A 543,514-nucleotide genomic window follows, 5' to 3' on the forward strand; every position below is an offset into this window, starting at 1 on the left:
TATGGCCACAAAGATCCACTGCAACTTGTCATGAGTTTCATGTTCATCAAAAGCTTCCAGCCCCAGCCTGATCAGAACAATGGGGCAGAGGCACAAAGCAACTTTACTATTATTCCTCAGGTTTCAGGAATTCCTTTTCATGCTATTTAGTGGGGTTTAAGCCTCTTTTTCACTGCTTCTCCTCCTTCTTCAAAACATAAATCAGAGAATTCCCTTTTTGCTCAGCACTTCAGGCTTATTTTCCCAACCATGAAGTGGCCCTATGGCTCCTGACCGAAAAGGATGTGACAAAAAGAGATGCCTCATGCAAGACAAGGCCAGTTCTAAAGCTAAAAGACCCCTAAAAATCAATCCATTAAATAAAGACTGGTCACAACCAAGATGTTGCTATGAAATTTGTATCATTCCCAATTTATTAGGCATAAGTTGCTCTTTAAAACTGCTCATATCATACACGTTCTGCATCATCACTGCATGAAGGGCACCGATTGTTGCTGCGGAGAAAGATCATTTTGGACTTGGTGAAGCAGCCTCTGGCCAAGAGGAAAGGGGTTCTAGAGCGAGATCTGAACGAACACCTTAAAAATAAAGGAGAAAGACAGAAAACAGCACATTTTGCTTGGACCACACTTCCCAAAAGGGTTTCTCATCTTCAACAATGAGGTGATGGATTTGACAAAGGTTCTGATCTGCTTAAGGCTTCCACGGTCTTCCCAGTCTCTGCTCAGAAACACGCTGTCACGCTGGGTTAAGGGGTGAATGGTTCTCATTAGGTGCAGCTACGCTGCTCTTTGAGATTTTGCCCTTTAGTTTTACTCTTAAAAGGAGCAGAAGAAGTGAAGGGGTCTATGAGAAATGAACAAGATGGTGTGGACTGGGTGCTTGGAAGTAGAAAAGTAAACCCTGCCCTTTCAGAACCGAGGTGAATAAATTAACTCTTGGTTAGAACACAAAAGCATTTCAAAGCTTTGATTCTCCATTGGGATCCTTCCGCTATGTTTCCACTCTAAGCAGGGACAATGGGATGCTTCACATGGTGGGACACGCTCCTGAGCACGTGCTTTGTGTTTGCTCACTGGAGCCACCGCAGCTTTAAGGTTATTTACATCCCCTGGCATTTAAGTTACAAGATGCAAAAGTCTTTTAACCGCCTGCATTTGTCAACACTGTTCTTGGAAATGAGGTTCAGCACTCTGCTTACCAAGAAAGAACCAAACTAAGACACAGCTCTGGAAAAAGAACAAGACACTGCTCCATTAGTACTATCCCCGCATCTACTTCGGTACAGCAAACCAAAAGTCTTTCCTCCATGATATTTTTCCAGCAAAGGGGAGTCCAAAAATAGTATTTCCTCCTCAGTCACTTTCATACATGAGTAAGAGCCAACAAGTCAGACTCAGTAGCAGCTGAATATTGCACTGCCATTAACTCTGTGTACAGCTGAAGTCCAAGAGGTGTACTCGTGGTGTTGGGAGAATAATGACAATGCTGGCTCAGTGATGTGAAGACCCAGGATGCGAAGGAAGGGGAGAACACAACAGTACCAGTCACACACTCAAGCCCAGATACTGGCTTTCAGAGGTTAAAATTCATCACTTTCAACTGCATGGAGCTGTGTGTCATCTGCATCCGTCATGCTGCTCTCTTGGGATTCATCTGTGCCAGCTTGAGAGAGAAAGAAACAGGCAAACATTACGGGGCTGCTGCACTCAGATTCCCTCAGGACCCACTCCAGCAAAGCTTTGGGCTTCCCCTCCAAATACTTTAAAGCCATGTGGCTTTTCCCCTTTTTTTTCTCGTACATTAACCCCCGGGAGCATGACCAAGTCTAAATGCTGTTTGAAAGGAATTAATGCAAAGTCCATATTAACAAAACTCATTGCAAATCTCCAGTATGAAGTTGTTTCATGGAGAAACACAGGTGCCTTTTATGGCTTTCACTCAAATGCTTCACTGGTTTCTGTACCACGGACACAGCCAGCCCCATGCTGGGAAGTGAAGGCACAAACTGACTTACACCAGCCAATGCATCAGAAACAATTCTCCCCACCCCCAGTACTACCTGAATTTACTTTAGGTTGTCTCATGTATCCCAAGAGAGCTATTGAGCTCAGTCTGTGAAACTCACCTGCAACTTACAGAATAGAATCCCAGACTGGTTTGGGTTGGAAGAGGCCCTAAAGCTCATCCAGCTCCACCCCCTGCCTTGGGCAAGGACCCCTTCCACTAGAGCAGTTTGCTCCAAACTCGTGTCCAACCTGGCCTTGAGCACTGCCAGGGATGGGGCAGCCACAGCTTCTTACAAACAGCCTAATCCCGTTTTACTTTGCTTATTGGGCAGATGAAGTTGGGTTCTGCTTGTTTTGGCTTTTGTGTGTTTGGGTTTTTCCAGTCCTGGTTCAGGTGTCCCTTGGCAGCTTGAGTACTCTGTCTCCATCTCCTGGCCAGAAACACGTTCAGCCCCAGCGAGCAGTGTTCTAAGTAGCCCAACTACAGCAGCAGGGAGAGAAAACCCTGCTGGCACTTCAGGAAGTGCAGGGCAAGTTTTCCTGTATTAAATTGCTTCTCAGTATCTATTTTCTATTACTACTCCAGTCCACATCGAAGAGGTCAATAGTTGTTACTATCCCCATTTCACATAGCTACCCTTGCTTCATGGAATCTAAGCTCATAATAAAAAGTTAGAGAGAAACCCAGGCCACTCCTCTTCATGGATTATTCCCAACTAGGACACCGGGAGTGTTTTATTTTCTCTCTTCAAATGAAGCCACTTCCACGACTTTTGTCAAGAGTTTCCTTTCATGTTTAGCAGGCCAAATGTTTTTACCCAACACCCAGTTTAACTTTGGACAAAGCCTTTACAGACAATTTCAGTTGCCGTTCAGTCACCTTGAAATGATTTGAAGCTTCTACAAGGGAAGATGTGCAGCTCTGTGAACATTTTGCTCTCCTAGGATACTGTCAGCCAACCCTGAATTTATTATATTTGTTATCTCTGTCCTACTCCATCTACAGATTCTAAAGATCCTTTATTTCATGCTTACTGTAGGAAGAATGAATGAATTCCAAGTGAAGAGCCTCTGGAGTTCCTGCCAAGCAGCAGGAGCTTATAGGTGTTTCACCTATTAAACCTGGGATTCTATGGAAGCTGAAATACCTCCTTGCATGAGAAAGGGTTGGAAATACAAACCTGATTCATAGGGGTAACATTCACCGATTTGCTCTTCTTGAGTTATTGGTTCCTCATCATCTGGAAGGTAACGCTTGTCAATTGCCTCTTTAATCTGGTTATTGGCTCCTTTGGGATCTAAGTCCATTGCCCATGAGAAATTCATTAGGGCCAAATGTGTCTGACCCAGTTTCTTATAAACCTAAAACAAGAGCATAAAAGGCTGCATTTACATGAAGCTGCTACTTGAGGTTTTGGACAACAAACATAACAGGCCACAAGTAACTGATACTTTAGGAAAACCGTAAGGTTTACGGTTACCTTTAGAGATATCTGTAGAGGTGAAAGATTTATTAAGTCCCAAGGGAAATAGCAAGTATGTGTAGAAAGAGTGAGCGAATGTTTCTATTTAAGACTCAAAATTAAACTGGCAGCTGACATTCAAAACCATAAAGAGGTGGATCTTGAAATAGAAAATGAAGCTGCAGCAAGGTGAGGTTACAGCTGCACATGTCATGTCTTGCCCCTTCACCATGCTCCCTTTCTTGAGTCACGGTAACCCCCAAATCTACCTGTGGCTCAGGAAAAGTCCAAAGTCTGAGGCTTCTAATGCCAGAGGCCCAGAGGACAGTCTGGGAAAGCATCACCATGTGTACACATGAATCCTGCACTCTCCCCTGTAGCTCTCATGGAGCACTGGCAAAGGCAGGACCCATGGTTTGCCTTGGCACAGCCATTCTTACATCCTTGTTTTAGCTGTCATTGGCAGGTGACGAGAACAACAGGACATGAAGTGGCCCCTTGCTTGTCCTGCTAAACTGAAGAGCAGCTCTTCAAGGACAACCCTTCACTGCAGATTGCAGCCCACATTTTGCTGTAACTTGCCCTGAAGCTCTCCTTATCATAAAGGACAGATGAGCAAATACTTTATCTGTGGTAAACATTTTAACAGTGAAAGTCCTTAACTTTGTCAAGACATGGCAACTGTCATGGCAATGTGGAGGTCCAGCTACTCCTGACAGTTACCAGCCAACAAATTTCAGCACAAATCCTTTTACCTCTCCATCCTGCAGATGAAGAGTTCCCCAGTCCTGTGCTAGAGGCGAGTTTGTCCTGTTGCTTCCTAGTGAACACACACCCCACAGAAGAAAGCTGCATACCGTATTTAAAGCATATTAGAAGAGAAGACTATGAGGAAGAAGGATTCCCATTCCTGGATTACTTTTCTCTGGCATTAAACACAAAGGCTGGAATGCAAACACAGCTGACAAGCTGGTAATATCTTTTCATGTGCTAGCCTACCCCATTAGCTTCATCAGAGACTCCTCTGCCTGCCAAACAGATAACCTTCTACAGCAATTTGGGGAGACTACCAGCTGAAAAGGACACTGAGGCTCTTGGTGGAGACTTTGGAGTGTGCCACAATACCTCCTTGCTCAGCATTTCTAACACATTAGAATGTGATTGAACATCCTAATAGCTACACACACACATAAGCGACACTGCTGCCTGATGGATGGACTGTCCCTCAATGTTCTAAGGATTTCCACTGATCACATTGTTGCTGTTGTATTGAATCAAGTCCTAATAAAGTCCCTCTTTCAGAGACAGATTCTGGCTGTGTGCATAACCACTGCATGAAGTCCCTTTATCAGGATCAAGTCTTGCTTTTCAAAATCATTCTCTTTCAAGTTGACAGTGGTGAAATCAAAGCAGGTAAAGAATAACATTGGCTTGAGCTGGTTGTTTTGTTTGTTTAAAATAGAGCTGAAGGCTGCTCCAGTAATAACTGGCTTCTGCATTTAAAAGCTGCTACATAATAAAGCTGTGAGCAGTCAGCCTTATTTAAAGCTTTGGGAATTTTTAGAACACTGCTCCAAATGGAAGTGGCTTAGTGACAGGCATCATGTTTTTTCATCAGGCACACATCTCTGCAACACAGGAAACCACCACGCTCGTGATCACTGTCAAGTTTTCCTTACCTTTCCTATTAAAAAGTAAACAAGAGACTCTTTGGGAACAATCTGTTTCAGTTCTTCAAGTTCTTGCAAAGCAGACTGAAAAGGAAGCAAAAAGAGCTTAGGAAGTACAAGCTACCAGTCTGCAGGTGGTTACAACATCACTAACTTGGGACTTAGCACCAGTGTGGAAAAACCATCTTGGCATTTCCACACAGTATATTCCATCAAGAACAGTACAGCCCCATGAGAAGCATCTAAAGTCCCTTTACATTAGGTTCTTATTTAAAGATTGTAGCATATTATAGCCCTATTATTACAAAAAATAGAGCAAGTTTACTGGGCTTTGGTCTCCTACAACACAATATTTGTCCAAAGTATTTAGTGAAACTTCTATTTTAATTGTTGATACGGGAGCAATTTCTGCTGCTGTGACAGTAATCTGGCATTATCAAGAAATTCAACCTAAGAAATTCAACCTAAGATGTTGAACCTATTCAATCTGCAGTTAGAAATGAACAATGGTTTTTGTCATAAGAAGTTGCATTCAACCCCCTAGAACTTATTCATGTGAAGATAACTTCAAGTTTGGGCTTGCTACAGAAACAGAAGCATAAACCTGCATTTCTTTACCTAACACTGGCCAAATTTATCACACTATCAGAATTCTTACTGCTAATCCCCCAAACGTTTCATTAGGCTGTACGCAGCTTATGTGAATAGTGCAACTTGAGTCTTACAAGTCCCAGCCTGATAAAGAAGAGAGTCCAAATGTTTTACTTCCTAACACACCCCTTCATCACAGTCAGCATGTTACCTTGGTGAAGCAAATGCCTCACATTGGCCTCTGCAAGACATGCTGCTTCCTGCAAGCCCTGATGTCAATGTGTAAGCATTCCACTTCCAGTGCATCCCCATTCCTAGCTACAGTGATTTAAAGGTAACTTAAAGTTGTCAACAGGCAATCTTACCTTGTATTTCTCATTTGCAAATAATACAGAAGCTCTATGGAATTTGCATAGTGGGTTCTTGGGGTCAATGTTAATAGCTCTGTTTAAAGTATCCAAAGCCTTCTCAGATTTTTTCAGTGCATGCTGGACCTGTTACACAAAGGGAGAACAAGTTTCAAAGGGAAAATAACAACTCATCTGCCAGACAAAACCAAATCCATTGGACTACATGTACCTACAATCTGCTGCTTTAATAAAGATTTGTCCAATTCTAGACCAAGTCTTAACAAGTTTTCTTACAGGAAAAACTTCACCTCGCCTCATCTCCACCTCAAAACCTTCTCCCCACCCAATGGGTCACAGAAATCACCGAACCTTTGGCCAGGAGTGGACTCAGTGCCTTTCTGTGTATGTAAGTGAGAAGCAGGCACTGTCCCTGCATTATCTGACAGCTTTGCTGCCACACAGAAGGCAAATGAATGCCAGCAGGGACCCATCCATCACACACAGCCAAATCACCATCACAAGTATCTGAGAACTTCTTCTCCACTTGTGAGGGTGAGGCCACTGTTTCCCCAAGGACTGCAGCAGCAAATGGATAAATGACCAACTTCTCAAGCAGCCCTATAAATGAAACTGCACTGACAGGGGCTGAAGGAGCTTAAACTTCACTTGGCATAAAGTGGCCTAAGGAAGAAGTTGTCACATCTACAAAGTGATGCAAATGAGGACAGTGTGGACACATAACCAGGACAAAAATACTGCACTGTGAAAGGTGAGATGGGTGCTTCAGCATTTTGTAGGACTAGGAATGCTGGTCCAAGTGCAAACCACTTGATTTCTTACATACAGAATATAAAATACCCCCTCTAAATAGTCTGTTCACATTAATATCTGCACACAGCCCTGATTTTTGTATCACTACTACTTTGGCAGACTCACAAACATGACCTGATAGCATAATTTCACGACTGGCTAAAAGGAGTTTGAAAAGAGAAGTGTCTCTCTTCTGACACATTAATCCCGTGGCGATTCATTTATTTAGTGCTTAAGATCCTCCCATAGGTACTCTGAACCTGGTGGGTTTTGCTAAAAACATTCAGAATGACTTTATTCAAACAAAGCACAGAAGCAGATTAAAACAGAAGGAGAGAGTTAAGTGCAATCTACTTACTACTCCAATGTGACACAGTAAGACTGAGCTCTGAGGATTGATATCAAGTGCTTTCTGGAAATGCATTTCCGCTAGACTGAATTTTTCCTGCTTGTAATAAATCATCCCCAACCCATACCTGCAAGCAGAAAAACAACTCAGTCAATATCACCTGGCAGAAATGCTCTATAGATTTGCCAACCCTATCCAGGGTGGGAAATGATTTCTTGTGGGGGGAAAAAGCTACATCTAAAATGATCTTGGGTCTTTTTGTTCAGTTGGGTAGTGTGCATAATTGGTATCCGATGCACAGGAAGAACAGCTCAACAGCTACAAAGTGAAAAGTATGCAAGTTTCTCAAGACTAAGTGACTTACACCAGCAGATCTAACTTTCACTGCTTTATACATACACAGAAAAAGCTGGAAGAAACTAACTGTGTCCCAAGGTGTAACGGGACACATCTCTCATCTCTCCAGCTGGAAGCGAGGAACAGTCAAGTAGAGTGATGAGAAGTGCTGCCCAGAACAGAACAGCTGGGGTAATACAGCCAAGATTTGTGGAAACAAGAAAACATCCTTCAGCATCCAGCAGGTATTTCTCCAAAAGGTACTCTGCATCACATGCAATAGGAGGGCGGTGAAACCAAACTTACCATGCATTATAGTGTCTAGGGTTGACTCTGATTGCATTTCTAAAACAAGCTAATGCTTTGTCTAGTTCTTCTGTTAACACAAATTCATGCCCCAACAGGGTGTAGGCATAAGCATAGTTTGGATCAACTTGGATGGCTCTCTGGAAGAACTTGATTGCAATGTCATGCTCTCGTTGCAAGCTGAAACAGTTTCCTGCAGCACACCATGCCTAGTAAAGACAGCATTGCAAAATTAGCACACTTCTTACAACCCACATGAACGATGTTTGCGCTGAACAGATTTGTTTCCATGCTGCTTTATGTGATTCTACTAACTTCCTCCTAGACTAAAACATAATAGTAAAACAACAGTTAAGTCTCATTCCTAAGAGGCTTATAGGCCTAAATACACTTGAGAGCTAGACAAGCTGAAATAGAGAAAATGAGCATGAGGACACCCAGCATGTTTGTGCCAATTAGATCCTTTGATGACTAATGACTAAAGCTTCTGAAGCTGTTGGAAAGGTTAGAAATAAAACATCTGAGATGTGCAACAATAACGAAGGGGAGATGGTCAATCTGCTTTCACTCCCCCTGACTAATGTGGAAATCTGCAGAGCCACAGATTTAGCAACAACTTCCCCTTTTACGCATTTATAGACACACACATCTATTACTTTACTGTGGCACCTATTAAAAGGTGGCTGGGTTTTGTACATCATGACTTTATATTACTCATGACTTTATGTTACCACACACTCCACAGGTTAATGGACTTCGGCATAAAAAATGTGCAACATCATGTTTTACATACCAGTGAGTTAAATACAGCAACTAAAAGGTGGTACAGGAAAGAGACATTCCTTATCTTTGTATACCGGCAGCAGGAAGAGTGAGTAACCCATGATCTTCCTGGATGAAATTTAAATAATCATTAACAGATAAAAGGTTTCAACCTGTTCCACTTAAGCTGGAATTCAAGGAAGCCATCTCAGGCATCATCAGTTCAACAAACCAGCTTGGCCATGCAGTTTTCACAGGAGAATACACCTGAGCTAGATCACAGCACTGTTCTGAGCCATTAATTTTGCCACATACAGTTACTCTGTTCTCATTCAAGAGCACAACATTTTATACCTCTGGTGAGTTTTTATCCATGTCTGTCAAATCCTTTGAGAGAACTGAAAGGGCAACATCCTTCTGCAGATGCCACAGCGTAGTGGAGTAGATCTCCATGCCTTCCACTCGGTAGTTTTCAATCCTTCTTACTTCTGAAAATATTCTCTCAGCCTAAGAACATAAATTAAACTTAAACCAAAACTCCACCCGCCAAAGAGCACATAGGTCAAGGTTACAAGCTTCACATGTCCAGCCTGAGCATCCTCTTTGCTTTGCAAGTTACTACACAGAGCTACAAGTCCTATGACTTCCCCCCCAAGTGAAGGAAGCGACTATACCCCAACAGAAATGCAGCCACCCTCCCTATGGTGACTCAGCTTCTGTTGCTGTTTTTAATCACAAGCAAGGCAAAAAAGGTACCCACAAAAAGTGTGGCATACTTTCATGGTCCAGTTCTGATCATGAGCTTTTCTGACAGATGACAGGTACTGCATTCATAGAGTGCTCCAGCCCTCCACACATCGTGTATAATAATTACAAGGGAAAAGGCAGCATGTGGTGAACGTGGGTGATGCAGGGATGGGGACACATGACAACATGTATATACATTTGCTTTACTTCCATGTGAGACAGCTACGCTTCTTATCAACAGCTGTCTAAAGAAGTCTTTCTGACATAGGTATCTCTTCCATAACCTACAGATCCAGGTTACAACACTTGAAACACAAGAAAGGAAGAAGCAGCCTAGCTTTAGGAAACCATTATGGCCCATAGCTTTAGTTTGCAAAATAAACACAATATAGAATCAACCTTGTTGGAAAAGACCATTAAGATCACCTTAACTGTAAGCTTCCTATAGCTTTTGCAGGACGGCTGCAGGTGTTGTGGAAAGCTATGCAAAACAAAAGGGAAAAGTTCCTACCTGCATATATTCTGCAAGTTCGAAGTAAGCTCTCCCAATTTGGCACAGCACCCAGCCAGTGTTGTAGTGGTGGGATGGTAAATGGCTTAAGATATTGATTGCTTCTTTGCAGTTGTATGAGCACAAGGCCAAGTAACCTTTCCCCATGTCACGAAGAAGGCTCATCAAACCTTCTAGGAGAAAACCACAATAAATACAAGTGGAAAAGAAAGACAACTGAGACTTATTTACTTGATAATCCCTCCAGCTCCTCACTGTGACAGGCACTGCTCCCAACTTTGCCTATGAAAATCTTCCAGGAGATCCCACACACAGGCTTCTACACTCTCAATTTAGGAATAATATTCTAAACAGCAGCCTTTGTAATGGAAGTCACATAGTAACAACTGCTTCAGCCAGCAACGGAACACTGAGAAATGCTCGAGTTCAGAGCAATTGCAGCTTTGCATTTACAGCAGCTATTCAAACATTTTGTTAGGTCTGAATACAGTTTCCACACGTCTGGTATCCCTGGATACATCTTCTTGCTGCCTGGAAATATTAATGAGCCAAAAGAGAGGAATTCAGCACTTTGTCTAGGACTTTCTGACAATCTGAATAAAGACTTGGTTTTAAACAAATGGGAAATATGAAGGGAGAAGTGATTCTATAAACCTGATTTTGAGGGAAGATGACTGGGTCACTCAGAGCTCCTTTGAGTCAGTTTCCAAGGATCTTGCCTAAAAGCATTTTAATCATTAATGGGTCAGAGCAATCCCAGGCACAGCTACAGACTGGGCAAAGAAGAGATTCAGAGCGGCCCTGCAGAGAAGGACTTGGGGGTGCTGGTCTATGAGAAAATGAACATGAGCTGGCTGCAGTGTGCGCTCGCAGCCCAGAAACCAACCGGATCCTGGGCTGCATCAAAAGGAGCGTGACCAGCAGGGCGAAGGAGGTGATCCTGCCCCTCTACTCTGCTCTCCTGAGACCTCACCTGGAGCATTGTGTGCAGTTCTGGTGTCCTCAACATAAAAAGGACATGGAACTGCTGGAACAAGTCCACAGGAGGCCACGAGGATGATCAGGGACTGGAGCACCTCCCGTATGAAGACAGGCTGAGAAAGTTGGGGCTGTTCAGCCTGGAGAAGAGAAGGCTGCGTGGAGACCTCAGAGCAGCCTTCCAGTATCTGAAGGGGGCCTATAGGGATGCTGGGGAGGGACTCTTCGTCAGGGACTGTAGTGACAGGACAAGGGGTAATGGGTTAAAACTTAAACAGGGGAAGTTTAGATTAGACATAAGAAGGAAATTCTTTCCAGTTAGGGTGGTGAGGCACTGGAATGGGTTGCCCAGAGAGGTTGTGAGTGCTCCATCCCTGGCAGTGTTCAAGGCCAGGTTGGATGAAGCCTTCGGTGGGAGGGTTTAGTGTGAGGTGTCCCTGCCCATGGCAGGGGGGCTGGAACTGGATGATCTTGAGGTCCTTTCCAACCCTAACTATTCTATGATCCTAAGGATCCAAGCTTGCAAGATGCAGCTGCTTACAATTAGCCACTTTTAACTCTTCTTCACTTGTTCTTTGGAACTAGAAGATACTGAATTCAACCAGATTTTATACAAAGGTGATAGCTGTGCAGGCCTACTGAAATAAGGCAGCAAACACTGGTTTTTCTTTCCATTCAACCTTAAAACATAGTTTTACTCTAATACAGTCCAACAGTGTTCAAACAGACCTGCTGCTGCCTTCTGTAGCGTGAAAGCCTGGATCTGTGGTGCAACAGTGGAAATCTTCCCTTCTGAAATGATGGAAGAGTCCAGTTTGGTAATCTCCAAGCTGTCATTTAAGTTTGGTTGAGTTATTCCTCCCTTATTTGTTTTACTTTTTGTTTTTCTGTTTGGAATCTTAGGTGGAAACTTCATTTTTAATTTTTTGCTATTTTCCTGCAAGTAAGAAGAGTCAGAGTTACACAGAGAAGTCTTTCAAGCTGGATTTTCTGCATTTAAAAGTGAATTGTGCAAAGTTACATGTATGTCTCTCTGCAGTTGGAACCACCATGCCCAGCCATTTGACTTTTAAACTTGAGTATACAGGCACATAATAACTACATTGGCTATTCAGTGGTTCCTTTTTTAACAGCAAACATTCACATCACCTAACCGCAGACCATGAGTATTTGTGCTTTGCTGTTCTGCTCTTCAAACAATGGAGCAGAACATATGAAAATAACTTTGGGGAAGAAAAGTATCTGCTCAAAATGAATTCTTCAAGAAATAGCTCTGAACACCACCACCTCTTTTCTAATGGGCTGACAGCTAGCAGCACCACTGCATTTTTAGCGCCGAGCACGTATTACCACAAGCACGTATCTTTGTATTTGATTATGATACTCTTCCTTCTACTGCTTTAGTTGAGCACTTGGTAGATTAAAACCCAACATATTATGGCATCATGACATGCATTGTACAGCCACATGCTTCATACAAGTTCTGCTCATCACCAAATCTGTTTTTCAGCTGCTATACAGATGGGGAAAGCATTAGTCAACACAGTGGCATGGATAAGAAACCTCCAAGTCTGCAACACATGAAGTTGGTTACCTTTGTAGTAGAGCTATCACTAGTAAAGAGGCGAGAGCTTCTTCGAGGCAGTGAGTTTGGTGGAGCAGCAATTGTTGGGCTCAATACCTGAGGTGTTGTACTGAAAACAAGCAGCACATGGGGAAAAAATTAAGTTCTTGGCTCCATTTTTCATAAACCCCACTTTTATCTTTGTTTTAAACAAAGACACTCAAGAACCCTAAGGACAGATACTCCCAAAAGTGAATTCCAAGAGGAATTCTTTCATCTTCCATTACCTTGTCTGTGGGCCAGAGCTCTGGGTTTGTGCAACAAGAACTGGAGTGACTTCCCGGCTATTTCCGCTCTGCGAGAAGACAGACTTCGTTCCAGCCTGGCTTATCCTGCTGACAGCCTGCATAACACAAAGTTTCTACAGGTTTGTTATTATGTCACTAAGGAAGCTCAATTTCTGCTCTACCAAATCTGTTCTGCTTAGCAACCACTGCGTAAAGGAGGGTAAATACTGATTCTTTCAGTAAAGGATGAGGTGTGCCCCTCACCCCCAGGAGCAACCATTAGAAGTATCCCTCATGCTACCTGTTAAAACATCAGGAAGTTTACCAACTTTATGCACATCAGCTGAAAGATCCGAAATCACCATCTAGTGGCAGGAAACTGTATGTTGCTTATACAAGAATAAAAGGGAATGAAAAGATGTCATACTTAAAGTTACAAGAACTCGGAGTGAAGTTCACATGGAGCACCAAGTTACTGCACGTCAGTTGAACAACACTGTGCGCACACACGCACCTTTTGTACCTTTTATTTGCCACAAGTTACAAGCATGTGATATGATTTACCACCAAAACATTGTCTTGTATCTTCACACAGCTTCATGGAGCTAAACTGTGCACTTTGCTGTCTAGCCTGGCACAACTGAGGTGTGGGAACTTAAGAGCTGTGATACCTTGACTATGAATGTGAGACCTAAGGAGGAAGTTCAGACAAAGTCATTGTCTGATGTGCAGACTTCCTACAAAGGCTTCCCAACAGGTCCTGCCCTCCCTGCCTTTTAAAGAAAGCTTAAACCCAAGCTTTCTGCTTCCTCCAGGGACACTTACATTCAACTCTGTGATGGCTGTTTGGAAGAGATGTTCTTTCACACACCAGGAATCAGCGAGATCAGTAGTGGCACAAGCAACACCAGTTTACACATTATCTGACTTCTAACATTCTATCCTTCCCTTCTCAGTTTCTTTGTTACCAGAGGCCAGTTTAGGCAGCCAGTAGCATGCTTGCCCACTTAGATAGGAAGCCTTTGGATCCATCCTAATGTTTCATTCATTTACGTAAGAGTTTCCTAGGAAACTGCCTCCATTAAGTCATGCACATTTAAGCCACAGCTATACTCAACCTTTTCTAACTCAGGCACTTGAAAAGCAGAAGTGAAATTGGCCAAGCAATTATTTGCATTGGGCAAAGCAAGCAGCAGAATTCTAAGCTGTTATTAAAAGACATGTTAAACAGCTGTGTTTCGTGGAGCACAGATGCATCTGGACAGAAAGCAGATGCACGGACTAGTGACATTCACACCTCAGTGCTGTTGCACCACATCTAGCAAAGCAACAAAACAGCAGCAAATACAACTTGCTAGATGAAAAGCTCTGTAGTACATGTAGGACACACTGAGATGAAATACAGGTGAGTGCCACACTGAAGAGCTGCACTTCACTATTTGCTTCTATTATTCAGACTCAGGAAAATTTACCTTCCTACACATGCACAGTCCACCACAAGCCAGTCTTTACAACTGTACTGGAGAAACCTGGCTGGCCCTGAGCAACTACAGGATGAAAACTGGATCAGAGACACAAAACACCCTTCTAGCAGACTGGTTTAGCACAGTCCAGCCCTAAGAGAACAAAGGCAAAAAACCCCAAAAGCACAACTAAGAAGTGATAGAAAGTGCTGCAGTAATGTGAAGTGAAATTCACCTACACAATGACACAGCAACCAACTGATGTGTCCTGAGCATCAAGCATGGAAATTCAAGTTCTGCTTTGTGAGGAATTCTACACAATTCCCTGCCCTGAGTTTTTACATGCGAGTTGGCCACCTATTGCACACTTACATCCCTCACACAACTTCAAGACTTACTAAAAATAGAGGGAAAAATCCTCAGGTTTTTGTTTTTAGAAAAGAACAAATGGTTCTTCAACTGTCACTAGCATTCTACCTCCCATTTATCACTATGGCAACCAAGGCTGCTTCTTAGGGAGTGAAAAAGACAATTTTTCACATCTTCTGCACAAGAGTTACTGAGTGAAGCACTCAGCCCTCCACACACCACAGCACCATTTGGACTGCTCTGGTCTGCAAACCAGACTTCAAGAACTGCATGCAAAAACCCAGTACCTTCAGCTCAGCTGAGGATTTCTGGATGATTTGAAGTCATCCCTGAAAACAAATTCCTTAAACAAACCTGGAGTTTTCAGTCTAATTTTGGACTGTCTTCAGTCTCCAGCTTGCAGCCTGAGAAGTTCTGAAGCCTTCGCTGCTTAGAATCACCAGCACTGGGACATGACAGGAGGTGGACAGCAGGTATAACACAGCACTTTCCTCTGGCTGTCTCTAGCAGCACCGGCTGATCAGCCTGCTTGGGTATTTTGGGTGTGGAAAAAAGGGCTTGTTTTAATTAGAAATGGAAGATTATTGCTTATCATTGTAAAAGCTGAGGAAACAAATGTGGTTTGCCAGCCAAAGGAAGTGTCACAATAAGCTGGAAATGTCTACAGACACCTTTTCTTGCAGTATTGTGGGGGCATAGAATCCCAGAAAGGTCTGCATTGGAAGGGACCTTAAAGCTCACCCAGCTCCAACCCCTGCCACGGGCAGGGACCCCTTCCACTGGAGCAAGCTTGCTCCAAGCCCGTGTCCAACCTGGCCTTGAGCACTGCCAGGGATGGGGCAGCCACAGCTTCTCTGGGCACCCTGTGCCAGCGCCTCAGCACCCTCACAGGGAAGAGCTTCTGCCTAACAGCTCATCTCAGTCTCCCCTCGGGCAGGTTAAAGCCCTTCTCCCTTGTCCTGTCCCTACAGACCCTAATGAAGATGTACTTAAAGCTGGTGAGCTACATTTTATTTTGCTGTATTAAATGATTGTTAGAGCAGAGGATGGGTTTTTCTAAACACACTTTGTAGACACATTAGACATAAATTAGATTCTCACTTAAACCCAAAACATTTCCACAACGTAAGGAGGCTTCAAGCAGTTCTACACTCAAACTGTCTTTCAAAACTCCTTTTGCAGTGGGTAAGTTGGGTTCTCCCCACTGTGGGTACAGTTCAGCCTACGTGCAATGTTTTTCTATCTGCATTATGGATTCTTCTTTAAAGTACATTGCCACATCAAACTTGTAGAACAGCAACCCAGAATGCAAGATACCTTCTTTGAAGGTGCTCCTGTGGATGGCACATCAATTACAGAGGAAGAGTTCGTGTAGTTTTGTAAATAGGACCCATCTCCAGGGCTTGGGGTTTCTAGTGGCAAAATTCCAAAGCTGAGAAGAAAACAAAGAGGAAGGTTCAGTGTCTGGAAGCTAGAGCACAAGAGCTGGCCTGATCCTGTTGTTAAAACAGATCCAGATGTTCTACTTTATTTTAGAGCTACTTAATCGATTGATGTTAACCCTCTAATATCTTGCTTTCCTCATCCGAGATAGATTTTAATAGAAAACACTCCTGAACTCAAAAAGACAGAACTTCCTTTGCCTGTCTGCATAATGACATAATGTAATAGACAGACCATCCAAACATTAATGGCTTCTCACATAACACTGTTTAAATACAGGACTGAGCACATATTTACATGCCCTCAGAAGAGAGCTATTCTTCAAGCTCTTATGAATAGCTTTTCATCATGAAGTTTATCCCAGAGAGGAAACATATTCCTTTAAAGATTTTTCCAGTGTGAACATCACCATAAGCAATACACTGAATCCACAGTTCCTCTCTTCTAATCAAAAACACCGACTGCTTGTTTAGAAAACAGAAGAGACGAACACCAGGCCCAAGAGCAGTTACTGAGGTTGTTTAGCTTTTGCTTCTGCAGCTTTACAATGTGTTATCAACATGGGTGTTCGGGTACATCGTGCACCACCACACACGTTTCAAAATCACAGCTGCAGACAGAAACTATCTCAAGGACTTACCTTGGAGTTAATGGGCTCAAAGCTGCAGGTCCTCCCAGTAAACTTCGCCCAGTTTTTGGTTTATTTTGAGCCTGTTTAGACAATATAGAAGTTCCTGACCCAAGAGGGACAGCATCTGGTGAAATTACAGCTGAGTCAATGTAAGACATAGAAGAATCCATGTTCAAGGAGGAATATTTGGAATTGGAGGATTCGAGGTTGATTCTGTTCAACTCCTGAAAAACAGAAGGCAGCTGTGAGATACTCAGTGTAGTTTCTGCTCTGCATTCTTCAGTTAAGGTGGAAAAAAAAACCCCCACTTTAAATACGACGACTTCAGCAAAACTCACAATTGTGTCTTGAGGCGTTTCCATCAGGACAGTCTCAGGCTGCCTGTGTGATACGCTGTGATTAGATACCAATGTTGTGCAAGTGTTAGGCAGGCAGCTGCTGAAGTTCTGTAGAGATGTTAACTTAAATGTTTGGTCAGGGTCTGGTTTTTCACCTGTAAGATTGGAAAGAGATTTAAACAGGGTTACTCCTGAGTCCACACCCCAAATATTCAATCTGAAACTAGGAGGACAGGGGACAAAGGATTTTTGAAGGGGTGTGTTCTTCATTGTTTAAAACCCCTTACACTAAACCAGGAGTGTTCTTCCACTACAAAACCCTGGACAATCAGTTTGATTAGAAAATAGACTTGCTATTTATTCTCAGAAGCACAGTTTCTAAGGGTCTATTAACTGCAGGTTGGAAATGTGGTATTGTTAAATCCAAAGTAGCAAGAATGGAAGAAACCAAGACAAAAGCTCTAAACACTGGCAAAGTGATTTAAATGCATTGCTGCTCTCAGAACCACTCCCAGAGAATTCTGCTGGCATGTTTCTTGTTAATTCAATGAGTAAACGGAGTATAATAAACTTTGCCAATATAACTAGAAAGCTTGACATAACCAGAAACATAGAGAACATCTTCACCAGGAATGCAGTTCTGCTGACTTACCTATTTCACATAGCGACTCAAAAGGGGACCAGAGGAAAGGATTTAAACTAAGGCTCTTTTGGTAACATTCTGATCCTTTGGCAAGCCGGTCTGTCTTGCTGCAAGAAGAATGTAACAGTTTATAGGGAAACTGAAACAGCACTTTTGTTCAAGATAGCTTTCTAGAAGAGGGGTTGAAAAACAAAAGCATGTTGAGAGTCACAGCAACATTCCTCACTGTTTCAAACCACAGAGCAATACTGGCTTCTTTTCAAGTTATCTGGCATATTCAGACACAGATGAAAGCTACTTAGACAACAGAGTCCTCAAAAGTTACAGAAGCACTAGTAGAGCTTGAGAGTTTTCATTTTAGGAAGATGCTGCTCTTTGCAATGGCTTTTTGTCTTGTTTGCTAACAGCAAGCCCATTGCTCACCTTCCAGCCATTTTAAATATCTATGGATGATGCTTTTACATACAAACCTGGAACTAAACTGCATACCTAAGTATCTGGCTTCCTGTGAACTGGAGAACAGGTATACTAAAAATGTATCTGATTAAAACTGGGCTTGGTCAAATGATCCCCCCTCTCCCCAAACTTTATTAGACACAATAGAAAAGCAACATTACCAATAGACATGTCCCAGTAAGGAGAGCGTAAAGCATGCAGAGTCACCAAACTCCATCACAATGTCATCATGGCTTTTCTGTTTATTCAACACTCCACCAGATAAGATCTGCTCTCCTTCTGCAAGCCTTTGCAAAAAACAAGAGGTTTAGAGGGGTTACAAGGCTCACAGGATTGGAAGTCCAGTGTTTTCAGCCTGCTGCAAATAAAAACAGGAACCCACTGTCAGCGTTCACGAGTTTCACAGCACACTGAAACTAGTTCCTACAAAGTGATTTTAAGAACTGGTGAATTCTTCCAGCAACACAGAGGTGTGCAGTACTCAGAAGCTGAACATCTCTACTGGGACTGAAGGAAACCAAAGCAAACACCAAAACCCCAACCATACTCCAAAACCAGACTCATAATACAACATGACTTCTCCAGAAGTGACTCATCTTAGGTAGAATACTAAACAGAAGGCCAGAAAGTCTTCTGGACACTCCATTTCTGAAGTTACTTTACCTAGTATCAAGCTAAGATGAGGCTTAGTTTGGCTTTGTTTCTCAACTAACAAATACAATCTGTAAGGTTCCAACGACACTGAAAGTCATTGAGGGAAGTGGCCTAGCCATTAAATTCATACGGGAAACACTTACTAAGCAAAGTATTAGAGAAACACAAAACCAAACCAAACACTTCCCAGAATGGTCTCCTTGAGACACCTCAGCAATCAATGCTTTCTCTCCCTACGCAGCTCGACAACTCCTTTGTAAGTTACTCAATACCCTTTAGAGGTTGCTGCAATATGGGCTAATGCTCATTAGGTCCATATCTGAAAGCAAGATGAACTGAACTTACAGCCCTCAGAGCTGGAAGACCAATGTATTACTAGTTTATGCAATATGACAGCTTTCAAAGAGAAACTTGGACAACAAACAAATGCATTTGTAATCCTGGACAGAACATGAAGGATTTACTTACTTGCTGAGGTCAACACAACATTTTGCAAGCAGGTATTTACACTGCGGAGTAGTACAGCTGTGTCCCTTTAGGAGCCTGTATGCTTTATAGGCCTTTCCTGAGCGGTAGTAACACGTTGCCAGTAAAAATAGTGCTTCTTCTGAATGTACTGAAAACGTAATTCAAATTATCAGTTAGTTGTTTCCCCTTTTGATACAAAGAATCTGGGGGCAGGGAGTAAAAGCCAGCTAGGAAGACAAAAGACACAGAGTACTGAGAGCAGTTCATTACTGCACAAAGTGCATTCCTTTATTTGTGGCCAGGTAACAAGCTTCCATATGCCATTTTCTTGTATGGTCAGACCAACTATAAACATACTCTCGTAAGTGAGAGAACTTTGATCCTTCTGGCTACCCAATCCAACTAAGCCATCAGCCAGTTTGCTGTTAAAGTATCAGCAAGTCAGGCAAAGCAGCCATTCCTAGCAGAACAGAGCTACCTTTTGCTGCCTCTATAATTTCATTGGGAACATGGCTTAACGTTACCATTTGATGCTTTATCTATTTTATGTTAGGAAGCAGCAATACAGACAAGCTTTCCTACAAATCCTCTTCCCAACTCGAGTCCAAGTTTCTAAATTCTGAAGGAAACAGTAAAGCTTTAGCAAAAGTCATCTCCATCTAAACAGAAAACAAGAGTCATCAAGACACAAGCATTTCTGCATGGCAGAAACTGGAAGTATTTAGATTTGATGTCTGCTTCAAGACTTCTTCCATTGCAGAGATGAATTATGTACCACACTGAGAACATTCTATTCAAAGAGCCTGTCTTGGCATCCAGATTTAAGACTGAGGTCAGACTCACTGATTTTATTTGCGATTACACAAAGGACAGAGAGGTAACCCCTTTAAAACCTTGCTGGGAAAATCTCAGCTGAAACTTTAAATGCCAAAGGTGTTTTTGTGAGGCAATGGAGAACATTACCATACTCAATGCAAGTCAAACATTAAGCTATGATTATGTGAAATATCTGTTTCACTCCATTTTAACTGTTTTCTGTTTTAAGTACAAGAGATATCCAGGTACACTCATGGATTATGTACAGCCATGGTGTTCTACCCTATTCTTTGTACTCCCCCAAAATGTTCCAGTCAAATCACTTGTGTAATGATGTATTGTAACTCAAAGAAAGGCTTTCTATAAAGGCGAGAAACTTAAACCTCCAAACAACTGAGAAACCAACATTACTTTCTATTTTTCAGAAGAGGCTACCATTAAATGGAATTCAGCATTTAAAGAAACAGTTCTGATGTTTGTTCATCTACCTACATGGAGCTCTTCAGAAAATCAGTATGAACACTGTACAAAAAACCTCTTTGGGCAACCTACCCCAACCTTTCGCTACACTGAAAGAGACTAGTTTGTGTCATCACACAGACAGGAACAGTGGAAACCGAAGACCTAGAGAGAAGACATTTTATTTGCCTTATCCTAAAACCACCAGTAGAGAGTTTTGAAAATTAAAGTTAAATTAATTCCTTTCTCCATTAATTTAACACACTTCCAAGTTCTGGGAAAATACCAAGCCACAGCCATCCCCACAAGGGCAGTAACTGCCTGTGGACTTCAAAGTTAATCTCAGGGTAAAATCTCTACTGTCAATATGGAGTCACTGTATTCAAGTTCAGCAGCTTCTACTCTGTGGTATAACTACTTATTTTAAGCAGAAGCCAGATGTTTTGTTAGCAGTTAATTGCTTGAACCAAGTGCCAGCATGCATGCTGCTCTCTCACAGCACTGCTGGTCACCGAAAAAAGCACTCTGAAGTACTCTTACAGAGCATTATTCTGCAAAGATAACGTCAGGATCGAGTCATTCATTTTTCTCTTGGCTGCTGCAATTACCTTCAATCCAGCATTTCCCTGCATTTCACAGTGTGCTGCATTCAGGAGAGATACATCATCTCTAAAGCACCATTTTCTTTATGCACACCTAGATCATAAGGTACCTTAATATTCTACACAACATTTTGTCATTTAAGCACCAGATGGAAGACCCCAGATTTCATGGGTAGCCCAAAAACCACTTGCGTGCTCAACATAAGGACATGGAGCTGTTGAACCAAGTCCAGATGAGGCCATGAGGATGAACAGGGACTGGAGCACCTCCCTTTGAACACAGCCTGAGAAAACTGGGGCTGTTCGGCCTGAAAAAGCTATTACAACCCTTCTCTCCCATTTGATACCATACAACAGATCACTGTAAACATTGTGCTCAGACACACAACCCCAATTTTTTTTAAGGAGATTCTACTGTAAAATAACATTACTGCTGTTCCATTATCTCATTTTCCAGTCTAACTGCGAGACATTCTTCTGCCTTCCCCAAGCAGCAAGTTAAACTTCATTATCACAACAACAGGAGTAAAACAAAGTAGAATCAGAGGCTCAACAATCCCAAAAATCAACATTGAGAGAAAGCTTTATATTTGCACAGTACATACCTTCTGCATATAATCTTTCTGCCAGGAACACAGCATCTCGGTAAGCGTAGTGGTTAAGTGCTTGCCATATAGCAGCCTGCAAGACAAGAAAAGAATCTACATTTAGAGAGAAGCTTTAAAAATGCAAAAACTCATTAGCCCTTAGGAGTTAAAAAAGGCAAAGTTGAAAACTGAACTTTGAGGCATAGGAATAGAGAAGATAAACCCACAGGCCAAGCTCTAGTTTTTTCAGCTATTGGTAAGGAGACTTAAAAAGACAAAAATCAAAACACCCAATTTAGCACTGAAGTCATGAACTAATCTAAGAGTGTTGCTCACTAGCTACTACACGCAACTGTCCATAAACCTCAGCCAGCATGCACTGAAATAAGAGTGAGGGCTCCCAGTTGCTACAAGTGCATACCAGCATGAATTACTGCAGACTCCCACCAAACAAGGCCACAAAGTAAAGGTAAAAACAAAATCCAGCCCCCCGCTGGGTGCTGGACTATTCCATTCTGCTCTTAGGAAGGGCAGAGGGGTGGGACAGAGCTGGGTGCCCAACCCATTTTACTGGTGTTATGCGTAAATCCATGTAAACCATCTCCTCTTGAGACATGCTAAACCAAAACTCAACAGGACTGAAATCACGTCAGTGTCTGAGGCTGTCGATACAAGCCTGTTGATTAAGTACTTAGGTACGCAGTGCTGTCCTTGGAGGGATATCAGTGTTCCCTTAAGAATCAACATGATCCATTGCTTTTTGTGTGCTCTTTGCTCATCAGCCATCTCCCTCCTGCCACTAATTAGGATCACAGAAGAATGCAATGCAAATGAGATGGACAAACTGATATACACAGACATAGGTCAAGGCAAACCTGCTTCTGCATTTTGCTCCTATATCCATCCTTGGTCAGAACCAGCTACCTGAGTAAGGGTACCACCACCTTTGTTCATGAACACCAAGCTGGAGAGTCTGGACCTATCGCTATTTGTGCGGACTCAAAACATGGCACTACTCCAGTGAAAGGCAAACCAAACGTACACACAGGAGCACAAACTGTGTATCCCACTAAAGCTGCTGTCACAATTGCAGTGCTGTCACCATTCCTGAGCTACAAGCAAGAGCTGTCCAGCAGACAGGCTGGGATATGCAGGGTTCACAACAGATATTCTGCCCATTTTGTTCAGATCAGATTAGAAGCCTTACGTTATCTGGAAAGAACACATTACGCATATACAAGTCTGTAAAGACTATATTACAAGTATATGCCCATTACAAATAGCAGTGTGGATGCTGTATCATATGCAGATGTTTGCGTTCTCAGGTGAGCAGGCTGGTACCAGGACTGTGGTTCCTCCCTACTCATCAGTCTTGCTCAGGTTCCAAAGCTGTTTTTTATAAGGAGCAAACGGCCATGTTGCAGCAGGTTTGTCATTATCAATCGAAGCAAGATCTGAACTCAGGAATTCGAGGCGCTTTGGTTTAGTACTTCAATATTCATCAGAATTGAAGACAAACAGAATTAGCTATTGATACCTATGAGACACTCTGAAACGAAAATAGATCTTCCAGAGCTAAAGAAATAGCATCCTGCAATGCTATTCCCAGTAGGAAAAGCAAATGCCAATTTCATCTGAAAAAAAGTCAAACATCACAGAGTTACATATACCATATGCTGCTACTTCCAACACAAACTTGACAAACACAGGGTGTGAAAAATGTGCAAGTTCTCTTCACGGGAAGCCTACACAGTCTTCATGAACACTACACCCCAGAGGCTCCAATTACTATACAGAATATTATACACAGAATCTCAGAGATACTGTTTTGCTTCTATCAGTAGGTCCCAACAACATCCTTTGAAAGTCAATAGGTACTTTTAAGCTTGTATGAAGACATTTGAAAGTGAATTCTCTTACTTTGATTATTACAATGCAAACTCCTTATTCTTTCTCCCTGGCAGTATTCCACACTCCAGATACCTTCAGCCAGAGTCTGCCTCAAGTGATTACTCCCTTTTACCTTGAAAAGCTCCAAGGCCGTACATTGTTCTGGTCAGTGTGGCACAGAAAGCATGAGACAGAAGGACAGTGTAAAAAATCTTTCACACTGTACCCGAGTTAGAGCAGCCTAAAGTCTTATTTTCCTCTTGCTCTCAAAAGCAGCTCTCCCTTTACCGAGTCATGAGTCACATTTAGCTGAATCTATCTACTTTGTGCCATCTTCAGGTTAAAAGTGCTGTCTTTACAGGGCTGTAACTCTGCAAGCTTACAAAACAAAGGCATGCGGGTGGTGGCAGTGGTGAAATCAGTGTCATTTGACTTCTCAAACAGGAGCAAGTTGCCAGAAACTATCTTGCCAAAGGCTAAGAGAGGACACAAGTGATTTTGCAGCCACATTATAAAGTTACACTACATACTGGCTCAACTAACAATTGTTGCTGAGCAGAGTCCCAGTGGAAGCAAGATGTCAGCTGATAGTAGCCCTGCAGTAACTGTCATTTTGCAACCCAAAAGGTGCAAGTCAGACTCGTGCCTTCAGCGGATGAATGCTGAAGGCAGGATCCTTGCACACACTCTCCTAGAGCAGCAGGAAGAGAAAAAGAAGGTGGCAAGGAATCACATACCTACACAGTAACCTTTTTCTATGAGAACAGATGTCTAAGGTATGACTGTGTCTCAACTACTGAAAAAGAACATTTCTTGTGCATCTTTCAATCAATCTCTTTAGTAATTTAGTTTGTTCTAGCAGGAGTCCAATGCATCTACACAGCATTAGTGGCACATAACTGCAAAACCACACCAGAAGAGTGGTCTGGAGCAAAGAACTTTAGGAGCATTTACACAATAAAAACTACTTAATCTAAAAGATTTCAGAGCAGGACACCACAGTACAAGCACAAACACAATCCAAATGCAGCCTTAGTTTCCTCCCTATGGCAGTTATCAAGTTTTACATGGAACCTGTCAGCAGAAGCCCAAATCAGTTGCCTCCTCAAGAGTGTGCAAAGAACTTGAGATGCTTCAGTCGTGATTTCTGTTCTTGGGGCTACAAATATGGACAGGAAGGAAGCTTGAAGAGTTGCACAGTCTTATTTAAGTGTGCTTGCAGATCAGATGAACCTCCAGGCCCTAGTCTCTCAGATTAAAGATGCATTCAGTTAAAAATGGAAAGTGAGCAGGGAATTCCAAAACTACCATACCAACCACAGCTCTGCAGCAAAGACTCCTCAGAGATGAGAGCAAGAAAAGAAATGCAGATTCAGACAGGTCTACCTTCCACCTAGAAAATCCTGTGCATTGTCCAAGTGTCACTTCATATATAAACCAAAGAGCTCTTGAAAGATAGGTGTTCTCTTCTGACAGTTCTGTAGCTTTGGAAGGAATTTTGAAAGCTTTATAGCCTATTGGTATGCTAAGCAGCTTCTACCACAATTTAAGACTTCTCCAGGGTGGGCAGAGGAAAGAAGACTTTTCTGTGATAAGCTGTGCTGCATTTACCAGGTATGCATCAAACGAGCAGAGAATGGCACTGGGCGTTTGCAGCCACCACAACAGCCTTGGAGCTCAAGCAGCATTCAAGTGGGTCACAGCAGATGATCACCTTGAACAGCTAAACCCCAAGGAAAGTGTTCATTTTGTTTCCAAGCTGTTTTTCAGAAACACTTGGAAAGCATCCAGTCTGCTTCTCAGTACATGGCATACAAGGCTTTACTTTTGAGCTGAAGAGTTTTAAACTGACCACATCAGGATGAAAAGTAGAGGTCTGCTGTCTGCGTGAGCTCTTCTTGTTGGTACTTTTGTTCATCTTAAAGGATTAAAAGAAGTTAGTAAAAATCAAATCAGGGAAGAGGATGCCTTTTGGGACATTAATTTCTTGTAACACAAGGCAACACACACACAGGGATGGGATTATTTACCATCTTTTGCCTATCACAACTGCAAAGATGACAGTTTGTTCCTGGAATGCTAAGCCCTGCAGACATCTGAAAGGCTGAGAGAGAACAGACAAATAGACAGGAAAAAATCTCTGCAATGACAAAAATGAGAAGTAGTGTCAAATTGTCCAATCAGAGCACTTGAAAAAAATCAGGAAAACAGAGCTAAATCCGTGGATTCCAGCTAAAACGGGGATTCAGAAATGCAATCAACTGCACCCAGACGTGCACAGTGAAACGGAGACCACTCACTGGACACGTTACATCAGTGAGGAAACAAGCATGAGTTGGGTGGGAAAGGTGCTGCAGTAAAGCTGTCCAGTATTTACAATGCTGCTTGTAGCTATGGCACTATGGACTACAGAAACCACAGTAGAAACAGGCAGAACTCAAATGCTGACCTTGTACTGGATGGTGCACCGGCGATTTCTTTACTGTTAAAAGCAAGGATATGACCAAGGCCACAAAAAAGAACAAAACCTAAACTTCCCAGTGTTGCTCTAAGCAAGGAATAGCAGCAAAGATAAGGGCAGCAGAACCACCGATAATGGAACTGTTTGGTATTTGAAAGCAAGCAGAATCTAAATAGATATATTCAACACAGCAAAACCTCATGGAAGCAGCCAAGCTGATGAGAGCTTCAGAATGGAGAATGACATTAGCGAGGTCTTCACCTATCAAGAAAATGAGCACAAGACTGCACATTTCTACCAGGGAACTCCCAGAATAGCAAATATTTTCCACTCGGTTTGTCTAATTAGCACAGTGCTGGAAACACTAAATATTGTTTCCGGGCATTCACTCCACAATGCATTCTTGCTTCCTTCTCTATTGTAACCCCATGTTTTCCTAGAATACCCAACTGATACAAACCAGCCATCCCAGCTCCAAGGGTAACAGCAATGGCATAAGTGTGACCAGTGCAAAGAGGAACCAGGTGCCATTTCCAGCTCTGCACTGACCCTTGCTCTCCGAGTGGATGAGCAGAACAGTGGCATCAAGGACACAAACCCCTGGTCTACAAGAGCACCATCACCATCTTGCACGGAAAGGATCAGGTCAGCAGGGTGGTCTTCCACAGGAAAAGTCTTCCTTCCCCTCCTACCTTTTCATTAAAAGAAGAGAGGAGAGCCAAAAGCACGCATTGTCACAATGCTCATTACAGAGCACAGTCGTGTGCTACCAAGACACTTCCAGCAACATGTTCCTACCATAACTAGAAACAAATCCACCCTGTTGAAAGGCTAAAACCGAACCAAACAACAAGAACGCGGACACAAAAAGAAGACTGATTAATGGAGATTACAGAATAGGTAGAATAATGGGTGTACAGGCAAGGTGGAAAGCAGCAGCAACTCTTATTTCAATGAATCATGCCTTTTAAATGGGAAGACTGAGAACAAGAGCAGGAAGCCCATCAGGGTCACTGCAGTGACACTAAAATACAGAGGAAAACCAAAATCTGTGTTATTTTCTCTTCCAGGTCTCCCATCCATGGGAAGGGACCAACTCCTTGGGAAGAAGGAACGCCCTTCATCTGCATCACACGTCCGGAGCGGAGCGCGCTGCGAGCATTTACAAACGAAACAGCAGCAAACGCAGAAAGGTAAGCGAGATGGAGAGAGGTATCAACAGGTCTCCCAGGGGAGCCACCGGGGGAGCCGAAAGGGCCTTTATCTGGAGGCCGCGGGGCACCGGCAGCCCCGGGGTGAGGCCGGCTCCCCCGGTCGGGGGCGAAAGGGCGAGGGCGGCTCGTCCCGGAGGCGCAGGGGATGGGGAGGGGACGCACGGAGGAGCACGGAAGCCCCGCAGCCCTCCCGCAGCCCGGCGGAGGAGCCGGGGCTGGCGGCGGAGAGCGCCCCGCGGGCCTGGCCCGCGCCCCCCGGCGGAGGGGGCGCCCGGGGCCCGTAGGCCCCCAGACCCAGGAGCGGCCCGAGCGGAGCGGGGCCTCCCGCCCCAGGAGAGGGCCCGGCGGCGGGGAGGCCTTCCCCGCGGAGCGCGCGGTGCGGCAAGGCCAGCTCCCCCCGCCAGGCCGGGCCGGGCCCTGGGGCCTGAGCGCGGCGGCGAGCCCGAGCCGCGCAGGGGTCGGTACCTGGACGGGTTCCTGCAGCACCGTCATCCTGCTCTCCCCGGCCTCCTCCGCCGCCTCCTCGCAGAGCCCGGAGCGGGGCAGCCCCGGCCCCGCCTCAGTGCGTGTCCCGGCAGCGGCGCGGCACGGCCCGGCCCCTGCTCATTTAAACTCCCAGCGACCGTTACCGGGGCAGGCGGCGGGGAGGGAAGGAACGAGGCCGGCCAAGCGCCGAGTCCGCCCGAAGCTAGCGGCGGAAATAGCCGAACCGCCTGCCGGAAATAGCCGAAGCTTCAGCCGGAGAGAGCCGAACGCCGACGGAAAACAGCTGGGGAGCTCCCCAGCCGTCCGTCCGCCCGGCGGAAGCGCTTCTGCTGCCGGAGCCGCCCGAGCGCGGACGGAAATAGCCGAGCTGCCCGCCGGGGGTCCAAGGGGCCGCGTGTGGCTCGGAGCTCTGTTCCGTTCCCAGTGCATGGGCTCCAGGCGGCGCAATTAAAGTTCGGTTTAGTACACGCACATTGCCACCCGTGTGCTGGGCTGCACCCTGATGTGCCGCAGAGCACACGTGGGAGCTGGGGCTGCATCAGTCTGTAAGCTGGGGGGGTGCTTATGTTGGGCAGTTGGTGTGGAGCAGGAGGCTTGCCTTGCCTGCTTCCGTGCGCTTTTTGCATGTCCTTCTCCGTGTTTCTGAATAGGGTATGTACTAGTTGGTTGTTGCCCTGGTACGTCTGCAGGTCTGAGCCGGCTGGCGTGGAAGGCCAAAGCCTGAGACACATAATGAACAGGGTCATGGAGCAGTGCTTTCCCCCAGGGGTGGATATCTGGTTTGCCATCAGGTTGACCCAACTCATTCTGCTGAGCACAAACACCACGCTGCAGTGAAATGTCTGCCCTCCCTAAAGGGAAGGCTCGTGGGATGATGGGGATGTGTGTCTGTGTGCGCCTGGGGGTCCCAGGGAGCCTTTGAAGGAGCACAGACCATGCTCATCGTCCTCATTCCGATCTTGGTGCCCTGCTGTGCACTGCTGCTATCTCCTCAGGATGAAAGCTGGCTCCATCTGTCTCTTCCGTTCCGCAGGGCGCTGCGCTAACCCTCCTGACACCCAGACCATCTTTGGTATGAGGCTCTGTCTTATCGCAGCCTGAGGAGATAGAGCCATGGGCTCTCCTTAGGCTGGGAGGGTTCCTTTAACCCCTCCTCGGAGCCTCCTGGACGTCAAGCAAAGCATCCAAACTATAAAAGGACAGAGCACTGGCTCTTATCTTGGGACATAAGACTCCTCCAGTCCTGCAGTGCAGGCCTGCTCATGGAGTCAGTCACTCCCTGGTGTCCACACGTCTGTGGGGCTAAAACCACTTGCTCCTTGGGATCCTTGGCCTCTCCAGAGCAGGAGATAGGGCATGGAGTACAGAAGTATATAGCTGTATAGAGGTATATCCTGTGCCTGTTCAAATGCATCATTCCAAGCTGCTTCAGTACAAAGCAGCTCTGCTTTACCCTAAAGAGACAGAACAGGTCCCCAGAGTCCAGCGTGGCTGGCTGCCACCCCAAGGGTGCTTCGGAGGGTGGATTTCACAGCTGCCACCATTTTCTCTAGTGCTGCCATTTGCCACTGCTCTCTTTTGCTCTGTCTCTTTGGTTTTCGTTTACAGGGTGAAGAACACTCCTGTCTGCACAGGAGCTGGAGCCTCAAAGACAAAGCAATGTCCTTTCTCACCCTTCATGGTGATCCTTTCCCAGGTCGAAGCAGAAATAATACATTAAAGAAGCGGGATACCCAGATTCTCCCTAATGGCAGCTGTGGAAATAACCACAGACAGGAGCTAAAATCTAATCTTGGCATCTCTAAACAGCTTGTGTTGCTTTCGGTGAGCCTTTGAATCACAGTGGGAATAGAAAGCAGCTGTTACTCAATCACTGCACAGAAACACACAAGCGGCAGCTGAAGTCAGCTCCATCAGAGCAAAACACCTTCAGTTTCTGATCAAAGTCCTGGAGCCAGGACACTGGGATAAGAACCAAATCAAAGATGTTTTCTGCTCCCAGGTGTGCATCTCAGTTCCCTGCCGTGAATTATTCACCTCTTGGAAGGATGCTCTGATGGGTTCTTTGCAGGTAGGAACAGAGACAGAGCCCCCGGAGCTCCAGCCAGCTCCTGCCTGTCTGCTTGAAGAGGAACCATCCTGGAGCCCTGTCCTGGCTGGCTCCACCCCAGGCAGGACACTGCCCACACCACAGGGACCTGTTGCTTCCCCATTTTCCTTCCCCCTCGCTGGTTCATCAGGACTCAGCTTCCTGGAAATCAGCTCTCAAAACTGGACCTTGAGGCCTGTTGATGATGTACAGAATTAATGCTTTTCATGTTTTCCCTGGTGGTTTTGGGTGGGTTTGTTTCTAAGGGGCCTCTGGCCTTTTCTGGCTGGGGCAGGCCTTATGCTGGTGAAGGAGAGGTCCCTGTTGGTCTCTCCTGTGATTGGGACAGTGCAGGTCCCCCTTTACCCCACCTTTGCTCCTATGGACCTGGAGGGGATGCTCTTGGGGCGGCATGTTGTAGGGCAGATGGGCTAAAGGGCTGGAAAAGGGCTGGGTTTAGGGCACAGGGGAGGTGAAGAGCACCCCAAGAACAGGGGAGAAGAACAATTGGATGCAGCTTGTCCCTCTTACTCTCTCTGCTCCCATCAGGAAGATGTGGCCAGATCGCAGCCCAGCTCCTGGTCCCACATGGGGATAGGCAAAGACCCTCACTCTTCCCTCACACCTAATGGTCATAAACCTGCCCTTTCCCCCTCTCTGTGGGAGCATCCTGCTGTCTCAGGGAGCTGGTGGAGACCGAGGAGTCTCCTTCCATTTGCCACTTCAAAGAGCAGTAAACCCAAAGCAGAGATACCATGTAAGGGAAGAAGGATGGATTTTAATGAGCCAAATGTCACAGAAAAATAGACTGAACAGAATAACTTAAGGGTTAAACCCAAGCTGCAGAGGTCTCATTGTACACCGAGGCTTAGGCACACGCTCGTGGAGGCCAGCTCTTCGTGGTGGCACACCTGCAGATGCGTGACATCCAGCGTGGAAGGGACACAGATGGAGGAATCTCGCTGCTTGTGGTGCTCGGGTGGGTTCCAACATTGCTGAGAGCTGGGGGACAAGAGCAGGAGAGGGCTTAGCACAGGGAATCTTTGAGAGCGGATGTCCGTAGCTGTAATCCCACACCAGTTACATGCCAATGGGCTTGTGTAGAGTTAATCTTTCCAGCAGCATTTGCCACCCAAGCACCTGTGTTGCTGAGCTGATGAACGGGAACTGGAGAGAAATGGATTCAAACCAAGATGAAAAGGATGCTGAACATTCAAAGGTCAGAGTTCTCTGTCCCTGCTTTAACCTTCTGATGGCTAAAGAGGTTTGCAGAGAGGGAAACAGAGGGGTTTAAATGTTTAAGTTGTATATTTAGCAGTATCTGGAGGGGAGGCTGGGACTGGCTCTTATAACTTGGATTTCCTTTTAAACTGCATAGATTTCAAAGGGATTGTTCACCCTGTTTCTTTGTTTTCCTCAGGCAAGACTTTGAGGATCACAAAAAGCTTAACAAGCATCAGTGGTACATTTCCCATCTTCTTTCTAATGGGAATGGGAATGTTGATACTTCTGAGGTCAGGAATTCCCTTGTTTAAGTGTTTTGTGTTTCCTTAGCATCAAGTCCTTCACTGCCTCAGGGTTTTCAATACTTATTCCCACTGATGCCCACCTCCTGGTGGCTTAGAAAATGTAGCACCATAAACCACAGCAACCTCTTTGTTATCAACACAGTTAACCAGGCCACGACGGACAGTGACAGGGTTGATGCTGTCCTCAATAGACGGCACAAGTTACATATGAGGTTTGTTATCATGAACGCAGCTTCTGGTGCTTTCAGAGCTGGGATTGTTCCAGTTTCAGACACCATGAACTCACCTGAAGTTTCTTCTTTCAGCCAGACATGATGTGCTTGACGAAAGCTGGGGAGAAAAGGAGGAATGAGCATGGGAGGTCAAAGGATGTGAGCTGTGGTGGAGCAGGCAGAGCCTGGGGTACCCCAGGGACAAAGGGGATGAGCGATGCCAGGGCTCATGGGGATGCCTCTTGGGGATGAGTCAGAGCCAATATCCTCAGTTTGCTTAGGCCAAGGGAAATAGGTCCCCCCTTTTCCTCAATTTTAGGGCTTCCCAGTTTTAACCACCACCTGTGCCAGATTTTCACCCTCTTGGAGCCATTCCTAAATGTTCCCAACTCGCCTCTGCTGTGGAAGGTGCTGGCTTTGTTTGTTAGCTCACAACAAACCAGTGGAAAAATGGGGATAAACCCTTGGAAACGTGCCTTCTTCACCTGGAAGTCACTGACACGGCCACCTTGTTCCCAGCCCAGCTGACACGTCTCACAGCTCTCTGTGGAGAAGCTTTGGACGGGTCAGTATCTCCCTCTCAGGGATCACCAATGTCCTCCCAGAGGGCCCATTTTGCACCCTAAGCCAAGACAACCGTGTTTGAGATGGTCTCAATGGGAATGTCTTGCTCCTACCTTCATAGTTGATACAGCCATTGGCATCTTCTTGCCCTGCCATCAGCTGCTCCACCTCGCTTTCTGTCATCTTCTCTCCTGCAGGATGATGGAGAGGTGAGGGCAGGGTTCTCAGCCCCCCAGGACCTTCCTGTCCTTTTCCCAGAGAGCCAAAGTCACCAGAGGAAGGAAAAAGGGATTCAGAAGGAGCTGTGTGACACCACAGGCTGGGGAATGCTGCTGGAGAGAGGACCAAACTGCAGTGGTTGTCTGATAACTGAGGATGTTACGGCCTCTCCATCTCACCTGGATCATGCATGAAGTGGTCAGGTGGAAAAGGCCACATATTCAGGAGCCGTTAATGAAAGCCTATGAGCAGCAGAGTCGAAAGGGTCTCTCTGATGCATGAGGCCACCCAACTAACCCAAGCCATTAGGGGTGGCCTGTGTCCTGCTCCCCAGCCCAGGGCCAGCCCGTACCCAGTGTGACCAGCACATGGCGCAGCTCGGCGCCCATCACCATGCCATTGCCCTCCTTGTCAAAGACACGCAGCCCTTCCACGAAGTCCTCGAAGGTGCCCTGCTCCTTGGTGCGGGTGAAGTGCTGCAGGATGGGCAGGAAGGCCTCAAAGTCCAGCAGCTTCGTGTTCATTTCTGGAAGGGGAGGAGGAGATGGGGTCAGAGATGAAACCTCCTTAGGCTGAAATCAGCCTCCGAGGATGTGACCTTCCTGGTCTCGTGTGAGTACAGGAGAGAAGCACCACAAGGTGGTGGGACTGTTGGTACTTGAGATCGGAAGATCCCTATGAGGAATAAAGTGTTAACACCTGGGGACCGCACCCGGACCACTGACAGCGGCAGGGAGGTCCTTTGCCATCAAGGCCATGCAACTGCACTGGAACCAGTCAGGTTCACACCAGCTCAGGATGTGGTCTGTGAAACACCCATTGCCACCATCCCCGGGTGAGGACCGCTCCCTTATGTCTACTCCCTCAAGACTACCCCTTCTGTTACCCGTAGTATACAGGGAAGGGCAGTGAAGGAATGAGGCCTCTCTGCATCATTGCCTTCATCTCACTGGGTTCTTCCTAAAGGGGACATAGCCCTTCACTGGCTGCCAGGAAGCACAGGGATTACTTGTCCCACCACGTCCCCGCTGCCCCACTTTGCTCTCACCTTCTGCTTTGGGCTTGCCCAGCACCTTCAGGACCTCTGCATTGGTGGGGTTGTGGCCGAGCGCCCGTAGGACATCCCCACACTGGGCATAGGAGATCTGCATGGCCCCGGCGGGCGTCCGGTCAAACAGGCTGAAGGCTTCTTTGAACTCTGTGGATGAGAAGAGCCCAGATGTCCCTTTCCATGCTGGGCCCATTCCCCACCCCACCGGAGCAAGGAAAAGATGGACACGTGCGTGGTGGGTGCCCTCCTGCTGCATCCCCATGGTCCCCACGACACCCCATGGCTCTGCTGGCACCCCCAGCCAGGCAGACACAGCACAGCGTTGGCTGTGTTTGAGGAAGGGCGACCGTGTCCACCCCAGCCTTGCAGACCACAGAAAGGATGCAGGAGATTCATTCCCAAGCTTGTTCCCACAGCACCCAGAGCTGTGGGTTTCTTGTCCATGGCACCAATGAATTCCAGGTTCTGGCCCATCTTCATAGCATCCAGCAACAGTCGCTCAAAGCAGAGTCATCCTCTCTCCCGCTGTTGGGTGGGATGAGGTGATCGCAGTCTCCATGGAGCGATGGAGACATCACAGTCAGGTAGGCATCCCCTTGTGTTTGGTGGGAATCCTGGCCCAGGGATTGCTCCTTGCCTTGGATTTGCTCCTTTTCTACTTGGCATCTTTATATCTTCTGCTGAGCCTCACCATCCCATGGACCATGTCCCCGTAATCCTGTCCCTGGTCCCCGCCAGCACCTCCGGGTGCTGCTGTTATCCTGCTTGTCCTCACGATGGCTCCATCTCTGCAGATGAGATCCCTCCATAGGGCATATTGAAGGCGGGGCATCCCCCACTGTGAGGCCCTGGCCAAGAGGCACCGCTGTGAGGGTGCTCGGTCCCCTCCTGGCCACCCGGAGCCACGGGAGCACACCACATGCTGGGGGACATCGTTGCAGGTTAAATCCAAACATCTCCACATTTTAACTTGCTCACGTTCCCACTGGCCCTGTTCTCCTTTCCAAAGCTGGTCTGGGGCCAAGCCTGCAGGATCCTGTGTCCCCTCCTCCCAGTATCCACACCAGGATCTGCCCTCGCATCTCATCCCTCCCCTACTCTGTACAGAGGCATGAAGAGATGAGGAATCCCAGTCCCAGCTCATCTGCATCACCAGAGGCTGCTCCTCCCACACGAATCCGGCTTTGAACCAGGCTCCATCTCTCACCACGAATGGAAAAATACCTTTTCCCTGCCTGAAGCAGGGATTATCCCCTGCAACTGGGGCACCCCCAGCACAGAGCAAGGAGCCAGGGGCTGTTTATTGCTCCCAACAGTCCTAGCTAAATCCCTGTGCTGGCTCCCAGCATTGCTCCCATCTCCATCTGCTGCCTCCTCCCTGCCCCATCTCCTTTCCATCCTGTAGCTGGGGGGTTGATGTGAGGGGCCTTGGCCTTTATGTCTGCTGTGAAAAGCTACCTGGAAAAAGGACTCCCCATTCCTAATGGCATCCCTGGGAAAAGGTGAAGTCTGCACTTACCTTCAATCTGCTCTGCAGTGAACTCAATCTGTCAGGAGAAGAGAACAGAGCCAGGCATCAGTGTTACGTTATGGACGGGGTAATGAGGGGGCTCTCTCCTGCATTTGAACCTCTCCACAGTCAGGTGGAAAGGATGCTGTTTTCAGGATGCTTGATCCTTAGTTCAAGCGATTAAACACCCTCCACACTGAGCCTGCTCTGAATAATGCCCCTGCCACACCTCTGGCTTAAATACGTGACTAAAACTTGAGGAACAATGGAAAAACCAAGCTCCCATTGTGCTGACTTGGCTCAAAGATGCTCTCAGGTGGAGGAGAGAACACAGGCAGCCAAATACTTCAGGATGGAGGCAGTGGGTGGCTGCTGGGACCGTGACACAGCGGGGAAGACTGAAACATCCCCACAGCCAGGAGAGCATCCCTCCCAGCCCTCTGCATCAACACATCCCTCCCGGCCGCTGCTCCAATGCAATGTGCTCGTCCTCCCCTGCCAGGCCCGGCTCTCAGCCTGGCGCATCGCACTGCCCATGCCTGCAGATGACAGGCACCAAGGGAGACGGGGATGTCTCCGTCCCTCACTCACCTTCACGCTCTTGGGATCAAAGGCAGGTTCTCGGGGGGGCTCCGGGGCTGGAGCTGCTTTGGCCGATTCCTTCTTGGGGTCAGGTTTCTTGATTGGCATCGTGCTGGGGCTGTGTAAAGGGGCAGGGATGGGTCCTGCTGCCCAGCGAAGCCACTGAACCGAGGATGAAAGGCAAAGGCTGCTCCTTCCCTTATATACAAGCCCCGTGCTCACCCCGCAGGGGCAGGCCAGCTGCTGGAGCAACTGCTACTTACTATAAAAGGAAGAAAACTCAAACGAGAGGGGCCCCGACTTGACAATTGCCCATTGTCATCAGCTCCCAGCATGGCCAAGCCATCAGACACCCCCCCAGCCACAACAGGGGGGACATGGCCCCCTCTAGCACCTGCGCCGGGTGGGCTGCACGGGGGCTGCTCGCTAAATGAGCACTGAAAGCCTAAACCTGAGCCGCCCCGGGTGCCTGGCAGGGAAGCAGCAACACGGGGCTGATGGAGCTGCCGTGAAGCCCCTGCGGAAAGCACGTCTGGTGCTGGCGGGCCTCAAGGGCAAGCGCTGCAGAGCCCTTTGTGCCACCGGGGTTTAGGAAGGGCTGCTGCAGAGCTCAGTCCTCTCTGCATGAGCCCCTGGCCTCATGCTCAGGGGCTGGTTTATCCCCATTGCTCCCCAGAGATGAGCTTGTGCCTTAGAATAGGTGCGGGTGAGGAGCTGTGCTCACCTCCAGAGGATAGCTAAGGAGGGTAATGCAAATGAAGGGTAAAGCCAGGCATTTAATTCATCAGCTCAGGACCTTTCACGGCGCTGCGCTGCTCATCATAGAACCATGGAATGGTTTGGGTTGGAAAGGACCTTAGGATCATCCAGGTCTAACCTGCTGCTCACGCTCCTTTTGATGCAGCCCAGCACATGGGTGGTTTCTGGGCTCAGGTGCATACTGACAGCTCACATTCAGCTTCTCATCCACCATCACCCCGAGTTCTTCTCCTCAGGGATGCTCTGGATCACTTCTCTGCCCAACCTGTAGCTGTGTTACCCCGTGCACCCCAAAACCTGCAGGGCAGCATGGGCTGTACCATCTCAACTCCTCTCTAGGCACTGGGCAGGCTCCGGTGGGAGATGCTCCTACTCTCACCCTCCTCTCCCAACTGCTTGAAGACCTGCAGAAGATGCAGAAGAGGTCATCGGGGTTCAGCAGTCCCAAAAATGGGGCTTGAGGGTTACACTGAGCCGTCTAAACCTGCAGCCTCACTGCTCCAGCCAGTGTCGGCTTAAATTGCGCTGCAGGGACCGTCACAAGCCACTGGGTGGACCAGGATTCTGCGAGATGCTGCTGGTCCCGGTGCGAGAGCTGAGAGGTCTTGGTGCTGCCTGGAGCCTGAGCCATTCCGTACGTGTATACACACACACACTTCATAGATGTGTGTGTTTAAATATAGTTTATAGATGGACATAGAAAAATGCATTTAGATTTGTATTTTCAGGTGGTTGAGTCAGGCTGGTCCAGGTCACGTTGTATCGCAGCAGCTCAGCCTTGGCATGACCGGCTGGGTCTAATCCTGCTCTTTCGGAGCTGCTGCAGGGCTGGGAGTGAAGGGAACTGCTCGAGCCCTCACGAGCCGGGTCATGGGGGTCTTTCAGGAGGAGGGAGCAGCAGCAAACTGCTGTCTGCCGTCACCTGAGGGTTGCTAGCGTGGGTTCGGGGCTGGATGGGACTCATTTGCAGTGATTGCTTTCCAGAGTGCTCTATAATAAAGCAAGTCATTTAGCAAGAGAAAACCCAACATGTTTTGCTAACGGCAAACTCGGATCCTGGGTCAGGTTCTGGGAATCAAATTGCCCCGAGTGCTGCTGCCTCCCCCTCAGCCAGCACCCACCCATCCCAGGTAAAGAACGACCTCACTTTACCCTCAGCTCTGCTCCCTGCAGCTTCAGGGTCAGGATTCAGAACCCAGAAGAGCCTTTACATTCATCCTGCAATTCAGATGCTTCTCCCATCTCTTGCCCTTCGTGCCTGTGCAGCATCTCGATGAGCAGAGCGATGCAGGACTGGTGTCAGCATCCACTAATGGTCCATGGTAGTGGCTAAACTGGGAAGAGGAGATAGGCAGCTTCTGAGGATGCCCCTAATCCCTCCTTGATTTACTGCTGTGGCAGGGAAAGCCACCAAGAGGCTTGTTCTTCTGTCTAACTTAACCAGGGGGAGCACAGCACCTCCTGAGTGCTGTCATTGGGATTTGCTTTGCTCTCTCATCCAGCTGATAACACCTTCCATCGCCACAGGAATGCATCACCCCTTGTCCTATCGCTACAGTCCCTGCTGAAGAGTCCCTCTTCAGCATCCTTGTAGCCCCCTTCAGACACTGGAAGCTGCTCTGAGGTCTCCACGCAGCTTCTCTTCTCCAGGCTGAACAGCCCCAGTGTTCTCAGCCTGGCTCCATACGGGAGCTGCTCCAGCCCCTGAGCAACCTCGTGGCCCTAAATGATCCCAAAAGCCACCCAGAAGGGTGGCATCAGAATGATCCTGAAAGGCCTGGGACAGCCCTGGAGTGTTCCCAAGGGGATGCAGGTGCCAAAGGACTGCTCTTATGGGGATGTTGTCAGCTGCAATGAGACCAACTCTGACCTGGTGCCCAAGGACCTGCTGGTTTGGCTCATCCCGTTCATGGGCTGTGTGACACCCATCATGATGGGAACTCTGCCGTCAGGACTGTCCATCTGCCTGCTTCTGCCTGCGGTGCCCATTTAGCCTCATCCATGGAGGTTAAAGCTGTTGTGCAGTGAGATCCTTCTGCAAAGCAAACACACAAAGACAGGAGGGTGCTTGTCCTGCTGGGGAGTGGGTCTGATCCCCAAAGCACACCCCAACCCCTAGAGAAGCCAAAGGGTTAAGCTGGCATCTGCCTGAAAGACGTCCCACCCCAGGAGCATCAGTGCCCAGGTGATGCTGACGTGCTTGCACCCGCTGCCCCCCTGCCTCCAGCCACATCACTGGGGTTTCTCCCCACTGTCCTCCAGCTCCTTGGGACTGTGTGGGGCAGGAGGGGACTGAGCAGCACGGGGGCAACGGGGGGGGATGCTGTGACAGCTGGGAAATGAGCACCAGGCAGCGAGAGGAGTTTCTGAAAGGAGAAGAGGAATCTGCCTTGAATGGAGAGGATTTTAGCACCTAGGGCTGAGCCAATAAACCTCTGCCATCCCCATCCGAGTGGGAACTGTTTGCACACTCTCCAGGAGCTGCTTAAAGCAGGCGGGAGATGGAGAGTGAATAGGAGCAAGGATGATGGGGGAGAACCCCCTTCACCTGGTGAGCCTGTGAGCAGATAGATCCCTATAGCACTGCCAGGACCCCAAGGGGGACAGCAGTGCGGAAGGTGCCCCAGAAGATGCTCTGTCCTGGTGCCCCACAGCCTGGGGCTCGCAGTGCTTCTCCAGCTCAGCATCCCTGAGGTCCATCCCAGTGCCACGGTGGGACCATGGAGACGTCGATTCCCAAGGGCGGTACCACAGCACTTCTCCTCTGCTGCTGCCTGCTCAGCTCTGCATGGGCTCTGGTAAGTCTGCATGGCCCTGTGGGCTCCTCTGGTCCTCTCCTGGCTTGAAACCCTGCTGATTGCTCATCCCGCCCCACAGAGCTGTGGGGCAGGAGGGGAGGGAGAGCATCTCTGCTCCTGCTGAAAGCTTCCACAGCCACGAAGACACCACAACGGGGTGGTTTTCCCATTGCTTGGATGCATCCAGGGCCAGGTTCACTGCCTCAGAGGCAGTGGGGGAACAGAAGGAGGAGGTGATTTATAGTCAGCTCCTGCTGATGGACCCCCAGCACCCCCAGTCCTGCTCCATGCCCCCCACCAGCAACAGACGCTGCCTTGAAGACCATGGATGGGAGCTCAGGGTCTCCTCTCTGGGGCAGGATTTGGCCATGGGCAGTCCAGGAGCCAACGTGAACCCTCTGCATCCCAACTCCTCTGCGCTTCCAAAGCTGCAGCCCTGGCTCTGAAGGGCTCCATGTGGGCAACAGGGACATCTTGCCCACCTCACCGGTGGGGCTGGAAGCCCAACACACCACCATGTCCATGTGTTCGTCAGTGGGCCATGGACGGGGTGCAGGGGGCTCACGGTCAGCCTCAGCCTTGGAAGAGGGAAGAACGAGAGCAGGAGGCTTTTCTCTTCCCCACCATCGTGTTTGAGCCTACTCAAAGCCACACAAACATGGGAGGGTTGGGAGAGCATCCATCAGCTTTGCCTGCCAGCACATTCATCTTCCATGTGTCCTGGCTTCCCTGCCTGCCTTTGCCTCATTTCTTACCCCAAGCATGGGCCTGCTCAATGCTGTGAGTCAGTGGCTGAGAGAAGCAACGGCCAGCAAAGCATCAGCCCCATGTCAGGTTCCTGCAGCATCCCTGCAGCCCCTTGCGAGGCTGCTGGAAGTGTCATCACATCAGCCTTGTCCTGGCAGGTGGACCCCGACGATGTTCTCACAAAGGAAGAGCAGATCTACCTCCTGGTGGAAGCCAGGGAGAGATGCCAGAGGGACATAAAAGCCCAGCTGGAGACGATCCAAGGTAGTGTCCATCCCTGTGCATGGGTCAGCCAGCCCCAGCATGCGCCATGGGGAATGCTGTTCCCTCTGATGGGAGAGGATGGAGCTTGAGGGTTTGTGGAGATCCTGGCACCCTGTGTGTAATTGGGTGCTGCTCATAGAATCCCAGCCTGGTTTGGGTTGGAAGGGACCTTCAAGCTCACCCAGCTCCAACCCCTGCTGTGGGCAGGGACCCCTTCCACTGGAGCAGCTTGCTCCAAGCCCTGCAGGCCGGGGTGATGCTGGCAGCGCGTTTCCCTTGGGGGAGCTGGGGGAAGCTGTGTCCCTGTTTGGAGATGGGAGCTGTCTCCTTGCTCTTTGACCAGACACCAGCTGCCTTCCAGAGTGGGATGGGATCATCTGCTGGCCAAAGGGCTCCCCCAGCCAGGAGGTGTCGGTGCCCTGCCCAGACTACATCTATGACTTCAACCATCAAGGTAAGAGCTTGGACCTGAGCAGGGAGAGACCCTTGGTGACCCCTCACCAGCAGGGATGTGCCTGGGCTTCCCTCGGGTCCTTCTGCTGCCGCAGCGCCCGTCGCCCTCCCCAGGTCATGCCTACCGGTACTGCAGCTCCCTGGGGACCTGGGCCATGGCTCTCAGCATCAACAAGACCTGGGCCAACTACACCGAGTGCGCTCTGCTCTTTTCCTCCAAGAGCCGGAGCCGTGAGAAGGTGACTGCTCCCTGGGAATAGGGCTTGGGAGTGCTCAAGGCCAGGTTGGACACAGGGGCTTGGAGCAACCCGCTCTAGTGTGAGGTGTCCCTGCCCGTGGAACTGGATGAGCTTTAAGGTCCCTTCCACCCCAAACCATTCCATGGTTCTGTGATTCCAGGAGGTGTTTGACCGCCTGCACCTGATGTACACCATCGGCTACTCCATCTCCCTGGTCTCCCTCATTGTTGCTGTCTGCATCCTCTCGTACTTCAAGTAAGGAGAAGCCAAAACCTTATCCCCATGAGAGAGCCCTCCTCTCCCCATAGCCTGCACACATGACCCTCTGATGGGAACAGGAACCGGCCCCAAACCCCAGCCCAGAACACCCCCAGTATGACCAATTCCACCCTGCTATAGAGGTTGTGGATGCCCCACTTGCCTCCAGGTCTGTTTTCTGTGCCCATGGGAGGGCTGACACCTTGGAGCTCACCGTGTCCCACGTGCAATGAGCTTGTTGGGCAGCTGGGGCTGGGCTCGTGTCACTTCCCTTCTCCATAGGCGCCTGCACTGCACACGCAACTACATCCACATCCACCTCTTCACCTCCTTCATCTGCCGGGCGGTGAGCATCTTCGTGAAGGACATGGTGCTCTACTCGGGCACCCTGGCCACGGAGATGGAGAAGATGCAGGAGGAGGACTTCAGGGCAGAAATGGGTCCTTCACCAGGACATCGGAGCCACCTGGCAAGTGTGGAGGCAGGATCGGGGGAAAGGGGATGGAAGAGCCCTGGTGCAAGGGGATGTGGTTGGGATGCTCCCAGCTCAGGGCTGCGCTGCTCAGGGGAGTGATGAAGGGCAACCTGCAGCTCTGCCCACCCTGGTGCCACAGCGGGCAAAGGACATCAGTGTGGCCTGGTATGGGAAGCACCTTTCCTATGGGAGATTGTAGAGCCACGGCTCTGGAATGCTGGAATATCCCAGGGGAGATGGGGCACAGCCTGGGGTTTGCTGGTCAGGTTTTGCTTTCAGGGCACATCCTGATATGGGCACTTCCCTGACTACGTGTCCACAGGTGGGCTGCAAGGTGGTGGTGACTCTCTTCCTCTATTTTCTGGCCACCAACCACTACTGGATCCTGGTGGAAGGGCTCTACCTGCATAGCCTGATCTTCATGGCCTTCCTCTCCAACAAGAGCTACCTGTGGGTCCTCATCATCATCGGCTGGGGTAAGCATGGACCCCAGAGCTGAGAGCAGCTGGGAGCTGTGGCATCAGAGTGGCACAGGACACCCAAGGCAGGGCAGTGGGATGCAGACCAGACCTGCGCTGGTCTACAAAGGTGATGTTTCATCCCTGCTCCTCACCATGCTGCCTGCCCCTCCAGGTCTCCCTGCTGTGTTCGTGTCCATCTGGGCCAGCGTCAGGGCCTCCCTGGCTGATACACAGTACGTGGGTCCACCTCCAACAGTCCTTTGTGGAGGGGAAGGCTGGTGGCAAATGCCGGCAGAATGAACTGAGCATGAAGAGCGAGAGGAGTGAGCACACTGTGAGGCTTGTCCATCAAACTGGCAGGGATCCAGAGTAACAATGGTTGTGAATGGTTGTAGCCTGGCTGCTGTTGGGTCAAGACTTACACAAAGGGAGTGAAGGGAGGATGGGGATGTTGGTTATGGGGTCAAGAGAGCCATCAGCTGGCAACATTCCTGTCCAGGTTCCTTCAGGATGTTTCTTTATGGGTCTCTCCAGGTGCTGGGATCTCAGTGCAGGGAACATGAAGTGGATTTATCAGGTCCCCATCTTGGCTGCCATTGTGGTAAGAATCCCATGGCTGAATCCCCCAATCCCTTTTGGGAAAGGGGCTGGATAGAGGCCCAGAGCTGTTCGCTTGCGGTCCCCAAGGTTGTGCCTGCAGCCCCTCTGGCACGCGGCGATGCAGAGGGATGCAGGGACACTGGTCCCTCCCCACCCTGACCACAGCATCACCTCTGTGTCCCTGCCTGCAGCTCACCCACAGCCGCCTCTCCTCATGCTGGGGGGCTGCTGGGGCAGACCCATGCTGGCTGTGGGCAATAGAACCACAGCGGGGGGTTGTTGGCAGGTGAACTTCTTCCTCTTCCTCAACATCATCCGGGTCCTGGCCTCCAAGCTCTGGGAGACGCACGCGGGGAAGCTGGACCCCCGGCAGCAGTACAGGCAAGCGCTGGAAGCGCAGCCCCTGCCCTGGCCCTCCTGTGGCTCCGCTGCTGCCTCCCGGGCTGATTCTCCGAGCGTTTCTCCTCTCAGGAAGCTGCTCAAGTCCACGCTGGTGCTGATGCCGCTTTTCGGAGTCCATTACGTGGTGTTCATGGCCATGCCCTACACCGAAGTCTCCGGGGTCCTATGGCAGATCCAGATGCATTACGAGATGCTCTTTAACTCCTCGCAGGTATTTCGAGCACCCAGCAATGCTCATCCCAGGAGCGGGGAGGCACGCGTGGGGTGGCCCAGCTCAAACTTCACCTCTGTCTCTCTTGGCAGGGTTTCTTTGTGGCTTTTATCTACTGCTTTTGCAATGGGGAGGTAAGCTGGAAGCATGAGATCCCTGGTGCAGCCTCTCTGGGGCTGGGGAAGTCAACCCGGAACCCCCAGGCTGGGAAAAAGCTTGGATCCATCCCTGGCAGTAGAATTAGATCTTAGGCTCCCTAATGGAGCAAGCTGCTCCAGTGGAAGGTGTCCCTGCCTGTGGCAAGCGGTTGGAGCTGGATGAGCTTTAAGGTCCCTTCCAACCCAAAGCAGGCTGGGATTTTGCAAGGGGGGAAATCCTTGGGGAAGGGACAGGATACCAGCAGCCACCTCTGATCTCTCCCTCAGGTGCAGGCAGAGATCAAGAAAGCCCATTTTCGGAGGAGCCTGGCACTGGACTTCAAGCAGAAGGCTCGTGCCACCAGCGCAGTGGGGAGCTACTGCTATGGGGGGCTGAGCTCCCACCCCACCACCAGCTTCAGCACCAGCCTGGTGGGGCGAGGAGCAGGGAGCACCCAGCAGCGGGGGCTGCTGCTGCCAGCCCGGGCCAGCCTCCCGGGCTGTATCCCCAGCTCCTTTGCCTCTGATAACTTTGTGCCCTGTGTGACCCAGGAGATGAGCCAGAGACTTGGTGGGGAAACCACAGGGGATCGAACAGACCTGGATCGGGGTCACCCCAACCTCAACAAAGAGCTGGAGACGATGCTGTGAAGCGAATGGGGGGTTTCCCATCTGGGCATCCAGCTGTGACTGGGAAGATGCTGATCCTCACACTTTGATGCTTGCATGGAGAGCTGAGACAGGGAATGATCCAGTTCCCTCCCCTCACAGGCAGTGCGCAAAGGGACCATGTGCTCTTTCTACCTACCTGGCCTATAAAGGAGCAGCCAGTTCAAAACCCCATTTCCTTCCACACACCAGTGACTGATGTACGCGATCTCTGTGCATGCAAAGCCTTGAATCATCCCCACAAAATACCTCTGGTCCAGAAGGTGACTTCAGCTCCAGTGTGTATAAAGCTGATTCAACAAGCCCATAGTCTGACTCTCCAGTGTAGCACCTACATCATACAGCCTGGTGCTGTGTAGAGCTGTTCTGCAGCTCATCCTACCCTTAACTGCATCCTTGTGCAGCTTGCAGCCATGGTAAAGCAGGAACAGGGAGCATGAGGATGCTGCAGCGGATCCCAGCATCCACTGGGCTCAGGCACCAGGCCAAGCTGCATGGGCTGGAATGGGCACAGTGCAATGCTGGGTCCCCCCTTGGCTTTCCAGCACCATCATCCATGAACACATAGGCTACTGCATGCAAAAGGCTCAGCCCTCTGGTCTTGAAAGTGAATGAAGACATGGTCTGTATGGCTTGTTCCCATCCATGAACTCCATCAGGGACTCGGTGGTTGCTGGAGGGCAGCAGAGGGTGCCAAGGGCTGGAAGCACATCCATGGTGGCAGCAGCCAGACCCTGGCTTCCTCTCTGCTGCACTGTGCTGCTGGAACAGCTCTTCACCTGGTGGGCAAAGGCATGCGAGTGGGGCTTGCACTGCCCAGCCCAGGTAATTCCACCAGATCACAGGGGAGGGGAGGATTTCCCCATTGTTGGAAATGGACACGTGTGTACCCATTAACATTAAACAGTGTGTTGATGGCAGCACGGGGTTTCCTTTCCTACCTGCTCTAATAAGAGACAGTCCCTCAAGGCAGCAACTTCGTGATAAAGACAGGGAACGTGTGCATCCTTCTGTGCATTCACACATCTTCCAGTGGAAAGCTACGAGGCAAAGGGAGTCACAAGGATTGGCAAACTCTGGAGGGACGCACACAGCCAGGAAGGGAAGGGCTCCAGGGCCCAGTCAGGCACATCCACACCACCTACAATGTGGCAGAGGCAGGGCTGGCTGGTGCCAGCGTTTGCCCTGCTCTAGGGAACAAAAGGAGGGGGCTGATGCACAGCCACAGAAGCAGAAACCCGACCTGAGCTTCCTGCAGTTGTCTGCTCAGCTCTTGTCTCTTTAGAAGCAAGCAACACAACCTGCACTGCAGGAGAGGTTCTCCTTCCAGGCACGCTGCTCACACTGCCACCTTGTTCCATGGAGACAAAATCAGCCCTCTGATGTATCTGGCAGGGACCTGTGAACTGACATTTATAGCTCTTGGTCAGTGATCAGTATTTACTCACACAAGTCTCAGGAGGCCTCTGGTAGCTGAGAAAGGGGTGAGGAATTTCAATAATCCTATTGAAGAGCAGAGGGATGTGTTAAAAAGAACGGGAGAAACCCAAGGATATGCCATGTCCAGGGCCTGTTCCCAGGGGCAGCCCTCCAGGAAAGCAGGAGCAGATGGCAGCTTTAAACCATGGAGCTGTTTTTATCTTGTTTTAAAACTCAGATCTTTAATTGTGCAGAGTGATAAACCTCAAGTGTGAGAAAGGAAGGGGAATGGCCTAGAAACCTGGAGAGGGGCTTTGGACAAGGGCCTGTAGGGACAGGACAAGAGGAATGGCTTTAACCTGCAGAGGGGAGACTGAGATGAGCTCTTAAGGCAGAAGTTCTTTCTTTGGAAGGTCCCTTCCAACCCAAACCAGTCTGGGATTGCATGGATGCAACAGCGTCTAAACCCCTGCCACATCTGCCCTGGGACACACTTGACTTAATACTGAATATGCAGAGCTCAAACCAGTGCAATGAGGTTTCTGCCTAGACTATAATGAGAGAATTCAAGTGGAAGCTGTTTCAAACAGCTGCAATAGATTAGAACCAGTGAAGGGGCCCAAACGAAGCAGTACCCATGCAGGTCACATCACAAAACTGCTGCTAAGTTCTCTAATGGCCCCAAGGAAGGCTGGGATGAGCACCATGTCCTTCCCACTTGTAAAATGAAGGGGAAAAATCTCTTCCCCAGCAGGCTTTGAAGCTAAAATAGGGTTGGCAAAAGTTTGGGGTCAAAGATACTGCAAAAAACCCCACAGGAATTCTTTTATAAACGACAATCCATTAATTCTGGTGAAAGAAAGGGACAGGGTGGATGGAGATGCAGACACCACCCAAACACCATTACAGCAGAGGAGAATAAAAAGCAGGTGCCCAATAGCTTTGAACCAGTAATAAAACATTTACTAGAGCAAGCAGAAAGTAAATGCACAGCTGATAAAGAAAACATCACAATGTCACCAAAACCTGACAGATTCCGACCCTTCTTTCAACAGAAACAAGACAGGGGTGGGTGCTGCCGTGTTTCAACAAAAGATTTCCTGCCTTAACTTTATGGTGCCAACAAAGAGTTAAAAAAAGGGATAATACACACAACGAGTTAAAAACTGTCAAGTAGGATTTTACAGTTTTAACTACATGTGTCCAATATGGGGCGAGAGCCGAGCTGTTCCACTTCATCAATCGCTTTTCAGGTTCTCCCTAAAGGCTTCTGAGAGCAGCAGGTCCCTGAATTATTGAGGGAAGCCTCTTCATTGAGCTATACTGCATGGGGGGCACCAGCCTTGGAGTAGTGCGGCTGTATTGGATTCCCTTTTTTGTCTTTGATTTGAAGAAAGCACTCAACCCTCTCATAACAGAGGGTGCACAGGTGCAGCAGAGAGCCAAGTTTGCTATGCAGGCTTCCATCAATGTAAAGGGTAGCAGAAGAGGTTCTTTAGAAGAATGAGAGACCTGGGCAATGGGGTTGGGATTGATGTACTGACCACAGCCAAGTCAGGGAATACAGCCTGCACTAGAAGTGAATTTGGGGTTTGCTGGGCTGGAGAAGGAGCCTTTGAACAGCTTCTTAAAAAAACAAAAAACAAGGAAAATCAGCTTCATCCCACCTTCAACAATGCAAATTGATGGATCCTTACATGATCCAAGGGCAACCTGGAGGCCAAATTATGTAGGGATAATATGTGAAAACAAGAGTCTGGGGAAGAACTTACCATGCTGAACGCACTGCTGAGAGAGCAGTGTTTACCAGGTGGGTCCTGAGCACCTCTAGCTGTAACTTTTTAAGTGTGAATGCTGGTTAAGAAAAAAAGACTACTTTATACTTGTAGGGACAACAGTTTCTTAATGTTCCAAGGCCGTGAAACAGCTTCTTTCTTGGCAAGATCTGTTTAAATCCAGCAGAGTCACTTGAGCACTGAATCTTTAAAAGCAGAACCCAGGGAGCTTTATCAAAATGATTTCTCTTGGACTAAAGCACTGCGTGTACACATCATTAGAGAGAAGCTGTTTACAGATGTACCGGCCCAGACTTGCACGGGGAGTGCAGTTTGTACGGTTTCCTTCTCCTCCCCCAGCAGCTCAACCACCACTTACCAACTCCCCCCAAAAATCCTCTGGCAAAAGGCAACACCACCTGCAGAGACCCCAGGCTGGGGCAACACCAGCTTTTAACTGTCCCACCGGCTCTTCTTCCGCTTTGGGGGCTCTGGGACAGCAAACCCATCTGTTTTGTTGTCTCGGTTGGCGGCCTCCTTCCTGTTGTCACCATTCCTGTTCTCGTTGTTCCTCCCCTCGCTGCTGTTCCTGCTGTCACCGTTATTGCGGTTCCCACCACCCACATCAGTGAAGTGCCGGCTCTCCCCATGGCGATGGTTGTCGCCGTGGCGGCTCTCTCCATGGCGGTAAACGTCACTGTGGCGACCACCTCCTTCCCCGTGGCGCTGCACATCGTTGTAGCGACCACCCCCCTCTCCACGGCGCGGGGCCTCATTGTGCCGACCGGGCCGGCTGTCGTTGTATCGTTCCCTGACCATGCCGCCGCCGCCTCCACCACCAGTGGTGGCAACACCGGTGCTGCCGCCGCTGCCCTCTCGACTGTTGGTGCTGGCACTTGTGTTGTTGAAGCCCTGTCCTCCGACACTTGGGAAGGTGGGAACGCTACTCAAACTCCCTGTGCTGGTGAAACCTGGCACACCCTTTGCTGCTGCAGTGGCTGCAAGTGGGCTCTCAGGGGTTGCAGTGTTTTGCTGGGCTGAACTCGTCGGTACCGAGTTCAAGCTTCCGGCACTGGTCCAGCCACTTGCCCCAGCAGCAGAGCTACCAGTCTTTTGATTGTTTAAGCTTGCAGCAACAAAGTGGCTCTTGTACTGCGACTGACAGAAAGAAACAGGGAGAAAGAAACAAGTGAGCATGTTTGCCTTGGTACTGCAGCACAAACCACATAGTAGTCATGCACACACAAGCCCATCTTGAATTCTGGGGAGCCCCTAGGAAAGAGTTCCTATAAAAAGTCAGTCTTGGAGTGATTACACTCCTGCTGTGCTTAAAAACACAGAATTAGTAACAGGCATCTGCTACCAAACCACAGAAACAAGCGGACTCCTGTGTTGTGGGGTTCATTTTTACACTGAAGAGAAAGATTTTCTGTTCCCCCTTGATTGCATTTACACTATTGCTGCTAAGCAACCTAAACAGGCTCAAGCCTAGGAGCAGGATTCAGAAGGGAAAGACAGCAAAGAGGCCATTGAAAACAAAGTTTGGCAAATTAACTCTGTGCAGATGTGTTCAGCCCAACCTGCAGACTCATTCTGCCACTTTGGACTGCAATGCTGAGCATGTGCTCCAGGCAGAGGGGACGTTGCCGCAGCTACAACTGCCAAACTCAACTGCCCTGAAACCAACAGGGTTTCTGCATTTACAGGGGAGAAACAATATTGTTGTCTTGAATCATTAGTAAAGTTTTTCCATGTTATGTCCTATCCTCTTCAGTTTGAACTGGGAGTACAAGTGCCGGAACCAACCTGAAAAGCTGCTTTCATTGCTGTAAGCCTGTCTCCCATTGCCCCAGTGGATGGCTTGTACGCCTCATAGTTACTCATCACGCTGTTGTTGTTTCCACGGTCCTATGCAAAAAGACAAAGGGCAACTGGAGAGGTTTATCCAAAACACACACTTCCAGGTCAATCATCCTCTGAACCTACAGTGGCTCTGCACTCAGTAAGTATATCTGCTAAGGATGACAAACTTCTGGGGAACACTGAGCAGCTCAGCTCTTTGTCCCATGACCTGGAGGACAATGACAGGCTGCTCTGAGGTCTCCACACAACAATATAACCTCACTTCCCAGCCCCTTGCAGTACAAGCGAAAGTAAAACACAAACAAATGAAGATTTTCACAGAGCTGGTAACCAAGACAAGGTGGAAAAGAAGTCACAAAAGCTGTGACTTGCAGAGAGATGCAGGACATGTGTTTTCAACATGTCTACAGTTAAACTCGGTCCCCACACACATAGGAAACCAGCTTGTTACCAACCACAGACATACAATAGTACAGGTTACCAATGCTGCAAGATCTTTTGCTGCCAAGAATCTGACTGGAAATGGTTTTTGAAGTAATTTCTTAGCATTTATTTTGCACTGGCAGTCTATTTTGGGAAGGACCTCCAAACCTTCTGGATTGCTCCAGCCCTAAAGAAGGCAGCTCTTGAAAAGAGGGTAACACCACAGGGACAGTTTCACTTGTTTCTGATATGAACTCTGGAAGACTCTGAGCTATGAAAACCTCTGGAAGCAGGGGGTATACTCCAGTACTAAGATTTTTTACATTAAAGACTAGTCAATACTAAGTGTAAAATTTCCAAGAATCTGCAACCAACTTCTTCAGCATCTCTACTTACAGAGTTTTCTGATCCCAGACCAGGACGTTCACGGTATCCTAAGCCACCACCACCAATATTCAGCTTCTTGCCTTTTCCTCCTTTGAAACGTGATTTTCGAAACCATGGATTCTGTACAAGAGAAGGACAAATCTCAACACAAGGAATAAGAAGCTTCATAAACGCCTTTGCTCTCTTGCAGCTCCACAAGGCAGCAAAAGACAAGAACTCTGAGAGCTGACAGTGGCACAAGCATGATTGTTTCAGCTATCTGTCACACCTATATATAGTGAGTCTGCCAGGCAGCCCTTCCAAGCAGGTACAATGATCAACAACCATTTCACAGAGTGAATGTCCCTGTAATTATGTTCTAGTTTAGCTTTCAATTAAGCTGCATTGCCCAGGTGCCTGCCATAAATCCATATTGAAAATCCAGCTGTAAGGAGATACTGGGGCTGGAATTAAGATCACAGCTCTTAATTTCACAGGCAGTGCCAGACCCCAGAATAGATTACATACTGCATTCCAAAACCTTCATGTCTTCTCGGAGTCTTTCAAATGCCATTAAAAACACTAGAAAGCCTACTCAAAAATAGGATAGCAGTGACCTTTTGGTGGTCTAACACATGATGGAGCCAGAAACAAGTCCCTGAGCTCCTGATTTTGTGCTAATCATGAAGGGAACCTTGCTCTACTCAAGAAGCTTTGCTTGTTCATACCTGCATTGCTAAATCCAACAGTTCTTTGGAAACATGCTGATTAGCCCCTTCCAGGTTCCTGACAAGATCACCAGCGAAGTTACTGTCTTTGGGAGTCAGCAGAGTGTAGGCAACTCCCTTCTCGCCTGCTCTGCCAGTACGACCGATCCGATGGGTGTGAGTATCTATGTCTCGAGCCACGTCGTAGTTGATGACAGTCTTAATGGAAGGAATATCTAACCCACGAGCTGTAATAAAAAGCAACATAGCGGGAGGTGAGATGATCCCAAATTAACTGAAAGCAATCCCATTCATACCAGCATATCGCTTCATTCTGCTCCAGCATACAAAAGGAGTTTGCACAGGAACATACCCCACATAAGAACGTTCTTCACAGGCTAAAACTCCCAAGTGTAGCAATATCTCCTCTAACAGTAGTAAAAGTTACACTGATTCCCTGGGTCCACAGGGTTAGGGATAGAAAAGACCTCTTTATATGACTGTTTTGCCACTGAAGAGAAAGGGATTTATTAAAGAACACTGAAATTCACTCTTTGGTCAGCTGAACATCTGGGTGGCAAAAGTTCTTCTAGATAAGGCTTCAAGCGTGTTCATCTCCTCTTCATTCAAGCACGCATGTGTCAGCTGATTAACAAAGAGCAACTACTTCCTTAAGAAACAGCTTTTTTTTAATTTCTGTATAATACAAACTGTCAGATTGTAATAGAAACATCATCAGAAGACTTTAAAAATACATCCCACCCCCCCCGCTAACACTGTGTACACCTGAAAAACATCAGAAACACAGTGCCCAGCATGTGCAGAAGCCAGCCTTGTTGCTTTCCATTAACATGTGTTGGCCTCGCTGCTCATATCCACAACTTGTAGGAGCTACTGTTTCATAGAACATCACCTACCTGCCACATCAGTAGCTACCAGTATCGGGATCCCCTTCTTCTTAAATTCTGAAATTACTTTATTCCTCTCACTCTGGTCCATGTCACCATGAAGCAGCCCCAGATTATGATCCTCCTGCTTGAGGTTATTGGCCAGCTCTTCTGCATTTGCCTTCTTGGTGACAAACAGGAGAACACTGCCAGAAGATGTGAACTCCACGAGGCGTCGAGTCAGCCAATTCCACTTGCTAGGGCCAGAGGGGAAAATCTCCACAATTTGAGTAACATCTTCATTGGCCTAAAGGAGGAAATCAGACAAGATGTAATGCAGGACAGGAAGGACAGTGTGGCAAACAAATGCAGAATGAAATGAGGAATTTCAACTACATGTGAGAATAAACAGCGGAGAAACAGGGGAACAAAATTCTTCAGAAGAGATGTTAGCTCTTGTCTAACTGCTGACTACTTCTTTTTCACAGTTCAGATAAGGCAGAGGTTAAGGCTGAGAGAGGCAAAGTGTGGTCTTTGACATGATGCAGTTTAGCATCCTACTGATCTAAAGGTGGGTACTTGCAATTCAGATGCTCTTGGGACAGATGCTATTAACATCTGAAATAGACTAAGCAAGAGCAGGTCTGAGATGCAAAGGATGCTCATCAGTAAGAGTTACTCATGTGGCCATCAGAGAAAGTACTCCTGCAAGCTGTGACTTGCCCTGGGCTCAGGAAGAGGGGGGTATAACCAGACTCCCTATACACTCTGTACTGCAAGTAACACAAGTGCAGTGGAGATCATAGCACCATCTCCAAGTTTCTCTAAAATACTTCATCTTTACACGTTAAATATGAATTATTTAAAGAATGATGCTCTCAGAGTAATAACTTGGATCAGGAATAGAAACCCTGTGATTGAGCTGGGAAAGCTGCTGCTTTTCTTAAGCAAAATGTAGGAAAAACAGTTTCTCAGAAGGAAGGGCCTTCATATAGCCATTAATTTGTTGGTAATGAAGGGACATCTCAACATTCCTGACTGAGAAAAAGTAAAATGCAGAGAGATGGTTAAAGTGTTCTGAAGGCCACCTTGTGACGTTTCTCAGTAGTTTCCATATATCAGAAGCAAAGTTTCTTCACAGCAAGTATACATCTGTTACTTTATCAACTTACTACCAAGTCCCTCTCCTGCTAATAGATCAGCTGCTACTGTCAAGCAAGCCTAGAATCAACATTCTCACATGAACCAACTGAAAGACATTACAGTCTGAGATCCAAAGCCTTCACTGCAAAAGCTGCAATTGCTTGATTTATACTTTTGAGACAAAAGGATATACCCATTGATCCAGCCTAATAAAATCAATCCCTGCATTAATGTTGTTTCACTCCTTGATGAAACCTCCCATAACTACAAGGGTCAGAAAGGTCAATACCAAGCACCAATCTTCACTATTATTTGTTAAGCACAAAGTAGCTACTCTTAAAGAATGACTACTGCAGTTTAACTTCAATTTCAAACAAGAGGAGCAGAAGGCTTTGTTTCTCTGCTTGATTCAGAAGTATCATAGAATCACCTCTCCAATGTCTCCCTGTACAACTCGGATGGGGTCGATCAGAATATCCCGGGCCAATTTCTCAATCTTCTTACGGAAAGTGGCACTGAACAAGAGGGCTGAAAGAGAAACAGTATTTGAACTCCTTGAAAAAACAACTTCCTTTCAGAACTGTGGGCACAGATCCTGTCAACGAGGACCTGCAGGACTGTACCAGATGTCAGGGATCTGAAGTTACAGTCTGTTTTACCAGTTCTAATGAAAATTATCCACTATTAGAATCCCTCAAAGTGCAAACACATTTCATGGCACCAGAAGTAAGATGTTAGTAATATGTGGCACTGCTGTGAACTTGCTTTCACAGCAGCTTAGAACATGGGCTCTCAAAGCATATGAACATTCATACAGCTGATCATCTTTTCTCTGAGTAAAGTGTGTGGAGGGATTACAGACTGATGAACCGTGTGGTTCAGTGCCCACACTTCACAAGTGATCCCTCCCAACAGCCAACACAGAGAATAACACCAGTGGACTTTTGAGACAGTCTCATTGTGTGGCTGTTTAGCACAGGAAATCCCAGTTCCGTTCCAGTCCTAACTGGCAGCCACCAGCCTCCTTTGACTCTCAGGATTTACTTTGACACATGCTTCTACTTACTCTGTCTGTCAGGACGGACGTGGTTTGCGATGGATCTGACCTGATATTCTGGAAAGGAGAGGAAAAACCCTCAGGTCAACATTTTGTACTCATTAATGAGTAGAATAACTCAAAATGCAACTTCGTTCATGCAACTTGAAGTGCCCAAAAGTTATTCAAGCAACTCTAAGATAAAAATCAAGGGTTTTGAACTTCAGCATCAACAGGACTTTGCTGATCTCTGAATAGCAACAGATATTATACCTTTAAATATGAGCTTTATCTATAAAGCATTTGCTTAACGTATTTACAGATATATGGAGCTACAGGAGTTACAAACAGTCCTAGAAAGCTGGGAACTGGACGCTGCTGCTTTCCAAAACAAGGACCTTTGTTCATTACATACCAAATCCCATATCAAACATTCTGTCAGCTTCATCAAACACAAGGTAAGTGACTCTTTGAAGGTTTGTAGCTTTCTTTTTCACATGATCAATCAAACGACCCTATCAAAAAACAAAACAAACATGTTTTTAAAGCATATTTAACAAACTCTTTCCTTGCCTTCAACCATTAGTTGCTCAGTTTTGTCCGAGTTCACAACTAGTTTCTGCAATAAGCAAAGCCGGATGACAACTGTGCTCATTCAAATCCCTGGTTCAGCATGAACACCTGTTCTGATTCAGCATTTTAGCCCTTCACAGGCTTTAAAATGATTCAGCAAGATGGCACTCAATTTCATTACATTCTGGGTATTTTCTTCACAAATTCAAGGCTCAGCAAGCAGAAGCTGGTATCATGCACAACTGGCACTGATTCAAGCAGATCTTGCTCTCAACATCTATCTGATAGCCTGCGAAGAACCTAAATTTCAGTGATTAGAGGACAAATGCTGCATCACCAATGGCATTAAAAGTCTGTCTCAGCTTCAGTTAAGCAACAAAAATGGTCCTGTGTGTATACAGGTACTTACTGGTGTGCAGACAACTATCTCTGCCCCCTCCTGGAGGGCTTTAGCTTGCTCCCACATGCTTCCTCCTCCGTACACAGCTACAGAGCGCAGATTATACGCCTTACCAAAGCGCTTACATTCCGAGTGGATCTGAGGATTTTAAACAAAGCACATCACAGTTCATGTTAGACAGATCTGAGAAAACCTACACTGGAAATACAGTCCAGCTCCTGAAATCCACTTTGCAGCCTAATAACTGAATATAACTTAATGAAATTATTCAGAAATCCTCAGGGCTGAATAATAATTTCCAATAATTTGAGAAATGAACTTAGACATCCACTGGGAGACTTCAAAACACTCTTCCAGTACCTAAAGGGGGCCTACAGGAAACCTGGAGAGGGGCTTTGGACAAGGGCCTGTAGGGACAGGCCAAGGGGAATGGCTTGAACCTGCCCGAGGGGAGACTGAGATGAGCTCTTAGGCAGAAGCTCTTCCCTGTGAGGGTGCTGAGGCGCTAGCACAGGGTGCCCAGAGAAGCTGTGGCTGCCCCATCCCTAGCAGTGTTCAAGGCCAGGTTGGATGCAGAGGCTTGGAGTAACCCACCCTAGTGTGAGGCACCCCTGCACATGGCAGGGGGTTGGAACTGGATGATCCTAAGGTCGCTTCCAACCCAAACCATTCTGCGATTCTAGATCCAGCTGTAATTTAACTTGCAGGCTCTATCCTTTTACACACACAATTTGTGGCAATAAATCCACAGTATTCATACTTAGGCTGTATGGCACATATATACTTTACTACACACCTACCTGTTGGCAAAGCTCTCTGGTTGGGCAGACAATGACTGCAATGGGACCATCCCCTGGCTCAAGCTCCTTTTGATCCATGATATGAATCAGCATTGGCCAGATGAAGGCTGCTGTTTTTCCACTTCCAGTCTTAGCTATCCCAATCATATCTCTGCCACTTAGTGCAACTGGAACACCCTAAAAATAAGGAGATTCTAAACCCATATTATGCCAACCATAGCATATTCTTGTGCACGTGTCACAAGAAAACTCAAATAACAAGAGGAAAACACATTGCAGAGGAGTCAGAGCAACATCCATCAATGCTTACAGTTTCATTGCCAAGTTTATACCTGAATTAGATTGTTTTAAGGGCTGGAAGCAACTTTTATGTTATCGCTGTTAGGGTCCTGTATGAAATAAGTGTTCGGGCACAGTACAACATCCCAAGGATACATTTACATGTATACAAACACAGCTTGTCCAGCTGTAACACTGCTAAAACCAAACTCTCTGAGCCTATTCTTTCTGTAGTCCTGAAACGTTCAGTTCATCCCTAGTAAAATATAAATCATTCTTTGTGACAGCTTTATATAGGAAACTAGAATTGCATACATCCTCATATGGACCACAGGACCTTTGTGCTGTGTTATTAGTTCTCTTTAGATGTTAGAGAAGCAACAACGCTCACCTGACATTGTATAGGAGTGGGCTGGGTATACTCAGATTTCCTAATTTGATGCATAAGCTGCTCATCAAACCCAAAATGAGCAAAACTACTGCCAGGCCTTGGAGGAGCAGCACCGGAGACCTTAGGAACAGAAACACATTATTGTTCATGAGCAGCAAGAGGAACAAAATATGAGGAACAAAGGTGTCTCTGCCTCTGAAAATGGCTTTTTACTTTTTGAATAGAGGTAGGTTCAAGGAGGTGCAAATTCCACATGTGTGTAAACAGGACTTTCAGTTATAAAAACAGAGATGAACTGTCAATCCACATAAGTCACTAACATCCTCTCTGCCTCCTTGTGTAATTGGTGTTCTTCCCCAGATAATTCCCTTCATAGAAAGTCACCATACCAACGTGCCACAAATGGCACATAATATTCGCAGTTTCCATTCCTAGCTCTGGAGTCCTTTAGTCCAAGTGTAACCATGCAACTGGCAAACCGCAGTACCCACTCTGACAAATCCAGAGAAGACTTTCAAGAACTGCTAAGGAAAATCAAGCTCCATTACATGAAAGCCACTGAAGTTGTCCAAGTGGCTGGAGTTTCCTGGGAAAATCTTCATTAAAACTATTAAGACAGCCCAAAACAAGGAGGTAAAAGGTCCCAGGAGGATAGTTTTGTGACCAGCTTACCCGGAGATTTAGCTTATGACGTAGCTCTATCACTTGCTGAGGCGTGAGACTTGTGATCTCCTCATGCTCATCATAGAAATTCTTTTCAAATGGTGGATATTCAATCTGCAAGAGTAATTAGTCAGTTAGTCCAGGACCCCAAATTCTCCCTCTTTCCACTTAGTTTTGGTGAGGAAGCATCGTTTCTCTCAAAAGTTCTTAACTGTCTGCAAGAACATTGAAGCCATCCCAAGCATCTTTAGTGCGACCTGAGGCATGACACTGAACTATGAGAGCGATGGAAGCATATTTCAATCTGCTTCTGAGCTCCTGCTTTCTAGAATGGGATAAACTTCCTACCTCTGAGTGGTCAATAGGTGGAAGAGGGTCAATGATTTTTTTAGACGGTGCAATTGGATTCCCATCACTATCATACTCCAGGTTATCCTCTTCCTCTTCTTGGACCACACCAGCAGTGGGGTTTTCAGCCATGTAGCGAAAATAAGCTTCCTGCAGCAAAACAGATCAGTAAAATCACATACAATAGGATGCAGAAGCACTACTACATTTGTTTAAGTGATGTATACACTAAGTGGCTGTTTGCTTTCACACCCACCATTGAGGAAACAAACCCACGTTCACTAGAACCGATTCTTCTAATAAATACCAACAATTATGTCCAGAAGGACAATATCACCAATGAAGAAAATAACTACAGTGTCAGACCACAAAATGCTTTGAAAAACCAAACTTCTCTTACGTGCCTGCTTAACAGCTCCTTCTACAAAGACTTGTTACACTTTAACAACAGAAGAATCTATTCTTTTTTCCATATGAACATAGTACAAAAACACAGGTTTTAAAACAGAGAACACGTTACTAAGCATATGACATTCACTTCTTTTCCTATGCCAAATACAGTTTCTCCACTTCCCCTAATCAGACTTTAAGAAATGAAAGTATATCTATTTTTCATTGAGACAGTCAACAGCACATGGGCAAGAGTCCTTCAACACCAGCCCAAGTTAGAAGTCACTGTCACCACTGTCCCACGCCATCCTTACAGCTCACAAACAGTGAATCTCACTGGCACAACAAGACATTCTCAGGGAGAAAACATAACTCACTTGACTGCCAAGCAAATATTAAAGATCAGATCTTTAAAGCAAGGATCAATTACTGGTATATGGATATACTTATCCGGGGTTTTAATTTACATGGTCAATTAGCACTCATAGATACAACACAGCTGCTCAACAGCTGTCTCCAGGTGTAAGTCACTCTTGCTCAAACTTCAGCACTCACCAAATTGGAAGCAAAAGGCCAGAGGCCAGACAACTCTTCCACACTGTGTTACTGTGAGTAACACAATAGCTGTTAATTACAACTTAGTCTTTCCTCTTTGTTTATTACTTCTGTTACAGTGATGCTTATAATCCTCAATCAGAACTGGAAAATAAACTGAATGAAGAGCAAAAAAAACCCCGATCCTTGCCCTTAACAGATACAAAATTTCACTGCAAATAGGCTCCACAGTTCAACAGCCTCTCAACTGGTGCTCCAGGTTAGTGGATTCTAATCTCAGATTTGACAAGATACTGAAAAACCTGTACAGGAAGTTGAAGTTCAAACTGACTGGAAAAAAATCTTAAACAGAGTAAAGAAAAGAATTAAATCAGCTCCTAATATTCTTCTTTTTTTAGTGAAACACCTGGAAGGGTAGAGACAGCAGGGCAAGCACTACAGCTTCCTGCTGAATTGTCCAGATACTGCGCATGACACTGAAGTTGTGTTTGTACCTAGTAGTTCTAGATTTGGGGAGGGAAGGGAAAAAGAAAACAAAACAACAAAGAAGAAGATAGAAAGACTGCATAGGAACTCACTTGGTCATCTTCCTCTTCAATGTCATCTCGAATACCCCTGGAAAAACAAGCGGAGAAAAAAAAACTTCCCTGCAAGTGTTCCACAGACTCAGCTCCATACTTTCATGTGCTAAGTGCTGAGCTCCATCCTTCGTGGAAGACACAACACTAACAACTCAGTAACATTTATAATCCCAACCCATGGAGTTTGCATATTTGGTGCCAACCAGAACAGCGACCCTGCAAAGACTTCTTTTACTTCTATTAATGAGACTGAAAGATTAGGACTCCGTCTTCCCAGTAGAAGCCACATCAAAGATCATCCTGGTCTAAGCTCTTGATGCTACGGAAGTCCCATAACTGCAGAGGAATATCAGCCAGGAAGTGCCAATCCAGTTCAGAACTTCCCCAGGTGGTCATTTGGATCCGGTGTTCTGTTTCAGGACCATGTATAATCTGATCAACCCCATGCAATGCAAGTTCTACCAATGTATCTGACATTTCTATCAAGAATCAACAGCATCATTATTTTCCTTGGTCAAAACAGACAAGCTTCCAAAATGTAAACTGTTTTTAAAGTCCAAATTAAGTTATTCCCAATTGCCACATGCTACCCAGTACCTCTGCTTTACAGGGAATCTCTTCAAACCTAGTTTACAAGAATTTCCAGTACCAAAGGTACAGTAGCACAGTTATTTTGTTCACAGACATGCAAATTTAAACTAAACCATGCTGATCACTGCAAGGATGGGGAAAGAAGAAAAACCTATTTCAGGCTGCTCTGGAAGGCTGTACAACGTGCTGCTCCACTTTGGGTGGCCTAGAAAAGCTTCTCACGTGAGAGAACTCTCAGTGTTTACTGTAGGATGCAGCTATGGGTTCTTTCCTTCTGGTATTCAATTTTTACTGCTCAGAACTTTATCCATGGGGGTTATTATGCGCTGGTTAATGCTGGTTACTTGGTGTACATTATACTGGCTACAGAACAATCACCATCAACAAAAAGCATTGGAATTCTCTTAGCACCACACAAGACACGGGCAGGCATGGGAAGTATAAAAGAGAACTTACTTAGCATTCTTTTTTTCCTTGTCTTTATCTTCGAGTCTCTTCATATCTCGAGCGGCTTGATCCTAACAGGTCATAAAATGACAACATGTTAAAAAGACAAGATGATGAAACTTGCAAGGGAAAAATGTTCCTATATAACTAGACCATCATGCCAGAAACAACACTTTTTGGACTCAACTTTCTCTCGTTCCAATATCCTATCATGCTAAATAAATCTTCCTACTAATACCTTTGAAATCTCTATACTTGTAAAGTCATGGCATTGTTGTTGAAAAAATACATTCTCTGCATTCCTCCTGAAAACGCTGTGCTCGAATCCAGCTAATAACAGAACTGTGGCTTAGAAACAGTTCCTGAGAAATACAGACCCCTTCAATTCAGGCAGTGAAAAATGCACAAACCCTTCATTTCATAGTCAGAGACACACAAAGCTCTTTGTTGTACTGTTTGGACATGCTCTAATTCACATGGCATCAAAAGGTAATTGACATCCTGAACACAGCTGCCAAAGGCAGGAGAGACATTTGCTGCTCCTGACTGGGGAGAAGTAAGGCCATATAAATGAATAAACATTTCAGGAGCCAGGTCTTGCCTCCACTTCAGCCATGAATGCCTCCAGAGGATCATCATCGCTGTCAGAGTCTGCTGATTTGGAATGAAACTGCTGGCGAGTGGGGGAATTCTCTGCAGGAATGTATGGCAAATCCACATTGCTGGAATCTTCCTCTTCATCCTCAAAGTACCTGAAAAGAAACGAACAATGGCCCAGTCAGCACATGGTGGGTTAAAGCAGGTGACCTCTGAAGGTCCGAACCCAAACTAGTCTATGATTCCATGGTCTACAGCACTGTGGTGCCTCTCATGGTTTTCAAGTCAAGTTTCCTACACAGAGATGGATCGCACCAGCCATTAGGTACACAGGAAAAGATGCTGAGATTTACAATCATTCATGTTGGAGGCTAAAAGTGGTGTCAGAGCAATGAGATATGATGAAACCGGTCTTCTGGAGTGGCTCTCCCAAGCTGGTGAACACAGGTTTTTCTGATCTCCCTCCTGTTCAACACATTTATGCAACTAACAGAAGGGTCAGTAAAGACTTGTGGAGCTGAATGTTTCTCTGTACAAAAGACACCCAAATTTATCCGTCTTGGCTCCAATTCTGAACATACCAGAGTGTGAATAAGATTGAGCTGAGGTATGTTCTTAGAGAACATACTCACAGCTCTCTGTGGGCTGCTGCAGTTGTTTAATTCTATTTAGAGGCAAGGATGTGTTATTATTCTCATTTTACAGATGATGTAAAGGGTAAGTCATTGGCCCAGGGTGATGCCAAAAGTCTGCTGCAGAGCAGGGATTGGGTTCCTGCAGGCAACCAGCTCCACTTTTCTTGACGCTGCTGTTGTAAAGCTACGAAGGTTCTGCAACATCATAAACCTCATAAATGTCCCAGAGACATTTCCTGACTTTGGAAACTTTCAAACACCACAATCTCGAGCTGGATAAACACAGCAATAACGGGACTTACGCATTCTCTTCATCAAAGTTTGCTCGCTTTGACCCAATTTTGTAGAAAGAAGGCAGCTGAGGAGGCCCTGATTTTGCAAATGCAGCAGAAGAACCGGCTGTTCCAAAAGCACTGTGAGACTGCTGAGAGAGCTTCGGCTCCTCCTTCTTCCCAGGTGTTATGGCAAAGCCACCAAACCCAAAGCCTCTCTTAGTACCAGGTCCACCTTTGTTCCAATTCATGATGACCCCAGTGTATCTGTTAAAACCAGAAAAGACAAATTAACACGCTGCTTTAGACAGTTCTAGATCTAATTGTCACCGTTTTTCTTGGATTACTTCAGGCATGACAGACACTTCTGGAAGCGTGAATCATGAGTTTGATCTCTTTCCCAAAAAGCATTAGGCTTTGTTCTCTTCTTGTAGGTATAAACGTATCCACAACTGTCTTCCAAAACAGACCGTGTCCCTCAGCGATTACTTCAGCATATTTAAGATGTTGCCTATCTTCTCTGTTTTGCAACCTAAACCAAACAAACCCAAGGCCAGAACTTTGAACATCAGGAGGGACAAGAGATGAAAAGGTAGCTCAGTACATACTCTGCATGTCCTTACAGTCCCGTCCTCAAGTGTTTCATGGCTTCATAAACACCACATGACTGCAACCCAACAGCTCTAGAAAACGAGCCCAAAGCAAGCCTGCTCTGAGACAAGGCATGCTTCTGCCAAAGCCAGCTTCCTCTCCTCAAAAGAGCACCTTCAGCTACAGGTATGTTTTAAGTTGGATGAAGAGAAGCCTGAACTGACAGACTAAGGTGTACCCTTCCCATTGCAAGTAATTTATCTCACTTGCATGGTCAAGTCAGTCATCCCTTCAAGGCAGCCAAAGAGATTATGGCACCCAAAGCTTTCAAGCACATTATAATTAGATGGCCCAAAGGTTATGAGTCTTATTAAACAGATTCTCACATTCAGCCAGAATCCACCGGCAAGAGAAACAACTTCAAAATAACCTGAGAAGAAACACTGCTGCTGCTCCCTGTGCAGAGCATTCACCAGCTTGGGACTTGCTCAGTGAACCTCAAGGCCAGACCAGAGCTCACCAGAAGGCTTTGGGGGGAAGCTGCTGCTCAATTCCTCATGGCAGCAGCTTGTGCTGGTGCCCTGCTCTCCCACTTGCACCCTACAGCTTCCACACCTGCAGACGTGGCAGGTAAGAGATCAGAACGTAAAACAAGCAGATGAGAGGTGCTGGCAGCACATCAGGTAAGCTTTTAAGGTTCAGTATTTGATTTTCAGCACTCTTCCTCACTGTCATCGACTTCTGTCCTGCCCAGACGATTCTTTCACGCTGCCCAACGACGAAGTTTGCTCTGTTGGCCACCGGAGCGGGCTCCTACGGGACAAGGAGGCACCGCCGGCTCTGCCAAGCGCCGCTCCAAGGCGCAAACCCTTCCTCCAGACCCCCGGCTCCGCGGGCACGCAGCAGGGTGCCCCGGCTGCTCCAAGAAGGGACCCCCCCTCCCCCCCACGGAGTCCGCGCGTCCCCGAACACAGCACAAAAGGGGCTGGGGACCAGGAGGGCCGCAGCTCGCCCGCCCCGCGGGGCCCTCCTCACACCGCGGGCCCTCACAGCCCTTCCCGCCCGCGGGGCCCCAGCACGGGGGCGGGCCCTTTGTGCGGGCCAAGCCGAGCCCGCACTAGGCCGCAGTCCCGCCCGCTCCCCCCAGCTGGATGGGAGGGGGGGTGTCCGGCGGGGAAAGAGCGGCCGCACGGCCCGGCCCGGCCCCGCGCCCCTCACTCACCCCTCGGGCACCGCAGCCGCCGCTTCCCCGGTTACCGGGGCGGGGGGGAAGAAGGGGCGGGGGGGGGAGACGCGACGTTACGACGTAGGTACGTGCGTGGCGCGCTGAGGTCAGCGCGCACGCCGGCCGAACATGCGCGGTGGCAGCGGGGGAAGCCGCGGGAGGCGGGCGGAGGAACTGGGAGCGCCCGGAGTCGCGGCACGGAGCAGCCCCGGAGCCGCGCAGGGGGTGCCGCGGGGCCGGTTGTGCCGGGGCTGAGGGCTGAGGGCTGAGGGCTGAGGGCTGAGGGTGTTCCCGGCGCCGTCCACGCGTGTGCACCCGCACACGGCCGTGCACGCAGGGAGCGCAGCGCGCATGCTCCGCGTTACGCAAAGCGCGCAGGCTGCGCCGCTTGCGGGCACCGAGCGTAGGACGAGGGACGGGCCCGAGCGGCGGCGGCGCCGCGTGACTCAGGTAACGCGGGCTCCGGCGGGGATGGGGCGGTCGGGGCCGCCTCCGCCGCTCGCTCCTCGCTACCGGCCGTGCTCGGCCAGGGGGGTACCGGTCGTGCGGCGCCTGTGCGGTGCCTGCCGGGGCGGGAGCGGGGCCTGGGGGCGCCGGGGTGCGGGCTCCGGCCTCGCTTACCTTGGCTTGTGTCCCTGGAGGGAACCGGAGACCTCGGCACGGCGGCGGCGATGGGGATCCCGCTTCGCACCGGCGGGTGCCCGGGGGCTGTCGTGTGGTGCCTGGGGCGCGGAGCGGGTTCGCGGTGTCACGGTGCTGCCTCTCGAGGAAGCTTTATGGAGCTGTGCGGTCTTCCGGAGACGGGCGTGTGCAGATGGGCTCGGAATCCCTCCTGTGAAGCACCTGAGGTGGTGCCCCCGTTGTCCTGGGGGCTTTAACCTCCGAGTGCACGTTCTGAAGTGTGGAAACAGGGGTTTTCCTGCTTAAATGCATGTGAAATTGGGGCATACCCAGCCAACGTGCCAGCCCCTGGTCATGGTGGCTTGTTATGGTGATTTATCGTGGTGTTTTCTAGCTTAGCTGATGAGTTCTGCTGAGGTTTTTGCTAGAAGTCTTTGGCAAAGGCGTTTATTTTAAGTGTCGTTGTCACGTGGAGCGGGGGTTCCCTGCTCCTCCGACTTAGAAACAAATCGTTTCTATTTGAAGGGGTGTTTTTAAGAGAACGAACTCATTAACAGTCATGTTCCCACTCGGATCTGATTGCAGGAGAGAGTGAAATGAGTCTTGCTGCCAGGTCTGGCACAGCCGATCCTCCACAGCCCCTCTGCTCTGGAGCCAGGCTGAGAGAGCTGGGCTGGGGCAGCCTGGACAAGAGAAGGCTCCTGAAGGGGAGACCTGAGAGCAGCTCCAGTGCCTAAAGGGGCTGCAGGAAACCTGGAGAGGGGCCTGGGACAAGGGCCTGTAGGGACAGGCCAAGGGGAATGGCTTGAACCTGCCCAAGGGGAGACTGAGCTGAGCTCTTAGGCAGAAGCTCTTCCCTGTGAGGGTGCTGAGGCGCTGGCACAGGGTGCCCAGAGAAGCTGTGGCTGCCCCATCCCTGGCAGTGCTCAAGGCCAGGTTGGACACAGGGGCTTGGAGCAAGCTGCTCCAGTGGAAGGGGTCCCTGCCTGTGGCAGGGGTTGGAGCTGGATGAGCTTTAAGGTCCCTCCCAACCCAAACTATTCCACGGTTATTTGATTTTAAGGCTCTGGCTTGGACCTTGGTGACGGTCCCCACAGTCTGAGTAGATCAGGACTGGTTTGAGATCAAGCAGAAAAACCAGAAAGCTGAGGGCAAAACCAAGATGAGCTGAGAAATTGTGCAGGTTTCTGGCAGATCTGCTCTGGGGAGCCCCAGTTTCTACTGTTTTTTTGGGGGGTTTTTTGTGGTTTTTTTGGTTTTTTTTTATATAGTGCAATATCCATCCTCTTCCTGCTGTTTTTTGGTATAGCTTAAAACAAAAGGTCTCAATCTCTAAATAGAAGTCGTGCTGTGATGAATGGTCATGGATGGGAAGTTGGCCATTACTGGAGGTGTGATGTAATTAATAAGGATTTATTGCAATGTTTGATTTCTTTTTACTTTTATTTTCCAGTGAAAATGAAGAATTTCTGTATTTTTATTGTTCTCCTGTTCATCCCATGGAATTTTTCTGTGGCAAAATACAATGAGTTTGAGGATGGAGATGACATAATGGAATATGATGATAATGATTTTGCTGAATTTGAAGATGTTAATGAAGATGCAGTCACAGAGTCTCCTCAGAGGATCATCACTACAGAAGATGATGAAGAAGAAGCCACTGTGGAGCTGGAAGGTCAGGATGAGAATCAGGAAGACTTTGATGATGCAGATGCACAGGTAATTCCTCATCTCCTCCTTCTACATGTTTCCTAAAAGTATCTCTACACCTTTCTTTCTCACCTTACCTTTTTGGGTTTCACTCACTGGGCTTTGGATTTTCATGCTGGTTGTGATTTTGTCCGTTAGGAAGGTGATACCGAGAGTGAACCATATGATGATGAGGAGTTTGAAGGCTATGAAGAGAAACCAGATGCATCCCATAGCAAAAATAAAGACCCAATAACAATAGTTAATGTAGGTATAAATGTTGATCCTCTTTCTATTTTTGTTTCATCACTTACTTTGCTGAGGCAGTATGCCAGTAATGTCACTGGTGCACAAATTGGCATGCGAGAGAGCGTGTACAAGGCATCTGCTTATTCACTATTTAAAAGTGAGCTTCATTCATGTACTATAGGTTCCTGCTCACCTTCAAAACAGCTGGGAGAGTTACTACATGGAGATCCTGATGGTAACAGGTCTTCTGGCCTACATCATGAATTACATCATTGGGAAGAACAAAAACAACCGCCTGGCTCATGCATGGTTCAATACTCACAGGGAACTGCTAGAAAGTAACTTTGCTCTTGTTGGTGAGTTCCATAATGACTAGGATTTGGTTTTAGTTTATGTGAGTAAAGCTGGGGTTAGGTGGGCATGTAGGCTGTAGTGAAGAGTATCCTTTCCTGTGCAGATGTGTGCTGGCACTAATGACAGCTCTCTGCCACACTTCCAGTGCTGAAATGAATGCTGGTGGTGTAGTATATTCTGGAACACCATGGTGATAATCCAGCAACAACTGAGCTCTGAGCATGCTGAGGAGCTTTGTTGTTTAAATATATGATTTTTAGTGTACAGTTCTCTTACACTGTGTTTTTTCAGGGGATGATGGCACTAATAAAGAAGCTACAAGCACTGGGAAACTAAATCAGGAAAATGAACACATCTATAACTTGTGGTGCTCTGGAAGGGTGTGCTGTGAAGGAATGCTCATCCAGTTGAAGGTAGGGCTAAGACAGTTCGTGGTACTGTTTATCTGTCACCAGTTTTCAGGCTCTAGAGGCTTTTCTATTCCAATGTGAGCAATGAGCTGTCCCAGCTCGACTCTTTGGCTCACATTCAGATGCAGGGTTCTGAATGAGCACACATGAAGGCGAGACTGGTCAGACTAAAGAGCTGTACAGGCCTGTATTCTGCCCACTAAAGCAGGTAAGAGTGACTACTTATAGGAGTATAGAAACCAGAACTCTAGCATAAACAGAGGGAAGCTGCCATTCAGAGGGACTTGAGTGTGCTGGAGGAATTCTGAGAAGCAGCAATTGCTGAGAACAGCAATTCTGAGGAGGTACAACAAAGACAAAGTCCTGCATCTGGGATGGAACAGCCCGACATTCTGGTTCAGCCCCTAACTTGAGGGAGCAAGGCCCTGAGAAACATATCCAATACATCAGTTGGCCTGCCTTTGAGCAGGAGAGCTGACTTCCAAACGGCCCGTCAAAGCTAAATTATTCTCTGAAAAGCATCTATTTGTAACTGTCCTATTTTTCTGTGACCCCCACTGCTCTCTGCCAAGGAAGTGCTGCAGTCAAGGTATACTCAGCTATCTTCTTCTGTGTTTACAACTTGTGCTTTCAGTTCCTCAAGAGACAAGACCTCCTGAACGTTCTTGCACGCATGATGAGGCCAGCTTCTGACCAAGTGGTACGTGCTCAAACCTTTACCTGTGACACACTGCATTCCTGTGGCTCTGAGCTGCTGCTTTGGATTGTTCTTGGGATATACAAGTGAACTGCTGGGTACCTTTCTGTGGTAATTCCATATCTTCTGGTTCAGTAACTGTTGAAATAATCCAAAAGAATCACTCATCAAATGAGTCTTAACTCTGCTGTTCTAGTCACTCTTATTGCACTGTAGCATTATACCACAACACTAAACTGAGCACTCCGTGTAATTGAAAAGCTACTTTATTGTAAGACACACTGAGAAGCTTTAAATCAGTAACTTTAGCTGTCTATGGCCTCACTTAGTCTTTGCTCTCATGAATCAAAGTGTCAAACACTGAAGTCACAGGAGATGTAGGTCTCCATTTGGGCATTAGTCTGAAGGCAGAGTGCACAATATGAATCTGCTCAGGGCTAATCACATTCTGTCCCACAGCAAATAAAAGTAACCATGAATGATGAAGATATGGACACCTACGTGTTTGCTGTTGGGACAAGAAAAGCACTGGTGCGACTTCAGAAGGAAATGCAGGACCTGGTATGTATGTTCATGTTGGGAATATGCACATGGTAAATAATAGGATATAAGAACCTCTAAGCTGTAAAGTGTTTGTTTTCTTGGAAACAGCTGAAAACTGTTGGATTTAGTGTGTGGGGAACAGATGTTTTCATGTAATGGGTGAAAGTAATGCCACCAGACATCTGTGTTCACCAGCTGCTGGCAGAACTGCAGGAAAACAGGCAATTGAAACCAGCTTACACCTCCCTTCTGGTGCTCATTTAGGAGGAGGCTGAAGTATATTGTCAGGATCCACACAAGTGTCACTTCATGTCATTTAATTTGCACAAATGGCTTTTCAAAGCTTGAAAAGCAAACTTAATTGGTGATATGTGTTGGGTCCGAGTCATCTGCTTTTATGTGATCTGAAATTCAAACTTTCCATATGTCCAAGCTCTGAAGCTTGCAAAGAATCCAGTGATAACAAGCAGTGGTTTGCTAATAATCTCTTCCGTCGTAACTCAGGAGCAGCAGTAAAGTGTGGTTGGTAGGGTACCAGTGGGTTTTGTTTTGTTATCGAAGTAAGCAAAAAGCAAAATGTCACGAGTAAAATGTCTTACTCTGAGTATTAAATTGCTTTATCTTTTTCTTTAAAGTAGTGACTGTTGAAGAGTGTCGTTCAGCTACTGCTGAACCCAGAACAAAGAGAAATACTGTCTTAAAGGCAGATGCTGCATGTTTGAAATATCCCCAGTAGGACTGAGTGACAGTGTATTCTTTGTGCACTAAACTGTCCCACTGTGCTGGAACAGGTCAGTCTGATAAGATACATACAAGCTTGTGTTTATTCTTCCCTCTTGTTCTCTTTGAAATAGAGCGAGTTCTGCAGTGATAAACCGAAGTCTGGCGCAAGATATGGGCTTCCAGATTCACTGGCCATCTTGTCGGAGATGGGGGAGGTCACAGAGGGAATGATGGACGCCAAGGTAAGCCTGAGTGAATTAGAGTCATAGAATTGTTTGGATTGGAAGGGACCCTAAAGATCATCCAGTTCCAGCCCCTTGAATTAGTACAAACCTTCAGAACGTTTTTGCATAGGCTGATCTTTGTAGAATCATAGAATCTCCTGTAAAGATCATAACAGGAGAGCCAAATGACCCCCGTGGGATCTAGAGAAATCCAGACCCTAAGGAATCATAGAATCATAGAATAGTTAGGGTTGGAAAGGACCTCAAGATCATCCAGTTCCAGCCCCCGTGCCATGGACAGGGACACCTCACACTAAACCATCCCACACAAGGCTTCATCCAACCTGGCCTTGAACACCGCCAGGGATGGAGCACTCACAGCCTCCCTGGGCAACCGATCCCAGTGTCTCACCACCCTAACAGGAAAGAATTTCCTCCTTGTATCCAATTTAAACTTCCCCTGTTTAAGTTTTAACCCGTTACCCCTTGTCCTGTCACTACAGTCCCTGATGAAGAGTCCCTCCCCAGCATCCCTATAGGCCCCCTTCAGGTACTGGAAGGCTGCTATTAGGTCTCCACGCAGCCTGGCTGGAAGAGGGATGTAATTCTTATGTCTTTATCTCTTTTACGTAGCAACTGTTAGCCTAATCTGAACTGTAGATTTAAATATGCCTTTCAAAGCCTGGAATTCAGCTCCAACAGCCTGTTCGAAGGAGGGTGTTGATGGTGTGTCTGCAGGTCCTCAAAGCTGACCTGTTACCAAATGAACTGGAAAATCCCAAATGGGAGTTAGATATCCAATATTTGAGTTGCTCACATTAATTCCACGCATTTGGGCCCATTGTAGCAAAAGCTATAAATAAATAGATGACAGTTTACTTTTCAGTGTCATAGTGGCAAGCTGAGCACAGCAGTTTTCTGAGTGATATGTAGACACTTTGGCAAACCCACAGGGAGCGGGGAGGCTGCAGATGGATTGGTGTTGGGAAGAACTAACCCCACTTTCTCTTTCAGATGATACATTTCCTCACACACTATGCTGACAAGATCGAGTCCGTCCAATTCTCGGACCAGTTCTCCGGTCCAAAACTTATGCAAGAGTACGTATCTCTCCTCCCAGTAGCTACTGTAGCACTGAGCAAAATAGAGGCTGACAGACTTGTTTGCACTGTGAAGCCTGCTGGAATGCACACAAAAAGGAATTGGGAGCAGAGGTGAAACAGGTGAATAAACAGCACTCCCAGTGCTTCCAAATGCTGCATTAGTTTAGAAGATAAAGGTGCTGTATTGCCTTAATACTGATTTTTGTGTGCTGGTTCTGCTGTACTTTAGGCAGCTACAAATTCCAGCTAACACTTGGCAGTTCCAGTTTACACATGGAAAATGACTGAGTAACCCCACTACAGATACACAGCCTGTTATAGATTAGGGGCCAAGAAATAACACTGCAGGGGGAGAACTGGAGGTGTTACCTCAGATGCTATTTGAATGCATTGAGAACTAGGTGTAAGCAAAGTCTGCAGTGTAAAAAACCCAACATGGGTTTTTCTTCCTAACTGGTATTTACAGAAGGTCTGTAGGAATATAAATAACAGGGCAGCATATACAAAATTGCATGTCATTAAAAATACACAGACCTTTGCAGGGCTCTGACTGTTGGGGTGGATGGTGCTGTTTGTTAATGCCTTCTCACTGCTTTTGAGTAAAACACTTTTAAGTTTGCAACTTAATTTTGGGTTACAGCAGGCTTTTAATCCTGTTTATTTCATAGAATCATAGAACAATTAAAAAGGACCTTAAGGTCATCCAGTTCCAACCCTCATGCAGTGGGCAGGGAATCCTCACCCTACACCATGTTGCCTAAGGCTCTGTCCAGCCTGGCCTTGAACGCTGCCAGGGATGGAGCATCTACCATTTCTTTTGGCAGCCTGAGCCAGCGCTTCATCACACTCATAGGGAAGAACTTCTGCCTTAGATCTAACCTGAACTTTCCCTGTTTCAGTTTGAACCCATCACCCCTTGTCCTATCACTACAGTCCGTGATGAAGAGTCCCTCTCCAGCATCCTTGTAGCCCCCCTTAAGACACTGGAAGCTGCTCTGAGGTCTCCATGCAGCTTTTCTTCTCCAGGCTGAACAGCCCCGAAGTTCTCCATACGAAAGCTGCTCCAGCCCCTGATCATCCTCATGGCCTCCTCTGGACTTGCTCCAAGTAGTTTGCAAGTTTCCCTTGGTTCCTGACAAGGTTTTCCCTATCAGTGTCAGGTATTTTGTATGCCCCTATTTTTCTTCACTCATTTCTGCCACTTTTTCTTTCCTACCAGGGAGGGGCAGCTTACAAAACTGCCCGAAACCAAGAAGACACTTCTGTTTACATTTAATGGTAAGAGAACTGGTGTACAAGTGGGTATGTGTACCTGGGGGGGGTGCTGTGTTGTAGCTGTGCAAGTTATGCTCGATTCTGGCATCTATGGAAGACAACATGTATGACCTGTGGCTTCAGTGCATATAACGGGATCATTGATTAATTAACCAGTAAACAGAAGGCAGTGATAACACTGGGGAGTGAGCAGCACATTGTCATAGCAGGATACTGAATCTTGCTATTATTGATCTTAGAATCAACAAGGTTGGAAAAGCCCTTTAAGCTCATCAAGTCCAGCCGTTCCCCAGCCCTGCCAAGGCCATCACTAACCCATGGCACTAAAGGCCTCATCTACATGGTTTGGGAACGCTTCCAGGGATGGTGACTCCAGCACTGCCGTGGGCAGCCTGTTCCAAAGCCTGAGCACCCTTTTGGAAAGAAATTGTTCCTAATACCCTGGTGGTTGCATCAGGTCATCATTGCTCTTAAGCCTGGGCCTTGCAGTTTGAACTTGGACAGAGCTACTTGATTGCCCCTAGTCTGAAATTAAACCAGCCTGGTAGGAGTCTGTTCTCAAAGGCAAAGCTCATGTCAGAGCCTGAATTCAATCCTTATTTTATATTCTGTGCTAATAAAACTAAGGAGGATTGTGTGGGGTAAATGTGCCTGTCACTGTGTGAGGAATCTAAGTTTGATCTCTAAAAATAAACTCTTCTAGTTATTTCAGAGAATCATTTAGGTTGGAAGAGACCTTTATGATGGAGTCCAACCATTAACCCAGTCACTATGCCTCAAGTCTGTAGTATTACATGGAGTTGTTGTGACCTAAGTGCAGGACCCAGCACTGAGCCTTGTTACCCTTCCTAAAGAGTAGTATAAGAACATCTTTTGTGAATGGTGTGAGCCATAAGGAAAGAGCATTATAACAAGTAGAAAAATCCTTTCAATCTCTCTGAATTAACAAAAAACGCTTTTATTTCAGTGCCTGGTTCAGGCAACACTTCCCCAAAGGACATGGAGTCTTTGCTGCCTCTGATGAGCATGGTTATCTACTCTATTGACAAAGCGAAGAAGTTCCGTCTGAACAGAGAGGTAAGTGGTATCTATTTTCTTGTCTTCTGAATATTGTATGATACTACCATTGGATCCCTAATCTTAATACAGGGAGCTTCCTATCTCTAATGTGACTACCAGAGATACTGCATCCTGCTCATGGGGAAATCCATATGAACTGCATTTCCTTCTCTCTGTCAAAAGGGTAAACAAAAAGCTGACAAGAACAGGGCTCGTGTGGAAGAGAACTTCCTTAAGCTGACTCACGTGCAAAGGCAGGAAGCTGCTCAGTCCCGTCGAGAGGAGAAGAAACGGGCAGAGAAGGAGAGAATCATGAATGAAGAGGATCCTGAAAAGCAGAGGAGGCTGGAGGTGAGGTGGATTTTCAGGTTGTTACATCAGCCTGTAGCTTGTATCCTGGGCTGCCTGTAGGTACAGCAGCAACACTGACCTCTGAGCCTGTAGGATCTTTGTGGTAAGGGAGAGAACTTCCAGGGTATGTGCTAGTGCTTTCTGAAACATGTGAAGGCTCCCGGTGAGGAGCCAGCTCACGTGGTTATAAAGATGTGAACCCATGTGCTGTTCAGCTCTCCTGATCAGCCTGCTCTTGGATTGCTGCTGTTCAATCACATCTCTGTTCTCACCTGCAGGAAGCAGCTTTGCGGCGTGAGCAGAAGAAGCTTGAGAAGAAGCAGATGAAGATGAAGCAAATCAAAGTGAAAGCAATGTAACTCCATCAGGAGCAATGTCTCAATGCCACCTGCAGAATTGGAATCCACAGGGTACAAAGATCTACTTAACTCCATAATCCTAGACTTTGAACACTAATAGCCATTAAGAGAAATGTTCCTTGCATTGGTGTTACTTATTTAAGTATTCCAGCAACATGCAGGTGTACATAGAGATCTTTGTCTCGGGAGTTTTACTCCAGGTGGTACATTTTGCTACTTGTCTAAGAAAAAAAATTGCAATAGTCTTGAACGCTCTTTGTCATTTGTTCTTTAAAACCAGAAGGCTGTAAAGTCTTCTGGTTTTACCTGTCCACATGTGCTGGTAACATACTCATGCTTTGGTTTTAAACTTTGGGTTTAGTTATTGGGAGGGAAGGGGGGAGCTTTAGGGGAGGAAAACTGCACAAGAAACACTTACTGTGCATTTATTTGCATCAAGCTTGTAAAGGCACAAAACTTAGAGCCTTCCATACACAGTATGGATTCTTCAGGGATTTCAGCCCAGTAGAATAGAAGTGCTTTTTGTTTTCTTTGTTTTTTACAACCAAGGGACTGAAACAGTATTAAGTCACCTGTGGGCATGATGTGTAAAACAGATGGGTTAGAGAGAAGGGAATGGGCTATGTGAACAGTTTCCTACTTGTGGTTTTGAAGGCCACAAGTACAATGTGAAGTGTGTAATGTCAATGCAGTGTTTCTTCAGGAGCATGTGGTGAGTTAGCAGCTTCAACAAGCTTTCCTTGAGCATTTTCAACTGAACAAGTTTGCCTCAAACCTGCCTGATTTCAGCAGCTGCTGCCTAGTTCCCTTCAGCCAGAGCTAGATTCAGTGAATAACTGCAACTGCCAATTGCCCCAAGCAAGTGAAAATGTTTTGGGGTTACGTGAATCCGCTTCAACAATCACTTCAGGTTTTGAAGCTAAATGGGGAGCATGAAGTGAATGCCCCAGTGCAAGCACTTTGCTGAGAGAGCCCTGCATTTTATAAATGCTTCCTGTCTAGAAGGCGTTTTATTGTTGCTTGTAACAGACTTGAAACAGTTTTGTGGGGAAAACAGGATCTTGCCTTTTCTTGTTGAATACTGTGTGCAAAATTGGTTCAGAGGCAATAAGAATGAGCTGCTGTTGAAACAGCAACTGCTTAAACTTCTTCCAGCATGGGCTACTTCACACTGATTTAAATGCAAATGTCTGTAACCTGATACATGCAAATACATTAATTTTATAATGGTTGGTAAAATTATTTAAAACCAAAACTAATGCAGATGATGTGAAATTTTAGCACTATTTAGCTTTAAAGATGACTACAGCATTGTTCCACAAAGGTCTTGGAAAGGTAATGCTGGTTTGTGCTCTTTAAGTGGACAGCTTTCCTGAAGTCCCATATGTCTGTGGGCTGTGGCAGCTAATTTTGTACTATGAACATTCAAACGAACAATCTAATGAAGAGTAAAAAGAGAACTGAAACAATCCCCCTGCCTACTCTGCTCTGCTTGGCTGGACATTGTGTGTTCCTTCTATCCCATAGGATTGCAAAGCCTGGTGGTGCTGTCCATGTGGGAGCTGCTCCCTGTGCGGGTGGTGGGTGCTGGGGAAGGGCATGTAGCCCATGAGGCCAGATCACGAAATCCACCAGGTTGGAAAAGACCTTTAATAGCAATCATGTCCAACCATTCCCCAGTGCTGCCAAGGCCACCACCAACCCATGGCACTGAGGCCTCGTCTCCACGGGGTGTGAACACTTGCAGGGCCGGTGCCTGCAGCCCTGCCCTGGGCAGCCTGTTCCAATGCCTGAGCATGCTCTGGGGCAGGAATTGTTCCTCAGCTCCATCTAAACCTGCCCTGGTGCAGCTTGAGGCCGGTTCCTCTTGTCCCATTCCTTGTTCCTTGGGAGCAGAGCCCAGCCCCTCCTGGCTCCATCCTCCTGTCAGGTACTTGTAGGGAGCCATCAGGTCCCCCCTGAGCCTTCTCTTCTCCATCTGAACCCCCCAGGTCCCTCAGCCGTTCCCCATCACACTTGGGCTCCAGGCCCTGCACCAGCTCCATTCCCTTCTCTGGCCCTGCTCCAGCCCCTCAATGTCTCTCTTGTAGTGAGGGGCCCAGAGCTGAACACAGGACTCGAGGTGTGGCCTCACCAGTGCCCAGTGCAGGAGCACAATCACTGCCCTGGCCCTGCTGCCGCACTGGTGCTGGTACAGGCCAGGATGCTGGGGGCTTCTTGGCTGTACCCCCAGGTCTTTTCCATGAGCAGTTTCCAGCCACTCTCTCCCTAAGCCTGGAACGTTGCAGGGGTTGTTGTGGCCTGAGTGCAGGTCCTTTGCCTTGTTGAGTCTGATACCATTGCTACAGCCCATCGGTCCAGCCTGTCTAGATCCCTCCGCAGATCAACTCTCCCAGCCAAATTTAGTGTGGGTGCCTTCGATCCCCTCATTAACATCACCAGTGACGCTATTAAACACCACAGCCACGGAACATTTACCGCCTGTGCCAAAGCTGCCGGAGTCCCCACCGCCCCCTCAGGCAGCCAACATGGCGCCAGCCTCTTCCCGTCGGCTCGGCGACGTCACGCTCGCGCCGCGTTACGCAGCGGCGTGCTGGCGTCACACGCGCGGCGTCTCCCTGCCGGTGGAGCGGCGGCCGCAGCTTGAGGCGCGGGTGAGGTGGGGGCGTGGGGGGAGGCCGCAGCGGCCCCGGGCCGTGCGTACCGGCCTTGCCCGCGCTCCGGTGGGCCTCGCTCGGCTCTGTGGGGCTGCCGGGCGGCGGGCGGGTGAGCGCCGCGCTCCGGGGTGACCCGCTGTTGTGCCCGCAGGTTTGCCCGTCCTTTCCGAGCTGCGTGTGGTAACGGTAACGCGGATTCCATGTCTTTTCTTGTAAGTAAACCCGAGCGGATTAGGGTGAGTGTTGAACCTCTTCCAGCTTCCCTCTGGCGCCGGCGTGTCGGGAGGGCCTTGCGCTTGTGCGGCGGTGCAGCGGCGGGGCTGCCCTCCTGGAAAGCACGTTAAAACGGGCGGGGGGCTCGTTAAAGCCCCTGTGCTGAAGGGTTTATTGCTTCCGCGCGCGTATGTCCTGTGTATGCAGTGCGAGGGGGTTTAACGGGCGCTGTCATGAAGAGAAAATGCGGTGGTGCTGGTTGCTTCCTGCCTTGCTTTAGGAAGTGACCACCTCGCTGTGGCCCCCACCGACAGCTTGTGGTTTTCATCCTAAACCCGTAGCTACAGACAACAGCTTCGGTCAATTCGAGGAAGTTTCATGTGAGAAAATGCCTTTAAATGGTGGTGTCAGAGACAAGGTTTGAGTCCTTGTCACCTAAAGACTCGGTGGTGCTTTCTAGGACTGGCTTCCCTCGCACTGAACAGCATAAGCTCTGTTTCTTCAGTTGTGTTACCAACTAGGCAGCCTCTAACATGGCAGTGTTTGCAATTGCTTATTTAATGCTACATGATCAGTGCTCTGCAAGACTACAGTTGTATCTTCTTTCGTGTGTTATGTCTGTGTGTGTATCTGTTCCTCTTTGAATCACAGAGGTGAATAGAGATTCCTCTGCATGATCTAATGCTTGCTGCCAAATAAAGCGTGAATTCTGGAGAAAAACAACGCTAACATATTTCTCTTCTAATTTTGCATTCCATCATTAGATATATAGCCAAAAAACCCTTCGGTTCTCTAAGACATCTCCTCCTTGTGAATAGTTGAAGCATTTCTTACATCTGTTTAAACCAACCAGCTTCTATTTGGCTATACAAGCGAGTTGCAGCATGCTGCTTATTTTTGCTGTGTGTGCATGTATAAGGGTTCTGTCTGAGCATTATAAACGATGTTACCTGTTGTTGCAAATGCATGTTGGTCAGGAAGAGCAGTAGTTAGTTGTTGGGTGCATGCCACTGCAGTGGCACGAGAAGAGAATAGCCTCATCTAAAGTAAGGCTGGAACTCTGATGTTGTGGTTTGAGACCACAGTAGAAGTGTTATGATTCTCTTCTCTTTTGTTGGGGAGGTGGAAAAGAAACTTGTTTCTCTATGGATTAACTGATGAGCTGCTTTGGATTTTCTTCTTTCAGCGGTGGGTGTCTGAAAAGTTCATTGTTGAGGGCTTAAGAGAGTTTGAACTGTTTGGAGGTAAGTTTTTCTCTCATTAAACGACATTGTTAGAAGTATTTTGGCTGCAAGGTCTGTTAATTTCATTGTAAATATGTATCTTAACAGTAGAATAATGAATAACTTTCCTTGTAGCACCAGATCTGCTTATTCAAGCAGGGGAAGCATATAAAGTTAATATGGAAGTGTCCAAGATCCAGCTTCGTGTGGGTGGCAGCGCTGTTTTCAGACCCTGCATTCTGTGTTTCTTAGCATAACCAATACAACCTTTCCCTATACAAAAGATAGATTTGGGGGTTGGGAAGGTTAATTATCATTTTCAGAGTAAAAATGGATTTTGAAACTGATGACATGGCAGGGGGTTGGAACTAAATGATCTTAAGGTCCTTTCCAGCCCTAACTATTCTATGATTCTATGACAACTCCCCAGTGTGCCCATAGAAGAGCTGGTAGGCTCCTGTTCTGCTTTGTGCATAAGGAACCAAACTGCCCACTCGGCTGCAGAATGGGTGCCATGGAAGGAGGTCAGAGCATAGGAAAGGTGTCTTGATCTTGAGCTTCCAGGTGGAGTGGAAGAATTTTCACTACTTTAAATAAACTTACTTTAGATAGTTCTTCTGTATTTAAGCAAAGCAGATATATCATTTTCAAATGTGTTTAGAGGTATAATAAAAAGATTGTCACATGTATGTTGGGTGTATGAACAGTAGCACTATGGGAATCCCTATAATTTCCATACTTGTACTATAATTTGATTCTTAAAGGTCTTTTCCAACCTAGTTGTTTCTATGATTTTCAGTGCTGCAGCCTGATGTGTGAATTAAATGTCTCTGTCCAACATCCCCCCCCATATATTTGGTATCAACAAGTAGCATGCAAGGTTATTTACTTACTTTTCCCGCTATATTTTGAATGGGTATCTGTTGAACACATAGTGAACAATTAATTTCTTTACTCCAGAGCAGCCTCCGGGTGACTCTCGGAGAAAAGTAAGTGACGTTTGCAGGCTGTGGTGCTGTGGTTCATTGCATGGAGATTATTCCTTGTGGAAGTTTGAGTTTTGTTCTTTTCTTTTTCTCTTAGTTAAATATCTCATCTCTATATTTAGTTCTACAAGTGTGGAAACAGGTTTCACCCTGGAGTGGAGATTTTTGGTGTGTGGTTTTCCAACTGTATGTGACAGGTCAAAGCTTTTAATCTCTTGGATTTGTATTGGTGTCATTGTTCCCCCTACCCTCACCCTCCTGAGGTTATTTAGATCTGATTCTTCAGAAAAGCGTATCTCTCTGTTTTAGAATAAAAGGAAGAGGTTAATTTATGGGACTTCTATGTTGGAGTAAATCCAGAGGAAGCCACAGAGATGCTGCGAGGGCTGGAGCAGCTCTGCTCTGGAGCCAGGCTGAGAGAGCTGGGCTGGGGCAGCCTGGAGAAGAGAAGGCTCCTGAAGGGGAGACCTTAGAGCAGCTCCAGTGCCTAAAGGGGCTCCAGGAAAGCTGGAGAGGGGCTTTGGACAAGGGCCTGTAGGGACAGGCCAAGGGGAATGGCTTTAACCTGCCCAAGGGGAGACTGAGCTGAGCTCTTAGGCAGAAGCTCTTCCCTGTGAGGGTGCTGAGGCGCTGGCACAGGGTGCCCAGAGAAGCTGTGGCTGCCCCATCCCTGGCAGTGCTCAAGGCCAGGTTGGACACAGGGGCTTGGAGCAAGCTGCTCTAGTGGGAGGTGACCCTTCCAACCCAAACCATTGTATAGTTCCATGATTTTATGATTCTGAAAACTAGGCCCAAGGAAGCTGGTTGGCCATTCAAAGCCTGTGTTCCCTTCTGAACACACTGATCCCGATTTCCTTTCTGTTCCCTGTAGAGCAGCCACAACAGAGGCTCTGACATCAAAACCAAAGGTCATGCAAGTTTGAGGTGACTTTACCTCCTGTTGTCTGCTCGTCTTCAGAGCCAGTTCCATGCACAAGGAGAGAGTTTTGCCTCTTAAAAACTAAAATCACCAGCAGACATGGAACGTTTGGTCAAAAAGGCAGGTGGAAAATTCACCTGGATGCTTTGTGTTCTGCAGGCCCTGACCACACACTAGTTCGTAATGAGCAATGCTCATGGAATAACACACCTTCTGATTGAATGGATTTGTCTAAATGATTTCCCACCTCCCCACCCTGTATCGAAACACTTCTGTGTGCAGGTGTTGCTCTAGTTTAAGCTAATTACAAACACAAATTAAGTAGGATTTGATTCTGTCAGTTCAAGCTGTTTATAATTGATCTTTGTGCTAGTGGCTGTTATTTGCTGGCACAAAGAAAGCGGAAAATGTGAGACGGATATGGAGCATTTTGTATAAAGTCAAGTAAATTCACACCGTGTATCAAATTGCTGAGCATTACACATATGCTGGGCTGGAAGCAAATTTTGATTAGCATCTGTTCTGCTTTAGTTCAAGTATTCACCTGGGCTTTGGACACTTTCGCAGTGGTATTGCTGACTCTGATTTGACTTTTACTCTAAACAAAAACTTGTTTTTTCCAGCAGGCCTAGAGAAAAAGGTAAAGCATTTGGGAAGAGGGGTGGGAGAAAGAGTTTTATGCTAGAAGTGAGGGAATGAGGGAGATGGAGAGGAAAGCAGCAGAACAAAACCAACGTTCCCCGTTCCCAACTCAGATGAAGGGCATTTGGCAAATGCAGATCCTTGCTAGCATCCCCTAATTGATTGTCTTACGGCATTTAGAACAGGAGATGTCTTTCAAAGATTAATTTCCTTCAATCTGTCTCAAATTAAAATCAGATCAACAAGCTGGAAAGCCCTTAATGAAGGTCATGCCATAAAGCTACTCATACATGACTTCATTTTGCAGCTGCTTTTGCTTTTGACCATACACCAAAAGTTGTCCTGTGTGAAACCACTGAAGAGCTTTTTTGCAGTATTCATAAATGACATTTCAGTTTGTTTTGTGTGTTTTTAAACTCTTGAATGATGTTGATAAATTGCTGGTAGAGCTCCTTTTGCATTAACTCTCAGTTCTTGGTCACTGCTAGCATGAAGAGAGGTGAGTGATGACCTCTGATGTACTGGAAGGCACTTTAAAATGGAGTTTATGGTATTTTTCCATTACTGCTGAAATTGCACTATTAATAATATTAAATTTAAGTTATTTTGCATCTGTTTTGTTGCCTTATGCTGTATCTAGAGCGGACCTTACTAAAGGAAGCCACTTACATACCGCTCTGTGTTTTATTAGCTGTCACCGCTCCATAACACTGCTTAGCAGAGCCTCCTGCTTTCACTTCCTTGGTGGTGCCTTTCCGCTTCAGAGGTTTCCATCTGCCTGTGTGTCTCTCCTGGCAATCTTGCTGTTGACAGGAATTGCTGGAAGAAGTAATGAATGCTACAACTGAGATCAGAATTGACAGGCTGCTTTAACACAAGTTTAAAATCCTCAATGGAAAGTTGCTGCTGCCTGTTCTCAGCCAAGGAACAGCATTTGTGTAGCATTAGAGCTAGAATAAAGGATGTGGGACTGCTGAGGTCTCTGGGGTTAGCTACCCTGGAACAGGACTGAGTTGCTGCACTGGAGCTGTGTGAGCTGAAATGACACAATACCACTGTTCACAAATCCCTTAACTGAAAAATACCCATTTTAAAGGTAGGCAGAAAGGGGTAAAATGTTGCTGTTCAAGGTCAGTTGAAGGGGTGGAACTTGGGAGGTGTGACTGTTACTTTACTCCCAAAATATACATGGGGACACAAAAGCAGTGTATGGCAAATTGATGTCTGTGCTCATCACACTCCATTTACCCTCGACCAAGTGTAGAAGAGCAAGTTCCTTGTCTTTCAGCTGTGTTGTTTTCATCTTTCAGTGATGGAAAAAAAGAGCATTTGCTGGCACTGTAGGAAAATGCACAAGCCTTTTCTGCTTCATGTACCATGAGAAAAGGTCTGATAAAGGGCATCTGCAGTTGAAGAAGAATGAGGTGGAAAAAATGAGCTGGAGTTGCAAATGTCAGGAGGAGTTAATTGGAAATTGGACAGAATTAAATCTGATTTTAGGCACTGAATAAATTTGGATCTCCATTAGGATGCTCTTCCTGTGACTTTGGGAATTTGAGGGAGTTACAGGTGATAACGGAATTTGCAAGATCATTGAGGTTTGTCCTCTGCAGAATCCTGCTTGGAAAGATTTGTGTGCATATAAAGGAGGGAGCTTGATGTCAGCTGTAGTGAGGAAAGGTGACAGCTTGGAGGCTGCTTCCCCATGTGGTGTGGGGTCTTTTCCTTTTGTTCTTTTCTCCTGTAAGCACTAATGCTTTGCAGTTAAGTTGTTTTTCTCTTTGATTTGGTTCTTTGCTCATCTGTGATCTTCATCTCTTGAGCTAAGTTGCTTCATCCCTTCTACTGTTCTACTCTTACCACCAGTGAGCAGCTGGACAGCAGAAGCCTGTTCCTGCAGCCAGGAATCATCTGCCACGGTGCAGAGCAGTGGTGTAAACAAGCTTTCCTTTGGCCTTTGCTCAGGCAGCAGGAGGGTGGCACAGAAACTTGTAACTGATGGCAGACAGGTAGCTACTGTAAGCTGTCCTGGGGAATGATAATTGGCTTTATCCAAATGTTCCTGAAGAAATTGTATGGTGACCTATTTTAAAACACAGATGCCTGGATCTTCTGAAATGAGGCATCTCCTGGATTTCAGTTGATAAGTAACTGCTTACAATGATTTGAACAGCTGTTACATTTCCTTCTGTGTTCAGTCCTGTCTTACTCTTTTGAGGTGTGTGGCAGTCTAAGGAGCAGATGACTTTTCCGTTGTGTGATCCTCACTTCTCTTGACCTGACTTTGTTTCTTTCCCCAGACAAATGAGGCGAGCTCCGAGTCGATAGCTCCTTCCCCTAAAAGGGACACCATGAGCAACTTCCAGCCAGACAGCAGCTGTTACGAGTTGCTCACTATCATAGGTAATACTGCTACTACTCATGGGCTGGAGGATCAGAACTCCTGAAACCTGTCCTTGTCCTTGGTGGAGCTGTAGCCTCATCATTTCATTACACCTCAGATCTGAACTTGAAAGACAGGGTAATATTACAGGTTAGGACAATTTCCCTCGCTGGGATACATGCCAAGGAAGGTAGTATCTTTTGGAATGATTAGTCCTTTTCACAAGGCAAAAAATAATTTCAGTAAATGTGTGTAAAGATTATTTAAGGGTCAAGGACTGGAGGAGCTCTCCAGAAGTATTGCTAAAGCTTTAATGCCTTCTCTTTCAGGCAGAGGCTTTGAAGACTTGATGGTTGTGAACCTGGCCAAGTATAAACCCACAGGAGAGTATGTCACAGTCAGAAGAGTGAATTTGGAGGCCTGCACAAATGAAATGGTCACATTCTTGCAGGTAACACGAATCCACATGCAAGTTTGGGAGAGGACAGTCAGCAAGAGCAGTGCTTGTCAATGCTATGCTTATTTCTGCATTTACTAAATGGAGTTAAAATATCTTTATTTTAGGGGGAACTTCATGTTTCCAAGCTCTTCAACCACCCCAACATCGTGCCATACAAAGCAACTTTCATAGCTGACAATGAGCTGTGGGTGGTGACGTCTTTCATGGCCTATGGTAGGTGAAGAGTGCACCTTTGTGCATCATATCCTTGGGGCTTTTTTCTGACCATTTAAGAGGCGTTTTGTTTCTTTCTAGGTTCTGCAAAAGATTTGATCTGTACCCATTTTATGGATGGGATGAGTGAACTGGCTATTGCATATATCCTCCAAGGCGTATTGAAAGCACTTGACTACATCCACCATATGGGCTATGTACATAGGTATTTAAAAATGGGGGGGGGAGGATCCATTGTCCTTCAATTGGAAGTTCTCAGAAGCACTGCTCATTGTTAGAGCAGAGTGAATAGTTAAGAGATGTGGGGTGATGCATTACCAAGCCTGTATTACTTTGCTGTTGAAACAAGTCAGTAATACAGGAAGTTACATCATTGATCTTACTAAACTGCATGAAAGTGTCACTGTAGAGCAAACTTATCCCAATGATAAGGTTGTTATATGATAAACTGAGTATCTAAAACCACCCTGCAGCTCATGTTGACAGGTTGACTTGTTCAGGCTCTGTTTGGGTACTGTTGATAGTCTCCAAATTGAGACTGGCAGTGGTAGGAGGGATTTTCCCTGTTACTGTGGAAGGTCCTGGGTCTGTAACCTTTAGTCCTACATTTCTCCTTGCCACAGAAACATTCACTGGTGTCCTGCAGAGTGAGTGAATAGAGTCATGTTAATGGTTGTAGAAGTGGTTTTGAGCAGCATTCAGGGAGTTCAAGTACCATCCAGTGAAATAAGCTTTTAGCCTTTCCCCAGGTTCTGTTTAGTACTAGAACGATCTCTTTCTAAATCACTATCTTGGCATAGTTCTCCTGTACATCCCTCTTCTGTACATTTTGTATACTGAAAGTTGTAGGTTATTACTGCTTACTACTTCTATTATGTACTGTAAAAGAAATACAGCTTACCTATGCCTGTCTTACATCCTCTGCCGTGCCCTTCTACACTAAGCCTTCCTCGAAAGGAAGGACGATATTCCTGTAAGGAACACCACTTCTGAAGCCAGAGGAGCTGACTGCTTTTACTCTTTTCCAGGAGTGTCAAAGCCAGCCATATCCTGATCTCTGTGGATGGGAAGGTTTACCTCTCCGGCCTGCGCAGTAATCTCAGTATGATCAACCATGGGCAGCGACTCAAAGTTGTTCATGACTTCCCCAAATACAGCATCAAAGTCCTGCCTTGGCTCAGCCCTGAAGTTTTGCAGCAGGTGTGTTTAAAAGAAAATACTATTTTTTTAGTGGTACACAGTCTTCCTGACTGATTTCCTGCGTGCTTATGGCATGTTTGGAGGGGGGGACATGACAAAAGCTCCTTTTTCTTGTGATGAGCTTCACCTTTTTACCTTAAAACCAGAGACCCCCAGCAAGGGGAAACACATATTCCTGTCAAAAGGGGGCAGTTGCTGAGAAATCCATGTTAGGACATTGTCTTTCCTTTCTCTCCAGAGGAAGGTGTGCAAATGCAAGGAAAAAGGAGGGGCTGCAGGAAACAGATTTAGGGTGGGCACAGGACAAGTGGGTAGAATTTTTTGTCTTATCGGTTTGACCAAAGAGTTCTCCTGTAGGTGCCTCTACAGATTATTCCCATTAGCTGTGGGAGTCCCATTACCCGTGGGAATCACAGTGCAATCACGTGTAAGTCCACAAGGCTGAGTTTTCTTTTCCTTTCCATCTAGAATCTCCAGGGGTACGATGCGAAATCTGATATCTACAGCATAGGGATAACAGCCTGTGAGCTGGCAAACGGCCATGTACCATTTAAAGACATGCCTTCTACTCAGGTAAGGTTTAAAAGCTGTTCCTTTCTCATCCTTCTTCCTGGCACATGGAACTGCTTTGCTGCACTGGGATGTGAAGACACAAGGGTGTTGTCTGAATGGGAAATCCTACTGCATGTGATGCTGCTTCTGTCCCATCTATTCCAGATGCTCTTGGAGAAGCTGAATGGAACTGTTCCCTGCTTGCTCGACACCACCACAATTCCTGCTGATGAGCTGACCATGAAGACCTCCCGTTCGAGTGCAAATTATGGGATGGGTGAGAACATGGCTGTCAGCAACGTGAGGGCAGCCAATGGGGAGCCAACCCTGCACCCTTATCTTCGGACCTTCTCCACCTGCTTCCATAACTTTGTGGAGCAGTGCCTCCAGCGGAATCCTGACTTCAGGTAAAGCAGCTTCACAGACCTGCACTGTTCCAGGGCTGCTTAAACCATGAGAGCCAGCAGAGGTGGTTTGAGATGGTTGGAGTGGTGTGAGGGTGTGCTGCATACATTGAGAGGAGCAGTCCCAGCATGTAATACAAGAGCAGTGTTAATACTTAGAGCACTTTAAGTGCTCAACACTCTATAAGAGAACCTGAAGAACTACTTTGCAACCTTTGAGGGGTAGAGCGGTGCTACGTGGCAGGAAAATTAACTGAACAACTTGAATTTCTGGTCCCTGAGAGGCTCTGTTTAGCCAGTTTCCATCACTGCCAATGTCTGCTGTTCAGCCAGCAGAGGTGACAAGGGGAGATGATCAACAACTGTATTTTCCTCTGTAATGAGTGTGAAGTTGTCCTTGTCCATGACAAACCTCCCCAGCACACCTCCCTGCTCAGAAACGTGGCCAAAGGTTGGGGTGTGCACATCAGTGACTTGTGCAGCTGCTGGCATTAAACATGTGAACACAAACAGTGCTCCTGGTTACAAAAGGGAAACCTCCTATAGCTGAGAAACGAGAGAGGCAGGAAGGACCCTGCTCTCTTCTCCCACTCCCTAACTTTAAACACTGACACTTCTTACTTACTTGATCCTCACTGCTTTCCACAGGCCGAGCGCTGGCACTCTGCTGAACCACCCCTTTTTTAAGCAGGTAAGGAACTCCTTTAATGGCAGATAAAGAACAGTGGCTTCTCTGTAGCTGTTTTGCTGTCACTGAACTGGATGGGGGGGAGTCAAGTTGCTGAATTTCCCGTGATCTGAAAGGATTCAGTTAGTTTGGTAATTGTAGTGCAGTTTGATCCTCCAGTTCTCCTGGGAGGTGGGTGGGCTGTTCCCAAAGTCCTTACCTGAACAGAGGATGGAAACCTGCCTGTCCTGTACACCAGAACAGTTTGGCACCCACAGGGCTAGGACAGTCCCAACCTGGGCCTTAATGAGACCAGACTGAGGTGACCTGGGCTTGCTTCTGCCTATACCCACGTTGGTGCTAGGGTATGTGGGGAGGCAGCTCAGCACCTCCGTTCTCTCCTCTGTGCAGATCAAGCGCCGCGCTTCCGAAGCACTCCCTGAACTCCTGCGCCCCGTCACCCCAATCACCAACTTGGAAGGAACGAGGCCGCAGGATCCCAGTGGCATTTTTGGGCTGGTATCCAACTTGGAGCAGCTGGATGTGGATGACTGGGAGTTCTAGAGAAACAGGGACTGCGCCTGGTTCTCCGGAGAGGCTTCCTGGACATTGTAATTTATTGGTTGTGCTCATAAAAGGTGATGAATGTTACACATAAGAGAGTTTACAGGTCCTTGGGAAGGAACTGCAGCTGCCTGTTAACTTACAAATGGACAGACCTGAGCTGGAAAGGATCAGCCCCAAGGAACTGTGGAGTCATCCGGATGGTGCTGTGCCCAGATCTACACCGGTAGATCACTTGAGTGGGTTGAGTGAGTCTGTAGTTATGGTCTTTATTTATGTGTTCCTCAAAATCACTGGCTTCCTTGTATCCCAGTTGAAGGCTCCATGCCCCCCCCTTTGGTTCTTCCTCCTTGAAGGGTTCCTTAGAGTGATGGGGAGGTGGCAGCTCTTGGTTTGAGGCATTCTCTTTTTGCTCCTCAAGAGTTGTCACAGGGTAAGTTTTGACAATGTGGGTTAAAAAGGGAAGATGACCTTAAATCTAGGTCCTGCTTTGAGATGGAAGAGACCCAATTCCATTCCAGGCACAACCACTGCACCGGCTGTTCTCTGCAGCACCAGATTCTTTTCCAGCTCTGGAGTAAGCTTTTGAGGCTCCTCTTACTTGATCCCAAGCCCTCTTGAGTCCAGATGGGGTGTTCCAGCCTCTCCTCCCAGGGCTGCTTGGGTCACCAGCCCAAGTATACCCCTTTCCAATGAACCAGCTTTCTTAACCTGCAGCACATCCACCTGAGCCTCCCCTTAGCTGGGCTGGTTTCACAGCACCAGCCACTCACACCAGCTTGGTCCCAGTGCCTGCCCCTGGCACACAGGAAAACAAAGTTGATTTTCATGCACGACTCCTCTTTGAACATCATGTACAGAGTTCAGCCTCCCATTACCACTGCTGTTCTGCCCTCCCTGACTGACCAACGTGGAAAAGCTTGGCTCCCCTTCATTCATGGCTGTGTGACTCTGCCCTGCTCCTGCAGCAGTGCTCCCCCTTCCTTGGGGTTGGTGTTTGGATGTGAAGACTTTGAGTTTGACCTTTCCAAGGACTGCGGGTGCTGGAGGCGGAGCAGTGGTGCTGGCCACAGGTCCTCATGGTGTGTAGAACCCGTACTTGAACGCAGATGAAGTTTGTTACTCTAGTTTTTTGCCAAAACAAATAAACTATTTCTGAAGTTGTTTTTTAAGTCTGCTGGCTGTGGAAGATGATGGAGGGGATCACAAAGGATGATACAGGCTCTTCTCATGTCCTTCATTTCATACAGCTCAACCCAGTGAGTTTCAACCGCCCTTGTGGTTCAGAATGGCTTGTGACTGTGAGCTGTGTTGCCCACTGGAGTTCAAAGCCTCTCATGCGTTCTCTTAGGAACCAAGAGGTGGGCATAAAAGATAGAAAGGAAAACACTGAGCCACATGAATCATAGAATCCCACCCTGGTCTGGGTTGGAAGGGAGCCTAAAGCTCATCCAGCTCCAACCCCTGCCACAGGCAGGGACCCCTTCCACTGGAGCAGCTTGCTCCAAGCCCCTGTGTCCAACCTGGCCTTGAGCACTGCCAGGGATGGGGCAGCCACAGCTTCTCTGGGCACCCTGTGCCAGCGCCTCAGCACCCTCACAGGGAAGAGCTTCTGCCTAAGAGCTCATCTCAGTCTCCCCTCGGGCAGGTTCAAGCCATTCCCCTTGGCCTGTCCCTACAGGCCTTTCTCCAAAGCCCCTCTCCAGGTTTCCTGCAGCCCCTTTAGGCACTGGAAGCTGCTTTAAGGTCTCCCCAGAGCCTTCTCCAGGCTGAAGCAGCCCAGCTCTCTCAGCCTGTCTTCAATCACAGAAACTGCACCCTGCCACTCTCCCCTGGGTTTGCAATTTTTAGGGTGAAGGATGAACAAGCTGCTATTTCTTATCCCTTTCCATGCTTTCGGCTTGCTCCATGCTCAAAGATTATGGACTTCAGTTAACTGAGAGTTTGATGCTTACACAGCAGCAGGAAGCAAGCAGGATCAAAGCAAAGTTAGGAGTGAAGCAGCAGCACCTGGGTCAAAAAGGGAAGTTAGGAAGTGACTGGAGGCTGCTTCACCACCTCCTGCCCCTGGGCAGACAGGCAGTGGTACTCAAGCCCTGACCTTACCTGGTCCTTCTCATGCCTTCACAGATCAGCACGGTGGGGATGTGAGGACACTCTACATAGCTACCTGCTGCTTGATACACAAGCACTGGCTGCTGCTGGCCCCAAGGCAAGTGCTGTGAGCTGGTTTTTGTGTCCCATGAAAGCTTTATTCAGGCAGATACAAAACAGGGGGGGCTCTGCTACTGAGGATCCTCACCACGCTCTGAATGCTGCTGCTCTTCGTCCTCCTCTTCTTCCTCTGCTTTGTGTTTTTCCAGTTTTGCCATGAGCTCTGGAAAACAGGAATGGGCAGGATGAGACCTGGGAGCAGGGCCTGTCCCAGCTCAGGGCTGGGAGCTCCAGGCCCAACACCAGAATGATCCACCAGGAGCTGGTGCTGCTCTGGCTGCTTCCCTGGAAGCTCCCACTCTCCCCCATGGGTGCCCGGTACCTTTTGCCGGGTTGAAGACGCCATTGGTTTGTTTGTCACACACGTAGCAGCGCTGGGATTTGCGGTAGTGTTGGAGGGCACAGCCCTCACAGAAGTAGTGCCTGCACCTGGGAGGAGACACAGAAGCCACTGCCAGTGAGCAGAGACAATCACTGTGCCCAGGAGTTAGACATTGTTGACTCCACAGCCCCCGGAATGCAAAGGCAGCTTGCGTGCAGAGCTCCCTCTGCAGCACCGTCCCCAGCAGTATGGGAAGAGGGCTGGAAGTGCAGCCTGCTCCTCATCCTCACAAGCTCTCAGTCTCCCCATGCTTGTGTTCCTCTGCTCACACAATGCAGTGTGCCATTGTGTCCATGAGGAACGAAGACAGGAAAACAAAAGCAGAAAGATGGAAGCATCTGGTGCCTGCACAGCAAAGCCTGAGGTCCTCGCCAAGGAGATGCTCCAGTTGCAGACTTCCTCGTTACCAGAGGATTTCCCCACCCACAGAAAGCCCTGGCAGACAAGCAGCAGGTCCCCACCCACCAGCCTGTGGCACTGTTTGTATTTGCCTCCGCAGTGAATGACGAACGGCCTGGCAGACACATTGCTCCTCGTGTCAAACCCACCACTTACTTGGTGACCACGGGGTTCTTGAAGGAACTTCTGCAGATGAAGCATTTGAAAGGCATATCCTCCTCATCGCTGCTCACCTCATAGTTCTCCTCATCTGCAGAGGATAGGGTTAAGCAGACTGGAGCAAGAGCAAAGGCAGCCAGAGCAGCCCCTGCATGGGGGCATGAAATATTAACTCCAGAGAGTGCAGCAGGTGGGATTAAATCAGTGCTGGAAACAACAAAGCTCTGGCATCTGGGTGCTGCTGATGTCAGTAACACACGTGGGACTGAGATATAATTGGGTCTAATGAGCCAGCTTGCTTGTTGCTCATCTCTCAGGAGCCAATTCTTTCTCCCTCACCCACTCACTGCTATAAAAAGCAATATCCTCCAGCCCCCTCCTTCTGAACTTAGGTTTCTTCCAAAGCAGAGAACACCCCTTCACCCTTTCCCCCACCCCTGCACAGCAGGTGATGAGCTGGGCCACAGCTCTGGACACTGAGTGAATCACAGAATCAACCAGGTTGGAAAAGTGCCCTTAAGATCACCAAGTCAACCAGGGACCCCTTCCACTGGAGCAGCTTGCTCCATGCCCCTGTGTCCAACCTGGCCTTGAGCACTGCCAGGGATGGGGCAGCCACAGCTTCTCTGGGCACCCTGTGCCAGCGCCTCAGCACCCTCACAGGGAAGAGCTTCTGCCTAAGATCTTAGTGATGCAGTATCCCCAAGGCACGTGAAAGGCAGGACCTGGGAACCTCTTCCCCCATGAGCTCAGGGTGAGCAGGGAGGTGGTGCCTTACCATTGACTCCATAGCGACCCTCATCCAGCTCCCGCTCGATCTGCCATCCGTGCTTGTAGTCTGAGCGGTCGTGGAGGAACTTGCAGCTGTCTGAGGAGTACAAAGAAAGAGGAATGAGCAGGCAGGAAAGGGGAATGAGCAGGCAGGCTGTGCAGGGCAGTGTTACCAGGACACCTCCTGCAGGGGCAGCCTGAGCTCTGCCCAGCAGAAGGGGAAACCTGGTTGCTTCCTGCTGTCTGTGCCCTTGGAGCAGGTGCAGTATCGCTTTCAGGGTTGTGGAAACGCCACAGGGACACTTCCAGCATTGACACACATGGGAAGTGGTGGAAGGAACAGGAAATCCATTCCCTCATGCGGCCTCAGAGCCCAGAATTCCTGTGGGAATGTGGCACATCCCAGGGGTCCCCCCCAGGACTTGTATAACCCCTGATTAGAGGCCAGCAGCTCTCAGAAGGGCCACAACTGAGCAGAACATCACATAAACTAACTCTGCAACAGCATCACCCACCAGCTCTGCACACAGCTGCCTGTACATCTACAAATACACATCTTAGTGCTACAAACATGGAGCCCACGCTGGAATGCATCCCTTTGCAGGCCTGGAGCAGCTCCTGCTCACCTCCAAAGCCACAGAAGCCAGTCTCTTTGTAGTCCTTGCAGATATCGGGCTGGTAGTCCCATCGCACAGTGGCCCTCAAGTGCTCTGGAGCTCGGATGGGTCCTTTTCTGAAAGGGTGGGAGAAGGCTCAGGCCGGCTCTGCAGCTGCAGTGGGGAAGGCCCCTGGGGGCCTGTTCAGAACCAGACACCAAACTTGTTAGAGAGAAGCTGGCAGCAGCAGTGAAGTTCAGACCCCAGACAGGTGCCTTTGGGGATGGTGCCTGAGCTCTTCTGTGGTCCCAGTCCTCTGAGGCTCATCCCAACCTACCTGACCATTCCTGAAGAGGCATTTCCCATGGATGTGTCCTTGGGCTTCACATACTTCTGGTAGTTGTTAATACCACGGTAAATTTTATCATCTTCCTTTCCTCTCAGCTCCTAAGCAAGCAAAAAGAAAGGTGATTAAAGACCAGGAAAGCTTCATAACATGGATTAGCTTTCGCTGCTCCAACACCAGGTCTCCCTTCCCAGCCCTGCCATCCTTAATGCCAAATTCTTTGCACTCTTGGCTCCTCGGATTTCCAGAGAGGAAATGAGGGATGAGTAAAGCACAGGCACTGCTGCTGCCCAGCACCAGCTTTTCACAGAGGAAGAGCTCACCCACCTCCTGGATCTTCTGGCTGCGCTCGAAGATGGCCTGAGCATCCTTCTCCTTCTCCGTGTCCAGCTCATACACTGCTGTGGCTCCCATGTCTTCTGGGCCAACAGGTTTCTGCAAAGCAAGAAGAACTTGTGACAAGACTGAAGAGAAAACCTGTAGAAGGCAGAGAGCTCTTTGGCTGCCTGCAGGGTTGGTCACAGCGCAAGGACTGCATGTGGCCTGCTTCACCTCCCACCAGGTTCTACAGTCCCTTAGAGAGAGAATCCCCCATGGGTTGAATCCAGCCTTGTGTCTGAGGTGCTAATCCCCTACTGCTCCCAGGTTTTAGCCTGCAGAGGCAGGAAACACTTGTCCTTTATTCCTTCACCCTCAGCCAGAAGCTGAACTCGGGTCTCTGATATCCAACACTTCCATCATGAGACACACCCCCCCCCCACACACAGGATGTTGTGGGACCTTTTAACCCAGCTGTGCGTGGCTTACACTCAGCTTTAATACAGGTTTAGATTCCTCTTTAATGGAGCAAACAGACACCTAGCCCAGGTTTTATCTTCAGGAACAGAAGCACAGTTACAACCAGCCTCAAGTAAAACCAAATCCGACTGAGGTGCCAAAAGCTTCTGAAGTCCAAAAGCTGTTACCTCCTCATTCCCTATGGGAAGGAGGGCTAAGAACACATTGCCCCCCTTGGCAGCAGTCAAAGTACAAGGTTTGGTTCATATTCATCTCCAATGTGACAAAGAGGCCTTGGTCTGACCCTGCAGCTTCGACTGGGGACAGTTAGGCATTATTGACACTTTACAGAAGGAAATAGGTGTGAAGGGGAATGTGTGTTGATACCTGCTTTTGATCCTGCTTACATCCTGTGCAGGCTCATACTAATGGGCAAACCTTCACTGGATCAAGAGGGAAATGAAGAGGAACAGCACCGTGAGCTGTGCCCAAACCTGCACACCTGATTCCACTCCAGATGTTAACAGCCCACCCAGAGCCGTCAATCCCAAGGAAACGACCTCTCTCTGTAGTTCTTACTCCATCACTGCCCGCAAGGATAAAGACGGGTGCACCCTCCAAGTCACCCTGAATCCTTTGTGAAGGAAGATGGCCTAAACCTGAAACCCGAACCCCAGCATTAAGGCAAACCTGATTCACGAGCTCCCCCTCCTGTGCCGTGTCCAGTGACCCCTTGGGGCTTTAATTCCCATCTCTAAGAGCGAAACGCCACCTTCCATGGCCTCCCGAGGGTGGCAGTGGGAGCGGAAACCCAACACCTACTAAGAGGGACGGGCCAGGGAGGCGCATCCCTAGGAGTGGCTGATCCCACACGGGCCCGTTCAAGCGGGGGGTACCCGCTCCTCCCGCTCTCACCGCAGATCTGGTGGATTTGTACGTGACTCCGATCTCCTTGGCGGGATCCTCCTCCTCGCTGCTGCTCAGCGCGTACCCCGGCCTCTCCTTCGCGCACCTCCTGGTCTGCGGGCGAGAAGACAGCGGGGACGAGGGGCAGGAAGCTCCATGGCGGTGCCCAGCGCGGGCCCCGCCGCGCCCGCCTCACCTTCTGGATCATGGGGTTGGGGAGCTCCCGCCGCCGCTCCCTCCGCACCACCGGGCTGCCCTCCTCGCCGCTGCTCTCTGCGGGCACAGCCGGGCTCAGAGCTGCCTCCGGGCCTCACCCCCGCACACCGGCGCTCTGTGGAGGCACCAGGCCCTGCTTCGCCTCCCGGGGTGCCCGCCCCGCTCACCCCGCTCCTGATCGCTGCTGGGCCGCTTGCGCCGGCCCCTGCCCGCCGCCAGGCCCCGCTTCTTGAACACGAAACTGCAAACGCCCCCTTCCTCCGCCATCTTGCGCCGCCGACCGCTTCACGGGAACCCGCCACAGCGCCCCCTGCGGGAGGGGAGGACTGGCTCCCCCATCCCCTTTTTTCCTCGGGGGGGGGGGGGGCGCGCTCCCGCGTCGCCATGGCAACGGGAGCCCCAGCCCCGAACGCGCCCATCCTGCATCCCAAAGCGGGTGCTGGGATGAGCTGGGCCACGCTCCTGCTGGGACCTCAAAGCTCATCCAGCTCCACACCCTGCCATGGGCAGGGACCCCTTCCACTGGAGCAGCTTGCTCCAAGCCCCTGTGTCCAACCTGGCCTTGAGCACTGCCAGGGATGGGGCAGCCACAGTTTCTCTGGGCACCCTGTGCCAGCGCCTCAGCACCCTCACAGGGAAGAGCTTCTGCCTAAGAGCTCATCTCAGTCTCCCCTCGGGCAGGTTCAAGCCATTCCCCTTGGCCTGTCCCTACAGGCCCTTGTCCCAAGCCCCTCTCCAGGTTTCCTGCAGCCTCTTTAGGCACTGGAGCTGCTCTGAGGTCTCCCTGCAGCCCAGCTAACTCCTTGCTGCAGCTTCCCTCTTCCCTGCCCTCATTTCAGGGCACCGTGGTGATGCCTTGGATGCTCTTCCCTGTGCCCAGATGGCCACTGGCTTATGCAGCCCTGCTGGTCCCCTGCTATGTGATACATGTGCCCATCCCCATCGCTAGGCATGGATCTGCTTGGCAACAGCTAATTTTATCAAGTCAAATTCCTCTTGTATTTGCTCTGGGTAGCAGAGAGCCTTTTCATCACAGATGCTATTTGGGCAATGCGGAGTGATAGAGGTGATAAATCCTACCCGTGCCATCTCCTTGTCCGGTAAACCCTGCCATAAATCCCTTACTCATAGTTTTGCACAGGGAATTACAGGCAAATTCCATGCACAAGGAATTTGTCTGTGATTCCTCTGCCACTGGGGCCATCTCCAGTGGCGTGTGGCTGTTTCCAGTGGTGCCATGATGTGCAGAAGAGCCCAGACAAGACCATTTTTTCTTGCATCATCACTACCCAAGCTCTTCCCAGCACATTCTACTTCCATTCCTCTCCCACTGGAGGAGTTTGGGAGGTTAAGATGAAGTCCCCAGAGCCCGTGGCCCTGTCCCCTGCTGCTGCCCATGGCCACGCTGCTCCCTTCGCTGGTACCAAACAGCCTCCGAGTTCCCCTCAGGTTTTAACCTATTCATCCCTCACATTGTGCCCCGTTCCTGGGGTGATCCCAGCCCTGCAAACCTCAGCCACCACGACCCAAATCCCAGGAGTCTCCTTTACCATCCAAGCAGGGATTTTGCTCATCCCGTGGGAACCAGCCCTGGCATATCTATGGACCACTTGATGGAGTGGTCTCCATGGCCTAAATCCAGCTTCCCAAGCCCTCTGGTTTTCCCCCTGGGGGTGAGGAGCTGCGGGAATGGGGATCCCCCTTTCCTGCTGCTGCCTGGTAACAGCCTTCCTCTGCAGTTTCTTGGGGCTGGCTGGGGGGGGGGGTGAGTTTGGAGGATGGATCCTCCGGGATGCTGCTGGAATCCTCACACAAGGGGGTTAGTGCCGCGCAGAGAGAGCACAAGGCCGTGTCCCAGGCGTTGAGCAAAGCCCATCTGCACACACAGAACATGGGGGGAGGCCGGGCAAGAGCTGGGGGGTAACTGCACACACGGTGCCGGTGCGGAGGGCCCCGAGGGAAGGGTTCTTGGGCTCGGTGGTCGGGAAGGTTGCGGGGGTCCGGGGACAGCGACCGGGGCCGAGAGGGGCTGGGGAAGGTTTGGGGTTAGAGGCTGGCTCCACACAAAGGAGCGAGCGGCTGGAAGCCGGTTCGACGCCGAGAGCCAATCACGGCGGCGGCCCCGCGATAAAAGGGGTGGCGAGGAGCCGGGGGAGCCCGCAGGAAACGGCTCCTGCTCCCATAACCCGGCCTCTGCCAGGCGGGGGGAAGGCGGCGGGGACACCCTGCGCCTCCGGGACAGAGCCCGAGCCCCACGGAGCCACCCGGGACCGGGGCGAAACCCGCCCGCAGAGCCGGGAGCAGCGCACGCTTACGGTGAGGCTGCGCCCGCGGAGAACAACGGGGCTGGGAGGCGGCGGGAGACAATGATGGTCCCCGAGGGGTGCGGAGCGAGGGCATCGTCACCCCCGGCTCTGCTCTGGGGGGGGGAACCGAGAGCGAGTGGGGGGAAAGGGACGGAGAGGAGGGAGGAGGAGAGCCCTGGGCAGCGGCACCGGCGGCCCGGAGCCAGCCAGCAGAGGGGGGCTCACCCCCTGCACATCCCATCCTGATCCACCGGGAACTTCTTGGCTTGGGAAAAGGGCCTCGGCAGAGGTGATCGAGGGAAGGGGATCTGGGGTGGCGGACACACACACAACAAAGGGGGCTGTTCTGGGCCCTGGGTGGCCTCGCTGGGGTCAGGCGGGGGCAAGGAGGTGCTGTCTGAGCTCTAGGAGTGATGCTGCTGACAGGGGTGAGCACCCCATGCCCTGTGTGAGCTGGGGGTGAGAGGTTTGTGTCCAGGGTATCAGGGCGGCAAGAGAAAGAACAGGCCTTGAGGTTGCTGGATCTGCTGCTGTGAGCATCAGGGGTGCGGTGTTTTGGGGCTTGTGTCCCCCCTTTGGGCTGTAACCCCCTCTTTCTTGTGTGCTGCAGTACGTGCTGGAGGGGGGCTGGACAGATCCATGTTATTAAGCTGATCAGAAAGAGCAGAGACGGAAGAAAACCTGTTAGATCCTGACTTCCTTAACCCCCTTCGTTCCTGCCTGCTCATTCTCAGTGCTGAGTCTCCCACTGCCTCACCCTGGCTTTAAATCTTGCCACGGACAGGTCCAGGGCTTTCACTGCTTCCCTTGGGATGCTGTTGCATGACTGCGAGGTTTGATAACAACACAAACACCTTGAGCTCTGACAGCCCTTCAGAGCCAGGGCTCACAAAGGAGAGCAGCTCCGTGCTCATCACTGAGGGGAAAGGAGCACCCTCTGCCAGCAGCAGCACAGCTGGGAGTCAAGCCCAGGTCTCCCAGGTCCCATCCTGGCGCTGTCACTCCCCTGTTCTGAGCCAGTCTGATCCCTTTGGATCACTTGAAACCAGCTCAGCCACCTTGCAGGTCCTATCTGTTGGTTTTGTTCACGGGGGGAGCATCAGTTCTGCCAGAACGTGCTAATTCAGCAGCCTGGCTCATCCCTTGGCAACTGGGCTTTGTCCACCAAAGGCATCGGGTGAGGGATGCACAGGGAAGACATCTGGTGCCCCAGATGTGCAGTTAAGGCCAGGAGGAGCACATCTGCAGCAGTATTCACGTAGATGACAACATCATTGCAGTGCAACCCATCAAGCCTAGGCTGAAACAGCTCCGGTCTAAATGGAAGCCCTGCAAGAAGCCAATTCCCAGTTAGGGTCTGTCAGAAGGAGCCTGGCAAAGGGACCGGGTGCATCTTCTTCAAACAGCTCAAACCCAGTCTCCCGACATTTTCTGGTCAACAAAGATCCCACGAGGGTTCTCATTAGGGAAGGGAGTTCCTCTTCTGGCTTCCTTCAGTCCCATGAACCTACCCCTGCTCCCACACAGTGATGGAGTCATTGCTGTTCCTTCTGCCCATCCTCAGCTTCGGGAGGGTTGTTGTCCATTGTCAGGCAGCGATGTTCCCCCAGGGGTGCCTGCCTTTTGCTTTCCATTTGCGTCATTCCTCAATGGGGGAATGCCATCAGAGGGTGTTGCAGAGCTCACCTTGCTGTTGGCAGGAGCTCTGGGGTGGAAAACATGGAATCTGGGTGAAGGGATGATTGCAGTGAAGATGAAGCACACTTTATGCACACCCTTTGCTCCTGGTGTGCCCACAACCCTCTCCAATGGCCAGCTCAAGGTACTGGACACAAGGAGCCTCGGCAGCCTCCAGTGTGCCTCTCCAGGGCTTGTGTTTCCCACTGCTCCACTGAAATCCCATGGCCTTGCAGAGCACCAGGTCCCATTCTGGGCATCATGGGTCCTAAAAGGGAGGATGGAAGTGACAGACAGGCAGAGCAGCTCAAAAAGAGGGATGCTTTGAGAGATTTAACCTAGAACGGGATTTTGGTGGCTACTGGGGACACTTGGACACAGCAGCTTCACAGTGGTACAGAGGCAGGGACCATGGGATGTGGTTGTGCTGTGTTCTGGGGTGCCTGGGACAGGAATCGCTCCTGCTCCTGCTGTGGCTGCTGATGGTGAAGCAGCGGAAGCTCTCAGAGCTAATCCACATGGGAAGCACCAGCCCAAAGCCTGGTGATATTCCATGGGAGGAGATGAGCCAACAGAACGTGGACAGGTTGTGTTTGGGAAAAGAGGGATTTGTAGGCAATTACAGGTCCATTAACTGGAGCGCAATTGAAGGTGAGCTTCTGGAATGGGATTTGAAAGAGTATTCAAAGACGTGGTGCTGGGAAGCAGAATAGAAGTCTTTAACGCGGATCATGCCAAGCTGGCTCAGCATCTTCCTTGCGTGTGACCTGAAACAGGGCCTCAGGAATCTGGATTCAAGACAAGCACTTGATGGAGATGATTGTTTTAGGTGGAGACAGGAAAGAGGCAGCAAAATGGAAGGAGGACACTTGGATCCTTCCCCAAGGGGAGAGCTGAGGCCTGAAGTTGGTACCAATCCCTTTGGAAGGTGGGAGAAAAGGCTGACGAAGAGTTGGGCAGGAACATGGGGAGCTGCTGGAGCCTGGAGGGAGCTCGGCAAGGGGAGGGCACTGAAGAAGAAAGAGGAGTGAGGATCTCTGGCAGAGGTGATAAAGGAGGAGCACATCAGGCCAGATGTGTTCAGATGTGTTGTGTGCTCTTCAGACCACAACACAGAGGTCTGAGATCTCCTTCAGTGTGGTGTGTCCGGGCCAGCTCACCTCCATGCAATGGGCCACCAAGGTGGTGCTGTAGGAACCTTATGAGAACAGATGCAAAGGAATTGGCTTCTCCTGCTGTCTGATACAGAATGATTCCTCTTTAGGAATCCCCCTGAGAGGCAAATATTATGGTGGGAGAAGAACCAGGAACGTAATGCTGGTATCACGGTCAATGGAAATACATTGATGCTGGAAACCAGAAGGTGACGCTTCCAGGTGGAGCACAGTTTATGGAAGAGACTATGGAAAACCTGAAAAGAGAAGGGAAGGAGCATGAACTATTTGCCTATCCTGCTTGTTTGCCTCAGGAGAGACAAGAGAAGGCAGGGATGAAGGTGGGAGAACAGAGGGGGTGAGAAAGGGCTTCCCCCAGGCTCCCTCTGGAAGTGTGGGACTTCCATTGCTGCCCTACCAAAGGCACCCCTATTCTGCCCCACTCCTTCAGGAACAGTTATTCCTGAAGATTTCCTGCCCATTGGCAGCCTTTCAACAGGCAGAGAACATGGATGTAAAGCGGACGAATGGAGCGGGATGGTGGAAGGTGTCTCTGTGCCCTGGGGTGCAGGGACAGGTCCATCTGCTGGGGATGCTGCCAGCAGCCTGATGAACAGGGCAGTGGCGTCCCCTGCTCTTCCCCTGTGTCAAACCAATGGGGACCTGCCCTGGGTCCCCACAGCCATCAGCTTAACCCGCAGCTCGAAGCCTCTCCGTGCTCCGGGATGGAGGAGGAAGGGGCCCAGATCCCTCCCGCACCGTGCTTTGCCTTTGGGAAAGCCTCTTGCAATGGTGCAGGGATCCCAGCAGTAAACACGCACTTCGCAGCGCTGCTAATGGGAACCAGATGGCAGCGAGGGGCCTCTCTGCCTCTGCAGCCGCTGCTTTCCTGTGCCGGAAACCCATCGGCTTTCCGAGGGGCCGTGGGGCTGGAGCTCTGCGACTGAGCAGCTCCTGGGATGAACATCGCCTTCCTCAGCCCAAACCCCCCCCAGTGGGTGCTAATGGGGAGCTGGGGCTGCTCTCACACGGCAGCAGGCACAGCTCCCCTGGGGGTGCCAGACAAGCTCCAAGCCCTAAGTCCTGACTCATAGCATCATCACAGACAGAATGGGTTGGAAGGGACCATCTAAAGATCATCTCGTTCCAACCTCCGTCCACTGCACCCAGCCCAGTTCCCTTTGGAGAAAGGGGTGTTTTGGTCCACACAAGTCATCAGATGCTCCCAGGAGGGGCAGGAAGAACAAAGGGGATCTCACCTCGTCCTGAGCCATATCCCTGGAATTGACCAGGAGAGGACATCGGTCCTGCTCTTCCCAGGCTGTGTAGATGGCCAAGAGCCTTAGGGAATAGAGGTTTGGAGAAGTCAGATGTAGCAGTTACGGTGCCAGCCTCCACTGTGGAGACCTGGACTTGGCTTTCTTGCTTTGCCCAGGATGCTCTCTGCACCCCTGGGGGTTGTCACAGCACTTGTGAAGGCTTCGTACCACCACCGCGGCACCGTGTCCTTGAGCAATGCCTGTGCCACTGGGGTTCCTCTGCTCATGGTGACTGCCTTGGGCTCAAATCCCACCCCGAGCACACAAACGCCTCCTTGGAAGAGCAATGGGAGCCTCCTCGTGTGGTTTCTAACTTGTTGTTTCCCCTTATCGCTTCAGCACAGCCTTCCCCCTTGAGATTTCTGCTCCTTCCTCGTGCCCTTGGGCAGGAAGGACATTTAGCAACTACTCACAAGCAGCTACGCGGAGGGGACCTCTTGCCTGAACCGAAGGCTGGGAGAGCACGGCGGGTACGTGCACGGGGGGGGTTAACAGAAAGGAGACCTGGAGGATGGGGCTGGGTGGAGAACATCAAGCCATGGGGTAGGATGAGTGGGATGGCGTGGAAGGGAACAGGGTTTGGGGCAAGAGAAGCAAAGGGATGAAGGGGTGGAAGGAGCCTGTGTGTGTGCGCGGATGGGTCAGGGCTGATGGAGTGAGCGGGGAAACTGAGGGGCTGGGATAAGGGAGGAAGATGAGGTGCAAGGGAAGAGGGAGGGAAGCTGGGGGTGAAGTGCTTGTGGCAAAGGCAGGGGCTAAAGGGGAGGGTTCTGCATCCACATCAGAGCATGCGGATGGACACCAGGCTCTCCGGGTGCTCCAAGCTCCCCTTGGGGTCTGTGTTGGGCTGTAGGGACCAGGCAGAGCCTGGAGACACGAGGCCCGTGGGATGGGGGTTCTGCTCCCGGGCCAGCTCTGCCCTGGGCCCCAGCACCCGCTGCCTGTGCCTGCCACCCCTGCAGCACAGGAAACAACAACGCGACCGCAGGGTGACGGGAGGTGGTTTTGGTGAGGCCGGAGCTGAGCGCTCGGGGGGCTGGGAGATGGGACAAGGCTTGCGCAGCCCCCAGCACGTCCTCACCATTCCTCACCTTCCCTTCGCTCTGCTCCTCCCTCAGCATCGTTTGCGCAGCCCCACAGCTCCTGCACGAGCAAAGCGGGGCTCCTCAAGCCTCATCTTTTCTGGGTGTTTTGAGGGTGAGGGCAATGGGGGAAAACCCCTGTGGCGCCTTTGCAGGCAGTTGTTACCAGAAGGGGTTACTTGCGATGCTGGCTGGGGCTTTCTTTTCCTTTTCTCTTTCCTGTGCTGTGCTAATGCTGCTCCAGGACCAATCGCCTTCCACATGTGAGCAGAAGCCATCACATCCCCTTCTGCTCGTGTTTCCATCACCCCCCTCCTGCCCAGTATCTTCGCATGGGACTAGAGGAGGGTGATGGTTTAAACTAAAAGAGGGAGGCTCAGGCTGGATGTGAGGAAGAAACGTTTCACAGTGAGGGTGGTAATGCACAGCTTGCCCTGAGAGGTGGTGGAGACGTCCAAGGCTGGGCTGGACATGGCTCTGATCCAGTTTAAGATGTCCCTGCTCATTGCAGGACTGGATGAGCTTTGAAGGTCCCTTCCATCCCAAACCATTCTGCGACCCCAAGACTGTTGGTACTGAGCTTGGTGCTCACGTCACCAGCTTCCTGTGAGCTGTGCTCCAGACCTGCACCTCCTGCCCACATCAAGCCTCGTGTGCTTCCAACTCCTGGCTCCCTCCAGCAGCCCAAGAGGCTGCACGGAGCCCATGGAGGAAGCATCGAGCCCATCACCATTGCGCACCGAGCCCGTCACCATTGCACACCGGCCCTTGGGGTGATGAAACCAGCCCTGCTCCTCTTGCCATTTCCTTTCCAGGTGTTGCAAGAGGCTTCTCTCGGACATCTCCGCAGGGAACGTCGCCCCACGGGCACCGAGCTCAGGATTAAACAGACGGAGGAGGGCAAGGAACCATGTTCCAGGCCACGGGACCCCCCAGCTCCCCCCCAGCTCATGTACGTAGGGGTTTGCATGGGCCTTTCCCCCTGGGTTTGGCCCTCGGGAGGGCTGTGGGTAGAAGCTCTACCCCGGATGTTTTAGGCTGACCAAAGGCACAGTCGCTGCTTCCCCGCCCCGGGCCAGGGGCCAGGGATGCTCCAGCCGAAGGTGCTGTTTGCTGAGTGCACCCCCGCGCTCCGGCTCACCCTGCTCCCATCGCCTCTGTTTGTTTGTGTTTCCATGGCTGTCCGCGAGCACCATCGGGAGCTGCTCGGGCTTGGAGATGGAAAAACAAAAGGGCTCCAGGACGCGTCCTGCTGGGACAGGATACGGCCCTTTCCCCGAGGGAGCACATCAGATATTAAGCAGATAGCGCTGCCTGCCCGGAGCCAGAAGGCTGCCGAGAAGTGATGAGCAGCAGTGCGTTGCTGGAGCCTTGGGAGCGGATGTATCCAGCTCCAAGGAGGCAGCGCTCTCCTTAGCTCTGGAAGCAGCGCATGAAACCCTAACCCCAGGAGAGCACCTGCGGTTGCCTTCCCGTAGCCAAGGGATGCAACCGGTTTTACACGGCCTGAGCCTCCCCGCTGCCCGGGTCCCTCTTGTTGACTTTGGCTCATTCTTCCTTGAGGGAAGGAGAGGGAAATCGGCGTCCCTGACCCCAGCCAACGGGAGCAGCTGGGAAACGTCTGAGGTGGCAGCGCAGTGCAGTGAGAGCTTCCTGCGCCTCCTCCCCAGCTATTCCCCACAATACAGAGGAGAAACGACGGGGAAGGACGAAGCAGGAGGGAAAATCAGCCTGGGGCCGAGCAGAGCGAGAGGAAGGAGCAGGAGGCAGTGGGGTGATGCTCTGGGACCGCCTCGGCAACAAACAGTGCAGAGCCACAGTGTGGTAGAGTGGTTCCTGGCCGGTCCTTGCTAGAAGTGGGTTTGCCTCTTTGCTCCTGTTTGAAAGAAGGGAGCATCCTCACCAGCACAAAGGCAGGCGCAGTGCGTGCAATGGCTGGCAGGGACCCAGTGAGTGTGCAATCAGCTTGGGAGGGTGCAGGAGCGTGGGGAAAGTGAAGGGCAGGGGACGGAGGCGATTTGGGATGAGCTGCTGCAGACGGGAGAACGTGCGCTGAGGCCCTGAGGGCACCCCAGCACTTGGAGCTCTGCTCTAGTGCTCCTCCATCCGTGCCCCACATCCCTCCTGCATCCACCATGGACGCAGATGGATGCAAGGGCCTGCAGGGACTCCAGGGGCTTTTCCATCTGGGCCGTGGTGCAGGATGTCCCGCGGTGATGGGCTGAAAACGGGGCTCAGAAACAACACAGCTGCTGAGGGGAAACCAGCACAAGAGCTCCCTGAGAGCGAGGGGCGTGGGGAGGGCATGGCCTTGGCAACGGCATTCAGAGACAGTGCAGGGGCAGCCAGGCAGAGGTCCTGCCCGTCCCCATCCTCTGCTGCTCCTTCAGCGCAGCTCAGCACCAGGCTTCTCAGTGCCGGCTTTCATCCTGATTTCTCTTCTCCTTCCCTTGGCAGGAGGCAAAGAACAGCTCGGGAGGCAGCACCGTGCAGCGCTCCAAGGTACCTGCGATTACCGCAGCCTCCACAGCAAGGAGGGAAGGACCAAACCCCATCCTATCAGTCAGCAGTGGTGCAGCACAGGGAGGGCGAGGGGAGATGGGGATGCCTCACATCATATCATAGAATAGTTTGGGTTGGAAGGGGCCTTAAAGCTCACCCAGCTCCAACCCCGGCCCCGGGCAGGGGCCCCTTCCACTGGAGCAGCTTGCTCCAAGCCCCTGTGTCCAACCTGGCCTTGAGCACTGCCAGGGATGGGGCAGCCACAGCTTCTCTGGGCACCCTGTGCCAGCGCCTCAGCACCCTCACAGGGAAGAGCTTCTGCCTAAGAGCTCAGCTCAGCCTCCCCTCGGGCAGGTTCAAGCCATTCCCCTTGGCCTGTCCCTACAGGCCCTTGTCCCAAGCCCCTCTCCAGGTTTCCTGCAGCCCCTTTAGGCACTGGAGCTGCTCTAAGGTCTCCCCTTCAGGAGCCTTCTCTTCTCCAGGCTGACCCAGCCCAGTACCTCACCCAATGGCAGGGAACCTCAGGGAAGAGGCTGTGGGGGAAGCCAGGCACAGGATACCCCAAATTCCTTCCTCATCCTCTCTCCCTTCACTCTCCCCCCCGCCCCCGCAGTCCTTCAGCCTGAAGGCACAAGTGAAGGAGATGTGCACTGCCTGCCAGAAAACCGTGTACCCCATGGAGCGGCTCGTGGCCGATAAGTTCGTCTTCCACAACGCCTGCTTCTGCTGCAAGCACTGCCACACCAAGCTCAGGTGAGCCTGAGCAGGATGCAGCCATGGTGCTTGCTGTTGGAGGGGTGGGTGGATGGCAATGTGGTACCCATGGATGGGGAGACCTCTCCAAACAGCCCACCCATCACATGCATGTGACCCCCAGCACATTCATCACAGCAAAAAACCAGGGCTTATGTGCCCAACTGGTCCCAAGTCTCAGCTGGATCAGAGGATGGTTTGTGTTGGAAGGGACCTTCAAGCTCATCCAGTTCCAACCTCCTGCCACGGGCAGGGACACCTTCCACAAGACCAGGTTGCTCCAAGCCCTACATCCTTTGTCCAAAGCCCCTCTCCAGGTTTCTTGCAGCTCCTTCAGGCACTGGAGCTGCTCTGAGGTCTCCCTGGAGCCCTGCTAACCCTGCTCTCCTTCCCCAGCCTGGGCAGCTACGCGGCGCTCCATGGGGAATTCTACTGCAAGCCCCACTTCCAGCAGCTCTTCAAGAGTAAAGGCAACTACGACGAGGGCTTCGGGCGCAAGCAGCACAAGGAGCTGTGGGTGCACAAGGAGGTGGAGAGTGGGACCAAGTCGGCATGAGCGGAGCCAGCTCAGCCCTCCCTGGAGCACCGGAACGGTGCAGAGCCGGGCGCTAACTGAGCTGATGTAAAGCAAAGGGGACCCAAGGACCACGGGTGGTGAGGGTGGGAGGCAGCACAGCCCTCTCTGGAGGATGTATAGAGGGGTCCTGAAGGCCATAAGGGGACAGCCTCCAAGCCCCAACTCTGGAGACCAGACCGGGTGCCTAGCCCTGTACATGCATTTCAGGTTTGCCACCATGGGTAAAGAGATGATCTTGGAGGAGCCTTAACCCATCCTCTAAGTCAGAGCAGAGCTCCCAGCTCCTGCCACACCAGTCCTGCCTTGCTGGGGCTCTGGCTAAGGAGGGTCCTTGGTTTACATCAGCTCAGTTCAGCTGGGAATGTTCAGCCTTAAGGATGTTGCCCTGCGACTGTTTCTCAGTGTCTGTCCTTTTCTATCTGCCTTCGGTAGGTCCTGCGCCAGGCGCTCTCTTATTTTTGTAATACAAGGTTTCTGAGCCTTCCCTGCGCTGTCCTGTGTTCCCGGGGGGTGCGGAGCTGGGAACATGCTGAGGGCTGCCTCTTACTGCCCAGGGGCTGGGGAAAGAGCCCCTGTCCATGCAGGATCAACAGGCATTCCTGCGTGCAGCGTGAGGATGGAGGCAGAGCGGTCCTGTGGGGCACGAAGTCTGGATTTCAACCTGCACAGCAGCTTCCACATGGCGCCCAGACCACTCCCAAAGGGAATTCTCCATCCCATGAATTAGATCCACCCCTTTGCCCTGCACACATTTTGTGGCTCTCTCCCCATATCAATACCAATGGGCCCAGCCTCTGCAAGCAGATGCTGCCTCCGTTCCCTCTGGGCTGACCGGTGCAAGATGAGCTCTGGTCTGGATGCAGCCCATCCCTCTGGACCCTCTCCAACAGGTCTGTATTTACCTCCTTCCTCCACACGATGTGTAAGCCTTGCCTGAGGGAGCAGGCATTCAAGGGTCTTTCATATGCTACAAGAACCCGGCTTTTCAGAGCCCACAGAGCCTTTGGCATCGCGGCAAGAGCCCCTATTCCTTCATGAGCCAAAAACATCAGCTCCTACTGATGGAGAGAATCCAGAACCAGCCACAAAAACAGGAGCAAAGAGGGGACCAGATGGATATGGATGGTCCAGAGGAGCCCAGGAGGAACAGAGGGTACATAGAGACACTTAACCCCGGTCACAAGTCCCCTGGGGCTCTGGGTTGGCACCAACCTCAGAGACGCGCTGGGTGACCCCAGGAGCCCGACGCCCCTCATGGTGGATAAATTACTCCTCCTTTACAAGGCCAGGACCATGAGCTCAGCGCGGACTGCACACAGAGACCCCGGCAAGGCTCCCTGAGCTCTGGCCTCACCCAGAGCTTTGACGGTCCCCGTGGTGCAGGTGCTGCCGCGGGCTCCTCACATGAGCATGCAGCCGACACCGTGACAGAAGCTGCTTCCTGCCCATCACTGCATCACTGCAGTGATGAACCAGGACCTGCTGCTCTGTGGTGCTGGGCACGTTGCAGCCTCTTCCTGCCAAAGGTTGGCTTAGAAAATGAAAGCAAGCTCCTAGGTTTCACTTCCTGTTCCTTGCTGGCCTCACTTCCCCATCCGTCACCTCAGCTGCCTGATGCTCTTGCCTGCAGAGCGGGGCCACCAGGTCCAGAGCGGGTTGAACTACACCAGAGCACTTCGGGGGAGGGAGAAAAACCTTCTTTAAGCAAGAACAATGGCCCAGTTCTCTCCTTTCCTCCCCAGAATTTGGAACTTTGTCTAAAGACAGTAGCACTCTCTAGTACTACTAGTGCTAGCAGTGCACTAGTGCATCGCTGGAGCTACCAGAACTAGTAGTACACTAGTACATCTCTAGAGCTGCTAGAACTAGTAGTACACTAGTGCATCTCTAGAGCTGCCAGAACTAGTAGTGCACTAGTACATCTCTAGAGCTGCCAGAACTAGTAGTGCACTAGTACATCTCTAGAGCTGCCAGAACTAGTAGTGCACTAGTGCATCTCTAGAGCTGCCAGAACTAGTAGTACACTAGTGCATCTCTAGAGCTGCCAGAACTAGTAGTGCACTAGCACATCTCTAGAGCTACTACCAGAACTAGTAGTGCACCATTCTCTACTTACCCTGTTCTCACAGGGGCACAGCCACCTCTCACTGACGTGGCAGCAACAGAAGGATGTGTGTGAGCACATGGTCTGAGATCCTCAGCCTGTTCTATTGCTTACTGATTCTGTGGCGACCTGAGCCAGGCACTACCGTTGAGGGGAGAGAAGGGAATCTGGTGAGCATGAGATTCACACAGGGACAGAGACATTCAGTACAACTACACCTGACAGAGTGGCTGCTGCACACAAAGGAGCCAACCCCTGCTTCCCTGGTTCACATGCCAGGCTCTGCACACAGCTTCAAACGGCTCCGAATGGGAGGTTTCTGTAAGACAGATTAAAATAGAATAAAACAAAGGCCAAACCATTGTCTCTATGTCCCGAACGTGTAGCTAAAACCCAGCTGATTTATGATGAGGGCTGGCTTCACACCCCTGGGACTGGAACCCTCCTTTCTGAATCCCTCCCACCTGCTGCAAACCCCTTGTCTCTGAGCAGACACAGTCACTGCAACACCGACCTAGAGCACTGGAGCTGCTCTCAGGTCTCCTCTTCAGGAGCCTTCTCTTCTCCAAGCTGCCCCAGCCCAGCTCTCTCAGCCTGGCTCCAGAGCAGAGCTGCTCCAGCCCTCGCAGCAGCTCCATGGCCTCTCTCCAACAGCTCCACATCCCTCTTGTGTCTGGGGTGGAACTGGATGGTCTTTAAGGTCCCTTCCAACCCAACCCATTCTATGATTCTGTCTTAAGCTTCCTTTCAAGTCATGACCTGGTCCCTGCTGGGGCTTCTTTGTGCTGCTCCAGCACAGCAAAGCAGTGCAGCACCTCCATAGGGAAATATCCTCAGCAGAGAAGCAGGAGGCAAAGCAGAGGATGCTACAGCTCTCTGGGCTCCAGGGCACTGCAGCAAGAGCTCAAGAGCAGCAGCTTTAATAGCAGCACAGGGTCTGTTCCCTTAATGTGAAGCACAGAAAATGGCTCACAGCTGCCTGCATCTCCAAAGAGCAGACCTGGTTTTACCGCTGAAGAGACAATACAACTGATGAGCAATGAACGACCACCACAACCCTTTGCATTCCCATGCAAGCACGAGGCTTCTGTTACCAACCTGCCTTAGAGCTCACGGAAGGACACTTCCCAGAGCTTGGAAACTTAAGCCAACAGATTTAATGGAATAATTGGAAAACAACAAATCAGTAAGAATCCATCTATATCCATACCGTGCAGATGTCCGGTTCTGGCCAAGATACAGAGCACCAGGCAGAGATCAACAGCAGAACAAGTGACACGACAGCTCACCGTGCCAGCATTTCCTGGATATAATGCAATACACCCACACTCAGGCAATATCAAATCCAGAAGACACTGTTCCTAGTTCAGACTTCACTCTCCTCGAGCCACAGCAGGGTAGTATTAGCCAGCCTCTACAGAGACTTGAAACTCTATTTGCTTCAGAAGTGGATGTAGAGAGGAAACGTACGTACCTCGGGGCACCTTGCCCTGGGCCACACTGGGCACAGAACGCACATCCCCAGGAATCAGGAAAGGCACAAGAGGTTTTTAGCTGCATTTCTTTGTGTGTTGGTCAGTGCTTTGGGGCTGATCAACCTTTACCCCAAGCCTCCAGATGTTTTTCTCTCCCAGCCACCACCTATAGCCAGGTATGGTGCAGATTCAAGTAAGGAATACACACTAGTGGAAAGCAGAGTCACTATAGAGCTATTGACTTTAGAGGGGTGTGAGTAGGAGGGGAGTCCAGGGGCAAACCTGCCATGTTGCAAGCCTAAGGTGTGAATCTCATGCTCATAAAGCAAATGTTAAGCACTGAACATACAGAGTGGAAAGAAGAATGAAGGCATCAGCTTTGGGAAGCACCTCCTCAAGTGAAGGCAACTTCGAAGTTCCTCCTTCAGCAACGGCAGGGTTGTCAGGTTCTGACACACACGGAGGGTGGCAGGAAGCAGCAGGAGGTGGTTATTTCTGGTTCCACAAGCCATTTGTGTTCGGGGACAAGTTCACTTGTCTGGTTCTCATCTGCTCTGGACCAGCCCACAAGCACAACGCATCTGCTCATTTCATGTGCAGGGGGCTCTATTGCATCAGGTTGTTGACCCATTTCTTCTCATTTGAGCACATTTTACACTTACAAACACGTCAGTGTTTAATCGACATAGCAATGAGCTCTACCATGGCCTGGGAAAGGCGAGCAGAGGGAAGACTGTGGTTAGGACCCATGGGACAGCATCTCGAGGGACCACGGTGGTGTTCAAACCACTGCTGAAATGACACCAAGACTAGGACCAGCACAAAAGAAAAATGAGCATTTCAGCAAGTGATGTAGATGAATTTAAAGCAGCACTATTTCTGTCCTTTCCTATGATAGTACTGCTGGGAAAAAGAAATGCAGCCTGAAAATACTTGGAAATGTGGTTACCCATTCTCTTGCCAGTCTGGGACAGCAGAGCTCATCCTCTCCCACATCTTTAGTACACTCAGTGCAAGACCATCCACTTCTGCTGGGGGCTTCATTTCTGGAAGGGAGCTCATGAATATGACAGGACAAGGGGGAATGGCTTTAAGCTGCCAGAGAGGAGACTGAGATGATCAATGATCTTAAATGGACTCAACGATCTTAAAGGTCTTTTCCAACCTAATTGATTCTATGATCTCCACATGAAGAGCCAAGAAAGCAGCCCAGCTCCTCCTGCAAGGCTGAATGTCACCTACCTCAGAGGCAGCCTTGTGGAGGACATGTGCTTACCTGATCCAGGAAGCAACGCCTCACTGACAGGACACTGCTCCAGTTGTCCCAAAGAATAGAACACCTGAAAGGAACACCACCTTCCATCAGTTCAGGTCCTTAGTTAGCAGGAAAACAAGTTGTCATATTCACTTTATCCTGAGGCACCACTTGCACAGGAAATAAGAGACACTGTGTGCAAACCACCACCAAACAAAGGCTTTCATATAAATGATAATTTTATTGTAAATAAAATGATACATTGGCCTGGCTTTGCACTGCAAGCCCCCGGTCGGTACATATAGACTACTGGTTCAAGGTCTTCTGCACAATCCAGGTTAAAGCAGTTCTCCCTGCTCCCCACTATGTCAGACAGGTAATAAAGTCCCTTTCTCCCTTTCTGACCTGCCCCCCAGGCACATTTACCCTTCCTAACTGGGAAATCAGAGCTGCTCAGTGAGATCTGCTCCTGAACAAGGCTGGGGTTTGAAGACCTGAAGCCCAAACACCATTAAACCACAGAGGACACCTATTTTAGGTTGAGAATTAAAGACAGACTGAACGCTCCCAGCTCCAAGGGCAGGTACCACAGGGCTGTATCCAAAGAGAGAAAACCGTCCCACGCAGCAGCTATTAATCTAAGCACCAGTCCCTGGGGTCTTATTCAGCCTCCTGGATCTGGCCTTTGCCTGCCAGGATCAGCACGTACAGCAGGGATGGGTGGGCTTATTGAAGATTCCCATGTTATCCTGGCTCTTTGGGCACTTGGGAATCCCATGTGTCACCTGAGCAGGTACCAATTTCCCTCTTGGTCAATTCGTTTTGGTAATTAATGGCAACGGGAGCTGTTTGTTTGGAGCATCAAGTCCTTTGGAAAACTACTCCAAAAATGGGATAAGAATAATCCAAATTGCTGCCACTAGAATAGACAAAGGCTGCATTTACTGGAGAACAAGCAAATAACCTGGAATGCTCAGAATCGTCACACCGAGACCAAAATGCCAACAATTTGTTTCCTAACAACTCAGGGAGCAGCAAATCCCCCATTCCCCCAGGTTCCTTTTTGATGGGAATCTCAGACATCTTCCTGCTCAGTTCCAACTGTCGCAAGGTAATGGGACTCCTCCAAGATATTCGTCTTCAAGCAGAATATTCCCCATTTCTGCAGCACCTTCCATCCAGGATTCACTGCTCAATATACCCCTCCCTGGAAGGAACAGCAGAAAGCACAGCAGGACATCTGAATAGAATCAGCTTGGCTGGAAAAGACCTTCAAGATCATCAAGCCCAGCCTTTACTCCGGCACTGCCAAGGCCTCCATGGCACTAAATGGACACACCAGCTCAGTGTCAGCTTGGCACTGCCCTAAATGAGGTTATTCCCAGCTTTTCAGCCAATTCTGCCAGGATAAAGAGGCTGGATGCAATTCAATCCAGAGGTGTCATTACATTTATGTCCACTTCAAATGCTTTTGCTGCCTGGGCCATGTGTAAGTGTTGGTCCTCAGCAATGGACTTTGGAATCTAGATGTTTCCCATCCCCAGGAGGGCCATGAGGAAACAACGGTGGCATTTTGGCTTGTCTTTACCTGTTCTAAACCATCAGCAAATTCTCTGCAAAACCAGCTGCTTTTTTTCCTTTGTAAGTTCATAAAGGAGTCAAAATGTATTTCCCCTCCTCCCCCCCCGGCCCCGTAACAGTCGCTATATATAAAAATCACCAAATATGATCTTTTACCATATAAATAAACCAAAAAAGTATGAGGCATCACCGTTTACATGATGTAAAAAGAGCTAAAAAAAGAGCGATAGAAACTACATTCATAAAAGTGCATCTCCAAACATACAAGTAATGCTTTGGCTTGATCCTGTGCCGAAGAGATGGCATTGGGTCAGGTGCTGGGATACAGGAAGTCCAAGCTGGCACCCCATGTTCTCTGTCACTGTACAACTGCTATTTGCTTTCATTACTACACACTGGAATACAAGTGTATACAGAGTAGGCACATTTCAGCATAGGTGGTGGGAAGGACCAGATGCTCTGGTGGGGAGAGGACTGAGCCCATCAGCCCAGGATGCTCTTTGCTCTGCTCTGGAACAGCCTTCCATGACATGTATGAGGTAAAAGCCACAACAGATCCTGAGGATTTAGTTACTTTGAAACATTAAAAGTGACACCATTTCCTCATGCCCCATTCTCTCACAGAACACAATGTGTGGGACAGCAAGGGAAAGACCATGGAAGAAGGTCTCAATTTGGTGAGGCCAAGCCAAGGGGAGAGAGGAACCTGTGCGGGCAGCATCGCTACACTCCTGATCACTGCGGTACGTCCGCAGGGTGAAGTGTGATGAATTCCAATCTTTGGTATATTTAGGTGCCAGTTGCAAGGCTTGAAGAGTGCTGCCTCCCCTATTCCTGTCATCCAGACTACAGGAATAATCTCACATTCCTCTGCAACACAGGCAGCCGTTTATCCCACAGCAAAGTGGTGCAAAAAACTCCCTATCACAGAGTAGCAGTGTCGTGCCCCTGCTTCCCTTGGGTGCAAGTGACAGTGAAGTGCAGGCTATAAGTCAGCCACGTGTCTTGACAATGTGGAGTCAAGCTCCAGCTTTGGAACAGATGAATAGAAGTGCTCTCATTAGAATTAATAAATTATGGAACAAGAGCTTTCCTAAAAGGCATCCCGCTTAAGTGCCTACAATCTACACAGTGCATCCTTGCAGTAGTGCAGGAGAGCCTCAAAGTGAAAGCAACAACTGAGTACACATTGCCCCGAGTTTGGCACAGAAAAAACACTTCAGGTTGTTGAACCCTTTCAGGAGGTTTTGGTTATTTGGCATTTTTAAGGTTCCTTTTTTCCCCTCTTTGTATTCAATCCAGTCGTTCTCATGTGGTCAAGGTTTCATTAAAACTTGCCTTATCCTACCAGTATTCACTTACAACCTGTTCATTTTACTGCATCAGGAAAGCAGTTTTCAAGTTTTTATGGGGGGAGGAGTGGAGGTTATGTGGAGCCTTAATATGGTTTCCAAATCAAGAGCAGAACACCTTCAGTGCTGCCCTATAAAGCAGTATTTTAGCTAATACCACATTTCCTTCGTTTCCTTTCACACAGATAGCTTCTAGTTACTCCATGTATCCCCAGGAGTGCTGGTCTTTTAGGAGTGAAATAGGGATTAGTGCCCAAATCAGCATAGAGTACGGAAGGTCAGTGAGCCATTGGGAATTCCAGAGATTTGGTACCTTTCACTTGGTACCTGTGTGGGTTCTCCAGTTAATTACAGCAATATCGTAGCATTGCCAATGCTCTCTCCTGTTCACTGTTAGATTTAAAACCTTCTTGAAACAGGGCTGTAATGCTTCATGGCAATCTTAAATGAACACTTGCACACCTGTAAAACAAAGCACACACACTGAAGGGTTGAGCTTGATTCTAACTTACTGTGCACAAGTAAACCTAGTGTCCAGCTCCATCTCCTCCCCATAAAAACCTCGAATTTCTATCAGGCCAGGTCCTCAAAGAAACACACAGGCTCTTCCTGAAGTAAATTCCTGGGCACCAGATGAGCTCTCTTTGGTTTAAAGGATGGTAAGAAGTTACCAACTCAAAAGATAGGTGTGACAGAAAGCTGTTCCACAGAACTCCTTTCCAGAAGGGTTTATTTGGACCCAGCAGTTAAAGGGAGATGAAGCAGGAGCACAGATTCATTGGCTCTGAGGACACAAACTGACACTGTCTTAATGCTAGCACAGACTGAGCCTTGGAAATCAAGCTCTGGATTTTCTAACATCAGCGGCAGAGCCCTTATCTCAGGGTCTGGAGTGACTGCATTCTGCTGAAACGTTGCTGATTATCCTGCCATTGAGCTAGAAAGACCTCCCTCACCTGTACCCCCGAACCCATGGTTTCATTATAAAATAACACTATTCACATACTTTTGAATCAGTATTTTCTGAACACCTTCAGATGCTGAATACTTCAGAAGAAAAATAGATCATTATAAAGCGAGCGCACGCTCAATGACACATGGCTTTTTGCTGGAGTCATGTCCTAGAGATGCCTCTAAAGCCCTAGCAAGTCTGGAGAACAGTGACCCACATGTAGAGAGCTGGTCTGGATGGCTGTTGCACATTTCTCTTCTGAAGAGCATAGCTCTTCCAGTTCCCACCTTGGTTCAGCTTTCTTCTCCATTCAACAAGTGAGACACTTCCCATTCCTGGGCCTGCAGAGAACATGCAGCCAGCTGCAATTTCACATCAAGGTAACTAGGGCAGAAATGCAGCTCTCTTTGGATAGCTGGCAGTAGAACAAACATCAGTCCAGCAAACAAAGGTATCAGGCACAAGAGCAGACCCTAGGTTCCTTGGCATAAACTTCCCCAAAGGACTAGGCCAGCTGAGTTGGCATTTGGAAGATGCAGCACCACAACGGGCAGTTGCAACTAGACCAGACGGGGCATGGAGAGCCCAGCAGGAGCTGCTAGCGAGGGAGGTAATTCAGTACTGGAGCTGTGCAAACTGATGTCTGAGCAGCTCTTCAGCAGAGGGTCTGTGCCTGGCTTCCACAAAGATCTGCTTTAGAAAGTCCCGGCAATGTTCTGATATGTGGGAAGGGAGCTGGGGGTTGGTGGGCTGGGTGGCGATTTTGAAGATGGCTGCCATGGCTTCGTACTCTGCCCAGGGTGGTTTCTCTGTCAGCATTTCCACAACAGTACAACCCAGGCTCCTGGAAAAGCAGGAAAGGAAAACAAGAAGCAAGGATTGACACACAATAACACATGGAACGGCTGAGCAGCGAACAGCAAGGGCCAGGTCTGCTCTGAAACCAGCTAGAAAATGGCTTTGTGCTCAGCAAGCCCCATGTGTGCACAGAGCCAGACCTGCCAAGGCTGCTGCTTTTCTTACTGTCAGCTCAGCAGCGAAGTGCTGAGACAGGGAGGCTGGTTCCTCACTGCACCAAGGACCATTCAGTGCCATCTGTCCAGCTACTCTCAGCTCAAGCTCTCCTCTCAGCAAACATCTGCATTAACAACAGAGGACACGAGGTGCACAAGAGATGTCCCTCAAGGTGCTGTTTGACCTCAGTGGTATTTAGGTGTTGCTGCTCCTGGTACTTCTCTAAGGCACTTGGTGTAAGGTAAACCCACACTTTTTAACTGAGCTCCAGTGAATCCCAGCTGGTTGATCCCAAAAAAAGTCAAATCCCTTTTCAGTGCACAGCCTCAGAATGCCCCAATATCTTCACTTCAGAAGAAACCAACCATCATAGGCAGTCAAAAAGTAAAGTCTTAAGAGCTCCAAAGCGAGAAGGCAGCAAGTTAAAACACTGGTGGGGCACATGCATCATTATGTTAAGGCAAAACTCCTACAGTTAATGAAGCTCTGCAGGCTACTTCAAGGCAAGGAGGAGATTATGAGGATGGACATAGCTGAGCCACCACTCTGAAACAAGTGTGATGCCAATATTCCACAGGGAAGGGTTTCAGGATTAATTGCTTCCTCCAGGCCACAGATTAAGCAAAAGCAGTTAGTGAAGATCTAATATCCAGTCCTTTTTGATCACATTGCTCCACAAAAAAGGCAAAACTGCCTCTTGTACCTTTAAACTAAACTCCCTTTTGAAGTGAAAAGCAAAGCAAAGACGTTTTCAGCGGCAGGCTTGCACCAACTGCCAAGACAAGGAAGGAAAGGAATTAAACCCAGTGAATATGCAAGAAATGGTTTCTTGACAAGGTTTAAAATCCAACGTGAACATTTTACACTGGTTTCCAGCCATTTAAGACTTTACTAGAAGAGAGTACAGAAAATGCAAACCATGTGTGCTGAAGTGCTGGGGGCTTGCTCAAAAGCAAGCAGGGATATATTATTGTTTAGACTGATTTATGCCGTTTAAGCAGATCCGGTTTCTTTAGGATACTCAGCAAACGGCAGGAATGTTTTTCATGTCAAGTCACTCCAGCAATAACAAATAGCTCACATATTCTGCTATTTAGGAGAAAGAAAATTGGAGAGGGGCCTGCAGCAGTGGCAGAAAGCCAGAGGCTCAGATCTGTTACGTCTTTGAGCCTCTCAGCCATACACATCCACCCTGGGACTAATGCTGCACTGGAAACTTCTGACCCCCCTAAAGAACCATTGGGATTGTAGGAACTGGAGCCCAGCCAACAGCAGCATCTCTTTGATGGGAATGGACCAATGTCAGCACCAAGAGGAAATCCACAACTGCACCAACCCAAGGGGAAAGGCACGTGCTCCATTCTCTCCCCAAGCATCCCATCTGGGAGAGTCTGCAGAACTTAACTCTTTCCATACAAGACACATTTCAGCTGTTTCCACTCCCTGCTTGTACAGGAAACAGCACTGGCCTCGCTTTACTATGCACAGACAAACACACCTTTTGTTGCTGTCATTTAGTTTAGTTTTATCATCTCACCTTTTTAGGGCCTCCAAAACTAACATTTTGACACAGGACATTTGGCCCTTTTCTTTCAACAGAGGCTGTTTCCTGGCTATGCCAATAATAGCATGGCTACAGTTTCCATTCATGCATAGTTCAGATCACCTCTGATCTTGACCTGTATCCTTTGTGTTATTCCAGGTCTGGGCATCTTTCCCCTAAAGCTCGAATTCTCCATTCTGTTCATTGCCAGTGTGTTATAAGCACAACTCTCATTTTATAATCAAATGAATGGATTCTCCCTAACCAACCCTCAGGCTCTCTTATGAGGGATATAAGGAGGAGGGAAACCTTCCACCAGCCAGAAAACCAGCTATCAGTTTGAGGGAGGAATGAGTGGAAATCGTCCCTGAGGAACTACAGGAGCAGTTGCATGCTGACACTGCAAAGCACAGCCTGCAGCAGGTCATGTCTTGAGTTCAAACCAACTCCTCCACTTTGCCTTAAACTTCTGATCCAGGCAGAATCACAAGCTGGATATATGGAGGACAGAATGCATGTGTCTCATCTTGCTCCAGAAAAGGTGTAACTGATCTATGGACAGAAGGTTCAAGCCTCACCATACGTCAGCTTTTCTTCCATAGCCTTCTCCGCTGATCACCTCCGGGCTCATCCAGTATGGTGTGCCCGTGACAGAGCGGATGCCTGTTCCAGACATACAGATTGTCTGCAGCCGTTTGCTGGCCCCAAAGTCCCCAAGCTTCACATTCCCAGCAGAGTCACGGAGAATATTGGCTCCTGGACAAGAAACAAAGAATGGAAACAGCTGTTGTCATGCAATCCAGCTGCTGGATCCACAGCCGATAGCCAACCCAGAAATGCCATGCTCATGGTATGGCTTTTTCCCTATTAAGCCTCAGGTGAGCTGCGAAGCATCATTGCTGTAATGCAGGATGCAGACAAGCCAACTGCTAATGGCTGTAAATGGGAAAAACTTCTGGGGAAAAACACAAGGAAATGAAGGGGGAAGGGAAATGAGAGCTGAGTCAGCACCATCATTGTTACACTGCCTGTAAACAGCTCAGCCTATGCAGGGCCCCCAGGCCAATGGCTGGATAGCACATAGCTGTGTAGGAAATACTTTCCTTGGGATGCTACTTTGGTGAGTACAATCACTGCTTTCTGGTCAGCTGGGTAACAGATGCAGCTAATGAAAGCACTCTGAACTCCTACAATAAACAAGTCAACCTCCACTCTCCTGGGTCAGAGGTTCTGAACATGAAGCACCAGGATAAAAACAAAACTTAAGAGTGTAGCTTGCTTAGCTGCCCAGAGAAGCTTGACCAGAGAAGCTGTGGCTGCCCCATCTCTGGCAGTGTTCAAGGTCAGGTTGGACACAGGGACTTGCAGCAACTTGCTCTAGTGAAAGGTGTCCCTGCCTGTGGTACAGGGTTGGAGCTGGATAAGCTTTAATGTCCCCTCCAACCGAAACCAGCCTGGGATTCTATATGTGGACACAAACTAAGCCTTAGACACCAAACCTAATTCTTCCTTCAAAGGCACAATAAGATAAAGAACCCTGTGTTGCTATTATGTGGTGTGAGCCTATGTGAAATCCTTCTGCCCTTAAAGAAAATGCACTTCTGCTGGGAGATAGTTTCATCACTTCACTTCCCCACTGGAAGAGCTGAATTCCATGGTGTATAAGGTGCTATTCAAGAATCAGCATCATCTTTTCCCTTTGCCAGCCCAGAAAGCATGTAATGAAGGCAGGAACAACCCTCCTGGTTCCTCTAGAGCACAAAAGAACTTGTGTGGTGTCTGCCACATCTGTTGCCAGTAACTCTTAAGGAGACTGGCTGGCTCCCTGGAGTTATACTGGGAACAGGGAGATTAAGGACTAATCACAGAGGCTTTACATGGAAAACTGGAGGTTTCTTACACAGATGAGGCAGGATACTCACGAGAGCCAGGTCTAAACAGGATTGTCAAGGACAGGCAAAGAGTGCTTATGGCAACTGGTATGCCTACCACCTGAGAAACAGGACTTTGGCTCTCAGGTCCTGTAGAGAACAGCCCAACTTCCCTTACCCAGCTTAGGACATCACCTTCCTTAAGCTGTGCACATGAACACAAAACCACAATGGGACAAACTGAGCAAAGCAATGTTCAGGAGCCCCAACACTTCTGTTTCCAGAGTTCCTTTAGCACGTGGGACAGACATCAATCATGAGCTGCTCTCACCTTTTATGTCCCTGTGCACAATCATGTTGCTGTGAAGGTACGAGACTCCCTCAAGAATCTGGCGAGTGTATTTTCGGGTTACGTTTTCCGTGAGAGCACCATAAGCCTTCAGCTGGTCCTTCACTGACCCCTGCACCAAAAGCAAACAGAAAGGATTGGTAAAGAAATGCCAAACCACACACCTTGCAGTCTGCATTCAATTCCCATAAGTGGTAAGTGGGTTATACACCCAGCTGTCTCCTAAAGCCTTTTTATGAGGCTCTTAGAGCATTTTGCCCTAAGAAGCTCCTTTTAAGAAAAGCACGGACATGCTTTATGGCAAAAACAGCTTAAGGAGGTTCTGCTTCCTCCACTCTTGAGCTGCGCTGGTACAACTGCTTGTGAAGACAAGCAATAAAACAGTTCAGCAGGCTGGTCCAGATCAAAACCCTCCCTTTTGCAGGCTCACTTTTAGCCTCATTTGCTGTACTATATGAGACTGCTCATTCACTGAGGCTCATTTACAAGTTGGCCCAAGTCCTTTGAAGTACTTTGGTAGAACAAATTTAGACTGAAGAAAAGAAATGCCTTTAGTGACTAATGAAGAGAGCTGGTGAGGCGCTGGCACAGAGTGCCCAGAGAAGCTGTGGCCGCCCCATCCCTGGCAGTGTTCAAGGCTAGGTTGGATGGGGCTTGGAGCAAGCTGCTCTAGTGGAAGGTGTCCCTTCCAATCCAAACCATTCTGTGATTCTATGATTATAACCCAGTATGAGAAAGTGGCATAACTAAGAGGGTATTAGGTGGATTACATAGAGTGATCACACCAACTAATAAACCCACTCATCTTGACTGTATGATCTGTGACTGTACTGGTTGTGTCAGTTCTTACCCCTGGCATGTACTCCATGAAGATGGTTAAGGTCTTCTCTGCTCGATCCCGTAAGCAACCGTAATACTGAACAATGCGCTCGTGCTGGAGGTTCTTCAGCAGCTGAATTTCACACTCCAGGGCACTCACTTCCTATGGATGTTGAAGGAGAAAATGAGGTTCTGGCCCCAGAAATATTCCATCCTCATAAATGCGTCCAAGTCACTGATGAGACCACCACTACACTGAGGAAGTCTAATCCATGGCATTGGTTCACCTACTTCTTGGAACAGGCAACCATTACTGATGTTTCACATTAATCCTTACTGTATAATAAGTATGTAAATATTGGAGCAGAAGCTTTGATAGAACATGGGCCCACCATCCAGAAACTGATTTAGCACCAGAAAAAGCTGTTTCCTGTCTTGATTCTGTAGCTGAATGGTTTTAGCCAAGTTGGTTGGAAGCATTCTTCATGAGCACCACAGCTACAACCTTCCTTCTCCCCACCAAGCTGAGGACACTGACTGTTAATTTCCATTATGCAAACGCACTGAATACACAGTTACAGCATTGCCTGGAACCCTTCTGTAGGAACCTCAACCCAAGCAAGGGAGAGAGCAAGACTACAGGTGCTAAGAGCTCCTACACAGTCCTGTTCTGATTCCTGCTGATGGTTTTACTTGAATCAACTCAGAAAGAGCTTCCTCTCTTACTTACTTCACACAATCTGCAGCTATTGCATATGATGCGGAGTCTTTGCTTTATTATTGCCACGGAAAACAGGGTATCATAGCACACAGGCTATCCAACAATTCCAGACTGAAGCAGAGATGTTTGTTGCCCAGGAAAAGTATCACGTTCTTCCCGAATCCAGGGAACGAACAGGATGAATAAAGATATCAGAGCATGAGGATATATGGGAAAAAGAATGATGGTTTCCCCAAAATTAATCCCAGTTCCTTCCCTCCTGCTACTGGAAGGTGCCAGGTTCACTTCTCTCCCTTTGGGAGAGAATGCAGCTCCTCAAGAGCAAGGACCTGGCTGCTGCAGAGATGTGTGGAATCAGAGGAAGTTGCTTAATTGGGCAAACTGATAGTTTAAGGATTGGAGTTGCAGTGAACATTCCAGGCTGTTCTTCTTTGGCTCAGAGTTACTGTCTGGTTTACAACACAGACAGTTGTAGGAACTGACTAAGTTAGGACTTGGCACTGGTATCTCATATAAAATCAGGATAATTCAATCTTCATGGATCAGTTATTCCAGCTCAAAGTGAATTTGTTCAACACTGGGAAATTGGTGCATTGTTAAAATACTAACAAAGAACCTAACAGCCATTCCAGCTGCATCCATTGTGCAGGGAGCTGGGTGCTAACCTGTAATTTCAAGGTGCCCCTTCCCGTCTCCACTGTTTCCAACATGTTGTCATATTCCTGTTCCTGATGTACTCACACCACAGCTCAGTTTGTTTTGAGGACAGGGAGAATTCAGAAGAGGAAGCAGGTAAATAACACACTTGATACAGAGCCTACCATATAAGCTCAGAAAGTGGATTTTCCAAGTGCATGCAGTCCTTTTTTGTTTAGAACCAAATAAAAGTCCCGTTTTTCCTGGGGTTAGTTTCATTCACATCCATGCCTAACCAGGAACACAGGGCAGTCTAGTATTCCTCAAGTAACCTGGCAACAAACCAAAAAGTTGAGAAAGGAGAGCCAAAAATGAAGCCAGAAAATGGATTTTAGTTCCAGGCTGAAGTTAATCTTACAGAATAATGACTCCTATTCCTCTCCACACGACTTGAAACCCCAGGGTAAACTAAGGAAGGTGCCAGCTTTGGAGGACAGACAGATCCAGGCACTTGAGAAGATCTTACAGGGTTTTAGAAGCTGTGATGAGAATTACCTTGCTTGTTTCAGGACTCTCTGGATCAAACTGGACCTGCTTAGCTGCAAGCTCTCTGCCCGTGTCCACATCATAGCACAGATACACACGACCAAAGGCACCTTGGCCCAGCAGTTTCCCTCGTCGCCAGTTTATTGGAGCACTCGGAGCTGAAAGAGAACAGCAATAATTTCTCTTTTCATTTGATTGTTTCAAGATAATGGAGAGCTCTTCAAAGATCAATTTCCATCATGCTGAGATTGGAAAAGGTATTTTGCAGTGGGAAGGGTTTCACTGCAAGGCTATCTCTGCAGCAGAAGAATTAGAAGTCATAATTCCCTACTAGAGAGTGATAAGGTAGGAGCCACAACGTAAGCACAGTGCAGGTATCTTCTTTATCTGCTGAACAATCAGACTCTAATAAATATATATCTGAGGACCAGCTAAAACAGCCATCTCCAATAGCCCAGCAGGACAGTACATCAGAGGGAATGCTGAGTTCTCATTGTTCTACTGCACTGCACAAGCAGTGGTCTCCTGACCCAGAGATTAACACCTCAGCCCAGGTTTTCAGACTGCAGTTAATACCAAAGCATACCCCGCAAAGACCAGTACTTTGACAGGACACCACCAGCCTCGTGCAGTGCAATGCAGCCAATGATGAGGAATCTAACAAGGAACTCTTAAAATTGAAGACAGGAACCAACCATCTGGACAGTGTGAAGATACAGAAGAGCTGAAAGATGAGCTCTGCCATGTCTAATGTAGTCAGATTTCCTGCCAGTCAGCATTTTAGGGTGTTGCTTCCTCTGCTGCATTAACATCTTCATTTTGATCCTTTAGTTTGTGTACAGGATAGCTGAAGTTCATCAGAAATCATTTATTATTTTTTCTTAATAATATAAAGTTTCCCCACAAAACAACCCAGTGAGGACATCAACACGGAAGTAAACCTTCCTACTAAGGAGCACATGAAAGATACAAAGGCCTTAACAGACAGGTCTCAAAACGCAGCCATGGAACTATAGAGACTGGATTGAGAGGACCCCTGAGGAGAAGGACTTGGGGGTGTTCATCAATGAGAAGCTCCCCATGACCCAACTTCAGTGTGCACTTGAGCCTAGAACCTCCCCGTGTGCTGGGCTGCATCCCAAGAGCATGAGCAGCAGCTCAGGGAGGGGATCCTGCCCTTCTGCTGCACTCTGGGGAGACCCCGCCTGCAGCCCTGATCCAGCTTTGGGGCAGCAGCACAAGGGGGATGTGGAGCTGTTGGAGCGAGGCCAGAGGAGGCCATGGAGATGCTGCGAGGGCTGGAGCAGCTCTGCTCTGGAGCCAGGCTGAGAGAGCTGGGCTGGGTCAGCCTGGAGAAGAGAAGGCTCCTGAAGAGGAGACCTGAGAGCAGCTCCAGTGCCTAAAGGGGCTCCAGGAAACCTGGAGAGGGGCTTGGGACAAGGGCCTGTAGGGAGAGGCCAAGGGGAATGGCTTTAACCTGCCCAAGGGGAGACTGAGATGAGCTCTTAGGCAGAAGCTCTTCCCTGTGAGGGTGCTGAGGCGCTGGCACAGGGTGCCCAGAGAAGCTGTCGCTGCCCCATCCCTGGCAGTGCTCAAGGCCAGGTTGGACACAGGGGCTTGGAGCAAGCTGCTCCAGTGGAAGGGGTCCCTGCCTGTGGCAGGGGTTGGAACTGGATGAGCTTTAAGGTCTCTTCCAACCAAAACCAGTCTGGGATTCTATGACTCTATGTGTTTCTGAATGGCTTGTTGAAATCAGCTATGGTTATGTATTGGGTCTGGAGTTCATCTCTACAAGTCCTTCTTGCCTCTAACCCCAGGAGGCCTTTCCCCAGTTACCACCAGGATGACTCCTACTTACATTTGGTGGGAATATTCCTCTCCTGCACACCAAGGGCATTTTCACTGTCGGCGCTCCGCAGGCGGCCCCGGGGGTCCAGGTACTGTAATGCCAGGCCTAAGTTTTCCCCATTGGTGCTTAAGGAACGACTTGAAGGCACCAAGGTGAAGAGATTCCCTTGGTGACGCCGTATCCGGGGAAATGTCCTGCGACCTGAAGACAGAAAGTACCATTTTTAAATAACATGCTTCCAAGTGGAAAGAAGTGCTCTAGAGGCTGAGCACTGAAGAGAAGGGAGAGAAAGAACACATTCTGCTCTGTTCCCATAGAGTAGAATCTACTGCCAAGCAGAGAAGATGCAAAAATATAACCACTCGGGGCTGATGCCACTTGAGTTCAGTACAGCTTTGGATCATTCCCAAAGCAGAAGGGAGAGAAAAGTCCCCTCAGATCTAAAGTTGCCTTCCAAAGTAAGAATCTGGTTTATACAGGCTACCACCCAAGCTCCAAAGCCTGTTAACAGCTACACAGACAGAGTGACTTTCTAGATAACATGCCTGAACTTTCATTACGTAAATCAAATACAGGGAAAAAACTTGCAGCTCTTGGTTGAGAAATTCATATGCATAAAGCCATCTGACAAGCAGTGATGCGATTCTTTAAGTCATTGCTATATTTGAAAGACCCTGAAGCAAGTCTGCACTGCGAATTAGCAAAGCAAAATGAACCCCTGAGGTAGGAACCCACGATATATGACCAAGGCTAATAACCACATCCATTGCTCAACCCTCACTGGTCAGCCTGGATACCCCCAGAAGGACAAACTAAGCACAGAACTACAAACAGGCATTGTGGCTTGCTATGAAGATGTGGCATCATGCATGGCAGCATTAACTCTAGCACTAACTGCAAGGACCAGGGCACTTCCAGACTCTTCACCTCGGAGTTCCACTTGCCCTTAGAGGCTGCCATTGCCTCACCTTCTTGTTCAAGCCTGGAACTGAAGGTCTGGAAACAACTCACCATCGTTGTAGTCTTTGTGCTGCATGGAGACGTTGTAGCGCCGGGGGTAGGTCCCACCTTTCCCTGCTTTGTCATAGATCTGATTCTCACGGTCTGGAGGGAGATGTAAAGAGAGGAGTGAGGCTCCTTCATAAAGTCTATGTTCTAATGACATAATTTTGCTGTAAGAGCAGGATCCTTTTAGGAAGAGGAAATAAACTTCACAACTTTGCAATCAACATATCCCCAGGTCTTCTATTTATATAATCCCAGCAAGCATGGAGGAGAGCCAGCATGTCTGGATCTTTACACTGGACACTGACATACCTGAGAACTCCTGTCTATTATCAGGAAAGCTTTGTGCCCTGGACATCCGTGACTTCCGAAAAGAAGGACTATTGAAGAAAGAAAGCAAGAGTATGTTTTACAATCCACTGGAGTAAAACTTACATGGACTTAAATACAAGCTAATATATCTGCACACCAGCAACAGTGAGCTGCAAATCCATGTCCTTGCAGTGACTGCACACTACACCTGCAGAGCTAAGCCAGACCTAGCCCCAGACAACCAGACTATTTTCCAACATGGACAGCTATTTCTGTTCAGTTTGTGCCATTTATTCAGCTGCTCCCCAGTCTGCGGTATAAGAGCAAGTGCTTCCTTTAGACACATGATGTGGAAGGTTAAAAGCAAGGCTAAGAGGAGGAGCAGAACAGGGTATCATCCTCACATTGCTCACAGGGCAGTAGAGAATGGGGACTACTGTCCCCAGTGATTTACCATGAGGGTGAGTTCCTCTCGTGAAAACCTCAGTGCATTTTCCTCTCTACTCGCAGCTGATGGCAGACACTGCTTATAACCCTCCCATTTCTCTGCAGTAGGCAGGACTCCTCAAGCAAACCTAAGTTTGGTCCCCCTTGTTTGGCAGAAGGTCGTTACCATCTCTTAAGAGATCACACAAACTCCATCATTGCCAAAGCCATGTTATTTCACTTCTATTTTTGTTAACTAGTGGAAACGGAGTAAGTCTGATACAGCTTTCAGACTCCCAAGTGAGACTCCTTTCCTCCTACACAAAGAACAGCAGCTTCCCCAGATGATGCCCACTCCTATAACAACCAACCAGGAAGGCTTTCCCCCCTCCACACTCCTCCACTCAGGGCAGGGAAAGGGGAGAGAAGGACAGGTAACAAATTAGCAATGCCCTCCCCAAATGAATGTGTGCATATTCACAGGTTAACTGTAAAAGTGCTTCCTTGTGACTCCACAAACTGGAGGAAGTGAAGAGCTACAAATCCAAACCTTCAGTGCTTGGCAAAAAAGCCTACACAGGAATCAGCTTGGAGGAACCTTAAAAACATGCTGAAGCCCAATGTTAGAGGTGCTGGGAAGCCATAGCTGCTATTCAAGTTAATAGGACCTACAACCGCCCATAACACCTCAAACAACACCAACAACAGAAAAAGATCTAGAGCATCAGACTACGACAAACTCTTCATCCAAGGAAGAACCCCTTTCTTTACCTTTGGCATTAATATTCTACCTTGCAGGACACAGAGATCTACTGTAACAGTGTATTTCTGTAACTTTAGAGTAGTTGTTTCTTTTCTCTTCTTAAATGAGCAAGCAGAGCCTTGTCTAAAGGAGATTTAAAGATGCTGCAGCCAGATGCAGGCATGCATCAGAACTCTGTATCTGTAACAGAGGTACTGAAGCACCAGTTGTGGTTGGTGTCTGGTTTTGCCAGACAATAAACCAGTCTTATGACACAATTTGTTCTCTTCAAGAAATATATTGGGATATAGGTAGGAAATAAGTTCCTATTCCCTCCAAGCAAATGTATGAGCTGCAAAACACTTTAGCAGAAGTACAACTGGCATTTTGATTTCAGCACGTAAGTTCCTAACAGCTTGTACATTTGTACCTGTCTGCTGACCTGTCCAAGGACTGGCAGCTTCCTGATACTGAGTTTTCAGCACTGCTTAAAGGGTCCAGCATCTGCAACACAGAAGAAATCACATGGTAACATCAGTTCAATCTAATGCCTAAGAGGCTGTGCAGGAGGATCAGAGCCAGCTACTGCTTGCTTAGAGATGTCCAGGTAAAAAGTGGAGTCTAAAGCTATTTAGAATCTACATTTATCCTCCCACAGAAATTAACGACATATGAAATTTGAGACATTGCTTTAGGTGTTGAAGTTTAAGTCTGCCTTGGGCTGTGTTTTTATCCCAACTGACTTCAGGAACAGACTCTCTGCTGCTGCACTGCTGCCTCCACCTGCACATCACCCTTTGGCCTTACTTCCTACTCTTTGAATAGAGAAAGCAGTTTCAAATGCAGGAGGGTCAAACAAACCTGAGTGCACATGTGTGACACCCATCAAACCTGCTCATTCAGAGGTGGACAGACAATGCCTGATTCACAAGGCAGGTCCTGGCACTGCAACAAAGACTTTGAACCTGTACATCTACAAACGAGTCTGAAGCACAGTTTAAATGAACAGAACAGTTACTACTAGGTGCTAATGCAACTACAGCTAGTGAATATTATGAAATGAGAGGGCCCAGAGAGTTCCTTAACTGTTGGACTTTGTTTTTTCCCCCCAAATGCTCATACTTACACACTGTTCACTGGTTTCTGGGATAAATTCTCCTTCACTGTTTATGCTGGTGTAGGAACCCTGCCGAGCAATGCGCTGTTGCCTCTCTGGAACGTACCCAGGAGGTGGTGAACTTCGGCCTGTGTTCTGGGAACCTGAGCCAGAAAGAAGCACAGTTTGGGTATGAATGCTTCTTGAAAGGACACTGCACGTGCATGTGCACAGAATCCAAAGCCTCACCTCTAACATGAGACCTCTGTGATCACAGCAACTCTGGAGTGAACCTTAACACTACAGTCTGCATAGAAATGGAACCAGGAAGTGACACGGCAGAAAGGAGATTGTTCCACGAGCACCTGCACTGTCATTTTAAACACTACATGGTATTACTGAAGCCCCTAACACAGCAGTCACCTATTTCTACTCAATCCTGCTCAACCTTCTGAGGACAGTTTCAGTATCTAAGGGGGGAAGAGGACTCCAGGACTTTTGGGCATGAACCTCATTGCTAATCTTAATTTAACAAAACACTTGTCAGAGCAACCTATCTTCTGCCTTAAGTTTGCTTTAACTGGTACCATTTACTCTGTGTGACAGCACTATTCCTGCTGGTCACAATGAGCTGAGCTAATTATATGCACACTGAGCAATTGCAGGATCCCATGGGAGCACTGTTACCTTTGTAAAGAGTCCCCAGGTGTCTGTTTTATTGTGTAAACCCAAAACTATATAACTACTTTGGTCAATTCTGCAGCGTCTGTCACTTACATGAGGTCGCTACATGGGCAGAGAGGATGTTTAGGGGCCCAAGGAAGAGAAAACCATTGTACTCCTCTGTGCACAGTACTACCTAAAGAGTTTCTGTTGTGCTACCTACTGAGAGAAACGTTACCCCCTGGATTTATGTTTTTCCCTTGCAGATCTCAAAGCTGATGACACTTTCAAAAGAGGAAAATACAAAATCCCTCTTGCAGTGAGCCATCCACCTGCAGCTCCCACCAAGTCACCCTGGGAGCTCCAAGATACACTGTGCTTCAGCCAATCTACTCAAGGTCACCCATGAAGATCTGTTTTAAGATCTATGCTCTTTACCACGCTGTCTTTCATTATCTGTGTGTACTCAGGTGCTATGAAAGATGGGTAAAGATCAGCAAATCCTCTCCCAAGGAAAATATTTTCTACAGCAGTTATTGTAATACAGAGTGAAGGCAAACATCAGCAGAAGCTCACTGCAAAGCAGGGATACATCTTTTGGAGGACTGCGGTAGGAAAAAGGGACTCAACAACTCAATGCTGGCTTAGAGTGCATGGGGGGGGTGAGCTCCAAAATAACCTATTGCTTAAAGCTACCAAGTGGCTCTGCAGGGCTCACGTGGTGTTACAGGCCAACTGGTGTGGAGATAAACAGGAGAGTGTGCTTTGGGGCTGCACTGAGGCTGGGAGCACACTTTCACTCCTTCCGATCCAATGGCATGGCTGGCCAAAGGGAGCCTGAGTCCTGCTGGCACTGGCCCAGCTGCTATTGTGGAAAGGCCACCATCACTGGGCAGGAAAAGGAAGTCGGCACTAAATCAGTGTATATCAAAGGAAGTGAGTGGAAAAAACACAAGTGCTGCCAGAATTCAGAGCAGCTTTTTGCCTTTTTTTTTATGTTTTAAACTAAAAATTATCTTTACTTCCAACCCTCTGCCTTGGCGACTGCGGGCTTGATGCCCGTCCGCTTCAGAAGACAGGAACCACAGATACATCTTCTTGCAGACAACTGCTGTTGACTTCTGTTGTGGTAGCAAATAGGAAAAGTCTCCATGCCTGAAAGACTATAAAACAGGAGCACAATCCTCTTCCCAATCAAAGATAGGAAAAGAGAAGGAAGACTGAGCTACTGCTGAATTACTATCAGACCTCTGACAGAACTGGAGCTCTTAATAATGTAAGAGTCTGGTACTTTGACATGTTCAGCAAAGAACAATGCTTACCCAATTGGTGAATGACAGGGTAATAATCAGAAAGCATCTATAATCTGGGATAAGAGGAAAGAGCCTGTACAACTGGAATGCAGTAGGGGCCCCTTATTACTATACAGTTTACCCATGACAGACACTCGGTACAGTCTGTTAGCTTTGGCATCATTATTTGGATACTTCAGAATGCCAATAAAGGAGATTTTTTTTTTTGTTAATAGAATATTTCTGACACTGAATTTGTCTGTGCAAAAAGAAATGCGGTGTTCAGACACATTTCCAGTGCGTGGATACTCTGCCTTCTTCACAGGAGCAAGGAATGTTGCTCCTTTCACGATTAACTTCCAACTAGAAAGGATGGGGAAACTCTTTTTGTCCCAGTTTCAGTCACGTACTTCACAAGCTTTCAGCACTTTGTCTGTTTGCTACTTCATAAAAGCAAACTACACAGCAGACTCCAGGCAGGATACAAGCAGGTTTGCGGGAACTACTGGTCTAGTTCTCCAGTCCTCCTCTAGTGAACTTACTCTCCCAATTACTTTTGTGTGGATCTGCCTCCAGTTTAGAAGCCCCAGTATGGAGACTGTCCATCCTAGTTGAACTGGATTTATTACTTGTCATTAAGATTGCACTGCATTGTTTCAATGCTGCTTTGAGTAGCCTTCAACCATGGATCTGAATAGGACGGTAGAGTTACCCAGGAAGTTGTAACACAAATTGGGATAACTCGGACAAATCCAGAGAGATGGAAGGCATAAAAATCACAGAAGTCTTACATGGACCTTTCCACTGACCACTAAGCCATCAGACACACAAAGGAAATGAGACAAAGGTACAGATTACTCTCACTTTTCTCATTACTTTTTGTGCACCTATGGTATGAGCCTTGTGCTCTACTCGTCTGGTAATGACGAGAATGAAGGGGTAGGGAATGCAGTATATTGGATATGCAGTGGCAATTCCTGTGCTGCTGCTAAAATGCTTCATTACAGGAGTGAGGAGAGATTCCAAAGCCCAACATAAAAACAAACCCCAAATCAAATCTAGGTTTTATGAACTGGGATTGCCAATCTAAATAAGAAGCTTAATGGACTTGCATAAGCTTTCCAAATGTCTAACCTCAATGAATCTGGCTTTAGGACATTCCCTTTAGCAGCTCCTCAGCTGTTCAACAACTTAGTAAGGAACTTTGAAACATTCTATTGTAAACGTATTAAGAGCTTTTGAAAATGAACTGCTTTGTCCTGGAATAACCTTTCAGTTTTCATGGCTTTCCTAAATGCTATTCCATAAATCCTCATACCCAAAAGGAATGCTTCACGAAAGAAAAGTGGCAGAAATACTCACTGACAGACAGATGCCTACTTCTGGGTTCCGGCTGCTGATAGGGTGTGCTCACATCCCCCACAGACTGGGAAGTTTTAATCCTGACTTGTTTGGGCAGTCCAGAATGGGGCGAAGAACTGGTCTGTTGGGTAAAAGAAAATGAAATGAGCCCCAGGAGCAGTGTGGCCACAGTTTCAAAACTCTCATTCTGTTTAGCAGCAGGAAAGTAGCTGAGAAACAGTTCCAGAGCCTGAAATCCTATTAACTTCCCAGAACACAAATAAAAAAGGCAGCAATAGAGCAAGCTTTACAGTTCTGTAAGACAGAAGCCAAACAACTGGAGCCTCAACTCCAGTGCAGGACTGACAAGCCTCCATGTTTGTCTTCCACCTGTGAAACCAAGAAGGGGTTCCTAACACCCCCAGGGAACGGAACATGGGAGAACCATCAGTTTCTATCAGCCACCTTGGCCAGCAGAGGTAAGTTCTGAACCCTGCACATTTCCAGAAGCAGTCAGACACCAACCTGACTCCCCACAACCTTTACAAAGTGAACTGACAATTCAGAAGCTCTCAGTGAAAAGAAACTCTACAGAGTTTAAGAGCAGAACAAGTTTGGAGATGCCAAGATGAATGCTGCCTGTGCTGGTTTCAGTCAGCCTTCCCTAGACATAACATCATTAAGGATGGTTTTTTCCATGGTGCCTTCAGCTCCTTCAAAGCAGAAAAAGGAATGAAAGGAGACATGTTAAAGGAGCTCTCCTTGATTTGTTTCAGAAGACAGAAGGGGTAACTCCAGCATGCTTGGTAGGGAGAGGAACTGCAGGATAGGTTTGCAATTGATGGCAGTAAGATGCTGCCCAAGAAGTGTTGCCTTCCTTGTGCCACAAGTAACTGCAAAGCAATTACAGACTCCAGAGGATGCTCACTTGGAACTATTGAGGCTGCAGCTTCAGGCAGGCAACACCTCTGTGTGATACAGGGTGATACAGGGAACAGCAGCTCTTAACAGAGGACTGACCAGGACACCAGCTTCTCCTTGCACAGGGTAAGGAGGGAGCCTGATTTAAATGACATAAACTCTACCATGAATAGATTCATGGGAGCTGAATAAGGGTGCAGAGTGGCCACCACTCATGTGGACAGGCTGACTGTAGTACTGTTAACCAGCTCTTCCCATTAGAGAAAAGAAAGAAAGGACCAACAGAAGTGGGTTGCTTGATAAAAGCAAGCCCAAGTGAGCCACAGAAACAGGCACAAGGCAGATGAATATAAACACTATTCACCAACACAGGCTCTCAGTCCCTGGCACACAGCTACTGCTGTAGAGTTCATTCGGTTTAGATACTATTTGTGCCAAAGTCATGGCATTACCTTTCCATCCCCAGCACAAAAAAGAGCACAACCAAAACAAAATCTGCATCCTGTACTGCAGGAAAAATAATGCTTCCCGCTCCCTCAGTGCGATGAGATCATGCAGCCAAGAAACCTCCTTCAGACTTGCGGGCTTTTGCTTTATCACATGTAGGGCTCTCCTGTCAAGGGCTGCAGAGGAAGGTGGAAGAGAAGGGGGAAACAGCGGCACTTACTGAAGACTTTGCTGTTTGTTTCTGCTTTGAGCAAAAGAGGAAAAAACAGCTAATAAAGGGACAGCACCACAGTGCTGGCTCCTTGCTGGTGCAGGGATGAGACTTACTGAGTGGCTTATGTAAAGCTGAGATATTATCGTTTAGCATCTGGTTTGCAGTCTGAAGACACTGACATTAAAAGAGGGCTGTAAAAGAGGGTTGTTTCACTGTGTTATAGCAAAAATTGAGGCCACCTTTTACAGACCGTTTCCTGACAACACAGGACAAAGTCTGACTATGCTAGGTCAGACCAAAGGCCTTCTTGCCAAGTATTGTCTTCAGAACAGCCAGAAACAAATGCTAAGGGAAAGGGCATAGGGCAAGGAACATCATCATCCCTCCTACACCTTTCCAGCTTTTGGCATTGAGTCATTTGGGAAAGGGCTGTTAACACTCCTGAAGGTCTTTATATTTCTATTAACATGGACTATCAAATAGTGAGAAATACATTTCAGTTCTCCTGACAGTTCCAAGGATTACAGGGGCAGAACTTGAACAGAGATGAACACTCAACATGAACAAGCTGCTATCAACAAAGGTTTCAAGTCTCTTCAAGAGAATTTGGCAATTTGCAGCTAAAACATCTAAGCTCTCAAGGTCTTTGGCTCGAAAAGCTCTATGACCTTAATTGAAAACCAGGCACTGGCTGAGTGAACAACGTTCTGCAGGAAGAGATCAGGAATAAAGGAAAGTTCAGACTCTTTTTGCCCTCTTCAGCTTGTGGTTCAGTTCACTGTTTAAAACAGGCACCTTTGGGAGCTTGACTTGAAGTCTTATTTCTCATGTCATGATCTCTCCTGCTGAAAAGAACAAACTCCATTGACACTCACTGCCACAGTCACCTGTGGTATCAGAAAGTGAACCGAGACACAATCAAATTCATCTTAAGTGTGAATACTCCATTATTAGCTAAAAGCAACTTAGTTTCTAGGAGTAAGGCTGGATTCAAGGCTACAGAACTGAAAAAGCACTCGGAGCTGCCCTCAGGCTTCTCACCCTGGAACAAAGTGCTAATAGCTTGTCTGCAAGGACAACCCGTGCTTTCTGAAAGGCAAGATAATTACATACACTTCCAACACTGTGCTATTAATCAAAGGTAAAATAAGTTATCTGCAGAACAAACTGATGAAGTGTTTTCTGAATACAGTTACGGGCTGCTATCATCAAGTTTCAGAGACTTAAAGGTAAGAAAACCCCCTTCATTTTGCCGCAGCCATAGAAGTTGTTACCTACATGGTTTCTGTCCGGAGACAGCAATAATATTCTAAGGCTTTTCACATTAGAGCTTCGGTCTAAGAGATCCACTGCTTTATCCAGGTCATCTTGGTTTTTCAAAGGAATAGAGAGCTGCAAAATAAAGAACAGGGAAAAAGTCATTAGAAAAGACAGGAAAAATAAACCTACAACAGGTATTTAAATAAACATTGGGAAAATGCCAGAGTATAAGATAGCATTCTGATGGCTCAATTATTCCATTACAATGAAAGGTCTTCATGTCCTTTTCAGTAAGGTTTTTACTCCATGCCAGAGGAATGGCTGACCCATTCCTTAGAGGAATTGACCATCCACACCGATATTAACTTCTACCTGAGTTTACTGCCTGCAAAGAACAAACAAGAGAACATTGTCTCCCAATACTTATAAATCCAGACCTACAGATTAAATGAGAATTGGGTTTCAAATAGCGACTGGTGTGAAGAAGAAAAGACTTTTAAAGAAGGATTTAAAACTTATTCAGACCCCATGGAATTATTCTCAGACGCCCTCTATTCTATTCTACAGTGCACTCACATCTTGCAATGTGAATGTTGTTAACACCGAAGAATCCCTTTCCTTTTTGTCCAGCTCCTACTGGTGAATGGGGTTTTGCATCTTTCTCAGTGGGAGGGCACCACCACAACAATAAGAAACAAGGAAAAGCCTGGGTGTCCAGAGTGAAAAAGGCAACAAAACACTTTAGATTATTAACATGGACAACCCAGCTTCTCGAAGAAAGTGACCGTGCCCACCACCCCCTTCACCTCATATCAAGGAGGCCGCCTGCTCTCTAACACCCCTTGTTCCTCTAATAGCTGGGCAATAAGCAGCAAGTGCTGCAGCCAGCAGGAGGCAAGTGTGTTACAAAAGGCTGGTCAGCAGTCAAGCACCACAAAACACTGCCTCTGCTATTGGGCAGCTGAAGAAATGACTCCGGGACTGCCTGCAGGTCTCAGACTGTACCTATATTGGCCTGCAATAGTTGCTTTCAACAGTCAAAATACTTCAAATACCTTGGTTTTACTTCCCACAGAGTCTCCCAAGAAATACAGTAGAAGGAAGCAAAACAATGATGCTTGTACAAGGCACACATCAGCGTGATGTGCTGTCAGCATCAGCAGGTTTCCCTCCAGAGCACTGATTCCATTATGGTTAGTATTAGAGGGAAGAACTGAAAGTTAAATTTAAGGCTAAAGAATTTGGGATGGGAAAAGGAGGTGTCATCCAGAGAGGGTGATACATGCTCTGAGCACTGATAGCAACGCTCTGTACCTCATTGTTCATGTAGTGGAGGTCCAGTGGCTGCCCAAAGGCTGTTTTCACTTTCTGTTGCACGTCTTCGTAGCGCACAGGACGGACAAATGGGATAATTCTGGAATGAGAGAGATATTCCTGACATTGCAATCAAATTAAGATGGCTGAGCCATGAAAGACACATGTAAGTGTTCTCCTTTCATCCTCAAGCAGGTACTGACCCTTTCTAATTTGAGTTACTATGCATCATTTTGACAGGGAATTCTTGAGCTCTGGCCCATTTCCAAGTGGTTTGTCAAAATGCAATATTCATGTGAAGGTATCAAGTAGAGTGAATGCCTTTATCCCTGGATAGAAAAGGATCTACAAACAAATGTCTTTTACACAACAGGATATGGATCTCCGATGCACTTTGGCTTAAAGAATACTGCCTCAGGCGCAAAACGCAAATACATTCACCAAGAGCTGAATGTCTTGAATGAGTTGCAGAAGGCCCAAAACAACAAGTATTTGCTTTAAGTAGTGCAGCACCCAAACTCGAAAGGTGCTCCCTAAAACCCTCCAAGATGGGTCCCAGTTGGAAGGTTTCAACAAAATTAGTCCTGAACTCCCAAGGGAAGCATCAGCAGGAGGATGCAAAGGAATCTGAAACCCCCATTTCCCAAGGTGGTCTGGATTTATTACTGTTTTCGCAGGAGTCAAATATCTTGGGTCAAGACTGGAGGATCCAAACGTGAACTACACTTGACAACCCACTGCTGTAATTAACCAAGGACATCTACTGCTCAGAAACCCAGTTTTCATCTCTCTGCTGCACAAGGCCCAGATGGTTGCTTGTTCCTGCCTTCGGGCTCCTGCAACCAGACTTCTCACCATCTGCTTCCATGGGCCACAAGGCCACACTGTGTCTCCATTACAGGCAGCTTGAACAAACAGCTCCAGGACACAGCTGACAGCCCCCAACCTTCTGCAAGCTATTAGAAAACTTTGATAGCTGCTTACCTCTCTGCTGCAACTCACATCATATTAGAATGGTTTGGGTTGAAGGGAACTTAAAGCTCATCCAGCTCCAACCCCTGCCACAGGCAGGGACACCTTCCACTGGAGCAGCTTGCTCCAAGCCCCTGTGTCCAACCTGGCCTTGAGCACTGCCAGGGATGGGGCAGCGACAGCTTCTCTGGGCACCCTGTGCCAGCGCCTCAGCACCCTCACAGGGAAGAGCTTCTGCCTAAGAGCTCAGCTCAGTCTCCCCTCGGGCAGGTTCAAGCCATTCCCCTTGGCCTCTCCCTACAGGCCCTTGTCCCAAGCCCCTCTCCAGGTTTCCTGCAGCCCCTTTAGGCACTGGAGCTGCTCTCAGGTCTCCCCTTCAGGAGCCTTCTCTTCTCCAGGCTGACCCAGCCCAGCTCTCTCAGCCTGGCTCCAGAGCAGAGCTGCTCCAGCCCTCACAGCATCTCCGTGGCCTCCTCTGCACTCGCTCCAACAGCTCCACGTCCCTCTGGTGCTGCTGCCCCAGAGCTGGATCTAGGCTGCAGGGGGGGGTCTCCCCAGAGCACAGCAGAGGGGCAGGATCCCCTCCCTGAGCTGCTGCTCACGCTCTTGGGGTGCAGCCCAGCACATGGCGGGGGTCCTGGGCTCAAGCGCTCACTGAAGCTGGGTCATGGGGAGCTTCTCATTGACCAACACCCCCAAGACCTTCTTTAACCTGAAAGAACTCTGCTTTGGCACAGCTGAAGTCCCGCCACAAAAAGCTTTATTATTAGCACTGCTCAACAATTTTACCATCAGGCATACACAGGAAGACCTGAATGGACCACAGAAACTCAAGACCCATCTCACTCCCAAGGGCAACTCTTGGAGCTCAGTGAAACCCCAAATCACCTCTGGGGAAGCTCACACAAGTTTACGCTTTGGATAGAAGGCTCAGTTGCCAAGATGTCTATCAGCCTGCTTTGCCAGCACTGGGTATCTTTTCCCAACGTGCAGCTTTTGTTTTAAATAGCTCCAGTGTTCACTGGCTTCCCCAGCCCCTTCCCAGGAAGGGCTCATCGTGCTCCCAGACCTACAACATTTAGCTCTTTAGAAAGAATTGTCCTTGATAAAAAGCAGCCCACAATAACATTTCCAACATATTACCAAGAAACCCATCCATGAAATTACACTGCTCTGGCCCCATACAAATGTAATTTAGCTCTCAGTTGAACTGAAGGCCCTTATAAAGGTTTCCATTCTACACTCAATGCATTCAAAAGCAGTGCTGTTCTCAGGTGCCACAAACTCTATTAGCTTAAAAACCCTCTGTGCACTCTTCTAACGCAAAATCATGGACTGCAGGGTTTAAGGAGCCCATTCCTGCCTGACCACCTTAAATATTTGTGGTTAGATCTGGCAGCTCCTCTGAAACCAAGCACACACACTTACATTCTCAGTGCAAGCTCGCTGTCTGTAACTGCATACCACTTTGGGAATGGGGAATTCAGGCGAGGGTCACTGCATAATTAGACTAGCACACAATCAACCTTTTCATTTTAATGTTACTTCAGAAAAAAGCCCACCCCTTCTTTTCCCTCTGTGCCATCTGAAAAGCACTCAGGCAGCAGACAGGCAAGATGACAGCACTGCAGTGACAAGATTTTGCTTCCGAGTTCCCTTGTTCTAACATGGTAGCACAAGAAGTTGTGACACATCACACAGTGCTCTGCTGTAGTCATGGAATCCTAGAACGGTTTGGGTTGGAAAGGACCTTAAGATCATCTGTTTCCAACCCCACACTAAACCAGGTCACCCAAGACTTCATCCAACCTGGCTCTGAACACTGCCAGGGATGGAGCATTCACAACTCCTTGGGCAACCCATTCCAGTGCCTCACCACCCTCACAGTAAAGAACTTCTTCCTTATATACAACCTGAACTCCCCCTGATTCAGTTTGAACCCATCACCCCTTGTCTTATCACTGCAGTCCCTAATGAAGAGCTCCTCTCCAGCATCCTTGTAGCTGCATTCAGACACTGGAAGCTGCTCTGAGGTCTCCACGCAGCTTCTCTTCTCCAGCCTGAACAGCACCAATGTTCTCAGCCTGTCTTCATATGGGAGGTGCTCCAGCCCCTGATCATCCTTGTGGCCTCCTCTGGACTTGCTCCAACAGCTCCATGTATTTCTTACGCTGAGGACACCAGAACTGCACACAGTGCTGCAAGTGGGGTCTCACCAGGGCAGAGCAGAGTGGCGGAATCCCCTCCCTCGACCTGCTGCTCATGCTCCTTTTAATGCAGCCCTGCACACGGGTGGTTTCTGGGCTCAAGCGCACACTGAAGCTGGCTCGTGTCCAATTTCTCATCAACCAACACCCCAAAATCCTTCTCTGCAGGGCACACAATGCCTTTGATACAAGAGAGTGCTGAACAGATCCGGCTGACAAAGGTGGCAGCACCTTCCAGCTAGGGTTGCTTTGAAAATTTCTCCTTGAGCACCAAAAACCAAAGGTTTTTTTTGGAGGCAGAATTCACCACCTGAGACTTTGGTGGCTGAAACTGTTCAATGATAGAGGAAAACTTCACAACTTATTCTCACTGCCTGCTTTGCCAACAAAAAACTACCTACATTTGACAAAGAAGGATACTTGAGGAAGAGCTTAAGCAGCTCAGGCAGTGACCTTTGATAGCAATGGGCTATGAGAATCACTACGTACAACTTGCACTGTTGTACTATCAACATTAAATTGGCATCTATTGTGGAGCGTGACCTACTTCAATATTGAAAGTAGTATCTAGGATGGGAGAAACCAAAGGATTCCCATAGGATGTCTGTGAAAAGCAGCACATAAGAAGAAATAATCTTCCTTTGGTGTATGTGTTGCTCAGCCACAGCAGAACAGTGATAGTGAGAGGTCATCAGGAAGTGAGAAACTAGAAAAGAATGCCACTAATTTGATCAGTTTCATTTGGCTTTAATTAAATGAAACCGAAAGAGAACATATCTGAAATAAGGCTATCAGCTTTTTAATGTTACTGCAATTCACAAATAGCTCTTGTGGAAATAAATCAAAGCATTGTGTGACACACCAAGTTGTGTATGGCCTGTTTGCTATGGCCCTTAGTGTGAGTTTTCCATGCAGGAATAAGGAAAATGAAGCCAAAACCAGACTGAACCTAAATTATTGATGACTAAATTATGCTACAAGGCAAAGGATGAGTAGTGAAGACAGACTTACCGTCTTTCCCCATTGTGTTCAAACTTGATCCTTACATCATTCTGCAGGAGAAAGAACAAAAGGTTAGTTCACAATGCACACATAATAGCACGCAAATGGATCAGAATACGATCTTAAAGCCAAAACACAAAGCAGGGCAATTTGTGATAGTTGTTGGCATCACCTCCTCAAAAGGCTAACCAAGACACAACAAGTCTGATAACTCTCTCCATAGAAGCAGACTGTGGGCTGGCTGACACCATGAGGAATGGAGAAATTACCAAAGGAGAAAGAGAAAGAAAGGAGTAAAATCAGCCTGGAGAAGAGAAGGCTCCTTAAGGGAAGACCTTAGAGCAGCTCCCATTGCCTAAAAGGGCCGGCATCAGGGACTGCAGTGACAGAACAAGGGTGAATGAGTTTAAACAGGGGAAAATCAGGTTGGATATAAGGAGGAAGTTCTTCCCTGTGAGGGTGCTGAGGCGCTGGCACAGGGTGCCCAGAGAAGCTGTGGCTGCCCCATCCCTGGCAGTGCTCAAGGCCAGGTTGGACACAGGGGCTTGGAGCAAGCTGCTCCAGTGGAAGGGGTCCCTGCCCGTGGCACGGGTTGGAACTGGATGAGCTTTAAGTTCCCTTCCAACTCAAATCATTCCATGATTCTATGCTAAAATTAAGCTGTAATTTGAATTAAACAGATGAACTATAGGGAAACCTAATCTATATTTTATACTGGATGGCAAAAATCAGAACTAGATTCCAACTGTGTATTCATCTGAACTGAAGCCAATTTTCTTTGTGCATTCTCAAAGCAACCATGTTTTCTTCTATGGGAAAAAAGAGAGAGATCCAGGGAACGTGCTGCATTCTTTATTCTTAAAACATAGATTAAATCTCTGCTTTTGCAGAAATGCAGCCCCGGAAACTCCAAACTCTGAAGTTACAAAGAAGTTAACTATTAAAGTTCAAAGGGGTCATCATCCATATCTGGCAGCTGGTTATAAGCACTGACCATGCAACCTGTGCACCTCACTCCAAAGATGCTCTGTGGCATGGAAAAGCCAACGCTCTGAACTGTCAACTCTGGAAATCAAAGTTCAAATCCCAATTTAGGTCACAAAGATAAAAATAAAAGGGTAAAAAAGCTGCTCTGATACGACTCCATCATTCCTGCTGCACAATTTATGTGATTGGAATAGATTAAGCCATCTGTGAAAGCCTCAGACAATAGGCAATCATACATCGAGGAACTTCAAAAAAATGGGGCCAGGAAATGCTCTTTAGCTGGAGGAAGTATCTGGCAGGCCCAGTGGTCAAGAATGCAGTTCAAAGGGACCCATGCAATCACCATGAGTACACGGTATTCCTGCAGCAGCACCCTGGCTACAGAACTGAGCATGAGAAATGAGCTTCCCTATTAGAGCAACACTCATCGGCAGGGGATGTACACAGAGGTTTAGCAAACACTTCTTCTCCAATGTGGGAAGAGAAAGAGAGCTGCTTTTAACTGAATAGTAAAGATAAAAATGCAACAGACAGCATAAGAATAAAGAACTAAAAGATGCCCACCAGTCAGTCAGCCATCGATAGAACAGTTGTTTCTTGCACAAAAAGGATATAGGAATGATCCCTTTATATTCAGATTTGCAGGAAATCAAGGCTCTTTGGAAACCTTTCTTCAACCCAAGGTACCTAAGGAAACTGAAATACCTTTCTCAACTCCACTGCGTGCTTTCAATGCTGTAATCTGTAACAAAGGGAAGGCGGGGGCGTTGGAATATGGCATCTTTCTCCCTGTGTTTCTTCCAAAAGGATCAGACGTTGGCCATTTGTGTCTAAGAAAAGGTGTTCAAAGTGATCTTGGCTTTTACGTTTCAGAAGGAACTTGGAGGAGCTAAACATCAAGTGCTTTTGGTGTCCTTTGAAAGCAGTGAACCTACCACCTGTATAAGCCATTTTTTAAAGCAACTTGCATAAACTATGCTAAGAGATGAATAAAAAAACAAACCCAAGTTTAGTACTTTGGCATTGCAGTTCTGTGGTGCTGTATCATAGCTGATGATTACAGAGTTTGATTCAAGACATCACTGAATTTATGTTTCAAAGTGATTTGGAAAGGATTTTGTACTCCTCCATCTATGGATTTGTCCGGCACATTCAAGGAAATCCCAGCTCCCAGCTGAACAAGGAGATTATGAGCAGACAAAGCATAAGGAAGAGACAGACATGAACTTTAAAGCCTGCTCCAAAAAGCTTAAGTCTGTAATATGAATAAACCTGGAAAGAGTTACTTTACTAATACAGGCAACTTCCCCTGTTAAGTAACATTAGTCTAACTGCCAGGAACTTGATTTAACTCACACAGTAAGGGACAAACAAGTCTTGACTGAAATTGTTGCTTCTGCATTGAAGTGTTTCACTCAGATGACACGCAGCATATACTGATGGAGCAATACTATCCTGTCCTTTCTTGCTACCAGAAAGCCAATGCAATAGTTTTCTCTATAAAAAGAGTCTCTAGCAATGTTGGATGAACTTAAGAGAGACTTTAAAGCACTGACCCTGCACTTACTACCTTGGAAAAAGTGTTTCTTTTGGAAAAATGGACTTCACATCCCCATACCCAAATAAATGAGTTTCATTCCTGTCCTCATGTGACATATGATGGGTAACTCCAGTGAATCTTCCCCATTAAAGGCACTGCCTCTGTTTATCCACCTGCAAATAGCGGTTTCCTTTTTCACTCCAGGTTTAGTACAGTTCCACTAGAGCCAGTCCTTTTGGATAATCCTTTTCACTGCTCTTCTTGGATCAACTTCAGTTGAATGACCTTTTACCAGGATCTTCATTCTGCATTCACATGCAGCCCGAGTCATGTGAAGATGAGACCAGCATTAGTTCATTATCCAACCGACTGCTTTCTGCAGCTTTAACCTGCAGTGACTTCCGTTAGCATCAGAAATGGAAATCCTGAATAGGAAATCCTTGATTCCTTTTCATCATGAAGCTTTTCAATTCCCTGCTTTGAGTTGGAAGTATTACTTTCACTATAATGAAAAGTGCATCATACTGCTACATCATGGCAGAATGAGGAAAGGAAAGCTTTCCTGGCCTTCCACACCTGCTTAAATGAATTCCATACAGGTCGCTGCACACAACTTCCAAACATGCTCCTCAAAATTGCTAATATTGAAGTGGAAACCAGTTTTCTTACCGGGATTTTCTTTTCTTCCACTGCAGAGGCACACTGGGTGGTGATTGCAGGGCTGCCCAGGACGGGTGGACTGCTGGCATTGTGTTTCTTCTTTAATAGATGGCATTAAAAAGAAAATGGCAAATATGATCATGAAACCAGAAAACCACTTGGAAAACCTTTCAGCTAATCTCCACAGACCAAACCCCACCAAAAACATGGGTGGGGGTGAAAGGCAGAATATAAAGTAAAGAGCTACCAAGTTGGCAAAATGGCCAGAGCAAGAACAGGGAGCTAACCCACTGGTGATGCCCTGGCTGGCAAAACCCACAACAGACCACAGGTAACAGACCCACTCTTAAACTACTCTGTCCCTTCCACCTCCACATAACGGTTTTAAGGACTCACCAAGTGGCTTCTTACCTGTTTGTTGGAGTGAGCAGTGTCTTTGTTCTTCATGGTATCATATCCAGTCAGTCTGTGCCGTCGGCTCATCTGGAGTGCTACCAGGTCCTTCATGATGGATTTCAAGGCCTCTTGTTCATCTGTGATGCGCAAGAATTTTATTTGCAAGTAGCAAGTATCAACTATAACACATGTGCACTTGTTTTCTGCTGGCTCATAGAAAGACAATCCTTTTCAGGATACAAATACACTGGAATTTCATTTAGTCGTTCAAAGCCCAAACTTAACCTCACATCATGAAGTAGTAAACAGACAGATGACATTTAAGTCACCTGTCCAATGTCACAAAAGGATGTGGTCATAGTAAGGGTTAGAATAAATCTTCCCAACCCCTAGTTCTGTTCTGACAGCTTCACAACCAGCAGCACAACTTGGACAGATGTGTTAGATCATCAGAGGGCATTTCGGAAGAGCAAACTGATGTGCTTCTGCCAAGGAAAACCTGGGAAGAATCTGTTCTTTCTAATTTTATATCCTGTTAATTCAGAATTCTTGCTCCCTAATGGAACAAACCACAGCCAGGAGAGAAGAAAAGAGAATCTGGACAAAGTCACCTTCGAATATCCCTGAACACAAAACCACTTGCATTGGTTTCCCCAACGCATTCCTCTCTGCCCCCATAACAAGCTGATGGAACAAAGCTCAGACCATTTCATGAGACTTCAAGACCTACTGAACAGACCTGAATTGCAGAGCATTGAGAACACTGCTGCTGGCAGGACAGCAGGTTCAGTTCAAGGCTTCTTGCAAAGGCAGGACAACAAAAACCACACTTAGGCATCCGACCAACTGCAAATGACTTTCCGAAGCTCCGATTCCTGATGTAACCAATTTAAAGTGTTCTTCCAGGTGTCTAAAAGCTACTGAAAAGAATCTGTTGGTTTTGCAAACACAACAATCCTAAATTCCTCCATACTGCAAAAGGTAGAAGAAGTTGACACATGAGGTTTGGATCAGAATACGACTGATACCAGTGAAATACCAGCGTAACACAGCACATCCGCTGTGATTGCTAAGGACCTGCTGCTGGTACACACATAAAATCCCAGACTGGTTTGGGGTGAAGGGAACTTAAAGCTCATCCAGCTCCAACCCCTGCCACGGGCAGGGACCACTTCCACTGGAGCAGCTTGCTCCAAGCCCCTGTGTCCAACCTGGCCTTGAGCACTGCCAGGGATGGGGCAGCCACAGCTTCTCTGGGCACCCTGTGCCAGCGCCTCAGCACCCTCACAGGGAAGAGCTTCTGCCTAAGAGCTCAGCTCAGTCTCCCCTCGGGCAGGTTCAAGCCATTCCCCTTGGCCTGTCCCTACAGGCCCTTGCCCAAAGCCCCTCTCCAGGTTTCCTGCAGCCCCTTTAGGCACTGGAGCTGCTCTAAGGTCTCCCCTTCAGGAGCCTTCTCTTCTTCAGGCTGACCCAGCCCAGCTCTCTCAGCCTGGCTCCAGAGCAGACCATTTCCCTAGTCCTCGCAGCATCTCCATGGCCTCCTCTGGACTTCTTCCTAACAGCTCCATGTCCCTCCTGTGTTGCTGCCCCAGAGCTGGACACAGTGCTCACTGGACTCATAGAAACATAGAACAGTTTGGGTTGGAAAGGGCCTTAAGATCATCCAGTTCCAACCCCCCTGCCATTGGCAGGGACACATCACACTAAACCATCCTACCCAAGGCTTCATCCAACCTGGCCTTGAACACTGCCAGGGACGGAACATTCACAACCTCCCTGGGCAACCCATTCCAGTGCCTCACCACCCTAACAGGAAAGAATTTCCTCCTTATATCCAATTTAAACTTCCCCTGTTTAAGTTTTAACCCGTTACCCCTTGTCCTGTCACTACAGTCCCTGACGAAGAGTCTCTCCCCAGCATCCCTATAGGCCCCCTTCAGGTACTGGAAGGCTGCTCTGAGGTCTCCACGCAGCCTTCTCTTCTCCAGGCTGAACAGCCCCAACTTTCTCAGCCTATCTTCATACAGGAGGTGCTCCAGTCCCCTGATCATCCTTGTGGCCTCCTGTGGACTTGTTGCAACAGTTCCATGTCCTTTTTATGTTGAGGACACCAGAACTGCACACAATGCTCCAGAGCAGAGCAGAGGGGCAGGATCACCTCCTTCGACCTGCTCGTCACGCTCCTTTTGATGCAGCCCAGGATACGGTTGGCTTTGTGGGCTGCAAGCGCACACTGAAGCTGGCTCATGTTCATTTTCACTCCTGGGCTTGTGTCTCACATATCAAGCCTCAACAGGTTTCAGGGATAAAGCATTCTTTCCTTACATCCACTGAAATTATTCCTGATACTGAAGCATAATTTAGGCATGAAATTGGAAGCAGTGATTAGATCAGCTCCGAGTATGCCCAGAAGAATAATCAGGAGTGAAGGCTACCAAAATTTAGGAGCAAAAAGGGGGGAAAATACACCTATTTGTAAGGGGGCATCATCTAAAACTTCAGTTAGAACTGAAGCTCACAACTGATAGCTTCTGCCCAGAGATTCTGCTTTAGCAACCTGAGAGTATCAAACACTAGAGCAGAGCTGCTTCCACTATGGACTTCACCATGTGCTACCAGAAACATCACACCCAGCCCAGATGACAGAGGGGAATGGAAAGAGTCTCCCAATGCCTTTGCAGGTGTTAATTAGAGTAAAACTCTACAAAGAGAAAGCTGAGCAGAGAAAAGAAAGTTACTTCAAAAGATTAAGAAGCAAAATCAAAACCCACCAAAGCTCTGCTGTCCAAGACAAGCCAGAGGAGACAATAAGTACATTGTGGCAGTGGGGAAGGGAGAGAGCTCCTTGGAATTCCAATGGCATGGAGAAGAAGCAACGGGTGTAAGTAACACAACCAAAGCAAGAGGTTGCTGTTTGAAAAGCACGTCAGCCAAAGGAAATAATTGCTGGGATCTATCTCAGCACTAAGTAACCCCTTGTGGGAGGAAAACGGGAAACCAGGGTTGTGAATAAAGTGAAAGTTCCAGGTAACCAACAGCACAACTTTCTTCTTTGTTTCCAACTTTCTATTGGAATGCTTAACATTTTACCTTGCTGGAGTGGTTCCGACTGACTTAGTCTTTAATCTGGTTTGATATTAAGCATAGCTTTGGAGTCACCCAGCAGAGACAAGAAACCATGGCCTGGCATATCCCGGGAGTGCCTACCACCCAAAACATGCTGTGAAGAGCTGGGATACAAGTTTTCCACTACAGTGTAGTTTGGGTTTGGCCAGATACCAGGAGGATGAAGAAGAGCTTGTCTTGGCAGTGTTCCTTTGGGCAAGAAGCAAAACAGCTCTGAAAGCAGTGTATAACTAAGCACTCCTGACAAGAAATCAAGTTAATCACAGAATATGGATAAGAATTCACATCTAAGCAGTACTAGAACATCACACAGGAATAAAGATCAGTGCTTGCAACGCAATGGCTGGCTACAGGTGCTGGATCCCAAAGCCTGGGTGCTCGCAGCCCAGAAAGCCAACCGTGTCCTGGGCTGCATCATCTCCCCTCTGGCAGGTTAAAGTCGTTCCCCTTGCCCAAAGCCCCTCTCCAGGTTTCCTGCAGCCCCTTTAGGCACTGGAGCTGCTCTACGGTCTCCCCTTCAGGAGCCTTCTCTTCTCCAGGCTGCCCCAGACCAGCTCTCTCAGTCTGGCTCCAGAGCAGAGCTGCTCCAGCCCTCTGTGGCCTCCACTTAGCATATTTATTATCATTTCTAACACACTAAGACATGAAACCACTTGGGGAGCATCTAAACCCCAGTCAGGGCACTGCCAGTTCTGCATCTCACCCCTGTGAGCTCAGATTCCTCTGCAGACAAGTGCTGATGCTGAAACCTGACGTGGGTCCATGCAAAGACGTACTTATGGCACTGTCGGAGGCTGGTGGAACAGTTTCAGGTGAATTTGAGTCTTACATGGTTATACGTGTTATAATAGTCTTACACTGAGCTACTGGCTCTCTGGCACCAAAACACACCTTCTGTAATTCAACCCTATGGTGGTGAGATAGCAAATGATGGAGTATTTACCTTTTAAAAACATAAAAGAAAGGTCAAATATTGATCTGAGCTAGTGCAGGGAAAGAAGACACTTCCAGTTAGGACAGTGCTGGGATGGATTGAATGTTGAGAAGCACAAGCACTGTTTTTCCATCAAAACAGAGGATTTCCATAGGCTGACTTTAAAGCAGCACGTGCAGCAGCATCCCATTAATCACACAATGCAAAAGCCCTCCCAGCTGAAACCCCAGCAACTCCTGCAGTGCACTGAGAACCCCTGTTTCCCTTGGTCTCCAGTAAGTCTGGGAAACACAGCTCTGCTTTGTGCGGGAGAGATGTTGTCCAGGAAATGCTTTTCATGTTTGAAAAACTACACTCCAAGATCTTTATAACATCGATAAAAGGGAGCTGCTCCTCACAAAGAAAGCTGCTCCTCTGCATAGAGCTAATGCCTGGCTTACACCAGGTCTGAGCAAGTCGGCGTATCTGCTGGGGCAGAGATGGAAACAGCTCTGAAATCACAGAGTAAAAGCATCTTCACATGGGTGAAAGCAGGAAGTCTGTGCACCCCTCTAATGCAGGATGCTCCTTTAGACAGCAGGAGCATAGCAGACACAGAATCACAATGATTGGGGTTGGAAAGGACATGATGCCACACTGGTTTAAATGAAAGACATGAGCAAGTGCGTGTGTTCTCTCCTGCCCCGACAGTGAAGTTGGTGGTGCAGGTGATCAGCAGAGCCAGGGGCAATGAGGAAATTCCTCAAGAGAGGCACATAAACCGAGTCTACCTTAAAGCTCTGAAATAAAAGCCTTGGAAAAGGTTTCACTTGGAGTGGCCAGTCTCAGTGGTCACACAGCACTGTTCTGCTCCATCATTAGCATATCACAAGTGAGCTGGTTTGTGGGCTTCAAAGAAAAAGCAGAGCTTCTACATCTTCTGTATTTGGGGTTCCTCTCCTCACCCCCGACTAAACAGAAAGGCTGGGATTTAAGCTGCTCCTAACCCGGAGGCTGAGCCCTGCTTCCCGTGTCACTGCTGCTGTGAAGCCAGGAGCTGGGAGCTCAGCTCTGGGTGCATGTGAGAGCCAAGGGAAGGAAGTGACACAGGCAGGAAAAGAGAGCGGATCGAGGGAACGACTCCGGGCCTGCGGCGCAGCGAGCGCCGCACTCCCCTCCGCTGCCCAGAGATGGATTTCTTGGACTCAGAAGCGGCTGTGCTTTAAATGCTGCCAAAGGAGCTCTCTGTAGGGAAATAAACCTCAATCACAACCCCTGCAGCAAGGAGACAGGGAACTGCTCCCAGTGACCTAGAGCTGCACTGAAGGAGTGACGACAAACTGCAAGATCCCGCTGCTCAACATCCTGGGGGCTTTTTGCCCAGCTGATGGAAAACAAGATGGGAGAGAAGCCAAGTGCAATCCAGCTTCTTATGCAGTATTATTCATCTATCTGATCACAATGCTTAATGAATTCAGACCTTTCCTAGCAGGAGTCATGTGCTTGCAGCTGGAAAACACTTCCATGGAAATCCAGCCTCTTCCTTCTCAACTATTCTGAGCTTCTGTACCATCTGGTTGCTTTAGAGGGGACGCAGATCCAGCGCTTTCCAAGGGAGAAGCCTACTGATGGATCTGGGTGTACTTGTTGCACTTGCAAACACAAAGGAGATGAAGTTGGTGGACTTTTGCTTTGAGCAGCCCAATGTTTTATGGATTGACGGCATAAGAACTATAGACACAGACTGAGGAAGGCCAGTCTCTGAAAGCTCGGTTGTAGGGAAGAAACATTGAAGTTGTAACCCATAAAGCCAGGCAGAACCATTAAGGACACCAGCAGCAAGTCCCTTACCAACATGCAAACAGGAGTAAGTCCTGCTTTAGAGCAATTATATTCTTCATTCTAGCACAGCAGAGCCTTCTTTAAACTGAAAAGGGATCCAGATAACTCAAAAAGCCCTCCCCAAGCAGCTCTTTCTGTGGGGTATATCGGGCAACAGAATTAATCACTCCATTCACCCACGGCAACATCTGATAGCAACGTTTTACTCCTGAAACAGGGCTCCTCTGAATCCTCTGCTTGCTTCTACGCATTACCGATTGGGTTAAGCGTGGTCAACGAGAACTCAATGGCAGCCTCATAGAGAAACCCCACTCTGACTCTCTCAGGGTGCAATTAACACCGCAGGAAAACCTCCCCCGATGCTGGAGGCTGCAAACCCCCTTCACCCCGCGCCCTGCCCCACGGCTGCAGCGCCGGTGCGAGGCTCCCGCCCGATACCCACAGCTGGCGGCCTCCGCCACTGCGCTCTGCACCCACCGGGGCCGCGGAGACACGGGCCCGGCCCCGCCGCAGGCCGCATCCCGACGGACGAGCCAAGGCCGCGGGCCGCCCCCTGCCCCCCGGCTCGCTGCCCCCCCCCTTCCCCTCCGCCCCCCCGCGGCTCTCACCCATGGCGGCGGGCGGCGGGCCGGCGGGCGGCGGCGCGCTGAGGTGCGGGGCTGTCACCGCCGCGGCTCCATGGCGGCCGGGCCGAAGGGGAGGGCTCAGAGCGGCCGCCACATTCCCAGGCCCGCGCCGCCGCCTGCTTCCGGCGGCCGCGCTCCGTCCAGGGGCCGCCGCGGCGGCGGAGCGCGCTGTGCGCGGGGGCTCGGCCGCTGCCGGTCGCTCCCCGCCGCCGCCGCCACAGGGAGCCCGGGCCGCGAGCAAAACAAACCGCTCGGCGGCCGCCGCGCACCCGCCACCTCCTGCCAATCACAGGGGCCGACCCGCCGCCGCCCGCCAATCCGCGCCAACGAGACACGCGGCCAGGCCAATGGGCTTGCGAACAGCCGCGACGCCCGCCGAGACGCCCGCCAATGACAGGGGCCCGTTTCGCTCGCGGGTTAGCCCCGCCCTCCCGCCTGCCAATAGGTGGGGGCAGCCCAGAGCCGGCCCTCAGCCTGCTGCCAATCAAAGTGACGCCCGGGTCCTAGAGCCCGCCCGGGTCCTAGAGCCCGCCCGGGTCCTAGAGCCCGCCCGGGTCCTAGAGCCCGCCCGGGTCCTAGAGCCCGCCCGGGTCCTAGAGCCCGCCCGGGTCCTAGAGCCCGCCCGCTCTTGCCCCTCTTGGCAAGAACCAGCAACATCCCCGTCTGTCACCCGCAACCGGGCACGTCCGACCGTCTCGTCCTTCCCTACCTGTTCTCAAACATGAGCGCCCTGTGCAGCCCAGAACCGGGTCTCCCCTAAGCCACTGTTCTGGGTGGACAAAGCGGCCAGGAGGAGGAAATGCACCCTGTGCACACTGACCCCGTTGTTTTGCTCTCCTAAGTAGAGCTTAATTGTTGCTTTAAAACCACTTTGTTTTAAGATGGGGAAAGTACTAACCAAACCCCAACCAAAACCCCAAACCCAAGAGAGTTAAAAAGCCCAAAAGACACTGAAAGCAGGAGTCTTTTGGTTTCAAAAGTAAAGAGTGAGACAATAACCCAGAGCATCACCCAGCGCCCATGGCAAGAGATGTTACCTCTACCAGCTCCTCCAATAAAAGATCCTGTTGCCACCACAGGTCCCCCGCTGTATGAGGTTGTTACAGCATCTTTGCTGCCAAAGGGACAGCAGCAGTCTGGTTTCTCATAGAGAAGCACAGCCCTCCTTCCCTGGCGTTGCAATAGGCACCCTGCGGCTGGGAAACCCACCTCCAGCAGATGTTTTAGCAGCTGCTCTTCAAGCTGGCAACCATCTATAGCAGCAAGTGCATTAGGTTTTAAGTGGGTTTTGCTCATGGGCAGTGCAGCTGCAATGGCAAAGAGGTTACATCGACTGGGTAAGGCACACAAAGAAGAACGCTAGATTGGAAATGGCTCAAAAGGGTGGGCAAGTGCAGGAATCCAAAGCCCACAGAGCAGGAGGAAGTTGGGACTTGGCCAAAGCATGACAACACTATCTGTGATCTCACTGAGTACATGGGATAATAACAAGATCTCACAATGTCATAGTAGGTAGCCACAAAGATGTGTAATGCAATACTTAGATCAAAGGATGTGGTCTCTCTAGAGCAAGCAGCTGTGGACACAGCCAACAACTGAACACTGAAGGTGGCCTGCTTCGAGCAGAGGGCTGGACTAGACAACTTACAGAGATTCCAGCTTGAAATTCCCAAACCAGACTGATGCTGATAGTGTTTTGACTTCAGCTTCTCTTTTTTTAAATGCTGGCTTATTGCTCTGATGCTAGAAAAGTATTTGCAGCTTTCCTGAGTATTCAATCCCATTTTTGTGGCCAGTTTACAGCCATTTGTTTTCATGTCAAGATTATCCTTTTACTTAAATAATCCTTCCTTTTTCTCTGGTACTTACTCTTTAAGTACATCAAGATAATCATGTCATTGTAATACCAAGTAATTCACTCTCTCTTCATAATCAGAGGATCCCAGACTCGTTTGGGTTGAAGGGACCTTAAAGTTCATCCAGTTCCAGCCCCTGCCACAGGCAGGGACACCTTCCACTAGAGCAGGTTTTTCCCTCCTGTTCCAGTCTGAATTCCTCTCTCTTGTATGACAGCACACAGAGCTGCTCTTGGACCAACTGTTCTCCATGCTTTTTCCCAGCTTCACAGTGGCTCATCACTATCCTTTACCAACTACTAAATCCCAGCTTCTTTTCCTCACTCATTTCTAAGACACACGAAAACTCTCAGCATCCTTCACAGTTTTCTCCTTCTGGCTAAAATCACAGCCTTGCACTTTCTGCTGCTGCATCTCTCATCTCATCTCTTATTTCTCACTCTTCAAAGGCATCGATCCTCTAAGATATTCCATTTTTGTTCAGCACCACATTTAATTATCACACTCGCTTTTTGTGCCAAGGTCATTAGAAAAAGGCTTTAAGTGAGATTACTCGTGGGACCAGAACTGGAGGAACTCGGTATTAATTCCCCACCGCACCAGCCCTGATGCAAAACACTCCATTGTCACCTCACCAGCTGGGATTTTTGCCTGTCTTCCAGTTTGCACATACCATTCTCAGCTGAAGTCCTGCTGAATGAGACTGACTGCACTTCCCTTGTGTAGAAGCTTGGTTTACGTGAGTCCAAAGGGTGTCAGACAGCTTGTGACAGTGAGCAGGAGCTCCCAGCAGATGGAAGGATGACAGCCACACTGGTAAAACATGTTCTTTCCATCTCCAACTGCCCAGGGTGTCTGGATTGCACTGAAGCTTTTTGCCTCTCCTTTGTGAAATTGAAAATAGAGTGATTTATTCTTAACAGTTCATTGCTTCACCCACCTATCAAACCTCATCATGGAACTGTTTGGGTTGGAAGGGACCTTAAAGCTCATCCAGCTCCAGCCCCTGCCACGGGGACGGACGCCTTCCCCTAAAGCAGCTTGCTCCAAGCCCCTGTATCCAACCTGGCCTTGAGCACTGCCAGGGATGGGGCAGCCACAGCTTCTCTGGGCACCCTGTGCCAGCGCCTCAGCACCCTCATATTGAAGAACTTCTTCCTTACATCTAACCTGAACTTCCCCTGTTTCAGTCTGAACCCATCTCCCCTTGTCCTATCACTACAGTCCCTGATGAAGAGCCCCTCACCAGCACCCTTGTAGCCCCCTTCAGACACTAGAAGGATGCTCTGAGGTCTCCACGCAGCTCCTCTTCTCCAGGCTGAACAGCCCCAGTGTTCTCAGCCTGTCTCTATATGGGAAGTGCTCCAGCCCCTGCTCATCCTTGTGGCCTCCTCTGGCCTTGCTGCAACAGCTCCATGGCCCTCTTATGCTGATGACACCAGAAGTGCACCCAGTGCTGCAAGTGGGGTCTCACATGGACAGAGCGGAGATGTCTCAATGTCTAACCCAGCTTTTTCTAGATGCCAGTTTGTGGTTCTATTGCTATTCCACACACATTATCACAACGCTATCTCATTAAGCCTTTTGGGGACCAGTGTAGACCCTTCTTGCCTTTTGTTCCCCTGACAAGCGGATACACCTTTTCTGAACTGGAATTAAAGTATCCACCAAAAGAGATGCCCCTATTTGGTGTAAGTTGAGGAAAACAGGAAAGAGCAATTCAAGCAGGCCTTTATTGTCTACTTGATGCTGCTCATTTTGTGCATCAAAGTGATGTGAATCAGGTTTCACCCAGAATGTTCCAGTACAAACTGATAACCCTGTGGGTTTCCACCCCCATTGCCCACATCCTTTCACAGCTGCCGCTTTGCAGAAGAGAAGCTTCGTTCCTGTCAACAGCAACTCTTCAACTCGAAGCTCTGCAGGTTGTTTGGAGTCATTTAACATTAAATCAGCAGCAAAGCCATTCCCCCACCTCTCCAAGAACTCCTGCATTTCTATAGTCAGCCCATTTGGTTTAAGGGAACTTTCATATAGAGGCCCATCACGCAGCATGAAAAGGACATGTAATCCCTATGTCAGGGATTTAAAAGGCATTGCACAGAGAGCCAGTGACTTGTTCAAAGTTACACGGGAAGTCTGGAATAGGATTTAACTCCTGGCATCTTTCCCCAGTCTCTTTATCACCTTATTCTCTCTTTGGGAAGTGTTTCCATGTCTGCAGTGTACCTGTGTGACTCAGTGAGCCTCTCCTTGCTATCAGATGTACTATTTCTTCTTTCCTTCCCGTGGCCCTTTTTGTTTAGGTAGACACATCCTTCCTGGGGAGCAGAGCAGTCTCCATGCTGCGCCTTGTCCCATACCGAGACTTCCTTATTCTACATCTCAGGCTCCACAGCCAGAGCCACTGAACAGAAGCAGTGAAAAGAACTAATAAATTCAAGGAGAGGAGGAGGAGAAACCTGTAAATCTTCAAAGGATGATGAAAGGGTTCTGCACGCTTTGCTGCAGACCTGAGGGAAGAGCAATCTCGGCCAGGGAGTTCTGATGCTGCTGATGCTTTCTTGTTGTGCTCTCAGCTTTGAAAGCAAAGTTAATGGAAATGCATCATCATCCAACTGCAGGGCAGGGTGGCAGGAGATACATTGGCCAAACCTTACCTCACCTCCAGCAGCATCCATCAACCATGGGGAGCTCCTTAGAGCCTGCCTGGAGCACCTTTGCCCAGCCTCTGAAGAGCAGCTGCAGTATCTGTCCTGCTCCTGTCCTGCTCCACTGCTCCTGTCCTGCTGCTGAGAGCACTCCAGCAGAGGGGGCTCAGAAACTGGTTAAGAACCAGGAGCCGTTCTGCTGGTGGAATGGGCAAAGCTAAAGAGAAGGAAGAGGAGGAAGGACGTTAGAGATGTTACACGCTTTTAGATCATTCCTTCCTTCTGAGCTGGCAGCCTGGACTGTTTATAGAGCAGCACTAACTAAAAGGCACACAATTAAATGCTTGTTACAGTCACAGGCCCCCAGACATCTCAGATACCCCTGTTTCTCTGCCCCTATGCAGAGTATATTCTGTTCCCATAGAAGTTTTCTTTCATTTCTACTGTTTTCAAGGCACTTACTGATCAGTGACGATGTGCTTTTCACTTATAGCTGCTGTCAGAGCAAGTCAGCCAGAGATCAGCTGCTCCTCAATACTTTTTCCTCATCTCTTTTTCTACCCATATTCCTCTCCAGGCTTCTATGGCACTTGTTTCCCTCCACTAACAGACAATCTGTTGCTCATCTCATCTACCAGCTCCTTTTTGCAGCTCCAAAGTTGCCTTCTTTCACTGGAGTGGAAGCTGAGAAAGTTTCTTCAGAGAGATCCAAAGCACAGATCCAGGGAAAACAAACTATCCAGGAGGATGCAGTATCTAGGAGGATGTAAATACATCTCTATGGTAAAAGACAAACAATACTTAGAAGGAAAGCATCTTTTCCAAATAAGGACCACGAGAACAAAGTCCATATATAGATTAAAAACCACTGTAGCATCTTCACAGGCAACTGTTTCCACTGTGGTCACGAAGCTTAAGCAGCTTTGATTTCAAAGCCTGTACAGAGAGAGAGAGGAATTCAGTGTTGCCAGACAACAGCTCAGCTGCACTGGAGTTCATCTAAATACTGACTGAAGGCATCAGTCCTGCTCACCAAGGTCTAAGGGAACCCCAAATCTCCAAGTTCTGCTACTCTATTCCCCTTTAGGTCCCAGTTCTGATGACACCAGTGACTGAGCCTGTAAAGAAAACGCCCTTGAAGAGAGCTCACCTGGACACAGGAGAGACTTAGAGGCTAAATCAGCACCTAATTGCTTTGTGTTCAATTTACCTGTACTCAAGAAAGCCTCAGAGACCAATTATTTGGGTTCATCTTAACAGGCAGGGAATTACCATTTGCTGTGCAGGGAACAGGCACGATGCAAATCATAAGCACAAACACCACTCCCGCACAGGGACCCCACATTCGAAGTCCACATGCACTAACCATCCCATCACAGTCCTGTTGTGACCGGGCTCCTAACAAGGCAATGGTTGGGAGTAACCTGCAACTCGGAGGAGCCACAATGATCCAGTTGGGGTGTTTATGATGATCCATACATGTCAGCAGAGACAAGATAAAACAATGGCCCTCCCCTTGACAGCAATAAGCTTCACTCAGAAAGGAAGAAGCTTGTGTCCCTCCCTGCTCATCCCAATGGACCCCAGGATCACCACGCAGTGAACTGCAGTCGATCTACAAATGTTCCATTTTTATTACAAAGTATGAAAGGCAGAAAATACTGTACCTAATACACAGGAGGCTGAAACTTAGAAAGGAGGTTAAAAAACTGGAATAGAACTACGTAGGAAGCAGGAAAGAGCATAAAAGGATGCAACGTCCAAGCCATTTCAGAAAGTTGCGTTTAAATTTACAGTTTCAACAACATGGTTCCATGATTCAGATGTTAAAATCCATTGTAACAAAACTGGGTTTTGTATTTTCTCCATAAAAATAAAGGAATATAGGGACACTGCAGTTATCCATGTCAACAACATAGGTCTGTTGAATAGCAGGATACTAGGATTCCTCTAGGACAGCAGCAGAGTTACAAATCTCAATAGGGAAGGTGGAGAAAAGGAGGACAGAAGTAGAACTACTATTGCTTTAACATAGTTTAGTGAGAACAAGATGTCAGGAATCGCCTATGGATGCTTGTACAATCATGCTACAAAGATTACACCTTCAGGAAATTACCACAACGGGACGGTGAGTGGGAAGAGCAGAAGGGAAAACACACAGAAAAGTGAACATCTACTTGACTACTGGGAACAAAAATGCTTCGGTGCAACAGGTTTCAGTTACGTTGTGCACTGCTACCAACCCAAGGCTAAGAAAAGGTTCCTTTTAGGCAGTAGATTGCAGAATTCGTATCTACCAGGGTGTCAAAGAAAAGCTTCTCAGCTGGACCAGACTCACTCATTCTCTGCCTCTTGCATTTCTGCCCCTGCTCAGGTTCGAAAGACTCATCCTCATCTCTATCCGAGGGGACTGGTGAGTCACATGTCTTGCAAGCAGGAAAGCAAACTCCAAAGGATGAGAGCTGGAACATGGGCTCGCAGCTACTCATGGCCACAGCATTTTCTTCAGGAAACAGCTTATTTCTTCTCTTGGTTACATTTTCTGACCAGAAATCAACTTGATGGAAGCCACGTGGGTAACTTTGTACATTGCTTTTATGATGATGGGGATTCTAGTTTGATGCCAAGTATCAGAGGCTGCACAAAAAGCCACTGGGATACTTGGCAAAGGGATCATCTGGAACAGATCAGCAGCAAGCCAGGCTCACAGGTGCCTTTGCCTCTGGAGTCTGCCATGAATCACTAGTGAGTGACTGCAATTTAGCTGCATTGTATATTATCAGGTGTTAGTGCTGGTGAAAGGTGCTGATCAGTACTGGGGATGTCTTCCCTTTAAAGAGAGGAGCCAGGGGCATGCTGCAGTCCTCTCAGTGTCCTTGAAAACCAGACATTCCTGACTGTTCTCAGGTAACCAGGGGGAATGCACCTGCATCTCCAACTAAGTGTGAGAAAGTGCTCAGTAAGTGCCACATACAACTGATTCCTTGGATTATCTGCAAAGATCAAGAGAAGCGGGGCCATTGCTCATTCCAGAGCTGATTTTGGACACTTCCTTTTCATGTTCACTATACCATAAGTACAGGCCTGCTCTGGAATACTGCTAGAAAGCAGGAAACATGTATCAGAGAGAAAGTGTTAACCGATGGCGTACCACAGCCAGGATTTGGGGTGGCAGGACCAGTTAGCAGTGGGAAGACTAAACCCTTCAGTACCTTGATGGGACTGTGCAATCCACTAAGCCAAGAGCTTACCCATGCTGCTGTTCATCCTTTACATGATGGCCTGAAAGAGTTTAAATACCACTAAGAAAGAAAGGACAAGTTCCAGAGTTTAGGTTAGACTTTACAGACAGCAGCTGCAGTTTGTCTATCACAAAAATAAGTTAAGCAAAGAATCCAGCTACATCTTTACACAACCAACTTCTGCCATCGTATTCGGATGGCAGAAGACTCAAAACACCATCAGGGTCCTCAGCAAAAGGGACTCTGTGGGTGACAAGCAGCATGAGGTTGCTTGGGTTGGTTGTGGCAGTCTCAACACAGAGCTTCAGTTTCACATTAACAGCATTGTCAAGTGCTCAGTTTTGGTGTTCAGTGGAACCAAAAGAGGATCCACAACCACCACAGCCAGTTTAGGGTTTTGGTGACCGTGGTCTTTAACATTTCATACAGCACACAGACAAATGCCTACCATAAAAAGGCTGAGGAAAAGATGACTCCCCTCCTAATCTCACCAAAAATATAGTTGATAAAGTGCCATCTGCAAGAGAACAAACCAGACACACTCAGCTTTCTTCATTTACATTTAAAACAAGCACAACAGCATCTGTGAATTCTAATCTATGGGACTCCTCCCCTCACCTAGTCTCTGGCACGCAGTGATCTGCAGTGGAGACTAATGCAGCTTTCTCATTGCAACACCAGGCAAAAATAGATCTTTTTACTATTATCCAGAACATTCAGGAGAGTACTTGCAGCTAAGTTTTGAAAGGATCATTAAGTTTGACTTATGAGAGGCAATGCCTCCCCCGTTAAGTACATTTCAAGGTTCCATAAGGAACAACCTGTATTATCCAGTCTCCTTTTGTATCATTCCTTGAAACCACTTTGTTTTCTTTCTAAATAGATTGTCAGAGCACTCAGATCCTTGCCTTTTAAATCCCTGCACACAGTACAATTCCCAGAGATGCAACCTCCCATAGCCCATTTCATTTAGAGAATTAACAGAGCTGGCATCCTCTGCACTAATGCGCCAGCCAACTTGTTTTCACCTTACTAATGAGTTTTACATGATCAAGATCTCCTGTTTGAGAGCCAATATATAAGCTGGAATCTATGTTATGTTTAAACCAAGAAAACTCGGTTTAAAACAGAATATAACCACCAAACATTAGCTTAGGATCTGGAATTAATCGACTGGAGAAGTGATACAGACTTACGTAGTTCTGTATCTTTCTGCCCCAGAATCAGTCTTGCCTGTACCAACAGTAACACGTGATGTTCTGCTTTGCTAACCTCACTGATGCTCACTTTTCCCTGCATGTTACTTTGTACTCAAGGGATATGAAGCATGTGAAAGCAGTTGTTCTGCATCCTCTGCTTGTGCAGTAAACTTCTGGACAAAACTAATGTTTATAGGGCCTTTACACTCAACATCATTGTTAAGCAGGTAAAACATGACAAAAACTGTACCTTCTGAATCACAGGCTACAGTGACAAGGCTCAGGGGCTTATTTTATTTTGCAAACAAACTTGAAACAGGAGGCAGACCAGGAGTTTCCTGCCTCTGTGTCAGCAGGTGCTGGCAAAAGGGCACCAAAGCCTCTCACTTCCTTCTCTATCTGGAAGTGCCATTTGCACTACAGAACATCTCACCCATGAGGATTTTCATGTCTTTTCAGTCATTAACCTTTCAAGTGACTCCTTTGAAAAGAAGCTATTTCAAGGAGCATTTCCCTGTTCTAAACCAGCCTCCAGCGATTTCAAATGTAATTTCACATGAAGAATGACAATGGATTATGCCCAAAGCAGTATGTTGTGGATCCAGAAGGTACCCCACCTGGCTAAACAAACAGGATTCAGGCTTTATTTAGAACCCACTGGAGCCTACAAGATACCTTCACTTGTATTTGACAAGTTTGCAACAGGTTTCCAAGTTCCACAGATAACTTTAAGCAGTTTTATGGATGAACTGACACTCATCAAGTTCATAACAGGACTGTTTTCCAACAGAAGCAAAAGTTCAGATTATTAGCTCTTTTATACATGCTCTCTTATCTTAGTATAATAGATTGTATTCCTCTAGGAATAAACTGCCTTTGCCATTTAATATAGCCTATGGAGTCTTTTAGTGACTTTAAACTGTCTTTTGTCTTTTCTAAAGCACAGCTCTGCAGCTGTAAAAGCTGCATTTTTAAGGTGAGCCACAGATGTACCATCTTTTACTCATGCCATCGATTCGAGAATATGACTTTGAAGTATAAAGAGGGCTACAGAAAGTATTAAAACTACAGGTAGTTCCCTCTTAGTAACACAGCATATTATGCCTACCACTCATGATTAAACAGTACATGACAAGTACAGATTTGTAAATGAGTATCTAAAGCTGTGAATGCCATTAAGTGCTTCCACTAAGAAATCTTCACTTCGTTCTGCACAAGTATTTGCCAGCTTAAAATGAAGTGCTATTGTAATAAGTGGTACCCTAATCATTCAGCTAACACTGGTCTGACATCTAGATCATCAGATCTATGGGACTCATAGCACTGCTGCTAATAAGAAAAACCTGACCTTCAAGTCAAATCAAGCTTTCTATCAAGTATCCCACAACCAAACACGGAATGGCATTGACAAAACATGAGCTTGAACTGTGTGAGAGTCTCTTGGTTCCCTGATAGTAAAAGGAGTGATGCAATAAAGCTGTCCCTACTGAAATCCTATCAAATTCAAAGCCAGGCACTGCTTTCCTGAGCTCCACGTTGAGAAGCAGGCTGTAGAAGAGTATTGCTGTATGTCCAGAGTGATGAAACTCCTCTGATTCTGTTCTCTATTTGACAGTGCTTTCAGGATCAGCTTCACTGTTTCACTGCAATCACATTCCCAACTTGCCTTTCCTGCACAAACTGCCAAGATCCACAACTGCCAGTGTCCTGCTGCCTCCAGTTGCAGGTGGATACTCACTAGGTGGAAAGAACTTTGATAGTTTCTGACATTTACATCAAGACTCAGCTGGAATACCCTCCCAGACCAGCTATGCCTGGCATGTCTTCACCAGGACAGTACTGCAGAGCATCCATCTGAGTAGCCACATTACATTAAGACTTCAGTGATGACTTTTATCTTGCCTAACCCACTCAGCTTTGATTGAAAAGTGTTATTGTAGAGTGATTCACTCTTCAAAACTGAAACACAAGCCCTTGGGCACATCCCCCAAAGCTATGAGGGTGACAAGTGCCAAACCTTAGCCTCAGTAGCACTTTCTTTCCTTCGACATCTATCTTTGCACATTGCATTAAGGAATAATTTCTTTCAGAGAAACAGCTTTTATCTCGAGAGCAGACCAGCTCTTCTGACTCATCTCCCTCATTCAACAAGACCTGACAGTACAAAGCAAATACACTTTGGAAAGGAAGATTGCTTTGCAGTCCTTTCAAGAACTCCCAGGAACACAGCCCAAGGTACAGGCTAAGCCCAGAATCTTGCCAGATCATTTGCCAATCAAGCAAGCTACAAAGTGTGAAACCATTTTATTTTGGTTTAGATAGGAAGTCTTCCGAAGGGAAACCATGTGATTGGAAGTCTCAATCCCAAGTCCATTACAAATCACATTTTGCCAGGAGCAGTTTACCTCCTGGGAACTTAAATCATGCACGTATCTTCTTCCTGAAACCTATAACCATTCTGTCAGCTACCACAAGTGCAGGATACACACAAATCCAGTTATAAGTTAAAAATAAGGCCTACCATAGTAACAACTGCCTCTAGCATCAGAGAAGTGTAAAGAAGTTGTGCAACAAGTACTTGTACTTCACAGCACCAGGAAATTCTGCCCAGCTCACCAGGTATAAGAGCCAAGGCAACAGTTAATTCTGGCAGGCCTTTACTGCCAGGGAGCCTGCAGTGTTATATCAAGGAATAGATCCTGCTTTGGGCATATGGAAATGGATCACATATCAAAAGTAAGAATTAGGGAGGAAAAAAAACCACCTTACTCAATAGAAAGTGATAGCCCAATATATAAAAAACATACAAATGTTTCAACAGTTTAGAGGCAGCAACAACAGGAATGCTACAGATTCCCGCTAAGGTGGCTGTTAACATCAGTGTCTTCCCCCCCCCCCCGCCCTTGTTTTGCACCTGTATCTATTAAACTAGTTGATGTGCTACCTCAGCTGGCTGACACACACATGGACATTATGCTGCAACTTAAAAGCCTGCAAGCTTCTTAATACAGTCAAACAAATATACAGAACTTTAACTGAGGGGGAAAAAAGAAGGAAACCAGAACCCAGAAGGTCCAAGAGGCTCAGCACGTCTCTGCATTTTAGAGTCTTGGAGAGACAGGAGAAACCTGCCATTGATTCTTGTAACAGTTCCTTGTAACAGTAGATGCAAAGCAACACAGATACTGGCCACTTGACTTGCGTTGTTCTTACTTTAGAGGGGAGGGGTAGTTACACAGCCCTGCCTCACTGTGGCATGAAGCAGTAATGTTACACCCTCAAGATCTCCAGGCAGTTGTTGTAGCAGATAGCTATCCAGTCTGGCTGAGTTGATGCCCACTGTACATTGTTGATTTCTCCCTCTGCTGTATAGGCCAAGATAGGGTCCTCAATGGCACGAGGCATTTGCTGGATATCCCAGATGAGAGCCTGATGGTCATCCGCTGCAAATGGAAGAGAAAATTGGAAATGCAACCAAAGATCTCCATACATGGCTACTGACAGGCATATAGTCCAGGAAGTTAAGACAGGATAGAGCTTTTGTAGTCTGGAGATACAACTATGCTCCAACAAAATCAACTTGGATCATTACACATTACCCAGGACAGAGTTGAAAACCAAGTGATCAGTGGAACTCCTTTCAACTGAAAACATTAAAGAATTAGACTGCAAAAAGCTAGGGAACATTAAGATACTCCAGCTTAGCTAAAGCAGGTGCCCAGTTTGGGCACTGGGCTTTGCTAGCACACCATGAGCTGCTAAGTGTCCACCTCATAGTGCTGAAAGACACTCAGGGATTCACCAATGCAACTGGATAGGGATGGATCACACTTACCAGCTGTGCAAATGTGGCAGGATGAATGAGGTGCCCAAGCAATTCCATTTACACACGCTCTGTGGTTGTTTAACCTGGCAACAGGAGTGCAGGGAACTCTGACATCCAGAATCACAACCTTCAGAAACAAAAACCAACCAAATTAGGAATCTGCATTGCTTTCTTCAGAAAACCAAATATTTTGAGCTAAGGCTATAAATACAGCCCTTTCCTAAAGGATGTGGTTGGGAAGCAGTGCTCTCAAAGAATAACTTCACCCTGGTCATGTGCCAGATGTCTCAAAAGGAGTCAGACCTCAGGGAGAGCTTGCAGGGTACACAAGGGCAAAGGAATTGTGCCTCCCTGAAGCAGCACAGCTGACAAATGAAGATACCCTGCCCTGTATGTTGAACTGAAACACCTGCAGGTAAGATTTTATGTGGAAGTTATTGCTCAACTGGCTCACAGACCCCTCTTAAACATCAGCTTAAAATATATGGGCCACAGAGATCTTCAAGTTTACAATGCTAAAGTTACTTCTTAAGTTAAAGCTAGTGCATGAAGAATTGGTGCTTAATCATACTCCAGTTCAGGTACTGACACTGCCCTCTAAAGAGGTGACTGCTAAGCAGTACCAAGAAACCACAGCATCCAAAGAGGATGAGCTGTCACCTTACCTCCATACCATCCATGGCCATTGTAGCAAGATAGTTGGGATCCTGCTTATTCCAGCAGAGACGCAGCAGTGGATGGTGCTGTGGGTCCTCATAAATGATGGTGCTGTGCTCCAGATGACGGAGATCAAACATCCTCACTGAGCCATCTGCACCAACTGAAGCAAACATGTCTCTGCCACCACCTGCCCGGCTAAAGGCAATGTCATAGACCTGTTCGGTGACAGGGCAGAAAGAAAACCTCAGCTTTAGTGAGCACACTGCCTTTTCCTTCACACCAAGAAGGATGTTATCTATGGACAGCAGGCCTAGTTGGGACATAATCAGTAAAGTACTTGATGTTCCTAGCAAGTTTTAGTGATTACACCTGCCAAAAGGAGGAGGAAGGCCAGGCTGGATGGGGCTTGGAGGAACCTGCTCTAGTGGAACCCTGACCCACGGCAGGGTGTTGGAACTGGATGAGCTTTAAGGTCCCTTCCAACCCAGTCTGGGATCCTATGACTCAGGAGCATAGCGTAACAAAACAAGCATTTAAGTCCAGATTCTACAATGAGTAACTAGAGTAGTTTTGACAGCCAGTAGTAGAGTTTTAATGAGTTTGGTAGTACTCAAAACTGTGTATCTTAATCCTAGATAAATTACCTTTTTGGATCATTAGATCTTTCAAGAAAAAGGGGGAAAACAGAAAAGTTCTACTTTTCTACCACTTCAGAAGTATGTAATATAAACCATCAGAAAAAGCCCTGTCACCTCTTTGTCATGTGCAATAAGCTGGGTTTTCACATGGCCAGAGACCAGATTTACTCTTCCCAGAACTTGTCCTGTCTCCAGACCCCAAATAGTGCAGGTTGTGTCAATACTAGATGTACCTGAAATAAAAAACACGTCGTTATCAAAATTAATATGATCACAAAGTACTTAATCACTTACTGGATTAATGTAATACCCTCCAACATCTACAGATTGAAATAACTACAAGAACAACACATGACTGAAATCAGCAATGTCAAACAGCCAAGAGCTTACCATGCATTTAAATGACCCAGACCTTTTAGCTGCAGAAATAGTCTTGCACACAGGAATAAAGTGTAAATAGCTCATGTCTACTTCCATCTATTCAGAAACCTGACGGAACTCTGAGATGAGCTTTCCCATCCTCTAAGTCTCATGTGCATGTCAAAAGCAAAATTCAGAGTGTCGCAATACTGTGTGATTATTAATTGGTTGTTCCTGTGGGCTGAAGGTGGGGGGAGCAGTAAAGCTCTTAAGAGATGAGAGATGCAACACACAAAAAATAAATCATGTAGTAAATAATTACTAAGACATATTATCACTGTTAATCTCTGGGCAAATCCCCCTGACATAAATGGCTGTACTCTTCTGGGAAACAAACCTCTGCTGGATCAGGCATCTCGGATTCACAATTTGTCCCATAGGCTATAATTAAACCTTAAGCATTCAGCCCCCTCCTCCAACTGAATTAAGGGCCCTTGGCTCGACTCCTGCTGCTGAAATGGCTTCACAAAAGACAAAGCTTGGTACACAGCTTTCTATCCATTCCAGAACACACTGAAATAAGCCACAGGAGTTGATGTACATCAGTACTTAACACCACAACAGCAGCTTACATACCCTGAAGAGTAAGCCTCCCTATCTGCAAATCAGGAACATGCCTAATCCACGTTAACCAACTTATTCTGTATTAAACAGGGCACCTTTCGGTGCAGAAAGTCTCCATGAGCTGCACAATGATGCGGCTTTATGATACAGAAGTTTGTCCACTGGGTAGTTATCAGATTAACCATGCGACATGCAATGAAACAGCAGTCAGTCACAGCCCAGACTTCACCAGACCGAACTCAGAAGCGTGGCTTTTCCATGCCAAACACGTAGTGTTTTGTCAGCCTCACCTAGAAGATAAGGATCCACTTCATTCCAGTCAAATGATGTGAGTGGAGCACAGAAATCAGAGTTCTTGTTGTTGTTCAGCAAACACTCCAGCCGGGTCTCTGTTTCACCCACCTTGAGAGAAAGTGAAACATCCACATCACACAACTTGTTCCACTTGCACCTCCCAAAACATAAGGCGTTAATCCTAAAGCTCTGGAAGACACAATCTTTATCTTCACTAAAGCAACTACCGTGATAGCTCCACTTCTCCTATAATCTTCATTATTTACCGTATTTATTGCAATTAAGGAAACAAATCATCAAGTGCTTGATTTTATGCTTTAATACTGTAGCAAGGGCAAGACACCCTGAAAGGAAAGTAACTCACTCTAAGAAATCTGCTTGAGTGAAAATGAGATCAAGACCCAACAAATACCAGGGTTCATCTTTTCCTAGGGAGGATTTACTCACTCTCCACACTCGCAGATAGTCACCACTAGTTGCCAGCAGGTCTGGATATACTCCCTTGGTGTCTGGGATCCACATAAGCTTGGTGGTAGGGTAGGGGTGGTCAAAGGTGTTCCTGCAAATGAATTCTGAGCTCTCTTCATCCAAACCCACAAGCTGCACCTGTAAGAAGCCATATTCAAAGAAAGCATTTTATCAAAGTACTCATTTATAACTACAGCATTAAGACTGAGTATGTATTTCAGAAAGACACCTTCTGTAACCTCAAGGACAATATAAAAGTCCCATAATGTCAATGGAATGAGAAATCATTAAAGCTTTTTTTCCAAGCTGGGGCATGTTAAGCCAAGTGAAGTCCACATCATCCGCACAGTGCTTTACTTTGAAGAGATGATCTCATACGAAGCAAAATCCAATCCTAAAGGATTAAAGACCACCCTTCTCTTTTCCACATTGCGAAGCCTAGTTTAAATCACAGGCTTAAACTGCACAAACATTATTGCAACTCATCTTTAACTGAACTGATGCTGGCAATATCATTTTCAGAGAGCAGGAAGAGCTACAGTTTGCAAGACAACCACCCACAATTAAAGCCCATATCATGGAATTTTTGGCCATAACCCTGAAGATTGTGACAGATCCTGTCAGCTAATTAATCAAGCTGTTTTCAGCATCCCATTACCTAAAATGTTCTGTCACGACTGCATGAAATTAATATCCATATTAACTACATCAGTGAATCAGAAAGCAAAACAGAATTCAGACCTGAAAACATAATTGGAAAGCTCAAAGATTTCCATCATTATCCCAATGTTCTGTGTGAAAAGGCCAAGAAAGCAGATCTACGGCAGGATTCTTGGTGACCAAATTCCAAATTAGGTTTCTTGCACAGTAATGTGACAGGGGAAGGGCTAAGTCACACCAGAGTGATGCAAGACAGAATAAACAAGAAACTATCTCCACATAGTTTGGTCATGACAACACCTGAAATAATGCTTGAAGTCCTAGACATGATGTTATTAGAAAAATATTGACATGTCAAAGTGTTCAGAGAACAATATAGTGCTGGGAGGATGTGTTTGACCTAGCAGTGACCACAGGATGAAAGCCCCACTGTGTTCAATGCTGCTCAAACACAAACATCATGGGGACAGCTCACTACAATGTGTTTGTAAGCTGCTAATGGTAGGAACTTCCTAATACTTTCCACACAGCAGCTTCCTCCTGGAAAGAGTGGCTTAATGGATTTTGTCTGGAAAAACCCTGAATATTGTGGGATAAGCAACTTGGTTAATAAACTACACATTTAAACTAGATCAGAAATCTACCCTATTGTTTCCTACATAATAGAAAACCAACAAATGCTACAGTGGATCTTAAACTGTAACATTGGCAGTTAGGAGCCCATTTAGAGATGCTCATAACAAATACAAACCTTGCCCCTGTCACAAGTCCTTTTCACCCCATAACAAACCCTAAAAGACTCTATGGGATGCTTCTAGAAACCGTTGTTTGTCTGCTTCGCACTCTATTACAGCTGCTCCTTATTACACTTAACACGAATCAGTTAAGAATCTCCCAGTCTCCTGCAGTGACTGACACACAGCTTTCAAACCCCTTTAGGGATCACAACCACTAAGCCGATTTTACAAAGGAAGCAAATTGTCCTTGGAGACAGAAAATCTCATGGCAAGGGCAGGATCAGAAGACAAACGACCTCTAAACATTTCTTCTGCTTTGCTTCTGCTGGTTGCAGCTCAGTATAAGCAATCAACATACTCAGAACCAGAAGCCAGTCTCAAAGAGCAAAGGATCCACTTCCATTGCTGTGAATGCTCATCTTCCTGCACTGCACCTCCAGGTTTAACCCCTCAACTGTGTGACAACTCAGTATCTTTGTGATCTGGGATGTCTGTAGATGTAGGCTGGTTTGGAGAACCAAACTTGCACTAACACCATTGGGCAAGAGCTGCAGATCAGGTGTCTGACACTAGCAGCAGCCTGTGACAGCTGGGCTGCCCAGAGACAGGAGCGGGAGCAGACAATAATGCTTGAGAAGCTCTATTCTTTCTTAACTCAGCATATTCAAAGGTATGACTTTTCTCTTTGGACTTGATAACATACAGCAATTACAGAATCCCTCTATTCATCCTCTTGTGCAGGTTGAGCATGAGGAGATGGAATTAGTTTCAGGATGCTTAATTATATTAGAGCCCTGTCACTCCCTCCTGCAAGTGAGGCAAGACGTGCTGCTGCATGAAGTCCAGCCCAGGTAAGAGCGAGGGGATACTAACAGCAAAGTAACCATCAGTCTGGATATGATTTGAACCATTCTGCATCTACCTGCAACCCATTCCAGTGGGAAAACGAGGACCACTGTGTTCCATCTCCATTAGTTTTGTAATTACACTGTGACAGTAGCTAGAAATCCTAAATATTAATCTCCAATACAGTAAGATATGCTAAAAATGGATCTGGATTGTCATAAGGCTTAATTGCAAGTGTTCAACTGAGTAAAGAAATCATTGCATCAGCATTCCTTATCTTCTAAAAGGATGACATCTCTCTTCAACATGATCCAAAAGAACTGGACACAGAATTAAACAATACACAGTGTGATAACAGCTTGCTCCTTTTTCTTGTGTGCTTTGAGGAACACTGAAGTGAGTTCAAATGACTTTATTTAACTATAGCCCTTTAATCTAACTAGAAACTACTAAGAACAACATTCTTTTAGGGTCAGGTACAATCAGAAAGATCTCACCGCACCAATTCATATTCAACATGCAATCAAGCTTTCTTTGCATGACAGAAAACAATGACCCTCTGGTAAACCAACCACCCTGAACCCTCTTGATCTGAGGCACTGCTCAGGAAAAGGTGGGAAGCACACGGTCACAACAGCACTTCGGTACGGGAGAAGCGGTGTACAGCACCATCCTCCACTGCTTTCTAAACTGGACTCCAGTTTTGCCTTGCAGATAGACCCCCAAACCAGGCTTTCCTGATGTTTTCCACACATGGTTCCTGACCCATGAAGTCACAGTCAGGAGTTTGTGGAACAGCATTACCAGGGAGATTTATGAACAGCTCTGCTCCCTCCCATTACAGTGACCCTCGAGCCATTCTGAAGGCTGACAGCAGTTTTCTAATCCCAGAAGTTCAGGAAACATTACCTGAAATAATTTTAGTTCTTCCAAGCAGAGCAAGTCATCTCTCTTGTACCAGTGATTTATCAGCAAAGGTGTACGAGCTGAAACAAAACTCCTTTGGGGTTCAAGCAGTTCCTGGCAACCAGCTTTTGGTATGCTACAGAGCCTGTTAGTGTGGGGGCTGACAGAGCTTAGAAGTGTCTGGGAATTGAGGACAGCAGTAAATTAAGGTTTGGCAGTCAATAAATCAAAGTTCTCCATAAAAGAGAGATGTAAACAGGCATTTCACATATGTAACACAAGTATTTCAAGCTCTGGTAATTTCTACAGAAACAGAAAATGACAGCGACAAACAAGACAAGAATCTCTCCTCTTCCTTTCACTGTAATTCCCTCACAGTGAGTGCTGCTGCTGCAACACTTGGTGCATTAAAGTCTTCTTTTAAGAAGCCCTAAACTAGAAGAGTAATAAGGAAAAAGGTACATTCACCTATTTGGTTAGATTTTAAGCAAGCTAAAATGGCTATTCCAGACTGTTGGGGTTTTTTTAACATGCTAAGGATAAGGGAGAAAGCCTCTGGAACAAACCATTGCAACATCAGGAACAGAGATGTTTGGAGATTGTCAGAAACCTCAAAAGATTATAAGTGCAAAGAGAAAGCTGAACTGAAACTGAACTTTCATTATTCTTTTAATTAGTGCCAACTGCACCGATAAGTGTATTCTGATGTCAGAAGCTGGCAATATAAACCATCTCAACTGGGAAGGGCAAATTATGCAGGAGTACAAAACTTTCACACATACCCTGTAAAAATCTTTGACTTCTACTTACCCCAAAAGTCAGGCTATAAACCCAACTGCTCCAGACCCTTTGCAGCACAAGGTTATGGGCCACTTACACAGGACAACTTCCCCTTCCCTTAGTTACACCACTGACAAAAGCTGGAGCTGAAAGAGTTTAGAACCAGTGTACACCCAACACAACCACAGAGTACCTGTCCAGGAGTTCCCAATCTGGAGCATGGTGCTATTCCCTGAGTGTTTCATTAACCCCTAAAAGCTGTGAGAGTCATAGTAAGACACCATAAAGAAAGTAAAGATTAAACAGCACCCCCAAGCTTGTTCTAGTCCCCAAAGTAAAGGGGACAACATCAATACTTGAAGCATTAACAACACTTGTAATTACCCTTCTGCAGTGGAAGGCTGTACCTGAGAGCACTACAAAAAGCACCAAAGAAAACCACACATACAGACACACAAAAATCCACCCCAAAAGAAGAAAAAACAACTCTGAAATAGCAGAGACACAGCAAACCATCTCAGCAAGGTGAAGGTTTCACCACATTTATTGGTCAAGTTTAGTTTTTAATCACACACCATCTTTATTTCTATAGCAGCAGAATCTAGACTGGCATTCCCTCATTCTCATACAATTACCTTCCAGTTCTTTACACCACATAAAACTCAAGAGCATGTGGTGCTTATGTGGACTGAAGTCACCAGAATAGTTAGTCCTGAAGTTCAGAGGGGAACATTCACAGACAGCAGTGATTTACATTGTCCTATGTGCCTTCCGTCTGCAACAACTGTGAGTGTAAAGGGCAGAAAAGAGAGAGGCTGACTCAACCTCTTTCCATTTGAAGCCTGAACTGGAAAGAAGACCTGACCACACTGTCATTGAGAGCAACCCCAGGGAATGGGCCAAACTTAGGGAGGTAAAGGCAAACATAAATGCATACCCCTTGATGAACCACTTCTACAACCTCTAAACAAGCAACCTGTTGGCAAGTTTGTTGTTTTGGCTTCTCAGAGTACACACTACAAAACCATTTCCAAGTTGGGCTTTAAACAAATTCAGTTCTCAAGCTGCAGGACCTGCCTCTTCCCAGCAGCACTCCCAATGGAAGGGGACAACTCATCCACAGCCAACTCATCCTGCCTGAGTTACGAAATGCTCAGCACAAGGATCATGTCTAGGGCAGCTGCAAGTGCAGTAATGTAAGTACTGTAAGGTGTCACATAGGCAGTACGTTCACTCCCTCTCATTATATCCTGCACAAAGCTCAGTAATCCCCAATACCACAGAATCACAGAATCCCAAGGGTTGGAAGGGACCTCAAAAGATCATCTAGTCCAACCCCCCCACAAGAGCAGGGTAACCTACAGTACATCACACAGGAACTTGTCCAGGCGGGCCTTGAATATCTCCAGTGTATACCAACCTTTTGACGTGATTTTTCACAACCTCCTGACAAAGCTACAACGCATATATGCTACAAACAGACAAAACTGTAGCTGCAAAACCTTTAGTTTAACACAAACTTCAGGATGCTCTTACAGCTATGGCCCTTTCCTCATCCCTCTTATCTAGATGAACTCCTTACACCAGACCAGCACATTAAAATCTGGTCAGAAATGACTTCACAAGTGTTTGGAAAGCTGAACATGTAGTCTCTATTAGTCTCACAGTCTCAACATAAAGTTCTCCACTTATATCTGGCATGGAAACAATGAAGATATAATCTCATGCCTCATTACACCATTGTTCTAAGAGCAAAGCAAAGGTATTGAGTGATCAGTGAACATGGTTTAGATACTTATGTAATTATCATACAGCAAGAAAGTATCACAAGAACAGGAGAGATTTCCAACACAGACACCTGTATATGAGCAAACTTCAGTCCTGGCCACAAACTATCCTTTACACTGACAAAAACCAGGCACCCTCCACCTAAGGGCCCTGCCTCAGCAGCAGCACCCATGGCTCTTCCCACCCCAGTTCCTGTCTCCCATCAGCTGAGGACTCGCAGGAAGGAAACCAGCCTGAATCTAGGCCAGCATCCTGCCCTTCAAGGGAATACAGAATCCACCAGGTTGGAAAAGCCCTCTAAGCGCACCCAGTCCAACCATTCCCCAGCACTGCCAAGGCCACCACCAACCCATGGCACTGAACACTTGCAGGGCCGGTGCCCACAGCCCTGCCCTGGGCAGCCTGTTCCAATGCCTGAGCACCCTCTGGGGCAGGAATTGTTCCTCAGCTCCATCTAAACCTGCCCTGGGGCAGCTTGAGGCCGGTTCCTCTTGTCCCATCCCTTGTTCCTTGGGAGCAGAGCCCAGCCCCTCCTGGCTCCATCCTCCTGTCAGGCACTTGTAGGGAGCCATCAGGTCCCCCTGAGCCTTCTCTTCTCCATCTGAACCCCCCAGGTCCCTCAGCCGTTCCCCATCACACTTGGGCTCCAGGCCCTGCACCAGCTCCGCTGACCCCGCTCCAGCCCCTCAATGTCTCCCTTGCAGTGAGGGGCCCACTGCGATGAAAGCGTCGGCCTTTCCTCCCCTTCCCTCTGCCCCAGCCCCGCTGCCACCAGAGCCGGGCCCGCTGCCCACCTTGTTGTTATACTCCTCCACGAAGCTCCCCAGCGCCAGACGGAACCGCTTGTCCGGCCGGACGCTCCAGTTCATGGCGTACACGGTCCAAGGCGCCTCATACTTGTAGATCTCCTTCCGCTTCCCGTGCAGCGACATGGCTCGGCCGAGGGGGTCCCGGGCAGCGGCGGGGCTGACGGGGGCAGCGGGCTTAGCCGAGGCGGGACCGGGCTCGGCGGGGAGCGACGGGCCCGGCTGACGGGAGAGGGACGCCGGAGCGGAGCGGGACGCGGGGAGGCCGCGCAGGGAGCCGGGGAGGCCGCAGCTCGGCGCCGCGCCCCCAGGCCCCGGACCCCGGTGGCGGCGGGAGCAGCGCGGAGGCCGTGCGGGACTCGGCCCCTCACACAACGGGAACGGAAGCCACGAGGGAAGCCCCGCCCCCTGCGTGAGGATTGGCTGCCGTTTAGAGTGTGGGCGTCTATTGGTTAATTCACCCGTCCGTTTGGCCCTCTTTGGCTTTCTATTGGTGGCTTTGCCCTTCATTCCTCAGCCTCTGACTGAGGGAAACCTATCGTCGTGTTTGACTCCGCCCTAGAGGGAGGCCACGCTAGTTCTCGACATCTTATTGGCTACCAGTGGTCGCAGTGGCGCGGGGCGGGACCTTGCGGCTTTATTGGTCATCGATTGGCTGGAAGCGGTGTCAGTCACCTCAGACGGAGGCAAGCGGGAGGTGAGGCCGCGTGTTCGAGTCCCGCCTCCGCTGAGCTGGGGACGGGAGCGGGTTTGGCTGTAATTAGCAGAAGCTTAATTATGGGGTGTCATTTTGCTGCAGCCCCCCAGGCCTTATCCTTCACTCCTGAGCCCCACACTGCCTGGATGAAGCAACTGGGATTTGCTTGCAGCCTCCCCGAGGCACATCAGCGCCTGCCAGGGATGAGTCCAGGGATGAGTCCAGGGATGCTCCCAACAAACACAGGTGAAATCCACATTTAGGTGCCAAAAACATCTTTATTAGCAAAGTGTACGCTAAAACTCCAGAGGAAGAGATGCTCACAGTTTTACTACTCTCAAAGGGAGCTTGATACATGGGCAGCAGCCTAGGACTGTCACAGCATCTAACCGAAGGGCAAGGTGGCAGTGCTAAAAGTGCGCTTCTCCTACAGGGGATGTGGCGGGACCCTGCCAGGGAAGGGGATGGGGAAGAGGAAGCATCTATCAAACCTTTATCAAAAGGGAGAAGCTGGGATGAGGTGTTTGGGGTTTTCTGGGATTGTGCTTTTGATTTTTGTGCTTTATATGCCCACGCCAGCGACCGGTTGGTTTGATTTGGGTTGGGGTTTGCAAGGTGCCATCAGCCCTGCTGGAGACATCAATGCCCTAGGACCTGTACTGAAGCATGCTGAAGTGGAAGGGGCTGCTGGCCTGTCATTTCTCTTCTGTCCTCTGTCCTTATCCTGGGCTTCCCACCTGCATCTCCCCCAGTACCACGCTATGGAGATCTCCAGTGACCACCCTCTCTAATGGGGTATCTAAACCCAGCGCCAACACAATGGTCCCTGCTCCAAGGAGCTGGCAGCAAAGTGGCCTTTGCTTTCCTCTGGTCGCTTGTGCCGTGCTCGATAGGAAGCCTTGGCAAGGAGGAGGTGGCGGGCACTGTTTGGCTGGTGGCTGCAAGAGAGAACTGCTCGGGGCTCGCTAGGATGTGCGGATGAAATCAATCTACTCTATGGGAACTGCTGGCAAACGCTGACCTTGGAAGCCGGTCGCTCTCCTCCTCCTTGCACGGTGGCAGAAGACAGCTACAAGTGATACCCCTGAGCCAATGGCATTGTCCTTTGTCTCACCCTCACAGTCAAAACCAACATCAACTGACCGAGCCTGCAGCTGAGGTTCCTCTTGGCTTGCTTGGCAGCCCCCGCATCTCTAACTGCCGGGAAGCACCGGGTCGGAGCGGTGTCTCTGAATGTCCTGGTGCTCGGGAGATGCCTCCAAGTGCTCAGGGAGGGAAGGGAAACGAGAGCTCCGGCACAGTCCCTGTGTGTTTGGTGCCCTTTGGTGCGCAGGCTCTGGGTTCAGCAGAGGTGGGGAATGATGCTCCTGCTCGGAGCAGACCACCATGGTTCGGTCGGATGCCAGAGCCAGGTGCATCCCGCTTGATGAGGAGTCCCTGGATTTCAAGTGGAACTTTTCTACCTCCGCGTAGCTCAGGCTCTGGTGGGAAAGGAGGAACCAGGTGGGTTATGGTAAAACCAAACCCAAGGCACGCTCCCTCCTCACCCCATCAGGCTCCAAGCCCCAAATGTTTTATTGGCATGAGCAGAGGAACCCACTCCCCTCCATGCTGATGGGGCAGACGGGTAGTGCTGGGGATGGCAGCCTGGGCCCCCAGCTCACAGAATGGTTTGGGTTGAAGGGACCTTAAAGCTCACCCAGCTCCAACCCCTGCCAGGGGGCTTCCACTGGAGCAGCTTGCTCCAAGCCCCTGTGTCCAACCTGGCCTTGAACACTGCCAGGGATGGGGCAGCCACAGCTTCTCTGGGCACCCTGTGCCAGCGCCTCAGCACCCTCGTATTGAAGAACTTCTTCCTTAGATCCAACCTGACCTTCCTCTGTTTCAGTTTGAACCCATCACCCCTTGTCCTGTCACTGCAGTCCCTGATGAAGAGTCCCTCTCCAGCATCCTTGTAGCCCCCTTCAGACACTGGAAGCTGCTCTGAGGTCTCCACGCAGCTTCTCTTCTCCAGGCTGAACAGCCCCAGTGTTCTCAGCCTGGCTCCATGCGGGAGGTGCTCACTCAAGTGATGCACTGGGCAGAAGCATCTCCAGGTACATCTGCTCCCATTTCAAGACCCTTGGGCTTTGCCTGGACCTGGGGCTGGGGCCCCAGGGGTGGCTTTACCTGCTCCGGGGTGGTCGGCTCCTGGTCCTCCAGGGGTGCGCAGGGGGTGAGCGGCTCCAGGCTCCGCGGGAGGATGCTGTACATGGCCAGGCTGTGGGAGGACGGCGAGATGGGGCTGTATGCGGGCGGCACTTGGGAGAGCTGGCGCTGCAGCAGCTGGAGGATTATACTGATATCTGATGACATCCTGGACTCCAGCCTGGGGACAGAGCAGCCCGGAGTTAGCGCAGTGCATCCCATGGGAGCCATAGTGGGATGTGAGGCACTGGGGAGCAGGCACCAATGCGAGGGTGAAGATGTTTTGCCTGGTGAGGTTTTAACAGAGATTCAAACCAGTGCTGCTACAGAAAGATCCATCATAGATTAGAATCACAGAATGGTTTGGGTTGGGAAGGACCTTCAGATCATCCAGTTCCAGCCCCCTACCACGGGCAGGAACACCTTGCTCCAAACCATGTCACCCAAGGCTCCATCCATCCTGCCACACTACATCATGCCCCGGCCAGTCTTTTGTGGAGCCAAACCAGGATGTGGAGCAGGGACCTGAACAAAGCTAAAACTGCCCTGGAGAGGGGAAAGAGTTGCAATGGTTCGGTTTAACCTGGATCAGTTCTCCAGGCCAGCTGCCTGTGCTGACAGACCGGAGGAAGGCGGCTTGGGGTCAGTGGTCTTTAACTGAGGAACAAGGGATGGGACAAGAGGAAATGGCCTCAAGCTGCACCAGGGGAGGTTTAGGTTGGATATTTCTCATTTAGAGGGCAATGATGCACACGAGGCTCATGTGCTCAAGCAAGAGGATGCTCTTGCAGCAGCAAGAGGGGCCCTGCAAAGGGCTCAGGGGGTGGTTTTATGTCTGGTGTTGCCCTGAGTTTAGAAACAGCAGCAAAGCAGCAGATCCCCAGGGCCAGGACTTGAGGTTTGAGGAGCTGCTGCATTGGCAAGGTGCTCCCATCACCTCCCCAAGGAATGCAGTGTCCCAGAGGAGACCCATAGAGACCCCACAGAGAGCTGCAGTGACCCATAGAGAGCTATGGTGATGGGTCCCTGGTTTATCTCCATCCCTGCATCCCAGGGATGAGCCTACCTGCTGAGCTGAGCCTGCAGGAGCTCCAGCCTGGACTCGATCTGTCCTGGTCTGTAGTCGCTGTGCAGGGGCACATCCTGCGAGCTGTGTACCAAGGAGATGTGTTGCAATGGCTCCGGGTGGTGGTTTGGCCTTCGGTCCTCCCAGAAGGAGAACACGTTGGGGATGTCCATGGGGGTGGCTGGAAGGAGAGGACACATCACTTCTACCAGCACTTCTATCTTGCAGCTTTCAGTCTCATTGGCATGGAGGTGCTCCAGAATCCACCACCCAACATGATGGAGAGCCGTCACCCTGACATATATGGTCCCCAGGGATAGTCTATCACCCTAGCACCTGAGGTGCTTCTAGGGACCCAAGGTGCTCATGGACACTGGCACCCAGCACATCACACTGGCACCCAACACATCTCTGGAAGGCACGTTTGGCCTCTTGGGATGGTTCCAAAGGTGTGCTAAGAGAAACTGCAGGGCAGGGGAGGGACAGAGCAGATAATACTGGGGACAAAAGGCAGCAAAGACTCTTCGCTGCCCTCAAATCCACTCTACCCCAAGACAAGGCCAACAGGGTCATCATGTCCAAGCATCTCCCACCACCCTCCTGCCAGCTTTGGGCCGCATTGTGGTACCTGCATAGGACAGGCTGCTCTCTGCTGCCTGCTTGCCAGCCTCTGTGCTGCCGGCGCCTGTGGTGATGAGGCTGAGTGTGGGCAGAGCCAAATCCTCCTTTATGGGTGTGGGGAAGGGCTCAGCTTTCCTAGGGCTGCTGGTCTTGGCTTCATCATCGCTGGTCTGGGAGCAGGGAGTGGTGCTGCTGCCCCCATCATCCCACTGGTCCTTACTCAGCGGGTCCTGTGGGTTGGTGAGCTCTGAGTAGGTGTGATACTGCTCTGCATCAGAGATGCCCGTGTCTGGGTCTGTGGGCAGCACAACAGGTTAATGTGGGGAGTACCACGCATGGCAAAACCAGCCCCCATCCCCTCGAGGGTACCCATAACCTGGGGCACCCTAAGGAGAAGAAGAGAGGGATGGAGGGCAGCATGGGTGCCCGCAGCGCTGCAGGGATGGAGGCACCAAGAGCTGCCCGTGCTCTGGGGCTGCTCCAGGGCAGCAGGCGCAGGATGATCCGCAGCCCTCAGGCCGAGCTCTGCTGGTGCTGCAGGACTCACCAGGCTTGTTGGGCTGGCACAGGGAGTGCTTGCGCCGGCGCGCCCGCCGGTACGTGCAGTCGTACTCCTCACTGAGCGGAGAGCGGGGAACGCTGTCTGCCTGGGGGGTGAGAGGGGCTGGTCACCAGCAGGCCATGGCCCACCCATGGGTGCCATGGCCTGTCCGTGGGTGCCATGGCCCATCATGTGTGCCATGGCCCATCCGTGCTGCCATGTCCCATCTGTGGGTGACATGTCTCATACGTGGGCACTGTGTCCCATCCATGGGTGACATGTCCCATCCATGGGTGACATTGCCCGTGCATGGGTGACACGGCCCATACATGGGTGCCATGGCCTGTCCGTGGGTGCCATGGCCCATCCATGGGTGCCATGTCCCATCCGTGGGTGACATGTCTCATACGTGGGCACTATGTACCATCCATGGGTGCCATGGCCTGTCCCTGGGTGCCAAGGCCCATCCATGGGTGCCAAGTCCCATCCATGGGTGCCATGGCTCGTCCATGGGTGCCATGGTGCATCCATAAGCACCATGGCCCATCCATAAGCACCATGGCCCATCCATGGGTGCCATGGGGGTTACAGCCCATTCAGCAGTCTCCTTAGGGCTGGTTTCCAGCTCCCTCTGGTTCTCCATCACTGCCCTGTCCTGCCCAGTGTGTCCTGGACTGGTTTCAGAGCTCAGGGGATCCTAGAGGGTGGCCTTGCTGCTGTGAGATTGAGTTGAGGGCCATGGGGAGGGAAGGAGCACCCTGAGGTGGGCCAGGACATAGAGGGGATTTGCCCTTCTTTTCTGTCTCACCAGGCAGGTGTCTCTGAAAACAGCTGTGAGGAAAGGACGAAATCCAGTCATAAAGTCAAAGAGCAACACCAACTTGGGGGGGCCACCCTTGTGAAGAGCTTAGGGATGTGCAGTGTGCTCTGGGGGGAGTCAGAACCCCATGGAGAGTACCTTGGGAAACGTGGCTGTTGGCCAATGCACCACCCAACTGAGTGGGGAGCACTCGTCTGCCTGCTTGCCTCAGCCCTTGCACTTCCCAAAGGCATTGACCCTCTCCGGAGCAGCCCTGCACTCACGTCTCGCAGGTTGAAGGTGATCTCCAGGTTGCTCCAGAAGTTGTCAGAGAAGGCTGGGTACATGTCCAGGACCTCCAGCAGATCCTCCCGCTGGATCTTGTGCAAGTCACAGTAGGTCAGAGCCCTCACGTCAGCGTTGGACTTCCCTGGGCGGGCGTAGAGGCTGATGGGCTCTCCAAAGATGTCGTTCTTCCCTGTGCCAAGAGACAGCTGTTAGGGCCCAGCTCCTTGCCCATCACCCCTTGCCCTTGCACAAGGAAGGACTTTTCCACCTAAGATTGCCACCACGATGTCTTCCCGGAGGATCTCGATGGAGCCCCTGGAGATGAAGTAGAGCGTGGTGAGAACATCTCCGTAGTGCACCAGGGTGTCTCCGGGCGGTGCGTGAGTTGTCTTGAACTTCATGGCCAGGGCGCGCAGGCAGCCTTTGCTGGCTCCTCGGAAGGCTTTGCAGTTCTGGAGCAGCGTGCGGTTGAGGTGCAGGCAGATGTCTGCCTGCAGGCAGTCGGGGAAACCCTTCAGCACCTGCAAGGGCGAGGGAGAGATCACTCCACCATCTGCCCCACACAGCATACAGTCACAGGGTCATGGAATGGTTTGGGTTGGAAGGGACCTCAAAGCTCATCCAGTTCCAACCCCTGCCACGGGCAGGGACCCCTTCCACTGGAGCAGCTTGCTCCAAGCCCCTGTGTCCAACCTGGCCTTGAACACTGCCAGGGATGAAGCATTCAGCACTTCTCTGGGCACCCTGTGCCAGCGCCTCAGCACCCTCATATTGAAGAACTTCCTTAAATCTAACCTGAACTTCCCCGGTTTCAGTTTGAACCCATCACCCCTTGTCCTATTGCTCCAGTCCCTATGAAGAGTCCCTCCCCAGCATCCTTGTAGCCCCCTTCGGACACTTGGAAGCTGCTCTGAGGTCTCCACTCAGCTCCTCTTCTCCAGGCAGTGGCTTCCCCAGCATGGCTGTGCCAAATGGGTACCCCCTGAGCCCAGAAGCTGGGCACATCTCTGATCTTCCTATGTTGGATGCCTGCCTGCATGTCCCTGCAGATGGCCAGGGATGAGAGCAATAAATAACAACCACCAGCTCAACCTATTTATACCCACTGGTGGCATTTCCCCTTTTTCATCTTTACGCCCACTAATCCTGGCTGAATGAGAGCTCAGACTGGTAACGAAGTGCTGTCCTAATTAAACATCACCTGCCTTGAGTGCCAAGCAGCAGCACGGGCCAGTTGTGTGCAGCAAATATACCTGTGGCAAACACCTTGTGTTGAACAAGAGCTAAATCTGAAGGTGAAATCAAGGTCAAACTCCCAATGTGCTGCTGCCACTCATGGTGCTGGGATAAAATGTGCCTGGGTTTGGGCTGGTTTTCGCCCTAAGGCTTTCCTCTCCGCTCACATCCTGTTGGCAGTCAAATCTGGGACATCCAGGCTGCTCCATCAGGATCCCACAGGCTAATGGCAGTGCCTTAGATTCCCTCCTGGGAAATGAGGGATGGATGAATCGATGGGGCTGTGGGATGATTGATCAGTTCGGATTGCATCTCAGCAGCATCCAGCAGTAACTGGTGTGAGCGACAGCACGTCCAAGCTGCAAGCTCAGCTTGTCACAAGGGATTTGTGACCTGGGTTCGCACTAAGTCAGGAGAGCCCGGGCTTGGTAGGGAGCCATGGCTCTGCTTCTAGTGATTGCCACTGAGGTCTCCATGGGAGAGGTTTAACCCAAAGCTCTCCCAATGCTGCCCAGTTCTTTAATGTGGCAGCAGCAACTGAAGACAAGAGAGGTTGGAGTCATGCAAATCCGTGTCCTGATGGTGGTCAGGGATGGAAGAGCACCAAGTCATGGGAAAAAAGGCAGCATGAACTGAGAATGAGTGGGCCGATGACCTGCCCAGGGCCAAGAGATGGGGAGTACAAGGTCCCATCTCTCTCCTTGCCTTGTCCTTCCTTACTCTCTGTCTTTAACATTTTACACCCTGTACCCATGAGCTGAGTCCTGCCCCCTCAGCCCCAGCCCAGGACTCCTTGGCTGAGCCCCTTCCTCATCCTCATGCTGCCCTGGTGCCATTGGTACCAGGTTCCCTGCCAGGCTCGGAGACACGGCGCCATGGCCCCTTATTGATCCCCCTTTGCCAACAAACATCCTCCTCTCCCGGCTCTAATTAAAATGGATTGAGGTTTATTTAAATGCCCTCCTTTCCCTGCCGCTGAGGGCGGGATGCACTTTGCTTAGCAACCGGCGGTGTGGAGAGGAGCTGGATCGATCCGTGCTCCGTGGCTCTGTGACACCAACAGGCACCAGCCGGGAAGCGCTTGGTGCTGGTGAGGACTCTGAGCTCCTCACCAGTGCACCAGCACCGAACCCGCGCTCCAGCCAAGAAGCATCTTCACAGCCTCTGAACAGATGCGTAGGGATGGACAGACGGATGGGGAGAAGGGGATGGGCAGACTTTGCCTCCAGCCTCCCAAGTCTTCTCCTGCCTCCCTCATTGAAAGGATGGGTTTGTTTGAACTAGAACCTGGGTTGCTCACGACGAGGTGCCGTGCGGACACGGGACCTCCGTGCCGTGTACTCACCGCATTCATGTCGATGCCGTTGGTGTAGGACCAGGCATGCTGGAAATACTCCTCCAGGCGCTGGCGCAGGGGGTTGGGGATCTGATGGAAGCGGATGAACTCCTTGACCCGCAGCATCTGTGTGTGGTAACGGGCTGTGCCCGAGTACAAGCGCTGGATGATAGCGGAGACGTTGCCGAAGATGCTGGCATACATCAGAGCTGAAATGAGAGAGCAGGACTCAGCAGGACCGGCCAAAACCCAGATCTGCCATGGACCTGAAACCCCTGGGATTCTGAAACCTGTATTTCTACCTATTTGTCTGTGCAGAAGCAGCATAGGTGCAGTAAGGTCTCTCTTAAAGTCATAGAATCACAGAATGGTTTGAGTTGGAAGGGACCTTAGGATCATCCAGTTTCAACCCCCTGCCATGAGCAGGGATGCCTCACACTAGAGCAGGTTGCTCCAAGCCCCATCTAACCTAGCCTTGAACACTGCCAGGGATGGGGCATTCACCACTTCTTTAGGCAACCCATTCCAGTGTCCCACCACCCTCACATGGAAAAACTTCCTCCTTATACCCAACATGAACTTCCCCTGTTTCAGGTTGAACCCATCACCCCTTGTCCTATCACTGCAGTCCCTGATGAAGGGCCCCTCTCCAGCATCCTTGTAGCCCCCTTCAGACACTGGAAGCTACTCTGAGGTCTCCACGCAGCTCCTCTTCTCCAGGCTGAAAATCCCATGTGCTCTCCCTGTTTCTCCTCCAACCTCCAAAGCAGGGATGGGGACAGCAGGACACATGTGGGGACACTCACAGCCAATGAGCATAACGCAGATGGAGAAGATCTTCTCAGAGTTGGTGTTGGGTGAGACGTTGCCAAACCCCACGCTGGTGAGGCTGCTGAAGGTGAAGTAGAGAGCAGTGACATATTTATCCTTGATGGATGGGCCGGAGGAGAGGTCACTGTCGTTGTAGCGCTTGCCGATCTGGTCTCCCAGGTTGTCCAACCAACCGATCTTGTGCTCCATGTAGGGCCGCTCCACGTTGCCGATGGCGTACCAGATGCAGGCCAGCCAGTGGGCGATGAGGGCGAAGGTGCACATGAGGAGGAAGAGCACGGCTGCTCCATACTCGGAATACCGGTCCAGCTTGCGGGCCACGCGGACCAGGCGCAGCAACCGGGCAGTCTTCAGGAGGCCAATGAGGGTGGTGGTCTGCAGGGGAGAGGTGAGATTCCTTATGGATAAGCGAGGGGTAAATCTGGCCAAAGGCATGTCTCCAGCCTATCTGTTCTCCCTTTGAAGGATGAAGATGCATTTCTAGAGCATGAATCACCTTGTCCTGGAGGTGACATCTGAAATAGGTTTAATGGATCATGCCAAAGAAAGGGCTGTTCCCCTCTGCTGACCATAAACGCAACAAGCTCTGGGATTACAGGAGAGCAAGAGACAGGAGCCAAGGTTTGTGTTTCCTGATGGATCCACCCCTTGCCAACTATTGCTCCCAAACCAGCTGCCTTTCACCCACCCCACAGGCTCTCAGCTGAGGTGGGGGCTCCAGGTAACGCAGTAACTGCAGGGCCTTCCCATTGCAAACATCCTGAGTTTGGCTGGCGATGTGACCCCAAATTCAGTCCCTAAACTGAGCTTCCAGCCTGCCCTGCTGGGTCAGCCCCAGCAAGGGCAGTGGGCCCAGTTAGATGCTGTCTTAGCGCTTGCAGTAGGGTCTGTGTGGTGTCTGACCCTACTCAGTAAAATCTCAGCAGCTTAATAACATCCTTGTCCATCCCTCTGCCTACCCCTCTTCTTGCAGCCATCCACTGCTTACATCAAGCCATCCAAAGCCCTTTCTCCCTCTCCCTTCCATCTCTTACTATCCATCCAGGAGCCCCCCTTATTCCTGATGGACCTGCCTGTACCTCATCAGAGCCGGAGCGGAAGATGAGCAGGTCGAAGGGGATGGCAGCGACCATGTCGATGAGGAACCATCCCTTGAAGTAGTGGATGGCGATCTTGCCGGGGTGGCTCACCACCTCGTCATTGATGTTGACGTAGGTGGTACGGAAGTTGATGACGATGTCCACAATGAACATGATGTCCACGATGAGGTCGATGATGTTGAGCGGGTCACAGGAGTAGCTGCAGTCCCAATGCTTCTCCTCCACTTGCTCCTCATTGAGCAGGAAGGCGGCTGAGTACGGGGTGAAGACGGCTGTGTAGATGACCAGCAGAAGGATGAGCCAGTCCCACACGGCCTTGAAGGGGCTGTAGTGCAGGATGGTCCATCGGTGGATGCGTGGTGCCTGCAGCTTGTACTCGGGGAGGACATCAGCACCCAGGGACAGCACCTGCCAGGAGATGGATGTGAAGAGGACCAGGAGAGAGGCTGGATAAGGCCAGGAACCTGGCAAGGGGCTCACACATGCAGTGAGGAGCATGCAATGAGTTTCCTACATCCTTTTCACCTTTGTTGCCTTCATGTGTGTTTGCCCAGGAGGCAACAGGAGAGCTGACTGCTCTAGAATCATAGAATCAGAACCAACAAGGTTGGAAGAGACCTTCAAGATGAATCCAACCTTTACCAAGGTCTGCTCAGCTCCTTGTCTGTCTCTGATGGCCAGAGCACCCTTGGGGCAGCTGCTTTATGCCCTTCAGACCCTACCAGCAGAGAGAAAAGGGCTTCCTGCTGTGCCTTCTGGTGCCACCAGCCCAGGAGGTAACGGGTGTCCCTTGCAGAGAGCATCCCCAGGGAGGGGGTGACCTGCCACCAGCATGCAAACACCCCCATCTGTCCCCAGGTCTGTTTGTCCTCATGGGGACACGCTCCCAAGGCACCAGGGAGTTCCCACATGTCCCGGCTCTATCCCAGCTCCAATGCCAGGACCAACGCCAGCTCCTGGTGGACTCTGGAGCCATCCTTGGGGACACAAGTCAGGGAGAGCTGAGAGATGGCAACAGAAGGGAGCTGGGGGCAGTCAGATCCTCCTGTTCAGACACCCCCCTTATTCAAGAGCTTCCCAAGGGCTCCTGCTGCTGTGACCCAGAGCAGATCCACCCCTACAGCCCCATCCCACCACCCGTCACCACTCCTCCATCCTGAAGCCCTGTTCTATCAGTGCACCCCTGCTCCTACCTGCCTGCAGCTCGCCCGGCGCCCCAGGTGGCAGCTGAGCCTCGAGGTGCGGGTGTCCAGCATGGGGGTCCCCAGTCCCGCGCGCCCCGGCAGCAACCGGCACAGCGGGCGCAGCACCGGGGCCGTGGCATCGCCCGTGCAGCCGCGCATGGTGGGACGTGAAGGGCATCGGGGAGCCCAGTGGGGATTAATCAAAGGCGATCGATGCCGGAGCCCCCGTGGGGATGGAAGCGCCAATGGAGCAGCGGGAGCTGCCGACGTTGGCTGGCGCATGGAGAGGGGAGGGACTGGAAAAAGTGACCCAAACACAATCGTTGTGCAGGGGAATGGGCACTGCGGAGGGGAACGGGATACGGGACGGCATTGGGACTGGCTCCGTGGGGAAGGGGATAGTGCTTGTTCCCAAAGCTAAGACATGCCCAGATGGGCTCCTACACCTTTAGGAAAACCAGCAACATTCCTATGCTCAGCAGCTGAACTCCCCCAATCCTGCCTGGCTGGAGACAGCTCTGAGAGTCCAGTCCTGAATTTGTGGGAGCTCCTGGCACCCAGCTCTTGAGAGCAGGTCAAACCCCATTGTTTTTGTGGCAGGAATTAATAAAACAACCCAACGCCAAAGATTTGAGGCTGAAAAGGGAAAAGAACCCCCAAAAGAGTGTCCAAACCAATGCAGAGCCACAGCCTTGTCCCTCTTTGCGCCTCACAGTGAGGCTGGACCTCCCCGTGGACCAGCCGATGTCTGCCTTTCCCTGCCCGCCAGCCCATATTTTTAGATGCCATTAGTGGTGTCTCACCGCTGTCTCTGCCTCATCCATGAATTATTCAGCACCCAAGAGCAGGGATCTGTGGCTTGGCGGGATGCCTGGGGGACCTTGGGATGAGGAGAGGCAGGACCCTGGAGGCCATGGGCAGATGCGGTGGGGAGGAGAGGTCGATCCCATCCCCATCCCCACCCCATCCCCATCCCACCCCCATTTCCAACCCGGCTGGAGACTGAAAGCAAAGGGAGGATTGACCTCTGTGGGTGCTGCATGGATGCACTGCAGCCACCACCCATCATCTCCGATTCCATCGCCCTACAATGCTTGATGCCACCACCCCAACATCACCCCAGCAGTCCCCACTGCATGGGTATCCCTTGTGATGGGGCCATGGAAGCTGCTCACTGCCCCACTGGGGTGTTCAGGGGATGATCCCATGTCACTGCGGTCACTCCCGGATCAGGGGGACTGAGTGGATTGTGGGATGAAAGGGACAAACCAGGGCGACAACAAGCCCAAAACCTGCCCCATGCTGCGGGGAGCCTCCACTGTGCATGGAGGTCATGAGGGGAAAGGTTTGCTGGCACTGAGATGGGAGGACAGGCCCTCTCTGATGGATCAAACTGTCAATCCCAAAGGATTTTCTGGGATCACTTCCATCAACTGCTACTAGCACCAGCCGGACCTGCCCCGAGGTGTATTTTGTCCATCATGGCTCTCCCGTGCCTCAGTTTCCCCACTGGGGAGAGCTCCCTATTCAATTGCAGGATGAAGCAGCACCTTTCACACCCACCGACATCCACGTGTCCCCTGTGGGACAGTGCAAGGCCATGCATGTCCCTGTTAGTGACAGGGCACTGCCACAAGTGTCCCCTGCAGGGATAGTGCAGTGCCATGCATGTTGGTGACCGTGCAGTGCCATCTGCTGTCCCCATGGACCTCGGTGTCACCACTGGTGCTCCCAGGCACCCAAACAAAGCCACGTGCACACACGTGTCCTCTTCAAGGCCACCATCCCACCATGAGCTGGTGTTCCCATGGCCACACGTTACCAGAAATACCGATTTCGGGGGGAAAAGGAGCGTTTGAACCATTCAGAAGAGATTGAAGTCAAACACAGGGATACTGGCATTTCTTAGGATAGAAACTCCAGGTATCTCTGCCCTCTCTGCTCCTCAACTCCAAACCCCACAGGAATGGCTGTGACCATACCCCAGTAGCAGCAGTACCACCCCACCAATGCCTTTGGTGGCATCTCAGTACCCACGTACCTGTGTGACCTTCTCGGTGACGTTCTGGGTGCGCTCCATCACCTTGTGGGGAGCAATGATCTCAATCTCTGTGGTGGAGCCCGAGCGATGCTTCTCCAGGTTGAACTCCACGAAGTTGAGCGTGAACTGGGGGATCTGGCTGATGGTCCGGTACTTCATGAGGTCCGAGTCTGAGGTGGAGTTCGGGGGGTTGGGTTTGACATGGGAAGCCTCTGAAAGAGGATGGAGAAGAGCATTGAGAAGTGCAGTGTGAGCAGAAGCCGATCTGCAGAGCCCTGGCCTCTGTGAAGGGCATCCAGGAGGTGGGCACCACCACAAGGTACCAATGCCTCCCTGGCTATAAGGGCTTGGCGCCTTCAGGGTGGCTCAGACATGAAGCCCAACCTGAGATGCCCAAGAGGGGGCTGCTTTTCAGCCACGTCACCCATCTTTTATCCATGAAACCTCCTTCAGGGGGCTCAGACCAGCTCCCAGAATACAGAGGCACCCAAAACCCTTTGCTACCTCTGAAGACTGTGACAGGATGGGGACCAGCCCCAGTGAGACCCACGAGGGAGGGATCCCAAAGCGGATGAAGGAGGAGGTGGGTCTCATCCACCCTTGCATGCTCAAGCCTCATCAACAAAGCTTCTGAGCTGCTGCCCCGGGTTTTGGCCACCAAACGGCAGGAGGTGGATGATTCCCCACTTGGATGCATGCTCCATCCCCAGGCTCCAGGTAGGGAGGTCAGAGCTATCTCCTGAAAAAGAGCTGTAGTGGGGCTGGATTCCAGCAGTTTCCCTTAGGGTATGGGACCTCTCTCTCTGGGTCACCCCAGTACAGGAGCAGGGAGGAAGCCCCAGAGGAGGTCAGTTCGTGGCCAGGCTTAGGCTATGTGTAGTCATGGAAGGGAGCATGTACCCACATTCCCTTCAGGAGCATCCCAAGGCATCATAACCAGTGTCTATCTCCTCCAGGCAGAGCAGGGTTATGTTTCCAGTTCTCTGCCCCTCTATCCCTGCACTCTGACATTGACCCATGGGCAGGAGGTGTCTGAAGACATCCTGAAGGTGCCCAGTGAACTGCTGCCACCCTTCTCCCTGCTCACTCCCCTTCCTTCCCTCTATGTTGTGTCCCCTCCTGAGGGTCCATAACCTAAGGATCGTGATTCCCCGCCCCATTTTCTCCAGGCAGACACCACAGACTGTCCAACCCCAGTTACTGAAGCTCTTCTTGCCTGACCATCATATCCGTCACCATCTCCCTGTGGAGGACAAGAGGTCTGGACATGAACACCATGCTGGAGGTACATTTCCTACAATGGCCTTGCTGGTGTCTCATCCACCTCCAACACATGGACACAGCTCACAATGCACATGCCCGCAGACCCCTTCCTTCCCTCCCTCAAGGAGAGGTGGGATGGCATCGGGATCCAAACGCGACCTCCTGCAGTCTCACGTCTCACACACAACACCACGGATGGCTCTGCCCAAAGAACAGGACCTGCCTCCAAGGGGAATCACATGGAGTAGATCCCAGCTTATCTCCACTTTACAGATGGAAAAGCAGGGCAAGAGACCTCCCCCCCGGGACGTGCTGGACCCACAACAGGACCCACGGCTCCGGGGTTTTATCCCTACCTGAATTTGCCCTCCTTTCCCTGAATTTTCTCTGGAACTCAGACCTCGCAGCCTCAAAGTTGTCCAAGGAGGAGACCCTGCGGAGGCTGTGGAAGCTGCCCCCGGGCCGAGACCGAAAGAAACCCCACGCAGAATATGACCCTCGTGGGCCCACCAAGGGAGGCTCTTGTTTCGGGGACGAGTGTTGCAGAGTGGGGTCAGCCTCCAGGCTCGGCCTCCGCTCCTTTTCCAGGAGGGATTCGGTCTCTGACTGCACACAGTTCTCCTTGGGCGATGTCTTCAAGTCCCTCAAAATCAGGGAGTCACCACCAGGCTTTAAGACAGCCGGGAGAAAGCGGTTCATTAGAAGGGGTCCTCATGTGCTTGGGGGGGAAGGAGAGGGAGCTGGGGGAGGTAAGAGGAGGGGCAGAGGGCTGGGAAGAGCTGCGGTTCCGGAGGTCGCCTCCAACTGGGATCCGGACCTGCAATGGGGCAGCCAAAACCCAGGGGCTTGGCAGCTCCCATCTCCTACCAGAGGCTGGGGGATGCATTGCGAGGTGATGCTGAGCAGCTGGGAAGCAGGCCAGAGCGAGAAGAGGAGACCCTAAGGGATAGGCTTGCCTGGAGCTCCTCCATGGTGTCCCTGCATCCTACCACCGGATATGCCCTTCCCTCACCTGCTGCAAGAGCTCAGGCCACCACCAAGGGTGAGGGTTGGTGCCTTGGGGTCCTGTGCTGGTGTCTGTATTGGGGGCATGCTCTGCACCAGGAAGCACTGGAGGAGCTGCTGGGCTCCATTTGTGGTCCATCTTCTCCTGCAGCAACCCCCAGCCATTGCTAAACCTCCTGTTTCCCTGGAGACCCCAGGAGCTTCCAGTCTTTAATGACTTCTGCAATGGGATGCACAAAGCAGCCAGCTTCTGGGACAGAAACCTAGGGGTCAATGCCCATGCCAGCTATGGCCAAGGGAGGAAGCGTAGCACTTCTCACCATCCCTAAGGACCTTACTGCATGTTTTGGGATTCGGTGGCTGGAGGGGTTGACAGCCCCTGTATCTGCTGGGCTGCCCCAACTTATCCAAGCTCCACCAATGCGGTGGGTCATCAGGTTGTCCTCAGCGCACACCTTCCATTGCAGTGCCCCATGCAGCTTCAGCCTGGGGGTACCCAGAGGCTTGAGCATGGCTGGTGTCTGTAGGAGCATCATACCCAGAGCATGCGGCAATGTTACACGCAGCGTTGACTTGCCATGAGCACAACAGCCTCTGAGGAAACGGGCACCTTTCATCTCATATATCACAAGTTCGGGAAGCAGCCTTGTCCAGGCTGCCTGGATCCATCCAGCCCAGCAGGAACCTGGCGTCTGGGGATGCATTAGCAGAGCAAAAGCCTTTGGCCCACAGCCCTGTGCCTTGAGCTACAGCACTTCAGAAAACAGCACATCTTTGCCCGGAGCCCTTTTGACAAGCCACCAAGAACAGCCATCTCCAAAGAGTTCCAACCAACATCATGCCAGCAATGCCAGCATCGCCCTCCATCACAGACAGCGCAGTCTTTGCCGGAGGAGTAAGAAACCAGAGCTGCTTGCCCCCTGCCAGGAAAACATGGGAATTGTGCCCTGCAAGTCCCTGCTCAGAGCAGACCCGCTCCAGTCACCTGCGGCCACCACCACGTCCCCTCCTCGAGGTGGGAACAACTCCTTGGAGCTCCTCCATCCGGGATAACCTGCCCTGCAGAGCCAGACCTTCCTCCCAGCTCCAGAGCTCAGCACCTCTCCCGCTCCCCCTGCAGAGCAGCACCATCCAGCTCTATCCCACGCCACCAAAGCACCACCGCTCGCTTCCAGTCTGTGCTGGGCCCTATGCTCAGCACTGCCCCAGCACCGGAGCCCCTAACACCGGGTACGGCCCGAGCCACAGCAGCTGAGGGACAGCGGGATGGGGAGAGCGGAGGAAGAGTGCTGGGACCTGGCTTAGATCAGACAAAGCTACGGTTACCTTTCCATAGTCAATGGCTACTCCATCAAACTCACTGGTGGGCAGAGATTTCCGCTGGACTTTGAGTCGCCGCAGGGACGGGAGACTACACTTCAACCTCCTACCTTCACCTTGTTAGAGAGAGAGACAAAACACAAGAGACACAGATGTAACCTAGCTGCATGCGATGGCTGGAGCGGGACGGGGCTCTGGCAGGGGAAGAGGCTACGGAAGCCTTTGGGTGGCCCTGGGGGACGTGGCCCTTCCTTCCCCAACGCACTGGCTATTCCCATGCCATCACATTGCTCAGGCCAGAGCCTGACCCGGCAGAAAGCACTGCTGGGCTGGAGGAGAGTCCCCTAGGACTACGGGCACAAAGTGGGAAAGGTGCAGAGCATCCCTAAGCCAATTACAGAGGTTAAAGCTACTTAAGGGATTTGGACCTGGAGGAAATCGAGCTTCTAAATCTCCTTGGTGAGGGGAAAAAATACAGCACAAAAGAGGTAGTGAGTTAGTGAGGAATTAAGTGCTAGCAAGTCTGGCCCTGGAGTTGTCTGGGATGCTGGACCAAAGAGAGGGGATCCCTTGCTGCCATCATGGAGACCATGCGACAAGGAGCTGGGAAAGAGGTTCAGGAGGAGAAGGGACCATATGTGGAGAGGAACTGGCAGTGCCCCCAGTGGAAACACCCAGTATAAAGTCACTTGACCTCCTCTAAAGCTGGTCTATGAAGACTGCAGCAGAGTGAATGTAAGCATCCTGCTGTTCATGGCCTGGGCCAGCATCAGTTGTACTCACTGACAGCACCAAAAGTGGCCTGAATCCTCGAGCACGTGGGATGCTCCACAAGCTCCCCACAGGGGGAAAAGCATAGGGGACAAAGAGCCCCGATGCTGCTCAGGCATCCCCAAAAGTGCCACTGCCAATGGGGGGATCCACACGAGCTCCCTCCGCTCACCCCATCTCCAATGCCCAGAGCAGCTTTTCAGCTGGAAGAAGCAAAGGAGCCAATGTTCCCCGCACACCAGAGAGCCAGGGAGCAGCAATGCAGCTGCCTATGGCCGCGTAATGGAAGACTGAGCCTGAAAACCCATGCGCGAGAGATGGATCTGGGCTGGCACCAGCAGCTCTGGACTTCCCAACACTCCGCGGGATGCACAGTGCGATTGCAATGCACGGGAAAGCAACAGGTACCCCTTTACCTGGGTGCCTTCTGCACCCCCTCTTAGGGTGGGATGATGGATGCATCACAGTTCAACGCGTACTCAGAGCTGAGGGGGCTGCAGAGTAGCACTGATCATAGAACCATGGAAAGAACAGGGTTGGAAAAGACCTTTGATAACATGCAGTCCAACCCTTACCCCAGCACTGCCAAGGCCACCACCGACCCCTGGCACTGAGGCCTCGTCTCCATGGTGTGCGAGCACTTGCAGGGCCGGTGCCTGCAGCCCTGCCCTGGGCAGCCTGTTCCAATGCCTGAGCACGCTCTGGGGCAGGAATTGTTCCTCAGCTCCATCTAAACCTGCCCTGGGGCAGCTTGAGGCCGGTTCCTCTTGTCCCATCCCTTGTTCCTTGGGAGCAGAGCCCAGCCCCTCCTGGCTCCATCCTCCTGTCAGGCACTTGTAGGGAGCCATCAGGTCCCCCTGAGCCTTCTCTTCTCCAGACTGAACCCCCCAGGTCCCTCAGCCGTTCCCCATCACACTTGGGCTCCAGGCCCTGCACCAGCTCCATTCCCTTCTCTGGCCCTGCTCCAGCCCCTCAACGTCTCTCTTGTAGTAAGGGGCCCAGAGCTGAACACAGGATTCGAGGTGATGCTGGAATTTAAATGGTACTAAAGCAACGCACCCAAAATACAAACCCTATCTCTGCACAGACACAGGAGCACATGCACAGGCTGTATATACATTCACACACATATGGCTGTAATTCCCAGGTGCCTGAGGGTACATAAAACCTGTCACCACACAGAGCATCTCTGCTGATACAAGCACCTCAATGGCTCCAGGGGGTGGATTTGCGTTGTATTAAAGTGTATCAAGTGTATTAAAGTGTATTAAAGCTCACATTACCACACCAGCACCACGGGCAGGGTCCCCATCAGTGATCACAGAACCATTAGGGCAGCCTGTTCCAGGGCTCTGCCACCCTCAGTGGATAGGAGTTCTTCCTCATGTTGTGGTCCATGATACCCTGACTCCGTTGGCTGGCACCAGGGGCCATGTAACAGGAGCTGCAGCTCTTCTTCCCATGATCAGGTCTAACATCTGCATCCCTGGGTATCCACATCTGCTTGAGCGCCTCACCAGAGCTTCCCTTTGATCCAGCCTTCCCCAAAAAGGGAGCTGGAATTTTCCATTCTCTCCAAAAGCCCCACAAAACCCTAGGATGAGTTTTGGAACAGCCCAAAGCGGGGGCAGAGCCATCCCAGCACTATCATCCTTGTGCCATTCTCCTGCAGAGATGTCCCCATAACACAGCCATGACAACAGTGACACCAGATTTCCCCTGGCCCTCCCACTGACCCCACACACGGGTCCTGTCCCATTCCAGCACCTCCTGCCTGCAGCCTGCAGGGGCACAGTGGCTCAGACATCCTTTTGTCACCCAGTTTTGGCTGGATCATTCCCTGTGCAGAAATCAAACCTCTGCTCCAGCGCACGATGCGGGGCTCAGCCCCACGGTGCATCCTTCAGCCCTTATCAACTCCTTTGAAAGCCAAGGGATGGGGATATCCCTGTGGATGCCGTCACCCACCTCTGTGCCAGCTCTGTGACAGGCGCTGGTGCAGGCTCCGGCCGGTGCTCTTGGCGATGAGCTGCGCCAGGTCCTCGAAGTTGAGGATGAACATGATGACGACTCCTTCCTCGTTCTTCACCGGCACCACATCCACCAGGCAGCGGAAACAGGAGGCTGTGGAGTAGAGGCTGGATCAGGGGCTCTGCACAACCACCCCCAGTACACAACAGCTTTAGACCTTCAAAGCACTTGGGGTGCAATCCCTGCTGATGGGGAGCAGAGGGTTTGGAAGCTGAGCCCTGGGCAAGAGCCATATCACTGCAGCATCCCAGCTCACACCCATCACATCTTGCCTTTGATTGCTTCTGGTTCCAGACAGTCATTTATATTAATGTACTTGAGAGCAGCAATTAAAAGCAGGTAATTAAGAACTCACAAAGTCTCAGGTACTGGTTTAACCTCGTTAAGCATCCTGCTTGTAATCACGCTGCAGCTAATTACCCTGCAATTACCAGGTAGGTTTTGGGGACTGGCTTCAGCTGTCCTGGATGTGGGCAATGGGGGTGAGCCTGACCCATGCCCCACCCCAACACTGGGCACCAGGATGTGGTGGGGTCGGTGGGGTGGCCCCCAAAGACATACCCTAAAGGCACTGCCATGGAGTGGTCCATGGGGAAACTGAGGCATGGTGGGCACATGGACTGGCTCAGAGTCATGGGAATGAGGGGGACTGCATGGGCTCCTACTCCAAGCCTCTGGAATCGTAGAATCATAGGATAGTTCGGGTTGGAAAGCACCTTAAGTTCATGCATTCCAGCCCGCCTGCTCTAACTCCAACCAGTTGCAATGGGAGCTAGAAACGATGGAGCAGCCAGGTACCAGTGGCACAAAGCAAAGCACCTCCTCGCACAGCAGCTATTGCCGGGCGCGGATCCCTCATCTCGCTTTCCCCTGATCACCAGGGATTAGCGGCTCCATCCCGCTCCGGTGCTCTCCCGCTCTCCCCATGGCTCCATATCAGCCTTCCTGCGTACAGTTTTAAGGAGCTCAGGGCCTCCTGTAATCAGGAGCAGATGGCCAGCATCGGGCAACTTCCAAAGCTGCCCTGACGTCAGGGATGTGCACATCCACACACACACATGCACAAGAACGGGAAAGAAACGGATACGGGAAAATCTGTTTAAAGGGCCCGGGATTATTTCTTTCTTTATTTATTTCATCGTTGTTCACTGCAGGGAAAGGAAATCCACTTAAATGTGTGAGCTGGGGGGGAGGCAGGGGTGATTCCAGCAGACAAAGCTGGTTTGGAGGGATGTGCGGGCACGGGATGGGAAGAAATGAGCCCTTTTCCCTCCCTTTCATAGAAACATGGAATGGTTTGGATTGGAAAAGGGCACTAAAGCTCATCTGGATCCAACCCCCTGTCACAGACCAGGTTGTTCCAAGCCCCTGTGTCCAACCTGGCTTTGAATACTGCCAGTGATGGGGCAGCCACAGCTTCTCTGGGCACCCTGTGCCAGCGCCTCAGCACCCTCACAGGGAAGAACTTCCTTATATCTAAGCTGAACTTCCCCTGTTTCAGTTTGAACCCATCACCTCTTGTCCTGTTGCTACAGTCCCTGATGAAGAGTCCCCCTCCAGCATCCTTGTAGCCCCCTTCAGATACTAGAAGGCTCCTATGAGGTTTTTAAGCATCTCATAGGTGTGTGGTGTCCTTTAAGTGATGTGGAGTAAGGTGTCCTTAAGGTGGTACATGCCCAGTGCGATGATGCGGTGCTATCCCTGGGGTACCACAGCTCTGTGCATGTCTGTACCTGTGTGTGTGATGCTCGGTGACACTGGATGCTTCCTACTTTGTTGTGTTATAAAATGAGCTATTTCCCCCCCCACAAGTGACTCTGAAGCACCACAAACTCCCAAGGACCCACATCCCAGCATGGTTCATTGCCATGGGCAGCCATCAGCTCCTTGGACTGGGAATCCTGACTTAGATGGCCTCATCCTGCTCACATGCTCTGCCCTGCTGCATCCCTTTCACTGCTTCACTTTTCCTTCTTAAACCCTTCCATGGTGGTGGGAAGGGATGGGATCTCATGGGATTCAGGTCCCGAGGTGGTACACAAAGTGTTAATCCCTTGCCCATGCTGAACAGCTGAAAACTGGGCCCAGTTACAGCCGGGTTGGAGGGATATAAGGAGCAGCTGGGATGTGGTTTGGGCTGGGTTTGAGAGGCAGCTGGTGCCTGGTTTGATCCTGAAGATCTGGGAGGTGCTCAGCCTGAGTTATGGCTGCTGCTGTGTGCGCCTGGGCTGATCCTTTCTTGAATAGAATAGACCTATGGAAGGGACCTATAATGGTGATCTGCCCAGTTCAGGGCTGTTAGTTTGGTGTGGGACTCTCCAAACTCAGGGGAATCGTCCCAAAAGTGGCTCTGCCAGGCACAGCCATGTGTGCAGGAGCTTGGTGCCTTGCTCAGGCACATCCCCCTGCATGGATGGCATCGAGGGGATGATGGAGCATCGGGTTATATAGAATCAGAGAATCCCAGACTGGGTTGGAAGGGACCTTAAAGCTCACCCAGTTCCAACCCCCTGGTCAATGGGAATGGGAATGCCAAGCCTCCCCATTTCCCCCCCCCCCCCCCCCTCAGAACTGGGCACCCTGCTCCCATCCCCATTCCTCAGTCACTGTCCCCATCCATCTGCCTGTCTCTTCCCTTCAGCTGTTCAGCTCCATCCATCTAATTTTATCCAGCTGCCAAATGATCTCCTGGAGGAGCCCCTGGGACATTCACAACCTGCAATGAGCTCTGTGGGGCTGCCGCATACCCATCGGGTGGGAAACCCAGCCTGGGGCTGCGAAAAGGGCTCGGCAGGAGGGATGCAGCAGGGGTGCAGCTCTGGAGGCTCCCCCAGCCAATGCCAGGGTGCTGAGGCACAGGGTGCCCAGAGAAGCTGCCCCATCCCTGGTCAAGGCCAGGATGGATGGGGCTTGGAGCAACCATCTCCAGTGGAAGGTGTTGTAGTGGGTGGAACTGGATGAGCTTCAAGATCCTTTTCCAACCCAAACCATTCCATGGGTCTATGCAATGGGTTTGCATGGGCTCATTCCCTAAACCCCAGGTCTGGGTTTGGTCTTCCCAACCCATAGCCCAGCTCCCCCAGGCTGAGCTCTGTGCTTCCCAACCCATCTTTGTCTTCTGACCTTGATCAAAGTGAGCATTTAATAACATTAAAGATGTCATCATCGGGGGCCCTCCCTCCCCGGCTCTGATCCGCGGTGGTTAATGCCTTTGTTGGGATCATCAGTATGAAACTAATCAAGAGGACACGGGGGTTTCCGAGAGCAGGACATGAACTGCATTGTTATGAATATTAAAATCAAGCTATTAATCTGCCCTCCGAGCTCTTCCTGAGTCCTTCCCTCCCCCCGGATGGGAGATTTAATCTGCAGGGTCTCATGGCACAGTGGCTAAATCTATAGTGGTATTACATAAAGGAGCAGAGGAGAGGGGCTGGGAAGGGCATGGGGACAAGGATGCAGTTGGGGCTGCGTGGCAAAGCCAGGGAGATGCCTGGGAGGGCCCAGCCTTGCTCCCTCTTGTCCAGGGAAAAATCAGTGTCAGGGCTGGGTAAAGACTTCAGTGGGAAGCACTGATTGCTGGGAGAGCCTATAGCGAATCCTGGAGGTGCGATGGAAAACCATGGGAGATGATGGCTGGTGGGAGATGGGGCACCCTTGGGGTCTGGTGTGCGCAATGGGTGCTGGCCTCTCCCCAAACCCAGACAGGGCATCAGGAGACTGAAACCCACCGTGACACCAGACCAACCCTTAATGGTCCTTGCAGCAACCCCCAAAGTGCTAAAATGACCTTAAGAAGTAACGGTGTGAGGATGGAGGTTACCCCTGTGAGGTGATGAGCAGGGATCTCTCGGGTGAGAAGCAGCAACACTGGGGGGAATTCAGAGTTCTGGGTGGCTCAGGGTACCCCCCAGCAGCGCAGCTTCCAGGAGGATGCCTCCAAGCACACTGGGATGTTTTGGATGCAGACGGAAGGATGCTCCGATCCCCAGGAGCCAAAAGGGGTCCCAAATCAGTTGAGGGGGTTGGCAAAATGCAGCCTAATCTCCTTGGCACAGAGTGAGGGACCACATCCAGGCCCGTGGTCCTTCCCTTCCTAAATCCCTGCTGGCTGCAGGAATTAGTCCAGCTTAGCTCAGGGCTGTGCAGCCAAAGCTGCAGTGCTGACAGCGATTCCCAGGGCTGTCCCGCCATCCCAAGGGCCCTGTCCCCATGGCATATGGGGCCATTGGGAATGTAACAGCGGTGAGGATGGGGATGGAGAGATTTGAGTGGGATTTTGGCTCTGCTGGGGCAGGGATTTCAGGGAAAAGCCTCCTTGGAAGCATCCAGGGGGTGCTGGGGATGCTCTGGGCCTGCCCCTCTGTTCTTGGGACATCTGGTCCAAGCACAAAGCATTCGAGGAGCAGCAGAGGATGGAAAACGTGTCCCTTCCAGCTTTGTGCCCCAGTCATGCTGTCCATGGGGCAATGGTGGTGCTGAGGGTGCAGAATCAGCCCCACAGCTCGGGATTTCTGGGGGCAGAGAGTTTGTCATTGCAGGGCGGGATGTTTATAAGTCCCAGTCTGGAGTTGGGCCATTGTGTGTGTCCTTATGGAGGTCACAGCCTGGCTCTGCTGAGCCTGGCCCTTAAAGGAACACAAAGCAAACAGCCCCAGCTTGGCTTAAACCCACATGTTTGAACAAGCCAAGAGCTCCCAGCCATGCCTCCCAGCCGGGGCATCCCCTCCACCCTGGGGATCCCATGTCCATCCATGGGGTGGACAGGGCTGGATGAATCCCTGCCTGCCTCAGCCAGGGCTTAATGGCAGCGGTAGCTGGAGAGGTGGTGGCTGTGCCATGGATGTGCCCTGTGCTGGGGACAAAAGGGATCTCTAGGGTCCCTTCCAATCTAAACCATCCCATGATTCTATGTCACAAGAATCCCACTGTCCCCTTTGGGTGCAGTGGACACCCAAACCTGTGCCTGCCTGCCCCACAACTGCCAGCTCAAGCACCCCATGGGTGCCCCATTCTCTCTGCAACCTCCCCCCCCCCCTCCTCCTGGACCTCTGGGGGAAAGCCCATCTTATGGCACCAGTGTAATGAGTTTGCCAGCCTCATCCCCATCCCTAATTCCTGGCCCCAGGGGACCAGCACAAACTGCTCCATGGGCTCGGGGATGGAGCTGCTCCACCAGCTGCTACGCCTGCCTTGGCCCCATGTCTCCCCTTTCATATTCATAAGCACCACATTCACGCAGATTAAGTGCTGCCAGCTGCTGCTCGGGCCATGCCAGCGCCGTGGTACCCAGCACCTCTCGCCACCAGCCTCCAGTGGCTCCCGATGGTTGCTTTGCTACAAAGCACATCACCCTCAGGGGCTAAAACCCCATCCCTGCTTGTTGCCACCAGCCTCTTGGTGTCATCTCCATGGGATGCTCAGCTCAGCCCTGGCCACAACGGGGAACGTATCCCTGGGGCTGGTGGCTGTGGATGCTCCTGATGATCCCATAATGACCCCCCCAGCTGTGTAGCATCTTGTGAGGAAATTAACTTTTCCCTGATCTCTCAGCTTTGAGCTGGGGATTAGAGCCCACATGCGCCATGGCCGGGCTCTCCCCTCTTTCTGAGGCTGCTGTGCCCTTGCCCCACACCAGTACTTGCTTCTTGGCTCTGTTTTGGCTGCCCAGAGCTGGGTTCATTGTCAGCTCCCCTGTTATAATTAGCTGATGACACACGGGATGAGGACGGAGCAGCAAGGCTGTCCCTAGGGACACCCATCACCCACCATGCAGCATCCTGCTGTACCAGACACCCACGGCTGCCCCTTTCCCTCCCTCCATCCATCTCTCCTTCCACCTCTCCATCCACCCACCCATCCACGCCACCCTGGCCCTGCTGTGGGGGCTCTGACGGGTGGATTTGGGGTATAATATAGCCTCTGGCAACGAGAAGAGCAAGGAAACAACCCTGGGAGCTGCAGAGCCGGGAGTACCGCAGTAATAAACAGCAGGTTGAGGCTGGAGATTGGTGCTGCTGGCATGAAAAGGAGGACAGGCGGGTTCCGAGCCTCCGCTGGTTAATTAAGCAGCAGCTCCCTATAATGCAAAGGCCTTTTCTTTGCCGATAAGACCCATTTATAATGGGCTGAGCGGTCGCAGGCTGAGTGCTGGGGGGGAAACAATTGTACAGCAGATTGCTGGTGGGGCTGGGGTTTAAAAATAGACACGAAGGGCTTGTTTCTGGCTTCAGTTTTCCCCTTTCTTGTTAATAAAGAAGAGAAGAAAGCGGCTCAGAGCTGCACAGAGAGTTTCCTGTGGCCTAGAGGAAGAGCAGGGCTCTGAGGAGAGCACTGAGCATCCCGCCAGCCAGGTGGGAATGCTTCAAAGCAGGCTTTGGATCAGGCTCCCGGCTGAGCAGTCCCCGTGGATGGATGGGGAAACAGTCCTGAGGGAGGGGAACCTGGCTGCACATGTCCTTGCTATGGCCGTGCATCCACATGGGGATGGACCAGGAGAATGGGACATACCCACTTCTCCTCGTACTTCCTTGTGTGCTGGGCTCCAGTGCAAATCACAGCGGCCAAGTGGGGATGTGCAACCAAGCCCTGGCCCCTCTTCACCCGGGAAGAGCCTTAATCAGGGAGGATGGGAGGAAAATCCTATGGGAAAGGCAGCCAGTGAGCGGTGTGACCCAGCCCCACCACGTTAACAGTGCGGGTTAACACACAGGGTGCTGCCGGAGGATAACTCCCGGGGCTGATACACTGGCACCTGGATGCCAGCCCGGGAGATAGGGTCTGGGAGGGAGGCCAGGATACCCGTGTCCCAGCCCGGAGATAGCATGCTGGGCTGGCAGCCAGGCCTCCTGCCTTCTCCTTCCCTTTGCTTCCAGTTGTTTCTCCTCCATCCTGCCCCTGCAGGGTGCAGCCCCTTGCTCAGCCCATCATAGAACCATAGAGCGGGTTGGAAAGGACCTTAAGATCATCCAGTTCCAACCCCCTGCTGTGGGCAGGGACAGCTCACACTAAACCATGGCACCCAAGGCTCTGTCCAACCTGGCCTTGAACAGCGTCAGTGATGGGGCAATCACCTTTAGGCAACCTGAGCCAGGGCCTCCCTGCCTCGCAGGGAAGAACTTCCTTATCTCCAACCTAAATCTCCCCTGTTTCCGTTTAAACCCATCACCCCTCATCCTTCAGTCCCTGATGAAGCCATGGGAAAGCTCCACAGGTTGGAAAAGGGGAATACTTCCTGTCTTAACCTCTGCTGAGCACTGGATCTGCAATCCCCACCCCCAGGAGCCGTGGCCACTGCTGGTTTGCAGCATCAAGCACTACATATGTGTTTAACTTCCTGCAGCATTACCACTAATCACTCGTATGGGCCATCAAAGCTTCATTTTCATCCCAGCGTAATTCCATCTGTGCACGCACAGCCGCCTCCTGCTCACTGCGATGGCAGCTCCGAGGCCATCGCCTGCGCCCGCTTTTGGCAGGGATGAAGGATCTGTCTCATCTTGTCTTGGAGCATAGACCAGGAAAACTATGCCCCAGCCTGGCTCCTCCATGGGCTTCTCACTGGATCCTCATTCGTGATGCAGGGAGTGACGCCATTGCGGCTCCGGGAGCATTGAGGCATCACCAAGGGGTTGTAAATGGCTCCATTCCCAAATAATCAGGCAATGACAGCAGAAGGGGGCTACAAGGATGCATCGTCAGGGACTGCAGTGACAGGGCAATGGGTTCAAACTGAAACAGGGGAGGTTTAGGTTGGGTATAAGGCAGAAGCTCTTCCCTGTGAGGGTGCTGAGGCGCTGGCACAGGGTGCCCAGAGGAGCTGTGGCTGCCCCATCCCTGGCAGTGCTCAAGGCCAGGTTGGACACAGGGGCTTGGAGCAAGCTGCTCCAGTGGAAGGGGTCCCTGCCTGTGGCAGGGGTTGGAGCTGGAGGAGCTTAAAGGTCCCTTCCACCCAAACCAGTCTGGGATTCTATGAACAACTTCCATCGCTTGAGGTCCCCATCATGGCAAAGATGACTCCATCCCAGTGACAGCCCCCATGGACAAAGCAATGCCCTGATAGCATCAAACCCCCTTCACACCCCACCACCAGCTCCTGGCACCCCAAACCCAGGCCAGGTGACACCTCCCAGCACCAGCTCACCCCATCAAGCCCCTCTTACTGTCTTTGCGGTAGTAGAGGATCTCGAGCTTGCACTCCTCGGAGCCGAGCAGGGCCTGGGTGAGCTGCGCGATGGAGCTCTTGGTGGTGTCGGGGCCGGTGAGGAAGTCGCAGGTACAGGGCTGCTGCATCACCTCCACGCGGGAGTAACCAAACATCTCACAGAAGCCGTCGTTGCAGTAGATGATGGCGCAGTTCTCCATCTGTGCATTGGCAATGAGGAACTTGCGGTCTGCAGGGAGCCAGGAGAGCACCAGGCTTAGGGAGACACATAGGGATGAAGGGCCACAGGGTGCTGGGGCTTTTGGATGCTACTGACTCTGAGGCTTATACAGGGACACCAGGTAGTGGACCCCCCCTACCTGCGCTGCTCCTCCAAGAGGAGAAATTCCCCCAATTGCCCTGATTTCATGTGAATCGGTGGCCATGGGGACCCAAAAGGGGATCCCCATTGAAGCCAGTTTCTGCCGGGGCCGGGCTAACCCACACAGCCTCACTGCTTGCATGTGGGGACTTGCTGCTCCCTAATACATGGGCGATCTGTCCCTGGCTGGCACTGCAAGCAGAGGGAAAAGCAGCAGCATTCATCTCTCCCCAGGAGCTCATCAGCAACCTGGGTTATCTCTGAGACTTCCCACCTTGGCTCAGATGACTGAAAGCAAGGGGTGAGAGGAGGAGCGAGCGTGAGGCTCAGCTCCATGGGGAGCCAGGTGAAATCCATCACATTAATGATTCTCCTCAGGTTTTCTAGGATAATCCTGCCTTTGGGCTGCAGCTGAAATCCAGCCCCTGCTGGGCCCTGGCACTCAAAAAGGAAAGCGCTCAGGTGGGGGAGAGGGGAAACTGAGGCAGCGAGTGGTGCCACTCCATCCCCTCCTGCTGCTGCAGCCGCTGGGCTGGACTTGCTGTCATGCCCAGCTCACGTCATCCAGCCCAGACGGAGCCGCTTCCATCCTTATCCTGGGGGAGAGCCAGCCTGGAGCTTTGATTTAGTTCCATTTTCATTGATTCGGTTTCATCTTCATTGATTCCAGGGAATTCAGGGGGTGCGGGGCTGGGGAGGACCCTCCCCGGGTCAGCTTTGCTGGGATGCGATTGTGGATGCTGATGTGATGGATGCTGTGCCCCCCCTCAACAGCATCTCCCCCTCCTGGGCTGGGGCCGGAGGCAGGTCAGGGTCCGTCTGGAGGCTGCCTCCCAGCCCAGACCCCAATTAATCTCCTGGATTACCCAGGAATGGCATCTGCAGCCTGCCTGCTCCAGAGCAGCGCTCCAGCCGCCTGGGGAATTCCACCCGAATGCGGGAGAACCCTCCCCATGCTGTGGCACCGGGATGCGGTGGGATGCGGGGGACCCTTCCGCAGCACATCGGGGCTCTTCCTCATGTCCCTGCATTGTCCCAGCCTCCCGGTTAAACCCGTGATCCCAGGGATGCCGCACCGAGGTCTCCTGCTTCATCCCACCCTATGACATCCCTCTGAGGTGGGGAATTCCCGCCCCAGCACCTTTCCCTCTCCCATACGGAGCTGACACTGGTGCTGCAAACAGCACAAACCACCCTGGCCAAACGTTTTCCAGCTTCCTCTTCCCGATCCTTCTCTATCCAAACTGCTCTGCCAGCTGGAAGGTGGCACAAGGAGGGGACCTTCCCCCAAAGCCCTGCTATTGAGGGATGCTATGAGTGTTTCCCCAGCCAGTGCCAGCTCCACGGGTCTGATCCAGGCCGGATCCAGGCCGGATCCAGGCTGGATGCAGGCTGGGCTGGTGCAGGACAGGATTTATGGGGCTGCAGGAAGCCAGAGCCGTGCTGGGGATGAGACCAGGGCTGGGATGGGAAGGAGCTGCAGAAAGGTCTCCCTGGAGGTATCTTCACCCCTGGTTTGCTTTTCCAGCCCTTGCCCCCATGGCACTGGGGCTCAGCACCGGCACTGGGAGGGAAGCATTGGGCCTCCCCCATGCACTCATGGGAGCTGCGGGGGGGTGAAGGCACCCATGGGAGCACACCCTGCCCACGGCAGTGATGTGACCGGGGGGGTTCGTTGTCTCCCCTCACTTTTCACACCACGAAGTTGCTGAAGGGGAGCAGGGGTGATGTTTGGGCAGAGCCTGAGTGGTGCCTGCTGTGACTGGCAGGGAGCAGGCATAGTGCAGGCAGGGAGCAGGCAAGGCACAGGCAGGATGCAGGCAGGGAGCGGGCAGAGCACAGGCAGGGATGTGGGCAGGGATGTAGGTAGGGATGTGGGCAGGGAGCAGGCAGAGCACAGGCAGGATGCAGGCAGGGAGCAGGCACAGTGCAGGCAGGGAACAGGCAGAGGGCAGGCAGGGAGCAGGCAGCGAGCGGGCAGGAGCAGGCAGGGATGTAGGCAGGATGCGGGCAGAGCACAGGCAGGGAGCAGGCAAGGCTCAGGCAGGGAGCAGGCAGGGATGTGGGCAAGGAATGTGGGTGTAGGGATGTGGGCAGGGAGCAGGCAGAGCGCAGGCAGGGAGCAGGCAGGGATGCAGGGGCCTGGCTGCCGCCCCGCTGGCACGGCCACCCCGTGTTGCCCCCGCTGCTCCTCAGCCGCCGCTTCCCAGCGGGAGCTGATAGGAAGCAGGGACAGTTTTTCTCGCTGCCGTCCCCAGGGTCACGTCACTCACAGCCGGGGTGGGAGCCGCGGGACCCCCCCGGCAAATCGCACACAGGAGGAAACCCACAGCGCACCCCCGAGCCCCCAGCGCTCCCCCTTCCCTCCTCCTCTCTGGCTGCATAGGGGGGACCCAGCCCCATTGAGGTGCGCAGAGAGTGGGAGCGGGACCCCTATTCCCACCCCCCAAAGAGCTCCCCGGTGCTCGCGATCCCTTCACTCTCTTTGACGTGAAAACCAGCCCCCAAAATTCACATAAAGGGATTGCTCCGAGCAACAGCAAATGGCAACACCTCGCTAGGGACGGCTGCCTGCGAGCAGCGCGGAGTTGAAGGCAAACAGGCAGCGAGCCCGGTAGGGCTTTTGGACCCCCTCAAAGCCCTGCCCGGGGACCCCCCAAACCCCGGGGACCCCTTTCCCTTGCCCCACTCTGTGTGCGGGGTGCGGATCTCCGCCCCCCCCTGCGTTGGGACCACTTTTTGCCCCCCCTTTGCCGCCCCGTCTATAACGGCGGGGCTGTCGCCCACCCCTGCGGGGTCACAGCGACGCTGCCCCGGGGGCACCCTGCGGCGGCCCCGCTCTGCCCCTTCCCTGCTCCCCGAAGCCGGGGGGTGCGCTACTCACTTTGCCCTTCAAATTTGCGGATGATGGTGTCCAGGTACGTGTTCTGGGGGGCCACATGGCCCCGCCGGACCGGCATCGCGCCGGGATGCGCCCAACTTCCCTCCGGCGCGGCGGCGGAGCGCGGAGCGGCCCCGGAGCGGCGCGGCTCGGGTCGGCTCGGCTCGGCCCCGCTCCGCCTCACCCCAGCGCTGCCCAAGCTCTGGAGCGGAGCCGGCCCGGGGCTCCCATGCTCCCGGTGGCCGGAAGGGGGAACCCCGCAGCCCGCCCCGCACAGCCCGGCGAGGATGAGGATGGGGCGGGGGGGGGGGGGGGAAGAGGGGGGGGATAAAGGGAGGAGGACCCGGTTGAGAGGGGGAGAAGGTGATGGAGTAAACTAACAAGAGGAGACATCCCCAAAGTGCTTAGTCACCGCTCCCCGGCCCGACGGAGCTCCGGGGAGCCCGCAGCACCAACAGCTGCCCCCCCCCGTACCCCCTTAGGACTCCCCGGTGCCCCTCCCCGTGTCCCGCAGCATCGGCCCTGCAGCCTTGGGGAGTCCCGGGGGCAACAGGCGGGTCCTGGGGGCCGAATGTGGGGCCCTTGAGGGGCTGGGACGGGAAGTGTGGGGGGGAACTTGGGGAGGTGGAACAGGGGGTGCTGGGGGGGAGGGGGATGTGGGGTCCTTGAGGGGGTGGGACAGGGGGTGTAGGGGGAGAATTGGGGGGCTGGGACAGGGGGTGCTGGGGTCTGTGGGATGGGGATGGTGAAGGAAGGTGCGGGTGAGGTGCAGGGGGTGGCAGAGGAGGGGGGGCAGGGGAGTCGGGGTGGGTGCAGAGGCGGAGGAGGAGGTGCAGAGGTGCCGGCGTTGGGGGGGGGGGGGAGGTGCAAGGGTGCAGAAGCAGAGGAGAGGGCGCTGAGGGGTGCGGGGTACGGAGGGGGGGGGGGCAGGAGAGGTGCTGGTAGGCACAGGGGGGCGGGAGAGGGGGTGCAGGCCGGGGTGCCGGGGAGGGGTCGGGTGCTGGAGGTGCTGGGGGGGTGTGGGAGGTACGGGGGGGTTTAGAGGGTGCTGGGGGGTGCTGGGAGTGCTCGGGGGTGCTGGCGGGTGTTGGAGGTGCCGGGAGATGTGTGGGGGTGCTGGAGGGTGTTGCGGGGTTTTGGGGGGTGTTGGGGGGTGTGGGGGATGTGGGGGTGCTAGAGGGTGTTGAAGGGTTTTGGGAGGTGCTGGGGGGTGTTAGGGATTGTTGGGGGGTCTTTGGGGGTGCTGGGGGGTTTGGGGGGTGTTGGGTGGTACCGGGGTATAATAGGGGGTGCTGGGGTGCTGGGGGTGCTGGGATGTGCTGGGGATATTGGGGGTGTTGGGGGTACCGGGGTATCATGAGGGGTGCTGGGGGGGGTGGTGCCGGGGTTCCGGGTGCCGCGGGCCGGGCGGGACCCCGAGCCCGGAGCTGTCCACTCGCCGAGGTGCTGAAGGGGAGGGGGGGCGGCTGCTGGGGGGGGGGGGGGGGCTGTGGCAGGGCTCTGTGGGCCCGGAGTGTGCCGGGGTCCTGGGCCCACAGCAGGGCCCACGGGCTCGGTAGGGCACAGGGGTCCCTGTGGATGCCCAGGTCTCTGTGTTCGGGGGGTCCCTCAGCGATGCTGCCCTGGTAGAGCAGCCCCAACCCCAGGTTCAACTCTTCCTCTGCCCATCTCTCAGTGCCTATTGGGGGTCAAAGCCAAGGGGCAGCTCCCTTTGCTTCCCGAGAAATCCCCTCTTCTCCCAGGCCCATTGCTAAGGACAGTGTCCACCGAGGGGCTCTCTATTATTACTTTGGTATGCACAATTTTTCAGGCATGAAATTGGTCTAAGAGGATTATGGTCCATTATCATCAGCAGGAGTGTTTTGCTGGGAGTTTCAATTAATATTCCAGTGTACCTCAGCAATACACATGGGGACCAGGCCATGCCCGTGGGGCACTCGACCCACAGTGTTTTCCTTGCTGGAGCTGCCTCCTATCAATGCAAGAGGCTGAGCAAAGGCAGGTGCCCTTTCAGCCCCATTTCAGAGCCCTAGTACTGCTTTTATCTCTGTCTCTCATAGAAGTCAGCCTTCCCCAGTGGAGAAAAACTTGTTCTATTGTCGAAGAGGGTTGAAAAACCCATTATCTCCCCCCCTCTCCACCCTGAACAGTGCCTCTGCCATGATTTACTGCAATTCGTGGAGGATGTTTTGCTCTATATTACACAGATGCAGCTTAATAGCATGGGGGAGGGAGAGGGACACTGAGTCCAGGCTCCTGCCTCTCTGTTTTCTTGTTGATATACTGGGTGACTCGAGGGAGACAGCTCTGTGCCGCAATTTCCTCCCTGGAAAACAAGGGACATTGGTCACTTGGCCTTGTGAAGCCACTCGGAGGCTCCTGGATGGCCACTTCTGCAAAGGGAAAGCAAAACTATGATTACTATAGCTAATAGGAGCGTAATTGTGATGATTAATCAGCAGGCAGTCAGGATTTAAGGCTGGCCTCCTGCCCTCCTCTCATCCCATAAATCAGTCCGGGACGCTCATGGACACATCACGTGGACACGGATGTGTCTGATGAGAAGGGCACGTGTGGGCTTCACCCCTCCCCAGCAGAGTGGATCATGGGGGCACCAATGGGGCTTTGGGCATGGGAAGAAACCCCCGGAAGTGTTGTCCTGCTCCGGGCATGGTGGTGGGACCACTTCATCCCCATGTCCCTGGCCAGGGACTCTCATCCCATTTCGTGGCTGCTGGAAGAACCTCTTCCCCATAGAGCTCTCTCATATGGAGTTGTTTCATTCCCTTTCAGGTTATTATTGACTAAGCTCCAGTCCCTCCCATGGCTCTTCCAGCCACAAGGATACCCGTCCATGCCCTGCCCTCCTTGGAGCACTTTATGCCCAGACTTCTTTCAATTCCTTGGGTCTTAAGCATATGCTTGCAGTTAATCCTGTGCTTACATTTATCCCAAGTAGGAAGAATTGGGGTGTCTGGGCAAATTCTCCTGCTGTTCAAGGAAGCTCCCTCTAATTCAGCTGAGCAGTAAATCCTCTCTCCCTACCCTGTTCTCTTCCTCCTCCTCCCCCTCCCCCCTTGCTCAGTTCTTTCTTCTCTTCCTCCTCCTCCTCCTCCTCGAGTGTTTTATTCCATTCCCCTTCTTTCCATCCTTTCCCGACCCTGGGGAATCAGTGGGAAGCCACTCAATTTCCAGGACAAAGGAGACCTTGGTGTTTCCCAAGGGTATCCTCCTCCTCCCTGCTCCTGCAGCACCGGAGAGTGCAGGGAACGATCATCTCCGCAGGGAATTGTCACCCACCTGGTGAGGGGCAGGTTCAGCCATGAGATGGGCTGCGGGTTTGGGGTGGGAGGTGTGGGATGGAGGGGACAAGACCCATTTGAATCCCAGCTGCTGGCTGACACTTGTCGGGAGAGATGTTTGCCAACGGGGAGATGGTGTTTTTCCACATGGCTGGAATTACAGCCACACGGCAAACACAGCCAGCACAGGAGAGATGGGCTCGCACCATCCCCATGATATTCCCAGGCAGACTCCAGTGTCCCCACTCCCTGGCACTGTGCATGCCCCTGCTTTGTCCTTCACCTTTGGAAGATGCTCCGGAGATGTGACAGAGGAGGGAGGAACCAGGGCTGTAGCTGGATTTTGCAGGGGGAAGGATGCTCCTGGTTCCCACCGCTCCAAATCCTGATGTATTTTCCCACTTTTTCGCCTCCACACTCTTTGTTTGCTCACTACAAAGAAACACACCCAAAACAAACACCGTTAATTGCGCAGCCCAGATTAACCCTTGTCAGCCTGGGCTTTCCACCACAGCATCCCTAGGGAGGCCTGATGGGAGGCTGCAAACATGGGAGGGACACGGTGACATTAAACCAAGTCACAGACGTTGTTTCCCATTAAAAGCCACTTCCCACTTGGAAGTGGCAGGAAAAGCTGAGGGACTCAGCTGTGGGATGCGGCACATGGCAGCTACATCAGCATCTTCACTGCTCAGCAGGGGAAACTGAGGCACGGCTCATCCTTGGGACTGGGATGAGCAGGCGGCTGCAATGAGCCATGGCGATGCTGTAGGATATGCCAGGAAGGGCAGGATGCAGAGCAGCCAGGCGCTGAGGGTTTGGCCCATCATTTGGGGCTGCAGCACTGTCAGTTCACTCCCCATGACCTGCAGGTCCTCAAGGGGGACAGACCCCACCAGCATGGGGACACAAGCAGAGCCTGTGCTGGGTCCTGCTGCCGCTGCACCCTAAGGATGCAGGATGGAGGCATGCTGCTCATGGAGGATGGGGTGCCTGTTCACCCTCACAGTAAAGAATTTACTCCTTACATCTAACCTAAACTTCCCCTGTTTAAGTTTAAACCCATCACCCCTTGTCCTATCGCTACAATAGGCTGGATCCCTTGGTAGGGAATTCTGGCTAAGCCATGGGGCTGGGGGGAGTCTGAGCTTGCTTTGGGTGTGTGTGTGTGTGTCTTTGGGGTCCCCCACTTGTCTTTTATACCCTCTTTACCGCCTCTTCCTGCTCCCTGCAGGGAGGGAAGGATGGAGACATCCACAAGCAAGGAGCTGGGATGGGGAGTCCCAGGTTCCAACCACAGCTCCCCAGGGGACAACCCCCCCCCCCCCGCCTCCCCCCTTCTGCCCGGGGCAGCCCCTGCCGATGGCCCCCGGCTGCTGCTAAGCTGTGGCTGCGCATTTCCAGGCGCTCCTTGTCCCCGGGGAACGGGAATGTGAGGAACGCGGCCACCCGCCCGCTAAGAATAGACCCGGCTTGGCCAGCCCCAGCCTGCGCGGGGCCACGGGAGCCCCCAGCCACCTCCCTGCGGGGGATAACGGGCCTAAAGCAAAGGGGAAACCGTTCTCCGCGGTGCCCAAAGGGTGGCAAAGGGAGCCCGGGCTGTTTCTTGCTTTAAATTCCATGATTTTCAGGCAAATCTCTGCTCTGGGAGCCTCTGCGCAGGGTGCAGGGCAGCCCCCGCTGCTTCCTGCTCTCCCCATCAAAGATTGAGGTGAATTAAAGGGGAATCTACCCCTTTTATTTCTGCTTTTATGGTGTTTCGGTTTTTTTTTTCTCTCCTTAGGGAGTAATTTCTCTAAGCCTCCTAATTTCAGCAGAAAGAGAGACGCAGGAGCCAGAAGGCAGCAAAACCTCTCCAGATGTTATCACAGCGGGGAAGGGAAAATCATCCCGGGTTTAAAGGCATCTTGGCAGCCGCACACCTTCATCATCCCGAAAGGCTTCACCAGTCCCCCCATTCCCTGCTCCAGGAGCTCATTTAAACTCAAGGTGGGACCTTGAGCTTTCCCCCGGGCTGGGCTTGTGGACTGGGTGGACTTCGGACCCCTGCTGAAGGCATCCTGCTGTCCAGCCCCATCCCATCTGTCGCATGGACCTTGGACCCATGTTCCAAGGTAACCTGGTGTCTAACCCCCATCTTCTGATGGGCGTGGGTTTTCCATCTGCCTCTGAGGAGGCCATAGCTCAATGTAACCATCACGAATCCTTGTAGCTGTGTCCAGGACAGAGGCCGAGGTGGATTCTCTGATGTCTAATTAGGGCTGAGCTTGTGTCCAGTGTTCAGTGTGGCTCCTTTTTATTTGTTCTTGCCCTCCAGAAAGCAATTTCCATTAAACCCGTAGGATTTTTATGAGCTTGGAGACCTCTTTTCCCCCACTAACAGGGCAGAAAGGAACCAGAGGGGGGCTCAAAACTACCGGTGAGGAGCTGAGCTGGATGGAGTACACCTGCACCAGCTGCTTTCCCAGGCTGAAAATACACTTGGCTTCAAATGCAGCTCTCACCGTGCCAGGTCTGTGCACTGCCGGGAAGGGGGGAGAGGAGGGTGCCTGGTGTGCCGGGATATAAAGCAGACTCATCAGGATGTGGCCATGGGGAAGGACACGGGGTGAGCCGGGGCTTCACCTCCCTGTGGGTGTGTGGTGTGGGTTGGAACCTTCTGCTCCCTCCCGGTGCAATGAACCCCTCCCAAGCCTCAGTTTCCCCGTATTAAGCCATGACTGGGGGGGGGGGGGGGGTCAGAGCCCATCGAATGGGGAGGGTTCGCGTGGATCATCCCAGATCCCTTCATGTTCCCTGCGGCTCCAGGCTGCAGCAGATCACAGCTCTTCAAGGCTGCAATAATCCCCAGGCTGGGATTAGGTTTGCACCTAATCAGTGCAGAACAAATACCAAGTTTTATTTACAGAGGCAGAAGAAAGAAGAGGGAGGGGGGGAAGCCTCGAGCCGCTGATCCCGGGATAATCGGGAGCTGGATGGCAGGAGGTGATCCCTGACCTTGGAGCCCCCCAGCTCTTATGTAAAGCCACGTTTTTCCTGTGCTCTGAGCCCCATCCCTGTCCCAGCTTGGACATGGTGAGCCCCCAGCCCTTTAGGCCTGGACCTTGGGGACTTCTGGCCCTAACTGAGCCCCTTTCTTAGGCACGTGGTCCATGGCGCTTCCATGGTTTAGGGGAGGATGAAGATGCTGGAAGAGGAAGCTGAGCTTTCATGATGGGGATGGGGCAAGCTGGATGCTGCAGTTGTGTTGCCCCCAAAGCCAGGCTGGTCCCCAGAGCTTTGTGCTTGCACTGTGTTGTGCTGCTCTAGAGCCCTGTCCCATTGAGGTCCCACCTGCAAGAAGGAGTCGAGCTGCTGCCCTGAGGGTGACAAGACATGGGTTTATTTTCCATCCGTGCAAGCGAACAGCCTGGCATTGGGCAGAGCGGGGTGGGAATGTGCTCCATCCCTCCCCACATCGCCCTCTGTCACTTGGAGTCTCTGTGGCTTTGCCTGCAGGTCGGAGATGGCTGATGGGAGCCCCGGCTCCGTGCCTGCCGGTGCCTGAATTCCCTCTTTCTCCCAGTGCAGACGTTGACAAATAAATAGCTCTTTTCTGCTTTGGGTCTTGCATAGTGGCTGAAGAGCACCTGACCTGATTGGAGAGAGGAGTCCTGGGCTCTGGAAACCCATGGCTTCAGTGGCAAAGGTGCCCCTGGCATAGCTGCCAGCCTGGCCAAACACCCATGCTTGCACCCTGTCCACGCTGCCTTATTTCAGTTCCATTTCTGAGCTGGATTTGAAGGTCTTCCTCCTGGCTGAGGAGAACTTGACCCCCAGGCAGATGGTGGTGATGAGGAAGATGAGTGCCAGGGCAAGCAGAACCCAGCTGCCTGCTGTGGCTTGGTTGCTGGCCAGGGACATGCCCAGGAAATCAGTTCTGCTGGAGCCAGCTTGGGCTGGAGTGGCTGGAAAACGGAGAAATGAGGGACAGTGTTGGTGCTGGTGGCTATGGTGTGTTGGGTGTCTTGGATGCTCTATGCCCTTTAGACTCGGCTCCATGGGAAATCAAGGAGGAGCATCCAAATACTCTGTATTTTGAGCGGCCAAGGGGCACCAAGACAGCTCCGTCTCTTCCGTGTGCCCCAGCCTGGCCCTGCTGTGCTTGGCTGAGCCCTGCATACCTGTGTATGGAGTCCAGCTGTACTCAGGCCAGCCCAGGACCTCCTCATTCTTCTCATTCTCCTTCACGAGCCACGTCATGAGCGGCTCAAAGTAGCTCATCAAGGCATCAGCTGACATGTTGGGCTGCCCCGTGATGAGCTCCATGGCTTCGGGCCATGGCTTGCTGAATCCCAGCTTCAGAGCTTCCCTGCGGCAGGAGAAATGGGATCCGGGGGGTTTCCCCATCCTGCTCTTGGCTGTCAGCCCTTCCCTTTCCCCAGGGCTTGGGGCTCTGGGTATTGGCAACCCCGTGTACAGTCTGCACCCCCAGCACTGCAGGGGTAGGAAGTTTTGCTGCCATAGGGAAGGAGGTTTTCCTTAGGGGAATGGGGAGATTTGCATGAATTCAAGCCCTTCAGTGAGTCGAACCTGACACAGAGCAGTTCCTGGGTGAAAGGGTTAATTTTGCAGGTGCCTTTTTTGAAGCAAGGAGGGTGTTTTCCCTAAGGAACAGGGTGTGGGAGGAGGAAGAAGAAGAGGAGGAGGAGGAGGAGAAGGAGGAGGAGGAGAAGGAGGAGGAGGAGGAGAAAGGGAAGGAGAAGAAAGAGGAGGAGGAAGAGAAGGAGGAGGCGGAGGGAGCCTTCTACCTGCCAGGGTCCCAGCTACCATCTAGTGGCTGCTTTTGCAATCACAGCCCCAGCACCCAGCACCGGGGTACCCCCTGCGGGCACCCAGGGCCAGGAGCATCTCATGCTGGGGATGGATGACCAGGAGCTGCGTTGCCTCCTGTGTTGCTGGGCTGGCTTTAAGGTATTGGGGGACATAGAATGGTTGGGGTCGGAAAGAACCTTAAGATCATCCAGTTCCAACCCCCTGCAATGGACAGGGACACCTCACACTAAACCATGGCACCCAAGGCTCTGTCCAGCCTGGCCTTGAACACCACCAGGGATGGAGCATTCACGGTTTCCCTGGGCAACCCATTCCAGTGCCTCAGCACTTTCACAGTAAAGAACTTCTTCGTTATCTCCAACCTGAACTTGCCCTGTTTCAGTTTAAACCCATCACCCCTTGTCCTGTCACTCCAGTCCCTGATGAAGAGTCCCTCTCCAGCATCCTTGTAGCCCCCTTCAGACACTGGAAGCTGCTCTGAGGTCTCCATGCAACTTCTCCAGCCTGAAGAGCCCCAGTGTTCTCAGGGTCTGCCCTCCCCACACACCTACCGCAGGATCTTCCCAGCCTCCTTGGACTGGTAGATGTCACACGTGTGCAGGGGACCCGTGTGCTTGGCTGCCGCACACAGCGCCTGGTGGAACTGGAACTGGATCACGAAGCTGACGAAGTACCTGGAGAGGGGTGAGGATATGGGAATGGACACTACTAGTGACTGTGCAAGAGAAGAAGTGCCCCCTCCTCTGGTGGCACACTTCCAGTCTGGAGGAGCATCACTGGCTTTGGAGCTACACCTGCATCAGCTCAGTTTGATCTGGTGATGCTATTTCTCCATTAACATGTGTTTTATGATTGCCTGGGTGGATAAGCCATCTTCCTTGGATAGGGAGAAGTTCCTCCAAATCCGGCCTTCTCCTCCGTCAGGGTTCCTGACACCCTCAGGATGGTACCACCACCTATCCCAGCAGCCATCAAACAAGGTGCCATCACTGGCATCTCAACTGGGGATCCTGCTTTTGTGTCCAAGCAGTGACTCTCCTGCCAAAGCCCTGTTTGCTCACCTGATGTAGGGAACGTTGGCAGGGATGTGGAACTTTGCACCAGGATCAAAGTCATCTTCAGACCTTGGCGCTGGTGGGCACAAACCCTGGTACTTCAACCTGGACCAGAGAGGAAGAGTTAGCCCAGCATGGGGAAGAGGTTGGGTAATCCAGGAGGGGGACACAGTGGGATGTGAGGACAGCATGAGGTGTTATGCATCCCATCATGTCCCATTGTGGCCAACTGGACCATAGGGAGAAAACACCCAGTGGGATGATGGCCAAAGCCCTTGCACCAAAGGGGGGCTCTGAATCCAAGCACACCTGAGGTTCCACCACTCCTGGTTGTACTCATCCTCCTTGATCCGCCCATCAAAGATCTTCCAGCGCCACTGGTCCATGAGGTACCCGAAGGGCAGGAAGGCGATTTTGTCCAGGGCGATGCTCATCAGGTAGTTAATGTCACTCTCTGCGCAGGGCATGAGGGTGTGAGCGTGGTGGTACCATCCCCACCTCTCCACCCTGTATGGGTCATTCTGCCCAAGAGCAGGGCGTCCCCAGCAGGTCCTGTCCCCTTCATGCATGTCCTTGACCCCTTCCACCCTGCCCAGCCCATCCTGCCCCCAGCAGCTCCCCAACTTTGCTGCCACCTCACCTATGCTGTCTGTGACTTGGTCCAGCAGGTTGATGCTGTGCAAGTGTTTTGGGGTGGAGACAGACAAGGCCATGACATCCCCAATGGCCTCATGGAAGCCAGGGTTGGCCCCATCACGGAAGGAGATGGGCTGGTCCATGTACTGCAGGAAGTACTGGACATGGCCCATCTCATGGTGCACCGTGATCAGGTCGTCCATGTTCACCACGGTGCATTGCTTGATCCTGGAGCAGGACATGGGGGCAGAAGGGAGGGCAGTGCTGGGGTGAAAATCGCCAGGAACCATCACACCCATTTCAGCTATTTTTCCCTTTGGCCTCCCTCCCCACATCTGATGCCAGGCTGGGCTGGTCCTGCTTCATGGGCTTGGTACCTCTATTTCTTCCTGCATCTCCTGATGACCCTGCCCATTCCCTATCCCTATTCATTGGCTTTTTCACTGTCCATGGCAGGGCAGGGAAGGCCCTGATTGCCTTCCATCTACCATGGAGGGTCCTGCCAGCAATGCCAGCATCTTGAGTACTGGTGACAATGCCACAAGGCAAGAGATGCTGTGGTGGCATCAGGCCATGTTCCCTTATCCTACACTGTTATCTGCCCCAGCACCACATCAGCTGGGGCCACCGTGTGCTCCTCATGGGCACCTGAAGTCCTTGCGGTTGTAGAAGTCCCAGGCTGAGGCATGACACACCACCTCCCGCCCATCCGCTGGCTTCTCAATCATGGATTTCTCCCAGAACTCCTGTGGCATAGGGATGAGGCCCAGAGAGGTGAAGAAATGGTCCGACTCTTCAAACATCCTCCTGGGAGTCCAGCCCTGGGGAGAGAGCAGGGGACCTGGTGAGGATGCTGATGGTGCCGGGGGCTGTGGGAGGGACGGGAGGTCAGGGACAGCCTGGTTCCTCTGGGCAAGGGAAATATTTGAGGGCAGCTAGAGCTGGATCCAGCCTTTGGCATATCCAGGTGGAGAGAGGATATGGATGAGGCTTTTGGATGCAGAGTTTTGGCAATAGCAAAGGATTCGGCAGCAATTGGAGGCAAAGATCAAAAGCGTGCTGGGTCCCACAGGTTCTCCGCCCGGAAAAGCACTGACCTGCTGTTTCATGGCTGGGGTGGCATCCACCTTGGTGGCATCCGGGAAAGGCATCACCAGGTCGAAAATGTTGGACCATGACTGGGCCCACATGTTCCCTGGGAAGTGCAAGAGGACAAAGGGTGGCAGGAGGGAGGCAGGAACAGGAGAGCAAAGGCAGACAGTTACTCCCTACTCCTGCATGGGATGCATCACCCTGCCTGGTCCCTGCCCTGCATCCACAAGGGTGGTGCAAGGAGGAGCCTGTCCATGCAGGACAGGTCAAGTCACGCTGATTGTGGTGCCCATCTCATAAGGCCTTGGCCCTTTGTCCAGAGCTGAACAGAGACCAGCCTCAGCTCTTGGTATGACTCGGAGTAAACTACACCCTGTTGGAGACACAACTCTGCTCGAGCAGAGCCCTTACCTAGCAGATGAGCAGGGATGGGACCCTTCAGGTTTATGTGCTCTTCACCGTACTTTCTGTACAAGGCTCGGCGTACATAGGCGTGCAGATTGAGGTACAGGGGCTGCAGCTGCAGGTACAACCTCTCCAGGTCTTCCTCAAAGGTGGATGTTTCATACAGGGATCTCCAGAAGGCCCCGTTGTCTGAGTAGCCTGTAGCAGGGCAAGAGAAGCTGTCAGACACTGCCCTCCTTGGGTAAGAGTCTGTCTTGCTGCTCAGACACCCCAAGTCCCCCCATATCTACGAGTGGACCTCATAGGGACTGATGGAGCCTCCACACCCACAAGATTATGACCCTTGGTTGTAGGATCAGCTCCATCTTCTGCTCACATGGGCTTAAGACTGTGGTGGGTCTCCAAGGGAGTGGGGCACTGACCATTGAGCACCGCTGCCTTGTTGCTCAGCTCCACGTATCGCTTGTAGTTGTTCTTGATCTGCTTCCCAGAAGCATCCCGCCAGCCCTTCCAGGCAAAGAGGAGCTCGTCATAGTCCCGTGAGGTAGCCATGATGTCTGTGAGGTCTGAAGAGAGAGCAATGGAGCCAAAGGGATGCCGTTGGATGGGCTGGACCGACGCAATGGTGTTGCTTCTCTGTTACCACCACCACAAAGAAGGTGGTAAGGTCCTTTCATGACCTTTCTTCATGCCCCTATTAAGTAATCCCTCCTTTCTGTTGCAGATGTCTCACCGCACACCCTACCAGATCTTACCAGGATCTAGTGGGTAACAGGTTTCGTTCTCTCTGCAGACCTTGGCCACGCTGTACGTGGTCTCCATGTCTGAGAGGATGGTGTTATACTGCAAAGAAAGTTAAGGCATGTAAGCTGACCATCCTTGGAGAGTGTCACAGCCCCTTATAATGTCCTCAGGGGCTTTCCTCTGGGTTGTGTCACCAAGTGGAGGCAAAGTGGAGTCAATAATGGGGCCAACGAGCAATGTGCCATTGACACCCCCAGAGCCAGGGTAAAGGCAACCTTGGGGTGGGATAACCCTGGAGACAAGGGTCTTAGCTTTGTGGAGAAGGTACCGAACTATCACCTTGTTCAAGGGTAGGTGATAGCTGCCAAGAGGCATTTCCTAAAAGTTCCCGCTTGTCCCATCCCTTGCTCTTCAGGAGAAGAGACCCACCCCACCTCACTACAACATCCGTTTGGGTAGCGGCAAGAACCCCCCTGTCCTGCTCTGTCCCCTTGCAGCTCACCTCCTTCAGCTCATCCTCGGGCAGGGCTGCTCTCTCAATGATGCTCAGCTTCCTGAGGATGCGTGTGACGCTCTCGTCCTGGAAGTCGGAGGGATCGAACTGCCTGGCCCTCATGCCATACTCAAGCGTGTGCCTGGACATGGCCAAGTTCTTGTCCAGCTGCAAGGGCAGGAGAGCATAGAGGAGGAGTTACTTTGAGGAGATGTCTGGGACACAGCCCATCACTAGAAACATTACCTGGCCTGCTATGACTGACACCTTCCCTTGTGGGTACCTCATGGCATGATGAGGGTTTTCATGGCAAAGCCACCTCCTTTGAGAACATTACTCCTTGGCTGGGGACAGATGCTGCCCTGGCTTTCAGAGCTCATTTGAAACATGTCTTGGGTACCAGCTGCCTGCCTTGGCTGATGCCAACCCCTGCACAGCCCTGGGGTCATTCCCATACCATGATCTCCTTGTTGTGGTCGGTGATGTTGGTGTTGTAGGCCCAGGATGCCTCGGTGTAGGCATTCCACACTGCCTCAGCCGTGCTGTTGTACTCGGACAAGAACTCTTTCGCTTGTGCTTCGTCTGATATTTTGTCTAGAGGAGGAGAAAAATTATGGGGAGGGGGGAGAGTCCTTTTTGCAAGAGCACCATCCCATGGAGAATCCACAGTTGAGGTTTTCCCAGAACTACAGTCTATTGAAGGATGCCACAATTTGGAAGCAGGTTGAGCCAAGAAATGGGGGCAGAGGGGAGCTGCTGGGGTGTCCCATTGGATAAAGGATGGGATAACAGGGCAAGCTGCATGACCTAAACCCTCCCATGAGAGCAGAAAAGGTGCCGCTGAGAACTGATGACCTGTCACACCATGACTGATGGCATCACCAGACAATGGTACGTTAAGGGGGTGGCTAATGGCACTGCTTCCTGGGAAGCAACACCCTGTGGGATTCCACATGGAGCTGGTCGTTTCTCTTTCCTGGCATGGGCACCTTCCCTTCCCTCAGCCTGTGCGTTACTCATGTCCCTTAGGAGATGTCTTTCTCCCCCTCCCCAGGTCCAGGATGGAGTTGCAGCCTTACTAATGCCTTCAGGGTAGCCTTCAGGGATAGGAGGACGCCAGTCAAACTCAGGCCAGCCCAGCACCTCATTGGTCTTGTTGTTCTGCTCCTGAAGCCACTCGGTGACGGGGCTGAAGTACTCCAGGAGGGCTTCAGCATCCAACTTTTCCGTGCCAGTGAGGTTGAACAGGATCTCCTGCCACGACTGGGAAGACCCAGCTTTCAACACTTCCCTGCAGAGCAGCGGGACAGCAAGAGCATGAGGCCATGGGATGGGTGGGACATGGGATGGAAGTGATGGTGTCTCAGCATCGCAAGGGTTTAACACATTATTACTGAGTGGGACATGAACCTGGGAACTGCCTCTGCTTGTGGGGACTGAGGGCTCCCCATCACATACTCATGCATTTGTTAACACCCAGGGAGTCGATAGGAACCAGATGTGCTTTAGTAACCTCTTGTCTGGGTGAGAGCTCACGACAGTGACAATAGCAGTACTCTGGTGAGGACCACTCACCCCACCCCAGTGCTTCCATGTATTTCCATCCATCCATCCATCCATCTGCAAAGCTATTTCTCCAGCCATCTCCATAGCCACTTTTCCTTCCTTTCTTCTTTCCTTCCTTTGCACACCATCAGCTTCCACGCACACATCTGCCCTTGGCGATTGTCCCGACCCTCCTCTGTCCCCACCTGAGCTTGTCTCCAGCCTCTTTGGACATGTAGATGTCACATGTGTGCAGGGGACCGCTGTGGTTGGCTGCCTGGCACAGCACCTTGTGAAACTGGAACTGGAGGATGAAGCTCACAAAGTACCTGCCGAGGAAGCCCATGTTGGTGAGCACTGGGGATAAAGGGAAGCAGACAAGACCCAGCGCCTGGGGGAAGGCATCCAGTCACGTATCAGCTCCCCACCGTTTGTGGTCCCAAGCATTGGATGCCTTGAGCAGGAGCAATGCATTCCAATCCCTGCCCGCAGAGCTGAGTCCCATTCCTCTTGCACCCCAAGCATCTGTCCCTGAGGCAGAGCTTTCTCTACCTGATGTACGGGGTGTTCCCAGGGATGTGGTACTTTGCTCCAGGGTCAAAATTGCTTTCGTTCCTTGAAATCGGAGCACAGATGCCCTGGTATTTGGTTCTGAGGAAAAGAGAGAACAAGAGCGTGAGCATGGGGTCAGAAGAATCAAAGTAGGGAACGGGAAGGGAAGGTACAGCGCTGAAGAAATCTGCACAATTAGAGTGTGCTTCCATGTATTCCCATCCATCCCTCCGTCTGTCCGTCCATCCATCCATTTACTCACCTACCCATCTACCCATCATAGAATCATAGAATGGCTTGGGTTGGAAAGGACCCTAAGATCATCCAGTTCCAATCCCCTGCCATGGGCAGGGACATCTCATACTGGACCACTTTACCCAAGACTCCACCCAGCCTGGCCTTGAACACTGCCAGGGATGGGGCATTTACTACTTCTACCGCATCCATCCCATCCATTGCTCTCCAGCCATCTCCATGGCTACTTTTGCCTTTCTTCTTCCCCGCCCTCCTTCCTTGCACACCCCATCCATCCTTGATGACCATCCCCTACCTCAGATACCACCAGTCGTAGTTGTAACGGCTCGGGGGTGTGTGGCCACTGAACACGTTCCAGCGCCACTGGTCGATGAGGTAGCCGAAGGGCAGGAAGGCGATCTTCTCCAAGGCCATCTTCAGCAGGTAGTTGATGTTGCTCTCTGCATGAAACAGAGCCTGAACCAGCTTGGGAAGGAGTCTGACTGCCCAGCACTGTGCCCACGGGACTTCTTGTGGGCAATGGGGTGAGCAGGTCTGGATGGAAATGGGGACAGCATTTCAACATACACTATTGCTCCCTGTGGAGGGCTGTGTAGGACACAAGAGGTTTCTCTAGATGCTGCTCCTTCTTGGGGCAATATGTGCCTTTTTACTGATTGGGACCAATGGGGATGACAAACATGGAGAGGGGACATTGTCGCTCCCATTGTTCCCAATCAGTAAAATGGCACAAAGTGTCCCCTCTCCTTCAGTCCTGCTCTCAGAGGTAAGGTCTTTGTGAATGGAACTCTAATGGTTCCCTCTTCAGATGTTCACTCTGGGGCCTCAGGGCGAAGGGGGCTGTTCTGCCACTGCAAAATCTCTCATGGTTTGGACCCAGAACTGGAGCCAGCTCTAAGACAGTCACCACCGTGTCATGGGGAGCACAGGGCACGGCGATATCTGCTTTCCCCATTGCCTCGAGCAAGCACAGGGAAGGAAGGTTGGAAAAGGACCAGCTGGAGACCCAGCTGCAGCTGCGGGGTCAAAGAGGGGTTGGCAGCACTGCCCTGAGGGGCAGTTGGCTGCCATTACTATGGTGGTATAGCTGCCAAGGGCTGGTGAGCAGGCAGAGATGCCTTTAGGCAGGGACCATCTGCTCTGTGGTGTTGATGCAGCATTCGCCCGACGCTTGCCTGCTGCGATGGCTTCCCTGTCATGAAATGTATTTAATGACACCATCTTTGTGACTCTGCCTGTGAGCACTCAGTGCCACCTCTGCAGAGCTTCTGGGGATGTTTCTTGGTGGAGGAGGGGGAAACACTGGGGAAGTCAAAGACGACCAAGTACAAAGATGCTGTTTGCATATTTGGAGCTCTGATCGATAAGGGAAGAGCACACACAAGCTCTGGAAAGCATGCTCCAGCCCTCAGGGATGGAGAGGTTGGAGCCATGAAGGGTTCTACATGCATCCATGGAGCCAAGCAGGGGCTGTGCACGGACCCATGGAGCCAAGCAGGGGCTGTGCATGGACCCTTGGAGCCAAGCAGGGGCTGTGCATGGACTGTGCACGGACCCATGGAGCCAAGCAGGGGCTGTGCATGGACCCTTGGAGCCAAGCAGGGGCTGTGCATGGACACATGGAGCCAAGCAGGGGCTGTGCATGGACCCTTGGAGCCAAGCAGGGGCTGTTCACGGACCCATGGAGCCAAGCAGGGGCTGTGCATGGAACCTCGGAGCCAAGCAGGGGCTGTGCATGGAACCTCGGAGCCAAGCAGGGGCTGTGCAAGGACCCATGGAACCAGGCAGATGCTATGCATGGACCCTTGGAGCCACACAGGGGTTTTGCATGGACCCATGGAGCCAAGCAGGGGCTGTGCATGGACGCATGGATCCAAGCAGGGGTTTTGCATGGACCCGTGGACCCAAGCAGGGGTTTTGCATGGACCCGTGGATCCAAGCAGGGGCTGTGCATGGACCTCTAAAGACAAGATGCCTCCTACATGGACTCATGGAGACAAGAAGGGGTTGTGCATGGAACCGAGCATGGATGAAAGGAGCACATCAGCCATGGGGTTTTGGGTTGGAAGACTGCAGCCCACCCTGGCACGTCCCAGACCCTCCCTCCATGCCACCCCGCTCGCCATGGTGGCCACCACACCTGTGTCCTCAGTGGCACTGCTGAGGAGACCGATTTTCTTGAGGTGGCTGGGGGTGGACACGGACAGGGACATGACATCGCCGATGGCCTCATGGAAACCAGGGTTGGCCCCACTGCGGAAGGACACGGGCTGGTCCTTGTACTGCAGGTAGTACTGGATGTGGCCCATCTCATGGTGCACCGTGAAGAGCTGCTCCATGGTCACCGCTGTGCACTGCTTGATCCTGGTGGGAGAAAACAGAGCAGAGTGAGGGACCCGAGAGGGTGGCAGCACCCCATAGGGTGAGGAAAAGACCCAACGGAGGGGAAGGCAGGGCAGCATGGTGCCCACATAGACCATACCCCAGAAGGTGACAGACTGAGCTGCACACCAAGGGGGATGGAGGAGCATCTCACCCTATAGCCCTGGGTCCCCCCATGGCCCCACACACCTGAAGTCCTTGCGGTTGTAGAAGTCCCATGCCGAGGCGTGACACACCACCTCCCGCCCGTCCGTTGGCTTCTCCAGCATGGATTTGTTCCAGAATTCAGGGGGCATCTCCAGCAGCCCCAGGGAGGTGAAGAACTCCTCTGAGACCCGGAACATGCGCGTGGCATTCCAGCCCTGCAGGCAGGAGGTTGCGGCTGAGGAAGGGGCTGCCCATGCCATGGGCATGGCCTCTGATGCAGCACCGTAGGGATGAGGTGAGTCCTTCCAAGGGACCAGGGTCATGCCCCTCTTGCTCTGATGGGGAGCCCCAGCCCCAGAACTGGTGTGAGCATCCCTAAGAAGCACCAAGCAATGGTGCTGGTGCCCAGCACGGATGGGAGAAGGGAGCAGGGCTGATGGCCCAGGAGCATTTGGAGCTGTGCGATGGTGTGGATTCAGGCACCAACATGGGGACCAGTCCCACTGCACTGTCCTTCCTCTTTGCCCACCCTCTGCCTCTTTGGTCATTACCAGAGAGGGAGAGGGGTCATTTCCTTTCTCATTCCCTTCCCAGACATGGTTTTTCTGCTGTCCCCTATGCACGTATGAGAAACCACTCTCATGGGGTCGTTATGAGTAAGCCTTAGCCAGCACCCCACATTTTTGTCCCCCCCTGATGCCACCAGTGAATCTCTAAGCCCATCACCTGCTGCACCATGGTGCTGGTGACATCGAGGTTGGGCTTGTCGGGGTAGGGGACCATCAAGTCATAGATGTTGTTCCACTGCTGAGCCCACATGTTGCCTGAGAAGAGAAAACAGCCGGAGCAGAGCTGGTGATAGGTTAGGAGGAAGAGAAACACAGTGATAACAGGGATGTCCCTGTCCCACTATGGACTTGTATGAGCCCCTCTGTAGGAGGAGGGTCCCCTCCTCTTACCCAGAAGGTGAGCAGGGATGGGGCCCTTCAGGTTGATGTATTTGGGTCCGTAGCGGTCGTACAGCTTCCTCCTGACAAAGGCGTGCAGGTTGAGGTAGAGTGGCTCCAACTGGTTGTAAAGATGCTCCAGGTCATCCTCAAAGGAGGCTGAGTCGTACCAGGAGCGCCAGTAGCTGCCTGTGTCCTCAAACCCTACCAGGGAGGCAGGGATGAGGTCCTATCCATGATCCCTGAGCATCCCCTGCACCCCTCATCCTGCTCCTACCATCCATCTGATAGGCTTCATTGCTCAGCTTCACGAACTCCTCGTACTTGGCACGCAATGGGTTGCCCGCCGCGTTGTGCCACCCCTCCCAGGCATAGAGCAGCTTCTTGTAGCTGCGGGAGGTGGCCATGATGTCCGAGATGTCTGGGACAGAGGGGACAAGTAATAGGACATGAGAGAAGGGCAGGAGAAGGGGCTCGCATCCCACAGAGGTGTCACCACCGTTGCACCAGACCCGAATACCCATCCGCATCCTGGGACAATCCTGATGACCTTGGGTGGGACCAACCCGCTGGAGATGCGGGGACTTGGTCCCCTAAAATTAACCAGGTTGGAAAAGACCTTGAAGATCATCAAGTCCAACCATTACCCCCAGACTGCCAATTCCACCACTAACCCATGGCCACGGAGGGGGGCCGTACCTGGCTCCAGCTCCCAGCAGGTGCTGTTGTCCAGACACACCTTGGCTGTGGAGTAGATTTTGTCCATGTTGCTCAGGATGGTGTTGTACTGTGGGGAAGGAAAATACTTTGGGACTGGAAAAGGGGATGGGAATGGCCTTTCAGGAGGGATCTACAGCCTGTGTGTGTAGATCCCAGTGCGGAGGGATGTGGAGGAGGCCCTGCGTGTTTACACAGAGCGCTTTTGGTGAGATAAGTGCGTTATCACGCAGGGGTTTCGCGCCCCTCACATGGGGGGAGCTGGGAGGCTCCTTGGGATGGAACCCGTGGATGTTAACTTGCTGAACCCCCCTCGAAGGCAGCGCGAGCGCTCGCGGTGTCCCAGAGCGGGGCTATTTATAAAGCTCTTTGTCAGCGGGGCCGCGGCACAGCCTGTTTATGTGAGCGGGTAAAAAACAGCGCTAAAGAAAGCAGGAGGAGGAGGGGGATTTATTCCTGTGAACGGCAACAACAGCAAACAATAGCAACAGGGGGTTTCCTGGAACCTGCCTGGGGAGCCCATTCCCAGGGAAGGAAATTCCTCGTGCTCCGTGTCCCTCTCTCCGCTCTGGTTGGGTGGAGGGGATGGAGACTGGGGACGTGGTGGTGGATGTGGGATGGAGCTGCCTAGGGAAGGACAAGCCATGGCTGATGTGCAGGGAGGATGCTGTCTGTTATCTGGGAGAGGGCAGGGATGGGTTTCCTGGAAGGAACTGAGGCTTCCCTGGGAAGGGCTGTATCCCTGCAGTTCGCCAGGGCTTCAGTGTGAGGGCTGTCAGGGAGCCATGGGGCAGGACGGAGGGGGTGACAGGGCCAGCCTCAGGGGCAAGAGGCTGCCAGCCCCAGCCTGGGTGGGGTTTTCATGCATGGAAATCAAAGTCACATCGCGTTTAGGTGAGTGACCGTGATGGGGAGGGCTCAGAACGTCCCTGGTGCAGCGCGTCCCCAGGGCACTCACAGGGAGTGCTCAGGAGCACGGTGCCTGCAGCAATCCTCCTTCCCACTGGGCTGCATCCCTGGGGATAAGGGGTTGAGCCAACTGGCTCCTGGCCATGGGCACAGCCTGGCTGGTGTCCAGGTGATGACCAAGGCTGCTCTGTGTAAGCAGGAAATCTCCGCTTCCCACTGGGATAGTTTTGAGATGAGGTTAGGGCTGGATCATGGGGCCAGCAAGCACTCCACAACCCCTGCAGGTAGCACCCCACCTCTCCCCCCCCATCGCTGTGCAGAGGCCAGGGGGACCCTTCAAAACACAATGGAGGGGGCAATAGGCCAGCAACAGGGTCTGGAGGCTTCGGAACCCCTTTAAGGGGTTCACAAGGGCTTTGCCAGCACCTCTCCTACCTGCTCTCTCTTGTCCAGGGGCAGGTTGGAGGGTCCCAAGGTTTGGATGGAGCCGATGATTTTCCTTAGCTGTGGGTCACTGAAGTTGCTCCAGATGCTGCCATAGAGCTCCTTGGCTTTCTTGCCCCACACCTCCATGAATTCTTGCTCCTCCAGCGATGCCTCGACCTGCTCAGGGACATGGGGACCCGGGGTCAGCCCTGGGATGTGCCATCACCCACTCAGTGGTGGCCGGGGGCCCAGGTTCAGAGCGGGAGCACATGAGGTCAGGCAGGGCTGTCACCACTCTGTGACATTCATACACAGAGACAGCAGCTTCCAGCAGTGTCTGCAGCTCCCACCTGCCTCCAAGCACCCGCAAAGGTGCCCTTTGAGGATGCTTTGGAGGGTGTCGTGGCCTGGATGTGGTGGGGATGCCGGGACATAGGGGTGTCTGGGTGCTGCCGGGCTGGCTCCATCAATCAGCTGCCAGACCCCAGTGTCAGAAGGAGCTCTGAGATCTGCCTTCATTTTATCCCTGTTCCTGCTGGTTCTCACCTTTGCAGAATCCCAAAGGAAACCCACGGAGATGCCACATTCACTTTTCTCCTCCCTAGATCTCTTCCCTTCTCCTCTGCCTATCTGCAGCCTGTGCCCTACAAGCGCCGTATCTGGGTTCCACCTTGCAGAAGGGCATCCCTTTGCACCGAGCCCCCAGCTGTGGGTCTCTCACTGTCACCCATCTCCTGCCAGCCCTGTCCTCCCTTCCCAGGGCCATGGGATGCAGGGAGCTGCCTGCACCATGGGGGGTTATTTAGGCAGCTGGATTTGGGACAGGGTGCATTGCAGGCGGTCGCATCCCAGTGTCAGCTCTATTTTGGGGAAACATGGATCTTTTGGGAGTGTCCTGGCCAGGGCAATGGGCAGGATGCAGGAGACTGCTGTCCATGTGTCATCCCAGTGTGATTTATGGAGCTCATTAGCTGTTATTTGTGGCATTTTTAGCCCGGCTCCAAGAAACCTGGTTTGTTTTACTTTAATCTGCACATTCCCTTGCCTGGCAGTGGGGAGGGAAGGGAGTTTCAGTGCTGCAGGGCTGGAGGCTGCCCGGGGCAGGCTGTGGGACCCGGGGATGGGGATACCAATAGTGCTGGGTGTCCCTGGTTACATCCCAGCACCCCCAGCATCACTCTGAGAACCAGCCAGCATGCCAGGATGTGGATACCCTGCTCTGGAGCAAGATGCTCTTGCATCACCCCATGGAATGGGTGATGCCTTTACCCCTCTGAGTCCCTGCTGCAGAGCCAGGGGAGCTGGAGGAAGCAGAGCCCAGCTGTGATTTGTCTTCTCCTTGCACAAGCGCTGTGTTTGGTCAGATGAATCATACCCTAAACCCTCCTGACAGCTCTGATGGAACCCAGGGTGCTTCCCCAGACCCCCTAACCATGACTGTGCCCCCAGGGTACCCATGGCCCCCAGATCTCCCTACCGGCACCTTCCTGGGTGCACAGTGAGGATTCAGTGGTGCAGAATGTGTCCCTAAAGCTGCTCTGCCCCAGGCACCTGGTGAAGCTCCACATCCATGAGCTGTCCCTGAACCCCAAACACCATTATCTCGCTGAGAGCTTGCAGGAGATGGTGCATCTCCCTTTCTGTCATTCCAGCATCCTTCTGTCCGTGCCTGTATGGCCAGGGGCTGCTGCCCTGCATTTGGCCTCCTGCCCCCCACATCGCTTTGTCCCTGGAGCTGCCCACACCATGGTGGCCTGTCTCAGCCCCTCTTGTGGTACAGACATGTGTGGGGTTTACCTGGCCCAAGGCTTCCCAGATCCCTCACATTCAGCCCTTTGGGTCACACCAGCCCACTGTTAACCCTTTAGTACTCAGGGCCACCGCATCCCAGTGCACATGTTCCTGCTGCCCCGTTGGTGGGCTGATCTCTAGGGCCAGCCTGGGATCAGGGCTGGTTTTGGAACCTTCACATCACAGGGAGCTCCTGAGCAGGATAATTAATACAGGAAGGATCTGGCCTGGAAATGCCTCTTGAGAAAGGTCCACGCAAGTGCTTTCCTGGTCCTAACCTTGGACTTGGCACGGCTGGGATGCTCCTGCTCTGCCCCATGGTCACTGACCCCACCACAACAGACCCTGGGTACCTGCCCTGGTGTTGTGTCACCTCACAGAGGCTAAAGGGGCACTTGGGTGCTCCTGAGCGTCCTGCCAAGTTCGCAGCAGCCAGACCTGATAGTGATCTCTCTGCTTCCTTCCTGACGCAGGGCACACTGTGCCCCACAAGCTCTATGGGGTGGCAGGCTGCACACAGAGCTGTGACTGTGCCCCCTGGCACCAGAGCAGCGCCCTGGGCACAGCAAGAGCTGGAGCAACAGCATCCCCTGCGTGCTCACACTCCCTGCGCCACAAAATCCACATGCAGATGCCTGTGGGATGCACACAGCACTGCTGCCCCTGGGGACTCCGGGCTGATGTCCAACTCCCCACACCCTGCAGTGCTTTCCTGAAGCTGGTTTCATCCCCATGGGCTGGAGATACAGGGATGAGGGGTGGCAGCCTCGGACCCGATGCCACCCAGTTGCTTGTGCACACTTTGGGCTCCTGGTGCCTGCCTAAACCAAAGTTGGGGACACAGCAGGAACAGGGACACAGCAGGAACAGGGACATTCCACAACTGGGAAAGGGGGCAAGGAAAGCGGAAGGTGCTGAGAGGAGAAAACCACCTCTGAAAGTAACCCAGGCTTTGCTCCAGGACCAGGGATGTCAGAGCTCCCCAGGGGTCAACCTGGGGCAAACCCCTGTGCTTCCCAGCCCTGTTTTACCACCCTGGTGTGCCGAAAGAGGAGCCCATGGAAAGGAAGGGGACCGTGCCACGTGTCCCCACCGTGCCCCAGCCTGCCCAAGGACCCATTACTGGGGTGGCACCATCCCCATCGCATCACCCACCTGCAGAGCAGCGTTCTCGGCCGTCAGGTTCGTGTAGTAATCCCAGCTGGCCGCGACGCTCTCGAAGAGGACGAGCTCTGCTGTGCTGTTGTAAGCGCTGGCGAAGAGCTTGGCCCCTTCCTCGGTAGGGTCAGCCTGGGGGGGCTCCAGCCCGGGCTGGAGGGCACCCACCAGGCTCAGCCCCAGCAGCAGCCCCAGCGCCGGGGGCATCGCGCTGCGGGAGCGGTGCAGGGCGCAGGGGGGCTCCGCTCGGTCCGTGCCTCGCAAGCGGCTTTGCCTCCCGCTGCCGGCGGTTTATAAGGCAGCAGCGCTCGCACAAACCCTGCCCACCGAGCCGGCCTCCCCTCGCAGATAAGACCGGAGCGTTTCCCTCTTCCTTTCGGCAGCTCCCGGGCTTGTGGGAAGGAGCAAGGAGAGAGCAAAGGTGCAAAGTCCCTTTGGCACCTGACCGGGGAGGGAAGGAGAAGAGGCTGGGACAGGAGAAGGGGAGGGAAGGGGAATCAAGGAGAAGGTGGAAAACAAGGGAAAGGAGGGGAAAGGCTGGGTGGAGAGGGTGGTGGTGCTGTCCTTGCATCCCCTCGCAGCTCAGCACTGGGGGGTCCAGCTCAACTGGACCATGGTGCTTGGCTGGGCTTCCCCCTTCAGGCTGGCATCGTGCCCCCTGGCACAAGGGTGAGAGCAGAAGGGAAAGCACTCGGGGGGAGCCAGAGGCCATCTCCTGCTGTTCCTTACCAAACCGACCCCGTTCCTGGCAGCACCTCAGATTTGCAGAGAAATGGAGCATTTCTGCTGGCTGGGAAGGAAATCCCATCCCATCCCATCCCATCCCACCGAGTGGTTTGGGCTTGGAGGAATGAAGCTGATAACAAATGAGTAATGCAAAGTTCCCTTGAAATGAAAACCAGACCAGTGCCCGTGCCCTTGTTAGGTCCTGTCCTGCGTTTGTTTGGTGGCTTTCTCTTCTATTTAATGAACTAAATCCTTTTCCCCCAGGGCCTGGCCCCAGCCCTGGGGATTGCGCCCATGCTGAGCTCAGACCCTGCGCTGGCTGAGCCCCTCGCCTGTCATCAGGGCCACCACTCCCTCAGGGACACAGCCACGGAGGGGAGAGGTTTTTGGGGGACAACAGAGGGAACCCCCCTGACTTGTTGGCACTGCAGAGCAGCCGGGCACCACTACGGCCCCTTGGACTGAGCCCAGTGGGTGATTAATGGGGACATCATGGTCCCTTGACACAGGACGAATCTTTCTACCAGAGCTGGGGACCCTATGGAGCGTGCAGAGCCTTTTCCAAAGAAAAAAAAGGGATTTAGGAGCCTGCAACCCTTTGATGCCCACAAATCTCCCTCCAAAAATCACAGCTTCCCACCTGCCCAACCACCTCCCATGTGAGCATCCTTCACCATCCCGAAGCCAAACCCAAACAGGCAGTGTCTGTGAACCTGGATACCACAGATCCAGGGGGAAGCTGGCATCTGCCTGCAGCCCCCTTGCTGATCCCTTTCCCCACAGGTCTCTGGAAAATCCAGTTTGTTGGGAAGCTGGGAAAAATGGTTGGATTGGCTCCAATTTGGCTGGTGCCCAAGCACTGATGAATGAGATTTCCTGCACCCTGCCAGCCTCTGTTCCCAGCGGGGCTGGGGAGGGGTTTTCCTGGCTCTGGGGCTCTGCAATGTCCATGCAGTGCTGGTATCCAGAGATCCCAGCAAGGGAGGCCTTTCCCAAGGCTGGTATTTCCAGTGGGTGTCAAATCTCCATTGTTGTGCATGTGAGCATCTCCCAGCGCTGGTGCAAGAGAGGCTGCTGCTGCTGTGGGACTTTGGGTTGGGCAAGGGTTCCTCTTCATGGCTGCATCTCCAAAGCTCTGTGGCATCCTGTCCTAGAAAGCTCTGGCTGGGATCAAGCAGAAACACATCCTACATGCAGGTGAAGTGGCCCAGGAAGGCAGCTGAAATGCTTGTAACCTTGAAGATATTGGTCCCTCTGTGCTGCCCTGAATCCATGCTGTGCCCAGTGCCCGCCAAGGATGGGCTCAGAGACATCCATGAGACAATCTGCAGAGCAGAGGGACTGGTCCCCACTCTCCCCACCCCTCTCAGGGGTGCTGGGGTGGGTAATGGGCACCCATGTGCTCCCAGAGTGCAGTACCACGAGGGGGACGGGAGGTATCCAAGGATGTGAGAAACGTGTTGCCACGGAGACGGATGCTGAACTGCTGGCAGGGATGCAGGCACAGGGATGCTGGGTGAGACGTGGTGTCCCCGCCGGCTGCCCTGGGCCAGGAGGATGCTTCCCATCATCTTACATCGCCATCACCAGCTGCATGGAGACATCGTCCTCCCCCTCCATGGGCTGCGTGTGCTGCCACATGCGTGCCATGGACGGACTCTCACTGCAGTGTGTCTGCACTTGTGAAGGAGCATCACTTGCTCCCAGCATTTGGGATAAGCTCCTTGGCTTGCCAGGCTTCCAAACCCCCCCTGGCAGAGGCAAAGATGCCTCCAGTGCGGTTCCACACCCCAGAGTCACCCGGAAATAAGGAAAGAAGGAGTCTGACAGCAAGTGTTTCTTAGGGGAGCTGTGAAGCATCAGCTCTGAGAGCAGTGGGAGAGGGTGGTTGTGCAAAGGATGCTCCTTTGGGGGTATTTGAAGCCCTGGTGCTGGCTGGGAAGAGCTGGTGATTTTTCTGGGTATATCCCAGCCCTACAGCTCAAGCCCATTTCCCCCTTCTTTTATCATAAACCACACTTTTGGGTTCCCCATCCCATTTCTCAAAGTGTTGAAGGGTGCTTCAAGACCTTTGCCTGTGCGATCCATCCCTGTGAGCAACCGAGGAGCTTCTGGAGGGAAGAGGAAGGATTCCCTCCTGATTTCGACCCCCAAAAGAGCTTTTTGTATTGGCTGTGCAGCCTTATGTGTTACTTTCCCCAGCGGCTGTGGTTTCCTGGGCATGATAGCTCTGACACCCATTGGTACAAATCACAGCACAGAGCATCCTTCCTCTCCCTCTGGACTCCGAGTTTAAAGGCTCCTGTTTTATTTGCTGATGAATTCAATCAATTATCACAGTGTACCATCCTCTAAGCTCCATTCCCAGATGCAGTGATGCTGCCATGAGGGAGAGGGAAAAAAAATCCCACCTCAGCAATCCAAATATTTCATCTAAAGGAACAGCTTTTATTCTGATCCTTTGGAAAACAGAAACACTCCAAAACCTGGGGTTTATCCAGTCTTTCCCTGGATAAAAGATGCATTTAAAGCCTGGGGAGTCCTCTCTGCAGAGGCATGGGGTGCAATGGGCAATGGGAAGCTCACCCCCAGTCCTGGAGCAATGACTGTGCTTTATCACCAGAAGTGCACACTCAGCTCTTGAGGGAGGCTGAAGGCAGCAGAAATGTTCCTTATCAGCATGATCCTCACCTCAGCACGCACTTGCCCTAGGACAAGGGTTTATGGCATCAGGAAGCTGGTCCTGGTGCAGGTGTCAGGGGCACACGTGAGCCGGGCTTGGCTGCAAGAGGCAGCCCAAGTGGGGCCATGCTCCTGAGTGAGGCCAGAGGTGGAAAGGAAGGGGATGGTTTCCACTATAGGATCCCCTCAGGCTCCATCCCCTGGGCTAGGACCAGCCCAAGGATTTGCACTGACATTGCAAGGCCCTTACAATGCAGCGAGCCATCAGCTCAGGGTCCTTAAATGATGCTCATGTCCGGGGAGGATACTAAATATGTGCAAGATCCCAGTAGTCAGCTCCTGGGGAGTCCTTGGTCACAGAGTAGATGTGCACAGGGCTAGGCATGTGGCTGGTAAAGCATTAAAAACCTGGCCAGAAATTGTCCCTCCTCCTTCATTCTTTACCCTTCATCCTTCATCCTTCATCCTTCATCCTTCATCCTTCATCCTTCAACCCTCCCCTTTTATCCTTCCTCCTTCACGTCTCACTCTCCATTCCCTGTCATTCATCCCTCCACCTCCCTTCCTCACCAACCAGGGTAAGGAAAGAGGCCGATGTGTTCCCTCTGCGCCATCACCCAATATAACTTGGTGAAGTCGATTGTTTCTCCCTTTCCCCCCTTTCTTTAATAACCGAACCCACTCCAGCTCCGTGGTGCGCGAGCGTGACTGCTCAGGGAGCATTCATCATCCTCTGTGAGCCCGCAGAGGTTTATCACGAGCTGCTATTAAAGCCTGGCCATAAACGTGCCTTCAGCCTCTTCCGAAGGAGATGAAGTGGCTGCACCGGCCATGCTGATGCTATAGCCCACCTGGCTCAGTGGAGCTGTGCTCCCGGCCAGGATGAGGACAAGGCAGCTGAATTGCTGCCAGGAGGAGAACCAGGGTCTTTTCCAGCCAGGCTGTTCTTATCCCCAGCCTGGGAAGGAGATGGGTTCCCAAGGGAGCTTTGTTCCAGCTGGGAATCACCCATTTTCCAGCCTTCACAGGATGCCATGGAATTGGGGATCAACCCCCTGACGTGAACCAGTGCTTAATGCTGAGCTATCCGCTTGGAATCAACAGGCCTTTGATTCTTTATCCTTACATTTAGTGATAAGATGCTAACTTTGCGCCCCAGTTTTGGGGTTCTGTGGGGGACCACTGTGGCTGTTTGAGGCAGCAGCTTGGCTCTGCTGAGGAGCTGGGCTCTGGAAACACCATCCTCAGGGGAAGCATCTTGCAAGCAAGCATTTCTTAGCAATAAAAACTTGATTTAGGAAGGTAAAACCAAAGCAAACCGAGCAAAGTCAAAGAGGTTGCATCAGCAGAACGGTAGTTTCATGTGTCTGGCGGAGGGAGGATGGGAGCTGCTGGTTCCACCATCAGTTATCACTTGACTGTGCTCCTATTGATGCCAGCTTTGGCCCTGGAGCTGGCACGGCATCCACTGCAGTCAGGCACTGGAACAGGGCAGGGCTGGAGTCACCGTCCCTGCGAGTGTTTGCACACCGTACAGACGAGGCCTCAGTGCCGTGGGTCAGTGGTGGCCCTGACTGGTGACCTTCAAGCCTTTTCCAACAGAGTTGATTCTATGGAGCTGTGGCAGCCCCAAGCATCCCTGAGCCCCGCGCCAGGACGGGCAGCACCGGCTCTCCTGCCTGACGTCGCCATCCAGCAGCACAGGTTGGGTTTCGTTCTTGCCAGCTCAGGCAGATTTAATGAAGCCATTATGCCCTTGGCAATGTCTTTAATTAAGGAGCTGCTTACAAACGGCTCCCGTTGTAAGAGGAGGGTGCTCTGCATTGCAGGGGCTCGTTCGGCTCTGCCACTGAATCCCTGAGCATGGGGCAGTGGCTTTGTCCCTGCTGTGTGGATGGGACAAGCAACCATGTCCATTTAACTACATTGGGTTGAGAGCTGTGATGTCCTTTTAGCTGCTGGAAGTGACAGAATCATAGATGATAGTGCAGCTGGATGCGGTTGGGAACATAGATAAAGCTATTTCTTAGTGCGTTACTGTTCTCAGCTGAGGGCAAAGCTCGTTGCCTTGGCATATCCTAAAGGATGAACCTGCTCAGAGGCTTTCCCAAGGGTCTCAGCTGGATTGTGGTGCCTGACCAGGCACCTTCCAGCCCTTTCCAGCTGGGACACAGCAGCGCAGCTCAAGGTCTGCACTTTATGGTGCCTTTATGGCTGAGCGGATTCCCTGTGGTAAACAACCACCGGTGATAAAGCCTGGCTGCAGATGGGAGGTGACAGCAGCTCCCAGGGCAGCGCCATTCCCTGTGTCCTGCTGCAGAGGGGCTGTTCCCCAGGGTGAAGGATCAAGGCGGAGGCGATGGAACTCTGCCCTGGGCTGCAGCAGGGCCTGGACTTCGCTCTTAGGGTGACAGGTCCTCAGCACGGAACCATGGACCCATGGAACCGTGGGCTGGGTTGAAGGGACCTTAAAGCTCATCCAGTTCCAACCCTGGGACCTGGATTCTGCCCCCCAGCCCTTCCATTTGGCTTCCCCTTTGCTCAGCCCCTCCTGAGCAGAGGCACCCAAGGACCCCACTGAGCCCCCCAACAGCAGCCCCTCATCTTCTCCTCCCCACTGGGAGCTTGTGTCACGGGGCACAATCCCAACCACCACCAAGGTGTGGTTCAGCAGAGCCAGAACCCGGGTGCAGCCAGGGTGGGGGATGCTCAGGGGCTGGAGCAGCTCCCGTATGGAGCCAGGCTGAGAACACTGGGGCTGTTCAGCCTGGAGAAGAGAAGCTGCGTGGAGACCTCAGAGCAGCTTCCAGTGTCTGAAGGGGGCTACAAGGATGCTGGAGAGGGACTCTTCATCAGGGACTGCAGTGATAGGACAAGGGGTGATGGGTTCAAAGTGAAACCGGGGAGTTCAGGTCGGAGATAAGGCAAAAGCTCTTCCCCGTGAGGGTGGTGATGCTCCGCCTCCCATGGGTGCTCTGCCTCGGGTCCCTGTGAGGATCCAGACTCAGGGATGCTTCCGATCCTGGCTGGTCCCTGCCTGGTCTCTGCATCCCAGGGACGATCCAGGGCCGAGGATGCTCCAGGTCCTGGAGGCACCGCGGGCTCCTGCTGACACCTAGTGGCGTCCTGGGGGACAGAGAGAGACAGAGACAGAGACAGAGACAGGGACAGGGACAGAGACAGGGACAGGGACAGGGACAGGGACAGGGACAGGGACAGGGACAGAGATAGGACGGGGAAGGGAACAGGGAGGGACCCTCCCGAGAGGGCCAGAGCCAAAAGGGGGACCCCCGCATCATCCTCATCATCATCTCCATCCTCCCAGTCACCTCCACCATCTCCCCACCGTCTCCCCATCATCTCCATCATTTTCCCATCATCTCCCTCACCATCTCCCATCCTCAAGCCTTTTCCCCTCAGAAACATCCCATGGTATGTGTGGGGGGCACAGGATGTATTTGGTGCCCCTGGAGGGGCTCCCGGGGGTGTAAATGGAGGTGGGGGTTCCCCAGGGCCAAGTCACCCATCCCCAACCCACCAGCCAAGGGTCCTGCAGCACAATGCTCCCCCTCCCCTCCAGTGCAGCTGATGGGTGCAGGCGATTAACGTGGCCCAATTAACTCCCCCCTGCAGCGTGCCCGGGGTGCTGCCCCCCCACTCCATCCTCCGTTGCCACAGCAACGCAGTGGCCGCATCCCTGCCTCAGACACTGTCACGCTGGGCCCTTTGCAGGCGGCACCTCCCGGCACCCACAGGTAGGTTGGGGGGCACGAAAGGGGGCTGGGGGGGGTGTGTGCTTCAAATCCCCCTCCAATGCATTGCTCAGAACCCCCCAGCTCTGAGCTGGATGAGCCCCGTCCCCTCCATGAGCCTCCATAGAAAGCAGAGCTAGCAGATACTGGAGATGGAGGGGGCAGAGATGTGGGGTGGGAGGGGACTGGCAGGGACCCACCATGGGGTGGCTTTTCCAAAGGGTCCAGATGCCTGCGGCTCTCCCAGTGGGATGGATTTAAGGATAAGGGGTTTCCCAAAGGCACCTCCCCGTGTCCTGCTGCCGGCTGATGTGGTTTGGGGGGGGGGGGGTAGTCCAGATCCCTCATCCTCAGCATGGGAGTGGGACGTCCCCCTGTGCTCAGGGCCAGATGCTTGCGTCGGGCAGGATGGGTACCCAGTGGGATTCACATTGGAACCAGCAGCCCCGTGGCGGTGCTGAGGGTCCGGGGGGGCTGTTGTGGTGCAGGAGGGACATGGTGCCTCTCTCTTCCCATCACCCTGGCCTGGGCCCTGTGTCCATCCCATGGCCCCAGGCAATGAGGCCGCCTTTGCAGTGCAACCTAATGGGATAAACCAATTCCCTTAACTCACTTACCCGGCTGATCCAATAAAGGTGGCTGGGAACGAAGTGTGTGCGTGGTCTAAATGCACCCCCCCTCCCTTCCCCAGCTCCCCCCAGTCCTGGCAGCACCGTGGGTCTGGCTGCCAGGTGCTCCTCCCCAGGGGCAGCCGCAGTGGGGCTGGGGCAGAGGTGGGACATTGGCCCCGGTTGAAGCGGAAGCAGGAGAAGTGGCAGCGCTGATCCCCAGGGATAACCCAGCACGAAGCGGGACGCGGGTGCAGGTGGGTTGTGGGGGCCATGGGGCAGGGCTCTGTGGGGCTGGGTACCACCATGTGTCTGTTCCATGAGGGTTTGCGCAGCCCCATAACCCCAAGGGACACCGGTTTGGTCATGGGTGGGTGGGGGGTCTCAAGGGTGCTCATCCCTGCACTGCCTTCCCCTCGCAGGGTTTGGGGGGGTTGTTGAGGAGTTCTGGGGATGGGTGGGCTGGGGAATGGGCAAGGGTGGGCCATGGGGTGGGCCTGGAGTGGGAGGGATGGGGATGCAGGGATAGAGATGGAGGGATGGAGCCAGGGATGGAGGGATGGGGATGGAGGAATGGGGATAGAGGACAGATGGGGATGGAGGGGTGGGGATGGAGGGAGAGGGATGGGGATAGTGGGATGGGGATGGAGAGATGGGGATGAAGGGATGGGGACAGGGATGGAGAGATGGGGATAGAGGAATAGAGGGATGGGGAAGGAGGGACAGGGATGGGGATGGAGGGATGGGGATGGAGCGATGGAGCCAGGGATGGAGGGACGGGGATGGAGGGACAGGGATGGGGATGGAGGGATGGAGGGATGGGGATGGAGGGACAGGGATAGGGATGGAGGGACAGGGATGGGGATGGAGGGATGGAGGGATGGGATGGAGGGATGAGGATAGAGGACAGATGGGGATGGAGGGGTGGGGATGGAGGGAGAGGGATGGGGACAGTGGGATGGGGATGGACAGAGGTGGGGATGGTGGGATGTGGATGGAGAGATGGGGATGAAGGGATGGGGACAGGGATGGAGGGATGGGGATGGAGGGACAGGGCTGGGGCTGGGGCTGGAGGACAGGACTCGGGGTCGGGGGCTGGTGCAGGCTCTGGGCAGGAGCAGGCAGCAGGGGCAGGAACCCGGAGCCACCTCCGGATGCGGGTGACGCAGCGGCCCCGGCGGCACCAGGAAGCGCCGGGCCCCGGGGCAGGTGAGGGCGGAGCCGGGCGCTGCCCGCCCCGGGACCCGGCCGCCAGCGCTCGCCCCGCTCTGCCCCGCAGCATGGACGGGGCCGCGGCGCCCGCCCGCCCCGCGGGGCTCTCCGCGTACGTGGCGGTGTCGCAGGCGCTGGGGCTGACGCTGCTGCTGGCCACGGGGGCCTGGCTCGGGCGGCACCGCGGCGGCGTGGCCTGGCAGAGCGCCCTGCAGCTGAACGTGCACGCGCTCTGCATGGTGCTGGGCATGGTCTTCCTGCAGGGTGACGGTGAGCGGCCCCGCGGCGCGCAGCGGGGAGGGGACGGGACAAAGCGGTCACGGCCGAGAGCGGGGAGGATGCTCCAGGACCGCCCCCATCTCCGTGCGCGCAGCACCCCGGGGAGGGGGGGGGACCCCCCACGGGCGCTCATGGGCTCTCTCCGGCAGCTCTCCTCGTGTACCGGGTGTTCAGGAACGAACCCAAGCGATCCACCAAGGCGCTGCACGCGCTGCTCCACGGCCTGGCGCTGCTCATCGCCCTCGTTGGTGGGTGCTGTGGTCCGGGTGGGTGCATAGGGATGGATCTGGCCCTGGGGGTTACGGGCTCCTCTCCGCAGGCATCATCGCTGTGTTCGAGTCCCACCGGGCCAAGGGCATCCCCAACATGTACAGCCTGCACAGCTGGTGCGGGATGGCCGCCTTCGTGCTCTACCTCCTGCAGGTGAGCGCCGGGGACACCCTGAGCACCCTCCCGGCACCCCACAGAGCTCCCTGTAACATCCCCGTGCCCCGCAGTGGCTCCTGGGCTGTGGTTTCTTCCTGCTCCCCGGTGCCCCCTTCTCGCTGCGGGGCCGCTACAAGCCCCAGCACATCTTCATCGGCATCGCCCTCTTTGCCCTCTCCATTGCCGCCTGCTTGCTGGGCATCACCGAGATGCTCCTCTTCAACATCAGGTGGGTGAGAGGGCTGGGGGGTTCTAGACCCCAGGCTCCCCTGCAGCCCAATGGGCAGAGCCTGGCCCCTGCTCAGGCTGGGGCTATTATATCCCCCCCCCCCAGCAAGGCCTTTAATTCTGCTGCTGCTGACTCACTGCCCAGAGGATGTTTTAACAAGGGCTGGATCCTGCAGTAGTTCGTGACGCGGTGATGTGCCACTGCCTCTCCGCAGCCATGTGGTGTCAGAACCCCTCAGGCTGCTCTTGTCCCTGAGGCCTCTGCCCTGGTAGCTCCAGATGTGCTCCAGATGCACACTGGGGTCTCCATGGGGACACAGCCATGGGGCACCCCGGGAGGCACCTCCCTCTGTCTGGGGGAGCGCAAGGGGGCAGGGCTGCCCACAGCCCTGGTACAGGACATCGCCACCACCTTCCTCTGCTGTCACCGAAGCAAACACCACCTGGGCACTTCCCTCTTGCTCTGACTCGGGGGAAAGGGACCTTCCCCACAGCGTGTACCCAGAGGATGCTGAGGGGTCCCAGGCAGGGCAGGGCCAGATCCATTCCCATCCCCATCCTCATCCCCCTCGGCTTGAGCATCCCAATGTGTCCCCACAGGGACTCCTACAGCCGCTTTGTGCCCGAGGGCATCCTGGCCAACACCCTGGGGGTGCTGCTGGTGGCCTTCGGGCTCGTGGTGGGCTACGTCTTGACGCGGGATGAGTGGAAGCGCCCGCCCCTGGCCGAGGAATTGGCCCTCTCCATGGACTTCAAGACCCTGACGGAGGGGGAGAGCCCCAGTGGTGGCAGCCAGTGATGCCCCTGGGATGTCCCCCCGGTGTCCTAGGGCTCTGCCCGGCTCAGGGCACGAGGACCACTGGGGAAGGATGCGCTTGTCGGTGTAACGCTGGATTCAGCCCCGCTTGGCCTTCATCTTCCTCAGCTCTGGCCTGCGCAGCCCCTGGTGCCCCTGAGCCTGCCCCCAGCCCCATAGGGCACAGGCAAGGGCTGGCTCTGCCCAGGGGACCGGCAGTGGGAGCTTTGGGTTTGGCCACCTGTGGGGGCTTGCAATGACACCGGGGTCTGTGCAGGCTCAGCATCTTTGTGTCCGAAGTGTTCTCCTCTCGTGCAATGCGTTGTCTGCTCCGCGGGCGTCCTCAGCCCAATAAATGTCCACAGCCAACCCTGCCCTCCTCTTGTCTCGCATCCTTTCATGGTCCAAGGGCCTGGAGAGGGCAAGGGGGTGTTTGGGATGGGACTGCCCTGTGCTGAGCGATGGGCACTGCAGCGCTTGGTGTCCATGGTGACATCTCCAGGGGATGTTCAGAGATACAGCACAGGGGTCTTGGATAGCTCCGGGGTCTTGGATGTACCCGTGGAAGTGGAGGGGACCCATTGCCAAGAGGTTTGGGCTCATCTCCCGTATCCCAGTGCTGCAAAGCAAACACAGCCCCTGGTCCAAGCCACGTCTCTGACTGCACATCCAGCCTGGCTCAGCAGCCCCAGTGACACCATTCCCTGTCCCATGAACACCCCTTCGGTAAAGGCAGGAGTAGCGCTGCCTCCGTCTGCCCCTGCTCCCATCCCCACACAGCAACAGCCAGACCGGCCTCTGGTGCTGCCCTGATGTTCCGAGGTTATTTCCTCACCATCAGAAAGACATGGAGCTGTTGGAGCGAGTCCAGAGGAGGCCACGAGGATGCTCAGGGGCTGGAGCAGCTCCCGTATGGAGCCAGGCTGAGAACACTGGGGCTGCTCAGTCTGGAGAGGAGAAGCTGCGTGGAGACCTCAGAGCAGCTTCCAGGGTCTGAAGGGGGCTGCAAGGATGCTGGGGAGGAAGAGGCCAAGGGGTGATGGGCTGGATGGAGCTGAAGGTCCCAACCCAAACCCTTCTGTGATTCTATGGCACGCGTGGGAAGAACCCCAGGCCGGACGCCATCTCCAAGTGTTAACCATTTATAAATAAGTACATTTGTTCATACATACAGTTTCATTGTACAGATTACAACCTGTATACATTGGGGGCCGGGGGGGGAATGCATTCTTTTGAACTTTTCACATCTATCTCACAGCTCACATGTACAGACAAGAAAACTCTGCTCAAGCAAATACAGCAAAGGAAAAAATATGTCTTCTTCTTTCCTTATACATGAGAGGCAAAAGCCTCCGCTGTTGGCAGGGGCTGCTCTTCCCACTGCAAATATCACAACTGTGTGGTGTTCAATATATCGGTAGAGAGAACAGAACATGCATTGAATAATATACTGTACAGAGAGAGGAAGTCCTTTACATCGGAGTTATAGAAAAGCTAAAGGAAAACTGTGAAGTGTCTTAAAGATCTTCCCAGCAAGTGTCTCGGAGGATGGCAGCCAGGGAGGTGTACAAAGCACAAGGTGTGTGTACTGCACGTGTCTGTACCAAACTCAGCTCCTCGCGGGTGTGAAGACAGGAGGGAGACAGGACGTTGAATGCAACACTATGGGAAAGAAAAGGCTCGGACAGGGCTGGCAGAGTCCACAGGAGTCTCTGGGTTATCGGTGTGGCAACAGAACAGGCTTGACGTGGCGCACGGTGCTGCTGCCAGGGTCTGTCAGAGCGCAGCGAGGCAGCGACCCAGTCCCTGGGCATGAGGCTTCCAACCCACCCAGCATCACCCGGAAGGGACAAAGTCTTTTGGCACAGCAGCCATGGGATGCGATCCCGGCAGATGGGACCTGGCTGCTGCCTCCCCAGTACCATGACAGGTAGGAAATGAGCAGGAGGGAAGGATGCAGTGGGTGGGTTTGGTGTCTGCTGGCTCTCCCGGTGACGGTCGCGCTGTGTTTTCCCTCGGGTGGGGCTGTAAGAGTTGAGGTGGGATCCAGCTGCACAGTCAGGAGTTGGACACGAATGCATCTTGCTAAAGAATTGAGCCCTTAGTGGTTTGTATTAGAAAAAAGAGTTTGATTGAACGCAAAGAAAGGAAAATCCCAGCAATTATTCACACACATCTGAAAAATAAAATCACAGATTCACTCTCAACCATTGTGCTTTGTGTCCAACGTGCACCCACACAGAGCAACCAGCACGGGGTGAAGGCATTTATCTGCAGAGGTCCCGGCGGGTACCACAGCTCTTCCCCTAAGCCCTTGGTTAAACACCATTAACAGAGGAGTTATCCTGAATTCCCAAGACTAAAAGCAAAGTACAACCAGCAAAGAGCTTGCATCAGCTCGCTGCGGACCCCCCTTGGCGAGGAAGAGGAGGCACACTGGCTTGCTTGTTTCTCTAGGTAAGGCGGAGCTGGCACTTGGGTTTGAGCTCGACTTCTGGATCACCCTGAATATACAGTGGCCTTGGCACGAGGGGCCAGGATCTCTGCAGCCAGCCTGGCTCCAGACCTAACCCAAGCGTGGCTGAGGCGCCTGTCACCTGCACATGCGGTGTTCACACTCACCAAGAGGTTTTCCTTTACAGCCAGGTTAAAGGAAAACACCCCCAAAGGTCCAGTGCTCGGATGGACCCACCTGCGGGCGCCAGATGGACGGATGGATGGACAGACAGCACCCTGCCTGGCACAGCCTGCGCCCTTCCCAGCAGCGATGCAGAGCAGGCGGCTCAGGCTGTGTGGTGCCTTCGCCTCCAGAGACCGATCCTGAGGGATGTGTCTCAGTAAAACCCTCCCTTTACAAAGCACTGACAACCACTTCCAGAGCCCTCCAATGCTGTTCCCAGCATCCTCCCAGCCTGGGAGACCAAGAGCCGGTGAATCCCCACTGAGGGGCACCCGGTGGGAAGGTCACCTAAATACATGGGTCGGCTTCAGCATCGCCACCCAACGCGCCCCAGGAACCAAGCCTGGAGGTTTCCACATCATCAAGAACCTGGTTTCCTTGGTGCACCCAAGAATCCTCCTCCATCTCAAGACAGGGGCTTGCCAGCGGTGCCACTGCAGCCAGGGAGGGGACAGAGGCTCTGCTGGCAGCATCATCTCACATCTTAATTACTCCAAGAGCAATTAAACACACAGGGGTGGACAAGGCAGCACCGTGTCTGGAACTCTGCACGTGCTCCCCAGCGCAGCCTGCCTGTCAGACCGACAGCTGAGATGAGAAGGTGAAGGGACATCAGTGAGCTCCACCGAGCCATGTGGACAACAGCGCGCTTCCCAACAGGACCACGCACAACAGCACAGCACAGCACCACCTCTGCTTTTCCTCCCTGCCAAATCCAAAGCCTGACTTTGAGGACACAGGGAATGGCTTTTCCAGGGAGAGGTGTGCTCCTTATTCACCTGGGTACCACAGCAGCCACCCTGTCTCAACCCCCCCTAAGAGAATTGCTGGGGAAGTGCTTTAAAGCCACTGCAAATCATTTTGTAGGTAAAAATTACTCAACCTGTTGATGCTTATATACAAGAGTCAGTTCTTGTGCTATAAATGGTCGGATTCATTGCTTCGTTTCTTTGCTTTTTTTCCTCCTTTGTGAAAAATACATGAAGAGACAAGAGCTGCTTTGCTATTTCTCTAATGAAGACACTACTCACGCTTAAATAGCCAGTATTTCTCATAGTAACAAACAGTAAAGTGCACCCATTTACAGAGGGAACAGATGGAAAACCATTAGTGCAAGACTCCTGTGAGAAATGTGAGCACGTGCTATTGTGAACAAACCTGCACACTGCAGCACTGAAGCCTTCCTGCAGCTTGGCGGTTGTGTTACAAGTGTGAGCTGTTGTCTTTTTCCCTTAAAACATCTTCATCAACCCAAAAGCTACACACAGAAGTGCTGTGAGAGGATGCTCCAGGACAGTACTGGGAGCACAAGGCAGTGAATAGGGAAAGCAAAACATAGGCTCCATCACTGCTCCCACATCATCCCGTTTGCACCCCAGTGGAGAAAACCTCGCCTGGATGTGAACAACAGGGATGGGGCTGAATTTGGTTACCTTTTCCTTTCAAAGAATCAACTAAAGGGAGGAAGCTACTCACTGGCTCAGAAAGCTGGAGGATGGGAGGCATTGAGCAAAGCGACTACTCCAGACCCATGGATAGGCACGTCCTAGCTATAGGTGCACTGTGTGCAGAGAAGAAATGGGTTATTCCTTACAAAGCAGAACACGTTGCTTCAAAACAGAGAGGAAGGGAACAAAAAAGCCCATCACACCCCTTTGCAAGGAGAGGAACAGTGCAAGGAGCTGCGTGTCCCCACAGCCGCGGGGAGCCTGCCCTACCAAGGGGTCTCCCAGTCTTACCCCCCTGCTTTACAGAGCCCTGCAAGGAAGCAGAGTCAGCACTGGGATGCACCTCGAGAAAGAAAACAGTGACCTCAATCCAAATTCATTGGACAAATACCAAACAGCCCCAAAGAGCACCAAAATCGCCAAAACCTATAGAGGAAACACACCCCGCGCATGTCTGTGAGACACAAGCCTCTGTCACCCCAAGGTGTGTACATCCCAGGCACAGGACAGCAGTGAGATGTGCTGATCCACACACAGAAAGAAACCGAAACAGCCCCACTGAAGCCAGCTTAAAGAGTTTCAGACCAAGTCCTGAGCTGATGTAAATGGATGGAGCTGCACGGATGTGGTGCTGGGGATCTGCTCATTTACACCAGGCTGGACCCCACGGTTTGGTTTGAGAAGTCTTGCAATCTATTCGCATAGCCCTTTGGAAACACCCCAACTCCTGCTCAGCACTGACATCACTCTCAAGAGCTGATATGAGGGAGGTTCAGCATCAGGCAACAGGCACTATTTTGCTTTAAAACAAGCTACAGTTATCACTCTCCCCCCTCCTTCATCCCACCCTTCCCTCTCTGCAACTGAAAAGGCAGATTTCAAACCCACCAGCAATCAATGAGTCTGTAAAGAGAGTTCCCCCCCCTCAAAAAAAAAAAAGTCAGAGAAAAATTGACAGATTATGGAAAATCCCATGAAAACGGATTGTGGAACTGCTCCCCCTTTTCCCACCGTCCAATGGGATTTGCATTTGACTCAAAAAAATAGGAAAACCAACCTAAACAAATAGATCACATAAATAAATTATAAATAGCTCTCTTTTAACTCCAGCTCCTTAAAAAGGAGAATGTGGTCTCTACCATGTACAGGTATGGAACATGGCAACTGCTTTCCAAGGTTTTGGGAATGGATCTTGGAGTGCATCCCTCGCTATGGCAGCGGCTCTCAGGAGAAGCTGCCTGGGTGGGTTTGCAGAAGGAGCCTTCCTGTCTCGGGAACCATCGTGCCACGTCATGCAGCCTCATCATCAAAGTAATACACGATAAAGCATTAAAATTTGCAATTTTCCTGCTCAAATCCCATTTTCTAAGTGAGATTTTTTGTTTTTCCTTGCAAAACCCACCAAATGAAAACCCCAACATCAAACTGTCCCAGTGGAAACACAGTGCTGTGTGTGAGGTGCAGTCATCTGCTCACCGAGTTAAGTGTTGCCATCCCAGCTCACATGCAAGAGGTTTCTGGCCAAGTCCCTTGCTAATGACAAGGCATACAAAGGGCTAACTCTAATCAACCAGTGCCTTTAAAATGCCCCAGAGCAAATCAGTGCGGAGGCACCCAGCAGGTAGTTTGCAAAGCAGCAGAGCACAGCGTGATCCCACCCCTTCTGGCTGCTGCTGGATTAAATAGTGCAGGAATCCACCGAATCCAATTCGGATTGAAATGCTCTACACCAGATGAAGCAGGATGGTGATTGTGCATAGCTACTCGGTGTTAAAACACATCGTGCCCTTGCTCGCTGTGGGTAATTTGCTCTTTGAGGGGCAAAGAGTCAAAAGACCTGGCTGACATTCCCAAGGATGCAGCCTTGGGAAAGGCTCCTGTGATCCCTGCTCCGCTCCCGCTAGGACTGCCCACCAGAATCGAGTTAGAGCTCATCAAGACAAAAGAAACCAACTTAAATTGAACGCGATTGTCTCTTGGTTATCTCCCGCTGCGGAGGGGAGAGTCGGGGCCACCCCACACCACGCACTAAGGTATCCCGGCTGGAAACTTAGCTGGAATTGGGCAAACGATACTGGCTCGGCTGCTGTTGGCTTCATGGTCAGCTGGGGAATGAAAGGGCTGGAGCATGTGCATGGCTGTCTGACCACCACACAAAGTACCGGAGAAACTTGGCCATGTAGCTACCAAAGAGAAATCATAATCATAATAATAATATAATAATAATAATAATATGCATGGAAATCAAGCTTGGAAGTGTGTGTGCTGAAAACATGAGGGTCTTACTCCAACAAGCGTCTTTCACACATTAGACTCCACAAATGGTCTCTTTGGTTTGATTGGGGATGTCTGCCCTTGCCTGGAGTCCCTGGAGAGCTGCCTGTACAGGTTGTCCTGGTAGGCCTGTGCCACAGGCAGCGTCCTTGCCACCTTGACGTCGGGATACGAGGAGGCTTGGGTGACTCTCTCCAGGAGGTCTCCCCGGGACCCATTGGCCAGCATCCCATGGGGGCTGTAATAGTCTTCCTCTAGCAAATGGCCATTCTGTGCATTGTTGGTTTTGTTATAAAAGGCAATGTTGCTGATTGAAGAAGGCGGGCTAAATGATTCCGGCTGGGGGAGATTGCCAGGAGACGTAGGACTAATGACAGTGTCCACTGATGACACAGCCCAGGTCCGGCTCTGCTGATGGAGATGGGGGTACTGCTGAGTCCGAGCGGTTTTATCTATGATTCCCATGAACGGCGTGGTCCGGGAACGGGCTGGCTCACTGGGATAACCCCCCTGAGTGGGAGAGACCGGTGAGAGTTCATCACAAGACCTGTCATAAGCTGGCTTGAGAGGAATCTCCATTTGCTGAATCGAAGCGGAAGGGCGGAAGTTGGGAGTCAGGTTGGATGTGGAGGAGATGCTATTGCTGGAGGGAGAGAAGCGGAGGCCAACGCTCTGAGAGTGGAGCAGGGGCCTTGGAGTCGGTGGGTGAGGCTTGATTTCACTGGGGTTAACGGTGATGGGTCTTCTTATGAGATGAGACACATCCGGAGAGCCCAGCTGGCTGGCGGGAATGGAAGAACGTTCCAGGTCCAGCTTTGAGTGACACACTGGATAGTAGGAAGCAGACTGGCTTCGCCCTATCTGGGGCGTCTGGCTGTATCTCATCCCCCCCCTGTATGCTGAGGATGGTCTCTGTGGAAGGTCTTCTTTGGCCAGTCCTCCGTGCTGACAGATGGCTCCTGCGCTGAGGCTTGCCTGAACGTGCTGCACTGGTCTGCTGTCACCAACGATGCCCCCGATGGAGCCCTGGTAGACCAACCTGCTCTGGCTAACCCCCATTTCCCCTGACGATGACTGGTACTTGCTGGCCATCGAGTGGGCAACCTGGCTGTAAGCACCAGTTGGGATTACAGTACTGGAATGGACGGCTGAGCTGGGCTGGTTGCTCCTCACAATCTGTGCCTTGGCTGGCTGCAGCCTCAGCCCCTGCTGTGGCACGGCCACGGGGAGCTGGGGCATCTGGAAGGACCTCTGCGTCATCTTGGATAACGGAGACTTTGGTCTTCCAGGGAGCTGGTTGACCCCGCTGGGTTCTTGCTGATAACGAACAGGGGAACCAGACTGTGACCTGTAAACGCTCATGCTTTCTGCTGGGGGGCTGGCGCGATACTGAGGACCTCTGCGAAGAGGAGAAGGTGGTGGGCTTTGATATTCTTTCCCTTGGCTTCCAACAGGCGGTGGGCTGAAGCGGTAAGAGGAGCCCTGGTGAGCAGGGGACGTGTGTGGAGGACTGGGTCTGTAATGTGAGTTTTGGTGCGTAGGAGACAGAGCAGGAGATGTGGACTGGTACCCTTGCCTGGTTGGTGAACCCACGGAGCTATTGGACCTGAAATCAAAGACCTGATGAGAGCCAAGGGGTGAGCCAGAAATATAGGCTGAATCCCTGTGAGCTGGGGATGGGGGTGGGCTCTGGATGATGGGCAGCCCTTGGTTTGGCCTGGACTCTGTCTGCAAGCCAATGGAAACGTTTTCTACATCCTGCTCCAGGTACTCCTCCTCAAAGATGTCCTGCACAGAATAGAGCTCTTCGTGCTGGGCTTCAGGTTCAGGCTCCACTGGGAGCGGTGGCGGCTGCTGCTGCTGCTGCTGCTGGACCTGCCTGCACTCCTCCTCCACCCGCATCAGCAGCCGCTGGATCTCCCTGTTGTTGGGACACAGCTTGATGGCCTCGTTCAGGTCCTCCAGGGCTGCTGAAAACTGCCTGCTTGACAAAGGGACAGAAAGGAGAACTGAAATTAAGCTGGATTTGAATGGAGCCCTTCTCGGAGGCTCCGGAGGGTTAAGAGGCTCACCCCTGTTACTGTCTGTGATTGCTACCACGTGTTGCGTGTCTCTAGCTCTGCCTTAAGAGCCTCCCTTGGATTTAGTTTAACCAAACTGAAAGGAAACACTGCCAGCCACTCTGGAGAAGAGGAAGGGAACACTGTCCTGAGACGGCAAAACCCAGACTGGCAAAACCTTCTGCATTACAGTGTGTGTTACAGGCTCATTACTTCTCACAGCACCACCACAAGCTTTACAGCAAAGGGGAAACCAACACAGAGAGAACCAAGAGCCAAGCTCACCACTCCTGTAAACAAAAGCAGCTTTGATGGAGCTGCAACTGCTTACGCCAGTGAAAATGGAACTTCTGCCTGGTGCCAAGACCACACAGAGTCAGGGCTGGCTTCGGAGCTCAGGGGCTCCTAGGGTCAGTGCTTTAGGCAAGGCTTGGCTCTCCAATGTTGCAATGGATTTGGCTAACTTCATCTGAGTCAAGGGACGGAATCAAGGAATGGGAGCCTGTGATTACCCAGGGAAGCCTATGCAAGGGAAAGGCCAGTCCGCGAGGAGTAAAAGGGAGGTGGGTTTCAGGAAAGGGGGCTGTCATGTACAGGGACACGTCTGGCTTTTGAGCAAAACCCTCTCTTTGAGCACGACTGTCATCTGGGAGGACGATCCCAGTGGAAAAACTCCCCAGTGCCTCCCAACACCAGCCTAAGGTTCTGCACAAGCTCTTGAAATACAAGTGGAGGGAGGAAAAGCATCCTGCTCCCCGGATTGTGCAGACCTCCACTGGAGAAACGGAGAAGAAAAGCCAAAGTGGTGACAGGTCCTGCTGGAGGGACCTAGGGAGAAAAGGATGCTTGTATGTGGGGAGGCTGATATCATCTGGAAAGGAACCTGATTCTCATGCTTCCTTACGAGTGTTTTGGAAACAATGGAGAGGAAACCCATGAAAGGAAAGGCATTAGGGCAGTGTGCAAGGCTTAAACCCAAGATGTGTGCAGTGACAGTGCCCTCAAGCCCAGAACTCAAGACCCTAAATCAATGCTCATTTAGGAATGGCACTGATGGGGTTTGAAATGAATCTAATCTCACATCTTTTAGCCTTCAGGGAGGGAATCTTCTGGGTTCCATCTGAGATACAGAGATCCCAGTGCTGCAACTCTCTAGAAGCTGGTTGCTGTGGCTGACAGCTCCCTGGCTGGAGCAGCCACAGCAGAGCAGCAACTTCTGCCTTGCAGAAAGTGCTGTAGGACAGAGAGGTTCACAGGTTTTAAGGGCAGAAGAGATCACTGCGATGACATAACACAGGCCGCAGGGTTGCCATGAGTCACGTTTTGCTTCGAGTCCAAGTTGTGCTTGAACTGAAGTGTAGTTTTAACACCCAACTTTGGTGCAAAGGCTTCCAGTGCATTGAGATGTTCAGCGTCCAACTAAGAGACACCTCTCCAAACATCTGCATTCAGCTGCCTCCAGGAACTGCCAAACGAGACCAGCCCCTTGCACTTGTCTCCTCACCTGCTGCTGCGTTTGGCCCTTGCTCTTGCATAGTAAGCTTCGTAAGATTTCGGTTTCAACTCCAGTGCTTTAGTAGCAAATTCCTCCGCCATTCCAAAATCCTGTCATCACAATAGGTGTGCAGGTAAGTAATTGAACAGATATAGAAATAAAGATACATACAGTTTGGGAAGAAAACAAACTTCATACAGACATGTTTTGGTTTTCTTTCGCATGTACCATGGAAGACCTGATGGAAAACTGGAAGGTTTCACATGGATCCCACATCATTTACAGCCAAAGAACCACAATGGCATGTCCAAAGCCCTCTTGTAATGCCGGATGCTGTCAGCACCCACAGAGGCCAGTGTGCCACTGGCTCTGTTCTCACTGATTGTGTCCCCAAGAAGTGCATGCAATCCCTCTCCAACACCCTACAGTCTTGAGGAAACATCTGGTCTCGCAGAGGCTGGAATGTAATCTCATGAAGGACTTTTTTCCATAGTTGAAAGCAATAGGAAACCTTTCCCATGCCCTCTGCTTCCCACTCCGAGCACACTTGACCTACTTCAAAGGGGCTGAATAAAACTGCACATGAAGGAAGGGACTACAGCATCTCACTTGCTGCAAACAGGATTTGCCTGGCAAAGGTCTCCTGCCAGTGCCACCCGTTCCACTGTTCCTTACCTCCCCATGACACTCCACTTTGGAGACTAGCTTGGAGCGGGAAGGCAGAGGGTGATGGCACGGATGGAGACAGCTCTGGGTGCCCCTTGCCCTGCCCCACATGTTTCAGGTACCGCCAAGCTCAGCATTTGTGAAGGAGACCTCTTCCCAGCGAAGGGGCATGCGTTCCACAACCGCTGCTCTGGATTGCTGACTTAGGCTATGACCTGAGCAGTTCTGGGATAAAGGACCAAAGAACACTCCTGATCTGTTCAGAAACTCAGGAACTGAGCTCTTGCTAGCTGGACTCTGCCTGGGGAAGCTCATACTTCTGTTTGCACCTTCAGCAGCAGTTACTGAAGAGATATTGCCTCATAGACTGGGAATGCAGTCAGAGGTGTATACCTTTATGTTCACATCTACAGATGCAAAAACTGCGGGAGCTATCACAACCCTCTGAAGTTTTCCATCACAAAACCTGGGATTCCCAACCAAAAATCCTGTTCTTATAGCACAGTTGGCTTGTTTACAGAGAAGGTTCACACTTGTGCTACAAACTGTGCTGTTTGTTCACCAGCATTAAGATTTCACATCCACTGCTTTTCCTCTTTTCTCCCTCACAGCTTAAAGAAATGAAGGTGTCACAAACCCCTTCCCCTCCAGTGTAATCTCTGCTGGCTCGCAGACCACTTTTTGAGTCTATGGAGACTTTAAGCTTCTATAGAAGTGAAAGCCCCTGCACGCAGAGCAAGGAGGAGGTAGCACTTGTCTGCTGGAGGAACAGCCACACTGCAGGAGCTGATGGCTAGATGATGCTGGATGGGAATGGGGAGAGTGACAGTGATATGGCAGTTCTGGGAGCAGAAGGAGTGTGTGTGGGTGCTTCTGGATGAGTCAGTGCCCTGGGGAAGCACCAGCCCCCTAAGCATATGCTCCTTCATTTGCGATCGGCATTCAGAGGAGCACATTTCCTGGCTCCTCCTGGCCTAGAAAGCTGGAAAATGCCTCCCCTCCAGTGCACATCATCATCAAAGGGGAGCAATAAAAAATTCAAAAAGCTATAAACACAGCAATGAATTTTTAATCACCAGAAATACGTATTAAACCGTCGCTTCTCTTGAATGAGAACATGTCAGTGCTCTGTGGAGGACAACCAGGTTAACACAGAGGGGAGACCTCTGCGGGCAAAGCGTGATTACAGGATGGTCAAGTCTCTGTGTACAGGCAGAATCATAGAACGGTTTGGGTTGGAAAGGACCTTAAGATCATCCAGTTCCAACCCCCTGCCATGGGCAGGGACACCTCACACTAGACCCAAGGTTGCCCAAGACTCTGTCCAACCTGCCAGGGATGGAACATTTACCACTTCTCTGAGCACCCTGTGCCAGTGCCTCAGCACCCTCACAGTAATGAACTTCTTCCTTAGATCCAACCTGAACTTCCCCTGTCCAAGAAAACTGGCATCTTGTGCTTAAGGCCACAAAGAGGGAGGAGACTTACGTTCATTTTCCTTCGACATCGGGACAGGTTGAGCAGGAGCGAGACCTTCAGCTCACGGAAGGTTTTCAGGTCTTCTCCAAACCCTTCCCTTGGGAATTTTTTCAGGGCATACTGGTAGCGCTGGGCAGCCTCTTTCACTTTACCTTTCTAATAGAAGGAGAACATGTCAGAACACATCCTTGGGTTGAGTTGATTTTGCTGCAGAGAACTCAACTCGCCAGGCCCGTGAATGTCACAGTAACGTGACTTCACTATTTAGCTCTTTTCTAGAAAGGAAAGCCAGAACAAGCGAATGTCTGATGTGGAAATGCAGATGCCTTGCGCAAGTTGAGTTCTCCCACTTGGTACAGACTTATGCTACAGTGGAAAACACAGCAGAGATTGTGTTAACTTGATACAACCCCATCTGGTTTCTGGATTGTCTTTTAAGCTGGGGGATCAGTAATCCATTTCTGGAGAACACCCTGCACCCAAAGCTTAATAAGCACCAGGGAGGGTAAAGAATATGAAGTATGGGACTCTGGATGCAGTTCCTGGGGCTCAGCAAAGCCCCTGCAAAAGCAAAGCTAAATGTTATGGCAGTGATGTGGCTCTGAAGTGAACAAACGGGTAGAAATTCATCTCCTTGGCCTTTAGATGTCTAAAAATCAGGTGTCTACACCTAAGCCTGTCAACGGGGTTCCTTTTATAGTTATTGGGCCGCGACAGTCACCTTCAAAGGGTGACTCATCTTTGCTATTTTGGGCACCTATTTTTGGGATACCCTGGGGAGAGGCAGCCTTGGCAGCCAGGGTGAAAGACAGAGGGCAAAATGGGATCTGGGACACGTGCAGCTCACGGTGACCCAGACATACATTGTGCAGCTACGAATAGTAAGCTTTAAAACCCTGTAGACTCAGGTTTCTCAGCTGTATCACGTATCTCTGGCAGATAACTCCAGCTACAATGCCAACTTTGCATATTTTCTGCTTCGCCCTTAGAGCCTAACAGTGACTCATTGTTGTACTTGCACATTTTGTGTGTGTGTGTGCAAATCTCCAGGTTTTAAAGATCAGCTTAAAATAAACAGCAAAAAAGACAACACTCCAAGTGCACTGGAGGAACATCTCCCATGGGCTGAAGGACACGACAAAGCCATCTGCACCCTGACAATCTGTGTGCAAGGCAAAAAGCGGATCCCTGACTTCTTCTGGGATCCACTACAGTGTTGTGTGGTTCCACAGCAGTGAGCTTGCTAGGTAATGACAACACTGCCAGACCTGATGCAATGACATCAACACTGAACAAACACTTGGGTTCTGGTGTTCTAAAAGAGGAAATGAAGCACTGGCTCAAGTCCAGAATGCAGAGAGACTTTGGCTTTGCTTCAGCTTCGTTACAGATTTGAGCAATCAAACCCCCCCAGCCCCCCCAACCTGCTAACCAAAACCAGTTTGCAACACAAGGGATGCTGTGTGCAGTAGCTTTTACTTGCCATGGGTTAAGGCAGCAGCACTGCTCAGTCAAAACCTCCCATTGGCTGCATCTGTTCAGTTCTTTCCCAAAACACTCTTCTCACCTTATAGAACATGTCTCCCTCTTCCATCAGCTTGCTCAAGAGGATGATCATGATGTCAGGTTTGGAGGTTGCCATCGCCCATGTTGCTGGACCTGTAGTGTACAGGATGCATGATGGGTAAAAAACTCATACAATGCAAGGGTGGTAGGAAGCTGGGTGGAAAAAATATCCTGGGGTGGGAATTTCTGCTGGAGAGAACAACTTGGCATGGTCAAAGGGCTGAATGCTCCAAATGATTGAGCTGACAATTCCTCTCACACTTAAATGAACGTCATCCACAATACAATGGTTTTCCTTTGCAGTCATTAAGGCTAATCCCAATCACCACTCCCACAATGGTCTGGGAATGCTGGGAGCCATTTCCACAAGAGGGCAGTGCTGATTGTGGAACCAGCCGGGGTGGAGTTGGGGAAACAAAACATATTCAAAAGGAAAAATCAAGAGTGGTTACATCAAAGCATTTCGAAATGAGAATCATGGAAGTGCAGCAGGGAATCTGCAGCTGGGCTGGTGATAGGTGTTTAAGTGGGCTGTGATTTCCAGCTTCACAAGATGGGAAACACTAGACTAGAAAACCCATTAAGGTGGGAAATACGACAAAGGGAAGGTCATGTCTAAGTGCTGCCGGTGCCGGAGCTGTCACTTGGGCTGGGGCCACGCTGGCTCTGCAGAGCCAGTTGTTATCTCAAGGACTAATACTGGGAGGGAAAGGGTGACAAAAATCTGGGGATAACTCATTAGTGTGGGTGAAGAATAAGTCAATGATATTCTATAAGTAGATTCAGTACATTTTGGGGGAAGGAAGTTAGTTTTTGAGTTCAAGTTATTCTCTGCAACAGTCATTAAAAAATTATTTGAAGGTGAAGTAAATTAAAAGATTAGAGGTGTTGGGGATGCATGCAGGCTAAATCAAACAGGAGAAAGCAAGGCTGACAAAGCTATCAGATCGAAGCTGATGCTGACAGCAATGAGATATACCTCGTGGGCGACTCGGTAACGTCTGACAACCTTCAAAGAAAGGAGAAAACAAAAAGTTGTAGGAGAAAGGGGAGAAAAAAAATGTATGAAGGTGAAAAAAAAGAAAAAGAAAGGAAACAAAAAGCAGCTGTGAGAGGCAGGCAGCAAAGAAGCCAATGCACCAGCAACATCCCCTTTCACAGGAAAACGTAACGTGAGCGGCTGTGTGGCGCAGTGCAGGTACCACTGAATCTGGAAGCATACACAGAGCGAGTGACCGCAGCAGCTCACAGCAATGCATGGACAGAGTACGTTTGCTGACTCAGACTAGTAAAGATAGAAAAAGCATTACCAGAGGAAGGACCTTGCCAAAGAAACAGTGGTTTATTGATTAACTTTGCTAGGTAATATGACACCAAAATATATATATACATATATCCCCCATTTTAACCAAGAGAACAAGGCAGCCACCACTCGCTGGCTGCTTTCCGAGTCCAAAGCAGCAGTTGGGCTGAAGCTGCCTCGGTGTTGTATGTTCTAGGAATCCAGCCCCACTGCTGGGAGCCACCCGATTGTCCCCTTGTCCCTACCTATCTTTGCTCCTTTCTTCAGGAGAGTGACGACGACCGAGGTGTTGCGGCACCCCACTGCCCTGTCGAGGGGGCGCATCCCGCTGTAGTCAACGTGCTCAATCATGGCCCCATGGTCCACTAGAAACTGAACCTGCAACAAGAAGCCCAATGGTCAGTTCACTGCTTGGGCCAAAACCACCCCGGGAGGGTCTGAGGGTACATCAGACTCATGCATTGCCCTCTGTGGAAGGGCCTGCACGTCTGGAAGGACGTAAGAACGTAAGCACCTGCACATAAGAAGGATATGGAACTGTTGGAGCAAGTCCAGAGGAGACCATGAGGATGCTCAGGGGCTGGAGCACCTCCCATGTGAAGACAGGCTGAGAAAGTTGGGGCTGTTCAGCCGGGAGAAGCTGCGTGGAGACCTCAGAGCAGCTTCCATTGTCTGAGGGGGGACTATAAGGATGCTGGGGAGGGACTCTTCATCAGGGACTGTAGCGATAGGACAAGGGGTGATGGGTTCAACCTTAAATAGGGGAAGTTCAAGTTAGATGTAAGGCAGAAGCTCTTCCCTGTGAGGGTGCTGAGGTGCTGGCACAGGGTGCCCAGAGAAGCCGTGGCTGCCCCATCCCTGGCAGTGTTCAAGGCCAGGTTGGACACAGGGGCTTGGAGCAAGCTGCTCCAGTGGAAGGGGTCCTTGCCTGTGGCAGGGGTTGGAGCTGGATGAGCTTTAAGGTCCCTTCCAAACCAAACCATTCGGTGATTGCATGTTTCATGGAGAGCCATGACTCTATACACTTACTGCTACATCAAGCTGAACTGTACCATTTTAGGATTTCTACACCAACTGCCTGTTGTCTTCTGCACATGTTACTTACCACCTCTGCATCGCCGTAGAACGCTGCCAGGTCCAGGGGAGTGCGTCCATTCTTATCCGCATGGTCTGTGGCAGCTCCATTCTCCACCAGGGACCGCACCACAGAGAGATGTCCCTTCAGACAAGCCCAGCTGAGGGCTGTCAAACCCTCCTTGTCCATCAGCGAAATAGAAGCACCTGGAAGAAGAAGAGAAGCTGTGGCTGCCCCATCCCTGGCAGTGCTCAAGGCCAGGTTGGAAGGGGCTTGGAGCAAGCTGCTCCAGTGGAAGGTGTCCCTGCCCATGGCAAGTGGCTGGAGCTGGATGAGCTTTAAAGTCCTTTCCAACCCAAACCAGTGTGGGATTCTATGGAAGAACATGCATTAGTTCACTTGAGCTCTCTGCTGTTGAGCACCACGATACAACGAACCATCCACTTAGTGATGACAGCTTATTCTTAGAGAGCTCTGTACATCATTATTAATCACTTTATTGCAGAACTCCCCTCCACAGCAACTGCAAATGCACTGAGAGCAGCTGTGGAAAATGAGTTTATTCACACCCAACTGCAAACTTTTTCACACCTAGCTCTGTAGGCTTTGCTGGCAAACATCTTCTGAGCAGCAGGGAGGGTTTGACATCCCTCAGCTGAGACATCAATCTTTCTTTTTCACTGGTTATTTCTTATCAAACCCCATTTCAGCTCGTGTGAGTCAGAGATGAAGGCCATTTTGCTGTTTCAGCAGGTCATGGTGTACCAAGGGGAACCAAGTCAATCCAGCTCAGTTCTCCTATAAAAAAGATGTATTTTCCCCACTTCGCTCCCCTCCCCTTTACCCAAATTGACACAGTTTCCAGCAGCATTTCTCCCTGAACTTTACCCAATATAAATATAACGCTGTGGGATAAACTGCTGCCAACTGCAAGCCAAGGAGAGCGGGACTTGACATTTTCTTGGATGAAGAACTGGGTGCTGCCATACCAACGGGTCAGTGTTGCTTCATACAGCATATGGAAACGCATCTGAGATCTGAACAGCAGCATGAAGTGAACACTCCTCTTCGTGGCATGAAGACAACTCCCGTTGCCATGGCACAGGCAGGGCTCCGGCTCTCAAGCATGCAGAAGAGATCCATACAAGCTCTGCTCCTCCGAGGGATTGTGAATACCTGCAGGATGCTCCTGCCAGGGGGCTGGGCTGAACTGCTGCTGCAGTGTTTTAATCCTGTAGATAAAGTCTAAATCACCCAGCATGAGACCTTCCCTGGCTCCAGAAATCTCAGCAAGTGGGGGAGTAATGTGAATTGCCTGAACCTTCCTGTTCATGGGAGCTGCCATAGCCCCCGGTTCGTACCCATCGCCCCGCTGACAGCAAGCTGACAGGTCCTCCCTCCTGCACAGCTCTGTGTTGTGGAGGAGCACGACACAGGAGTGGTTGCTTGGGAGATGTTCTGAAACCTCCACCCAGAGCTCCCAGCACCATTGCAGCATCCTGCTCACTGCATGCCTCCCAATGGAGGTGGGAAACGACACTGGGACAATGCAGTGTGACACAGAGGGGCACTGGCCCCAGGGTACAGGCTATGGGATGACAATATGACACTATGAAAGTGGTGAGGCGCTGGCACAGGGTGCCCAGAGAAGCTGTGGCTGCCCCATCCCTGGCAGTGCTCAAGGCCAGGTTGGACACAGGGGCTTGGAGCAAGCTGCTCCAGTGGAAGGGGTCCCTGCCCGTGGCAGGGGGTTGGAACTGGATGAGCTTTAAGGTCCCTTCCAACCCGAACCATTCCATGATTCTATAACATAAACACCTGGATTCTTGGCAGCCTTCTCCCACATTGCCCACACTGCACCCAGGAACCCTTCTGAAGCTCTGTGAAAGCTCCTCAACCCCCCAAGGCCAACTTCTGCTCATCAAAGCAGGACAAAGTCTCATTTCATTCCTTGTTTGTACCAGCTATTTTCTTGCCATCAAACAGCCAAAGTCTTCTCCTGTGTTTTCCCTCTGACTCTCCTGGAGCAGGTAAGACAGCTCCTGCAATAAGAGTGTAGGCTGGGAAGCCTCATCATCATTCAACCTTCCCACTCTTTTCCCAGTCCAGTGGAAGAGATGCACCATTACACACTGTGACATGCACAGACTTGAGGGTACCACTGCAGCAATACAAGCTGATGGTCTAAGTGAGTGGACAAAGAGAAATGCCAAAACACTCCTCCAAGGCAGCCCAGGCATGAGCTCCAGATGCTGCTGTGGCTCCCAGCACAACCTCTGCTTGACCCTGAGGGCATCTTTTGCTCCTTCAGGGATCTCTGACTTATTTAGCATTAAGGCAGTCAGACAGGAAACAAATGGATGGTTTTGAGGGCAAGAGGCTTAAGGTGATCTCATGGGATTGATCCCTGCTGCAGTGGGAAACATTTGTCTGGGTAAAGGCCTTCTGAGAAGGGCTGAGCTGCTTCCCTAAGAAAATGAACTGGCTAAACTCAAGAGTGTCAGAGGCACAAGGCAGCCAGCAAGGAGCAGCATTCACATGTACCACATATGCCAAGGCAGCAAAACCATCAAAGGAATGATTCTTGCAGGAAAATGAGATTCAGAATCAAGCTCTCTCCAAATGGAACGAGCATCTTTGTGAAAGGGCTGGAGCAGCTCTGCTCTGGAGCCAGGCTGAGAGAGCTGGGCTGGGTCAGCCTGGAGAAGAGAAGGCTCCTGAAGGGGAGACCTTAGAGCAGCTCCAGTGCCTAAAGGGGCTGCAGGGAACCTGGAGAGGGGCTTGGGACAAGGGCCTGTAGGGACAGGCCAAGGGGAATGGCTTGAACCTGCCCGAGGGGAAACTGAGATGAGCTCTTAGGCAGAAGCTCTTCCCTGTGAGGGTGCTGAGGCGCTGGCACAGGGTGCCCAGAGAAGCTGTGGCTGCCCCATCCCTGGCAGTGCTCAAGGCCAGGTTGGACACAGGGGCTTGGAGCAAGCTGCTCCAGTGGAAGGGGTCCCTGCCTGTGGCAGGGGTTGGAACTGGAGGAGCTTTGAGGTCTCTTCCAGCCCAAACCATTCCATGACTGTGTAACACAGATCCATGTAAGTCTGAGGTTTAGCAGAGCTGCTGCCAGGGAAGTTTAACTCCCCTTCACACGTGCGTTACTGTTGGGTGCTCAGTGAGAGCAGCAGGTACCTCTCAAAATCTGGATTTCAAATTGATTGATGATTGCAACTCTGTTAATAAAAAGTGTTTACAAACGCTGCCTGTGTTAATCAAGTACAGCCAAATTAGATTTGCTTTGCAACACACTAATTAATGCTTATGGCTTATGATTCACACGCTTTGATTTTAATGAAACATTGAATGGGATCGTCAAAGGCCTTTTAATTAAAATACATCATCTATCACTGTACTCTGCCCAGGCTTGTGCTAACTTTTCAGGACCATGTGTTACAGCATATTTAGGGGACTTTATAAAGCTATTTTGAAGAATGGACCTTTTAAAGTAAAAAAGATGGTTTTCTTTCGACTTCTTGGGTTCTCAGTGTCTGAAGCACTAGGAAAGCATTATGAACATCAGAAAAGATTTAACTGAATCAGTTCCTAAGAAACTCCTGCCTCAAAGTGATCTTTGTCACATCCCTATGCAGGCTACAGACATCCCTATGCAGGGGACAGCAAGGATCCCACTGGCCTGGGGCTCAGGACAGACAGAGAATGAGAAGCTTGTTCTTGGAAACCTGGCAATTTTACAGTGAATAAAGGCTCTTACAACTACCAGGTAGCCAAAATTAATGGAAAATTACCTGAACAAACAAAAACCTCCCACTGGTTATTTGTCAAAAAAAGGGGAAAAAAGAACCTCTATGGAAGTACAGAAATACAGAATAATCATGTTCACAGGCTGGAGGCAGTGTGCTGCTCTGACTCACCTCAAATATGCACAGCAGAAATGAGTAAAACTCAAACATGTTCCTGTTGGCTGAGTAACTCCTCCTGAAGGAGAGTTATTACATTGAAAGTACTGAACAAAATGACTGTGTGAGTGCAAAGCTGGAGAGCAGACTATCTTCAAATCAATTCTGTCTCATTTTCAGCAAATACATTAAATCTTTGACTGTGTCAGGGTCTTCCCCTCCTGCTGATGTTGGTGTCAAAGACATGGGCAACAATACTAGCACTGAAAACGGCCGTGTTAAAACACATCCCAAGCTCTGGCTCTGTGCTTGAGTCTTGCCTGCCTGTTTCATGGTGATGCTGGCACTTCAGTCATAGAATGGCTTGGGCTGGAAAGGACCTTAAGACCATCCAGGTCCAACCCTCTGCCTTCAGCAGGGACCCCTTCCCCTGGAGCAGCTTGCTCCAAGCCCCTGTGTCCAACCTGGCCTTGAACACTGCCAGGGATGGGGCTGCCACAGCTTCTCTGGGCATCCTGTGCCACTGCCTCAGCACCCTCACAGGGAAGAACCTCCTTATATTTAACCTGAACTCCCCCTGTTTAATCACATTACTTATGGATTGGGGAAAGCTCCAATCATGGTTCAAGGGCATACTCTTAACGCACAAGGCTTCCATGTTATGTTATTCCTAACTCAACTGCATGGTTTTGAGGCTGTGAGCACCAAACACAGACAACAAAATGCACAACATTAGCAGTCAAGACTGTTCTAGTCTTGCTCTCCAGTAAGTTGGATTCAGTGCTGAGAACATCTCCCACTGCCCCATCTACCACCCCGACATTACAAACTCCAGCTGTGCAGAACACAGTGTGGTGGGACTCGCTGGGGCCACTCTCCAAGACCATACCAAGCACTTGCTCTAACCTTGTGCAAGCAGAAACTCCACTGTGCCCAGATGTCCCTCAGACGCAGCCATCATCAGAGGTGTCCGGCCCTGCTTGTCTGCCATGTTCACATCGGCGCCGTGCGTGAGCAAGAGATCTACAATCTGCAACACATGAAGGGAGAACACACAATTTATGTAGAGACCAAGCTGGAGCCAAGGAAGAGCAGAGCTCTTGCCTTGAAAACTCACCCCACCAAGGCATAGTGCCCTCTGGGATTACTGCTGGGATACAGGAGAAGCAACAGAGATGTAAAGACAGGAAAAATGACCTCTTAAGTCAAGAGCACCCTACTTGCTTCCCAAATAGTGAGATAACACAGGACTTAAACGCAAGGTGCTCCGGGTGTCTGAAGCATCAATATCACTTCTTCTCACTCCCATCAGTTCCCAGAAGTTTGGGCTTGTTCTCTCTACCCATATTTCAGCAAGATGGAAGGGATGCCCTAACCCAACGTTTTAGACAGTCCTGATAGTGTAAGGAACCCACTCACCTGCCAGTGGCCCTGTCTGACGGCGCTGAAAAGCGGAACGACCCCGCGGCGGTTGGGCTGTGCCACAGCAGCTCCCTGCTCCAGGAGGAGCCGGCACACATCCAGCTTCCCTCGCCCGGCTGCCGCCGTCAGAGCTGCAGGACAGAGAGAAGCAGTGAAGAGAAAGAGCCATGCTCACCACGGGGGTTTTTCCTACCTGGAGGTATGTGCTTCTGCTGGGTGCCGAAGGGATGGTGTCTGAAATGCCAAACGTATCTCACAGCAGGCAAAATGAACAAAGAAAAGCATGGAATATCAGACTGGTTTGGGTTAGAAGAGACCTTAAAGCTCATCCAGTTCCAACCCCTGCCACGGGCAGGGACACCTTCCACTAGAGCAGCTTGCTCCAAGCCCCTGTGTCTAACCTGGCCTTGAACACTTGAATAGGTTGGATCAGTACATAAAATGGGTTGGATCAGTACAGTTCTAGCTCTTGTCAGTTTAGTATATTTCAAAAGTTAACTCTTCCAAGAAAAGATCTCATCATGTTATGGAAAGAGGCAGATGGGGACAATCAGATTTTACTATGTTCTTTAAGACACAGTGAAACTGCATGGGAACCACAATGTAGAGCTTTGTCTTGTGAAACCTTCACCATCTCCCCCTGTGTCTCCTGCAGGTTTCCCCACGGGAAAAGCCACAGGTTACAAGACTGAGTGTGTTTTAGTAGGGGCACAATGTCCAGAGAAATAAGAGGTCTTTAGGTACGTGCTGCCTCGACAAGATCTTCTGCAACCTGCCTTTGATTCATACCACCATGACTACAAGAGAGCCAGTGAGGGATGAAGCTGGAGGCACTGCCAGATCACTGCCAGCCACTGGATGTCAGGCAGATTTGTGGCTTTTCTCTGTCCAAACAAGGAGAGAGCAGCATAATTCACCTGCAAGGGTCTTTGTGTAAATCCAAATCCATCTCTCATTTCCAGCATTATAGATGCTCACCATATTACAGGTGGGTAGAGCTTTAGAGCTCTTCCCCGGACAAAATGCACCGTTAACTCCAAGTATGGTTGGGTTAGAAAAGACATTCCATCTGAAAATAATTCCAAGGGCAGGACCTGCTTTTGACTCATTTTTGGTATTAATTTTAGACTTTTCAGTTCCTCCCCTCCTCTCCCTAACTTTATGTGCACTTGAGCACAGCTCCTCTGCCTCGATGCTCCGCCGCTTCTCGTAGGAGTTGGAGCAGAAGGTGGGAGTCTATTTCGAACTGATGTAGCTTGTTTTTCCTCTGAAGTACAGTGCTGTGGGATGGCTGATTACGAGGTGTTGATGGGTTTCCAACTGCAACACTGTTCACATTGGGGGATTTAACTAATTCTCTATTCTGTTCCGTATTATGGTCGAGTTTGCTTCTCTTGGGGACTCTCTGTTGAGAGACAGCAAGAGTTAAAAGGAAAAATCATCTCGCTGCCACAAGTAGAACATGCTGCAAAATCTATAATCAGATCCATGTGGGTTTTAAACGTAAGCTACAAATATAGAAGGAGGATGGTGTCTAATGTGCACGGCAAAGCGATTGGTATGCAGGGCTCTGGGGTTCTATTTCTAAACCTGCCTGCACTTGAGATGTTGCAGGTTAATTTGAGGTATCTCACGTCAAAATGACTTAGGTTTGCAACAATGAAATGACTGTAGATCAAAGTGTTCGGTGTTCACCAGGAAATGGAAAAGACTAGTGGAACAGCATGGTTTGATCCATGGGCATATCCTTCTCCACTCTGCCTTACAATCCACTTGACCTGGACTGATATCTTTTTGCTACTGTGCTCCTCAGGGTTAAAGCAACCAGTGAGGGTACATAGCTCCAGCCTTTCCTCTGCAGTGCCAATTCAAGGGAAGCTCAAAAGCTTCTGTGCTACTCAGCCTTCAGCCCTTATGGCTTCAGGAAGGTTCCATGCTCATGACCTGGGTTTGCTGCCTGCTGCTGGGAGGAAGCTCTCCAAGCTCATCTTGTGCCATGCGCAGATATCCTCAGACATGGAGAAACAATGAGGGGTGGAAGGAGGGAGTTCAGTCTAACTGGACCCCGGGAGATCACATCACTGAGGTACATTCAGACTTCATTCACGCCTGTGCTTTGAACAGAAGGTTGGACTAGATAACCCCTGGGGTCCCCCCAACTGTACCTGTACCCTGCACCTCCAGCCTTCTAACCAAAGCAACTTTGACATCCCCAAACTCCCAGCTCCATTGCTTGTCACTTCAATCCCATGCTGGTGTCCAATGGTCAGCACTATGCAGTGGCTGGTACCCAACTGTCCAAGCCCAAAAGCTCAAACAAACTACTTCAGGAAAAGATTCTAGAAGGACCTGCTCATTTAAGCCTTTTAGCACTCCTTATCGACCATGGCCAATTTCAAGTCATCTCTTAGAAGACTTATCAGCCTGTTTCCGACACCACCAATGGCCATCCAACAGCCACTGGTCTCCAAAACCTGTGTGTTGAAGAGATCGGAAAAGTCAAGGAAAGGTAATGGGAGAAATGAGAGAAATAGTTTGGTTTGAAGTTTTACTGTCTGCCAGAGAGCTCCTGTGGCCCAGCATGAACAAGGCGAGTCCACCAAAGTCATCCAAGGAGCAGCAACTGGGATCCTGGGCTGGAAAACAGGAACGTTCATTTTGCAGCTTTCTTTTCTGTAAGGATGTAGTGCCAAGAGAACAACTCACTGTGCAATAACAAAGTCTTGGCATGAACAGCAGAGAACAGTTTCTGTGTATCTCAAAACACAGCCCAAACAGAACTTGAGAGAAGCTTCAGGTGTGGACGTGCCCCTGTCCGTCCATTAGCGAGCAACAAGCCACAGTCTCCAGCACCAGGGATCTGCAACAGCACGTTCTGCCCCTGCTGTTGTGCAGAGCAGGTCTGTTTTCTTCAAGGAAAAACAACTTTATCTGGAGAAGGAATCATTAAATTGCTCCTATACAGCACATGGATCTGTTTCACAGCTTGGCAGCAAGACAAGAGCAGCTTGATGGAGTTGTTCTTTGTACCTCCAGCTCTCATGGAGTTATTACAAGTGACTCAGATACTTTTGTGCTAGGTTTTGGTATTAGCCTTGTCCCAGGGGGAAATACTCCATCTGGAGTTGAATATAGTGTGCTGTCAGCAATTCCTGAACTTATGATGTAACTTGGCACTGCAGTTCGGATGATATCAGGATGACATCACCAAGCCAAGCAGTCAGCTCTGCTCTGCAGAAGATTAGACTCACGAGCAATAAGTATCCAAAAAAGACAAGGCATGATTCAGATTTTTAGAGCAGATTGTTATTTTGAGGTGGAAACCACCATTTCTCTTCAAATTTACCTAAAGTTGATATTTACTTTGGGGAAACTCGTAAGAATAATAAGAAAACAATGTGAAGGGGAGTCTTGTGATTTGTGAGGCCCAAATCCACATTCCCACCTATCCCAGCTACTCAGAAACCCCTCTCAGACAGAGAAACTCTCAGATGCCTCTGTGTGTCCAGCTTCTGGCATTGTTCAGGGAAAGGTATGGGAAGGGGGACACGATGACATGGAAAAAGCTTCTGCTGAAGAGTCCTCAAGGAAATCGGCAGGCTGGGAACGACAGAGCTGACCAGGACATATGGAAAGAGGGGAGAGAAGAGCTGGATGTTGTCAGGAAGAAGAGTTAGACACCAGCTCAGCAAAGACCTATGGCTTTATACCAGGCTTTCCAGGTTCATCCAGAAACCCAGGACTATCTTCACTCAAGTTCATCTGTACTTCGTCTGATGCTGCCCATGAGGTTACTTTGCAGGGAGACAACCTAGTGCATTTGATCAAATTCTGAAGGCATCTGGGTCACCATCCTATTCACAAGATAGTCTCTCTGGACCCAAACACCAGAGAACATTGTGGATGAGCTGCCTGGTCACCACTCCAAACTCTGAGCTCACTGGTAGCAAAGCCACTGTCCCATTACCAATGCTCAGTCATTTCATTTGGTTAATTCCATATCCCATTTCCCTTTTCTCCCATTACACCCTCGGGGCACTTTTAAATTGCTTATTTGTCTGTGTTGCCCTGATTTTCGCTAATAATGGCACAATGTCCTTGTTACTCAGTTCTGTCCTGTGGGAGCAGCACCTGGCTCCTTCATGCCCTGCAAGTGGCCCAGAGCAGCTTGGCCACCTGCCAGACAACCCGCCCCTCTATTTTGGTCCTTTAAAGCTCAGGGGCAATATTATCTGATAGATTCCATTCATTCAGCCTTCCAGTGCCTAAAGGAGTGACAAGGAAGCTGGAGAGGGCCTTGGACAAGGGCCTGTAGGCACAGGCCAAGGGGAATGGCTTTAACCTGCCTGAGGGGAGGCTGAGATGAGCTCTTAGGCAGAAGCTCTTCCCTGTGAGGGTGCTGAGGCGCTGGCACAGGGTGCCCAGAGAAGCTGTGGCTGCCCCATCCCTGGCAGTGCTCAAGGCCAGGTTGGACACAGGGGCTTGGAGCAAGCCGCTCCAGTGGAAGGGGTCCCTGCCCGTGGCAGGGGGTTGGAACTGGATGAGCTTTTCAACCCAAGACATTCTAGGATTCATATGATTAGCAGGCTCCAGTAAGGCTGCATTTTGAAAGGTACAGAGTACAAACCAGCTCAAAAGATAATCACACTTCCCCTTGCCCCTTTCGACCCAGAAACAACCTGACCTAAGACCAAGCCACAAGCTAGCCACAGCCTGTACCCTTGGATCATGTCATTAGTGAGCAAAGCTGTCAGAATCAAAATCAGTGCTCTGTTACCCAGGGAGAAACATTACCTTGGTGTATTAACTTGACAAGAGCACTACCATGTGTAGTGAACAATACAAGCAGATTAGGGAGGTGAATACAAGATTGTGGATAATATTTATGAGGTCACTGGAGTTAAATCTAACAACTCCATATTTGAGTATCTCAAGAAATGCAGGTGATGGTTTGGATCGTCTCTAGGGAGTGGAAGGGGTGGATGACTGCTTTCATTTGAAGTTAGGAAAGCAGGGTGTCTGGTTTATACCCATCCATATAAACATACAGTATTGAACAAAAGAACATTTGTTTCATTACCAGGTGCTAAATAATGCCAAGCTTTAGGAAAATGAATGGTAATTTAAGAGCTGACTGCAAGCTCCACCCTGGCACCTGAAAACAAAGCAGAGGAGCTGATCCTTCTCCCTTCATCCAAACAATGCCAGGGATCAGGATGCATCAGGTTATGGGGAGCCCATAAATACAAACACTGACATGCAAGAAGCAGCTACAGCAGCTACAGAAATCACCTGTCTCCCCCCACAGGCTGTCAAAGCTGTTGATCTGGGCTCGCTCCACCTCCTCTTCATCTTTTTCTGGAAGATCGAGCAGGTAGGAGACAATCTGAAACCAAGCGAGATGTCAGCTCACAAACGTGTTATATATGAACTGCTGACATGTTAACACGAGCTGCTCTGAATACACAGAGGAAAAGGAACAGCCTTTGCCTGGCACCCTGAGCTCAAGTAAATATTCTTCCAGAGATCAGTCACTGAACTTGGTAAAGTAAAACCCCACACCCATCCAAGTGCCTTGATACGACCGCCCATGGTGAGCCTGTGTAGTGTCAGCTCCTTAGAACTGTGTCTGTCCTGCTGCAATGACCTGACACATGCAATGGATGTGCCTCTAGGAGGAGGTGAAGCCAGAGTAAGGTATTTGGATAAAGAGAAACCCCTCCTCAAGCGATGGAGAAGGAGAAGGGGCTGTTGCGGGCTGGGGCTCTGCTGAGGGACCGGTGGCAGTGGCTGACTTGGCAGTTAATGTTTAGACTCTGATCTTAAAGTTCTTTTCCAATCTCAGCAATTCCATACATCATTTCCTACATCACAAATCTGTATCAACGTGACAGGAGGAAGCTCTTTGGCTCTTCTCCCTCCTCCCTGACATACAGTCCAAAGCTATATGGTCTCACACCCCCTAACAGTGCCAGAGGAGCAGCGTTAGCTGCATGCTGTTTATCCAGCTCTGCTTAAAGGTTTATTCTAACAACTTAAAGGCTTGTTATGCTTTCTTGCTTGGACACTTGCCCGGATCAAAGGGATTGCCAAGGATCTGTGAACCCTGCTGCCTGAGAAGGGAAGGGTAGGAAGAGTAGGACAGAGATACTGATCCACCTCCAAGACCCTCTTTGGTCAATGTTCTGGCTGGCAAACACAGCCAAACCTTGGTTTCCCACCCCACAGAGGCAGTGCTGTGCTGGTAGGTCTTACCTCGGTGTAACCCATGCTGGCTGCAGCGATCAGTGCCTGCTGGATGGCGTGGCTCTTCTTAAACACTCCCTGCTGCTGCCCAGCCATGGTCCAGTCACACTGGATCAAGAACTTCACCACCTCCAAGTGTCCTCTGAGAGCAGCGTGAACCAGAGCACACTGACCGTTCTTGTCCAAATGATCCACCTTGAAAAGAGATGACAAAACACAATTAAACCAAATCACAGGCAAAATACTTTAATTTCCTCAGAGTTTCCATCCTGGATTCAAAATACTGCCACATGTGCAATATGTGCATTTTTCTGGTCAATCATCCCTTCCATGACCAGAAAACAACCATCCCCAAAGAACTCTGCCCCAGGCTTAGGCATCCTCTTGGCCACAAATGTTTGCTTTGGGTAAGTTACCATTAAATCCTTAGCTTTCATCAGTTGCCTGCAGACTCAACGGCTGCAAAACCATTTTTCCCCTTCGTGTCCTGAAGTCGTGTTTCCCAGGGACTGAAATCATACACACTGCTCTCATTGCCTTCATCCAAGGAAAACCAGCTTGTTTTCCAGATACCATTGCTTTGCAGAGACACAGAAGTGCCTCAGCCTGCAGTCGAACGCACTGACATGAGCCCAGTGCAGGCAGAAGTCAATTGGAAACAGAGAGGGCGCTTGGCAGCCCTACTGGAACTTCCCTGGTTGGCTTTTCAGGACAGGGCATGGTTTTCACTTGATGCCTGAATACATCAGCTGGGATTTCTAGGTCCTACCCCAATACCGGTACCTTGGAGAAACAGGAAAGGCAGATCAGGGACTGTTCTCCTGCCAGTAAACCCTTGCAGTGCTCTGCACCGTATTATTTCTCATTACTTCTATTATAAATATGAGAAATAATGATTATATCAAGATATTCTACTGATTTTATAGTGATATAATACATATGAGGGATACTTCTTACATTATAATAGATAAGTATAACTAATATATTAACATTTCTCATTTCTCAACCCAAGCAGCAGCCAGTGTTGCAGTTTTCTATGCAAGAATCAAACATCTCAGCCTTCAAACCAAACCCAGTTGGTTTTGGGCTATCTCCTCAATACAATTAGGGATACTCAAGGAAAGTTATGAGCAGCAGGACTTTTGTGTTTCACTGTGTAGCTTAAATATTCCTTTTCTCTGGGATGGAATGCTGCTTCTTGCCAAGGAGTGCCAGGGAGTCACCCATCTGAAAATATCCCAACAAAAACATAATTCCTTTTTTCCTTCATACTATCCTTGCATTATTCCAGACAACATGGCAAGATTTAACTGTGGCCCTTAAGCCACCCCAAGTTTCATAGCAGAACCATACAAACCCATGTTTTGCTTTCTGAACTGTAGCTAAACATATAGAGCAACCACAAATTGCTTCCAGGAGGCTCCACTTCAAAAATCAGTGCCATTGTCTTCTTCAACAACATACTGACACTTGACTCATGCTATACAATTAAAACTCCAAACACTCACCACAAAGCTAAACAAAGGGTGTTTTTCTGGGATCAGTCTAAGAGGAGTGTTTGGAAAATGTGTCTTAGGGAAGCATCTCAAGAATGCCCTGTGCCACAAGAGCAACGTTGGCATTTTAACCTCCTGCGGTTCAAGGACCTCAAGCAGAGCAGAATCCTGGAGGATATTCCTTATAGCAAGCATCACGCATCCTGCCTGCAGCTTGTGCCCTGCCTCGCACCAACATGGACCAGTTGAAATCAGCTTTTAGAGGAACATGGTCACTTCACCTTAGCCCGTTTCTTGCAGAGCAGCACAACAATGCTCAGGAATCCAGCAGCAGCCGCGTAGCCAAGGGGAGTGAGGCCGCTTTCCGAAGCAGCATCTACATTGGCCCCAAACTCCAAGAGCAAAGCCACCATCTCAGTGTAGCCCAGGTGAGATTGGACACAGAGGATAGGGGCGTTGTTGAGAACCTCAGTGCGGTAATTCACGTTTGCACCTCCCAAAATCAGCAACCGACTGACCTGCAGAGGGAAAGAAGAGCTCCTGTTAGGTGGGCTTTGTGGAGAGACACTGATTTATTGTCAGGGCAAAGACAATGTACAGCAGGGCCCAATGCTTATCTCCAAGCAAATAGCAAAGCACTTAAAATGCTGAGTAGAAACACTTGCCAAATAGATGGTCCCATTTTAGGCAGAAGGAAGAGTTTAATCCTTCCCCTGAGGGCTGGTTAAGTGGCTTGAAGGGTGCAGAACAAAGTCACTACAGCCATGCTATAGCTGGGGACACAGCATCTTTCACAGGAGGATGGACCTTAATAACTCAATGGACCATCCTTCCCGCTGGATCCTCTCTCGGGATGGCTTTGCTTGTCCTGCAGGCAGTCCTGCACTGCCAGGCTTGCACAGCCCCCTCTGCACTTGGGTTGCACTAGAACAGGCTCTGTCTGCTGCTGGAGAGAGCGGCAAGGAAGGGACATGGGAACAGACCCCAGGCTCACCTTGCCTGTATGGGAAGGAGCTGGGGTGAACTTCCTTCCAGGAAACCTGTCACTGTCTGAGATCCCTTCTGCTATAGAGAGGAAGTCACTTAAGCAAACACATTCACCCTCACAATGCAAATGGGCATGAAGCGCCTGAGCTAGCACAGGAGCACGTGCTGTTGAGTTTGGTGTCGCCTCCGAGTCAGTGCCTGTGACAGCCCTTTATGGGGCTGTCAAATTCCAAAGCCAGTTCTCACATCCCACAGCTTTGGGGAGGAAAACCTCAAGTGAACCATTCTGCACAGGCACAACTTCCCCATTCACTCACTGCAATTAAAAGGAGACCCCTGGTTAAAGTAGAAGAGTTGAGGGCTCATCCCGGACAGTAGCACGATCCCAACTGAACTGATGGGCTCTCTCCAGCTCATGGGAATGCCCAGCACTGCCTGGATAGGAGCACTGCCATAGGCAGGCAGCTACAGGGAACTGGGAGCTTCTTGTGTGAGTTCTGAACCACCCCAGCTCTCATCCTCCTCCTCCAGTACCTTTATGTTTGGGGTGTAGAGATTCCTCAGAGATGCCAAAGCCATGGAAAGACCTTCCGTACTGTAGGAGATCCAAAGCCCTTGTAGGATGGAGGAAGATACCCCAACTTTTTTACTCAGCCCCTAAAAGAGAAAAGATGACTTAGATCCAAGCTTACAACCACGCTCAGTTACACAGGGTAGATCCTTTTGGGTCTCTGGTCTTCAGAGAGTTTCAAGACACTCACAGCTATAGGAAATAACTTGCAAAGGTACGGTAGCCATTTCCTCCCTCTAGGAAAGACAGGATTAAACTGTGAGCAACCCAAACCCACTCAGTCTCATCCTAAGGAGCAGAGCAGGCTTCTTTTCATTATTTTCATTTAGTAACAAACCCATTATTTTGGCAGAACTGATTCGCAAAGTTATTATCCAAACTGTTACACAAGATGACCATATCTGCTCCCAGTAAGATTAACTAAGGAAGTCTCAAGCTCAGCCTAGAATGGTATTCCCCTATCTCACACCAGACTGTCTCCAACCCTTCTGGCTGATGTCCATGATCATACTGTATGTAATATATAGGTTTCCCTCCCACCTCTTGAAGTAGCAGCAATTGCTTGGGAGCCAACAGATGGGAGCAAACAGCTGGATGGAAGAGTGAGGAACGGGGTTTGCATCTCCAGCAAATGAGCTGGATGATGTGGGTACATGGTGTGATGTGGGTACATCCTCTGTGCTGCTGTTCTGCCATCGATTTACCATTAAAGCCTGCTGTTTCCATGGAAACCCTACCGACATTTTTAATCCTGTTTTGATATGCAAACCCTGATTTCTATCTGCCTTGCAAAGCCGTGTGGTCATTTCTAGCTGTGCAAAGCAGCAGGATCCCATCTCACTTTTGTAAGACAGACTGACACGGATGGTGTGGGGTGTTGGAGGGAAAACTGGCAGCAGAAGGTGGGATTTGTCTCCTCTAAAGGAAGATGTGCAGGAATCATCATGTAAGCCCACTGCTGGACTCAGTTGCAGACCTCTAATACCTATGTGTGAAGATATTCTGAAGCATCGCACCAGCCATCAACAGATTTGTCACTTGAAACGGTTTTACCATGGCAAGAAGCAACAGATCAGAGAAGCTCTTATAAATAACAGCTCCCTGTGCTTGTTCCCTTCAAAATTCAGGCAGCTAAAGAGAGAAAAATATCTGCTTGTGGAGAGAGGCAGAAAAAGAGCTCAGGAATTTTAGCCACCATTAAACGCTGCTTTGGAAATGACACAATGCAGGACATTAGAGGCCACTATTAAATTTCAGTGAACTCAGTACAATTGGGCAAATGGAAACCCAATTCGATAATCAGCGGTTAAAATAACTTAAAAATAGCTATAATAGTACCAAACCCAGAAATAAGCTGTTTGAGTCACCATCAAGAGCAAGGGAAATAGTATGTATTCTCAGAATAGCCATCTGTGAATAATCATATAAGCTATAAAAATCTTAACCACTGGATCAGAATACATACCCATAGATATCAGTTCAAGACATAAAAGGTGACATTTATCCTTTCAAGAATAAATACATCCAGAACCATTCTCATTCAGATACCGAAACAAACCTGTGCTAATTGAGCAGCCTGCTCTGGTGGAGGGTGTCTCTGCCCATGGCATGGTGTTGGAACTGGGTGATCTTAAGGTCCCTTCCAACCCAAACCATTCTATGATTCAATTTCTCATTTTACAGATCATATATTGCTTTCTTAGTTCCCTTTTGAATCCTTCAGGAAAAGCAAATCCCAGCTGGACATAACATCAAACTGAAATACCAGCAGTGGGGGATGAGGGACACCTATTTCTTGATTACTGACATTTTAACTAACTAAGATGAAATTAAAGACTTCCCTTCGGTTGATTGGCAAAACAGACATCAGCCTGGAGTTTGGGTCTTCTTGTATCATTACTGCACATTTCTCATCATGCCCTTTCATTCCATGCCAGGCTTTCCAAGCTGGGTTTCCATATGCTCCTGTTAAGACTGGCAATTGCTTTTAAAGACTAAAACATTTGTACTTTTGGGGGTTTTGGTCCCCAGACTGTTTGAGGATGTTTGTGTCTAAAAGAGAAACCCAGGAGATCTCAGCCATGAAGGGAAGAGGGGAGTGTGAACGCTTCTTACCACCCGTGTGTTGGGTCATCACCTTGTGTCTAAGCATCACTGCTTTTTTACACCTGCGAATTCCAAGTGTCCCATCCTTACCTTGCACAAGGTATCCCTGGATATGAACTAACAGGGACTGGGGAAGGACAAACAAGTTTTCTGCACCAATCACAGTTTGTCTCTAAACCCAGCTCTCAGTACTCCCTCGCTGGCCAAAATCCTTTAGCTCTGTTCAAATCCTCTCCTTCATGATGGGTACATAAAATGGAATTCCAATGGCATCAGGCCTCCATAAATGCCTTCAAAATCAGGATCTTTGTGTCTGCAGAAAACTGCTATTATAACATGAGAACTTCAGGAGAAGCACACTGAATTGATGACCTGACACGCTCCCTACTTGGCAGAAACCCCAGGCCATACTGGTAATGGCTGCAGCAAAAGATCAGGCAGAGTGAAAAGCCTGAATGGAATAAACCATGTTTGTTCAGAAACAAATGCAGTCAGGAACGTCAGGAACAGGGATCTGTGCCCATGCTCTTGGAAATACTTTCCTGAGATCTTAAACGTGGGCTGCAATGATGAGCTTGATGGCACCTTCAGCACCTAATACAGCTTTTGTTTCACTCAGCAAACCTCAGTAAACACTTGTTCAAAACAGGAATAAAAAGAAACCTCTTCAAGGAAAAGCTAAAGACAGAGTTTTACAGTGGTTTTAATCCAGCTAATCCAAACCCTGCAGAAACTTCACAGTACTTCTAAAGAACATGCTTATCTGTCACCGAGACATACGAGTCCTGCCGCACCCAAGGACGGTGCCGAGTGATGATGCGAAACAGAAGGCTCTGCTGATATTTTTCATATGCTAATTGGCATTTTCTCCTATTGCAAATATTGCTCAATTAAATCTGGAATCTATGGGCAACTTGTCTGCTTAATGGAAAGTGGCATTTGTTTAGAGCCTGAAACCCTAGTACGTGTTTCTGCTATGGAAGTGTGAAGATTTGGAACTGGATTTAGAACGTAAATGGCAGCTGAAGAGGAAACTCACTGCTGAATGCGGCCTTGAGAATGGAACCCCAAGTTTCAATATGATACACGGAGGGGTTAACGTGCTGATCCGGGGTTCCTCCCTTTTGGCTCCAACCACTGCCTTCCCAAACTTTGCTACTACATCTGCTGGTGAGTTAGGCATAGGGAGCTCAATAAATAACCCCAACATGACTGACACAAGGCAGAAACTAGCTGCTCTAGGGATATAAGGTTTCTCAGTCTGTAAAATCATGTATGGACCAGATTAAAATACAGCCTCATTTTTGAGCTGTGGCTGCCCCGTCCCTGGCAGTGCTCAAGGCCAGGTTGGACACAGGGGCTCGGAGCAAGCTGCTCTAGTGGAAGGGGTCCCTGCCTGTGGCAGGGGGTGGAGCTGGAGGAGCTTTAAGGTCCATTCCAACCCAAACCAGTCTGGGATTCTGTGACTGTATGATTTCCACCTTCTGGTGTATGGGCCAACTGGCACAAGAATGGTACTTAGTTTATGGGTCACATTGCTGCTCACACTGAAGCTTGCCTTTCAGCTTTCCACGTCCTAAATGTCTGTGTGAAGAGTAAAATGGACCAACAATCACATTTTCTCTTGACAACCTAAATGTTACAGATTACATGGGAAGAAACCTCTTAGGGTACAAGAGCAGTTTGAGGTAAGGAGGCTATCTCCTGAATTCAGTCTGAAGGATGGGTTAATTTCATGGATTTCTTCTATCCCAATTTTCTAAAGCTCCTTTCTACACGTTACAGCAGCCTGAAGCAATCACAGTTCTTAAAGTAACCCAAAAACAGGAAGAGCTTGAACACTGCCAGAGCTGGCAGGTTACATGCAGTGGGGATGAGGTTAGCATAAGTCTTCATGTTCATTTTTCTTACCTTAAAAATATGTGCTTTGAGAATGTGATGTCCCAGTTCAATAGTCTGCTGTCGATTCAGTTTTCCTTCTTGACGGGAAAACCAGAAGGCAAGTAATGTGTGTCCACTCCTGAAACCAGAAGAAAAATGACATTAGGATTTGCTCATTACAGCAACAAAACAACTTGTGATAACATGCTCCTGCTAAGCCTTCAGCTTTAGGAAACAGAGCTAGGCTAATTCGGAACACCAACTAATTGTATCCTGTATTACTGGTGATCAGTGATACCTCAAAACCCCCCAACTACAGCAGCAGGGGTACAATTTCATGTAGTGCTTTGTCATTTTGCAGAGGAGATCTGGAGGATGATACCTGGAACGCACACCACAAATCCTGAGGTCATTAGAAAATGACGTATTTAACACAGCCACACTTTGAACACACACACACACACACACACACACACACACACACACACATTCTTTATGTGACAACTACATTCTCTACCCTCTGACAAGTCCTGCAGAGTGAAGCAACTTTATTTCTCTGTACAACTCCTTCTAAGCACATTCTCCAGCTTTTCTAGTACTAAAGATGCTTCTGGCATGAGCTGCCAGGTTGACAACCAAAGCAAATTAACCGAGCTACACAGAGCCCTGGTTAAGGCAAAGCATAATAAAAGAGACAGTAACTTCCTTTGCTAATGGTGATTTCTACTGACATTTGTTAAACACACAGACTTCCAGCTTGGAATTCCCAAAGTTCAACATGGCTGAGGCTTCCCAAAGGTGCCAGAAGCTGATTCTCTGCACACACTGAAGTAATGCAAACCACCTCTGTTAGAGCTGCTGCCCCATCCCTGGCAGTGCTCAAGACGAGACTTAGAGCAACCTGGACTACCTATAAATGCATAAATGCATACAGGGGAATGGAAATGGATGAGCTTTAAGGTTGCTTCCAACACAAACCAGTCTGGGATTCTATTAATTCTATGGATGTGCCTGTGGATGCAACAGCAGGAGATGCAGCAAGCAGGGGGGGAGGCCACCAAAGCTCCATGCTTAGACCTCCGTGGTCTGGGGTGTTGTAGTTTCCTAGGTTTTGCAAAGAAATCTGTATTCTTCTTTAAGACTCTGGGTATTCCCAAAGGAGTCCTTTTTAATCCACTTCATTTCTGGAACTTAATGTGACTACACGTAAAAGCAATCAAACCCCTTCCAGCCAAAGAAAATAGAACATGATACCAACTGTGGCTTTGAAAGGGCTTCTGAGGACAAGGGAATGTTCTGAGCTCATCAGTAGTTCATAAAGCAAAGAAGTACATAGGATGGCCAAGCATCGAGTCTTACAGAACACAGAAATGTTCACAACGGTGGCGATTATTCCAGCGTATCCACATCCAGGGAGAGTGATTCATGTCTTAGAAGAAAAGAGAAAGACTCGCAATGCCATGGCCAGGTGCTCCCCCCAGCTCTGCCAATGAACCTCCTTTTGGAGCAATAATACATGGATTCATCTGAATCCATGCTCAATGATGCTCTGCCAGACCCTGTGGTACTGTTAGGACATGGACATGTGCCTGCTGGAGGGGTGGGATGAAACCCAAAGTTTGCTTTCAAGGCAGGACTTGATCCCCAGGACAGGTGAAAGAGCACCACATCCCATTACATGCAATAAACTGGTGAGTAATTCTATTGTGCCTCTTTCCAAAATGCCATTAAATGTATAGAGGCACCATCAATGCAAATAATAAACTGTTGCCTGAAATGTTCAGATGCACTGATAGAACTCTTCACTCTTAGATGCCACTGCAGGATCCCATAGCACCAGGCTCCCCATCACTGGAGAAGGAGAAGCTCCTCCAGATGGTGACTCTGCCCATCAAGATGTAGTTTCGATGCCTTTGCACACAGGGCAGTGCCTCTGATTTCCATGCATCTGTGCTGTGAGAACCACGGAGCACCAACAGAAGGGACAAAACATAAAAAGCTCTGAAAACAGAAGGGCCTTGGAAGTGGTTGTAGCACCTTAAGTTATCCACAGCTTGTTGCTTTGCCTTTCTTTCACTCTTTCTCTCTTTGCTCCCCATCGCTGGAGTGGGAGAACTTCAGGTCACAGCCTTTGAAAGGAGAGACACAAATGCACTTGCTCATTACACTGATGAACCTCCAGGAATGCCCACAGAAAGGAGAAATGGGTCGGAAGGAAACAAGCAACTATGAAAAACAACAGCTTGAGCTTGACAGAGCTGCAAGTGAAGGAGTGCAGCAACTGCTTGATGTTATCTGCTCCCTTCAGCCAGATGAGGAAAATCTAAGATTGCTCTAGAACAATCAGTGCCTCTCCACAGCTCATCAGATTCGCAGCGCTGCGCTTGTGGTTTGGAGAAGAGCCAATGCTGAGGAGAACCAGCCATGGGAATGATCTCCCCAGGGAAGTGGTGGACTGCCCAACACTGAACACTGTTAAGATTCACTGGACAGGGTGCTGGAACATCCAGTCTAGGTCATGCCTTGCCTAGAAAGGTTGGACCAGACGATCCTTGAGGTCCCTTCCAACCTGGGATTCTGTGACTCAATGATTCCATGTGCTACCTCCACTAAAAGGTTGGTAGTGCAACCTAATTCAGAGCCATCAGCTCATTGCCCTTCTTGGGGAGATTCACTGGGCTGCTCATTGGGAACCATGGCTTTCTGCTCCAGCTCTGAGGGTGGCTGCACATGGGACCCTGCAGCCACCCCTCCCTACCTCTGTAGAAGGGGAAATAATGCCTGTTGTTTGCTTGTGGATGGAAAACTCTGAAATGATCTGGGCAGGCTCTGAACAGAGCTGTCACTACATGAATCCTAAGCATGAATTGAAGATCCAGAAGCTTCTAATGTGCCTTTTCTTTGCAGCAGGGGATGAAGTGCAGGCCCCATCTGACACAGAAGCCCAGGTTCCAGTTAGCTCCTATACTGCTTCTCAGCTGCAGCTGGCAGGCTATTTACCTACATGTAACTATATGCATGGCTCTGGCTGTTACGAATAAGGCATGTACGAACTATTCCAGACTAAAGTACAGTACTCACATGTAATACATTCCCTTTGCAATGTTTCCCAGACCTTGGCTTTGGGCTTGTTGATAATACCTGCAGTCACTTGTTCTGTCGATGTTAACTGCGTGCTAAACCAGACTACAACAGCCCAGGCTTTTTGTCTGTTGCTTCTTTCTCCTTTCTTTAATAGAGGATGGTAATGACATCTCCATCAGAGAGCGCAGTGAAATGATTTGCTCTGAACTTCAGTGCTGCAGAGTTCAGCAGCAGAGATTGTTCTATTTTTAATGTACGGTTTCTTGTGAAAAATTAACCATGCTGCCAGCTCAGCTCTGACAGCCTTTGGTTGCTCTCACAGGCTGCCTGTAACGGCCACGGGTGCACATACGTGTGTATATGTGCACATACATGTATATATAAACCAAAGATGAGTCTTCCTCCTTCCAAGTCCTGGCACAGCATGAACCCAGTGCACAGGAGAATATAAGTGAAGACTACATATGGACACAGAGGGATGCCAGATTCAACAGTGGTCCCTACACTTCCCTTATTGACCCAAGCTGAGGCACACAGAGCTCTGGGAGCAGAGCAAGGTGATGTGGGGAGTGAGTACCTCAAGCACATCCCTCACTGTGCCCCCATCCCCATTGTGCTACAGATGGAAGGGGACAAGGTGTCACTAATGAAGTGGCCAAAGAGGTGTGGTGGAGCATGTGGAAACACAGAAGAAAATACTGGAAGCTCCCAGACCTGTGCTTCCTCTATACCCTTCTATCCCTCAGGCCAAGTAAAAGAGATTTAAAAGGGTGTAAAATGACTCTGGTGTTCAGGAATCATGCTACCAGAGTAAAAACCAGGCAAAACAGTAAATGAGAATCAGTCCCGTTCACTTCTGAACATACCTAAGTCCAAATCCCCTGATTTACATCCACATCTCCCTTCTTCCAGCTAATCCCACACAACCATTCCAAACTCCAGAGACCTAACACTGTGCCCAGTGGATCTGCTCTTCCAAGGGACGTGTGTTTGTATTTGATTCAGCTCTGCAGAGTGCAATTCCATAACCTGGGCACAGAGAACAACGTCTGCTCTGACAAAGCCAGAGCTGCCTTTGCTTTCAGAAGCTGTCTGTCCAGCCTGCAGAAAGGCCAAGCCCTGCTCAGTGAGCTCCTCCTGACGGATCACTGAATCACCACAATTGATTTATTGCTTTAGTTCCCCTCTGATGTTGTAATTGTGAATTGGGAGGAATTAAGGTTCTACAAGAAAACTCCCACAAAGCAGGGAACGCTCCTCAGCACATGATATTCCTTCCTAGAGAATGAAACCCTGCTTTAATTTGCTGAGCTAACTGGGACAGTCAAGTTGAAAGGCAAGAAAAACCTCTCCATCCCTCAGGTCATATCTCACTGCAGCAAGACAAGCTATGATCAAACCCCATCGCCCTGCCTAGCAGTAACCAAGGACACAGCAGATGTGTGCTACCAATTCTAGCTGCTTTAGGAAACTGCAGACACATTCCTGATGAACAGGATAAGAAACCTTTGGAGCATGGCTGCTGCTTGCTTTTTTCATGAAGCAGTTGTCTTCTTTGCACGGATGCATTTTTACCTTAATCGCAGAGGAACACCCAATGGCCTCAACTGTAAACTACAAACCCACCATTCTGGGCACTAAACATGAGATTTCCAGGCTAAAATGGGCTATACCTGATTATCCAAGCTTACTTTTATATAGTACTGATGATAAGCCTCAATCCATACATCAGCAGATACATGGGTTAGACTTGCAAACCAAGTCCAGTCCAGACAAGGCTCAAGGCATGTGTCAAGAGATGCGTGAACCACAGACCTGCACACCAGGTCCGGCATCTCGGGTTCATGAAGCAAGTGTTTTAGGAAGACATCTGATCATGATTTAGTATTTCAACCATGATGTTATTGCTGCAGCACTGCTGGACTGAGTACTTGTGCCTTACAGGAGACAAAGCACTGCACAAAGAATCCATATCCAGTCATCATGTTCACTCTTAGCTCTTCATTACCATTCCCCATGGCCTTGTGTAGTCTAAAGCAGTAAAAGCAGCAAACCCATGATTTGTGTAAAGCAGAGCTAAAGCATAGCACAAACCACTCTTGAGCATTTGAAAAGCAGTAATGGAAACACTTATCATCTGCTCTATCCTTAAGAGCAATTTAATTTGAGTAACAGCATCTTGGTGATGGAGGACTTGAAAGTTTCTGACATCTCATAAAGTCAGAGGTCACTGGATGTTTCCTCACTGCCAGAGGGTGCCTTAACACCAGCAAAACCAATGGCATCTGCACAGCTACAGTCCTGTTCACATCTACAGGGACAAGCTCTGAATTCAGCCTTGCCCCATGTCCTCAGCCCCAGGCAGGCAGGGGAGGCTGACTAAGCCGCAGGTTATGTTACATACTTGGCTTATCACAGAGGAGGAGTCTGTCTATGGTTTATCTGGGATAACAGAGCTGCACCCACATCAGGAGCTGATCCTGGAGAATCTCTAGACTGCATGAAACAATGGCAGCTGGGTGCCAAGAGAAGCAGCAGAGGAAAACCATACAACCCTGACGGCACCCTTCAGATTTCAGGTAACAAAGGACACTTACAATGATTTAAGAACAAAGAAGGAAGAATAAAGGAGAGAAAAAAAAACATTTCCAAATGCTTACAGTTCCTGACTTAATGAGAGTTTAAAAGCCAGATCCACAGAGTAAAGATGCAATTCCCTTGTCTCTGTTCAGTTCAGGAGGCTGCTGGTTGCCAGGAGCAGGTTACTTTACATTCAGAGAAAAGCAGTGCTGTCCAAGAGCAGTGTGAAAAGACTGCTGGCATATTTAATGTTGGATGGGCAAAACCAGCACCTTTCAGTGAGCTCTCCAGTGACTACACAGTTAACACACACAGAAGATCTCAACAGAGCAACAGTGATACGCTTTCTGTTCTCATTCAACCTGACGTGACTTAAGATATATGGGGTTAGAGAAGAATGGGCAATGGGATTTGGAAGTGCTTTACTGCTGCTCTGACCAGGAGTAAATGACCATGGAAGAAGTAAGATGGAACAAAGTCAGGGCTACTCCTGAGCTGCTGGAGGATGGCCTTGGGCCAGGAGTGGGTCTTACAGATGTGAGCAATGAAACAGCAAGAAGAAATTAAGCAACATTTCTTTCTTTGGTCAGCACTGATACTGCCTCTGATTAACTCCATTTCTCTCAGTGCCACAGAACAGATTATCCTGTGACTATTCCTCTCCATGTAGATGGGGAATGGAACAGCATGCACAAGTTTACAGTCCAGAAGAGAAAGATTTTATGAGGACAGCAACTTGAGACACTAAATATATTCAACCCCCCCTTCTGCATCCAAATGCTTATGCTGCATGTCTAATGAGCCAGTTAAAACAAGCTGCTCTACTGATGTCCTTTATGGTGGTAGCGATCACATCTGCTCTCCATCTCATCTGTTGTGATTTATAGTCTGTCTCTTCTCTGCTTCTCTTCCAAGTAATGCTGCAGCTGCAGCCCTGCCCACATCTCAGAGGAGAAACCTGCAGCTAAGGCAATCCACCTCCTCGCTAGACACTGAGCTACTATGCGAGCGAGTCCAAGCTTCCTTCTCTTCTGCATGCACCCAGTCCTGAATCCAGCATTGGCTTCTGATGCTCAGAGAAGCCCCCTTACAGCCACCCACCTCGCTAACAGTGGCTTTATTAGTTTAGTTTTAGCCCTGTGTTTCTGCATAAGATTAGAGTTAACATCTAAGATGTAGGCAACAGACACTTGTTCAAAGCCAGGTTGGACAGGGCTTGGAGTAACCTGGTCTAGTGGGAGGTGTCCTTGCCTATGGCACGGAGCTTGAACCGGATACGCAGTAAGATCCTTCGAACCCAAGTCAGTCTGTGATTCTACGACAAAGTAAGTTTCCTACTTTCATTTTGCTGAGCTATTGCCCATGTTACATTTCAGAATGTACTCTTAGGGTACAAGTCATGGAATCAGAAACCGTTATTGAGGAAGTCAGACGGGAAGCCTGAAAGTTGTGTTCTCAGAGTCAGCACTCCCTCAGGTACCGCTTGGTGAACAGACTGTGCTTGCCCCTCCAATTAACCGGAGGACATGATGATGGATTCATCTTTGTGATGCACAAATATGGCACCTGCTATGAGCCGCTTGAGGAGTCAATTACAAGAGTGAGAAACACTGAACTGTCATTCTTATGCTATGGGTAGAGATAAAGCCCTGCTGCAAATCACAGCTACGCCACCACTTCTACCTTCTGCCAGCATTAGAGCTGTGGAAATGATCTTCAAACACCAAATTAATTACACCAACTCAACACAGGCCTTGCACACGTTGCAGATGACTGGACAGCAGCTGGGGCAAGGGGAAAACCTGACCTCATGTATTCTGGTGACACGTGGCACCCAGCCCACAGCTGGAGAGGGCAAAAGAACAAATCAGAACATATCCCTCGTGATGCTACTGATGCATCAAGTGCTGGCACAGACCTCGACCTGGGGGCGCTCAGAAAAGCCCAGCGTGAGCTACGACACATGCAAAGCTCAAAAGCTGGCACTCTGGAGCCATGAAAAGGACACGGAAAGAAGGAATTCCAACAGTAAAGCAGTGCTAAATCACACTGAAAGCAGCTGGGCTCTGCTCCCTGCTGCATCTCAAGAGGCACCCATTGACATCCCCATCCCCACAAGGTGCTGGTGGGCACAGCATTACTTTGATTCTCCACCAAAGTATACGAGGGCTTCAAATAAATCCTAAGCCCATTATTTTGCCTCACCTTGAGTTCAAAGAGCACCTTTGCCTTGCTGAGTAAAATCCACCCCACGTGAATGTGGAGAAAGCACTTTGCCCACATGACCATATAATCCTGAGGTCTCTTCCAACCTGGAATACATGATTCTGTGATTCTATTATTCCAGCTAACAGTAAGGCTTTTCAGAATCTTATAATAGAAAAGAGGAAGGAAGTCAACTAATCCATGCACTGTAATGACCAGGTGAGCTATGGGTAGGTAATTTTAAAGCAGCTGATGCATAGCATAAGAACCCACCCCCTGTTTAAAGCTGTTTGTAGTATCCCTGCATTTATATAAGTACCATTTCCACTGACTTCTTTTCCTATGAGCTTTATAAATGACATATCTTTCCATTGGGGATTGTTAGTTGTCCATCAGATTGAGCATTCCATGAAAACTCTCAGTTTTGCTGGGGAATAGACAAACCCATTAATTTTGTGTAGGGAAAGTCTCCACTTGCAGCATGCCTCCTGAGAGAAAAAGAGAACTGCAAAATGCCTACACTGGATTAAAAGCCAGCTCTGCCGGAAACCATGGCAACTTGGCATGTTGGACTGGAGCTGTTCGGATTGCTGCTCCATGCTAATCCATGCAGGGTGCCTTTAGAGGGGGTTCAGGGACAGATTTGGTTTGTGGATGTAGAAGCATGGAATGGTTTGGGTTGAAAAGGACCTTAAGTTCATTCAGTTCCAACCCCCTGCCATGGGCAGGGACCCCTTCCACTGGAGCAGCTTGCTCCAAGCCCCTGTGTCCAACCTGGCCTTGAGCACTGCCAGGGATAGGGCAGAGAAGGGAAGAGATGAGGAGATGCCCTCACCACAATGATGGAACCACCTGTACTTCTCCCTGATGGTTCTTTTTGTCATAGCCCTGGTTATGAGGTACCTTCTAATAAGGTCAATGAGCAGGAGTTGCCTGATGCAATTCTAGTGCACTGAAGAGGATATTTACTGCAGAGTATTGATTCCTCCTGCAGTACTTCCAAGCTGGGGTTTCAGAACCACATCAGCCCAGAGAACATGGCATCAACACCCCAATTTTGAGAGATGTCAAATGCCTGCTGGGCTGTCCCCATACCCAAGCATTTGGCTTTACTGGAAACCTGGCCACAGGTATCTGGGGCTTCAGAATAATACCACATCTGTAGTATCCATAAGAACACTTTGGCATCTCCGCAGTTCATTCTCCCTGGGCTCAGCAGTATATTCCTTCAAAGTTCTCTACCAGGAGACTCTCCTCCAGCATCATGCCAGTGACTCCTGTCTTCACTGCTCTTGGTCTTCTTGTGGAAGGGAAAGTATGAGCTGCTGTCCCCATCCCATGGTAAATCACAGAGTAAATGCAGTTAACCAACCATCTGTGCTACGGCAAGGAGGTCAAAGCAGAATAGAGCCTTTGTTGCGGAACAGTTCGATTTCTGCACATAAAAAGCATTCTTCATCATGCTTACTCTGGCTTTAGCTATTGAGCCAGACACAAGCAGGCAACAGCATGGAGAGCGTGTTGTTCCTTCCTGAGCTTTCCTGTACATGAAGAGAAAATGTGTGAATCTACCTCAAACCCCTGTGCCTTGGTTAGAAGAGCAGCCTGGAGAGATCCATCTCCTCCAGCTTTATTTGTCAATACTGGAGACATCTCCTGGTGAGCCCATCACCCCAAGCTCCCTTCGTAAGTCAACAGGAGGAAATGCTTCCCAGACACTCTTCATCTGACCTATTTTAGCCTTTTAGCTCATGATGAAATGAATCATTCTTATTTCTCTCTCTGACAATAAAGCAAGTCTAGACAAGTAACTCAGCTATTGATACTTAAATCTGGATAGCGTGATTTCACTTCTGGGGTCCCTATCCGACTACAGCTCTCTTACTGCCTTGCCAGGGCAAATCACTTCTGTCTCTCTCACAGTCATCAGCAGCACAGGCACAGAACACTATACTAGCGTTGTAAACCCATGGAAAATAATTGCATGGAAGCTCCTGATGAAGTCCAGGCAGAAACTAGCACAGATTACAGGAGGGTTCAGGTTCAGAAATGCAAGCGTAAGCCTGAACATACAATTATCACTAGTCCAGCATCCTGGCCTGTACCAGCACCAGTGTGGCAGCAGGAGCAGGGCAGTGATTGTGCTCCTGCACTGGGCACTGGTGAGGCCGCACCTCAAATCCTGTGTTCAGCTCTGGGCCCCTCACTACAAGAGAGACACTGATGTGCTGGAGCCGGGCCAGAGAAGGGAATGGAGCTGGTGCAGGGCCTGGAGCCCAAGTGTGATGGGGAACGGCTGAGGGACCTGGGGGGTTCAGATGGAGAAGAGAAGGCTCAGGGGGGACCTGATGGCTCCCTACAAGTGCCTGACAGGAGGATGGAGCCAGGAGGGGCTGGGCTCTGCTCCCAAGGAACAAGGGATGGGACAAGAGGAACCGGCCTCAAGCTGCACCAGGGCAGGTTTAGATGGAGCTGAGGAACAATTCCTGCCCCAGAGGGTGCTCAGGCATTGGAACAGGCTGCCCAGGGCAGGGCTGCAGGCACCGGCCCTGCAAGTGCTCGCACACCGTGAAGACAAGGCCTCAGTGCCATGGGGCAGTGGTGGCCTTGGCAGTGCTGGGAATGGTTGGACTGGGCGAGCTTAAAGGGCTTTTCCAGCCTGGCTGATTCTAGGATTCTACAATAGTGTTCCCTTTCGATGCCACTTGATGTTTGTTTTGCACAGCAAACACACAATGTGCATTCAAAGAAGAGGGTTAGCATCTCAGCAGGCTAACCCGAAACCCTTGAGGATGGAGACCCCCAGGAGGACATGGGAACTCTAATGAAACAAGGAAGATTATCCCAGCTGCAGTGCCATGGACGCAAGGCCCCTTATCCCAATTCCCTTCATAATATCCTCACACCTGGACACTCTGTCAGAGTAAGTCAATTAAAGGCAGCTTCATAAAACCACATTTCACTTCAAAGCTCTTCTCTTGGGGGAAAACCAGCCTCAGCAACCTGACTCTTCCCACAGTGACATGGCAAGGTCAAAAAGCTTCCCATGAACAGTGTGTTTCTGCAAGTTTCCAGGCAGTTGCCCTGTCTTCTCAATTCCCAAGAAGGAATTCCAACTGGCTGGGAACAAACCAGACGCAGGCAGATTTTCATAGGCTACTCCTACGAGCTCTGTCAGTGGCAAGCTGTGCTTCTGTTAGAAGAACCAAAATGAAAGATCATCACTTATCTTAATCATTGCAAAGGGTTTACCATGCTCTGAGCTCAACATCTCATTTAGCTCTTTCCTGAGAGCTGGACAGGAGGAGCTGGAGAAGTGCAATTGCTGAATCTCAGGGGGTCCTCTCTATTAATCATTGAAATGGATCCTGTTTCATTATCTACCATCAGAGTATAATGCAATTAGTGTCCATTATACATTAGAGATATTTATTAGTCCTCCAGTACATATGGACTCGTACTCAAGGCAGTGGCAGCCCGTTACACTCACTGTAACTTCTTTATCACCAGGGGTAAGGAGCTGAGTGGAATTAGCTCTGCAGGGATTCCCTACCTGCAAAGAGCAGGAGTGTTCCTTGTGCACATTAAAGTCATCATTAATTTATCATGGGAAATGGCACATATGGGATGAAAAGTGGTATCTGAAAGGCTCCTGAATAGTCTTGAGGGCAGAGAGACGTGTTCGTGATGTTCATGAAAGGCAGCACCAGACCTGAACAGATACCCTGCTGGTGACTGGTTGAGGGAGTACAGGCTGATTTGTGCCTTCATGCTAAAATCACACGTGTTGCATGCTTGGTTTCTGTGCAAAACCACCTAGAATGCAGCATGTTTGAGTTTCATTCCCAATCTGGCATTCAAAGAACATCCTCCCCCATCACTGTGAGGATGAAGAGGAGGGTTTCTGGACTCACAGAAGAAAGCCCCACGTTACCCAGCTGTATGTATTGTGACCACACAAAGCACCCAACCTATGCTGAGCGCCTTACCCCACCAGTGAGCATCCTGCACCTTTATTCTGTTTTCCTAGTGAAGTTCAGTTTTGTCCCTTCTCTACTAAAAGACACAGACAGGCTGGAGAGGGTCCACAGAAGGGCCACAGAGATGATCCAAGGATTGGGAAGCCATGTGCGGAAAGGTCAGGGAAGCCAAAACCACAGGGGCCAGCCAAAACCAGTAGCACTGGGTAGCAGCAACTGGGAGGGAGCAAGCTGACACCTCCAGGCATTGCAAACAGGGTGGAAAAGCATCAGACAGTGACAATGGCTCTGAGGAAGGACAGTAAAGAACCAACATGAATTGATATAAAGGCACCTGCTGCTGTGAGATGGTTTACAAAGGGTTTGCTCAACAGGACTATTGTGTACAACCTACTAAGACAGAGAAGATGCCCATGGGGAGGAGCTACACAGTATTATTCTCCTGCAGCCTGCTTATCACAAAACCTGAAGCGGTAAATTACCCTGGCATTGCTAACAGCTAATAGCCAGGTTGCTGTTCGGTTCCAGCAGATACCATCAGCCTCCCTTCAGACTGACCATAAGGTCTGGTATAAGCAGTGGCACAGCCTTGAATCTGAGCGTCTCCCTGATGTTTATCAGCACATTTGAAGAAACACGCAGCCAAAATGGAGCAAGGCTTGTGGGGATAAACCACCGGAACAGCAATCAGCGTCTGTTCCCACTCTTCAGTAGAAACAAAGATAACGCTGTTAATAGTGAGCATAGAGAGAGCATAAATCTAACCATGATTAAATTCTGCTCCCTGTGAGCTAAACCAATATTCAGTCGCTATCATGAAGACTACAAATGTATTCACAGCCCAAAACTGCTTCAGCCTGATTCTGTCCCTGATCTTGTTTTCAAAACGACATTTGCAAAAGACGTAGCCACACCACTCATCTTTCACCTTCTTAGCCTCTATTTCACATGGTTTTGGCATCTTTGAAGAAAGGGAGGATGATTCCCCTTCTCCAGGCTCTGCCAAGACACAAGACCATCCCTGGTGATGCCCATATGGCAGATAGTCAACTTGGGGCCTACTGTGTGCCCAGGGAGTGCTTATTTCTTTCTATGTACAGAGACGCAAGGTGACTAGTACAGAGAGATCTACAGACCAAAGTCAGGTAACCCCATCCATGATACAGATAACAGTATGAGATGAACACATTTGTAAGCTCTTGATTTCTCAGAGCATTTGCTTACCTAGGATCGCAAAGAAACTTGGTCTTTTCACCTTCTTCTCTCCAAATAAGCCATTCGCGGAAAGAGGGATGAACAAACATTCGCGTCATATCTCTACGTTTGATAAGAAACATAGAAAGGTTCTCCATCCTCTGCTGAAAGTCATCCCACTCCAAAGTGCCCTCAATGTTACCTGCATTAATGGCCTGAAAAATATGTTCATCTGTTAATGGATGCAGAGATGCCACTGCCACATTCAAGAGAGGCATAACCCGATCAAAGGAAGACTGCGTTGGGAACTTCATATTGCACTGCAATAGGTAAACTTCTGACAGAGACACTGGCACTACTTTGTAGCTGGAGCTTTTTAGTACTAGGTATCCTTTCTCGATGAGATCAAAGGTGAGTTTTAGGTACAGGTAGGATCCTTGGCTCAAGGTCTTGAGGTGAGAACTGAGTTTGCCAAACGTAGTGTTGTCCATTTTGCCGTTGAGCGAGATGTTGTTCTGGATCTCTGAGCTGCTGTGTATCCGATGAAGGATATATGCCTGCAGGTCCTGGTCTATAGCTTCATTCTCTTCCAGTCTATCCAAAAATATTCTGTGGAACGGCAACAGCTTAATTATTTCCTACAAAGAAAGGACAAAAGAAAAGGGTACTCATGCTGGCAGTGTTTATTATTCATTAAGTAAATGTAATTCTTCTTACAATAGCACCTTTGAGACTCCTTTAAGACCTCTTCCATCAGGGCAGGCACACAAGGTGGCAGTTTGTGCCCTCGGGACCTCACAATCTCATCTATACTCAAGTAGGTTGTGTGTGAAACATGACTGGAATAAAACTGTGCAAAACAGTGCAAACACGGCCGGCAAATTCACCCCGAGCAGTGCCCTTGTTATTCCTACCTCATTCCCACCATGTATCAATGTGACATCCCTTTTGCTGTCATGGCAGAGCAAAAGGACAAGGAGATGACCAATGTGAGGTACTCTCCAGTGCCAAATAAATACATCTATCTGCTGCAAGATAGTGTGGCCACGGCTTCTGCTGAACTCAGTGACGATGCTTATGCAACATAAACCAAAGATCATCAAAGGCCTTTCCAAAGGAATTCTTGCATCCTGGGCTTTCAGTCTCTGCCTAGAGAGGAGGAATGGCACAATGGAGCTGGACCAGCCAGATTCAGGAGAAGACATCAACTTCCCAAGAAAATGAAGAGGGTGAGCACAGTGCAAACCTCATGCTCGCAGTTAGCACCACAGGGCTCAAAAAACCCAAATGAAAGGAGGGATTCAAGTCATAGGGATGCAGTTTACCCACGATTAAGAGAAGATTTCTTCCAAATGATGTTTAATCTACCCCATTAATGAGCAAAACCAAAGAACTCCAGCACAAAGCAGCCTGTGCTCTCCTGGTGTCTTGGGGAGCAGATGCTGTTCCTTGTTACCAAGGCAGTGTGCAGCAGCTGCCTGCTTTGATGGAACCAGCACTCAGTGCCCTGCCAGGAGGACCACAGTAAATCAACCTGTGGATCTCAGTAAATATTAGTCAATCTCAGTAAAGGTGCTTAATGGAGCTCGGTAAAAATGAACTCCACAGCTCTGTGCTGCTGAAAAAAAAGGCTAATAATGAAAAAATGAGAACTACGGAGCTGCAGACAATCACTTCTGCCTGGAGCAGCTGGGCCAGCTGAAGAGCAGCTCTGAGCTGGAATTCAAATGTGTGCCCCATCCTTCCGACATCTGTCTCCTCTGGGCTCCTGGCTCTGACACTCAGTGTGAATGTTTCTGCAAGTGATGCTGCAAATCAACCAGCTCTGCTGCGAAAGAGCTGAAAGAGCAGATCTGCCCGAACTCGGTCACTGTGTTTGCGCACAGTGCAGCCAGGCTGAGAGAGCTGGGCTGGATCAGCCTGGACAAGAGAAGGCTCCTGAAGGGGAGACCTGAGAGCAGCTCCAGTGCCTAAAGGGGATGCAGGAAACCTGGAGAGGGGCTTTGGACAAGGGCCTGTAGGGACAGGCCAAGGGGAATGGCTTGAACCTGCCCGAGGGGAGACTGAGATGAGCTCTTAGGCAGAAGCTCTTCCCTGTGAGGGTGCTGAGGCGCTGGCACAGGGTGCCCAGAGAAGCTGTGGCTGCCCCATCCCTGGCAGTGCTCAAGGCCAGGTTGGACACAGGGGCTTGGAGCAAGCCTCTCCAGTGGAAGGGGTCCCTGCCTGTGGCAGAGGCTGGAGCTGGATGAGCTTTAAGCTCCCTTCAACCCAAACCAGTTTGGGATATTATGATTCCCAGCTTGCTCTGGTCATGTGAGCAGTTGTGCTAACAAGCTAAAGTCAGCTCAATCCTTCTGCCCAGAGGATGGCAGTGAGTAGCTAAGGGCAGGCTGAAGGTAAAAACCTGGCCAACTGCAATTTAAAATACTAATACTTCAGGACAACCTAAACCCCCAAGAACACTCAGAGCTTCAGCACCAGCTCAAGGAAGTCTTCTCTGAGCTGAATTATGTCTTGGACTGACACTGACTCCTCCAGACTGAAACAATCAAAGCCTCACACTGTGGGTCACACAGAAGGGGTATGAAGATAGGGATTATTTTGCCCTTCCACATGGAGGAGAGGATGTTCTCAAGCAACACTGACAGACATTAGGCCCTACCCTCCTATTATGCTTGGGAAGTAGCCTGTTGGCACTTGAGCTGTCTCACTCAAATGATCTAAACTCTTTGCTGATGCACATTTACTGACAGGAATAAGCAATGCTGGATTAGATCCATTCAAAGCTGTAGAATGAGTCTGGGGACATGAATGTAAATCCAAGTACAAAAAAGCCCCAAAAGGATAACCTGAAATAAGGGTCTAAGCAAATCCACATATCCACTAAGATCTTTATCAAAGCCCACCACGACAATGGCACAGCTTCTCACAGTTCTTGGTCTCAACATACCTGTAGACTTGTCCTGACTGTCACTACCAGCTTCAGCCAGGAAGGGAATTTCCCAATCATCTTGCTCAGGAATGATACTATGGTGTCTCCATAATCCGGCTTGTGAAATTCAGCCTCATTTAAACCATCAATTAATATAATGAAATCTTCATCAGGGATCTTCCTCTCTGTGAGAAAGAGAAAAAGTCTTTATTTGAAAGGCAAGACATGCAACTACAATGTACTGCAAAGTCACTACAGTGGTTTAAAGCACCATCAGGTACTGCTAAAGAAGAAAGGCACAGTAGCAGCTCCTTTTTATGGTACATGACACAGAGGCAGGCGACACATATTCAATTCAACACACACAACTGATGCCCCTCAGATAGAACAGCTAACCATTTTTAAACATTACCTCCTCCACAAAGTCCAATGTTACTTGATGTGAATCAGTATCTTGTGGAGAAGTTTTACTAAACAAACTATCCGTGGTTCTTTATAGCTTTAATATTAAACTCTCCCCCTGATGTCAGCCTGGCTTCATTTCTGCAGCTGCTGAATGAAGCTGCACCAAGAAGTTCACCTCCCCAGCACCTCCAGATCCTTCCAGTCTTGGCATCTGCACTCTGGGCGCTGACTTCTTGATGGATGAAGGTCTTTGCAAGCATCGTGAAGCAAAAGCAAGGCCGATTCACAGGCCAAGCCATTATGTGAGGAGAGTAAACCATCACTCTGCGTGTGGGCGTCAGGCAGGCAACAGTTTGGAGGTTACATCCTCTGTTCAAAATGACTCTGACTTCCAGGCCTGTTAAAGCACTTTGATCCCAAGCCTGTAACTTTTACAAAGCCTCTTTTATAAATGAGTTGAGGGGAACAAAAATGGTCCCACAAAAAGCATGTTTTTTAACCAGGATTATTTTGCTGCTGGTGAACACTGATGCAGACAATGGAGTCGGTGTTTCTATAGCTCCTGCTCAGCTATAACTAATGGAAAGATTCTTCTGGACTTGCATCTCAAGCTCAAGTGGTATCTTCTCAAAGGTAATCTCCCCTAATAAAAATGGGTGGGAAACAGGACATCTGAGCCCACTGTTGACATATGCTGTTAACTTGGTACTACAGATGCTGAGCTATATAAAGCTTGCTCTTCTTTGGAAGTACCATGACTCAATCTTGCTATCAAAAAGCTCAGTACTCCCAATAGCAGGTGGGCTCTTCAAATTGCACCAGGAAATTCTCTATAAGCACAAGATGTTCACTGATGACAGGAGCATCTCTGTGGTGTTTCAGGAAGAACAGAAACACGTAAACACCTTGTGTTTGGTACAGCTGAGCATCTTGTCCTGGCCTGACATTACCCAGCTGCATTTATTTCCTAAGGCACTGCTCATATCCCTATGAAAAACATGTATTTCGCATGAAAATGACCACAGATTTCCATTAACTTCTCAGGAAGGTTATCTGGTACACTTTATGACCCTTTGAAATCTAGGAGTGAAAATGGTGCTTGAGTTTTATACCCACATCTCATGTTTCTCATAAAGCCTGAGGGAGAGAGGAGAAAGCAGGGAGCAGGGGAAGAATCAGAACTTTGTTCTCCTACATATGTATCTTTGAGAAACACGAATCTAACTTTCTCAGTCACATTCACCATAAACAGCTACACAGTAATTTTGTCCCAGTAGCACTAAAGCTTCAACAGCACCTTGTAAAAGACCTGTTGATATATTTACAGAGTCTTGAATGTGAGATGTTTTAAAGCCAATTTCCAGACACTGTTCACTTTGGTACAGAACACTGGGTGCAGATTAGCTCGCCAGTACTGTCCATCAGCAAGGCTGGAAGGTGGGAGTCCTGATCACTAGCTCCACTGGAGCTGTATTCAGTGCAGAGCACAAGAGGGGAAAAAGAAAAAGGCTTTTCTCTACCCTCCAAAATTTAAGACCAGAATAATATGCATCAGAGAACGGTTCTGGGTTTGAAAGGACCTTAAAGATCATCTAATTCCAACCCCCCTGCCACGAGATGCTCTGATTCAAGAGCTGAAATACCTCCTAAGGATTTACTGTAATAACCAGGAATTCTTTTCCTTTAGAACAGTGATTCCTAAATGTATCTTCTTATTTTTGCCAGGAGTGTTGGTAGGGAAGAGTAGCCACACTACTCCTACAGTGACATTTCTCCATGCCAGGAAAATCAACTGTGCTGGCTCCACGTCTGCTTTGTGCCTGGTGGAATCACGCGTGTTGGACCCAGCTGCTGCTGCTCAGAGTTCGGATGCTGTGTTCTGAAGAGCTGATTTGAGCAACAGGGCTTTGAATCTGGTGGAAGCTGCATTGATTTCACGTTGGCTCCTACACTGTGATATGGAGGGTGGTAACAACAAATTATCTGAACTATTACTGCAGCCAACTTGCAGCATTGTGTTTGGATAACCATGGTTCTGCAGGACAACAGAGTCCTGAACTCTGCAGTGCTCTGACAGTTTTCATGGCAACGAGCAAAGAAATCTAGCAATTGTCACAAGGAATTAGTTGTGTCTTGCAGAGAAAAGAAGGAAAAGGAGACAAAGCCAGTGTTGCATTAGAAAAAAGCTCTGAAGCCTGTAATCAGGATAAGGCTTGTTACAAACCTCCCTAGAAGCTTACCCAGGGGATTTATGGACTTTCATGCTATCAGCTTGTATGGTGAAAGCTTCAAATTCTCAAAAGCCCACTAAATAATGGCAGGGAACCAGAGAATCAACCAGGTTGGAAAAGACCTTTAAGATCATCAAGTCCAACCATTCCCTGCTGCATCGGGAGAAGAAGGGTGGTTAACCCCTTGCTTCCAAAGGCACATGGTTTCCCAGCTCCTGCAGAACCCAGCTCTTCCCTGCAGCTCTCGGCATGTGACTCACAAGCATTAATCCATCACTTCCCCAAAAAGCCAAAAAAATAAGGTGTGCGGGAGCTCAGGGAAAATGCATGGAATGTTACAGGCTGGTTCAGCCTGGAGAAGAGAAAGCTCCTGAAGGGGAGACCTTACAGCAGCTCCAGTGCCTAAAGGGGCTACAGAAACCTGGAGAGGGGCTTGGGACAAGGGCCTGTAGGCACAGGACAAGGGGTGATGGGTTCAAACTGAAACAGGGGAAGTTCAGGTTGGAGATAAGGAAGAAGTTCTTCAAGATGATGGTGCTGAGGTGCTGGCACAGGGTGCCTAAAGAAGTGGTGAATGCCCCGTCCCTGGCAGTTTGGACACATGGACTCGGAGCAACTTGCTCTAGTGGAAGGGGTCCCTGCTCATGGGAGGGGCTGGAACTGGAGGAGCTTTAAGTTCCCTTCAACCCAAACCATTCCTTCATTCTCTCGACGATTACAATACCTTTGTGCAGGTTCTCCAAGGGCTCCAGGACTCCCCTGCGGAAGGAGGCCATGGGGTCTTGCACGCAGGACCTCAGGCTGAGCATGCTCTGCAGGTGGGGCTCTCGCAGGAGCTGCTCCCTGTAGGCGACGAACTGGGGCGAGCGGCAGAGCAGCGCGGCCACGTTGTGCACAAACTCTGGCACCAGGCAGGTGTAGGCATTGTCAGCCTGGCAGTAGTGATAAGCAACGACCTGGCGAAGAGAGAAAGAACAAAACCCACATCTTCATCAGCCACGGGGCGGGCAGGGTGGTCAAAGCAGCGGTCTCGATTTGCTGAGCCTGATGCATTGTGGCAGGTGAGGTCTTTAAGAGAAGTGAGTGCTAACTCCCTGTGACATGAATCCAGGCGAATCAGCTGGTAAAACCAGGCACTGATCTGAGAAATGACTGGACCTGCCGCTGGAGGAATAAATGGAATTAAGCTGTAGCTGCTCCCACAGACAGACAGTGACAGACAGTGACACAGCCGGAGCCCACAGCGAGGAGGGAGCGCTAGGACTGTGCTCCAAGCTCTGGTTAAGTGCTCACTGTCAGTAATAACTTGTGATTGTTTCCTTGATCTTATTTATTATTTGCTGTTTGCAAATGTCAAGCTCTGTAGGAGCAGGCAGAGAGCACCCACTGAGGACCTGACATCAAGGCAGCATCTGCAAAGGACAGATCCCCACGAAGGAGGAGACATCAGAGTTACTGCACATTCGTGAGCCACTGTGAGCCCTCACTCAGAAAACCAATTTAACAGGGAAAAACAAGGGAAAACATTCTCTTTTCCCAAGTCACCTGCCTTTCCAGCTCCTCGAACTCTGCATCCACTAAACTCTGCCCACTTATTAAAGCCCAGTGGTATCTCCTCAGTCCAATCTGCCAACTGTCCTGTTTCTGTTTGCAATATTAATAGATACTCACAGAGATCTCTCTCTGCTTGCAATGCTCTGGTCAGGCTGCTTCAGCTCCTCCTGTCCCTCACACAGCACTACCTGGCCTTTTGCTGTGAGTGTCTGCCAGGTCAAACAGCCTTTTCCTGCTCCCCCCTTCATTGGGTCTTCTTTCCAAATGTCACTGACAGCATCCAAAACTCTCCTGGCAAGCCAGGAGGGAACAGTTTTGTACCAAAACCCTCCAGTCACGGAGATGCTGTGAGGGCTGGAGCAGCTCTGCTCTGGAGCCAGGCTGAGAGAGCTGGGCTGGGGCAGCCTGGAGAAGAGAAGGCTCCTGAAGGGGAGACCTGAGAGCAGCTCCAGTGCCTAAAGGGGCTGCAGGAAACCTGGAGAGGGGCTTGGGACAAGGGCCTGTAGGGACAGGCCAAGGGGAATGGCTTGAACCTGCCCGAGGGGAGACTGAGATGAGCTCTTAGGCAGAAGCTCTTCCCTGTGAGGGTGCTGAGGCGCTGGCACAGGGTGCCCAGAGAAGCTGTGGCTGCCCCATCCCTGGCAGTGCTCAAGGCCAGGTTGGACACAGGGGCTTGGAGCAAGCTGCTCCAGTGGAAGGGGACCCTGCCCGTGGCAGAGGCTGGAGCTGGATGAGCTTTAAGCTCCCTTCCCACCCAAACCACTCTGATTCCATGAAGAGCACCACTGCCCTGGAGCACAGAATGCCATAGAATATTGCATAAACCACATTTCTGAACCCGGGAACACCATACAGCCAAGGACACTGCACACATGAGATTGCTGTGGCTTTTCTGAATGCCATGTGCACTCAGATGGAATGTGTCCCACGCTGCGGGCCGTGATTAGGGCTCTCTCTGGCTTTCCACCTGCAATAAGCAGCCCTCGGTTCACAGCAGACGGGGTGATGCATCCAGCCTCTGAGCTCTGTGACTGCGAAGCATGGTACCAAGAAAGGAAGCCATCAGGCTGTGGGGTCCTCACACATTGCTGGCTCAGTGCTGGCTTTTAACCTTAACTAATAATATATGAAATTACCAGTGTAGTCTAATGCAACAATTTCCATTCACAGTCACAGTGAGGTGTGATGCACAGAGTGCTGATACAGGTAGGGTTTTATTTCAGTTATCAAGCCCTAATACTTATGACTTAAGCTTCAATGGATACCTCCAAATTCCTAACAGATTTTTTCCTACCAGCCAGTTAAAATATAATTTATTCCCTTAGAGAACAGCCCTGGGTAAAGCAATAATGAAGATAGCTATTTCTTTCCAACAATCCTATTTATTTGGGGATTATAAGGTGTGGAGTCTATAGCATAAAGTTCTTAAGTGGCCATCCCTTGATATCAGGTACCCGGTAACAGAAACCACATTGCTGTAAGCAGAGCTCTTGCTCCCTCACAGTGAAGGGAATGGTCACTGCTGGATACTGGGACATACCCCAGCTACAACTCAGTTAATTTAAGCTCCTTCATGTCCAGTCTTGATCCTTGTGCTGGATTTACTGATCTATTGACTAAGCCTTAAACTGCAGGTTAAATGCGAAGCTCAATAGGTGGATCTGAAGCTAAAGCAGTAGCAATGAAGATCTGGGAAAGGCATTTTGAGAACATCAGAAATGTGACTGCACCAAAATTCATCTTGATGTTATTTATTCTCCGCGACATTTTTTCCACCTTCAAATCAAAGAGAAGCTGCCAAAAGCCAGCGCTGTGAGCTCAGCCTGGTGCTAGGAATCGAGCTCCTCACCGACAGAGCCAGAGCTGGGTGGGAAACACTTTTGTCACCAGAGAATCTTCCACCTTCCACTGGAGCAGCTTGCTCAGAGCCCCTGTGTCCAACCTGGCCTTGAGCACTGCCAGGGATGGGGCAGCCACAGCTTCTCTGGGCACCCTGTGCCAGCGCCTCAGCACCCTCACAGGGAAGAGCTTCTGCCTAAGAGCTCATCTCAGTCTCCCCTCGGGCAGGTAAAAGCCGTTCCCCTTGGCCTCGCACTGGTAAAACTCATCCTGTAAAACTTTCCAAGGTTTCAAAGCACTTCCCTGTTCCTCGGGAATGAAGCCATGTTTAATGCACAAAGTGAATGGAAGAGACCTGAGGACAACCCACAGGTTCATGTTGAAGGGGCCCAGTCCCAAACAGGTTCAAACCCTGTTCTTTCTCCCCTGTATTATGTGGACACCTTTAAGATCCAGCCACTAATGTTCTGGAGAAGGCCATTTCCCACTCATTTCACTTTATATATTTATATACTAAATAACTTTACACTGAAAAATTCTGCTCTCCATAAACGCTGATTTTTCCATAAATCCAACTACTCTGCTTTCAAAAACTGCTTGAAAAAATTCCAACCCTCTCTCACCATCAACAAAATCCTTGAATTAAACATTTCATTTTATCTAGGAACTCTGTTACCAGGGAACAGCGCGTTCTTCCAAAGGGATGGACATGGCTGCAGGCTGGGACCAGGAAACATTCGCTGTTGCCCAAAACAATTTAAGGCATTGTTTTTCTCCTTTCAGTTTGAACTGTGAGGGTAGTGAGGCACTGGAATGGGTTGCCCAGGGTGGTTGTGAGTGCTCCATCCCTGGCAGTGTTCAAGGCCAGGTTGGATGAAGCCTTGTGTGGGATGGTTTAGTGTGAGGTGTCCCTGCCCATGGCAGGGGGGTTGGAACTGGATGATCTTAAGGTCCTTTCCAACCCAAACTGTTCTATGATCCTATGATTCTAACTTAGCCATCACATAGCACCAAACACTCTAAACAGTGAATTGGACCTGCAAAACCTTTAGACTCCATTCCAGCAATCAGGTTTGTTCTATCATTCTACATTTAACATTTCATTAAGCTTCAATCACTGGGTTGCAAACACGAAATATACAACACCCGCCAGTATCTCTAACACAGAGGTGACAAGGATGGGAAAAGTAACACCCAGATTGAGGGAAGTGTTCAAGAGATCCGTTTATGTCATCTTTCTAAGGGCTGAGAATGCAGTTTCAACAAGTCGAGTGACTCCGCACCGAGCAAGCAAGGCATTATGTTGTTTATACGAAACATCAAATGCCAAGAAGTTACAAACTTGGATAGTTCCCTTTCCTGCTTGAAAGGGAGCTTCAAAGCAATCCTCTCTCATATGGGGCATGTTTTACTTGCAGTGGTTACCTCCTCCAGCTGGCTACGCACCACATGCCGTTTATCAGGAGCTTTCTGGTAGCCAATTTATTCTAGCTATTAATGATGTGTTCTAGAGCTTGAGAAGCACCAGACGCGGTGAAGGCAGAGCAACGCCTCTAAGAGACCATGGCCACTGTTCAACACAGCCCCATTCTCTCCTGGAGCGCGGTCAAGGAGCACCAAAACTCTCATTTCCTCAGAAATGACACAAACTTCAGCTTCTGAATTGCTAAAGCACAATTACGACAGACATTCACAGTCTCTTTGGGTGTTAAATCCAGCACATCTTCAGGAGCCTCTTCCAACACCAGCCATCCTATTCTACTCAGAGGCCACAACCTCTTCCCATTTCTCCCTTCATCCAGCCTCATGTAACCTTCAACTTCCCACCACGCTTTCTGCTGTCCTTCCATTGGGGTTCACAACTTCCTTGGATGCAGCCCTCATGTCCCATCCTGACATATGGATGTTTCACATTCCTTCCTGCACCTCTTCTTCCCCCACCATGCAAACTGCTCCACATCTCCAAGGCCAAGCTACTGATTTCCCCTGGCTTGGGCTCAGCTGAGCAGATATGGAAGAATTCCATGATGTAAGAAAAAAAAAGGGAGATTCCTTCATACAAGTCAGGACCTAGGAAAACAGCTGCTGGGTGAGAAAGGAAGATGTTATTCCAAGGATAATGTAAAATGCCAGTGGAAGAGAAGGGGAAGACCTATGAACACAGCAGGAGAAAGAGGCTGAAGTAGGCACAGAGAGGAGAAAAAATGAAGTACAAAAGAGACTGTGCATCACCTATAAAGTACAGAGGGAGAGGAGAGACTTAACTGCGACAGGGGGGAAGAAAAGAGAGAGAAGGGGAAGAAAATGACATGTCAGGAGGAGCAGAGACGACAATAGTGTGAGAAAGGCTGGAGAACATTGAAGGAGAAAAAGGGGCTGAAGGTGGCTCAAGGGAAATAAGTTATTTTTACTTATTAGGATAGGCCCATTTTAAGCAGGTCTCTGGCACTATTTGTGAATATCATCCCTTTGACGTCCCACCTCTGGTGTCATTTAAGGGGGCTGGAGCACCTCCCATACAAAGACAGGCTGAGAACACTGGGGCTGTTCAGCCTGGAGAAGAGAAGCTGCGTGGAGACCTCAGAGCAGCTTCCAGTGTCTGAAGGGGGCTACAAGGATGCTGGAGAGGGACTCTTCATCAGGGACTGGAGCGACAGGATAAGGGGTGATGGGTTCAAACTGAAACCGGGGAAGTTCAGGGTGGAGATAAGGAGGAACTCCTTGCATGGGAGCGTGCTGAGGCGCTGGCACAGGGTGCCCAGAGAAGCTGTGGCTGCCCCATCCCTGGCAGTGCTCAAGGCCAGGTTGGACACAGGGGCTTGGAGCAAGCTGCTCCAGTGGGAGGTGTCCCTGCCCGTGGCAAGGGGTTGGGACTGGGTGAGCTTTAAGGTCCCTTCAACCCAAACCATTCTGTGACCCTGTTTGTCTCAGCCTTCTTCACTGTATTGCACAAGGAGGCCATTCTGCAAACCACCTCTCCAAAGGACCAACCTCACAGATCCGAGCTCACAGCAACACCCCAGTTCCTCCGCTGCTTCTGTGTTGTCTTTTAACCCTATTTCTGTACCTAATAAAATCTCTCTTTTCTTTTTGACCCATACAACATAGCTTCAAATGAATTCAGCACAATGATTTCTCTGCCATTTGCCAGGCTGTAATAATGGAAATGAAAATCAGCACTGCTATATTTTATCCATCGCACATGACCGTGCATGGATGTGGTGACCCAGTTTGTTGGGAATGTTCATTACTTTTACATAGGGGAGTGTGCCAGTGAATGCCCTCTGAAACTCATTAGTGTCGCAGGGCATCAAGGCTCAAAGTAATGAATCCCCCACCTCTATAAGGTACTCCCTCTTGTTTTTAACTATGCCTGTAGCAACCATAATGCCTCTTTGGCCTATGGCTTGGAGGATGGGGAGAAGAGCATCCAAAGCCACCAGCCGTGCTCAGCACCAGCTGAGTGCACTAATGCAATGGATGTACAGCTCCTCACCAGCTGCTCTACATAAGGTACAACCCATTAGTGCAGCAGAGCTGGCTTTCAAGCCCATTTGTTTAAGTGCTGCTACCACAAGTAACCACAGAGCATCCAGAAAGCCAAAGAATGTAGCTGTTCAATGGGTTATTTAAAACTGTAGAGCAAATCCATTAAAAATCCTCTGTGAGTAAAAGACAAAACCCTCAGGGAAAATGGAGAAGGTGACCCTAAGCAGAGAGGACACGGTTTAGACTTCTTCCTTAGAGCTGAACTGATCTCACCTTGGGCTATTGTACCTCTGAACGGCGCTGGTGCCCCTTGCTGAAAGGCAAAGGCCACCTCTTTGTGGATCAGTGTTTTTCAATGCAGGGTTGGTGGGAAAGCTTCTCATTTAACTTCTCTGAGGTAAAGGACCAGCTCTGGACAAGAAAGATTGTGTCACCATCCCTGGAAGTATTTAAAAGACATGTAGATGTGGCATTGAGGGACATGATCTAGTGGTGAACTTGGCACCATGGTTAGACACGGTGATCTTAAAGGTCTTTTCCAACCTAAATGATGCTGTGATTCTCGCGTCATGCTCCAGCTGAGTACATCAGTCCAAGTTATATATCGCCCAGCATCACCTGGAGCAAGAAAGGTGGCTCTGCAAGGACAGCCAGGTGGAAATGACGTTGAGAAGTATTTTAATGGATAAAAGCTTAAACAGTGAAAAGGCAGAAGAAGCAAGATGCGACATGGGAGGGGTGTGGAGCTGCCTTTGGAAGGGATCTTAGCTTTAAAATCCTTCAGATTGACATCTTTTTTCCTCCCAGTCCCACCTTACAGTCATTCCATGCTATCAGGCAATATGTTTACAAGCAATAGGCAGAAGTAGATGGGCTCACAGTTACGTGAAGCTCCGTGTTCGGCTCCCTGTGGCTACCCCACCTGGAAAGCTGGGCTGCATCTATGTGAAGGAGCCAAGTCTCGCCTGACTTGGCGTTGCAGAACTGGCAGCCTGCTCACTTGAAATCCATTCAGCAACCCTGCAAACTTATTTCCATAACACATGCATATATATTAAACCAAAAGACTAACCAAGCAGTTCTGCCAGAAATGCTTATGTTTTACTTGCAAGTGTCAAGATGGGTGTTGCAATGTGAGTAGTTTTGTTCATGACTTTTGAGAGCTTGCCAGATCTGGAAAGACAACCGCTCTTGTTCTCCCCTTCCTTTAAGCGTCTCTACTCCACGCTATGGTACAAACCCCTCCTGAGACAAGGGATGGAGGAAAAGCTGCAGAGAAACTTCCCCAGCTCTGGAGTCCACTGCTGAGCACTGGGATCTGCTACATGTGCCCATGCTCCTCACCAGTACTGGTGGGAAGTCCATCAGCAACCGCTGCCTCGGCTCCAGCTCAGAGGCAGGAGAAGCTTATGAGTGAAAGGGAAAAAAGGGGATTGTGCCAGCTCAGTTCCCAGCAAAGGGGTTAATGTTACCTTTAAAATTAGGGAGCTGATCCACAGAAATCTCTCCTAAGAAGCTTTTAACATTCCCATATCCTTAGTATTTTCCTTGCAAGGACATGGAAGGCGAAGCATTTCCATCTTGATGCCTCAAGGCACACCTCTTTATGTCCATCATGCAGCCCTGAATGTGACCCTGGTGTCACAGCAAGACTTTGAACTTTCCCTTTCCCTTGACATGACCAAAATGATCACTAAGAGCTGGAGCAGATGGGACGATGCTCCAGGGAATGATGCAAAGGCAGTATTGTATTTCCAGCATTTTTGCCACTCAAGGCAGAATCACTCTGCTTCCACTTCCAAAATATGAGTAAGATGGGCTCGTGGGAAGAGGAATGACAAAACAAACAGAGCAGGGAAGAGGACTGAAATGAACGGAGCAATCCCAGTATTAAACTCCTCGTTTTCTGTCATCCTTTCAGGATAAACTACTGCAAAACCTGAAGAGGACCCAACCCTTCCTACCACCATCAGTGTGGCAAAAGTCTCCGTTTCTGACCAAAGAGAGGGACTGAAACAAGAGAAAACCGGCACAGGGTGCCCAGAGAAGCTGTGGCTGCCCCATCCCTGGCAGCGTTCAAGGCCAGGTTGGACACAGGGGCTTGGAGCAAGCTGCTCCAGTGGAAGGGGTCCCTGCCTGGAACTGGATGAGCTTTAAGGTCGCTTCCAACACAAACCAGTCTGATTCTATAAATCATGGAGCACTTTGAACTCTTCCCTAAGAATACAACAAAGTAATGTTCTTTTCCAGCATGGGAAGACTCAGTGGGGCTTCTCCTGCGCAGTCTTCAGTTACTTATTTCTAAAATGAATTATTTGCTCATCTCTGACAGAAGCTAAAAGCAACCCTTTGCCCCCAAGAAGTTCCTGCATGAAGAACAGGCAGGAAAATACAACCCTGAGTAATCCAGAGGAGGAAAAGCAACTGTTCACCTTTCATTTCTGTCAGCAGAAAGACACCACTGCTGAGTTTGGGGTAAGTGACATTTGCAGAAGGCACGGAGTGGGTGAGAGGGATGTCGAGCTTCCCACCGGCATTCTGGAGCCTGCACCAACCTTTACTTCAGCCTGTTAAAGAGTGTTCTTAATCTCCTGTTGTAACAGTCTGCATTTCTGTACCACAATGACCACAGCACAACCCGCTCTGCTCAGTGCAAGCAGAGGTGGAACATCTGCACACAGCTTTATCTGGCTCCTCACATGTTTTGTACATCTCCTACAGTATTCCTGACAACTGCAGTTGCCCATCACTGTCAACACTTTCTTCTCTGCTTCAATCCTGACTCCAGTCTTAATGCAACTGTAAAACACACATGGCCAAGAAATACTTTTCCAATGAGACCCAGCTGTGGGTCAGTCTTTCTTTCCTTCACTTCCTTGGGCTCTTTTTAGCTCAGCTGCTTGAACAAAACCTGTTTTAATTAGGCCATCAGCAATTCCTTTTTATTCCACACCTACTGGTATAGGCATATGCTACTCTTTCCCTTCCCCCTGCATCAAAGGACATTCCACTTCAGTTCTTTTCCTTCTTTTCTTTCTTAGATTAGATTTTGGAGAGCTTTTGGCTTATCTATGGGAAAGCTTTTCCTAAACTGTCCCCAAGAATGTGGCCCCAGACATTCAGATTAGGCAGCTCAATTATTTTAACTGGCTATTTTTACTACTGTCTACCAAGACATTCAGTGTATTCGCTCTGTTTAAGAGCTCAGCATATTCAAAGCCTCTTACAAACAGCAAATTCTCATGATCTCTCAAAAGCGAGTTGTGATTTGAGTTCCTGAATGAGGCGATCGCACACAGAACAAAGAGCTCAACACTGTTATTTTAATGGAATTGCAATTCCCTTGCCAGGTCAGTAATCCTTTTTCTCCCAGTGTCACTCAGAGACTTCAAAACCCACAGCTGGGACGGAATAGTCAGTGTTTGTTTTATCTAGCAGGGCATCATACGGCACGGTTCCTCCTAAGCAAATCAATTTATCTGCTGCTGACAGCAAGTATTCATCAACAGTGATGCTGAGCTGTACTGCTCAGGAGGTTACTAAGAGTGCACTAAGCACATGACTTCCAGCTATCAATGTGACAAAACAGCCTCAACCATTTTATTCGCCTTTATTTCCCTTCCTGAGGCTTGATAATCCATCAAACCGACTGATTGTAGCATGTGCGTTACTGTTTGTAGCATGCTGCACAGCAGGTCTGATGCAGTAAAACCAGAATTGTTTATGATAAAGAACCATCAGGACCAACAGAGCTCCAAAAAAAGCCAACATGAAAATCATCAAACCAACAAAAAACCCCTCCTATACTCAGGAATTCACAGAGTTTGGGTGGCTTGGGTTGGAAGGGACCTTAAAGCTCACCCAGTTCCAAACCCAGTCCACCTTCCCCTAGTTCCAGCATCAGCACCTTTATCTGCATTTTCAACAGGCAGAGAAAGGGATGCAGGCAGATGAGATGCTGGTCTCCAAGGAACCCAACAAGGCTAATGGCAAAGCTGGGAATAGACCCAAGGTCTCCAACTGCTGAATCAAGCCCTGCTGCTGCTCTGACTCATCCCAGGAACTGTTTGCTAAACACTATGGAACCTCTCAGAAGTTCTGGATGCTGTGTCAGCTATTTGGGTAGAAGAAGCAATTCCAAGTACTCTAAGGTCAACTCCACAGCCTTGGCATTGATCTTTTCAGGAAGGCCTGATGTCTGGAAGCCAGTGACAGCTATTTCTGGAATGTACCTCCATTTACTGGGAGATTAACAGTCATAGCAAAGGTCTGTAATCCTGCTGCTGGCACAAGACGGAAGACATTTTCCTAACTCATTTGTTAGGTTCTGACAGCAAAACACAGGATTTGCTTTGCAGAAGTATGGCATGAGGATGAGCAGGGCTTTAAAACCCCTTCCTAAAGGGGTCTGCAGCCAAGGGATAACAACCTATTTTGACTTTCTTTTTGGCTCTAAAGATTGGTTTTGCTCTTTTCTCAAGTGATCAGTGGTGCAAAAAAGCTTCAGTGCATGATGTATGCAGTGGACGTGACACTGTTTGGAAGAGCCACATCCCTTACCTTTTTCAGGAGGAAACTGAGGCTAGGACTGTATCCATTTATCAATTCCCCATCAAGCAGGATTACTTAAGCACTCAGGGGAAGAAAGCTGAGACAGATATTTGAAGCAGAGACAGCACACTTTACAGCCTTTCTGGTAGTCTGTACCTTAAGATTTGCACGGAATACGATGACTAATGTGTCCTGACCAAAACCAGACCTGGCCATTGCATTCCTTTCAAGAACTCCATGTAGGAAAGGAGAGTATCAAGCCTTAGTATCTATTTTTGCAGACATCACACGCTCTCTGGCTTGCCATCTGTGTGCAGCAGAAAAGCAGATAAGACAAGACAGTATCTGGCACAAAGAGCCAAGCAAAACATGCCCTGGTAATAATTTAGAACAAAGACTTTGGCTGATACTTTCCTCTCCAAAGGGGGAGCAGGCAACAGGAAAGCATTAACTGCTCACATCATCCCCAAAGGTGGAGGAGGAGCAAGCTCCTCAGATTTCAAAGCAGCAGAATAGCACCTTCCCACCACCACCAAAGCAGGGTTAAATCACAGTAATGCAATAAAATTCAAGCTGTAAATCTCACCTACTGTGACAGTGTTATATACAACCCACTCTTAAGAGAATCACAGAATGGTTTGGGTTGGAAGAGACCTTAAAGCTCATCCAGTTCCAACCCTCTGCCACAGGCAGGGACACTTTCCACACCTCCACTGCTCCAAGCCCCATCCAACCTGGCCACAGCTTCTCTGGGCACCCTGTGCCAGTCCCTCAGCACCCTCACAGGGAAGAGCATCTGCCTTATCTCCAACCTGAACTTCCCCTGTTTCAGTTTGAACCCATCACCCCTTGTCCTATTGCTCCAGTCCCTGATGAAGAGTCCCTCTCCAGCATCCTTGTAGCCCCCTTCAAATACTGGAAGCTGCCCTGATGCCCCCACTCAGCTTCTCTTTTCCAGGCTGAACAGCCCCAACTTTCTCAGCCTGTCTTTATATGGGAGGTGCTCCAGCCCTGATCATCCTCACTGCCTTCTCTGGACAGGATTTGTATGGATAAAGTATGATGGCGGGGAAAGAAAAACTCTCAAGGAAATAGATTTGACGTAGTGGTAATTTCATTTTACAGAAAGGACTTTCCTAAGTGAATAAAACTTGTCCCAGAAGTTTTTCTCTAGACTCCCCAAGCAGGCATTCAAGCACACGCATTCCCCAGCACACAGGGTGATGTAAGGAAGGAGACCTTCCAACAGGTCCCATTAAAATGGCCATGTTCCCAAGCCCCAAACCAATCCCATTCCCATACCTGTGATGCGAGTCTCCTCATGGCTTCTTCCTGGCGCCGGCGCATCTCAGGGGTCCCAGGGCAGCTCCCACTGGTGATGGACGAGTGGGCAGAAGGCGGCTGGGTCAAGGGCAGCTCTCGGTTTGCATCCACATCTGTCCCAAGGAAAGAGGTGATGAATGGCTGCAGGGCAAGCACGACCCACAGCTTTCCTATTCCAGCCCAGGCTGGTTTCCATGCATGGAAGTTATTTAAAGTACTTTCCATAAACAGGATTTCAGGCAGCAAAAGACTGTGACACCGTCCAGAGGCTCCCTAAGAAACTCCCCTTGGAAGCAGCCCCTTCGGGAAGGACCGCTAAGATAAAGTGTTGAGCTCACCTTATTCATCTTCTCCAGTGTAATTTCATTGACTTTAATTACAGTAACTGAGTTGTGTGCTCTCAAAGGTATGCTCCATCTTCTCTAGGTTTGCTATGGGTTAGTGCAGTGCTCTCCCTCTCTGCAGCTCTGCCAATACATTCTCAACAAGTGCTGGTTAATTTGGTTCCAAGTCCGTCTTCAGTGGAGACAGCCATTTTTTCTGAATGATGTGTCTATTTTCTAACCTAAATAACTGGAGAGCCACAGCTCATATATCCATCTGAAGCCCATTAATGTACTCAGAGGGACAGAAGCAGGAGTAGCACCGGGATCGGGAAAAGGCTTGCAAGCCCATGAATTATACTGGCATCACCTCTGCCAAGTTTAACAGCTTTCTATAGCATGTTGCTGTTGCTTTTTTGCCTGGCAAAGCAGTAGTTGGCTTTACCAGCAGATTGCTACAACAGGCCATTCACCTGGCCTTTGTGGGTCACTCAAAACCACTCAAAACAATAGTTTTCAATGACAGCACTTGATGATGTCTAATTACCGAGTCCTCCCAAGTGCAGCCTGCACTGGCAAAGGATTTTCCTGAATGGATCACTGCAATGCATTCCTGAGCTTGACTTGAAATCATAATGCAAACAACGAGCCATTTAATGGCAAACAGAGGAGGATGACTACTGCCTACATAATTAAACCCTGAAGGTGTGAGTAATGAGGCACATTTTTGTTTCTGAGCACGCAACACCACCTTTACCTATATTTCTAAGACAAGAAGTAAGAGGCTATATTTATGCCAGTTTACTAATGCTGACAGCACAAGTGCTGTAATACAGTCTGGTCATTTGATGAAGCATTCACTATTAAACATAGATTTTACTAAGCATAATAGATGAAGAAAAGAATCAAAGGCACTTGCAGTACAATTGTTATCTTCTACAGCTAGACTGAGACTTGTGATGTCTTTAGGAAATAAAGCCAAATTAGATGATTGATTCTGAAGGTCTCCAACCCAGTAACTAACACTGAGGAATCATTCAGCTTTCAACTTCACAGACAAACCAGAGGGTGAACTGAACAACCGTGTGCTAACCACGACCAAGGATCTTTGTCCTTTGTGCATGAAAGATGCACCTTCTCCTTTGAAACAGCCCAGAAACAGTTAAGTACAATTGTCTCTTTAATCTCCACAATCCATCCCTCTGAGCAGACCGAGGAGACGTACAGTTGGTGCACTGCAGAGCTGCAGTTAAAATATAGAAACAAGCCTTGCTTTTCACTGTGCATTGGTCATTTAGCTCTGACAAGTGACATTATTCAGCACACAGACATTTGGTGACATTTCAGATATTTCAATGTGGCTAAGACTGCTGCATTCCAGTAAGCAGATTTCACTACAGCTTCCCTGAGATACAGTGACCTAGATCCTTAAAGACACCTTTAGGTACCTAACCCAGTATCTTCAACCCTGTCTGATTCACTTACTGAGAGCTGAATGATTTCTAAATGTTGTCATCTCCACGTGCAAACAGGTCAGGGCAGAGTGATGTGAACTGATGGGACCACAGGAGGTAAAGCAAGCCTTGGTGAGGAGCCTACATGGGCCTGCAACCCACCCTCAGCATTTATACCATGATAAACCGACCTAAGCACCATGGGTGGAAGAATGAACTGGCATGGATTTGTGACAATGGAATATGGGCAATTAAAACTGAAATCTTCCCAAGAGAAAAACTGTGATGTTCCTGTGTCAGAGAAATAAAGAGACAGACCACTGTGACTTCAAACTGGAACAGAAGCAGAATAAATGCTGCTGATGGATGCTCCCTCTGCTTGGCAACAAGGACCAAGCTGATTTCTTGGGCCTGAAGAAACGGGATCAATTCCACCAACAGCTATTCCAAAACCTATGGAAAAGCTCTCTGATTCTGGAAGGCCTGCGTCCTGCTGCACTTACGTTTAGGGGAGGCATGGGGGCTATCAGAAGCAATCTGCCTCATCCTTGTGCCGTGGCAGCTGAGCGCCACCAGCCTGGAGATGATGGCGGTTTTCCCAAAGCCGATATTCCCAACGATGACGACGCCTCGGTTGACGCTGGTGTTTGAACTCTGGAGCTGGGCATCTATCTCATGGAACACCCAGTCCCGGCCAACAAAGACGGACTCGGTGGTGATGCTGGGCACCTCGAAAAGCAGTGGCTTCAGAGAGATGTCAGGAGGTCTGTAGGGTGCAAAGCGCACTGTAAAGAGAAAGACAGGGAAAGAACATAAATGTCAATGCTGGCACTAAGAATATAGTTCAGGAATTGCTGTTTCATCTTTCTCAGGAATCTATTAATGAAAAGATTGAAGGTGAAAAGAACAGAATCTTGTTTATGCCCACAGCTTTGTTTGTAAAAGCATTTGGTTCATTCATAGCATTTGCCACCAAAGACAAGGGGTTTACAGCAGGAAAAATGACATTTCTGGCTTAAAGTCACCATAATCCAAGGCCCTGCCACAGGCAGGAGGGTTCACTGTCCAAAGCACCCTGTGAGACAGTGTTGTATGCCTGCTTAATAGATGTATAGATGAGAAGGCTCCTTAAGGGGAGACCTCAGAGCAGCTCCAGTGCCTGAAAGGGCTACAGGAAACCTGGAGAGGGGCTTTGGACAAGAGCCCGCAGGGACAGGCCAAGGGGAATGGCTTGAACCTGCCTGAGGGGAGACTGAGATGAGCTCTTAGGCAGAAGCTCTTCCCTGTGAGGGTGCTGAGGCGCTGGCACAGGGTGCCCAGAGAAGCTGTGGCTGCCCCATCCCTGGCAGTGCTCAAGGCCAGGTTGGACACAGGGGCTTGGAGCAAGCTGCTCCAGTGGAAGGGGTCCCTGCCCGTGGCAGGGGTTGGAGCTGGATGAGCTTTAAGGCCCCTTCCACCCCATTTCATGATAATAAAATAGTACAACGAAACCCAAACAAGCCTTGAAATGTTTTTGGGAACATTTGGGGGTGGAGGGAGAGGGTATCTGCCATTCTTTCCATGTGGCACAAGCTATCTTGGGAATGCACACGTAAAACCAGTAACAACTATGCACAGATCGGGTGCAAAGATGCTATTACAAAGATCAACTCATATGGCATGTTTCGATTAAGAGATCCTTAATTGGGAGATGATCTGCATAAATCTATTAAAACCACTTGGTGATGAAAGCACTTCGTGCTGGCAGAGACAGTTGCTGGATCTTCCCACTTCACCACCAAAATGGTTTGTTAATTAAAACCTTGCAGAAGGTGGCCACAACGACAGCAGGTGATTCCCACTCAGGGGGAGGTTTGTCACACTGCAAACTTCCACTTCTAGAATGCAACTCCTTCAAGGCAGGGCTGACGTGGATGGAGGGACACGATTTCAGCCCTGGACCTGCTCTGAAGGCACCTTCCAGGGGCAGTCCAAGTGCCGCACTTGAATATATTCAACACATGGATTTGAGCTGATGTGGTAAGCTGGGGAGCATTTGAGCTGTGGAGCACAGAAGCTGAGTTCAATTGGGGTTGAGATCAAACGGCACGCTGCGAACAAAAACCATCAGACAAAATGTAGATGTCTTCAGAGCACATTTTAAAAGCAATCCTAGGAAGCCCCAGGGGAGCAGTTCCCTGAGCTGCATCCCAAAGTGGGTGCCAGGATGAGCTCCCAGCACGCTCCTCCCGGATCTTCCAGCCATCTAGTTCCAACTCCTACGAGCTCATCTCAATCTCCCCTCTGGCAGGTTAAAGCCATTCCCAACCTGGCCATGAACACTTAAATCTGGCACAGACCTGACCACGGAGCTGACCCATTACAGCAGAGCTGATAGAGGGGCTGGGAGTTAATGTGACATCAGGTACGCTTAGGGAAAATAGCTTGTATTTAAATGTTAGTTATTTTGAATGCCCTTTCTTAATTGATACAGAAACTGCTGCAGACAGGAGATGCATTTGTATTCCCACTTGGAAATGATGAATGTGATTTAAATGTATTGAGGGTGGAGAAGGCTTTTGAATCACAAGCTCCCAGGCAGCTTGATTTCCTTTGCTGGGCTCTGCCACGTGGGATGTGCTGGCATGGGAAGACCCTGGAGAAGCAACATCACTGATGGTGGGAGGGTATGAGGCAGCGGGGCCATGTGTGCCCATGTGCCCATCACAGCTCCTGTCCCCGCACCAGCCTGGCTCTCACCATCAGCAGGACTGATGGGCTTCCCACCAGAGGATGGCACATTGCACAAGCAATAGCACATGGACGTGGCTGAGAGAACCATCTGGAGTGGTCTGACTGATGTAAATTGAATGTTCCAGCAGTGCATTTGGCAAAGGCCGTTTTCTGTTTGCATTATACCACCAATACTATAGATAGAAAATTACATCACCAAAACACCCAAAATTAATCAAAAACTCCATTTGGAAAGCATCAAGCCAATAGTTGTGCTTGATAAGCTACAGCTTTACTGTACTTCTGCGTGTACACACATGCTATGGCGTGTTAGTGAGTGAAAATGTCCAATAACGTCCTTCTGAAAGCCAGAAGTCTAACAGGTACCAAATGGCCTCAGGGCCTAACGCAGAGGCAAGAGTGATTACATCTAAAAGCAATGGGATCTAATAAGCTCCTGCTTAACATGGTGGAGACCTGGGCTAAAGTCTTGGTTTCTTTTCAGAGCTGCAGATGGTTTTGAAGCTGTGTGATCAGAACACACCAAACAGGGGATATCCTAAAGAATGGTCTTGCTCTGAGTGGATGTGAATGTACACATCTTGGTTGCCACCCCGGAACAGCCTATCCTATCCTAAAAAAGGCTTAGTGAAACCCTGAAAAGGGACATACCCACTTACCTATCTATCCCCAACCTTCCTGAGCCTGCAGACCTTCCACTTGACCAAAGCCACTTGACCATAGCCAAGCAAACCTCCCCCAGCACCTATGCTGACATTTGCTTTTTGGAGTTAAAAATCCACGATGGCAACACTCAGGGTGTTCTAACACCAATAACAACTTGGTTGCCGTCTGGCTCCTGTTCCACCATGGTACATCCCAGCCACCGTCCTGCCCTTTGGGGTACAGCAACTCTGAACAGCTTCAAATCCCGCTGGCTGAAAACAGCAAGGGCAGAAACTGCCTTCACCATCCTATTAAAAACCTGCCACTGGGATGAGAACTTGTCATGCTCGGAGATGTTGGGATTGCCCAATTACTCCCCTGGATAAAACAACTGCTGTGACAAGAACTAACAGGGCTGGTCTCCCATTTAGTTCCTCTGCACTGGGATTCCTGAACGCTGGGAACAAAGCACTGGGCTGTGATGCATCCCCCTTGATAGAGAGCCAGGAATTGCTTTGCTATTTCAGTGACAAGAGGGTATTAAAGGTAAATCCAAGTTTAGGATTTCCAGTTGCAACAAAGAGCTGGTGATCAGAACAGCCCAGATCAATGCAATTTCACAGTAATATCTGGACACGCAGTATTTTGGGGGAACACCCCCCCTCTTATCTATTCAATGAAGGGAAAATATTTCCAAGTAGCGGTGGTTTGGTTTCTTCACATCCTCTTCTTCTCCCTCTCCTTTTAAAAATAGCACAGAACCTCAACTGGGATAAGAAGCAAATCCCCTCCAGTTGAAGCACTGCTGCTGTTCTCATGCAACCTTCGCAAAAAGGGGGGAAACCAGACAAAACTGAACAAAAAGAAGAAAGCAAAGATGTGGTGTTCCATGGTTTTACAAAGTGTGTCTGGAAAACAATTCGATTCTGTTCCTACAATAAAGTTTAATGTTTTGGACGCAATCACTGTAAATTACGAAGCCTTGGCAAGCTGCTCCCTTGGAACATATGGAAATCTTGTCTGTCAAACTTTGCTTTCTTCCCTTCCTGCCTGTTAATCCATTTTTATAACTGCCTCACCAGCCAATATGATTTCATTATGGACTGTGATCCAGTCATGCATTTGGGAGAAATCCCACCCTGGCTGGAACAGGTTGTGCGTGCTTGTGGTGCTGAGTGAAAACCCACCTTGTACCCTCCAAGATCCTCCTGGTACCTCCTCTGAGCTGTTGATCTGCACTGATGGGGCCCCCTCTCAGTCTGCTCTTCTCTAACCAGGCCCAGCTCCCACAGTCTCTGCTCCAGACCCCTGAGCATCCTTGTGGCCTCCTCTGGACCCTCTCCAGCAGCTCCTTGTCTTTCTTGTGCTGAGAAGCCCAGCACTGGACACAGGACTCCAGATGTGGCCTCACCAGGGTCAAGTAGACGGGGAGGAATCACCTCCCTCGACCTGCTGCCATGCTCCTGATGCACCCCAGGGTACTCTTGTCCCTCCTGGCCGCATGGGCACACTGCCCATTCATAGTCAACTCATCACCCACCAACACTCCCAGGCCCTTCTCAGCTGAACTGCTCTCTAGTAGGTTACCTGCAACCTGTGCTGGTACTTGAGGTCCTTCCTCCCCAGGGACAGGACCCTACACTTGCCCTTGTTGAACCTCATTAGGTTTCTCTCCACCCAGTTCTCCAGCTTCAGGTGTATCAGTCACTGCCCATCTTCACAAGGACATGGGTGAAGCGCCTGAAATACAAGGTCCTACCCCAAAGACACCCCCCAGGAACATGAGCCCCCCGCATGCTCCTACCTCGCAGGTCCTGCTGCGTGCGGGCACCAGCCATGCTCTGCCGCGGCATCCGCAGGGAGGTCCGCAGGGGAGTGTGTCTCTGCTCATCCAAGTAAGCAAGATCTTCTAAGTGAGCTGAGCTGGTGGCTGCCATGAGAGAGCAAAGAACCACATCACCCCTGGCTTCTGGATCTCATGCTCTGCTATTGCAGTTTTCATTTCTTAAGTACACACAGTTGTAACCACAGTGAGTCAATACAGCAGAAATGAACCAAGCCTAATTCCCCCTAGCAAGGAACAAAAAGGTGTTTTGGTAACTCCTGCTGATGCCCCACTGGTATTTGCTCTGGTCTGGTCTCCTCTTGATGTGAACGAATTAAAGAAACCCATGGAAAATGGAGACACAGAATCTTTTATATCTGCTATAAGGATGTTGGAGAGGGACTCTTCATCAGGGACTGCAGGGTCAGGACAAGGGCTGATGGGTTCAAACAAACAGGGGATATTCAGGTTGGATATAGGGAAGAAGCTCTTCCCTGTGAGGGTGCTGAGGCACTGGCACAGGGTGCCCAGAGAAGCTGTGGCTGCCCCATCCCTGGCAGTGCTCAAGGCCAGGTTGGACACAGGGGCTTGGAGCAAGCTGCTCCAGTGGAAGGGGTCCCTGCCCGTGGCACGGCTTGGAGCTGGATGAGCTTTAAGCTCCCTTCCCACCCAAACAATGCCATGACTCCATGATCTAAGTTTTCCCAATCACAAACTCAATGGCATGGACTCAAAAGCTTGACAGTTCACATTCCTACTACATGCTGCGGGGCAGAGCTCCAAGCAGTGATCCCCATGGAAAATACAGGAAATGAGCCTGAGTCTGAAGGTACTTCTCTCCAAATCCCATTGGCCTCAAGCACCCTTTTCAGCCAAATAATGTACAGAATGTTGGAAATTCAGGAATGAAAGCTCCACTGCTTGAAATGATCTTCCCAATTATCAACAGCAAATGTCAAAATAGTCTTTGCACATCACCAGCTCTGGTCTCACTCTGATAACCAGTTCCAAAACTCACATTAACCATTCACCAATGGAAATCACGCTGCTCAGTGCTCTGCATCCAATCCTGCTTCTTCAGCTTTAGTTTTTGGTCAATCACCATAACAAGATGATTATTTTAAATGGAACTGATTTATTAAGTAACTTCTTCAAAGACTTCCTGTCAAGCTGGCATTGATTCTTCACTGTGAAACGGGTAAGCTGTTTGATACAGCTCTCTAGGGTAGCTCATGGCACTGGACTCTGAATCCTTCCTCCCTGCCACCCAACATGAGATGGAACAACCAACAAAACTGAAAGGCAGAACATGCCAAAACTGAGACTCATTTTGCTCATACAGCACTCGATGACTATGCAAAACCCTCTTCTAGATCGTGATGCAGGCATAGACTAAGCAAGACTCGGACTGTAACAAGGGGTGGTGGGAAAGGACTTAAATTAGGCAGCAATTTTTATGCTGTTCTTCAAATTGCTTGAAATCTCTAAGTGTTAAGAGACACTGAGGAGGCAAAAGGTAAACAACAGGAGTGGGAATAAAAGAGGACATAAGCCCATCAATGTCTGGTTTTAGACGTCCTTCACGCTCTTCTCTTGTAAAATTGATGAGATGCTCCCTGTGAAGGAGCAGATCAGAGCTGAAATGCTGCCATTAGAAATCTGTGGCTTTACCACGGACAGAAGTTATGCTCTGTACTGCTGAAGCCACTGCAGCCTGCTCCCAGCACCTCACAGAATCATGGAATCCCAGGTTCAGAGGGATGTCAGGGATCATCCAATCCAACCCTCCTAGGCAAAGCATGATCTAGACTAGATGTCCCAGCACTCAGTCCAGCCCAATCTTAAAGTCGTCCCATGTCAGGAAATCCACCACTTCCCTGGGGACATTATAACGGTGTCTGTTTCTTCTCCTTGGGAATAATTCTCTTGCGTCCAGCTGGAATCTCCCCAGGAATAACTTGTGCCCATCACTCCTTGTCTTTCCTGTGTGCCTCCTTGTACAAAGGGAATCTCTATCTTTGTACCACCCTTTAAATACTGGATCATGGTGACAAGGTCTCCCCCGAGCCTTCTCTTCTCCAGGCTGAACAGCCCCAGCTCTCCCAGCCTTCCCTCACACAGCTTCCCAGTCCCTGGATCATCTTTGCGGCCCTTCTCTGAACCCTCTCCAGTCCTTAACAGCTAATCCCTTTTTCACAGCACTGCAGAACCATGGAAGGGTTGGAAGGGACCTCAAAGCTCATCCGGTTCCATCCCTAACCTGCCATGGGTAGGGACACCTTCCATTAGACCTGTTTGTCTGGGAAAAAAGGTAAGAGAAACCAAAACTCCCCATGTTGGACTTAGTGCTAAATATACAGTTTATGAGTGTGCGTGTGGGGGTATATCTATAGATACAGATCTATATATACCTATCAGCTGCTAAAGGACATTTCCTCCCCCTAAATTCCATATTCAGTCTTCCTCCTGTCCCATTTTAATTCTATCAGCAGATACAGAGCCATCAAGGATGACCAACAACATTGATCTTGCTGGTAATTTAATTTCTTTAGATAAGATGATTCAAAGGAGCAACAACCTGATAAAAGCTTGTTTTTCCTAACGCCGGTTAAAACCAGGAAGTGACTCCTCACCAGTTGTTCATCAACCAGAAACTGAAATAACTTCATCTGGGGGTGATTGGTCCTTGAGAATCAATTTTGCAATATGATTATTAGAAATCCCTTTCTGACTTGCATTCTGCAGCAAAACACCCTCATACAGCCCAACCCTGGGCACTCAGAAAACACTGCACTAGGAACACGCTGCACACCCAAGAAGGGAGACCTTAAAGAACTATGTGCAGTTCTGGTGTCCCCAATATAAGAAAGACACGGAGCTGTTGGAGCAAGTCCAGAGGAGGGACATGAGGATGAAGAGGGACTGGAGCACCTCCCATACTGAAGACAGGCTGAGAAAGTTGGGGCTGTTCAGCCTGGAAAAGAGAAGCTGTGTGGAGACCTCAGAGCAGCTTCCAGTGTCTGAACGCAGCTACAAGGATGCTGGAGAGGGACTCTTCATCAGGGGCTGTAGTGATAGGACAAGGGGTGATGGGTTCAGACTGAAACAGGGGAAGTTCAGGTTGGATCTAAGGCAGAAGCTCTTCCTTGTGAGGGTGCTGAGGCGCTGGCACAGGCTGCCCAGAGAAGCTGTGGCTGCCCCATCCCTGGCAGTGCTCAAGGCCAGGTTGGACACAGGGGCTTGGAGCAAGCTGCTCCAGTGGAAGGGGTCCCTGCCCGTGGCAGGGGCTGGAGGAGCTTTGAGGCCCCTTCCAACACAAACCAGGCTGGGATTCTAAGACCGCAGCAGTTTTGCAGGGGTGGACTTCGTGTGCTGCCAGAAGAACACAATGCTGACCAGTGCCCTGATTTACTGTCGGTCCTAGGAGAAAGCAGGAGTTATTCCTCAGCAGCCGAAATCCAGGCTCTTTTCCCACCTTCATCATAATAATCCTCTTCAGCCACAACAAAGACGTGACGAACTGCAGTCAGCAGGAGCTGCCAGATCCATTGCACATTTTGCCAGGGGTTATTTTTGCAATTGGCAGTGCACCCATCCTGCCATTCCTCAGGCTAATGACCTGAGATTTATCTTCGTGACTTAGAGCTGAGGAGTAATTAAAGAGATCGAAGGCCAGAGGAGCTCACAAGTAATTTGTCCTGAGAATATGCTTCAGTTCTTCAAAAATTATGCAAGATCCATTTATCTTAGCAAGTATCATATTAAACTGTTGAAAGCTTCCTCTCAATTCTGAACCTCATCCTACAGAATAGGACGCAGCAACTGCAGATAAAGCACAATGGAAAAAGAGCACCTCCTCGAAAATAATCTCTGCATACCACAGATGCAATTCTCCAAAGGAAATGGCAAACAAATAGCGGAAGATAATTCAATTTCCATGTACTATCTGAGCAACAAGCGCAAATCAACCTGACCTGAAACTGATACTTGGCAGCTCAGGGAGGGACTTTGCAGAGTGGGTCTTCTGAGGGAAATGGGGGGTCACTGCTCACATTTGAGTCAATCAGCTTGTCATTGCCGATGCACGGATCAGATTGGCATATGATCATAGAATAGAATCCCAGACTGGTTTGGCTTGGAAGGGACCTTAAAGCTCACCCAGTTCCAACCCCCTGCCATGGGCAGGGACACCTACCATTAGACCAGGTTGCTCCAAGCCCCTCCAACCTGGCCCTTGTCAAAAGCCTCTCTCCAATTGATTGTGTTATTACAAGGTATCGTACACGTACCCCAAATTCAGATTCCTTAGAGCTGTATTATTAAATATGCTTCAGATTTAATGACTCTGTATTTGGCTGGGTATCTGGTCTATCTTGACCAGGTATCTGGATATCTTGATATCTGTAACTTGATATGGTTTGATCAAACACAAATAGGGCAATGCCAAGGTTTTGGGGGTTTTACCCAAAGCATCTTCATTTCATCTCTCTCCTTGCAATAATTCCTCTGAAGAGCTGCATCTAATTCAGAGTTGAACAATACCCCATAATGAATTAAAGAAAGGAAAAAGGTGCAGGTATCTGTTTCATTACCAGGCAGCTCCTATTGCAGGGCTCTGCAGACAGGCACATGCTCCATGCCTGATCAGCCAGAGCCTTCCTTCCCCCTGCTGCAGTGCCTTGTGTTAAATCACATTTCTCTCTGTGCTATTTTTGCATCAATTCTCTTTCCCTTGGGCAGAGTTCAAGGGATTCTTGAAACGCTTCTGCTCTGCTTCCTCCCATGTGGTCCTCAACAGGTCTTGTTCCGGTTTCCCACCTTGCAGGCTGGTCACTCCAGTTGGGATCACTGTTACTGCCTGATAAATGTGACCATTCCCAGACTCCTCCATGGAAAAAGAGGAACAAATGGGAAAAGGGAAACCATGGGAAAAGAGGAACAAATTCTCACAGTAAGTAACCCATTGTTATGCTCAGTTTCTTCCAATCTCTTTCATCACCTGCTCAAACAGTGCCATTGACCTGAGGTTTTTCTGACCTTAACACAAAGAGGCGTTGACTTTTCTGACAGTCGCACTTTCAAAGCACATTTCAGAACCTTTCTTGTACTGCTGGCCTGTGCTGTTGCCCTGTGTGGTGCAGGCAGAGGTGGGCAGGTCTGCCAGACACTCAGCTCTCTGCCAGAAACACCTTTGGAGGTCGAGCTGCCAGATATCGGGATACAGGATGCTCCTAGAAACAACCACTGCTCACCGTGCTCTCAAAACCACATGGTTTATAGACATGTGGACCTGCTTAAGTGAGTCCAGAGGAGGCCATGGAGATGCTGCAAGGGCTGGAGCAGCTCTGCTCTGGAGCCAGGCTGAGAGAGCTGGGCTGGGGCAGCCTGGACAAGAGAAGGCTCCTGAAGGGGAGACCTGAGAGCAGCTCCAGTGCCTAAAGGGGCTGCAGGAAACCTGGAGAGGGGCTTGGGACAAGGGCCTGTAGGGACAGGCCAAGGGCAATGGCTTGAACCTGCCCAAGGGGAGACTGAGCTGAGCTCTTAGGCAGAAGCTCTTCCCTGTGAGGGTGCTGAGGCGCTGGCACAGGGTGCCCAGAGAAGCTGTGGCTGCCCCATCCCTGGCAGTGCTCAAGGCCAGGTTGGACACAGGGGCTTGGAGCAAGCTGCTCCAGTGGAAGGGGTCCCTGCCCGTGGCAGGGGTTGGAGCTGGAGGAGCTTTAAGCTCCCTTCAACGCAAACCATTCTATGATCCTATGAAATAGCACAACCCAGAAAATGTAATAAAATCTTGAGATTATAAAAAAGCTTTGGAATTCCATAGGAACATAACTAAAAAAATGCTGAGAGAATATTCAGCTCCACCAATCTGTGAGGAAAAGAAGTGCAAGAGAAATGCCAACTCAGTAAGATCTGTCTCAAAAGATTCCCTACAGTGATCATAAATCCCTTTTCCGTATCAAAAGACAACATGGAGCCAGGCTGGGCTATAAGGATGCTCTGCAAATGGGGCATGAAACCAGTTTCAAGAGCTGACTTGCAGTTTTAGCTGAAAAGTGCCCAAGCTGCCGCACTGATTCAAGAGGACCTGGCTCTGAGCTATGGTGGCACTAATTGAAATAGAACAGAGAGCTTTTCATGTGGGATATGAGGAGAAAAGAACCAGCAGCTCCAGTCCCTGCATTTCTTTAAGTTCTTGCCCCTCAAACACAATATTAGTGCACAGAGACCGTGCTCATATTCTGCTTAATTTCCTTCCCATATATTAGTAGTGCTTCACCTCGCAGCCAAGCTGTGAGCAATTTGCTGTCCATAAGTTACGTGTGACCCAGAGACCTTTAAGCTCTCCTGATACTCCAGTAGTGATAATTTGCTCTGACCCTTCTGCAGTACAGGTCCCTTTTCTCTTCCATGTGTGTCTTTTGCAACGCTCACTGCCCGGGCATACAGCAGTGCCCTTCAAGCTGCTTCTGACTTAATAGCGTAAAATTGCTTAATAACTTCTATATTGCACACAGGAACTGGGTATTGCTCAGCAAACGTGCTCCCACTGAGCCAGTGGGAGAGACGTGCTCTCTCTGCTTTCACAACCAGGCTTTCAAACATCACAGACACAGTGACCCCTGAACGTCAATGATTTACCCAGATGTGCTCTGCCAAACCTAGCATCCCACTTTGGCATTTTACAGTGCAAAGAAGCCTGTACAGTTGGTGGTTCATTTTGTCAAAAGAAAGTATTTACCCCAAAAAAGTGCTTTTAAGCACTTTGAGTGCTTTTTTTCTTTTATTTAGGATGCTCAGCGACTGGAGCAGCTCCTGTATGGGGACAGGCTGAGAACACTGGGGCTGTTCAGCCTGGAGAAGAGAAACTGTGTGGAGACCTCAGAGCAGCTTCCAGTGTCTGAAGGGGGCTACAGGGATGCTGGGGAGAGACTCTTTTCTGCCATAGTCTCAGCTACACTTTGCCTTAACCCTAACAACCCTGTGGCTCAAAGTTAACATATGCATTTTCTGTGGGATCAGTCCCCTCATCTGGTTTATCAAACCACTACTCCATGTGTAGCGCTGGTGCAAGGATGGGGAGTTGGCAGAGAGCATGGGATTAACTCTTTGGGCAATGGCACATTTTGCAGATAGGCTTAAGTCAAACATGAAACTACACCCAGATTCCCTCTCCTATCATTCAAGCACATAGAGAATGAGGTTAACCAGTCTGGGAGAAAAAAGCGTACCAATCTAAACCTAAAAACATAACTTTATTGTGTCATAAACTTACAGGAGATATCATGGGATCACTCGATAACAAAGGTTAAGCCAAATCTTGTATTCTTGCCCATAGTTACTACCACAATGATTTATCCTGGGCCATGAACTGTGTTTGCTGACATCCTACTAAAAAGCAGCAAAAACTCCACAAAGCCCTGAGAAGGAAAAGGTGGTTTCTCTTGAAACAGTAATTGTCTCTAAATGCATCCAGCAAGCCAACAATTCCAAAGTCAGTTAAACCAATTCAGGTGTATCTGAATTTATAGTACCTGCCCTGTTTTATTTGGTTTACCCCTGATCTAGTTGAAGATGTCCCTGCTCATTGCAGCGGGGTTGAACTGGATGAGCTTTGCTCCAAACTGTTCTATGATCCTGTGATTCTATCCTGAAGGTTTTATGTGGTGTCACTTGTAAGAGATGGACCTAAAGTAATAAGGTTGTGCAAGCGTTTCCCACTTTATTCCTATCCCTCTTTCCCTTCTGAAATCACAGGTTTGTGGATGCAATTAAGTAGCACGTGGTGTTGTACCTCCATGCTTAGGATACCCATAATTTAACATCTATAAAATCTTATTCCTACACTGCTGTTAGGCCTGTGACTATCCAAAGTGGGATTAAAAAGGAAACCTAATCCAGTTATGCAATGCAGCCTGGGTTGCCAAGAGATGCTGTTTTAACAGAGACTATCCCAGGCTCTGTGCAGTCTGGACCTTCTGGAGCAACATCCCTGCTGCCAGCCACAGGAGAATCCTTCAGGGACTCTATAAGAAGACAAAGCCTGTACTTACGTATGTCCAGACATAGAGACCACCCCAAGAGAATGTTTAACCCCACAGAAGTCACCCAGCAAGGAAAAAATATGGGGCAGGAAAGGAAAGGAGCATAATTACAGGCAAGCACCTTTTCAGTAAAGCTTGAATGTTTTTAATCCTATCTCTTGCTTCTGTCCTGCTGCTACCAACTTCACAGGTAGTTAAAAGAGATCAGTGAGATACGTCAGAGCATCATTATTTGCACTGTAATGACAAATATTCTCCAATCATCTTACAGTTGTACAGATTTTTAACAAAGCGACAACCAACTGCTGAAAGAACCATTCAACACCATCAGAACCAGTTTTCCCCACGGGAATTTTCCATTTAGAAGCAGCAAGTCAAATGAAAAGACAATTCTTGTCACGCTTCGCAAGGATGACTACAGAAAGGAGATTTCTCTTTGGATAACGAGAACATGACAAAGGCCTTTACTCAAAGGGAAAAAGGTTTATTTCTTACCTGCTACTGAATTTGGCCGTGGCATCAGGTAAAGAGGAATTGACTGCACTGACTGGGACAAGACTGTCTCCAGGTTCCTCTCCGGGATTTTGTTGAGGCTGTAGGTGGAGGCCGTCATGTTCTCGTCCACGCGGTATAAGCACGAATCCATGCTGGATTTCTGGGACTGCCAAGGTTTCAGGTTTCCTCCAGATCCAAGTTCTTTACTGCTTTCCCCTCCATATTTAGTGCGTTCCACATTTTCGGAGTAGCTTGTCAAAGTAGCTTGAAGGAAGAAACGAGAAATACAATGAGTAACACAGAACAGTTTGCACACACACTGCTCGATGCCGAGTAAGAGCCAAACCCCATGTTCATCAGGTTTTCCAGATTCACATAAATCAGAGATTATGGAACTGGATTTATTGGTATTGGTTCTGTTTATTGCTTCTCAAAGAACCTTTAGACTCTAATGTTTTGGCTCCCACTGTTAGAAGCCATTTGTAATTACAAAAGAGTATTAAAAATCAAGTGCGGCTGCGTATTCGAAGACACGATGCCAGAAAAGCAGGAATTGTTAAGGAAAAACCATTATCATGCTCCTCATGTTTTTTAATTTGCATCAGTTACCACCTTTACAAAGATGTTTGCAGCAGTTTATAACCTTTCAGTGTCTGACACCAAACACAGAGAGCTCCCACCTGACCTGCACGAACAACCAGCTCTTGTGGATCAGTTTGGTTCAGAAACTGAGCCCAACGTCTCATTTGATTCACATCAGGTTTTTATGAAGCTTTACCTGGAATCCACACATCTTCCCTTCTATTACTTCATTTTACAGATCAGGACTGTTGCTGTATTGACTTTCACATTGGGAAGTGACAGTACAATAGTGACCCACACAACTAACATCTCTCTGCTGGTATCTTTTCGGTTATCCACTGGTGGTACAGTTATCCACCAGCTGTAACTCCCTTTGGGTTGTTGACCTTCCTTTCTCTTTCAAGTCTCCCACATATTCGTTCAAGACCATAATCCAACCATTCAGTCACTGTGAGAAGATCCCAAGCCCACTCCAGCTCACGTAAGCATGTCAAACTTGCCTCCTCCCCACCTGGGAGATCACAAACCAGAGCTCACTCTATCCTCGCATCGCCCCACTGCTATTCAAACCCCTGAAATTCAACTTAACCCCCTGAAATCCATAATTTTCACTGAGTTGCAGTAAGTACCTTCCCCAGCCCAAATTCTCTGCTCATTTCTATGCCACTTGTCCCTGGACCCACCACTCCTCATCTGCAACACAAACCATGTGGTGAGGTCTCTTCAGGGCCTTCACCAAAGTCCATTCCTAAATCAAGGGTGATGCTCCCTCATTAACCAACAGCACCACGTTGATTTTTATATTGATGAACACAAAGAGGAAGTTACTCTGAAGGCTCACATGCTTGTAGGCTCAAGCTTTTCCTATGCCAAGCCTTACAAGTAAGCAGCCTAGAAAAGCCAGGAGCACCTGGTAGTTGATGATGCAGTTGAAGTGCAAATGGGTAAAGCAGAGAAGTATGCAATCCAGCTCTTTACATGTTGAGTAGAGGAATCATTTCACTGCCCAACATTAAGCATCAGATGTAAATCCTCAGGAATACCCATACAGAGCTGACAAACGTGAAGATGATGACAGCTACTGCTGGACTCCCAGTGCGAAACCATGACCTTCAATGACCAAGGACTGATCTGGCTTAATTATACATGATGAATGCCATTATAAGAAGAACCAGAATTAAATGCTTACACCTAACCTCACAAAATCACTATTAAAACCCAAAATTAACACCTTTAATTCCCACTGTGCCTCTTCTTTATCCATTCCAACAAATGCCATGCACCTCCAACCTTTACCCATTTGTAGTTCTGTTTCTCAATAATGGGTTTCTTTTCTCTGCAGTGAGATCAATGTCTTCATCTCTCATCAAGCATCCCCAAATTTAGTTGCCTGTAACGTATTTGGAAACTTAAACCCAACACATGCAACTGCTAAGGACTGGTATTTGTTTGTTGGCATTGAAACATAAGCTTGCTGTCAGGTAAATGCATTTACGCTTTAGCATAGGCAAAGCAGACCAAAACAAGGAACAGATGTTCACAGATCCCTCCTGCTCCCTCAAATGGTTTAATATTGAGAAAGAGCTTTGGAATGGTTTTGTAGAAAAGCTCCATTTCAATGAGTCGGCAGAGCCAGGCTCACTACACATCTATTTACAGACAAAATCAATCCATTGATCCATTAAAATCCATTCATTTCAAACCCCTCTCTCAGGATCTAATTAATCTCTGTAGATACACATCAGCAGCTGAACTCATACATCAAACTGAGGAAAACCAAAATAACTTCGTGTCAACATGAGTTTCCTCTAAATGAAGCAACAGAAAAGGAAAAAAGGAGCTACCAAGTGCTGCTGGCCCCTTCTCTAATCCTCACTTGGTGTTCACTTTAAACATAATTTTCACTGTTTTATACTAAAGCTGGTTTATGTGCAAGCTCTTCATTGAATCAGGTATTTAGGATTGTTCCCTGTGGATTAATTTACCTTTTGAACAGCCCTGGATGATACAAGTAGTGCTACATGGGCTGGAAGCCATTGCTCCACGGGCTTAATCTCATCTGAGCTATTTTAAACCAAACCAAATTTGACTTCATTGAAAAGGCAAAAGCGTGAAGGTTCGCTACGAGCCAGTAACGCGAAACAACAACGCTGAGCACATCTCCTGGGAGAAGCAAAGCTTCCCAAGAGCACAACCCGAAGAGCTGCTCACAAACCACAGCTTCACAGTCCTGAGGTGGAGAAAGCAGCACCTCCTTTCAGGAAATGCACATTACCTGCATCTCCCAAGCCTGGCGCAGTGACACATGGGGGGAGGAAGCTGGGAATGCAAAGTGGGTACATACAAGGCAAGGGTAAAGATTCGGTCAGGCCTGGAGTGGTTGGGCAGTTGGACTGGATTGTTGTAGGTCCCTTACCACTGAAAATACTCTGTTCTAGTCCATATTCTGTATTTCATATTCTCTATTCCAGTCTCTAGTCTGTTCTACTCTACACCATTACCTTCCACTCTACTGCTTGGGTAGACAGAACTTCATGTGAGTCCCCAGTGGAATGAAGCCCATGAACACCCAAAACCAGAGGCAAACCTGCAAAAATACTATTATTTCTGCAACTCTGCCATGTTCGTATCCTAAAGGTTCCAGCTGTGCACAGGGTATTCCAGGACATACAGTCTGGGTGTGTGAGAACACCTCCTCACCATGCATTGGCCCTGCAGGGGATTAACGAAGCTTTCAGCCATAATCTCTGCAGTGGGATTCATGGGGAATGGAGACCAACCCTGAGCATGGATCCTGCTGCGGTCACACCAGGATCCTGTTGCCTCATTAATGCACCTAAACCGTATCTACATGTTAATAATATTCTGGGCCTTAATCCAGATGCAGAGAAGCCAATTGAAATGAGCAACAGCAGCTACCAACTAACATGACAACATTGCTGGCTGTATGCCTACTGTCAGGCACATCTTTGCATACAGGAGAGCATCAGAATATCAGATTCTATTGAAGATTGACCTCCAAGTGAAGATTCTTTCTGCTATTACAACTTCGGGGTTATACTGAACATCTAAACCACAAAACAAGTATTTTGTGCTCCTACTTTGAGATCTCTTTGCTCTGTAATTCATAACTGCGACTCTGGCTAACCCAGCTGATGGCCTGTGGAAAGGAGGTCCTGATGGTGAGAAATCCCAACAGACCCCATTCATACATTACGTTGTTAAAATGGTGTCAAAAGAAGAGCTGCAGGAGCACACATGGACTCGGCTTAAGTGGTATCTGAGGTTTTCATCACTGTAACATCTCAGCTTACAGGGCACATTCAGAGGGTTGCAGGGTAAGTGGGGCACAGCCTCAGGAGAAGGAGAGACCCTGCCCCTGGGCTCACAGCATCCCTGCCACCGCTAACTTGAAAACAGCAAGGCAAAAATTCCTGCTCTTTGATGGATCTGAGGCCGTCAGTTTATCCTTCCCAAATTCAGAGCGTGCTGTCTATTAAAGAGGTTAAATCACAGAAGGATTTAGGTTGGAAAGGGCCTTAAAGCTCCTCCAGCTGCAACCCCTGCCACGGGCAGGGACCCCTTCCACTGGAGCAGCTTGCTCCAAGCCCCTGTGTCCAGCCTGGCCTTGAGCACTGCCAGGGATGGGGCAGCGACAGCTTCTCTGAGCACCCTGTGCCAGCGCCTCAGCCCCCTCACAGGGCGAGCTTCCTATCGGTACCAGTGCAGCAGCTCACCCAAGACAGCCCCTGCATTTCCCTGCAGTCAGTACTACACCTCCCGGAGATTCATGTACTTACAGGACAGCAAACACTATTTCTCATTTAGCTGCATACTGGCTATGCCCTGGGGCATGAGGCTTTCAGCTGTACTTGTCTTGAATCAAACACATAAAGGGAATTTTACCATCCCATCCAATTCTCCTTGAGGCAGAGATCATGCCTTGAAAACGTCACCCTTCATGTTCGCCTTTCATATGGAATTGCAGGAGAAAGCAGTTTTCTGTAGTTACCGCTTCATGTTCACCAACAGCTGTACCATTAATTCTATGTAAAGATTTATAATGTCCTAAGCAGGAAATGGGAGATTTATTGCTTTAAAGAAGTAACTGCAGCAAAGGAGCGAGCTTCACATGATGCAGTGCCAAGATATACTAAACCCACTCCTGCATGCTCTGCCAGTTCACCTCATTTCCCTCCAGTAACACACTCCACCATGACCTGCCTTATCGCATTGGCGATGTCCTAGCTGACATGGACGAGTTGGCAAGGAGTGAGATACATTCTTTACCCTCCTCTACATAAGCTTTCCCAAACTCATCCACAGAAGGATACACCTAAATATAGCCGTGTCGCCCCAGAGCGCTCCAGGGAGCTTGGCTGCCAACGAGAGCAACTTGGCAGGCACAAAGCATAAGCCCAGAGCTTTCCCAAGGGAAGGGAGCAGCTTCAGGCTGTCACGTGCAAGGCAAGTCCTGACAGCCCCCAAGCACTCAGTGCGTTTAGAAGAGCATCATTCTCTGCTGGACACCATCGGTGAGTTTAAAGGGGAAATGAAACTCCAAACCCTTAGGTCTTGCCCTGCTCGAGGTCAAAACCCACTCTGCTTTTCATAGGTTTAACTTCTTCAAGCACTGATCTCAAATGGGAAAGGGGAAAATAAAGACCACTGCTTAATTAATGTAACAAAAGGATTCAACAGGTAAACCCATTTCTGCCTCGAGGCATTCTAAGTCATGGTATGCACACAGAAAGACTCAAAACTGAATGAAAAATACCTTGATGGCTGCATCATGCTTAGCCTGTATTTGCTCTGTTCTAAACCTGAATTCCCCACTGCAGCGCTGACAAGCAAGATGAAGAATGGTCTGAATGCCTCAAAGGGCTTGTACCTGTGAGCTCCTCAGACTAGGAACGTACCACCTGGGTCAAAGAAGCATTTCAGCAGAGCGAGGCACTCCCATCCTCAGAGAAAACTCACTGCAAACACTGCTGTGAGACAGAAGAGATCAGCAAAGCTGAAGTCTGTAAACTTCACTTTATCGCTTCCAGAAACAAGGGCAATGAACGTGTTTCAAGCTGTCAGAGGGGAGACTGAGGTGAGACCTGAGGCAGAAGTTCTGCCCTGGGAGGCAGGGCTCAAGGCCACCAGGTAGGACACAGGCTTGGAGGAATGTGCTCTAGTGGAAAGTGTCCCCTGGAACTGGATGAGCTTTAAGGTCCCTTCCAACCCAAACCAGGCTGGGATTCTATGATATGATTCTGTGATTGTCCCCATCCCGCTCAGGGGAGCAAGGGGCTCAGTGCTCAATTGCTGGTTGAGGTTAAACCCCAACAGTCAGCTATAGGAACCACTCACTGCATGTTAACAGTGGGCCTGTTAACATTTCAGAAGACATGCACACACGCATCCCTTTAACCCTACATCAACTTCCATCACTTTCTCGATTCAGTGCCCTCTCTGTCTGCCTTTTACCATTTTGGACCCCCCTTTATTTTTGCCTGCCTCACTGACATTCCTTCTTTAGCATCAGCAAGGACAATTCCCAATTTTTCTTCAGTTTTTCAAGTCCACAGTCTTGAAACCGGTTTTAAAATGTTAAGGTTTAAACAAGAAAGCAGAAAGGAGGCCTGTGTGGGGGTGTGCACAAGGGGAGGGAAGTTATCTGTATGCTTGGCATTAACTTTTCGGGCAAGCTTGGATCATTGTGAAGCTTTTCATAACCATGAAGGTTCAAATCTTGCTGCTCTTAAAATAAAAGCTGAGAGTCCCATCTAACCTCACACCACCAACAGCTAAAACGCAAAAGAGAAGCTACTTATCACAGCATCCAAAATAACCCTGCGGGAGTTGACAGCACTGATTTTTCCTCTAGTTATCTTCTGATCTGTCTTTCCAGTTTATTCTTTCTTTTTATCACTCAATTTTACTTCCATCCACTGGGCTGGAGCATAAACTGAAGCAGATCTCACTGTTTGCGTATTACACCTGTTCTGTGTCACTTCCTTCAGCTTTAAACACTCTTTTTTCTCCTTTTTCTTCTGTAGCTGCCCCATGATCCAGTACTTAAGGCCCGGATTTTGGTGTCAAACCTAACTCTTGCCACTGGTTTAACTGGGGGGAGGCAGAACTGTTGTTTCATGACTTCATGGTTGCTCCCACTGGCATCAACCACAAGTCACATCACATGTGCATGCACATGTTTAATTTCTGCTTAATGCATCCTTTTAATGAAATGGAGAAAGAATTGACTTGAGATTCAGAGAGGGTGCTGTTTTCTACTTCGTATGGTTAGGATTCTGTGACCCCACTGATTTTGCTCAAGAGCTGATGTGATGCCTGATAAAATAACCTCCATTTTCACCTCCTGAACCATCAGCCCCGTCACCTGCAATATGTACATGCATTACTGAACAAAAGCTCATTATTCATCACTGTGAGACATTTTCCAGGGAGCTCCTCCTTTGGGGAATGAGCCCAAATGGAAACTGGTTAGACTGAAGAAAAAGATCTGTAATTCTTACAAATCTTATTCATTATTAACAGAGCGTTTCATAATACTGATGAGAATGTCAGAATTCAAATGCTGCAGCTGGAAAAGCACAAAAATATTTAACCTGAGTTAAATTTACCTTGATGTGCCTTTGGAGCTCTTCTTTGCTCCCTTCTCCAAGCAGTTACACTTGCAAACAGATCTAGTTTGTTTTATTGTCAGCAGCATCTATTCTGCTTAGCACACATTCTAGATGAATTTATTCACAAGCCTATTTTTAACCCACCAACACAGAAATCTGTAGAAAGCAGCAAGTTGATAAAAGCTCAGGCGTCACAGTAAAAAACCAGCAAAAAAAGAGTGTGAAGATAGCTCCATGCCAGGGACATCCAGAAGGGGATGGAGGGTCCTTTATATGTCATTCTTCATTGTAAAAAGCCACCAAATCTAAGGGAAAGCAACTGGTCCACATAGTATTGGATGTGTCTACACTGGTGCAAGAGGATTTATCCCTGTTTCCTGCTTTGCCATCACACCAATTTCCCTGCTTAGAATGATCCCCCTAACAATCAAGTGGGGAACCCAGTGTAGACTATAAAGGACTTTGCATCAAGGACAAGGCTGGCCCCATTTCATAGCACAGTAAATGACAGCACTTCTCCGGGAACATTCAACACAGAGAACAGGAGCTCTTTTAATCCCCTTGGGAGACTAAATGCCATCAAGTGCTGTGTGAACATCACAAGCACTTGGGTAAGCTTTACACACCAGCAAGAAGCATTTGAGGGTTTATTGTGCAGCTCGCTGAGATTGCTGGAGATTGGCTTATATTCTGCCGCATTCAAGCAGCAAAACTTGACAGTCCACTTCTGTGGGCCATGAAGTGCAAAGCTCCCCCCATAGCAGCACATGATCCTTTGACCAGTTTTCTTTTCAGTAGCAGATTTTGAACATTAACAGTTGGCTGCTTTTACATAGTGAGAGCCAAAGAAAATCCTGGAAGCTATTCCGAGGTTAAAGTCAGGGCAGCATTTTCACCAGCCATTCTGTTGTACACTAAAAGGATTTAGTGGCTTCCAGGAGAAAGGGCTGATTTGCTCCTATCACTCCTCTTGGCTCACTTCCTCTCTCCTCCTCCCCTCATCACCATTTCTTGTCTCCTACAAATCAGTGTTTGAAGATCTTGTTGCATTTTTTGTTTCCCTTTCAAGCGAAATAGCCTGAATTTCCCTTTACTACAGAGGATCCAAACTTCCAAAATAAGTCTCTTCTAACCCAAGTGATGCATTTATTAAAGCCATCAGTAAGCACGAAACAGTCCCCGTGCTGTGCAGATGAGAGACATGACACACTTCTTCCCTAATAACTGAATTATGTAAGAGGTGACACACAAAGGGACAGGAATAACTCCAAGAGGACAAGTCACTAGAGACCTGGCTGGTTAAAATCTGGTCTTTACATCCAGATGAGAACACCAAAATGCCCACTCTACGTACCTCAGTGGGTAGTTGCGCTCTTAATGCAGTTCATGTAGAGTCTAATTAGAGCCACAACGATTTAACTTTGACAAACTAATGCTGTGTCTAGGACAGAGAGGTGGTAAAGATGAAGAGATCTTCCCAAAACCATTAACTTTAATCAAGAGGAATAAGAAATACACTGGAGTATATTAGAGAAATACACCTCCTTGGAGCTAACAGTTTCAGTCATTTATTTTGAGCAACCTGGTCTAGTGGAAGGCATCCCTGCCCATGGCAGGGGGTTGGAATGGGATGATCTTAAGGTCCTTTCCAACCCAAACCATTCCATGATTCTATGACTTGGGAGGAGCAGGAGGGCTCATTACTCAGGAAACATAAATACCCAGTGAAATGTTTATTCTGAACCTGATCTGATTCGAGATGTTCCTGCTCGCTGCAGGCAGGACAGACCTCTGAAGGTCCCAACCCAAACTATTCTGTGATTCTTCTACACGTACCTTCCAGCAGTGGAGAAGACCACTTTCCCCACAGTCTGATACAGCTGTTGAGCTTCTATCAAAGAAGGGCTTGAAAACGTTATTGTCAAAAGAAATGTGGGGAGGAAAGAAGGGGAGAAAGAGGCTCTTGTCTTCCTTTAAGTGTGAACACTAGGAGAGGAAAGCCTTGCTTTTCAAAAGTCTTAAAAAGTGCTTCTCTGACTCTACACAAACATTTCTTTACATGACTTTTCCATCTGGGATACATTAACATAGCCTTGGGATAAGCAACCTTCTATTATTTCCATAGTTTCCATAGGAAAATCCAAGTTCCCAAAAGAAGAACCTCGTAAGAGAGAATCTTCCTTGTGAGGGGCAACAAAATGTTTCAAACTTCTAAATTAATTGCTATAGAGCTACTGAAAAAGGATGGGGCAGAAAGTCTGAGCAAAAAGACTCAACACCTTCTCATGGCAAGACATGGAGCTGTTGGAGCAAGTCCAGAGGAGGACATGAGGATGATCGGGGGCTGGAGCACCTCCCGTATGAAGACAGGCTGAGAACACTGGGGCTGTTCAGCCTGGAGAAGAGGAGCTGCGTGGAGACCTCATAGCAGCTTCCAGTGTCTGAAGGGGGCTACAAGGATGCTGGAGAGGGACTCTTCATCAGGGACTGCAGTGATAGGACAAGCGGTAATGGTTCAAACTGAAACAAAGGAAGTTCAAGTTCTCCTTGTTTCTTTCAGTACTACATAAACTTATTTTTGTTTCTTTAAGTACTACCTAAACTATTGTCAAAGTAAAACCTTCTTAGCTGCAGAAATGCTGGGCATGGAATATACAGCAAGGACAACCAAACAAGGAGCACCCTGCCTGTCGTTACACAGACATCCCTTTCCTCCAGTTAGGCCTTTACAGTTATAGAACAGAAATGTGTGGATGTTATTTGCTCAAGATCCTTCACACCTGCAACCAACAGATCACTGGGATGAAACTCACTGTAATTGGTGTTAATTTAATCCAGCTCCTGCCCAAGGCTGAGTTTAAGAGCAGCAGTTGTTTATGAGGCACAGAGTTACCGACACGGTGGCAGTGACAGTCATGGGGCACAGAAGGTTATCAGTTATAAAATATAATATATATAGAATATAATCCAACAGTATTTGAACTATGAACATGATGCCATCAGCTGTTTTCTTTCCTCTGACATGGAAGTACAATGGCACTGAAACTATAGATGCCTCCAAGACTACTTGAGGTAGGAGGGGATGGCAGCCCCAGGTACCAGCCATGGCCTGGCACTGAGACATCCCATCCTCCTTATCTGACCAAAAAGCTCATGTCTGTCTAAATGAGCACCTCCATTTTCATGAATGGGAGACTTTATTGCAGCCTTTCAGTTCTTAAAAGGGACCCATAAGGAAGATGGGGAGAGACTTTTAGCAGGGCTTGTTTCAACAGGAACGAGGGGTGATGGTTTTATACTAAAAGAGGGAGATTCAGGATGGATGTGAGGAAGAAATTCTTTACAATGAGGGTGGTAAAACCCTAGCACAGGTTGTCCACAGAAGTGGTGGATGCCCCATCCCTGGAGACATCCAAGGCCAGGCTGGATGTGGTTCTGGGCAACCTGATCTAGTTGAAGATGTCCCTGCTCATTGCAAGAAGGGTTGGACTTTGAAGGCCCCTTCCAACCCAAACTATTCTATGATTCTATGAGTGGGCATGGGCAGCAGCTGAAGGATACAGAACACTTGGTAAGAAAACACACCAATAACCTTACTAGAATGAAAGCAAGGCAAGAATGCACTGGGAAGAAGGACTGCAAGAAGCAGAAAGGTGATGATGGAACACAGAAATAGGAGGAAGATGAAACTCTTCCTCTTTCACCACTTAAACAAGCGCCACAGCTTTGCATCAATCAACTTCTCCAACCCATTTTCACCAACTCCCTGTGCTGAACGAGAGTGCATTTTACCTTGCTCACTGCAGTACTGAGTAATGCAAACCCATCCCATTAGCGAACCTATGTGCACCAGCTAGAACAACGCTTGTAACACCAGCGCAGCCAATGACGACCTGGTTTAGCAGGGGAGCAGGGTGCCACTCACCTATGATGCCGCTGTCCCTGCTCTCCAGCGTGGAGGTGGGGCTGGTGACGGCTCCGTACGTGCAATCCTTGGTGGTGACGCTGGTGCTGACGGGCGGGAGCGTGGAGCAGGGGCTGCTGGCGGGCGGCGAGGCCGTGCTGCTGGTGAGCGTGGAGCAGGGGCTGATGCGCTGCGTCACGGCCGAGCTCTGCAACAGCGGAAGGGGGAACAAGTCACTCACCACTGCCAGGCCCTGGGCGGGAAGAGGCTTTGTACAGCTCATGCTTGAGGATTCGCTTTGTAAGGGGAAGGTAAAAAGTGCTTTAGTGCTCAAAGCGACAAGGTCTGCTGAGCCTCCCCATGGTGTGGGTAACACAGGCAACAGGCTTGTTTGCTGTGTCTTGCTTTAAAGCTTCCAGCTTCCATGCTCAACAGGAAACACATCAATAAAGTGGGGTTAACCAAATGTCTGACTCCAGACTTTTTTGGGAATTTTGATCATTTTAATTGAATCCCAGCCTGGTTTGGGTGGAAGGGACCTTAAAGCTCACCCAGCTCCAACCCCTGCCACGGGCAGGGACCCCTTCCACTGGAGCAGCTTGCTCCAAGCCCCTGTGTCCAACCTGGCCTTGAGCACTGCCAGGGATGGGGCAGCCACAGCTTCTCTGGGCACCCTGTGCCAGCGCCTCAGCACCCTCACAGGGAAGAGCTTGTGCCTTATCTCCAACCTGGCCTTTCCTGTTTCAGTTTTAACCCTGTCCCTACAGGTCCTCACAAAAAGTCCCTCTCCAAAAAAAGCCCAAATAAGTAAAAAACTATGACACAGTGAAGTAAATTTCATGCCATTAAGCGGACATCTCCAGGGTGATGATGATACAACATGATCTCCCCTCTACTTACAGCAAGACACATCGTACACAGGAAATCCGACAAAGGCCTCTGGGCCATTTCCATCTGCTCAGAAGCCTCCATGGAGCTTCAGTTCTTATTCTGCTCTGTAAAGGTTTCCTCCATTCAAGGAAACCAACAGTGGTTTTACACCCCTGCACCAGGAAGCTCAAAATCCCTTATCTAGATAGGAGACAGCCCTGCCCAGACATGCTTCCCCCACCAGATAAGGTTTAAAACACATAATAGGGAAAATGTTGCTCTCCAAAGGCAGAACAAAACAAAGAAATGCAGCAGCACAAAAAAGATGGGGTTTTAAAAGTTATCTTGGGAAGATACTGGGTGCAAGAAACCTGAAGTGTTCAGGGAGAAGCTGTGGCTGCCCCATCCCTGGCAGTGTTCAAGGCCAGGTTGGATGGAGCTTGAAGCAACCAGAGTGGTCTGGATTAGATGATCTCCAGAGGCGTCTCCCAACCTCATCCTACACACCTAAAAGTTTAACCAGCTTACATGGGGGGTCTTTCAGAATGTGAAGCATTAGGACTGTAACACTGTTATGGCTCCTCAGCACAAGAAAGACAAGGAGCTACTGGAGAGGGTCCAGAGGAGGCCACAAGGATGCTCCTTGTGGAGGGTCTGGAGCAGAGACTGCGGGAGCTGGGCCTGGTTAGAGAAGAGCAGACTGAGAGAGGATCCCATCAGTGCAGATCAACAGCTCAGAGGAGGTACCAAGAGGATGGTGCTGGACTCTTCTCAGTGGTGTCCAGCAACAGGACAAGGAGCAGTGGCCATAAACTAAACCACAACAAGTTCCACCTCAACATGAGGAAGAACTTCTTCCATTGAGGGAGGCAGAGCCCTGGCACAGGCTGCCCAGAGGGGCTGTGGAGTCTCCCTCTCTGGAGACATTGAAACCCACCATGGCCACGTTCCTGTGTGACCTGCTCTGGGTGGCCCTGCCTTGGCAGGGCTTGGACTGGATGATCTCCAGAGGTCCCTTCCAACCCTAATGGTTCTGTGATGCTCAATTCTTTACAGTGAACTTTTTATGTCTTTCTTTCAACCGTTATTTTAAACAAATCCCTGCTGAAGCTTGTCTCAGTACTAACAAAATAACCATCCATTGACCTTAAACCACAGCAAAACTACACTTTAAAGCAAACTGCAGGACAAGAATGGCACTTGAAGCAATGAAGAAATCATCTTCATCCCTGCAGCTGAGGGAGAATGATTGTTTCACAAAATGCCAAAAGTGATATTCTAAGTTCTTTTATGTGAGCTTTTATGCAGCTCCTTAAGAACAGCTACTTGCAACTGGAAATGACAGAATAACACGGGATATCACTTGGCATTGATTGACATGTTTTATTTTTGTATTGATAGAGAAAAAAGGCTCCTCTGTGCAAGTTTTAAATACAAATTGCCATTGACAGAACATTCTGTATTCTTCCTGCTGCTGTTTCATCTGTCACATTTTCCCCAAGCTTTGAGAAATGACACTGTTCTGACACAGCCTCATTGTCCTTTGTGCTCCTCTGGCAGGCAGTGCAGTTAAAAAAGAGTTTCCCCTTAAAAAAAGTACGAGAAAAAGGATTTCTTCTTCAGCATTTTGCGGTCTCTCATTAAGGAAAGCATGATTAAGAGACAGCACAACAACACACACCATTTCAGAGCACTCCGAACTACAGGCTATCCTTTGACATATTCAAAGCGAGGCAACTGAATGAAAATGCAATGTGCCCATTGATAAATCAGGGTGGGCTTAGTGGAAACACCTTTATTCCTTAGTTCCACCTTAGCTTCAGCATTGGCAAGATTGCAAGTGATGATTTTCTTGCTTGAGAAAGCAAAGCATGGTCAGAATTCCAAGCAGCAGCCGAGCCCCAGCTTCTGACACAAAGAACGTTTTCTTTGCCCAGGCCTTGTCAATGGACACATTAAACCCTAGGAAACGGTTCTTGATTTTAAATTCAAGTGCAAACACTTTAGTCAAAGTCTCCATCAGATTAATCAATGATGAAGGGAAGAATGAATCTCTTCAAAGCCCATGTCTCGCTGCACGAGATGATTCTATGACTTTCAACACTACTTGAAGCAGGGTAACTGAAGAAACTCCATTTGGGAAGAAGTGCAGAGGTTTGCAGAAGAGCTGCTGCAATACAGAAGAGGCTTTAGCTCTGACAGGGTTTGTGCATGGCTCCTGCCCCAAAACAGCCAGTGGTAGATGGCAAAAGTCAGAGAAGGGCCACCAAGATTGTAAGGTGGCTGGAGCTTGTTTTGAAGGAGGAGATGCTGATGGAGAGGATTCATTCAGCCTGGAGAAGAGACAGCTGAACTGCACCTAAGGACAGCTGCAGCCTTCTGCTGTGTGCAGGGGGTGAGAGAAGACACAACCATGCTCTTCGCAGAAAGCAAGGACAAGATGCTGCAGTCATAGGATGCATCAAGGCAATTCTATCACAGGTAGAAGACAAAAATCCTTCCCAGGCAGAGTCATCAAGCCCTGGAACAGGCTGCCCTGTTCTCTCCCTGTGGAGATCTTCAAACCTCACCTGGACAAGGCCTGAACAACCTGGTCCAGCTCTGAAGCTGCCAGCAGGTGGTTGGATGAGATGGCCTCCAGGGATCATCTCCAGCATCGAGCATCCTGGGACTCCAGGCAAGTGTTGACAGCAGGAGATGCTCACAAAGAAAGATAAGAAATCAACTTGGTAATTGAGGAATCAGCTTCCCTTTATCTCCAGCAGCACATGAAGAGTGTTCAAAGGCCCTGATAAAGCTTTGTGATGCAAGAATTAGCACATGGCCCAAGATACTTATCTATTTTAGAGGACAACTCTCTGCTGCTTCTCTTTAGGTCTTTCTTTTTCATTCTCCAAAGGCATCTTTTGCTTTAGAGAAAAGATGGGATTTTAATTTTTGTCAAAAGGCAACAACAAAAAGAACCATTTATAGTAGAAAGCTCTGCTTGGCTTTGAAGTATTCAGTTGAAGCAGGTACCTGTTAAAAGTACATTTTCAAGCACAATGTGCAGTGAAGTACATTTCAAATCCACCACAACTTGCCTAAAACACGGACTGAGAGTGTTAAAAGGTTAATGAATGTCTTACAGGCAAAACCTTGACAAAACCATGTATCTTGGCTCTCAAGTGTCCATGCAGAAGATCAAAAACCTTTTGGTTCAGTCTACAGCACGAGAACAAGCCCAGGACACAGCCCTGCACCCTGCTCACCAGGAGCACACCCTGCTCACCAGGAGCATCCCCTACTTTGTGCTGGGAGCAGACCAGGGCTCTTGGAGCAACTGGAAAACGGGAAACTGTAAGGAAAACGGGAAAATTAGAGTTTCCTTCCCATTGGCTCAGGCTTGGAGAAAGATTCACATGTGCTACCAGAGCCATCTCTATAGAATCCCAGACTGGTCTGGGCTGGAAGGGACCTTAAAGCTCCTTCAGTTCCAACCCCCTGTCACGGGCAGGGACCCCTTCCACTGGAGCAGCTTGCTCCAAGCCCCTGTGTCCAACCTGGCCTTGAGCACTGCCAGGGATGGGGCAGCCACAGCTTCTCTGGGCACCCTGTGCCAGCGCCTCAGCACCCTCACAGGGAAGAGCTTCTGCCTAAGAGCTCATCTCAGTCTCCCCTCGGGCAGGTTCAAGCCATTCCCCTTGGCCTGTCCCTACAGGCCCTTGTCCCAAGCCTCTCTCCACGTTTCCTGCAGCCCCTTCAGGCACTGGAGCTGCTCTCAGGTCTCCCCTTCAGGAGCCTTCTCTTCTCCAGGCTGCCCCAGCCCAGCTCTCTCAGCCTGGCTCCAGAGCAGAGCTGCTCCAGCCCTTGCAGCATCTTCGTAAATTCCTCTGGATCTGCTCCAGCAGCTCCATGTCATTCCTGTGCTGAGAACTCTTCTTGGCTGCTACTTTTCACTAATTATTTTTTTTAAGGAATTCAGGACCTGAAGTCAGGTCTTATGAATCATGCACATGTTAAAAATCTAAGTGCAGACTCACGGGATGACTCTGTTAAAAGGAGAGAGCATTAGAAGTGAGTGGGCTTCTGAGTTTCATCCTTTTCTGCTACACGATGGAGCATCCATTTCCATTTAAACGAAGGGAAAAACTACCTCCTGGTTTCATTCTCATCTCACCAGCACTGCTGGGAGTGGGCAGTATCCAGGCTTGAGGAGAAGGAAAAAGAAACTCAGCCAGTTCCCACAAAATCTCTGTTGTAGGCCTGAGCTTTCTGCTATCCGGCTTTTTAGCCAGCTGGAGGGGATGTAACAAGCCTGATCATAATAAAGATTTCATGATTTGCTTTCTGTCTCTGTTTGCAAGCATGAAATCACCTTGTTCAGCAAACAGGAGCAAAAAGTGTGACTATATGTACCATCAGTCTATTCCTCCTTCCCTCTCCTCCCCGGGGGAACCGGAAGCCTTTACATAACATTGCTGAAGCGTTCTTGAAGCATTCTATCCAAGATGCCATGGAAGTTCACATTATTTTGGTCACTATAACCTGATTAGGGATGCTGCCCACTCCTACAGCACTTGCAAGAAACAGAAAAACAACAGAAGCTGTTTCACACGGCAGCAGCTGATCCTGCACCACGTTCTGTGATGATGATTCACCGTTGGACAAGGAGACAGAACCTTTTACCTCCTCACTGTTAGTTCACTGCTATGAGGCACTTAGCTGAAACACAGCTGGAACAACACCCCTCTCCCACATGCTGTGTTTGGCTCACAAACCGGGCTGTAGAAGGGGAGGGATCAGAGGGCTCGTACCTGGTTCTCATCCTGCACCTCCATGCTGTACTGGGGCCCTGACTGAACCTCCGTGACTTTCTCTCCGAGGAGGAAGCCCAGGCGAGTCATGAGTGTATTTGCTGCCTCATCTACGGATGGAGGGGGTCCCAGCTCCTGCTCAGTGTCACCTAAACAGGAAGAAAAACAGGTTCAGTCATCAATTGTTTAGCTTGGCGACTCCTCAGTGCTTTTACCGACAAAACACTGCTAAATCCCTGTGCTGCAATGGCAGCATCCTGGTTTTCACAGAATCATTGAATCACAGAATGGTTTGGGTTGGAAGAGACCTTAAAGCTCATCCATTCCAAACCCCTGCCACGGGCAGGGACCCCTTCCACTGGAGCAGCTTGCTCCAAGCCCCTGTGTCCAACCTGGCCTTGAGCACTGCCAGGGATGGGGCAGCCACAGCTTCTCTGGGCACCCTGCGCCAGCGCCTCAGCACCCTCACAGGGAAGAGCTTCTGCCTAAGAGCTCATCTCAGTCTCCCCTCGGGCAGGTTCAAGCCATTCCCCTTGGCCTGTCCCTACAAGCCCTTGTCCCAAGCCCCTCTCCAGGTTTCCTGCAGCCCCTTTAGGCACTGGAGATGCTCTCAGGTCTCCCCTTAAGGAGCCTTCCCTTCTTTTTCAGGTCATTTATGCTACTCAAGGTTGTTTTAACATTATGGTCTGGTCATTAACTGTAGGTTATGCATTGCTCCAGCTGTCAATACATGCTTACATATGTTATTTCTCCTTTCATTGCTCACTATATTCCCAGCATCTCCCATGGAAGCAAACCCACCTTGCTTTCCCCACACCAGAGGTACCAGAGCCACTAGAGAATGTGATTTCCTGGACCAGCAATGGAAAACGAAGAGCCTTCCCTCTTCTTTCTCATGTAGAGACTAGCTCCAAGTTACTCACAGAGAAACCAAGGCTACCCCTCCCATTCTGAACACACTCCATGGGCTGCAGAGCAGCCAACATGCACCACCAACATGTTATCAGCAAAGACCAGGATAGCAAACCCATGTGTACATCTTCCGGTGTCATCTGCTGTTTCCAGCACACTCCCTGCTACCTGGACAGCACCACTGTCCAGACACCAAACCGCCTAGTGCAGTCACACCATCGCCATGATACAAAGCCAAGTCCACCTCCCATTTCCTCATCAGGTCTATAGAACAGGTCAAACTCAACATTTCAGAGCATTTTTCCTCCTTTATTTCAGCCATCTGTAGGAAGAGCAGCTAGCAATGCCCACTGGGAAAAGGCCTGGCATGTTTTTTGGCATCATTTTAACTTTTATAACAGGAATTTGTGGGGGTGTTTGACTTGCAGCATCACAAAAGGTAAGCTGGGTTCTGAACATCGAGCTCTTCCCTGCTCCCACCAGCAGCAGTTTAAAGCCTGAAGGTCAAGTTCTTTCCACATTACACTGAAGCAATACTGCGCTTAGTGCAGTTGTAGGAGACTAATTAGGATTTGCAATTAGTCTGCAGTTAATTATTCATCTCATAATGTGCAACCTGGAAAAGAGCCCATCTCCATTTCCCAGCTCCGGCCTGGTTTGGGATGCTCTGACACAGCCTAAAGCTACAGTAAAAAGATAACGCTTTAACTATCGCTTTTTGATAACTGAAACCCTCAAAGCACAGAACCTGGGATATGGACAAGAACTTCCAGAAATTCCCACTGAGGTCCATAACGTTCACCTCAAGTAAGCTTAGAGCAGTTTTTCAGTGTCTCACCTGCACTACTGTAAATTCAAAACCCTGGAGCATCTCACATGCAGCCACATCAGCATCCATAAGCACCATTAAGTCTGGGAGATGAGCATCTGGAGAAGTCCTTACCCAGTGACTTCACTGTTATGAAAATGGATTATGCAGTATGATAATAGAAGCTGTCTTTGAATTATTGAATCCCTATTGTACTGCTTCAAACCCTGCTGACGTGAATGCCATAGATTAAGAGAGAGACAAATTTAGATGGATGGCCCAATTTTCTCAACTGCTGACCACCCACATCCAATCTGTGGGCATTTACTATCTCTGGGAGTCAAATCCAGAACATACATTTATGTAAAGTGAAAATTACCCAGACTTTGACTTCCAAGGTTAGGTTTTTCCCTTAAAAATGTAGACTTTTAGAGTTTATAGTAGAGATCTGCATCAAAGATATGGCCCTGTTCAGAATTAGCAGAAGTTTCTTATGCATTCCCCATCCTGCTTCCCTGATATTAATAATACTCCAGCCACGCTGACTTCCACATCTTGGCAGAAAGGAAAAGCTGGATCTATCCCTGCATTGCTTGGGAATGTGCCTGGATTACGCTGGGGGGGCTTCCTTGGGCTCAGCATTCGGAACCAGTCCCAAACTGACCAGAAGAACCTGCTCCTTGGAGGCTGGGTGTGAGCTCATCCTGAAACCTCCCCTTTTAATCCTACCCCTAGAATACGCCCCAGGGGCACAAAGCTCTTTTACCTGTAAAATAAAGGAAATGATGAGCTTATCTCAGGTCACTGAGTAAGAACATAGAAGACACAGAGGATTACAACTGCCTCCTTTGATAACCGCCCTAATTCACCTGCAAGACACTGCTCACAGCACAAGGGATCAACAGCAGCAACCTAACCTGTTCAAGAGTGTCCGAGTTCATGTAGAACCATCAATTCCTTTATTATACTGTGGCTTTCAAAGTACAGATAACTTTGAACTTCAGCAAAGCACTGCTGGACTGGATTAGTCCCTCTTTTGGTTATAGGTCTTTAAAAGTAAGTGCAGGCATTTAATTGAGTGTCGAAGAAGAGAAAGCATGGCTCTGAGATGCCTGTGAATGGTTATTATGGAAAGAAGCTGGAACTTGCCTTTCAAGGCTGACAGTAAGCTCTAATACTCCAAGTTCAGTGGAAGGGCATCACTGGGTTTCTCCTCCCTTGCCATGTTTGCTATCCAGTTGAGGCTGCAGCCAAGTGTTACACACACGTCAGCACACTCTGTTCCCCCAATCCCACGAGGGAAATTTGAGCCCCAGCTGATAACAGAACTGACCTGAGGTATTTTTAGGTACTCTGACAGTATCACAGTTCAAACACGCCTCCTACAGTCACCTCAAGTAATTGACCTCCAGTACATCAACAGACCCCAACAAGCCGCCCAGCCACGCACATGCAATGAAGTCAATCAGTAGACCCAGAGAGAGGTCCATCAGGTCCTGCTGCATTTGCTCTATGAGCTCATGCACTTGTGAATCAACACTGGGTAATACCAAAAAGTGGACCAAAATGTGCCTGGGATTCTAAATTCAAGTAAGAACAAGCTTAGCTCCCTGACTCACTGCATGTGCATGAGTGGTTCAAGGAGTTCTAGAGATGGTGTCACTTTATGAAGCTTTCAGCTGGGCTGAAGGCAATGTTTTCCTATATACACACAGGGAAAGGCACCTTGGAGCTGGCGGAGGTGAACCAGACCTACCCAGCACCCCCTGGGTCTCCTGCTTGGTCCCCAGTGGCCATCAGACCACCTAACACGCATATTCATGCCAGCTGACATCTTTGGTAAGCTGGTTTGGTCGTTTAAGTCTTGTTTAGTTTTCCATGAATCACAGAATCCCAGGTTGGGAGGGACCTCAAGGATCATCTGGTCCAACCTTTGCAGGCAAAGCATGACCTAGACTAGATAGTCCAGCTCCCTGTCCAGCCCAGTCTTAAAGGTGTCTGGTGTTGGGGAATCCACCACTTCCCTGGTGAGATGATTCCAGTGGCTGGTTTTTCTCACTGGGAAAAGTTTTCCTCTCGTTTCCAGTCAGAATCCTGGCAGGAGTAACTTGTGCCCATCACCCCTCATCTTTTCCATGTGACTCCTTGAACAAAGGGGATCTTCACCTTCTTTAAAGCCACCCTTTAAATACGGGAACATATGAAGTGAGAGGTCTTTAATGCTAAGCGCTGTTGCAGTGTTCCAGCGTTGACAGAGAAACTTTTCCCCCCTTGGAATCTGTTGTGCTGAATTTCCAGGCAAATGCTCCAAACCTGGAGTCAGTATTTCAGTGCTGAAGTCAGAGGCAAAACCAAAAGAGATTTACTAGATGTTTCCACTAGTCCAAGGACTTTGACATCACACATACACAAACACAGTGCACTGAATTCGTTATTTCTAATATCATAAATAAAAAGCCATGAACTGCTCCAAGATGGATTGGTCTCAACAGCTGTAGCTTGGTTGGAAGGAAAGGAAATTTATCCAGTAGTGCAGGGACTATTCGTTATGTTTTCATCGCAGAAATGTAAGCAACCAGCCTCCCTTTGCACTGCAAAGCCAAATGAACTCAAAAAGAAGCCATTGAGATTCCTTTGTGGTGAGCTATACATGAATTGGATGGATCTTCTATAAAGTGAAAGAAGAATAATATTCAAGAGACTGAATGAAATACGTAAGTGAATTTTAGGTAGGGTCCCCTAAAAGCTACACTAGAAGATACTCCTTGCTTTTAATCCTTAAAGTTGAGAAGAGACAGGTAAGTGCAGCATTGTATGAAAAGCTCCTACAGAGGTGAGAAGCAGTTTGTCCATTTAGATTAAACTACTGCATGTGTTTAGGCTCCCTGCCATGTTTACCTCCCAGAGCAGAAGAATTGTGGATCATGGAATGGTTTGGGTTGGAAGGGAACTTTCAGGATCATCCAGTTCCACCCCCTGGACTGGGCTGGGATTTTCTGCAGGCCCCCTTTAACAATGCCACTTTAACCTCTATATAAAGGTCAGAGCAGGAAGGCAAAACCCAACAGTGGTGATCCAGGACTTGGGGCAGATCTGAAACCCTCACCAGCACAACCCTGTCTGTGCTACCCTGCTCTCTCCGAGCAGCAAGAAAGCCTGGGATGTCTCTCCAGCTCTCTCCATGCATTTCCCATTCCCAGGTTATTTTCCCAGCTCTGGAAGATGAGTGGCTCCTGCAGCCCATCAATACTGCCCACAGGAGCTGTTATGGATGAGACTGCCCAAGGCTGAACGTGCACATCACCCCCTCCCTGTGCTCCCAGCCTGGCTGACCCACAAAACGAGTGGTGCTCACTGTCTGCTCTACGAGCACTGGTCATAGAACACAGAGTAGCAGGGGTTGGACGCTGGGAACAGTCAGAATGCTGCTGAATGGAGAGGAAGAAGCAGAAGCAAAGATCACAGAATCCCAGACTGGTTTGGGATGGAAGGGACCTTAAAGCTCCTCCAGCTCCAACCCCTGCCACGGGCAGGGACCCCTTCCACTGGAGCAGCTTGCTCCAAGCCCCTGTGTCCAGCCTGGCCTTGAACACTGCCAGGGATGGGGTCCTTTCCAACCCAAACCAGTCTGGGATTTTATGTGTCCATGAATTTTGCAGATCCTGGCAGCTCCCTCTTCCATAAACCCTTTGTATTTCTGAAGGAGTGAACTCTAACACCTCAGTTAATGCCATCCGCGGTAGGACGGAGCTCATAAATGCTCGTTAATGTTCACAGCATTTCCTTGAGAACCAAACATACCATTTTATAAGCACAGTTACAAGGTTTGCTCTTTTCAAGAAGCCTTCAAAACCTGCGCTGTTTTGGAACAACATCATCCTAAAATACCATGTCTTTTCCATCCTTTCAGTCCCTGTAATGAAATGTGTCACCTATTCCAGCTGTCACTGCTTCCACGCCAATGAAGTTTCTGTATGATTTACCTGGTAATTCTGACTTGTTTGATCGCTCCCATCATCTCATCTTGCAGATAAATGGTGCAGGGTACTACCCCTGCGAGACACTAAGAGTGCATCTGCTCCAGAGAGTATGTTTGATTTCATGGTTACACTTTTACCTCTAAACCATCTGAAATCTGTTTCAGGTGAAGAACTGGGGAAGGGTTCACTTCCAGGCACCCATCCCACAATTAGCTTTAATGCAAATCTGATTTATCTAATAAAAACCTCAAAACAATTAGCAAAGAAAGAACACCAGAACAGTCCTATGTGAAGAGTGAGAGCCTCTGGAGCACCAGAAAGCAATGAACTAAATGATGCCATTGATGATTTTGATGTTCAATTACAGAAGTGCAGAGTTTTATCTAAGAACTTCCTTTTCTCCATGTGACCTGGTGCTGTCCCATTATTATGTACATCTAATTGGAATTCTCCTGGATACCCTCGAGCTCTGTTTGGACCATTTCTGCACATCCCCAAATCTCAGACTTCATGGAAGATTTTCTTCATCAGTCTTGTTTCTATCCAGAAGAGGTTTTAAAACTTCAACCCCGCACACACTGCTTTAAAGGTCTGGTTTTGCTCTTCAGACACTCAGATTAAGGGAAAGCAGTGGAAGATGGTCCCATCAATTTCAATCACACCACAGGCACATGGCAAAGGACATACATTCTCCTCTTCTACTGGTACCAAAGCTCTCCAGCTCACCAAAGCCCCAGCAGTCAGCTCTGGAGGTGTTCAAACCATGTGCCCTGGGCAGCTCTGTTTGCTTTAGTGCCTGTTGCTGCTCCAATCACTTCTATAAGAAACTGCAGAATTCCCTATCATTAATTCCACAAAGTCAGTCTCTTGCCTAAGTTCCATGGACAAAGCCATTCTCCTCTGTTCCCCATTTAAATGCTGCTTCCTCACTCATCTTGCCCACTGCCTTTGCTGGGATGTCCTTTAATGTTGCCTGCAGTAGATGGTCAGAAAGACAGTTACTTTTTCATCAGAAACTATACTGAGATAGGCGATAGGCAGAGATAGGCAGGAAATGAAATTTCAGCCCTATCATCAGACTTAATTCAATGCATTTTTATGTTCTATTAATATTAATTAACACCTCCCCCCCCCCCCCCATGCACATCTGGGGATGGATTTTCCTGGATTTCAGCTCCCATTTAAGTACCAAAACAAAGGGAATGGGGGACATGAGAGGACACCCAGTGCACTGATGACAATTATCATAAATCTTAGCCTGGGAATGTGGGATGCTTCCTAAAAGCAGGATTACATCACCTGAGCATAACCACGAGTCTGTGTTCCCAGCTCTGAGCACAAAACCTCCCTTCAAACCCCGACCAAGCAAAGGCCAGGACACTTAAATAGAGCTGTTTGGGATTTATTATTTAGCTCTTGGAACTGACCTTTTCTTCCAGCCAGGTTTGAGGATGGGATCTTACACTGACTGACGCAGAGGGGGTTTCAGTCTTATTCAGAATCACAAAAGCACAAACACTCCCTTCAAATGCTATCAGTTTGCTAAAATCTGTGCAAAACACTTAAGGAGTATTTTCATTTCAGCAATTTCATTTCAAAACCTCTCATATTGCCTCCCTTCAGTACTTTCCACACCATAAACCCGATTTGGATCTCACACAACGCATCATGACTGATAAGAACAGGGAAGAAAACAAAAGCCACAGCTGACTCCTCTCTGCCATCAGAGCACATTTAGGACCAAGTTCTACATATATATATATATATATATATTATAAATATATATATGTGTGTGTAGTATTTCCATCATTGTATGAGACCAGTTTAGGATACTCATTTCCATCCTCAGCAGCTGCAACAGTGGCAGAGGCTGCTGAGAAGGCTTTTTTCAGCCATTCCAAGGCAGAAACCAGCCACAAATTTAGCATTTTAAGGGAGAAAAGGGAAGGGGATTTTTGCAAGTACCTTTTCTTCTCCCAAGATAGCTCTGCCAGGTCAGAACACAACTGGCATTTAATAGGACATAGCTTCAGAAAAGCAAATAATGACATTTTACTGTAGCCTTTGACCGCTATTAAATGGGAGGTCATGGGTTTATAACTGAGCAAGAGACAACAGCGGCATAAAGGCCTTGCCTTTACAAGATCTGATGTAACAGCACATTCCCAGAATAAATGTTATTAATAGCAAACCAGACTAAATTATGACCTTCACTTGTACAACACTGACAGCAATCTCTAAAACCTACTGGCATTATACTATAGAATCACAGACTCCCCGAGTGGTTCAGGTTGGAAGTGACCTTAAAGCTCACCCAGCTCCAACCCCTGCCACGGGCAGGGACCCCTTCCACTGGAGCAGCTTGCTCCAAGCCCCTGTGTCCAACCTGGCCTTGAGCACTGCCAGGGATGGGGCAGCCACAGCTTCTCTGGGCACCCTGTGCCAGCGCCTCAGCACCCTCACAGGAAAAGGATTCCAGGAAGAGACAGGAATGCAGAAGGAAGCCAGGGAACACCATGGTGCCCAACATGCTTCTCCAGGGATGCTCTGCTGGCAGCTGGGAGCAAAGAGCAGCATGAGTGACCTGCTCCGTGCGCAGTGGGACAACACTTCCCTGGAGGAATGGGGACTCCCCATGGGAACACAGAGCAGAGACAGTGGGGACTCAACTCAGAGACAGCACATAAGGGTGTCTGAGAGGAAGGATGCTGCAGCCTCAGACCAAATACAACCATTCTGCACCCTGCAGTAAGTTAGAGGAGGAATCTGAGGACAGGGTGGTACAAGGAGCGCTTCCCAGCAAGGCTGTGCCTCCCAGCTGGCAGCAAGCCAAGGTTTCCATGTTTGGATTCAGAGTGATTATTTTCCAAGCAATGAGGAGTCAAGTAATTAGTGCCATAAAATGTCAAAACCTCTGCCTAATGAAGCAGGCAATCTACTGGGGTGCAGGAGGTTAGGAGCACATTGATCTCCTGTCTTCAGTGTGCAAGTGGAGCTGTGCTGCCCTGCAGAAAGGAACAGACGGGGTCGGGGGACACCAAGAAGCACAACAAATGACAGCAAAGGGAGCAACATTTCACCCTGGGTAAGAATAAAGAAGTCCCTGTTCTGCAGCCCTGGGGAGGGTTAGGAAGTCAAGGCAACTGGTAAGGGAGCAGAAGTAACGGTGGGCCCTTCAGAGCGCCGCATATTTTCCCTTAGGAGAAGCTCTCCTTAGCATCACTGAACTTCAAGTTCTTTTTGTGTAGGACCAAATAACAGCCCCAACCATCCCTTGGCCTCATGTAGGCATTAAGACATGGGAATCAGTTCTCTCCAAACACAAGCACCCCTCCTTCTATTGTTAGAGCTGGTAAAGCTAACACTGAAGTTTCTGCCTCCGTAAGGAGTTGAAATCAAGCAACAGGATTGCAAAACACTGCAGGGAAAACAGAAATGGAATTCCTGACCATTTCCTTTAAACCGTAAAGTGTTCCGGAATAAATATCCGAGCCACAAGGATAAAGGGAAAACTGACTGGCACAACTTCATCCCTGCCCATGGCAGGGAAGTTGGAAGTAGATGACTCTAAGGTCCTTTCCAACCGAAACCATTCTACGACTTTGTGATGCCAAAGAACTCCAGGAACCATCACATCCTCCCTTCTTGCCTCACTTCACATCCCAGTATTTGCAGTTAGGACAAAGGCCAACTTCAACTTGAACTCAGCCTAAAGGACTCCTGAAGTAATCAACAACTCCAGGAGCTACGAAAGAAGATGAGGTAAAGCCAGCAGCAGCACTGCAAGCAGGAGCAGGTTGGGATGGACATTGCCTGGGACCCTGGGTGTGTGCAGCCCACACCAAACATGAGCTGAAGCACAGCCAGTTCCTCCTGTCAAGTGCTGAGGACAAACAGGATTAGCACAGGATGAACAACACTAAAATGATTTCCCAAACCTTACCTGACAGGTAATCGGAATTACTGAAGAGTCTTTTCTCCCAAAGAAAGGTAAATCTGGAGACAAGGATTTACTTTTGCCTGGCATTTAGAGCTCTGAAAGGTGAGTGCAGCCTCAGCGCTCCTGTGACACTGAGAAACACCAGAGTCCTGAGCACCAGCTGCGCTCGGAGATCAAAAGGAACATTACACCAATTCAGTCAGCAATAAACTGAGATCCCGGTGAAGGATTTCAGTAGGAAGACACTGGCAGCGGATGCCTTTGATGACCAAGCATAATAAATAGTCCAAAAGAAATGAAGCAGAAGGCAAGCACGGAGACAGATTTGTTACCTGTTACCTACAGAGGGGAAAAATCCATTCCAACTTTTCCATATGAATGATTTCTTGGTCTGAAACAGGATATTTTGTACTTTGCACAATACCGTAGGTTAGAGCTAAATCAGTATCCTGTTTCCTAAGTGAGAACTGAAGCTCCTTCACATTGAAATTCTAGGCAAGTTACCTGTCATTAGGAAGTCCAGTGACTGTGGTATTGGAATTATACAATCCCAGACTGGTTTGAGTTGGAAAGGACCTTAAAGCTCATCCAGCTCCAACCCCTGCCACGGGCAGGGACCCCTTCCACTGGAGCAGCTTGCTCCAAGCCCCTGTGTCCAACCTGGCCTTGAGAACTGCCAGGGATGGGGCAGTCACAGCTTCTCTGGGCACCCCGTGCCAGCGCCTCAGCACCGTCAAAGGGAAGAGCTTCTGCCTTGTATCTAACCTGCATCTCCCCTGTTTCAGTTCTGGATGGTTGATCCAGGTATTTATTCTGGAACTCTTTCCATCTCTCAACCGAGCAGAAGAAGCCGACACCGTCCTCCCAGGAGGAGGGCAGGAAAAGTCAATTGCTTCCATAGCAACAGACACACCAAATTAACAGGAGTCTCTCCTGCAATCAGGGCTGATCCCAACGATTTCCCATTCCCTTCAGGTCAGTGGGCTTCATAATGCTGGGCCAACCACAAGACTCGACAGTAAAACCATTTGTCAGGCCATGGTTGGGATGATTATTCCCTTGCTTTCCTCCCAATTCATCATTGTCCACTATGACAGAGGTTGGACAAGGAGCCTGCTGGCTCGATCTGTTTGGGGGTTTGTGGGATTTTTGGGCTCATTGCCTATATTTTCACCATGAAAAAGCAGAGCATGATGCTGATTCATTCATTCCCTCTGAAAGGGCTTTTTCTAACACCTGAGATGTGTTTTGCTGTGTTTAAGTGTCTGGTATGAGTAAAATGAAAGATACATGATGAAATGAAAGCAGCAGCAGCAAGGAGATGTCAACCTCAACGATCCTTTAAGCAAAGGAAGAGAAAAAGGAGCCATGAGATGCCCATAAATACCACTGCGATAGTAAATCACTGTCTGCGCTGGGGTACCAAACTCAATTAGGGATGGAAAGAGCTGCCAGCCTAATGGGTATCAAGCAAACATCCCCAGACCAGACGTTTAAGATTTGTGTCCCCAAATTTCTGAAGAAGGATTTAATCAAATGAAAAGATAATGTCAGAGCATACTCAGCCTTTGAAACATCACAACAAGGTAATAAATCACACAAAATGCAACTGCAAACATTGATCCGTGACAAACAGCATTCCCTGAAAGCACCATCCGTCTCGGACTGCTTCCAATCGGTTTCCTGAGCACGGACAAGTCTAAACATGTTGTAGCTCCCATACTAAAACCAAAAAGCAGTTCAAAGGAAGATGCCCTCATGATACAAAACCAAGGAGAACCAAGAAGCCAGGACACCATTGGCTCCATGAGCAGAGCCACCAGGCAGGAGGAGGGAGGTTTTGATATGCCTTTGCCAAACAGTGCTGGAAGGACTGGAGCAGAGACAGAGGGGAAGACTGATCAAAATCCATTCAGACCCTCCTTATGAAGCCCTCACTAAGTCAAGAAAACAAGGGACAACTCCTTCTCTGCCACAGACATTCCGAGTCAAGAAGGGCTTGACTGAACTGACCACTGCAATCACTAAAACTTCTCCAGAAATAGAATTCTGATAGAAATGGTTTCTGAATGCCACAAAACAGCTTTTTTGTCATAGAATCATAGAATGGTTTGGGTTGGAAAGGACCTTAAGATCATTCAGCTCCAAACCCCTGCCATAGGCAGGGACACCTTGCAATAAGCCATGTCACCCCGCTCCATCCAACCTGGCCTTGAGCACTGCCAGGGACAGAGCATTCACAGCTTCCTTGGGCAACCCATTCCAGTGCCTCAGCACCCTTCACAGGGAAGAACTTCTTCCTTAGATCCAACCTGAACTTCCCGTTTCAGATTGAACCCATCACCCCTTGTCCTATCACTGCAGTCCCTGATGAAGAGTCCCTCCCCAGCATCCTCGTAGCCCCCTTCAGACACTGGAAGCTGCTCTGAGGTCTCCACGTAGCTTCTCTTCTCCAGCCTGAACTATAAAACATGTGCCCATTTCTGCTTTCACTGAAGTACATTAAATTCATCTCACAGAATGCAATGGCTGCCTCTGGCAAAACAAGGAACAGAATTCCATAGATAATTTTTTACCCAACTCTAACACTTTGCTGTGTCCTTGCTATTGGAACATCCCTCCAAAGATACCAGCACCAAGTTTTTCTTTCTCCTCCCACCTTGTCCCTGAATGCAACCTGCAAGATGTCAGAAAGCAGAATTCCTGGGAGCAGCACAGAGGCCACAAGGTGGTTGCTCAGGAAACCACCTCCTTGGAATGTGCTGAAATTTGCCCAGAGCCTTAAAATAAACATTTTTAGCATGGAGCAAAAATCTCATCTCCGGGCACCTCAAACCGAAAGCATCATTTCTATATGCACAGTAGATAATGTTCTCTGCTCTTTGCTATTTAGTGTTTTAAACTGCCTTCAAGTATATAATTAATTACATGACTTGTCAGGGATCACTTTACAAACCTCTCCACCTCCACTCAATTGTGAGGCTCCAGCATATCTTCTGCCTTTTTTCCTTCCTTCAACTCCTATCATCCCTCCTGGAGACACCTGGGATTTAACACTGTGTGCTAACATCCTTCACAGGATGCACACGTTTTAGCAGAGGGCTAAAAGGAGCCTAACACTGGAGAAAGGAGCTTCATTTCCTTGGATAACTGACTGTGCCTTCAGGCTTTGCCGCAGTCCAGGGTAGGACTCAGCACCTCTTCCTCCACCTTCCCATCAGGAGCCGGACGCTACACCCAGACTCAAGGTCCTTTGGTCCCTATGACTTGTCCGGATATTTGCTCTTTCTTCTATACACAAAAAGCCATTCTCAGCTACTCAGCTCTTTCTGAGGTCTCACCTCCTCATGTTAACATGCAGTGAGTGGTTCCTATAGCTGACTGTTGGGGTTTAACCTCAACCAGCAATTGAGCACTGAGCCCCTCGCTCACCCTAGTGGGATGAGGAGAATCATAGAATTATATCATAGAATCCCAGACTGGTTTGGGTTGAAGGGACCTTAAAGCTCATCCAGTTCCAACCCCTGCCACGAGCAGGGACCCCTTCCACTGGAGCAGCTTGCTCCAAGCCCCTGTGTCCAACCTGGCCTTGAGCACTGCCAGGGATGGGGCAGCCACAGCTTCTCTGGGCACCCTGTGCCAGCGCCTCAGCACCCTCACAGGGTAGAAGGGAGCTGCTGCAGCACTGGAAGAAGAAATCTGTGCGTGCCATAAGCTTCCTTATGCAGTCTCAGAAACCCTTTCCTAAGGGATTCCTCCATTCCCTCTTTACCTGCCTGTCCCACACAACCAACATAAACATGGCTGGACTCTTAAGAAGCTCCATCCCAAACACCAGCTTCCCAGCTAAGACAGGTCCAAGTTCGTGCTGTTCACTAGTGTGTGCTGTGACTTATCTCTTGCTCTAACTTCTTTCCGTTCCTTAACGATACTTCAAGGCAGCTCCACTTTTCCTTTCAGATCACTGCATTATCAGCAAGAGAAGGAGATCAAAAAGCTAAAAAGAAAGAAGTAATAATTGCAGATCCCATTGTCAGAGCTGGCTCATGGGCTTGGCAGGCATCCTGCCCATCAGAACAGCCTGGCAAGTGGAGCTGGGGCAGGGGGGAGACGCACACGTGCGAGCACGCCTGCAAGGACTGGCAATGTGGAATTGATGCTTTTTAAGCCAAATTTACAATTCAATTATAATTCTCTGTGGATGCAATCATAATGAGTTTATAATTATTAACAATTACAAACATGACAGCAGAAGCTCTTTAGTTAGAAGAAGAAAGGGCTGCAACAGCAAAATTTTAATTGTAATTCATGATGATTGAAAAAGAAGGAGCACTTTTCACAGCAGCTCTGGCCTCAAAGGAGGCATTTCCAAGCACAGGGACTGGCTGTTATTTTTCCTAAGACAACTCCTCTTTCAAACACAATACATTAAAGAAAGAAAGAAAGCCCGCATTCAAAATCTGGACAACATTCAATTAATTCCTCCAATTGTGAATCCTCTATAAGCATCCAGAGAAAGAAACAGCAGCCTCATTCCAGAGAACCACTTATCAATATGACCTCTTCCACTGCACCTACACATTTAAGAGGCAGATTCCAACCCAAACCATTCTGTGGGTTTATGCCACATATTTATGTGCCATTTCCAAACACCCGAAGTCCTTGTCCCCCATCCACAGCGTACACTGAACACGGGTCCCTTCAGTTCATGAACTAAGGAATATGCCAGGGAAGGGAACTGCTGGTGCTTTAGGACAACACCTCCCCAGCCTCCAGCCCTCCCCAGGTTGCTGCTTCCATGAGGAAGAATCTGGGAAGCAATTCCCAGTTGGCAAGATGCAGCTCTGTGAGGATTTCACATCTCAGACATACACGGGGTTAAGCCAGGGAGGGACACGACCCACTTCTATTTATGTTTCAACCAGAGGCCTCCAGCAAGATGTATACTTTAAAGAGCAGTTACTACAGGATACAGACATTAGAAGGTATTTCTTTCTAATAATACAAAAACATCAAACAAGCAATATTCTTGGAGGCAGGTTAAGAGGTCCCAGAGTTTTGCATTAGCTGATCCAATGCTGTTTCTAAATATGGTTTTATTCCAGCCTCTCCGAAGACCAGCATTCAAAATGTAAGGAGCCTGTTTATTGGGTCATGTTTAGCTTCTCCAAAGCAACTCCAGCTTTCCTAAATCATTCTGAGGGGAGCGGGGCCACACGCAAATTGCAAGTAACAAAAGTAAATGGGCATCAATTAGAAACTATTACTTGTTCAAGCTTCCAAGCCAATGAAACACGGCTGGGGAAGGTTCCAACCATCTAGAAAAGGAGCTGTACTACATTTATAAACCTTCTGCGGCTGGAATTGCCTCTTTTAAGGGTGAGCCTTCGCATGCAGCTTACCAGGGCAGTATGCATCAACGTCCAGTTTCTGTGCTGAAGAAAGTGTTGGGGAGCCAAGCTCAGACTCAGGGATTCGAGGGCTCTCAACAAACTTTGCTTTCCTCAAAGGGGCTAAGGAGAAGGAGGGGGAGAGAGAAAGAGAGGTCATGAGTAAGGGAAATAGCAAGCAACAGATGGAAGCACTTAACTAAACGACACTGTCAGACTCAGATCAGGTTACCCCTGCTTTTTCCCCCCCAGAAAAAGAAAGATTATCTGCATTCTTTACGAAGGAGATGGCTCTTGTTAAAGCCTCCACACTGCACAGTCTAAAGTAAGGCACATTCTTGATACTCTCAAACACTTCCTTTTTCCTCCTTTACTGCTATTTTTTTTATAGGAAGCAAATGGGCCTGGATTCAGCAACTGTAAAAAAGCTGAGATCCAGAGAGGTACATGGAGCCCAGCAGAGTTAATGCTAAATATCTACACTGAACACACAAATTCCGTGTTCGGCAATTGTTTTGTCTGAATATAAAATACCAGCTTCCAAACATCCTCGATGCCTGACCAAACAGATTTGGTGTTTAAGCCAAAGGATCAGAGGAAAGCTAATGCTGGCCACTGTTACCCTTGCAAGCCCAGAAACAGACTGAAATAAAGAACAGGGAAAAGGTACAGCTGCCTGTAACAAAGCAGTGCTGACCACCAGTGCCAGAGAAAGGGGATTTTCCCCCATGTTTTCGCAGTCTAAATGCTCAAAACCACACTTGTAATAAGTAATTACTAAAGCACTTGGATTGATAAGATTTTAAACAGATATTCAGCAAGAGCAGAGAAACAGAACTAGGAAATACATTGCGGAGATTTAGAAGTGAAGCTCATGTGCTCATTGAAGTGAAAGGCTCCACAGATAGTGCTGTGGCTCAGTGTGTTTCATGCACCCCCAATCCTCAGCAAATAACCTCCATTTACAGAATCCATATTTATAGTCCTGCAAATTAGATTTGGGATCTGAAACTCAAAGGACACAAAGGTTTGTTCTCATGCACCTCCTGTAATAAAAGCTCAATGGGTCAAAAGATGACCTCAGTGGTGGCAATAAATCTCTTGCTTTTAAGGAGCCTGATGGCCCCACAGTTGGAAAAGGCTCAGCAATTCCAATGAGGAGGAACCAGAAGGACAACACTCAACCCGCTTGCTGGAACTGAGCTGGTACAGAAATGATCACAGGAAGGTTTAATAGGGGGATGGGGAAAAAGGCTGGGATCTGGTTTTACCCTGTAAAGCAGAATACAGCAAGAAATCAGCCCCCACCACCCCGCAGCAAAATAGGTGCTGGACACCCCCTAAGGATCCATCCCAGGATGCCCTCATGATGAGGGGAAAATGGTCCCATGCTACCATTAGGCACAAGAGACCCCCAGACGGGTATCAGGGATATTTACAGCACATTCCCCTCCATGCCAGGCAAGAGGAATGCAGGAGACACGGAGATAAGGGCAGCCTGAAGCCCCTTCTCCCCCATGAAGCTCACAGGCCTGCAGCCCTGCTCAGACACACACAAGCCAGTGGTATTAAAACTCCTGTACCTGCACACATAAGCACCCTCCCAGCTTGCAAATTGGCCAGCAGCAGTGAAAACATGAATCACAGCAAGCCTCTTGTGCCAGATGCTGATGTAATGAACACACGTAAATATTGAGGAGATTATTGCCACGGCACAGGAATTGTTTAGACTAACAATCCTGCATGGGCCAATCTACTGCTGTTTCTTTTGCAACTGCGGTTTTAACCAATGGGTTGCTTTCACATCTTTTACCACAGCCCCAGTAAGTGTCATTTTTATCTTAGAAATAGCTCCTCTTTCATTTCTTTTCCATTTCTGGCTACCACCAGAGCCACCCATGATGCCATACCCAGCAGTGCTCAAGTGTTCTGCAATACAGAATGAACATGGCTTGAGTAGTCAAAGAGAGGTTAATGACTGCAATGGGGCTGTCACCAGAAGGCACTGCACTAAGGATGATTTGAGTTAGGAACTCCAAGAAGAAGGAGGACAACCTGTTCCAGCGCCACCCTCACACGGAGGAACTTCTTCCTTATATCTAACGTGAATCTCCCCTGTTTAAGCTTGAACCCATTGCCCTTGTCCTATCACTACAGTCCCTGATGGGGAGTCCCTGTCCGGCAGCTCCACATCCTTCTCACATTGAAGACACCAGAACTGCTCCAAGTGCTCCAAGTAGAGTCTCATGGGAGCAGAGCAGAGGGGCAGGATCACCTCCCTCATCCTGCTGCTCAGGCTTCCTTTGGACAACAGGAGTCCTCCTAACTCATACATAAGCCATAAGCTCATACATGACAGGAGGATTCTCACGTAGAACTCCTGACTCCTGTCCAAATTATGATTATCCTGACGGATTCAGCTCTGGGCACCAGTATTCCACTGGAATAAAGAACAAATGGAAATGCCATAAACTCCAAAATCCGCTTTGCCATTTTTTAGCCAAAGGTTCAAGGCTGACATTGATCTTTTTATTAAAGTCACTTCTCATTCACACCGGTTTGCCCAGGTCCTGAATGTCCTCCTGTGAGCACAGGCAAATCTCACCATCCAAGACACGGAATGAGCATTTGGCCTATCCTGTGAAGTATTCTACACCTGCTCGGTCCATAAGACCTTATTTCTCTTAACACTTTCCTGTGCAAATCAGGTTGACTCTAGACATTAAACAGCATCAAACCAGCCCTTCCAGTTCCATAACTCGAAATTTCTGAGAACAGGATTTCTTCCAAAAATAACAGGGAAAAATCCGAGTATCTGCAATAACCACTTGTAAAACCACAATGAATTGAGGATGCCAGCAGCCAGTACCACTGTCATTCCAGAACTGCAAAATGCACACTAAATGCTGAAAAACACACTGATCACAAGGAGCCTGAAGTCAAACCATGTCACTTGGGTCCTGCTGCCCATTCACTGGGGACAGCCCAGGAGCGATGCAGCAGCCCAGGCTGGTTGTACCCTCAGTGGCCAGGCCAGATGCCCAGGGCTCAAGGAGGAAGCGTGAGCAGCAGAACAGGGAGGGGATCCTGCGCCTCTGCTGTGCTCTGGGGAGACCCCCCCTGCAGCCCTGATCCAGCTCTGGGGCAGCAGCACAAGGGGGACGTGGAGCTGTTGGAGCGAGGCCAGAGGAGGGCATGGAGATGCTGCGAGGGCTGGAACAGCTCTGCTCTGGAGCCAGGCTGAGAGAGCTGGGCTGAGGCAGCCTGGAGAAGAGAAGGCTCCTGAAGGGGAGACCTGAGAGCAGCTCCAGTGCCTAAAGGGGCTGCAGGAAACCTGGAGAGGGGCTTGGGACAAGGGCTTGTAGGGACAGGCCAAGGGGAATGGCTTTAACCTGCCTGAGGGGAGACTGAGATGAGCTCTTAGGCAGAAGCTGTTCCCTGTGAAGGTGCTGAGGCGCTGGCGCAGGGTGCCCAGAGAAGCTGTGGCTGCCCCATCCCTGGCAGTGCTCAAGGCCAGGTTGGACACAGGGGCTTGGAGCAAGCTGCTCCAGTGGAAGGGGTCCCTGCCTGTGGCAGGGGTTGGAGCTGGAGAAGCTTTAAGCTCCCTTCCAACCCAAACCAGTCTATGCTCATATAGGAAATGACTTGCTACTACTAATATCGGAACTTACATTTAAACAGCTGGACAAGCTATTTAAAACAACAAGTGCACATTTTGGGGAAGTTTCTGCAGTTCTTGGCAGGATTAATCCCCACCAACCAGTAGCCAGTGACACCCAGTACAGCAAAACTGAAACCCTTCCTTCAGTGCAAATAAAATCCTCATTCCACTTTGACAGCAACTTTTCCTGTGCAAGGAAAGCGATGCTAACTCCAGGGCAGGAATTAACCACATCACGCAACGCCAGGGCAAGCACTCAGTTTCATTAGATGCCTCATTTATGCCACTTTCTGCAGCAGCTGGGGACAAGGACAGAAATGCTTTCTGTCTGGGCCTTCATGTTAATTCTCTGTAATAGCCACATGGACACTGGAAGTATTACACTGTCAGCAGACTGAGGGCTTCAAAACATACAGGAATAGAAAACAGTTTAACAAATGTATGCATTTTTATATGTACATGTTCTGATAAGGCATATGTTTGAGAGCAACCAAAAAGGAAGCATCCTATTACCTGGATTTCAGGATTGCAGGCAGCTTCCTACACCCGTATAATGAAAGATAGAGTCAATAAAGCCCAAAGACCTGAGGAGCCCCACAAGGCTTCATTTTCCTCCCTCTGCTGACAGCCTGTCACTAACACTGCACTGTGAGTTAGGAAGCACACATAAGCAAACAGATATTTAGAGCAGAGACACAGGACTGCAACAAAGGCCTGTTAAACACATGGGGAAATACTCTATTATAGAGGCTGCAACATCAAGCAGTCTGCAGGCTGGGGGTGGTTCAGAGACTCTAACAACAGAGATTCAGAGGATTTGGAGTGCATGCCCACCAGAGAAACAGGAACCATCAGCCCAGTTCGTAGTATCCCTTAAACCTGTACACCCAGTACCAGTCACTCCTGAAGCTCTCACTCCATGAGCAGAACGGAAAAGCTGCGTGGCCCCTCCAACCCAAACCCACTTCAGGTATCAGGAGCTGCTGCTGGTTTATCCCACAGAGCACTGGGATCCCCGCTGGGATCAATCCTGGTGCTGTCTGGCTGTTTGTGATCCACATCAAGCATCTGATCTACCACCACAGAAAAATAAAGCCCAGAAAACCCAGGATGTGCTTGTTCTTTCAGAGTAATCATTCTCCATTAACACTGTGTTCTAGTTCAGCCTGTTGAGCATCCTAATTCTACTGCATTTGCTACGTTGCCATTTCCTTGTCACATAATTTATAGATGAGTTAGTATTGTAATTAAAAAAGGGTTTTCTTTAGATTAAAAGGCACTGATAAAAGGAAATTATCATGGAACAGCATGGCTTCATCAGCTAAATTCAGTTTCAGCTCTGGAAGGAACGTTTCACCAGGAAAGGGTTATTAACACCTAATGACCTGATTGAGCAAAGCAGGTTCTCAGGCAGTTACTTCAGTAGATCAAAATTCACTCCATGGTTTGAATCATGGAATGGTTTGTGTTGGAAGAGACCTTAAAGCTCCTCCAGCTCCAGCCCCTGCCACGGGCAGGGACCCCTGCCACTGGAGCAGCTTGCTCCAAGCCCCTGTGTCCAACCTGGCCTTGAGCACTGCCAGGGATGGGGCAGCCACAGCTTCTCTGGGCAGGGTGTATATATGGACCACACCACCTCTGTCTGTGTATACAGCCATAAAGACACACAAGAATCAAACCTACCTATGGACAAGGAAACAACAGCTCTTTTTCCATTGCACAAAGGGTGGCCTGAGTGTCCCAGGGTACCTGGGAGCCTGTCTTCAAGTTGGCTCTTTTCAAGTGATGGAGGAATGTCCATTACGATGCCCTGACCTGCAGCAGCATAAACCATTGCAGCTTGTTGTTACAGAGACTCACACACTTCATCATTAGAGATTCTCCTGACTTTGCACTAGAACAGTGTGTCAATCCTGTTGAAACAGGCTGCCCAGGGCAGTGCTGGAGTCACGATCCCTGGAAGTGCAGGTGAGGCCCTCAGTGCCATGGGTGGCCTTGGCAGTGCTGGGGAATGGTTGGACCTGATGACCTTAAAGGGCTTTTCCAACCTGGTTGATTCTATGATTCTTGCGCTAAACTCTCTATGGAGAGGATGCAGTCCCCCAAATGCTCCAGCTTTTACCAAATCCTGCCCCAGTTCCATGGTGATGGGAAGAAAGAGCCAGAGCACCAGTTTAAGGAATAAACTTCAGAAACTCCTATTTAAGGAGTAGTGCTTTGGCCATCACCCCGTCCTCGTCTTTAGTTAATAACGACAGTGGCCATGCCAGAGGCTGATTCACGTGCTGGAAGCTGCCCAATGGCTACGTAATGCTGCAGAGAGTAAGGAGACTTTATTGAAGTCTCCCTCGTACTCCAGTGTTTTAAGTGCTGCAGTGCTATTGATCCATGGAGCTCCTGGAACAAGTAGCTGTCAGATTCAACAGAGCTGGATGACACCCAAACCACCAGAGCTGGGCACCCTGTGCCAGCACCTCAGCACCCTCACAGTGAAGAACTTCTGCCTAAGAGCTCATCTCAATCTCCCCTCTGTCCATTGCAGCTTTAAATAATCCAGCATTCTTTAACAGAAACCCTGCGCAACAGCATTTTCCCTCCTGCTATTTGAGAGTATAAAAGCTGGTTTAATTACATTTTCAAGCCTTTCTCCTTTCGTCACCCTGTTATCACAGCATTGTGGGGAGGGTAGAACATGCCTGGAGTGAGAACAATGTGGTGTCTGGAAAGGCCATACTTGTTCCAAAACTTGCAGAAAATGTGTTTAGTTTGGGAGATAAGATCCTGCAACGTGAAAATTGAAGGAAATGAAGGTGGAAAGAGAGCAAAAAAAGGCAGGAAGAGAGTCCAGCTGGAAGAACAGCAATGGGAAAGGAGAGTTAAAATAGGCAACTATCAAAAACTGGTTATATCTAAAATCTAACATGAAGGTTTGGCCTATTCCGCTTCTGAACCTGGAGTGGATCCTGCAATCCTGTGGGACCACAGAAGCCGACCGGAAAACCATCTTCCTCTCTCTGTTCTGCTCCAGATGAACAGTTCTGTACCAGGCACAGAAAAGAACATCAAGCCAGAGCAGAAACGGTGCAAGGAGATGTTCAGTGAGACCAGAAAGGAATGAGTCTCCTGAAGCAGCACTGCAATTAAACAAAATGATAGCTCAATAATGGCTTGTACAGTATTTGCTAAGAAAGTCATTCCACCTAAAATCCCAGCCTGTTTCCAAGTTTCACTTCCAGAAAGAACTTTAGCTCCGTTTCCATTTTCCTTGTTACCATGCGACTCTCTTCTGTCATTTAGAGCCATTGGAAGAGCAATTTGTTATCAAACTTCTCCCTGCTTGAGCCAGCAGACAGCAAATCCAGCCCACTCCTGGGGCAGCCCAAATGTCTGTGGTTTAGGTTAGAGCAGTCGGAGCATCCCAGCGTGAATCTGCAGAGCAGCTGTTGCCTGGAATACTCTGGCAAGCCTTGAGGAAGACAGTTGCTCCTATTAATGATCCCAGAAACTGAGAAGAAACCCTCTTTTTCCCTGTAGATAAGGTTTTTTTCCAACAAGGGCTGCCAAGAAGTCATTATCCCCATAGGGGAGATATCTTTGAGGAGAAGCAGGTATTTAATTACCATATAGACATGGCAGGCAGGAGGACCTGCATCTTCCCATTCAAACCTGTCAAATTGGCTTCTCGGAGTAGACCTTTCCACATCATTCCCCATTTAAACTTCTTTTCAGCCTCTTCTGAAGTCTTTTGGAATTGCCTCTTTTAGTAGAAATTCCTCATGCGTGACTCAAGGTAGAAACTTGCGCAGAAGAGGAGGATGAAAGAAGAGGAAGGAAGTCAGCAGCACTTGCTCCAGCTTCCCAACGTCATCTTGCTATGAAAATAAGCAATTCCCCCCCGACATGCTGCATAGATTTCTGTTGCAGTCAGTTTTCAAGCTGGAAGCTTCAGTTACAACTAAAACCAGTGAATGAAGACCTGACACTAAGGGATGAAAACACATCGCTGAAAACTTCAGCCTGCATCCGATGGAAAAAGAACCCTCCCAAATGGCAGAAAAGGGACAGGGTAGAGCTGGAGGGAAGAGCGTTCCCCACCCCCCTCATACACCCCTTTCCTAACAGTTTTATTGCATTAATGTTAAATCTAAACCAGTTGAGAGGAGAATGCAACAAAACACAACTGCTGAACTGCATTATCCCTGTTCCATTTCCTACTACAATTCAGTGACTCAGATATCTCCTGGGCACTAAAAATGAGAAGAACTGTCAAAAAAAGACCTGAATAAACTGAAAGGACTTTTATTCTAAAGAAAGTAGCAAAGAGCTTGGGCACTTGAATCAAATTATACAGGTAACCCCTTTCATTTGCTGCTTAGAAAGAAACTGTTTCACCTTTTTCTAAGCATAAAGCTCAACTCCTCAAAACCACTGCTCAGAGTTCAACATAATCTTTCAAGAGAGAAATCAGAAACTAATCAACAACTACTGAAGCAATCCCATCTTCCTCTTCTTCCATAGGAAGCTTATTGCTGGAGCTACAGGCTGGTCGGTCCCACTTTTGTGCCAGCAATGGATGGAGCAGATCCTCCCGGAAACTATGCTAAGGCACATGGAAAATAAGGGGGTGCCTAAGAGCTCATCTCAGTCTCCCCTTGGGCAGGTTCAAGCCATTCCCCTTGGCCTGTCCCTACAGGCCCTTGTCCCAAGCCCCTCTCCAGGTTTCCTGCAGCCCCTTTAGGCACTGGAGCTGCTCTCAGGTCTCCCCTTCAGGAGCCTTCTCTTCTCCAGGCTGCCCCAGCCCAGCTCTCTCAGCCTGGCTCCAGGGCGGAGCTGCTCCAGCCCTCACAGCATCTCCGTGGCCTCCTCTGGCCTCTCTCCAATAAGCTGCACATAAACAAAATCTAATTCATTCTCCCCCCATATCCTGAAGCTCACACCAAGATATTGTAACACCAACGAGAGAGAAGGTTAAACTGTAAACCACCCTGCCACTCAAAGCCCAAGTAATCGCACATTAAGATGCATATGGTACCAGATCCTGTTCACTACACCACACCATGGTGTAGGACCAGGACTATATAGCACACGTGCTAATGTAAATTCATTACAGATTTTAAATTGAAGGCAAAAGATGTCAACAGATAAGGAAGGCTCAGGGGGGACCTGATGGCTCCCTACAAGTGCCTGACAGGAGGATGGAGCCAGGAGGGGCTGGGCTCTGCTCCCAAGGAACAAGGGATGGGACAAGAGGAACCGGCCTCAAGCTGCACCAGGGCAGGTTTAGATGGAGCTGAGGAACAATTCCTGCCCCAGAGGGTGCTCAGGCATTGGAACAGGCTGCCCAGGGCAGGGCTGCAGGCACCGGCCCTGCAAGTGCTCGCACACCATGGAGACGAGGCCTCAGTGCCATGGGGCAGTGGTGGCCTTGGCAGTGCTGGTTGGACTGAATGAGCTTAAAGGGCTTGTCCAACCTCGCTGATTCTACCATTCTACATATGATTTTCCTGCCCGGCACAGAAATCCTGCAATAGGAAGTTCCAGTGAAGGGGTCACAGACACACTCCATCCTCTGGATGCTCCTCAGCATGTGATATTCCACAAGAGCAACGCCCAGCAGCAGCACTTGTTTCATAACCTGCCTCAGAAGTGAGGCCTTATCCCAGCTCGCACCTACCTCGTTCCTCTCTGCATCTCCCACACCCTTATCTTCCCTTTTCACTTTATCTTTAGCCTTTGTCAAACTGAGTGTTCCTTCTCCCCCGTCTGAAGCATCTTTTTTTTTCCATCTACACTTTCTCCCTACCCAGATTTTCACAGTAGCTGATAATTGGCTCATGTGAAGGCTGGTGCCTTCATCTTCCAACCAGTCCCTATCATTCCATCTCCCCCCTTTCTGCTCGCTCTCCTCTTGCCCATTCCAAGGACTCCAAAGCAGATCAGAACGCGGCCGAGCTGCCTCTACACTCCTTTTCCAGGCCCTCTAAATCAGAAAAAGAGACAGAAATTCAATGTAAAAGCTCCAAAAACAACAGGGGAAAATCCCACTGAGTCCAACAGCTCAACTGCCTCGGCCCTGGGCTCTTCCAAGCTCCAACCTGCCCTACAGCAAAGCCAGCTGGGACACTGTCCCAGGGCACATCCATAGCAATTCTCAGTGACTTTTGCATTCACTGGTGGAAAGCCTTCAGGTTAGAGGCATCACAGTGTGAAACCTTCTCTAGCTGTCAGTGATTAGGTTGGACTTGGTGATCTTAAAAAGGTCTTTTCCAACCTGGTTGATTCTAGGATCGCCATCAACAGAAACGGCATTGCCAATACTAACACTAATGTATCAGTTAGAGGGAGGGAAGCAGCTGGTTTTGTTGAAGCTCATTTTAAGTTGGACTTACTTCTTTCCTAAGACCAACCAGTTTGCTCATAAATATGTGGTTATAGGAGAAGCTCAGCCTGGCAAGAGGCTGGATTCACTGTCTTTTTGGCACTGCTCCTTTTGATTTCCTGATCTAGCTGAAGATGTCTCTGCTCACTGCAGGGGGCTGGACTAGATGAGCTTTGTAGGTCCCTTCCAACCCAAACCGTTCTGTTTAGAAACACTCCTAAAACATTCTCTAGTCATATAATCATTAAGCAGATAATTGGGCATTCTAATAGGAAAAATGCCACAAAGAACTTAAATCACCAACTTGCCTCAATAGAAAATGGCTATTTATTCATTTAAATGTCTACACTGTCTAAAAGCCCCATCCCTGGCATTGTTCAAGGCCAGGCTGGATGGGGCTTGGAGCAACCTGCTCTAGTGGAAGGTGTCCCTGCCCAGGGGGCTGGAACTGGATGAGCTTTAAGGTCCCTTCCAGCCCAAACCAGGCAGGGATTCTGTGATCTTGCTCTGAAGGATTCTACCGCTGAAGAGAAAGAAAGGAGGGAGTGTTGCTTCCTAAGAACCAGGGTAGACAACAATCCATTCACGGAAGATTTGTGTTACATTTATGGAGGGGAAGAAGTAAATCACAGTAATCCTGTACAAGAATAAATCAGGTAAAATGAGAAGAATGCAGAAAAGCAAGTCTACTTCTTTCACCTCTGCATGAACTAATGTGATACCCAAACACATCCTGCTGAACACAAAGGGTCATAAACCAGCCTTTGTTTTCTTAAGAGGAGAGTTCTCTCTCAAGAAGAGAACAATGTTAGGCTTAAATTAGCATCTACTAATCCACATTTACCAAAGCTGACCAGTACAGTTCCTCTGCTTGGATTTGATGGTATCTGAGACTGCAAAACCAAGGGCACAACAGCTTTAGAGCAAGCCTGACACGAAGGTGAGTTGTAACTGCGGGATGATCATGTCATGAAATATTTATAGTGCAAAGCCACTTACTTCTGAACTCAAACTGTAACAGAACGCTATATACAGAGTGCTGCTCTGATGCAAACATGATGGAAGAAATGTAACCCTGTGTGTATAAACAACTCAAACGTGCCATGGTTAGAGGGAAACACAGCACTGGTGGGTATCTGGCAACCAGAAAGAAGGTTTCAGCACAACAATGTATTTATACACACGCAGATGCCTTCTGTCCAACTAGAAACTTTGAACAAACAAGGTACAAGCTAAAACTAAGCCCGTGTGTTCTACAGTAGTGATTCCTTTACCAGACAACAATCACAGCATCACAGACTGGTTCGGGAGGGACCTTAAAGATCATCAAGTTCCAACCCCCTGCCATGAAATGTGCATTTATTCATGCTCATCCTTCTACAACCTGGCCTTCGATTAACTGGGCAGCAAGGACTTGTCTGTTTTCACCCATGGAAATGGTGTTACCGAAAGTAGCACCAGGTGCGGTTCAGGACCCTGAGTATCTGCTGTAATAAATACCAATACTGAACTAAAGAATGTTGAGGATTATTTCTTCGATCAAAGCACCATTTCTGAACAGTTTGGGTTGATTTGTTTTCTCCTTTCATCTTCTCTGTTGACAGTAAAAGTGCCCATTTCTTCCTGCAGGATCTAAATCTCATCTGTATCTAAATCTAAACTGTTGTTTAAACTATTAAAAACTGTTGCTGGAAGAAGAAAGCAGCTCATTCAGAAATGGATACTCACAATATGTACTTGGAAAACAATCAAGAACCAGATCTGGGGTACAAACAGCATATTATTTCTTAATGGAGGGCATGGAAGAGGGATAGATTATCCTATTGCATATTCTGAGGTGCAAGAACCACTGGCAAAGGCTTCTGGCAACAGAAGACACGCAGGTAGACAGGAATACAGCTGGAATGTTGAACCAAAGACATCTCTGATACAGCTCCAACTCACAGGCCTGTGGTGAAATCAGCAATATATCCAGGAATGGAATTGCACAACACCAACAGCTACTCAAGTGAATCGCCACGGAGCAAGGAAAGAGATGGGAAGTGCCAAAACAAAGGTCCAGAGCCAACAATCAATCCCAATTCTCAACTCTCTGTTGAGAGTCAGGGCTCTGTGATGAACACCCAGTGTGCTGGGTCTCCTACGTGACCCCAGCATCACGCTGAACACATCCTGTGGGAATGAGTGGCATCACTCTAGAACTAGTAACACCACCATGGGTCCTGGTGAGCCCAAGCAAACCTTCCTGTATGAGGAGGCCACTGGGTACAGATCCCCTTCGTAAAAGTAATGGTGTGATCATGGAGGACACGGAAAGAAGAGTTTTCCAACCAGGCTGCCTCATTGTTACACAAGTAGGAAAGGGTTGGAAAACAAGCAGCCCAGTTGGAGGTAAGGGCTTATTCCAAAGGAGTGTGTCCTGTGAAGCCTCTTTTGCTCACCAAGAGCTGCACAATCAAGCGCACAGAGCCTCTTTGAGGGCACGCTCTAGGAGCCATGAGGAAAGATGTAGCCAAGGGAAGAGCAACGGCCTGATTTAACTCCACAGGAGGCTTCCTACACCACCTCCTCTTGCTATAGAAACCTCTTAGCTACGTCTGAAAATTCAAACCCTCACACAGCAGAAGTGTAATCGTGACAGATGCTCCATTTTGTGAAGCACCAGTGTGAAATAAGGACAGGCTTCTAGCTCTGAGCTTCTGGAAAGCCCTGGAGCTTCAGGGCTAGTTCGGTTGCCTTTCTAATGTTACCTGCACTAAACATAAGCCTTTGGGGCTCCCCCTTTGTTTAAGCATCTCTGTGAATAGCTGAAATGACGATGAAGATGCCCATGGCAGGAGGTTGGAACTCGATGATCTTAAGATCCTTTCCAATGCTAACTATTCTATGATTCAATGACCACGTTTCCCAGCATCAGTGCTGTGATAACAGGTTTACCCCATCCTCTGCAAGCCTGAGCAGTTCAACAGCCTTGATGTAAAGAGCAAATCCCGAAGGTTCTTCAGGCCATCTCCCACACAAACACCCAGGGAAAGCACATGGGATTTCTGCACATCTCTATTACAACCCCTACCCTGGCAATATGGAAGGCAGCTGTGTGTCAAGCCAAAGGTTCCTTTTGTAAGCAGTATTTGGGAAAATTCAACCTAAACCCAGTTTAGTGACTTGCAGAAGCCAATAAATACAATATGCCAGCGTTTTCTTTCTCTCCATTTAAGTTACATCCAAACTATCCTGAAATGAAGGCAGAAACATCACGAGGTTGAACAGGTCCCCAGCTGTCAAAAAACCCCACGCTCCCAGCACTGATTCAGTTGAAATCAAAGTTACCAACAGACACATTATTTAAAGCATCAGCTTCAGGGATTTAAGTGGGAAATTTTGCCACTGAAATGGCTATATCATAAAGATTTATGTTTGTTTAATAGAGATAAATGCCAACTGTGGGTAGCGCAGAGACACATTCATCCACCTGTTTGATTTCTGCAAGCCCAGTTGGTTTCCATTTCAGCCTATGCCTGTCACAACAAATCACAAGCCCAAAAATGATGGATGAAGCATCTCCAAATATGGGTGAGTGAGGACTGAAACAACAGGAAAAGAAGAAGATATTCAGCATAGATCTTTGTCAAGGAAAAAGGAGCCTCCTCTTCCAGCAGCTTTCATTGCTGGGGATGTTAGGGGCTGCCACACGCAAGTGCTAAACCCACACTGAAATGCTGCTTCTGTGTGTGTTTTACATCATTATTTAAAGAGCCAACCCAATAATCCTGATAAAACACAAGTTTTGTCCTCCTTAAACCTCTGCAGAGCCACAGAGTGCAACGCAGGAGGGAAAAATACACGGAGAATGCATCCTGCCCAGAACAAACCCCATTCGGCATCTTGAAACCCTCCTGCATCTAAAGGCACTTTGCAGATAATTCAGTCCTTGTCATCACTCTGCAGTTCAGAAATGCAGTTGTGGGCCTCCCACCCACCTCCTACATGAGAAACATGAATTTCAGATCACTGTCATGTTGACAGTGTGACAGCTAAAGAGAGCAATAAAAAGCAAGGCAAGCACACTGCGAATGGTAGCATAGAAAAATGCCTAAAAAGCAGCAAAGTCTGTCCCCACACCATCAATTTTAAGCACAGCACCCCTCAGAAATCATATACAACACAAGCACCAGGCACTTGAATAGCTTTACCTCAAACTGTACCTCAAAAAATGATTGCTGATGTATTTGTATTGCTTCTAGTAGCATCATATTCAAAATCTCACTCTTTTAGTGAGAAACAAATCTCTGCCTCCCTCAGCACACGGGGTTTATGCCCCACTCATTTCATTTGTGGTCATTTTGCAATACAGAAGGAAAAACCTTATCTCAATCCCATTATTCTAGGATTTGACAAACATACCACTCCTGCTATCTATGGCATTTTTCAGCTCACTCCTCAGTAGTTCTATTTTAGCAATGCCAAAAGAGGAATGTTTTTCGCTGCTGTTTCTTTTGCCTGCACACACCATCAAGCCGGTGACCAACTCAGATTATGTAAAAGTATCACCAAAACAAGTAAAAGACAGCTCATTCAAGCAGCGCAACCCTGACCCACACCAAAAACCTCCTAATAATGGCTTCTGGGAGCACTGGGACCCCTTATCCTACATGGATTTTCTGCGGAGCTGAAGGAGGCCTGGGAACACAACTGAAATCCAAGTCCATGCACGGCAGATTGCCCAAATACTCACCAGGCTTTGTCTCCTCTCCCCATCACCCGAGAGCGTGAGCCTGGCAGCAGGATCTCAGCCCACCCGTTAACTCACAGGGACCGATGCCTTGGGAGCAGCACTCCAGTGAGGATCCTCCTCTGGTCCCCACCTCTCCCTAGCGCCAGCTCCATGTTGCTGCTCCCAACGTCAGGATGATGTTACAGGTGACACCTCCCGCTGCTGATGTCAAGCTCTGTTCCCAACAGCACAACCACCATCTCCCTGCAGCGCTGCTGCCCCTAAACAAGCATCACTTCTGCATCCCCTCTGTCCTCAAGGAGCGGGCGTGAGGGGGGTTTCAGAGCAGCGCACAGACACGGAGCGTTCCCTTAAGTCTCTCGGCATGGATGCTGCAGCAAATGTAGACTACATGCCTCCCTTGGGGGGGAGATGAAGAATTTCTATAGTTTCTTTCTATGGCGCAGCCTAATTTGCCCTTTTCTTAGGGCAAACCATAGAGAGAATACTAAATAACAGTGCCATAGGTACCGGAGTGAAGGATTCAAGGATGCTCCTCTGGCCACTCCGGAGTCAGCCGAGGGCCAGCAATGCAGCCCAGGACCGGCGCTGATGAATGGTGCAGTGCTGCTGTTGTCATGGCAACACCGAGAAAAAAAGCAGCACCAAATAAGGAGTTGTGACATGGATTCTGGGAATCATTTCTACTAAAAGGCTCTAAGCCCCTGGATGCTTTAAAGCTGCAACATCACCTTCTAGGTTAGATACAGGTTCCGTTGTGCAGTGGGCACAAATCATCACATGCACGACTGCATCCATCCAAGACATGTTTGCTTTACAAGCATCACACCAAACCACAACCAAACAACACAATTTTGCATCATTTTCCAATTACTGAGATTGAATTAGATGAAATTATTAAGTCAGGCAAATGGTGGGATGGTAACAATGACCCGAAATAACACCCGTGAAAAACAATGTACCAAAGAGACCCCCATTCTCCCCACAGGTAGGAAGCTCTGTCTTTATGGAAACAAGCCTGAGCTGAACCAAACTGCAGCACCATCAGGTGGCTGACTGCCTGAGCAGCAGTGCCACCCACCACACATCCAGACACTCCTTCCAGAGACAGGAAAACATCCCCAAATTCCTCTGTAAACCAGACACTGCTGGGTGACGAAAGCTGCCAAGCCCCTGGTGCATCACAGATAATGCAGGGCAGCGTAACTTACAGCTGCCAGAGCAAGCTATATACTAGACCAAGGTTCATATTTTTTTGTATCTATATATAAATAAATATATATATAAATATATATATAAAATATATATATAAAATAAAATATATATATATATATATATAAATAGATGGATACAGAGGGGGAAAAACCCCTTTATTTTGCCCAAGCATCATCAGATCTCTTAACTCACTGCATGTGCTCAAGCAGACAACACACCATGACCACTGCGACTGTTTCACCAGGCCCCAGAATGGAAGTTCTCTCTCTGCTCAGCAAGCACAATTCAAGCATTTAGGAATCTTTCCATCCATGACACTATCTTATTTGACCAAACATGCACCAGCTTCTCCCCAAGTCTCCAACCCTACAGCAGCAGGTGCCTGATCACCTGTCAGGTTCACAAGTTTGGAGAGAAGTGGTCCCAGAGCACTGTAATGATTTATCTGGGTTTGTCACCATTAAACACAAAACAATTAAAGTGTTTTCCATTTGCTGAAGACACAAAGGAGGGAATGACAATCCTGATGGCTATTCTCAAGAAATACAAAGGAAGATGCTGAGAGATCTAGCCAGAGACTACATGTTTTCTTTAGGAAAGAGGATGCTGCTAATTGCCTGAACACATGGGGGAACATTCATACTCATTTCTATCAACTTTATTCTCAGGGAAAGCTCCCACGTTCCCGAAATGCACAGAAGAAATGTTCTCAAAGTGGGGCATTTGCAATGAAACCAGCTCCTCAGGCCCATTCAAAGATGCTGAAGCATCTAATTCATTCTGGATACAGAAGCAATGAGGCCTTTGCGAATCCAAACCTAAAACCAGAAACACTGGCTTGGGTTGGAAGAGACCTTAAAGCTCATCCAGCTCCAGCCCCTGCCATGGGCAGGGACCCCTTCCACTGGAGCAGCTTGCTCCAAGCCCCTGTGTCCAACCTGGCCTTGAGCACTGCCAGGGATGGGGCAGCCACAGCTTCTCTGGGCACCCTCACAGGGAAGAGCTTCTGCCTAAGAGCTCATCTCAGTCTCCCCTCGGGCAGGTTAAAGCCATTCCCCTTGGCCTGTCTCTACCTGCTCTTATAACAAGCGTATAGGCTACTTACAGAAATACATAATTTATTCCCTGAATTTCTTACCAATATTCTCCCCTCCTCCCCCTGTGCATGGTGCTCACACACACATGCTCCTTCTGAACGGCTCCTAAAGCAATCTGTCATTCAAGAGAAAAAAATAGAAATAGCCAAATATAGGGATGAATAAAATTATCCCTGTGCATATAAATGTACAGCCTGTAAATTACCCATCTCTCCTGAGGAGGAGTTGGGTGCAGCACAGGGTTTTGTGCACGTGGTGCTTCCACAGTGACAGAATAAAGCATCGGTAGCTGAGGCTTTCAGCCCAGTATCTCATCTATTATTCTAATATGAGGCTGGGTACCATTTCTGGCATGGATTCAGGGAAGCACTTAGATACATTCATGTCTATAAGCACCCTCTGAAAAGCCATGCTTTCCTCAATGAAGGTGTACAATGCAATGGCATTATTTTCATTAGAGCCATGGTTTTGAGCCCTCAAGAACACACTTTCGATCTATAGAAGAACATTTAACCCAATGGGTTTGAAAACGGTTGCCCTCCTTCTGCAGCAAGCACAGTAACATTTAAGCGCTAATTTTATTTCAGACAGAAAGCAAAATGGTGTTTTCTGCATCCTGATCCTGGACTGGGAGGGGTTGGGGGGATTTCTTTCTTTTTATTATGTATTTCTCACATTAGATTTTCTAATAAAGCCACTGTTATTGTACAAAAACCTATGTTAAACAGCATAAACTGAGGTTGAACACGCTGATTTAAAGTATGTCCTTGGCCACTGCTAAACAATAGGCTATGAAGGCAGGAGGGGCAGAGCTGATTACTTATGCTTGCTATTACCTCACCCTGTAGAGCCACAATGACCTTAGTTTTTCTTAAACCACCAGACTATTCAGCAGTGAAAACTGCAGCCGTACTGAATATTTATCAACCCTGAATCCAGCCAAGGCTCCACACACGGAAACCCAGACAGCAGCACCTCAGCTCCTCTGGAAGGAGAACTAACACACTGTGCAACGGGTTCCTATGGCTCCTTGCTAAAGGTGGACATTCTAACCTCTCTGTGGATGAAAACCTGACTTGTTCACACATCAGCCAGGTTAAGGACTTCGGAACCAAAGAATTCCAGTCTGGTTTGTGTTGGAAAGGACCTTACAGCTTATCCAGTTCAAGGGACCCCTTCCACGGGAGCAGCTTGCTCCAAGCCCCTGTGTCCAACCTGGCCTTGAGCACTGCCAGGGATGAGGCAGCCACAGCTTCTCTGGGCACCCTGTGCCAGCGCCTCAGCACCCTCACAGGGAAGAGCTTCTGCCTAAGAGCTCATCTCAGTCTCCCCTTGGGCAGGTTCAAGCCATTCCCCTTGGCCTGTCCCTTTACTATGAGAAAGGATTATTGTCCTATCCCAAAAGATTGTATTATCAATAGATAAAGAAAGAAATAGAGAGCCAGCATTGCAGTTTCTGCTGGGGAAGGTTCTCTGCACCATACGGATTTCTTTTCCCTTTTTTAAGGGTAAAGTTAAACCGCAACTTAACATGCCACCCCTGACGCCCATGAAAACGGGCATCGCAGTAGGTGCCTTCCCTCCCCATCAGAGATGACAAACCTGCTCTACTACAGGAACAGACACATGCAGATCCAGAGCGACTCAAGACACCTCAGCTCTCAATCATGAGCAAACTGTCTTGTGAAAAGAGTAAAATCTCTTTTGTATTTCAGTTTTCATCTCTGAACAATTTCAGAAAGCACAAACGCAGACGCTGGTACAGCCACATTGTGTTGCAAGTGGTCTGAGGAATTAAATCTTTAGTAAAAGAATATACATATACAAGCCAACAAAGCTCCTCATGTAACAAATGGTACCATTCCAGTATCCAACCACTTCACAGATATGGAAATCACGACATGAATGGCTTAGTCACACACAAATGTATGTAAGAAGCAAACAGCATGAGAAAAAACCCTACAATTGGATAATTTCTCAACAATTTTCTCTGCTCTAAAGGTCGCTTTGAAAAAGCCATGTGGCAACTGTCAGCCGGACAAAAGCCTCTCTTTGCAAGCCTTCAGTTTCCCAGAATCACCCTCATCCCTTTTCCAAAAGGAATCACTGCTGTTATTGTGTGGGATTAACAACTGGACAGCAGAAGGAGACAAAGCAGAAGAGGAAACGGTCACAGGCAGCGACACGTCTCCATGTCCTGACTGTCAAAGTCCCGGCTGCTTACTCCCGACAGTCACAGGAATGTTTGGAACCAAGTTGCTTCTCGACTCTATCACGGTTCAAGTCTGCTACACTGGCGCTTACAAGGCTTCTGTAAAATCAAAGAGGGGCATTGGGCAAAACAGGGAGAAAGGCAGCAAAAACCAGCACAAGGCTCTAAATGTGTCTTCAAAAACATAATCTTAACTCCAAATCTTCTTCATGTTACAGATGATGTTTCACTAATGAATGCAACCAAGCAGGATCTTTACACACTCATAGTCCATATCCCCCAGCAAAAAAACCCAGCCTAAAACTTCTTACTAGACGTCTATAACACATGAACATTGCATAGATGTATTATATTATACATATATATAATACATGGTTTACATGTATTATAATACATGGTTTATATACATTATATAATACATATATAATACATATATATATATTATATAATACATGGTTTACATGTAATTATAACCACGTATATAATATATGGTTTACATGTATTATATGACCATATGACAAAACATGAATTATATGACCCCAGTCTGTGGTCAGTCATTCAACAACCATCTCTTTCTGCTGCCAATGGATTATTTTCTTGCTTTTCTATCTCTCACAGTAACAGCAAATAAGAGAGACAGACCATAAGGAGTAGTGGTAAATACTATGAATAACAGAGCAGAAAGCATTACTTTCCCAGTTCCTTTCCACGTTGCCTTAATGAAAGCAAACAAATTCCTATAATGACTGCATGAGGATGGAAAATAAACCCCTTCCTTTTCCAATATCAACAGTAAATTAAACTAATAATTTAAAAACCCTGCTAATCCACCAACGCACCGAAACACACTTTGAATTCCAAGGGTAGCAGGAGCTCCATTGGAGTCATCAAGATCTGTAGGTGCAAAATACAAGCACGCGTTTTCACTGAATCATGGGATGCTTTGGGTTGAAAAGGACCTTAAGATCACCCAGTTCCAACTCCCTGCCATGGGCAGGGACACCTCACACTAGAGCAGGTTGCTCCAAGCCCCTGTGTCCAACCTGGCCTTGAACACTGCCAGGGATGGAGCATTCACAACTTCCTTGGGCAGCCTGTTCCATGTTCAGGCTATAAGAGACTTTTAAAGGACATTTAAAACAGATGGAAAGGAAAAGGGTGCAAGGAGAAAACAGAGTCATCTTCCCAATCAATTTCCCAATGGATGCTTGCGTACGGCCCCAAAACAGACCTCTGAACATAACCAGGTGCCTAAACTTCCCTTCTCTTGCTTTTCCGTGCTAACAGTTATCAATATCTTATTGATATCATCCCTGTTTGTATGCATCTTGGTCAGGTCTAGACTCTGCTATGATTTAGGAATCTCTTCCTCCTGTCCTTTTCAATTTCTCCTTTCACTGGAGGGCAGGGAAAACAAAAGGCACAAAGTGCATCTGAGTTCACTTTTGTAAGCATGGGGCAGATTATAGCAGGTAAAAATCCCTTTGGCTGTTTCTCTCATACAAACACAGGAATGGCTGATCATTTAATGACAGGCATCAGGGATGGCAGGGTTTAGGCAAGAAGCAAGTTTCTCACAACTGTTACCAGTACAAATACGATGTCAGGCTTTTAAATGGATGTTAGACTCCAAGTGCTTTGACAATCCCACTATTGTACAATGTCTGGGTATTCAACCCACAATCCCAGCAGATTAGGTAAAAGTCTTTAAAAGTAAGCATAAACTCTGAAAAATAATGACTCTGAGGTAAAAGTTTATAATTTTTTCTGATGTATTCTCACAGCATTCAGAATTTCAGCATCAAGTTCTCTGTAACACTTCCACTGTGCACCAACCGCAACACAAAGTGCAACTGAAACCCACTCTGCTCAAAGCTTCGCAGAGACCCAGACAATATTTGTACAACAGAGACACTCTTTTCAGCACAGAGAGATTCCTCTGTCAGCCTGAAATCCAATCTGCTCCTGGTTTTGCCTGAAGCATCTGCTATAACAAAGAAATGATGACACAGAACCTTGGTCAAAGTGTTTTCTTACAGATTTTAAGGACCAATGGACCTTAAAAGCCCCACTGAACTTTATTTAAAGTCCTTACCAGTTAACTTCTTCACAGGTTGGAGCCGAACACTGATAGACTGATGTGTGAGTAAGGGGGAGGATGGAAGGGAGCGGGACATGCCCTCCATAATCCGAATGTGCTGCATACCTTCGGTCACTGGGAGTGGCGGAATAGCGTAGTCTGGTTCAAAAGCACAGTCGTTCTCTGTGGAGGTGCCTGATGGGAAGAGAGAAAAAGTATTTGGTTAGAATACATGGGAGTCTCCTGCTTTCATCATTCCTCAGTGGAAGCCTGCCTGGCTCAGGTGAGCCCAACCATGGAGCCATCTCATTGCACATCCTACAGTTGCTCCCTTGGGTTCCCCCTCTCACAGTTTGGACACTTCCCTTGAAGACATTCTACTTCTAGAACTGCACCTCAGCACATCTCCTTAGAGTACAAGCAGCAGAACTATGAGGAATTTATGAAGGCCAAGAAGGATGGGGCTTGGAAGAACCTGGTCTAGGGGAAGGAAGGTGCCCCTGGAACTGGATGAGCCTTAAGATCCTTTCCAACCCAAACCAGTCTGCGATTCCATGCTTATTTGGACTGGTTTAGTTTGTCTTTCAGAGTCCAGGAGTCACCAGTTTTACATGTCATTCACACAAAGCATTGGGCATTCAGATTGTAGGGCAGCCTGTCCCAGTGTTCTAGCACCCTCAATGGAAATAACTTCTTCCTCTTGTTGAGGTGAAACTTGGGTTTCAGTTTACGGCCACTGCTCCTCGTCCTGTTGCTGGGTGCCACTGGAAAGCGTCTGGCACCATCCTCCTGGCACCTCCTTTGACGTGTTTATATGCATTAATGAGATCCTCATGAGGACTTTTAGCCTAAAATAAACCCCTACCAAACCAACTGGAAGAACAAAAGCCTCCAAAAGCAGCCCCACCTCCAAACCGTGCCCTCACAATGTACAGAGGCACCCAAAGACACTCAGAGCCTGTTTGTCTATAGAAGGCATCACTGTAGAAGACAAGAAGTGGAGACAGAAAAGGCAGATATTGTTAATTGTAGCAATATTAATGACAAATGAAGAGCAGCTGCTCCTGACTGGGAAGAGCTGGGAGCAGTACGGATCCTCCCATTAGCTGCAGAATATGGAAACCTCTGCCTCAGGAACACCCAAGTTCTCCACCTCTACTCAATATGATGAACAACCTGACACAGACAACTAGGAATTCATCCGCAAACCCAACTTAAAACTGTTAGTGTTAATATTTCATTGCTGAGAGTGTAAGGAGACTCCACTTGCGCCACACCTTGAAGAGATGGATTTTAGCTTTTAGTGCCTACTGATGGTTTTTCTCCATAAAGACACTCGTTATTTGATTTCCATGGATTAGCTGGGCTGCTCCCAATAGCTTGTGAGAGTGTAGTTAAAAATGAACTGTTAGAGGGGTGGACAGACAGAAGCACGAAGCCAAAATGATCAATGCCTCAAAGACATGCTACTCCAGAGGAGCCAATGGACAAACTTTATTCCAAGTATCCAAAGGACAACGTGAACAACCCAATGCACTGTTTGGAATCAGAGGAAAAGCCCCTATTGAAATAACAAGTTCCTGAAGCGTGCTCAGAGGTAGCACCATTCATGGCTAAAACCCACCTGCAGCTTCCAGGACCATCTCTCAGTGTTGCTGCACCATTCTTTACAAGAAACCAAACCCAACACTAGCCCAACTTCGCGCTATTTTTGACAGCTCAAAATACACCTTTTGCTCTCTTGCTCTCTGAACACTTGCCAGTTATTGCAAGCGGAACACCTTTGCTGACTCAGCAAGTCTATTCATAACCACCCCTGAGTGCCAGGAAGGACAAATCTGGCACTGGCATTGACAAACCCAACCTGCGGTGCTTCTTCTAAATACATTTGGCATCAGATTTGCCATCATTGATTTGGATTCTTGAAAGTTCTCATTTCCTCAGGCTACATTTAAGGGTTTGAAGGAACTGGAAACAACAGCATCTTCCAAGTTCTTGTGTGGGTCAGATCTGCAAGTCACTGTGTGTTCCACTGGTTATTATGGAGTAAGATGTGAGTATCTTCAACCAAACTAAACCCAAGGGCAAACAAGGGCAGGCTCTGGTATAGAAATACAAGTAACTTCATCTTTGCCAAGTTTCCAGGAGTGTTTCCCTTTGAAAATTCCCATGCTTTTACAATGGAACCAAGGAACTCACTAAATACCCACAACGTACTATTTGCATTCCACGGATGTCACACTACACAAACAGGGCAATTGAAACGCTCCTCAATTTGTTCCAGTCAGGAAGGGCACTGGGTTGATCAAACCCCCAAATTAGGGATCATTCACGGCTGAACTGGAACCTTGACAGTTTGTCCATAAAATATATTCAAGTAAAATGTCACTGCAAAGGGCATGTTCGAACAAACAAACTATTTCTTGACGTTTTCTAAGATAATTATGCTTTACAGATAGATGGAACACTTGGGCATCACATGTGACTTCATGGAAGCTGGAACAGAAGACAACTCCCTCATTTCAGGTGGCTGGTTTCTCCCAGCACAAGAAAACCCCTTAACCCATCTTTATGAAAAATACATGTTCAGATCCGCTGCAGAAGAGGGCAAAGTTAAAGATAACACTTTTAGGGAGGAAAGAGACTTGTTCTTCCTTGAACTGCATCTACAATTGCATCCACTGATCCAAATGGAAGCATTCAGTGCAGAAGCTTGCTCTCCAAGAAGTCAGAAGTACTTTTTTACCTGTTTCCCCTTCTATTCCCTTCTCATGCTGAGACTTCTTGCTTGCCTCTGCAATTCCTGGAGTCACTGAGGCAAACAGAGGTTGGTCATTCTGTGGCACGTAAGTACTTGCCAATACATCCTCTGTCCAAAAGTGGTATTTTTCCACAGCAGCTGAGATGCTGAACAAATGTAACCTGAGAGAACGGAGTGTCTGAAAGAAGTGTATGGAAACCCAGCAGGCAAGGAGCTGCTGCACCTTGTAACGCCATGCCAGAGGACAGACCCAGGCAGACAGAAGGACATCACGGGGACTAACAGCAGAGAAAATGGACAAGGCTCAGCCTCCATGAGTAACACAACGGCTTTATCTGAGCTGAGGGTCTGGAAAAGAGCGCCCATTCATTCTGTGCTCTGAAAGCACGGAAATGCGACTTGTATGCAAGCTATCAAGGGGTACACACAGTTACAAACCCCTTTGTTTCTTCCCAATTTTAACTCTTCTGCTTTAAAATGAGAAATTTGAAGGAACTGATTTTGCAATAGTAACAAAAATATCCCGTCTTTCAGCTGGTGATGTTTCCCAGGGTTCTGCCTCTCAATTCCAAACCCCCTAATCCCAATCCCAGGCTTCAATCACTTGCAATGATTTTGCCCAGGCAACACTGGAATCCTGCCAAAAAAGGAACAGTGCTCTGGAGAAAATGTCTCCATGAGAAGTCATTAGGACACCATGACAGCAATGGACTTGAACCAAAATGAAAGGAAAACTTTGCTGCAACCCCAAAGAGAAACATCAGTCAATGCACACAGCACCTACTAGAGCCATGCTTCCAGAACCGGCTGCTTAGCCTCAAGAGCTGTGTGAAACACCAGTGTTTTCACAACCCTCACAAACGAGTAAATGCTTCAAACTTGAAGTAAACTACTTCAAAGGACACAGAAGCCAGCACAGACCCAAGAGCTGCTGCTCTCAGTGGCAGAAATCCCCTTTACACAGCTTTTAGTGGTGGTTTTAACCACCAAACCTATTAAGAATGATGGATACCCAACGAAAGTTTGTAGAATCACCATTTAAATAATATTTAAACTATTTTTACTACTTTCTGCCTAGGGCCTTTTGCCCTGTTCCTGTAGGATGAAACAACAAAGGCAAGGATGTAACTGGCAGATGCTCAGCCTGTCCGGCATGCACCAGTCCCCACTCCATCACACTGGAAGGACACCGTGGGCACTGCCTTTGCAAATGGGGGCAAGGCAAGCAAGTTGATTTGCACTGGGATGTGCTGAAGACCTCTTCCACCACCAGCTCCAACAACTGCCCTTGTGTAAAGCTCCTGCAAAACAGAGATGTCCCAGACTCCACAGTCTCACAGGACAAACGAGTCTGAACTCCTTCAAACTCCAGAGAGGCAGTCTGGTTTGGGGAATGTTAGCAGATTTGTAGCTCTGTGGATAACAGTGATGGGTACAGAACCCCGTCAGACTACACAGCCTGATGGAAAACACAACATGTACGTGGAAGAAAGTGAACAGATGAGAAATGAGTCACTGAGGCAGAACAACACTAACGTTTACCTTGCCCAGATCGGCTCTGACGGGAGTCTACACTTGCCTGTCTTCGGTCTGGTGGCTCCTCGTTCCCTCCATCTGCATGAGAACCAAAACAGCACAAGTAGAACATCATCGTGGACAGGTCAGGCAGATGCAACTTTTCCTTGAGCACCATCACCTATGCTGTAGGAGCAGCAGAACAAAAGGTCCCTCGTGCAGGCTGGCACTGGGCAAACACTGACTGATTCCTTTGCTGTTCCTCCCCAGCTCAGTGCAAATGGAATCTGTGTGGTCCTCAGATATAAGCAGGCTTTCAACTCCTCTTACTGACCACACAGACACGTCAATGAAATAGCAACCACACGGTGCATCTTCAGTCAGTTCCTCCACTTAGGTATCAGAATATAAAAAGTATTAATCACGTGAAGAAAGAGATCCAGGGGAGAAGAAAGAAATAAAAAGAATATTCTATAAAATGGTTTCCTTTCAAAATTATTTGTCAGCTAAAACCCAGGAAGGCCAAGAGGAACAAAACCACTCTCATTATAGCCTCCAAAACTGTTTAGGAATGCAGCTATAGCTAACAAATAAAACAATCCATCTGGGTAAATGCAGAGTGGGACACAGTGTACAGTATCATACAATTAATTACATGCTGGTCCTCATTGATCAACTGACCAGATTAGAAATAATAGATGTGCACATCAATAGAGATGCTTGAGTGCACGGGGTTCATGCCAGCTGAAAGTAGAGAGAAGTTTGGCTGTGGAGGCTGTGTGAAGGCAAAACCAGGCATTTACAATGAGGATTGCTGTGGTTAGTGCACCTCGCAGCAGAGAAAGGGGAAGCTTTTAGAGCCCTTAAAAATAGGTCTGAAATAAGTGAATTGTTAAATAGCTGTTTAAAAACTCAATAGTCCCTATTTTAGCATTTATATTTTTTCATTCTACTAAAAGCAGCTGCATTCTGATGTGTTTCTCAGTAGATATAGAGATACAGGGATGTAGATAGCAAGGAGCTGAACTTGATCCTTATGTGTCCCTTCCAACCAGAGATATTCTATGACTCTATATCCCTGAAATTATCTGTTGGATGGGCCTGCTACACCATCAAGTAATTCGATTTCACCAACCCATGCTACATGTGAGCTGCACCCGTTAGTCTAGCTCTAAAGGGAAGCTGTGTGCTGGAGCACAATGGGTAAGGTGATGGGAAACAAGCCCAACCCCAAAAAGCAGGGCCACAGCCGAGGTCATGGGAGGTTCTTTGTTTCCTCTGCCCCAGGGCCGGTGCCTGCAGCCCTGCCCTGGGCAGCCTGTTCCAATGCCTGAGCACCCTCTGGGGCAGGAATTGTTCCTCAGCTCCATCTAAACCTGCCCTGGGGCAGCTTGAGGCCGGTTCCTCTTGTCCCATCCCTTGTTCCTTGTGGGAAGAGAGCAGCCATGAAGGATGTGATACTGCAAATCTGACTGCAGCTTTGACATGCACCCTCTTGGGATTAGCTGCACTGAGCTGCATAAACGAGTATTAACAGGTCATTATGGAGAAAACAAAAAGCCTCTGAGTCCCAAACAAATCCACAGTGCAAGATGGTTGTAAGGATTGAAAGGCTTACAAGACAAGGGTTTACAAACAGAGACTAAAATCAGGAGCAAACCTCAGTATTTATCAACAGCCGCATCATCATCCTCAAAACCCAAACTCAGTATCCTTGTTTTGCATGGTTGTTGTGAGTGATGCTAAACCAACACCTGGCCAGATCCATCCAGGTAATCCACAGGCGGGTCCTGGCAAACCTTTCACCACCAGTAAGAAGCTGGAAAGAGGCTGGACTGGTTCTGAGGGATGTGGATTCTAATGGAGATGCTGCAGAATGCCACCTCACAGGAGATCACACGTGCCAAAGTCTGGTTATATGGCAGACGGACCACCAGCCCCATCCTGCCAGGAGCAGAACCAAGGAGGTCCAGCACCACACCACATTCAGAAGATGCCTGAACAGTAACACACCATTCCCTGGGACCCACAACCACTCTCAGCAACAAGAGTCACCACCACTCAGTGCTGGGCTGGAGCGCAAGCCTTGGAAAGTTTCTGTTGCTCTTATGCCACGAGGTGCCACAGGGACACCAGAGCACCAAAGCACCAAACTGCAGTTCACCACAGCTGGTCTGCATCTCCTCCAAAACTTGGCTCCTCCATTAACAGAAGCAACAAGGTTTATCTTTTACATCACCCTTGGTAGGGAGGAAAAGCAAGCTGCCCTTGGAAGACAGAAGGTTTTCACTCACTGGCTTTACCAGGAAGCTAAATCCTACTTGGATTTTCTACAACTAAATACATCTAAGACAAGCATGTTCTCTATTTTAGAAGAACTGTTAGCTTTTAGCCCAAAATGAGTAGATTTGGGTCTCCCAGAAGTCAGCTGCCCTACTGACATGAGGCAGGTATTATCTAAAACCATTAAACTTAAGAAGTACATGATGACATCTTAAAGAGATACATGATGGGACCCTGAAGAGATACACCACCACCAACTCCCCACGGGAGTACAGCTGGAATACTTCATGCCTAAGTAAGAATTAATCTACTTAAAATCCCAGACTGGATTGGGTTAGAAAGGACCTTGAGATCATCCAGCTCCAACCCCTGCCACGGGCAGGGACCCCTTCCACTGTGCCAGCGCCTCACCCCTTAAGATCCCTGGGAAGGACAAGACCTCTCTCATGTAGTCACTTGGACATAACAATGCTTGTACCCGTGCTTTGATAACAAGCATGAACCAGGGCAGCAGACCCGGTCATCCTGCTCTCTGATGCTCTTCAACACCCAACAGTGGGATGCAAAACGGTGTGCTCATTGCATGGGGGTTGGACCAGATGCCCTTTGAAGGTCCCTTCCAACCCAAACTATTCCATGATTCTATGAACTTCCAGAATCAATTTAGGAGGGTGGGAATGGCAAAAGGAAATGTGATGACTCAGCACGTATCAGGGCTGCCATCATCATGCCACTGCATTCACCCACCACTGCTGTGCCTGGTGCAGTTGCAGCAAAGGCTGTAGCCTGGCTGAATCCAGTGGCAGTTCTCAAGACCATTCAGTGGCTTTTAATGAGGAACCTTTTGGGAACAAGCACTGGGAGCGTGGAGCCATCCCCTCCCCAAGGGACACACGTGCACGTCCACACACACTTAGTGAGCATAAACAAACCCACAGGTTCCGCGGATGAAGCCATGTCAACCTGACCAGCTCAGGGCTGCTCTGGGAAGCCCCTCACCCTGTGCACCACCGACCCTTCCCATCTGCTGTGCTCTCTATAGCCATGGAAAAGCAGCAGGAAACACGGAGTCTCTGGGAGGCACATCCCAATAGGATGCTCATCCGGGGCAGAGCAGGCAGGAACTGTGAAATGATGGATGCTTGCAAGAAAACATAAAAATACAAACGGATCCATGCCAGGAAGGCTGGAACCTGCAGGATCTAAAGTGTGTGGTGAACAGGAAGAGCACTGCACGAACATCAGGAGCAGCCCCCAGTTAGGAGCTGAGCAACTCAACTGTTTAATATCTTCCCCCCTTTGCTACAAAGCACCCTCCAGTCCCCGCAGTGGAGGAGCAGGGTTACCAGGGTATGATCCCATACATCATTCAAGAGTTATCTTCAAATACACACAAAAAAGGGGCAAATCACTGTTGCTAAGGGAACATTAATTCTCATGTCTTCAAACTCCAAGTGCTTGAGTTTATGGTCTTGACAGTGCTCACCTCTGTGTGCACACCGGAACTCAGGTGTTCTAACAAAAGTTATCTTATTTACCCATGATTTTAGACAGTTGGTAGTATTAGCTTTATTATTTATAGGCATGACTCACTCTTTGGACAACAGATTGCAGACAGGATCACCCATGGACAACAGACTGCAGACAGGATCACCTATGGAAGTGTAACCAACTTGGTTCCTGGTGACACACCAGTTCCTGACAACGCCTCGGATGCAACTGGTCACCAGAAGTAAACGAGCTGTGAAACCACTGCTAGAAAGCACAGGTATTTGTGTCCATCTAAAATAAACATCGGAACAGACCAAGACCAACCGGGATAAGGAGCTTCTACAGAAGCTGCCATGAGAAATGCCCCAAGGGAAGTGAATGACACAGTGAAATACTGACTCAGGAATCCATGCTCTCCTGCAGCTGGCAAGAAGAGGGAATAAAACTTGCCTGATGTTGTATTTTCATGTATCTCAGGGCTAAAAAAGTCCACTGAAATCTACACATGATTTGAACTGCAGAAAGATGCTGTCTCATCAGCACCGAGCATCCCTCAGCTGGGACAGGAGACACAACTGGAGGTCAGTTCTATGGAAGCATACAGCAAACGAACAGCTATGAACTCTTCCTCTCGGCTACAAAGGGATTCAGTGATCTCAGCGATTACAGCTTCAGAGAAGCTTCTCTCCTGGTCTAAAGGGGTCTGAGAGGCTCTGGCTTCCCCTGCTTCCTTACCTGCTTGTCTCCCCCCTCCCATCCCCATTCCACCAGTTCTCTATTTAAAACCAAGGACACACCAATCCTCTCCCATACCCAGAACTGTTTCCTTTTAATAGAAAGCTCCTGAAGTGAAAAGAGAATCCCAAGTGTTTCAGCAATGCTGCTCAATAAATCCACAACACAAAGCACCACATCACAATCCATCAAACTGCGAATCCAAGCGGGATGCATCTGCACCAACACCATCCATGGCAGCAAGAAACACAGCACCTTCGGCATCACCTCCCTGCCAGGTGCCCCCAGGAAAGGCAAAGACAACAGGTTTTACATCAAATCAAGGGCCAGCAGCCCAGAATTCCTGCTTCCCTGTTTAATTCAAGCAGCCCTTAAAGCCACGATGCGATTCTTCCCAGCTTCTTTTATCTGACAAAGCAATTTTTAAGCAGGAAAATAACAGGGTGGGTCAGCGGCTCCACGCATGCCGGGAAATCTGCTGCAAGAACCGACTGCATTAGCTGTGCTGCTGCTGTAACAGCAGCCGACAGCACTGCCCCACTGCAACAGCCTCTAAATCAACCCTTGGAATCTGCATCCTATCAAAACCACATTGGGAAAAGAGACAGAAGACTCACACAAAGCCAGTCCAGCCATTAGGAGCTGCTCCGGTTCCCGCCCAGCCTGGCATCCCTGCGGAAGGGAACGTCTGCCTTGAGCCCGGCGGAACGTGAGGAGATGCTCCCGAAAGACAGGCGCAGGCAGGAGAAATGAAGCCGAGGAGCCACGGGGGGCGAGGGAATGTCGGATGGGAGCTGGACCTCGCGCATCGCCGCGGTGGGATGCGGCGCGGGCTCGTCCCTGGAGCCGACGCTGGCTCAGCTCCGCCAAGGAGCAGTGGCTGCAAATCCTGCTCTCAGCATTCCCAGCGGATCCCAGCCAGGCTGAGGAATGACACGTGCCGAAAGCAACCGCCTCCTGCTCTCCCAGGGGGATCTGTGCCTGGAAAGAGGGAGCGGGAAGTCTGGCACGGAAAGAGTTGCTTGAATCTTCTTCCTGAATTATCTTCCTGATTATTTAATTCGGGGGTGGGGGGATGTCTCCGGCTTCAGAAAATAAGTACAAAAATCATTATTGTGCTAAAATAAGTATTATTGTACAAATTCTGATGATATACATTATTTAAATTGTTAAGAGATAAATTACTAAGAACTGCACTAATTTACTAACAGATAAACCCACCCCCCTCCAAATAACTCCCAACGGCAGTGCTGAGGGGGGGCTGCGACTGGGGGTCTTGAGGGTGGAGGACCTTGTGGATGAAATTAGGCCTAACCTGGGTTATTCACCACAGAATCAATAAAAAAGAGCTCCCTAAGCACTTCCCAACATGTTGAATCCCTTAGGAACAGCTCTGGGAACTCACAGAAGTCATTGAACACACACAAGGCTCCTATTCCTGTGGGGAATTAGTCTGCTGCCATTAATGTTAAAGCTGACATTTTATAATATATATAATATAATACATATCTATAACATTATATAAGCTACTTTGAATTCCTAGACTTTCACAGCCCAGATCTGCATTCAGTGCTCCAAAAGCACACACCAAAAGTAGGTATTTGCCAGAGGTACACTGAGGAGTAGAACTACAACATGTCCAAAAGGAAAGAGCTCACTTCAACTAAATCACTGCCCTGATGATAAAAAGATCTATCCCCAAGGAACCCCAAACAGCCACCAAAATAAGAGCTTTCCTGCTGTGTGCAGTTTATTGTGCAAAGAGATGGGAGATGGAAGCCACTGAGATGTTTCCATAAAGAGAATATTCCATTGGGTAATTGTTCATCCACGTCTATTGAAAGACTTTGTCCCTTTTTTGCTAACAAAAGGTTAGTATTTAGAGAAATGTTCTGAAATACTTTGGCTAAAATGCAAAACTAATACAGATTTAACACAGGGAAGGGACCTGATCTCATTCTGTGTCCTGCTGGACACAGGAGCAGTAACTACACAAGGAGCCAGTCCTGACATAATATGGATGAGCTGATGGGGCTTGGAGCAACTTGGTCCAGTGCAAGGTGTCCCTGCCCGTGGCAGGGGGTTGGAGCTGAATGAGCTTTAAGGCCCCTTCAACTCAAACCATTCCATGATACTATGATTCTGTTGCCACTTTAACACACCCAGTTATGAACACAAATGCTGGCTTGGTTATTCCATTAAAGTTTATCAAATTACATTACAAGTTTTATCCATAAAAGCATGTGTACACTTTACTAAATGCGTATCTATATAGGAATTTCTCCTGGAAGCACACGTTTTCCTACTGAAGATTCCAAAGTCTGAAACACCCATGATCTTTCAGATAGAACAGACATTACTATTCACAAGAACTCTTAGTTTGTTGAGTGCAGACATCCCTACATGGATCAATACATACTGTAATTCTGCTCCTACGAAATCAGCCATCCACGTTCACTGCATCGGAGCCGAGTGATTTTGTTGAGATTGACTGCCCACATCCCCAGTACTTGTCCCTAAAAGTGTTTTAACAACCAGTCTTTCAATCTCATTACTAAAAGGGACAGAAGTAGCCTCACTTGTGCACTATTTTCATCATTTAAATAAATGTAAAGCTGGTCTTTTTGGAAACTACATAAAAGTTAATGGGGCAGTGGAGGAAGTAATCAGCTGAATGTGCTGTTTACAGTCTCTGAATCAGAAAGGTACCAATTTGCAGCAATCTACGTGCACCAACTTGGAATTCTTTGCCTGAAATGATGTTTCCAGCTCCTGTGGGGCCAATGCAGAATCACCCAGGAGGAGCAGATAACAAAGCCACTGTTATAGCTTCCAGATAGGAGAAGAATAAGCAGCGCTCACCTCTTCAACAGTCATTGTGAGGAACCACAAACGTGGATACAAGAGATGGAATTTTATCCACCCGCTCAATGAAGGCTGAGGAATGGTTTGGACAAGGCTAAACAAACCCCCAGGGTCAGAAATAACCTCACTGACGTGGGATTAGGTGTGAGCATTATCTTTTCTACAAGACAAGACAATGAAGAAGGTTGAATAATTGGATGGAATGTTGATTTCATGATAGAAAGGTTTTTTTTTTTTTTCTCTGAGCCAACACTTCAATGTTTTAATGACTGCTTTGGAAGAAATTTAAGGTCCATCCTTATATAGAGGAGGTGGAAAACATGGTCAATGAGAAAACACTTCTCATGTAGCTATCAAGATGAGAGGACCTGGTAACTCAGGGCAGTGTCCAGCCAAATACTACCAGGGCATCATTGTCCTCTTAACTTGTAGCTTGTTCTGACAAGCAGATGAAGACACTTTGTTAACACACAATGTGACACCCAGCAGATAAAGGAGGTTAATGGCTCAATGAGGTATGTGGCCCCCACAGACTCTTAACCTGGATCTTCTCTACCCTGGATATTCCCCTCTCAAAAGCAAACTGCACCAGCACCACCCAGGCCATTTCTCGAAGCCCAAAGGTCTTTCCCAAGTGTTTCTCTGTCACAAATGACAGGCTCTTCATTAAGAGCACTAAATCATCCAACAAAAACGTAACTCTGATGTGAGGAACACACCTTGGGATCCAAACCTCCAACAGCTGCAGCATAACTTACACTGGAAAACTGGTATGGAAAGAAACGGTGTCAACACTGGTGCCTTGTTCCTTCCTGCTGCTGGTACAGACTGAGGAGGCAGCTTGAGCCATAGCAGGGCACTGTTCATAGAATCCCAGACTGGTCTGGGTTGGGAGGGAGCTTAAAGCTCATCCAGTTCCAACCCTGCCATGACAGGGACACCTTCCACTGGAGCAGGTTGTGTCCAACCTGAGTATTTCAAAAGTCAAGCAAAGAAAAATCACAGACAGTAAAAGTCATTTATTGTTTAAAGCTCATTACAAGATGGGAAACCCCTTTGCTCCATAGGTGAGAGCTTTCTGTGTCTGGTTGGGAAGTGCATGCAACAGGAGAAGGGGGCCTGTAACGATGCTGGGGAGGTATTCTTCATTAGGACTGTAGTTATAGGACAAGGGGTAACGGGTTCAAACTGAAACAGGGAAAATTTAGATTGGATCTAAGGAGGAAATTCTTTCCTGTTAGGGTGGGGAGGCACTGGAATGGGTTGCCCAGGGAGGCTGTGAGTGCTCCATCCCTGGCAGTGTTCAAGGCTGGATTGGACAGAGCCTTGGGTGGGATGGTTTAGTGTGAGGTGCCCCGGGCCATGGCAGGGTGGTTGGAACTGGATGATCCTGAGGTCCTTTCCAACCCAAACTATTCTATAGTTCTATGATGAGAGCAAAGGAGGATCAGCCATGAGTGACTCCCACATTCCCTCCTTGTCATCACTGCCTCAACACGCTTCTGCTCTCCATCTGTAAATGATAAACTACTTGTGTACTCTATTAAGGCTGTCTGGGACCTTGAGCAAACACAAGCATCTTCAGCATCAAATCAAAAGCATGAAAGATACCCTCATTATTCCAAGTGGCTGAATATGTTAAAATAATTACTAACAATTAACAGTAGCTACAACATAGGCTTCTCTTCACAGTTACTACCAGAGTTACCTGCTTTGTAGGGCAAATTTTGTCTTTGCATTTGTGTGTGTTCCCCTAATTTAAAGTTCACGCAGCATTTTTAGAACAGCTTAGTGGTCATTTGTCCTAAAATTAGCTGAGAAATTGGTACAATTGACTGAAGCTCAAAATAGGCTCCCCTAATGACAGGCAGCCTGCTGCTAGCACTCAGTGATCCCAGAACGACGACAGAAAGGGAGCAGGGAGAGGGATTTATTATGGATACAAAGCCCTTCAACAGAGGAAAAGGGCTCCAAGATCCCCCATGGGCTGAACCCATGGGAACCCAAAAGCCATCCAAGTGCTTTCCTTGGCCATTAACAAGGCACTGGACCTGTTCAGACCAGGTGTCACTCCCCAAATGCCACTGCTGGTACCTGGAGCAGGAGGCAGGAACCACATGGGACAAGCAAACCTGAGCACATACGGGCACAGGGAGGGGGATGTTCACACGATGCTGCCAGCTCCTGATGCTGCCTCCAAGATGCTCTGCTCAGGGACTGGACTATCCCCCTTGGGAAGGAGAAGCGTAGATAACAAACCCCAAGCAAAGTATTTCAACTGCTTGGAAAAGCTTAAGATAACCTTGGTTTAGGACTCAAAGCATTTTTCCTTGTATAACACTAGTCCACTATATTCTACAGTTAGAGCTGCCATGGCCAATGTGTCCTTCCTACACCTTTGATTTGTTTCATAGCTCCCAAGTGTGAGCAGCAGACTGAAGGGAAATACCTCCCTGCAGTCCTGATCCAGCTCTGGGGCAGCAGCACAAGAGGGATGTGGAGCTGTTGGAAGGAGTCCAGAGGAGGGCATGGAGATGCTGTGAGGGCTGGAGCAGCTCTGCTCTGGAGCCAGGCTGAGAGAGCTGGGCTGGGACAGCCTGGACAAGAGAAGGCTCCTGAAGGGGAGACCTGAGAACAGCTCCAGTGCCTGAAGGGGCTGCAGGAAACCTGGAGAGGGGCTTGGGACAAGGGCCTGTAGGGACAGGCCAAGGGGAATGGCTTGAACCTGCCCGAGGGGAGACTGAGCTGAGCTCTTAGGCAGAAGCTCTTCCCTGTGAGGGTGCTGAGGCGCTGGCACAGGGTGCCCAGAGAAGCTGTGGCTGCCCCATCCCTGGCAGTGCTCAAGGCCAGGCTGGACACAGGGGCTTGGAGCAAGCTGCTCCAGTGGAAGGGGTCCCTGCCCGTGGCAGGGGTTGGAGCTGGAGGAGCTTTGAGGTCCCTTCCAACACAAACTAGGCTGGGAATCAATGCAAATGTTAATTTTGCTGCACCAGCACAAGGAGGCACTGCTGCTTATGCTCCCCTCAGTGATCCCAGAGTAGGATCACAGAGCAAATCCATGACAGTCAGTGGTGGTAGGGACCGAGTCCCTACTCTCACCTGCAGACTCCACTACTGCTTGACCAGCTTTGCCTACCCAGCTGTACTCAATTCAATTACCTTGTCAATTGTATTGATTCATCTCTGATTTACTCCAGGAAATTGACTGTTGACAGAGCTTCCCAGCACTTCTCTATTAGGATCTGTCACCATGATCACGCAGTTTCAAACAGGGTCTTCCAGGTGCATGTGATCATCACTGTGGCACTGCCACAATTACACACACTGGGACAGGCTGGTATGGAAACTGCTGCTGCTCTCCAAGCAATGATGTGGGGGTTAGTACTGGAAAAGTCATTTAACCACTGAGTTTGATGACACAGTGAAATTAGAGCAAGAGACTAAGGAGATACAAAAGGGAAAACAAAAATCCCACCTGAAGACCTTGTCTTCCTCAGCATTTCATTGTTTTCTGATACAGATGTAGCACTGAGCGCTATTCTCCATCACTAGCTTGTTGCATTCTACGCTCTCACACTGCAGCTGCACGAATACCAAGGTGTTTAGAACACATTACACCTTTCTACCACAGGTATTTCCACCAAAAGCAACCAAAATCCAGCCTCTTACCTCCTGCAAGCCAAATAAATAGATTTTAGGAGTTCAGCTTCAACACTAAAGTAGGACTCACACAACCCAAACACCCTCTGCAATTCTTACTTATGGCTCTGCACTGCAACAGAAGAAACGTCACAGATGGATGCAGTCACAATTCATGGCCTTTGATCATAAATGCCACCCAATCCCCTGCTTAAAACAATTAGAGAGTAAAATGGTTCTATTCAGTTGGAAGAATGAGTAATTCTTTCTAGGAATTATTTTCCAGCTCCTACTCAAGCAGGAGTAAATTTATGTGCGCATTTACAAATAACCAAGGCAGGGCCTTAAAGACAAAGCATTCAAGGAATTCTGCCCTGAAGATAAAACATAAGGGAAAAGCAATCCACAGATACACAATACCCTTTGAGCCAGCACCAGATTTCCTATCTGCTGAGCTGCTTCTGGATCATAGAATCATGGAATGGTTTGGGTTGCAGGGACCTTAAAGCTCATCCAGCTCCAACCCCTGCCACGGGCAGGGACCCCTTCCACTGGAGCAGCTTGCTCCAAGCCCCTGTGTCCAACCTGGCCTTGAGCACTGCCGGGGATGGGGCAGCCACAGCTTCTCTGGGCACCCTGTGCCAGCGCCTCAGCACCCTCATAGTAAAGAATAGTAACATATCTTTATAATAACCTTTATAGTGATTTCTATTTCATTTATCAACCTGGAGGTACAACAAGTCTCATACCAGCACATTATGCATGACGGCTTAGAAACGGATGTGGTGGGTTACTCACATCCAAGTAAGTAGGGAAACCTCCACTTCTCCTCTAAAGAGAGTGAAATATTCACAGACAAGGGCAAAAAGCTACTGGAGTCCAAGAAAACACTTACAGAAACGAAGAGCTCGTCTTGCATCAATATTCCAGCAGATTCTGCTGGATAAGGCATCCATTTGAAACAGCATTTTGTGACGGAAGAAACCCATCCTCTAAGAAATGCAAGTCATGGAGCACAGATCAATAAAACCAGCCTGGCATCGAAGGAAAGCAGAGGTTCATCCCCATTGCAGAATGCTCTTAATGTGCACAGCGGCAAAAAACCTCTTCTGAGTGACAGAGAAGCTACAACACTGCAAACAAAGATTCTTACAGATAGGAAATGCCATCAGAAACAATGGAGAAGTTACTGATACACAGCCTAAATGCAAATTGTTTTCAAGTTACTGAAAGTGAAAAGAATTGTTTATGGCACAAGCCCTGCCTTGTATCTTGGGGAATGAGAAATCAGTAAACCACGGGGAAAACAGTGTGCTGCTTTGTTTTCACATCCCTGCCTGTATCTTATCACCACGGAAACAAGCATCTGACCACAGCAGATGGCAGAAAATCCAAACCCAGAACCCGTGTCTGAGGTCAAGTCAAACCTGACGGTGTCAGGAAACTGCAAGACAGGAACTGCATGGCTGCAGGGGCACTGCAGCAGGGATGTGCTGATCTGGGGAGGCGCTGGCACAGGGTGCCCAGAGAAGCTGTGGCTGCCCCATCCCTGGCAGTGCTCAAGGCCAGGTTGGACACAGGGGCTTGGAGCAAGCTGCTCCAGTGGAAGGGGTCCCTGCCTGTGGCAGGGGCTGGATGAGCTTTAAGGTGCCTTCCAACCCAAACCAGTCTGAGATTCCATGATACGGCATCACAAACAAAGTTCTCTGGCAGAAAGCTTATGGTGAAAATGCACTTAAACAGGCTTAAGATAGCAAAGAACCATCAAATTTCCATCAGACAGCCGATCTTTCATGTGAGAACAAGGCTTAGCACAGGCAACCCAGATGCATCAACCACAGGGTGTTCCGCTGCATTTCCTCCTCTTCCAGACAAACACCCTTCCACCTTTCCGGAGTAAAGCAAGAAACACCCACCCCACAGTAACCTGTTACAGCCCCAGGTATAGAAAACCCCATAGAACAGCAGTATGCTTCAACAGAGAAAGCTTCAGACATGCTGGAGTCTTTTAGGTGAAATTAGGATCCACCACTCAATGCCTGAACACCCAAGGACTGGCGGGTCATCTGAGGTGTTCAACAACAACGTACTGGTTTTCTCTGTGTGCCTCAGCCTTCACTACACTGCTGCCTTCATACAGTGAAGTTAGTTCACTGGGAATTCACATTCCCACTAATAACAGATCACCATCCATAACCAGAGCTGTGTTTCTGTGGGTAGAAGCTCCCCGTGCCTCGGTGGCTGCTGCAGAAACTCCTCCTGCAGAACTCCCGTTCACCATTCCAGGCAGGACTTGGCCAGGAAAGGAGGGTTTATCTGAGGATTTCACCTGGGAGAACTTTCTTAGGCTAAGTAATTCCCATCTTCTCCAAGGGATCTCCACACACTTACATGCACAAGAAAAGCTCTCTCAGAGCAAAGCAGACCCCATGCAGCCTCAGTACATCAAGCTGGGCACCTCTAAGGCATAATGCGATGGGAAGCCATAAGAACTTCCAAATACAATTAAGCCTGGCCAAGGAAAACCACTTCCAACACTATGAGTGAAATGAAATGGGAGTGGAAACCCACCACTGCCCCATGGCACTGAGGCCTCTCCACGGTGTGTGAGCACTTGCAGGGCCGGTGCCTGCAGCCCTGCCCTGGGCAGCCTGTTCCAATGCCTGAGCACCCTCTGGGGCAGGAATTGTTCCTCAGCTCCATCTAAACCTGCCCTGGTGCAGCTTGAGGCCGGTTCCTCTTGTCCCATCCCTTGTTCCTTGGGAGCAGAGCCCAGCCCCTCCTGGCTCCATCCTCCTGTCAGGCACTTGTAGGGAGCCATCAGGTCCCCCTGAGCCTTCTCTTCTCCATCTGAACTCCCCAGGTCCCTCAGCCGTTCCCCATCATACCTGGGCTCCAGGCCCTACACCAGCTCCATTGACCCCACTCCAGCCCCTCAATGTCTCTCTTGTAGTGAGGGGCCCAGAGCTGAACACAGGGTTCAAGATGCTGCCTCCAGATGGACCTTTCAACCCCACTGCACTTTCCAACCAGCTTTTTGTTACGTTTTTAGCCCAGGCAGCTTTGCTTTCAGATCACAGGGTCCAGGGTGTAATTAGACTCTGATAACCTTTCAAAGCCATTCCTTGTTCACAACAGACACACTCACCAGCACCACTTCACTTCCTGCTGTGAAACCCCCTCAAAAATGGATCTACACAACCACAATACCACAATACTTTTGGATTTAAACTAAACCAGGAACACATGTACAGATATATCTCACTTGTGTTGATTTCTATTGCTATTTCTATTGCGAGAACCACCTGTAATCTGTGACCACTGACTACATTCCCTTCACCTGCCCTTGTCAGCACTGCTGAATCACTGTTATGTTTCCCTCCTGTTCTCCACTACCTGGCTGAGGTGTAAATTACCTGCTAAAACTATTGTATATACACTTATCTTTCTTTTCCTTCCAAACTGAAAGCGGAGTCTGTCGAGCATTTACTTTAATGAGGCCAAGTTTTGCACCGCATTCCATTATGGGGAATAATTACACTTTCAAGATGACTGCTCCACATTGAGGGAGAAACCTGTTTCTGTAGCCCAACTTGGAGGTTTATTAATGAAAGTTTGCAGTGAAACAGCTGTTCTGCTGATTAAATAAATTATGACTAAGTTTTCGTGTTGGCTTCCTCGAGCAGGCAGCGATTAAGGCAGCAGACAGACTAATTGTGTGAAACTCAGAAATGCAGAGGGCATGTGGAATCGGCAGCAGAATTCCAGCTCTCCGGTCAGTTTAAGTGGCATTCAAAGTAAAGAATCCCTTTGTGCTTGGAGATGCAGATGAGGGATTCTGCACACCGTGACCTGTGTTGCAGTAACCTGCAGACTGCATGTAAAGGAATCACAGTATGGTTTGTGTTGAATATTTAATGATACTTGAGTTTAACTTAGAAAACTTCATCATAGGTTGGAAGGGACCTCAAGGATCATCCAGAGTACAAGCTTTAAATGAGAAAGCAGGTTCAGAATGCACAAGAAGCCGTCCTTGATGAAAGAAGAGGCAGTTTTCCACAATAGGGCACAAGTGGAGAAGAAACACTAAAAAGGGAAAAATAAACCAACAAAACCCCAACTGAGGTGTCCCTGCCCATAGCAGGGACTGGAACTGGATGATCTTAAGGTCCTTCCAACCCAAAACATTCCATGATGCTATGAGCTGCCCCCATTTAGTTCTCATGCTCCAGATGATGCTCTGTACCTGGTGGCAGAGTGAAAGACTGTATCAGCCTCTCCCATGCTCTAAGCGTTAATTATCACCCATTAGAACAGAGCTGTAAGGGCAAGAGAACAAACTGCAAACGCCTCAAAGAGAGGCTGATGCCCATTTTAGCTCAGCTTAGTCATAAAGAAGACCCGAGGGTTGATACAGCACTAATGAACTCGAAAGGTTTCAGCGACCAGGAGCAGAAATCAAACGGAGGGAGACTTAACCCAAATACATAATGACCAAATCATACATCAAAGTATTTCAGCTTTATGGGCAGGTACAAGTCCATCTGATGATGGCATTCTTTTCAGGCTTGCAGAGATCCAGCTCCTTGAAAAGAAAGAACACAGAATAACTCGAGTGCTTTGCATGAGGAATGCTGGACCTGCTTCTCCCATATCTAGAGAGGGATGCAGAGCCCATGCACACAAACACTTGCTCTTCGAGAGGCAATCGTCCAGCCTCTGGGAAATAGAGGGCACAGGAACCTTCAGCAAGGAGCAGCCCATGCACCGAGGCTGCTGAGAAATTGTCCTCATAGGACAATATATATAGGAGTGATAATTTTTATATATATCTATACACACCCCCCCCACACTATCTATATTATAGGCACATGTTGCTGGTTTTCTCTTGAAAATTACTTATCTCTTAAAATAAGACTGATGTTAAGATCCAGGAAGGCCCATCAATGACCTGGCTTGGCGTCCTGCACTGTAGAAGCCACAGATTTCCATTCATTTCTGTCTGACTGAAGCTCTCTGCTCCTCTGCTGCCAAAAAAATCACTTCCATTCCATCAGTGTCAAAGATTATTCATCCTGTTAAAGCACTGCACATTTCTGCAGCACTTCCAATTCTCCTTTCAGATTGTGCTGTATATCCTTGTGTTTGATGAGTGGCCTTATGGACCCCTATCCTTAGTGTTAAGTCAGGTCCCCCTCTCTGGTAACATCCACACCCAGAACTCCTAATCTCCCAGGCTGTGAGGTTTCAATCCCCACACCCTGACATGGCTTTCCGTATTCTCCCTAATTCTGCAGCCCCTTCTTTGAAGTGCTGACACCAGAAGTGACTGTGGTGCAGCCACATGGACCTCACCAGGGTCTTGCATTAGAGAAAAGAAACACCTTCCTTCTCACCCTTCTGAAGAACACCTTGCACACACACTCATACACTTCATCAGCCTTCTGTAGCATCACAGCCTGGTTTGGGTTGGATGGGGCCTTAAAGCTCACCCACCCAGTTCCAACCCCCTGCCCACAGGCAGGGACACCCTCCACTAGAGCAGGTTGCCCATCAGAGATGTAGTGATTCCACCTGCAGTCCTGCATTCAACTACAAGCCCATCCACTTTCAGAGGCATTTACATGTGGGTGCTTTCGGTGCCTGCCAGGAGCTTCGGCTGAGCTGCTTCTCCCACAGCTCCCACACCCCACTGTGCAGCACAGCAAGAGTCCAGCGCTTACAAAGAATGTGCAGAAACAGAGCGAAATGAAAGTATTTAGCTGTGAACTGTTAACAGCTTGCACCATATTGAGCATTTGCATCACACTGTAACCACCACCCAAATGCAACTGTGGCCATGGATGAAAGCAGGCAGGAAAGCATCACCCACCCATCTCTCATCCTGGGCTGCTGGCAGGTAAACACATGTGTTTATTCAGGAACAGCCTGAATGGGAAACTGCACTTAAGGAAAACAAACAGGGGAGGCTTGGTAAACCCCAAGCAGCAATTAGCTGTGTGAGGTGGGGAGAGGGAGCATTATCTGTCCATCTCTGGCTGTCTCACTCTGTTAGAGTATACACATCCTTAATCTGTTTACACAGGTTTTAAACACAGATGCCGACAAATAAACCCCTTTCACATAGTGATTTCATGGTGTTTCTGAATTTAAATAGCACTGAATAATCAAAACTGAAGTAGTTCACACCATAAAACATGAGCACGCTGCCACTGATCCTTAAAACGTGAACTCACCCCACGTGGTGATGATCTCTGTGGATGTTAGTGGCAAAAAGCTGCGCACAATCTCAAGTAAATCACATAGCCCCAAATAACACAGTTGCTGTTCTCCCGGGATCAACGGGAAAACCCAAATCCTTTTAATGGAACTAAACTGCTTATGCCATAAACATACCCTGTAATCCAAACCGCATCGCTCCGCCGAGACAGGCCAACTGCTTGCTGGGGAGAATGCAATTCTGTAGAGAAAACCTCCCACACTTAATCCCTACATCGACATTTATGGACAAAACAGCAGCCCCGGGTTGTCTGGCAATTGGAGCTGTAGGCATAACACCACTGCACCTCCTGAACACGAACCTGCCTCCATCACACCACGGCTGCCACACAGCAAACACATTCCAAGCTAGATAGAGCCTTCGAAAACAAACTGCCTGCTGCTCCTAGAAGCAAGCTGTGAACATAGGATCCAGGCCCACTGGGGGGTCTTCTGAAGGATCAATGCACAAGCTGAGATCCTGCCAATACCCATGGTCCAAGGTGAAAGGCAGAGATCAAAAGGCCACGGCTATTGGCTGCACCCAAATGGCTCTGCAGCATCACCCCTGACTCAGCATCCAGGGAATGGCTCCTCTCCCGACACATTCCTGCTCTCAGGGAGCACAGCCTGAGTCTATAAATACTCATGTAGATGCATAAGTCTATTCTCTCAGTGGACTTGACTAAAAATATTCAGTTCCTATCGGGGTTTGAGCCAGATGTGTAGGACAGATGTTTCTGGAGCACTTTGGGTGTTAAGTCCAGCAATCTAAGCTATCAAACAGTGCTATCAAGGTAAAAACCCACTTCAAGATCTACTTATGTTTCCTAAGGACAACAGAATCTTTTCCTTGTCGTTTAAAAACATTCCCGATTCCTAAATGCTACACAGAATATAACACCATTACGTGTTCAGTTCCCTGGGGGGCTGGAGGGGAGAGGTAACTTGGAAATCTGACCATTGTGCACACGCAGATTTAGTATGATCTGGTTTTACACCAAAGCAGCCTCATGTGTCCACTTCTTGCATGTGTCCTCTCACACAGCTGCTAGTGCAATTAATGGAAATTAAGTCTTTCCAACAGCTACCTCTTGTATTTAGGTTAGATACAACACTAAAATACGTTACACAACCAAACTCAATCCTCTCCTCTTAACTGACAGCAGGCATTACCCGGCCAGTAATTCATCTCCAGTAAAGGACAGAGGGACCCTGACTGGCTGCAAAGCTCAGTCTGCAGATTCCTTATTACTCCTGGTAGTATGAGAAGAACAAAGCAATCCCTGAACCCTTTTTCCAGAGCCCCATTTCAGCCTTCAAACAGTAAAAAAATCGCTTTGGGTGAAGAAACAAAATCATAGTCGTATTTGACCAGATCTCTATTGATCCTTTCCTCGAGTCACAGACATGAGAAGGCAGAAATGCACGCTGCTATTAGTTTTATTAACCTAAAAGGTTTTTTGCTTGTCTTCTAAGTACTTTTGTACCGTGTCCCCTAAACCACAGGTGAGGGTCACAGAGCAACCTGTGGGGACCTCTGGTGCTCAGAACATCCAACCCATCCTACCCAAAGCAATACCAATTTAGAGCAGATCACTCAGGCCTTTACAAGCAGTTCTGCGTGACTCAGCTTCTCCTCCATCACAGTAAAGAAACTTGTACCATAGGTACATCCATACGACAGAAAGAAACAGCAAGGCTTTCATAAACCCATGGAAGCAACAGCAAGCAGAGTGCAGCATGCCACATTGCACCAAAAAGGGCTCATCCATATTCTGAAAACCTTATTTCAAAGGAAATGTTTTGTTTCCCATGATGTAACTCTGTGTCACCTGCAATGACTAATGGCAGGAACACAGACAGGTCTTGTCAGCTGTAAGTGGAGCACACATCAATAGCCAGCCCGAAGTTTCAAGGGTGATAATACATCTTTCAGCCTGTCAGTAGGGATAATCTAGGTGTCAGCCCCACTCCAACACAAGGTACACCTGTAAAAAAAGCCAGAAGCAGTTTAGCTTCAAAACAGTTTCAAAGCTTGAGCTACATTTTGATTACCTTTCAAAGGGACAAAAGTCTATTCAGAACTTTAAAGGGCTAATCAGCACAGAGCCACCTTCACACTGGCTTCTTAACGGATCTAATATACTGAACAAAACGTAATAAAGCGTGCTCTTTAGGAGGAAGGTGCCGAACTGCTCCTTTTGTGCGGTTCCAGCATTTCTTAAACTGTGTGCTGAGCCAGAAGAACCTGCTGCACACATCCATCCCTTCACGGAGCAATGCCACGAGGTGAAGCTCCCACTTCAGAGACCTGAGAAGCCAGGCTGAGCCCTCGAAACTTGCCCACATTAGGTGGGTAACTGGAGTAAACCATTGTCAGTAAAACAGAATTACAGGATTCCAGATCAGTTTGGGTTCAAGGGAACTTAAAGCTCATCCAGCCCCAACCCCTGCCACGGGCAGGGACCCCTTCCACTGGAGCAGCTTGCTCCAAGCCCCTGTGTCCAACCTGGCCTTGAGCACTGCCAGGGATGGGGCAGCCACAGCTTCTCTGGGCACCCTGTGCCAGCGCCTCAGCACCCTCACAGGGAAGAGCTTCTGCCTAAGAGCTCAGCTCAGTCTCCCCTCGGGCAGGTTCAAGCCATTCCCCTTGGCCTGTCCCTACAGGCCCTTGTCCCAAGCCCCTCTCCAGGTTCCCTGCAGCCCCTTTAGGCACTGGCGCTGCTCTGAGGTCTCCCCTTCAGGAGCCTTCTCTTGTCCAGGCTGCCCCAGCCCAGCTCTCTCAGCCTGGCTCCAGAGCAGAGCTGCTCCAGCCCTTACAACATCCTTGTGGCCTCCTCTGGACTCCTTCCAACAGCTCCACATCCCTCTTGTGCTGCTGCCCCAGAGCTGGATAAGGACTGCAGGGGGGTCTCCCCACCGATTATATAGGGCCACATGAAAATACAATGTTCTAGTTAAATCAGCATTTATTACTTCACCACAATCAGTGAAGCACCTGGCACAAAAGATGGGGGGGGGAATCTCCCTCCTCCCCAAACCTGGATTTTGAAACTTCATCCCTCTTGAGAAGGTGAGTTCTGAATTTCCCTTTGCTGCTTTGCCATGGCTGTGTCTCTGCACACACCCTCGCAAGTGCCCCAGAATAACAGCACGTGCCAGAGACTCTCCATGAACAGCAGCAGAACTGTGTGCTCTGACAGCTCTGCTGTAGTGAGTTACTATCAGGGAATTCCTTTCAAAGAGGAACTGACCGTCACATCTCAGACACTGGTGCTGTGAGAAGCTCTCCGCACACGGAGGACCCAGCTTTGCCTGCTCCCCGGACTCACTCCCAGCTGGATTGCTGTTCCACACACCCACCTAATTCATTAGCTGTAAGTGTTCCTCATCACCTCTTTCCCCCCGCTTTCTTCTAATATTAAAACTAAAGCCTGAACACTCATGGATCTTCTGTCCAAATGGGAACCTGTGAGTAAGATCAGGAGCTCTAGGGGATGAAGGAGAAGCCATTCTATTGACCCCTGTTAGTCTTCACTGCTCAACCACGAAAATCAGCTTTTCAGCAAGAGATGGTAACAGGCAAAACCTTGCAACAAGAGTGCCCAGCAGAGAAAAGCCACACTGGTGGAGGCTTTTGCAGGGTACTATGTTGTGGCAGGGACTGTGATTTATTTGTGGAGCTCTGCTGCAAACCCACACTGAGTCCTACTTGTCTTCCAGCACCACCACCCCAGAAATCAGCACAGTTTATTCAGTCCAGTGGAGGAAAACGGATTATTCATGCATTTCTTGTCTAGACTTACCAGAGCTCCCCGTGAGCTCTTCACAAGCAGCAGCACCTCCCAGCACACACGCTGCTCAGTGCCTTACACTTACACACTAACTGTGATGCATGAGAGAGAAGCTGCGCTCCAGTCCTTCAGTGAATTTTCCTCCAATCCAGGTCATTCCAAACACAGTCCTTGCTGTACATGTAGAACCCTGAGACCATGAACACTTACAGAACATGATCTTCTGAATTACTCACAGACACTACGTGGGCTCGGATACAACATGAACTTCACCACCAAGAGTACAAGTAGGTGGAATATGGCATCCTCCTGGGTACCGGTTAACCCAGTGATGCAGTTAGCAATAAACACACCAGCTCCCCACGTGGGCTAACAGGAGTTTAAGACTGTGACACCTTGAAAACAGGGACTTCTCCAGTGTAAGATTAAACCAAAGACACGTTCATGACTGTAGCAGAAGCCTTTCCTCTTTACAGCAGCAACAACCAAGGGAACTCCTTTATTTCAGCATCTAGCCTTTACCTAGACTGGATTTTGGGGCTTGAGATACCTTTCTGTAAGATTTCCGAGTTATCAAATGCAATCATCCATTAAGATTTGCTCTAAAAATGAGGTCTCAGCAAAGATTCAACCATTTTAGCAGTAAATCACAATTGTTCCAAGCCCCAAAAAACTTCTTGAGAGAGAAGACACCTGCGAGACACTTGTCCATACAAGTCAGAGGCTACTGAAGTGAAAATGGGTTGTCCTGCTTGGCCATGAAGCCCAAATACAAACTGACCTTACGGGGAGAGAAAATGAAAGACAGTGATGGGAACCCTTCAGCTAAAGCTTTAACAGCTCAAAGAAATGCAATCACAGCTTATACACACACCCCCTGGACCCCATAACAGATCATCACTCCAGATATGCTCCCTAGAAAGTGAGATTCCAAAGCAAAGTCTGAGCCTGGCACTGGTCAGGCAGCGGACCTGAAGGTCAGTCTGGGGAGTCAAACTAAAACCTGGAGCTGTGTGCGCATAAAGCTGAGCCATGGCTCTCTAAATGAGGAGGGGGAGACCAGTTACAGCAGCAGCACCATGCTAAAGCTTTGCTTCTGACCTGCATGATTAATTCATGACCAGGAAACACATGGCATGAAAATTACACTTTGCCAGTTGTGCCCACAAACATGCACTGATCCCATTCTGATCGTCTCTTGAGAGCCCTTATGAGAAAGGCTTTTGGATTTGTCTGGTATGAGATGATGCGACCTCCATGGCCTCTGCCCACAGCCCCTCAATGCCACATCTCAGGGAATCACAATGGAGAGGACCTAAGAGCTCATCCCAGTGTAAACCCAGCTCATCCCTTGTCTGTGTGCACTACAGCTCTGAGGACGAGCTGTCCTTCCAGCAAGTACTCTCATGGCAGAAGCTGGAGCACACAGTGACCTACATGTCACCCATGTGGGCACCACAGAGACAGGGAGCAACTTCTTCAAAAAGGAAAAATAAGGGAGGTGACTGGAAGTTCCGAATGCGCTTTAGGAAGAGATGATCAGCTAAAGGTTAATCCATAACTTGCACACCTTAAGCCCGGCTCCCCCAGAACCTGTGACATTGCAGAGGATTACAACGACATTATGTGCTACACTTTTCATTTGAGATTCATTCCACACCTTGCCAACTCTCCATCCCGCCCTAGGTCCTACAGACACTGCTGACAAGCTCAAGAGCTTCCAGCCAAGGGATGTGAACTTTAAGCTTCTGGGTTATGGAAGTCTTTGCACTCCTCAGAGCAGATGACATGCTTGATTTATCCTTATAATGGCACTATTACAAGAGATGAGTTTCTTGCCTTATATCCCACTAAATCAGCATCTCACAGAGAAAATAACCCTAATTAGTGGCTTTTATTACTAGACCTTAAATATTCACATATTCATAGAACCACACACTCATAGAATGGTCAGTGTTGGAAGGGACATGCAGAGCATGTACTAAATGATGCTTCAATGTCCTTTTTTATTTCATTATTTACAATTCAAAACTACTGCCCGCATAAAATGCCATTATTGGACCAGCAGAAAGCAGGAAATCAAGGCCTCAGAGCAATGGTGAAGAAACAACCCCTGTTCTGGCAGTCTGTATAGAAATACCTCATGGTACATACCATGAACTGGACCTCCCTTCCCTAAATACTGCCCGGTTCCCATCACTGAGCAGGAAGGAATCATTCAACACACCCTGTTACCAACAGGTCTGATTCTCCGGTAAACATGCACAGCCCTCAAGCGTATTTGGAAATGAACTAAAGCTCACAATATTAGGAACATCTTCTATTAAAACATTTAAAAGAGAAACTCTTTCCATAGCCTGGACTTTTTAGATCAAAAGGGATAAATATCAAAGGCACTGTGAGAACCTCCACAATTTACATTACAGGGCCCATAGGAGGAAATGGTGTTCCTGAAGTCTCCACCAGGCTGGTGGATTTCCCAATCCCATTAATTCTGTACCTGTAGTTTTGCACAAAACCAACTTAAGAGGAAAAGATTTAACCCCAAATCGTGTCTGCAACACCTAAGCTCCGAAACACTTCAGCCTTCAAGCTCCAGCGTCCACCTCTTAGTGCTCCTAATGACAGTAGCTGTGATTCTTCACCTTTTGCTATTTCTCCTTCAGGAAACCACGTATGATTCCTTAGACCTGGACAACAAGACATTTGTCACCAGGTTGTGGATAAAAGCACATGCAAATACCAGTGCATTTATATACCCAACATATGCAGCATTTGCACAAAGCACTTCAGCTGAGCACGCCAGAATCTTTTTTAATCTTAGTTTAAATCACATTCATCTGAGATGGACCCAAACCAAGGCCTAAATTAAAGTTACTGTGAAGTGATTAATCCCAAATCATCCAACTCTCAGTACTGCAGCCCAGTGATGCCCATTCTGCTTTAAGGGATTAAAAATCAGAAGGATGCTGGAGAGCGACTCTTTATTAGGGGCTGCAGCGACAGGACAAGGGGCGATGGGTTCACACTGAAACAGGGGAAGTTCAGGTTAGATATAAGCAAGAGGCTCTTTCCTGTGAGGATGCTGAGGCGCTGGCACAGGGTGCCCACAGAAGCTGTGGCTGCCCCATCTCAGCTCAGAGCTTTGGTCAACAACAGTCCAAGAGCACAAGTAACGTTCCATAGCTGCACTGCTGAAAACATCCCCAGGATCCATTTCCGAATAGGAAAACCTTTAGTTTTCAGCAGTAACTGCCAAACTGTTTGCAAATTTACTTAAATTGAGTCTGTCTCCCTTTCTTCCATCCCAATAACAGCTGCCCAACAACCAGTCAAAATCATTGTCTTTTGCCTAATTTCTATTCAATAGAAATAACTTAATTGCAGCGAGCTCTTCAACTGCAATTTTGCAGCACTAATACATACCAACCATTTCGTTTTCAGCATGAAACACCAAGAAACAGCTGCCTCCAGCCTACTTCTCTCTAATGTAGCAGGGAATGTAGAACACTTGGCTCAGAAGCAGAACACAGCAGCCTGGAGAAGACTCCTTAAGGGGAAACCTCAGAGCAGCTCCAGTGTCTAAAGGCGCTACAAGAAACCTGGAGAGGGGCTTGGGACAAGGGCCTGTAGGGACAGGCCAAGGGGAATGGCTTGAACCTGCCCAAGGGGAGACTGAGATGAGCTCTTAGGCAGAAGCTCTTCCTTGTGAGGGTGCTGAGGCGCTGGCACAGGGTGCCCAGAGAAGCTGTGGCTGCCCCATCCCTGGCAGTGCTCAAGGCCAGGCTGGACACAGGGGCTTGGAGCAAGCTGCTCCAGTGGAAGGGGTCCCTGCCCGTGGCAGGGGTTGGAGCTGGAGGAGCTTTAAGGTCCCTTCCAATTCTCACCTTTCTATGACCATTACCTGATTCTTCTGGTTCACTGCTGCTGGCTTTGATTCATCGGGATATCTTTTGCCTTATTAAATCACTATCACCAACACACCTTTGTAATCTGCACACTTCCTGAGTAGTTGGCTATTAAAAAGAGGACTGAAACACTAGTTTCAAACGGAAGCAAGCAGTTGCACTGTACAGCTAGTATTTTTTATACTCTCAATCCATGGGAAGAGGGCACTCATTTGGCGAAGTCATTACAGCTGTATTTCCCTGCACAATCTAACCATGAATACTAAAGATGTAAAGGCTATGAGGGGCTGTTCTCCCTCTTCCCAGGGTGGCCGTACCGGGGAGCAGGCAGAGAACAATCCATCACCTCTCTGACTGCAGCATCCTGCTGTCCGAGTGCCAATTACCAAGTGTTCCCGTAGGAAGTGTCACCGAGTCCAAAATGATCCATTTCTAAAGCCAAATTTAAATACTTTTGAGGCTAATGGTGAAAATGATTGTCAGGAACCGGTGTCTCTTGCTGCAAGGCTTTCATCAGCACCTGCTGACAGCAAAAAGCCTCAAGGAGTTACAGTTTCACACTTAATAGACCAACTTGAAACCTTCTTTTGTTCTTGTCTGAAGGATTTCAAGCCTTTGATCTGTGCTTTGCTCATAGAAGCCAGAGAATAGGGCTGGTACAACCTGGTCTTGCAGAGCACATTAAGGGTTGTGTCCACTGGAGACTAAGATGAACATTTTCAGGATGCTTTCAGGTAAGAAGAAACTGGGAGATGTAACAGTTGGAAGGTGACGTCTGATTGGAGCCATTATTACTATTATATCTCATTTTACTTTTAAGCCTCATTATTACTATTAAAACTCTTAAATAAAACAAAATTGGTCAATTACTGGCCTTGCTGTTACCACTGCTGAGACAGAGCACAGATAAACTCATTATTGCTGCACTTCGTAGTGAAGATGATTCAATGTCCTTATGTTTCACTTGCAAATCTCTGCTACATAACTACTAAGACATAAAATGATTGATAATAATAACAATAATAATAAATTATTAATAATATTGTCATTATTATTATGGGAAAGCAGATATCTACCAATACGTAGAATACACCTTCAGGGGTACTTCTGCTGCTGTAAACTACTGTAGCACCTATAGATGCCTGCCAGTTACAAGCATCCAAAAGAATATGATAATTCAGGCACAGAAAGCAGCAGGAATGTGTCTTTTTATTCAAAGTATTCAAGTGAACCAGAAAATCTGCACTATAGAACATTATTCAATTCACACTGGGGCTTTTCTTCCTTGAACTACAGTTTACATTGCAATAACTAAGAGTAGAGAACAGGTATGTGCAATAAATGAACCAAAACTGAATGAATAAATAGATTATATTTCAGTAATGTAAGTAAAAGTATCATAACATGCAATCATCTATTTATATATAAAACAAACTTCTTCAATACAGCATTGAACACTGCCTGTCAATCACTGTACCAGTCCAAGCGTCCCCCTGTTCCAAATCCTCTTTGAAGCCTCTGTACTCACAAACTAAAGCAGCTCCCACCAGTAACGCTATAAAAAGAACAGAACTGTACTTCCACCGGTTCTTAGTAAGTTTCACAGCAAATTTATTACTACCACTGCTTAATGATCTAAGTAACACTAAGTTAAACACACATACGTACATAAGTGCACCATGATGTTAAAAGGTGGCTTTATCTAAGCCTTCGTACCTCTGCACTCTGGGATCCTCGTACCCCCATCCCAATCCCTGCTTCCCACTCAGTGTGTAACGATGTATTTGTGTTTTATTTGAGCAAGAACAGGAGTGATAATTCAAAACCTTATTATCCACTGTGCAAACTGAACAGCAGGCTCTGCCTGTCAGTCAAATAGGGAGTCTTCAATCCACCTTTTTCCATGGCTCAACTGAGACCCCTGTTAATACTCTCCAGCGTTATTATACACACACAGACAAATTGGCAAACAAACAAAATGGGGACGAAGAGGGAGAAGAAAGGATGAGGAGACATACAGGGTGTGCTTGAACTGCATCTGATGCAAACAGAGGAAGAAGAGACCCTCTGAGCTACACTGACCACTCAAGCTCTCACACAGTGATGCAAACCCACCTCGCATTACACTGAAGCTCCTTTTGGAACTCAGGATCTACTGCACCATTCCAACTGTTTTCCAAACAGAGCTGTTGGAGCTGGTGCCTGGCGAGAGCCAGAGCCCAAAGCTCCAGCACAATCACGCCCAGTGACCAGGCCCCTCCTGGAGCAACCCTGGGCTCCGCTCTCAGAGGGGCTTTGGACACAGGCCTGTACGGACAGGCCAAAGGGAATGGCTTTAACCTGCCCGAGGGGAGACTGAGGCACTGGCACAGGGTGCCCAGAGAAGCTGTGGCTGCCCCATGCCTGGCAGTGCTCAATGCCAGGTTGGACACAGGGGCTTGGAGCAAGATGGATTCTATGAAAACTATTTCAGGCAGATTATTACCTGGTTCACTTTTTGTGCTTTGCCTCACCTGCTAAATGATTTAAACTGGAAGCTGTAATTTTTCCTGTTGTACCATTGAAAAGAAATGCAAAGTCATCTGATGGAAAACCATAAGTAAAACTTCCATCAGTGAATAGCGCATTTGGTGTCTTTGTGCTGTTAGATTTCCTGTGGAGCAAGCCATCTGCTGGGGGTGAAACCAGCACTGTTTGCAATACGGAAACATTCTAATTAATGAAGTAAAAATAGCAGTTTGGCTTAAGAGGCTTTGGCAATTCATAAATGTACTTAAGTCCATCCATTTATCACACATGTCCCTCTCATCGAGGAAGGTCGCTGCAGCAGGGTATGAGTTACGGCTTCAGTGTGTTTGTTGAGGGAGCTGCAACACAGATCCAGTGAAGCATGACCCAGCACTGAGAGCACTGCTAAAATGCCTCAGAACCTTTCCAAAAGTTATTTTGGGGTTTGTTCTCCCTCCCCACTACCTTTTGATGCACTAACCTCACCTCTAGGAGCACGGAGCTGGAACTCTGTGTGAGAGAACCACAGACTCCCAGGCTGGTTTGGGTTGAAGCGACCTTAAAGCTCATCCAGTTCCAACCCCTGCCACGGGCAGAGACACCTTCCACTAGAGCAAGCCCCATTCAACCTGGCCTTGAACACTGCCAGGGATAGTACAAATACCTTAGAATGTGAAGGTCCATTGCCTGTCATTAGACATCCCAGATCAACTCCTCATATTGCATTGTCATGAAAAAGCACAAGAAAGCCCAACTCCCAGGGCCATGGGCCACAAGGCTGCTAAGAGCAACAGCAGAACTGAAGGAGAACTCTCTTCCTGTGCAGTCTGTGTTTATTTTTATTACTGCAGAGCTTGGAAGCCTGAACTGGAATTAGGGTCCTACTGTGTTGGCAGCTTGTACTTAAACACAGTAAGGAAACAACCCCTGTCATAAGAAATTTATTAGCTTAAGACTCCTACAAGAGACACTGTCAGCATTGCTCCGCCTGACCTTCAGGACAAGAAGCGAGAATTCTCCTTGCATGTACAGGCAAACACGCTTCTTAAGAACTCATGTAATTGAGTTAACGTTGGAGCAGAATGAATCCTTTACATTGAGTTAACATTGGAGCAGAATGAATCCTTTACATTGAGTTAACATTGGAGCAGAATGAATCCTTTACATTTAGGTATTAGTGACACAGATCAATGCCTTCATCTTGAACCCTTTAAGCAGCACTGGAAAGAAACAGGTACATCTGGTCTGAGATACAATTCATCTTCCCTGTTTCACAGGGGAACAGCAGCATCCTTGTTTCTCACTATTGATAACAAATCAGTATTTTCTCCAGAGACACCTACACTGTATGAAGTGTGTGTTAATCAGAACCCAGACCCTCTGCTTTGCTATCTTTTTAATGAAGGAAGATTATCTGTAGGTCTTTTCCAACCTGTTTGATTCTATGATTAGGGAATCAAATTGTCACTAGCAAGAACATAGGTTTCTGTAAACAAGCACCTGGACTCTTATGCATCCTTTTCACACCTACAAACCCAGTCCAATGCATCCTTTTCCCTTCCTTTCCTCTTCAATCCAGCCGTAGATCACTGCTCACTGTGCCAGGAGGGGACCTGTGCACTTCATGGTGAGCACCTCGGCAAAGGCCTGCTTTAATACCTGGCCTGCGAGCACAGAACCACCTAAACCCCTTGAGCCCATTGCTGAAGCCTACACATCCAATTCAGAAAGCAGGATTAATCTTAACCTCACCTGTAAGAGTCTGTCATGTCAGTTCCTATCTGTGATTTTTAACTGGAAGCACGTATTTTCCAAATTCACCCTCAAACTAGGTAAGTTTAAGATTAGCACACACAAGGCAGATTTACAGAGATTTAATTACTATAAATATCATCCCAGCAGTGTGGCTCCTCACAACCTCTCTTATCAAGCACTCCACACACTGGCAGCCCAGGACCATCTCAAATCTCACTTTTAGAGCCTTTATCTTCCTTCTCTTTCCATCATGTTTGCTGAGCAAAGCTCCCCAGACTGGGTGCTACAGTGACTGCAGAGGTCTGGGGCACTCTATGAAGAAAGCAACAGCCATCTTTGTCAGCCTGTGCGTTATTTCCACACCACTAAATTACTGCCAAAGTCACCTTTTTACCACCATTTGATGAACATTCCCAGTCTCACTGATTCACACAAGCAACTGCTGCAATTTGAGCATCAGTATTACATGACATGAAATAAAAGGGGTCTTTGAATAAGACCAGGCTGGCAACAAACCACTGCTGGCAAAGGTTTCTTGGCTTCACTCCTGTCTTACAGCACACATCAGTATCCGAAAATCACAGTTGTTTCTGGCATGTACAGGTTAAATTAGGAGACAGGGGCTGGAATTTGTTTTCAGAGAGTATCTTTGGTGAATTGGTACCATCTGCGTCATGAAAATGCATGGGGTTTATGGGTTGACCTCTTTGTTGCCATTATGTTACATATATTTTTACATCAGTACCCAAGCAAAGCCAAGTACCACAGCACAAAGCACGCCCTGAATAGAGAATCACTTCCAGCCCTAAAAACTGCTCACGTGACTGAGCACTCCTACAGGCAGAACACGCGACGAGCACACACAGATGTGTAACATAATGAGATTGCACTGACTTCTGATGCTAGGAAATGCATTGGAAGTTTAAAATTAGTTTTAACTTCAACTCAGATGACTGCTAATTCATTAAAATCCATTTAAAACGTGACGACTTGAGAACCCTGCAATGTTATAACCAGTGCAGAGGGGGACATTCTCCTGTTGTAAAGACACTCAGAAGACGCACCCCAACTTACCTGCAAATAGCGGGGGAAGTAAAGCACATGCACAAAGAGACCAGGCTCTTTGGAGTTCTCTACCCCTCCACCAATACCTGCAGCCACCCCAGCAGCACACAGTGCTCACCCACAGAACCTTGTCCTTGCTCACTGAAACGGGCTTCCATAATAAGGAAGTCAAAGGCAGGATCTCTTCCACGACGTTCTCTTCTTGCTACAGCAGCCAAGGCTAATGGCCAAGCCACCCTCTCTGTTGTCAGCACTGTCACCCACAGCAAATAGCAAAGGCCTGGGCACCAGAAGCAGCACAAACCAGAAGGACACCTTGCTCACAGCCATAGCAAACCTACCAGTCTCCTCTCTCCCTTTCTTCTTCCCTTTGAAGCCCACAAGACCTCTGCCCTTCACAGGAGATTAACCCAGTTCCCTGGCCCCGAGCTGCCCATTATCCATTCTCCCCAAGGCCGGAGCAAGCCCAGCTGCCTGGTTTCTTTCATGCACAGTATCCTAAAGAGACTTGTTTGGAAAAAGCACCCTGGGATAAATCACTGCTGGTGCCAAGTCTCAGTACAAAATACTAACAGACTTCATGTCTTGAACAGACACAACAACCCCAAAGTTGACATTAACCTCTTGTGATGCCAGAGAACCTGCACACAAAACACCCACTGATGGAATAAACAAGGAACAACCCTAGAACAAGTTACAATGTGACTGCATTAAATCTGCATTCATCAAAAGAAGACACTCCTTTCATTTTCCACAACAGACTTCTCTTTTTTGTGACCCTACTGAATTGAAAAAGCACAGATTTCAGTTTAACCTAATGCAGGTAATCCCACAACAGGATTTTATTAAGTGCCCGAGCAGCCTACACATCCCTCCTCACCTAGTAGTTAGGGCAATGGAGCTGGTGAAGGGCCTGGATGTTTGATGAGCAATGGCTGAGGGACCTGGGGGGTTCAGTCTGGAGAAGAGAAGGCTCAGGGGGGACCTGATGGCTCCCTACAAGTGCCTGACAGGAGGATGGAGCCAGGAGGGGCTGGGCTCTGCTCCCAAGGAACAAGGGATGGAACCAGCCTCAAGCTGCACCAGGGCAGGTTTAGATGGAGCTGAGGAACAATTCCTGCCCCAAAAGGTGGTCAGGAAATACTTCCCTTAGGAAAACAGGAAGAAAATTAAGAAAACTGCCTTAAATTAATAAACAAATTATTACGAGAGCCCCACTCTGCTGCCATCACGCACTGAGGAGTAGCTTCTGTTTCATCTGGTTTCTGTCCCATTGTGCCCCAATCTTCCTGAAGTGCTTCCAGGTGTGGCTCCCACAGCTCCCAAAAGGTGCTGCACAGGAGGAACATTTGCTCCCCCAGAACAAACAAGGAAGTTCTATTTCCACAACTCTACATGTCTTGTAAAGTGAAGATCTTTTCACTGGAGCATCTCAAGGAGAGAGATGAACACTGCTGGTTGTACAAAGAACCACCAGCAGAGATAAGCATCTCCATTAAAGAGACAGGATGGATCCCAAGCACTTAAAGCAAGAACGTGGTGCTCACTGCAACGGTTGATAAAGAGAATCACTGAATGGTTGGAAAGAAAAAAGGAAGAGCGAATGCAGCTCCGAAAAGGAATACCGACATTCCAGACATCGCTCTCCAACACTCAGCACAAAGAGACACTTATCTCAACAAAGTTAAACCTCTGTCTTCACAAAACCAGGACTTTGGTACCCACAGTCCTGAGCTGGGAGCTGCAAAAGGCACAGGAGAAAAGCCACCCTTCAAAGCCGTAGAGAAACCCTGGAGGCTGGGAAGAGGATGCAGAAGGGAATTAAGTTTAACCTCCACTGAACTGCACTGGATCGTATTTGCAGACATCACACTAGAACAGGTCACTGTACATCACTAAGTCTTACATAAGCTGGCCAGTAAGAGCACAAAAATCCCTCGAAAACATGAATCATACATAGAACATAACTCTAGGATGAAGAGAGATGGTTTCAACATCTGTCAATGTAATAAACAAGTGCAAGCATCAACACGCCCCATGGATAAGTCACACTGAATATAAATAATATTTATCTTTAGGAACTGAGGGAAAAAAAGCGATATGGAAAAAGCCCACATCTTTGATGGAAATTTAAGTAAAGGCCTGCTTAGACTAACAAAGATTAACAATAATGAATAGAGTGAGATTAAAACGGAGCTGGTTAACAGCGATGTAAGGACAGAGGATCCAGCCCTGAAGAGAAACCAGCCTCTTCCAAATACCCTCAGGGGAGAGCAGGAACACAAGCAAGGCTTGCCTCTGGGCATGCTCCGAAGGCTGGGAGGACATCGTAAGTGCAGCAAGCGTGTACACACACAGAGACCCAACAGTAGTTCAAGGGCAAAGGCTTGGTCTTTATCAACGTATGGTCTGGGCAAACACAAGCAGCACTTTCCACTGCACTCCTTGTACCTCCTCTGCAGCATCCAGCAGCCACCTTTCATTTAATAAGCAATGGAGTCACTAATGAAGTAGGTCTAGTTCCGTTTTGTTCGGGAATACTGCTACCATGCTGTACAAGAGAACGCTTCCAGGCGGTGCAGAAGGGTTTGACTTCAGCCACTGCCTGTTTCAATCAGGTATTGGAATAATCTCCCCAGGGAAGTCGATTCATTGGGGATTAACCTGGACAGGGCGCTGGGATGCCTTGTTTAGACTGTGTTGCTCCAAAGAAAGGTTGGATCTGCTCAAGCAAGTCCAGAGGAGGCCACGGAGATGCTGCAAGGGCCTGGAGCAGCTCTGCTCTGGAGCCAGGCTGAGAGAGCTGGGCTGGGGCAGCCTGGACAAGAGAAGGCTCCTGAAGGGGAGACCTGAGAGCAGCTCCAGTGCCTAAAGGGGCTGCAGGAAACCTGGAGAGCGGCTTGGGACAAGGGCCTGTAGGGACAGGCCAAGGGGAATGGCTTGAACCTGCCCGAGGGGAGACTGAGCTGAGCTCTTAGGCAGAAGCTCTTCCCTGTGAGGGTGCTGAGGCGCTGGCACAGGGTGCCCAGAGAAGCTGTGGCTGCCCCATCCCCGGCAGTGCTCAAGGCCAGGTTGGACACAGGGGCTTGGAGCAAGCTGCTCCAGTGGAAGGGGTCCCTGCCCGTGGCAGGGGTTGGAGCTGGAGGAGCTTTAAGGTCCCTTCCAACTCTGATTATGAGAAAACACATTATATATTCATCACACTAAGGTAAAATGGCAAAGTCACCACCCAAGTGTTGAATGTTTCTAAATCAATTTCTTTAGAACATTCAATACTTGGTGTATTTCCAGAATTGTGGAAAACAGTTTGCTTGGATCAAAGGAGAAATCTATTTTTACACATTATTTGTTTTGGTTGAATCATGCCTTCGGTTGAACGAATCTGGGTTTGTTACTTACATGTGATCTGCCATCAGACATCACAGTTTTCTTTCTGAATTAACAGATGAAATAGGCTTGTATCAGTGAATTCAACTTCCTTCATTGCCTTATTTGGGATTTTAAGCAGCTGATTATTAAGGTGTCCCCAGACATGCTGGAAAAGGCATTCCACTTTCCCAACAGTTTGGCTTAACAAAGCCCTCCAATTACTTCTAATAGTTTCTTTCAAGCAAGTGTCCATATTCCTCATGAACTGCATATGGGAATTTTGTGGATGAAGAAAAGAAGCCAAAGTCACTTGATGTGGAAAATGTAACTTTATCTCCTTTGCATGTCAGCATGGAGCGTTTCAGCAACTTTTGGTATGTGATTAGCCAGAAAACATCTGCTCCCTCTCCTGGTTCAGAGAGAGTAAGACAGCAATGGGAGGTTACTTCGAACCTGCGGGTACCGTAACACCACCAAACTACAGATACAGCCACAGCTACACAGCGTATACAGAATTTACTGTCCCCTGAAACACCTGTGTCACTACAGTCTGACTGCAATAGTATATTGATTTATTTATTTCCTTAGCCAGAAAAACTCTGATAGATTTAGTAAGGGAACTGATGCTTCTGCTTTGCTTAGCCCCCACACAGTACTGCATTGGAAAGCTCAACACCCTGACCCACTTCATACTCAGTAAGTAGATTTTGACTGAAACCAGTAGCTGCTGTGAGCTCTTCTACAGCACTCATCAGCAAAACACCCAAGTGCTGGACACAAATGGGCGCTCATGTGCAAGGGCACAGGATGAGGTATTACCCCATTTACAAACATAATCCTAAGGCACACAGATTGTTCCCTGTGAGGGTGCTGAGGCGCTGGCAGAGGGTGCCCAGAGAAGCTGTGGCTGCCCCATCCCTGGAAGTGCTCAAGGCCAGGTTGGACACAGGGGCTTGGAGCAAGCTGCTCCAGTGGAAGGGGTCCCTGCCCATGGCAGGGGTTGGAGCTGGAGGAGCTTTAAGGTCCCTTCCAACCCAAACCAGTCTGGGGCTCTGATATAGCACCACAGATAACAATCAGGAAACACTGGGAAAGGACTAAAATTCCCTCTATGGAAAAAAAAAGTATTAGTTTATATGTCTGCAAAAAAGATAAAGAATGAAACAAAAATTCAATCTCAAGTAGGTGGAAAAGCCCACAAAGAGGATGAAAACAAAACTCACTGAACAGGTAATAAAGTCACTTTTTGGCAGGTGGGTGAGGACATCCACAGCTTGTTCCTCACCACAGGATGCAGCAGCCTCAAGTCAACGCTTGTGTTGTTACAGCTGGAGATGTTCAAATGTATGAAAGCACTGGCAAGGCCCAGGCTGACTGAGCTGGGTCATCCCTGCTCCCCCCACGTACACAGAAGCATAAAGCAGCACAGGTTGATCAACTCCAGTGGAATGGGTGAGTTAACAAAACCATTACAAACACAGGGCAGGACTGCACAGAGCTGTCAAGTTAGGATTATTTGTGGGCTATAAAGCAAGGGAGGTTAACATCTGTGGTGTTATAAAAAAGGTATTTGTGGATCAGAAGCAAAGAAATGTGTGGTAGGACAATATGGGCAGTAGCTGCTAAAATTCTCCCCGAGATAGCTGTGCAGGATTGAGGCAAAAGCTTTATTGTCCACGTGCTGGGAAGGTCACTTGGTACCTGAACGAGACAGTCTGCCCAAATCAATGTGCCTTAGTAAGAACAATGTGTGTGTACACACAGCTCCTCCCAATCTGCTTCCCTCTTCAGAAGGAAAACCCTAACTTCTATACATGGAAAGCTTTAAGGGTCAGTTCACTCTCAGTAAACTCAAGGACAAGACTTCACTATGGTCAGAGGAGCCATGGGTTTGTCAGCATAGCCCAGGCTTGTTTCAAAATGGATTTATGAATAAATAGCAAAAGATTTGGAAGAAAATGGTCTGAAGTTGGATGGACCACCTTGAGCATGTGGACACATCTGGTACTCAGCACCACGAGGCATTCTGCAAGTCTGATGCGTCTTCTAAGACCTTGCTTCTAATACCTTCTGTAGGCCATCAGCTGGATCTCGCCACTCAGCAATTCCTTTCAGACATGAAACCCAAAAAGCAACTGTGACCCTCTCAAACTCTTTGGGGGGTAAAAATGATGCTTAGAGTTCCGAAGGAGACCAGATAGATCAGAAACTGTGAGGAGTTCTGGCAAAGCAGTGATAAGACCTTCTGAAATGCCTTTTATCTTAGAAAGGCAAGAATCAAGAGAGTAGAGTAAGACAGGGCTCTTTTAGTCCTGGAATTCAAATATAAAGTGCAGGTTCCAAAAGGCCCCATAAATACATTGGAAGTTGGAAGTAACTGGCTCTCCTGTGAACCAGGAAAGAGCAGCAATAAAAACACTACACAAACCCATCAGGAATGACAAGCAGCTGGAAAGCTCCAGATAGAAACTGTGTGCATTTTATCAACCAAGAACATGTAAGACACAATCCCTAAGTAACCCAGAAGTAAAGAGCAGACCCTTTGGGCTGGTTTATAAAGGATCAGATGCCTCAGATGCATTTAACACGCAAAAGAAATAAAGACAAGAATACTTTAAGAATCTACCTCGGCCTCTGCCAGAAATAAAAGGGAAATTCCTGGACTTGGACCCCACAAAATAAGGAGGAATAAAACTAAGTAAAACAGAGTTTTGCAGCTGAATTTTACTAGGTTCTAAATGGAATCTGAGCTCTTATGGTAGTGTACATTGAACATGATAAGGTAAGAAGGAAATAAGAAACAATGGCAATTGCAATAGGTGGAAAAACTGGATCCATTACATAGGCTTATTTCATTAACATGGTATTGGAATAAATATATTAGTAAATTGATTAGATGCAAACTGCTGAAATACATACCCAGATCAGTATGCTCAGTAGAAGCAAGCAAACTGCAGACAAATATGAGAGGTCCCTCCTGTGCTGGGGCCCCAGGCTGGATGCAGGACTTGCACAGAACATCGAATGCAGAATTAGGGGAAAGAAGCCTCAAAACCATAGCTGACAAGCAGTGACAGGCAGGAGTGCCTACCTGCAGGTTTTAGTGCAGCTGCTTGCCCCAGCCATAGGGCTTCTGGCCACAATAATCATGCTGGAGCTTCAACCAGCAGGAACAGAAGGATGGAGCAAAGCACAGATCTTTAAAACAAATATATCCTGAGTAAGTTTAGCCGAGGCTATAAACTGGAGTCAGAAAAGGTGCATGTCTGCATCTCTCTCTAAATTAATTTAGATTAGAAAAAGAAAGGTAATATTTAAGTATATTGAGATCACATTTCAGCTTTAGACACTGTGGTGTAATGGAATACCCATTTGTGACAGAAGACAACAAAAGCCTCATCAAAATACTACTGCAGTCATAATGTATCCTCAAGGCACTACTGAAAAAGGTCTCGAGTGCCTTTGAGCCACAAGAGAATTTCTGTTAAGACAACAGATTAACTACATGCACGAGTACCCATGCACAGAGTTGTACCACATGCAGTGGGCTGCTACTAAGTCCTATGAGTTGGGAAACTACACATACACAGAGAATGAACCACAGGAGATGACCCCACCTCATGCTGCAGTACAAGTGCCTTTATTTTAACTGCATTACTGCATGTAATTGTACATCTAAGTGGTATTCTTCTTTGATAAATACTGTTTGTGCTTCTGAACCACAACAGCGTTAAGAGCAGCAAAGGAAAAGCACCCACCCCATCAGAGTCAAAATAAATGGTAACCACAGCTCTTCAGAGGAGCTGCTCAGCAGTTGCTGAAGGAGGAATAATAAGAAGGCATTTTCCTGTTACTGCTACCAGTGCTCTTTTAATCATGGAGAATTATCAAAACCACATCACAACACCTAGGGATTGTTCATCTGACTTGGCTGACCCCGTTACTAACTGCACTTCTGCAAATGAAAGGCACTGCCAAGAACACTCGTTTGAAACCCAAGGTGCTCACTTGGATCCCCCCTTAAAAGCCCTGCAATACCTTCAGCCCAGCACTGCAATGCAAAATGACCAGAGTGTAGGAAATGAAGATGCAGACATGGGAATTTCATCCAAACCCACACACACCAGAGACACCCAAGTGGGCTGACACCCACCTACAGAACTTACAGTCATTCCACAGAAGGTGAATCAACAGCAGACCTGAAACCTCCAACACGTTCTATTCACAACATAGAACTTAAGATCTTGAGTTTGTTCCTAGTTCCCAGAGATTGGAAAAGCTCCATGTACAAGGGTTGGTCTGGCCTCATCTGCCTTGGCTGCTGGGGCGCTCTACCCTCCAGATCACACTTCCCATGGACAAACAGCTTCTGGGGCAATTCAGAGTACCAAAACCATCAGGAAGCTTCATTTCCAGCTTCTGACTGGCAATTTGAGTCATGCTAATAATGAAAATAGCATTTAAAAGTCAATAAATACCCCATCTTTTTGAAGCACCCACCAACACAACCCACCCCAAATCCTAACAGTAATGGAGGTGGGCTGAAGGTAGCACTCACTGTGTGAAAAAGGTCTAGAGAAGAGACCCTTGGATCTGCTACACACGTGCCTTTATTCCAGAGGGTGGGAGGATTCCTCAGGATCCATTCCTCTGCATACCAAGAGAGCAGGAAGGAACAGAGGATGAAAAGAAAAGGAGCCCTGAGGTTTAGGAAATGAGGAAGATGAGGTGTATCAATGTTGGGCTGTTTAGACCAGTATAGGACTCTGTCACTGCCAGTGACAGGGTCACAAACTCCTGTTGTATATGGTTAGGGAAGTACTCTCCTTTTATATCAACTTTGAAAGCACAAATCTGCGGCGCTCCACAACTTCAAAGCAAATAATAAAGCAGCAAATTTCAGGCTTGGACTACTGCATGCTACAGACATGGAAGAGTTACTCATTTGCTTTTCCTTACTAAAGAAATACAGAATTAAAGGTATTTATGTATAAAATCTAGGCAGCAGTGCACCCATCTAATGTCATGTTAGAGTCTGACAGATTGACACTTATCTGAGATATGATTTTCCAATGGAGAGAGTTTTCCATTTACACACTATTAATATAACAAACCTTCTCATCTCCTTTCTTTATTCCCTCTTCTCTCCCCTGAAGAACACCAGACAGAACCTCTCACTGAAGCACCTGATTTCAAAGGCAGACTTGTAATAAATTAAACATACAGGATAGTCATTAGGCACTAGAGAAAAGCTCTTCCATTAAACACTGTCACATTCTTTCTCAAGATGCTCCATCTCTGTTTTGCTCCAAGACAGACGTGCAGCCACATCAAATCTCATTTCAGAACTAACATTCTTCATTCACAAAAACCAGAAACACATCTTTGCAAAGCTCTGCAAGTACAAGATCCTTCAAACTGCGTTGGGAGCTAAGCCAAAAGGAATACTGGGGACTGATAACAGAATATCTGACAAAGCTATAGCTCTGTACAGAAACCACTCTTTCAGATTATTTGGCTCTGCACTTCCCAAAAGTGGTATCACCAAAAGACTTGTACTTTCCTGGGCTTTAAACTGTGCATGTGATACTTCACAGGGATACTGACTCACAAGAGGACAGAGCCATCTGCTCCTGGGTCTGCCCCAAAACTCTGTTTCATGCAGGTACCTCCCTCAGATTAACCACTCCTGCAACAAAAGACTGAGGAGTTCAGAAGGAAAGGAAATCTCCTTCACAAGAGCTGTGAATGACAACCATGACCTCAGGCTCTTTGCAGAACAGACATTTCCCCACTGTAGCAGGTACACACCAAGCACAGTAACTAATGCAAGGGAGTCAACGCCCGCATGCACTGCTTGAACCTTCTGTGACGAGGATCTCCACGATCAACCAACACAAACTGGGGCTCTCACCAGACACCAGATTAACACAGGTCCCCAGCGCTGCCACTGGGCAACCTCAGGGCAAACTGAGGGCAACTTCCCCTTCCCCACATAAAAGATAGGAAGATATCAAAAGTCAGAGGGGAAATTCTGGCACTGTGGAAAATACGTATTAACTTGTTTCAACATGGGAAACCAGCCCCTCTGCTCCACAGTGTTTATCACTGCTGCATCCCTGCACCTCCATTCATGCTTTCCCATGCAATGTACGTTCACACTATTGACACAGATGCACAGGCACAAATAAACACCGTATCCCAAAATATTCAGAATGTGCTGCCAGATGGCTTCAAAAAGAGAAATGAAAGAGCTAATTAAAAGCTCTTATGCGGCCAACACTCCACTTTTGGAAATAAATACAAGAGTTAAATAAGAATGTTTCTTAAGCATCTCAGGATTTCTGCGCTGCTTCACTATTACAGCCTCTCCTAACCTCCTCCATGGATCAACCAGGCCAAGCCATAGGAAACCGGGCTGTCTGTAAAGTCCTTTTCTGGGGTGGTAGAAAGAGGAAACTAACAGAAACGGTGACTAAACTTGGGCAATTTCTCCTTAATTCCATCTCTCCTGTTTAAAAATGTCAAGTAAAACCATTTGATGCTGCTATCTCAAGTATTGCCTATGAGGAAGGTTTCACTGCTACAAACCACCACAGTCACTGCAGAGGGAAAAAAAGGTTTCTTTTTCATTTCCATAACTGAAGTATGAGCCCTGATGTCAGTTTACTGCAGGATTATGTAGAACTATGATTTGCTTTCCCTCCATCTTATCTCCCCAATAAAACAGATTACTATTTACATACAGTTTAATAGACATCTGTTTTTAAATACTAAACCACAGGACAATATTCAAATTACCTGTGATGAAGTCTGAGTCTACAAGATCATCAACTGAGTACATAGCCATAAGAAAGACCAAAACACACATGAAAGGAACCTTCCAAACCCATAAATGGCACACATGCAAGAGGAGGTGACATTTACTTACCACTGGACCTGTTTTTGCGGTTTGACTTCCCTCCTGTAAGCAGCATCTTGAGACTGTTTCGAAACATGGCGATCCTGTTCCACTGCGTGTAACCCAAACACTGCGTGAAGCAAAAGAACAACGGGTGTAAGAGAGCAACGCTCCAACTTAGGAAACATCACTGAGAAGGAGGAAGAAAGTGCGAAAAGAGATAAAACCTCAGAATGATGACAAAACTATTCTGCCAATGCATTTTGTAACCATAGGAATCAACATCCATGCAGAGCCTTCCATTCCATTTGTTTCTGTTCATCCAGGCCATTGCCAGGATGATTCCAGCTCTGTTAGCAGGAACTACATCTTCTGACCAATGGTTTGATACAATTATTATCCCGTTAAACTGGGAAAGACACAGCATTTAGCAAACTGCCTCCACTGTCCATTACTATTAAAACCAAACCTATCAGAATGGGTTGTACCCTCCTAATTGCTCAGAAGTCAATCTTGCCAACAGGTAGTGATGGGACAAGGGAGATGAGATGAGCTCTTAGGCACAAGTTCTTCCCTGTGAGGGTGCTGAGGCGCTGGCACAGAGTGCCCAGAGAAGCTGTGGCTGCCCCATCCCTGGCAGTGCTCAAGGCCAGGTTGGACACAGGGGCTTGGAGCAAGCTGCTCCAGTGGAAGGGGTCCCTGCCCGTGGCAGGGGTTGGAGCTGGAGGAGCTTGAAGGTCCCTTCCAACCCAAACCAGTCTGGGATTCTGTGATTTCTACAACACCCCACAGACTAGAGAACCTGCTGTCTTTAGCTCCTGGGCAAGCTGACTGTCAAAGTCTTCTCTGAGCTGAATAAATTGCCACGAGGAGGAGAAGCCACTCAAACCCAGAGTTAACCGATGTAAAAAATAAATCAAACAAACATTATCCATGTATTTGCCTTGCTCTGAATGTCCTGGGAAAGAAAAACACAGTTGTGTCTATGCTGTTGAAGATAAAAGACTGAGCTGCTGGTTCGCCAGACACACTGACAGCTTCTGCTGGTGGAACATCCTCTTATTAAAGTAGGTAAAGAATCAAACAGAAAGAACAAAAGCAGCTCCTAACCAGACCAAAAGAATAGTAACGACCCTTTGATCAGGACATGCAACAAACCACAGGTTTCCTTTTATTGTACACATAATATTCCAGAGTTACAAGGTAACACATTCGTCTTACAGAAACACATTAGGATTTTCTTCCTGCAACATTAGGGTCTTCTTGGAGGATGCTCAGTAAACGCAATCTCATTTCTCTAATACTCTGAACTATACTAACACAGCACTACCCAGTTCAAAAGAGCTTTATATGCATATTTAAAGCCACTGGAAGTCCTTTTAATATGACTTAGAGAGATACCAACATTCCAAGCAGCAGCTTAGAGCACAGACGTACAAACACCACTAAGTGTGCACAGCGACATTAACATCAGCCTCTCCTGCCTCTCAGCAGTTAGCATTCACTTGTTAGATTCCTCAAACAGCTTTTGGGGTATGTTTGTCTACACACATGAATGTATGAATGCATGAATATCAAACAGAAAACACAGTACAGCACCAGTGTTTCCTCTCCATCTATGAATCACTTGAGTACCATCCAGCCCTTGTGTAATGACTTCAAAGCACCACCAGCCAGTATTTAGGCTTATTCCCAGGGCTCCTAAACACAGTTCAGGCCCTTCCTTGAAGCATCCCACTGTTACATGACTACAAAATAGATCTGCATCTGGGCACAAACACAATTGTCTTCAATATCAATTCTGTTTATTTAATTCCTTTAGATGGCTGTTATGTTCCAGCTCACAGCACAGAAAGAAAACTTGAGGGTTTGCATATCCTTCCTCTCCCACAATCTGTTACTAATAAACTACTTCACACACAACACCCTTTGCAACCTCCAAAGAAGGAAATATGAAGTTGACCTTACAAGTAAAGAGGAGGCAACAGAACTCAGAGTGTTATTTCCTTGAAACATGATAATATTATAATCCCCCAACATCCCACTAATCCAAGTGTATTTATCTAGGCTTTGAGCAAGACAACAAGCAGGCAGTAAACACCTCCTGCTACTATCTGGAGAGCTGCCTGAATCTGAACATGACTTATCTTCTCTTCAGTACTAAGCATTACACTGATAACATCCTGTGTACACCTGATTGATGGATTTACTTAAGAAAAAGCAGACTCAAGTGGTTCTCCATAAAATCCCAGTCTGGTCCGGGTTGAAGGGACCTTAAAGCTCACCCAGTTCCAACCTCCTGGCTGGAACTGGAATACTCTCCAGGTATCCATCTGGAGTTCCATCCAAGACTGGAAGGACAATCAAACACAATGGCATCTTCCTCAGAATCAGACTCTCATGATAGCAGTGGACAACCCAGAACCTCAAAGTTCCTATGAATGAAAGCAAAGAGGTTTAAGGACTATCCCCACATCAGCTTGCACTGACAAGAGGACAGCATGGAGCTGTGCCATCAGTGCTCAGGTATAACCTAATTAAACCTAATTATGCTGAAGAAGCCAATTGCACTGAGCCTGAACAGTGTCACAGGTGAGGACAACAGTTTGCTAATGATGTTCACCTCTAGCCTTCTCATGGCAAACTGTTCCAGAAAGTGCTGTGCTGCTACTGGGATTAAGTCTCTGCACAGCGCATATACAGGGCATCCAGGAATTTGCTCCAAAGAACCATGAGTAGAGAACAAATTGATGCCCTGAATTCAGACCCTGAGTTACCAGCCCTGGGATGTCTCAAGGACTAATTCCATATTCACAGAGCTCGCCTGGAAGCCTCAGAGGATGGTTAGAGCTTTAGCGACCTGCACCAGTGGGAGATAGAAAGAAAGGCCTTTTAGTAATAAGCCTAATTTAGCCTCAACTCCTGACGTGGTTTCTCATTGCGCCTTCCAGACAAGGTTGTAGTACTCTAAACGTAAGTACTCACTAAATTTATACCCTGCTTAGTTAAGGTTTTCACTAACGAGAGTAGCAGAAGCAGCAGGTCACCAAAAGCAGCTGTTCTTTTCCTTTTGCAAGCACCACCACAGCGTCTTGTCACTTGGTCACAGCTCGTCCTCTGTTTAGCTACTGCTCAGCTAGAAATAATGTTTAAGAATAATTAAAGATTCTGTTGGTCATATTAGTTCATGGAATTAGAAGGATTAAACGGCAAATGGCATTATACTATTAGGAGGAGCTGGATCAGGCTTTTTTCATACCCCCAGTGAACTCCAGGTTAATTCTCTCCTCCAGCCTCACCAGCAGCTGCGTCAGCAGAAGCTGAAGGTGCAGGGTGCCGATGGGGATCCTTCACACTCCCATTGCTATGCTCTGCTTCCAGCAGCAAATTGGGCAACCAAGAGCTACCAGACTTGGTTATTTAGCTTGCCATATGTAACTTTACCAAATCTAATGAAGACATTATGCAAGTAAAGGTCTCCAAACAGTATCAACAGGTAGGTAAAAGGTACTGCCTCTATGAACTCTGCTTTAGGGCATCAACAGCACTTCACCAAAGTAGCCTCTTTTAATAAAGAGCTCAGGAATCTCCTGGTTCACATACAGACAGACTCTGCCACATGTTTTATCTTCTAACAAAGGTAGGTTTCAATGGAACGCACACACAAAACCAGTTTTTGGAGCAGGAGAAAGCAGTAGTACCAATGTAATGAGAAAAACCAAGAGAGTAGAGACTGAATGCTGCAACCTTCCACAGATGCTAAGCTGGAACAAGTCTGCAATCTCCCATTAAATCCTCCTGGATGACTAAGGCCTATTTCTTTGCTTAAAATTGAGACAGTTTGCAGACAGGCTGTGAGAACTAGTTCACATTTTAGGTGGCTACACATTATGACAGCCCACAGAAGCCATTTCTGCTTCTTTCTAGAGACCTCCTAGGGAAAGCCAGACTATTTCAGAATCAAAGCAAACTATTTTTGCCCCATATACCAGCACTAGAACAGGCAGATCCCACTATTTTCCTCTTCTATGATCACTTCACTAAAAATAAATCATATTTTATAGCAAACTCATTAGGAAAGCCAAGCTCTTTTGTGAGAAAGTGTTCGATGCCCAGTGAGATGGACAAACATTACCTGGCCGCTGCTGGCAAGTTTTGTGCAAGTTGGGAGCTATTAGATGTGTATTTTCAGAGTAGAACTTTATGGTTTTTCCAGTAATGAAAAGTTATTAACTATGAAAGTATTAAGGGAATGCAAACTAAGTCACATATACAATGGTTCCCTTGACCTGCCGGCCATGCTCCTTTTGATGCAGCATAGCATCAAAAAGAGCTTGATGCTTTCAACGGTTGCTTTCTGCTATCAAAATATATTTCCCAATGGGAATCACCACCTCAGTGATAAAACACTTCTAAAAGTCAGGAAAGCTTAAAAGTGTAAATCTTACAGCATTACAGCACCATACAATGATTTGCCAAACTGTCAACAGGAACATTATAGTATTGTTTAGCAGTACAGTCCCCCCAAATGTGAACACTGAAAGAGGAGAGAAGGCCCCTGAAGGGGAGACCTGAGAGCAGCTCCAGTGCCTAAAGGGGCTGCAGGAAACCTGGAGAGGGGCTTGGGACAAGGGCCTGTAGGGACAGGCCAAGGGGAATGGCTTGAACCTGCCCGAGGGGAGACTGAGATGAGCTCTTAGGCAGAAGCTCTTCCCTGTGAGGGTGCTGAGGCGCTGGCACAGGGTGCCCAGAGAAGCTGTGGCTGCCCCATCCCTGGCAGTGCTCAAGGCCAGGTTGGACACAGGGGCTTGGAGCAAGCTGCTCCAGTGGAAGGGGTCCCTGCCCGTGGCAGGGGTTGGAGCTGGAGGAGCTTGAAGGTCCCTTTGACCCAAACCTGTCTGCGGCTCTATGAAACCATATTTGCTCACTCAGGGCAGAAGGCAGGTGGACATTCCTAGATAATTTCTACCAGAATTATATTAATGACGAAACAAAGCTTTGTGGAGCACCAAGTCAAGAGATGGACCTGACAAACAACACTGTAAAAAATACCTCATTAGATAAGCCTTAATTCCTTTACATTTACTGCTGACAAATACCATGACAATATTCTGCATTGACAAGATGGAAAATGGTTAGTCCATATCTCACTGCTTATTCCTTTATAGATCTGCTTCTATCTCAGAGGATCCTGAGGCATCACATTTCTTCAATAAATCTTCCCTTAAGTCCCAATAGGAACGATGGAAAGAAGATCTGTTAAGAAAGTAGTTCCTTGTTTTTCTGACAGAAAATAGAGGCAAAACTTGTTACTTATAAAATATCCCATCTTTAAAGTACCTGACAACACCAGATTACCAGATTACCAGGTAGCACCTTCCCTCTTTTCATGAGGGAAGCTGAACTCACTACATTAGAAACTCAAAAGTGTGGATATGAAATATAGTATATTGAGAGTAAGACACTAAGAAAGGTACATTTCCTACTATTCGTTTTCAGGATTTAATAACACGTAAAGACTAAATTAACAGTTAGTGAACAAAGAAATACCCAACTTTTTATGAACTAGTGAACTGTTTTCAAAGAGCCTTCAAACTTCAGACAGAACAGGTAACAAGGACTGGGTTAAAGTCAGTGACATTTCTAAAGCTAATTAGCACAAGATGAAGAAAGTGAAAATAAGACACACACACACACAGACACCCCCCCCACCCCCCCCCGAGTTTTGCTTTCAGGCATTTACTCCATGTATAACATCCACTGTACACAGAAATCTGTTCGCATTCTCCTGTGACAGCTGCTGGCTGGATCTTCCCATGCTTCTCAAAGAAATGATTCACAGTTTCACCTTCACTCTTAAATTGTCCTGATAGCCAAAAGGATGCTTTGAGAGACAGCCTCCTGATGAAGAGCAGTAGCCCAGAAGAACACAGAGAAGCCCTACTCCAACATGCCACACATCGTAACCACTCTATGGCAGAAGCACCACAAACTTCCTGCATTAAGCTCTGCCTCAACTAACATCTGATTCACAATAGAGGTGTAAATAACTGGTTACAGCAACCCTGAAGTCAAGGGAAATGTGTTTATGAGCTTGGTCCATGCATTTAAAAACAGAGGAAGAGAATTCAGAGGTTAGATATTTCCAGGAACTTTAAGAATGAAAAAAGCTTTACTGTAATCCAGAAAACATACCAAGAAGGTCCAGGATTATTGGGAAAAAGGAAAACAAAAGAGGAATTAAGGACTGAAGCCTACCAGTTACAGCTTCTGAAGCAATTAAGAGCCTATTAGACAAAGTTCTCTAAACTAATAGGCTTTACAACAAATGAATATGAACACAAGTTAACCATTTCCTGTTCCCTCACAGACGCCTGAACATTAACCATTATGATGGGGGGACTTCAGATGAAGGTCTGCCTGATGTCATCAAAACTGCGATTTCTTTGACTACCTACACATATCCTCCAGATCCCACCTACAGGATCCTAGAGATCCTCCACCACAACTCCAGCACCCCTGGCACTTGTTCTCTCTCCTTTCCTCCTGTTAGCAGTGAGATCTGCCCCTACTGTCTTTTCTTCTCCGTCATCCTTGATGGAGATACATCGAAACAAATACTAACAAAAATACCATTCACACCAGACAAACGTGCAGCGGCTCGACGTGCCCAGAGAAGCTGGGGCTGCCCAATCCCTGGCAGTGCTCAAGGCCAGGTTGGACACAGGGGCTTGGAGCACCCTGCTCTAGTGGAAGGTGACCCTGCCCGTGGCAGGGGGTTGGAAGTGGATGAGCTTTAAAGTCCTTTCCAACCAAAACCATTCCATGATGGTTTAGTGTGAGGTGTCCCTGCCTATGGCGGGGGGTTGGAACTACATGATCTTGAGGTCCTTTCCAACCCTAAGTATTCTACGATTCTATGATTCTATGACATTGTCTCACAAGGAAGCAGGAAGTCAGCTTCAATCTCTGCTTTTCTTACAGCAAAATAAAGAAGCCTGTAATGCTACGGTTAAAAGGAATTCTGAGATTGTTACACAGTCATATTCCCATGCACATGGAGTTCCCAACAACTGCCCTAATGTGCATGTGGCCAGATATGGATCTTGATGAGCCTGTGCTGTTTGTGTTCACAGGTAACTTTTACTTAACTTTTATACAGTTGGAGCCTAAGAAGAAGGAGACAAGTGCTGTATTATTAAAGTACAATGGTCCTAAGCCTGGCTGGGGAAATCCCAATCACAGAAACAGGCTGGGCAGAGACTGGATCGAGAGCAGGAGAAGGAGTTGGGGGTGTTGAGTGACAAATTTGCCCAACAATACTTTTTATTTAAGTGTTGGGATTTAACAGAAGAAAAACTAAACAGCTTTTGAGAATGAGATCAGAAACACTACTAAAAGAACATGACCACTCATCGGAATCAAGTCAGAAGTCAGAACCAGTTCTCTCTTGAACAGGAAAATGTGGCGACCTTGAAATTAAGAAAACTTAATTTTAAACACGGCTTCACCGTTTTGCATAACCTGGTTTCTAATTCTAGAGTAATGATACAGCCTGAATTCATAAGGGACACTTCCATTCTCCACATACAATGTCACTCGTACTGCCTCTGAGCGAAATAAGAACCGAAGTTAGGAATACCATCACCTCACTTTCCTCAACTCATCTCCAGTGCTTTTAGCGGCTCCCGTGTTGCCCGTAACAGGTGAAATCACTGGTTTGGTTTTAAATATTAATAGTAGCTGCCTCCATCTGCAACCACCTGAACTAAGTATATAGAGCTGAAAGGAAATGTGGAACTGTTCTGCAGGAGTCAAGCCTAGTTAAACTGCATCTAGTTAGTCTACTGACATCCTGGAACACATCATAGGGCACTTCCTACAGCTTGGAATCAACAAGCCCTGCTCTGCCAGGCCCAACAGAGTCACAGAATCATTAGGGTTGGAAGGGACCTCTGGAGATCATCCAGTCCAAGCCCTGCCAAGGCAGGGCCACCCAGAGCAGGTCACACAGGAACGTGGCCATGGTGGGTTTCAATGTCTCCAGAGAGGGAGACTCCACAGCCCCTCTGGGCAGCCTGTGCCAGGGCTCTGCCTCCCTCAATGGAAGAAGTTCTTCCTCATGTTGAGGTGGAACTTGTTGTGGTTTAGTTTATGGCCACTGCTCCTTGTCCTGTTGCTGGGCACCACTAAGAAGAGTCCAGCACCATCCTCCTGGTACCTCCTCTGAGCTGTTGTTCTGCACTGATGGGATCCCCTCTCAGTCTGCTCTTCTCTAACCAGGCCCAGCTCCCACAGTCTCTGCTCCAGACCCCTGAGCATCCTTGTGGCCTCCTCTGGACCCTCTCCAGCAGCTCCTTGTCTTTCTTGTGCTGAGGAGCCCAGAACTGGACGTACGACCACCAGGGTTGAGTGGAGGTGGAGGAATCACCTCCCTTGACCTGCTGCACCACGGGATAGTCTTGGTCTCTCCCGGCTGCTTCTACCCCAAACCCCCAGAAGGCTGAAGCTCATCAGAAAACACCTGCATTCCAACATTTAGCTGTGCCACGAACCAGCCAAAAAGCCATCACTTAAAACACCAGATACATGCAGCATGTTCTGTGTGAGCCTCCTCTCAATGTGGACTTAATTCTGAAGATACAGCAGTATGACAAAGCAAAAATAAAGTAGGCAATGTATAAAGTAGCAGCACTTGACTACTTTGAGACAGAGGAAACTTGAATTCTTTCCTTAGCTTTCAAATGATCAAAAATACATATTAAAATACAGACCTAATTAAAGAGCTGCTCTAAGCCTGTTCTGCAAAACTCAAGTCTGAAGAATATTCAGTGTTGGAACTGAAGTTCAAACCATAGGCAAGCCAGGGAGGTTTTCACAGAACACAGGAGACTTTGCAGTAGGAAAAAACAAGCAATGATCAAACACAAATAGGTGAAAGCTGTTACACCTTCTTCTCTAAGTACACAACAAACCAGCTTGAAAACTGGCAAACCAATGTAGAAAGACAGGGTCCAATGCTCCATGTATCAATTCCAGGAGATCGCAGATTAGCCAAGAAACAGAGGACAACTGCAGTTGTATTTAAACAGCTATATAGATACTTCAGACTGGAGCATAGAGAAGAGCTTCTCCTACCTTGGTATCTTTAGACGAGGGGAATCTCTAGTAAAAAGAGTCTTCCTCCATTCACTGGAAGTCCTGAAACACAAAACCAACAGAAATCAGCAGCATCTTCTCAGCCCTGTGCTATCCCTGATGCTGTCTCGTTCCGCACACATCCCAGGAACAAACCCACAGCTCTTCCACACTATTCCTGTATAAGCTGTCAGCCCCTGCTCTTGACCATCACAATCAAAACATTATTGCTTCTGCTTTTAGATCTCCGTTAATGAATGCTCCTTTCAGTCATTTGGCTCTTCCCCCTCACCACTTTGCAAATGGGAGAGGAGAAAAAGCAGGTAACACTTGGATACACATCACACAACACACTATTGAAGAAGAAATTTATCACTTCCAAGTATTTCCCTCCAACCTAGCCAGCTCTCCTGCTAAAACCCTGCAACCTTCCCTCTAGGGTTTTCTTTTAAACTCAATCCTCAGATAAACACAACCCCCATAAGGGCTTCTACACTAACTCAAGGGTTCAATACTCAGCCCTCTGCTCTCATCACATACTTACAAGTTCATCAACAAAAAGCCAAGAGGAATGTATCTTGCTACTCACCGGGAAAGACCAGAGCACCTACTTTCACACCAGCATGTATGTTACTTGTGCTGACAATACTGTGTTACAGGCTCTACCAGCCTATACTTCTAGAAATCTCATTTGAGAAGCAGCAAGCAGAAGGAAGCACAGACACATCTCATTTGTCATCAAACAAACATCAAAAGTAACCTGAGGCTGCTTTAAATTCACCAGTTTAAAGCAAAGGAGAAGAATGTTCAATCACCTCAGCAGGGCTGTTTCATTCTGCTACAAGCAGATACTGAAAAGCACTTGACAGCTTCACTTATAATTCCCCGTGCTCTCCAGAACCTTAAGAGAAACTTCCCAGATGGTCTTAGATGAATAATTTTGCACATAAAACTACAACATTCCATAAATTCACGAAGCGACCCCATCTCATTTCTCAGGGTTGCTAGTGACCTCCCTGCTTTCCATTTTCCACTTGTCTGGAAGAACAACTGTGGAGCTGTAACCAGCATGTGATGCTTGCCACCACCGCGGCTGCTTTGGCCATCAGGCCAGGAAGATGTGCCAATCCCACGTGCAGCTCTGATCCCACCGCATGGACTCCTGCCTCAGCCTGGAGGATGGGTCCAGCCCTGGGTACCTGAGCTCTGCCAGAGTCACCTTCAGCTCCCCCACAGCCCACCCACTGCAGGATGGTGTCCCTTCTTCAGACTCCCTTGCTGGGTGCTGCAAACTCCCTCTCTGAGGCACCCAACTGCCTGAGCACATTTTTATTACTTCTTTATTATTATTATTATGTATTTTTCTGTGTTTTATTACTTCACAAAAGACACTACTATATTCCTTAGATCCTAAGGAAACCAAAAAAGGACGGATCTTGAAACATTTATCTGGCATTCCCCACAATTGCTCTCCCAGAGAAGCTGTGGCTGCCCCATCCCTGGCAGTGCTCAAGGCCAGATTGGACACAGGGGCTTGGAGCAACCTGCTCTAGCGGAACGTGTCCCTGCCCATGGCAGGGGTTTGGAACTGGATGAGCTTTAAGGTCCCTTCCAACACAAACCATTCCACGGCCAAAACCTGAACATGACACCCCATAAGAGAGTAGGACACGGCTTATGTGGTTTAAGCTGCAGATGAGTGCTGACTAGCCTTAATTTGCTCAATAAACTTCCCATCTGCATTCACAGAGCACATCCGATAAACATGTTCCGCACTGAGCTTTTAAACAGCAGAGCTTTCATCCACTCCTATTATTACATTAGAAATCTGTATGTGAATGTAGCAGATATTAGTGGGCTGTCAATAAAAACTGAATGTCATTAAAGTGCCTTTCTTCTTTACATGCCTTTCACCCTCTAATTATATTTGTGAATTCCACTATTTAACTGTATCAAAGTTATAAAATCTGACATGTTGTAGCACAACAAATATATTTAGAGACCAATATACAGTTTGACAGGAGGGGTAATCAGGTTTAGAACTATCCCCTCTTGATTCAATACATCCTTCGCAACTATGGTGTGCTTCCATCGGATGCAAGAGACATTCAGGACTTCTCCAGGTACTCCAAGAGTTTGGGATTTTAAAATCTCTGTCCTGTGGTACGGCTGCAAGTCACAATATATTTAATTTATTCTATTCTCTTATATCAGCACAGGTTTTCCAAGCCAGTTCTCCTGGAATTGGCAGAAAGCTGATAGTCCTACTTCTTTACTCTTACTTAGCTCAGCCTAGAGAAAAGGCAGCCCAGGAGAGACCTTGTCACCATGATCTGGTATTTAAAGGGTGGTTACAAAGAAATGGAGATTCCCTTTGTGCAAGGAGTCACATGGAAAAGACAAGGGGTGATGGGCACAAGTTTCTCCTGGGGAGATTCTGACTGGACACAAGAGGCACATTTTTCCCAATGCAAACGACCAACCACTGGAACCATCTCCCTAAGGAAGTGGTGGATTCCCCAACACTGAACACTGTTAAGATTCACTGGACAGGGACCTGGGCCATCTACTCTAGGTCATGCTTTGCCTAGAAAGGTTGGACCAGACGATCCTTGAGGTCCCTTCCAACCTGGGATTCTGTGATCTCCAACACCAATACAAAACTGACTGTTTCCTCCCCACAGGCACAAGGTGCAATATGAGTAACTCGGCACAAACCATCACAGAACTGCCTGGCACAGTTCTACCAGCTGCAGGAAGTGGTTCAGCCTTCATATTCTGCCCTGGCCTTTGGCCATCGGTAAAGAAGCCACTTAATTTCAGTTGGGATTTCTGGCCATAAAAGCTAGCTAGAAATAGCCAGCAATGACTTTCAACTGCCATCCAAGTCTGCACTTTAAAACATGGAATATTCCAATATTCCCACATTCCACAATGTCTATATACATATATACACACACATATATGTATGGATGCATGTAAAAGGAACGGGTTTTGTCAGCAGAATCACGTAATTTACGTCAGTAACAACACAAACAAGAAAACACTGAGATCTCACAAGGCCCTTTTGTGACACAAACCAGGTTAAAATCCACCCATAGTACTCACTGACACTGAACCCAAGTGTTCATTTCTTTTCCTTTGAACAATCGCCAGCCTGCAGCAATATCAATTCAACTACACATCTCCCATACTGTGTTTACTGTTCCAGCACATCCAGCACTTCATTCAACTTCATCCAGTACAACAGAAATCAACGACCTGAAGCAGTTTTTGATAAGTCTCTGTATTTGGGACCTTTTCACTGTTCCAGACAATTTCTGAATGAAGATGTTGTGGCCAAAAGCTGCTCCAATGTGGGTGAATGAAAGGACATGATGTAAATTTCCAAAACAAGAAAACAAAGGAATGCTATTAAAAAGTACAAGTGAGTAATAATGTCACAAAGCCAAGTAAAGAGAGTGAGGAAGTCCAAGAATTAAGGGTTAGCATGCTCAGCAAAGCAGCTCAGGCACAAAGCACCCATGTGCAGCAGGCCTGCAATTTCAAATCATTTCTTGGTTATACCCGTGTAGGTTAACAGCTATACTGAATTCTTCCACAAATGAACACATCAGAAAATGACCGAAGTATAAACCAGCTGCCCAAAAGAAGGGCTCCTACTTAATGTAGGAATTACTGGAACAGGCAGGAAGAATAGTTCATAGAAACCCACAATATTGTCCACACTTTGGTGAGAGAATTAAGCACCCTCCTGTTGTTCTAACCTAGAAGAGCAGGACTCACAAAAGGAACAACTACTCTCAGGTATAGCAAAGCACGTTCCAGCTGCACTGGTTTCCTCTCAAGCTAAAACCCATGACAGAAAGAAGACTTGAAGCTTTCAAATATAAGAAACAAAACAGAAAACCTGCCACAATAGCAACTCCAGCTGTAAAGAGGTATAGTATGGAATGACACCAGCATGTCTGATTTCACAGGAACAAGTCTGAGGAGTCTCTTGAGACGAGGACCACCCACCATTCAGTATTTGGAAAGACATTTAACAGCAGCATGGAGCAAACTTCCAATTAACGGGATGAAAAAGACTCATTTTCCGTTCATCTTAGAGCAAACAAAGCCATCTTTTTCCCTTCCTAATCTAAGCAAGCAGATGTTGCATTTCAGCAGGTAAAAGTCCACAGCAATCTTACACAGCTAAATGAATGCAAAGCTTTTCCACTAAACATAGTATAGGTCACATATCCCCTGATCCCAACAGTTTCATTGTATTTTCCTAGAGAAATTAACTACTTACTCAGACTTTTATCAACAGAACATTAACACAGACATTAAACACAATGACCATCTGCCTTTGAAAACCATACACTCCACCAATGATCTGAACATGTTGCTCAACCAGTCCTACTGGAAAGCAAAAGCTCTGCAATGGCCTCATGAATAGGGATTTCCATCTTTAACTGAGGTTATTTTTCTCGTTTTGGCTGTCAGTTGCACCAGCTGGTATTCATCTGATAAACTGAGGGAGCTTGGATGCTATTCTAAAACCAAATCGAATCACAGTTGAAATTCTTTGCACATATATCCATGTTGGAAACAAAATACATACTGTTGAGAAGTCTTGGTTCCTGTTCTAACTCAGAGAAATTCATCTGCAGGCACAACGTGTGTTTCAGTGATGCCTCACACATAACAAATCAACAAGCAGGAAAACAGCAATAGCCTTGAAATTCCAGTAATGTAAATGCAACTGACCTGATTGTATTAGGGACTAAGCTGAAAACAAAGGCTCATGTTTCCATCCTGCTCAAGAGTTTGCCTTCTCAACTTTTTAATCTCTAATTAAAAGTGAGATTTGAGTCATATGTTACCAGGCATAATTGCTGTCCCACAGAGTTCATTACACAGGCACGTATACATTGATAAATCAAGAACTCCACAACTCCAAGCACACAACGTAACACTTCAGTCCATAATTAGACAGGTCTTGGCTGATTTTCAGCATTATTAAGCAAGCATCCACTCCACCATATTCTAAGTTGGCAACAGTTTCTTCATGAGCATCACTCTAAATAACTATGGGAAAGCATCCAGACATCAATGGAATTATAAAGAAAAGAAGCAGAAAGTTATCTGTGCTTTAAACTGGGGGTTTTCTGCTCACCTCATGTGCCTTAAAACAAACCAACCCCCACCAACCCCAAAACTACCACATCACCCTGTGTGTTCAATACAGGTGACATTTACATCCTAACAGCTTGTACTCCTGGGTTTATATGAAAATTTGAAGAGTCCATTTGATTTCCTGCTTAACAAAGAAATCATTCCAATGGAGTATGCCTTTTTTTTAGCATCTTAATAAAGTTGGTCAGAATGTACAACCTTACCCACTAGCACAGTGATGGGGGGGGGGGGGGGGGGGGGGGCAGGAGCTGTTGTTGTTGTCCTGTTCCAATGCCCAGTGCTACAAAGCCCTCACCTTTCTCATGCCTCCAGACACTGATTATCATAACACGTTTAATAACACTCCGTACAACCTGTTTGTTCACCCTCTGCTCTATCTACACATTGGTCATTATTAACCAGTCGGTTTGGGTCCTGCACTCACCCACATGCCAATGTGACCGTAAAATGATGGGTTAAGCATGCACCATGAACTATATTTTCCTTCCAGAGTAATTTAAGGTTAGGAAACTTATTGCACTTATCTGACATTTTAACAGATGCTACCAAATAAGTACAAGAGGAGACTTAATGGCCCATAGATATCCTGACACTGAAGAGACATCCAACACAGCAGTCATTTTGAACATTCCAAGCCTATTCCAATCCTTCCAACACTGCTGAAAGCCAGGCCAGGGATTTCAACACTGCTCAACCATAGGCAGCCTAACAAACCTAAAGATCAAATGACTAAAATGCAAGAGTGCTATTTACAGCACAGCTTCACTCCAAGGATCCCATTTACACTTCTGTGCCCACTTCCCCCCATCGTTGCTAACGCTGCTTTTGGCAAAAGCAGCCCAAGAGGCAGTGAGGACCAAGTGGCTCCTTCTGGAGATGGGTGCTGGGTGGACTTAAGAAGGTTCTTCCCTCCTTCTGTTCTCTTTTGGGTTTAATTCCTACTCTAGCAGGGGAATACCTTCTGTGGCTCCTAACCTAAGGAGGCACCGTGAATAGCTGCTACTGTGCTGCTTTATCTCACAAAACTCCTGGATGTCAAGGATGTAATATAACCACTCCAAAACCTCCTTACCCAGTTTCTACTGAACAAACCAATTGCAAAGGCAGACGGTCAAAACCTTTGCTCCTTCACAATAAGGAAACCAGAACTCAAGCACTGGGAAGAAGATCTGGGTTTCTTGTTTGCCTTTTGCATCCCCCCCGCAGATGTGGCTGTACTGGCGCTCAGTGACCTCCTTAGAGCTCCGCTATTGGGCACATAAAGCTACCAGAGATGAACAAGGTGATGCTTTCACCCTAATGCATGAACATAATCACACTGACAAATTGCCTGTGACCTCCTGTGTGGTGAGCAAGTGACATGAAACACAGCAGTCGGGAAACAGGGGGGGAATCTAAGCAGTCAAAGCCATTAAATGACCCATTTGGGTTGGGTTTTTTTTAACAACACTATTACAAGTGTAGTAGCTTGAATATTTTATTTGAGTTCATTTAGGTTTCAATTGCCAGCAGACAGAATTATCTATAGCTGAATGAAACAAAAGTAATATCTCAATGACAGTTTTCTTAGGGAAAAGCGTGTGTCCCTATAAAAAGACAATCCTCAAACACATTGTATAGTGACATTTGTTTTTCACACCTCTCCTGTACCTGGTACAGTCAATAACACTACGGTTTAAGACAAACTTGAGCTTTGGGCTGAAACAAAAGAGAAAAGACTGAAAAAGAAGAGACATGAAATACAAAGGATTTTTCGTGTGGGAAGCCACACATGCATTTAAAAGAACAGCCTTTTGGGGGGGTATTAAATTAATCTGCTAACATTACAGATGGTGTCTCAGAACCTGAGTGAAATACAGCAATGAAAAAAGGATTCGAGTGATAATTTGTTTCACTTGGCTTTCATTTTTTGGTAGCTGGCTATCTACATTCCATGCAGGAAAAGTGTGGCTTCCCAGAAGCACTTATTCTGCTTTAAGTCACCTTCCAACAAGGGAATACATATATATGAATAAGTACTTGAAGGGAAGGGTGTATTTATATGCCTTTTATCTTTTATGAAGTATAAAAGTGATATTTAAAATAGGCCTGACTACTTAAGACAATGTGTTTGAACTACGAGCAGTTATAAATGAAGCCATTGTACGAACACACTGGAAATTACAGCATAGAGCAGGCTTCAAAGGCATTCAGTGTTCTACATCTGAGCCGTGCTCCAGACTCTTCTTGTAAGCCAACAACCCTGAGGTTTCTGATTTCATCCTGCAATGGGCAGTGAAAATGTAGATATGAAGACTTACAGTGAAGAGCTGCACTTCCTCAGCCTTATGCAAGTGAGGGCTGAAAACCCAGTGAGGTTTATTTGTAACTGGAGAAAGCAGCTAACCTGAAACCAAACTGCTATGGGCCCATAAAGAAGTCCAGCTTCTCCTATGGAGACAGGGTGAGAGCTGGGCTTGTTCAGGCTGGAGAAGAGAAGGCTCCTTAAGGGGAGACCTTAGAGCAGCTCCAGTGCCTAAAGGGGCTGCAGGAAACCTGGAGAGGGGCTTGGGACAAGGGCCTGTAGGGACAGGACACGGGCTGGAACTGGATGAGCTTTAAGGTGTCTTCCTGTGCCAGCGCCTCAGCACCCTCACAGGGAAGAGCTTCTGCCTAAGAGCTCATCTCGATCTCCCTTCTGGCAGGTTAAAGCCATTCCCCTTGTTCTGTCCCTGCAGGCTCCTGTCTAAAGCCCCTCTTCCAGGTTTCTTATAGGTCCCCTTAAGGTATTGAAAGGCTGCATTAAGGTCTCTCTGGAGCCTTCATTTCTTTTGTCTTAGCCTTAAAAAAGCAGCATATTCTCACCCTCACTGCAGCACAACAAAGCCAAAGTCTCTGATTCACCTTTGTTAAACACTGGAACGTCCATTAAGAAATAATGGTCCAAAATTTCCTCAGGCATGTTTTGGAAGAAAACATTTCTGACATCAAGATGGGTTACAGAAAACACAGTAATCCCTCCTGTTCTATTACCGTCAGAAAGCCTTTTTTCTGTAACAAGTCTGAAAAAGGACAAATAGTTTAACATTCACAGTGCTGGATCTAGGCTGGATTATCTTACATCAAAACTGGATATGGGTATCCCATTTTCCAAATTTCACTGTTTTTATAGCAAAACAATGCAAACAATACTGCAGAAACCACTTCAGAACAGTCTTACCACATGTCCATAAAGGGCATTATTTCCTCAACTACCACAGAAAGCACAAGCTTTGTTGTGTAAACACATAGAAGGAAAGTGAAGGAGGAAGAACTCTGCTCTTGGCTTTGGGAGACTTGTTCTTACAGCAACAGTCATAATCCCTGTTATGGGCTATGTTCACTTCACACGTTAGTCTGTAAGGATCACAAGACCCAGTGAACAAATCCCTCATTAACCTATGAGTGAAGCAACTCCGGCTTGGAAACACCTCCCAGGAATGAAGCCAAGTCAAGAAGATGGACACATACACTAAAGCACTGGAGGTAACTGGCAAGACCTTATTTTCAGCCCTGATTTAAAGGGCACATTGTAAATGAGGATTTCAGAGTGTCTGCAGCAGTGTTCTGAGAGATACACGTGGTATTTGCCTACATTTCACTTGAAAGTTGAGTTTTCTCTTGTGGAAATGACTGTTTTTATAAATCAACTCTTTACCCTGCTGGATAGTTCATGTCTACTCAACCACTCTTCTACATTTACACATCCTTGTTGCCCTGCTCTGAGTCTTCTCCAGCTCTAAAATAGCTTGTAGAAAATGAGCAGACCAAACTTCCCAGTCTTCAAGACGTGGCTATTCCACAAGTCTCCACATGGCTCTGTGATGCTTTCCTTTAGCCACTGTTTCCTTCCCATTAATCCCCAACACTTCACATAGAGATTTGGGTTTTGGCTTTGGTTTCATTTTAAAGCTGCCAAGCACCGAGCTGGTGTTTTTTTGTGGCCCTACCAGTCCTAATCCCAAGATTCTTCGTCAGGGACTGTAGTGACAGGACAAGGGGTAACAGGTTAAAACTGAAACAGGGGAAGTTTAGATTGGATCTAAGGAGGAAGTTCTTTCCTGTGAGGGTGGTGAGGCACTGGAATGGGTTGCCCAAGGAGGTTGTGAGTGCTCCATCCCTGGCAGTGTTCAAGGCCAGGTTGGATGAGGCCTTGTGTGGGATGGTTTAGTGTGAGGTGTCCCTGCCCATGGCAGGGGGGTTGGAACTGGATGATCTTGAGGTCCTTTCCAACCCAAACTGTTCTATGATTCTATGATTCTCCGAGCGGTAACAGTTTAGAATCATAATTTGCTGTAACTTGGATTTGTGTTTCCTGCACTGCAACACTTACATTTATCTATATTGCATTTCATTTGGTGTTATTAAACAGTAATTAAAGACTTAAGGTCCTTCTGCAACCCTTCAGTCATCCCTCACTGCCTATGGATCACCGGGGACACTGATCACCTCTGGCCTACTCAGTGTTTGAGTCCATTGATCCTCAGCACAGGGCCTAGCACCAAATTCTACAGATGACATCCCTCTGCCCTGACAGCTGAGCATTTATTTCTATCCTCATTTTCACCTTAGCCCATTATTCCCTATGACAGGTCACTCTCATGCTCAGCATTCCAAAATATCTTTGGTGAAAAACTTTAGGGGAAACTCTTCTGGGAAATCCAAGTGGATTCCATCAACTGCATCCTCTCCTCCATAATTAGTTCATCCAGCAGGAATTCCTTCTACAAACCCCACTCTTCCTGTATTTATCCAGCTGTCATCTAAGTAACATGAAGCGCGATTTCAGGTAGCACAAAGCAATGCACTAACACGAAGGCAGCACAATGTGGCCTCCATCGTTCTAAAGCCACAAGCCAGATGCACAGTTCGTGTTTGCTGAGATAACCTTCCATTTCCCCAGAGGAAGCTGATAAATCCGAAAGAAACTTTCAGGCTTTTGGCACTTGCCTAAAAAACCTGTTAAGCCCCCAGCATCCTGCGAACAGAATCCTCCGTTCTGATGGCTGCTCACAACAATGGCAAGTGCAGAAACCAACTCCCCATTTCCAGTGCAGTCTAAGTCAAGTTAAAGCAATGGAAGTGTTAGGACTTAAGCTTATCAGAGCTGATATTCCAGTACCTGTTATGATTACAGTAACACAGGTCTTCATTTGAAAACCAAAGAAATAAAAATCAATTCAGAGGTTTAAACCTTAACTCCATCAGGAGACACTCAGACATCCACAGAGAGCTGCTTCACTTATCCTCATCAACATTATTCTCCCCTGGTAAATGCACTATATTCTCTCCTTCAGACCTAAACCAAGCAAGCTACTCCTTGCTTACAGTGTGTAGCCTTGGTGGTGCCTCCCATGACTTATACACTGAGGTAGGAGCAACACAAAGCCTTGAGGGACAAGGTACTGCCAGTGCCACACATGAATCAGATTCTCTCCCATCACCGATGGGAGTGAGCAGGTTTATGTCTTTCAAAGGAAAGCCAATTCAAATGTCACTTTTCCACACCAAGTTTCCCTTAAAACACAAACACGGAATTTTTCTGAAGCAAGCAAGCGTGTCATTGAAAGTCCCACAAAATAACTGAAAAGGCATAAAAGTCAATTCTATGGAAAATTCCTCGCTTTCATTTCTGTGTAAGATCAAGTCATTTTAGATAAACCAAACCACTGAGCCCCTACAACACACCTCCATAACAACCCACACGTATCCCAAAAACTCCATTAAGGTGAAACCACTAAAATAATAGCATAAACCACAAGAAAACTACCAATTAAGAACTCATTTCTCTCCTCCATAAAGTGCAAGCAGTTAAGACTAGAACACATAAAGCTTGCAGCAAGCAAAGCCTTCCTTCTCCTAAGCAGCTTGTTCCGCAGAGCTGAGAGCACCGTGTTTGCGTTTGGCTTTCCGGGTATAGAGAGTCCACTTCCTCTGCTGTGCTCACAGCCCCCATAGGAGACATTCACACAGCAACCAGGAAAAGAAAAAGGGGAAAACAGTCAAAATTAGGTCAATACAGAACCTAAATTGACTGTTTCGGTTTCAGGCTGAGGTCGCTCCTCCTCCTGAAAGGTTCCTCACTCACGAGTGATTCTGTGTAATAATTACTTTTGCTGCACTAACACAGGCACAGTCAGGTTTCACTGTAGCCCCTATGCTCAGCTTTCAAGAAAACCACAGATCATTTCACTCGCATCAGAATAAAACAGGCTTCTTGAAACCAACTTCAGATGTGACAGATGAAAAGGGCAAAACCTCAACATTTCCACAGCCTCAAATCTCCCATTTCACAGGCCAAAAGATATTCCTAAATACCAATTTAGGACGGTCAGGCCTTACACAAAACCTGGTTGCTCTGGAAGTTCAGAGTGATCCCAGCTGATAGGCTGGAGGGGCTGGGTTTGACCTCAGTACAGTAAAGAATCTACTTTATTAAACATGAAAACCATCACCAGTCCTTGCTAACCTCAGCAAGGAAAAATGCGTACGATATACTGAGACACACACCAGGTTACCAGTTTTAAGCAGAATTCTTCTGAAACCTAGAACATAAAATTGTACCTGAGGATACAAGCTGCCTCCATGGGTAACCATCACAGGTACCATACTTTCAGATTAACATATTAAGAGAAGACACAAGTAATATTAGAAAACAATTTAAATCACCTTCCTCCGTACCAGCGCCTGCCTCTGCTTCATTAGAGCCCCTATTTCTTTCTTTGCCTTTTTAATTGCTCCTCCACTCCTAGTCTCCACCATAATCATAGAACCCCAGACTGGTTTGGGATGGAACGGACCTTAAAGCTCATCCAGCTCCAACCCCTGCCCCGGGCAGGGACCCCTTCCACTGGAGCAGCTTGCTCCAAGCCCGTGTCCAACCTGGCCTTGAGCACTGCCAGGGATGGGGCAGCCACAGCTTCTCTGGGCACCCTGTGCCAGCGCCTCAGCACCCTCACAGGGAAGAGCTTCTGCCTAAGAGCTCAGCTCAGTCTCCCCTCGGGCAGGTTCAAGCCATTCCCCTTGGCCTGTCCCTACAGGCCCTTGTCCCAAGCCCCTCTCCAGGTTCCCTGCAGCCCCTTTAGGCACTGGAGCTGCTCTAAAGTCTCCCCTTCAGGAGCCTTCTCTTCTCCAGGCTGCCCCAGCCCAGCTCTCTCAGCCTGGCTCCAGAGCAGAGCTGCTCCAGCCCTCACAGCATCTCCGTGGCCTCCTCTGCCCTCGCTCCAGCAGCTCCATATCCCTCTTGTGCTGTTGCCCCAGAGCTGGCTCAGGGCTGCATGGGGGTTATCCCCAGAGCACAGAGGGGGAGAATCCCCTCCCTCGACTGCTGCTCACGCTCTGGGGGTGCAGCCCAGCATACAGCTGGCTTAATCCCCCACTGCAGGCAGTAAGCAGTTCTCTTTGCCTGTATCAGGACCACTCAAGCTATTAAATAGGGTAAATGCTTTCAACAAGTTTTAAATCTCTGCAGTCTCTCTAATCCTTTCTTTAGGAAGCCCATAGCAAGGACAATGCTATTTCTAATAGAACAAGCACAAAATCACAGCCCCACCAAAATAAAAGTGGTACAAGACACATAATGATGTCAAATACCACCATTCTAATTTCCTATGCTGTAGAAGTCAGCCCTTTTAAATGACAGTGAAATACCATGAAGAACGCTATTTCAGATGTAAAATTGTGCTGGTTTCTGTAACTTCCAATTCTGATCACATCTTCCCTTTCACAGGCTGAAGATTAATAGAGACACAGGAATGAGGCACTTCCCGAGATCTGTGCTATGGGAAATCGGTCAGTGTCCCCGAAACGTGACTTGGTTAAAGCAGGAGAGCACAGCAGCACTCTGTCCACCTCCATGACCCTCCCTCCAAAACAGTCCTTGCAGCATTACCTACATAATAAAGCAACATTTCAAATGGCTTTAAAAGGTTCCAGTGGAACGCACTGTGAGCTTTAAACACAATTCTCCTTCATGTTGATTAAATCTTCCTTCAGATTCAACCAGCTTGTTTCAGAAATGTTACTGCCACAGAATGGAACAAGTTCTTCACACTCTGTTTTTAAAGGTGCAATGAAACATTGCTCCTTTCCCTTTATACAGAACATGAACACTTATCTGGCATAACTACCTGTTTAAAACCACTTCCATCCATCTACAGCTGCATTTTGTCATCACATTAGCACATGAATCCTACCTAAATCCTAGAATACATGTTTTTAATGCTCAATATCATATTTAAAAGAGTAACGCAAGAAGTTTGATGTTCCAGACATGGTAACCAGCCCAGCTTTGCGGACACGACAACACAAAAGTTTCAGCAGCAGCACAGCTCGCATGTCCGTGAGCACGGTACAGGCACGGAGACAACAAAACTTTGGCAGAGAGGGTGTCTATTATCTCTCTGGCTAAAGACAAAGGAGTTATTCTTTCACACAACAGCTCCGACTATAGCACGAAAACCAACAGAAAAGAACGACTTTGGAATTATTTCTGCTCATGCCAAGTTTGTGTAGACGGGTTTCATAAGCTACTGCCAGAAACTACCCCCAGAAGGATATGGTCCCTATGGAGCTCTGAATAATGCAGCAATGTGCAAAAATTAACACAGATTCTGTGCTAGGTTTAGGTCACTTGACAGCAGAGAATTCAATCCGTAGCCTGAAATCCATCTAGAAAGTGATTACTATGGCAGAATTACTATTATATGACTCTGGCATCAATTCTCTGTCAGCAGGTTCGGAAACAAAACTCATCACAGGTTGTTTCTGCTGCAAACTCCACGTGCTTTAGGCACTCAGCCGATACTTAGCAGTGAAGTTGAACACTTTGCTTAATTTATGTAAGCAAAATTAAACTAACTACAGCAAAGTAATTAAAACAGAGGAAGATAAGGAAATGAATTTCAGTCCTATCAGCAATACCCCTTCCTTTTCATTCTTAGTTCTATTTGTTTGCACAGAAATATTCATGTTAGGCTACATGTTATTAGTTTGCCCTAGAAGAGCTACAGAAAACTCAGGCAGCAATTAAACAGATTACTGTCTAATGCTGAAGAGTAATTTACTATGTTCCATGCTGCCATCTAAGAAGTGCTGTTCAGTCCCCTCTGAATATGCCCTGGCTACCTTCTTCCAGTATACAGTGAAATTATGGCTATAAATCCATGCATATATGTACAAAGTGAGGTGATCCATTTGCTAGAAAAAGGGAAATGGTGTAAAATTCTGTATTAAGTTTTGCAATCAACCTACTCTCCAACTCCCAAAGATCTTAACACAGGTGAGCATCAACAACACAGTCAATTCAGAACAACCTGAACAGAAACAGTCATGAAGATTTCCCAGCTTCTGAATACTAAGCTAATAATTAAATTATGTGGAAATACACTAAAAATCCACTGTAAAGATGCTGCTTAGAGCAAACGTGACCTACAGAATCTTTACTATCAGGATGTCTAGAGAAACGATGCCACAAGGCATTCCAGTTCAACCTCAGGTTTGCCTACCTCGCAGATAAAAGAAATGCATCTGCAATACCAGCTGATACTCGTGTGAATCAAATACACAGATACATTCCTTACAACTCTTGGGAATACTCAGTGCTAGCAGTGCACTAACATACCCACTCCTCTTCCCCGCTACCCCACACACACAATGCTGAGATAAATGTTTATAAAAAATCACAGAACAGTTAGGGTTGGAAAGGACCTTAAGATCATCCAGTTCCAACCCCCCTGCCATAGGCAGGGACACCTCACACTAGACCATGTCACTCAAGACTCCATCCAGCCTGGCCCTGAACACTGTCGGAGGTGGAGCATTCACACCTTCCTTGGGTAACCCATTTCCAGTGCCTCACCACACTCACAGTAAAGAACTTCTTCCTTAGATCTAATCTAAACTCACATTTCTTTGAACATTAAAGTAATTATTTTTACCCCAAGCTGTCACAAAAAGGCAATACAGATATATTCAAGGAGAAAAAGGAGCTGCACACTCCCCCACCTCTGGACAAGCAGTCACCATAAGCTCAATTATGTCTCTATTCAAAAGAATGGTGACTGTCATTTGCGGTAGCACAGGTATAAACGAGTCAAAATCCTTTTTAAACCACTTAAGTCAGTCTTCAACTTCAGGTAAGGTTTGTTACCTCTAACCTCTTCATTATGAGATCGGTAGCCTTTTTCAAACAGCATTGTCAAAATCCATTATTACCAAGCTTACCCTCTTCCCACCAGCCCATCTGCATACTTATTTACATGCAATTATCTATTCAGGAAGCACATATACAAATTCAGAGATATCTTGCTGCTGTTCTCAATTTCACCTTCACTAATTTAGTTCTCCTCCAATCATTTATTTTCACATCTTCCTTCAGCCTCAGAATTCACAAGACAATTTTTGAGAAAGAAACAAGATGGAGACTGCAATTCTAGGAAAAGATCTGCTGTCAGCACACTAAAAGACACAGAGCAGAGATCAGAGCTCCCAGAAAAAGATCCCTTTGGAAAAGGGATGTTATCCAAGCACCTTCTGGGGAGCCCACGGTGGTTGCAGCTAAAGGTATAAAGGACAACCAGCACGGATCAGCTCAGCCCAAAGCAGTTCTGCAACGTCATACTGCGTGTAGCAGACATGCTGCTTGAGGCCTCTAAGTGCTGGATGCCAGCAAAGGCAGGTGCCTCTCTGCAACAATGACTTCCCATACACTTCCGGCTTGTCTCAAGACCAGGTAGAAATGCTTTTTCATGGCTGGTTTTGTCTGGGTTTTAATGATTTAAAAGCTTACAGCAACCTTTCCACATCAATGGAAGAGAGAAGTGGGGAGAAGTGCTTGTGTGGGGGATCACTTTCTTAAATCCTTCCCATTACTAAGGAGAAGTATCCTAAAATTCACCAAAGCCTGGAAAGGTGGGGAACTTCATTGCATACAAAAGGTTCCGTTTCAGGAGATACCATCACGTGTGAACAGAAAAGCCATCAGTGGTGTTTGGGAACCATCTCCTACCCGACCCTTTGCTGAAAGCCAGCACACAGCTCACACAACACTCAAGGGACAAGAGATCAATTTCTGGCCCTGGTACTCAAACTGAACAATGCTGCAAAGATAAAACAACAGCAGGATGAGAAGGGGGAGGGAGGAGGAAGAGGAAGAGCACAAATAAAGGACGGAAAACCAACCTGATGTTCCTATAATGAGTAATATGCAAAAGCTCACCATCTGATATCTATACCAGAGGTAAACACAAGCCCAATAGCAAAACAAACAGAACACACTTTGAAACCTCCACGGTTCCCTCTCTGGCATTGTTACAGCATTGCCGGAGCACTGCACAGTTTTTTACCTGCAGTATTTCTAGACCTTACTTAGCAAAACCCTGTTACAAGCCACAGACAAATAAAAGCAACGTCCTCAAGGAAAACCCTGAACTCACAGAGGTATAAACTAACACAACACAGAACCTGGAGACTTCTTTATCTAAAACGCAACCAATCAAGGCAGGCACATCAAACATGAAAATCGTGATTTGTATTCTAAGTGGTTTCTTATTTGGAGAAAGATCATAAAATACAGTTTTACAAAGCATTTATACTTCCAATAATCATTTCCTATTTGTGTTTTATCAATAAAAAAAAAAAATCAGATCAACTCCCATCAGCAGATGATACAACAGCTCTGGCTCCAAGAAATAACATGAAGGGATGCAAACTAAGTCTTTTGCTAGAGAGCACTGACACACAGAGCTCTTTCTAGTGGTATTTTAATGATGTGCTACAGAGCATGCTAAGAAGACACCAAAAAATCCCCCTCCAGAACGATTACGTAGTTCCTTTGAATGATTTGAAATCATTCCAGACTGAGACTGAACACAGACACTCCAACAAACGTGGACCCCATGTTATTTGCCTTAATGTATACAAGCACGTACTACATCAAACTAAAAGCTCTTTCTCCCCAAGCACAATAAAGAAGTACCCAAGATTATTTTACACATAACATTACATGTATGTTACTACAAGCTTTGTTTTTAAACTCTTGGAGTATAGTCTAGCCACTAGTCTGTTTATTCCATAGAGTAAACTGATAGAGCCAGATTCTGTGTACCCTGACAGAGAGTTACAACAGGCTCCAGAATTTATTCTCTTTGTTCATGAAATATGAGATATTCTTTTGGATTACTCTGATCAATGCCTAATATTGGTAAATCAGAGCTTTAGCATTCATAAGAACGCCTACGTCCCAAAGCACCCAAATAAAGTGCTGTAAACCAGTTCATTAGGAAGATGAAAATTGGACACAAGTAAAATTCCCTTCCAGTGCCTAAAGGGGATACAGGAAACCTGGAGAGGGGCTTGGGACAAGGGCCCATAGGGACAGGCCAAGGGGAATGGCTTGAACCTGCCCGAGGGGAGACTGAGATGAGCTCTTAGGCAGAAGCTCTTCCCTGGGAGGGTGCTGAGGCGCTGGCACAGGGTGCCCAGAGAAGCTGTGGCTGCCCCATCCCTGGCAGTGCTCAAGGCCAGGTTGGACACAGGGGCTTGGAGCAAGCTGCTCCAGTGGAAGGGGTCCCTGCCCGGGGCAGGGATTGGAGCTGGATGAGCTGTAAGGTCTCTTCCAACCCAAACAAGTCTGGGATCGTATGAAACCCCAGCTCAGTTGCTTTATGCTGGTATCAATATTATGCTGGTATTTATTATTACACAACAAAGGTTTTCAGAAAATCTACACCATTTGGAAGTTTAGCCCAGGTCTGGAACATCCCACCAACAAAACCAGCCCTGACAGTCAGGAAGCAAGTACGCTGCTGCAGCCTTGGTTTTGTCAGCCACAGTTCTGAGACGATGTGGGGTGGTTTTTTTTCCTTACAGAATGCTCAGCAATCACTATATACAACCTACATGAAACCAAACTGATCTTTTCCTCCAAGAGAAATGCCTAGGAGAAATCTTTATTAAAAAACATTATGTATTGCACAAACAAAGTTCTAAATAGGGCAACATATGAGAAACATTACTCGATCCAAAGTAGCTGCAAAAATCAGATGTTCTTTCTAATGACGATAAATGACAAAGCACATCTATTGTCAAAAAGGAAATACACATACATGTAATTTTTTCCTTTTTTTTTTTTTTTTTTTTTTTTTTTACACACTGCAACTAAAAGACATTATTTCTGCTCCTAATGCAGTGACACAGAGAATCAACATGGGACCTGTCCTCACCAAACTGACCCCTATGCACTGCTCCAGCTTATTTTTAATCCCGTCCTGCAGTTCACACCAAACCCGGCCATGCAGCATCATTTGTTACACAGAACATTAATATTTATTCCAATTTTCCTGAAAAACTTATCTTGAAATCAGTCAGCCAACAACTTGTCACGCTTTCTGCCTTTTATTTTTAATCCTGCCTATCCACAAAGAGCCTGAAATGAGAATATGGAAGAGTGGGACTGCTGCCAGCAGACTTCCTGCGCTCCAAGCTCGGAGCATATGTTTAAGCTCTTAATACAATACAGAAAGACAAGTTCTTGAATGTAAGCAGTCAGGACTAGCTTCTCGCACAAGTTCAGCACAAGTGTCTAGACTATGAGCAAACTGCCACCAGATATAAATCTGGGGATTTATAGTACAGACACTTGACAAGTATAGATTTAACTGCCCGAATTCCAGCACTGCCGGTTTTGGTAAGCGCTCGATGCATCAGCTGCAAGAACACAGGTGGCAGCATGTGACGTGTGAGAAGGGTAAATCCCTCACATATGCCAGAGTCAGCCCAGTGCATCCATAGCTAAATGGGTAACAGTTAACACAAGATTACTTTGCATACACTATTACTCTTTAACTGAAGCTCTAACCTGCCAGATGGGAGATGGAGATGAGCTAAGGCAGAAGCTCTTCCCTGTGAGGGTGCTGAGGCGCTGGCACAGGGTGCCCAGAGAAGCTGTGGCTGCCCCATCCCTGGCAGTGCTCAAGGCCAGGTTGGACACAGGGGCTTGGAGCAAGCTGCTCCAGTGGAAGGGGTCCCTGCTCGTGGCAGGGGCTGGAGCTGGAGGAGCTTGAAGGTCCCTTGAACACAAACCAGTCTGGGATTCTACGATTCGACGCAAACAAACCCACACCACTCATGTAAAACACAGCACTGTAAAGACAGACTCATCACTTCAAAGATTCTTACTCTGTTTCCTGCTAATGATAAACAGCTAAATAATCTTTTGTCATATGATATAACCCTTCTTTAAAGATGGTTTTATCCAAAGTTGCAGAGATTTTTCATTTCCCTTCAGTAAGAGAATGCATGATCTGCATCTATGATCTTCAGTGCTCATGCCAGAGTGAAAAAACTGGACTACACACAAAAGGACGGAACACACAGAGTGGCAAACACAGTCTGCAGTGGTGCTTCGGCTGCTTTTCTGCCTGCAAACCTGTTTGTCTACAAGGACAAATGCAACCCAAGAGTTTGAAGTTAACTGTAAGAGAATACAGGGTATAGAGTTACACCAGGGATGTAAAAATGCTATCATGGATTGGGCTTACATGAATGCAGAAATTTCTCCCAGAGAAGTAACTGAGGCAACTATTTCAAACGCAGTGCCTTCATATCCATCTACCTTACGATTTATCTGACTTAAACTGTATTTCTCAGTAGAAATATCTTGGTAAACAGATTAAACTCAGAGGCTTACTAAATAACTTTAATTCACTTTAAGAATTTGCACATTTATTGAATCCCAGACTGGTTTGGGTTCAAAGAGAAATTAAGATCATCCAGTTCCAACACCCTGCAACAGGCATAGACACCTTCCACTAGCGCAACTTGCCCCAAGCCCCATCCAACCTGGCCTTGAACGCTGCCAGGGATGGAGCATTCACAACTTCCTTGGGCAACTCCAGTATTGCCACCAACTCCCATGCTGATCTCCATTTCTGAAGAGCAAAACTACAATAACCCAACATGGAAAATGCAGTGCAAGGACTATGAATGCATTCAGTTGACTTAGACTGGATTTGTTAGATAGTCTTATGAATCTTTACAAGAGGCAGAAGCAGTCAAAAAGTCCACAGATAAGAGTCTGATGCAAAGATGATCTGCTTTATGAGGACCCTGCAGTTACAGCTATCCCAGGGGGTGAGAAAACGAGATACTGGCAAAGGCCCCCAGCAGACAGCGTGCATGACAAAAATCTCCTACTCACATAACTTCAGAACAACAAAAATCCTCTTTGAAGGTGTCTGTGTCCAGGGATGAGCTCTGTCCACACTGATACAAGGTATTTTCAGGGTTCAGTAAGTCTGCAGTAAGAAGACAGCTCTGAAAAGTCACAAGTTCACAATTCCCTCTGGATATCCTTTGCTCTGGGTGCATGTGTGCACTGAGGTATTTTAGTTTTCATTGTGGATGTTGTGCACAGCTTTGCTCTGTTCCTATTTCCCTGTATCTATACTGTTGACCATTCTTTTTACTCAGAATAAACTCCTAAGAAATTAACTTCTTCATATTTTAAGTTCACAATTGCTCAAGATCCTTTTGAATCCAATTTCTTCTTCCTACCCTGTAACCTCTCAAGAGCTGCTGTCACCCACAGGTTTCACTAGTACACTCCCAATTCCATCATGCAGGTTACTAGGCAACTTGCTAACCAGCCTGGCACCCGCTTTACAGCGGTTCTGATCACACTACACTTAACTTTCCAGCCATATGTATCTTAGGGTCCCACATCAGAAGTGCTTCCAAAAGCAATATAGGGAAATTTTCACCTAGTTGCAATGTTTTCTAGTTGTTTTGCAGCAGGTAGCAGCAATTGGTTCAAGACTACTCAGTCATCTTGACTACTTTTGAACAAATTAGACAAGCCAAAGGACTGAGATCTTTCAATTCCCATTCAGGCAAGTTGAAATTAAATCAATAGACCACTCCATTATTCACTCTTCTAAAGTAATTCCTCAGTTTCAACCTGACATGTACTGAGTTGAGGCTTACATAATACCACAAAAAGCCAACTTTTCCTAGCTCCTAGAAGGTGGTCTAGCAGGCATCACAGCCCATATTGCCCTGACTTCCTCCCCTCACACTTGTGTACACATACCAGCACCCAAAACCTCAGCACAGACCCCCAGCACTGAAAATACGTCTCAAGTTGGCAAAAATAAATACTTGCATCTCTTTCTCTTTGGAAACGTACACTGATTTAGAACTACACCATTTGGCCTGTGATCACAACTTGTAACTGGCAAGAACTCCCACTGTTATTACTTTTTGGGATCGCTACTACCCACATGGTGCCAGATGGTGTATTGCACCTCTGCTGAGGAGGTGTAGGAGCACTGCCTGCTGTCAGCATGGCCTTCTCTGTACTTTATTCAAACTGAGACACAAATAATATTACCGCTCTGAAGGGGAAGCGGGTGGGCATACGTAGCTCCATTACAGCTGAGGCCTTCAAAGAACAATATTCCTTTCTTTAGTGAAGCCTGCTACATTAAGTCCCCACTCCTGAAGAGAAAAAAAGCAAGGGATGTCTTAACAGATGCCCAAGCATTAACCAAAGGTTGGTGCCAATGGAAAGCTGCTCTTGAAGACTTCAAGCAAACACTAATGTTGTAACTATGGAGCTGAGTATCTCATACTAATAACTGTGTGAGCGACACAAAATTGAGGTGGGGTCCTCAAATCTTACATTTAAAATTAAACAGGAAAGAATTAGGAGGGGAAAAAATATTAAATTGGTAAATGGGGGATTTCTCCCTTCATAAATAACTATCTATTAAACCAAGATTATCTAGACACGCAAAAGCTGCTAGAACAGATAATAAGTATTAGACCCTAACATGACTGCAGAAAGTAACAGATTACTTCTGCATCTAACAACAGATCTACATTCTGTTGCTATCTTGCATCAAGATACAGCTGTGATAAACAGAATAACTGCCCAAACCCACATCATTTTGCAAATAGCCTTAAAAATAAAGTCACATGAAGAACAAGGCAGCCTGCAAGCACAGGGCAAGCCAGCAAAATCCACGAACACTTATGTAGCTCATACAAATCACTATATCCACTTACATCTGTGCCCTCCACAAGCTCAGGTTAACAACTCTCGTACATTTCAACACACTTCCTTTTGGCTCCATTCTCCTACCATCATGCATTTCTAAAACCTACCCTCACGCCACTTTGGTTTTCCCTCTCTCAGACTCCTTCCATAGTTTATTCCATGAGATCTCTGAAGGACAAAGTTGTTTACCTGTTTGCCCACTAATCTCCTCTTTCCTGAAGACTTTCCCTGCAGCACTTCCACGAACCACCCTGCCTAAGCCTATCCCAATTATCCACTCAGTGACTGATCTCTTATGGTCAGACACACACTAACCGCTGAGAAGAGACTCGTGGCAGGGAACTAAAACCCTGCACAGTGTTAAGAGAGCCTACAGGAAGAGGAGTGAACACAGAGGGCTTAGGCCTGAAAGGATGTAACTATTTCAACCACCTTCAAGTTACAAGCACCATGCTGCCATGCACCTACAGACTCCCTATGTACCACTGACCTACACAGTGTGTACTCTCCCATTGACATCTCTCAGCATGAAAACACATACCTCATTTCTACAAACACACTGTGTACCTTTATCTTCCAGTTACTAGGCCTCTTCAAACCGTTATGTGTAACATTAACAGCACCTTGTTATCAAAAACAAGTTTCTCAATGAGAATAATCCTACAGGACGAAATGGGATGCAAGGCAAAAAGGAAAATCGCCTCTTATTAGAGAGGTAAATAAAAGGAACAGGACAGGAAACACATGCACACTTCTCTGTTCTCTGCACTTTGGTTGCATATTGTTTCTTTACTTTCTAGTAATACTTCTTCATTAAGAATACTAACTTTATGGGATCACAACCCATGAAGAGAATCATAGAATCAATCAGGTTGGAAAAGACCTCTAAGATCATCAAGTCCAACTGTTCCCCAGCACTTCCAAGGCCACCACTAACCCATGGCACTGAGGGCCTCGTCTACATGGTTTCTGAACACTTCCAGGGACGCTGATTCCAGCACTGCCCTGGTTGTTACTAAAATTTCCTTCTCTTTGAGTAGGGAAAAGCTACTCTGAAGGCGTCTCATATCTTCTTTTCAGCTTCTAAGCACTTGGATTGGACAAGTAGCTTCCTAAAGCTCCTTCTAGATTCAAAGATCTACAGTAAACATCCAGTAGCAGCACAGAAATCATTCAGAAAGCACGCAGATCTCTCTCATTTAGTTGCTTTGCAGTCGTATTATGAAGGGAAATGCAAGGTCTGACAAGTTCCTTACCATCAAGGACCCATCCTTCAGGAATTCCCAAACTGTGCTGTCCATATGTATCACCATAATGTGACCACAGAACTCTGCCTGTGTAAGTAAATCTCTCTCTTCAGTCAACTAACTTCATTGGAAATAGTAATACTTCACAAAGCCAGACAAAAGCAGCCCATTGAAAAGACTAAGCCTGACGTAAGAGCCCACAAATACAGCCTGCCAATATTTAAGACAACGGTTAAAACACTGGCCACAGGATCTAGCTCAATGACTTTAATACTCCTCAACTCAAGGGTGGAAAATACACCTGCAAGGAACTTCAGAGACCATCACAGTGCGTGGGAGTAAGCAGAAGAGACCTTCCATGTCAAGGATACTTTCAAGTGTTATCAGTTAATGCTTTATATAGCAATAGGAATCAATACACAACTGCTTTCTGGAACCACAAATACATAAATATTCACACTCCCATTCTGAAGAGAATTCATTTTACACTATCTTTCATTTTGATGTGTTTCATATGCACTTTCTCACATGCATTCATCAAGGTCCTCATCCAAACTAAGAAAGAAACCCAAATGCTTCAGCCAGCCAGCTGATAAGAACCCATAAAAAATGGGGGAATCATTCACACACATCCACAAGCCCCACTCCTTAATGCAGCTAAAAAATATAAATCCCAGCAATGATGTTTCCTAGTGAAAACAAAAAGCATTTTACTTAAATAATCTGAATACAGACAAATAGCAGCAATCTGACAAGGCACTGTTCTACCTGCCCTGGCAATCATACAGGCATGAAGGGAAAAATAAAACAAGCACCCAAAATATGCAAGAGTAACTAAGTAAACAGGAAGATCCCCTATCATAAAATAGAAATTAACCATCTCTCACCCTAATTACTAGCAAATTCCTAGTGTGACTTGTATTGTAAATAAGAATCCACATATCCAAAATACTTCATTAATGAGATCAGTACAAATCTCAAATTTGAGATCACTGCAATTCAACCATAATTAGCAATTAAAGCTGATGTAAGTAAAATGAGACTATAGAATATGCACCAGCAAAGCAAGGGACTCGGCATAAAGCCACAGATTTACCCTGTTCACTGTTACTTGGGAATTTTACCTCAACTGCTATGTCAAAGCTATTCCATATCTCTTAATATCCCTTATAGATTTAGGGCAGAAGATGCAGTCCAACTACTCAGCTGAATTTCATGAGTGGTGTACTTCTATAAGCTCCAGGTTTTAAGCAAGACACAATGGAAATGGAATATCTGAAAACCAAATCCTCTATTTCAACTGCTAAACCAAAAGAAACAGAAACAGCAAATAAAGACAAATAACTCATCATGACAACCACATCTTGGCTGTTGTACGTGCAACCTACTCTAAAAGCAATGATCACAAGCTTCCAGATTGAAAAGCCTGAGGAAAGAAAAGCAAGGAAGCTCATCTCCATCTTCCCAAGCGCTGGAAAGACCTGGATAATGGAAGATACACATTTGCTATTTGCATATACTTACAGCTCAACCCAGGAACAAACACAGCTTTGAGCTTCCCCTGCTTTGATCGGCATAAGGAGGTCAGGAACACTAATCAGATGATTTCTCAAGAAGTTGTGTGAAACGGGCCAACATGAATGGAAGTGCTTGTGGTGCAAGAAAGGACAATTCATACATCCCAGGATGGCCACTTGGGACATACACCACTCACTTTATTCTCTCTCATGAAATACAAGCAACTAATGAGCAACAAGTTGCTCCGAGACTTCAAAATTACAAGTATGAAAGATCCCTAAGAACAAATCCCCAGCAAAGAGAAAAACTCACAGCAGCTCCAGCCTTCATAGCACAGAACTAACCATCTGCTCTGGAAGATATTCCTCCAGTCACCAATATGTTCTTTTCATAAAGGACAAATAAACAAATACTGGTCATAGCTGAAATGTCAACATGCCCAATTCATCACTCTCTTCATCAGTTATGCCAGTCAAAGAGAGAACACCACTCTCACAGATTACTTCCCTCCCCATTAGCTCATACAACATCATTCCTCATCAGCACAAAGGCCCCAGCTCAAGAAGGCAGCAGCATGTGGAGACTTGCCTGCATCGGAATAGTAACATGAACTCACCAGGATTCTTCATGTTCCTCAAGTATCTACATGTGCCTTTGCCAAATTGGCTCTTAAGGATTACTACTTCAGGTTACTTGTTTGGTAAAGCGAAATAATTCTCAGCTTTACAAAGCAATGGGGTTGGTGGGAGGAAAAGGGGAAAAAAAAAAAAAAGCCACTTTTTACATTTTAAATTCCAAACCAGCAGCATTTTTAGCAAATAAGCCTTTCTCTCAGAGCAAGAAAAAGCTTTACCAAGAAAATTATAAGCGTGACTGAGGAAGCAAAACTTAGACCAAAGGTTTGCTTTATGCAGAATACATACAAACCCAGCTATTACTATGGCATTTTTTAGATACCATGAATAAGTGATGCCTCCTTTGAAACCAAACAATCATGCAATGTGACACAAAACCAACAAGTGTAGTACACCTTTTCTTGTATCATTACTAATTCATGTTCTCTTCAAGAGTATTTTTCAAGATGGAGTTTCTCACACCACAGTATAAATCCACTTGTTTGACACAGTTTGGAAAGACAGGTAATAAAGGCTGCCCACGAAGAAACCAACTCTACCCATTATGCCAAGATTTCTCTTCCTGAAGATCTGAAACACCACAGTTCATTACCCCAGCACCAAACCATACAGCATTTGAATTCAAATGCCAGTAAAGTAACTCCTGCTCTCCCATCTGAACCCCACAGCCAATTCCACCCTAGGACAACAAGCTAAATTCCTGCCCAATTTGCCCATCATCTTCCTCGGGAAACTACATCCTCTCATCACAGGCCACTTCAGTAGAATCTCAACAAACCCCATCAGACAGGGCAGCTTCATCAGGGGGAATTTCAAGACTGAGCTCTAAACTCTCAGTTTCTCCCTTCTTAATACAAATACACAACACAAGCCACTACCTTCTGTAATTAATGTAGAGTTTGTATTTGAAGTAATTACTTTTTAAATGAACACAGAACTAACAACAGCATTTTAGCCCCATAAAATAATGGGACTGGAATAATTCTTAGTAACACAACCAGAATTTGTTCTGTAAAGCTCATAAAACCCAGCTGGCAATTAACCAGAGATGGATGATCTGCTCCACTCCACTGCTGCAAATATTTGCAGATGCAGTGAGCTTTAAACACCAATTTCTCTCCAGTGAATGCAAGAGGCATTCAACAGACACCTCTCCACCGTGTAGTTAAAATGAACACAAAATCATAGAATCAATCAATCTGATTGGAAAAGACATATAAGATCATCAAGTCCAAATGTTCCCCAGCACTGCCAAGGCCACCATTAAACCATGTCACTGAGAGCCTCCTCTATATGGTCTGGGAACACTTCAGGGATGGTGACTCCAGGACTGCCCTGGGCAGCCCATTCCAATGCCTGAGCACCCTCTGGGGAAAAAATTGTTCCTAATATCCAATCTAAATCTCCCCTGCTGCAGCTCGAGGCCATTAACTCATGTTATTCCAAGAACAAGACTTCAAATTCCAAGCACTGGAAACAACCTGCGGGCTCAGGTCTGTTTCACTGACAGCTGTGGTCATCTCCCATGGACCTTGCCAGGAACATTACCAGGTCCTGTACCACCACACAACTTTTGCATGTTCAACAGATGCTGAAAAGTGTTGCTGGAGGTTGGTGCATATTTATTGTATTGGAAGCAAAGTGCAAGACAACCCAAAATTACCAACCATATGGATTAAACTAGCAGCACAAGACTGTGAGGATTCTTTGTGTAGCACTAAAACAGAACATCCACTCACTGCACATCGAAAGGTACCATTTTAAGGCTTCATGCAAGTACTCCATGCATGAGTTCACAACTGACATCAGCCAAAGATCTCCAGGCTGCCATGACAGACAGATCCTGCCACTCTGTTCTATTCCTGCATCCTCCTCCTATCACCCTCATGTTCAAAAGTTCCTTTTATTGATCCAGCTAGAAACTCTGCAAAAATAAACAGCTTTCTCTCAGCCAACAATGCTCAACATTTCACTTGCTACAAGAGAAAGGGCTCCAACACCGTGAGGGTAGGAGGGTAGGGACAGGACATCACTGACTTTGCACCAATTCTTTAAAGCAGCTTAACCTCTTCAAGAAACTACCCTCAGAGCCATTTGCTTGTCTGGATGTCAACAGCAACCATCTTGTCATATCATTCTGCTCTGAAGAAAATTCACACTCAAAAAACTAAGGGAAAAGGGTCAGTGTGTGTACTCACAGCTTCATACATCAAAAAAGACATGAAAATGGGATTTTTTTGTTTCATTTTTAAAGCAAAAGATTTTGATTTAGTATTTCACAACACAGAATTACAGGTGCTACAGCCTCTCAGCTCATCGCCAGTCTCACCACCTCTAGAAAAGATAATCTTAGATAAAACATAACGGAGAACATAATCTTTCCTTAATGAGAAAAACCATGCACAAATTTAGAACACTGCAAGTTATTTTGTTCTTTTTATGTACCAAGGGGTTGGTTTTGACTTTTCGAGTTGCCTTTTTACTGTTTTCCTTTTGCTACCTAATAAAGGTAAGCTACAACATTACTAGTTTTAACAAGCATCCTGAAATTTATACAGAACCTCACATTTTTTTTTAATGGAACTTAAATGTGTCATAGGCAAGCCAAAAAAGGCCTTGCAGATAGGAAAAAATTCTATATATATATATTCTGGAAGTACATATATAAGCCAAAACTTGCAGAACTCAGTGTACTCGCTTTGTACACTTAGTTCTGTATTATGTAGATCTGCAGATCTACATAATACTAAATGTGATGCACATTTGGGCCTTATACAGTTTGCATTTCTGGCCATTAATATTAATAAAAGTGACTGTACAAGCAGGAAGTGGGGCATGTTTGCTGCAGAGTTCCATTAAAAACTTAATCTCTTACAAATTCATTGCACATAACAGGTATGCTCATGGATTTCTCCACATCAACATATGCATCACTTGCGTTCTAAAGGTTTAACTGAAAGTAAATCTAGCATATGTAACCTGAAATGTTAAGAGGTTAATTGTCAGGTTCCTCAGTAGATAGATTCTTGTTCAGAATATGTATTTCAATTCAAAAAACACAAGCGCACACAGGATTGTGGGAAAACCAATGGGAAAGACAGCAATTGCTACAATGCAATCAATACTGATAAGGCGTTTGTTTTACAAAGTGATACTAGTCACCCAGCTACACTGAACATGGAACCAGTAATTCACATCCTAATTACAAGTCTAAATATCCACACATGTACGCTTCAACATCCCATGACCACAACACAGATCCAAACAGGATCCTAACACTCAGGTGGAACTACCAGTGGTAAACTTGGAGTACAGAGTCATCTGCATTGTGATGCACATAGCAAGAGTTACTACAAAAAAAGAACAACAACTCCAAGGAGTTTGTTTTTTAGAAGCCCCAGAGCCATAATGGCCACAGACCTCGAAGGGTTTAAGATCCCTCTGCCTAAGCACTGTCACCTTCCCCCCCCCCCCCCCCCCCCCCGGCAACAGACTGCTTACAAAGCCAAAAAATTGGATTTTGATCATGGTAAATTGCAATATAGTGTATTTCCATAATTCAACTGCACATTCATCACCCATGTGTAGCTGAACATATCTTTCACACAAATATCCATGGCCTAGGGTGTCTCCCACCACTCCAGCAAGAAAGCCTCACGTGACTGTCACCAGCAAATTCCCTTCAGCATGCTCATACCAAAAGGCACTTATTTCACCAGCTGCTTTTCCTTTTTCCTTTCTAACTCCCACCTTAGGAATGGATGTTTTCAGTTGCAGGTTTGCTACTTCAGTTTTGAGGATTAAATAAGAAAACCAGACAACACCCAACCTTTAGCATTTGAAGACAGCATCCAAGCTCCAACCTGAGCCATGCTGCAGGGTTTCATGGCTGTGGTGTTCTCCTCTGTGGCTGTATTTCGTCTTGTTGTTCTCCCAATTCAACATTAACTTGCCTCATTCAGTACACTGTAGCTATGCTACACTCCCCATTAGCACTAACTGTTGAAGCTCTCCAGATATTTCATATGCTGTTTTCCTATTATTTCGCTATAGTACCTGCACAAAAGCCTAAAACCCACACGGATGCATCACTCCCTAGAGCAGCTTACTGCCCAACATCTGCTCCTGAACTTCCCAACGCAAACAGGGATGAGAACCCCTCTTTTCCCTGCAAAACACACAACTGAGAGGCTGTCTGCCTCATCATCTCTCATTTCTCTTTTACATTTTAGCCCCCAACAACCAACCCACGCCTGTAACAGAACGACACCGTGTGTCATTAGACTCCACACTCCTTACTCACCCTCTGGGAGGAAGGAGAGGGAGAACGTTTAACCCCTGTCTGCCCGCAGCGCGGGGTGGGTCTGGCCTCACGTGTGCGCTACCTGCAGCACAGCCCTGTAAATACGGGGCCATTCTGCGAGGAAAACGCCTCCCTTACAGCCCCTCGCAGCCCGTAAAGGGCCGGGATCCTGCAGCACCAACCGCTCACCACTTACCTTAAACATAAGGGGTTTCTAATGGGAAAGATGGCATTCGGGGACCTCTACCTGCACCCCCCCGGGTAACGAACGACGAACGAGCCCACCGAGCACCCGACGCCCTCCCGGCCCCCGCCCGTGTGGGCACCACGATGGGGGGGGGGGGAAGCAGGGGCGTGGCGGCGGGGGGTGTCGCGATTCCCTTCCCGACATGTCGCCGGGCGTCGCCACCTCACGACCCCATCCCTCCCCCCATCTGCCGCCGCAGGGGGGTGGCGCGGACGCGCAGCCCCCACACGGACCCGCGCGGGCCCCGGCCCTTACCTGTCGCGACAGGGCTCCCGCGCCCGCTCACAGCCGCAGCGCGCGGGGCGCTTCCCTCTCACCACATCGCCGAAGGAGAGGGGCGGGGAACGGCGGCGGAGCGGGGGCAGCGGGGGGAGCGGGCGGTCTCAGCCCTGCGCAGCGGCGCCGGCCGCGCTGCTGCCCCGTTCACCGCCCGGCTACCTCGGCACCTCCCTCCCTCCCTCCGTGCCCGCCCGGCGCGGCCTGCCCCGGGCCCCCGGTGCCTCAGCCCCACGCTCGCCGCCGGAGCGCGCCGCCGCCGCCGCCTCGCGGAGGGAGGAGAGCGGGCGGGGCGGGAGCGGCGCGGAGGGGGAGGAGGAGGGGAAGCGGCCCCGCGGGAGCGCGCGCGGACCCGGGCTCGCTCCGCTCCTTTCCTCCCTCCCTCCCTCCTTCCGCGCGCGGAGGTGAGGGGCGGAGCTGCTTGGTTATTCATGAGGGGAGGTGGGCGTGGCTATGCAAATCAGGCGCCCCTCTGTGCCCGAGCTCAACCTGCGGCGGCGGCAGGGCGATGGCGCGGGCACGGCGCTCCCCGCCCGGCGCTCGTACCTGTACCCCGCACCGTGACCGCCGCCTCCGGGAGCCCCGCTGGGGAGCGAGCGGGAGAAGCCTCCCCGGGGGGCCCGGGGAAGGAGAAGGCGGGGTCCGGCTCCGAGGCGGCTGTGGCGGCGCCTCCTGTGAGGGGCGGACGTGGCGGCGGCGCGGGCCGTGCGCTGAGGGAGCCGCCCCGGGAGGGGGAGCGGCGGCGGCGGCGCGGCCCCTGCTGTGAGGGGGGGAGGGCTGCGGGGCGGCGGAAGGGGCTGTGAGGGGAGAGAGGGAGCGGCTGCGGCGGGGCCGAGGCGTTAACCCCGGCTCCGGGTCCCTGCAGGTACCGCTCGGAACGGGCCCGGGCTGGGCGGGGGGTGTTTTGGCGGTGAGATGCGATGGGAGCGCGGTCACCGGCCACGGTCCTTCCCGTGCGGGCATGTCTCTGCCGCGGAAACATCCCCCTGCCTTTAATGTGTGCTGCGCTCAAAGCAGATGGAATGGGTTGGGTTGGAAGGGACCTCAAAGCTCCTCCAGCTCCAGCCCCTGCCATGCGCAGGGACCCCTTCCACTGGAGCAGCTTGCTCCAAGCCCCTGTGTCCAACCTGGCCTTGAGCACTGCCAGGGATGGGGCAGCCACAGCTTCTCTGGGCACCCTGTGCCAGCGCCTCAGCACCCTCACAGGGAAGAGCTTCTGCCTTAGATCCAGCCTGAACTTCCCCTGTTTCAGTTTGAACCCATCACCCCTTGTCCTATCACTGCAGCCCCTGATGAAGAGCCCTTCTCCAGCATCCATGATGCAGATTTCTGCAAACGCTACCTGAAAACCAAGATGTTTTGCTTCTCCCCTACAAGAGGTCAGACGCAGCTGAAGACCAGGTGCAAAAGGAGCACGCAGGAAAATAAAAGCTATATTACCTGTTAAAGCTATTATTAAGATGCACATTATTAAGATGCACATTGCAATCCAGTCAGCGTATCAGCATTGCTTAATTGTCCACTGTGAATGAAATAGAATAATGACAAACTTGGTTTTCTCATCAAACTAACAATCAGTGTTATTTTTGTGCAATAAAGCACATGGTAAACACAACCTCTGACTTTATCTGTTTATTTCCCTGTAAGATAGTAGTTATTGGAATAAACTGATTGTTTTGTTAACTAAGATACAACAAATTATTTTGTTGGTTTTTTAGTCAATAAAATAATCAGTTTATTCCAGTAAAAAATGTCCTCTTTCATTAAATGAATGAAAAGTATCATCTCCCCTCCCTTGGATGGATGCCTTGTTAAACCTTCCAGCCCTGGAATGGTGAAGAGTTTCTCATCACATCTGCCCCCAGTGCCAAATTAATGACTGAAGAAATGAAGCAACAGGGTAATCTTCAGCTGTGAGTCAAGGAAATGACTTGTGCAGACAATAAAGTGCTACAGAAAGAATCCTACATGGGAAGCGTTAATAAATATGGGTTGGTTTTTACATGTGTTTGTTTGCAGAGCTCATAAACAAGACGCCAGGTTTCTGGAATCAAGCTTGAATTGGGGTGAGTGAATGTATCACCTCTCATCTGTATGATGATTCTGTATGATGCCATCTATATGATGTTCACATGTATTCTATGGTGAATAGATCACTGTACCACCTCTGTCACCCATCTCTTCAGTCCTTGGGTTTCGCTTTCAGAGGAGAGTGGCATTGCATAAACCAGTGCAAGAAGCAACTTAAAAAAGAACACCAGCACAGGAGGGAAATTTTCCAGAACTATTTCCGTCTAAATCTGCAGCCTCCTTCCTGCCTCTTCCATTACTTCCAGCAGAAGGGCTTTCTGTAATTGCTTATCTTCTGCTGCCCTTTAGTCTTCTTAAATCACATGAACTTGGGGGCAACACATAGCCAGAATAAATCCTCATTTCTCCTTCAGCAACTTATTAGCATAGCAAATCATTGACTGTGCACAGCGACAGTACCAGGAGGAATAATAGTTCCACCTACGGGAAAATATTCTCAGAACTGATGTCAACTGCTTTATATACGTACCCATATCATTCGTAAGCAAACACATTGCAAGACATGGGTTTGTCAAAGAGAGGGAGGATCTGAAGTTTCCAGTACATAGCTGAGAAGTCTGAGGGAATGAGACAACATCAGCCCAGCTTCCACATGGGAAGAGGAGCCACAGTGTGTAAATACTTAGGGACTGTGTCCAGTCCCGATGCTGTGTTAGTGTTGGAAGTCCCTGAGGCAGAGGAGAGGACTGAATAGGAGCATCCTTGCTCTCCACCAATGACGGCCTCCCCTGTGTTGTGCAAGGAGACAAATCCTGCTGGAATACTCTGGAAATCCCTTCTGGGACACACAGGCACACTTAGTTCCTGGATCCTGGCTGTCCAAGCTCCACCGTAAATACAGCACCAAACTGCCCAGACCTAAAGGCTATGTTCATCTGCACCTACACAGAAGCACAACTGCAGGTACTTGAAGTATACCGACACAAACCACCTACAGCATTTAGAGCCTTCAGAGATCAGCCAAGGTGCAAGGGGGAGTTTTGAGGATCACTGTTCCTGACTTTGGTCCAGAAATCCCACCCAAGTTCCATTTGGTCCCATGCACACCTTATTACATCTAGCCCCTTAGCACTCAGACATCTCTGGTGAGCTAGGAGAAACCCTCAATCACTTCTCTGTGTTTTGAGTGGTTGTACGACAAGCCGACACAAAGTTTGCACAACAGCAAAGAGAAAAACTTGGCTGCAATAAACAAGATGTTGTCTCTTAAACAGCCAGAATCACTACAGGAAGCTATAAAAACACTCGGTCTTTGTAATCCTATGTACCATCAGATCCTCTCCTAGATGGATTTTACTAAGTGTGACCATATAAAAATCAAACATTGTTTACACTATTTGTTATCTAAGAAATAGATGCCCGAGGATAAAATGTTCTAGTATAATCCTGTAAATGGGAGATACTAATTTTCTTCACACTTCAGCAGGCTGAAAGAACACTGGGTCTGCCATCCCTTCAGTAACTAATGAAAGGCACATCTATTTGCGGAGCCTGGGGAGGTTTGAAATAGATTTGGGGGTGGGTTTTATTTTTTTGCAGAAAAGGGCAATTTCTGGTTTGCTGGTTGTTTCGTTTTAGTTTCTGCAGTTTTTGGCAAGAGCACCTTGAGGTCTGGACAGCAGACTCTGGTTTGTCTAAATGAACGTGTGCTCTGTGCCCCTTCTTCTACCACCAGAGCTGCATTTCAAGGCCCTTCATTTGAGCAACAGCTGAAGTTGCTCAAAGAGAAGAAAAAAGAGTAACAGGACGAATAAAGATACCTCTTTTTTCCTGCAGACACCTGTTTTTGGAGTGGATGAACTGCATTTTTGTAGTCTCAGAAGACCCAGGTTCTAGTTCTTTCAATAACAGAAGCCAACAGAGGCAAAACTTGCTGCCTGCAGAGCTCAGTTTCCTCAGGAATACAGGTAACCAAGCCCCAAACCTGCCTTCAACGTGAGAAAAAGAACGTTAAAGGCTATGTAGAAACAAAGAGCTGGCGACACGCCGCAGGATATCAATCTGACATCAAACGGCCCTACCCGCACCAGGAAGCAGCTTGAGCCGGTCACATTTCCCTCCTGCAGCGGATAGAAGCACAGAAAAAGAGAGCCACCGTGTTAGATGTGGTTAAAAGGTGTTTGGTCAAGAAAAGGTGCACCAAAGGGCTGTCCCAGTGGGAGATTCCTGACCTCCAGAGAGATGTGACTGTGATCAGAGACCCTTCGTGGAAGGTCTTGCCCACTGTCCTCAATTTTCAGTGAACATCAGTGCAACAAATGACCCTGTGAAAGAAAGGGGTTGTACAAGGCGTCAGAGAGCTGGTTTGGGAACAGCGAGCAAGTGCTTTTGGGTGAGACAGTCATGTCCCCTGTCTAGCCGGCGTTTCCTCCTGCCCTAAACCTCCTCAATTGCTGCCTGATGCTCTCGTGCTCTCTTCTTCAAATCAGGTAGCTGAGCATGAGTCCTTAGTGCATGAACCACATGCACACACCTCCATTCAGAACTCTGTTTAACAGAAAACACCCATTATTGTCCTTACCCAGCATCAGCACTGCAGGAGGCAATGTTGCATCAAAGCCAGGTTGGATGGGGCTTGGAGCAACCTGCTCTGGTGGAAGCTGTCCCTGCCTGTGGCAGGGGGTTGGAACTGGATGAGGTCCCTTCCAACCCAAACCAGTCTGGGAGTTTGTGATTCTGCGATTCCAAACGAACACGGTGTGTCAAACTGTAATTGCAATTTTGAAAGAGAAGACCTATTTAAGCAGCTCATAATTTAGCAACAATACCAATCTCACTGTTTTCCTCTTGAGAGGCACTGCAGTGATTGCACGGGATGCAGATAACTTCTCGACTGACATAATGCACCTCTGGCATGCCGGGGAGCACCCATCAGCCTTGTAAACAGAGAAAAACCTTTGTAATTGTCCCTTCTGCTCTGTTAATGTGACCCAGTTATTACCCTCCTCATAGACAAAGATTCAGAATTTGTATATACACGGGACCAAGCCAAAATACCAGCTTTTGGTGATTCCCCATTTGATTATGCCTGAGCTTCTCTCAGTGTTTTAGGAGGTCTTGAGATGGCTGTTACAGGCCAGGGATGACAATCAGCCTGACGTGCAATGGGAGCAGGAAAACCTTCCCACCATTTCCTACAGCCCTGGCACAGCTCTTCATGGACTGTGTTCAGCAGCTACTGAAACACTTTGGGATTACATGTGATGTTCATCATCCTGAATAAAGACAAAGCTGCACTGAGAACAGCTGAAAACCGCATTTCCAGTTTGTCTGCATCTATTAATTAAAATTCCAGCACATTATCCTCTGCAATTAATGTTCCAGCATTCTGGAAGGACACTATATATGGACTGGGATGGTCTCAGGACACAGGCAGAACAGGACTCATTGGCAGACCAACCAGTAGAGCTGGAAAACTTAGCAAAGCTTTTCAGGTTTGCTTTGGTTGGTTGGGGTTTTTTAAATTCTTGCCACTTCTACAGACAATGCTTGTTGTTAAAGGGGTTCTGCCCCCAAGATCTTTCCTCACTGTCCTGATTGCTCCAATTAGAAGACATTACTTCTCCTGGTAAACCTTGCTGAAGCTGGTGCCAGAAAAAAAGATGATGTTTCTCTGTTATTTGCTGCCTGTCCTCTTATCCCGGAGAGAAAGAGCAAACTAGCATGTTAGAATCATAGAATCAGCCAGGCTGGAAAAGACCTCTGAGACCATCAAGTCCAACTGTTACCCCAGCACTGCCAAGGCCACCACTAACCCATGGCAAATGTTTGTTCACTAAACCATGAGCAGCCTAAGTGAAAAGGCATCAACCACCTTCACATCTGTGTAGAGTCAGTAGGAGACACCAGGAGCCATTTGTTCTCTGTGCCTGCAGTGAACAAGACAAGGGCTTAAAGTGCAGCAAGGATGATCCTGATTGGAAATTAGGACTAATTTCTATTGCAAGGATGGTTAAGCATTGCCATAGGCTGTGTGTAAAAATGACGCAGCCATCCATGGAGACCTGCAAGAGCAGCAGGCATTTGTCAGAATTAAGAGGGATACAATTGGGTCTGATTTTTGGCACTGGGGTGACAACTTGTAGAGCTGATGTAAACCAACTATGTCCTTTTGCTCATGCATCAAGGGGCCACAGAAACAACCTGCAGCAGACCCCTGGGATATCTGTATGGAAGAGAATGTTGCTCACCTTCACCATCACAAAGCTATCACTAAAGCAGGGATAATTCTTTCACAAGCCAACAAAAGTGTGTCTACCTAAAGTAAAACTGTCACGAGTTTGATAAGTCGATTTAATACGCTGTGTTTTAAAGAGTGCAGGTTTAGTCTTAGCCATTTTATGAAAGGGAAAAGCTTTGGTTCGCTCAATTTGTTTCTGTCAAATACACTGTAACTGCGAGCAGCCATGGAGTAAATGATGTTTAGTGAAACTGCTAAAATAGTCCCATGTGTTGCATTAACCCCTCGCAGTGCTAAAAGAACATGTCAGATGCTTTTCCAGCAGAGCACGTCTCCTGTGCAGCAAGAAAACAGTATTGATGGGTTTACTGTTTGCCTACACCAAAACCCAGAGCACTGCATGAGAGCGCTGCCCTCAGCAGAGATTGTGTCAACTGAACAGGAGCACTGATGAAGGGGAAAGAGCACAGGAACTTCTGCTGGACATCACAGCCCCAAAACCCTTCCTGCCTTCCCTGAATCCCTGGGTTTCAGCTTAAGGTACTGAGCCCTTTGGAATCAGCTGGGGTTCTCCCGCCACATTCAGCAGACCTGACACCTTTAGCGGCTGCTTTACATGGAGCTGATGATCTCAATCAAGACCTACCAAGTGCTCAGGTCCATGAGGTTTTGAGAGCCCTCAGCTCCCACTGAAACGAATTACAGGGACAGAAGCTGCCTCACTTTGCAGAAGGGAATCTCAAAGCAGGAGATGTGGAAATGATCCTGCCTGGAAATTGCTCCAAGTCAAACCAGCACAAAGAGCAAAGAGGAAGCCTCCAGCCCCCATCACTGCTGCATTTTGTGTGAGCACATCTTAAAAGCATCCTTCCTACCTCCAGTAGAATCTCCCAATGCCGATGCACTATCCCAAAAGGGCATTGTTATCACGAACTACAGCAAAGCTCCAAAGCCTTTTTTCATTACATTCCTAAACTGTTTGCTCCACCCTGATTCATTTTAGGAAACTGATAAGACAGCTGTGAAAATACAGCATGTACAGCACTCTCGCATTACAAACCAGCTGGCAGCGTTTGCATTTCTTTTTTAATCCCAAGGGAATAAGGATTGTTGTTTATTCCACTTTTCCAAAGGCTCATGAACCAAGCTGTAACCCTCTCTTCATTAACACAACCGGTAATGTTAGAGTAGGTGTGCACTGATATAACGTTCTGGCTTGCAATGATCAGCAAAGCAGCTGCCTCCAAAGTGCGGGTGGGCTCTACTCAGAGGGTTGTCTTATTATGAAGGGGCTTTGGGGCTTCCCTTTCATGAAGTGCTCCTCATTGTCACTGCTCCTCTTCGGTGTCTCCTGTAACCATCGCTGCGTCTCTCATCTGACAGCTTCCTGTCACCAGGCGGTAGCTGTAAAGATCTGCAAAGCCGCTGTGCTCGCCCCAGCACATCCTGGTAACACCTGATAACAGCAGCTTCTGGCACAATTTCCTCCGCATTCCTGTATCTTAAAGGCAGGAACGGGATCGAGGTGCACCCTGCTCGGCCTCCTGCGCTGTGTTCCTGCCTCCTTCCCAACCGCCCCGGTGTGTTACCGGAACTCCTGTCTCATGCTTTCCTGAAGCACAGTGGCTGCCATCAGGCTGTTGTTTCACACCCCGGAGATGCCTGCAGTGCAGTGAGATCCCTCTGCTAGAAACGTTGGCACTCTGTGGTGCAGCCCGGGAATCCAAATCTTCGAGGCAAATGACAGTGTCAACTCACTTGAGCTGAATTTACAAGTGAAAAAGGATGCTTTGATGCTGCAATTTCTTTCTAATGGTTTCCTTACTTTAGCTGATCCCAGCTGTCTGCTAAGCAGTCACTATCCCAACCCTTCCCTTTCCCATCTCTTGTTTTGCACTGATGCTTAACAGCAGCCCACACGTGAGAGTCATTTCTTCCCCTTGGTCCAGACGCAGTGCCTGCAGCTTAGACCTGCAGCTTTGGTAATGGGCTTACAACTGAATGAAGCAGCTCCAGTGAGCTCCAGATTGCCTCTGCTGCCTCTGCACTCTCTGCCTGCATGCTCCTGGCACAGGATCCCAGGAATATCTTCAAACCTTGTAGCATCCTTCCAATATCCAAAGCCTCTTGGGAACAGGCTGGGCATAGGTCAGTTGGTGGGAAGCAACTGAATTGTGCACCGCTTGGTTTGTGTATTCCAATTCCTTATCATTAGTATTTTCCCTTCCTTTTCTATCCTATCAAACTGTTTGCATCCCAGCCCTGATCCCAACCCACAAATTTTACTTTCTTGTTTTTATCCCCGATTCTCTCCCCCATCCCACTGAAATGTTTACCCAGAGGAAATGTATCCCTTCACATGCAAACAAATACAGAACAGCTTCTAAATCACGTCATCTTGCAGGGATCCTGAGAAAAGGGAATCTGAGGGCTGGCTACTGCAAGAGATGTACTAGAGATGTTCTGCTGCTTGGGCCCTAGGAAGGATTTCCATGTGTAAATCCCTCTGGGAATATCATTGCTTTCCTCAGCATCCCTTTTGAATCCACAAAGGGCTGTAAGTCAAGGGAACAAGGGTAGTGTGGCTGCGTGGCTCCTGCCTCTCTGAGCCTCTCCAGGGGTTCCTTCTCAGACAGAGGATAATGTGATAGAACAAACCACTCTGCAGACAGCCAGTGCTGCCGGCTGAGGTGACCCCAGTAACTCAGAACACCACTGGAGCCCTGCAGCTCCTGCCCATCGCTTGGTCATGCCATTATTCCTCCATTATGAGTATCTGTTGTGTAACATCAGATACTTGCAGTTAATTTTTTTAAGGTAAGTCAGATTTGAACAGAATCAAAAATAAGCAAGAGCTAAAATATCTGCAGTGCTGGGGCTGTGCCAAACACCCACAGATTGTGTACCCTGTACTCAAGTCTTGTCAGGCAGCTCGGCACATCTTTATTCTAATCATTTACTTTCATTTTATGCCTAACAGAGAGTTGTCCTGATTACTCAAGCAAAGCACAGCAAGAAAAGTACAGAGGCCATGGAGATGCTGCTTCTGGAGCCAGACTGAGAGAGCTGGGCTGGGTCAGCCTGGAGAAGAGAAGGCTCCTTAACGGGAGACCTGAGAGCAGCTCCAGTGCCTAAAGGGGCTGCAGGAAACCTGGAGAGGGGCTTTGGGCAAGGGCCTGGAGGGACAGGCCAAGGGGAATGGCTTGAACCTGCCCAAGGGGAGACTGAGCTGAGCTCTTAGGCAGAAGTTCATAGCTCCCACCACAGCCAGAGCCATGGGGATCTGCTATTCTATCACTTGGACCTGATGCAGCTGAAGCTGGCTCTTTTCCTAGAAACTTCCTAATAATCTCCCTGCTGCACTAAAACAATCTAAACTCATGACAACACCGCAAAACCCTTGTACAATGCCTTTACACACTGTGGCATAAGTGACTTTGCCCAAAGTGATCATCGTATGCTGAAGGAAAGAGACTGGCTGCTGGGTCTAGAGAGCATGGATCGATGCCAGCCAGGATTCCTGCTCTCCTGTGAAAGCCACAGGAGAGCTCTGTAAGTGAAGCTGCTCTTTGTACCCACTCCAATTTGGAATGAAGAATGTTTCCATACTTAGTCGTAATATTTTTTCCACCTCTTCTTTCCATGCGAATATCACAACAGCAGCCCCTCACCACAAACATCAGCCAGCTTCTTGCTTGGATTCATTTCTGGGTTTATATACGTTTATACTGTTGAATATACATCTATATACATGTATACTGTTGAATATATATTTATATCCATTTATACACATTTATACCGTTGAATATACATCTATGTACGTGTATACTGTTGAATATACATTTATATACATTTATACTGTTGAGTGATTCTTCCTATTGAAGAAAGATTTTAGGAACAAATTTAGGGAGACAGACTTACATCTTTTAAGATATAAGACCTGAAAGAATGAACTAGCCCTTGGAGGCAGCACAGCCCAAAGGATGGCAACAACCCGGATGCAGAGATGAAGCCAGTAGGTGCTCAGTATTCACCTGCTGAGCAAACCTCAGGACAGTGTGTAGTTTTATTCCCCCAGGGGTATGAACAAGCCTTGAGAAGGCAGCAGAAGACCAGGAGGGTCTGGAGGGCTGTAAAGCAGGGCTGACACACACACTCTGCAGGTTTACACAGACAGACCGTGTGCATAAAGGGTTATCAAGGGTTTTCTCTGCTTTTAAAGCCTGTATGACACTAGGATACTTCTCCCAGAGGTGCAGAAATGCTTATCCAACAGCACTGTTGTCTCTCAGATTTAGGAGGTGCCTTTCAAATTGGACTTGAATGCTGGGAGTCGCAGTAAAGGCCATGTGGAAACAAGAGAGGCAGAGCACAAGACATGGCAACAGCAAGGTTTAGGCACAGAGATAAAAATAATCCAAGAGAACAACTCCTTTTCCACCAAGGAACAAGAGCAGCCAGGTATGAAGGAGAGGAGACCCCTTTGATTTGTCACTGCAAGCACCCAGGATTAGGATCATAGAATCATAGAATGGTTTGGGATGGAAAGGACCCAAACATCATCCAGTTCCAACCCCCTACCATGGGCAGGGATGCCTCACACAAGACCGTGTCACCCAAGGTTCTGTCCAACCTGGCCTTGAGCACTGCCAGGGATGGGGCAGCCACAGCTTCTCTGGGCACCCTGTGCCAGCACCTCAGCACCCTCACAGTAAAGAACTTCTTCGTTATCTCCAACCTGAACTTGCCCTGTTTCAGTTTGAACCCATCACCCCTTGTCCTATCACTGCAGTCCCTGATGAAGAGTCCCTCTCCAGCATCCTTGTAGCCCCCTTCAGACACTGGAAGCTGCTCTGAGGTCTCCACTCAGCTTCTCTTCTCCAGGCTGAGAAGCCCCAGTGTTCTCAGCCTTTCTCCGTACAGGAGCTGCTCCATTCCCTGAGCATCCTTGTGGTGTCCTCTGGACTTGCTCTGTGTCCTTCTTATGTTGAGGACACCAGAACTGCACAAGGTGCTCCAAGTGGGATGCAAAGGGAATGCTGATTGTGCCAAAACAAAGAACGATGATAATACGGTCAGCTCAAAGGTGGAGTCTGGAACAAGGGGAAAGGTAAGAGCAAGGCAAAGTCAAACAGGAACAGTATTAACTGCCCACATTAGGGAAATGCCAAAGGCTGCCGCTGTTCTTGGAGCAGCAAATGCGTTGGCCCAGTGGCTGCCAAAGGTCACCCTGAATTGGCCACAACACATCCTTACATCTAGAGACCCATGAGTCCAACCCCAGTGTCAAACTGATGCTCTTCTATGGACAGTGCTTTGAAGTTTGTCTCTGTCCTACCTCCCAGGCTGCCCAGCCTCAGACAATGATTTCCAGCAGAGGTGACTTACATTCTGATACTGAGTTAATGATTGACTCTCTAAGTCATGAGCTTATGTTCTTAATAAACCTGCAAAGAGTGTGACCTGAGAGGCAAAAGTCACCTTGTAGCCTGGCACCTGTGTCCTGACACAGTTTGGGTGCAAAAGGTTAGGAGTTAAATCAAAGGTGAGAGCAATTAACTTGAGAGAAAAAGGTTCCTGAAATCAAAGCATCCAAGAGCTTGAAATTTAGGGAGTCCTGAAAGGAAGAAGCCTGAAATATTGCTTAAGAATTCAGCTTTGAACATGAACTGGAATATTCCTAGAGAGAATAAGCTGGGATTTCCATGTGTCCTGGTGCAGCATTACCTATGCCTTGTGCTTCATTCCTTACAGATGGGTCATAAAGAAGAGACTCCTCGTAGCTTAGTGACGTGATTTAATCAAGGATGGATTTATGAGAATAGGAAATTTAAGCAAACATAAAATACCCCTCAGAAACTGAGTGACTCTGATGGGAAAGAGCCATGTGTGGAGGCAGCAGGATGATTTTTCATTGCTGGAGGACAAGACCCTGGCAGGAGGTACAGGGAGCCCACGCCACATTTATGGGAGAGAGGAGGTTCCCAAGAGGTGCAGGACCTTTTCTTGCTGGAGTATGAGGTATTTCCTCACTTATTATTCTTTCAAGCATCAAGCAGATCATTGTTACACTATGGGGAAAAGGGACTGTCTGAAATGGTGGCTGGTACCAGCATTTCTGGCAAGCCAGAGAGCAGGATACAATACTTGACCCAACCCAACACAGAGAAGAACTGACCCAGGAAGTTTAATATCCAGATACCCTTTTTGTGTGCCCAGAAAATGCACCCAAAAGGTTTAATGTCACCTTCCAAAATAGAGGCCTTCAGTACACAAATTATCATCCCTCACCTGGAAATTGCTCTTGGGGCCTTCTACAACGTCCAATGCAGTCAATGGGAACGGGTCTTTGAATGACTTCCAGAGGAGCCATTGAAGTTCCTTTCAGCCACCTTCAAACGTGCTCTGGAACTTGTGTGTATGAGCAGAAAAATACCTGAGCCAGTGGAAGAGGAACATTCTTTGTCACTAGGAAGAACTCAGCACAGCAGCACCAAAGGACAGGGGACACAGAAATTGTTCATTCTAGGAATCCATTTGATGTTCAACCATAGAAATAATGTTTATGAGGCTCAAGAAGCTTTACAAGAAGAAAGAAAACAAGCCAAGCACCAGGAAAATCGATCACAAAGAGCAATATTTGAGAATAAAAAGTAGATTAAGTGCAGCAAAACGTGTAACTGGAAATGAGAGAGTAAAATGCCTCAAGATTCAGCATTTGAGGAATATAGAACAGGTTTTGCCAAGAATTATTCACATACATCTGCACAAGCCCCAGCCATCTATTTTTACTCTTTTTTTTGTGGGCCAATAAAGAGAGCTGCACATTGTCAATCCTAAAAATAGGCCCTTAAACTTTAAAACCCATTTGTATCAGGGTACAGAAAGCAATGATTGCGTTCGAATTAACCTTTCCCACAGCTTATGTACCTTCAGCCGCGTTAGACCAAGGGCGCTGCATCACCTTTTCCTCCCCTTTGTAGAGGAACAAGAGAAAACACACAAGAAAAAGGGTTGGGTGATTCTAACCAGGGACCACTGTAACCCAGTCTTCCTGCTTGTGATCCCCCGAACTCTTTTCTTTAGGGATTTTGATCCCAGGTCAGTTGGTCTACCCTGTAGGATGGGAGTTCTTCAAGAGGTTGCACTAGATAAGTCCACTGTTAGCCTCAAAACACAAGGTGAAACCCCAGCTCCATCCAAAAAATGGGAAAACTCCCTCACCTACAGATGCTTCCCACTGTAAATTCCAGAGTGTGAACTCCCACCCCTTGTCCTATCACTACAGTCCCCTGTTCATCTGCTTAATCACTCACCCCTGTGCTGGTTTCCAACCAGCACTACCTTCCCTGCATAGCCAATGGTGGCTTTGCACTAGTTACTCAGTGAGTTGGCTTCCAGAGCATCCACTCTAGCCCAGGCAGGGGTACTTCAATGGCCACCCTAGAAATAGCTTTAATGATGGCTAAATAAAATGAATGCTGATTTCTTTCCCTATAGGCAAGCTTCAAAAATCAGGTACAATTCTCCAACACAGGTGTACAACCAGCCATAAAGACCTAGAGGTGATTTTCCTAGTGGAGGGACAGTGATTGCCTGGGCTAAGATTAGGCACAAGGTCTTCCCATCGCTGGCTCCAACTTTGCCATAAGATAAAGGCAATACCAGTCCCCAACTCTCCTGATTTACAATACTGGAGTATTACTGCTACCGACAAAGCCAACCTCCAGTGGATGCCAATAAACTTGTCATTTATTCAGCCAACACCATTTCAACCCAGCCGGTTTCTTCATTGCTATTGACATTTCCTATAGTCTGTTTAATTTACCACAGTGATACCTATAGGTGTGAGTGGGGCACATTAATCCCTGTTTGTAAAAGCCAACCAGAGCTCCCTCAGTGGTGGGCAGTTGTTTAGAACACAAAGGATCATTTTAGCAGCATTTCCTTCTGGTTGTCTTTCCTTGCCCTCTTTTGTTTTTCTGTCTATTTAGAAAACAAACACTAAACCTTCTGGGCAGTCTTTAAGAGCTCACCATGAGCCACATGGTGACCTCAGGGCTGAAAGTCACAGGTTATGGGACAGAAAGCCATGGAGACAAGGGGTGGGGAGCTGCTGGGACAGACCTTGAGTTGAAGAGCTGCCAGTCTAAAGGGATTTTTGCCTTCCAGCTAACACATTTATTCACACAGGATTGCAGAATGGTTTGGGTTGAAACAGAGCTCAAGATCACCCAGCTCCAGCCCCTGCCACGGGCAGGGACACCTCCCACTGGAGCAGCTTGCTCCAAGCCCCTGTGTCCAACCTGGCCTTGAGCACTGCCAGGGATGGGGCATGCACTTCACTATTATTTTCCAAAATTTTCCACTGGAAAGACAGTACCAATACGTGGGAAACGCTGTCAAGCTTCCGAACACTTTCCAACTGAAAATAACTTTCAGCTTTGAAAGTAACATTCGCAGTACTTACCAGGTGTTAAATGTTTGATGCGTTCATTTTTAAAGTGACAGCATGACCCTGAGGCTGTTTTTAGGCTATTTTGGTGCAAAATGTCAGGTTCCTGCTCTGAAGAAGACTCTGGAGCTCTTCAAGACCATCAGCCACGTTTCTGGAATGGAGAGGAGAAGACACCTTATGCAAGGGGACATCAACACCTTTCAGTCTCAGCTGAGCCGTGCGTGGGGTTGAAGAACACCAACCTTACCAACACGGCGAGGTGCTGGTGTTATCACCACGTTATCTTTGAGAGTTACAGTAAAAGACATAAGAATACAAGAGGAACTAATGCAGTTTTGCCTTCCTCAGGCATTAACGCAGAACCTGTGTGATTCTATGATGAGTTTATGCAGTAATACCGTGACCCTGCAATGAAAATAGAAACTCAGTGGGCAGTCTGGGTACTGTGAGTTTTCCTAAAAACCAACCTGTAAATATCTGCAGAGGAAGCTGCATCCTTGGAAAACAATGAGTCAGAAATGGGTTTTTCTCTCCTTGACACACTGAGCACAAGAAAGAGCTGACATGGGTAGCAGCTGCGAGCACACTTGTCTTACACCGCTTCCTTCATGTCTGAGAAGGAAAGGAATCCTTTACAAAACACCAGATAAATATTTGTCCTCCCTTGGATGAAGTGCTCCTATTTCCCAACCACTTATTCCCTGTGTGTCTTGGCTTTTCGTGTTGTGTTTCTCTTGCTCCAAATTCATGACATCAGCATTATGCCATGAAGAGATTCGCACTGAACCTGGAATGTGTTCAGGTGACACATAGGGATGACCACCACAGTAAGAGAGCAGAGAGTGTGAATATCATGTAGTCAAATGTGTGTGTCTTACCAGGGTGGTGCTAGCAGCAGAACTCCTGTTGGGTACCATGCCAACTTGCAATGGATCCATTTAACCTGATGGCATCATTTCCATGCTAAATCAGGGGCAGGTTTGCACCAGTGATCACATCCGTGACGAGTATTGCAAAACGTACTCCTAGAGTCCTGGTTTTACCGGATGTTTTTGGAGTCTGGATCTTACCACTTGATGGGAATACAGGCAGAGGAGTGACGAAGGTGGCAGAGGCGCAGATGTGTACATACAAACATAAGGGCTCATTCCACCTGATGCAGCATTGAGCTCATTGCACAAACAGAGGGAAAGCACCGCAGTAAATCAAGGCACAACCTAACCCTTGTCACACCCTTATTTCAGCTTTGTTTCTTCATGCATGTGCAGAGAGGAGAATCAAGTATTCCCTTCCAGAGGAGCTGTGGCTGCCCCATCCCTGGCAGTGCTCAAGGCCAGGTTGGACACAGGGGCTTGGAGCAAGCTGCTCCAGTGGAAGGGGTCCCTGCCCGTGGCAGGGGTTGGAGCTGGGTGAGCTTTGAGGTCCTTTCTAATCCCAGCTATTCCATGATTCTAGGATTGATTCTGTGACTTGCAACCCCATGTACACCACACACATGAAGGTCCTTGGCTGCTGATCCCAGGTACACCATCCACTCACCACCAACTCCAGCTCCTGCGGATGACTGATTACCAACGAGATGATTTTAATCCTTCTCTATCTGGAGGCTCTCCTAGATGGTAAACCATGTATGGTATTTTTTTAGGCTGGAAAAGCAATACATGTGTAGCTATAACGTTCTCACAAATTTAAAATGTATTTGTTGTTCATCTGATCCATTTCAAATACTGCAATCATTTGTAATGCATATTCATACCTATCACATTGCTATAGAATACTTAGCCTCAAATATGTAACATGAAACTAATAAATTGAATGTAGACTTTCATTCAGAACCACTCTGTAAACTAGAGATAAATTATAGAGGCAGAATCCCTCCAGAAGTAAGGAAAAGAACCGATTTTAAACTGGATTGACAGCAGTGGCCATTCACAGGGAGTAAGGACCTCCTCCTGGATCACACACGCTGGATAAATGGGAAATTGCTACCTTCAGAATGGCAGTTCCTCACCTGACATTTCCTATAGAAGATTAAAAGAACCAGTTCCAGCTGACCACAGACTGTGTCGAAATTGTACAGAGCAGGACGATTTAGAACCTGGTCTGCTCCAGTGAAGGCTGAGACCCGGGGACCTGGTTGGAATCAGGATGCGCAGTTCTCACAAAGGTGACAGAAATCTCTGCCCTCCAAAAAGAGATCAACCTTCACAGTCTGTTTGCTAAAGAGGTGGGCTGTGAAATCCCTGCCCTGACAATGAGCATTCCTGTGGGGACAGCAACTGCACAACACGCAAGAAACTCAAACTGAAAGCAGAGGGGCACTGGGGAGAGTCACCATTTGTTAGTGCTGCCGTATGTGACTAATCCCAGCCAGCTGAGTGTTGATGTTGTCATTTTTACAAGGCTTGAGTAATATTAAATATCACTGTGGGCAGGTGTGAGTGTTATTTAGAAGGTAATTGATCCCAGGTACAAAGGGCCACATCCGCGGTTGGTGTAACGAGTGAGTGCTGCCCCTTTCAGGACAACAGAGTGGTGCCACATTAAATCACCCAAGAACCTGCCTTGCTGAATCCAACCCAGTTCTTCCATGCTGCGAACAGAGCCCACCAAACAGACACAAGGAAACCCACAGTACAGTTCAAACCCAGCACCATGGCATCTCCCATCCTCGGCAGGGCTCACACAACAAAGTCATTCACGTTCACTTTAAACATGTGCGCAGTTCTACCAGCTCAAATAGAGGGTTTGTGTGCTGGAAGGTGATCATAGAATCCTGGAATCAACCACGTTGGAAAAGCCCTTGAAGCTCACTCAGTCCAACCCTTACCCCAGCACTGCCAAGGCCACCCCTGCCCCATGGCACTGAGGCCTCGTCTCCACGGTGTGTGAACCCTTGCAGGGCCGGTGCCCACAACCCTGCCCTGGGCAGCCTGTTCCAATGCCTGAGCACCCTCTGGGGCAGGAATTGTTCCTCAGCTCCATCTAAACCTGCCCTGGTGCAGCTTGAGGCCGGTTCCTCTTGTCCCATCCCTTGTTCCTTGGGAGCAGAGCCCAGCCCCTCCTGGCTCCATCCTCCTGTCAGGCACTTGTAGGGAGCCATCAGGTCCCCCCTGAGCCTTCTCTTCTCCATCTGAACCCCCCAGGTCCCTCAGCCGTTCCCCATCACACTTGGGCTCCAGGCCCTGCACCAGCTCCATTCCCTTCTCTGGCCCCGCTCCAGCCCCTCAATGCCTCTCCTGTAGTGAGGGGCCCAGAGCTGAGCACAGGATTCGAGGTGCGGCCTCACCAGTGCCCAGTGCAGGGGCACAATCCCTGCCTTGGCCCTGCTGCCACACTGGTGCTGGTACAGACCAGGATGCCCCTGCATAAATCATTTCCTCTTGTTCAAATCAAGGTGACTGAAAGCTCCTGGCAATGAGGACTACGCCGTTGTGTCCCTTTGTCTGTCAGTGGGAACCTCAGGTAGGACATCCCTCCAATACAACTTCACTGTTTAATCTCATCGTCCATCTTGCTGCTCATATCCTAAACTTTACTAATTCACGTTCTCCTCTGTGGCACAGGTTGTATTCAAAAGAACAGGGAAGAGAAAACCACAAAAGGAACCAGCATCAGAGCAGGAACTAGAAGAAACTCCCCCAAACCATTTCGATGCCTGTGTTTCGGGAGGCTTTTCCTGCAACACGGCATCGGATCAGCTGCAGACCTGGGAAGCACAGGATGCTCTGCTTTTCACCCGGCGCAGATGGCATCACTTTAATCACTCCTCAGCATTACGTGTTGAACAGGACATACAGGGATATTGATGCTTTATATATAAATGAGCTGTTGTTCCCACACTGAACATCAAGTGAGGGGAAGCAGAGAGGGGGGAAACATCCCCATAACACAGGGCACGGGCTGTAGTGCTCCACAGGAATTATTTCACACCAGAAAGACCAAAGTTGACAGAAGGAACGTATGATCCAATCCTGGGCAATATTAGAAGGCACCGGCTGCATTTCCTAGTTACGGGAGCACAGGACGAGTTGCTTGGTAACAGCTCCAGCCACGCTCTGCTCGGAAAGCAGCCATCAAAGGCGCTCCCATGCCACTGCAGTGTTGCCACAGCAACCCCCACAAGTGATGGATCCCAAGTTGGAGACACACCTTCAGTAGGAATATGCTTCCTCTCATCTCAGACCCTTTCCAACCCACAGGTACATGTGGTCCTGCTGTTCTAAAGAGCTCCCAGCAAGGCTGACTTATGGGGTTCTTTGTCTGCACCCACGTCAGCTAAGCCTGTGCACGTCAGAAAGCGATTTGCAAGGCAAAGATATAAAAGCTGATGTCTGCAGTGCTGGTCGCACGAGCTCATCAAGCACTGAGGTACAATGAAGAGCAGACGTGCAACTGCCTTCTCACAGTGCATCAAAGAACAGCAAGAGGAGGGCCTGTACCTGGTTGTGGTAACTATGGTGAGGGGGTTGGAACTGGGTGAGCTTTAATGCCCCTTCCAATCCAAACCATTCCATGATTCTCTTGCTGATCCTATGAGCTGCAGTCCAGTGGGACAAACCACACCTTTGGGTGAACTTGCTCTCCAGGACTTGGATGACCCTGGATAAGCAGCTCAGATGGAGACACCCATGTTCCAGACACCCACTTTTGATGTGGTGGATCCCACCCTTATGCCAGCTCACTGCCCCACTGCAGGCAGCTGTTCCACAGCCATACCCCACTGCAAACTTGTGTCCAATGGGGACTTTACGACGACCACCTGGAAGAGTTTCCCTGACTCCTAGAAGTCAGTTTTCCCCTTGAAGCCAAGCAGTCGGGTGGGTTTGCAGGACGCCAGCTTCAACCCAACGTGCAATTCCTTCATTTCGGCATCTACCATCCACTCCATCACCTCTGTGCAGCAACACTAAACCAGACACAGACCTTGCCAGGGAATTCACTTTCCGACGTCAGCCAGGGTGAGGTCCGCATTCATCTCACTGGTGGTGCCAGATCCTCAGGCAAACACCAAGTGCAAATGATGAGGAGCAACACAGAGCTGCTCTTCCTGCTGCCGTGCCGTGCCAATGGCTGGCAGCTGAGCACAAGGGGGTTAAACAGAACTGAGGCCTTTGGGTGGGTTTTTTCCTGAAAATGTCTAAAAAGGCAAAATTATGAAATAATCACAGCCTGCCTTGAGCTGAACACAAAGAGGTTGCTCCCCACAGAGCCCCAGCAACCATCTTACCCTTAAAGAACAAGGAAGCAGACTGCCAAAGCAGTCATGAAATGCCACCCAACTGTTAATTTCATGTCTGCTTTTCCCAAGTCTGTAATAATAACCAGTAATTCCTTACAAAGCATCCTTGTTCCCTAATTCCCACCTAAGGTTATTAAAAGATTGAACCATTCCCTAACTGTATCTTTTAGGAAGATGATGTCCACTTTATCCCGTAAGGAAAAACATACAAATCTCTTTGAAGGGAAATAATGACATTTATAAAGGCTCTGTAAAAGTGCTTGACTGAGTCCAAAGGGCTTAGCAGGACCAGAGGGGACACCTGCACATACAGATTCATTTCTTCTGTGGCCCAACAAGAGGGGAGTACAATGGCCTCAGCCCAGCACTTGGTCACCTTGCACACAGCCTTGACAGCTCTGAACTGCACTCCAGCAGGGAAACCTGCACAGGTTTATGCTGGAATCAGCTGAAAACGTGTCATTTCATCATCACCACTTGCATGTCTTTCAAGAGTACCTGTTATTTGTTACCAAGTAAAGAGAGGTCTGAAAAGAAGAGCAAAGCAGGGTTAGGAATAGCTCCTCTGATTGTGTTCCAGCCTGGTGTCACTGCATCATGAAAAGGAATTGGGTTCCAGGAGCAGAGGTCTCTGTGCAGCTCCTGTGATCAGCCACTTGGGAGACAGAACTGCCTCCAGACACGCGTCACCGGCTCTGCTCACCTCTGGTGCACGGAGGAGCAAACCAGGCTGCAAAGATGCTTGTGGCATCAGAACAGAAAAGCTTGTTCACACGCGGTACCTACTCGGCAAACCCAGACACCCGCACGCCAACAGAGCGTGGAGCAAGGATGCAAAAGCCTGGAGCAAGGATGCAAGGATCAAGGGTTCAGCCTTCTCCCTCCATAGTTATTCTGGTCAGCCCGTGCTGCTGGCCGAGATACCAACCCTCAATCAGGGGTTCAGTCCCCAGTGCCCAGCTCAGCCTGATGTTCCCTAGGAGCTCTGAATGTAACCTGCAGCACAATGCCACAACCACTCCATCACCGCGCGCTGCCTACGAAGCAATTCAATGAGCATTATATTTTTATTTACATCTGAAAGAGCTGCAGCAAAAAAATCCTGGGCAGGCTTTGCATAAATACATGAAATTGCTCCCACTTCACTAATGAACTATTGTGTGTAATGAAATTAATCTCATTTCCACCCGTGATATAACTGCTTTAATTTCTGAAGCAGGGAAATTTAGACACATGCAATTTGGAGAAGGGGGAGCCAAAAATTCAAGAGATTCGCTCTAAATCCATCAGGCTTCAGTTGTTGTATTTATATAGCACCCTTCAGAAGAATTATCTGAAGGCACTTTACAATGCAAAAATAACTCCTCTTGGCAAACTCCCAGGAGGGTTGCTGCTGCTGACCATGCCTTCAGACACCCTTTGTATGGCAAACAGGTTCCTTCAGCACTACATCCTTTTTTGAGCCAAATTTGCTTTCTGTCTTCAATTCCCACCTCCGCTGGCTCCGAGCTGGTGGCTGCTGCGAGCTCATTCACAGCACTTTGCCTATGGCGGACGCCAGCGGGCTGGGGACACAGCATCCTCACCCCGCTCCGCATGCTTTTAGGACAGCAATATTCACTCCCGTGCTCCAGGCAGGGTTCTCAGCCCCTTTATGCCTGCACTGAGGAAGCAATGGGAGTGGAAAGGAAGCTGGCGGAGCCTTTGTGCATTCTGCATACTCTGGTGCCGCGCAGACCCGTGTGTGCTTCACCCAAGTGTGCAAGAGAGATGAGCCTCAGAACTAAAGCTCACATGAGGCTTTATGTGAAATCCTTGCACGACAGAGTCAAACCAAAGCAGAGCTCCCGGAAACAAAGCAGAGCTCTGAAGCAGAGCCGCAGGAAATGCAGCTCTCTGCTGACTTGTGCCAGCAAGCCCTGGATGCTTTCATTATTTATAGAGAGCTTTAGATGAGCGGAGCACTGTGCTGGGTACAGTGCTCTGTGCAAACAAGAGGCAGCTCCAAAAACGTACAGGCTAACAGCAGTGGAGAGCACAAATCAGTACAAAGCACACACAGAGGATGGTGTGCAGCATTTGGGCTTGGGAAGAGGCTAGAAACAGGATCAGTCTCGCCTCTCTGTGAACTCTGCTTGGACAGTTATTCCAAGCACATGGAGAGGCATAGAACAAAGGGAAAAGCACAATGCCAGCAACAGGGAGCAAGCTGCTCTAGTGGAAGGTGGCCCTGCCCATGGCATGGGGTTGGAACTGGAGGAGCTCCCTTCAACCCAAACCATTCCATGATTCTATGAATTAAACCCAAGAAGCTGCATCACCTCAGCAGCACCATTTCTTTCACAAGTGCAATATAGGCAGACCGACGGGTTGTTTCCCCAAAGAAAAGGATATCTTTGCACATTTACGCATATGCACTGGTGCCCCGACAAGGCTCAAGCTTGCGATAGCCTCTCTCTATGAAAACATTGCATACAAGATGTCCACTGAGCTTGCAAACACTTTGGGAATCACTTTCAGAGGGCTGTGAGCAGAAACAGAAAATTAACTCCTTAATATCCACAGGGGTTAATGTTCCTGTGTGCTCCTCACAGCTCTTCTGAAAACACGCATTTCAGGCAAAAAAAACAGATCCATAGAAACACCTTGCATTGGCCTCGGATGAATTTTATGCATCTTTCTGTTCTTAATGAAGTTAAATGAAGAGCTTATCACTAACCCCAACTAGACCATGACTGATTCAGCAGTGTCACCAAGTGACACAACCACCGAACATCCTCTTCATTGTGTTTAAAGTGCCCGCTCACTGACACTCTATTGAAATTCTTGAGGCCGTATCATAAAGAATCGCTGCCAAAAGCTGCCCATTACCAAGCAATTAATGGACAAGCTTTAAAGCACAGGGTTGCTCGTGCCATCCCACAGAAAATCTCCTTTGCTGTCTCTCACTGGAGCCATTTCCTGACACAAAGCTCTATCTCTGGCAGGGATTTCAAGAAGTAGCTTCAGTTCTCAAGAAGAGGAAAGGCTCCACTTGCTCTCAAAATACTTGGATTGATTAAACTTTAATCTTCAAGGCTGTTTTCTGGCCCACTTAACAACTGCTGTAGTAACCGAAATGACACCATTAGCATCTGCCAGCAATCAGAGCAGGGGAAACCAGGCCACACCAATAGACATTGTGAGTATGGAGTTTGTGATGTGGGGACTTGGGGAAGGGATGAAAAGGTTCACTTTGGGCTTACACCATCACACTGATGAAATGGGCTCATTGTAGCCACCAGGCGCTAAAATCCTGACTTAGCAGCAGCATCTCTTTGCGTTGATGACCCTCACCACAGGCAAAGGTGCAGAGATGAAAACAGCCTTTGAAGAAGTTGACCCCTCCGAGGGCAAGCGAGGGTGTAAGAAGTAGACCTGGTTCTGCATTTCAGTGTCCCACTCATAATAGCTACTTGCAGAGGACTGACCATGGTTATTTTTGCTTTAACCAGAGGACAGACTGAAGGGCTGAGCTGGATTCCTCATCTTTTGCAGGGCTTCCACAAATGTGGACTGTCTGGTGTTTGGGACCAGCCCACAATGCACCCATCCTTGCAAAGCAGACGTTAACCTGCGCAGCAAAGCCAAGAGCAAAGGCTAAACCAGAAAACCCCATCAAAAGGGTGCAAATGCAACTCCGCATTCCTCAGAGGACAGAGGATTGTTGTGGGTTTAGAAGCAAAATATAGCTTATAACAAACAGCACCAAATGATGTGTTTGCCCTCGTAAAAACCAGTTGCAGAGCAGAGGCAATTACTCACCCGTATCTGGGAGCTCAACAGCCACCCAATTCAGACTTGCCAAGTGTCACTCAGACTGAAGCATAGAAGTAGTTTGGCTTCAAGCAGCAAAACCCAAAACCTTCATTGCTTCAACCCTGCAGTAATGGAGTTGTTCTCAAACGTGGCCAAATGACCTTTAGCACGTTGAGGGGCACAACAGACCAAGGCTCTTTAGGTTTTGTGGTGTGCTTTGCACTTACACCAAGCCCACTGCGCTGTTTATGTCCAGTAGCAAAAGCTACCGACAGTTACCGAAAGCAGAGGCCCTGCAGCATATGAAGAGATTCTCTCTCATTTCCCATCCCTGCATCTGGCAGCAACCAGCTAACAGGCTTCCTGAGCTGCACATTGCATTAGGACCATTGTATTATTCAGTAGTCACCAATGGGCCTGTCCTCAATTCATGTGTAGAATCCCTTCTTCAACCTATTCAGTTTTTTTTCCTCTATGGAACTACTTCCGTATCTTAATTACATGGCATTTCATTAGTTTATTCATCCAAATTAACACAAACTCTGTGGATAAAATTCAGTGACTCAAACTGATTCATTTTAATTACCTTGAGATGTACTTGAAATAAACCTATTTCTTCTAACTCTAAACACTATGCCTTGTATCATAATGGATTCTGTTTTATAAGCAGCTTACTCTTGCTCCTTTGCCACCTTCTTTTCTCTGTTTAAGCTTGGGATGACTGAAATGCCAAGATGCAGTTTTGTTTTAGCCAGCAGGACTTGATTTCAGTGTCCTAAGATGAAGTTGCTGCTGTTCAATTCTGTATCCATCTCCAATGTTTCTGAACAACATCTCCTCTCATTTACACTTGTACTTCAGTTTTCCACGCAAGAAGATCCTGCTTTAGAACATGATAAACAAGTTGTGATCCTCTAAGAATATATCGATTCCCAGATGGTGGGGAGCCAAAACTGAAACCAGAGCTTCATGTGAAGATCCAGCTCTTCAAAGATTCCCCCTTAAGGTGCGTGTAGGCCTGCAAAAAGCATGAGCATAAATACCATGATATTCTGGTTTTCCCAAACAGCGCTGTTCCCACCTTCATGCAAGTTCCTGCCGTGGCCGCGCTGTCATTGGGAACAAAATCACAGCCTATTCACTTAACTTACTCAAACGTGACTCTCCAGTGAGTCAGGTGAGGTTTGGGGCTCTTGTGGAAGATTTGGTACAACTTTATCGTGCTTTACAGTCCCAGTTTGCAGCTGCTAGTTCAGGACACCCTGGCAAACAATGCTCTGAATCCCCTCACCATTATCCTGATGTGACTCCTTAAATACACATCATTCCGAAGGGACCAACAAGGCTGAGACCTTCCCATCCTCATAGCCCTGAGCTGGATCTTGCAGTGTTTATTCCGAAAATAAAACCACACAAAGGAGAAACCCAGGCTTTCAAAACCATTTGATCCTGCTCACACAGGGGCACGCTGGAGATATCTTGCCACACAAGAACTCTAAAAGCATCTTAGGGAAGCCCAAGCTTCCCCTCAGGGCATATTCCTGATTACATGCACTGCAGGACAGCAATTTTATAATGGCATCTCCAACTTGTATGTGTTGTACAGCAGAGATTATCTTTATGATGCTAAACTATAAATGAATCACAGAGGCAAAAAGGAAGAAGATATAATGCAGAACACACACTGACATGCAAATCCAGAGATTCATGGTGGGATAAAGCAAGCTGAAACAGCAACCCCGGTCATGTTGCTTATATAAGGAGAAAGCAGCTTTAAATCACATGGATAACACCAGTTGGCTTTCATCCGTTAGCTCTTGGCCTTTGTCATTTGCCCAACACAACCACTACATTAGCAAGCTAGTCAGCAATGAAAACTACTCCTGAGATGATACAGGCAGAGAGGGGAAGGCAAGGTCAGAAGAGGAAAGCAAAAACAAAGCATCTAAAGATTCCATTAAAAATGGCCAAACGGATAGTCAAATAGTCAATGGTTTCTAGTCAATTCTATATCCATGATGGAATTGAGCCTGTGATCACCTGAATTATTGCTAAAACCAGCTTGATTTCAGTGGAAAACAAGAAGTGGGGTCCCTATTGGGCACCACAATGTATTTAGAGGTCATTGTTGTGCATGTGCTGAGCAGATGTTGCTCCCAGATCTCTGCTGTCCATGCACTGTTGATTATGGGCCAGATTTACAACAGCAGTTCTGGGTTTAAGCGCATTATTGCATGTTACATAGGACTAGCAGGAGTGATGAAGGAGGTTACACCTCTCAGTTAGGTTATGTTGTCGGAGCAGATAGGAGAACTGATGCTGCCGGATCACTGGAATTGGAATATATCACAACAATACTAAAACTCCCTTCTATAGAGCAAAGTGAAAGGATTCTCTCTGTAAGTACCTGAAAGGAGGATGGAGCCAGAAGGTCTCTGCTCCCAAGGAACAAGGGATAGGACAAGAGGAGATCCAGCATTATGGGTGATACCATAAGAGGGAACACCCTGATGCTCTCAGTTTGCTACCCACAGCCCTGCTTCCCTACAGTAATCAGCCTGAAGAAACACAATTGGGTCATCAGCTTGATTTTGACCATATGAAGTGGGAAGATCAGTCATAGAACAAGGGGGAATCGCTTTAACCTTTAATATGAATTGTGCTGATACAAAGCTGCAAGTGTTACTCGCCAGCTGATTGCAGCTGGTGGCAATTTGATTGTCCCTGTGACATCCATGAATTAAAGGGATGAACAGGAAAGCTCATAGATTCCCATGATCCAAGACTAGAAAGGACAATGAAAACCAGCCAGCTCAATCTGCTTGCATTCACAGAGCACACCCTTTAAACCAGAAGCTGGGTGAATTAGTGTCTTCTATGTATGTAACTAGCAGTGAATAGCTGAGGTGATGGTGAGTTCATCACTTGGTAAGCTGTTCCACTGCTCTATTATCCTCATCACCAGGTAATTGTATGTGCTTGGTTTCCAACTTGCCTGCCGACTTTGCAGGCTGTAAATCTTGTTCGGCTTTTGTATTGCTGCGAAGCCATTCACTATCTGGTGCTCCTTAAAGGTGTGCGTAGATACACACAGTGATCAGGTCACCTCTTAACCTTCTTTCCAATTAAGCTGAGTAAGTTAAGCTCTTTAAACCTTACATCATTAATGCTTGTTTTCCAGGACTTGGATCATTTCTGTGGCCCTTCTTTGGACTCTACGTCTTTAAGAAGAGGGATGAAAACCAGATACGGTTTCCTCTTGCTCATCACATCAATTCATTGCAGAAAGGGAAACTTAGCTTAATTCCTTTCAGTACATTCTCATTCGGTTTGATGTGCAGAAAGTATAGTAGAAACTCTTTAGTAATTCATAATCATTTGAGGGAGAGAAAATGACCCATATGATCTGTGTTCTTGTCTGGTGTTCTAGGAGTAGCTTTGTTGATCCTAGTGTATACAACACTGATACGTATATAGGATTGCAGGCTTTGCCCTTGCAGGAGAGAATACAGTTAATAAAAGAGGAAAGATATGGAGACAAAGTGTTATTTAGGTCCCTAGGCAACTGACAGACCCAGCTCTCATTTCTGTCTTCCTGATGGAAATACGTTCATAGCAGTACTATGAGCGCAGTATTGTCTCTATAATTAAGATATTAAAGACATTTGTCTATAGTTTTATGATGGTAGCTTATTAAATCCTGAATACAGCCCTTAAGCCTCTAAAACACTTGAGTTCCAGTCGGGAACAAGACTAGAACCAAGTTATGCTTTACTGTGTTTTGCAGGATGTGACCTAAACATGGACAGTTCTTGGATTCCAGGTAATCCTCAGCATCAGCTTCCTCTTTCCCAGGCTGTGTTGCCCTTTCCCTTCAAACCAGCACCCGGACTGGTTTCAGCAGACTCAGTGATGCAACGAGGCTGATTTTAGCCCTTAGGGAATAACTTGAGCAGGTTGGCTTAGGCCATCTGATATGGAAAAGATTCTCAAGCGTTGGCGTGTCACAGTTCCTAAAATATTAAGTCACTGAAAATGCCTACGTAAACAGTGTCTGAAGGAGGGAATCAGAGCTTCTGGCTCCAGCGCCTCTTCCCTTTGCTTCTTTACCCTCCAACTGCATGTTTTCCCCTTCCCTTTCCTTCTTCACCTCTTCCCTTGTGATAAGGAGGCCTTCCTTCATCAGAGAGCCTGTTTTAAAAGGGTAGTACCATTGGACACCTGCTAAATGGTGTACATTTACCGTGCGTGATTTTCACTTCATGGAAATAAGCCCTTCCTTTCCTAATCCTAAAAAGTCATTATGCAGTTTTGGCTGTAAATATGAATGCTGCAGAAATCACCAAATCTTTCTTCTGCTATGAAGGATGTAGGACATGATCAGAATCAACGGCATTTTGTCCATGCTCTCTTCCCAGTGTTGTATAAAAACTAAAGCACGAGGCTTTTCTTTACATCTCTCTCCATCCTTCTTTTCATTTCCTGAGACTGCCAACAAGCAATCACTTTATGCCAGAGAGAGGGAGGTATTTTGCTTGTCTGCTACTGCTCAGCTGATGTATTTTCAATGTTACATCGGCCTTTTGCATGGGTGAAGTTGCAGTTGATTGCTCGAGAACAGCAAAAGTACAAATACAGGCTATGAGGGGTTTAATGACAAACTCTGAGTGCAGAACGTGCGTAGGTTGTGGTGCTTGAGGTACTCTTGGAGACAGCATGCGATCAGGATGTATCACTGTGTACAGTGAAGGAGACAGTGTCAGCAGGAGCGCACCTTTGACAGAGCAGGATTTGCAGGTGTGCAATTAATGATCTGGTGTCAGCTTCTTTTTGTTGATGACATTTTGCCCTCTGGAAAGAAATCGCTCTATTTTCTCCATCAAACTATCTGTTTTGTATCTATCTAACTATTTATTTTCTTTATCAAAGCCTCTTTTCAGTTATTAGCAAGTCCATAGGTTTGTGGATCTCAGAACGGCCAAGTTGACTGTTCATCCCTTTTGTTTTCACCTCTTCTTTTCCAGATGCTAACTAGGCAGCAAGAGGAGCAGTTCAAGATGGTTGCTCACTAACAACTTGCGTGATTCCTTTGATCATCTGTGATATCAATTCCTGAAATACATCCTCAGAATGTATTTTTTTTATATCTAAGAAACCTGGATTTTGACATTTCCTTACATATCTTCGATTCCTTCAGGCAAATGTTGTCATGGTAGTTTCCTACAGACTGCATTGTGCTCTATAGTCTGTGAGCTTTGCTATTAGCACTTCTGATTTATCTCCCTAGTTTCTCCGTGAATACAGCTCACATCATCTCCTCTGGTGCGTGGAACACATCTATTTTTACAGGCCACTTGGAATATTCTCTCCAGAAATTTGCATACTGGTTTGATTCCAATTTAGCTGAATCCAAGTGCTTAGGGACGTGGATACGTGCAGAAGGTAGGACGCTGTAGTGGGCAGCAAATCAATCTTCAGGTGTGTGGAGAGCTTCTGAGAACACAAAGTTGGATTCTGCCTTTAACATGCAGCTCCAAATGGAGATCAAGGTAGGGTTGCACTGGAGTGACCAGACTTGTCAATAACAAAGATAAAGTTGCTAATACCAAAGCACTAATATCACCAAAGTAAAAGGGGCGTATTAACCAATCTTGTGATTTGTACTCGTGAAATCATGATAGGAAACCGCAAAGCTGCCAAACTACTGCTGCATGGCTCAACCAGCCATAAGGAAAACGTCTGGTAGGTGCCCTCTCCTCTTCCACACCCTTCCCTGTGGGCAGGAACATGGTTTTGTTCTGCATGTATTGAGTCATCCAGTTATTGTACTTACCTTGTAATGTCATTCTCAGACATGTTAAGACAAGATTCAGCCATCAATAATGGTTGGCACGGAACACATCCTCCTTTTCTGATTTGAATTAAACTGAACTATGAAATCGTTGTGTTGGTATAACAACGCATTTTGTTAAAACAGTCTTTATATGCAGTCTGGAATGACAAATACCAGGACGCGTTTATCATCATAAGGAGAAACAGTGAAAATGAACAAAGACAAAAAGAGGGTTATCCTATGAAGCTGTAACACTGTGTGATGGGGAAGGGCTGAGGGACCTGGGTGGGTCAGTCTGGAGAAGAGAAGGCTCAGGGGGGACCTGATGGCTCCCTACAAGTGCCTGACAGGAGGATGGAGCCAGGAGGGGCTGGGCTCTGCTCCCAAGGAACAAGGGATGGGACAAGAGGAACCGGCCTCAAGCTGCACCAGGGCAGGTTTAGATGGAGCTGAGGAACAATTCCTGCCCCAGAGGGTGCTCAGGCATTGGAACAGGCTGCCCAGGGCAGGGCTGCAGGCACCGGCCCTGCAAGTGCTCACACACCGTGGAGATGAGGCCTCAGTGCCAGGGGTCAAATGGTGGCCTTGGCACTGCTGGGAATGGTTGGACTGGATGAGCTTCAAGGGCTTTTCCAACCCTGTTGATTCTATGATTCTAAGTGGTCTTTATGGCTGTGTACTTCTGGCTTGCTCCCTGTGCTGAGTGATGAGGCTGAAGACATCTGCTAGCGCATCAATCCTAGAATGTTTCAATTTAGTATTTTAGTAAAGACTTGATGAATCATCAGGGTCCAGAAACTGCTCAGAAAAGAGCACTCATTCTGTCCATAGGGTATTTTGGGTTCTGACAATACCTTACATTACTGAAGTTTCCAGTGATCTGACTCCTTGTTTGCTGCCTATGAAACTAAGACTTTTGTTAGACCTTGATGCTACTAATTTCTTGCTAGTGAACAGACCAAGCTTATTTAAGGAAATGCGCAATTTTGCAACTACGAGGTTTAGAATTACTAAGACAAAACTTTAACTTGCCACCAATGGCAAATTCCTTCCCTTTGAATGGAATCAATTCAGAGAAAACAAAGACACTTCCTTTGTGCACAGGCTTCCATCAGCTGGTGTGAGATGTGAGGCAGAGGAAAGACAGAAGTTTGGTAGCAGCGCTCAGTATGTGCAGGAGATGCCATACAAGATGGATTCAGAGTCTCAGACAGGCCAGAAAGCAATAGAGAAAATCACTGCAGGACTTGTTAAAAGTTATTTCCACTTGGGTATATTAAGTCTGAGAGTCTTTTAGGATGGTTATGTCTAAATTACATCACTTTTATTTCATTATCGTGTATCATAGCATTTGTGGAAAGCAAGAGGCAAGCAGCAACCTTCCCATCAGCAGCTTTACTCTGTACAGAGCTGCATTTATGTTATGCAGGGCTTAATAATGCTTCAACACATGCATTCCAAATGGCTCCTTAAAGTGGTATCTGCACGCTGCACTACCACAGGTGGAACTCCTGCTCCTAGGTGTATTATTTACAACACAGTAACACTCTCAAGCCTTTGCAAGGATTAGGCGCCAGTAGCCCACTTGCTGTTTAAATCCAGTAAAAGGCTGTGACTACTCCTAATTGCTTGCTAAGCGGCGATAGCTATTCATGACAGCATCTGGAGCCTCTTCTGCTTTGTGCATCATCGAAATAATTCTCAGCTCCATCCTGAATGCTCCTCTTTATTCCAGGTAATTATGGAAGAGGCCCAGAGATCCCAGGATGAATTTCAGAGCCAAGAGGAAATGGGTGACGATGGCAGTTAAGTCATCTGTTGATCTGCAGACTGGGCCAGTCTGAGACAGAGTCACTGAAACCAGAGCCGCTTACACTGCCCATTGACTTGTGCCGTGTGAATAGAACCTTAACTAAACTGGGACGGCTAAAGCAGTGAACGAAACAGGCAGCAGACCGCTAGGATGGAATATTGCTGTACCGAAATAAGTGTATCTGTTTGCAGCTGCTCTCTGACTGTCAATAATTTAAAAGCCTAAAGGGGAGGAGGGAAAACGGAGCAGCGCAGAGGCTTTTGTTAGCACCAGCACACTACAGAGCGTCCCCAGGACGTAAATTAAGATTGTTTCTTTGGCAGGCAAATCCACTCACTCAAGCAGGTGCAACCTACAATATTTATGGGCAAGACTGTGCGCCTATTGCTTATATTTGTGAGGAGGTAAGTAGAACTGTTACCATTGATTTCATGGTAGTTGTTCCCTCTCTGCAACCCCAATAGGAGGGACCTGCACGCTGGGTCTGACAGTTCCATTTCTGGCAGAAGGAGTTTTGTAAGTAAAGAAAGGTTGCAGGAATCAGCTTTTTCTGAAGGCTTTGGTTCAAATTTAAGCGTTCCCATTAACTTCAGGACAAACTTGGTTCTGACCAAGCTAGACTGTAACTAAAAGCTCCAGGGGCAAACTTTATAGCATACATTCAAATAAAGACCCAGTGAGAGAAACTTAAAGTTTCTTTTATTCACTTCTTTTGGGGGCAGCACGATGAGTTCCAGCCAAGGCCCAAAAGACGAACTATCCATCATACCAATAGATGCCCATAAGACCCAAACTGCAAGAATTTGCCTACTTTCCAAACAGAGCAGTATTTTAGCTTCCTGATTTTTAGTGCAAACAGTGGGTTTTAGCTTCTACTATAGTTTTTCTAGTAACTGGACACTAAAGCTTAACTCTGGTTTCAGAGCCACAGTAATACAGCAAGGAGATGTTTGTAATACTGCACAGATTCTCAGTGTCAAACAGTGATTTTTGGCTGGTCACGTGTTGTCTGGGCTGGTCACATAGCCCTTGCGCGAAGTTTAACAGGCCAGAAGCAGAAGGTGTCTTTACACCTATTACAGGTGGAAGGACAATGCTTCAGATTCTGGCACATAACAGTTCAGCTTCATAGGGACAGCAGGCTTTGCTGGCACACACTCTGCCACTGCTTCCCTTTCACCCTTTACTCTGCCAAGTACTTGTAGAGGAGAGAGGCTGCTATGTGATGGTCATGGCAACCTAAGATTCCTGAAGCAAGTGAATGCAATAGCTGTGAATATTCCACTTGGTCAAACTATCAATGACAGCATTAAAACAGGAAAATCAAACCAAACACCAACCCGGTGTGCAGTCAGACTGATCCTACAGACCACAGTGCAATTGCACAGCAAGACCACTTGCACTGATGGCAGCATTTCTGCAGTGTTTTAGCTTGAGAATAACCAGAAAACAAATGCAAGGCAGAAAGCAAATGCAAATATCATCCAGGGAGGTTGTGAGTGCTCCATCCCTGGCAGTATTCGAGGCCAGGTTGGATGAAGCCTTGGGTGGGATGGTTTAGTGTGAGGTGTCCCTGCCCATGGCAGGGGGGTTGGAACTGGATGATCTTGAGGTCCTTTCCAACCCTAACTATTCTATGATTCTATGATAAGTTTTCCTCACAAGTAAGGCAAGGAGAACAAAGAACTCCATGGAAAGCATTAGCTCCCTCATTCACAGATTTTATCACTGGGGTTTAGCAGTGGGCATCTTTGAATACAACACAAAGCTCCAACAAACCATTGCAGTGCTTGTTATTTCTATTGACCACGATTATTGCATTACCAGCTCAGAGAGTTATTCTCATCAGTGGTGAGTTTGGTCATTCAGTGCATTAACTGCTCTACGACATGATGCACCTCATCAAGAACATGGATTATGAACACTCAGACATGAGATCGTATGACCCAGGTGCACAACACAGAAAACTTCTCTTAGGCACATCAGATGCAACCAGAGAATGTGCTACAGAGAGACAAAAACACCACACAAGGGAAAACCAGAGTGGGGAACCCCAAAGCTCTGGGGAAAATATAAAGCACACATAAACCCCTTATTACTGAACGAGCTGTTGTGTGCTACATGTTGGGAAAGGACTTGTGTAATGGCTGGATTAGCATCAGTCAGTCCAAAGGATCACAACAATGCAGGCGGTGATGTAGAGCCCCCTGTGTTATCCTTCTGTTGTCCACACGACATCTGCTCATCTTGTGGACCAGAACTGCAGTTTGTAACATCTGCATGACGGGATGAGGTCTCACTGATCACCACTTCTTGTGGTGATCAAATAGTCACTGTTGATGAGGTATTAATAATGTTTCAGTCATCCATAGTCACAACACTACCAGGAACTTCATTATTTCAAGTGTTCTACCCTACGCAATTAATCCATAAGACACAAACTGGGGCATTTCACTGCTGTTAAAACCAAACCCACCATAACCACATAAGGATTGGTTCCTTTATAGGTTAAAACAATTTCCAAAGGTTTTCCACAGAATAGTGCACACCAAAAACTTTGCTTGAGTTTTACAGGTGGCAAAACCAAGTGATGGCAGCAGATTGAGCTGTGTTCGTACTTGCCTGTCTTTGAGGGAAGAGCAGGCTCTGAGTTTAACTGAAAACAAGTCAGGATGGAGGGAGCTACCACAACTCGTGATTTTCCTTGCTGTAGGTTCCTTCTCAGCCACCAGTTCCCTGTGTTTCACAGGGTAGAAATTACAGACAAAAGAGATGTAGAGGTTCCGAATCAATCAGGGAAATCTTCTGGTCCTCTCTTATAGAAGCATCTAGGGAAACCTTCAATCAGTGCTGGATCACTGGGTACCCACTTTCCTAAGAACACTGTAAGTCTGCTGCTGCAATCATCAGGCTTCTTCCCAAATACCCTTTAATCTGCTGAGATCAGGCTAGCTGTGCTTACTGCTGTTCATAGCCTGCTTTCCGTTTGCTGTCATCGCCATAAGGAAATTCTCAGAGTTCAAATGCATTAAAAATGAAACCGCAGTGCTGCATCTCTCATCAGAGTATGATATTTCTCAAAACAGACATGGCTCATGGCAAAGGTTAATCTGTTTTCCAAAACACTCTTTGGTAGCCTCATTGAACTCTTCATCCAAAATACCCCCGAAAGTTCGGTGATAGACTTTAGCCATTAGAAAAGTGGTCAAAGTGTATTTAACACACAGAGTTCTCTGGGACATCACTGGGTTATTTATTGATTTATCAGGTAATAAAAGCCAAGAAGGGCTAAATCCCTCAAGAGCCACAAAGATGACCAACTCCTCCAGCCTACACATCTGGGTGATGGAGTTTCAGGGAGGAAGGAGGAGGAAACATCAGTCTGCTGCAGCTTAGATCTACTTCTCCAGCAGCCACATGACAACTGGATTGACCTCCTCCTTAATCCTTAGAAGGACATTGCCTCCAGGCTTTCCTGTGTTATGGGACAGAGCCTGGACATAGTTCCCAGAGAGGGTTAAAGGGTGTGAGTCACCGTGTTTCAGATGTGGAAAACACATGTCTTCTGCAATGTGATATTAAGTCTATAGAGTAGACACTGTCTGATGTGGTGGAGTCTGTTCTCAAACCAGGTCATTCCATTTAGGTCAGAGTCATTCCCTAGTGTGCGTACTATTGGCAAACGCAGATGATCTTACTTTGACTTGGCTGGAGTCAAGCTTTCCTATTCTATGAAGCAAAGCAATCTCGCTTGAACTTGGCCAACACTACAATGTGCAATGGGTGTTCTGGCTGGGTGTGTGTGCCTCTCCCATGCACTTTCTCTCTTCGGTGGCATTGCTTTTGACATAGTTGTACTGGGCTTTTGATGCATGTTTCTGATAGTAATTTGAGCACACTGCTCAATTACCAACCTCACTCCTATTTTGGTTGTTATACTGCCATCATCAGTGTATTAGGCGAACGAAATAACACACAGTTCGGGTTTCTGACTTCTGGGGGGGTTTCCATCTTGTTTCCAGTGTCAGAATTACATACCACAGTATTTTGTTTCACCACCACTCCCTTTTCTTCCCTATTGTGATACAGATTGTGATCCCCACACCTATTGTGTTTGGGGATTCATAGTAGAGGAGACCACCAAAGAGTTGTTAAAGAGGTCAGAAAAGGGTTTGGGACTGTCCCTACCTTCCTGGAGGCTCCATCTTAGACTGGTGGCGGGGTAACTCTGGATTGCATCTTCACCAGGCAGTGTAGTCATAGAGTTACAGAGAAAGACTTGGGGTTAAGGGCATGACATCTACAATTATATGTATTTTAAGAGGTTTTTCTTCTGCCTGTTGCCCAGCTGATGGTGTGAATGACTGCTAATGACCACTGCAGCCTGTCTTCTAGTTCATCTGAAGTGAATCGCTGTGTGCTCTCCCAGACTGCTCCACAGTGGAACTACAGAGTTGTTTCAAAAGTACAAGGCCCAAATCAGAACAAAGCACTACTGCAAAATGTCTCCTCTGTCATAGAATCACAGGATCCCAGACTGGTTTGGGTTGAAAGAGACCTTAAAACTCCTTCAGCTCCAACCCCTGCCCCGGGCAGGGACCCCTTCCACTGGAGCAGCTTGCTCCAAGCCCCTGTGTCCAACCTGGCCTTGATCACTGCCAGGGATGGGGCAGCCACAGCTTCTCTGGGCACCCTCACAGGGAAGAGCTTCTGCCTAAGAGCTCATCTCAGTCTCCCCTCGGGCAGGTTAAAGCCATTCCCCTTGGCCTGTCCCTACAGGCCCTTGTCCCAAGCCCCTCTCCAGGTTTCCTGCAGCCCCTTCAGGCACTGGAGCTGCTCTAAGGTCTCCCCTTCAGGAGCCTTCTCTTCTCCAGGCTGAACCAGCCTCTGAATGGCTCCTGTAGGTTACACTTGATAAGGCAGCTGAGTGGTTCCCATGTGAAGGAGTACTGCCGGTATTCAGTCCAGTGCAGGACAGAATAAGGCCATATGTGTAACACTGTAGAGCACATTGAGGAGAACTTAATTCACAATGCAAATTCATTGCTAAATACCAACCATCCATTCAAATACCTTGGCTGGAAACATTTATTAGCCCTATGCATGTTGCAGAGAAGAAAGGGATACCCAGCAATTTTGTTGTGTGTCCATAGTGAAACTCAGTAATACAATGATTTATAACGCATGAATATTCAAAGATTACAATTTTCCCAGTTTTAATGAAGTCTGTAATGAGATCACTGATCTCTATAAAGCCTATTCTGCAGTCATGAAGACAGATTCTCAGATGGAGAGTAAAGATATGCTTGCATATGCTATTTTTGGTGGAGTTACATGGGATAAGATCTCCAAGGTGTTCTAGTGCAACTGAATCTGAGTCTAGAGAAACAAGCATGCAGCCTCCCCTTGGGTGAGGATCTGTTAATTCAAACCTTTCCCCCCCAAAAGGACTGTATCGACATCCCGCATGATGCTTGCTCAGTGTTTCACAGGAAAAGGGTGGTGAACTGAGCAAATTCACAGTTGTTTTATGGTTAGAACAGCAGGACGGTGGTCCAGAATGAGCTGGTGACTGCTGAGTTGCACAAGAGGCTTACCAGAGAACTCCTAAACTATGTGGATGTTTTACTTCAACATGCTGGAGGGCTTCTGTGCCAACAGATATATTTGGCTTGTGCATATTTCATGTCTTAGACTACCTGATAACTCCTTTACATCGTGCAGCTCCTTATGAAACGAAGCTTACCCTCCAGATAGCTCTGCTTATCTGACTTGGAAACTGCTGGGTGAGGGTACAGGCTGTGGTGTTTAATGCTTCCCTCCTCAAACAAAGCTTCGGGATTTCGAATTTCCTATGTATAGGGTTTCACAAGGCATTCATTCTGCTGTTCTAAAGGCAAACTGAGACTGTTCCATGCATCGCAACTGGGCGACAATGTACCCATTTACACCTTTAAACCGCAGGACAGATTAATTTAGGCTTTTGATTGTTCTCAGGGTTTTTTCCCCTCTTTTGCTTCCTGCTATAGGGGATATAGGAGCTTCCATTAGGCCAGGTAGCCCATAGTCCTGCCTTTATTATCTACCCTCCCTTCCATGCTATTGCTGCCTATTTTGGACAGCTGTTGTTGGTTTGGGCTTTTTTCCCCTGAGAAGCGAGTGGTTTCCGAATGGATTTCAGACCGGCTGAAAACGGCAGTTACCGGTGATCTGTGAGCAACAGCTCCCTCTAGTTCTTGTTCTTTTCTATTTCTTGCCAACAGCGGATGGAAACTAAAAGAAACCTTCCCCTTGCCACAAAGATTCATCTTGGTGTCTCGCTCCTGCAGCCTGAAATACGGCGTTCATCACTTTGATCCCAAATTGAAAGCCAAATGCCATTAAAACAGTGGAACTAAGGACGTTAAAAAGGACTATGAGATTAGAAGATTACACGCACTTAAACAAACATTAAAACATATCTGGGTAAAACAAAAGGAAATGACAATGCCCCTAAGAATCCAAGTGATTTTAATGCTGAATAATGTGGGTCTCAATTTTTAATCTGGAGGTACAGAACACAATTGTTTGTCTTTATTGGCTAAACTGATACCCCAAGCAAGCAACTGAGTTCACGGAGCTTTTGGGAATGTTTCATCCCTACTCTGCTCCTCGTCTGCACCATGCAGTACAATCAATGACGCTGCGCTTCAGTGACCATTCCAACTCAGAGATGTGCTGTCCAGAGCTCTGAGGTAGCATCACACACTCAGAAGGAGACTTTTAGCCCCTCAGTATCAAGAAACAGCAAACATCTAGGCTGAGATGTTGAATCACAGAATCCCAGCCTGGTTTGGGTTGAAAGGGACCTTAAAGCTCCTCCAGCTCCAGCCCCTGCCACGGGCAGGGACCCCTTCCACTGGAGCAGCTTGCTCCAAGCCCCTGTGTCCAACCTGGCCTTGAGCACTGCCAGGGATGGGGCAGCCACAGCTTCTCTGGGCACCTTGTGCCAGCGCCTCAGCACCCTCACAGGGAAGAGCTTCTGCCTCAGATCCAATCTAAACTTCCCCTGTTTCAGCTTGAACCCATCACCCCTTGTCCTATCACTGCAGTCCCTGATGAAGAGTCCATCCCCAGCATCCTTGTAGCCCCCTTCAGACACTGGGAGCTGCCCTGAGGCCTCCCAGGAGCCTTTTCTTCTCCAGCCCCAGTATTCTCAGCCTGTCTTCATATGGAAGAGGGAAGCTATGGCAGGGCATGCTAAAGCCCTGCTTTGGTACCAATCCTTTTAAAACCTTTGTAATCCTTGAGTTAGCACGCCAGGGGAGAACCTACGTAAAGCCAAGCTATCTGTTCTCAGCTCTTTTGTTTGTCAGAGAGCAAGATCTGTGGTTGAAAAGTTACCAAAATAAAATGTGAAGCAAATGTGCAAAGATTTTCTGATAGGCAGTTAATCATTGAACAAGGTGTTAACATTGTGGTAGACACTCCATCCTTCAGAATATTTAAATCAGGTATGACTGTCTTCCTAAACGATAGCACTTAGACCACAAAACCTGCACTTCAAACAAAATGCTCTCTAACCAAACCAACACCACGCAGCACAAATAAGCAAAGCCCAAAGGGAGAAAGCAATGACTTTGTGATCTCAATGGCTGCAATACCATTTACTTCAGAAAGGTTCTTTTGTATTTAGGTTCTACCACTGTTAGGGAGGGTTATCATTCAACAAGCCCCTTCCACCTTCTGCCTTAGCACTCTGAGCTCTGATGGGTGTCTCCTCCACTGCTGCAAATAGCAACTGGGAAGTTAAATAACACCCTCCTTTAAGAAGTGAAACCATATTCCAAGACAGAAGTGACAAAATATAAAGGTATCTGAATATTAAAACTGGCCTTATCTACTATCCTTGATAAAGACGGAACTGCTGTGAGACTAAAGCATTCTAACCCTTTTCACTGCAGTATTTTTGACTTTAAACTTCTACTATGAGGTTTGCAAGATGTGTCATATCAACTTTTATCAAACCAACATATGAGGAACAGTTCACTAATCTGGACGAGAAAGTATTTTCTGCTCCTGATTGAGATGCTGCTGCACCGCTCACAACATGTTCAATGTGCAATGTTCTTAAAGAATCTTCGTTCAAATATGCAAGTTCCAACAGAAAACAATAATCAGCAGGAAAGTTCTTGGCAGAATCACATAAGAGAGATCTTAAGAGAAAATACTTCAGGAAGAATTAATAGTATTGACTATCAGGCTGTGATGGTTTATGTCCATCACCCTTTTGCCAGTGGCCCAGCGGGAAGAGGTTTCTGGCTGGTTACTAATCTCAGCTCATACACCAGCCTTTCAGTGAGGTCATTTATCTTCTTCCACAGGAGTTTTCCTTCTTTCTTCCCAAAGAAGGCACCAACAACCTTTTCTGTAGAGCATGCAAAAGGAAGATTACATTTGTACAGAATCGCCAGATTGTGAGTAAGGGATATGTTAGTACACGCTGCAGCTCTTTGGCTCGATCCTTTTATGTACATATAAACAAAACCCGAATCCTCCTCTTGCACATTCTAGTCCAATTCTCTGTACTGAAGAGCTCGGAAAGAAGGTGGGAAAAGAACCCTTTTCTGCCATTAAAATTAAGCCTATCAACACAGCCTCTGTATTTCAGCCATTTTCACATTCCTCTCCCCCAACACACATAGACGCAGTAGGAAATTTGTTTTAAACTCCCAGTTACTCAGGGAATGAATGGGGATCAAACCTTTCACCAGTGCCATATATGAACCTTCTGAATCTGCAAGGGAAAAAGGGCTTTAGGAGCTCCATGGAGCATTTAATTACTACAAGTAAGATTAATATGCTGACATTGGAGAATGCTGGGTTCCTGCCCCCACACAAGCTTCTGAAGAAAGGATTTTCCTTTCAGTGACTGCTTTTTAGAACACCCCAAACAAGTGCCATGCTCATGAAGCTGGTAAATGTAACCAGACATAATCTGATCAGTGTTTACCCCACTCTACCAATAGGCCCTTGCCTCAACACGCGGCACGTCGCCCCTCTCAGCTTTTTCTATGGATCCAAAGGTTTTAAGCCACATGATGTAAAAGGGTATGTGACTGGTGTGAAAGGCTGGATGTACATGACATTTTGTTAGATTATTGGCTTTTTCCCCTTGGATTAACACAGCTTTTAAAATCAGAAGTTGAAAGACTGGTGCATTAGCTATTGCACTTTGCATGTTACTCTAGATTTAGTGCTTCAAATAGAGCTGCTCCAAGAATGAAGCTGTATTCTCTCCAAGAACTTATTAATACTCTTACCCTAAACTGTGTGATCATTGTCAAGATGTGTTAATTTGACAATCATTTGCAGTCTTCAGCACTCAATATTTGTATTTGAGCATCCAGTAACATAAAAAGTTATTACGGTTTTATCTCTTTCCAAAGAAGTTTTAAAGACCAGGATTAATTTAGTTATTGACAAATGATCCATCTAAATGAAAAATGCCAACATCATAATGACAAAGGTCATGCCAGTCCTCTGGAATACAGAAGGCAGGATTGTTTTGTGGAACAAGAACATATGAAGTGTTTCATAATTGAACCACTATGGTTTGAATGGCTCACATTGTACTTCCCCTGATGATATGAACATGCAAAAGGTCACAAGTCCAAATTAGACTTGCAAGTTAAAAGATCTAATAAACTTAACTGGAAACAGGCACTTGTATATCTGGTTGTGTCATGCTGGGGCTTTTTTATATGACAGAATCACAGCTTTCATTTTTATTCTTGTAACAGTGATATCACTCTGGCAAGGCATCTGCAAAACAGAGGAAAGACTTGAAACAGGAGGCCTTGATTTGTACAGCGAAGACTCCCATACTCAAAACACAGAACCCAAAATGAACCACAAACAGAAGAATTGACGAACACGGTTTGTTACGTGGAACAATCTGATTTTAGTCCATGTTAAACATGGTGGGGAAGAGCTGAGAGAAAAGGAGGAGAAAGAGGTTTTCTACTCATAGATGGGGCATGTGTTTTCTTCCTCTTATTGGGAAGATTTGTTCTTACACTCCTTTATTTGTAGTGCAATTTTGGGGATGTTCAGTCACCTCTTTCTTCTCCGGACCTTCATGAATTAGAGTGAACATGGATCTGTCATCAGATCTTCTGGGAACAGACCAGGCCTTAAATTCCTATGGTAGGCAATAGATCAGTCAAGCAGAAGTTGCCACACGACATAAGCTTAATACAAACAGCCAAAAAGTGTACTTGACCCAAACAAAGTAATCTCAGGTGAGTACTGGGTACACGGACCTGAGCCATTAGTCCCACTGTTAGAAACAGCAAACTGGAAGGATGCTTTGCAATTTAATCATCCTCATATTACTTTGCTTTATTTTCTTCAGATAATCCAATCCGCTTAATAACAAAAGAGTTTCAAGATGGAGCTCATTTCTGGGTAGTTTTTGAACTGCCACAAAGTGGGAAATTTAAAGGCGAATTGCACGTGTAACTGTGAACTTTGCCTTAGTGTATCAAGTGAAAAGGCTTAATGGTATTGCTCAGGAATAAGGAATCCCAGCCTTGCCCTTCAGTTCACTGTGAAGCATGGGATCAAAGGCCAGAGATAAAACACATCTTCCAATCACCCTGTTCCCGCAGGGCACAAGCAAAGCGTTGCAGTCCTGTTCGCCAGGCTTTTAATGAGAACAGGATCAAGTCCGTATTTCATGCAACTTTCTGGTGGGTTGGGATAAGGAGGGGAATTTAAAACCAATTATTAGTGTTTCCAAAAAACAGTCACTTATCAGAGTTCATTTTATTAAAGCAACAGAGAAATCCTCCATCATTTCCATAGCAGCCGTTAAACAAGTTCCAACCCAACCATGTGCGTGAGTTCAGGAAACAAAGTGAAGTTTGCCAGGATTAGCTAATCAGTTTATTGTTTCGGTGAAGTCAGGCTGTGTCTCTGCCAGCAAGCTGCTTTTTCAAGTGCTATTCCATTTTTAAGCACAAAGCTTCCAATATTTATAGAACAAAGATTATTCGCTCAGTATCGGAGCAGATGGGTGCTTTCTCCCTTCTTGAAGGGGGCTGTGGGAACACAGTTACGCCTCTGGAGACAAAAACCAGGCACATGCAGATGGAGTTTTGCAGGAATGACCATCTTTGCAGGTTTCTATCACTATAGAAATAGCTTGCATAAACACAGCCCTATTTTGATGTTGTTCTTGAAATGCAGGACTAAACTGGGGCTCTCCATCCGATCTCGGATGCCATTGAATATTCATGACTCTTGTGTTGGTTTTGTTAAGTTTTAGAGAGGAAATGGAATAGGTCCTTTCCTAATTCTGATTTCCTGCATTCCACTGATGCAAACCCAACACCATTCAGCAAAAGAAGGCGGTTTAAATTAAGGTTAAACCCATTTAAGTGTGCATTAATGTAGGTCTGAGGTAAGCCCACTGACATCAGCGTTATTTCATGTCTTTGACTTAATTTAGAACAGAAAATAGGCCTCAGGTATTTGGGGAAAAAGTAGAGTCAAAATTAACCAGCACCCTGGTCCTATAACTGGGTAAGGACAAAATCTGATGCCATTCAAAGCTTCCCTGACATCAACACGGAGTCTCTTGAGTAAAGGGCTGCCTTTACTTAGTCAGACAGCCCTTTGCAGAGCAGCACCAGTTGCCTTGCCCTGTCCTTCCAGCCGGAGGAGAAGAAAGTTAAATTAACAGAGAGCAGCATAGAAATAAAGCAAAATTCAATATTCCTATGGACTCATATTCTCCTGCATGTAACTTGCTGTTTGTCTGCAGGGAACAAACCTCACACTTCCCTTTCATTTACCAGCAACAAGCAGTTCAAAGGGAAGTTTATCATAAAGGCCTATCCCTGTGGCCTTCCTGTCTGTTCTTTTCATACTGCATTAGACTGAGGAATATTCTCTTACTTGCTCATCCCATCCCCAATATATATTATCCTCACCTTTTATTTCTCTCCAACACCCTTAACATGCGCGCGGGTGTGCTGGCCTCATTATTGTACATGCTTATCTGCCCCTCACAATTTGTTTCTGACTCTCCTCTACCGTTTCAATGGCTTTATCTTCACAGCACCCGTGGGCTTGTTTATTTACATTGGAGTGAGAAGCTAAAGCATAGCAAGTAGTTTAGACAGGGTAAATTATAGCAGAGCGCAAAACTGAATCCAGCCACCTTATCTGGCACATGAGGGGCCCAAGGACCGGTTGTATTTTCCATTCAAAACTTGTTTGAAGTCAGGAGAGCTCTGTTTCTGCCGGGGCCATGGGCAACTGTGTGAAATAACAGAGCCATTTGTCTGTCTTTGATGTCACCACCTTGGAATTACCGCTTCGGGAACTCTCAAATTGGCATCTAGAGAGTAAACCTCTTGTTTTGGAGAAGAGAAAGAAATACCCACACTTCTCAAGACCGATGACGCTGCTATGGCTCCAGTTGACTCTTGCATTAGGGGGTTTTTAAGATGCCTTAGAGTTAGAAGTGAAATGTTTATCATCCAGACCCCATGTTAGTGTATAATGGACCAAAAGAAGAGCAAGAAAAACTAAATGTAACAGGAAACATTGCCTTCTGCACCACGTCTTAGTGAATTCTTCAGTTCCTACTAAGTTTCTGCATCATTTCTCACAGCTAAAGCAGTTTACTTGACACAGCAGAGTAGGACATGGCCGCAGTAAAACATGGGAGAGCAATCGTGGATAGAGCACACGTGGTTTTAAAACTGCATTACACTTGGAAATGAGAAAGAAATGCATTCAAGTGCACTCATGTAGCAAGAAGAAACATGATAAAGCAGCCCCAAGCAATTTAAAGCTATGCTGTGTGAATGAGCAGGCAGCCGAAGCAAAACAGTAGTCCAAATATCTCCTTGGGATAAAAGGCAAATACACACTTAACAGCCAAGGGATAAAGCACTGGGCTGGGAGAATCACATAGGATGTAATTCCACACGAGCAAGTACAGAAGGATCATCTACCAGAGCAGTAGTGTGGGTTTGATCCAAGTGATCCGACCCCCAACTAAACCAGTCAGAGAGAGGCTTTTCTCTACCTCTAAGTTATATTCTTTCCTATGGCTTAAAGATTGCACTGCACAAGGCAATTCCCCAAGAAGACACAGAAGACGCGTGTTAGATCAGTGATCTACCATGATAGCAGATTGGTTTTACCCAGCCAACTTGCATTTTGCACTAAAGAAGACAGGACCTGCGGCCACCTCATGAGCTTCAGCACATTTCCCGCTGTTTGCTGTGACCTTTCATACGTAAAGTAATAATTAGAAGCTTTCAGACTTTTTTCCTGTTGTTACCATAACATATGGGGCTGTGAATAAGCGTTAACATACAGAGAGCTCTATAGCATGGTGCCCTTGAGGATTAGAACAAGCAGCAGACCTCCCCCAGGGTACACATTAAAACAAACCAGCTTCGCATTTGAACTGGGGCAGATCAAAGTGCTCGCTCGAAGATTACATTGCCATGTAAAAAGTGAGATCAAATTCTTCAACCTGAAAATCCCATCTCGCACATTACACAATAAACCCCCCTCAGACAAGTTGGCAATGCAATTCCTGGTGCTTCCATAGAGGCAGTTTCCTCTGCAACTCTGTTTAACCAAACAAGGAGGGTCAGAAGGCATCCCAGGAAGGAGGTACTAGTGCATCATTCAGTAGTATCTATTAATGTTCTTCACATGTTCCTGCATGATCTGACCAGAGCAGCAGTGTTGATTTCTGTCTCTGTTCTAGAGAAGCTGCTAAATAAATTCATATTGTTAACAAGAAATGGACTAGAATTGGAATTGCCAATAACCAACTGTGCTGTTACATCGAGACCTGGATAATATTTCCCAGAGAAATATTGGTGTCTTCATAGCAAACAACTTGAGTGGCTCATCCCTTCTGCACCACAGAGAAGCCCTTTTAGGTCCAGAGGGAAAAGCTTTTGTTCCATTCAGTATCTAACCATGGAAGAGTCTTTTAAAGAAATGGAAGAAACTGAAGACACCAATCAGTTAAAGAAAGTCTTTCCCTGAGCATTAGCACATTTCCTAGGACTCTGTGACAAAGGAGTAAATGTAGTGAAATCCATTTAGTACAAGGGGAGTGACATAGCTTGGAAGAATGGGGAAATGATGAAGATCCATCATTAAAAGCGAGTAAATATTCCCACTGTTATTTAAGAGCACAGAATGATGGTCACTGCTGTAAAACTACAGCAGAGAGATTCTAAGGACAGTGACAAATTATACCCTCCAGATGGGAATTGTCTGGAAGATGCAGATCGTTCCAAACTGGAAGATGGGATGACTAATCCATCTATTCGAAGGTGAATAATAATGGTGATTACAGAGGTAGGACTAGAGCCCATACTTACTGCAGAGAATGGCATTCCTCAGGAAACCAGAGCTCAGCAAAAATTGGATTTGGATGGTATTTCAACACTCAGCATGCACAGACCCTTTCTATGTTACAGGGACTCTTCTACTTCAGAAAGCTTTGATTCTTCATGCCTGCTCACAATACACGTAAAGACAGCATGTGTCAGTGGCACCAATGCCAGTTGGAACACTTCGTCTCCCCGTGTTACCTCATAGAATGGTTTGGGTTGGAAAGGACTTTAAGATCATCCAGTTCCAACCCCGCTGCCATTGGCAGGGACACCTCACTTTAGACCATGTCACCCAAGGCCCCGTCCAACCCGGCCTACATCAGGGACAACTTATGGAGTATATTCAATATATGTGCAAACTCTACCATTACCCATACACACATGGGAGCTACATCATTAACTGCAAGGAACTGCACTATAGCTCAGTGGCAAACCATGTAGATCTTAAAGTTCTACTTTTATCATGGGTTGGTTTGAGATTTGACTTGTTTTATGAAGAAAGGGCTCCATTGTTCCTCTTTCAATTTTTCTATACAGCTGGAAACACACCATTCCTTCTTTATCTCCATCCTTTATCATTCATGTGACTTTCAGCTGGTTCTGCTAGAGACACCAAAAACCACTCGAAAAGGAGATGGTGTTTGCATCTTGATGCTTTTTCTACAAGTCGCACGCTCAGTTGCTTTATTCCTGGACATTAATAAACCCACCAAACCTTTAACCGAGCACTGTGGGGCAGACACATGCGGGACAGTTGTGGGGTTTATTATTACAGATTTGGAAGCAAAATGCAGATCCCACAATGTGACAGAGTCCATCACAAGCCACAAGTGTGCTCTTTGGGTACTGGTACACATGGCTAATAGCATAGTCATACAACTTGCCCTTTCATCACTTTATAAGGCTTCCCTTTGGGATAGATCTGATTTAACCAGCATCTTCATGTATTCCAGCCGCAATCAGAAGTTAAGAGACACAGCTTTGTTCATCGAAGTTATTTTTAATGGGCTTCTTGTCCTATTTTCTGTCTGTGGTCTAAATACAGTCATTTCTTTGACTGCAGACTCTTTCAAATAAGGCAGAATGAGGAAGCAATAGGTTTCCCTGCTGCTCATTGTAATCACCAAGCTGCTCGCTCTGTCTCAGCAAACTGCTTAAGCAATTAGATTCAGAGATTGTAGCAGGAAAAACATTTCTGTTCCCAGCTTCATTGCAAATAAACCAACTGTCTGCATTCCCGAATTTGTCAGCTCTCCCAGGGGAGACAGCGAGGCACAAGTCTCGGAATGAACCTTTCCTCTTCCAAAGGTAAGGAAATTCAGAACTAGGGGTGCCACAGTGTGTGGAGGTAGCAACTGAGATGGAAGGAACATCTAGAGGGTTCTCCTGTTTTGCACAGAAATGTTGGAAGTGTACATCTTTCCTGTTATGCCAGCATAAAGCCTCCCTTCTCTTGAGTTTCCCAAGTCTCCTGATGGCAGACATTGAAGTTAGGAATGGTACCTGTTCTGCCCAAGAAATTTAGGGGCACACATGGCAGAACATGGGAGAAAAAGGGTAACCAAAGGGCAGCCTAGAATGAAACTGAGAGCTCGACAGGTAAAGAGCTCCCCTGTTATTCCAGCTTTCAGACAAAAGCCTGTTCTTGTTCCTCAGCACAAAACATGTAGGCAAACCAAACTATGGCTAGAAGGGGATGGAAAAAGGGAGGAGAACAGCCCAACAGTATAAACCTGAAACAACATCCTGCTGGTCATGTTAACCAAAAAAGTCTGGTTTTCTGAGGTGTTATGTATGCAGCACCCACGGGGATTAGTAGGCAAAGTTAAGGATGGAGATGTAACTCTGTGTGGTTAAGCTTTCAATGTGTGAAATGATGAAGTCACAAACCGCTTTTTCATTTTCATACTTCTACAGTACGACTTAACCTAGAATCTGATCTAAGGTCCAATGCTTTTGATGATTAGTATTCTATTTATTAAGTAGGAACCCGATCTGCTCATCAGATTCCATGCAAAAAGCACTAGCTCACAGCAGTAAATACTCTTTGCATGTTTTCACTCATCACTCATAAATATAAAGCCATTAAAATGCTTTGCAGCACTTCCTTTGTTTCCTGTTCAGTTAAATAATCACTCTTCACCAAGAAATGACCTTCCCCTGTGTCACCATGGATCTAGAGAGGTTTCTAGAAGGAAAGCCACTCAGGAGGAAGATTCCAAACTCAGGCAATGCCAGCATTGCTGGGAGAGAAGAGTATTCAGCAGATCCCTTCTCTCATCTTTGGTAGGCAGTATTCAAACACTCATTCTTCTCCAAGAAGTAGCTGTGTAATTCATTGTTGGGTTACACAAACACATAAAAGAGATTTAGAGACTATAAGGCTTTTCCTATGAACATTTATCAGCTTTAAGGTACATAGTAACTCTGAACTGTTGAATATTATTCTTTCAGGTCACCATCATGTGATAAAGAGCCTTAATAAAAGGCTCTCCAAACCCTAGAACACCAATGCTAAGACACTGTCCATTATTCAACTGCAGCCTTTGCCAAGGGCAGTGTTTGATTTCTTCTGTTGTCTTCATAGTCTCCTGGCAGAAGACTCAGAAGAGGAAGAGATCAGTGTCATATCTGTCAGATTGCTGGAGGTGCTCCCACAAATGCACTGCTAGAGCCATGTGGCTGTGTGGGAAGCCTCAAGTTTGTTCATCAGGAATGGCAGAAAAAATGGGTCAAAGCTAAAATAAAATCAGGTGAGAGAGACCCATGAGTTATCAAACACTGGAGAGATGCTTCTGCCACGTTCACCTCTCAACTGATTCCCCTGTACTAGCAGGGTTGAACAAGATGAAGTCTTCAGATTCCTCATGAGCTTGCTCACCACAGTACTGGTATGTAATGAGCAGATTATGAGCAGATAATGAGCGGCCCTGCAGAGAAGGACTTGGGGGTGCTGGTCGATGAGAAAATGAACATGAGCTGGCTGCAGTGTGCGCTTGCAGCCCAGAAACCAACTGCATCCTGGGCTGCATCAAAAGCAGCGTGACCAACAGGGCGAAGGAGGTGATCCTGCCCCTCTGCTCTGCTCTTGTGAGACCTCACCTGGAGCATTGTGTGCAGTTCTGGTGTCCTCAACATAAAAAGGACATGGAACTGCTGGAACAAGTCCAGAGCAGGCCACGAGGATGATCAGGGGCTGGAGCACCTCCCGTATGAAGACAGGCTGAGGAAGTTGGGACTGTTCAGCCTGGAGAAGAGAAGGCTGTGTGGGGAGCTCATAGCAGCCTTCCAGTACTTGAAGGGGGCCTATAGGGATGCTGGGGAGGGACTCTTCATCAGGGACTGTAGTGACAGGACAAGGGGTAACGGGTTAAAACTTAAACAGGGGAAGTTTAAATTGGATAGAAGGAGGAAATTCTTTCCTGTTAGGGTGCTGAGGCACTGGAATGGGTTGCCCAGGGAGGTTGTGAGTGCTCCATCCCTGGCGGTGTTCAAGGCCAGGTTGGATGAAGCCTTGTGTGGGATGGTTTAGTGTGAGGTGTCCCTGTCCATGGCAGGGGGGTTGGAACTGGATGATCTTGAGGTCCTTTCCAAGCCTAACTATTCTATGATTCTATCATCAAAACTAAACTCATCATTTTCTGGTGCTTGGTCGAGATTAAAACAAGGTCTTTGCTATTAACTGCTGAAAGATTTAACGAGCCCATATACAGCAATTGGGAGTATCAGGCAAGCATCAGCTTTTGCAGGGATCATAAACCGCATGTGTAAGACCGATAGGTAAGAGAAATGTTTGAATGCCAAAGAAAACCCCTAACAACATTAAATGGAAGTATTGGAAGAATTCATATAGGGAGTGCAGAAGGACTATGAGCAGGTCAAATTCCAGCATTCAAGAAGGTGAATCCCAGCTAGAGAAGTGTCACACTGATCATCCTTTGATTTCACCCTCACTTATGTCACCATGGGTTTCTTTTTTCTCTAAGCACTATTCCTGCTTTGCCATTTCTAGTTCCATGCTGAATGAAGATTACCAGTGGTGATATACCACTGTCAGTTCAGATTATTGGAGCATTTGTACAATACGGACTCTATCAAGAGATTAAAGGTAGAATCATAGAATGAGTTAGGGTGGAAAAGACCTTTAGGATCACCAAGTCCAAGCAAGGTAATGACAGCATGAGCTGATTTGGGTTTTTTTTAAAGCTGCATTCTACAGTGCTTGTAGACCACTTGGGTAGACCATGGCTGTTGAAGCTCCCAAGGGAGCTGTATCATTTTCAACTTACGCCTTGTAAGCCAGCGTCTAAAAATACCGATTAAAAACCCCCACCATCAGCTAGCAACCAGAGAATTAACCTCCAGAAAGGATACAGGTAGGTGTAGGATACAGACAAATACCTTAACCTCACATGGATTGGGTAAAGTGCCAATCCTGTATGTGGGGAGATAATAGCTCTGCAGCTTTGTTCCTTCAGTCTAAAAGGCAGATGATGTGTCGGTGAAACCCTGTGTACTTGGGTCCCTGCCAGGCTTTGTTCATTTAAATTCCTGGCTTGCCCCCAGCTTAGGGAAGTGATTCACATTTCCCAAACCTTCCCCAAATCCTGTCCTAGGAGTTAGCTGACAGCATACAGGGACATGATCCCATTTAGAGGGAGTTCCTGAGGGCAGGAACCAGCACAAGAAAAGAGGTGGCGGTGTGTTAAGCAATGGAAGAACCTTATCTCATCAAAGGTGCTTCTTGGGACATCAATCTTAACACACAGAACTTTTGCTCCTGGTTTGTGAAGCGTGTAGAGAAGGTGTCTTGGTTTGTGATGGGATTTTGGTTTGGGTTCACACGGAAAGCTCTCCCTCTTTGGAAGTTTCTGTTCCACATCTCCCTTTAAAAGGGAAAAGAGAAACAGTTGATAGGGACGGGGTGCATCCATTTATTTTATGGCAGTCAAAAGAAATTCACTGTGGTCTTAAAAATAACAAGGGGAAGACGCAAGTAAATGACTCCAGGCAATTCCTTGGCTTTTTGGATGTTGACAAGGCCTTAGATAGTGGTTTATATATGGAGTCCATTACTGCTTTTTACATCAGCGTGGCTCATGATCCCTGTAGTTTTATTCCATAAAAGCTACAGATTTGGTCATTTCAAAAGCAAACAAGAAACCCAGTGCAGCCATATACCACTCAGAATTTAAGAGAAGACTGTTCCAGTTACCCCTGTTATTACGAGCGTTTAGTACAAGAATGCAGTGGCTTCAAGATTCAAGAGAATTCCAATAAAAAGAAGGCAATCTGTACAAGATGGCTCTAAAATAAAACACTTCCCCATTCCAATTTTATGACAGGAATGATGTAGGTTGAGGTTAAAGACTTCACTGTTCGCCTTATTGCAGGGGCTGACCTTATAGGAGGCTGTGAAGACTGTGATTTGCAAGCAGAACCTGATGTGTGGACAGTTTGAAGGTGAATGCACACTGCAGAAATCACCAGCGGTTGTGAAGAAACTGCTTCTCTCCAGATAAGAATCCATAACCCTAGTTCAATATTGCTGCCTTGCAGCTAGTTCAGTGTGTAGCGAAGTGTCCACCCCAATGGTAACCTGCTAAACTGTGAGAGGTGCTTACTAATGCAGATTCCATGGGATGCAGAGACTGTCTTAAACTTGTCTAATCCCAGAGGATTTCTCTGCCCAATATCTGGAGGCTTTGCATGGAGAAAACCTGTAATAAAGTGTGGCAATGGGAAAATATTTGTTATGTAGGTACAACACTGCAGGAGAGAAGCAGGGTAAGGGAGAGCAGCCAAGGGTATTGTTGTCCTTCACAACATTATGTTGGATGAGGAATGTAGCCAATGAAGCCACAGAAGAATCTAACATCTTCCAATGAACATGGAATTTTAAAGGCAGAAACACAAGAACAGGGGACCAAGATATTGAACCCAAGAGCCTCCTTTTTAATGACAGCCAAGAATATCCTTGCTTCTGAGAAATAAATCTTACCAGATGCACTGGTTTCATTACATGGTGATGCTAGGACTGAGGAAAGAGATCAAAGTGCTCAGCAACCAATGAAAAACTCCTTGGTAACATTTCAGCACGATGTTCTTGATATTTAATGCACAGATTCTATTCCTTCATTGTTACTGACACGTTTCCATGACCTTCAGGAGTTCAAGTCGTGGATGGGACCCCACTCTGCAAGCTGGCAATGAATAAGGTATTACAAGGCTTTTTAGCAAATGGCAATAGAAGTTGGCTTCTCCAGAAGTCTTGGCTTTCTTCAGAGTACCTGGTAGGAGTTTCAGTCCCCACTTCTACCCAGCCTTTCTAGTACTAGCAAGTCAAGAAACAAGGCTTGCACGCAACCCATGTGCACACAGTTCAGGTTTGAAGCTTATAGAGCACAGAATTAGAAGGGATGCCTGTATCATTCTGATTTGATAATCCAATCCATTATGCTTCGACATTCCACACAAGGAGGAGTTGCCAGGCTTGTTTCCCCCCTCAGGCACTTTAAAATCAGGATGAATTGCAAGGGCGTATGTATTCAGAATAATTAAGAGTATAGGTTGTGTTTCTTTATGGAAGTGTTTGATATATTACACTGCTATACTTACAAGGGTATTGTTTGTGATGCCTTCCTGGTGATGACAGAAGCTTCCAAAACATATGCTTAGGTGCCCTTTTCAGTATTTCTTCTCATCTAAATCAATAATTCAATGTGGTGGAGCTTTCCTTTCCACTAGGAGAAGATGCACAATCTGGTAGAAGCACCTTTCTCAAGTTATTTGCAGTAAACAGTGTATATTTCCCCATCTGCATGCCTTCAGGCCTTCCTTCCTCATAAAGAAAAGGCAAATGACTTCCCAGAATGCTTAGACAAAAGTGTTCACCCGCAAACTATTTTCTAGGTGATGGATTTGCTGCTCTGCTGTAACAACCATCTGAACAGAAAGCCTTTTACTGAGGCTGAGATTGGCATGCACCAATTGAAAGCCTAAAGGAGAAGAGCATCATGGCTTGAGATGTCCAAAAGCAGTACAGGAATTTAGGGGGAAAACAGTGTTTCAGTTTGAGCCCATCACCCCTTGTCCTGTCACTCCAGTCCCTGATGAAGAGTCCCTCTCGAGCATCCTTGTAGCCCCCTTCAGACCCTGGGAGCTGCTCTGAGGTCTCCATGCAGCTTCTCTTCTCCAGGAAGAACAGCCCCAATGTTCTCAGCCTCTGTCTAGCATAAACATGCTAGTGCACAGAGTGCTGTAACACAAAGACCACACCAACCCAGCTACAGCCTTTCCCAGGTGTATCAAAGTACCTATCCCATGCGAGGTACACAGCACCCCCAAACCACCTAAACTACAACAAAAAGGTGTATTGACCAGAGCTCTGTGGACTAGGATGAATTCAGGATTAAGGGTGATGCTGTTTCCATGCATAGGCCGACTGCTCCTGCCTCTTCCCAGAAGAGGAATGTGCTTCTCAGAACACTATTAGCAGCCTAAGGCAGCCCTTATCAAGCTTGGATTTACATCCAGCGTGGGCATCCTCTAAGTGCACACATACAAAACTCCCTCCCTTTGCCATTCTCCCTTTTCCCACACACAAATGCACTTCTGTATACACATCATTTTGTGTCTCTAATGAGAGGAACACAGCCATCTCCCACTTGGAATGAGGGCTGCGCTTCCACGCCAGCAATACCGTACAGTGTATTTACAGGGGAAATGATTATTAATGTCTATAGTTTGTTTCCCTATTGGCAGCTGGCACTTTAATTATGGAGGCAAAATGCAAACAAAACACTTGTTCGTGAAGAGGGAGACAAGAAGAAATGTTTTGTCCCGAGGTTGATTAGATTCCCTGTTTTAAAAACACCATTCAATTAGACCCATCGAGTGGAGATTCAGGGAGGCAAAATCAATTACCCCCAGAGGAACGCAGCCAGGATGCTGCGCTTTGCTTGATGACAGTTCCAAGGGGCCTGAGATCTGCATTACCTACAGGTGGTCAAGATCTCCTGCTGGTTCTCACTGAGAGCAGACACCTTTAAGGGCAGTCCACCCCTGTTTCGTGATGTGTTTTAGGAAGGCTTCACACCATCTCATTCTGCACCTGACTCCCCACCATGCCAGGGTTTTCCTTCGAGACCTTCCATCTAGGAATGCACAAAATTCACCCCTTGCTGTTCACGTTACTGATGATTATCTACATTGTAGTTGATCTATATTGGAAGAGAAAGCAGACTCCTCCTCCCAAACCCCCCACACAGTTCGGGTAGTACATCTGTAGTTGTAACTGCACCTTTTTCTCTGCTGGGACTTGTCAAGTTCCATTCCAAATGGGTATTGTACTCATACAGTGTTATATCCCATGTTCTATTTTATACCTGAGGCCAGACTAAATGTTCATCTTTCAGTTACCTCTGTTCGAGACCTTCATTCTTTCCTTTTTAACAGGATATTATCCCAGTAAAAGCAGCAACCCTGCATTTTTGCAGGCCAGGACTCAAAATCCAAGAGGACTCCCTCAGCATCTTCCCTCTCTTCTGAGGATGCTGAAGCCCCACAATAGCCAACAGCTGGGAGCAGTGCTAGTTCTTACTAGGATTACCATCACACACAACATTAACTATGAAAACAAGCAGAGTCAGTAAGAGAATTGCATTCAGATACTCAACCTACAGCCTTTTTGGCTGAACATGTCTCATATGCAGCTTCCTTCTTTCTGAAGGCCTCTTGAGTGCAGGCAGGAACACTGACCTGTTAGGTTATTCTGGTCACCCCTTCCATCCTAGCCTCTTTAAGGCTCCAATCCCATTACACTCCAAGATACGGAATGCAAAATCGCATCCTACACGCTGAGCTATGACAGCTACATACATATGCATCCCTACCTAAGTGTCATTCATCTGCCGCACAACTGTGGTGCCTTTGGTCATGCCTTTCCATCACTCAGTGCTGCACTGCACTCCTGTCACATACATGCCTAGTGTTAAACCTAAAAAGAACTTGCTTCTTAGTCATGCAACATAAGAGAGGCCAATTAAACACAAGGATAAACTGCTATCCAGGATGTCCCAGCCAGTAGACACGTTATCACTACTCCAGCAGTGCTAAGGACTCAGTCCAGTCAGTTCTGGCATCTTTTTGTAGTTCAGCACAATGTAGTCACCAAGAGGCAAAATACAGATTTGCTTTTCACACGCAGGCTCAGCACAGACAGATTCAAGTCCTGGACTGCATCACCTTTACAAAGAGAGATGTGCAGAACTCATGGGCCTGGTGACCAGAAAAAGGGCAAGAAAAGTACCAAAACCAACAGCGCTTCCAGTTGCTTTGTGATTATATCCCACCCTCACTGCTTTCTTCTGAGAGCTACAGCACTTTAACATTGCTCTTCTATTGCCAAGCTCTTCAATCCGTACAGAACTAGCAAAGCAGTTCCAAAGAGACCTTCAACCATCAACTTCTTGTGCAGTTTCCTCACAGGCTCTGCAATCACAGCTGATCTTCATGTCCTTCCTAATGTCCTCATGCAAGGCAATTCATTCCCTTGTTGTCTTCCAATTGCTTAAATGACCTTCACAGGGGTTTGGGCAGCTTAAACAGAGTCACCTGTGCTCACCCTGCTCACCAGTCAAGTATCCAGGTGTGTAGTCCTATACAATCCCAAAGGACAGTCCTATACAATCCCAAAGGACTTGGAAAATGCACCTGGAATGAGTGAGGAATAAGAATGACTTTTTCACCAGTGCTGATTTAAATGAGCACAGATATATCCCTACCAGCTTCTCTGGTTGGTGCTAAAGAGCCACCAACTCCTTTCAATAGTGTGGGCAGCAATGCATTAGGGAATCTTAGTTAAACTTAGGGTGAAAACGAGGGTTTTGATGAGGTCTTTTTGCCTCACTCCTTAGGAGCATCTCAACCCATGTGAAAGCTTTTCTTAGCTATGGGTAAATCCTATTTCCATCATCCTGAGAGCTCCTTCATTATTCCACTCCTTTCAGGCATGTGGACAGGAAGAGTTTCAATACATTTGTGGTGCTGTTGTTTGTGACCAAGTCAGTGGGGCAGCACTAGGGACGTGTCAAATTAAAGCATATTTCCCCTATTTCAGCTTGTTATGGATTGCAAAGCTGCAGATGTAACTCCCCAGGTGACTGACAGGAAAAACTCAGCATGAAGCTGGGGCTGTACCTTGCAAAGCTGTCCAGAATGAGACTTGTGGGGCTTTTAAAGTCAAAGAACATCTTTCCACTGGGCTGTAACCGAGCTCATCTAAACAAAGGTCAAATGAACTGACCCAGTGGCTGCTTGTGGTTTGTCTCAAGTCTCTCATCAGTCATCTCGAAACTGCAGGAATAGGGATTTTTGGTCCTGTCTGGAGGCTGGGAAGAGCTTTAATTAGAAGCCAGGCCATGAGATGGTGGATTCTTGTGACTCCTTTCTAGTCCTGCCATTCTGAAATGGCCACTCTAAAATAACACTGCCATAATAATGCTTCTATTGTTGTCCTTGTGATATGTTTGCCCTTACAATTAGCGGGTGTTTCTGGATTAGTTACAGCTGAACATCACTAAAAAGAAGACAAAAGGACCCAAAACCCCCCAAAGAACTGAGCAACCTCGTGGTTTCCTCTTGGCAACCCGTGAGTCCAGAGGAGAAGACAACGAAAGAAGAGAATACTTTCAGATGTAGCACATCAACCACCTGCATGTGGGGCATCAGGACCTGCATTTCTACCCCCTCCCTCTCCTTTTCACCATCTATTAGAATAAAGGATTTAAAGCCCTTTCCATTTGCCATTCAGAATGCAACACTTCCAAAAATCAGGCTTATATATATATAAGTATAGTATATAAGTATAAAGTATATAGTAAGTATAAAGTATATAATATATATAGTATAAGTATAAAGGGTATAATAAGTATAAAGTATATAATATAGTATATAAGTATAAAGTAAGCATCCACCGGTCACGGGTTTTTGTCCTAGAGAAAAAGGCAAGTCTGAGATACAGAAATACTCTCTTTTGTTGTAGATATGCTTCATTCTGCCTTGTGAAGGGTGATGTAGACTGGTCATAGAAATACCTGCATTGCAGGCATGAAGCCAAGCACAGATTTCACCTCAAGTGGTTCATGCTAATGACGGGAAAAGGGGAATCAAAGCGTGTCCCTAAATTTCAACCTCTGAAAGTTTGGGTTCAGGTGAGAGACACCAAATCCTGGAACAGAAGAGGAAATTAGGTCTGGGATCTGCTCTGGCGGATAAGTCCCTGGCACGGTGCAGTAGCAGGAGGGAATTAGAGCCAAAATGAGTCTGGTTTCTGAGCAGCCTCAATTATCTGTTAATAGCCCAGCGTTACATGGGCAAATGTGCTCTAAATTAGCCCAAGTCCCTCTCCTGTAATATCAGCCAAGCTCATCGGATGGGGACATTTTCTGCAGGCAGGATAAATAGTTGAAAATGCTGAAAGCTTTTATTTGCCATCATTTTCCTCAAACTTCCAGGGCTCAAAGTGACAGCTTTAGTGCCAGACGATCCACTGCTGCAGCAGCCAGAGGTTACAGATGGCCTTGGTAAAAACCCTCATAAAGTCTATGGGCAACAGGCAAACACGAGAGAGAAAGCACTTGCAGGCAAACACTTCAGAGAGGATCCTGAATTAAACCAGAGACCCCCGGGAGCAGGGCAGGGAAGCTTTTCACCGCCATTCATTAGTTACTCATTCAAATGGTTTGATAGAGAATCATGTACGTTCAGTTCTGAATGGGTAGCTGAGTCAGCCCACTTGATGTGCATCCATCAGAGCAGGGAAAGAACTAGCAGGCCCCAGAGGTGGCACGGAGGCAGATGTTGCTGCGTCACTGATAGACAATGAATGAGTGCCTGATCCTATTTTGAGTGCTTGATCCTATTTTTGCAGACATTCACCCTCAGTGCTCTGCTGCTGTCGGGCTGCTGCACTGCGTAACCTTCCTCCCCGCCCCCCCCCCCCCCCCCCCCCCAGGTCTGTGTTAATACGGTTTGGATAAGGAACAGCACATGAGCCTCCGGCTATATGAGACCTTTTGGCTTTGAAAACGATCCTCTCCATCCCCCAGCGTCACTCTGGGTTCACTGGATGGCAGAGGCTTTCGCATGCTCCAGGTGCCATCCAGTGATGAAGAGGTGAAAGACCCTTAGCTGAAATTGGAGAGGGGCTTTGGACCTGTAGGGACAGGCCAAGGGGAATGGCTTGAACCTGCCCAAGGGGAGACTGAGATGAGCTCTTAGGCAGAAGCTCTTCCCTGTGAGGGTGCTGAGGCGCTGGCACAGGGTGCCCAGAGAAGCTGTGGCTGCCCCATCCCTGGCAGTGCTCAAGGCCAGGTTGGACACAGGGGCTTGGAGCAAGCTGCTCCAGTGGAAGGGGTCCCTGCCCGTGGCAGGGGTTGGAGCTGGAGGAGCTTTGAGGTCTCTTCCAAGCCAAACCAGGCTGGGATTCTATGAAACGACAACAGATTGCATCAGCAAGATGCCATGTTTGTGCATCCCTCCTCTTTCAAAGCCTCAGTTCCTATTGGAACTTGGAAATGAAGAATACCAACTCAGTTCCTATTGGAACAGACTTGGAAATGAAGAATACCAACTCAGTTCCTATTGGAACAGACTTGGAAATGAAGAATACCAACTGCAGATGCCAAAGTCTCTCCCACACGGATCTCAGAAGAATGCATGACTCCTAGGTTTGATTTCAATTGTCCTTCTGAAGGTTTGAGTGTTATTAGCACAAAATCATGATTAAATCCATACACATCTTTGAGGCAGTTCTTCCCTATGTATAGACCTCATTTTACAAAACAACTTATAAAAAGATCAGAAATCATAACCTGATATTTTCTTGCGTTAGGACCAGCTGCTTCCATGACACAGGTCTTTTAAAGGTAAAGTAAAATGTAGGTGAGTAAAATGCAATGGCAAAGCAGTCTGTTTACAAGTCATTTTGATATGAGAGTAATCCAAAGCTTAACTGTATCTCAAGTATTGACAGGAATTTCCTCCCTTGCCCCATTTTCCTGCTTTCATTTTCTTCAAAAGCATTCTCTTTGCTTTTTCTACCTATATTAAATTGTATCTCTAATCAGGGTTAAAATGGGGAAGCTTTATTAATTCTGGTTGCCTTTCTCCTAGCGCTCCAAAATGCCTAAAGCAGAGGAAAATGAAAGCAAGCTTTGGAGCTTAAACCTCACTGTTACAACAGTTGTGTTTAATTGTTCTCATTAAAGATGTAGGAGCTCATGAATTGGCAAAAGCTATGAAAGAGACACATTAAACATCAAAAAGGGGGAGGAAACAAGCCAGGAAATGTAAGTTTCAGAAATTAGGAGAATTTATGTGATATCAAATGTACAGGAAAGGTGTTGAATTGAAGTTGCCCATGAAAACAGTGAGCAGTGAGAAGAGAAAAAGACAAACCCCACCGTGTACAGGTTGTGGTTGTTGGGCTTTAGTCTTTTAATTCTTCAGTGGTCTATTGCAGTAGAACTCGTTCTGTTACACACTGGGTATGCTCACATTCCCCCTGCTAGATTCAATACGATATTAAAACGCCTTTACCAGCATTTACGAGCTTTTGCTGGAACACCTAAAAAGAAGGCTGACATCTTATTAAAGGCTACTCATTCCATAGGGCTTTTGTTTCCATCTAATTCTGTTTCAGCAAAGTCCCTGTGTTTTCTTTCCTTCAAGCTGCTCAGAAATTCTCCATACCCAGCTCTGACAGAGAAACGCTAACAGCAAGGCACCAACACACACAAAACAGGGTCATGAGCCTGGTGCTGGGTTCAGATGTCATCACAAACTGCACCAAAACGCTTTGCTTTTGCTTGCAAACCAAGCGTGGCTTCTGTGGGGTAGAACGTGGAGTGCGTACTCACACAGCTCGTCCCTACGATGTCCAAGAGCATGTCTATAGCAAACACCGAGGAGGAGGAGCCTGGAGCTGTTTTCCACACTAGGTTCAGTGTCTGAACAACCAGCAAGTGGAGCCTCATCCTCTGAGAGAGCTTCCGGCCTGATTCTGCTCTTCCAGGGGTCAAGATCTAGCACCGCATTCAGCCACTGGGTTTTTAGGTGGTTGTCCCTGCTGAGCTCAGGGTCCCCATTTCTCACCCCTTCCAACTCACCATCTCCTTGCACCTTGTTCCTCCTTGCAGCTTGTTCCTAACCATGACCACTGGTCCTGGTATCTACAATCCTACTTAGTACTTCTAAGTTCATAGCAATATCCACCCTGGAGCATCTTCTGTGAGCAACAGGGGTTTAAAATGAGCTAGTGAGAAGAAAAGAATGATTTTGAAAGGCAGCTAAGACACTTGTTTGAAGTTATTTGCTCATTGCTACTTATCTGGTAAGTTTGGGATCAGTCAAATCCCATATCTGAGAGTACCAAGCTTGCATTTGTCTTTTGCCCTTGTAAAACACCTGCCTCCAAAGCTTCTAGCCCCAACCTTGACTGTGACCTCGACATTAAACGGCCCATTGCAGAGATATTTGATCCATTTTCCATTACAAAGACATTTGTCTTTGTCTCAGCTCTGGTTTTGTAATAGGTATTTAAACCAAGTAAACTTTATCTATAGATAAGTTGTGTAGACAGTGATTATTGGCTCGGAAGAGTTTAACTCCCATTTCTGATGTAAATGCTGAATTGCATTGCAGAACAGGGACTCTGTTCCTCAGCCAGTAGCAAGGATTTCCTTTTCTCTCAAAATAAAATGGAAATAAAAGGGGAAGGAAACTTTCTTTGGTAAATCATTATTAAACTTAGCATGTTAATAGTCTCCAAAGATGTGAACTTGCCTTCTTTGGCAGGGCCAGCCCGTTCCCTTTCACCTTCTGGGTCCTATTACAATTCATTGTCCAGGATTAGTGAAGAGCAAAATGAGAATGCATGTTTTAAATAGACATTTCACCCGTGAATGACAGGCGCTTGCTGTCTTTGCAGATCCCTTTACTGAGGAGCTGATGATGAGGTCTGAAATCGTGACGCTGCCGCTTAAGGTTTCTCTGAATTCCAGCACACACCAGTTACAGGAAAAAGAGCGCGTATAAACAGGAATTCAGACTCGCCATGGCTGGGAACAATGCTAAATGCCAAACGAGTTATTTCATTCTACAGCTTATGTTTATAACACAGCGAATATCTCGGAGCAAACCTCCTCCGGCTGCAGCAGGACCCGGTCCTTTGTTGGCCTTTCTCTTCCAGGGGTGCTCGCCGAGGGATGGATGCTCCCCTTCCCTCAAGCAGGCCTGCAGTGACACCTAGTAACTGCTCAGCTCATTGCAGACGAGCTCTTCCCAGGCTCTACCCGCTCTGTTGCATCCAGCAGGGAGGAATCCTTCCACTCCAGCAGGATAGCCTTCTGCACATCTCCTGGATTGCCATGAGAGTCAGTGCTCTCAGTGAGCCTAATAGCACTGAGAAACAGCAATTTCCCTGCCGACACTGACAACTCCTTGGGATGTAAAATCATGCTTTAGATGAGACATTACCATAGAATTACCATGGAATGGTTTGGGTTGGAAGGGACCTTAAAGCTCACCCAGTTCCAACCCCTGCCACGGGCAGGGACCCCTTCCACTGGAGCAGCTTGCTCCAAGCCCCTGTGTCCAACCTGGCCTTGAGCACTGCCAGGGACGGGGCAGCCACAGCTTCTCTGGGCACCCTGTGCCAGCGCCTCAGCACCCTCCCAGGGAAGAGCTTCTGCCTAAGAGCTCAGCTCAGTCTCCCCTCGGGCAGGTTCAAGCCATTCCCCTTGGCCTGTCCCTACAGGCCCTTGTCCCAAGCCCCTCTCCAGGTTTCCTGCAGCCCCTTTAGGCACTGGAGCTGCTCTCAGGTCTCCCCTTCAGGAGCCTTCTCTTGTCCAGGCTGCCCCAGCCCAGCTCTCTCAGCCTGGCTCCAGAGCAGAGCTGCTCCAGCCCTCGCAGCATCCCCATGCCCTCCTCTGGCCTCACTCCAACAGCTCCACGTCCCTCTTGTGCTGCTGCCCCAGAGCTGGATCAGGGCTGCAGGGGGGGGTCTCCCCAGAGCACAGCAGAGGGGCAGGATCCCCTCCCTGAGCTGCTGCTCATGCTCTCGGGGTGCAGCCCAGCACACGGGGGGGTTCTGAGCTCAGGTGCACACTGAAGCTGGGTCATGGGGAGCTTCTCATTGACCAACACCCCCAAATCATTCTCCTTAATTTTAATTAATTAGTGATAGCAACACTTCTAAAGACACTTGTTTATAATTTACATACCCCCTATGGCCACTATGCCAGCAGCTCAATGGAGGTGAGACTGACTGCTCTGTAATTCCCCGGGTCTTCCATTTTGCCCTTCTTGAAAATGGGGGTTATATTCCAGTGTCTCACCACCCTAACAGGAAAGGATTTCCTCCTTATATCCAATCTAAACTTCCCCTGTTTAAGTTTTAACCCGTTACCCCTTGTCCTGTCACTACAGCCCCTGACGAAGAGTCCCTCCCCAGCATCCCTATAGCCCCCCTTCAGGTACTGGAAGGCTGTTCTGAGGTCTCCACACAGCTTCTCTTCTCCAGGCTGAACAGCCCCAACTTCCTCAGCCTGTCTTCATACGGGAGGTGCTCCAGCCCCTGATCATCCTCGTGGCCTCCTCTGGGCTTGTTCTAACAGCTCCATGTCCTTTTTATGTTGAGGACACCAGAACTGCACACAATGATCCAGGTGAGGTCTCATCTTCGTGAACAGACTAAATTTACTCCTTAGGTAATATGTAAGGGTTAAAAACAATTCAAATGCTATAGATCTGACAAGACCATCAAATAAATAGCATAATAAATCAGTATTTTTTAGCAGGACGTGGCAGTTTCACACGATTCACAACCAGTGACTTGCAAAGGTTTTGCACCTGTTAAATCTTAACAACAGTACAGTAACAATTACAAACTTCCCATTTTAGGGACAAAGATGGGCACTTCAGCGATTTCCACACTGTTTAGGTGCAACGAGGAGACCAGACTTTCCACCTTAACATACTGTAATTCAAACTGCATCAATCTGAAGGCTATATCAATGAATAACCCTCTTTTGGATGCTGGGGAAGCTGTTGTATCCTCCAAAGGGCAGCAAAAGTGAGTTCAGAAGGGACTGAGAACAGAACAGCAGGATAATAGTGGAGATAATTGGCAATCAAAATAATTACTCAGTGATTTTTCTCTACTTGCAAGCTTCAGAGAAAGCCACGGCATTTCGTATTGTTCAGGGAGTGCTTTTCTTGTCGGTGAAGGTGTTTTAAAGCACCCTTCTTCCTTCATTTACAGATCCCGACCGGGAAAGCCAGACACGACTCTCCCAACACCCAAATTCCACCAAGAAGCCTTTATATCGAGTACCCTTGTGTTTTTTATACCCTTCCTTTCATTAAAGCCAAAACAAGCGTGCTCAGGTCACACAGTCCTTTTTGTACTCCTGTTGATGTCTTTACAAGTCCAAACACTGACTGCTAATTCCTATAGGAGACCATGGGTCAAGGTAAGTGAAGTCCACGTGGCATTTCCATTCCATGTCCTGGAACGGCCTCCCCTAATTGGAACCAGTTGGGTTTTTAAGTGCCCCCCTTTAACCTTTCAAATCACAAGCTACGGAGATGCCTGTGGTTCCTTTCCTGTGTGTTTGGGGGCACAGACAACAGGGACATTCCTTGCTTCCGATGTTTCTGCTGATTAGAGCTTGAGCTTACAACGTGGTGCCATCCTGCACCGCTTACAGCCAAGAGGTGCGGAGCACACTTCTGATGGAACACACACGACACCTGTCCTGGGTTTACCAGGAGCCGTTTTGCTCCTTCTTAGTAACTGGCGCAAGCTCTGTGTTTTGACTTCCAGCCTGGGAACAGAGCTGATAACACCGATTGGTTTTAGTTGTTGTCAAATAATGTTTATTCTGGCCAAGGACTTTGTGAGCCTCATGCTCTGCCGGGGACGAGGGGAGGCTGGGAGGAAGCAGAGGCAGGACACCTGACCCAAGCTAGCCAAAGAGGTATTCCATACCACAGCACAGCATGCCCAGGATGTAACTGGGAGTTACCCGGAAGGGCACGGTCTCACTTCGGGGGGGTTGAACTCGCTCGGCGGTGGTATCGTGTTCTCTTGCTATTTTCTCTTATCAGTTGGCGGTAGCAGCAGTGATTTGTGTTATACCTTAGTTACTGGGCTGTTCTTACCTCAACCCGTGGGAGTTACATTCTCTCGATTCTCCTCCCCATCCCTCCAGGAGCGGGGAGGGTTGGGGTGGGGGGAAGGAAAGAAAGAGGGAGAAAGAGAAAAGGGGGGGGGGGAGTGAGTGAACGAGCTTTTGTGGTAGGGTTTAAACCACGACACCAGATTTCTTCAAAACCCCAGGAGGTATCATCGTTGGTCATTGCATGAAATATTTCCGTTTGGTTCCAAATTTCCTCCAGGTCTGTTTCAATTCTGCCACTTTGATCTATGTAGGAACCATTGATTATGGAACAACCCCCCCCTTGTGAACCCAATACTAGCAAGAATGGGTACCACAGCACCTAAGGTGCATGCCCCCTTCCAGTCGGGGTGGAGTATTATGAGCATTTTCTCCGCATAACCCATCCCATCGTTTCCCTTCAGGAACGGGCCACCACTGAACTCCGAAACCATCTAATATTCATAGAGTGATTGCAGTTTGAACAGTGACTTACACCTGTGGCACTGCTTTGTACACAGGTATAATCTTCTTAACCCCGGTCTCCAGGTCTGCAAGGGTGAAATGGAAAATCCAAACCTGTCGCTCTTGTCCCCAATATTCTTTTGAACACCAACAAATAGCAATAACCTCCTTTGCTCAGTCATTCAGAAAAATCTATTTGCCACTGCTGTCCAAGAGAACTTCCTCACCCGATTGTCCCAGTTTGATTTCTGTTTTCAGCCAATGAGTTTCATTATGTTCCTCCTGAACCAGCTTCCAGAGTGGATTATAGGCAATTACAGTGGGCCCATCAGCTATCTGAACCCAGCCCTCTTTGTTTTCCTGTCTTTTCAGATCTTCAGTCAGCTTTTCATCCCCTTTTGAATATCTGGGTTCAGATTTCCCAGTTGTCAGTTTGCCATCAGGGATTAAGGACATGATTTTACCTTGTTCAGATGCTCGTTTGGCTTCCAAATCGGCCAAATTAGTTCCGATTTCCTGATCAGGGTCACCGTGTTGATGCCCTCTACAATACTTAACAGCTCCTTCCTCAGGCAGCCGAACAGCAGTTTCTGCAGCACGTTTAATCTGTTTCCCTTGGCTGTTCAAAAGCCCTCGTTCTTTCCAGATGGCTCCGTGTGCATGGACCACACCAAACGCGTATTTAGAATCAGCCCAAATATTGATCCTTTCGTCTTTAGCCAGTTCCAGGCTCTCGATAATGCTGTTATTTCTGCCTTCCGGGCAGAGGGGTTTGCTGGTAAAGGTTTAGCTTCTGTTACCTGTCAAGTGGTGGTAAGGGCATATCCTGCCTTTCGATCACCCTTTTTCATGGAGCGGTTCCCATCAGTAAACCAAGAACCAAATCTGGTGGGCTCCAATGCGCAGTCTCTCCAGTGGCCAAGCACTCGTGTGTTAGTGGTTCCTGCAGAAAGGATGCTGGGTTCACCACATCGGTGACCACAATTTCTATATCATCCTGTTCCACAGGGGTGGCCTGGTACTTTGAAAACCGTGAAGGAGATAACCAGTGGGCTCCTTTCTGTTCCAGGGCTGCCGATACAACATGGACACCAGTACAGTCATCTTCTGTCCCAAGGAGAGTTTGCGGCCTCTTCCGTATTCATGAGAACCGCCGCCACAGCCCTCAGGCATCCGGGCCGTGCTCTGCTCGCTTCATTCAGCTCTTTCGCAAACGATGCCACTGCCCTTTTCTAGGGTCCCTGAGCCAGGACCCCCGAGGCTGTTCCTTGTTTTCCATCAGAATACAGCAAACAGGGTTGGTTTGCATCCGGAAGTCCCAGAGCTGCAGCTCTCATTTGCTCTCTTCCTGAATTTCCAAAAGCCCCCTCTGCTGCATCAGTCCGTTCCAAAGAGGGAGGGTTTCCTTTTAACAGTTCCTAGCGTGGTCTTACCAGAACACCGTAATCGTGGATCTCAAGTCTGCCCCATACCGTCATTCCCGGGAACATCCGGAGCTCCTTGACGGTCAACGGTCGTGGAGTTTGACAAAGGGCTTCTTTTCCGGCGATTCCAAGTTCTCTCTGTCCTCCTGTTACTTCATATCCTAAGGAGGAAACTCGGGTTTGAATTAGTTGGGCCTTTAATCTGGATCCCCGATAACCGTTCAGTCCCAGGAGCTTCAAGAATCCCACCATCCCCTGGACACGTTCTTCCTCTGTTCCTGGGGCAGTTCCTAGGGCGTCCCCGTATTGTACCAGAGTCCCCGTCTGAGTGGGTGGCTTCCATGATTCTGGCTGTGTGTGCACTGATTTCCAAACATGGCTGGACTGGTTTGAAACCCTTGAGGTAAAACCGTCCAAGTTAATTGGGTTTGTGGGGTGTTCTTGGGAGCGGGCATGGTTGGATTGGGCTTGGAGCATCCTGCTCTATGGAAGGTGTTCCTGCCCATGGAAGGGGTTGGAGCTGGAAGAGCTTTAAGGTGCCTCCAACCCAACCCGTTGCATGACTCCAGGATTCCATGACTCCATGATCCCACACCTCTGTGCTGCAGTGTGGATGTTCTCTGGTGTATGGATCTTGGGAAGCAGCTGGTGGCACAAGGGAGCTCCACAGCATGCCACAAGCAGAGCATCCCAGAGGGATTCAGAGCATCCCACAAGCAGAGCATCCCAGAGGTATTCAGAGCATCTCATAGGGCTCCAGAGCATCCCAGAGGGATTCAGAGCATCCCACAAGCAGAGCATCCCAGAGGTATTCAGAGCATCTCATAGGGCTCCAGAGCATCCCAGAGGTATTCAGAGCATCCCATAGGGCTCCAGAGCATCCCACAGGGATTCAGAGCATCCCACAAGCAGAGCATCCCATAGGGATTGAGAACATCCAACAAGCTGAGCAACCCATAGGGATTCAGATCATCCCACAAAAAGAGCATCCCATAGGGTTTCAGAGCATCTCACAAGCAGAACATCCTACAGGGATTCAGGTCATCCCACAGGCAGAGCTTCCCATAGGTATTCAGTGCATCCGACAGGCAGAGCATCCTATAGGGACTCAGAGCATTCCACAAGCAGAGCAGCCCATACGGATTCACAGCATCCCACAAGCAGAGAATCAATCCCATGGGGATTCATAGCATCCAGTAGGTCTCCAGAGCATCCCACAGAGCTCCAGAGCATCCCACAGGGATTCAGAGCATCCCATAGGGCTCCAGAGCATCCCATAGGGACTCAGAGCATTCCACAAGCAGAGCAGCCCATACAGATTCCGAGCATCCCACAAGCAGAGCATCCCATTCGGATTCACAGCATCCCACAAGCAGAGAATCAATCCCATAGGGATTCACAGCATCCCACAGGGCTCCAGAGCATCCCACAGAGCTCCGGAGCATCCCAGACGGATTCAGTGCATCCCACAAGCAGAGCATCCCACAGGGCTCCAGAGCATCCCATAGGGATTCAAATCACCCCAAGCCCATCAGAACACCCCCGTCTCAGCAGGCCCCCACACACCATGGAACCCCTCATGGTCACGCCCCACTCCCCCCCACTGAACCGCCCCCCATGGAACCTGCCTCTCTATGACATCAGCACCAGCTCCAAGGGACCTGCATCCAGCACCCGTGTCCCTGGGGCAGTTGTGCTTTGGGTGCAGTGGTGCTTGCAGCTCCTTGTTGTCACCCTTAGCGGTGCTGGCAGCGATGGCTTTGCTCCGTGCCGTCATCCTGCTGGCCTCGGCCTGGCTGGTGCGAGGCTCCTGGGACAGCTGTGGGTGAGTGGCACCAGGCCCCGGGGCTCCTGCTATTCCATAGGGAGATGCTGCTGCTCCCAGCCAGGGGCACACCAGTGGGATGGTGGGATTGGGGGAGCCCCACTTCCTTGGCATCACCCCATGTGGTAGCACAGCACAGCTATGGGGCACCCCATAGGGTCCCTTGTACCTGCGGCACCAGTGGGGTGGGACAATGCTCGCCCTTCATCGCTAACCATCAAGTGTTGGGCTTCTGCTTCCAGAGGCACTTGCGGTACCCGTCCCATGGCTGATTACTATGGGACGTCACGCATCGTCGGAGGCGTGGATGCGCAGCAGGGCGCCTGGCCATGGATCGTCAGCATCCAGTTCCCCAGGGGCACCGGCTCCTCGCACATCTGCGGGGGGTCCCTCATCACCCCCCAGTGGGTCCTCACGGCTGCTCACTGCTTCGTCGGGCAAAAGTAAGGCAGAGGAGGGATTCCAGCCTTAGGGAATAGCCCAGGAGCAGCCCCCATCCTGTCCGATTCCCCATCCTGGATGCACTGGGAAGAGCGCACAAGAGAAGGCTGCTTCCAGCTTGACAGCCCTTGAGCCTAAGGCACCCTGGGGCAGTGCTTTCCTTTGGGAAGCACCAGGAATGTGGCTCCTTCCCACCCCTCTTCTCCTTAGAATCTATTAGAGTGGCATGGAATGAGATGGAATGGAATGGCACGGGATCGAATGGATCATGGAATCGGCTGGGTTGGGTTGGAAAGGAGCTTGGGATCACCCACTTCCAACCCCTTGCCATGGGCAGGGATGCCTTCCGTAAAGCAGCTTGCTCCAAGCTGGCCTTGAGCACTGCCAGGCATGGAGCATCCAAACCTTCTCCGTCCATGCCATCCCAGTGCCCCAGCACCCTCCCAGGGAATCCCTTCCTTATCTCCAGCCTGCAAGTCCCTGTCGGAACCCATCAGCCCTTGTCCTACGGCTCCAACCCCTGCTCTTCCACTCCCTCCCAGCTTCACCACGGATTGGTTCGTGATGGTCGGAATCACGGACCTGGCTTGGGCCAATGCCGAGACCCAGAAGCGGTGGATACGGCAGGTTGTGGTCCATGAATATTACACCGGCATCTCCGGCGGCTTCGACATCGCCTTGGTGGAGCTGGACCAGCCGGTGCAGTGCGGGTACCACGTGCAGCTGGCCTGCGTGCCCGATGCGACGCTCAGGCTATCCCAGCTCTCCGAGTGCTTCATCAGCGGATGGGGCGCGAGGGAGGCCAGAAGTGAGTGCCCGACGGCCCCATTGGCCTTGGAATGCTGGGTCATGGGTTCATGGAATGGGATGGAAGGGAAGGTAAAGCTCATCCAGGCCTATTGGAGGTTGCTGCAACTGGGGAAGGAGCAAACCAGCCTTCTCCATCCAACCCATCCCAGTGTCCCACCACTTCATTCTGTTCAACCTGAGCATTTCTGGTTGAGCTGGAAACCATCAGCCCTTGTCCCATCGCTGAAGGTCCCTTCACATCCTCCTTATGTTGAGGATACTGAGCAAAGAGGATGCAGCCCAGGCCGTGGGGGGGTGTTGATGGATCCCATTGAGCTTCTCAGCCCCCAATACCCCAAAGCCATCCCTTGTACCCCCAGCCCTGACCCCCTTCGCGTCCCCACAGCAGGGGCATCGTCCCCATCAGCCCTGCAGGAGGCCAAGGTCCGCCTCATCGATGTCAAGCTCTGCAACAGCACCAATTGGTACCGAGGGGCCATCAAGAGACACAACCTCTGTGCTGGGTACCCGCAGGGAGGCATCGACACCTGCCAGGTAGGGATGTGCCATCGGGCTCCCTTCCCCTCTCCCATCCGCAGGGCCTTGCTCTGCATCCCCCCTTATCCCAGCTGCGGAAGCGCATCCGCCTCCTGGGCCGTCATCCCTGCGCACAGACCATAGAGGCTGGAGCTTTAAGAGCATCGAGATTCCACCACTAAACCGTGTCATGAGCACGGGTTCATGGAATGGGTTAGGTTGGGAAGGAGCTTAAAGCATCCAGGTGGAAGCAAGGGGCAGGGACGCCTTCCATTAGACCAGGTTGCTCCAAGCCCCATCCATCCTTCTCCATCCAACCCATGCCAGTGTCCCACCACCCTCATATGGAACAACTTCTCCTTATCTCAAGCCACACTCCCCTGTTCCAGTTGGAACCCATCACTCCTCATCCTACGGCTCCAATCCATGTGGAAGGTCCCCCTTCACGCCCAAATGATGAAGGAGAACTCTTCCATCCCCATAGGGGAGAGTGGCGGTCCCCTCCGGCGTTGCCATGGCCACCCATCCCCATCCTCATCCTCTCTCCTTCTCCTCCATAGGGTGACAGCGGCGGTCCCCTCATGTGCCGGGACAAGCGCGCCAACTTCTTCTGGGTTGTGGGGCTGACGAGCTGGGGCCGCGGCTGCGCCAGGGCCAACCATCCGGGGGTCTACACCTCAACGCAGCACTTCCATGAGTGGATCCTCTACCAGCTGGGGATGTTCCGCTCCGCGGGAGCCTCCGCCACGCCCCCGACATGGAGCCACCAGCACGTCTCCCACACTCCCACCCAGGAGACGATGCCGGCGCCCACGGCCTCCAGCATCAGTGGCTTCTGCTCGTTCCCGGTTCGGGTGCTGGTGGAATTCGCCACTCGGGTGCGGGAGTTGCTGCAGGGTCTAGGGGGGAAGAAGACTTGAGGAGCGGCATCGCCTGCAGTTGGCTTGAACTGCAGTAAAGTTGCCTCGTTTTCCCGTAGAGGGGACGCTTTGCACGCCCACCTCTTCTTCTGGTGCATGGGGAGGGATGGGGATGAGGGATGGAGGGCACAGTGGGAAGCGGGAGCTGGGAATCAGGGAATCAGCCAGGTTGGGAAAGACCTTCAGGAGCATCAAGTCCAATCATTGCCCTACCATCAAGCCGTGGCATGAAGAAGGAGGGGGGACAGCTTCCATTAGACCAGGTTGCTCCATGCCCCATCCCTCCTTCTCCGTTCAACCCATCCCAGTGTCCCAGCACCCTCACTTCCTTATCTCCAACCTGAACTTCCCTGTTCCAGTTGGAACACACCCAAATGATGAAGGAGAACCCAGCCTTCCATGGTTCTGTTTCATCCCTGCATCCAGCTGGAGCATCCCACTTCATCCCTGCATCCAGCTGGAGCATCCTGCTTCCAGGCTTGGGATCTTCCCTTGGGACCTCACAAGTGTCGTGCTTTAAACCCAACTACAAACCTCGTTTGCTCACTCCCCCCCTTCTTGCCCTCCCCCTGCTCCTGGAGGGACGGAGAGGAGAATCAGAAAGAATGCAACTCCCACGGGTTGAGATAAGAACAGTTTAGTAACTAAGGTATAACAGAAATCACTGCTGCTACCGCCAATAATAATAATGAAAAAGGAAATAACAAGAGGAAAGAAGAGATAGATATCCTGATAGAGGTGATGGAGCTGATGGGGCTGATGGAGGTGATGGAGCTGATGGAGCTGATGGGGCTGATGGAGATGTTGGAGCTGATGGAGCTGATTGGGCTGATGGAGCTGATGGGGCTGATGGAGCTGATGGGGCTGATGGAGCTGATGGAAGTGATGGGGCTGATGGAGCTGGGGCTACGCTGCCCCTCTCGCTGTTCCAGCCAGCAGCTCTGGTGTCACCCGATCCATCCGTTCCTCCCAGCCCTGGATTCACCCCCAGGTCACTTTAAACACACTGAGCAGGGCTCCTCCCGTGTGCCCCGCGTGCTGCAGGCGCTCTTTAGGCCTTGTCTGTGGGGTCTCTACAAACTGCCCCAGTGCTCCCATAGATGGAAAGGGTTTGGGTTTGTTTTCCTTCACTGCACGGCTCCGGTGTCCATCCCGGCCGTGCCACCGTTGGAGCGCTGGGAAGCGGATCGGGGGGCAGCTTCTTTTGCACACGGTGATGCAACAGCTGAGGGGGCCGCACTGCTGCTTCCAACCCCTTAAAAACTAATACGGGAACCCGACAACAGAAAACACACAGAACACTGCCTGCCACCAACACACACGCACACGGACACAGGAACACGCATGGGATCGCACAAGCACACTCCCCACAATGACAGTGTTTGAAACACAAAACCCGGACCATCATTACGCCACTCCACAGCCCCCTGCACAGAACGTGGCGCCAGGACCCCGAGAGGATGGACGATCAGGCTGGAAAAGTCTCCAGTGTCGATGGCAACATGGATCTATTTGTATGTGCCAGCCCCTGGTACGTGAGTATCCCAGAGAGACCCTGTCAAATGAGCTCTCTATGGGGCCCCGGGTCCATGGTCCGTCACCATTCGCCTGGTATCTTTCATAAGAGCATAGCAGAGACCTTCCCACGGCAGGTCCTGCTCCGGCACACACGCCACCGGGAAAGCTCTCTGTCCATCCGCATCCCTGCCCCTCTCCCTTCTCCCTTTACAGCTGCCCGTTTGTCATAAGGATGTGTGGGATGTGAACCAGGCTCCTTGCCCGGATCCAGAGGCCCCGGCTCCAAAGGAGCATCCAGGTCAGCATCAGCATCATCAGGCGGCAGAACCACAGGAGAGCCTCGTGTGTGTGCATGGCGGGGGGGTGCACACCCACCCCTGAGCCTGCCCAGGGGCTCTCCCTACCCTGAGCACCTCAAGACACTGCTGGATGGATCCCCAGGGTGCAGGCACAGCCCTGGCACTGCAGCGGGCACCCTGCGACACCTCGGACCCAGCACCCCGTGTCCCCAGGGCATTGCGCCCAGCAAACCCTCCGGCTGCCCCGTGGGTAGGGATGGAGCCGGGATGGGGATGGAGAAGGGATGGGTAGGGATGGCCGTGCTCTGTGCTCCCCATGCCGGCTGTCGCGGGCCCTCCCCGGATCCCAGCAGAGCCTGTGGATGGGGCAGGCGGTTCCTGGTGCCCAGGCCGGGTGCCAGGGCACATTCACCCCTGCAGGCGCCGCAGAGGCTGGGTTTTGTGCCGTCCCTCCAACTCTGTGGCCAGTGGCCAGTGCCGGCAGGACTGGGGGGACAGGGCTCCATAAAACCCCTCATCCCGGCGCATCGCGCCCATCCCATCGGCATGGAGAGCCAGCGCCTGTCCTCCTACAGCCGCCGCTCCGGCACCGCCGCCCCGCTGCACCGGGTGCTGCCCGCCAGCTCCCCGGCGCGGCTCCGGGCGCCCCGCAGCACCCGGCTGGGTCCCCGCATGGGCACGGGCAGGATGGATTTCTCGCTGGCCACTGCGCTCAACTCGGAGTTCAGGGAGACGCGCAGCAAGGAGAAGGTGGACCTGATGGAGCTCAACGACCGCTTCGCCAGCTCCGTCGAGAAGGTCCGGCTGCCGGAGCAGCAGAACCGGGGGCTGGCGCTGGAGCTGAACCAGGCGCGGGACCAGGAGCCCTCGTGTGTGGCCGACTTCTACCGGAAGAGCTGCGTGAGCTGCGGGGCCGCGTGGAGCACTTGGCCACTGCCAAGGCCCATCTGGAGACGCAGAGGGACAACCTCAGCCAGGACCTCGGCAGCCTCCAGCACAAGTAAGGAGCTGCCTGGCTTGGGGCAGGCGTGGGCTCAAGGTGGCCGCTGTGACCAGGAGGATGATCAGGAGCAGAGTGGTGATGGGGAGCAGGGGGACCACCACAGGATGCCCCCAGGGACCAAGGTGGCCGCTGGGACAGGATTGAGAGTGGCCACTGGGGATGGGTGTGAGGAGCATCGCCAGGACCAGGGTGGATGCGGGGATGGTGATCAGGCTTGTTCTGGGGACCAGTGTGGTGATGGGGACCATGGTAGGAACAAGGACCAGGGTGCCACCTAGGACTAATGTGGGAATCGGGGTGTCCCCAGGGACCAGGGTGGTCACCAGGACCAGGGTAGCCCTGGGGACCAGGTACTGCTGGGTACCAGGGTGGTGATGGGGACATGGGTGGCCCCTGGGGACAGTGGCGGAGGGTGTGGGATGGGCACGTGCACCTAACCCAGGGTGTAAGGGCTGGTGTTGTGGGGCTGTGTTGACCTGGGGGGGGGGGCTGTCCAAGGGGCTGAGCGTAAGGGTGCTGAATGGGTAACGGTGCTGAACGGGTAATGGTGCTGAACGGGTAATGGTGCTGAACGGGTAACGGTGCTGAATGGGTGTGGAGGATTGGCTTGTCGAAAAAGGTCAAAAGGTCACACTCCCGTCAACGAGTTGAAACAAGACATCTGTGTAGAACATGGTGCAAACCTCTCACGCCAGATAATGAGGAACTGAAGGACACCGGCAAACAGCAACATACTATGACCAATCACAGCCAAGGCCACTAAGTGATAAGTGCATGAGAAGGAGGCTGGTGGGGGGGTGCACGGTGTAGCTGCAAAAATGTAGAAGCTACAAACCAATGATCTTGTAACATGTAAAAGCTATGAGCCAATGATCTCTCTGTAACCAAACTATAAACATGCAAGCAAGGTATATAAGTATCCATCTGCTTAGCAATAAACGAGAGTTGTCGGTCATCATCTGATGAGCTCGTCTCCCGGCGATTCCCACACTGAGGGTCCTGGTGGACAGGAGGATGACCATGAGCCAGCAATGTGCTCTTGTGGCCAAGAAGGCAAATGGCATCTTAGGGGGCATTAGAAAGGGTGTGGATAGTAGGTCAAGAGAGGTTCTCCTCCCCCTCCACTCAGCCTTGGTGAGGCCGTATCTGGAATATTGCGTCCAGTTCTGGGCCCCTCTGTTCAAGAAGGACAGGGAATTGCTTGAAAGAGCCCAGCGCAGAGCCACAGAGATGATGAAGGGGGTGGAACACCTCCCTTATGAGGAGAGGCTGAGGGAGCTGGGTCTCTTTAGCTTGGAGAGGAGGAGACTGAGGGGTGACCTCATCAATGTTTACAAATATGTAAAGGGTAGGTGTCAGGATGATGGAGCTAGGCTTTTCTCAGTGATATCCAGTGCTAGGACAAGGGGCAGTGGGTGTAAACTGGAGCATAGGAAGTTCTACGTTAACATCGGGAAGAACTTCTTTACTGTAAGAGTGACAGAGCACTGGAACAGGTTGCCCAGGGGGGTTGTGGAGTCTCCTACACTGGAGATATTCAAGGCCCGCCTGGACAAGTTCCTGTGTGATGTACTGTAGGTTACCCTGCTCTTGCAGGGGGGTTGCACTAGATGATCTTTTGAGGTCCCTTCCAACCCTTGGGATTCTGGGATTCTGTGAACTTCTTGGGTTAAATGGGGATGCGACAGCAAGAGGTTGGCCCTCAGCGCTGCCCCAGTGCCACCACTGTGCCCCACTGCAAGCAGTGCCTCTGGGTGCCCACAGGTCGCACCCATGACTGTTGCCACAACCGTCCCTGTCCGGATGCTGTCGGTGTCCCGGTGCTGGTGGCTGTGGTCCAGCAGGGCCTGGCTGCTGTCCCTGTGCTGCAGCACTCAGGGAGCCTTTCCCAGCCATCAGATGCCACCTCGCTGCCAGCCTGTGCGAGCTGTCCCCATCCCTGTCCTCAGCATCCCTACAGTGACCCCCTGCCCCCAGCTTCATCCTGGCTGCCTCTTGTGGTGGCATCCGTGTGGACCCCCATGTCCCTTACAGCCCTGTGCCTCCAGACCCCACTTTGTCCATGCTCATACTGGGGCTGTCCGGGGGCTGTGGCCATGGGTGCCCTGGCCATGGGTGCCCGCGTGTGCAGAGCAGCGTGGCTGTGCCTGTGCCTGGTGCACACATGGAAGGGTGGATGAGCGTGTGCAGCTCTAGGGGTGCGGCCATGGGCAGGGACCGCAGCGCGGGTGTGCATCTGCCCAGGGCACACACGTGCGAGGGCAGGCACATGTGTGCTGCACATGGCTGTGGAGGGATGGAAGCGCACGTGTGAGCTTCCCTGGGCGCATGGGTACACATGGATGTGCACGTGTGTGTGTGAGATGTGCACACGCATGGATGTGCACGTGTGTGTGTGAGATGTGCACACGCATGGATGTGCACGTGTGTGTGTGAGATGTGTACACGCATGGATGTGCACGCCTGCCTGCGGATACGTGCGTGGGAGCCGTGTGAGCAGGGATCCATCCCAGCAGCACGCACTGGGGCGCAGTACGGCACGGACTCGAGCTGATGAGGAGACTCAAATCCACCTTTGTCACAACCCAGCCCTCTCTATCCCCTTGTCCGGTGCTTTCCAACCTGCACATCCATACAACGCTCCGTCTCACTGGCCCCTGTGAAACTCTCCAGGTCAACAGTCCAATCTCCATGCTGCAGACCTCGCACAGCCCCCACATCCTCTGCCCTCCAAGGCCCCAGCTCCTCGGGCCAGGGCTGGTCACAGCACCAAGGCCTCAGGGCTCATTCCTGAGCTCTTTTTCACGCCAGTCTCATGGCCGCCACTGCCCACATCTCCCCCTTCTTTCTTCTGGATCTCCACTCTCAGCCCCTGCTTAAGGGCTCCATCAATAAGAAACTGCCTGAGCCACTGGAACCGAACAAAACAAACACTCTTAATGCAAGTTCTTCCCTCGTGCTCCTACCCTAGCAGATAAACAGGTAAAGAACAGTTCGCTTTCTGCCCTGACAGCTGGGTTTGAGCTCTAGAATGAGACTGCAGATCCAGATGCACTTTGACAGGGGTAACAACTCAACCTCTTGTGGCTGTAAAAAGCCACTGGTCCCAGTGGAGGGACACCCATCAAGACCACTACAAAACCCCCGTCTGCCCCGTAATTGGGCCCCCGCAAAAGGTGGACATCCCCCCCCCAAAACTGGTGGAGATGGGTGCCCCCCCATGACCGTCCCCACCCCCCCCACTTTAGCACCTTCCCAATGGATGCTTCCAACCATGGCCCATTGTGGGGGGGGTCTCTATGGGCCTAAGGGTGCCACCCCACAAATCACCCTGGGGCTTGAAGCTTAAACCCCAACCCTTATTGAACCCCCCATGACATTAATGCCCCCCCCCACCAGGGTGATGGATGAGGGTCGTCCCCCCCACTGAGCATTGCTATGGTGGGGGGGGGACAGGAGCCGCTCTGTGGTGCCCCGCTGAGACAGGACCCCCCCATCCCCTCCCCCCCGGTGCCAAACTGAGCCTGCCACTGACCCCCCCTCCATCGCACTGACTACCTCAGGGGCTGCGACCCCCCACCCCCCCCCCCGGTCACTCTGTCCCTATTCGGGGGGGCCGCTATGGGGGGGGGTGGTCTTGTGAGATATTAATGGGGTCCCAATGGGATCTTAATGGGGCCCTAGAGGGATCCTAATGGGATATTAACGGGGTCATAATGGCATCCTGATGGGATCTTAATGGGGTCTAAATGGATCTTAATGGGGTCCTAAAGGGGTCCTAATATCATCCTAATAATGGGATCTTAATAGGATCTTCCTGGGATCTTAGTGGGATGAGGGGTGAATGGGGACCCAGGACCATGGACAAGGGTGAGCGCTGACCCCAGTCCCTTTTCTTGGCACTGGGGACACCAGTGCTGGGATCTGGGAGAGGTCCAAAGTGTGCTGGGATGGGTGTTGCAAGCTGGGATGGGTGCTTGTGGTGGGATGGATACAGCATTGAAGCGTGTGAGGTCCCAAGGGAAGATCCCAAGTCTGGAAGCGGGATGCTCCAGCTGGATGCAGGGACGAAACAGAACCATGGAAGGCTGGGTTCTTCTTCATCATTTGGGTGTAGAGAGGAGGGTGAAGGGTTCCAACTGGAACAGGGAAGTTCAGGTTGGAGATAAGGAAGTGAGGGTGCTGGGACACTGGGATGGGTTGAACGGAGAAGGAGGGATGGGGCATGGAGCAACCTGGTCTAATGGAAGCTGTCCCCCCTCCTTCTTCATGCCACGGCTTAATAGTAGGGCAATGATTGGACTTGATGCTCCTGAAGGTCTTTCCCAACCTGGCTGATTCCCTGATTCCCAGCTCCCGCTTCCCACTGTGCCCTCCATCCCTCATCCCCATCCCTCCCCATGCACCAGAAGAAGAGGTGGGCGTGCAAAGCGTCCCCTCTACGGGAAAACGAGGCAACTTTACTTCACTTCAAGCCAACTGCAGGCGATGCTGCTCCTCAAGTCTTCTTCCCCCCTAGACCCTGCAGCAACTCCCGCACCCGAGTGGCGAATTCCACCAGCACCCGAACCGGGAACGAGCAGAAGCCACTGATGCTGGAGGCCGTGGGCGCCGGCATCGTCTCCTGGGTGGGAGTGTGGGAGACGTGCTGGTGGCTCCATGTCGGGGGCGTGGCGGAGGCTCCCGCGGAGCGGAACATCCCCAGCTGGTAGAGGATCCACTCATGGAAGTGCTGCGTTGAGGTGTAGACCCCCGGATGGTTGGCCCTGGCGCAGCCGCGGCCCCAGCTCGTCAGCCCCACAACCCAGAAGAAGTTGGCGCGCTTGTCCCGGCACATGAGGGGACCGCCGCTGTCACCCTATGGAGGAGAAGGAGAGAGGATGAGGATGGGGATGGGTGGCCATGGCAACGCCGGAGGGGACCGCCACTCTCCCCTGTGGGGATGGAAGGGTTCTCCTTCATCATTTGGGCGTGAAGAGGGACCTTCCACATGGATTGGAGCCGTAGGATGAGGAGTGATGGGTTCCAACTGGAACAGGGGAGTGTGGCTTGAGATAAGGAGAAGTTGTTCCATATGAGGGTGGTGGGACACTGGCATGGGTTGGATGGAGAAGGATGGATGGGGCTTGGAGCAACCTGGTCTAATGGAAGGTGTCCCTGCCCCTTGCTTCCACCTGGATGCTTTAAGCTCCTTCCCAACCTAACCCATTCCATGAACCCGTGCTCATGACACGGTTTAGTGGTGGAATCTCGATGCTCTTAAAGCTCCAGCCTCTATGGTCTGTGCGCAGGGATGACGGCCCAGGAGGCGGATGCGCTTCCGCAGCTGGGATAAGGGGGGATGCAGAGCAAGGCCCTGCGGATGGGAGAGGAGAAGGGAGCCCCGATGGCACATCCCTACCTGGCAGGTGTCGATGCCTCCCTGCGGGTACCCAGCACAGAGGTTGTGTCTCTTGATGGCCCCTCGGTACCAATTGGTGCTGTTGCAGAGCTTGACATCGATGAGGCGGACCTTGGCCTCCTGCAGGGCTGATGGGGACGATGCCCCTGCTGTGGGGACGCAAAGGGGGTCAGGGCTGGGGGTACAAGGGATGGCTTTGGGGTATTGGGGGCTGAGAAGCTCAATGGGATCCATCAACACCCCCCCACGGCCTGGGCTGCATCCTCTTTGCTCAGTATCCTCAACATAAGGAGGACGTGAAGGGACCTTCAGCGATGGGACAAGGGCTGATGGTTTCCAGCTCAACCAGAAATGCTCAGGTTGAACAGAATGAAGTGGTGGGACACTGGGATGGGTTGGATGGAGAAGGCTGGTTTGCTCCTTCCCCAGTTGCAGCAACCTCCAATAGGCCTGGATGAGCTTTACCCTCCCTTCCATCCCATTCCATGAACCCATGACCCAGCATTCCAAGGCCAATGGGGCCGTCGGGCACTCACTTCTGGCCTCCCTCGCGCCCCATCCGCTGATGAAGCACTCGGAGAGCTGGGATAGCCTGAGCGTCGCATCGGGCACGCAGGCCAGCTGCACGTGGTACCCGCACTGCACCGGCTGGTCCAGCTCCACCAAGGCGATGTCGAAGCCGCCGGAGATGCCGGTGTAATATTCATGGACCACAACCTGCCGTATCCACCGCTTCTGGGTCTCGGCATTGGCCCAAGCCAGGTCCGTGATTCCAACCATCACGAACCAATCCGTGGTGAAGCTGGGAGGGAGTGGAAGAGCAGGGGTTGGAGCCGTAGGACAAGGGCTGATGGGTTCCGACAGGGACTTGCAGGCTGGAGATAAGGAAGGGATTCCCTGGGAGGGTGCTGGGGCACTGGGATGGCATGGACGGAGAAGGTTTGGATGCTCCATGCCTGGCAGTGCTCAAGGCCGGCTTGGAGCAAGCTGCTTTACGGAAGGCATCCCTGCCCATGGCAAGGGGTTGGAAGTGGGTGATCCCAAGCTCCTTTCCAACCCAACCCAGCCGATTCCATGATCCATTCGATCCCGTGCCATTCCATTCCATCTCATTCCATGCCACTCTAATCCATTCTAAGGAGAAGAGGGGTGGGAAGGAGCCACATTCCTGGTGCTTCCCAAAGGAAAGCACTGCCCCAGGGTGCCTTAGGCTCAAGGGCTGTCAAGCTGGAAGCAGCCTTCTCTTGTGCGCTCTTCCCAGTGCATCCAGGATGGGGAATCGGACAGGATGGGGGCTGCTCCTGGGCTATTCCCTAAGGCTGGAATCCCTCCTCTGCCTTACTTTTGCCCGACGAAGCAGTGAGCAGCCGTGAGGACCCACTGGGGGGTGATGAGGGACCCCCCGCAGATGTGCGAGGAGCCGGTGCCCCTGGGGAACTGGATGCTGACGATCCATGGCCAGGCGCCCTGCTGCGCATCCACGCCTCCGACGATGCGTGACGTCCCATAGTAATCAGCCATGGGACGGGTACCGCAAGTGCCTCTGGAAGCAGAAGCCCAACACTTGATGGTTAGCGATGAAGGGCGAGCATTGTCCCACCCCACTGGTGCCGCAGGTACAAGGGACCCTATGGGGTGCCCCATAGCTGCGCTGTGCTACCACATGGGGTGATGGCAAGGAAGTGGGGCTCCCCCAATCCCACCATCCCACTGGTGTGCCCCTGGCTGGGAGCAGCAGCATCTCCCTATGGAATAGCAGGAGCCCCGGGGCCTGGTGCCACTCACCCACAGCTGTCCCAGGAGCCTCGCACCAGCCAGGCCGAGGCCAGCAGGATGACGGCACGGAGCAAAGCCATCGCTGCCAGCACCGCTAAGGGTGACAACAAGGAGCTGCAAGCACCACTGCACCCAAAGCACAACTGCCCCAGGGACACGGGTGCTGGATGCAGGTCCCTTGGAGCTGGTGCTGATGTCATAGAGAGGCAGGTTCCATGGGGGGCGGTTCAGTGGGGGGGAGTGGGGCGTGACCATGAGGGGTTCCATGGTGTGTGGGGGCATGCTGAGACGGGGGTGTTCTGATGGGCTTGGGGTGATTTGAATCCCTATGGGATGCTCTGGAGCCCTGTGGGATGCTCTGCTTGTGGGATGCTCTGAATCCGTCTGGGATGCTCCGGAGCTCTGTGGGATGCTCTGGAGCCCTGTGGGATGCTGTGAATCCCTATGGGATTGATTCTCTGCTTGTGGGATGCTGTGAATCCGAATGGGATGCTCTGCTTGTGGGATGCTCGGAATCTGTATGGGCTGCTCTGCTTGTGGAATGCTCTGAGTCCCTATGGGATGCTCTGGAGCCCTATGAGATGCTCTGAATCCCTGTGGGATGCTCTGGAGCTCTGTGGTATGCTCTGGAGACCTACTGGATGCTATGAATCCCCATGGGATTGATTCTCTGCTTGTGGGATGCTGTGAATCCATATGGGCTGCTCTGCTTGTGGAATGCTCTGAGTCCCTATAGGATGCTCTGCCTGTGGGATGCTCTGAATACCTATGGGAAGCTCTGCCTGTGGGATGACCTGAATCCCTGTAGGATGTTCTGCTTGTGAGATGCTCTGAAACCCTATGGGATGCTCTGTTTGTGGGATGATCTGAATCCCTATGGGTTGTTCTGCTTGTTGGATGATCTCAATCCCTATGGGATGCTCTGCTTGTGGGATGCTCTGAATCCCTGTGGGATGCTCTGGAGCCCTATGGGATGCTCTGAATGCCTCTGGGATGCTCTGGAGCCCTATGAGATGCTCTGAATACCTCTGGGATGCTCTGCTTGTGGGATGCTCTGAATCCCTCTGGGATGCTCTGCTTGTGGCATGCTGTGGAGCTCCCTTCTGCCACCAGCTGCTTCCCAAGATCCATGCACCAGAGAACATCCACACTGCAGCACAGAGGTGTGGGATCATGGAGTCATGGAATCCTGGAGTCATGCAACGGGTTGGGTTGAAGGCACCTTAAAGCTCTTCCAGCTCCAACCCCTTCCATGGGCAGGAACACCTTCCATAGAGCAGGATGCTCCAAGCCCAATCCAACCATGCCCGCTCCCAAGAACACCCCACAAACCCAATTAACTTGGACGGTTTTACCTCAAGGGTTTCAAACCAGTCCAGCCATGTTTGGAAATCAGTGCACACACAGCCAGAATCATGGAAGCCACCCACTCAGACGGGGACTCTGGTACAATACGGGGACGCCCTAGGAACTGCCCCAGGAACAGAGGAAGAACGTGTCCAGGGGATGGTGGGATTATTGAAGCTCCTGGGACTGAACGGTTATCGGGGATCCAGATTAAAGGCCCAACTAATTCAAACCCGAGTTTCCTCCTTAGGATATGAAGTAACAGGAGGACAGAGAGAACTTGGAATCGCCGGAAAAGAAGCCCTTTGTCAAACTCCACGACCGTTGACCGTCAAGGAGCTCCGGATGTTCCCGGGAATGACGGTATGGGGCAGACTTGAGATCCACGATTACGGTGTTCTGGTAGGACCACGCTAGGAACTGTTAAAAGGAAACCCTCCCTCTTTGGAACGGACTGATGCAGCAGAGGGGGCTTTTGGAAATTCAGGAAGAGAGCAAATGAGAGCTGCAGCTCTGGGACTTCCGGATGCAAACCAACCCTGTTTGCTGTATTCTGATGGAAAACAAGGAACAGCCTCGGGGGTCCTGGCTCAGGGACCCTAGAAAAGGGCAGTGGCATCGTTTGCGAAAGAGCTGAATGAAGCGAGCAGAGCACGGCCCGGATGCCTGAGGGCTGTGGCGGCGGTTCTCATGAATACGGAAGAGGCCGCAAACTCTCCTTGGGACAGAAGATGACTGTACTGGTGTCCATGTTGTATCGGCAGCCCTGGAACAGAAAGGAGCCCACTGGTTATCTCCTTCACGGTTTTCAAAGTACCAGGCCACCCCTGTGGAACAGGATGATATAGAAATTGTGGTCACCGATGTGGTGAACCCAGCATCCTTTCTGCAGGAACCACTAACACACGAGTGCTTGGCCACTGGAGAGACTGCGCATTGGAGCCCACCAGATTTGGTTCTTGGTTTACTGATGGGAACCGCTCCATGAAAAAGGGTGATCGAAAGGCAGGATATGCCCTTACCACCACTTGACAGGTAACAGAAGCTAAACCTTTACCAGCAAACCCCTCTGCCCGGAAGGCAGAAATAACAGCATTATCGAGAGCCTGGAACTGGCTAAAGACGAAAGGATCAATATTTGGGCTGATTCTAAATACGCGTTTGGTGTGGTCCATGCACACGGAGCCATCTGGAAAGAACGAGGGCTTTTGAACAGCCAAGGGAAACAGATTAAACGTGCTGCAGAAACTGCTGTTCGGCTGCCTGAGGAAGGAGCTGTTAAGTATTGTAGAGGGCATCAACACGGTGACCCTGATCAGGAAATCGGAACTAATTTGGCCGATTTGGAAGCCAAACGAGCATCTGAACAAGGTAAAATCATGTCCTTAATCCCTGACGGCAAACTGACAACTGGGAAATCTGAACCCAGATATTCAAAAGGGGATGAAAAGCTGACTGAAGATCTGAAAAGACAGGAAAACAAAGAGGGCTGGGTTCAGATAGCTGATGGGCCCACTGTAATTGCCTATAATCCACTCTGGAAGCTGGTTCAGGAGGAACATAATGAAACTCATTGGCTGAAAACAGAAATCAAACTGGGACAATCGGGTGAGGAAGTTCTCTTGGACAGCAGTGGCAAATAGATTTTTCTGAATGACTGAGCAAAGGAGGTTATTGCTATTTGTTGGTGTTCAAAAGAATATTGGGGACAAGAGCGACAGGTTTGGATTTTCCATTTCACCCTTGCAGACCTGGAGACCGGGGTTAAGAAGATTATACCTGTGTACAAAGCAGTGCCACAGGTGTAAGTCACTGTTCAAACTGCAATCACTCTATGAATATTAGATGGTTTCGGAGTTCAGTGGTGGCCCGTTCCTGAAGGGAAACGATGGGATGGGTTATGCGGAGAAAATGCTCATAATACTCCACCCCGACTGGAAGGGGGCATGCACCTTAGGTGCTGTGGTACCCATTCTTGCTAGTATTGGGTTCACAAGGGGGGGGTTGTTCCATAATCAATGGTTCCTACATAGATCAAAGTGGCAGAATTGAAACAGACCTGGAGGAAATTTGGAACCAAACGGAAATATTTCATGCAATGACCAACGATGATACCTCCTGGGGTTTTGAAGAAATCTGGTGTCGTGGTTTAAACCCTACCACAAAAGCTCGTTCACTCACTCCCCCCCCCCCTTTTCTCTTTCTCCCTCTTTCTTTCCTTCCCCCCACCCCAACCCTCCCCGCTCCTGGAGGGATGGGGAGGAGAATCGAGAGAATGTAACTCCCACGGGTTGAGGTAAGAACAGCCCAGTAACTAAGGTATAACACAAATCACTGCTGCTACCGCCAACTGATAAGAGAAAATAGCAAGAGAACACGATACCACCGCCGAGCGAGTTCAACCCCCCCAAAGTGAGACCGTGCCCTTCCGGGTAACTCCCAGTTACATCCTGGGCATGCTGTGCTGTGGTATGGAATACCTCTTTGGCTAGCTTGGGTCAGGTGTCCTGCCTCTGCTTCCTCCCAGCCTCCCCTCGTCCCCGGCAGAGCATGAGGCTCACAAAGTCCTTGGCCAGAATAAACATTATTTGACAACAACTAAAACCAATCGGTGTTATCAGCTCTGTTCCCAGGCTGGAAGTCAAAACACAGAGCTTGCGCCAGTTACTAAGAAGGAGCAAAACGGCTCCTGGTAAACCCAGGACAGGTGTCGTGTGTGTTCCATCAGAAGTGTGCTCCGCACCTCTTGGCTGTAAGCGGTGCAGGATGGCACCACGTTGTAAGCTCAAGCTCTAATCAGCAGAAACATCGGAAGCAAGGAATGTCCCTGTTGTCTGTGCCCCCAAACACACAGGAAAGGAACCACAGGCATCTCCGTAGCTTGTGATTTGAAAGGTTAAAGGGGGGCACTTAAAAACCCAACTGGTTCCAATTAGGGGAGGCCGTTCCAGGACATGGAATGGAAATGCCACGTGGACTTCACTTACCTTGACCCATGGTCTCCTATAGGAATTAGCAGTCAGTGTTTGGACTTGTAAAGACATCAACAGGAGTACAAAAAGGACTGTGTGACCTGAGCACGCTTGTTTTGGCTTTAATGAAAGGAAGGGTATAAAAAACACAAGGGTACTCGATATAAAGGCTTCTTGGTGGAATTTGGGTGTTGGGAGAGTCGTGTCTGGCTTTCCCGGTCGGGATCTGTAAATGAAGGAAGAAGGGTGCTTTAAAACACCTTCACCGACAAGAAAAGCACTCCCTGAACAATACGAAATGCCGTGGCTTTCTCTGAAGCTTGCAAGTAGAGAAAAATCACTGAGTAATTATTTTGATTGCCAATTATCTCCACTATTATCCTGCTGTTCTGTTCTCAGTCCCTTCTGAACTCACTTTTGCTGCCCTTTGGAGGATACAACAGCTTCCCCAGCATCCAAAAGAGGGTTATTCATTGATATAGCCTTCAGATTGATGCAGTTTGAATTACAGTATGTTAAGGTGGAAAGTCTGGTCTCCTCGTTGCACCTAAACAGTGTGGAAATCGCTGAAGTGCCCATCTTTGTCCCTAAAATGGGAAGTTTGCAATTGTTACTGTACTGTTGTTAAGATTTAACAGGTGCAAAACCTTTGCAAGTCACTGGTTGTGAATCGTGTGAAACTGCCACGTCCTGCTAAAAAATACTGATTTATTATGCTATTTATTTGATGGTCTTGTCAGATCTATAGCATTTGAATTGTTTTTAACCCTTACATATTACCTAAGGAGTAAATTTAGTCTGTTCACGAAGATGAGACCTCACCTGGATCATTGTGTGCAGTTCTGGTGTCCTCAACATAAAAAGGACATGGAGCTGTTAGAACAAGCCCAGAGGAGGCCACGAGGATGATCAGGGGCTGGAGCACCTCCCGTATGAAGACAGGCTGAGGAAGTTGGGGCTGTTCAGCCTGGAGAAGAGAAGCTGTGTGGAGACCTCAGAACAGCCTTCCAGTACCTGAAGGGGGGCTATAGGGATGCTGGGGAGGGACTCTTCGTCAGGGGCTGTAGTGACAGGACAAGGGGTAACGGGTTAAAACTTAAACAGGGGAAGTTTAGATTGGATATAAGGAGGAAATCCTTTCCTGTTAGGGTGGTGAGACACTGGAATATAACCCCCATTTTCAAGAAGGGCAAAATGGAAGACCCGGGGAATTACAGAGCAGTCAGTCTCACCTCCATGCCTGGTTAAATCTTGGAGCACATTCTCCTGGATGGCATGCTAAGGCACATGAAAAACAACAAGGTGCTTGGTGGCAGCCAGCATGGCTTCACTAAGAGGAAATCCTGCCTGAGCAATTTGGTGGCCTTCTATGATGGGGCTACAGAGTTGATGGATAAGGGTAAAGCAGTTGATGTCATCTACCTGGACTTGTGCAAAGCGTTTGACACTGTCCCACACGACATCCTTCTCTCTAAATTGGAGAGATATCAATTTGATGGATGGACCACTCGGTGGATAAAGAACTGGCTGGACGGCCACACACAAAGAGTTGTGGTCAGTGGCGCGATGTCCGGCTGGAGACCGGTAACGAGTGGTGTCCCTCAGGGATCGGTGTTGGGACCGGTCTTGTTTAACATCTTCATCGCTGACGTGGACAGTGGGATTGAGTGTGCCCTCAGCACGTTTGCCGATGACACCAAGCTGTGTGGTCCGGTTGATACGCTGGAGGGAAGGGATGCCATCCAGAGGGACCTTGACACGCTTGTGAGGTGGGCTGATGCCAGCCTTATGAAGTTCAACCACGACAAGTGCAGGGTCCTACACCTGGGTCGGAGCAATCCCAGGCACAGCTACAGACTGGGCAAAGAAGAGATTCAGAGCAGCCCAAGGAGAAGGACTTGGGGGTGCTGGTCAATGAGAAAATGAACATGAGCTGGGTGCAGTGTGCGCTCGCAGCCCAGAAACCAACCGGATCCTGGGCTGCATCCAACCAGCAGGTGGAAGGAGGTGATCCTGCCCCTCTACTCTGCTCTTGTGAGACCTCACCTGGAGCATTGTGTGCAGTTCTGGTGTCCTCAACATAAAAAGGACATGGAACTGCTGGAACAAGTCCAGAGGAGGCCACGAGGATGATCAGGGGCTGGAGCACCTCCCGTATGAAGACAGGCAGAGGAAGTTGGGGCTGTTCAGCCTGGAGAAGAGAAGGCGGCGTGGGGACCTAATAGCAGCCTTCCAGTACCTGAAGGGGGCCTATAGGGATGCTGGGGAGGGACTCTTCATCAGGGACTGTAGTGACAGGACAAGGGGTAACGGGTTAAAACTTAAACAGGGGAAGTTTAAATTGGATGTAAGGAGGAAATTCTTTCCTGTTAGGGTGCTGAGGCACTGGAATGGGTCGCCCAGGGTGGTTGTGAGTGCTCCATCCCTGGCGGTGTTCAAGGCCAGGTTGGATGAAGCCTTGTGTGGGATGATTTAGTGTGAGGTGTCCCTGTCCATGGCAGGGGGGTTGGAACTGGATGATCTTGAGGTCCTTTCCAGCCCTAACTATTCTAGGATTCTATGATTCTATGTGTGTGCACATCTCACACACACACGTGCACATCCATGTGTACCCATGAGCCCAGGGAAGCTCACATGTGCGCCTCCATCCCTCCACAGCCATGTGCAGCACACATGTGCCTGCCCTCGCACGTGTGTGCCCTGGGCAGATGCACACCCGCGCTGCGGTCCCTGCCCATGGCCGCAGCCCTAGAGCTGCACACGCTCATCCACCCTTCCATGTGTGCACCAGGCACAGGCACAGCCACCCTGCTCTGCACACGCGGGCACCCATGGCCAGGGCACCCATGGCCACAGCCCCCGGACAGCCCCAGTATGAGCATGGACAAAGTGGGGTCTGGAGGCACAGGGCTGTAAGGGACATGGGGGTCCACACGGATGCCACCACAAGAGGCAGCCAGGATGAAGCTGGGGGCAGGGGGTCACTGTAGGGATGCTGAGGACAGGGATGGGGACAGCTCGCACAGGCTGGCAGCGAGGTGGCATCTGATGGCTGGGAAAGGCTCCCTGAGTGCTGCAGCACAGGGACAGCAGCCAGGCCCTGCTGGACCACAGCCACCAGCACCGGGACACCGACAGCATCCGGACAGGGACGGTTGTGGCAACAGTCATGGGTGCGACCTGTGGGCACCCAGAGGCATTGGTTGCAGTGGGGCACAGTGGTGGCACTGGGGCAGCGCTGAGGGCCAACCTCTTGCTGCCGCATCCCCATTTAACCCAAGAAGTTCACAGAATCCCAGAATCCCAAGGGTTGGAAGGGACCTCAAAAGATCATCTAGTGCAACCCCCCTGCAAGAGCAGGGTAACCTACAGTACATCACAAAGGAACTTGTCCAGGCGGGCCTTGAATATCTCCAGTGTAGGAGACTCCACAACCCCCCTGGGCAACCTGTTCCAGTGCTCTGTCACTCTTACAGTAAAGAAGTTCTTCTCGATGTTAACGTGGAACTTCCTATGCTCCAGTTTACACCCATTGCCCCTTGTCCTAGCACTGGATATCACTGAGAAAAGCCTAGCTCCATCATCCTGACACCTACCCTTTACATATTTGTAAACTCTGATGAGGTCACCCCTCAGTCTCCTCTTCTCCAAGCTAAAGAGACCCAGCTCCCTCAGCCTCTCCTCATAAGGGAGGTGTTCCACCCCCTTAATCATCTCTGTGGCTCTGTGCTGGGCTCTTTCAAGCAATTCCGTGTCCTTCTTGAACAGAGGGGCCCAGAACTGGACGCAATATTGCAGATGCGGCCTCACCAAGGCTGAGTAGAGGGGGAGGAGAACCTCTCTTGACCTACTATCCACACCCTTTCTAATGCACCCTAAGATGCCATTTGCCTTCTTGGCCACAAGAGCACATTGCTGGCTCATGGTCATCCTCCTGTCCACCAGGACCCCCAGGTCCCTTTCCCCTTCGCTGCTTTCCAGCAGGTCAACCCCCAACCTGTGCTGGTCCATGGGGTTGTTCTTCCCCAGGTGCAAGACTCTACACTTGCCCTTGTTGAATTTCATCAAGTTTCTCCCCGCCCAACTCTCCAGCCTGTCCAGGCCTCGCTGAATGGCAGCACAGCCTTCGGGTGTGTCAGCCACTCCTCCCAGTTTTGTGTCCTCAGCGAACTTGCTGAGGGTGCACTCAGTTCCCTCATCCAGGTCCTGGATGAAAATATTAAACAGCACCGG

At 48.5% G+C, this 543,514-nt stretch overlaps 16 protein-coding genes and 4 long non-coding RNA genes across 46 annotated transcripts; 9 read left to right on the forward strand and 11 right to left on the reverse strand.

Annotated features, from left to right (window-relative positions):
- Nucleotides 1-384: 384 nt before the first annotated feature.
- Nucleotides 385-28,020, reverse strand: CDC27 (cell division cycle 27). Of its 4 annotated transcripts, none has more exons than XM_065699386.1 (19): nucleotides 27,693-28,020; nucleotides 21,681-21,756; nucleotides 19,199-19,346; nucleotides 18,238-18,363; nucleotides 17,630-17,727; nucleotides 16,978-17,132; nucleotides 16,649-16,863; nucleotides 15,883-15,997; nucleotides 12,734-12,867; nucleotides 12,477-12,576; nucleotides 11,612-11,819; nucleotides 9,905-10,074; nucleotides 9,001-9,153; nucleotides 7,885-8,093; nucleotides 7,252-7,369; nucleotides 6,099-6,227; nucleotides 5,152-5,226; nucleotides 3,191-3,371; nucleotides 385-1,665 (listed from the first exon to the last, which is right to left on the reverse strand). In XM_065699386.1, exons 1-19 carry the CDS (start codon nucleotides 27,717-27,719, stop codon nucleotides 1,583-1,585), a joined length of 2,520 nt encoding a protein of 839 aa, XP_065555458.1. In that variant the 5' UTR covers nucleotides 27,720-28,020; the 3' UTR covers nucleotides 385-1,582. The 4 variants fall into 4 exon arrangements, with proteins under 4 accessions (XP_065555458.1, XP_065555457.1, XP_065555460.1 ...); XM_065699385.1 differs by having other exon boundaries at nucleotides 9,905-10,077; XM_065699388.1 differs by having other exon boundaries at nucleotides 12,734-12,849; nucleotides 27,693-28,019.
- Nucleotides 26,464-37,251, forward strand: LOC136024206 (uncharacterized). Of its 3 annotated transcripts, XR_010616790.1 has the most exons (4): nucleotides 26,464-26,658; nucleotides 27,084-27,206; nucleotides 29,322-32,108; nucleotides 32,305-37,251. It is a non-coding gene; the product is annotated as an uncharacterized LOC136024206 (long non-coding RNA). The 3 variants fall into 3 exon arrangements; XR_010616789.1 differs by having other exon boundaries at nucleotides 29,322-37,251; XR_010616791.1 differs by lacking the exon at nucleotides 26,464-26,658 and adding an exon at nucleotides 26,794-26,913 and having other exon boundaries at nucleotides 29,322-37,251.
- On the reverse strand, nucleotides 30,561-36,656 carry LOC136024204 (myosin light chain, embryonic). Its single transcript, XM_065699390.1, has 8 exons — nucleotides 36,347-36,656; nucleotides 35,479-35,731; nucleotides 34,897-34,924; nucleotides 33,375-33,524; nucleotides 32,679-32,852; nucleotides 32,221-32,298; nucleotides 31,618-31,661; nucleotides 30,561-30,804 (listed from the first exon to the last, which is right to left on the reverse strand). Exons 2-7 carry the CDS (start codon nucleotides 35,575-35,577, stop codon nucleotides 31,633-31,635), a joined length of 558 nt encoding a protein of 185 aa, XP_065555462.1. The 5' UTR covers nucleotides 35,578-35,731; nucleotides 36,347-36,656; the 3' UTR covers nucleotides 30,561-30,804; nucleotides 31,618-31,632.
- Nucleotides 37,252-38,939: 1,688 nt separating the features above from the next.
- Nucleotides 38,940-44,302, forward strand: LOC136024205 (parathyroid hormone/parathyroid hormone-related peptide receptor-like). Its single transcript, XM_065699391.1, has 13 exons — nucleotides 38,940-39,026; nucleotides 39,932-40,037; nucleotides 40,381-40,491; nucleotides 40,605-40,729; nucleotides 40,890-40,984; nucleotides 41,270-41,456; nucleotides 41,785-41,938; nucleotides 42,096-42,156; nucleotides 42,458-42,524; nucleotides 42,810-42,904; nucleotides 42,995-43,136; nucleotides 43,229-43,270; nucleotides 43,562-44,302. Exons 1-13 carry the CDS (start codon nucleotides 38,949-38,951, stop codon nucleotides 43,922-43,924), a joined length of 1,626 nt encoding a protein of 541 aa, XP_065555463.1. The 5' UTR covers nucleotides 38,940-38,948; the 3' UTR covers nucleotides 43,925-44,302.
- Nucleotides 44,303-46,302: 2,000 nt separating this feature from the next.
- On the reverse strand, nucleotides 46,303-63,776 carry DDX42 (DEAD-box helicase 42). Of its 2 annotated transcripts, none has more exons than XM_065699530.1 (18): nucleotides 63,521-63,776; nucleotides 61,114-61,350; nucleotides 60,181-60,331; nucleotides 59,589-59,650; nucleotides 58,539-58,575; nucleotides 57,016-57,165; nucleotides 56,677-56,781; nucleotides 56,005-56,124; nucleotides 55,335-55,511; nucleotides 54,544-54,672; nucleotides 53,977-54,076; nucleotides 53,592-53,639; nucleotides 52,956-53,053; nucleotides 51,413-51,689; nucleotides 50,517-50,743; nucleotides 49,819-49,929; nucleotides 48,943-49,044; nucleotides 46,303-48,294 (listed from the first exon to the last, which is right to left on the reverse strand). In XM_065699530.1, the coding sequence occupies exons 2-18, from the start codon at nucleotides 61,332-61,334 to the stop codon at nucleotides 47,590-47,592; spliced, it is 2,820 nt and encodes a 939-aa protein (XP_065555602.1). In that variant the 5' UTR covers nucleotides 61,335-61,350; nucleotides 63,521-63,776; the 3' UTR covers nucleotides 46,303-47,589. The 2 variants fall into 2 exon arrangements, with proteins under 2 accessions (XP_065555602.1, XP_065555601.1); XM_065699529.1 differs by lacking the exon at nucleotides 63,521-63,776 and adding an exon at nucleotides 62,897-63,003.
- Nucleotides 63,026-74,025, forward strand: CCDC47 (coiled-coil domain containing 47). Its single transcript, XM_065699531.1, has 13 exons — nucleotides 63,026-63,349; nucleotides 64,974-65,239; nucleotides 65,369-65,476; nucleotides 65,640-65,814; nucleotides 66,104-66,225; nucleotides 66,857-66,922; nucleotides 67,379-67,480; nucleotides 68,317-68,427; nucleotides 69,424-69,509; nucleotides 70,732-70,790; nucleotides 71,755-71,864; nucleotides 72,030-72,197; nucleotides 72,476-74,025. Exons 2-13 carry the CDS (start codon nucleotides 64,979-64,981, stop codon nucleotides 72,554-72,556), a joined length of 1,449 nt encoding a protein of 482 aa, XP_065555603.1. The 5' UTR covers nucleotides 63,026-63,349; nucleotides 64,974-64,978; the 3' UTR covers nucleotides 72,557-74,025.
- Nucleotides 74,026-75,147: 1,122 nt separating this feature from the next.
- On the forward strand, nucleotides 75,148-86,811 carry STRADA (STE20 related adaptor alpha). 3 transcript variants are annotated; one of them, XM_065699096.1, is made up of 13 exons: nucleotides 75,148-75,210; nucleotides 75,365-75,449; nucleotides 76,613-76,670; nucleotides 77,610-77,638; nucleotides 81,497-81,599; nucleotides 81,909-82,030; nucleotides 82,144-82,252; nucleotides 82,334-82,457; nucleotides 83,281-83,452; nucleotides 83,921-84,025; nucleotides 84,170-84,411; nucleotides 85,057-85,099; nucleotides 85,487-86,811. In XM_065699096.1, exons 2-13 carry the CDS (start codon nucleotides 75,414-75,416, stop codon nucleotides 85,637-85,639), a joined length of 1,296 nt encoding a protein of 431 aa, XP_065555168.1. In that variant the 5' UTR covers nucleotides 75,148-75,210; nucleotides 75,365-75,413; the 3' UTR covers nucleotides 85,640-86,811. The 3 variants fall into 3 exon arrangements, with proteins under 3 accessions (XP_065555168.1, XP_065555167.1, XP_065555166.1); XM_065699095.1 differs by lacking the exons at nucleotides 75,148-75,210; nucleotides 75,365-75,449; nucleotides 77,610-77,638; XM_065699094.1 differs by lacking the exons at nucleotides 75,148-75,210; nucleotides 75,365-75,449; nucleotides 77,610-77,638 and having other exon boundaries at nucleotides 83,921-84,411.
- A 1,058-nt stretch (nucleotides 86,812-87,869) lies between these two features.
- LOC136024187 (E3 ubiquitin-protein ligase RNF113A-like) lies at nucleotides 87,870-92,708 on the reverse strand. Its single transcript, XM_065699367.1, has 10 exons — nucleotides 92,573-92,708; nucleotides 92,386-92,462; nucleotides 92,199-92,303; nucleotides 90,834-90,941; nucleotides 90,498-90,607; nucleotides 90,191-90,297; nucleotides 89,572-89,661; nucleotides 88,791-88,884; nucleotides 88,176-88,282; nucleotides 87,870-88,016 (listed from the first exon to the last, which is right to left on the reverse strand). The coding sequence occupies exons 1-10, from the start codon at nucleotides 92,670-92,672 to the stop codon at nucleotides 87,925-87,927; spliced, it is 990 nt and encodes a 329-aa protein (XP_065555439.1). The 5' UTR covers nucleotides 92,673-92,708; the 3' UTR covers nucleotides 87,870-87,924.
- A 1,834-nt stretch (nucleotides 92,709-94,542) lies between these two features.
- LIMD2 (LIM domain containing 2) lies at nucleotides 94,543-104,259 on the forward strand. Of its 2 annotated transcripts, XM_065699368.1 has the most exons (6): nucleotides 94,543-94,721; nucleotides 99,201-99,331; nucleotides 100,759-100,895; nucleotides 102,401-102,445; nucleotides 103,059-103,198; nucleotides 103,595-104,259. In XM_065699368.1, the coding sequence occupies exons 3-6, from the start codon at nucleotides 100,854-100,856 to the stop codon at nucleotides 103,752-103,754; spliced, it is 387 nt and encodes a 128-aa protein (XP_065555440.1). In that variant the 5' UTR covers nucleotides 94,543-94,721; nucleotides 99,201-99,331; nucleotides 100,759-100,853; the 3' UTR covers nucleotides 103,755-104,259. The 2 variants fall into 2 exon arrangements, with proteins under 2 accessions (XP_065555440.1, XP_065555441.1); XM_065699369.1 differs by lacking the exon at nucleotides 99,201-99,331.
- A 4,571-nt stretch (nucleotides 104,260-108,830) lies between these two features.
- Nucleotides 108,831-147,380, reverse strand: MAP3K3 (mitogen-activated protein kinase kinase kinase 3). Of its 4 annotated transcripts, XR_010616782.1 has the most exons (18): nucleotides 147,129-147,380; nucleotides 140,655-140,776; nucleotides 140,253-140,342; nucleotides 137,066-137,106; nucleotides 132,876-132,975; nucleotides 131,580-131,693; nucleotides 128,741-128,861; nucleotides 125,454-125,587; nucleotides 124,758-124,831; nucleotides 123,160-123,227; nucleotides 122,854-122,946; nucleotides 121,852-122,043; nucleotides 120,003-120,151; nucleotides 118,122-118,253; nucleotides 117,254-117,383; nucleotides 115,630-115,807; nucleotides 112,549-113,338; nucleotides 108,831-112,004 (listed from the first exon to the last, which is right to left on the reverse strand). XR_010616782.1 is itself a non-coding variant. In XM_065699371.1 (17 exons), exons 1-17 carry the CDS (start codon nucleotides 147,130-147,132, stop codon nucleotides 113,110-113,112), a joined length of 1,968 nt encoding a protein of 655 aa, XP_065555443.1. In that variant the 5' UTR covers nucleotides 147,133-147,380; the 3' UTR covers nucleotides 108,831-113,109. The 4 variants fall into 4 exon arrangements, 3 of the variants coding, with proteins under 3 accessions (XP_065555443.1, XP_065555444.1, XP_065555442.1); XM_065699371.1 differs by having other exon boundaries at nucleotides 108,831-113,338; nucleotides 140,253-140,339; XM_065699372.1 differs by having other exon boundaries at nucleotides 108,831-113,338; nucleotides 124,770-124,831.
- A 5,883-nt stretch (nucleotides 147,381-153,263) lies between these two features.
- Nucleotides 153,264-169,884, reverse strand: DCAF7 (DDB1 and CUL4 associated factor 7). Its single transcript, XM_065699188.1, has 7 exons — nucleotides 169,476-169,884; nucleotides 162,944-163,102; nucleotides 162,493-162,604; nucleotides 161,333-161,451; nucleotides 160,586-160,795; nucleotides 159,930-160,047; nucleotides 153,264-159,537 (listed from the first exon to the last, which is right to left on the reverse strand). Exons 1-7 carry the CDS (start codon nucleotides 169,611-169,613, stop codon nucleotides 159,365-159,367), a joined length of 1,029 nt encoding a protein of 342 aa, XP_065555260.1. The 5' UTR covers nucleotides 169,614-169,884; the 3' UTR covers nucleotides 153,264-159,364.
- Nucleotides 169,885-170,442: 558 nt separating this feature from the next.
- Nucleotides 170,443-201,384, reverse strand: KCNH6 (potassium voltage-gated channel subfamily H member 6). 4 transcript variants are annotated; one of them, XM_065699355.1, is made up of 16 exons: nucleotides 201,214-201,384; nucleotides 197,967-198,197; nucleotides 189,742-189,897; nucleotides 187,009-187,118; nucleotides 185,034-185,346; nucleotides 183,415-183,626; nucleotides 180,169-180,597; nucleotides 179,065-179,464; nucleotides 178,268-178,467; nucleotides 175,955-176,207; nucleotides 175,683-175,876; nucleotides 174,606-174,705; nucleotides 174,066-174,353; nucleotides 173,438-173,618; nucleotides 172,354-172,552; nucleotides 170,443-171,665 (listed from the first exon to the last, which is right to left on the reverse strand). In XM_065699355.1, the coding sequence occupies exons 1-16, from the start codon at nucleotides 201,287-201,289 to the stop codon at nucleotides 171,378-171,380; spliced, it is 3,630 nt and encodes a 1,209-aa protein (XP_065555427.1). In that variant the 5' UTR covers nucleotides 201,290-201,384; the 3' UTR covers nucleotides 170,443-171,377. The 4 variants fall into 4 exon arrangements, with proteins under 4 accessions (XP_065555427.1, XP_065555429.1, XP_065555428.1 ...); XM_065699357.1 differs by lacking the exons at nucleotides 185,034-185,346; nucleotides 187,009-187,118; XM_065699356.1 differs by lacking the exons at nucleotides 197,967-198,197; nucleotides 201,214-201,384 and having other exon boundaries at nucleotides 189,742-190,037.
- Nucleotides 201,385-206,021: 4,637 nt separating this feature from the next.
- Nucleotides 206,022-208,135, forward strand: LOC136024110 (uncharacterized). Of its 2 annotated transcripts, XR_010616753.1 has the most exons (4): nucleotides 206,022-206,223; nucleotides 206,327-206,626; nucleotides 206,896-207,024; nucleotides 207,421-208,135. It is a non-coding gene; the product is annotated as an uncharacterized LOC136024110 (long non-coding RNA). The 2 variants fall into 2 exon arrangements; XR_010616752.1 differs by having other exon boundaries at nucleotides 206,327-207,024.
- ACE (angiotensin I converting enzyme) lies at nucleotides 207,873-224,937 on the reverse strand. The gene is made up of 25 exons (XM_065699199.1): nucleotides 224,579-224,937; nucleotides 221,642-221,809; nucleotides 220,280-220,367; nucleotides 219,858-220,001; nucleotides 219,593-219,784; nucleotides 219,360-219,457; nucleotides 218,676-218,848; nucleotides 218,245-218,468; nucleotides 216,400-216,544; nucleotides 215,850-215,948; nucleotides 215,504-215,626; nucleotides 214,832-215,043; nucleotides 214,210-214,346; nucleotides 213,762-213,920; nucleotides 213,271-213,358; nucleotides 212,938-213,081; nucleotides 212,522-212,713; nucleotides 212,116-212,213; nucleotides 211,667-211,839; nucleotides 211,023-211,246; nucleotides 210,692-210,836; nucleotides 210,389-210,487; nucleotides 209,879-210,001; nucleotides 208,676-208,863; nucleotides 207,873-208,459 (listed from the first exon to the last, which is right to left on the reverse strand). The coding sequence occupies exons 1-25, from the start codon at nucleotides 224,786-224,788 to the stop codon at nucleotides 208,263-208,265; spliced, it is 3,843 nt and encodes a 1,280-aa protein (XP_065555271.1). The 5' UTR covers nucleotides 224,789-224,937; the 3' UTR covers nucleotides 207,873-208,262.
- Nucleotides 224,938-233,557: 8,620 nt separating this feature from the next.
- On the forward strand, nucleotides 233,558-235,664 carry LOC136024031 (transmembrane ascorbate-dependent reductase CYB561). 2 transcript variants are annotated; one of them, XM_065699086.1, is made up of 5 exons: nucleotides 233,558-233,831; nucleotides 233,990-234,088; nucleotides 234,160-234,263; nucleotides 234,338-234,495; nucleotides 235,095-235,664. In XM_065699086.1, the coding sequence occupies exons 1-5, from the start codon at nucleotides 233,630-233,632 to the stop codon at nucleotides 235,291-235,293; spliced, it is 762 nt and encodes a 253-aa protein (XP_065555158.1). In that variant the 5' UTR covers nucleotides 233,558-233,629; the 3' UTR covers nucleotides 235,294-235,664. The 2 variants fall into 2 exon arrangements, with proteins under 2 accessions (XP_065555158.1, XP_065555159.1); XM_065699087.1 differs by lacking the exon at nucleotides 233,990-234,088.
- A 752-nt stretch (nucleotides 235,665-236,416) lies between these two features.
- On the reverse strand, nucleotides 236,417-454,881 carry TANC2 (tetratricopeptide repeat, ankyrin repeat and coiled-coil containing 2). Of its 9 annotated transcripts, none has more exons than XM_065698865.1 (29): nucleotides 454,482-454,881; nucleotides 424,016-424,078; nucleotides 414,908-415,007; nucleotides 374,331-374,402; nucleotides 370,154-370,222; nucleotides 348,661-348,771; nucleotides 333,619-333,767; nucleotides 327,974-328,160; nucleotides 316,832-317,095; nucleotides 308,274-308,399; nucleotides 303,595-303,876; nucleotides 301,294-301,427; nucleotides 289,283-289,514; nucleotides 285,941-286,107; nucleotides 283,021-283,628; nucleotides 269,978-270,086; nucleotides 265,924-266,046; nucleotides 264,684-264,920; nucleotides 262,916-263,101; nucleotides 261,953-262,046; nucleotides 256,658-256,791; nucleotides 256,145-256,268; nucleotides 251,367-251,542; nucleotides 250,507-250,639; nucleotides 249,938-249,967; nucleotides 248,960-249,051; nucleotides 247,402-247,548; nucleotides 245,257-245,357; nucleotides 236,417-243,673 (listed from the first exon to the last, which is right to left on the reverse strand). In XM_065698865.1, exons 3-29 carry the CDS (start codon nucleotides 414,972-414,974, stop codon nucleotides 241,720-241,722), a joined length of 6,108 nt encoding a protein of 2,035 aa, XP_065554937.1. In that variant the 5' UTR covers nucleotides 414,975-415,007; nucleotides 424,016-424,078; nucleotides 454,482-454,881; the 3' UTR covers nucleotides 236,417-241,719. The 9 variants fall into 9 exon arrangements, with proteins under 9 accessions (XP_065554937.1, XP_065554933.1, XP_065554935.1 ...); XM_065698861.1 differs by having other exon boundaries at nucleotides 370,043-370,222; XM_065698863.1 differs by lacking the exon at nucleotides 374,331-374,402 and having other exon boundaries at nucleotides 370,043-370,222.
- Nucleotides 454,882-516,662: 61,781 nt separating this feature from the next.
- On the forward strand, nucleotides 516,663-520,192 carry LOC136024051 (uncharacterized). The gene is made up of 3 exons (XR_010616737.1): nucleotides 516,663-517,070; nucleotides 517,667-517,877; nucleotides 520,099-520,192. It is a non-coding gene; the product is annotated as an uncharacterized LOC136024051 (long non-coding RNA).
- A 2,321-nt stretch (nucleotides 520,193-522,513) lies between these two features.
- Nucleotides 522,514-524,965, forward strand: LOC136024265 (acrosin-like). The gene is made up of 4 exons (XM_065699479.1): nucleotides 522,514-522,721; nucleotides 523,262-523,527; nucleotides 523,915-524,063; nucleotides 524,606-524,965. Exons 1-4 carry the CDS (start codon nucleotides 522,543-522,545, stop codon nucleotides 524,963-524,965), a joined length of 954 nt encoding a protein of 317 aa, XP_065555551.1. The 5' UTR covers nucleotides 522,514-522,542.
- Nucleotides 524,966-530,546: 5,581 nt separating this feature from the next.
- LOC136024266 (acrosin-like) lies at nucleotides 530,547-535,042 on the reverse strand. The gene is made up of 6 exons (XM_065699480.1): nucleotides 534,972-535,042; nucleotides 534,529-534,729; nucleotides 533,723-533,988; nucleotides 533,187-533,335; nucleotides 532,326-532,643; nucleotides 530,547-530,696 (listed from the first exon to the last, which is right to left on the reverse strand). Exons 1-6 carry the CDS (start codon nucleotides 535,040-535,042, stop codon nucleotides 530,547-530,549), a joined length of 1,155 nt encoding a protein of 384 aa, XP_065555552.1.
- A 1,939-nt stretch (nucleotides 535,043-536,981) lies between these two features.
- On the reverse strand, nucleotides 536,982-540,919 carry LOC136024165 (uncharacterized). 2 transcript variants are annotated; one of them, XR_010616764.1, is made up of 4 exons: nucleotides 540,704-540,919; nucleotides 540,104-540,248; nucleotides 539,297-539,507; nucleotides 536,982-537,075 (listed from the first exon to the last, which is right to left on the reverse strand). It is a non-coding gene; the product is annotated as an uncharacterized LOC136024165 (long non-coding RNA). The 2 variants fall into 2 exon arrangements; XR_010616763.1 differs by having other exon boundaries at nucleotides 540,104-540,919.
- Between the last annotated feature and the right edge of the window lie 2,595 nt (nucleotides 540,920-543,514).

Source organism: Lathamus discolor, chromosome 20 (assembly GCF_037157495.1).
Source record: "Lathamus discolor isolate bLatDis1 chromosome 20, bLatDis1.hap1, whole genome shotgun sequence".
In the NCBI taxonomy this organism is placed as follows: Eukaryota; Metazoa; Chordata; class Aves; order Psittaciformes; family Psittacidae; genus Lathamus; species Lathamus discolor.

What these genes read in the sequence shown, in the direction of transcription:
- LOC136024187 (XM_065699367.1), bottom strand. Translation starts at nt 92,672, where the DNA reads ATGGCGGAGGAAGGGGGCGTTTGCAGTTTCGTGTTCAAGAAGCGGGGC. An exon ending in GCAGCCAGAAGATCCAGGAG is followed by an intron (nt 90,608 to 90,833) that starts GTGGGTGAGCTC and finishes TTGCTTGCTTAG; the next exon opens with GAGCTGAGAGGAAAGGAAGA. An exon ending in TGGCTTCTGTGGCTTTGGAG is followed by an intron (nt 89,662 to 90,190) that starts GTGAGCAGGAGC and finishes TGTACTCCTCAG; the next exon opens with ACAGCTGCAAGTTCCTCCAC.
- LIMD2 (XM_065699368.1), top strand. Translation starts at nt 100,854, where the DNA reads ATGTTCCAGGCCACGGGACCCCCCAGCTCCCCCCCAGCTCAT. An exon ending in CCAGCTCCCCCCCAGCTCAT is followed by an intron (nt 100,896 to 102,400) that starts GTACGTAGGGGT and finishes TTCCCTTGGCAG; the next exon opens with GAGGCAAAGAACAGCTCGGG. An exon ending in CACTGCCACACCAAGCTCAG is followed by an intron (nt 103,199 to 103,594) that starts GTGAGCCTGAGC and finishes CTCCTTCCCCAG; the next exon opens with CCTGGGCAGCTACGCGGCGC.
- MAP3K3 (XM_065699370.1), bottom strand. An exon ending in TTGGACAGGTCAGCAGACAG is followed by an intron (nt 123,228 to 124,757) that starts GTACAAATGTAC and finishes TTTCTTCAATAG; the next exon opens with TCCTTCTTTTCGGAAGTCAC. An exon ending in TCATGGAGTACATGCCAGGG is followed by an intron (nt 117,384 to 118,121) that starts GTAAGAACTGAC and finishes CTTTTGGTGCAG; the next exon opens with GGGTCAGTGAAGGACCAGCT.
- LOC136024031 (XM_065699086.1), top strand. Translation starts at nt 233,630, where the DNA reads ATGGACGGGGCCGCGGCGCCCGCCCGCCCCGCGGGGCTCTCCGCGTAC. An exon ending in GCTGCTCATCGCCCTCGTTG is followed by an intron (nt 234,089 to 234,159) that starts GTGGGTGCTGTG and finishes TCCTCTCCGCAG; the next exon opens with GCATCATCGCTGTGTTCGAG. An exon ending in ATGCTCCTCTTCAACATCAG is followed by an intron (nt 234,496 to 235,094) that starts GTGGGTGAGAGG and finishes GTGTCCCCACAG; the next exon opens with GGACTCCTACAGCCGCTTTG.
- ACE (XM_065699199.1), bottom strand. Translation starts at nt 224,788, where the DNA reads ATGCCCCCGGCGCTGGGGCTGCTGCTGGGGCTGAGCCTGGTGGGTGCC. An exon ending in CATCCCTGCTCACCTTCTGG is followed by an intron (nt 219,458 to 219,592) that starts GTAAGAGGAGGG and finishes TTCTCTTCTCAG; the next exon opens with GCAACATGTGGGCTCAGCAG. An exon ending in CAGGAGTGGTGGAACCTCAG is followed by an intron (nt 210,488 to 210,691) that starts GTGTGCTTGGAT and finishes TCTCTGGTCCAG; the next exon opens with GTTGAAGTACCAGGGTTTGT.
- LOC136024266 (XM_065699480.1), bottom strand. Translation starts at nt 535,042, where the DNA reads ATGGCTTTGCTCCGTGCCGTCATCCTGCTGGCCTCGGCCTGGCTGGTG. An exon ending in GGGCGCGAGGGAGGCCAGAA is followed by an intron (nt 533,336 to 533,722) that starts GTGAGTGCCCGA and finishes GCGTCCCCACAG; the next exon opens with CAGGGGCATCGTCCCCATCA. An exon ending in TGGTGGAATTCGCCACTCGG is followed by an intron (nt 530,697 to 532,325) that starts GTGCGGGAGTTG and finishes GTTCGGTTCCAG; the next exon opens with TGGCTCAGGCAGTTTCTTAT.
- LOC136024265 (XM_065699479.1), top strand. Translation starts at nt 522,543, where the DNA reads ATGGCTGATTACTATGGGACGTCACGCATCGTCGGAGGCGTGGATGCG. An exon ending in GGGCGCGAGGGAGGCCAGAA is followed by an intron (nt 523,528 to 523,914) that starts GTGAGTGCCCGA and finishes GCGTCCCCACAG; the next exon opens with CAGGGGCATCGTCCCCATCA. An exon ending in GAGGCATCGACACCTGCCAG is followed by an intron (nt 524,064 to 524,605) that starts GTAGGGATGTGC and finishes TCTCCTCCATAG; the next exon opens with GGTGACAGCGGCGGTCCCCT.
- CCDC47 (XM_065699531.1), top strand. Translation starts at nt 64,979, where the DNA reads ATGAAGAATTTCTGTATTTTTATTGTTCTCCTGTTCATCCCATGGAAT. An exon ending in GAATGCTCATCCAGTTGAAG is followed by an intron (nt 66,226 to 66,856) that starts GTAGGGCTAAGA and finishes TTGTGCTTTCAG; the next exon opens with TTCCTCAAGAGACAAGACCT. An exon ending in AGAAGGAAATGCAGGACCTG is followed by an intron (nt 67,481 to 68,316) that starts GTATGTATGTTC and finishes TCTTTGAAATAG; the next exon opens with AGCGAGTTCTGCAGTGATAA.
- DDX42 (XM_065699530.1), bottom strand. Translation starts at nt 61,334, where the DNA reads ATGAATTGGAACAAAGGTGGACCTGGTACTAAGAGAGGCTTTGGGTTT. An exon ending in GTCATAAGCTAAATCTCCGG is followed by an intron (nt 56,125 to 56,676) that starts GTAAGCTGGTCA and finishes TCTGTTCCTAAG; the next exon opens with GTCTCCGGTGCTGCTCCTCC. An exon ending in GTCTGGGATCAGAAAACTCT is followed by an intron (nt 49,045 to 49,818) that starts GTAAGTAGAGAT and finishes CTTTTTGCATAG; the next exon opens with GACCGTGGAAACAACAACAG.
- TANC2 (XM_065698861.1), bottom strand. Translation starts at nt 414,974, where the DNA reads ATGTTTCGAAACAGTCTCAAGATGCTGCTTACAGGAGGGAAGTCAAAC. An exon ending in TCAGAGCCGATCTGGGCAAG is followed by an intron (nt 370,223 to 374,330) that starts GTAAACGTTAGT and finishes TCTTCCCATCAG; the next exon opens with GCACCTCCACAGAGAACGAC. An exon ending in CAGGGACAGCGGCATCATAG is followed by an intron (nt 317,096 to 327,973) that starts GTGAGTGGCACC and finishes TCTTCCTTCAAG; the next exon opens with CTACTTTGACAAGCTACTCC.
- STRADA (XM_065699096.1), top strand. Translation starts at nt 75,414, where the DNA reads ATGTCTTTTCTTGTAAGTAAACCCGAGCGGATTAGG. An exon ending in AAGACATGCCTTCTACTCAG is followed by an intron (nt 84,026 to 84,169) that starts GTAAGGTTTAAA and finishes CATCTATTCCAG; the next exon opens with ATGCTCTTGGAGAAGCTGAA. An exon ending in ACCACCCCTTTTTTAAGCAG is followed by an intron (nt 85,100 to 85,486) that starts GTAAGGAACTCC and finishes TCCTCTGTGCAG; the next exon opens with ATCAAGCGCCGCGCTTCCGA.
- LOC136024204 (XM_065699390.1), bottom strand. Translation starts at nt 35,577, where the DNA reads ATGCCAATCAAGAAACCTGACCCCAAGAAGGAATCGGCCAAAGCAGCT. An exon ending in TTGATCCCAAGAGCGTGAAG is followed by an intron (nt 34,925 to 35,478) that starts GTGAGTGAGGGA and finishes TTCTCCTGACAG; the next exon opens with ATTGAGTTCACTGCAGAGCA. An exon ending in CCATGTGCTGGTCACACTGG is followed by an intron (nt 32,299 to 32,678) that starts GTACGGGCTGGC and finishes ATCATCCTGCAG; the next exon opens with GAGAGAAGATGACAGAAAGC.
- DCAF7 (XM_065699188.1), bottom strand. Translation starts at nt 169,613, where the DNA reads ATGTCGCTGCACGGGAAGCGGAAGGAGATCTACAAGTATGAGGCGCCT. An exon ending in TGGAGGAGTATAACAACAAG is followed by an intron (nt 163,103 to 169,475) that starts GTGGGCAGCGGG and finishes GGCTTCTTACAG; the next exon opens with GTGCAGCTTGTGGGTTTGGA. An exon ending in TTATTGCACATGACAAAGAG is followed by an intron (nt 160,796 to 161,332) that starts GTGACAGGGCTT and finishes GTCACCGAACAG; the next exon opens with GTCTATGACATTGCCTTTAG.
- LOC136024205 (XM_065699391.1), top strand. Translation starts at nt 38,949, where the DNA reads ATGGAGACGTCGATTCCCAAGGGCGGTACCACAGCACTTCTCCTCTGC. An exon ending in CCTCATCATCATCGGCTGGG is followed by an intron (nt 41,939 to 42,095) that starts GTAAGCATGGAC and finishes CTGCCCCTCCAG; the next exon opens with GTCTCCCTGCTGTGTTCGTG. An exon ending in CCATCTTGGCTGCCATTGTG is followed by an intron (nt 42,525 to 42,809) that starts GTAAGAATCCCA and finishes GGTTGTTGGCAG; the next exon opens with GTGAACTTCTTCCTCTTCCT.
- CDC27 (XM_065699385.1), bottom strand. Translation starts at nt 27,719, where the DNA reads ATGACGGTGCTGCAGGAACCCGTCCAG. An exon ending in AGCTCTGGCCCACAGACAAG is followed by an intron (nt 12,577 to 12,733) that starts GTAATGGAAGAT and finishes GCTTGTTTTCAG; the next exon opens with TACAACACCTCAGGTATTGA. An exon ending in GCTACAGAAGGCAGCAGCAG is followed by an intron (nt 10,078 to 11,611) that starts GTCTGTTTGAAC and finishes GTTTTCTCCTAG; the next exon opens with AAGGTTTGATGAGCCTTCTT.
- KCNH6 (XM_065699355.1), bottom strand. Translation starts at nt 201,289, where the DNA reads ATGCCGGTCCGGCGGGGCCATGTGGCCCCCCAGAACACGTACCTGGAC. An exon ending in TCACCTTCAACCTGCGAGAC is followed by an intron (nt 174,706 to 175,682) that starts GTGAGTGCAGGG and finishes CTCACCCCCCAG; the next exon opens with GCAGACAGCGTTCCCCGCTC. An exon ending in CTGCAGGCTCAGCTCAGCAG is followed by an intron (nt 172,553 to 173,437) that starts GTAGGCTCATCC and finishes CTCTGTCCCCAG; the next exon opens with GCTGGAGTCCAGGATGTCAT.